The sequence below is a fragment of the Amblyraja radiata genome, chromosome 10, assembly GCF_010909765.2.
Source record: "Amblyraja radiata isolate CabotCenter1 chromosome 10, sAmbRad1.1.pri, whole genome shotgun sequence".
In the NCBI taxonomy this organism is placed as follows: Eukaryota; Metazoa; Chordata; class Chondrichthyes; order Rajiformes; family Rajidae; genus Amblyraja; species Amblyraja radiata.
The window spans coordinates 9,595,414-10,172,129 of record NC_045965.1 but is presented as its reverse complement, the minus strand read 5'-3'; the positions used below and the strand labels follow the sequence as shown (position 1 = coordinate 10,172,129).

The 576,716-nt window shown below is 45.2% G+C and overlaps 1 protein-coding gene and 1 long non-coding RNA gene across 2 annotated transcripts; one reads left to right on the top strand and one right to left on the bottom strand.

Moving 5' to 3' along the window:
- Nucleotides 1–217,055: 217,055 nt before the first annotated feature.
- kcnt2 (potassium sodium-activated channel subfamily T member 2) lies at nucleotides 217,056–519,575 on the bottom strand. Its single transcript, XM_033029131.1, is given in 31 exon segments — nucleotides 217,056–218,042; nucleotides 224,307–224,391; nucleotides 280,863–281,169; nucleotides 331,587–331,715; nucleotides 343,681–343,764; nucleotides 345,727–345,828; nucleotides 351,668–351,841; nucleotides 379,157–379,478; nucleotides 379,564–379,674; nucleotides 390,641–390,775; nucleotides 393,870–393,941; nucleotides 407,534–407,706; nucleotides 412,070–412,175; nucleotides 414,155–414,371; nucleotides 417,456–417,685; nucleotides 421,334–421,483; nucleotides 422,212–422,268; nucleotides 424,757–424,865; nucleotides 432,021–432,129; nucleotides 436,148–436,211; nucleotides 444,052–444,188; nucleotides 446,962–447,126; nucleotides 452,670–452,850; nucleotides 479,697–479,791; nucleotides 480,489–480,572; nucleotides 484,419–484,493; nucleotides 493,431–493,490; nucleotides 500,543–500,591; nucleotides 505,435–505,534; nucleotides 518,947–519,118; nucleotides 519,570–519,575. Coding segments are annotated over 31 exon segments (3,978 nt in total). The 3' UTR covers nucleotides 217,056–217,924.
- LOC116977500 lies at nucleotides 415,172–416,542 on the top strand. The gene is made up of 2 exons (XR_004413231.1): nucleotides 415,172–415,431; nucleotides 416,228–416,542. It is a non-coding gene; the product is annotated as an uncharacterized LOC116977500 (long non-coding RNA).
- Nucleotides 519,576–576,716: the final 57,141 nt, after the last annotated feature.

The following is a 576,716-nucleotide window of genomic DNA, read 5'->3' as shown; positions in this document are numbered from 1 at the left end:
TTTTGGATAGCCACATGGATATGCAAGGAATGGAGGGATATGGATTATGTGCAGGTAGATAAGAGATAATCGTGGCATCATGTTCAGTACAGACATTGTGGGCTGAAGGGCCTGTTCCTGTGCTGTACTGTTCTATGTTAAAGTACCACATCGCAGGGCTATATAAAACAGGAAGGTGTCATTTGAAGGGGAGAGGGAGGATGTTTAAATGTGATCTGAGGAGTCCATTTCTCACACAGAGTAAATGGTATTCGGAATGCTCCATTTATTTATTGAATTTTTGTTTACTATATATTATCCGTGTGCTGTGTTTACAGGCCTGTTCTGCTGCTGCAACTAAGGATTTCATCATTCCATTGTCAATACATATGACAATTAAACCCTCTTGACTCCTGACGAGCTGGTTTAGACAGTGTCCACATTAAAGAGTCAACTTCATTTGAACATGGAAGGATATGGAATTAATGCAGGCAAGTTTAGTTTAGTTTATTGTCACGTGTACCGAGATACGGTGAAAAGCTTTTGCGTGCTAATCATTCAGCGGATAGACTATACGTGATTTCAACCAAGTTGTCCACAGTGTACAGATAAAGCTTAGTGCAAGATAAAGTCCAGTATAGTCCAATTTAAGATAGTCGGAGGCTCTCCAATGAAACCAATGAGGATCTCCAATGAGGATCTCCAATGAGACCCCTCTCTAGTTGGTGAAAGGACGGTTCAGTTGCCTGATAACAGCTGGGAAGAAACTGTCCCTAACTCTGGAAGTGTGGGTTTTCACACTTCTCTACCTCTTGCCTGATGGGAAAGGGGGGAAGAGGGAGTGACCCGGGTGAGACCGGTCCTTGATTATGCTGCTGGCCTTGCCGAAGCAGCATGAAGTGTAGATGGAGTCAATGGAAGGGAGGTTGGTTTGTGTGATGGTTTGGGATGCGTCCACAATTTGCTGCAATTCCTTGTGATCTTGGATGGAGAACAAGTGGGATTATTATGGATGGTCAGCATGAAGTTCTGAGGTTGCCCAATCAATCATATCAGACATTGGAATTAAACCAATGATTCTGTTCCTAATTTGATTAACATACTAACCCCAATGGTCAGTTGTGGTTTGGAATATGTACTGAAATTCTCCCAATTTCCCACTGAGGAACTGCCAGGAATTATAATGGGCTGGATCGGGATATTCCTGATGAAAAATTTACTTGATCAAACTTATTTCTAGGTTTTTATTATATGATGTCTATTTAGAGTCATAGAGTCAAACAGCACGGAAACAGGCCCTTTGGCCTAACTTGCCGACCAAGATGCCTCATCTGTGTTAGTCCCAGCGCCTGCGTTTGGCCCATATGCCTCTAAAACATGATGGTCAGCATGGGCTGAAGGGTCTGATCCTAGACTGTATGATTCTGATTCAAGTTACAGCCTGGACTAATGCATTTGGTTATTTATTCCAATGTTAATAGAAATCATAGAGTAGACAGAAAGAACTGCAGATGCCGCTTTACAAAAAATGACATAAAGTGCTGGAGTAACACAGCGGGTCAGGCAGCATCTCTGTAGATCATGGATAGGTGACGTTTCTGGTCAGGACCCTTTTTCAGACTGACTGTAGTTGGCTGGGTGGGGTAGAGAAACCTGGAATGGGGGGGGGTGGGGGGAGGGGGGGGTAACAAAACTTGGAAAATGATTGGAGGATGCAGGTGAAGGGGGTATGGGTGGGGGTTGATTATCAGATGGTTGGGCAAAGGCCAGAGATGAAGTCTGAAGTCTGAAGAAGGGTCCCGACCCAAAACATCACCCAATCATGTTCTCCAGAGACACTGCCTGACCCTCTGAGTTCCTCCAGCACTTTGTGACCAGGCCCACGTGCAAGCAAATGAGACTTGCCCAATATGGTTGGCATGGACCACGTGGGCCAAAGGGTCTGCGTCTGTGCTGTGCCATTTGACATGAGTTTCCATGGAGGTTTTAAGAATCAATAAAACAACGTGAGGCCAAAATCTCAAGTTGATAAGACAAAGTGAAGGTAACAGGTCTCATAGAGTCCTACAGGGTGGAAACCTTCTGCCCAACTTGCCCACACCAACCAAAATGCCCCATCTACACTAGTTCCACCTGCCTGTATTTGGCCCATATTCCCTCTAAACCTATCCTCTTCACATACCTGTCCAAATGATTCTTAACCTGCATAAACATTGTGCAATACAATAGTCTCCTTCCACAAGGGGCTGTAATAAAACAAATATATTTTCACAATATTTCATGGAGCCCTTTCCTTATTTCAGAGCATAAATAGGCAGGGAGAAAAAATGAGATTAATATCACAGTGAGATTTGAATTCCCAATCTTTGGATACCAAAGTCACAAAGGTATTAAAGTTATATAAACCTGAATCCAATTATAGCTTAATTGCAGCGAAATATGTTGCTGTAGCCGATGAGATGAGAATTTAAAAGATGAGAGGAGTTGCAATCCATGAGAGGATTACAATGATTTTCGAAGTGCAAAGAATTTCAGAAGTTCCCAAACTGGTGCTGGGTTAACTAAGGCAAGGAACTGAGCAATGAAAGAGATTAAAGAAGTTTTGATCATTGAAATCAAAGTGTCTAAAGTTCTGTTTTGGATTGAGATCAATGAAAACCAATTGAAGTGAATCCCAATTTGAAGCTCTGTATCTAAAATATGAATGTCCATCTGCAGTTGTCTGGAGAGCCGGCAGATCGAAGAGTGCCGTGCAACGAAAGAAAATCAATAAAACACCAGCCGATCCTTTTGAATTAATTTTCTCACAAAAGTTTTGATTTGCAAGGGAATTGGGTTCAGAGGTTGCCCAATCAATCATATCAGACGTTAGAATTAAACTAATCATTCTGTTCCTAATTTGTTTAACACACTGACCCCAATGGTCAGTTGTGGTTTGGAATATGTACTGAAATTCTCCCAATTTCCCACCGAGGAACTGCCAGGAATTATAATGGCTGGATCGGGATCTTCCTGATGAAGAATTTACTTCACCAAACTTATTTCTAGGTTTGTCTTGGATTTTATTATTTTTGTCTATAGTCAAACAGCACGGAAACAGGCCCTTTGGCCCAACTTGCCCAACCTGCCCATGCCGAACAAGATGCCTCATCTATGCTAGTCCCAGAGCCTGCGTTTGGCCCGTATCCCGCTAAACCTTTCCTATCTATGTACCTAGTCAAGTGCTTTTTAAATGCAGTTATAGTACCTGCCTCAACTACCTCCTCTGGAAACTCGCTCCTTAAACCCACCTGTGTGAAAAAGTTGTCCCTCAAATTCCTATTAAGTCTTTTTTCTCCCCCTTACACAACACAATTGTAGACCACGACATTCAGTTATTCTTATATTGAAATGTAGCGTTACTGTGAGACTAGCTCTGTGGTAAGCTGCTGCCAACACACCAAGGGAAATTTACAGAGGGCCAATGAATCTACTAACCCGCACTCCTTTGGGATGTGGGAAGAAACCGGAGCACCCGGAGGAAACCCACGCGGCCACAGGGAGAACGTGCAAACTCCACACAGACAGTACCTGTAGTCAGGATCGAACGCTGGTCTCTGCCCATGCGAGACATCAGCTCTACCCGCTGCGCCACCGTGCCGCTCCATCTAACTAAACAATTTGTCGTTGCCAGGGGAAACAAATCCTTGCTGGTGGGCTTCAAGACGGGTGAAATGAGCACAGGAGCCATGTTGGGTAAGGAGGGCAACTTCACCCACAGGTTTCTCCATGATTAGAGTTTAGTGGTTGGAGATATACCGTGGAAACAGGCCCTTCAGCCCACCCAGTCCATCCTGGCCATCGATTACCCATTCACACTAGTTCCATGTTATCCCACTTTCACATCCTGCACACTAGGGGGCAATTTACAGAAGGCAATTAACTTACAAACCTGCACGTCTTTGGGATGTGGGAGGAAACCGGAGCACCCGGAGGAAACCCACGCGGTCACAGGGAAAACGTGCAAACTCTGCACAGCCAGCCCTCGACGTCAGGATGGAAACCAGGTCTCTTGCGTGGTAAACCAGCCGCTCTACCGCTGCGCCAGCGTGCAGCCCTAATCTTTCCAAATTCCAATTAAAATTTGATCTTGATTTTCCATTTATAAATCAGCATCAAAATCTCTTGCTTGAGTATTTAATCTGTGGTTTTTGTTGGATTATTGTCTTTATTTCGGATAAACTGTTGACGTACGAGAGCCTGGCCCCATTAGAATTGTAATGAATCAAAAGAGAAAGCACGGCAGGTTATTTTGCCCAGTTTATCACTGTCGGCTTTTTGAGAGAGTTCAGTAAATCCGTCCAATGATTATTCCCAGCAGTCCAGCAAAATGTGCCTTTTTAAAAATATTCACGCAGTTCCCTTTTAGGGATATTCTTGGCTCAGTTTTCATTAACTTTTCACTGTTTAGCGATCCACAGAGTTTGGCAAGGCCAGGACTTATTGCTCCGTCCTAATTATCCGTAAAAGCTTATTGCTGAGCTGTCAACTTGAACTCCTAACGTCTGTGTGGTAACTGTATCCTCCAGTGGTGTAACACAGGCAGGGTTTTGACCTGGTGATCATGACAAATCATTTGACATCCAAGTCAGTATGGTTCATGAGCTGCAGGGAGACTTAGTTGAACCTGGCAACTCTTGTGTACTGCCTCAGGCTAATCTACTATTCCTACACTCGTATACTTAAGGAAAGTTTCAACAAAGGAGGTGAGGAGGAACTTCTTTAGTCAGGAGGTACTTTTAATCTGTGGAACTCGTTGCCACAGAGGGTTGTGGAGGCCAAGTTGGTGGATATTTTTAAGGCAGAGATAGACAAGTTCATGATTAGAATGGGTGTCAAGGGTTATGGGGAGAAGGCAGGAAAGTGGGACTAGGTGGCAGAGATCAGCCATGATTGAATGGCGGAGTAGACTCGATGGGCCGAATGGCCTAATTCTACTCCTATAACTTGTGAAATTGTGAAGTGAACCATCCTACCAACAACTAGAGAGCAGTCCTGAACTGGTGTCTACCCCATTGGTGACCCTCGGACTATCTTTGATTGGACTTTACCGGCTTAATCTTACACTAAATGTTATTCCCTTATCATGTATCTATACACTGTGAATGGCTCGATTGTAATCATGTATTGTCTTTCCGCTGACTGGTTAGTACGCAGCAAAAGCTTTTCTCTGTACTTTGGTACACGAGTCAATAAACTGAACTTCAACTCAAACTCAAAGTGTTGGAGTAACTCAGCGGGGCAGGCAGCATCTCTGGAGAACTTGGATAGGCGACGTTTTGGGCCAGGACCCTTCTTCAGACTGGGAGCCCAACCCGAAACGTCACCTATCAATGTTCTCCAGGGATGCTGCCTGACCCGCTGAGTTACTCCAGCACTTTGTGTCGTTCCTTCGTAAACGAGCATTCGTAACACCATCTTCCTACTCTTGTGCTTAAGTGTGATTGTGTCAATGCATAGCAAGATTTTTACTGAACTGAATGCAAGATAAGGAATGTCACTAGGTTGGTGCATGTGACAGCCAAGCACCATTCAACCACTGAGAAAGGTTTCAGAGCAAAATGTTGTTTGATGATTATCTGGGTTTGACCCACAATCTTTGAGAGCATCAGAATACTACAGCCAGTGAAAGCAATTGTGAAATAGCAGCCAGATATTAGGATGATTAAGGGCCTTTGAGTATCTCATTGACCAAAATGAAATTACAGCCCAAATCTTTTTTATAAACCTTCTGGAGAGTTCTGTCCAAATTCACGATTTTGTCCTTGCAACAGCTGGGAACACTCTGAATGCATTTTGCATTTCCATTAAGCACTCCTAGTTTGAAATGGCCGACAGTCCCCCATTAGCCTCTTGGAAGCCAGCCAAATCTGCCGTGTTATTCTCAATAGTCCTGTCCGGCGATGATCCGCTTGGTTTAGTTTCGAGGTACAGCATAGAAACCGGCCCTCTGGCCCACCGAGTCCATCGATCACCCGTTCACACTAGTCCCATGTTATCCCACTTTCCCATTCACTTCCTACACACTAGGGGCAATTTACAGATGGCCAATTAACCTACAAACCCGCGCGTCTTTGGGGTGTGGGAGGAAACTGGAACACCCGGAGAAAACCCACATGGTCACAGGGAGAATGTGCAAACTCCACACAGACAGCACCTGAAGTCAGGATCGATCCTGGGTCTCTGGTGCTGTGAGGCAGCAGCCGTATCTCTGCGCCACTGTGCCGCCCCTTACGCACGGGAATAGAACAATGAAATTCTTACTTGCTACAGCTTTACAGGCCTATTAACATAAAAACACAACAAACAAAAATACAATAATCACTAATACAATAAATTGACCAGACCATAACAGTGCAAGCCAAAGTATGTAGTGCTACCTCTACAAAGTCCATTGCTGTTGGTGGCTGAGGTTGAGTTGTGGTCGGGTGCTTCAAGAGCTTGATGGTTGATGAAAGAGGCTGAACCTGAAGTCAAGAGTCAACAGTGTTTTATTGTCATACGTCCCGGATGGGACAATGACATTCTTACTTGCTGCAGCACAACAGAATATGTGAATATGTAAACATAGTACATAAGCCCAGTTCCGTGAGCTTGGTAACCAGCTTGGAAGGGATGATGGTATTAAACAGCGAGCTATGGTCTATAAACAACAGCCTGACGTAAGTGTTTTTATTGTCCAAATGGCCCAATGCGGAGTGGAGAGCCAGTGAAATTGCATCTACCGTTGACCTGTTGTGGCGGTATGCGTACTGTAGTGGGTCGAGGTTCTTGTCGAGGTAGGAGTTGATGTGCACCATAACCAACCTCTCAAAGCACTTCATCACCACAGACGTTAGTGCCACTGGTCGATAGTCACTGAGGCACGTCACCTTACTCTTCTTGGGCTGAACCCAAGTACCGGTATTGATGCCCTCTTAAAGCAGGTGGGAACCTCAGACCTCAGAAGTGAGAGGTTGAAAATGTCCGCAAAAACTCCTGCCAGTTGGTCTGCACAGGTCTTGAGAACTCGACCGGGTATACCATCAGGTTCAAGTGTTCTTGAACCTGGAGCTGAAGTGAAGTAGACAATATCTACAGTTGTGACAATGCCGGAATAGGTGGAGGATTCCAGTTTGAAGGCAAGCTACCTCTTTAAGTCAAGTGAAATGGAGGAGATGAATAAACCCAGCGGGATGGGAGATGAGGGGTGGTGTGTGGGAGTCATATAGAGACATGTAGCACAGAAATAGGGCCTTTGGCCCAATCCGTCCATGCCGACCAAGATGCCCCATCTAAGCTAGTCCTATTTGGCCCACATCCCTCTAAAAACCTTCCCTATCCACATATCTGTTCAAGTGCCTTTTAAAAATTGTACCTGCCTCAGCTACCTCCTCTTGCAGCTCATTCCGTTCACCCACCACCCTCTGTGTCGGTAAAGCTATTGTAAACTGGTGAAGGAAACATAAAAGATATGAGTAACTCACAGCAGTGGAAAAAATGACTTGTAGACACAAGGAACTGCAGATGATGGATTACAAAATAAAACACAAAGTACTGGAGTAACTCAGCGGTCAGGCAGCATCTCTGGAGAAAAGGGATGGGTGACTTTTCGGGTCGGGACCCTACTTTTAGTCTACTTGTTCTCCAGAGATGTTTCCTGAGCCACTGAGGTATTCCAGCAATTTGTGTCTATCCTTGTCTACCTATCCATCCATGCTTCATGGGTTTGGCTAAAGTTGTGAAAGCAGTTGTTATTCATCCTTAGAAAATCGACTTGTGACAAGAGACAGATAAATGTCCTGTTTGGGAAAGGTTCTGAAAGCTTTGACTCGTTTACATGACTGCCTTTAGTGTAACTTCCATTGGCACTTGCCCACTCGTTTATTGATCACCTTGTATACCATATGTTCCTCCTTTGAGCACTGTTGAAGCACTTGTCTATTAGTTTGTGCTTTACGGGCCAGAGATATCGGGTTCAATCCTGACCTGCACCTTCTCCCTGTGACTACGACAGCACCCGAGGTCAGGATCGAACCCGGGTCTCAGGCGCTGAGAGGCAGCGACTCTACAAGCTGTGCCACTTTGCCACCCTGAAATCACTAATGGTCTGAATACAAGGAGAAGAATTCCCTGTATCTTCTTCTTCTTCTTCTTCTTGCGTTGTAGGACAACTTGTTCTATTTGATCTTATTTGATTGTGCACGCAGGTTGATTGCATTCATTGAAACAGGGCGGACCATGTGAAGGTTGCAATCTTCCACCCCAGTCCCTGTATAATATGTCATGACAGTGACTGATATGTGGCAGTACACACTGTCAGTCTGATATATTGGCACGGACCCACCCATAGAGAGCTGCAGCTCAAAATAATCTTGCCGGTATATATCGACGTGGTACAATGCATTGTTACACCAGCGCCTGTTGTTTTGCTGCGGAAGATGATAAATTCTCATCCACCACCTCACATTGAGAGGGTAAGCAGCTCTCTCCCTGACATGCAGCCTAGAGGAACTGCACAACCCTTATAGATCTTATAGATCTTCTCGAGGTGTATAACATCATGAGGGGAATGGATAGGGTGAAGGCACAGTCTTTTACCCAGCGTGGAGGTATCAAGAATCAAGAAGATGTTACGTTACAGAAGATAGACACAAAGTGCTGGAGTAACTCAGCGGGTCAGGCAGCATCTCTGCAGAAAAGGAATAGGTAACGTTTCAGGTCAGAACCCTTCTTCAGATATGTTGCCTAACCCGCTGAGTTACTCCAGCATTTTGTGTCCGTCTTTGGTACAAACCAGCATCTGTAGCTCCTTCCTACAGATGTTATGTCACAGTTGTACAAGACATTGGTGAGGCCGCATTTGGAGTATTGTGTTCAGTTTTGGTCACCCAGCTCTAGGAAGGATGTTGTTAAGCTGGGAAGAGTCAGAGAGGATTTACGAGGATGTTGTCAGGACGTGAGTCCCTGATCTATACGGGGATGTTGGGCAGGCTAGGACTTTATTAATTGTAGCCAGGAAGATGAGGGGTGATTTTATAGAGGTGTATAAGATCATGAGTAGGATAGATAAGGTATTTTACCCAGAGTAGGGGCATCAAGAACCAGAGAACATTGTTTTTTAAGGTGAGCGGAGAAAGTTTTAATAGGGCCTTTATTTACACAGAGGATGGTGGGTGTATGGTACAAGCTGCCAGAGGAGGTAGTTGAGGCAGGTACTACAACAAACAACATTTAACAGACATTTAGACGGGTGTGAGGAGAGGAAAGTTGAGAGCGATATGGACCAAAAGTGGGCAGATGGAACTAATGTAGATGAGGCATCTTGGTCAGCATGGACAAGTTGGGCAGAGCGGCCTGTTTCCATGCTATATGATTCCACTTGGATCATTTACATCACAATGGTATGAACATTGAATTCTCCAATTTCAAGTCATACCCATTCTCTCTCCCACCCCCCCCACCCCCATATCCCTGGTGCTCCCCCATTTATCTTGCAGTCTCCCCCAACACCCCCCCCCCCCTCCCCTCCCTGACACCCTGCTGCTTCCTGCACCTTCATATACTCATCTCCTGAATTCCCCATTTACCTTTTACCCTCCTGTTTCTCCTGAAATCCTCTTCCACCACTCCGGATTTACATTTCACTCCTCCTCTTCTCTCCTTATCTGTTGCCCTTTTGTCTCTTTTTCATCTCCGGCCTTTGTCACTTACTCCACCCATCTGCAAATCAAACCAACACCCCACCAACTCCACCTCACCTGTATCCACCTATCACTCGCCAGCCTTTGTCCTCCCAACCCGATATGCCGCCTGTCCATTCCCTCCACATCTGCTGCCTGACCCACTGAGTTCCTCCAACACTTTGTGTTCTTTGACATCTTACGATGAGATGACTCAGTTGTCCTTTCCCAGTACAGGGAGGGTAGAATGGAGTTTGTTAGGTGATTACCTCCTTCAATGTGTACATGAAATTCAAGGGGGTTTGTCCACAACCTCTATCGATACAAGGTCCAGGCTCAACATTACCTGGCGAGGATTTTTTCAATTCACCAAAAGCAGATAATCAATCTAGGAAAACCAAAGTACTAATCAATAGTGCCTCAAAAGCTTAAAACAAGTAATTTCTAGTCTTTCTGGGGGAAAAAAAGCATTGTAGGTTACAAATGGTCTCTGTGCTCCATTACCTGATTTTAAGGTGGTTTAATTATTTATTTTATTCTGCTTGCTTTCCTGCACGCTTTGAACTGCAAAGTTATTGTGCTCATTAGATCCAAGTGTCTCTGCAGGCAGAAATGGCTTTGATTCCATCGACAGGTCTGATGTGACTGATAGAGAAACTCGTGAGCTGCAGATGTAATGAATCCTGAACATTGTCAAGCGGTCAGATGAGCAGTGCAAATCAGACACACAAATCCTCCCCATTAGCTTAATGCGATTCCTATTAACTTGGCAGAGGTTGTTCCTGATGCTAAAGGTTACCACCTCATTAGTGTGCTCACTTTGAAATGCCTTCTTTGGAAGCACTGCGACATAGGGAACTGCAGATGCTGGAATCTTGAGTATAACGCAAAGTGCTGAAGTAACTCAGAGGGTCACGGAGTATCTCGGGAAGTCAATGGACAGACGACATTTTGGGTCGGGACCCATCTTCAGGCTGATTGGCGGAGAGAAACTAATCTGCACAGTGATGCAGGAATGGCATGGTGGCGCAGCGGTAGAGTTGCTGCCTCACAGCCCCAGCGACACGGGTTCAATCCTGACAAAAGGCCGCTGTCTGAATAGAGTTTGCACGTTCTCCCTGTGACCATGTAGGTTTTCACCGGGTGCTCCGTTTACCTCCCACACTCCAAAGACACGCAGGTTTGTGGGTTCATTGCCTTCTGTAATGTGTCTCTAACGTGTAGGCTAGAACCAGTTTGGTGGGAGATCGCTGGTCAGTGCGGACTTGGTGGGCCGAAGGGCCTGTTTCCACGGTGTATCTCTGAAAGCTAAAAAATGAAGACTTCTATAGAAAAAACAGTGTCTATTTCTTATCTGTCTGCATCAGTCCAGTTCCATGAGGCTTGGGTGATAACATTTAACATAGAACATAGAACAGGACAGCATAAAAACTAGCCCTTCGGCCCAAAATGTTCAGACATTGTTGCCAAAACGAACTCATATCTGCCTGCATGTGATCCATATCACTCCATTCCCTGCATATCCATGCGCCTATCCAAAAGTCTCTTTAACGCCACTATCATATCCGCCTCCACCACCATCTCCAGGCACCCAGCACCCTCTGTAAAAAAACCTTGCCATGCACATCTCCTTTAAACATTGCTCCTCTCACCTTAAAGCGAAAGTCTAAAGTCACTAAAGTCTAAAGTAATGTCTGAAGTCTATGCCGTGTACTATTTGATTTTCCCACCCTGAGAAAAAGGCTGTGACTGTCCACCCTATCTATGCCCGTCATAATGTTGTTTACTTCTATCAGGGCTCCCTTCAGCCTCCGGCGTTCCAGTGAAAACAATACAAGTCATCCCAACCTCTCCCTGCAACTAATGCCCTCTAATCCGGGCAGGATTGTGGTAAACATCCTCTGTAGCCTTTCCAAAGCCTCCAGGTCCTTCTTGTAATGGGGCAACCAGGTCTAATTGATTGAAGTCGATAGAATAAGGAGAGAACCAAATTGCACCTATGCTGACAAATGATTTCAATTAAATAGTCTCGAGTCGTGCATATAAATTATGCAAGTTAATAAATAAATTAGATGTTAATATTCCCTAAAGCAGTCAATTTCACACTTTTGTTTTAATCAAACCCAAATGAAGCAAACAGCTCACCATACATGCCAGTCATAGGAACACTAATGTCAAAGTGTGGGTGACATTAGACCACGAGCACTGAATCCCAGAACGCAGCATCATAATGAATATGATGTTTCACTGTTCCATGCTGCTGCCCTGTGGGGCTGCACAGAGACCAGGGTACAGGAAGGTTCTCCATAGAAACAACCAACTGCAGATGCTGCTCAATACACAAAAAGACACAAAGTGCTGGAGTAACACAGCTGGTCTGGCAACATCCCTGGAGAAAATGGATAGACGATGTTTCTGGTTGGGACTACACTCTCTCCCCAGCCCCTATCTCTCCTGCACTCTCTCCCCCTGCCCCTCTCTCCCACACTACCTGCGATCCCCCAGAACTACAAGAGAGAAGAGGAAAGAAAGAGAGAAGAGAGAGAGAGAGAGAGAGAGGAAGCGAAGAGGAGAAGACGAGGAGGAGGAGAGGGAGAGAGAGAGAGAGGGAGAGAGAGGGAGAGAAGGAGAGAATGGGTAGAGATAAAAGGGGGGAGAGGAGGGGAAGAGAGAGGAGAGGAGGAAGAGAGGAGAGAGAGAGAATAGAGAGAGAGAAGAGAGAGAGAAAGGGAGAAGAGGAGAGAAGGAGAGAGGAGAGGAGGTAGAGAAGAGAGGAGAAGAGAAGAGAGAGAGAGAGGACGAGGAGAAAGAGAGAGAGAGGAAGAGGAGATAGAGAGAGAGAGAAGAGCAGCGAGAGAGAGAGAGAGAGAGAGAGAAGAGAGAGCGAGAGAGATAAGAGAGAGCTCGGGTAGAAGAGGGGGAGACGAGGGATACCGGGAAAGTAGGCGCCTCGAGATATCAGATATATAGCGAGAGCTTCTCTATATACGAGCTCATATCTCTGTATCTCGATATCTCGATCTCTATCGCTCTACGCTCTCTCCTCTCTCTTTCTTCTCTCTTTCTTCTCTCTCTCTCTCTTTCTTCTCTCTCTTTCTTCTCTCTTCCCCAGCCACTCTCTTCTCCAGCCCCCAGTTATTTCCGTAATAAATTCTGTTCAAGAAGTTCTAGAAGACATTGGCGAGGCTGTACTTGGAGTATTGTTGTTTTATAAGACTTTGATGAGGCCAAACTTTGAGTACTATCCAGTTTTGGTCACCCTGCTCTAGGAAAGATGCCATTAAGCTAGAAAGACTGCAGAGAAGATTTATGAGGATGTTGCCAGGACCTGAGGGCCTGAGCTACATGGAGAGGTTGGGCAAGCTAGGAGATATTTCTTCGAGCTTGATTGGCTGAGGACTGATCCTATAGAGGTGTGTACAATCATGAGGGGAATAGATAGGATGAATGCACAGACTCTTTTATCTAGGGTTGGGGAATCAAGAACCAGAGGGCACGTTTAAGGTGAGAGGGGAAAGGTTTAATAGGCACCTGAGGGGCAGATTTTCCACATAGAGAGTGGTGGGCAGAGGAGGTAGTTGGGGCAGGTGATATAATCTCTATACTTATAAAACTCTCGTCTTGTATGTTGATTTGTGTGTGTATAATCACATCTTCTTGAAAAAACGATGCGGTCACAGTAAAATCTTTACATATTCCGGTAGACATTTTTCCTGTGGAGTCCGAAATAGTCTTATTTGAAAATTTCATGCTTTATTTCTCGAGTTATTACTGAAAATGTTCAAAAATCAGACAAAATAAAAACAACTGTCTTTTGCTGATGACATCACAATGGGTCTGCTTGCTGCCGTCTTCCTCGCGCTGTGAGTGATGTCACCGCCCGCAGATGCTGATTTACAAAAACAGACACAAAGTGCTGAAGTAACTTAGCGAGTTAGGGTCCTGACCTGAAACGTCGCCTATCCATGCTCTCCAGAGATGCTGCCTGACCCACTGAGTGGGTCATAGAGTGGAGTCATAGAGTCATGTAGCACAGAAACAAGCACATCCACCAAAACGCATCCATGCCAACCAAGATGCCCCATCTAAGCTGGACCCTTCTACCCTCATTTGGCCCATATCCCTTTCAACCTTTCATGTCCATGCATGAAGTCTCTTTCTTATTCTTCTTGCGTATGGCGTGCACAGCCTAAAGTTGTAGGACAACGTTCTATTTGACGTTTAAGAAGGAACTGCAGATACAGGAAAATCGAAGGTACACAAAAATGCTGTAGAAACTCAGCGGGTGCAGCTGCATTTATGGAGCGAGGGAAATAGGCAACGTTTCGGGCCGAAACCCTTCTTCAGACTGAAACGTTGCCTATTTCCTTCACTCCATAGATGCTGCTGCACCCGCTGAGTTTCTCTTTGTTCTATTTGATCTTATTTGATTGTGCACGCCGGGTTTAATTGCATTTGTCGAAACAAGGCGGACCGCGTGAAGGTAGCACGTGAAGTGTCTTTGAAAAATGTTGTGATTGTACCTGCCTTAATTACCTCCTCTGGCAGCTAAAATTATATATCCACTACCCAATGTGTGAAAAAAATCACCCCTTAGGTTCTAGGGGAATCCCTTAGGTTTTTGGGGGAAAAGGCCAAAGACGAAAAGAAAGGTAAGAGACAACAGGATTGAAGTGTTGCAAAATGCAAAGCCAGAGGAAGGAATGCGGGTGTAGAATGCATGGGAGGAGACAAATAAGTGTGAGTCCAGGTGGGAAAGGAGGTGAGAAAGGGAGGTGTGGGGGAGAGAGGGGATGGTGGGGGGTGAGGGTGTGGGGGTGGGGGTTATGAGAGGTTACCTAAAATTGGAAAACTTAATGTTCGTTCATTTGGGTTGTAAGTTACCCAAGGATAATATGAGGTGCTGTTCCTCCAGTTTAAAAGACGGTTGGAAGGGATAGGAAAGGGTTAGAGAGACACGGGCCAAGTGCATCTGGAGAAAACCTTTGGGGTCACAGGGAGAACGTACAAACTCCGTACAGACAGCACCCGTAGTCAGGATCGAACCCGGGTCTCTACCGCGTCACGTCCGTGCCACCCCTGTGACCGCGTGAATTTCCTCTCATATCCCAAAGACGTGCAGATTTGTAGATTAATCAGCCGCCAGTAAATTGTCCCGTGTGTGGGGAGTGGATGAGGAAGTGGGGCTAGCATGGATGACAAATCTTGGTCGGCTGGGGCAAGTTAGGCCAAAGGGTCTGTTTCCATGTTGTGTGCCTATATATTTTTGATTAGAATAAACAGCATGGAAGTGACCATTAATCACCCGTTCACACTAGTTCTATGTTAACCCACTTTCGCATCCACTCCCTACACACTAGGGGCAAATTATAAAGGGCAATTAACCTACAAACCCACACATCTTTCAGACATGGGAGGAAACTGGAGCATCTGGAGGAAACCAAGGGAAATGGTGCAAACTCCACACAGACAGCACCCGAGGTCAGGATCAAAGCCGGGTCTCTGGTACTGTGAGACAGCGGCTCTCCCCATTGCTCCACTCTTCCACCCATATTAAACAGAACAGAGAAAGTTGTTTATGCAAACTAATTTTCTGTTGTTTACTTAAGCATCCGTATCATAATGCAAAAAGCAGATCTGAAATGAAAAGGAAATGTATTTTTATAAATATATGATTTGATGTGCAGGCAGGGACGAGCTGATTGTGTTGAAATCTCTTATATTACTGGGTGGTAATAACTGAGTAAGTAATGAATGAAAAGATAGTGGTTGACGTGCTTCGTTCAATAGTCATGTTGTTTGTCTACACCAAATCTCTGGGTTCCACTGAAAGATAAGGTCATGGTTTATAAGGAAATTAGTTCAGTTTTGAGCTTTGAGTAATCCTTACTGATTCATAAAGGTCACATTCAGCATCAATCTCATATCATATCGAAAGCAGTTGAATTTTTCATTACCCAGGCTCCGGTTCCAACACTTATGACTGAGACCAGAGTAATTTCAACAGTGAAACAGAGTAAGGTGCACCTCCTCTAACCTCACCTACTCCATCCGGTGATCCCCATGTGGACTCCTGTACGTCGGGCGAGACCAGGCATAGACTCGGCAACCATTTTGCTGGAAACATGTGCTCCAAGACCTGCTGGATCTCCCAGATGCGAAACACTTTCGCTCCCCCTCCCATTCCCACACTGACCATGCTGTCCTGGGCTTCCTCCATTGCCAGAGTGGGACCACATGCAAACTGGAGGAACAGCACTTCATATTCCACATGGATAGCTTCCAACCAAAATGGTGTGAACATTGAATTCTCTAATGTTTAGGCATCCTTTAACAAACCCCCCCTTTCCCTCCCCTTTCACCCCCACATCCTTCTTTCCCCCCTCCTTCCCAGTGCCCCACCTATTTCTCCCCTCCGCATGCAAACTCCACCAACACGTGGACAGGTCCCAAGGTCAGGATCGAACCCGGGTCTCTGGAGCTGTGAAGCAGTGGCTCCACCAGCTGTGTATTGTGCTGCTCTGTGTTGGAACAATGCTCCCGGTACACTGTAGGAAGGAACTGCAGATGCTGTTTTAAACCGAAGATAGATACAAAATTGCTGGAGTAACTCAGCAGGACAGGCAGCATCTCGGGATAGAAGAAAAAAGGAAGAGGAGGAGCCGGAGGGCTCCCTCAGAGAGCTGGGAAGGGGAGGAGACAGTTGGGACTACCTGAAATTAGAGAAGTCAATGTTCATACCGCTGGGGTACAAGCAAAATATGAGGTGCTGCTCCTCCAATTAGCGGTGGGACTCACTCGGGCCGTGGAGGAGGCCCAGGACAGAAAGGTCAGATTTGGAATGGGAGGGGGAGTTGAAGTTCTGAGCCACCGGGAGATCAGGTTGGTTATTGCAAACTGAGCAGACGTGTTGGGCGAAGGGATCGCCAAGCCTACGCTTAGCCTCACCGATGTAGAGCAGCTGACACCTAGAGCAGCAGATGCAATAATGAGGTTGGAGGAGATGCAGGTGAACCTCTGTCGCACCTGGAACAACTGCTTGGGTCCTTGGATGGAGTCAAGGGGGGAGGGAGGGAAAGTGACAAGTGTAGCATTTCCTGTGGTTGCAAGGGAAAGTATCAGGGGAGGGGGTGGTTTGGGTGGGAAGGGACGAATTGACCAGGGAGTTACGGAGGAAGCGGTCTCTGCGGAAAGCAGAAAGGGGAGGAGATGTTGAAGATATGGCCAGTTGTGGGATCCCGTTGGAGGTGGCGAAAATGTCGGAGGATTTTCTGTTGTATGTGATGGCTGATCGGGTGCAAGGTGAGGACAAGGTAGCATTCTCCCTCTTTCCCCTCCCCTTCCCAGCTCTCCCACAGCCCACTGTCTCCAGCTCTTCCTTTCTTCTTCCCGCCCCCACCACCCCCACATCACTCTGAAGAAGGGTCTCGACCCAAAACGTCACTTTTTCCTTCGCCCAATAAACGCTACCTCACCCGCTGAGTTTCTCCAGCATTTTTATCTACCTTGGATTTTTCCAGCGTCTGCAGTTCCTTCTTAAACATCCTGCACTTTTTAGTTTAGTTTAGAGATACAGCGCGGAAATGGGCCCATCGGCCCGCTGCACGATTCCTGCACACTAACACTATCCTACACACACTAGGGACATTTTACAATTATACCAAGCCAATTACCCTACAAACCTGTATGTCTTTGGAGTGTGGGAGGAAACCGAAGATCTTGGAGAAAACTCACGCAGGTCACAGGGAGAACGTACAAACTCTGTACAGACAAGCACCCGTAGTCAGGATCGAACCCCTGTCTCTGATACTGTAAACCAGTAGCTTGACCGCTACTCTACCGTGCTGCCCTATGTTATGAACTTGTTTTTTTTATAATTATATTTTTGCACTATTTTGTTTTATGTCTTTTTTTTTGCAGTCTTCTTTCATTTAGAACTCTATGTGTCATTTATATTTAATTTGTTATTGATTGTTAGTCTAAGTCTGTGTGCCAGCAATGCTGTTGCAAGCAAGATCTATCATTGTATCTGTAGCTGACCGGACTAGTGAAGATGACAATACACTTGAACTTGGGGAAGAGAAGGTATATTTTTCATTAGTGGGGCACTGGTTGTAATACTTAAGAACAAGACCAGGATGACTTCCATCAAAGGACTGGCAAACGGTCCTGACCATCTATCGACTTCATTGGAAACCCTTGGACTATCTTTGATTGGATGTCACTGGACTTTACCTTGCACTAAACATTTTACACATTATTCCCTTCATCACGTATCTGCCGTACACTGTTAATGGCCCGATTGTAATCATGGATAGTCTTTCCGCTGACTGGTTAGCACGCGACTAAAGTTTTTCACCGCACATAGGTACATGTAACAATAAACTAAACTAAACTAAAAAAAAAAAAATCCTTTTTATTCTGGATTCACAACATTATTATGTCAAAGACTAGAGGGCATAGCTTTAAGGTGAGAGTGGCAAATCTAAAGGAGATGTTTTAGGGCAGGGTTTTATCAGAGAGTGGTGAGTGCCTGGAACATGCTGCCAGGGGTGGTGGTGGAGGCAGAAATAATAGTGGCACTTAAAACACTTTTAGATAGGAACATTAATTTACAGGGAATAGAGGGATATGGTTCATGTGCTGGCAGAGGAGATAATTTAACCTGCTTAGTTTAATCATTAGTCAGAGGGTGGTGAATCTGTGGAATTCATTGCCACAGACGGCTGAGGAGGCCGTCAATGGATATTTTTAAGGCAGAGGTCGACAGATTCTTGATTAGTACGGGTGTCAGGGTTTATGTGGAGAAGACAGGAGAATGGGGTTGAGTGGGAAAGATAGATCAGCCATGATTGAATGGCGGAGTAGACCTGATGGGCCAAATGGTCTAATTCTTCCCCTATAACTTATGACCTTATAAACCTTGCATCATATTTGGAACAGATATTGTGGGCCGAAGTTCCTGATCTTGTGCTGTTCTATTGAATGTCATAAAAATTCATTATCCACAGTTAAATAAATGCCTCCAATAGATTGGAGAAGAATGGATATAATACTGTTTGTAATTTATCAGAATTTAATTAGTGCTGGTTTGTTAATTTGATCTCCCAACAAGCCCACAACAAATAATGGGCATTTAATATTTTCAGTATAATTTGGGAACGTATTTACTAATGATAGATAATCTACATGGAACTTTGTAAGATTTATTTCAGAAAGGTTGAAGATTGGGATTCAAATGGCAAAGGATCTGGGACCCATTTTAATTAACGGGCAAAATAAACAGAGCAATATGATTGGGATTTTATTGATGCAAGTGGATTAATGTGCTCAGATTAAGTCATAACTTTGAAAAGAGAATTACTGAAGTACTTGAAAGGAATGATTATGGATGTGTGTGTGGGGGGGGGGGGGGGGGGGGGGGGGTTTGCGGAGGAGGGGGGGAGCAAAGGATTAGGACTAAATAAATACAGCTGGCACAGATACAAGTAGTGAATGGCAAATTTTAATCAGTTATCCTTCAATGTTTCTGCAAAACTATGGAGATAAATAAGATTAATTATGCTGGCATCAAAAGTCTGTTGTGGGGTGCCTGTTTAAGCAGTGGCCTCAATGGTGCAGTAGGCTTCTGTTATTCCATGTTTAATCTGACGTGCCTTTACCTTGTTTGTTTATTTGTTGAGAGGAGGTTCATAAACTGAAGGAGAATGATTGCTGAAACTGCTTAGAAATTCAGTTTAAATTATCAATTAGAGGTCACATCTGTTTCTGAGCAAAAAAAATCAGAAAATACATTCCACGAAGGGAGTGCTGGCACTGGTTTATTTATTAGTTTAGTTTAGAGATAGATTGATAGACTTTATTAATCCCCTTATTCAGGGGAAATTCTGATGTCCTTGCAGCACACTAATAAAAATACAACACAGTATTCATGAAGAAATTCAACACCAAAACATAAAAACATCCCCCCACAGTGATTCCCACTGTGGGGGAAGGCACAAAGTCCAGTCCCCATCCTCTTGTCCACCCATAGTCGGGCCTATTGAGGCCTCCACAGTCGCCGCCACGGCGCCCGATGTTCTCGCCGGGTGATGGTACTCCGGCGTCGGGAGAACCCCCAGCGGCTTGGGGTGCCAGGAACGGCCGCCTTCCCACCGGAGACCGCGGCTTCCAAGCCAACAGACCACGCCAGACGGAGCTCCGCACACTGGTGATCTCGGCGAGATGTAAGTTCAACGTCGCAGCTGGCCGCTCCGCAGAACCGCGGCTCCACGATGTTTTCCTCGGCGGTACCAAGCATACTGGAGTCCCAGCGCGGCGACCCAGGAAAGGCATCGCCCGCTCCACGACAGCGCTCCAGCGCTGCGCCGCCGCCAAAGCCGATGTTTTGCGCCGCCGCCAACGCCGACGTTCTGCGCCGCCACCAAAGCCGATGTTCTGGCCAGGTCCCCTCAGGGAAACGTCGCTCCAGGACCCACTGGTAGGCCGCGAGGACAGGTCGAAGACGCTGCTCGGAGGAAGGCAACCCCTCCGACCAGGTAGGGACTTAGAAAAGCAGTTTCCCCCTTCCCCCCCACCACCCCCCACACATAAAAGATTTAGACCCCCTGACTGTACACTTAACAAACTAAAAATAATTAAAAAGAAGGAAAAAAAACCGGACAGCTGCAGGACAGGCAGCCGTTCAGGACAGCGCCTCCTCCGAATACAGCACGGAAACAGGCCCTTTGGCCCGCTGAGTCCACGCCGACCAGCGACCCCCCCTTGCGCGAGCACTGTCATGCACACTGGGGACAATTTACAACCTTTACCAAAGCCAGTCAACCTACAAACATGTGCGTCTTTTAGGAGTGTGGGAAGAAACCGGAGCTACGGAAAACGCACGCGGTCACGGGGAGACCGTACAAACTCCGCACAGACAGCACCCGCAGTCAGAATCGAACCCGGGTCTCTGGCGCTGTAAGGCAACAACTCTACCGCTGCGCCACCATGCCACCCATTATGGTTATTGCCAACAACCGCCCAATAACACTCTGGTTATTAGAATGAAACCATCTTTATTTGCATTAGCATTGTAATTCAAAATGGAGATTCATATACCACCACTTCTGACCCGATTGAGGCAACTGCCTCTTGGCCTCATCATACAGTCGAGAAGACAGTAATCTGTTGTTAGTTAGGCGATGTTTATTTTCAATGTTTCAAGCTTACTGGGCACAAAATGCGGGCGCATTTTCAATGTGATACCAAATCATTGATTCAATGATTCTGCTAAACTAGCGAGATAAATAAGATTAATTATGTTTGTGTCAAAGTCTTTAGTGTGGTACAAGCTCACTTCCTACTCTCATGCAGAACTGCATTTAAATAAAATATTTTCTTTCATCTGTAAATTAGCACTAAAAAGGTATTTAAATTGCCAAATGCTGGAGGAACAGTGTGTCATGCAGCATCTTTGGAGAGAATGGACAGGCGACGTTTCAGGTGGGGACCCTACATTGGAAGTGCAAAGACTTGGAACTGCTTTTAATTTAGTTTAGTTTAGAGGTACAACTTGGTTTGGGAGCAACTCTCTGCCCAAGACCACAATAAAATGACCGAGAGCTGGGGATGTAGCCCAGTCAGACCAGATACCCCATTATTGACTCAATCTACACTTCACACTGCCTCGGGAAAGCAGCCAACATAATCAAAGACTTAAGATAGACACAGAGTGCTGGAGAAACTCAGCGGGTCAGGCAGCATCTCTGGTGGAAATGGATGGGTGACGTTTCGGGTCGGGACCCTTCTTCAAACTGGAGAAGTGTCCCGACCCGAAACGTCCCATCTTTTCTCTACAGAGATGCTGCCTGACCCACTAAGTTACTCCAGCACTTTAATAATAATAATAATAATGGATGGGATTTATATAGCGCCTTTCTAATACTCAAGGCGCTTTACATCGCATTATTCATTCACTCCTCAGTCACACTCGGTGGTGGTAAGCTACTTCTGTAGCCACAGCTGCCCTGGGGCAGACTGACGGAAGCGTGGCTGCCATTCTGCGCCTACGGCCCCTCCGACCACCACCAATCACTCACACACATTCACACACAGGCAAAGGTGGGTGAAGTGTCTTGCCCAAGGACACAACGACAGTATGCACTCCAAGCGGGATTCGAACCGGCTACCTTCCGGTCGCCAGCCGAACACTTAGCCCATTGTGCCATCTGTCGTCCCAACTTTGTGCCTATCTTTGGTATAAACCAGCATCTGCAGTTCCTTGTTTCTCTACAATCAAAGACATATCCCACCCCTGTCATTCCTCCTTCTCCCTGCTCCGGTAAGGCAAATGGTACTGAAGCCTGCAAGTGCGCACCACCAGACTCAGGAACTACTTCTTTCCCTCTGTTATCAGGGTTCTGAATGGTCCTTCCATAAGTCAGGGTACTGTCCCATTCACCTCTACCCCATTGCGGACATTGGAACTTGTCTTTAGAACTGGTGTGCTACAATGCTGAGAATTATATTCTGCACTCTGTATCTTCCCCTTTGCTTTACCTATTATACTTGACAAACTCAATTGTATTTTTCTATAGTATATCGGATCTGTTAGGATAGCATGCAAAACAAATCTTTTCACTGTTCCTCGGTACATGTGACAATAATAAACCTAAACCTAAACTGTCCTCTTTCAATGGAATAGAGAGTACAAAGTTAATTTAAAAAGATTGCACGCTATCCACCACAGACTGCTGGCAGACACAGTTTTCTATTCAATCATTGCAGAAAGATATCATTTTTAATAAAAAGCTTTGATCAAAAAACACAGACAAGATAGATTCGTACAAGATAGATTCAAAATACCCTTGTGATTCTATAGTTTTAAATTGTAATTTTAAGTTGGCAAGTCATTTTAAGTTGGGGAGAGGGGAGGTGGAGGGGGGTGGGGGGGTTCTGAAGGGAATGAGGGGTGGGCAGTGTGGCTGTGTTTAGGCTTTGCTCTGCCCCCTTCAGGTCATCCATTGCCAGCTGCCAGTTTTCACAGTTTCTGGGGAAGCTCCTTCATCTGCAAGAACAATGGCGACCATGTCACAGAAGGCCACCGGACCACACCAACGGGCGGGACACGAACCAAATCCTGCCAGGTCCCACCACCTACTCCCCTTCCCCACCATCCCAGTGTCCCGCAATCCCGAGCCAGACCCAACGCGCTGGAGGAACTGAGGGAGTTATTGGAATCCATTGCCACAGATGGCTATGGAGGCCAAGCCTTTGGTTATTTTTAAGGCTCAGATTGACAGATTCTTGATTGGTAAAGGTGTCAGCGGTTATGGGGAGAAGGCTGGAGAATGGGGTTGAGAGGGAAAAGTAGATAAGCCATGATTGAATGGAATAGACTTGATAAGGGCAACACACCATCTGAGGTACCACCTTACAGATACAACGTTAACTGTGATCCCACCTTCCCTCTCCAGTGGAGTTAAAGCATAAGCATACTCCATCTATGCATCACAATGTCTTGGAGAAGAAGTCAACATAGTCACGGACCTTTCTGTCCTGGGCCTCCTCCATTGCCAGGGTGAGACCACACGCAATTTGGAGGAACAGCACCTCATATCATGTTCATCAGTTTATAAGTTCTAGGAGCAGAATTAGGCCATTCGACCCATCAAGTCTACCCTGCCATTCAATCATGGCTGATCTATCTTTCACTCCCAACCCCATTCTCCTGCCTTCTCCCCATAGGTTCTGACACATGTCCTATTCAAGAATCTATCAATCTCCACCTTAAAAATATCCATTGGCTGGGCCTCCACAGCCATCTATGTCAATGAATTCCACAGATTCACCACCCACTGACAAACTAAATTCCTCTTCCTCCCCTTTCTAAAGGTATTCTACTTGGGTAGCTTATAACCCAATGGTATGAGTGTTGGATTCTCTGATTTTAGGTAACTTCTACATACTCTTCCCCCCCCCACTCCACTCCCTCCTCCACTAAAAGTTGGTTAACCAGTTCCACAGTTCACAACGATGTATCCTTCTGGGAATCACACTGTCCCAAGCCAACAATTGCCCCATCACGGAACCTCCCTGCCTGGGGTCATCTATTGCCAGCCCTAATTTGTCCTGACCTTTTCTTGCTTCCAATCTCCCCCCCCCCCCCACTCCCTCTCCCACCCTGCTCCCTCCACTCAATCAGTCTGAAGAAGGGACCCAAACAGAAAAGTTATCGGCCCACATTCTCCAGTGATGCTGCCTGACCCGCTGAGTTACTCCAGTACTTTGTGTCAATCTTTAACATAATCAAGGACCTTTCGCACCCTGCTCATCCTTCTTCTAAAAACTCCAGTTGGGCCGGAGATACAGAAGCTTGAAAGCACACGCCGCTAGATTCAGGAAGAGCTTCTTCCCCGCTGTTATCAGGCTTCTGAATGGTCCAACCATAAGCTAGATACAGTCCCGATCTTCCAACCTACCTCATTGCGGACATTGGATCTTTTCTATTGAACTGTTATGCGACAATGCTGGGGTTTTGCACTCTGGCCTTTTTCTCTTTGCTGTAGCTAAATACGGCTTGATTTTACTCACGTATAGTATTGGCTGACGTAACTGGATAGTACACAAGCAATGGCTCTTTACTGTAGATCGGTACACGTGACAGTAATTATCCAAGTTCATATTAGTTCTTCCTATTCCCCCCCCATGCCCCTGCCGCTGCAATCAGCCCAATGAAGGGTCCTGATCAGAAACGTCACTTATCCGTGTCCTCCAGAGATGCTGCCTGACCCGCTGAGTTAATCCAGCACTCTGTGTCTATTGAATTCTCCAATTTTAGTTAACCAATCTATTAAAATTCCCTTTCTTCTCCTTGTCCCACCTGGTTGTGCACCCATTTCTCACTTTCCCCGTTGCCTCATCCCCTTCCACTCGTATTCCTTACTCTGGCTTCACATTTCACGCCTCTTCTATCCTTATCTCCTTATCCTACACTTTTTGTCTTTTAATCTCTGGCCTTTGTGACTTTTCTTTTTGTAAACCAACATTTGCAGTTCCTTCCAATACCAGTGTCCCAGTCAACAAAGGAATAACTGCAGCTTGCTTGATCTTTTTGGGCCCGGGTAGTGTTTGCAAGAAGTGAAGTTGAAGTTTATTTCAGTCGGGTCACAGATGAATGAAGCCAGATGGAGGATCTTGTACTCGATAGATTTTGCTCTGTTGTGAGCACGGAGAGAAATTTCTAATGCATAAGTAAAAAAGAAATCTGTGTAAACTAGACAGATGGAAAAGTCATGCATGTATCTCCCAGCAACAGGGTGGTTGTCAACAATGGAATATCTCCCAGACAAACCTGTAGCTCTACGCCCCCTCACCGCCGTGAACATTATGGAACATTTGGGCGCACGGTGGGGCAGCGGTAGCGCTACTGCCTTACAGCGCCAGAGTCCCGGGTTCGATCCTGACTACAGGTGCTGTCTGTGCGGAGTTTGCAGATTCTCCCCGTGACCTGCATGGGTTTTCTCCGAGATTCTCGGTTCCCTCCCACACTCCAAAGACATATTGGGACGACAGATGGCACAATGGGCTAAGTGTTCGGCTGGCAACCGGAAGGTAGCCGGTTCGAATCCCGCTTGGAATGCATACTGTCGTTGTGTCCTTGGGCAAGACACTTCACCCACCTTTGCCTGTGTGTGAATGTGTGTGAGTGATTGGTGGTGGTCGGAGGGGCCGTAGGCGCAGATTGGCAGCCACGCTTCCGTCAGTCTGCCCCAGGGCAGCTGTGGCTACAGAAGTAGCTTACAACCACCGAGTGTGACTGAGGAGTGAATGAATAATGCGATGTAAAGTGCCTTGAGTATTAGAAAGGCGCTATATAAATCCCATCCATTATTATTATTATTATATTGGTATATATACCTGGTGGCGGCGCGACTCGTTGCAGCGGCTCCTACAGCCTGTCTGTCTTTTTTTATTTTTTGTCTAGTTAAATGTAGTGTTTGGTGTTTTTTAAATACTGGTTTTTAAATGTGTATATGTGGGGGGCGGGGGGGGGGAGGGGGAAACCGTTTAAAATCTCTTCCCTGTCCGGGAGACCCGACCTTTTCCCTGTCGGGTCTCCGTTGTCGTTGGGGCCTAGCACCGTGGAGCGGCCTCCAACCTGAGCGACCCGGGGGCTCGGGAGACTGCGCTGCGGACTACTCACCATCGTGGGGCTGGCCGGCCTCGGTGCGTGGGGAGCGGTGGTGACTCGCTGCTGCGACTCGACTCCTGGGGCTCGGAGGCTCCAGCACCGCAGCCGCAGGTCCGGTGGACTGGGACATCGGGAGCTCGCGGGTCCGGGGGGAGAGAGAGACCGCTTCCCGGAGCTCCCGCAACGCGACTTCTCCAGCCCGTGTCGCGGGGTTTGGAACGACCCGGAGCGGGGTCATACATCACCCGGCACGGCTTCATGGCCGTGGGACATTACAGCGCCCGCCGGGGGCTCCAACTTTGTGACTTTTAGACCGGGAGCGGGGCCGTAAATCGGCCGGCACGGCCTAAAATGGCCGTGGGACTTATCATCGCCCGCCTGGGGCTTGGACATCGGGAGAGCAGGGGAGAGAAAAGACTTTTGCCTTCCATCACAGTGGGTTCACTGTGATGGATGTTTGTGTGAACTTAATTGTGTGTATGTCTGTAGGACATTGTTTTTGTTTGTATGGCTGTGGAAACAAAATTTCGTTTGAGTCTCACTGGGGCTCAAATGACAATAAATGTGTATTGTATTGTAGTTTAATTAGCTTGGTGAAAATGTAAAATTGTTCCTCGTGTGTGTAGGGTAGTGTTAATGTGCGGGATCATTGGTCGGTGCGGACTCGGTGGGCCGAAGGGCCTGTTTCCGCGCTGTATCTCTTATCTATAACTAAACTAGACATAGCACAGGAACAGGGCCTACAGCCCACAATGTCTGTGACGAACATAACGACAAGACCAACCTTCATCTACCTGCACATAATCCATATCTTTAGAGATACAGCATGAAAACAGGCCCTTCGGCCCACTAAGTCCACACCGACCAGCGATCACCCTGTACACTAGCACTATCCTACACACCAGCGGCAATTTATAATTTTTACCAAAGCCAGTTAACCTACAAACCAATGTGGGTGGAAACCGGAGCACCTGGAGAAAACCCATGTGGTCACAGAGAGAATGTACAAATTCAGTACAATATCTCTCCAATACCACTATCATATATGCCTCCACCACCACCCCTGCCACTGTGTAAAATAACTTCCCCGCACATCTCCTTTAAGCTTTGCCCCTCACCCTAAATCTGATCTCAAGTCTTTGACATTTCCACTCAGGGGAAAAAGGTTCTGACTGCCTACCTTATCCATACCTCTTATAAATGTATTAACATAAATGTATTTATAAATTCAGGTCTCCCATCAATTTCCAGAGAATATAGTACAAATCTGTCCAACCTCTTCCTGTGGCTAATACCCCCTGAGCCAGGCAGCATTCTGGTAAACCTCCTCTGCACCCTCTCCAAAGCCTCCACCTCCTTCCAGTAATGGGGTGATCAGAAGTGCATGCAAAGACTCCACATACAGGCTCACCAAAGTCCCATTGTGCCTTGTGACTTCTTGACTGAGGCTCAATGCCCCTGTGATAGTGCTGTGCCACACCATTCAAATGATTTATGTATTTGCTACATTTTCACAGAGAATAAATACATAGAAACATAGAAACATAGAAAATAGGTGCAGGAGGAGGCCATTCGGCCCTTTGAGCCAGCACCGCCATTCATTGTGATCATGGCTGATCGTCCAAAATCAATAACCCGTGCCTGCCTTCTCCCCATATCCCTTGATTCCACTAGCCCCTAAGCTTAATCTAACTATCTCTTAAATCCATCCAGTGATTTGGCCTCCACTGCCCTCTGTGACAGGGAGTTCCACAAGTTCACAACTCTCTGGGTGAATAAGTTTTTTCTCACCTCAGTCTTAAATGGCTTCCCCTTTATTCTAGGACTGTGGCCCCTGGTTCTGGACTCGCCCAACATTGGGAGCATTCTTCCTGCATCTAGCTTGACCAGTCCTTTTATAATTTTATATGTTTCTATAAGAGTACCCCTCATCCTTCCATAAATGGGCCATGAATGTTTCTACTTCGCCCGGGACTAGTATCCTTTCCAGTTGGCGTCTTCTGTAATGTCCCTTGAGCTGGACACTCCATGTGATTCAAATCCACCACCCCTCTGCTCCCTGTCATTGTGCATTGATCTCTGTGGTATCGAACAGGCCTTGCATATTTCACAAGCTAACCTTGTGCTAAATGCCGTCAGGGCGAACAGGAATTCACCATGAGGGGAATAGATGGAGTGAATGTACACAGTCATTTACCCAGGGTAGGGGGGTCAAAAGCCAGAGGATACTGGTTTAAGGTGAGAGGGTGGAAAGATTTAATAGGAACCTAAGGGGCAAATGGAAATTCTTATTTGAAGCAGCACAACCGAATATGTAAACATAGTACTCTGTAAACAATATAATGAACAAGAAAAAAAAGTTCTATATACATATAGACGCACACGCGTATAAACGGCACCTCACCGCAGATATTCAGCAATGGAATGTTTGAGAGATGGTTCAAGTTTTCAGTACAAAGGGCTGTGGACATTGGGGACGGGATGAAAGAGTAGACGTAGATGACAAAATCCCTGTGGGAGATACTTGAGGCATGAAAGGCTTCAGTGGTTCTACAGTAAGTGTGTTCCAGACATGGAGATTGTGGAAGAGGCAACACAGGTTTCTGCTGAATTATGTCAGGGAGTCTCATTCACCAAGCCAAGAAGTGATCACAATCCCAATGGCCCATATTTGTTTGAGAAGATCAAAGTGACTTAGAAACCTTACAATTCTGTAAAATCTGTAGTCACTCTTTTCAAAAACAGAACAAAACAAAACAGGATACTGCATGCAAATACGTGACATATTAATGACAGGAACATGAGGGGCAACTTGTTCACACAGAGGGTGGTGGGTGTATGGAACGAGCTGTCAGAGGAGGTTGTCGAAGCAGGTACTATACGAACATTTAAAAGACACATGGACAGATTCATGCATAGGAAAGGTTCAGAGGGATATGGGTAAAACACGATCAAATGGGATTAGGTTATGCGGGGCATTTGGGTGGGCATGAATAAGTCGGGCCGAAGGGCCTGTTTCGGTGCTCCATGACTTTGTGACTCTATGAAGTGTGTCTATATACAATGCAGAATCAGAGAGAGGGGAATATAAGGATGCATTATTTCCACGCTGTATCTCTAAACTAAACAAAGTAGTTCAGTGCTATGCTAGGTTTGTGGTTCGGGTCACACATCGTGTTCGGCACAGAGGTTGTGGGCCGTAGGGCCTGTTCCTGTGCCATACTGTTCTATGTTCAACGTTTTATGTTTCATGATCCACGTTCTATGTGCCGGGCCGTTCAAGTGCCCGACAGCTTGTGGGAAGAGGGTGCACCATACACGTGAGCGTGGGATGGACAGCGGACGGATTGTCCAGCCTCTCTGGGGCTGCAGGGATCTTGTGCAGGATGGGGACTGGGATAATTGGGGGGTGCCGTCCAGTTGGGTATGGCAGCCCTGCCTGCAGCTGTCTGTCCTTTCACTTCTTTTTTTTATTTTTAGTTTGTTAAAAAGTGTTGTTTGGAGGTCTATTATTTTTATGTGTGGGGGGGGGGGGGGAGAAGGGGGAAACTGTATTTCTCAGTCCCTACCTGGTCGGAGAGGCGGCTTTCCTCTGAGCAGCATCTCAACCCGTCCTCTCGGCCTACCATCGGGCCTGGAGTGGCGTTTCCTGACGGGACCGGCCAGAACCACAGCTTCGGCGTCGGCACAGCGCTGGAGCACTATCGCGGAGCGGAGCGGGTGATGCCTTGCCCGGGTCGCCCCGCTGGAGCTCCGGAAAGCTGAGACCGCAGGTGAACATCACGGAGCTGCGGGATGGTAGAGTGGTCAGCCGCGGGTGGCGCCGCTGACTTTAACACCGCGGAGCATGGGATCTTTCCCTGAGATTGCCAATGGTGGAGCTCCGACCAGCGCAGCCTGTAGGCTTCGGAAGCCACGGTCTCCGGTAAGGAAGCGGCCGTTCCAGGCATCTCAAGACGCTGAGAGGGTTCTCCCAACGCCGGAGCACCATCATCTGGCGAGAAGGGCCTGAAACATCGGGCTGCCGTAGCGGCGACTGCGGAGGCCTCAATAGGCCCGACTATGGGTGGACAAGGGGATGGGGACTGGACTTTGTGCCTTCCCTCACAGTGGGAACCATTGTGAGGGGATGCTTTTATGTTTTATGTTAAATTCTTCTCTAATATTGTGTTGTATTCTCATTAGTGTGCTGCAATGGCAACTTGAATGTTACTACACCAATTGGTGTATGTGACAATAAATGAACCTTTGAACCGTTGCACCTTTGAACATTTCCTCGTGGCCACTCACTACCCCTGCCGAGCGGTGCCCAGCGAGGGGTGGATGGAGTCACCTCACTCACTCAGTCATGGGGACGGTTTGCATTGCCAGGGAGAGCGCACTGCTACTTTAATTCCTAGTATTGTGATTGTAGATGATAAGCAGGAACAGTCAGCATATTGTCCACCTGTAAGCCCCTGCTTCCTGAGAACAGTCTTGAGCACAACACAAAGTGCTGGAGCAACTCAATGGGCCAGGCAGCATCTGTGGAGTGAATGGACAGACTATGGTTCCGGATGTGGAATCTTGAGCAAAGCACAAGACTGAAGAACAGTCCTGACCCAAAACACCATCTGTCCGTTCCCTCCAAATTTGGATCCTCCAGCACGCTTTGTGTTTTGCTCAAGACTCCAGCATCTGCAGTCTGTTGCGTCTCCAGCTGCAGTTCTCTGATTGTGCTGTTGTATAAGCTAATACCCCCTGAGCCAGGCAGCATTGTGGTAAACCTCCTCTGCACCCTCTCCAAAGCCTCTACCTCCTTCCAGTAACTTCTGCTGCAGTAGTATAGGGCTCTGGTAAAACCACATCTGGAGTATTGTGTCCAGTTTTGGTCTCCTAATTTGAGGAAGGACATCCTTGTGATTGAGGCAGTGCAGCGTAGGTTCACGAGATTGATCCCTGGGATGGCGGGACTGTCACATGAGGAAAGATTGAAAAGACTAGGCTTGTATTCACTGGAGTTTAGAAGGATGAGGGGTTTCTTATAGAAACATAAAAAATTATAAAAGGACTGGACAAGCTAGATGCAAGAAAAATGTTCCCAATGTTGGGCGAGTCCAGAACCACGGGCCACAGTCTTAGAATAAAGGGGAAGCCATTTAAGTCTGAGGTGAGAAAAAACTTTTTCACCCAGAGAGTTGTGAATTTGTGGAATTCCCTGCCACAGAGGGCAGTGGAGGCCAAGTCACTGGATGGATTTACGAGAGAGTTAGATAGAGCTCTAGGGGCTAGTGGAATCAAGGGATATGGGGAGAAGGCAGGCACGGGTTATGGATTGGGGACGATCAGCATGATCACAATGAATGGCGGTGCTGGCTCGAAGGGCCGAATGGCCTCCTCCTGCACCTATTTTCTATGTTTCTATTCTATGTAAGCTACCTCTTCATCAACTCATATATGCACAGAAGCACAAACTGGAAATTTACACTCTCGTTCTGCATGGGTTAATCTCATGAAGCTCCAATTTATTTATTGACATTCACACTCCCAGTGTGATGTTAAATTGTATCAACGAGCTCAGCAATCAGGCTGAGTAGATATGTATTAAGCCTTATTGCACAGCCCAGCAAAAAAAACATTCTTCCGATTACTTGCCCACAAAAATGAACTACATTGTCATTTCCAATTGTCTCATTGCACCCCTACCATCTGGAAGAAGATACAGGAGTGGAAATCTGAGACCACCAGGTTCAAGAACAACCAGCTTCTTACCAACCACCATCAGGCTCTTGAACACTGCACAACACTGGCATCAGGAACTATGATCTATGGACTGTGTCTTTGGTCGCACTACGGACTTTGGGTTTTGCACTATTATAATTATCCGGTATTATGGTTATTATTTTATTACATTTCTGATTATTATGTTTTATCTGTGTGTTATTGCGTTTACGGGCCTGTTAAGACGTAGCAAGTAAACAAGTATGGTGGCACAGTGGTGCAGCTGGTAGAGTCCCCGCCTCACTGCGCCAGAGACCCGGGTTCGATCCTGACATCAGGTGCTGTCTGTGTGGAGTTTGCACGCTTTCCCTGTGACCGCGTGGGTTTCCTCCGGGTGCTCCAATTTCTTCCCACATCCCAAAGACGTGCGGGTTTGTAGGTTAACTGGCTTCTGTCAATTGCCCCCTAGTGTGCAGGGAGTGGATGAGGAAGCAGGATAACATAGAACTAGTGTAAACGGGTGATTTATGGTCAGTGTGGACTTGATGGGCTGAAGGGCCTGTTTCCATGCTGTATCTTTCAATCAAAACAAATTAATCAAGCATAGTTTCAAGATGATGATGATGGAACAGAATAGGGAACATAGGGCAGTGCAGCACAGAAACAGGCCATTCGGCCCAAAATGTCTGTGCTGATCATGATGCCAAGATCAACTCTAATCTGTAGTGGATATGCTTTGCAACTACATGGGTTGAAACATGGTCAGAAATCATGAAGTTAAAGGTTAGGGAGAGTTGACAGCTTCAGTAATGAGCACAAGTAAACAAATTAGCCTTTCAAAAACACTGTGAGCGACCATGTCCGTAACCAACCCACAGTCACCTGTGCACTGGCACTATCCTCCTGCATGCTAGGATTTCAATTTTACCCAAGCTAATTAACCTACAAACCTGCACATCTTTGGAAAGTGGGAGGAAACCGGAGCACCCGGAGAAAACCCACGCGGTCACAGGGAGAACGTACAAACTCCGTACAGACAGCATCCGTAGTCAGGATCGAACCTGGGTCTCTGAAACTATGAGGCAGCAACTCTACCACTGCGCCACTGTGCAGCCCCAAATTTGGACACACTTGCGGACGTTTTCAATTGGTCAAGAGTCATATAGCATGGAAACAGGCCTTTCAGCCCAAGTTTCACGTGCCGACCAAGATGCCCCATCTTCACTAATCCCACTTGGCCACGTTTGGCCAATTTCTGTCTCAGAGTCTAGCCCTTCCTGCACCGTTTTTGAAACCATCTCCAACGCGATATTCACTCAATAAGCCGAGACTGGCTTGTTCAATGTTCCACAGAAGAGAAAAATAATGGCCCTGAACTAAAAGGTAAATAGTAACAGTGTATTTATTTTGTTTCCCATTATTAGTGCATAAATAACTTAATTGGCGTATAACGAGGAAGGGAGACGATTTAAGTTGTCGTTCGCTACAAATTACTGGTCAATTTATGTTATACCGACAGGGATCGTGCATTCCGAGCCAAGAAATGACAACTTTTACTCTGTTAAAATGAATTAAATTTGCCGCAACAAGTCAGAGTTAGCACTTAACGATGTAAAAATACATACAAAGATGAAATTTATGTTGCTATAATGCCATTTGATTTCTTTAGCTCCGAAAGAGAATAATTGGAATCATAAAATCTCTTTTCTGCAGGCAATAAATAGTTTTTCAAAGGTTTATCTTTCTTTAGAACAAAAAAAAACTGCCGTTTGGTTTATTTTTTTTCTCTTGGCTATGAACTATGGGCTGCCTTTATGGGAACAAGAAACTGTAGATGCTGTTTCACAAATGAAAGAGAGACAAAGTGCTGGAGTAACTCAGCAGGTCAGGCAGCATCGCTGGAGAACACGGATTGGGGGCGTTTTGAGTCGGGATCCTTCGTTAGTCGGGATCCTTCGTTGGACGAAGACACAAAGCGCTGGTATAATTCAGTGGGTCAGCCAGCATCTCTGGAGAAACATGGACCTGAAATGTCACCTATCCATGTTCTCCAGAGATGCTGCTTGACCTACTGAGTTATGCCAGCATTTTGTGTCTCTTTTTTTAATGGACTGTTTATGGTTGGACTAAGGATTGCAGGATTTTTTTGCACTGGTATTGTGGTTAATAATTAATTGATATTTTTGTTACTTATATATTACCAATGTGTACTGTGTTTGCAGCCCTGTTTTGCTGCTGTAAGTGAGAATGCCATTGATCATTGACACTGCATCTGACAATAAGACACTATTATGTTTATTGATGCAGCATGGAAACAGGCCCTTCAGCCCACTGAGTCCGCACCAAACAGTGATCAACCGTAGACTAATTCTATCCTACACACAGGGACAACTTACAGAAGCCAATTAACCTACAAACCAGCACGTCTTTGGAATATGGGGAGAAACCAGAGCACCTGGAGGAAACCCAAGCAGTCACAGGGAGAACAAGCAAACTCTGTACAGACAGCAACCATAGTCAGGATCAACCCTGGGTCTCTGGTGCTCCAAGGCAGCAACTCTACACTGCGCCACCGTGCCACCCCTGTCGGTACATCCATCACTTTTGACTCTCTCTTTCCCACTGAGACTTATAAAGTCTTTTGTTCCATTGAACTAAATGAATGGCACAATAGCACGTTTGTGCTGTTCTGCTGGAATTAAGGGTTTACTTTAGAGATACAGTGCAGAAATAGGCCCTTTCATCCACCGAGTCTGGGCCGACCAGCAATCACCCCGTACACTAATACCATCCCACATGTTTGGGACAATTGACTTTTTACCGAAGCCAATTAGCCTACAAACCCCCACAATTTTTGGCATGTGGGAGGAAACTGGAGCAACCCAGAGAGAACCCACATTCACGGGGAGAACGTACAAACTCCGTGCAGACAGCACCTGTAGTCAGAATCGAACCTGGGTCTCTGGCACTGTGAGACACCACTCTACCGCTGCACCACTGTGCCAGACCCTCAAGGTGTAGAGTGTCCAGATACTGTTACATCGCATTTAGCCCGGCCAATCTGAGGGCAACTTTCTCCCATACTCTCCCTTCCCCTGATGACCTTGACCCTAAGCCATTCAATTAGCTTCTTTCCTATTCTTTGCCATACCTTGTTCGTTCTCTATTGTTAAATCCCATCAGTGAAGGAGGTAGACTGACTGTCCTATCATTTACAAATGACCCCATGACCTCTTGCCACATCTTGTTCCTAGCAACCCTCATCCGCAGTAAAGCACGATGGCGCAGCGGTAGAGCTACTGACTTACAGCACCAGAGACTCGGGTGCGACCCTGACCACGAGTGCTGTCTGTATGGAGTTTGCACGTTCTCTCTGTGACCATCTGGGTTTCCTCTGGGTGCTCCAATTTCCTCTCATATTCCAAAGATGTGCAGGTTTGTAGGTTAATTGGCCCTCTGCAAATTGCCCTTAGTGTGTGGGGAGTGGATGTGAAAGTGGGATAACATAGAACCTGAGCAAAGTGTTGATCAATGGTCAGCATGGACTTGATGGGCCAAAGGGCCTGTTTCAATACTGTATCTTTAAACCAAATCTCTACAGGTCATCCTCATGGTGCGTAGGGAGTGGATGTGAAAGTGGGATAACATAAATCTCCTGTGGACGGGTGATCGATGGTCAGTGCGGACCCAAAGTGTGTAAGGGCCTGTTTCCATGATGCATCACTAAACCAAACCCAAACTCTGAACTTTGCAAAGGGAAAATATTGAACAACGGCAGGGTTTGCTGAGATGGTTGACTCTGCCAAAGATTGGGCTGATGTTTGCATTGCAGACAAATGCTTCAAGATGTGCCCTGTGCTTTACTTGCCTCTGGTTGCAAATGTTGAGACTCTGTCCAATAATAAGATCCACACGCTGTTAAAGGCCATCCCATGGTTGCATGCTCAGTTGATATTTCCAATTCAGATACGCATTCAACACATTAAGATCCATCTGTTGTCCCTGAGCTCATCTGCCCAGTTGGTGCTTTGACTGCTATCATTTTTTATAAGCTGGCCACCTGGCCTACCTGCCTTACAACCATCACTAAATCCCTTAATATTGCATCTATTATGCTTGCCTATTTTCTTTATCGTTCCAACGAGTGACAGCAATGTGCTGACGGCTTTCACGAGAGCCTCTGTTTTATTTCAACCAACATCCAAGACAACGTTTACAGCATCAAGAAATATTACTTCCTTCTCGGCGATAACCGAAGACCATTAGACTGAGCTTAAATTAACGTCGTACAATGGAAACGAGTGACAGACAGCAAATTGGTTGGCTGGAGCTGTACATAATAAAAATAGTGCATCCCCTGCCAAACTAGGGAAAACTAAATGCATCACATCTGCCAGACATTTACTCCAAATGTCGTCATCATTGCCCACATGGGATAATCTAAAGAGCAGAAGAGAAACAAGCATGTATGTGACAGGAAGTGGCTGCGCTGGTGAACGGCTGCGGCTCGCCTGCAGTCCGTTTGTTTTTACTTTTTTGTGTTGTTTTTTTCGTTTTGGCTAGTTAAGTTTTTTGGTTTTTAGTGTTTATGTGGGGGGTGGGGGGTTGAAACAGGGCTTGCTGTCTCTCCCTTCGGGGGAAAGCGACCTTTTTGTCGTATCCCCCTTCTCTGCCTCCGTCTGCGCTGAGGCCTAATGGCGGAGCTGGCGACCTCGAGGCTCCGGAGGCAGCCTGTCAGGACTCGCCCTGGGCTCGCTCCCGTGAGGGCGGCCCAGCTCGGGGCTAGAACGGCGCTCCCGTGAGGGGCTGTGACGCTCCCGTGAGGGGCTGTGACGCTCCCATCGGAGCGGCCCAGCCCGAGGGTAACGGCGCTCCCGTCGGGGCGGCCCAGCCCGAGGGTGGAACGGCACTCACGTGAGGGCGATCCGGCTCGGGGCTGGAACGGTGCTCCGGTGGCTGAGACGGCGTTCTGGCGGCGGTGACCTGAGTCCGGGGTTCAGCCGCGGGCCAGTGGACGACGTCGTCAGCGGCTGCATCCGCTGGACTGGAGGGCGGCAGCTTCGCCCACTCCCGGGCCGCGGTGTTTGAGCCGGCCCGTTCGCGGAGCTCGGTGAGCCACGGGACTGATTTACCATCGCCCGGTGGGGTATCGCCTCAGCGCAGAGGGAGAAGAGGAGGGAAGAGACTGCAGCCCTAAGATTTTTGCCTCCATCACAGTGAGGAGGTGCTTGGTGGACTCACTGTGGTGGATGTTAATTTGTGTTTACTGTTGTTTATTATTGTATTATTGTATGTATGACTGCAGGCACGAAATTTCGTTCAGACCGAAAGGTCTGAATGACAATAAAGAAAATTCAATTCAATTCAATTCAATGATCTGTCCCTGCACTATGTGCAATCTGCATTTCTATGCCCTCCCGAGCAGCACAGTGGTGCAGCAGTAGAGACTCGGGTTCGATCTTGACCATGGTTTCCTTATGTAAGGAGGTTGTATGTCCTCCTTGTAACTGTGTGGGTTTTCTCCGGGTGCTCCGGTTTCCTCTCACATTCCAAAGACGTGCAGGTTTGTAGGTTGATTGGCTTCGGTAGAGTTGTAAATGTTCCTAATGTGTAGGATAGTGCTAGTGAATGGCGTGGTCGCTGGTCGGTGCAGACTTGGTGGGCCGAAGGGCCTGTTTCCACGCTGTATCTCTAAAGTTACCATCAGTCTGAAGAAGGGTCCTGACGTGAATGTTCTCCAGAGATGCAGAGATGTTCTCTATGTTCTCCAGAGATGCTGCTGGACCCGCTGAGTTACTCCAGCACTTTGTGTCATTATTTGTAAACAAGTACCTGCAGTTCCTTGTAGTTAGGGAAAAGATTTAAGGGATTTAAAATAATCTGTTCGATTGTTCTAACTGGCTTTGAGCGTTACTAATTCAGCTCATATTTGAGACCAGTCTTCCAACAGAATTGATCTAATTTGTACTAATAGAGCAGGGAATCTGAATTCGTGTTTTCAGGACCTTGTAGAATCGATAAGCACACGCTTGTTTCCTCGTCTCTGACTCCTCCTCCCACAACTGAGGACATTCACACAGCTTCTAATGGGGAAAATGAAACGCCAGCAAGAAAGATGAACCAGCAGCCTTTGTTTTAAGCTCAAAACAGTACCACACCTCCCCACCATCGACTAGATTTATGAGGATGTTGCCAGGACTAGAGTGGCTGAGCTTCAGGCAGAGGTTAAGTAGGCTGGGACTCTATTCTTGGAGCGCAGGAGGAATGAGGGGTGATTAGGAGCAGACGAGGGCATTCGATCCAATTTGTGATCCCAGCTACAAAGACAGGTGTATACAGCAATTCGTTCTTCCCCCGCACAATTAAAGCATGGAATAATCTCCACCCAACTATAGTTACCCAACCAGATGCAACTAAATTTAAAGTAGCTCTTTCTTCCCAATAACCCTTTCTGGCTTAAGCCCTCCGTTCACCACCTCCAGTTTAAATTCCATTTGGAATATTTTGGAGGACCAAGAAACCAAGAAATCTTATAGAGGTGTATAAAATCATGAGAGGAATAGATCGGGTAGATGCACAGAGTCTCTTGCCCAGAGTAGGTGAATCGAGGACCAAAGGACATAGCTTTAAGGTGAAGGGGAAAAGATTTAACAGGAATCTGAGGGGTAACTTTTTCACACAAAGGCGTTGGGTGTATGGAACAAGCTGGCAGAGGAGATAGTTGAGGCTGGGACTAACCCAACATTTAAGAATCAGCTAGATATGTACATGGATAGGACAGGTTTGGAGGGATATGGACCAAACGCGGGCAGGTAGCACTCGTATAGCTGGGACATGTTGACCGGTGTGAGCAAGATTGGTCGAAGGGCCTGTTTCCACACTGTATCACTCTATATGACTATGACTCCATCTACACTTCACGCTGCCTCAAGAAAGCAGCGAACATAATCAAAGACTTGTCTCATCCCGGTTATTCCTTCTTCTCCCAGCTCCCTTTGGGCAGAAGCTACAGAAGCTTGAATGCTCACAGCTCTAGCTTGTTTCCAGGATCGCAGCCACACACAAACTTCCCCACCACAATAAGGTGGTGGCCCCAGGAGATTCTGATGCATAATACACAGAAAGAAGATAAAGAAGATTGTAAGATCAAAGCTGTCTTTTTTTGAAAGACAGAAGATGTTTTTGAAAACGGCTTTAAAAAGACATTTGGAAAGATATGTGGAAGGGTTTAGCAGGACATGAGCCAAATGCATGCAAAATGTGTGGGAAGGAACTGTGATGCTGGTTTACACCAAAGATAGACACAAAATGCTGGAGTAACTCAGTGGAACAGGCAGCATCTCCGTAAACATGGACAGGTGACGTTTTGGGTTGAGATCCTTATTCAAACTGAGAGTCAGGGGAGAGGGAGACACAGAGATATGGAAGGGTAATGGGCCTGTCCCACTTACTCGACTTTTTCGGCGACTGCCGGCACCCGTCATAGGTCGTTGTAGGTCACCGAAAATGTTCAACATGTTCATTGACTGTCGGCTCTGCGTCTAAATCATCCACGGTCGGCAGGCACTTGATGGATTCAAGGGCTGAGGGGGACACAGCGTTCTCTCTTGAGTAGAGGTCGGAGTAGTGTTCCACCCATCTCTCCACCTGCTGGCATTCGGCTGTGATGACTTCCCCAGTGGAGGATTTGAGGGGGGCTGTCTTGCTCTACACTGGTCCTAATGCCTTCTTAATACCATCGTACATTCCCCTGATGTTCCCTGTTATGGCGGCCGTCTGGATGTCCTCACTAAGCTGTGTCCAGTAGTCATTGACGTAATGCCTGGCAGTCTGCTGAACTTTGCTCCTGGCAACCCTGAGGATCTGCAGGTTCTTCTCACCAGCTGACTGCTTGTACCCGGCTAGGGCTTGGATGACGGGAGTCTATATGAGTATATGTAGTTTATATGAATATAGCTTATATGAATACATATGCCATTATTAATAAGACACTGTGCCACATTAATTATGCTGTGTATAGTGGCAATATGATTGGAAAAACTGAGTTGACCTCCCCTGTATCAAGAAGGAACTGCAGATGTTGATTTATACCAAAGATAGACACAAAGTCAAGTGCTGGAGTAACTCAGCAGGTCAGGCATCATAGCTGGAGTAAATAGATAGGTGACATTTTGGGGTTGGACCCTACTTCAGGCCAAATAAGGGTCTGAACATTTCTTCAGTCTGAGGAAGTGTCCCGTCTCAAAATGTCCCCTGCCCATAGTTCTCCTGAGATGCTGCCTGACCCGCTGAGTTACTCCAGCACTTTGAGTCTATCTGCCACGTATTACTTTGTTAGTGGATCAGAACAATATAACGCATTTTATTACATTTTTAAAAATTATTTTGCTTTTGGCGCATTGGCCTTCATCAGTCGGCATATTGAATATTGAAGTTGGGAGATCATGTTGCAGTTATATAAGACATTGGTGAGGCCACGTATAGAGTATTGTGTTGTGTTTTGGGCACCATCTCTTAGCAAAGATGTTGTCAAGCTGGAAAGGGTGCAGGAAAGAGGATGTTGCCAGGACTTGAGGGCCTGAGCTGTAGGGAGAGGTTGAGCAGGCTTGGACTTGGTGCGCAGGAGGATGAGTGGTGATCTTATAGAGGTGTACAAAATCATGAGAGGAGTAGATCGGGTAAATGCACAGATTTACTTGCCCAGAGTAGGGAAATTGAAAACCAGAGGTTATTGCTTTAAGGTGAGTGAGGAAGGATTTAATAGGAACATGAGGGGTAACTTTTTTTACACAATGGGTGGTGGGTGTACGGAATGAGTTGCCAGAGGAGGTAGTTGAGGCAGGTACTATTGCAATGTTTAAGAAACATTTAGATAGGTACATGGATAGGGCAGGTTTAGAGGGTAATGGGCCAAACGCAAGCAGGTGGGACGAGTGGAGATGGGACATGTTGGTCTGTGAGGGCAAGTTGGGGCTCTATGACTCTATATTGTATGTATATATTGTGTTTACAGACCTGTTGAGCTACTGCAAGTAAGAATTTAATTGTTCCATTGTCGGTACATATGACAATTAAACACTCTTGACCCTGTGTCCAAGTTAGGAGAGGAGCTGAAAACTAGGGAGCTGCCATTCTTGGCCAAAGCTGAGAGAACTTCCACTTTAAACAAGCATCAATGTTTACTGGATTCAATTTAGCAACCTCAGAATTCCCTTGATTCTACTTACAGTAGATGCACCATAGAAAGCATACTGTCAGTTGCATCACAGCTTGGTTTGGGAATGCCTCTGCCCTACACTGCAAGAAATTGCAGAATTATGGATGTAACCCTGTCCATCACGCAGACCAGAATCCCACCATCGATATCTACACTTCACGCTGCCTCAGGAAAGCAGCCAACATAATCAAAGACTTGTCCCACCCCAGTCATTCCTTCTTCTCCCTCCTCCCATCCGGCTGAAGGTAGAATAGAATGGAATGCCTTTTATTGTCATTCAAACAACTTGGTTTGAACAAAATTGCATTTCTACAGTCTTAACATTACAAAAAACACCCAAGACCCACACTTAACACAATTTACAAAAACATCCATCACAGTGAATCTCCAACACCTTCACATTACAATGTTACAACATTTTGAGATTTTAAAAATCAAGTCTGCAATTTATCCTATCAGATAAAGCACAAAAATAAGTTTAATTTGACACCTAATTCATTTTCATATCTTCAGTATTAAAAAAGTTATGGCCATTTTCATACTCGGAAATTAGCATCTTGTTCCCTATTGATTTTCCATTGACTTAACACAAAAGCTGTGATCGAGGACAGTGAAATGGCTATAACTTTATTAAAAATTAAGAGAACTGAAAGAAATGTTCAGTTATTTTGGATTGAAGCATTCTGAAACAAATATGAAACAATCTTGTTCAAGAAGGAACTGCAGATGCTGGAAGATCGAAGGTACACAAAATTGTTGGAGAAACTCAGCGGGTGCAGCAGCATCTATGGAGCGAAGGAAATAGGCGAAATTTCGGGTCGAAACAATCTTACTTGGATGACCTGAAATTAAAGCATATAATTAGTTAGTTACCCAATTGTAGCTAATTCCAAACTTCAATTACTAGATCTAAACATCTATCCATTTCTTAAGAAAAGATTAACATTTTTAAATAGCCTAAGTGTCCAAATAATATTCACAAAGAATTCACAATGAAACATGATTTTTAAATCTAATTTACATTAATTTATAGGCCAAATGGAAGGAATTTAGTGTTCAATTGCTGTGAATTAATGGCCATTTAAATCAGCTTTCGAGTGGGATCCTGTGGAACTCTGTGGAACGCGCTGGTTTGGAACGTTCCCATTACGGTGGATTTGTACCCCATATGCCCAGAAAAATACTGCGGGATTTAATGGGACCCCAAATTAGCTACTCGCAACATAAAACTTTGTATAAAGGGATCTTAAGAAGCCCTTTTTAATGTAAAAATAAACAACCTACCTTCCATTGTCCACTGTATGAGATCCATCCCGTTGTCGGCGGTCGCGGGTTTAGAGGATAATTTTTAACCTACTATAACAATTAAATTAACCAATGAAGTTAAAAAATAGCTGCAGCGAATGAACCTCGCAGCGATTTTTCGTCAGCAACTAAGTAGGCTGAACAACCTCGATTTGAATAGCCTAGGGAAAATTGCGTTTTAAACCCGCCCCCCTCTCAATGGCGCCAAAATTGCGCACACGGACAGGGACAGATCTGCAGCCCCGCTGAAGGTAGGTTTTGCAACATACCTACTCCTCACTGTGATGGAAGGCAAAAGTCTTATCTCTTCCCTTTGTTCTTCTCCCGCAGTCCAGCAGTCCAACTGCAACGTCGAGGCGACTGGGACTCCCGATGTTAAAGCCCCCGGCGGGCGATGGTAAGTCCCGTGGCCATTAAGCCGCGCCGGGCGATGTTAAGCCCCGCTCCGAGTCCTTTAAACCCCGCGATTCCGGCGGGAGAAGTTGCCGCTGCGGGAGCTCCGAAAAGCGGTCTCCCACCAGGGACCTGCGAGCTCCTGATGTTCCTGTCCACCGGGCCTGTGGCCGGAGCCTCCGAAGCTCCGAAGTCGGGTCGCAGCCGCATCCGTGAGCCACCACAGCATTTCCCGCTCCGAAGATGGCCAGCTCCGCGATGTCAGGTCCGCAGGAGCCGCGACTGGAGCCCTCAGATTGGTTCCGGCCGGTTAGGTTCAGGTTAGGCCCAACGACATCGGAGACCCGACAGGTCCCCTTACATCGGGTCCCCTTACAGGGAAGAGATTAAGCGGTTGTCGCCCACCCCCCACATATACACAGCTAAAAAATAATAAAAATTAAAAACAAAAACATATCTAACGGGACAAAAATTTTAAAAAGACAGACGGACTGCAGTCGAGCCGCTGCCGTTAGGTGCAGAAGCTTGAAAGCGTTACCCACCAGACTCGGGAACAGCTTCTTCCCCTCTGTTATCAGGTTTCAGAACAGTCCTTCCATAAGCTAGAGTACTGTCCGATTCATCTGACCCGTAACATCATCTCTTCCTTTTCCTCCAGAGATGCTGCCTGTCCAGCTGAGTAACTCTGGCTTTTTGTGTCTATCTTCGGAATATACCAGCATCTGCAGTTCCTTCCTACACAATAAAATTATTTCTTGCTGTAGCTTTACAGGAACATTGATGCAATAACAACTAAGATAGACGATAAATTGCCAAGTATGTAATAAACTAGAGCATGATATTGCAAATACCAATGTATGTAGAGGAACCATGGTAGCACAAAGTCTGCAGTGGTTTCCTTCTGAGGCAGGGCTGTGGTTAGTGTTGTACAAGCTGGTTCAAAAGCCTGACCGTTGCTGGGCAGAAACTGTTCTTGAACCTGGAGGTCACGGTTCTCAGGCTCCTGTACCTTCTTCCCGATGTTAGCAGCGAGAAGAGAGCATGGTCAGGGTTGTGTGGGTCTCTAATGATGTTACCAGCCTTCTTAAGGCAGTGCCCCCCGCAGATCCCTTCGATGATGGAGAGGTCAGAGCCCTTGATGGACAATACAGTGTTCACCACTCTCTGCAGCCTCCCTGCCCACGTGAGCTTCCAAATTACCAAAACAGGTCAATGTTTCTTTTCTCATCACAGAAACATTTTTGCATGTTTTATTCACCTTATCCATGGTACATTTGCCTGAAGGCAGAGAGACACTTGAAAGAGAAGGAAATATAATGCGGTGCTGTGTGCTATATTGGATGGCAGGAATGCTCCTCACACTGTACAGCGCTGAAATGAACAAAGATACTTCCACACACTTGTTTTCCCTGCTCCTGTCACAATCTACAGCCCCCAATGTGCACAAGCTGTTTATTGAGTAGCTGGCCGAGTTAACTATTCTATTCCCTTTCAGAACTTGCTGCCTGGATTAGAGGGTTTCCACTGCAGGGAGAGGTTGGATAAGCTTGGATTGTTTTCTCTGGAGCTTCGGATGTTGTGACAAGAAGGCGTACAGTATACTTGCCTTTGTCGCCAGCGGCATTGAGCATTAGAGTCAGGAAGTCATGATGCAGCTATATAGGACTTTGGTCAGGCTGCATTTGGGGTATTGCGTGCAGCTCTGGTCGCCCCGATGGCGGAATAATTTGGAGAGGGTGCGGAGGAGGTTTACCAGAGTGGTGCCTGGATTAGAACGTTTCAGCTACAGGGATCAGCTTGGATTGCTTTCTCTGGAATGTCAGAGGTTGAGGTGATATTACGAGAGGCATAGATTGCGTAGACAATCAGAACCTTTCTCCACAGCTAGAGGGCATTGCTACAAGGTGTGTGTGGGGGGGGGGGGGGGGCCAAGGTTAAATGGAGATGTGCGGGTCAAGTCTATTACACAGAGTGTGGTGGGGGCCTGGAACACATTGTCAAGGGTAGTGGTGGAGGCAGATACAATAGTAGTGTTTAAGATGCTTTTAGATAGGCACATAGAAATGCAGGGAATAGAGGGATATGGATCATGTGCAGGCAGAGCTGATCAGTTTAAGTTGGCATCATGTTTGGCACAGACATTGTGGGCCGAAGGGCCAGTTTCTGTGCTGTACTGTTCTATATTCTATGTGATTTGCTGGTAGCATCTGTGGGAATAGAAACAGTGCTGCGATTTTAGATTAAAGACCCTTCCTCAGAACTCTTCATTAAAACTCAACAATTCCTTCACCCCCACACTACCAGCCAGTAATATATCTAATTATTAAATGATGCCTGGGCTTTGAGGCTTTAATTGTATGAGGAAACCTATTTGTTGATCAGCAGCTCCCATTGAGATGAGTGGAAACTGGTGTTTGCTTCTGGTATCCAGCCGTTTCAATATTAATCTAAGTCGAACTCAATGTGGGGAAAATGTCCAGGGTGTTTAACTTGACATTCCAACACCAGAATGCTGAAATTCTTGCATGCTGCAGCTTGTTCATATAATTCCCTTTATCCTGTGTCTGTACACTGAATGGCTTGAGTGTAATCTTGTACGCTCTTTCTGCTGACTGGTTAGCTGTGGCGGACTGGGTCTAAAAATATTGGTTGCCAGGAGACAAAGGGGGCCCACTTCATCAGGGGCCCACTTGATATAGAGGGCCCACTTCATCAGGGGCCCACTTGCCATGGGGCAAGCTGACACCCTGGCCAGTCCGCCACTGCTGGTTAGCACCAAACAAAAGCTTTTCACTGTACCTAGGTACACGTGACAATAAACTAAACTCAATTAAACTTAACAGGCCTGTAAATGTAGTGACACGTAGATAAATATAGAACAGTACAGGACAGGAACAGGCCCTTCAGCCCACCATGTCTATGTTGAGCACAATGCCAAGACCTACTCTTATCTGCCTGCATATAATCCATATCCTCCCATTCCCTGCACATCCATGTGCCTATCCAAAAGTCTCCGTACAAACTCCGTACAGACAGCATCCATAGTCAGAATCAAAAATGGGTCTCTGGCGCAGTAAAGGGCCTGTCCCACTGTACGAGGTAATTCAAGTTCTCCCGAGTTCTCCCCTGATTCGAGCTCGTGTAATGTACGTAGCGGGTACGTAGGAGTTCGTGGATGTCACGTAGCGGCTCGTACGAGTAACGGTAGGTACTCGGGAAATCCGGTAAACTCGTGACGTTTTTACAACCCTGTGAAAAATGTCCACGAGTAAAAAAATGCTTGTGATGAAAAGAATTGTTACTTTTTACTCGTACGAGCCGCTATGTACCCGCTACGTACATTATACGAGCTCGAATCAGGGGAGAATGCGGGAGAACTCTTGGATTACCTCGTACAGTGGGAGAGGCCCTTAGGACACCAACTCGACCACTGCATCACTGTGCAGCCCACTATATATTTATATACAGTGAACTTTTGTTGGTGTTATTTATTGTGGGTTTTACAGAGTAATATGCTTACATACCTTTTATGCTGCAGCAAGCAAGAATTTCATTGTTCCGTTTCGGGACCTATGACAATAAAACACTCTTGACTTAAATGCACTTTTTAAGGCATTGTACTTATTATTAATTGATTGTATTTTTAATATATACCAGTAAAAATTACAATAAATTAATAACCACAATGGTGCAACATCCAAAGTACATTGTGTAACCGAAGACATGGTCCATAGAAGGCCCTTGTGGCTGAGGTTGGTGTTGTGTTGTGTTCAAGAGCCTGATGGTTGCTGGGCTGAAGCTGTTCTTGAACCTGGAGGTCACGGTTTTCAGACTCATCTACTGTCTCCCTGATGGTAGGTGTGAAATGCGAGCTTGGCCAAGGGGATGTGGGTCTTTGATGATATTGAAGAACGGAGGTCAGGTAAATCAACACTTCTAAGCTATAACTCCGCATCCATCTCCCTGCGTTTCCATGACGATCATTACATTTGCATATCTTTCATTCATTTGTTCTATTTCTCTCGTTTCCCTTTCCGCTGACTCTAAATCTGAAGAAAGGTCTCGACCCAAAACGTCACCTATTCCTTTTCTCCAGAGATGCTGCCTGATCCACTGAGTTACTCCAGCTTTTTTGCATCTATCTTCCTGCATCAATATATCCATCGGTTGTTGCCGCTCTCTTTTAATGTGTGACTCAGTAAATATGGGTGCCAGTCGCTTAAGTTTCGAGATACAGTGTGAAAACAAGCCCTTACGCACACCAAGTCCGCGCCGACCAACGATCACCAGTACACGCATTCCATCGTACACACTAGGTACAATTCACAATTTTACCAAAGGCCCCGAAGTAAACCAGAGCCCCCGGAGAAAACCCACGTGGTCCATGCAGACAGCACCCGTAGTCAGGATCGATCCCGGGTCTCTGGCGCTGCAACTCTGCCGACGCGTCACAGTGCCACCCTGTTCTATCTAACTGTGGTGGCTCTATCTGTTCAGTGATATCTTGCAATGTTATTCCAGTCATTAAATCTGAAACATCAGAGCTAGGAAAGATCTAAATACAAAGTCCCGGAGGAACCTAGCAGATCAGGCAGCCTCTGTGGATGAAATGCAATGGTGACGTTCCAGGTTGCGACCCTTCTTCAGGCTCTCCATTCCCTCCACTGATGCTGCCCGACCCACTGAGTTCCCCCAGCACTTTGCATTTTACTCCTTGTTGCAGCATATGCAGTTCCTCGTGTCTCCAGAATGACATAGGGGTTCTGGCATATTGCTGGAGCTCTAAAAGAGAATAAAATAGTTAACTCAGCCAGCTACAAACTAAACATCTTGGGCACCTTGGGGGCCGTAGATTCTGACAGGAGCGGGGAAAACAAGTGTGTGGAAGTATCTTTGTTTATTTCAGTGCTGTACAGTGTGAGGAGCTTTCCTGCTATCCGACATAGCACCCATCGCCGCATTATATTTCCTTCCCTTTCAAGTGTCTCTCTGCCTTCGGGCAAACGTACCATGGATAAGGTGAATAAAACATGCAAAGTATTCTGCGATAAAAAGAAAAATTGCTTTCACCAGCTGCCTAAATCTGAATATAAATTACAAGAATTTATTTCCTGAATACCTCTGCATTTCACTCTTTGAAGAGGAAATGTGAATCTCTGGTATAATTGACGCAGAGCATTACACGACAGAGGTAAGGCTTTAGTTTCTTAAATCCGTTCTACCATTCATCATGATCTGAGTACTATCTCCACACACAGGCCTTTGCTTCATATCCCTTGTTCGAGTGGGGTTAGCACTGAAATAAGAGCAAAAATAGGTGCACCTAATACACAAAGGAAACTCTGCAAGCTCTTCAACAAAAGGCGATTGTAGGTTTAGGTTAGTTTAGTTCAGTTTAGAGATACAGCGCGGAAACAGGCCCTTCGGCCCACCTAGTCCGCTACGACCAGCGATCCTCCTATAACATCATTAAACTGCAAACTAGGGGCAATTTACAATTCTTACCGAAGCCAATTAAGCTACAAACCTGTACATCTTTGGAGTGTGGGAGAAAACCGGAGCACCCAGAGAAAATCCAAGCGGTCTCAGGGAGAACGTACAAACTCCGTACAGACAGCACCCATAGTCAGGATCGAACCCTGGTCTCTGGCGCTGTAAGGCAGCAACTCTGCTGCTGCTCCATTTCTACCTCTCCCTGTTCATTATTGTCATGTGTACAGAAGTGGTGTGAAAACTTTTGATGCATGCTATCTAATCAAATCAGATAATATCACAGTTTAGTTTAGTTTCGAGATGCAGCATGGAAACAGGTCCTTCGGCCCATTGAGTCCACACCAGCCAACACTCACCAGTTCACACCAGTTCTATGTTATTCCAGTTTCTCATCCACTCCCTACACAATAGGGGCAATTTACAGATGGCCAATTAACTCACGAACCCATGCGTCTTTGGCATGAGGGAGGAAACCGGAACACCGGGAGAAAACCCACACGGTCACTGGGAGAAGGTACAAACTCCACACAAGAAGTGCCCGAGGTCAGGATTGAACCTAGGTCTCCGGTGCCATGAGGCAGCGACCCTACCCGCTGCATTATACACTGTGCCTTCCCTGTGGGACCTCACTGCCTGTATATGCCTTTGTAAATAGCCCTTGCTGTCAATAGGATTGTCAAATGATTTGTGCAGAAGCCAAGCATTTAATGTCCATAATTGAGATTGCAAGACTATTCTTGGCTGCTGGTGTTTACAAGATGTCAGCTGCAGCTTGATTAGTTACATTCCCTGGAGTGCAACTCCAACGGTTTAAGACACACTCCGGAGAATGAGCGCGCAGTGTTAGCCCGATGCCACGGTGCAGCAGCAGAGAAGTGATGCAGCCTCTGGCATGCCGGGCTGTATCGTGAACCTCTGCCCTCGCTCCCTCACTCCCTCCCCTGTGCATTTCCTGCTGTTGCAATTTCCACAGCCCCGCAGGATGGATCGATCTGGAATCCTTATTGTCACATCCATGCAGCAGAGTAACCCCAGGGCAGTGCCTGAACTCAAGGTGTAGATCCTGAGGACAATCCCACCTTTGGTGAACTCCTGATACACTGCTGTTTAGTTTAGTTTAGTTTAGTTTATATGAACTCCAGTCTCTTCCTCCAAATATTTGGCATGTAAGCCTTCTCTCGTGTGTTTTGAGAGTTCACGGGAGGCATTTCATTGAGTAACCTAAGGGTTGTAAAGACTTAGTTTAGTTTAGAGATACAGCGTGGAAACAAGCCCTTCGGCCCAACGAGTCCACTCTGACTATCGATCACCCATACACTAGCACTATCCTACACTCTAGGGACAATTGACCTACAAACCCGCACGTCTTTGGGACGTAGGAACTTCTTCTTGCATATGGCGTGCACAGCCTAAAGTTGTAGGACAACTTGTTCGATTTGATCTTATTTGATTGTGCACGCCAGGTTGATTGCATTCGTTGGAACTGGACGGACCACTCTTGACAGTTCACCTCTCAACTCCCAACGGCCAAGTAATAAGCAACAGATAAAGCACATTTTAGAAAGCAGATGAGGAGGAATATCTTTAGTCAGTTTGTGGCAAATCTGTGGAATTCATCGCCCCAGACAATGGTGGAGGCCAAGTCAGTGGCTATTTTTAAAGCGGAGATTGCCAGGTTCTTGATTAGTAAAGGTGTCAAAGGTTATGGGGAGAAGGCAAGAGAATGGGATTGAAAGGGAAAGATAGATCAGCCATGATTGAATGCTGGAGTATGCTGGACTCGATGGGCCGAATGGCATAATTCTGTTCCTATGATTTATGAACATATTAATACAAATGCAGGCAAATGGGACTAGCCCAATATGGCATCTTGGTCGGCATGGACGAGTTGGGCCAAAGGGCCTGTTTCCTTTTGTATGACTATCTAATCATTATGATACATTGTGCAGTAAAATGGAGATGACATGATTTCAAAATGCAGGTTATGTCTACTTAAACGTTTTTAAAAATGATGACTGGTTCCTTTTACAGATTCAACTGTGGACATGTTGTCCTAGACAGACACTGGCAACAAATTCCACCAGCCTGGCTGTGTGGTCATTAAAATACAAATACAAAAATAAATACAAAATACTCAAAAGGCAGGACTAACTCAGCAGATCAGGCAGCATTTCTAATGCCAACCGTTTGTGTCTGTCTTCGGTTTAAACCAGTATCTGCCGTTGCTCCCTACGCAAACATGTCACTGTAATTGGCATAAGCAACTCTTAATAATGTTTCACCAGGTCCCAAGATCAGAATCTGGGGCAGCCCTGAAAGAATGTCAAGAGGACGCATCTCTGCCTTACAATCATAATGTCACTTCTCTGAGCCATCCGCAATTACCGCAGGCTTCGCCTCTGCAATTTCATGTCAAAAAGAATAACAGGACATTAGACAATAAGGGTAACCTATAATCTGTCAAGCTCACTGGGCAGCGAGATAGCTCAGTACTGCTGGATAGGAGGAGAATAGAATATCAGTTGTAAGTGGCCACATAACAACACTTCCATGCCGTTCCCAACTGGAACTAGGGAAGAGGATTATACCCAGAGACTGAAATGCAAGAGCATTGCAATGACTTTCTCACTTGCTGCTGCGTAACAAGCCCAAGACTCCCCATCTACCTCACCCGAGACCTTTGAACTATCTTTAGTTGGACTTTCCCATGGACTGAATGTTGTCAACTTTATCCTTTCTCTGTATACAGTAGTTGGCTCAATTGATCATGTACAGTCTTTTCTTTGACCAGATACACGCAAGAAAAGCTTTTCACTGTACCTGGGTACACTTGGCAATAATAATCGAAAGTAAACTAATGCAATAACACACAAATATGATAATCAATAAGGCAATAAATTAATAATCAGTGATACTAGAAAACCAGACACTAAAGGGCCTGTCCCACTTACGCGACCTTTACTGGCGACTGCCGCGACCCGTGATAGGTCGTGAGAGGTCTCCTTTGGTCGTGAGAGGTCACCCGTGACATGTCGCCAGGGGTCGCCTGTATGGTCGTGAGAGGTCTCCAAAGAGTCGTAGCGTCTTTCTGGTCGCCGCTGAATTTTCAACATGTTACTATCACGGGTCACGGCAGTCGCCTGTAAAGGTTGCCTAAGTGGGACAGGCCCTTTATAATGCAAACTTGAAGTCTGTGAAGCAACCAAAACAAAGTCCATATTAGATCACAGTTGTCGAGGTAGTGGTTATTGTTATTGTTGTGTTCTTGAAACCTGCTGGTCATGTTTTTCAGGCTCCTGTTCCTTCTTCCCCATGGTAGTAGCGAGATGAGAGCTTGGCCAGGGAGATGTGGGTCTTTAATAATAGTACCTGCTTTCAATGGTGGGGAAGACAAAATGTGTAGGAAGGAACTGCAGATGTTGGTTTTGCTCCGAAGATAGACACAAAATGCTGGAGTAGCTCAGCGGGTCAGGTCCATTGTGGGCTCCACCTTTCCGTGGTCATTGGTGCCGGCTCTGATTTGTTTCGTACATCTTCATACCTCTCATTTCCCTATCTCCTCACTCTCAGCCTGAAGAACGGTCTTGACCTAAAACATCACCAATTCCTTTTCTCCAAAGATGCTGCCTGACCCGCTGAGTTACTCCAGCATTTTGTATCTGTCTTCGATGGTGGGGAGGTCAGTAGGACCAGGAAATGTCTACCACTTTTTGCAACCACCTTTATTCCTGGGTGTTCGAGTTACTGAACCAGCACATGATAGATCCAATCAGTATCTTCTCTACCATGGACTTGAAGAAGTTCAAGAGAGTGTCTGTTGACTGACTGTCATATGTGGATAGAATGCAGCGGCTGGGCTTGTACACAGTGGGATTTAGAAGGATGAGAGGGAATCTTATTGAAACACATAAGATTAGTAAGAGATTGGACACGCTAGAGGCAGGAAACATGTTCCCGATGTTGGGGGAGTCCAGAACCAGGGACCACAGTTTAAGAATAAGGGCTAGGCCATTTAGAACAGAGATGAGGACAAACTTTTTCACCCAGAGAGTTGTGAGTCTGTGGAATTCTCTGCCTCAGAAGGCAGTGGAGGCCAATTCTCTGGATGCTTTCAAGAGAAAGTTAGATAGTGCTCTTAAAGATAGCGGAGTCAAGGGATATGGGGAGAAGGCAGGAACGGGGTACTGATTGTGGATGATTAGCCATGATCACAGTGAATGACGGTGCTGGCTCGAAGGGCAGAATGGCCTATTCCTGCACCTATTGCCTATTGTCTATTGACATCCCAAATCTCCTCGATGTTCCAAGAAGGTAGAGGCATTAATGAGCTTTCTTTTTAATTGCATCAATGTGCTGGACCCAGGTCAGATCTTCAGAGATCTCCAAGGCCATCTCATTGATGAAGACACATTTGTGGATCCCTGACTTTCCCCTCTTGAAGTCAGGAATCAGCTCCTTGATCTTGCTAATGTTTAGGTTTAGGTTTATTATTGTCACGTGTACAGTCAAAAGCTCTGTTTTCCATGCTATCCAAACAGATCAGGTAATACTATAGATAAATACACTCAAGTACAATGAATAGAGCAAAGGGGAAGACACAGAGTGCAGAATATAGTACTGAGCATTGTAGTGCATTAGTTCTAGAGACAAAGTCCAATGTCTTCAATAGGCTAGAGATGAATTGGACAGTATCCTAGCTTATGGAAGGACCGTTCAGAAGTCTGATAGCTTGCTGAGAGCAAGATTGTTGTTCAGGCACCATTCAATCCGATTACTAGTTGAAACAGTTGTTGCAAGCAGTTCCTGCCTCAACGATAGTAAGCTAAGACTGCTTGGTGTCATAGGGTAAGAGAATAGAGAGCACTTAAACATCAGTCTAATGGTCTTTTTTGTTAGAAACCAAGACCTGCAGATGCTGGGTTATACCAAAGGTAAACACAAAGTGCTGGACTAACTCAGCGGGTCAGGCAGAATCTCTGGAGAAAAAGGATGAGTGATGGTTCAGGTTGGGTCCTGACCCAAAATGTCACCTATCTGTGTTCTCCAGAGATGCTGCCTGACCCGCTGCATTAGTCCAGCAATTTGCGTTTACCTTTGGTCTTTTTTGTTACTTCAGCACGGAAGGTGCTGGCTTAATGCCGTTAATACCCCCAAATGCCATTGAGAATATAGCGATGAACTCCGTTCTTGGCCATACTTTATTTATTTATTTGTGCCTGCATTGATTTGCAAGCAAAATCCAACCCTCTCTTTGCTTTGGAATTTGTGTAGGAGCTGTAGATGCTGATTTACAATAAAGATAGACACAACATACTGGAGTAATTCAATGGATCAAGCAACATCTCTGGAGAAAAGGAATAGGTGACGTTTCGGGTCGAGACCATTCTTCAGATGGAGAAATCTGAAGAAGGGTATCGAACCAAAACATATATTCCTTTTCTCCAGAGATGCAGCAATTTGTGCCAATGTTCTATTTCCCACATTGCATGTTAAATAATATACTCTTGGACATTGCTGTGGCCTGCATGAAACTATTCTATTGTAACCAGAGTCCTATCAGAATGCTTGGCGGACCTGCTGAATTGCTTTAATTTATCATGTTGGAAGCCAGCTCTCGCTCAGTAATAACAATGGGTGTTGGCCATAACTTACACATGCTTCAAACTCTGGCACTATCGATACGAAACGATATAATTTTATTTATCCCAGGAGGGAAATTGATCTGCATGACACATGAAATTAACGTGATGAATGGAAAGTCCAGGATTGGGGGTGTGTAATGATTGGGGAGGGGGTTGGGGAAGGGGTCATTCTACCCAACGACAGAAGGGGGAGGACTTGTACAGTTTGATAGCCCCAGGAAGAAAGGATCTCCTGTGACGTTCCATCTCTGCAGTGTTCGGGAATAATGGCACTAATAAGGCAAATGATATTCTGGCAATGCTACAAGACCCTATTGAGATGAATTGCTGTGTCTTTTTCACATGCTGCAAATTGTAATGTGTAATTATTAAGAAACAAAATTCCAAACAAATGTCGAGGCACTACGCTAATCAGTTCCAGGTATTTATTAGTGGTCCTTTGTAAGTACGTAGTGTGTTACTATCATCAAATTAATGGGCTAGATTGTTAAATCTGCTGCATCTTGATAAATATCTAAATATATTGGAAAGTATTGTTAACATGAGTCAATGGATCTAAATCTTTTTCTTTTTCATGTAATATTTTTTAATAAGTCCATGTTTACACATTTCAAGATAGACAAAATCCGATTTATTTCAAGATGCATGGGACCATCAGCTGCTTTGATTAAAAAAATATTTTCATTCATAAGTTTAGTTTCATTTGGAATAATAAATTTAATTCAAGACTGTTATATTCCGGAAGGCAGAATGATGAACTAGACTTACACACTGGTTGCCTGATCACGAGAGAGAGATTTATTACCCAGCATTCTCTGCTTATATTGAACACCAACTCATTAACATACTCATGAATATGTATAAATACATTACACTGCTCTCCTTTTTTTAAGTATTAAATCTAAGTACTCAGTTATAATTTTGTTATTGTGATACTTGATTTAAACCAGTATTTATTTTACATATCTACACATTTTTGTTTTACTTGTGCAGTGAGTTATTTAACTTACAATCCTTACCTGGCTACTGGTTTACGGATCCTGCCTGATCGTCCAGGTGTAACAGGTTTAGGTGTTGACTCAACTGCAGGCTTGTTTGGCTCTGGTTTAGTACCCTGACTTTGACCAGAGGAATCTGTTTCTTTGTCTGTACTAACTGAACTTTGTGTTTCAATCACAGTGGTCTCTTCCAACTCACTTTCAGATAAAAACTCAGGGATTAGGACTTCATGCTCAGTTTTTGGTTCATCTTTGCTGGAATCATTTCATTAACATGAACACTTTTGATCCTATGTCCAACTTCAACTAAGTATCTTTTTGTTCCACACACTTCAATTATTTTCCCAACATCCCATTTGGCTCGGCTGGACTTGTTGGGAGGACTGAGAACACGAACCCTGCTCATCTAGCTTGAAGTACCTCTCCTTTTTGTGGGAGTCAAAATTGCATTTTTGACTTAACTGTTTTTGCTCAACACTCAAGGCCAAATTGGGTTGAAATAGACTTAGGCGTATTCTTAGCATTCTCTTCATCAACAGTTCGGCAGGTGAGTAACCCGTTGTTGTGTGTTGTGTGGTTCTGTACTTCAGCAAGAAACTAGACAAACGATGTTTCATGCTGAGCTTTGAACTACCCTGCAAAACCTGTTTCTTGAGAGCGTCTTTGACAATTCTAACAGACCTTTCTGCTGCCCCATTGGAGGCTGGATGGTATGGGGGAACAAGTGTGTGTTTTACACCATTCCGCTGCATGAACTCTTTGAACCGTTCTGAACGAAACTGAGGCCCATAATCAGAAACAAGTTCTTCTGGTAAACCATGGCATGCAAAAATTGATCCCAACTCATCTATTCTACACTCAGTAGTAGTGCTTGACCCCATATGCTTAACCTCAATCCATTTGGAATGACTATCTACTAGTACCAGAAAGTGATCATTACCTTTTTCACAAAAGTCTACATGAACTCTCTGAAAAGGTCTACTTGGCCATGACCAGGGTTGCAGTGGTATTTTTGGTGGTTTACTCCGGCAATTTTGGCAGACGCTACATTTGCTCACCAGTCTTCTTCTTGCGTATGGCGTGCACAGCCTAAAGTTGTAGGACAACTTGTTCTATTTGATCTTATTTGATTGTGCATGCCAGGTTGATTGCATTCGTTGAAACAGGGCGGACCACGTGAAGGTTGCAATCTTCCACCCCTGCTCACCAGTGACTCGATGTCACTGTCAATACCAGGCCAACACACAAAACTTCTGGCAATTGACCAGAATACTGTGCCAGCATGTTCGGCATAAAGTTCATTCATGATTTTGTTTCTCAAAGACTCTGGTACAACTACTCTGTAACCCCACTTAATGCATCCCTGCTCACATGATAATTCATGGCGTTGATTATGGAAAGGCTTCAGCTCTGAGTTCAGAACTGAATTCAATCCACTATTGATTTCAGTCCAACCGTTCAATGTCTGTTCATAGACCCTATTCAGCTCTTTGTTACTGCTGCAATTTCTGTTGTAGTCACTGGAAAGTCTTCATCTACAACTTGCAGTGTGTAGATTGAATTCTCACTTCCCATGTCAGAGTTCTCATGGGGCAACCAGGACAATGCATCTGCAACTGCGTTGCACTTGGAGCTTCTGTACTCAACCTTGTAGTCATACTGGGACAGCAGAATTGCCCAGCGCCGCATCCTTGATGCTGCCGTGGAAGGTTTAGCTGACTTGGGACCAAGTATCACTAGTAGTGGCTTGTGATCAGTCACTAGGGTGAATGGTCTGCCGAGAAGAAACTGATGGAATTTCTTGATTCTGAACCCGATGCTGAGTGCTTCCTTTTCTATCTGTGCATAATTGCGTTCACTCGGTGACAGGGTGCGGGATGCAAAAGCAATAGGCTTTTCCTGTCCGTCATTCATTACGTGGGAAATCACTGCACCTACACCATAACTTGAAGCATCACAAGCAAGTTTCATCTCGCGTGTCGTGTCGTAGTTAACAAGGAGTTTTCACTTGTCAAGTTTTCCTTGCAGATGTCATAAGCACGTTGCTGTTGCTTTCCCCACGTCCGTTTCACATCAGATGATGTCGTGGCTTTAGCACAGTTGCTAAATCTGGAAGGAATCGTGCATAGAACTGCACCATTCCAAGGAATGATCTTAGCTCTGACACATTAGGCTAGGTTTTGGAGCATTCAATATTGCTTCCACTTTCACCTTCACAGGGCAAAGTCCATTGGCGTCTACTTGGAGTCCAAGGTAGACCACCTCTGACTGCGCAAATGCACATTTACTTTGTCGCAGTTTGACATTGTGGCAGTTCAGTCGTATGAGAACTTGCTCGAGGATTTCCAGATGTTCTACCATGCCCTCTGTGAATATCAGTAGGTCATCCTGGTGGCACACACAGTGCAGAATGCCTTGTAATATTTGGTCCATGACAGACTGGAACATTTTCGGGGAGGATTTCACACCATAGGGCAGCTTTATATATGAATACAAGCCCTTATGTGTGTTGATAGTCAAGTACTGCTGACTTTCCTTGTCCACATTGAGTTGGGCGTAAGCGTGAGACAAATCCAGTTTAGTGAAGACTCTTGCTCCGCTAAGTTCTGCGTACAGATCATGCGAGGTTGGTAACGGATATTCTTCGTCGTCAACGGCTTGGTTGATTGTGACTTTGTAGTCACCACATAGTCGAACAGTTTTGTCGGTCTTGGGTACGGCCACAATTGGCGTTGCCCAGTTACTCTGGTCTGCCTTCACGAGTACTCCATTCCGTTCTAACCTGTTGAGTTCTTCCTCCACTTGTTGCTTTAGTGCATATGGTACAAGTCTTGGTCGACAATACACAGGTCTCACATCTTGCTTAAGTCGAATATGTGCAGAGTACCCTGTTATTCCTGTGTAACTGTCGGCAAATATTTCTGCGTATTTGCTTCTGACTTTTTCAAGATGTGATTTGGACAAATCGACGCTGAAAATTTTCTTCCAGTCTAACTCTATTTTACTCAGCCAATCCTTTCCAAGTAGGGTTGGTTTATTTCTGCAGCTGGCCACTATGATGGGCAGTGTTACTGACTGACCATTATGCTGAACTTTACAGTTCATTTGTCCACATGTCTCCAAAACTTCGCCCAAGTAGGTTCTCAGCTTGACCTTACTCTTAAACAATGGTATCTGTGGGAACATTGTTACGTACAGGTCTCTGCTCATGACCGAGCAATCAGCTGCCGTGTCAATACACATATCGATTAACTGTTCATTAATCAACAGTTTAGTTTGAAAATTACTGGTCTACTGGTCTACTGGTTGTAGACTTATCGATGTTGGTTGCACAAACGGTGTACAACCCAAGTTCATATCCATCTGGGTTCATCTCCAAGTTGTGAACTCCTTTCTGGTGTTGTCGCTTATTTCCCGCAGGTTGTTGGTTTCCTGTTTTAATCTTGGCCCGACATGCTGAGGTGAGATGTCCTTTCTTCGGCCATTTATAACACTTGGCCATTGTGAACTGACAAATTGGAATGAGTGATTAGCTTTGCAACGATAACAACTGGCTGAACTCGGCTCCCTGCCGTACTTTGGTTTTGGTTTAGCGCCTCTTGGTTTGGCCATAGGCACTGCCTCGTGACTGTAAACGGCCACTGCAGTCTGTGGTGGACGAAACTCACGAGCATTCTTTGATGCCATCTCCATTGTGGTAGCAATCTTGCATGCTTTCTCGAATGTAAAATCTGGAGTGTTCATGAGTTTGGACTGAATTCGTTCATGCACTAGACCACAAACAAATCTGTTGCGTAGTGCGCGTCCGAGAAAGGTTCCAAAGTTACAGCGTAAAGTTACGTTTTTCGAGGCAACAATGTACTCATTGGTTGTCTCATTCTGCTTCTGGTTTCTAGTGCCGAATTTATAGCTTTCTGCAATTTCCAGAGGTTTTGGTTTGAATTGCTCCTCCAACTTCTTCATAATGTTATTGAATGGCACGTCTTTTGCCTTTATGGGCGCCAGGAGATTCTCGAGTGTGCCGCACACTTCAGGACCGATCTCCATGAGCAGAATCGCTTTCATGCGTTCGCAAACGGCCTTATTTGTTTCAGTCACTATCTCTCCTTCATCACTAATCTCCATTATGTTGTTTGCCATGAAAAACATGTTTGCTCTCTCCATATAGGAGCTGAATGACTCTCTGCTCTTGTCGAAAGTGCCAAGGTTCCCGATGTAGCCCGTGGACATCGTGTCATTCTCTTTTTATTTAAAGTCCGTTCAAAAACCCCGATTTCCATGAAACGCATGAAAACTCGGTGACCTGGGCATCGATCCCTCCCTCTGCAACTGGATACTGGACTTTCTAACCAACAGACCCCAGTCTGTTAGGTTAGACAAGCACACCTCTTCAACCCTCACCCTGAACACCAGCATTCCACAGGGCTGTGTGCTGAGCCCCCTCCTCTACTCCCTCTTCACCTATGACTGCACACCTGTACATGGTACTAACACCATCATCAAGTATGCAGATGATACAACGGTGATTGGCCTCATCAGCAACAACGATGAGTCGGCCTACAGGGAGGAGGTCCAGCACTTAGCAGCATGGTGCGCTGACAACAACCTGGCCCTTAACTCCAAGAAGACCAAGGAGCTCATTGTAGACTTCAGGAAGTCCAGGGGCGGCACGCACACCCCCATCCACATTAACGGGACGGAGGTGGAACGTGTTTCTAGCTTCAGGTTCCTGGGAGTCAACATCTCCGATGACCTCTCTTGGACCCACAATACCTCAACTCTGATCAAGAAGGCTCACCAGCGTCTCTTCTTCCTGAGGAGACTGAAGAAGGTCCATCTGTCTCCTCAGATCCTGGTGAACTTCTACCGCTGCACCATCGAGAGTATGGCAACTGCTCTGTCTCCGACCGGAAGGCATTGCAGAGGGTGGTGAAAATTGCCCAACGCATCACCGGTTCCTCGCTCCCCTCCATTGAGTCTGTCCAAAGCAAGCGTTGTCTGCGGAGGGCACTCAGCATCGCCAAGGACTGCTCTCACCCCAACCATGGACTGTTTACCCTCCTACCATCCGGGAGGCGCTACAGGTCTCTCCGTTGCCGAACCAGCAGGTCCAGGAACAGCTTCTTCCCGGCGGCTGTCACTCTACTCAACAACGTACCTCGGTGACTGCCAATCACCCCCCCACCCCCCGGACACTTATTATCACTTATTATTATTTATTCAAATCATTTGCTATGTCGCTCTTCCAGGGAGATGCTAAATGCATTTCGTTGTCTCTGTACTGTACACTGACAATGACAATTAAAATTGAATCTGAATCTGAATCTGAATTCCTGTCTGTTCTGGTGCAGCAATTCTCCTAAAACTTATCTGTACAAGGGCTATACAGCTTGAGGAACTCGACAAAAAAAAACTCAGTCTAAAATCCTATACAATCCCAAGGACGCCATCTTGCCACGTAGACGCAACATAGAGATAGCCTGACAAACTCTCGACGATTTGTACAGCTGCTGTTTTAAACTACAGTCCCATGCATAGAAGGATCTGCGGCCTATCGTGTCCAGCTCGCAAACAACTGCGACTCAGCTCCGTATTTTCTGTTTAAAATGTCAAACAATACTGCATGTTGCAAAACAGTCCTGCACTGTATTTAAAGGATGAGTTCACAAACTCTATCCCATCACTCGTCGCCAATTTTGTTATATTCCAGATGGCAGAATGAAGAACTAGGCTTACACACTGGTTGCCTGGATCACAAGAGAGCGATTTATTACCCAGCATTCCCTGCTTCTATTGAACACCAACTCATTAACATACACATGAATATGTATGAATATATTACAAAGACTAATGAACAGGTTTAGAAAGTTTAATGGTCTCTCCTTTGAGTTAAACACAGAGTGCTGGAGGAACTCAGCGGGTCACACAGCATCTGGAAACGGAATGGATAGATGATGTTTTGGGTTGGAGCCCTTCTTCAGACATGGAGTGGGGAGGGGAGGAGGGAGACATTTGGAAATAAGAGGTGGGGGTGGGGCAAAGCCTGGAAAGTGATAGGTGGACACAGGTGAGGGGAAAGGGAGAATGCATTTGAGTGGAGTACGTGACAAAATCTAGAGGTGAAAATAAGACAAAAATGTATCAGAGGATCGGTTAATAAAACCGCACTAGTCTGGCAAAATTATAGACTCAAGTAATCGTGGATTCAGCAAGATACCATGCTAAAATGCTACTATACAATGCAACATAAATCATTCTACACATAGTTAAATAAAATGAAAGAAAATTAATTGCCTTTCCCTCAATTCATAAAAAGCTCAATATTTTCTCGTAAGGCAGGAGTATTTGCTCAAGTTTGTGTATAGCACCTAATTGTGGCAGATAGCCCGAGTTTGAGTTGTAATGAAAATCCATAAACGTCTGGTTATCTCTGTTCGCACTGCTCTGACTTAGTTAATAAATTATGCATTGATTCTCCACCTGCTGCTCAAAGAGTTTGCCAAGTGCCAGGTGAAGACAAACAAAAGCATTTCTACTAATGCACTAAATGATGTAATGAAATACAGTGTAGAAACAGGCCATTTAGCCCAACTAGCCCACGCAGACCAATGTGTCACACACCGGGGGTGGCGCACGATTGGCAGCCCCGCCAACAGTCTGTCTTTTCATCTTTTTTCAAACTTTTAGTGTGTGTTAAAAGTTTGCGTAAATGTTCTCCGGTTTGTTTTATGTGGGGGGAGGGGGTCGGGGGAAACTTTTTTTTCAGTTTCTAACCTAGCCGGAGATGCGATTGTTTTCCGGGTCGTATCTCCGGTCGCTCTGCGGCCTACCATCGATGGAGCTGGAGGCCTCCTCAGACTGACCTTGGGCCCCACCGCGGGACGTGGACTTAACATCGGCTGATCCCTTGCCTGGGATCGCTCCAACCGCAGCCTGCGGACTTACCATCAAGAGCTCGCAGTCTCGGGAGAGGCCGGGTCGGGAGCTCCGATGACGCAGAGGCTCGACCAGCCCGACCCGGGGTCCGATCGCCGGCGCGGAGGAGCTGACATCCCCCCGATGCAGGAGCTAATCACCCCGATGCGGAGGGCCCAAACGCCACCGGCTACGGGAGTCAAGATCGTCCCGTCAACGGAGGGCTCAAGGCCCCCGACTGCGGGATAGCATAGAAGGGAAGAGATTAAACTTTTTTTAGCCTTCCATTACAGTGAGGAATGTGGAGGAGTCACTGTTCTGTTGCTTTTTATTTGTATGACTGACTTGGCAAATGAAATTCCTCATATGTTGCAAAACATACTTGGCTAATAAAGTATTATTGTGATTGTGATTGATTGTGATGTGCCATCGACATTAATCCCACCAGCCCGCATTTGGCCCAGATCCCTCTAAACCTATCCTATCCGTCCGTAGGCCCCCCTCGGTCATGACTGACCATGGGTGATGCATCCTAGTTGGTGGCTGCTTGCTCCAAACCTCGGCTGGAGCAGCGTCACTTGTGGCTGAAGAGACCAATGCGGGAGTGACAGTCTCTGTGGCAAAGGTCACGTTTGTGTGTGGTCTCTGGTTTGTTGATGTTGCCGCGCTCCATTCTGCGTGCCCGCTTGCCTGCCGCTGCGTTCATCAGTTTCTCTTCCCCCGTTTTGGGATGTTGGTTCAGGGTACCTCTCCACCTCGTGCGTCAGCTGCAAGGCTCTCCCAGGTCTCCACATCGATGTTGAGCGTCTTCATATCTCTCTTGCAGACGTCCTTGTAACGTAGCTGGGGGCGGCCGATGATTCTCCTCCCAGATGTCAGCTCTCCATAGAGGATGTCTTTTGGAATACGGCCATCCTCCAGTCTGCACAGCCTGAGTAGAGTGTACATACTGGGAAGACCAGCGCGAGACAGGATCTCGGCGTTGGACACTCTGTCTTGCCAGGATATGCCCAGGATACGGCGGATGCTTCTCAGGTGGAAGGTGTTGAGGAAGGTGTTCCAATAGTACCTGCATCTCCTGCCTGGCATATGTAGTCCATGTCTCACTGCCGTACAGCAGCGTGCTGTTGACACAGGCGTTGTAGACTGCTATCTTTGTCTTCACTGTCAGCTTTGGGTTGGTCCACACTCGAGTTGTGAGGCGAGCGAGAGTCGTAACTGCCTTCCCGATCCTCCTATCAATCTCTGTGTCCAAGGAGAGGTTGTCGGTGATGGTGGAGCCGAGCTACGTGACCTGATGGACGGCATCATGTTCGTAGTCGTCGATGGTGATGACAGGCGGCGCCTCTGTATCCTGCCCCAAGACGTTCGTCTTCTTCAGGCTGATGGTCAGCCCAAAGTCCTTGCCTGCCCGATAGAAGCGGTTCATCAGTGACTGTAGTTCCTGCTGGGTGTGGGACACAACTGCAGCGTCGTCAGCGAACAACACGTCTCTGATGAGAGCTTCACGTACTTTTGTCTTTGCTCTGAGACAAGTACATCCTATCCCTGTACTTGTCTAAATGTTTCTAAAATGTTCCAATAGTATCTGCATCAACTACCTCCTCCAGCAGCTCATTCCATATACATCTCACGCTTTGTGTAAAAAGAATTGCCCCTCAGGTTCTTATTTCCCCTCCCCTCACTTCGCAATTAATTGAGAAGGGAATTGCAAAGCCCTTTTACAATGCGGAGAATGACTGGATAGCAGCGCAACAAAAAGCTTTTCCTTGTACACATGACACCAGTGTACACATGGTGCACTTGACAATAATAAACTAAACTGTACGAGGGAGTGGAGGGAACAAAGGGGATGTCTCTGAGTAGGTGACTGTGATGTGAGTTGAGAGAATGGTGAAGGGTTTTTCATTGTAAATGTCTGGTCTAGAGGAGGTGTAACCAGGCGATAAATCGGCAAGACCAAACGTAGACGCGGCAACCGATTCACTGAACACTCACACTACTGGATCCCCTCGGTTGCCAACCATTTCAGCTCCCCTTCCCATTCCCACACTGACCTTTCTGTACTGGGCCTCCTCCATTGCCAGAGTGAGGACACAAGCAAATTGGAAGAACAGCTCCTCATATTTCACTAGAGTAGCTTCCAACTCAGTGATATGAACATTGAATTAAATAATTTTAAGTAACTTTATCACGTACACACTCTTTGCTCCGATACTTAAATCCTCTCGTTATGAAGTCCTCTTTTTCTTCTCTCTATTTTTTCTGTTTTTTTTACTTCCTTTTCAAAAACATAAAACTAGAGGTTGTACATAGAATGTATTACGTTATGACATAGTTGGCACCTACAATTAGGTACCACTGTATTGTTTTGTATTGTATTAACTTCTAATAAAATAAACAAAAAAATAAATAAATAAAATAAAATAAAATAAAATAAAAAATGAAGGCCAACATGCCCATTAGCTTTCTTCACTGCCTGCTGTACCTCCCTAGTTGTTTTACCAGATGCACAGTTCTCCACATTGTTGCTCTTGACACATCATACCTAGCCAACGATGGTCCTACTACGCAACTAGGCCTGAGGTTGCTGGCTCTGATTGATCCTGGTCTTACCTCACCTTCCGTTCTTTAACCCTCTCAACCCCTATATTCAGACTCGACCCGAAACATCACCCATCCTTTTTCTCCAGAGATGCTGCCTGACCCGCTGAGTTACTCCAGCATTTTGTGTCTATCTTTAGAATAAATCAATATATTTGTTCAAGTCACAAGTAAATCCAGATTTTATATTTTAAGGTAACATTATTAGTTTTCTCCAGCTTTAGTATTCCTGGTTTGGGGATTGCCAAAGACATCAGAGTATAAAGAAATTCACCCCCCTGAGTACATCTGCAATTAAATAAGATAGATACAAGGAACTGCAGTTGCTGGTTTTACAACAACAAAAAAGACCCAGAGAGCTGGAGTAACTCAGCGGGCCAGGCAGCATCTCAGGAGGACACGGATAGATGTTATGACGGACTAGATTAATATTAGAATATTATAGCTATTATGATGGATGGAATATTGATCCAAAACGTCACCTATCCATGTACTGCAGAGATGCTGCCTGACCCGCTGAGTTAATCCATTACTCTGTGATGCGTCACCTATCCATGTTCTCCAGAGATGCTGCCTGACCCGCTGAGTCATTTCAGCACTTTGTAATTAAATTATGCACAGGTAGTTCCAGTACATTATAGAAATTAGTCTAGAGAATTGGAAGTTTCAACAAATGTATCACTTCTATTTGGCAATCCATTTCATTTTTTTGCATAATAATAGATTTATTTCCTAATGACGATTCTTGAATTTGTTTCAAATTAGAGTTGAATTACAGGCAGTTATGCGGCTTGAATCCATCGAGAATTAGATTAGCGTGGACTAACTCATTAAAAAAGGGAATCATAATTGTCGTAAGGAGCTTTAAACCCCAAGTGTTTGATTTAAAGAGAAGGATTGACCAATTTGGATGTATCATTGCAGGCTATGTATGGAATTCTTAGAATCTTAAATGAAAAATGTAATATTGAGATGTAACGACATGAAATGAATCTTACATTCTTAGCTGTTCTTCAACAAAACAAAGCAAGTAAAACTTGCTGTAAGGCAAGTGGTGTAAATGCTGACATTATTTATCTAACTGGAATTTATTTACCTGCACAGCGGCGCAGTAGTAGAGCTGCTGCCTCACAACGGCAGAGACCCGGGTTCGATCCAGACCTCAGGTGCTGTCTGTGTGTGTGGGCTTCGCTTGTTCTCCCTGGGACCGTGTGAGTTTCCTCCCACATCACAAAAACGTATGGGTTTGTGGGCTACACAAGGGAGTGGAGCGCGGCCTGTGGACTTCGGGAGCCGCAGTCACCAGTAGCAAGCGGCCGTTTTAGAATTCTAAGCCGCTGAGAGCATTCTTCCGACACCGGAGTTCCATCATTCCGGCTAGAGGGCTTTAAACATCGGGCCGCCGTGGCGGCGACTGGGGAGGCCTCAATAGGCCCCGACCGCGGTTGAACATGGAGGAAGCGGACTGAACTTTGCTGCCTTCCCTCACAATGGGAAACGTTGATCCCGCAGTGGGCCTATGTTTTATGTTTAATGTTAAATTCTATAATGTTGTGTTTATTTTATTTGTGTGCTGCAATGGCAACTTAAATTTCACTGCACCAATTGGTGTATGTGACAATAAATGTCCTTTGTCCTTTGTTTGTAATTTGACGAGTCGAGACAGTGAGTGAATTCAAAGGGTTTTATTTTGTAACGGTAAAACAACGTGTAAACTCTGATTGGTTATGCCCCTGTCCCACTTAGGAAACCTGAACGGAAACCTCTGGAGACTTTGCGCCCCACCCAAGGTTTCCGTGCGGTTCCCGAAGGTTGCAGGTGGTTGCCGGAGGTTGCAGGTAGTGGAAGCAGGTAGGGAGACTGACAAAAACCTCCGGGAACCGCACGGAAACCTTGGGTGGGGCACAAAGTCTCCAGAGGTTTCCGTTCAGGTTTCCTAAGTGGGACAGGGGCATTAGACAGCCAAAAACGCGATGTTACTTCCACAAGTGCGGCCCTAGAATGATACAACTCGGTAAAAGCGTGCGAATATAGCCCCCCGCGCCCACGTGACCGGTGCAGCCAATCCGAGGGTTTGACTACCCAAAGCCACCACCAGGTGTCATTACAGTGAGTTAATTGTCTCTCTGAGTGTGTGGGGATTGAATGCAAAAGTGGGTTAACATAGAATTAATGTGAACAGGCGATCGATGGTCAGTGTGGACTCGGTGGGCTAAACGACCGATTTCCATGCTGAATCAATCCAAAGCAATCTGCATTTGTGTATCACGACGCGAGGAAATGTTTAAACTTGGAGCAAAAAAAGAAATGAATTTGGAAAACAATGCATGTTTGGTTACATTAATTTATAATCTCTATAAATGATTTAGGTGAGGAGTTTGAGGTATGAAATATATAAAAGCTTATGGATGAAACAAAGCGCAGTAAAAATGCTAATACAGAATAAAATAATGAATGGGGATTCAGATCTTACATGGGGATAATGTTAGATAACAAGTAGATTCGTAAAGTAAAGCTGGACTTTCCATGGAGGTTTGGACTTTATCCTTGGATTCATGTAGACTCCAGCAACAGGATGGCGAGACTTCTGTCACTTGGCTCATCCCAAACCTACGGTGGCTCTGCATTAATCCATGTCCGGTCGTTCCCTCATATCTGACCTTCACATTGCCGAACCCCTTTCTCTTCCCAACCTCCTCTGACATCCGAATATAGACACAAAATGCTGGAGTAACTCAGTGGGTCAGGCAGATGCCTCACGTTTTTGAGTCTATCTTCGGTTTAAACCAGCATCTGCAGTTCCTTCCTACACACCTCCTCTGACATCCAATCCATGCTGAAGATAGACACAAAATGCTGGAGTACCTCAGCGGGTCAGGCAGCATCTCTGGAGAGAAAAGAAAGGTCAGAACCCTTCTTCAGACTGAAAGTAGAGGTGGGGAGAGGAGGGGCGAGAAAAGGTCAGACCGAATCAGGACTGGCCTCAAGAAGGGTGGAGCCCATAATGATCTATTGTTGGCTGGGAAAGGTGTAGTCACGAGAGGGGTGCAAGGATAACACCTTCCCCAGCCAACAATGGGTCTTTTACCCAGAGTAATGGAATCAAGAAACAGAGGGCATAGGTTTAAGGTGAGGGGGGGGGGGGTGTTTAATAGGAACCTGAGGGTAACCTTTTTATACAAAGGGCGGTGGGAGTATGAAAAGAGCTGCCGGAGGGTGTCGTTGAGGCAGGTACTATCGCAAAGTATAAGAGGCATTTGGACAGATACATGGATAGGATACGTGCAGAGGGATATGGGCCAAATGCAGGCAGGTGGGACTAGTGGGGTATGGGGCATGTTGGTCGGTATGGGCAAGTTGGGCCGAAGGGCCTGTTTCCACGTTGTATGACTCTATGACAGTCCTTGACTCTATTCACACATTTACGTTTGCCACTGGATCACCAATTGGGCATCACGTGTGTCCTGACGTTTCCTCCTCTGCATGTTGCGTGCTTCAGGCACACGCATGTCGCGTGTTCAGAACTCTGCAACAGAGAATCACGTCGTGCACGACACACAAATCTACAATCCAAACACGGGTTCAAAACTAGATACCTGGTAACTGAATAGAGTCAAAAAGACCATATGTAATACTCAGCCAGTGTTCAAATGCATGTTTGAATGGATATAGATTTTTTTAATAGGCTGCAGAATTATTGAACTGATTCTGCCCTCCCTGTGATCTTTGGCAATATTATAATCATACCCTTTCTAGTATGATTGTCATTTCATTTGTATAATGAATGACAGTGCTGTAAAATATAAGATTCATTTGTCCAAAGCATTAAGTTCGAAGGGATCGAACTGCCTGAAGATATCAACATTCAGTAAGAAATACCCACTAGACATTTTATCATTATGGAATTAGTCTAGTAACCGCCAGGGGATTTTCAGTCAAGTGCATTTTGTATTTAGTTGTGTGTTTTTTTTTCTTTGGCCTGTGTAAAATTATTGAGCTGAAACACATTCCAGTTATTCCCTCATTTTCCAATGTGATCTTGAGCAATATTGCATACACTGCACAGAAAATTAAAATGGCACCACGTACAGTATTTGCTGCAAAAAGCGCACTCTCATCTCCTGTTTAATTCATTGAACCGTGTGCCCGAATGTTTAATATTACATAGAATAATGTTCAGGAAATTGGAATCTAAACAGTACTGTAGAACAGCAAAACTAGTAATGGTGTTATCACAGTGAATTTTTGACCTCACAAATGTGTGATAAGCCCACGAGCAATGAACTGGTACCACCTTCATGTGTTTAAATGTTACATTATGTTGGCAATCTTTCTTTAACGTTGTAATATTGCACATTTTGTATTAAGTATTGGTTTATTATGGCCACGTGTACTGAGACTCAGTGAAAACCTTTGTTTTATGCGCTATCTGAGCAAGCGATACCCATACACGGGTACAGCAGGTCATGCAGAAGAGAAGATAAACTGAGTGCAGAATTTGGTGTTGTGGCTGCAGAGAAAGTGCAGGTTAAAAAAAGTGCAAAGGTTGCAAAGAGGTAGGTTGGAAGAATATATCCTTATCTTGAGAGAGGTTGGTTCAAGAGTCTGATATCAAAGGAGAAGAAGCTGTTCCTGGTCCAGATTCAGATTTTCCAGCATCCTTGGTTCCAGAGCCTTTCTGGATTATCTGTTTTGCCAGACGAACAGAGGTCACGGCCTCTGAGTGGAGTCCAATGGTACCAGATCATTTTGCCTAGGCTGCCGGTGGGGGGGGGGGGGTTGAGATACTGGACTGGATAGTCGGCATCAGAAGTCAGCTTTGGGAACGGATCTGCCGGCTATGGCCAGACTGGAGTTCCTGAGCCCCAGCCGCAGGGGCAAAATTTGTTCCATCGATCGGCTGCAGAAGTCCTGATGTGGTTGAGATTGGCAGGGGGTGGGATTTCAAGTGCGCTCTCGTTTTTGTCAGGACTAAAGGAAGTGCCGGGCCATCAGTTGCCGAAAAATCTGTTTGTCTTCGAGTCCTGTGCAATAAAACCAGTAGCACACTTTGCAAGAGTCAAGAATATTTTATTTTCATATGTCCCAAAAGAATACAATGACATTCTTACTTGCAGCAGCACACCAGGTTTGTAAACATAGTACACATTAGATAATATAAGCAAACAAAAAGAAAGAAGCTCAATAAATTTAAAAAAACAATATAGTGCAAAAACTAAACCAATCCCAGAGTCTAATGTAACCCAAGAGTTCATAGTTCAGAATTTAGTTGGAGATTGTAGTGTTCAATAGCATGATGATGGTTGTTGGGAAGAAGCTGCTCCTGAACCTGGACGTTACAGTTTTCAGACTCCTGTTCCTTCTTCCCGATGGCAGGAGTTTCATGAGAGCGTGGCCAGGGTCTGTGGGTCTTTGATGATGCAGCTGCTTTTTTGAGGCAGCGACTCTTATAGATCCCTTCGATGGTGGGGAGGTCAGTACCCGTGATGGATCTGGCCCGCTATGTCATTTACTTTTATCTCCAAAGGAACAGAAATAAGAACCTAAAGTTCTGCAAACACAGATGCCCTCTATAATCCATGGGTCATGTAATTAAGACACTTAAACAATTTAACAGTTTGAAAATGAAGAAAATTGGAGAATCACCTCTCTTGCTTGGTTCATCCCACAGCAATTGAGCCATTTTGTTTGCAGGTGAATACGCTGAAATGTAATTGGACAATATGCATTTGAGCAACAACAGAATTTTCTCAAGAGAAGTTCTAAGCACCTTTGAGATCCATGCACGTCATTAGGGCGACACGGTAGCTCAGGGGTTGGACAGCATAGCAAGTGATAGGTGGATACAGGTGAGAGAGGGTTGATTGGCTGATGGATGGAGTAAGTGATCCACCATTAAGAGTAAGCGATAAAGGCTGTCGGTAAAAAAGAGGCAAAAGGGTGTCCGACAAGAAGAGAAGGAGTGAAATGTACAGCTGGAGGGTGGGATATAGTTGAAAGGAGACGCGGGCAGAGGGAATGGATAAGAGTGAATTCTCTTCATCTGATCACAACATTTTTAGCCGTCATTAATACCCAAGCCTTCAGCTAATTAAGTCACAAATTCTGCCTTTCCAATTCTTTCCAACATAGAGATACTCATTAAAACCGTCTCTTTGAACTAGGATTTGTGAGGCCACTACTGTCTGCTAAATTGTTATCAGATTATGCTTCTTAAACTTGGAGTATTATTTTAAGTTAAAAGATCTTAAATATTTTTTTCCTCTGCCACCATAAACTCCGATTCCTTGACAGAATTTGATAGAATCGGATAGGAGAAACAACCCAAATTCTAGCAAGCTTGCTAATTGTCAATTAAAAGCATTGCACTTGCACAGCATGGAAAGTGTCCCTATACCCAACTCATCCATGCAGACCAAGGTGCCCCATTTAAATTGGTCCTAATTGCCCATATTTGGCCAATATCTTTCTGGTCTGTACTATATTTTGGTCTGAAACTTTCCTATCAATGTACCCATCCAAATGTCTTTTAAATGTTGTCATTGTATCTGTCTCAACTCCATGGGCAATTCGTTCCATATATATCTACTACCCTCCGTGTGAAAAGTTGCCCCTCGGGTTCCTATTAAATCTTTCCCCAATGTCCTCTAGTTGTTGATTCCTCAATCCTGGGTAAAATACTTTGTGCATTCACACTACCCCCCCCCCCCCCCCCCTCCCCCTCATGACTTTATACACCTTTATAAGATCACCCCTCAGCCTACTGCACTCTTAGGAATAAAGTCCTTGCCTTCCCAATCTCTCCCTGTAGTTTAGGCCCTCAAGACCTGGCAGTGCCCTTGTAATTTTCCCTGCACTCTTTTCAGTTCAATGACATCTTTATACAGCAGGGTGACCATAACTGAATACAGTACTCCAAGTTAATATTCATTAATATTGATTTATCTAACTTCAAGTAACCCTCGCTTTCCCTCTCTCTTTGTCCCCCCCCCCCCACCCTGAGTCTCTGACTAGTTCTACTGTCCTCCTGATTAAATATTACTGATTGGATGCCTCGTTGTCAGCTTCTCCATAGCTAACAATGAACCATTCTACATTTTCTTATATTAGCATCTGCTTTGATCTATTGTTTTCACACCTTACCCTTCCATATCTCTAGACTCCCACTCCCCTGACTCTCAGTCTGATGTAGGATCTTGACCCGAAACATCACCCATTCCTTCTCTCCTGAGATGCTGCCTGTCCCCACTGAGTTACTTCAGCATTCTGTGTCCATCTTCGATGTAAACCAGCATCTGCTGTTCCTTCCTACACAGCACTCCAAGTGCGGCCTCACTGACTTATTGTACAACTGTAACTTTGTTCAATCAACCCACACAAGTCTTTCAGAATTGAGAACAATTCTTTTTTTTGTTCGGTATATTAGGACATCTTTCCAGCAACTGAAATGTGAACTGAATGTCATGCAGGAAGGATCCACAATCTCATGTTTAAAAAAATAGATGGAAATATAAATAGAGGTCATGCAAATTCCACCCACTCTCGTTACAGACAAGAATTGAGCTGCTAACTGTGGTTCTGTTTAGTTTTGATGATTTTTTACCTTTCTTCGAGCATGCAAACTCTAAGCCATTTAGCGGTAACTATTTTCTTTAACCCATAACCATTCATTGAGCTGTTTACAATGCAATAAGAAAATTTATCGCAAATACTCTTGTCAATTGAAACATGCCGGGCAAAAGGAATACTTAACGGCGTATGGTCATCGAGTCGTGGAGCTTGTAAACAGGCCCTTTGGCCAACATTGCCTACGCCGACCAACATGCCTCATCTACACGAGTCCCACCTGCCTGCATTTGGCCATATCCCTCTCATTTTCATTTACCTTTCAAAATGCCATAGTCATAGTCATACAGCATGGAAACAGGCCCTTCAGCCCAACGTTCCCATGCTGCCCTACATGCCCCATCTACGCTAGTTCCACCTGCCTCCGTTTGGCTCACATCCCTCTAAGCCTGTCCTATCCGTGTACTTTGCTCACTCTGCATAAGTATTATTCACTCTCGCGTTGTTTTCTCAGGAGCCTTGCCAATGTTTCCCTTCTAAGTTAACGTGCAATTACAGAGCAATTGTCCCACAAACGCCTCCCCCTGCCCCACCATTCTACAAGGTCATGGCAGATCTACATTCAGCTCCATCTCCTCGATCCCTGATCTTTCCAAGATGGATCTGCTTTAAGTGCCTCCAATGTCCAAGCCTGCACCGCCATTGGAGTAAAGGATCCAGAGTTTCCCCACCTTCTGTAAGAAGACTTTCCCACATGGGGTCAGTTTGAAGTGACTGGCCCCACAACCCTGCAACCCTGTCCCCTCATGTAAGGTTCACGCAAGAATGGAAACATCCACCCTGTCATGCCCTCAGGGTCTTATCTACCCCATTGCGGGCATCCAGAGGTACCAACAGACATGATTTTCACAGCACGCTAACTCCAGGAAAAATGCCGTGAACAAAGGCAGCCTTTGTACATGGCCTTCATAAACCTGACAAAGCTTTTGACTCGGTAGACCGCCAGGCTCGTTGGAGCATACTATCAGGGTACGGTTGTCACAACAAGTACATCAGAATATTGAGGCTTCTACATGATGGCATGTCGGTCACAGTGCTCAGCAACTGCGGCCCTGAGTCCGGGCCCTTCACTGTGGAAACGGGTCAAACAGGGATGCATCATCGCACCCACCCTGTTTGTCGTCTTCATTGCTGCCATACTTCACCTCATTAGTGAAGAGCAGCCACAGGGGATCCCAATCCACTACAGAACTGACGGTGGGCTCTTCAACCTTAATAGGTTGAAGGCCAAGAGCAAAATCAGTAACTCCGCCATCATGGAGCTTCAGTACGCAGACAACTGCGCCATTGCAGCACACTCTGTAGAAGACCTCCAGGGCATCCTGAATGCCTTTGCCAAGGCATACAGAGCCATGGGCCTAGCCTTAAATATCAAGAAGACCCAGGTCCTACATCAACCTCCACTCAACCAGCCCTCTACCCAGCCCAGTATAGAAGTGGACGACACCACTCTTGAAAACGTTGACCACTTCCCCTACCATGGCAGCATTCTTTCCTCAAAATCTGACCGACTCTGAGGTCAACCATCACCTGAGTTGTGTTAGTGGAGCCAATGCCAGACTCAGGAAAAGAGTCTTTGAAGACTGAGACCTAAGGGCTCAAACAAAACTGCTGGTCTACAGAGCCGTTGTCCTCCCCACCCTGTTGTATGGAGCCAAGTCATGGACCACCTACAGCAGGCACCTGAGAGCCCTGGAACAATACCATCAAAAATCCTTACTAAAGATTCTGAGGATCAGCTGAGAGGACAAACGTACCAACATCAGTGTTTTGGAGGAAGCCAACATGACCAGCATCACCACCACAATAATGCAGCACCAACTTCGATGGGCTGGCCATGTCAACCGCATGTCCAACACACGTCTCCCTAAACAAATTCTGTACTCGCAACTGAAGGAAGGTCGGCAAGCCCCCGAAGGGCCAAAGAAAAGCTTCGAGGACAACATCAAGAACAGTCTGAAGAAATTCCACATCACATCGAGCAACTGGGAGCACATTGCAGTGGACAGGCGCTCCTGGAGGAAATCCGTACAGGAAGGAGCTGCACGTCATGAAACGGAACTATGTCGTGTCACAGAGACAAAACAACAGCACCATAAGGAGAGAGAGAAGGGGGCTCGACAACTAACAACCACCGCCAGTCTCCTCTCCACGTTGCACCAAGGTGTGTGGATCGACAGACATCTGCAGACCCACAAGCAGAAGGCCCAATGGAGAGGAGAGGACCGTCATACTCCTTTCCAGTGACCTCCGATGATTGCGGACATTGGACTTTGTTTATGAAATTGATACACTGCTATGCTGAGGACTATGTTCTGCACTCTGTATTTTCCCCTCTGCTCTAGCTTTTGTACTCGAGTTTGACTTGATTGTATCTATGTATGGTATATCTGATCTGTTTGGATAGCATGCAAAATAAAGCTTTTCACTGTACCCCAGCACACGTGACAATATTAAGCAACCTAAACCTCATTCATCCTGCTTGAAACCATCCAATCTATCTTGTGTCATTAATTTATTAATAACACAATGAATGAAAGTGGCTAATCCCCCTGGCTAATTTGTCATCTATACTATTACTAAAAGTCTCATCTTGACCACTTCCTGTCTACATTGTAAATACATTTTAGAGAAAATGCAACCCTATATCGCTATGATTTTTTTGCCATCTTACTCACCGTCCTCCTCTCCTCCAACCGCCCCAAGGATTTTTCTGATCAGTGAAATAATAAAAAAGTTATGAATGTTTAAAAAATCGTGAGATCAGCAGATTGGTCTTCTCGCCTGTCAGTCACCATGAAGGGAACGCCCCTTCCGGCACCCGCAGAGAATAAAGTCTCAGAGGCAGGGCAGAGTCTGTGAGCTGCGTGCGGGCAGAGAGCAAGTTGAACCGGAAGCCTCTGAGTGAAGTCGGAGTGGGACCGGGAGCTGTGCATGAGGCCAAAAGCTGAAGGTGCGGGGTGAACTGCGTCTGCTATGACCACCACCCCACCCCCCCCCCCCCCTGTGTTCCCAAGTTGCTGTTTTCCCCGGGGGGAGCTGCTGTGTTCGCGGGCGGGGGATGTTGTGTTCGCGGGCGGGGGCTGTTGTGTTCGCGGGCGGGGGCTGTTGTGTTCGCGGGCGGGGGCTGTTGTGTTCGCGGGCGGGGGCTGTTGTGTTCGCGGGCGGGGGCTGTTGTGTTCGCGGGCGGGGGCTGTTGTGTTTGCGGGCGGGGGCTGTTGTGTTCGCGGGCGGGGGCTGTTGTGTTCGCGGGCGGGGGTTGTTGTGTTCGCGGGCGGGGGTTGTTGTGTTTGCGGGCGGGGGCTGTTGTGTTCGCGGGCGGGGGTTGTTGTGTTTGCGAGCGGGGGCTGTTGTGTTTGTGGGCGGGGGATGCTGTGTTTGTGGGCGGGGGCTGTTGTGTTTGTGGGCGGGGGATGCTGTGTTTGTGGGTGAGGGCTGTTGTGTTTGTGGGCGGGGGATGCTGTGTTTGTGGGTGAGGGATGCTGTGTTTGTGGACGGGGGCTGTTGTATTTGTGGGCGGGGGCTGTTGTGTTTGTGGGCGGGGGCTGTTGTGTTTGTGGGCGGGGGATGCTGCGTTTGCGGGCGGGGGCTGTTGTGTTTGTGGGCGGGGGCTGTTGTGTTTGTGGGCGGGGGATGCTGTGTTTGTGGGCGGGGGCTGTTGTGTTTGTGGGCGGGGGATGCTGTGTTTGTGGGCGGGGGATGTTGTGTTTGTGGGCGGGGGCTGTTGTGTTTGTGGGCGGGGGATGTTTTGTTCACGGGCGGGGGCTGCTGCAGGCGGGGGGCGGGAACCACCACAAGGAGCCAGGTGCCGATGAGTGCAGCTGGGGCAGGGAGCCATCGAGTGCGACAGGCGCCGGGTCTTGGAGCCGATGATTGAGTCCAGAGCCGGGACCTACAGCCGGTGAGTGTGGTCGGAGACAGAGCCGCTGAGCCCACACACCACCCCCCTTACCCCCACAACCCCACACCACCCCATCCCCATTACCCCCCCCCCCCTTCACTCACTCCCCCCCCCCCACACCAACCCCTCCCCCACACCCCTCCCCAGAGTGATGGAACATTGCTTTGGGGGACGGGTTGCGTTGGGGGAACAAGTGAGTGGTGGAATATTGCGTTGGGGAATGGGTTGCATTTGGGGGGACCAGGCCTTCCGTGTGACTGGGACCCGATGGGTCCCACTTAGTCCAGTTTATTTTTAATCCACATTCCATGAAACGCCGGAGGTTGTGGGGACACCTGATTGAAGTATATAAAATAATGAGAGGCATAGATAAGATAGACAGTCAGAACCTTTTTTTCAGGATAGAGTTACAACAGATAGTGGCGTAGCGGTAGAGTTGTTGCCTCACAACGCCAGGGACCCGGGTTCGATCCTGACTTTGGGTGCTGTCTGTACGGATTTCGTACATTCTCCCCGTGACTGCGTGGGTTTTCTGCGGGTGCTCCGGTTTCGTCCCACACTCCAAAGATGTGCAGGTTTGTTGGCTAATTGTTTTGGTACAAATTGTAAATTGTAAATTGTCCATCGTGTGTAGGATAGTGGTAGTGTACGAGGTAATCGCTTGTCAGCATGGTCTTGGAGGTCCGCAGTCCCTTTTTCCGCACTATATCTCTAAACTAAACGAAACTGAACTGACAAAACATTGGATCACACAGCTTTAAGGTGAGAGGGGCAAAGTTTAAAAGAGATGTGCGGGACTGGTTTTTTACACGGAGGGTGGTGAATGCCTAGAACGTGCTACTGGGAGTGGTGTAGGAGGCAGAGGGTTTTAGGAAGACACCTACTGTAGATATGCAGGGAATGGATGGAAATCCGTCTGCCAAAGGGTCCCAGCTCAAAATGTCACCTGCCCATTCCTTCCATGGATGCTGCCTGACCCGCTGAGTTCCTCCAGCACTTTGTGTTTTGAACAGCAATGCGCTAGCAGCTGGAGAAACAACTGCACTGCTCCTGGCCAAGGGATACATATTGGATACAACATCTGGAAGAACTGTTTCTTAAAAATGATGAACCAGCAACGAGAAGATAAAACTAACATATGCTCCTTCAAGAAGGAACAATGACCTTTACCGATGTGACAGCCAAAAGAAACACAGGACCCGAACATTAGATTTAAAACCTAATTATTTTTCAAAAATAATACTTTGCTGGCCTTGTTTACGCGGATGCCCAGGACTTGGAAATGGTACTGTTGCTCTTGGTGTGGTTTTGTGTTTATCAAAGTGATGGATAACTTTGTTGGGGAAATGAACAACATTTTTTTTCTCCACTGCAAGAACTAACAACAGTACCAAGAGTTCCGAGGCTGCATATTGCAAAAGTCGGATGCAATTTAAAATTCCCTCAACACTGCCCTGAAAATTCATTCACCTTTCATGAAGCCTGCAGTGAAATTCTGCCTTGGCACAAGTCTCTTGTTTTTCACTCATCAAAATCTCTGCATATGTTGGATCTCATCCCGGTGAAACTACTGGCTTCGGTTTATTTCTGCTCTGTGAATAAGATGATCATCCCTGACTCCGGCACGAGTGAGAGTCCTTCGTTCATTTTGTTCTCCCCTTGTTTTGATTTCCTTCAGTCAGCAGAAAAAAGTCTTGTCTTTTGCATTAAAAATGGTCCCTCAATCATAAAGATGGAGACACAAGGAATTGCAGACGCAGGAATCTTGAGTCAAAAACATAGTGCTGGAGGAACACAGCGGGTCAGGCAGCCTCTGTGGAGGGAAATGGGTCGGGACCCTTCTTATGAATGATTGGAGTAGTCTATCAATGATATGTAATCTTCAGGATGATGCTTCAGGTGCCAGAGAGGCAGAGTCATGTATGACGGAAACAGGCCCTTCTGCCCGACTTGTCCATGCTGACCAAGATGCCCCATCCATCAAGAGTCCCACCTGCCCTCATTTGCCCCCTGATCCCTCTGCACCTATCCCATCCATGTCACATTTTCCACTGTTATTTGAGTTATTGTTGGCGGCGTGACTCACCCGTTGCAGCGGCCCCTACAGCCTGTCTGTCTTTTTTTATTTTTTGTCTAGTTAAATGTAGTGTTGGTGTTTTTTTTTAATACTAGTTTTAAATGTGTATATGTGAGGGGCGGGGGGGGGGGGGAGGGGGAAACCGTTTAAAATCCCTTCCCTGTCCGGGAGACCCGACCTTTTACCTGTCGGGTCTCCGTTGTCGTTGGGGCCTAGCACCGTGGAGCGGCCTCCAACCTGAACGACCCGGGGGCTCGGGAGACTGCGGAGCTGCGGACTACTCACCATCGTGGGGCTGGCCGGCCTCGGAGCGTGGGGAGCGGTGGTGACTCGCTGCTGCGACTCGACTCCTGGGGCTCGGAGGCTCCAGCACCGCAGCCGCAGGTCCGTTGGACTGGGACATCGGGAGCTCGCGGGACCGGGGGGGAGAGAGAGACCGCTTCCCGGAGCTCCCGCAACGTGACTTCTCCAGCCCTTGTCGCGGGGTTGGAACGACCCGGACCGGGACTGTACATCACCTGGCGCGGCTTCATGGCCGTGGGACATTACAGCGCCCGCCGGGGGCTCCAACTTTGTGACATTTAGACCGGGAGTGGGGCCGTAAATCGCCCGGCACGGCCTAAAATGGCCGTGGAACTTAGCATCGCCCGCCTGGGGCTTGGACATCGGGAGAGAAATGGAGAACAGGGGAGAGAAAAGACTTTGCCTTCCATCACAGTGGGTTCACTGTGATGGATGTTTGTGTGAATTAAATTGTGTGTATGTCTAGGAAATTGTCTTTGTTTGTATGGCTGTGGAAACAGAATTTCGTTTGAGCCTCACTGAGGCTCAGATGACAATAAATTGTATTGTATTGTATTGTATTCACTCAACCACTGACCCCCTCCACCCCTGGGATGCATAAACAATTGAATAGTGGCATTAAGGAGCATTTTTACCTTTAAAGGGGAAGTAGAAAGTTGCCTTTGGTTGTCTGAAGGACAATATTAATCACACACTGTTCTCCAATCCCAATACTGGGTTGCACTGACTTGCAAACACACTGCTGAATAAAATAGTTGCAAGTGAAGTCAGAATAGAAATCCTCGATAAAGACTTTCGGTGATAACACTATACCCTAGGGCACAGAAATCTTCTCAGACACTGGGAAATAAATCTTTTCTATTTTCTATTATAAATCTTCAGAGTACATTTTCCATGTACTAAGATTTTGATATGGAGAATTAAATGTTTTCCTCTCTGCGCTAATCTTAAGCAGTCGGTACTCAAAATAATTGAGTTTGATCTAATTGCCTTTCCAACAGATAATCGGAACTATTAAGGAAGGATTGATTGACGTTTGACTGTATCAGATCGAACAGGCAAGCTGTAAATTCAATGTGTGTGAGGAAACGACTGATTTTCCTGAATGTGGACCTTCTGGCGTGTTGCTATTACGATGCACCAGTCAACATAGAAACATAGAAACATAGAAACATAGGTGCAGGAGTAGCCTGCACCGCCATTCAATATGATCATGGCTGATCATCCAAATCAATATCCCATACCTGCCTTCTCTCCATACCCCCTGATCCCTTTAGCCACAAGGGCCACATCTAACTCCCTCTTAAATCCAGCCAATGAACTGGCCTCAACTACCTTCTGTGGCAGAGAATTCCACAGATTCACCACTCTCTGTGTAAAAAACGATTTTCTCATCTCGGTCCTAAGGTTCTATTGGGCAGAATTTGTTGACAATGGTGAACACCTCATACTCTCTGAACTTGACTTTCCCTCAACTACTAGGTTTAGTTTATGTCTAGACTAATCTAAACTAAATTAAACCAGTGTGTGGAAAGGCAATGCAGATGATGGTTTATACCGAAGATAGACACAAAGAGCTGACGTAACTTGGGGTCAGGCAGCATCTCTGGAGAAAAAGAATAGGTTGTTTCGAGCCGGAACCTGAATGTCTGAAGAAGGGTTCCGACCCAAAATGTCACCCATCATTTTACTCCAGAGGTGCTGCCTGACCCACTGTTACTCCAGCACTTTGTGTCTAAACTAAATCAGTGTTTCTACATCAGCTTCCGTCATGATTCCAATGAAGGGTTGCAACCCTTCCTTAGTCCAGTAGCATAGAACATAGGATGGTACAATACAGGAACAGGCCTTTCAGCCCACAATGTCCATACTGGACATGATGCCATGATCCTGCCTGATTACATCAGAGGCTTTTGGATAAGTCGTGGTTATTCCCGAGATACAAAACTTTGTTTGGACCACGTTTGGAGTATTGCGTGCAGTATTGGTTGCCCCATTACAGGAAGGACGTGGGTGCTTTAGAGAGGGTCCAGATTAGAGGATTTTAGCTATAAGGGACAGAGGAGATTAACTTGGCATCATGTCCAGTATGGACATTGTGGGCTGAAGGGCCTGTTCCTGTGCTGTACTGTGTTATGTTCTATGCTACTGGACAGAGGAAGGGTTGCAACCCTTTGTTGGAGTAATGTAGGAGGCTGATGTGGGAATATACTGGAAATTATAAGAAGATTGGGCAGGTTTGCACTATGTTTCACCCAAGAGTTTACATACTGGGGAAGCATGATAGGAAAGGAGGCCAACATAGTGAAGAGAACCTAATGGTCATTTTAAGAGAGGCAATACATAGATGTAGGAAGCATTGTAATTACAAGGCATAGCTAGCTGGAATAAAGATAAACATAGGAAGTTCCAAAGCAAATTGAGGACAATAAAATTGACCATGAGATAAAAAACATTTAATTTAACTTAATTAGTTTAGTTGGTTTTGTATATCGTCACGTGTACTGAGGGATAGTGAAATTCTTTATTTTATTGAACTTCTTATCGTTTTGTTTATTTACTGTGTTATCTATTGTATACCATGTTTAAGCCTGTTGTGCTGCTGCAAGTAATGGCCTTGTCTCACGGTGCGGGTCCACCCACGAGTGATCCCGAGTTTAAAACAAATCAAACTCATGGTAATCACGTAGAATTAACGTAGCGGGAACGTCGGAACTCGTAACGCTAACGGCAGGCACTCGGGAACCTTGTTAACTCGTGAAATTCTTTCAACATGATAAAGATTTCCACGAGTCAAATTTACTCTTAAAGTAAACATTTTTAACTTTTAAACTCGTTGTAAGAACGTAGTAGCCCGTGAGTTTACCGTAGTGACTCGTGAGTCTACCGCGGGCACTCTTTAACTCAGCGGCACAGAGAGTATCTCTGGAGAGAAGGAATGGGTGACGGGATGACGTTTCCAAAATTGTGCTGCGTCTTTGTGTTACTCCAGCACCGTGTGTTCACTTTGTGTCAACCAGCATCTGCCCTTTCTTGTGTATGACATTATTTGTAACCATGGCAGTTGATTGACGCTCCCTTCAGTTTCCCAGATGCTGGTTTAAATCGAAGATAGACACAAAATGCTGGAGTAACTCAGCGGAACAGGCAGCATCTCTGGAGAGAAGGAATGGGTGACATTTCGGGTCTTCAGACTGATCATCTGCAGTTTATTGCATCCACCAATATTGCTTCACATTCCAGTCATTGGAAAATGCTGGTGCACACTTACTTTTGTTTTCCATGAAATGTTTGAACAATGCAAAATGCAGATGAATTTAGCGGTGTGTGTGTTTGTTAACGTGACATTTACCAAAGGTCAATAAGCAACTTTGCTTGATTCCGTTATTTTCCTGGTTTGTGAAGGTATATTCAGATTTGCCATTGGAACCTGTTAATTAATGCATGACATTTTGTTTTGCTGTCTCTGATGGTAATATCGTTTATTTTTTCCATTTTGATGATTAGTATTGATTGTGAGATCCATGATATTGACCGATAAATGTCAGAACACATCCATGTCCCTATATCATTTGAAAGATCTTCATTTTGGTTTCTTTCTGTTATTTTTGTCACACTTCTCCAACATGTGAACAAAACAAATTAAATTGTACGTTCATTTAGGTATATCACCAACTTTCTGGTACATGTTTTTTGAGTACGATGTGCTTTTATTATTTATTATTTTTATTATTTCATTAAATCGTTGAAAACATTAGCGACGTAATGGTGCTGGTTTCCGATGGGCACGCATCACACATCTCTGTCCTCCATGCAGCTGGCAAGCTCCTCTTTTGTCTTCCATCCTTTGAAGTGCATATATGTTTTGAAGGGCATATATGCTTAGCTTAGTTTAGTTACAGCCTGAAGACTTGCTTTGAAGGGCAAAGTGACTATGAATTAGTGTGCAGAAAATAAATGCACATAACCAAAGATCAGATATTTATGTCAGTAAATCAATAAACCCTACAAAATATCAAATGTGAAAATTGCGTAATTTCACAGAGGCCTGAACACCAAGCTTTTCAATAAAGATTGATCCAAATATAACTGGTTATCGAAACCCTAAATATGTAAAAAATCCTCACTTATTATTTCTTTGATTGTTCATGAAGGAATCTGTTGAGATTTGGATTATTTTTTGGTTTATTATAGTTGACACGTGTATCATGATACAGTGAAAATACTTTGTTTGCTTGCTATCTGGCCAAATTATACCATGTGGTAAATGAGTGCAATCAAGCCGCACCAATGTACAGCAGGTAGGCTGAAGAGAAAAATACCAGGGTGCTGAATAAAGCCTTACAGCGCTGTAGTATTGCAGTTACAGAGGAAAAGTTCAATGTCTGCAAGGAGGTTGGTTGGAAGATTGGGACTACGTTCTATCTTATGAGGAGCACAGTTGTTCAGTAGTCTGATAACCGTGGGGAAGAAGCTGATCTGGAGTCTGGTGGTGCATACTTTCCAGCTTTTGTAACTTTTGCCTTACAGGAGAGGGGAGAAGAGGAAACGAGTGGGGTGAAAATGGACCTTGATTATGTTGGCTGCATTCCTGAGGCAGTGAGAAGTGTAGATGGAGCCGATGGGAGGGTGGAGGCTGGTTTGTGTGATGTCTAATCAGCTTTTAGTTCTCAGCTCATTTTTCACTAGATATAACATTGCAGATCCCATACATCGGCAGGCAGGGTTGTATAAAAGGATGGAAGCCATGGTTCGATGGTGGCAGTCAACTGAAGAAAGGTCCCAACTCAAAACATGGCCCAACCATTCCCTACACAGATGCCGACTGACCTGCTGAAATCCTCCAGCACTTCATAAGTGATAGGAGCAGCAGTAGGCCATTTGGCCCATCAAGTCTACTCCGCCATTCAATCATGGCTGATCTACCTTCACCTTAACCCCATTCTCCTGCCTTCACCCCATAACCCCTGACACCCATACCAACCAAGAATCTATCTATCTCTGCCTTAAAAATATCCATTGACTTGACCTCCACAGCTCTTCACAGTACTTGGTGTTTAGTTCACGATTCCAGCATCAGCAGTTTCTTGTGACTCAGTCACAAACTGAGACCTATTTGAGAAGCTTGTTTTCAAGAGAGAGTTAGATTTAGCTCTTAGGGCTAAGGGAATCAAGGGATATGGGGCAAGAGCTGGAACGAGGTACTGATTTTGGGTTATGGGCCATGATCATATTGAATGGCGGTGCTGGCTCAAAGGGCCGAATGGCCTACTCCTGCACCTAGTTTCTATGTTCTATCTCGGCCAATATTCCAGAGCAGCTCTGAGGGATTGCTGGTCTCAGTGTGAAAACATCCTTCCATGCCAGTGTTAGCATTGTAACAGAATGTCCAGTGGTAACCTCTATCAGTGACCAATGTGTAGGTTACGTTTAGGTTAAACTCATATGGATATGCAGGGAATGGATGGATTATGTGCAAGCAGATAAGAGTTACTTTAGACCATTGGTTCTTAACCTTTTTGGCATCAGTACGTGCATACGTGAACAAAATACTGTATGTGGTATGTACCTTTGTTAGATTCCTAAACATGGGCTCAACACATTGATATGTTATTTGTGTCCCCCTTCACGACCCCCTGCAAAGCCCCAAACGACCCCCATAGGGGGTCACGAGCCCCAGGTTAAGAACCACTGCTTTAGACTTTTACTTTTAGACTTTAGAGATACAGCGCGGAAACAGGCCCTTCAGCCCACTGAGTCCGTCGACCAGCGATCACCCCGTACACTAGCACAATCCAACAAATTAGGGTCAACTTACAACTTTACCAAAGCCAATTACCCTACAAACCTGCACAGCTTTGGCGTGTGGAGGAAACCGGAGCACCCGTAGGAAATCCACATGGTCACAGGAAGAACAAACTCCGCACAGACAGCACCCGTAGTCAAGATGGAACCCGGGCCTTTGGCTCTGTGAGGCAGCAACTCTACTGCTGCGCCAATGTGCCGCCCTTGGTCGGCATCCTGTCCAGCACAGACATTGTTCACTTTAAGGGCCTGTCCCATGATGCGCGTTTACCCAAGAGCTCTCGCGAGTTTTAAAAAAAATCAAACTCGTGGTACTTCATCACGAGTTTTTTCTACTTTTGGAAATTTTTCACACTGTTGAAAAAATTCCACGAGTTTCACGAACTTACTGCGTTTCCCGAGTACCTGTCGTTAGCGTTACGAGCCGCTACGAGATGTCCAAGAGCTCCGATGTACCTGCTACGTACATTCTACGTACTTACCACGAGTTCGATTTTTTTTAAACCTGGGAGAGCTCTTGGGTAAACTCGCATTGTGGGACAAGGCCCTTTAGTTTATTATTCTCACATGAATTGACATACAGTGCAAAACTTTTTGTTTTGTGCTATCCAGTCAGCAAAAAGACTATACATAATTACAATCAAGCCGTCCAAATTACAGATATAGAATAAAGAGTGGTGGGCCGAACAGCCTGTTCCTGTGGTGCACTATTCAAGATTCAAGATTCAAGAGAGTTTATTGTCATGTGTCCCAGATAGGACAATAAAATTCTTGCTTTGCTTCAGCACAACAGAATATAGAAGGCATGAATACAGAACAGATCAGTGAGCCCTTATACAATATTCTATATTCTATGTGGGGTTATGTCTATTATTGTCATGTGTACCGAGGTACATTGAAAAGCTTTGTTTTGCATGCTATCCATACAGATCAGATACTGTACATAAATACAATCAAATCCAACCTGAGTACAAAAGCTAGAGCAAAGGGGAAGATACAGAGTGCAGAATATTGTTCTCAACATTGTAGCGCATCAGTTCCAGAGACAAAGTCCAATGTCTGCAATGGGGTAGAGGTGAATCGGACAGCACCCTCGCTTATGGAAGGACCGTTCAGAAACCTGATAACAGAGGGGAAGAAGCTGTTCCTGAGTCTGGTGGTGCACTCTTTCAAGCTTCTGTAACCTTTCTCCTGACGGGAGAGGGAAAAAGAAGGAATGACCAGGATGGAAAGCTGTTTGATTAAGATGGCTGATTTTCCGGGGCAACTTGAAGTGTAGATGGAGCCAATGGTGGGAAGTCTGGTCTGTGAGATGGTCTGGGCTACATCCACGACTCTTTGAAATTACTAGCGATTTTGGGCAATGCTGTTCCTAAACCAAGCTGTGATGCAACCTGGCAGTAGTTTTCTATCGTGTTCTGTTCAATAACTGTTATTTCATTGTGATTGGGGGGCTTGCTGCTTGCTGATTATCTGATACTCTCATTACAACAGTGAGTACCATTTAAAAATACTTCATTAATATTGACGTCCAGCAATGGATGTCCTGGGGTCAAGATATTAAAGTTCATTTTATTTTTAAATAGGGCTGCAACAAAATCCAAAATAATTGCAACCTTTCCTTCTTTTTTTAAATAGGGCCCAGCACTATAAACGACCAAAGCTCATTATAAAGACAACTGCTGGATCATGTGTCAGAATGTGAACTTGCTGTGGCTTATTAAGTAGACGGCTGAATGACAATACTTCTGCTATGGAAATGCATCGAGAGAACAGTTATACAAGAGGTAAGCCAAGAAGAAATGTATTCATTAAAATAAACTGTTTTATCTAATAACTATTAACGCTAACATCTAATGGCATGACTCCTCAGAGCATCAGTGTATAGAGGGATCATGGGCTCCAAGTCCCCAGTTCCCTGAACACAAGTAGATTGCACACAGTGTGGCATGGTGGTGGAGTTGCTGCCTGACTGTTCCAGAGACCCAGGGTCGATCCTGACTACGGGTGCTGTCTGTACGGAGTTTGTACGTTCTCCCAGTGACTGCGTGGGTTTTTTCTGTGATCTCTGGTTTCAGAATCAGAATCAGAATCACACTTTATTTGCCAAGTATATTTTGCAACATATGAGGAATTTCATTGGCCAGGTCAGTCATACAATTAAAAGCAACAGATCACTCAAAAACACATTTTCACATGAACATCCACCACAGTGACTCCTACACATTCCTCACTGTGATGGAAGGCAAAATAAAGTTCAAGTCCTTCCCTTAGTTCTTCCTCGGTCGTGGGCCTCGAGCCCCCGTTGACAGGACGATCTTGAACCCCGTAGCCGGTGGCGTTCAGACCCTCCGCGTCGAGGCGATCTGCTGCTGCATCGGGGGGGAAGTCAGCTCCCCCGCGCTAGGCGATCAAACCTCGCGTCGGGGCTGGACGAACCTTCCGTGACGTTGGAGCTTCCCGACTAGCCTCTCCCGAGACTGCGAGCCCTTGATGGTAAAGTCCGCGGTGGGAGCGATCCAGGCAAGGGATCCGCTCCGATGTTAAGTCCACTCCCCGCGGTGGGGTTCACGACAGTCCGAGGAGGCTTCCAGCTCCATCGATGGTAGGCCGCAGAGCCCAGAGAATGCGATCCGAAAATTGATCACATCTCCAGGAAGGTACGATCCTGAAAAAAAGTTTCCCCCGACCCCTCCCCCCTCCCCCTACATAAAACAAACCGAAGAGCATTAAAACAAAAACTTTTAACAAACTAAAAAATAACAAAATGAGGGAAAAGATGAACAGACTGCCAGCAGGGTAGATATCGCCCTGGCGCCCCTGGTGGTCTTTCCTCCCACATTCCAAAGATGTGCAGGTTTGTAGGTTAATTAGCATCTGAAAATTGTCTGCAGTGTGTAGGATAGAACTAGTATATGCATGATTGCTTGTCGGCGTGGACTTGGTGGACTGGCGGGCCTGTTTCCATGCTTTATACATAAACTAAACTAGAAAGAGGGGTAAAGAGGTTGTATGGTATGCATGCCTTCATTAGCTGGGGCATTGAATGTAAGGGTCAGCAAGTCATGTTGCAGGACTTTGGTTAGGTCGCAATGAGAAGATTTTGTGCGGTTCTGGTCGCCACATTACAGCAAGGATGTGGAGGCTTTGGAAAGGGTGCAGAAGAGGTTTACCAAAAATGATGCCGGGATTAGGGGGTGTTAACTATAGGGAGATGTTGGGCAAACTGATTTTGTTTTCTTGGGAGTATCCGAGGTTGATGGGAGGCCTGATCGAAGTTCATAAAATTTGCATAAAAAGAGGCGTAGATAGGGTAGACATTCAAAACCTTTCTCCCAAGGAGGAAATGTCAAAGTCCAGAGGGCATAGCTTTAAGGTGAGAGGGGCAACGTTTAAAGGAGATGTGTGGGGGCATATTTTTTTACACAGAAAATAGTAGATGCCCAGGACACGCTGCCAGAGGATGGTGGTAGAAGCAGATAAGATCGTGGTATATTAGAGGTTTCCAGAAAGCACATGGATATGCGGGGAATGGAGGGATGTGGATGACGTGAGGAGAGGAGAGGCAGAGGAGACTAGTTTAACCTGGCATCTTGTTCGGCACGGACTTTGGGGCTGAAGGGCCTGTTCCAGTGCTGTGCTCTTCTATCTTCTATGCTCTGATGACATTTTCTTCAGACTGTTGTGGAATGCCTATCCTGAATTCTACTGGGTTCATTTAGACCTGTGATATTATTTCTGATTGCACAATTAAACTGGTCTTGACGATGTTGTGATTTGAAAGCAACGGGCAATATTTATACAAAAACAAATGTGCATAATGTTGATCTTTGTCAAATTAACCTTCAATGTGACATTGCTTATTAAGCTTATGTTATCCCCATAGTGCTCCATCTTGAAACAAAGATGGATTTTCATTCATTTATGTGCATCATTTTGTTTTACTTTGAATGTTATCTAACAATCTTGAAAGATTTACTGAAATAAATAAGAAGCCTCTGGCCTTGCCTCTGGCATGGTTACTGTGATAGATTAAGAGATGACAGGAGAGAGAGAGAGAGAGAGAGAGAGAGAGAGGGGGGGAGGGGGAGAGGGAGAGAGGGGGAGGGAGGGAGAGAGAGGGGAGGAGGGAGGGGGAGGGGGGGAGAGAGGGGGGAGCGGGAGGGGGAGAGAGGGGGAGAGAGACGGAGAGAGAGAGAGAGATTACCTGTGTAGGAAGGAACTGCAGATGCTGGTTTAAACCAAAGGTAGACACAAAATGCTGGGGTCAATCAGTGGAACAGGCAGCATCTCTGGAGGGAAGGAATGGGTGATATTTTGGGTCGGACCCCTTCTTCAGATTGGATAGGTTACCCAGTAGTTAGCACACATCTGGTAATGTTCCTTGGTATTCTCTGCAGTGGCAGTAATGGCTTGTGTGTTGGTTAATGTTCATCTGAGAAACTATTTAGTTCAGTTCTAGTTCTGGTTCTGGTTTTAGTTCTGGATCTAATTCTAGATCTAGATCTAGATCTAGTTCTAGTTCTTTCACGTGTACTGAGGTACCGCCAAACACCCAACTTGCACTAAATGAAGAAGGGTTCCATTCCAAAATATCACCTATTCCTTTTCTCCAAAGATGCTGCCTGACCCTCTGCGTATAAACCAGTATTTGCAGATCCATCCTCTCACTGTCTTGTATGATTTATATATAGTTTGTGTGCAACCTATGTTTTGTGTGTGGTCTATGTACCTGTGAAGCTGCTTCAAGCATGATTTTCATTATACCTGAACCTCACCATACATGTGCACATGACACCAGGTGAATTGACCATTCATGTTTAAATCTGTTTTGAAGAAAGTCTTGAATTGTTGAGTGAACGCCTTTCATGAGCAAACAGGGGCAGAAGAAGAGCTCCTGAAAGAGGGCTCTGACCCGAAACGTCACCTACTCCTCATCCCCAGTGATGCTGCCTAACCCGCTGAGTTACTCCAGTACTTTGTGTCTACCTTCTGCGTAAACCAGCATCTGCAGTTCCTTCCTACACCCATTGTTATCGTTGGATCATTTGAAGCGACAATTTCCTGCTCAGTGCATTAAATTCGAAAATGTCAATGAATCTTTAGTATCTCACAGAACCTCCATCCAATTTCCCTTTTATCACCATATCTGGAGGGATTATTAGCTCTCCTGGATGTTCTGATGGGTGACATTTATAGCATATTGATTAATGGACTTGCGCTGAATTCTTAAACACTTATTCTGACACTTACCAATTGAAAGTAAATATTAAGAAGCACATTATACATTGCTGCAAGCAAAATCAGCCCTTTGATATTTCTCAAAAGGACACAAAGTTCTGGAGTAACTTAGTGGATCAGGCAGCATCCCTGGAGAACATAGACAACTGAGGCTTCGGGTCGGGACCCTTCATCAGAATGACTTTGTTATTTGTCCTCCTCTTTCTTTCTCGCTTTTGTTGAAAGACAGGTTCGATGCAATGTTCATATGCAAGCCTAACTCAAACTTTTTCCAAGTTTCTGAACACTTTGGGGCACCTGATGTATTGGATCCCCAGGGATACAGAAATAATTAAGCAGAAGGAACCAAGCAGGTTTGTTTATTAAAGATCAGGCTAGCAATATTCCTGAGTATCAGACTTCTAACCAATTTTCCTTTATGTCTAATGTCTTCTTTTTAGTTTAGGTTTATTATTGTCACATAAAGCAGTGTACACCAAAATATTTTGTTTCGCATGCTATGCAAACAGATAAGACAATAACTACTGAAGAAGGGTCTTGACCCGAAACATCACCCATTCTGAATTACTCCAACATTTTGTGTCTATCTTTGGTGTAAACCAGCATCTGCTGTTCCTTCCTATATATATCTATATTACTAAAAGTCTGATCTTGAGCACTTCCTGTTCTGTTTATTGATTTTAGAAAAAAACGCTGCCACTTACGGCTATGATTTTTGGCCATCTTACTCAGAGCCCCCCTCCGCTGTGCAGGACAAGAGGATTTTTCCCATCGATTAAAAATAAATGAGTTATTAGTGTTTAAAAAATGTTGAGATTCTCTCTCCTGAAGGCCACGCCCCTTCCGGAGGAACTATAAAACCCAGAAGTGTTGAGTGCCTCAGTCAGTCTCTGCAAGATGGGGGAGCGAGAGGGTCACGTCTCTCAGTCTGAGCTGTGAATAATCACTGAACACATGTCTACTAAACTGTGAGTGGGGTTTTACTGACCTTGAGTGCCCTTAATGTGGTTTGAAAATGTGGTTGGTTTGAAATAAAGCACAGCAAATGGTGGTTGGTGGTCGTTGGTTTGAAATAAAGCACTGCAAATGGTGGTTGGTTTGAAATAAAGCACTGCAAATGGTGGTTGGTGGTGGTTGGTTTGAAATAACGCACTGCAAATGGTTGTTGGTGGTGGATGGTTCGAAATAAAGCACTGCAAATGGTTGTTGGTGGTGGTTAGTTCGAAATGGCAAATGATTAAAAGTCTAAACTTGACAACTTCCTGTTTGCACTGTATATTGATTTTAGATAAATGCTACCACTTACGGCTGTGATTTTAGGCCATCTTACGCAGTCCCCCTCCGCTCATCAAGTGCGGAGGATTCTTCCCATCAATGAAAAATAAAAGTGTTATTAGTGTTTAAAAATTTTGGGAATCTCTCTCCCGTCAATCTCGCCATGAAGGCCACGCCCCTTCCGGTGGGAGGTGGGAGGGATTATAAAACCTGGAAATGTGGGTGTGGCTCAGTCTCTGCAAGATGGGGAGGGAGAGGTCACGACTCTGTCTGAGCTGTGAATCAACTGAATGTCTACTGAACTGTGAGTGTGGTGTTTATATGGTGTTTATGTGGTGTTTTGTGTGGTTTTATGGTGGTTTCACCCTGCTTGAAGTGGTATGAAACTGCACTTGAATTTGGTGGCCTTGCACCCTGATTGAAATGGAATTTCAAGGAATAGCCACGAGCCAACTGCCAGCCCACCAGCCGTGAGTGAGCTGCCAGCACATCAGGCTTGAGTGACTGAGCTGCTACCCCAAGAATTCATTTGGCCCACATTGTCCGTACCAGCCCTCTGGAAACCAGTCCCTTCAGCCCACAATACCCATACTAGCGCTCTAGAAAGCCCCCCCCCCCCCCCCCCCCCGCGCCCCGCCTCACCCACTGGCCACCAATATTGGAATTGGTGGAGAGGTGGATTATTGCTTTGAGGGACCAGCCCTCCAGTGTGAACATGGGACCCAACGGGCCCCACTTAGTCTAGTATTAGTTAAAGAGTACCATGTTTATTCTGCTGTACTGCTGCAAGTAAGAATGTCACCGTTCACTTTGGGCCATATGACATTAAAACCCTCTTGCTTCCAGGCATTCCTATTGCTGCTGTAAATAAGAATTTAATTATTTGTTGTTAGTTGCTACATATGACAATTAAACATGCTTGACTCCTGAAATCCTATCTTCTCAGGAAACCACAGCTCTTAAACCACGGAACCTAGGCTTCCTAATTATTGCTACTTGACTTACTTCACTTCCATTCCTGTTTTCTCTTCCCATTTAACTGTGTTCATGACATTCAGCGTTCTGCAGCTTCACTAGTTCAAAGAAGTAGTCATGTAACTTTAATTACACAACACATACTGAAAAGACTTATCATGGTTATTCATTCACTCCTTCTTTATCTGTAAATACAATGAGATAAATTGAGCTTCAGATTTAAGCTGCAGATTTAACACCAGAAATGTTTTTGAAAGTAAAGCACCCTCTGTAAGGGGAAGCTGGCGTTTAAATGAACTATTTTTTCAATGGCCCTGTTCACATAGGCGATAGAGATGATTATTACCGAGTGACTTGTTCCCAAAGGGTAATTTGGTTGGTGATCTGTCAGCAGTACTAATGAGCCTAGGAGAGCAGTAAATGACCAAAGCCCAGGTTTCACATCTAATTGGGAAAGGCACAGTGGTGCAACAAGTAGTTTAGTTTAGTTTAGAGATACAGCGTGGAAACAGACCCTTCGGCCCTCCAAGTCCGCACTGACCAACGACACCAAGGACAGTTCGACAAATGCCAATGAACCTAGAAACCTGCACGTCTTTGGGATGTGGGAGGAGAACAGAGCACCCGGAGAAAACACACGCGGTCACAGGGATAACATGCAAACTCCACACACAGACAGCACCTGTAGTCAGGATCGAACCCGTGTCTCTGGCCCTGCAAAGCAGCAGCCCCACGCCTGCACCACTGTGCCGCTGTAAAAGCTCACCTCCAAACTCGTGGAACGTGGAGTCAGTACTCACCTCTTCAAGTGGATCCTGGACTTCCTGACCAACAGAGAGGAGGTGACCAGAGAGGAGGTGACAAATCGTCCTTTGCCATAATCCTGTGCACTGGTGCCCTGCAAGGATACGTTCTCAGTTCCCTTCAGTTGTACACCCACGACTGTGCAGCCAAGTATAAATCAAACTCAATTTATTATTTCACAGACAACACCGTGGTGGTGGGCTGGATACACAATAATGACGAGACAGAATACAGGAAGATGACAAAGTAGACAAAGGAGATAACGATAGACCAGAAAGCAAAGTGTTACACACACATACCCGGGTGCATACGTGACAATACTAAACTAAAGTATCGTAAACTAAACTAGGGGCGGCAGTGTGGCGCAGCGGTAGAGTTGCTGCCTTATGGCCTGTCCCACTTAGGCGACTTTTTAGGTGAGTGCAGCAGACTCTATGGTCGCCACATGTTCGCTGGTGGTCTCTGGTGAGTCTCCTTCATGGTCGCGAGGAGTTCCCGCATTCTGGGAACTAGTCGCAGCCTCAGTATGGTCGCCGCAAATCTTTCAACATGTTGAAAAATGTTCTGCGACCAAAAATTGGTCGCCATGGAGATAATCGATAATCCTGTAGTCGTTGGTGCAGTTGTAGTGGGGTCGCCATGTAGTTATGGGTAGTCGAGGTAGTCGTAGGTAGTTTTAGTTAATGACCTTTGCTGACCGGTCATTTTCAATGGCTCATTGGGGAAAAAACCGTATGTAGTAGTTTTCAGAACCAAGGATAACCGACCGGTAATGTTAAATGTTCGCCAAACTTCACAGCCGTGTATCTCTGGCTTATTAAAAGTTGTCTGGCCTCTTAAAAGTTGTCTCCACTCTTTCTCCCCCCCCGCCCTCTTTTAAAGGACTTACTGTACACTGTGCTAGCTATCTTAATTACAGCACCAACATTCCTGTTTGTTGCAGTTTGTGTCTGTATCACCTTGGCTTTGCACCGTGTGAATTTCAGACAGCGCTCTCCCTGCTTGTCCTGGCCCCCGCCTTTGCGATGTGTTTGTGTGTGTTCCACTCTGTCAGTCGCCGTTCCAGTTCCCGGTTTTTCAGGCGACTGGCGGCAACATGACAGTCACCGGCAGTCCGCTGAAAAATCGCCTAAGTGGGACAGGCCCATTACAGTGCTTGCAGTGACCGAGACCTGGGTTTGATCCAGACCATGGGTGCTGTCTGTATGGAGTTTGTACGTTCTCCCCGTGACCGCATGGGTTTATATCCGAGATCTTCGGTTTCCTCTCACACTCCAAAGACGTACAAGTTTGTAAGTGTGTCGGGTAGTGTTAATGTGCGGGGCTCACTGGTCAGTGCGGACTCGGTGGGCTGAAGGGCCTGTTTCCGCGCTGTATCTCTAAACTAGACTAAACTAGAGCTGCTGTGTCACAGCTGCTGCCAGAGACGCAGGTTCGATCCTGACCTCGGGTGCGAACAGCGTGTGTGGTTAAACATTCTGTGCTGTCCAGTTCTATGCTGTTCCATGACTGACCTTGATGGAGAGCCTATGATGAATTAAGATGCACTCCATCTGCCCCTGAGCTATCTGGTTGAGAATGCCACAGAATAATTTAATGATAAGCTCATCTTCATTTTGGCTGGCACTTTGCAACGGAGAATTGATTGAGTTGTCACCAAATTCCGCATCCACTGACATACAGCTAGAGATTTGAATGTCTCTGCTGACATATCATAGCACCGTGCTAATATAACCTTAATTGTATTGCCTTTCTGTGCGATTACATATTCACATTTGCCTTTTGCCTCTCGAATCAATGAGCTATTTAAGTGAAAGAATGAAAATAGGATTTACTCAGATTGGAACGAGTAAATTATTTTCTGCTAAACACATTGTCAGAGCACAGCTATAATGGAATCAGTGGTCCTCCCTCTGAGCTTTGTTATTGTCAAATTAAATTGGCAGCAAGAGAGGTGGGTACGGATAACATTTCAAAACTAGAATCGAACACGCTGGTATTGATCACATTATTGTGGTCAATACCAGCGTTTCGCCGAACACCTCCGCTCAGTCCACAATAACCTACCTGAACTCCCGGTGGCTCAGCACTTCAACTCCCCCTCCCATTCCCAATCCGACCTCTCTGTCCTGGGTCTCCTCCATTGCCAGAGTGAGCAACACTGGAAATTGGAGGAACAGCACCTCATATTCTGCCTGGGTTGCTTGCGTCCGGATGGCATGAACGTTGAATTCTCCCAGTTTTGCTAGCCCTTGCTGTCTCCTCCCCTTCCTTAACCCTCGAGCTGTCTCCTCCCATTCCCCCGCCCTCGGGCTCCTCCTCCTCCCTTTTTCCTTCCTTCTCCCCCCCACCCCCCATCAGTCTGATGAAGGGTTTCGGCCCGAAACATCGCCTATTTCCTTCGCTCCATAGATGCTGCTGCACCCGCTGAGTTTCTCCAGCATTTTTGTGTACCTTCAATCTTCCAGCATCTGCAGTTCCTTCTTGTAGATGAGATATGCATGTGCCTTTAATATAGTTACCTCATCACTACTAACCACTCCCCACATCACAAGTATAATTACAACCTCCTCACCCACATATCACTCTCTAGTTTCCGTGACAGACCACGTACAGCTAGTGCTCTCTGTAAAAGTACAGTATGAATAAAATGAAGCAAAGTTATAGTGTGTCGCTAACACATCTTTACATGGTGTCATAACTCTTACCCTTGCGCCTCCTGTTTATCGGTTGTTTATTTAATTTTGCCCCAGTTTTCTGTCCCCCCCCTCTTATTTCCTCGTTATGGCCACTTCTTGCCGCAAACCCGATGTGCTCGTTTTCGATTCAGACATTGCCCATCGATGGGATGTCTTTAGACGTGACTTCGACCACTATGTCACAATCGCTCATCCTGCCGCCACCCCTGAAGTCAAAGCTTCTCTACTTCTCAACCTGGCTGGTCCCGATGCCCTGGCCCGGTCAGACTTCTTCGTCTACGCTGCGGGTGAATCTGCTCGGGACCCGGTATGTTTATTGGCTAAGTTTACCAACAACTCGACCTTCACCGCTAAGATTGCTACCGGAGCTGTTGCAAATGTTATGTCAACAAACCTCTTCAGAAAGATAAGAACTAATGAGCAAGTTACTTCTGATCGCTCCACTTTACATGCCTACGGGGGAGGGGTGCTTGTTCCTGTGGGAAAGGCAACCGAGCGCGCCGTCCGCAGTGCAAAGAACTTGCTGGAACAGTGTCGCTTGTCTAACTCCGACTTCTTCCTGGCCCTACTTAACCTTCGCACCATATCCCATGACCCTGCAATGGGCTCCCCTGCTCAGCGGCTCATGTCTCGCACTACCAGACCCCCAGTTCCCGGTGACCCAGCGCTCACTCATCCCCTCTGTCCTCAAGCCCGCTGCTGTTCAGGAGTGCATTGCCCTTAAGCGCGATGTTCAGAAGCGCTCCCATGACAAGTCCTGCCGCTCCCTGCTGCGCCTTTTCCCCGGTCAGGTCGTCCGCATGCAGACCCCCTCCGGTCACTCCAAGCTCGCTACCGTCGTCGCCTCTGCTGGGTCACCCAGGTCCTATCTCGTCGACCATGCAGGAACCGTCTACCGCCGGTCCCGCCAACACCTGCGGCTCGTCAACGAGCCACGACCGCCGCCCGCGGATCCTTTTGCTGTCCCACTGCAATTTCGGCCTCCGTGCGATGCTCTGCCCGCCGCCCCTTGCATGCCACGGTCTTTACCCTCTCGGCTCTATCAGTCCAATCCTACTCCGGCTAGTCCTCCCTCGCCTGCCCGCGCGCTGCCCGCTGCTGACCCCGCACCCCCTCCTGCCTTTCTGCCCTTGTCTTCTCCGTCCCCTCCCGGCTCCCCCATTCCAGTTCGGCCGTCTGCACCTGTTCCACTTCTTCCTGCAGGGAGGGAAGATGGCGAGATGCGAACCCGGTCGGGACGTGTTGTCAAGCCGCCTGTCCGCTATGGCGACTTTGCTTAACCGTTTCTAGCGCATGAGACGTGGTCGCCCTGTCACTACTTTGTTTACCTTTCGTTTCCAAGGGGAAGGATGTTGATGAGATATGCATGTGCCTTTAATATAGTTACCTCATCACTACTAACCACTCCCCACATCACAACACATTATTGTGGGTCTGCCTCTAAGCTGTTGAGAAGTTTTCCTATTTATGAACTAGATACTCTGCATTCCATGGAACTTTAACTGGTCAAGAGTCGAGTCAAGAGTGTTTTATTGTCCAATGTCCCGAAACGGAACAATGAAATTCTGACTTGCAGCAGCACAACAGGCATGTAAACATGTGCAGGAAGGAACAGCAGATGCTGGTCTCCACCGAAGATGGACACAAAATGCTGGAGTAACTCAGCGGGTCAGACAGCATATCTGGAGAGAAGGAATAGGTGACATTTCGGGTCGAGACCCTTCTTCAGACTGAGAGTCAGGGGGAAGTCTGAAAGCTGCTTTGTTTTGTACCTTTCCATACCTCTAGTTCTCCCTCCCTGAGTCTCAGTCTGATGAAGTGTCTCGACCTGAATCGTCACCTATTCCTTTTCTCCAGGTTTGTAAATATGGTACTATTTAAACACAATAATAAACAACAATAAAAAGTTCAGTACGTAAAAAAAACAGACAATTTGATAGTAATGCAAAGGTACTAATGGCATCCCAGAATATTAACAGGTACTCTTTGCATTTAGGTCTATAATTCTGTCCAGTGAGCATCAGACAATCTATACAGGATTGATGCAGTCATGAAATTGTCTAAGATGGCGTGCAAGGTCATTAATCTAAAAGACTTTTAGTAAAGGTGCACTTAAAACTAACATTCTCGCCTTTGCCTGATTACTTTGTATTTGAAGAAGACACAAACTGCTGGAGTAACTCAGCGGGTCAGGCAGCATCTCAGGGAAATGTGGATAGATGACGTTTCGGGTCGGGACTGAGTTTGCACCTCTCCTGACTATTTCACAAGAGAAACAAGAACTATCTCTGTTATGAATATTATTTTATACTTATTTTGGCCATTTGTCTCACCACAATGTCGCCATGTTTGGTATCTCCATAGCATATCTTTGATGTTAGCATTGAATATCTTCAACCTCTTGTAATCATGGCTAAAATCATTTATGTAAAATGGCACTTTCTGTGAATGTTCTGGTGATTTCTTCTCAATGCTGTGTTTTTTTTTATTATCCCACTCATGATATTTGTAATATCTTTGTTTATCTTTTCTATTTCTTTTTTATAGCCTTGAAATTGATTTATCTGCCCAGATGTTTTATATCTGAGCATTTCCCTTCTCTCCAGGGTGAATTATATTAAACACCAGGCTCGATTAAATTGGATTTGGACAATTGGTTATATGATCCTCTCTCTATGGATGAAAAACATTGGAACAGTCTTGCAGTTTCTTTTTGGTATTTTGCTGTCATATTAACATTTTATGTCTTTGTCAAACTTTTCCTTCTTACATTATACTGAAATGTTTCTTCTACCCCACAGCTAGCCACTGTCTCTGCAGATTTCAGTCAACACTCCAGTTAGTTTTAGTGCATTTATATTATTTCTGTTGAAATTGAAAACATAGCAAGCAAACGTATATGTTAAATGTAGTCATATCTGACTGATAATTGCAACCTCTGGGCATGTTTTAAGCACCTGTGCTCATGTATAGATTTATATGAATAAAATGAAGCTTCGCATTCCAATAAAACACCAAATTTAGTCACAGCAGCATTTCTGCTGTAGAAAAGAAATTATTAAATTGTTTTCCAGACCACTGCCTGACGCTGCTAAAACTGAAAACTCGTCCAATTACAGGAAGCATGCTTAAAGCCCTGTCCCACTGTACTGTACAAGTTCATTCAAGAGTTCTCCCCGTGTTTGCCCTGATTCGAACTCGGAGATTTACGGTAATGGCCGCTCGTAAGTACTCGGGGTTCTCGTGGACATTTTTCAACATGTTGAAAAATCTTCACGAGTCTTCCTGAGCTTACCTGCCGTTAGCGAGTCTTCCCGAGTACCTGCCGTTAGCGTTACGAGTCGCTAAGAGACGTCCCCGAGCTCCGACGTACCCGCTACGTTCATTCTCCGTGCTTGATTTTTTTTAAACTCGGGAAAGCACTTGAATGAACTCGTACCGTGGGACAGGGCCATAAGTTTAATTTCAGGTATTGTCACACGTACACGTACAGAAGACATAGGTTTAAGGTAAAGGGGAAAATATTTAATAGAAATCTGAGGGGTGTATGGAGGAGGAACTGTCAGAGGAGGTATTGAGGCCGGGACAATCACAATGTTTAAGAAGTAATTAGACAGGTACATGGATAGGACAGTTTTAGAGGGATATGGGACTAATGCAGGCATGTGGAACTAGTGTCGCTGGGCCTGTTTCCACACTGCATCACTCTATGACTCTACATGTCCAAATGTCTTTTAAAAACCATAATTCTATTTGCTCTAACTTCCTCTGGCAGCTCAATCCAGATACGGACTACCCTCTGAGTGAAAAAGTTATCCCTGAGTTTTGCTGTGTGCTATCCAATCAGCGGAAAGACAATACATGATTACAATCGAGCCGTCCACAGTGTACAGATACAGGATAAAGGGAATAATGTTTAGTGCAAGATGAAGTCCAGTAAAGTCCGATTAAAGATTGTGTGTCTTTTTTTGGTAAAGCAGCACCTGCAGTTGCTTGTATCCACCAATACATCTGCTTTGTGTTCAAAGTGAGATGGTAATATTTAATCTTCATTATTCATTTAAAGAATGCAAAACTAAAATCTTCTTCGACCTTAAAAATCCATTCAGGGTGTGCAGATAAAGGGGAAGGGAAAAGTAAGAAATGTTGCTGTTGGAGTAGAGGTTTAAAAGAGTGGAGGGATTGTAATGAGTGATGCAGGTGCACTTCTGAGACCAGCATTCAGTGTGTGGGTGCCATCTTGTTTGTAGGCCCTACTGTAAACCTATTGCATTATCTATTAAATAAACCTCTAGAGTTTAGAGGTTTATTAGTTAAAAATAGGAGGCAATTACAACCCAAAAACAAATGTTGAGGCCTTAGAAAGTCTCTGATTAGATTCCCTCATTCCCCGCACTCCTGTTTCTCTTTTGATCTTATTCAATATTTACTGCTGCTTAATGATATCAGGGTCGCTTTAACATGTTTTTTTCTGTTAAAGAATATCACAGCCCTGGCAGAAGAATGTAGCTGGCTGCCGTAACTCAGACTTTTCAGTCATATGTAAGAAAGAACTGCAGATGCTGGTTTAAATCGAAGGTAGATGTAAAATGTTGGGGTAATTTAGCGGGACAGGAAGCATCTCTGGAGAGACCATCGCTCCAGAGATGCTGCTTGTCCCGCTGTGTTACTACAGCATTTTGCATCTACCTTCGACTTTTCAGTCATGTTCTCCGATTGCAATTGTGGTGACGTGCTGGATGCTGCAGTCAGTAAGAGGCTGCTATTCCCAGTGAGGACTGTGCTTGTGTCTGGAATTAATTGTTACCAGTGCTGTCTTTCACAGAGGCACCAAAGGATTTTATGGTTGTTGTAAGCAACAATCACAAGTAAAATATTTCTTTAATGTATCTGTTATCATTAAGGTCATAAGGAATAGGAGTAGAATAAGCTGATATATCTCTCCCTCCTAACCCCATTCTCCTGCCTTCTCCCCATAACCTCTGACCCTGTTCCTATTTGACATGATCAAATTATCAGAGAATGTGGTTTTAAATAGAATCCACTTTGTGTGTTGGTCCAAACACAAAGCGCTGGAGTAAGTTAAGTTCATAAGTCACAGGAGCACATTGAATCTGAGGGGTAACTCAGGGCTGATCTAAGTTCCCCTCTCAACCCCATTCTCCTGTCTTCTCCCCATGGCCTTTGACACCCTTACTAATCAAGAACCTGTCGCTGCTTTAAACATACTCCATGACTTGGCCTCCACAGCCATCTGTGGCAATTAATTCCACAGATTCACCACCCTCTGATGAAATAAATTCCTCATCATCTTTTTTCTAAAATTACATCCTTTTATTCTGAGACTGTGCCCTCTAGACCTAGACTCTCCCATTAATGGAAACAACCTCTCCACATCCACTCTATCCCTGTTCAGTAAGTATCAATGGGGTAACTCAGTGGGTCAGGCAGCATCTCTGGAGGAAATGGATAGGTGACATTTCAACCTATGGTCCGAAGGTCTATTTCCATGCTCTATCGCTAAAGTCTAAAGTTTAGAGATACAGCATGGAAACAGGCCCTTCAGCACACTGAGCCCTCATTAACCATCAATCAATCACCTGTTCACACTAGTCCTATGTTATCCTTGCGGTCGAGGCCTTTCCGAGGTGTGGTGCCTGCTCACACTCGGCAGTCGATGGAGTTGGGAACCTGCACGAAGGCTCGTTAGACGGCGCAACCTGGGGCCCGCCGAAGGCTCATCGGTCGGCAGGACCGATAACCCTCCCAAAGGCTCATCAGGGCCCAGCCGAAGGGTTGTCAGATGGCGTAAGGGGGTGGGAGCTGGATATGATGTTGCATATGTGACGAAAAACTACTGAACTATCCCACCTTCTCATCCACTATCTACACACTAACGGCAACTTACAGAGGGCCAATTAACCTATAACCCCGCACATCTTTGGGCTGTGGGAGGAAACAGGAGCACCCGGAGAAAACTCATGCGGTCACAGGGAGAACGAGCAAACTCCGTACAGACAGCACCCGAAGTCAGGATCGAACCCAGGTCCCTGGCACTGTGAGATATAGGCTGTGGGCCGAGGAGCTTTATTCCAGTGTTTCGTGACCCAAGTCACAGAACTACATTAAATTTTCACATATTGTGTAAAAAAATTATATAAATCACCCCTGAAACTCGGCATGAACAAGACTTGCACATTTTTATTAAATTAGAGAAAAACCGGAGAAATTTCGGGTATTTTTAGTCCAATCAAAGCTCGTTTAACATTGAGTTGTATGCCAGTTGGCCAATCACGTGCTTTGTTTCCGGCTAGCACACAACATGGCTGAGAGAACTTCACTGATGCCTGTTTTACTGGAGATTCCGATGAAGGTTCTTTGTCGTGGAAACTTGCAGCAGGGTAATTGAATTTAGTGAGAAAAGCATTAAGAAGTCTGAATAATGTGCAGCTAAGTGGATAGAAGTGGAAGAAAGTCATGAAAGCAAAGTCCCTGCTGAGGTGCTGCAACACAAAGTTTCACAACTCAAACTGAAAGGTAAGATCTAAAGTCTGAATTTATGAAAATTAATCTGTATGGACTTGGAGTGAGAAATGGTCAGAAATGGCTGATGTTTATGTAGAAATGAATTGGATTGGTGTATGTGAACTTGAACTTGAACTAATTTATCTATCGTAGTAACAGTGTTATTCTCATTAACATTAAGAAGAGGTTGAAATGTTATGAATTAATTTAATTGCACCCTTTATAATGTGAAAAAATGAGATTTGGAGGATGTACATTCACTTATTCATTCACTCACTTATTCATTCACTCACTTATTCATTCCTTCATTCACTCATTCATTCATTCATTCATTCACTCATTCACTCATTCTCACTCACTCATTCACTCATTCTCACTCACTCACTCACTCACTCACTCACTCACTCACTCACTCACTCACTCACTCACTCACTCATTCATTCACTGATACATTCACTCATTCATTCATTCATTCATTCATTCATTCAGTCATTCATTCATTCATTCATTCATTCAATCATTCATTCATTCATTCATTCATTCATTCATTCATTCATTCATTCATTCATTCAATCATTCAATCATTCATTCATTCATGAAGTTGAGGGTCTAAACTATATGTATCAATAACAAGGTAAATTATACATTTTCATTAATACCAGCTTGTTGTAGAGTAATAAGTCTTAACCATCTAATCTCGGAGCTGCCTGAGATAGCTTACCGGGAAAAAGTGCTCCGATCGCGGGGCCTGTGTATTTAACAAAGTGAAGCCGCGGTCTCAATTGAAAAGCGGACGATTCGCGAACGCGAAGCCGCGGATCATCTCCACGGGCGGGGGGGGGGGGGGGGGCTGTACATAGTGCTGTCCATAGCGGCCATTGTTCATTGCACTTTATAGGCTGCCATTGGAGTGAGAAATGGTCAGAAATGGCTGATGTTTATGTAGAAATGAATTGGATTGGTGTATGTGAACTTGAACTTGAACTAATTTATCTATCGTAGTAACAGTGTTATTCTCATTAACATTAAGAAGAGGTTGAAATGTTATGAATTGAAGTCCATGCAGACTTAATGACTATGAGATGTGTTTTCTTTGTAGCCTCTGCCTGACCCTTATACTTAATTATATATGATTACAGGTTACAGGAGACATTTACAAGTCATATATATATAGGTATAATAATATATAGTTTAAATGGACTGCGACACGGAAATAGGCGGCCCATCGTGTAATATGGGCATTGGCCACTAGATGGCGCTTACTTTGCCAATCTCATTTTCTAATTACTTTAATTAATTAATGTGCAACTTTCGGCATTGACGAGTTATGACTTCCTTCTCAATTATATTTCACCTAAATCTGTGGAAAATTTCATGTAGTTTGGTGACTTGGGTCCCGAAAACTGATTTCTAGACACATTTTTGATGCTCGGCCCACAGCCTAATAGGGGCTCTACCCGCTGCGCCACTGTTCCACCCAGGATTAGTTTCCTCTGCTCCTGACGAGAAGGAGCCTGAAAGATGCAAAGCTCAGGAAGGTCTTATGTTCTGCTTGGCCCGCAGCTGCTGGATTATCGTCTGGATGGAAACAAGTCTAGGTCTTCCTCATAACATACAGAAACAGAAACTTGCAGGGAATTCAAGCAGGTGGCCGTGCATGGCTGCCACCCTGGGAGGCCGTGGGCCTTGCCTGGCCGAATGGAAGAGCCGGTGGAACGTGGCCTGCAGGAGGATGCTATGAGCCAGATCCCACTCATTGGACCCTGCGGGATGCCGACCTGGTCGTGGGAGTCCACCGAGCTGATCCCTGCTCATCCAGTGTCAGAGGTTATGGGGAGAAGGCAGGGGTTTCTTAACCTCCAGAATGGGGTTAGGAGGGAGAGATAGATCACCCATGGGCTAAATGTCCTAATTCTGCTCCCATCACTTATGGTCTTTTGATCTAAGGCAGCGGCTGGAGGCCGCAACAGCCTGGGACTTGCCTGGAACTAAGAATTGCCGCTCATAAGAACTAGAGCATAGACTTCGAACATGACGACAAAGCATGGTGCCTCTTGAAAGCGGGCTCAGTAGACTATTTCTGTACACTAGCTAATCGGGGATCGGGGCTATGGCTATATTCTACTGGACTGTTTGTAAGATAAACAATTTCACCGTGTTAGCAAGAGTGACAGTAAAAGCACCATTGAACCATTGGACACTGAGAGATGAGAGAGGTGAGATGAGATCCATGTGAGTAGTCACAGTGAGATGCTTTGTTTTGCATACCCCGCCATACAAAGATTTGCCACGTGAAGGGTACCAACCAAGTACCCCTTTTTTTGTCCCAATGGTACCCCCTTCCCCCCACCCCCCTTAGTTCTTGACGCCCCCTCCCACATTGCCCCGGCCCCTCTTAGATGTCAGCGCCCCCCCCCCCCACGTCGGGTCCCCACTCATTTTGTCCTCGTCGGGCCCCCAAGTGACCTTGGGACTCCGGACTCCGACCCTGGGGCTCTGCCATCGGGACTCTGACCGCTGGGCATCAGACCGATAGCACCCGCTCCGATGCTGCTCCGTTCCTGAATAGTTGGGCATATCCCTGGAGTCGGATGATTGTCAAGATGATGGTTGTCAAGAAGACAGCGGGATCTTGATCAGTTGGGCAAGTGAGTCAGGGAATGGCAAAATGGAGTTTGATTCAGATAAGTGTGAGATGTTGTATGTTGGGAAGTTGAACCAGGGCAGGATCTTCACAGTGAACTGTAGAGCCCTGGGAAGTGTTGTGGAGCAGAGGGATCTAGGAATGCAGTTACAGAGATCCTGGGAAGAGATGGGGCATGTAGATAGAGTGGTCTTCTTCTTTCGTGTCCTTATGCTATATAGTGGCTAGCCACTGCTGTACACTTCGTTGTGCCATCAAGTTCGGTGGGCGGCGCGACTTTCGTCAGCAGCGGCCTCTGCAGTCCATCTGCGTTTTTATTATTTTATGTCTTATGTTTTTATGTAGTTTTTGTTATTTTTGTTGGGGTATGTGTGTGGGGGTGTGTGGGGGGGGGTGGGGGTAACTTTTAAATCTCTCCCTGCACGGGAGACCCGACCTTTTCTTTGTCGGGTCTCCGTTGTTGTTGGGGCTGCAACGAGGAGCGGCCTCCAACAGGAAGACCGGGGGCTGTGGTGCCGACTACTCACCTCACCGTCGCGGAGCTGGCCGAGTCCAGAGCGGGTGGAGCTGTGGTGGACGCTGCTGCGACCCGACCCCCGGAGATTCGGTGGCTGCAACTGCGGGTTTGGCGGGCGGCACCGGGAGCCCGCGGGTTCCTGCTGGGAGACCGTTTTTCAGGGCTTCCGCAACGGCGACTTCTCCCGCCCGAGTTGCGGGGTTGAAGAGCACCTGAGCGGGGCCTTACAGCACCGCCCCGCGCGGCTTGGAATGGCCGCGGGACTGCGAGCGCACGCCGGGGGCTCTAACACCAAGACCCGGTGTGCGGCCTTGCATCACCCGGCGTGACTTTAATGGTTGCGGGACAATTCGCCATCGCCCGCCGGGGGCTTTGACTTTGACTTTGACTCTGACATCGGGGGGGAGAGTGCAGTGGAGAGATAAGTTTTTTTGGCCTTCCATCACAGCAATGTGATGGATGTTTATGTAAATTATGTTGTGTCTTGGGTCTATTTGTTTGTAATGTATGGCTGCAGAAACGACATTTCGTTTGGACCTCAAGGGGTCCAAATGACAATAAATTGAATTGTATTGTATTGTATTGTGTTGTATTGTAAAGTGCAAGGTCTGCAGTAGTACATGGATTATCCAGCAATGGGCATTACAGTAGGTGTTGCATTGTCTGGGTCTGTGTGCCACAGTCACAGGTTGTTGTACCCTCGATGGAGCCCCATTTTTGCATTGTCACCCTTGACCACCCGATCCTGGTTCGCAGTCGGTTGAGACGTCTCGAGTTCAGCCAGTGTTCATCAGCACCTGGTGGTAACCGCTCTGCTGCTGGTATGTGCCCATCTTGGTGGAAATAGGGACAGTGGCCAGTCTGTTCTTCCACACCTGGACGCGAGCTTCAGTTGGTGTTTCCAATGGGGTGACGTTGGTTAGGAAACTCTTGCGGGATTTTAACCACCTAGGAGGCGGCACATGGTTATGTAATGGGTGTCTATCACCTGTCAATTGTTTCAGACGCACTGTCCTACTTGCGACAGCTCTCCTGGTGTCTGGGGGAGGATGCCAGCCAATAGGTAGACGTTGTTTATGTCCGTAGATCGGAGGCAACCAGTGATGCTACGGCAGCTGGCATTCAACGATGAGTCGATCTTCTTAGCATGTGTAAATCTCTCCCAAGCAGGGCAGGCGTATGTGTTCTGCAGCAGAGAAGCAGAGTGCTAAGGCTGTAGTACGTACTGTCGTTGGGTTGGCATTTGGTGGTGGTGAGTTTGTTCAATATGTTGTTGCGGGTGCCCACCTTTGCTTTAGTTTTTTTCCACATGTGCCTTTAATGTTAGGCAGCGGTCGAGTGTGACTACAAGGTGGACTGGGTGTGGGCAATGTGTTAGTGGAAGTCCAGACCATGTGACGTGTTATGTGACCATGTGACAAGATGGTTAGCCTCTTGGTTCCTCAGGTGGAATGCACAGACCTGTGTTTTCGATGGGTTGGCACGCAGCTGGTTTCTCTCATGGTATGAAGTTAATCCGGTGAGTGCCTCTGTCATCATTGTCTCAACATCTTGGAACTGTGTACCCTGTGCTGTTATACAGAGATCATCAGCATAGATGAATCGCTTAATTACCAAGTCAGTTGAGTGGTAAAAAAGGCTTTTGGCCCGCTGACCTTCATCGCTCAGGGACTCGGATATAGAAGTTTTATAAGACACTATAAAAGACATTGGTGAGGTTGGGTACCTGGAATTTTGGTCACTCTGCTACAGAAAATACACCATAAAGCTGGAAGGGATGCGGAGCAGATTCACAAGGATGTTGTCAGGATTTGAGGGCATGACCTGAAGGGAAAGGTTGGGCAGGCTAGGACTTGGAGCGCAGGAGGATGAGGGGTGATCTTATGAGGGTGTCTAAAGTCATTGAATAGTTGAATATTTCTAATTATTTATTTTTAGGTACTTTTATCTATTTATTTTTTTCATTTATAAAAAACAATACAGGTACTATCGCAATGTTTTAAGAAACATTTGGACAGGTACATGGATAGGATAGGTTTAGAGGGATATGGGCCAAAAGCCGGCAGGTGGAACTAGTGTAAATGGGGCATGTTGGTCGGCGTGGGCAAGATGGGCCGAAGGGCCTGTTTCCACACTGTTTCACTATGATAATTTTCACTTCATTTAAAGTCTAAATTTTAAATTATTTTTATATGTCCTTTAATTTGGGGACGATTCTTCCCTGTTTTATTCCGTTGTTCAACTAAAGCAGATCGGAACTCAAAAACAAGCTTGTAGTTAGAACACGGTGAATCTGCGATTAGTCATTTTAAAGAGAATTGTCTTTCTTGATACAAGAACTGCGATAGATCATCATCACAGGTTCAGTTGAAAATGGATTGCCTGGCATTGCTGTACTTGGTGAAAGAGGTTTAAGTGACTGTCAGCAGGTGAACAATACATTAGTTATAGATTCTCTCGCTTGGGACGTACCTCTGGCATGTTATAATCTTGCAACGTGATTGCCAGACATGCGATTAATTTCCCTGGGACTTGTGCAATTTAGTTCTTCCTTTTCCTGATGTGATCTGACTGTATTACATAATCGCTTTGTACTTCATCTGCAATGTATTTGCCCTGTCGCAGTTCTCTTAATAGAATTTACCTCTGCAGCAAAGTGCAAATTCAGCCATTGTGGGACGTCAAGATAATTAGTATTTCTTCACTGTCGTAAAGGATGAATTCAACATTAGAGTTATTTTATTTCTGTTTCAAGTTGAAACCAAGCCTCACGGAGCAAATCTTGTTGGCGGGGACGTGGAGCACACTTGCAGGAATAGAGTTGTAGAAGAATTTCATCCCATCGGTTTGGGTTTAGGTTAGAAACAAGGAACGGCAGATGCTGGTTAATACACAAAAGGACACAGAGTGCTGGAGTAACTCAATGGGTCAGGCAGCATCCCTGGAGAACATGGAGAGGTGACGTTACGGGTCGAGACACTTCTTCAGAAAGGTCACTTATCCAGGTTGCTGTCTGAAGAAGAGTCTCAACCCAAAACGTCACCTATCCATGTTCTCTAGAGATACTGCCTGAGCCACTGATTCACTTCAGAACTTTGTGTCCTTTTAAGTTTAGATTTATGATTGTCATGTGTACCGAGGTACAGAGAAAGGCTTTATTTTGCTTGCAGTCCAAGCACTGTATCGCCCATGGACACATTTTGCAGTGGCATCAAAATCATAGCAAACCGATGCTTTCAAAGGCACCTCCCTTCTGACAGAATAGCAGACATGCATTTTTCAGTTTCAAATGATTCCTTCAAGGCAGAACAACTACTCAACTCTTCCATGTACATGACATCTGCTGATGGATGAAGACTGATGTTTTGAAGCTGTTCCGACCCTAGTAATTTCAGGGTTATCTTTATATCACCAGATGCCTTTCATTTTTCATTCGATTATTAAGGCAAGCTTGTACCTTGAGGGTTTTGCAGCAGTTCTGATATTAACAAGTTGTTTTAATGCTAGTTTGTAGTACATCATCTGTGGACACTTGGACCAATGCTCATAGGGCAATTGGGGATGATTTAATGGTTAAGCATAAGATTTTGGAAGATTAGATTAAGATGTGTGTGGTTCAAATCTAAATCAAAAAGACAGATTGTTTAATGGAGAGGAAAATCAGCAGTGAATAACTTTCCTTTCAGACTAGTTCAGACTTTTATCTGCTCCACCTCTCAAGAGTTCATAAGGTCATAAGTGATAGGAGCAGAATTATGCCATTTGGCCCATCAAGTCTACACTGCCATTCAATCATGGCTGATCTATCTTTCCCTCCTAACCCCGTTCTCCTGCTTTCTCCCCACTTTTTCAGAAAGGAGGGAGAGAGAAAGCAGGGAATTATAGACCAGTTAGACTGACATCGGGAGTGGGGAAGATGCTTGATTATTAAAGGTGTAATAGCATTGCATATGGGAAGCAGTGACTGGATCGGTCAAAGCCAGCATGGATTTATGAAGGGGAAATCATGCTTGACTAATCTTCTGGAATTTTTTGAGGATGCATGCAACAAGTAGAGTGGATAATGGGGCTGTCCCACTGTACGAGGTAATTCAAGAGCTCTCCCGAGTTTAAAAAAAATCAAACTCGTGGTAAGCACGTAGAAATTACGTAGCGGGTAAGTCAGAGCTCGGGACGTCTCTTAGCGGACCGTAACGCTAACGGCAGGTACTCGGGAAACGCGGTAAGCTCGGGAAGACTTGTGAAGATTTTTCAACAAGTTGAAAAATGTTCACAAGAGCCCCGAGTTACCTACGAGTGGCTATTACCGTAATTCTCCGAGTTCGAATCAGGGGAAACTCGGGAGAACTCTTGAATTAGCTCGTACAGTGGGACAGCCCCATAAGGGAGAGCCAGTTGATGTGGTGTATCTGGACTTTCAAAAAGCCTTTGACAAGGTCCCAAGAGATTAGTGTGCAAAATTAGAACACATGATATTGGGGGGAGGATATTGACATAAATAGAGAATTGGCTGGCAGACAGGAAACATAGAATATGAATTAACAGGTCCTTTTCAGAATGGCAGGAAGTAACTAGTGGGGTGCCGCAAGGCTCAGTGCTGGGACCCCAGTTATTTACAATAAATATTAACGATTAAATGTAACGATTAACGATTAAATGTAACATCACCAAGTTTGCGGATAGCACAAAGCTGGATGGCTGGGTGCTATGAGGCTGCAGGGTGACTTGGATAGGTTGGGTGAGTGGGCAGATGCATGGCAGATGGTATAATGTGGATAAATTTGAGGTTATCCACTTTGGTGGCAAGAACAAGAAGGCAGATTAGGAAAAGGGGAGGTGCAACAAGATCTAGGTGTCCTTGTACATCAGTCACTGAAAGTAAGCATGCAGGTACAGCAGGCAATGAAGAAAGCTAATGGCATATTGCCCTTCATAGCAAGAGGGTTTGAGTATAGGAGCAAGGAGGTCCTACTGCAGTTGTACAGAGCCCTGGTGAGACTGCACCTGGAGTATTGTGTGCAGTTTTGGTCTCCTAATTTGAGGAAGGACATTCTTGCCATTGAGGGAGTCCAGCATAGGTTCACCAGGTTAATTCCCGGGATGGTGGGACTGACATATGATGAAAGAATGGATCGACTGGGCTTATATTCACTGGAATTTAGAAGGATGCAAGGGGATCTTATAGAAACATATATAATTCTTAAGGGATAGGACAGGTTAGATACAGGAAAAATGTTCCCGATGTTGGGGGAGTCTAGAACCAGGGGTCACAGTTTTGCGAATAAGGGGTAGGCCATTTAGGACTGAGATGAGGAAAAACATTTTCAGCCAGAGAGTTGTGAATCTGTGCCACAGACGGCAGTGGAGGCCAATTCACTGGATGTTTTCAAGAGAGAGTTAGATATACCTCTTCGGTTAACGGAATCAAGGGATATGGGGAGAAAGCAGGAACGGGGAACTGATTCTGGATGATCAGCCATGATCATATTGAATGGTGGTGCTGGATCAAAGGGCCGAATGGCCTACTCCTGCACCTATTGTCTATGCTTCTATGTTTCTCTAACCCCTGGCACCTTCTAAATCCAAGCGGGTAAGTTGGCAATATTGGAGATTCCACCATCTCTTTCAAGTCACAAGATTTCCTCAGTCGGTATTCCATCCCAATACCAAATCGGACGCATGGAATTTCCTAGCAAGTTAATCACTGGAAGTAAAGTTACTCTACAGGGCAAAGCAGTGAAAGCTTAGTGCATCACCACAAGCATAATGAGCATGAACTGTAGAGGAGAAACAAGGAGCTGCAGATGCTGGTTTACTCAAAAGGGCACAAAGTGCCGGAGTGACTCTGGGTCAGGCAGCATCTCTGGAGAACACGGATAGATGATGTTTCAGGCCGGGACCCATTTTCAGACCGGGAGTAAAACTTTAATCTTATCCACACCATCCGCGTGCATCCTGCACAAATAACTCACTTCAATAATTGAATGCCTTTGTTGCGGTCACTAACAAATTGAAACCTAAAAGGCTCATCCGGGAGTCTAGGTGGGAGGGGCAAGGTTTATAGGACGTGTGTGAAACAAGTTTTTTTACACAGAGGGTGGTGGGAGCCAGGATCACGTTGATGTGGGTATTGGCAGAGGCAGATACACCGATGGCATGCAAGACACTTTCAGATGAGCACATGGACATGTAGGGAATGGAGGGATATGGATCACGTGCAGGCAGAGGAGATTAGTTTAACTTGGCATTATGTTGGCATTCCCTTATCATGTACCTATACACTGTAAATGGCTTGATTGTAATCACGTATTGTCTTTCCTCTGACAGGATGGCGCACAATAAAAGCTTGTTACTCTACCCCAGTATACGTAACAATAAACTGAGCTGTACTGTAACTGTACTGCATCACGTTCAACCAACTCGAGAGCGGTCCTGACCTACCATCTATTCCATTGGAGACCTTCGGACTATTTTTATCTGACTTTACTGGATTTTATCTTGCACTAAACATTTTCCCTTTATCCTGTATCTGTACTCTGGACGGCTTGATTTCAATCACGTATAGTCTTTTTGCTGACTGGATAGCACGCAACAAAGCTTTTCACTGTACCTCAGTACATGTGACAATAAACTTCTTCTTCCTCGTGTCCGGCCATCTTCTATATCACGTCATTCCGGTCGGTCAGTGACGGTTGACGGTCGGTGGTTGCAGAATTGGCTACTTTAGTCCGTCACTGTGGTACAGTTTCTGTCGTCAGCATTGCCCGGGATGCGCCACGTGGAGGCTTCTGCTCGCATCCCGACAATAAACTAAGCTAAACCAAAATGTTCAGCATGGACATTGTGGGATGAAGGGCCGGTTTCTCTCTGCACTCGTTAGTTTAGTTTAGTTTAGAGATACAGCGCGGAAACAGGCCCTTCGGCCCACCGGGTCTGCGCCAACCAGCGATCCCCGCACATTAACACTCTCCTACACCCACTAGGGACATTTGTTTTACATTTATCAAGCCAATTAACCTACATACCTGCAAGTCTTTGGAGTGTGGGAGGAAACCCACGCAGGTCACGGGGAGGACGTACAAACTCCGCACAGACAGCACCCGTAGTCGGGATCGAAGCCAGGTCTCCGGCACTGTATTCGCTGTAATTCTGCGCCACCGTACACCACCATGTTCTATGTCCTGTGTTCTATGTTTTCTATGTTCTATGTTCTTGAGTCTTCTTACCACCCATATAGTGTTATTTGTACATGGATTGGGTGAAAGAATGAAATCAAATCATTAATAAAATGTACCTATCAAGAAGATTGTAATCAAATCGTATTGAAAATCCTTGTGCAATCAAAGTTGAGGCTGATGTTCTGATATGGTCTGGTATGGATTCGCTCATTTATTGCAGAGCAGGATCTCTTAGGTGTCAAGAGTGTTTAATTGTCATAGGTACTTGCAGCAGCTTAACCATCCGACAAACTCAATACTCATAGATAACATACTATAAACAAAAGAACCCAATGACCCAATAATCCCAATACTAGTGCAACCAAGACAACCCATAGTTTTCTCAAGTTAGAGACAAAATTGTGGAGTAACGCAGCGGGACAGGCAGCATCTCTGGATAAAAGGACTGGGTGATGTTTTGGGTCGAGACCCTTCTTCAGATTGAATCAGGGGAGAGGGAGATAGAGAGATAAGGAAAAGTAAGGCGTGAAAGCGAGACAAAGGGGATGGAGATCAAGGAAAATGTAGAATAGATCATTGTTAGCTAGGAGAAGGTACCAACAAAGCAAACAGAGATAAATTGTAAACGAGGACAGTCAGACAAGTCGGAGAACTGGGAAGGAGGAGGAATGGAAAGAGAGGGAAGTTAGAGAAGTCAATATTTATATCGCTGGGGTGTAAGCTGCTCCAATTTCCTCCATAGTTCTCCTCTCTTCCAGCTTCCATAATCAATCTGAAGAAGGGTCCCATTATTTATTCAGAAGGGTTTGGCCCGAAACGTTGCCTATCTCCTTCGCTCCATAGATGCTGCTGCACCCGCTAAGTTTCTCCAGCATTTTTGTGTACCTACAGAGATATTGCCTGATCTGCTGTTACCCCAGCTTATGTCGATTTCTTGTAAAGCAGCATCTGCAGTGTCTCCATAGTTTATAGTTCTTGAACCTGGAGATCACGGTTTTCAAATGCTTGTACCCTTTTCCTGATGGTAGGATTGAAATGAGTGCATGGCCGGGGTGGTGTGGGTCCCAGATGATATCCACTGCCTCCTGTAGATCCCTTTGATGGTTGGGAGGTCAGTATCCGTGATGGACTGCGTGAGTCAACATGTAGGGAACAGTCACGGGTAAGAGGCGGAAGATGTTCTTTGCCCATCCTGCCTCATTTACCAAGTGAGATGAATGGAGGGAGGTCTTAAAGCTTTCCTTATTATCACAGAGAACTGAAGGGAGGTAACAGTCAAGGCATGAGAGGTCAGACAAACCTTTGTTTGGACTCTCTGGGCTTTTACAGTTGATGGCCTTCAGGCTGTTGGTTATAGTTTAGTTTAGTTATTATTGTCATGTGTAACGAGGTACAGTGAACAGCTTTTTTGTTCCATGCTATCCAGTCAGTGGAAAGACTATACATTAGGTATGTTGCAAAGCCTACCTGAAGCGTCGTTGAAGATCTGCTGCTGAGGGTGTGAGCGATTTTGGCGCCGTTTAGAGGGGGCGGGTTTAAAACGCGATTTTCTCTAAGCTGTTCCAATCGAAAATGTTCAGCCTAGTTAATTATTAACGAAAAATCGCTGGAAGACCCCGTCGCAAAAGCTATTATTAGGTTTAAAGGCCTTGAATAATAGTTATAGTAGTTTAAAAATCAATCTCTAAACCCGCGACCGCCAGCAACCGCAGGGTCTCATAAAGCAAATAGCCGAAGTTAGGTTGGATATTTTTAACATTAAAAGGGCTTCTAAGATCCCTTTAACAAAGTTTAATATTGCGAGTAGCTCATTTTGGGCCCATTATATCGCGCAGTATTTTTCTGGGCATTTGGGGCACAAATCTACCGCAATGTGAACGTTCTAAACAGCGCGTTCCACAGGGTACCCACTGGAAAGCTGATTTAAATGGGCATTTATTTACAGCAATTAAACACTAAATTCCTCCATTTGGCCTATAAATTAATGTAAATGAGATTTAAAAATCATGTTTTATTGTGACTTATTTGTGAAATTATTTTGGACATTTAGGCTATTAAAATGTTAATCATTTATTAAGAAATGGATAGATGTTTAGATCTAGTAATTGAAGTCTGAAATTAGCTACAATTAGGTAACTAACTAATTATATGCTTTAATTTCAGGTCCATCCAAGTAAGATTATTTATATTTGTTTCAGAATGCTTCAATCTATGATAACTGAAAATTTCATTCAGTTCTCTTAATTTTTAAGAAAGTTATGGGCTTTTGACTGTTCACGATCACAGCTTTTTTGTTATGTCCATAGAAAATCAATAGGGAACAAGATGCTCATTTCCCAGTATGAAAATGGCCATAACTTTTTAAATACTTGAGATATGAAAGTGAATTAGGTGTCAAATTAAACTTATTTTTATGCTTTATCTGATGGGATAAATTACAGACTTGATTTTTAAAATCTCAAAATTATGTAACATTGCTATATACATGATTACAATTGAGCCGTCCACGGTGTACAGATACAGGATAAAGGGCATAACATTTAGTGCACGATAGAGTCCAATAAAGTCTGATTAAAGGTAGTTCCAGGGCTTCCCATGAGGTTAGATGGGAGGACACAACATCACCCTAGTTGGTGAGAGGATGATTCAGTCGCCTGATAACAGCTGGGAAGAAACTGTCCCTGAACTGGGAGGTAGACAAAAATGCTGGAGAAACTCAGTGGGTGAGGCAGCATCTATGGAGCGAAGGAAATAGGCCACGTTTCAGGTCGAGACCCTTCTTCAGACTGGTGTGCGTTTTCACACTTCTGTTCTAACTTGAGTGGGCATATACAACAAATTCCACCCCATCCAAATGCTTATCATGATGGCAGTCGTAGTTCCAGTCTTTATTGGTCTGCCTAAACTGACCACTGAAGTTGTCCAACCTGGTACAGCTCAGGCTCAAAGCTATACATTTGGTTTACAGCTCAGTAACAGGCACTTCGGCATGCCGACCGGCGATCCCCGCACACTAACAATGTCCTACACACAATGGGAACAATTCACAATTTTATCAAAGCCAATTATCCTACAAACCTGTATGTCTTTGGATCGTGGGAGGAAACTGAAGCTCCCAGAGAAAAACCCACGCAGGTCACGTGGAGAACGTACAAACTCGGTAAAGACAGCACCCGTAATCAGGATGGAACGCGGGCCTCGGGTTCTGTAAGGCAGCAACTTCACCACCGTGTCGCCTCGGCACTGAGCATCTTTGATTGACTACCAGACTACCTCTAGATTTATCTGTATTTACAGCACTGTATGAAGTTGTCATTCTGAAACACTTTATGGATGAAATTATACAATAATTTTCACGTTTCTGCCAGATACGGATACACAGGCTTCACTGGGTTTAATTAAGCAATAGAAATTCAGAGAGAGCTCCTCTAGGATGTTCACCGCAAACATTCATTTAAATGTTAGGCATAAATTCTCGTTTTTGCTGTCTGGCCAGCTGAATAATTCACCAACCATATGGCCAGAGAATTATGAATTAGAGTGATGATTATGCGAGCGAACCAGCTGTCTAAAAAACATTGATACAGCAACAATCTTTCACAAAATATTTGCATTTTAAGTTCTGTTAACATCCTTTATGAGGATGTTGCCAGGACTCGAGGGCCTGAGCTACAGGGAGAGGTTACGTGGGCTAGGATTTTATTCCTTGGAACGCAGGGGGCTGAGGGGTGATCTAATGGAAGTGTACAGAAAAGGGAATAGATAGGGTGAGTGCAAAGAGTATTTTACCCAGAGTAGGGGAATCAAGAACCAGAGGTGAGAGGGAAAAGATTTAACAGGAACCTGAGGGGCAACCTTTTCACAGAGAGGGTGGTGGGAGTATGGAACGAGCTGCCAGAGGAGGTAGTTGAGGGAGAAACTATAATGACATTTAAAAGGCATTTGGACAGATACATGGATGGGAAAGGTATAGACATGATATGGACCAAATATAGGCAGGTGGGACTAATGTACAGTGGCTTGCAAAAGTTTTCATACCCCTTGAACTTTTCCACATTTTGTCACGTTACAACCACAAATGTAAATGTATTTTATTGGGATTTTTTGTGATAGACCAACACAAAGTGGTGCATAATTGTGGAGTGGACGGAAAATGATACATGGTTTTCAAATTTTTTTACAAATAAAAAACTGAAAAGTGTGGCGTGCAAAAGTATTCAGCCCCCCTGAGTCAATACTTTGTAGAACCACCTTTCGCTGCAATTACAGCTGCAAGTCTTTTGGGGTATGTCTCTACCAGCTTTGCACATCTAGGGACTGAAATTTTTGCCCATTTTTCTTTACAAAATAGCTCAAGCTCAGTCAGATTGGACGGAGAGCGTCTGTGAACAGCAATTTTCAAGTCTTGCCAGAGATTCTCAATTGGATTTAGGTCTGGACTTTGACTGGGCCATTCTAACACATGAATATGCTTTGATCTAAACCATTCCATTGTAGCTCTGGCTGTATGTTTAGGGTCGTTGTCCTGCTGGAAGGTGAACCTCTGCCCCAGTCTCAAGTCTTTTGCAGACTCTAACAGGTTTTCTTCCAAGATTGCCCTGTATTTGGCAATCTTGGAAGATTGCCAAATACATTTGCCTCCATCCATCTTCCCATCAACTCTGACCATCTTCCCTGTCCCTGCTGAAGAAAAGCATCCCCACAGCATGATGCTGCCACCACCATGTTTCACAGTGGGGATGGTGTGTTCAGGGTGATGTGCAGTGTTAGTTTTCCGTCACACATAGCGTTTTGCATTTAGGCCAAAAACCTCAATTTTGGTCTCATCTGACCAGAGCACCTTCCTCCACATGTTTGCTGTGTCCCCCACATGGCTTGTGGCAAACTGCAAACGGGACTTCTTATGGCTTTTTTTCAACAATGGCTTTCTTCTTGCCACTCTTCCATAAAGGCCCGATTTGTGGAGTGCATGACTAATAGTTGTCCTGTGGACAGATTCTCCCACCTGGGCTGTGGATCTCTGCAGCTCCTCCAGAGTTACCATGGCTGCTTCTCTGATCAATGCTCTCCTTGCCCGTCCTGTCAGTTTAGGTGGACGGCCATGTCTTGGTAGGTTTGCAGTTGTGCCATACTCTTTCCATTTTCGGATGATGGATTGAACAGTGCTCCGTGAGATGTTCAAAGCTTGGGATATTTTTTTATAACCTAACCCTGCTTTAAACTTCACCACAACTTTATCCCTGACCTGTCTGGTGTGTTCCTTGGGCTTCATGATGCTGTTTGTTCACTAATGTTCTCTAACAAACCTCTGAGGCCTTCACAGAACAGCTGTATTTATACTGAGATTAGATTACACACAAGTGGACTCTATTTACTAATTAGGTGACCTCTGAAGGCAATTGGTTGCACTGGATTTTATTTAGGGGTATCAGAGTAAAAGGGGCTGAATACATTTGCACGCCACACTTTTCAGTTTTTTATTTGTAAAAAAATTTGAAAACCATGTATCATTTTCCTTCCACTTCACAATTATGCGCCACTTTGTGTTGGTCTATCACATAAAATCCCAATAAAATACATTTACGTTTGTGGTTGTAACGTGACAAAATGTGGAAAAGTTCAAGGTTGTATGAATAATTTTGCAAGCTACTGTAGATGCGACACTTTGGCCAGCATGGGCAAGCTGGGCCGAAGGGCCTCTTTCATTGCTGTATAACAGGCAGCATGGTGGCGCAGCGGTAGAGTTGCTGCCTGACAGTGCCAGAGACCCAGGTTCGATCCTGACAATGCGTGTTTGTCTGTACTTACAGTAGTTTACATGTTCTCACCATGACCTGGGTCGGTTTTCTCTGAGATCTTAGGTTTCCTCCCACACTCCAAAGCCGTACAGGTTTGCAGGTTAATTGGCTTGGTATAAATGTAAATTGTCCCTAATGTGTGTAGGATAGTGTTAATGTGTGGGGATTGTTGGTCGGCGCGGACTCGGGTGGTCCGAAGGGCCTGCTTGCGTTGTTGTATCTCTAAACTAAACAGGTTTGCCACTGCTACACAGGTGGTTTTAAACTGAATAAGGGGGGTGGGGTGCCAAATGGGATAATTGAGGATGGAGTTAAAGGGAAAGAGTGTAAAGGGATGGTTAATGACCCCAGAATTAACGGGAAAGGAAGCTCACAAAGGGATAGGAGAGTATGGCCAAGTGTAATAGGGATCGATGTGAAAGGTGAGATGCGTAAGGAATTAAAAGTATTGTATATGAATGCGCAAAGTATAAGAAGTAGAGAGTGGTGAATCTGTGGAATTCTCTGCCACAGAAGGTAGTTGAGGCCAGTTCATTGGCTATATTTAAGAGGGAGTTAGATGTGGCCCTTGTGGCTAAAGGGATCAGGGGGTATGGAGAGAAGGCAGGTACGGGATACTGAGTTGGATGATCAGCCATGATCATATTGAATGGCGGTGCCGGCTCAAAGGGCCGAATGGCCTACTCCTGCACCTATTTTCTATGTTTCAAAGTTACTAAGTAAAGTAGATGAGCTTGAGGCTCAGTTAGAGATTGGTAGATATGACATTGTGGGGATTACTGAGATGTGGATGCAGGAGGATCGGGCCTGGGAACTTAATATTCAGGGTTATACATCCTATAGAAAGGACTGGTAGAGGAGGGGGGGTAGCTCTGCTGGTGAGGGATGGAATTCAATCCCTTGTGAGGGAAGACATAGGGACTGACGAGGTAGAGTCACTGTGGATTGAGTTGAGGAATTGTAAAGGCAAGAAGACACTAATTGGTGTTATTTGTAGACCAATAAATAGTAGCCGGGATGTAGGGTGTAAGTTGCAGCAGGAGTTAAAACTGGCATGTAACAAAGGTAATGCCACTGTTGTGATGGGGGATTTCAATATGCAGGTAGACTGGGAAAATCAGGTTGGTTCAGGACCCCAAGAAAGAGTTTGTGGAATGCCTCCGAGATAGATTCTTAAAGCAGCTTGTAAAGGAGCCGACCAGAGAAAAGGCAATTCTGGATTTAGTGTTGTCCAAAGAACAAGATATGATAAGAGAACTCGAGGTAAAGGAACCGCTTGGAGGTAGTGATCATAATATGATTAGTTTTAATCTCCAATTTGAGAAGGAGAACGTTAAATCGGAAGTGGCAGTGATGCAGTTGACCAGAAGGGACTATGAAGGCATGAGAGGGGAGCTGGCCAAAGTAGACTGGAGAGGGATCCTAGCAGGAATGACGGTGGAACAGCAATGGCAGGAATTTCTGGGCATAATCCGGAAGACGCAGGATCATTTCATTCCTAAAAGGAAGAAAGATTCTAGGAGGCAACCGTGGCTGACAAGAGAAGTTAGGGATAGAATACTAAAAGAAAAGATGTATAACACAGCAAAGAGTAGCCGGAAGCCAGGGGATTGGGAAACTTTCATAGGACAACAGAAAGAAACAAAACGGGCAATACGGGCTGAAAAGATGAAGTATGAAGGGAAGCTGGCCAGGAATATAAAGAAGGACAGTAAAAGCTTCTTTAGATATGTTAAGGGAAAAAGAGTAGCAAAGCCAAATGTGGGTCCCTTGAAGGCAGACATAGGTGAAATTATTATGGGCAACAAGGAAATGGTAGAGAAGGCTCCATACCCCCAGATCTGTCTTCACTAAGGAAGACACAAAACAATCTCCCAGATGTACTGGAGGACAGAGATCTAAGGGGGTAGAGGAACTGAAAGAAATTTTCATTAGGCGAGAAATAGTATTGGGTAGGCTAATGAGACTGAAGGATGATAAATCCCATGGGCCTGATAGTCTGCATCCCAGGGCCCTCAGGGAGGTGGCACTAGAAATAGTGGACGCATTGGTGATCATTTTCCAATGTTCTATAGATTCAGGATCAGTTCCTGTGGATTGGAGGATAGCTAATGTTATCCCACTGTTCAAGAAAGGAGCGAGAGAGAAAACGGGGAATTACAGACCAGTTAGCCTGACTTCGGTGGTGGGAAAGATGCTGGAGTCAATTATTAAAGAGGTAATAATGTGGCATTTGGATAGCAGTAAAAGGATTAGTCCAAGTCAACATGGATTTATGAAAGGGAAATCATGCTTGACTAATCTTCTGGAATTTTTTGAGGATGTGACAGGTAAAATGGATGAAGGGGAGCCAGTGGATGTAGTGTATCTAGACTTTCAGAAAGCCTTTGATAAGGTCCCGCACGGGAGACTGGTGACTAAAATTAGAGCACATGGTATTACGGGTAGGGTGTTGACATGGATAGAAAATTGGTTGGCAGACCGGAAGCAAAGAGTAGGAGTGAACGGGTCCTTTTCAGAATGGCAGGCAGTTGCGAGTGGAGTGCCCCAAGGCTCGGTGTTGGGGCCGCAACTGTTTACCATATATATTAATTATTTGGAAGAGGGAATTAGGAGCAACATTAGCAAGTTTGCGGATGACACAAAGCTGGGTGGCAGTGTGAACTGTGAAGAGGATGTTAGGAGGTTGCAGTGTAACCTGGACAGGTTGAGTGAATGGGCAGATGCGTGGCAGATGCAGTATAATATAGATAAATGTGAGGTTATCCACTTTGGCGGCAAAAACAAGGGAGCAGATTATTATCTCAATGGGGTTAGGTTAGGTAAGGGGGAGGTGCAGCGAGACCTGGGCATCCTTGTACACCGGTCACTGAAAGTTGGCTTACAGGTACAGTAGGCAGTGAAGAAAGCTAATGGAATGTTGGCCTTCATAACAAGAGGATTTCAGTATAGGAATAAAGAGGTCCTTCCGCAGTTGTATAGGGCTCTGGTGAGACCACATCTGGAATATTGTGTACAGTTTTGGTCTCCTAATTTGAGAAAGGACATCCTTGTGATTGAGGCAGTGCAGCGTAGGTTCATGAGATTGATCCCTGGGATGGCGGGACTGTCATATGAGGAAAGATTGAAAAGACTAGGCTTGTATTCACTGGAGTTTAGAAGGACGAGGGGAGATCTTACAGAAACATATAACATTATAAAAGGACTGGACAAGCTAGATGCAGGAAAAGTGTTCCCAATGTTGGGCGAGTCCAGAACCAAGGGCCACAATCTTAGAATAAAGGGGAGGTCATTTAAGATTGAGGTGAGAAAAAACTTTTTCACCCAGAGAGTTGTGAATTTATGGAATTCCCTGCCACAGAGGGCAGTGGAGGCCAAATCACTGGATGGATTTAAGAGAGAGTTAGCTAGAGCTCTAGGGGCTAGTGGAGTCAAGGGATTATGGGGAGAAGGCAGGCACGGGTTATTGATAGGGGACGATCAGCCATGATCACAATGAATGGCGGTGCTGGCTCGAAGGGCCGAATGGCCTCCTCCTGCACCTATTTTCTATGTAAACTAAACTAAACTCATACAGTAGGTCCAGAGCTATAAATTCCGAGGCGGAGGTGCTTTTAATGTTATTTCCTCGACGGTGCTGGCCTGTGTTTTGTTTTGGTGACCCCATGGATGACCCTGTTCCCAAGATAACGAACCATGTATTCACGAACCGTACATTCAAATCCAAGCCTCTACAGCAGTTTGAGTACAGAATTATACCTTAGCCCGACACTAAAATGGAAATTAAAATATTTAAAATCTGTCTTGGCATGAGGGACACAAATGTGCCTGAAGTAAAAAACACTGATCTTTCCTGGCATTTGCACTCAAAATTGATTTTCTGCACTGTTGCCTTAGTAACACCAAACGGTTAGAGCCTTCGCCAACATCTTTACTTCAGGTTAAACTTTCCAGATTTGTTTTCCATCCTCCCTTTGCTCCCTGCGATTCCAGAGAAATATTCCTTCTGTGCAACTAGTTTGAAGATCTCCACTCTCCCCTTTCACTGCAGCTAAAGGCATTGGTTCTATAAACATGTCAATGATTCTTTCCCTCCTGCCTCTCATCATTGCCCTGCTGCCTCGTTAAGGCATTGTGAAGACATTTCCTTGGCTGTGTGTGTGTGTGTGTGTGTGTGTGTTTGATCCAGACCACGGGTGCTGTCTGTATGGAGTTTGTACGTTCTCCCTGTGACCGCTTGGGTTTATATCCGAGATCTTCAGTTTCCTCTCACACTCCCAAGACGTACAAGTTTGTAAGTGTGTCGGGTAGTGTTAATGTGCGGGGCTCACGGGTCAGTGCGGACTCGGTGGGCCGAAGGGCCTGTTTCCGCGCTGTATCTGTGTGTGTGCGTGAGAATGAGAGAATGAATGTGTGTATGCGCGCGTATGCATGTGTGCGCATGTGTGTGAGCATGTGTACAGGTATGTGCACGGGCATGTGCATTCTTGTATGTCTGTGTGTGTACGTATGTGTGAGTGTTTGTGTATCTGCATGTGTTTGTGTCTGTGTCTCTGTCTGTGTGTGTGTGTGAGATAATGTGTGTGTGTCTGTGTGTGTCTGTTAGTGTTTGTGTCAGTATGTGTGTGTGTGTGTGAGTGAGCATGAGTGTGGAATCACGTCACAGCTGTTATGTTGACTCATTGTCAGTAGGTACATTTATGCAGACAGTCACTGTTCCTGAGTGAGCTGTTCTATTATCATGCAGAACTGCGTCTCGCTGCCTGACCTTAACAGCCAGAAACCTGCCTAATGAGGACAAATGAGATGGAACGCCATGTAAGGTTAGAATGTGATCTTGCAGCCTCTTCAAAGCTCAAATCTCTACTGCTGCTCTGTGACATTGTCATTAACTTACTGCCAATTCCAAACAAGTTGAAACAGTTGAAATGTGGAACCAAAGAACTGCAGATGCTGGTTTATACCAAGGATAGATACAAAGTGCTGGAGTAACTCAACTGGTCAGACAGCATCTCTGGAGAGAATGAATGGGTGATGTTTCAGGTTGAGACCCATCTTCAGACTGATGTCAAGGGAGGCATGGATAAGGAGGTGTGGGGTGTGAAAACAGGTCAAAGGGGATGAGGTTCAAGGTAAATGTAGAATAGAATGACTTCTCTGACCCGCTGAGTTAAAATGTTTAGGGACCAGGAGATCCAATAGGTCTTGGTGGACCAAGTGCAAATGTTCAGTGTAACAGTCGCCGAGTCTACGCTTGGTCTCACCGATGTAAAGGAGTCCAGGAATCTAATATAGTTGCAGTCTTGTCCCAACATCCGGCATATTTAGGCACAAAGTGCCGGAGCAACTCAGCGGGTCAGGCAGCATTTCTGGAGAACATAGATAGGTGCGGTTTTTGGAAACTTCTAATACAGTCCCCTCCACCCTCTTCCTCGTAAGGTCAAGTGATAGGAGTAGATTAAGTTTATTACGCCATTCAATTATTCAATCTCTCCCTCCTAACTCCATTCTCCTGCCTTCTCCCCATAACCTCTGACACCCGTACTAATCAAGAATGTATCTAAAATCCTTAAAAATATCCATTGACTTGGCCTCCACAGCCTTCTGTGGCAAAAAACTCCACAGATTCACCACCCTCTGACTAAAGAAGTCTTATTGTTCGCTGTCTCGCTGTTCCCTCCCTCCCTTTGTGCCCCACCCCCTCCATTAAAAGTAAGTTAACCAGTTGCACAATTCCCCACGATGTATCCCGCTTGGGATCACACCGTCCCTGGCCAACAATCAGCCGATCAGGGAACGTCCTTGCCTGAGGCCATCTGTCGCCAGCTGTTGTCCAGGTCCTTTCTCCCTTCCAGTTCCCTCCACCCCCCACCCTCCCTACAATCAGTCTGTAGAAGGATCCCAACCCAAAACGTCACCTATCCATGTGCTCCAGAGATGCTGCCTGAGCCGCTTCTGGTATAAACCAGCATCTGCAGTTCCTTTTAAATATATCTTGCCAAGTTGCTTCAAATCGTCCCCAAACTTTATATCTGTTGCAAATAAGGGCCCACGTTTCCTAATTACTTGTGTTCAAAAGGGAACTGCAGATGCTGGAATATCGAAGGTACACACAATTGCTGGGGAAACTCAGCGGGTGCAGCAGCATCTATGGAGCGAAGGAAATAGGCGACGTTTCGGGCCGAAACCCTTCTTCAGACTGATGGGGGGTGGGGAAAGAAAGAAGGAAATGGGGAGGAGGAGGAGGAGCCCGAGGGCGGGCGGATGGGAGGGTGGGAGGAGACAGCTAGAGGGTTAAGGAAGGGGAGGAGACAGCACGGGCTAGCCAAATTGGGAGAATTGTTAGAGAGGAGGTTGTGAAACTGTCTCCGGAGAGAGGAGGAGAACTTCTTCAAAGTAGGCATACCTTGAGGAGATATCGCAGTGGAGTAGACAAAGTGTTCAAAATTACTGTGATTGCTTGCCAAATCTTTGTCTTACATATCTCAAGATCCCCACTTCACCCTCCTGGATGCCTCCCACCCACAACATTCTGTTCTCAGCCCTCCACCTTGCCAGCACGCCTCTCTGACACATATAAGATCAAACACATTTATTTTTACTTGTGCCGTCAACTCATCCATCTCACAATATATTCTGTGCGCAGTCAGATAAAGTGCTTTGCACGGTTTAACCCTCTGCCCATTCCCACTCTCAACTTCCTGTCCTGGGCCTCCACCACTGCCAGAGTGAGGCCACACACGCAAGCTGGAGGAACAGCACCTCATATTCTGCTTGTGTAGCGTACAACCCAAAGGTGCGAACATTGAATTCCACAACTTTAAGTAGTACCCCATCACTCTTTCCTGAGCTACCCCGCTGGTACTTTAGACTTCAGAGCTGCATTGTGGAAGCAGGCCTTTGGGCCCACTGAGTCCGCAATGACCAGCGAACACCCAGCACTATCCTACACACAAGGGACAATTTACAATTTTTTTTTACCAAAGCCAATTTACTTACAAACCTGCACGTCTTTGGAGTTTGGGAGAAAATCCACTCAAGTCCCGGTGAGAATGTACAAGCTCCGTACAGGCAGCACCCGTAGTCAGGATCGAACCCGGGTCTCTGGCGCTGTGAGGCACCAGCTCTACCGCTGTGCCACTGTGCAGCCCCTGTGCCCACCCTTTTCATTTCCCCCACTGTCCCATCCCTTTCCCCTCCACCATCTCCTTCTACCTCCATCCCTGCGATGCCGTCACATTTACTCATCTTCTCTCCTTACCCGACACCCTTTTGTCTCCTTTGCCTCTCTTGCCTTAGTCACTCACCACTCATCTACCAATCAACCCCTCCTCCTGTCCCTTCACCTGTATCCACCTATCACTTGCCAGGTCTGAAGAAGGGTCTCGACCTGAAACGTCACCCATTCCTTCTCTCCAGTGATGCTGCCTGTCCCGCTGAGTTACTCCAGCATTTTGTGTCTATCTTTGGTGTAAACCAGCATCTGCAGTTCCTTCCGACCCCTCACAGATGCTGCCTGACCCGTTGAGTTCCCCCAGCACATTGCCTTTCGCTCAAGAGCTTTACCTTATCAATTTTCGTGCCCCTGGCTCTAACCACTGGTGAAGCCGCACGCTTGTACACTCGGCCCATTGCAGATCCACTCTGGTCCTTGTTTCCACAGTTGCACTAACCCCTGCACTTCTCCCCAGGCTCCTGCCAACCTAGTTTACACCCTCCCCATCAATCTTCCGACCGTTGCATTGTCGATTCCATTCCCATGGTGGTGGAACCCGCCTGGCTTGTGCAAGTTTCGGCTTCCCCAGAAATGGTTCCAGTTCCTCTCTCCCACGTGTTCTCTCCAGCCACATGTTCATCTTCTTTGTTCCCCCAGTCCCTGTACTCGCCCAAGCCAGGCAATGAGTGTGCAGTCAATGCAACTCTTAGAGTCAGTGTGGAAACAGACCCTTCGGCCCAATTTACCCATGCCAACCAACAGGTACCATATTTGGCCCATATCCCTCTAAACCTATCCTATCCATGTACCTGTCCAAATTTATTTTAATAGATGTTGTGATGGAACCTGCCTCGACGACATCCTCCAGCACTTTGTCTCCTTTTGTGTTATTAATCAGCATCTGCAGTTCCTTGTTTCTACATTATGACTAAACACTGATCAGGTGAAAGTTTGGAAACAACTTCATACCGGTAAGCTCCAAACAATATAATTTGCTCTGTTGATTATATATTTTTCATCCACTCGCTTATTTTGTAAACTATTACTTTATCCAAACAGAGCCACTTCTCGGTCTAATATCATTAAGTTTAATTGACATTGAAAGCAATGAAAGCAATTGTAATGGTGCTGCCCTCCAGGTACCTGACAAAGAACCCATTTAAGCCACAAGAATTTAAATAATATGAGGCAGATTGTAAACGTATTAGTCCAACCACATCATTGCAGTTCTCTCGCCCGCTGAGTTAGGTTAAGATTACAAAAATGTGTTGGGCAGGTGCGAAAGGAGACAAATGGAAGGTGCCAGCAGTCTGTGCAAAATTGTGGCTGATTCGGGAATGAAAAGCCAAAAATATGTGGCTGCTTGGCGGCTTCCAGCTGTGAAGGTAACAACAGTTGTAGAACATGCAAGAGGTTCCGTGCCTGAATATGAACATAGGAATAAGATGGAGTCCGATCACTCATTGAGGTGCAGAGATGAACACTATTATCAGAATGTGGCCCAGCCTACAATGGGCCATTATGGGCTCCACCCTTCCTAAGGTCATCTGTCGCCGGCCCTGATTTGTTTAGTTTAGTTTAGTCTAGAAATGGCCCCATTTGGCCCACTGAATCTGCACCAACCAGCAATCCCCGCACACTAACACTATCCTACACACACTACGGCCATTTTATATTAAAATCAAGCCAATTAACCTGCAAGCCTGTACGTCTTTGGAGTCTGGGAGGAAACCGAAGATCTCGGAGAAAACCCACTCAGGTCATGGGGAGAACGTACAAACTCCGTATGGACAGCACCCGTAGACAAGATTGAACCCGGATCTCTGGCGCACTAAGACAACAGCTCTACCGCTGCACCACCGTGCTGCCTGTCCTTTTCTCGCCTCCAGTTCCCATCCCCCACCCACCTGCCCACCTTCTTTCAGTTTGAAAAAGGGTCCTGACCCGAAACGTCACCTATTCCTCTTCCCCAAAGGTGCTGCCTGAACCGCTGAGTTACTCCAGAATTTTGTACCTATCTTCAAAATAAAATACATTTCATCTTCTCCATTTCAGGATGCTCCAATCTCTCTTCTCCAATCCAACTTCCTGATCACTAAATTTTCAAAATGCTACTTGAAATGTAGAACAAAGAACTGCAGGTGCTGGCTTATAACAAAGATAGACACAAAGTGCTGGAGTAACTCAGTGGATCAGGCAGCATTAAGAAGGGTCCTGACCCGAAACATCACCTATCATTTTTCTCTGGAGATGCCTCCTGACCTGCTGAGCTACTCCAGCACTTTGGAGTCATAGAGTCTGTTGACCTTATTATCTATATAGGATATCAAGTGACGTGTCGAACAAAATACTCGAAACCAAGGTTTAGTTATTTAGTCTTTATTAACACTTGAGTAATGTAAGCATGCATGCAAATCATTGACCTAATAACCTCATTTATTTTACTATTTCATCTTATCATTGCTTAAACTAAATCACAAACCTCATGACTTGGACTCAGATATTATCCGTATGAATTAATTGGCCAGATTCACTCCGTTGCGAGAGGGTAGCCTTCTCCGAGTTTCAAACATCAGGTCCCTTCTTCTTGCCATGGTTGTTCCCGGGATGTTGCTGCCGAAGACTCGGACCGTCCTTTTATTACTAATTTTCCCTACAAACTCCTAAAGGAAGCCTTTGTTTTAACCGAAGGCTCTCCCAATCCAGAAGTCAATCATTTCAAGTTGTCGCTCATCCAAGTGCCGAATATACAAAACGTATCTTTGTTCCTTATCATGCTAGAGACTTCTTAATTATGTTGCTTGTTCATATTTTCATTCGCATTGTATAGTTTCTTTGCAAAATGCCGTTTCTAAACACCTTATCTTCTCAAGGTCACACTACATTGCCATGAAGTAACCTTCATCCTTGCTCTCACCAGATGGTCACAGAGATTCTCTCTAGCCAGTAGCATACTCCCAAAGCTTGTCGGGATACTTGACATCAAGTCTCCAGCTACAAGTCATACAGTGGAAACAGGCCCTTCGGCCCAACTTTCCCACACCGACCAACATCCTCATCTACACTAGGCCCATCAGCCTGCATTTGGCCCATATCCCTCTAGAGGCGCTCCACTCCGCCCTCTCCCACCTCGACAACAGAGACACTTACGTAAGAATGCTGTTCATCGATTACAGCTCAGCATTCAACACCATTATACCCTCTAAACTGAGCACCAAACTCGGTGACCTGGGCATCGACCCCTCCCTCTGCAACTGGATACTGGACTTTCTAACCAACAGACCCCAGTCTGTTAGGTTAGACAAGCACACCTCTTCAACCCTCACCCTGAACACCGGCGTTCCACAGGGCTGTGTGCTGAGCCCCCTCCGCTACTCCCTCTTCACCTACGACTGCACACCTGTACATGGTACTAACACCATCATCAAGTATGCAGATGATACAACGGTGATTGGCCTCATCAGCAACAACGATGAGTCGGCCTATAGGGAGGAGGTCCAGCTCCTAGCAGCATGGTGCGCTGACATCAACCTGGCCCTTAACTCCAAGAAGACCAAGGAATTCATTGTAGACTTCAGGAAGTCCAGGGGAGGCACTCACACCCCCATCCACATTAACGGGACGGAGGTGGAACGTGTCTCCAGCTTCAGGTTCCTGGTGGTCAACATCTCCGATGACCTCTCTTGGACCCACAATACCTCAACTCTGGTCAAGAAGGCTCACCAGCGTCTCTTCTTCCTGAGTAGACTGAAGAAGGTCCATCTGTCTCCTCAGATTCTGGTGAACTTCTACCGCTGCACCATCGAGAGCATCCTTACCAACTGCATCACAGTATGGTATGGCAACTGCTCTGTCTCCGACCGGAAAGCACTGCAGAGGGTGGTGAAAATTGCCCAACGCATCACCGGTTCCTCGCTCCCCTCCATTGAGTCTGTCCAAAGCAAGCGATGTCTGCGAAGGGCGCTCAGCATCGCCAAGGACTGCTCTCACCCCAACCATGGACTGTTTACCCTCCTACCATCCGGGAGGCGCTACAGGTCTCTCCGTTGCCGGACCAGCAGGTCCAGGAACAGCTTCTTCCCTGCGGCTGTTACACTACTCAACTCTGTACCTCGGTGACTGCCAATCACCCCCCCCCCCCCCCCCCCCCCCCCCGGTCACTGCTCCCACAGGAAAAACACTATGACTGTATGCATGTAAATAGATTTATTTATTGAAATCATATTCTATGTCGCTCTTCCAGGGAGATGCTAACTGCATTTCGTTGTCTCTGTACTGAACACTGACAATGACAATTAAAGTTGAATCTGAATCTGAATCTCTAAACTTGTCCTATGTACCCGTCTAAATGCTTCTAAATGTTTCTTCAACGTGATGATAGTACCTGCCTCAACTATCTTCTCCAGCAGCTCATTCCATACACCTGCTACCCTTTGTGTAAAAAAGCTATCCCTCAGGTTCCTATTAAATCTTCCCCCCTTCCCCCCCACCCTAACTTTAAACTTATGTCCACCGTTTCTCTATTCCGCTACTCTGGGCAAAAGGCTCTATGCGTTTACCTGATCTATTCCCTTCTTCAGACAGAGAGTAGAGGGGAGGGGGTGAAGAGCCGGAGGCGAGAAAAGAACAAGACCTATCAAGGCTGGCCATGAATGACCTTAGCAGGCCTGAGGTCATTTGTCACCCCACCACCCTACTTCCGGTCTGAAGAAGGGCCCCAACCCAAAAAGCCACCCATTATTTTTCTCCAGAGATGCTGCCTGACCTGCTGAATTACTCCAACACTTTGTGTCTATCTTTGCTGTTTAATCGAGTTGGCTTTCACAAAATGTCAAAGACCGATCCTGGATAGGAATGTTTGAGAGGGATATGGGCCAAATGGAGGAAAATGGGACCAGCCCAATGGGCAAGGTGGGCTGAAGGGCCTGTTTCCGCGCTGTACAGCTCTATGTCTCTATGTCACCATTATGGTGCACCTATGCATATTTTTGAAAAGGGTGGCATAGAGGCACAGAGGTAGTTGCTGCCTTATAGTGCCAGAGATGCAGGTTCGATCCTGACTACTGGTGCAGTCTGTACAGAATTTGATGTTCTCCCAGTGAGCGCGTGGGTTTGCTCCAGTTTCCTCCCACACTCCAAAGACGTGCATGTTTGTAGGTTGATTTGCTTTGGTAACATTTTTAAATTGTCCCTAGCGTGTAGGATAGTGCGGGAGTACATGGTGATCGCTGGTCTGCGTGGACTCAGTATGCCGAAAGGCCTGTTTCTACGCTGTATTTCTAAACGAAACAATGAACATTTTCACTATCAGCTTATTAACAAAAAATCCAGATTTATTTAATGAACTGGATTTAAATTCTACACCCGATGTTAAATTAGATTATAAGAGGGAATTAAGATCGAGTTGGAAGTTCTACAAATTCTTTCATGTCTCCTGCTTTGATCATGTGTAATGATCAGTTAGTGGGCAGATATTTGACAGTCCATCCAACCCCTGGGAAATATACAACTGCTTGGCTTATTTGTCCTCGGAAGTTAAACAGCATTAAGGGTGGAAACAATTAATTAACTTATGACCCCCTCCCACTTCATGAGATCCAATTTAACATAAACAAAAAAGGTTAGATTGCTAGACAAGATAAACAGTTCTAATTATTTACTTCCACCTATGAAATACAGTGACAAGCCTGAAAAATAAATCCTTTTTTATTGGATAGCATCCTGCTTTTTTATGTTTTTCGTTTGAATATACGGCATGGAAACAGGCCCTTTGGCCCACCAAGCCCATTCCGACCACTGCTCATGCTTCACGCTTGTTTTCCATATGGATTTGGGGAGGATGTTTCCACTCATGGGAGAGTCTAAGACCAGATGGCACATCCTCAGAATAAAAGGATGTACCTTTAGATAGGGGATGCAGAGGAATTTCTTTAAGTTCAAGAAGGAACTGCAGATGCTGGAAAATCGAAGGTAGACAAAAGTGCTGGAGAAACTCAGCGGGTGCGGCAGCATCTATGGTGCGAAGGAAATAGGCAACGTTTCCAGCCGACAAAGGGCTTCGGCCCGAAACGTTGCCTATTTATTCGCTCCATAGCTGCTGCCGCACCCGCTGAGTTTCTCCAGCACTTTTGTCTACAGACGAATTTTTTAGCCAGAAGGTGGTGAATCCGTGGAATTTATTGCCACGCACCAACTGTGGAGACCAAGTCATTGGGTGTTTATATAGTGGAGGTTGATAAGTTCTTGATTAGTAAGGGGTTATGCGAAGAAGGCAGGAGAATGGGGTTGAGGGGAAAAAATAGATCAGCCATGATTAAATGGCAGACCAGACTCGATGGGCCGAATGGCCTAATTCTGCTCCTGTGTCTTATGCGAGGAACCTCAGAATTGAAAGTCAGTCCATGTCCGATGCAATCTGTGAGACTGTGAACATGTTTCATGATTGATTTTACTCTCGGAAACAATTGTGTAGCAATTAAAAATCATGCACTTATTTGATTGAAGTTCTAGGCCATTGCTTTTAATAAATGGTTGAATATTGGGTGAGGATGAAAAATGACATCAACGGTGGACATTTGCTCATTTCTCCAACCTAATGTGCGTCTGTCCTATCACATGATAAAATTAGCATTGCTTCCGCAGGCATGAGTTTAAATTATTTAATAAAATCTCAGTCTATGATTTCTTTGCATTATGTTCAGGATTTCCCGCTGCCTCTTTCACAGAGGGGTTAATCAATTTGCTTTAAACAGGTTAAATAATCCACTAAAATAAATGAAGAAAATAATAGTGTGCAGTGACTTTTAGAAGATCATGTCAAATGCTCATTTGCAAGAATTTTTCTCTTTCAAGGCCTATGCTGATTGAACGAAACACCAGTGTTCAGAAGGGAAATGGAGTGAAAACTAAATGAGATTAATGACAATCTCCAAGTACACCTGAATAGTTTAGTTTAGTTTGGAGATACTGCATGAAAACAGGCCCTTCGGCCCACTGGGACCCTTCTTGAGACTGATCAAATCTGGAGCATTTACAGTTTTTAAACCGGCCACACTGACAAAACGTCATATAAATCTACCTCCTTTCATGGAACTGTTTCAATTTAGGTTATTGTCACGTGTACCGAGGTACAGTGAAAAGCTTTTGTTGCGTGCTATCCAGTCAGCGGAAAGACAATACTTGATTACAATCGATCCATTTACAGTTTGTAGATACATGGTAAAGGAATAACATTTAGTGCAAGGTAAAGCCAGTAAAGTCCGGTCAAGGATAGTCCCAAAGAGGTGGACCCCCACCAGACTGGCCGAGAAGCTACTGGAATTAGGGCTCAACACCCCCCTGTGTGCCTGGGTCCTGTACTTTCTCACCGCCAGGCCCCAGGTAGTCAAGATGGGAGGCAATACATCGAAGTCACTCACCCTGAGCACAGGATCCCCCCAGGATTGCGTCCTCAGACCCCTACATGACTGTGTGGCTAGGTTCAGCTCCAACTCAATAATAAAGTTTGCTGATGACACTGTGGTGGTGAGCCTGATCTCAGACAACGATGAGAAGGCCTACCGGGAGGAAGTGGCTGATCTGGCACTCTGGTGTCAGGACAACAGCCTCCTCTTGAACATCAAAAAAACGAAGGATCTGATCGTGGACTTTAGGAGGGCACATCATCCGAGGACGTACACACCATTGAGGATAAATGGGGATACTGTGGATAGGGTGAGCTGTTTTAAATACCTGGGTGTCCACATCTCTGAGGATACGACATGGACATCACATGCCGCAGCACTTGTGAATAAGGCAAGGCAGCGCCTTTACCACCTCAGGCAATTGAGGATCCTCCAGTGCTTCTACTCAGCGGCTGTGGAAAGCATCTTGCCCGGAAATATTACAATCTGGTTTGGGAATTGCTCTTCCCAGGACAAGAAGGCTCTGCAGAGAGTAGTGCGTTCGGCTGAACGCACTATGGGAACTTCACTCACCCCCCCGCAGGAACTATACATCAGGAGGTGCAACTCCAGAGCCAATAAGATCATGGGAGACCCCTTCCACCCCAGCAACGGACTGTTCCAGCTGCTACGTTCAGGCAAACGCCTCCGTTGCCATGCTGTGAGAACGGAGAGGTTGAGAAGGAGTTTCTTCCCAGAGGCCATTAGGACTGTAAACTCCTATCTCACCAGGGACTAACTTTACTGAACCACTCTACTGCTTTAAAAAAAAATGTAATTGATGGTTTTTTTCCCCTTTTTCCTTCCGCCCACAATATTTAATATGTAAAAGAATATGTGATTCTGTTCCATTCTGTTTGTAGTTTGTGTTTGTTTGTTTGTCTTTTTGCACAAAGTCCACGAGCATTGCCACTTTTCATTTCACTGCACATCTCGTATGTGTATGTGACGAATAAACTTGACAAAATATTTTTTATTTTTTTTATTTTGATTTTTTTAATATTTATTTTATTAGAAGCAATTGTACAGGGAGAAAGTAATCGACATAACAATTATACAATTTTCGTACAGCTTCAGTTTTAACATTTTATAAACTGATAAGTGAATCGGTAAAAAGTAAAAAGGAAAGAATGAAAAGATACGAAAAAGAAAGAAGAAAAAAACCCTGAACTAACAAAGAAGTGAAAAAAAAGCAGAGATATATCCCACTACCCTTCCCTGCGCCCTATCACCCGACCCTATCGTCAGTTTTGAATTTGTGTTCAACCATTCTGTTGTTGAAGAAATTCAATGAAAAGAGACCTTATTTTGGAAGATTGGTCTGATTTGTCAGACAAAACAAGCCTTATTTTTTCTAAATGTAGGGTCTCGGTCATTTCTGTGATCCACATCTTCACTGTGGGAACTGTTATCTTTTTCCAGAATTTAAGTATAAGTTTTTTCGCAGTTATTAAATCATAGTCAAGGAAACGTCTTTGGAATATCGTTAACTTAGAGCAGCCCTCTGACATTCCTAATATTATTAATTTTGAATCTGACTCCAATTGAGTTTTGGGTGTTTTAGAAATGGTATTGAATATTCCCATCCAGAAATTTTGGATTTTTATACAGGATACAAAATAATGGGTTAGGGTGGCTTCTTAGAAGTGACATTTATCACAGAGAGGGGAGACAGTTGGGAAAAACGTATTCAATTTGGTCTTTGAGTAGTATAACCTACAGTGGCTTGCAAAAGTATTCATACCCCTTGAACTTTTCCACATTTTGTCACGTTACAACCACAAACGTAAATGTATTTTATTGGGATTTTATGTGATAGACCAACACAAAGTGGCGCATAATTGTGAAGTGGAAGGAAAATGATACATGGTTTTCAAATTTTTTTACAAATAAAAAACTGAAAAGTGTGGCGTGCAAAAGTATTCAGCCCCCTTACTCTGATACCCCTAAATAAAATCTAGTGCAACCAATTGTCTTCAGAAGTCACCTAATTAGTAAATAGAGTCCACTTGTGTGTAATCTAATCTCAGTATAAATACAGCTGTTCTGTGAAGGCCTCAGAGGTTTGTTAGAGAACATTAGTGAACAAACAGCATCATGAAGCCCAAGGAACACACCAGACAGGTCAGGGATAAAGTTGTGGAGAAGTTTAAAGCAGGGTTAGGTTATAAAAAAATATCCCAAGCTTTGAACATCTCACGGAGCACTGTTCAATCCATCATCCGAAAATGGAAAGGGTATGGCACAACTGCAAACCTACCAAGACATGGCCGTCCACCTAAACTGACAGGCCGGGCAAGAAGAGCATTGATCAGAGAAGCAGCCAAGAGGCCCATGGTAACTCTGGAGGAGCTGCAGAGATCCACAGCTCAGGTGGGAGAATCTGTCCGCAGGACAACTATTAGTCGTGCACTGCACAAATCGGGCCTTTATGGAAGAGTGGCAAGAAGAAAGCCATTGTTGAAAAAAAGCCATAAGAAGTCCCGTTTGCAGTTTGCCACAAGCCATGTGGAGGACACAGCAAACATGTGGAGGAAGGTGCTCTGGTCAGATGAGACCAAAATTGAAGTTTTTGGCCTAAATGCAAAACGCTATGTGTGGCGGAAAACTAACACTGCACATCACCCTGAACACACCATCCCCACTGTGAAACATGGTGGTGGCAGCATCATGCTGTGGGGATGCTTTTCTTCAGCAGGGACAGGGAAGCTGGTCAGAATTTGTGGGAAGATGGATGGAGCCAAATACAGGGCGATCTTGGAAGAAAACCTGTTAGAGTCTGCAAAAGACTTGAGACTGGGGTGGAGGTTCACCTTCCAGCAGGACAACGACCCTAAACATACAGCCAGAGCTACAATGGAATGGTTTAGATCAAAGCATATTCATGTGTTAGAATGGCCCAGTCAAATTCCAGACCTAAATCCAATTGAGAATCTCTGGCAAGACTTGAAAATTGCTGTTCACAGACGCTCTCCATCCAATCTGACTGAGCTTGAGCTATTTTGCAAAGAAGAATGGGCAAAAATTTCAGTCTCTACATGTGCAAAGCTGGTAGAGACATACCCCAAAAGACTTGCAGCTGTAATTGCAGCGAAAGGTGGTTCTACAAAGTATTGACTCAGGGTTTGTGGTTGTTACGTGACAAAATGGGGAAAAGTTCAAGGGGTATGAATACTTTTGCAAGCCACTGTATGCAATACTTTGAATTGTATCAGGCAATGCCTGCCATTTAAAGAAAAGTAATGTATGTATAGTAGACTTTCCTCCTATATATCTTTTGAAATGGTTAAATCCAGCTCGTCCTCCGACAAAATGTTTAAGAAGGAACTGCAGATGCTGGAAAATCGAAGGTAGACAAAAGTGCTGGAGAAACTCAGCGGGTGCGGCAGCATCTATGGAGCGAAGGAAATAGGCAACGTTTCAGGCTGAAGCCCTTCTTCAGACTGATGTAGGGTGAGGGTGGGGCAGAAAGGAAGAGGAGGAGCCAGAGGGTTGAGGGAGAGCAGAGAAGTTGGTGCGAAAGAGGTTCACCTGCTCCTCCAACCTCATCTATTGCATCCGCTGCTCTAGATGTCAGCTGATCTACATCGGTGAGACCAAGCGTAGGCTTGGCGATCGTTTCGCCAAACACCTCTGATCGGTCCGCAATAACCAATCTGATCTCCCGGTGGCTCAGCACTTCAATTCCCCCTCCCATTCCGAATCCGACCTTTCTGTCCTGGGCCTCCTCCATGGCCAGAGTGAGCACCACCGGAAATTGGAGGAGTAGCACCTCATATTTCGCTTGGGCAGTTTGCACCCCAGCGGCATGAACATTAACATCTCCAATTTCCGATAACCCTTGGTGTCTCCTCCCCTTCTCAGCTCTCCCTCAGCCCTCTGGCTCCTCCTCTTCCTTTCTTCTTCCTGCCCCCCCCCCCCCTTACCTCTATCGTATATTGATTTCTATTTCATAACCTTTCCATGTTTTTTTCCCTGTGATATCCTGGCACATTACCACAAGGATTATGTTACCCCAGAAGGATATCATTAGCCAGAGGCAGGTACTTTAACAACATTTAAAAGACATTTGGACAGGTACATGGATACGAAAGGTTTAGAGGGATATGGGCTAAACGTGGGCAGGTGGGACTAGTGTAGATGGGCATATCGGTCAGCATGGGCAAGTTGGGCCGAAGGGCCTGTTTCAATGCTCTATGACTGTATGACTCTAAGATTGTTAAATACACATGTACTATTGACACAAAAGTAAACAAAAAATGCTTAGTTTGGGAACAGCTCTGCCCAAGACCTGAAGAAATTGAAGACAGTTGTGGATGTAGCCCAGCCCATCAAACAGAAGAGACTCCCCACCACTGACTCCGTCTACACTTCACGCTGCCTCAGTAAAGCAGTCTACATAATCAATAATCAATGCCCTTTCTCAGCCTGATCACTCCATCATCTCCCTGCTCCCATGGGACAGAAGATACAGAAGCTTGCAAGCGCACACCACCAGACTGAGGATCAGCTACTTCTCTTCTTGTTATCGGCCTACAGAGGAAAACAGAGCACCCGGAGAACACCCAAACGCGGTCACGGGGAGATCGTACAAACTCCGTGCAGACCCCACCCGTAGTCAGGATTGAGCCCGGGTCTCAGGCGCTGCGCCACCGTGCCACCCCACTCCAGGGCTGAGATTTTGACAGGGAAAGTGGACGGCCACAAACCACGCAGGTCTACAACCTGTGTGAAATATGGGATGGTTTGTAATGAATGACAAAGCCAATAGTAGTTTACAGAGTGTTCTAAATTGCAGTTAATAGTCCAAGTGTTCTTTCTGTGATGTTGCTGAAGTGTGCTAGTGTGTGAAGCTTGCTCCTGAAACAGCTGGATCCCATTGCCGACTCATTAGCTGAAATGACAGCAGCACTGTAAAAGATGTTCATCACATCGATCCCACTGAATTCAAATGAGAAAACCAGCCTGTACACTGGGTGCTTGGTTAACGCATCGCACCTGTGTGGTGGAATATTTCAATGAAATTACTTTGTTCCAATTTAATCTGAGACAACAGAAAGAATACAAATAAAGTTCCTGACATATCCTTTGCCTCCAAAGGTGGAGAGTATAATTTGGCCAGTTTGCCGTCAGCAGCAAACAGAAGCTTCTCACAGAATCTCAGTACAAGTGACAAGTGCCCGGTGGCGCAGCGGTAGAGTTGCTGCCTCACAGCGCCGGAGACCCGGGTTGAATCTTGGCCTCGGGTCCCATCTATATGGAGTTTGTATGTTCACCCTGTGACCACGTGGGTTTTCTCCAGGTGCTCCAGCTTCCTCCCACATCACAAAGGCCTGCAGGTTAGTAGGTTAATTGGCCTCTGTAAATCAATCAATCAATCAAAACTTTATTGTCATTCAGAAATACACCAATAAATGCAATTCTAAACGAAATTCCGTTGCATCTGGCTCCCCGTGCAACACAAAAATAACAGAAGGATAAAATGGATAAAAAGATAAAATGGATAAAAAGATAAAATAGATAATGGTGGCGGCCCATTACATGGCATCGACCCTCGTGTGTAGGATCAACTCGTGTAAGGGCGATGGATGGATGGCGCAGACTCAGTGGGCCAAAGGGCCTGCTTTTAATCCTGTATCTCTTAAACTAAAACTTAAATATGAAACTGTACAGCACAAGAACAAGCCCTTTGGGCCAAAATGCTTGTGCCGAACATAATGCCATGACCAACTCTTATCTGCCTGCATGTGATCCATATCCTTCCATTCCCTGCATGTTCAAAGGTCAAAGGTAATTTTATTGATCACATACACCTAGGTGTAGTGAAATGCTTCTTGCCAATGCAGCACATAAAGAAAGAATACAGACATAACAATAATAAAGAAATTTAAACATAAAAACATCCCCCCACAATGGTTTCCATTATGAGGGAAGGCACAGTGTCCAGTCCCCATCCCATGTCCACCCATAGTCGAGCCTATTGAGGCCTCCACAGTTGCCTTTAAGGAGGCCCGATGTTCCAGGCCGTTCTCGCCGGATGATGGTGCTCCGGCGTCGGGAGAATACTCTCGGCGGCATGGGAACCCTGGAACGGCCGCTTCCCTCACCGGAGACCGCGGCTTCCGAAGCCAACAAGGCCGCGCCGGTTGGAGCTCCACCACTGGCGATCTCATCGAGAGATCCCAGGCTCCCGGTGTAAAGTACAGCGCCGCCGCCCGCAGCTGGCCGCTCCACAGACCCGCAGCTCCGCGATGTTTATCTCGGCGGTCTTCAGCTCACCGGAGCTCCAGCGTGGCGACCCGGACAAGGCATCACCCGCTCCGCTCCGCTCCACGATAGCGCTCCAGCGCTGTCCCGCCACCGAAGCTGAGGTTCTGGGCGGTCCCCGACAGGAAACACTGCTCCAGGCCCGCGAGGACGGGTCGAAACTGCAGCCCAGAGAAAAGCTGCCTCTCCGACCAGGTAGGGACCCTGAAAGATAGTTTCCCCCTTCCCCCCCCCCCCCTCCCCCCACATAAAAAAGTCTAGACCTCCAGAACAAAAACACTTTGACTAACTAAAAATTTTAAAAAAAGATGAAAAAGGACGGACAGCTGCTGGCTGGGCAGCCATGCACAGGACAGCGCCCCCTCCCTTGTTCATGTGCCCATCTAAAAGATTCTCCATGTTCATGTGCCCATCTAAAGTCTCTTAAACGCCACTATTGAATCTGCCTCCACCACCACCCCTGGCAGCTCGTTCCAGGCACCCACCACTACATTTGTAAAAATCTTGCCCTGCACATTTCCTTTAAACTTTGCCTCTCCCACCCTGCAGCTATGCCCTCTAGTCAGAGCGTTCCAGGCACCCACCACCCTCCGTAACAAAAATGGCCCCACACGTCTCTTTTGGAGATGGGGCAAGAACCAGATGTGCTTTGGGAGCATGTCTGCATAACAGGCCTCTATTATCAGAGCTCCCCTCGAGTTTCAGGCATGTTCCTTGGGTAAATATTTAGCAGGTATCTTGAAGCGTTAGTGGTTGACTTTACCACTCTTAGAATAGTGAAATACATTGAATATTGACTCACTAGAATAGTGAAAGGCTTGGATAGTGGATGTGGAGAGGATGTTTCTAGTGGGAGGGCCTAGGACTAGAGGTCATAGCCTCAGAATGAAAGGATGTTCCTTTAGGAAGGAGCTGAACCTGTGAACCTGTGGAATTCTTTGCCTGCGGAGGCCAAGTCAATGGATATTTTTTAAGGCAGAGATAGATAGTCTTGATTAGTACGGGTGTCAGAGGTTATGAGGAGAAGGCAGGAGAATGGGGTTTGAAGGGAGAGATAGATCAGCCATGACTGAATGACGGAGTAGACTTGATGGGATGAATGGTCTAATTCTGCTTCTATCACTTACAGTATGACCTTATGACCTGCTGATGTGCAGCACGGGAGAGTGATTGCCACTAGCCTTTGACCTGTGTGTGTGGTGGGGCTGATCTTGGCATCTCAGCCGCCGTGACCCCTTCTCTTTGTCTTCCTCGTACTGAATATGGAGGGTGTGACGCGGGTTTCAGTCTGACGGTTTCAATGATTCAATGATATGTTACTGTCATGTGTACCTCAATACAGTGAAATGCTTTATTTGTTTCCTACAACCCGGTAACATCATACAGCAGACCTCACCCAGGCAGTACACAAAAATATTGCCGACAAAGTTTCGAAACTTCTCCTTGTCTCTTTCCTCTCAGCCAACAGAACCATTCTAGAAATTCCTTGTCATCGTCTGCTTTGATCTCTCATTTTCACACCTTACCCTTTGTTATGCACTCCCTCTGCTGGTGTTAATTTTGTACTAACCTGTTTCTCTGATTTCCACTAGTACCTCTTGCTGCCTGGTTGCTCCTGTACCAGATTGGAGGCTCCTGGCCCAAGCTGCATCATGTGAGCCTGATGACGAGCCTCAGCTTTAAGAGAGCTGTGCACTGGCAGTCTCGCTCTCTCTCGTCCCCCTCAGACTGGTGGCAGCAGTCTGGTGTTGTTTTGGGATGTTTGATTCATTGCATAGTTTTCTTCATGTAATTCTTCATTCTGTATTAACTTAGTTTGCTTGGGAAGGATGGGACGGGCATTATTGTTTTCGTGGTTTTGTTTCAGGTTTATTTTCACACTGAGGCAGGTTTAGAGTCTCTGGTCCGACGGCCCATTGAGTGGTCGGCCAGAGCACCCTTTATCTTTTGTTTGCCTTATGATTAGTCTGTTTGTGTAATCATTTTTTCTGCTTTGTGGTTCTAGTAACCTGTTGTTTTGGCTATTTTGGTAGCATTTGTGAGCAGGAAAAATGGAATTTAAGGTGGAAGAGTTTGTTGAGGCTCCTAGCCTAGAGATGTTTGATCGCTGTAATAAGGAAAATTTAGTGTTGCTTGCAGATAACTATGGCATTTCTATTAATAATCAAGCAAAAAAACAGTCAATTAAGACGTTGTTAAGGACTGCTTTGGTTGACAAAGAGGTGTTGCCTAGTAGTCCTGACAGTCATAAATCTCCTATACAGCCAGTTCAGAACATGGAGGTCATCATTAAACTGAAGGAGATGGAGCTTGAGTCACAGAAAATTGCCTTAAAAAAGGATGAGCTCATGCATGTTCTTGAAATGAAGGCTTGAGCTTGAGAAGGAAACCAAAAGGGCTGAAATTCAGCTGCGGGAGAAACAGTTAGATATTCCCCAGTTCTCTTCTAAAGAGCATGAGTTTGATGTGAGCAGAAATATTCGTTTGGTTCCACCGTTCAGTGAAAAAGATGTTGATAAATATTTCACTTTGTTTGAGCGTGTGGCTATATCACTGAAATGGCCAAAGGGCGTGTGGACATTGCTGTTGCAATGCATCCTTGTTGGTAAAGCGCGTGAGGTATATTCGTCATTGTCTGTAGACAATAGCCTTGACTATGAAATTGTAAAATCTGCCGTCCTCAGAGCGTATGAGTTGGTTCCCGAAGCGTACCGCCAAAAATTCCGGCGTTTCAGAAAATATGATAACCAAACATATGTTGAATTTGCTGGCGAAAGGAGGCTCTGTTTGAACGCTGGTGTGCTTCTCAGGGGATAAAAGATTTTGCCCAGTTAAGGTCCTTGATGATAATGGAGGATTTAAAAAACTGTCTTCCTGAAAGAGTAACAACATATCTTAATGAGCTGGAGTTTACAGTTGCAGGGTTACAATCTGGAAGTCAGGCATATCCGTGGCATATCTCTAGTCTCCCTCTCCCCTGGCTCTCAGACTGAAGAAGGGTCTCGACCCGAATCGTCACCCATTCCTTCTCTCCAGAGATGCTGCGTGATGCTGAGTTGCTCCAGTGTTTTGCGTCTATCTTCTTATTTCTTAGTGCAGATTTATCTTCTCACAGCAGCGAACCAGGCCTGTCATGGCACGTGGCCTGCCGGGCCCCTCTTTGTCCTCAGTGGCCTGCCGCTGGGTTGCTCTCAGCGGCCCGTCGCCGGGCGGTTCGTCTCCATGGTGCACCCGAGGAGTCTGCTACCACCGCGCGACACATCCAGGGAGTTTGTGGATCCTCCTGTGACAACTGTCCACTCACCCCTTGCTGCACTCTCCCCTGTAATAATTGTGCTCGGAATTGAAGGACTGCCTGCCGGAGACACACTGTAGCTTACTATCCACATTCATCCATCAGGCAAAACCTCCATTTAAACATTACACAAAGCGCTGGAGTAATAATGCCCCTGTCCCACTTAGGAAACCTGAACGGAAACCGCTGGAGACTTTGCGCCCCACCCAAGGTTTCCGTGCAGTTCCCGGAGGTTGCAGGTGGTTGCCAGAGGTTGCAGGTAGTGGAAGCAGGTAGGGAGACTGACAAAAACCTCCGGGAACCGCACGGAAACCTTGGGTGGGGCACAAAGTCTCCAGAGGTTTCCGTTCAGGTTTCCTAAGTGGGACAGGGTCATTACTCAACAGGGTCAGGCAGCATCTCCTGAAGACATGGATAGGGGACATTTCGGGTCGGGACCCTTCTGAAAATCCCCTTCTGAAGAAGGGTGTCGAGCTGAAATGTTGCCCGTCTGTGTTCTCCAGAGATGGTGCCTGACTCGAGCACATTGTGTCTACGCCAACCCTGTGCCTGTTATGATAGGATTGAACATGCAGCTCTCCTGAATGACCACAAAATGATAAGCCGTGCCGGCCTTAATTTACCCAGGTCTTTTCTTGCTTCCAGTTCCTCCCCCCCAGAGATAGACACAAAATGCTGGAGTAACTTAGTCGGTCAAGCTGTATCTCTGGAGAAAAGGAATAGGTGACATTTTGGGTCGAGAGTTGACCCTTTTTCGGAGATGCTGCCTGACCTGCAGAGTTGCTCCAGTATTGTTCATCTATCTTTGATAAACATTAGCTTCTAGTGGAGGCATTTCTAAAGGAGTCAAGGGAAAGGAGAACGAGAGACGTACTTCCATACTGTTGGTGGAGACTAGGACTTAATTACAAGAATCAATTAGGGAACACAAATTATAATCACGTTGAAAAGAATATTTATGTTATTGCACCAGTCTGAGGCAGCAACATCTTCCATCCTCTCCGCAATGGGAGTTATGATATCTCCAGCCCGACAACAAAGGTGGAGGCTTTACCGTCTTGTCATACACAAATCATCAGATCAAAGCCACATGCGTTTTCTGTTAACCCAGACAGAATAGCCAAGTGTGACTTGCTTTTTGTTCTTTAAGAAAGAACAATTAGCTTATTGAGATCAGAGGGGTTCTTCATTATTTTTTTATTTTTCTGAAGCTTGAAGAAAGGATTTGCATTTTATAATTTGGTCTTCTGGGTTTTCGTTGTTTTGTGCGAGATGTCGGTTTCAAACACTTGCAGTGAGCACCAAGGCAATTACAGCTCTACTGTTTGTTATACCACAGCTCAGATTCAATGCCAATGGTGCAGGGGGACCCTGTTTATCTGCCTGCCATAATGTGTTTGTTATAACAAAGTTTGTCAACTGAGTTCAAACATACTCACAATATAAAACGTGGATCAGCACAGCAAAGGAAAAGGCCCTTCGTCCCGCATCACACAATGCCAAGATACGGGTTGCACTGTCGCACAGCTGGTAGAACCGCACCAGAGACCCGGGTTCCATCCTGACCTCGGGAGCTGTGTCTGTGTGGAGTTTGCACGTTCTCCCTGTGACCGTGTGGGTTTCCTCCGGGTGCTCCGGTTTCCTCCCACATCCCAAAGGCGTGCGGGTTAGCAGATGGATTACCACTGGTGTGTAGGGAGTGGATGGGAAAGTGGGATAGCATAGAACCAGTATGAATGGGTGATTGGGTGAATGGGCATGGCCTCGGTGGGCCAAAGGGCCTGTTTCCATGCTGTATCTTTCAATCATTCCATCGATCAATTATCTTTCAATCATTCAATCAATCAAAAACTAATCTCCTCTTCCACCTCGTGATCCATATCCCTGCATATCGGTGTGCCTATCTAAAAGCCTCTTAAACGCCACTGTTGTATCTGCCTCCACCACCAACCCTGGCTGTGCATTCCAGTCATCTATCACTCTCTGCGTAAAAAAGCACCGCACACCTCCTTCAGAGTCCCAACCTGAACAATCACCAATCCATGTCCTCTAAAGATGTTGCCTGACCTGCAGAGTTACTCCAGCACGTTTTGTCTTTATTATAAACCAGCATCTGCAGTTCTTTGTGCCTTCTTTAAACCCCTCCCCTCAACTTAAAGCTACGCCCTCGAGTCTTTGACATTTCCACCCAGAGGAAAAAGGTTCTGACTGTCCACACTATCTATGCCTCTCAAAATGTTATATACTTCCATCAGGCATAACTTCAAAGGAATTTCAGAAAGAGGTTAATATGAACCTGGCGAAGATCTTGAAGTTCGGTTTGCGGTGGAGTCTTATATTTGATGCAATTTATTGACTTCTGTTTTCATCAATTGTTTTTTGATTGAGTTGATGCCCACTGCAATCACAGTACAATAGAAATGCATTAAAGCTCAATGGAGAGTGCACTCCACATCCATTCCCCTTCCACCCACATATCGCCCATCAATTGCATGCTGACTATCTGCTAATCCTATGATCAAGGCACAATGCGTGACCTCTCAAAAGAAACTGCCGGTGTTGCCTCTGAGCTTGGAAGAAAAGTCGTGCAAAGCAACTGTTGCCGGGGAGAGAAATTTACTAGGATGTAACCAGGACTTGAGGGCCTGAGCTACAGGGAGAGGTTGAGCAGGCTTGGGCTCTATTCCTTGCAGCGCAGGTGGATGAGGTGTGATCTTATGTGGGGTGCAAAATCATGAGAGGAATAGATTGGGTAAACGCACAGAGTCTCTTCCCCAGAGTAGAGGAATCGAGGACCAGAAGACATAGGTTTAAAGTTAGCGGAGAAAGATTTAATAGGATCCTGAGGAGTAACTTTTTTACACAAAGGGTGGTGGGTATATGGAACAAGCGGGCAGAGGAAGTAATTGAGGCAGAGACTATCGCAATGTTTAAATAACATGTACCCAGTTACATGGATAGGACAGGTTTAGACAGATATGGACCAAGCATGACAGGTGGAACTAGTGTAGATGGGACAGGTTGGCCAGTGTGGGCAAGCTGGGTTGAAGGGCCTGTTTCCACACTGTATGACTGTGACTCGAATCCTGTGATCAAGACACAACACGAAATCTCTCAAAAGGAACTGCTGTTGCCGCCTTTGGGCTTGGAAAAAAAAGTTATACAAAGCAAGTGTTGGAAAAAACTGCAGATGCTCGTTTAAAACGAAGGTAGACTCAAAATGTTGAAGTAACTCAGCGGGACAGGCAGCATCTCTGGAGAGAAGAAATGGATGACGTTTCGGGTTGAGACCCTACTTCAGACTGATATCAGGGGAGTGGGCGGGATAGAAATAGAATGTAGTCGGAGACAGTAAGACTGGTGGGAGAACTGGAATGGGGGAGGGGATGGAGAGAGAGGGAAAGTAAGGGCTATTACAAAGCAATTGTTGGGGAATAGAAAGGAAAGGAACATTTTTGAAAGGGTATTTGGGAAATAAGAACAATCTCTGTGGCACTTAAATCCATCAGTGATTAAATATGTGCTGACAGAGGCTGAGAAAGAAGATCGCCATAATTTCCCATGGAGCTGAATTTGAACGGATAAATGCCATTAGGCCATAAGTGATAGGAATGGAATTAAGCCATTCGGCCCATCAAGTCTACTCTGCCATTCCATCATGGCTGATCTATCTCTCCCTCCTAACCCCATTCTCCTGTCTTCTCCCCATAACCCTTGACACCCGCATGACATGGCCAGGCCTCCATGACCATGAGGTTGGACAAACTTAGATTGGTCATTGGGATCAGGGAACAAATAAGGAGATTGGTTAACAAACAAATAAGGAGATTGATAACTTGCAAAAAGGTTGTTTTCCAGTCATTGTTTTCTCTGGAGCGTCGGTGATTGAGGGGAGACCTCATAGATGTATATTAAATTATGGGAGGTACAGATAGGGCAGACAGTCAGAACCTTTTTTCCCAGGGTGGAAAATGTCAAAGACTAGAGGGCATAGCTCCAGGGTGAGAGGAGCAAAGCTTAAAGGATATGTGCGGGGCAAGTTTTTACACAGTGGGTGCCTGGAACGCGCTGCCTAGGGTGGTTGTGGAGGCAGATACAATAGTGGTGTTTAAGAGACTTTTAGATAGGCACATGGACATGCAGGGAATGGAGGGATATGGATCACATGTAGGCCGATGAGATTCGTTTAACCTGGTATCATGTTTAGCACGGACATTGTGGACTGTACTGATCCGTGTTTAGTTTAGGGATGCAGCGTGGAAACAGGCCCTTCGTCCCACCGAGTCTGCGCTGACCAGCGATCGCCGGATACTAGCACTATCCTACACACTAGGGACAACTTGCAATCTTTCCAAAGCCAATTAACCTTCAAACCTGTACAGTACATTTTTGGAGTGTGGGAGGGAACCAAAGCACCGGGAGAAAACCCACGCGGTCATGGGTACATTGTGCGTACTGACAGCGCCTGTAGTCGGGATCGAACCCGAACTACCGCTGCGCCACCGTGCCGCCCCAGTGTTCTTTGTTGACCAATTTCATGGACTTGTCCAATTTATATTGTCCAGTGGTTTATACAATACTTACCTGAGAACAGAAGGAATTGTGAGATGATGCTGGTTGATGCCAGAATATTAAGGCCCCAACATGGCAAAGCATGGCCATCTGTATTCAAGTCCACTACAGGTCATGGTGGACAATGAGATCAGGACCTCACCGATCAGCCACAACTGTGCCTCACCAACATGAACATTGGCACGTCAACGTGATTAGTTTCTCCCAAGGTTTCTCTCCTTCAAACCTAACACACATTAACTAATAAGTACGTAGTTAGAACATTAATTATACTGCTCATTCTGAGCATGTGACTGATGATGATTTATGGAAGGCAGCTTGAATGGTTTCAGTTGCTCAGCCTGCCTGTAATCTGTTTCTCTGGACACCTCCATGGTGGCGTAGAGGTAGAGCTACTGCCTTACAGCGCCAGAGACGCGGGTTTGATCCTGACTAGGGGTGCTTGTCTGTACGGAGTTTGTACGTTCTCCCTGTGACCTGCGTGGGTTTTCTCCGAGACCTTTGGTTTCCCCCAACAATCCAAAGATGTATAGGTTTGTAGGTGAATTGGTTTGGCATAACTGTAAATTGCCCCTCGTGTGTAGGGTAGTGTTATGGGCCTGTCCCACTTAGGTGACTTTTTAGGCGACTGCAGGAGACTATGCAGTGTTCGCGGGTGGTTGCCGGGGAGTCGCCTTCATGGTCGTGAGGAGTTCCCGCATTCTAGGAACTAGTCGAGGCCTCATCATGGTCGCCGTGAATTTGAAAAATTGACGGCGACTAGATTGAAGCCGCCATGGAGAGTAGCGAGAATTCTCGAGCCGTAGGTGGGCCGGCAGGAGGTCCTAGTGGGTTGCCAGGAGGTCGAAGGTTCTTGGAGGTTCTCGTAGGTTGGAGCCGGTGCTGACCGGTGAATTTCATTGGCTCATTGGGAAAAAGAAATGTAAGCAGTAGTTTTCGGAACCAAGAATAACCGACCGGTAATGTTAAATATCCACCGAGCTTCACAGCCGTATATCTCTGGCTTCTTAAAAGTTGTCTCCACTCCTTCTCCCCCTCTCCCCCTCTCCCCCCTCCTATCCGCCCCTCTCACCCGCCCCCTCCCCCCCCCCCCCCCCTTGGCTTTGCACCGTGTGAATCTTTTAGACCGGGCAAGTGGGGGGAGCGATGTCTAAAAAATTCACACGGGCTGGTGAAAGAAGAGATGTGTGTGTGTGTGTGTGTGTGTGTGTGTGTGTGTGTGTGTGTGTGTGTGTGTGTGTGTGTGTGTGTTCCACTCTGACAGTCGCCGGTCCAGTTCCCAGTTTTTCAGGCGACTGCCGGCAACTTGACAGTCGCCGGCAGTCCGCTGAAAAATCGCCTGTGGGTCAGGCCCTTAAGTGTGCGGGGGTCGCTGGTCGGCACGGACCTGGTGGGCTGGGGGGGGGCCTGTTTCCGTGCTGTATCTCTAAACTGAACCTAACTTAACCTCCGGTAAGCCAATCAGTTGTTATCTAGTTCGATTCAATGATTCAATGATATCTTATTGTCACGTACCTAGGTACAGTGAAATGCTTTGTTTTAGACAATAGACAATAGACAATAGGTGCAGGAGTAGGCCATTTGGCCCTTCGAGCCAACACCGCCATTCAATGTGATCATGGCTGATCATCCCCAATCCTGCCTTCTCCCCATATCCCCTGACTCAGCTATTTTTAAGAGCCCTATCTAGCTCTCTCTTGTAAGCATCCAGGGAACCTGCCTCCACCGCCCTCTGAGGCAGAGAATTCCACAGACACAAAATGCTGGAGTTTTGCATACAATCTGGTAAAATCATACAGCAGACCTGGCAACAACAAAGTTACAAAATGTTCATCCAACAATTTTATCTTCTGTCTGATGCCTGCACATGGCAGCAGGCACCCCCTAACCCCCCCCCCCCCCTCCAACCCCACCCCTGGGGCCCCCCTTTGTTCTCAATGGGTTAATGGAAGCCCAGGTCAGAAAGGTCAGTGTGGGAATGAGAAGGGGAGTTAAAATGATTAGCAACCTGGACCTGAAATGTTGCCTAGCCTCCAGAGATGCAGCCTGACCGACCCATTGAATTACTCATAAATGTATTGCCATGCAGCCTGGAGTCCTTCAGCCCAAATCAACCAAGATGCTAATAGTTGCCTCATATTGTATCCCTCTAAACCTTGTGTGCAGGAAGGAATTGCAGATGCTGGTTTACAACAAAGATAGACTCAAAATGTTGGAGTAAGTCAGCGGGTCAGACAGCATCTTTGGAGAAAATGGATAGTTGACATTTCAGGTGGGAACCAAGTCAAGTCAAGTCAAGTTTATTCGTCACTTACACATACGAGATGTGCAGTGAAATGAAAAGTGGCAATGCTCGCGGACTTTGTGCAAAAAACAAACAAACAAACACAAACTACAAACGGAATGGAACAGAATCACATATTCTTTTACATATTAAATATTGTGGGCGGAAGGAAAAAGGGGAAAAAAAACAGCAATTTAAAAAAAACACCAAAAAAAACCAGTAAATTGGTACAGTGAAGTTAGTCCCTGGTGAGATAGGAGTTTACAGTTCTAATGGCCTCTGGGAAGAAACTCCTTCTCAACCTCTCCGTTCTCACAGCATGGCAACGGAAGCGTTTGCTCTGGAGTTGGCTCTGGAGTTGCACCTCCTGATGTATAGTTCCTGCAGAGGGGCGAGTGACGTTCCCACAGTGCGTTCGGCCGAATGCACTACTCTCTGCAGAGCCTTCTTGACACTCTGAATTTCCTAAATTGCCCGAGGTGGTAAAGGAGCTGCCTTGCCTTACTCACGAGTGCTGCAGCGTGTGATGTCCATGTCATATCCTCAGAGATGAAGACTCCCAGGTATTTAAAACAGCTCACCCTATCCACAGTATCCCCATTTATCCTCAACCATTCTGCAATACGAAGAAGGGTCCCGACCCGAAACGTCACCTATTCCTTTTCTCCAAAGATGCTACCTAACACGTTGAGTTACTCCAGCATTTTGTGTCCATCTTCCCTGTAAATCATTCCTATCCATGCTCCAGCACTTTGTGTTTTTTTACTCACATTTCCAGCATCTGCAGTTCCTTCTGTCTACTGGCTGAAGACATACCTGTCATCGCCTTCCTATTAAATGAGCATGAGAACAAAGAGAATGACAGAACAGGAGGTTATTGGCGGCAGAGCAACCTATTATTCAACGGGGGGACCCCTTAATCCCCAGGTAACAAATGTAATTAACTGGCAGCGGCTATCTAAGATACAAAGTGGGAAACAATCCAGCTGAGCAAAGCTTGATACATCTAAGCCATGCAGACACACGCACATCGTTCAAGATGATTGAACACTTCAAAACGCAAGTGACAAAATAATCTCAGGGCAGTAAAAAGATCGGACCATGGTCAACATTCATGCTCCACAGTCCATAAGTTAAGTTTTATCGAGGCAAAGCTGCAAAGGAACGTGAGGGGCAACTTTTTCACACAGAGGGTGGAGGACATATAGAACGAGCTGCTAGAGGAGGTGGATGAGGCGGGTACCATAACAACATTTGAAAGTCACTTGGGTAGGAAAGATTTCGGGGGATATGGGCCACAGGTGGGAATAACATAGGGCGGACATTATGCTTGGCATGGTCATTGGGAGAAAGGGTCTGTTTCCATGCTGTATGACTCTGTGAATCTTAAGTCATCTAAAGACCCACAGAAATGAACCACCAGGAGGACAATCACACTCGATCTCGTGATGGATGGCATTTGCAGAGACACTGCACAATGCAGCATGAAAATGATAGAATACAGATGAAGGCAAAAGCTGTAAGGTCAGGTGAAACACCATAGAGAGAGCAGAACCAGTGACGATACTGCTAGTATGTTATGGAAGGAACTGCAGATGGAAGGGTCTCGACCCGATCTGTCGTTTCCACACCTTACACTTCCATATCTCAAGACCCCGCTCCTCTGACTCTGACTCTGACTCTGACGAAGGGTCTCGACCCAAAACGTCACCTGTTCATTCTCTCCAGAGATGCTGCCTGTCCCACTTTGATACAAATACATCGATAGATGCTCCTGAACACATAATCAGTGATGTAACTCACTGAGTTACTCCAACATTTTGTGCTAGGATGTTATCAGCATATGAAGACAAAATCAAGATTTTCAAATTTTATGAAATTTTAATATTCCAAAGAAAGTTTAAAAGAAAACATTTTTTTTTTTGCTGATCGATGATCTGCTGATTAATTATCTGCCTGGACACCAACAGCGAGGTGTGATATATGCGTACCAGCACCGCTTTGTCTGCAAAACGTATTGTTTTAGGGGTGGCACAGCTTGTAGATCCACCGCCTCACAGTGCCCGAGACCCGGGTTCAATCCTGACCACGGCTGCTGCCTGTACGGAGTTTGTATGTTCGCCCTGTGACCCCGTGGGTTTCCTCCGGTTTCCACCCACATCCCCTAGACGTGCGGGTTTGTAGGTTAATTGGCCTCTGTAAATTGTGTAGGGAGTGGATGGGAAAGTGGGATAACATAGAACTAGTGAACAGGTCGGCGTGGACTGGCTAGGCCGAAGGGCCTGTTTCCATGCTGTATCTCTAAACGAAACGAAACTAAAGACCCAATTCAGCTGCCTGTTATAAATATGTTTCTAGAAGCATGGTACTGAATTATAGAAGGGGGAGAAGTCGCAATCAGAGATGAAGAACAGAGCAGAGGAAGCATTGAAATATATTGATCAACACACTATATAAAGCATATGAGGTAAATACTACAATGGGCATGAGTCAAGGTGCGGTGTAGTCCGTGAGAAGCTACAATAAAGTTGTAATAGACATCTAGCAAGTGGGGCCATATAGGGGGGTCGCACGTAAGGTCATCAGGTCAAAGGGCGTGACGCACGGAGTAGCTCAATCCTTCTGGAGTACAAGGCAGCTTCCGGCATACACTAGTAACACATATGTTCTTACCTGTTGAAAACTGACAAAATTGTCATTTTTTGCGCTGTAAAAAATTGTGGAAATTGGGGTAACCGTGAGAGAAAACTGCCAAGTCATGGCCCGTGACCCCTACTGTTGCCATGCAATGCCTTCTGGAGTACAAGCTGAGAAAGAGCAGCGTGCCGGCGGATTGAGGACAAGTCCCGGCCCACGACCGTCCGGGGTTGGAGGGTGATTGGGCTCTCTGAACCCGAGCACTTAGGTGTAAGCAGCAGAAGAAGCGGATCCCTCGGGACAGCCCCCACTCTCCCCCCGGGATCAATGCTGTCCGGTCACGGCCCCCCTCTGCCCTGTCTCCCACTGTGCAGGGCTGTGGGTCAGCAGCGCTCACACACGGGGCCGGGTGGAGCGGGGTCATGGCTCCGGGCAACATCCCCATCAGCTGCAGCAGAGTTGGGGACAGTCTGGTCCCTCCGCCCATCCAGAGTCACTGACCGCACCGGACCCCGATCCCCACACCGGGGTGATTCACCCCCCGACCCCCGACCCACAAACGGGGTGATTCACCCCCCGACCCCTGACCCACAAACGGGGTGATTCACCCCCCGACCCATACACGGGATGATTCCCCCCCCCCCAACCCCCGACCCACACACGGGGTGATTCCCCACACCCCCCCCCAACCCCCGACCCACACACGGGGTGGTTCCCCACACCCCCCCCAACCCCCGACCCACACACGGGTGATTCCCCACACCCCCCCCAACCCCCGACCCACACACGGGGTGATTCTCCACACCCCCCCCAACCCCCGACCCACACACGGGGTGATTCCCCACACACCCCCCCCAACCCCCGACCCACACACGGGGTGATTCCCCACACATCCCCCCCAACCCCCGACCCACACACGGGGTGATTCACCCCCCGAACCACACACAGGGTGATTCCCCCCCCCAACCCCCGACACACACACGGGGTGATTCACCCCCCCGACCCCACCACCTCACGGGGTGATTAACCCCCCCTCGGACACGGGGACAGACGGCCCGGGGTCCGTGAGTGTGGAACCAGTCAGCATGGAGTCCGGATGCTGGGACAGAAGACGGGCCCGCCGTACTGGCAGCCATAGTAAGTGCTTACCTGACGTTCACTGCTTGTACTCCAGAAGGCATTGCATGGCAACAGTAGGGGTCACGGGCCATGACCTCGACTGCCGTGCAACCTCCCTATACAGATCAGTAAAATGTGGCCTTTTTCTCTGGATCTGTTACGATACAGAGCTGAGAAACGATGTTCTACACTCTGGTCTCTTTCCCTTCGCTCTGCCTCCTGTATTTGTGTTTGGGCAGCTTGGGTTGGGAACAGCTCTGCCCAACACCGCAAGAAAATGCAGAGAGTTGTGGATGTACCTCAGTCCATCACACAGATTTGACTCCCCACCATTGACTCCATCTACACTTCACGCCTTTTAGTTTAGTTTGGTTTAGAGATACAGTGTGGAAACAGGCCCTTCGGCCCACCGACAAGCGATCACCCCGTACACTAGCACTATCCTACACATTAGAGACAATTTATAATTTTTACCAAAGACAATTAAGCTACAAATCTGTACATCTTTTGAATGTGCGAGAAAACTAGAGCACCTGGAGAGAACGTACAAACTCCATCCAGACAGAACTCATAGGTGGGATTGAACCCGGGTCTCTGGTGCTGCAACTCTACCGCTGCGCCACTACGCTGTGTCAATGCTGCCTCAGAAAAGCAGCCAACATAATAGTAAGATTAAACGAGAACTTACCAGTTTGATCTATATTTTATGAGGAGTTACGTCGAGGGATTACGTGAAGACCCCGCCAGCACACATGCGCGACATTCTTCAAAGCAGCGGTGTGAAATCACGATAATAGTAAGTGAAATAAACATAGTAAGATAAGAAGAACTAGGATACCAGTTGACCTTTATGATAGAGGGTGGGCATGGAGGGCACGTAATCCCTCGACGTAACTCTTCATAAAATAAAGATCAAACTTCAAACTGGTAAGTTCTCGTTTAATCTTACTATTTTACTTCGGAGTCACGCGAGTGACTTTGTGAAGATTTTAAAGATCTGTGATTTCATGCCGTGGAACAAATCCATGCTTCACTCACTGCCGAAGTCATCCAAGGGAGGAAGTATGTTATCGTATTCAGACATGAATCAAATTCAAACAATAACAATTTATTTAAACAAAAATAATGCTCCCTTGGGCTAAATATATTACAGAATTCAAAATTGATTCTGCAACACCGCAGGTTTGGTTATTGGCATATTATAAAATAATTGGAAGGTCTTATATTTAGACCATCCTGCTGTTGCCAGGATATGGTCCATAGGCACTTCCATGTCTCTAGCTGCCGATGTTGCTGCTGCCCTTATGGAACAAGATTTAAAAATGTCAGTATCCACCCCAGCAGCTCCCAAAACCGGTCTGAGCCATCTAGAGATGGTCTGTGCTGATACCCGGCCATTAGGCTGTTTATAGCTAACCCGTAGCGCCAATTCACTACCTCTTAAAGTTTTAGTAGTCTTAAGGTATAGTAGAAGGTGTGTCATTACACACAGTCGGGTGCCAGATGGGTAGGCCTGGAATTCCAAAATTTATCCTGATGTTCCTGGTCTATCTTGTTTAACCAGCTCCAAGATGCGATACCATCATATTGTCCAGTCTCAGTTTATGTAGAGACTGGACCATTTGAGCTGAGACCAGTGCCATCAGCATACAGTTTTTAATGTGGGCTTTTCCAGGACAGGGACAGGGACATTGCTGGTGACCAACCCCTTAGCAATGTTAGTACAACACTGATGTCCCAGATCTGGGAGTACCTCACTCTAGGAGGGTTAGTGTTGTAAATAACCCTGATAAGTTTGGCAACTAGAGGGTGAGATCCCATGGAGAGTTGTCGTGGTGCCTGCCACCAGTAAGCTGACAGGCACTCCTAGCGCAATTATAGCACTGCAGCACAGTCCTTCATCTACATGAAGGCTGGACAGGAATTCCAGGACGTTGGTGATTGTAGCTGTGTTATACGCTACACCAGTCCTTGAGCAATACGACTCCCATATTCTTATGCTGGAGAGGTACTGCTTTTTGTTGACTCTCGATAGGCCGCCGTGATCATGTTCATGGTCCTATCCGTCAGCCCAGATCTAGCATGATGGGCATATGGTTCAGAGATTATGTCAAGGACCACAGGAACCCATGGCTGTGTAGGCCAATCAGGTACTTCCAAGACACCTGATGCTGAGTCCATTTGTATTTTGCGTAGGACCCGACTGATGAGGCAGGAGGAGGAAAAAGCATAGTAAACAATTTCCCCCAATTCAGCGAGAAGCGTCCATTGCTGCTGCCCCAGGTCTGGTTCCCAAGCGACATATGTTGGTAACTGGTGATTGAGTCTAAATGCAAATAGATCGATATCTGGTGTCCATATCATATAGTAATATCAGCAGATATTTTTGTGGTCCAACATCCATTCGGTGCTGTCATTAAATGTTCATGACCTGGTGTCTGCCTCTGTATTGAGCTTACCTGGTAGGTAAGTTTGCTGATAGCCAAAGCTGTATGTTAACACACCATTGCCAGATTGTATTGGCCAGATTGACACATGATATCGATTTTATTCCACCCATATGATTAATATATGCCACCACTGTGGTATTATCAATTTGTAGGCGGACATGCAGATCGTGCATTGTGAACAGTAGGCTTTTAGCCCATGAAACGCACCCAACATCTCTAAATAATTTATACCCAGTGTTTTTAGTAATGATGATTCCTAATGTTCCATCTACCACCAGTTCTGGATATAGTGTTAGTAGCTCCCCAGCCATGAGCGCTGACCTCCGTTTGTAATGTGAATGATGGGTTACTAATACTGATGGGGCTGGAACTATGCCAAATATTTCCCTTCCACCATTGTAACTCCGAAATTGCTTTGGCTGGTAACTGCATAGGTCGATCAAAGTGACCTGCAAGGTGTTTTAACGCTTGCACCTTTGCCCTTTTTGAGCTTTGATAATGCAAAGGTCCAAACTGAGTAGCTGGAAATGTTGCTACTAGTTTCCCAATTACTCTTGCCACCTGTCGAATAGATGGTTTATTTTGTAACAATTAATTTTGTTGCCGGCTTCCACCAAGTCTACTGCTTTACTCTTTGGCAATGTTACAGACATGTGGATAATGTTAATTGTGAATCCCAGATGGTCCATATTTGTGGATGGCGTCAAGTTAGATTTATCTGGATGGATGATGGACCCCAGAGTTTCAAATCAATGTTTGGTAGCTAAAACTACTGATTTAGCTAGTTCCAGGGTTTTCTCCACAATTGATATATCATCAAGATATGCCATGACAATATGTTTTGTTTCCTAAGTATTGCCAAGGCCGGTTTTAATATCTTGGTGAACAGTCTTGGGGCTGAAGTATAACCCATTAGGCAACGCTATATACTGCAATAGTTGCCCCATCCAGTTAAATTTTAGGTATTGACAATGATCCCTATGTATGGGTACTGAATAGTATGCATCTTTTAGATCAATGCATGCCATGAAGTATCCCTCTGAAACTAATTGTTTGGCAGTAACAATGTTTCCACAGTGGTAATAAACCTCCATGCTTCCCAAAACAAGTGTAACGTTCCCCCTGTTAGTACAGGTCCTACACCTTTTGTGTTCTGGAAGGAACCAGATCCACCTACCTCCCTGGTTGCCGGTGGTACGTCCCCTTCTTCAGCTTCTGCCTCTTCTGCGGACGAGGCGCCGGAGTGCGGGGTTGGCACGTTTTCCATGAGGGTCGCTCTGGGCCTTGGCCTAAAATGGACCTTTGTGGTTGCTGCGCGGCCCTCATGCTTTCACCAGCGTCCTGGTGTTGATGCCTGCTGGTGGATGCATAGTGGTGCTGTCGTCTGAGGTGTGTGATCTGCCCATTGCTGATGACACCCTCATGAGCCCGACGGCTTTAAACTCTTCGTCGAGCTCTATTACTTGTTTATCATCATCACCTCCTCAATCACAGTCTGGTACGGAAACACTGACAGTCACTCACTACACAGAATACAGCGCATTGTCTCCAAGGCCTCCAGGACCTCCCCTCAATCCATTCCATTTACCTCCAACGTACCTCAAAACGGGCAATAAAGATCATCTCGGACCCCTCCCATCCAGCAAACCACCTTTTCCAGTCTCTCCCTCCAGGGAGGCGTCTCAGGTCACTTGCCACAAAATCCACCCGTTTTAAAAACAGCTTCTTCCCCTCAGCAATAAGAACACTCAATTCCCTCCAATAACAGACAACACTAAGGACTCTTGATGTATATAGTGTCTTGTCTGTGGTCTTTGTCTGTTCTTTTGCACTATGTTCTGTTGGTGAGATTTGTGATTTGTGATGTGGTATGGATGCACTTTATTACTACGATCTGTGTTGTTATATTCAATTCAATTCAATTCAATTCAATTCAATTCAACTTTAATGTCATTGCACAAATACTGAGTATGGGTACAACGAAATGCAGTTTTGCGTCAGTCCGTAGTAGTGCAATATAGAAATTAAAAAAAAAAAAGAGGATACAGAACAATAGAAAATGCAGAATAATTAAACAATGGGGACGGAGGGACGGAGGAATCTATCGGCGGGACTCCGAGTTCAGTAATGCGACGGTATGATTGTAGAAGCTGTTCCTCATCCTACTGGTACGAGACCTGAGGCTCCTGTACCGCCTCCCTGATGGGAGGAGGGCAAACAGTCCATGATTGGGGTGGGAGGGGTCTTTAATGATCTTCCCAGCTCGTTTCAGACACCGTTTTCGGTGGAGGGCATCCATGGCAGGGAGCGGGGCGCCGATGATGTGATGAGCGGTTTTCACCACCCGTTGTAGTGCCTTCCTGTCCGCAACAGTGCAGCTGCTGTACCATACCATGAAGCAGGCGGTCAGGATGCTCTCGATGGTACACCTGTAGAAGTTGGTCAGGATCTGGGGGGACAGTTGGGCTTTCTTGAGCCTCCTCAGGAAGTAAAGGCGCTGCTGTGCCTTTTTGATCAGCTTGGAGGTGTTGAGGGACCAGGACAAATCCTCCGAGATGTGTACCCCGAGGAATTTGTAGCTGGAGACGTGCTCCACCTCAGTCCCGTTTATGTGGATGGGGGTATGTCTGCCCCCTCTGACCTTCCTGAAGTCGACAATAAGTTCCTTCGTCTTCTTGGAGTTGAGGACGAGGCTATTATTGGCACACCAGGTTGTCAGGTGCTGGACCTCCTCTCGGTAGGCTGACTCATTGTTGTCACTGATCAGTCCTACCACCGTGGTGTCGTCAGCAAACTTAATGATGGCGTTGGATCCGTACTTAGGGATGCAGTCGTGGGTGAAGAGGGAGTAGAGGAGAGGGCTGAGCACACAGCCCTGTGGCACGCCGGTGTTCAATGTTATAGTGGTGGAGTTGAGGTTGTTGACCCTAACAGACTGTGGTCTGTTGGTGAGGAAATCCAGTGTCCAGTTGCAGAGGGAGGTGGAGATGTCAAGCCCGCTGAGTTTGGTGATCAAGCTGGCGGGGATGACAGTGTTGAAAGCGGAGCTGAAATCAATGAACAGCAACCTGATGTAGGAGTTGTTGTTGTCCAGGTGGGTCAGGGCAGAGTGTAGGGCCGCCGATATGGCGTCCTCTGTAGACCTGTTGGCCCGGTAGGCAAACTGATGGGGGTCCAGTGTGGGGGGAGGCTGGCTTTGAGGTGAGCCAAGATCAGCCGCTCAAAGCACTTAGCAATGAGAGGGGTGAGTGCCACTGGGCGGAAATCGTTGAGGCTCCCTGTGGCTGACTGTTTGGGCACTGGCACGATGGTTGATGTCTTGAGGCAAGTGGGGACAACACCCTGGGCCAGTGAGTGATTGAAAATGTCGGTAAAGACTTGGGATAGTTGTCCAGCACATGCCCTAAGCACCCGGCCAGGGATGCCATCGGGGCCGGCAGCTTTGCGCTCATTCACCTTGCTCAGTGCATCTTGTACAGCAGAGGTGGAGAGACTGAGGGGTTGTTCATTTGGTGGTGGAGCAACTTTGATGGCTGGGGTTTTGTTATCACGGTCAAAGCGAGCATAGAAATGGTTTAGCTCGTCAGGAAGGGTGGCGTTGTCTGGGGGAGGGGTGTTAACTTTCTGGTAATCGGCAAGGGATTTGATTCCTTGCCACATGCGCCTGGGGTCAGAGTTGTTATGGAAGTGCTCCTCAATCCGCCGTTTGTGATTGAGTTTGGCATTCCTAATTCCCATTTTCAGATTGGCCCGAGATGAGCTGTGTGTTAATATGTGTTAATGTGACTAAAGCAATGTACCATCATGTACCAAACCCAAATACCACCAACCCTGGTTGCGTGGCAAATAAAGATTCTATCTATCTATCTAGACAAGTTTCCCCTCCAAACAGCAGTATCTGCGGTTGTGTTGCAGCTGTTTCGCACAACCCTGCAATTTGGGGTTTAGTGCAGGTTTTATTGCGCTCTCAGAAGCAATTGATTTCATACTGGGTATTGCTGAGCAATGCCAGTGTGTCCTGCTGAGTGTCCGTCATCTCTGTACCGACTGAACGAGCAAACAATGATATGCCCCCTGTCAGAAGTTTTAGAATCTTCTGTAGTTTGACCTCCTGGGTTCTTATGCCAGTCCCACTGTACCCCCAGATCGCATTGTTTACTGCAGGCACTTTTAATGAAGTACAGTTCACAGGAGGCATATACTTCTCCGTAGTTTCGTTAACTACCTGTTCCTGCAGAGGATGGAAGTACAGGTAGTCGATGCTGGCCGTCAGCTTGGTCTGCAACACCCAACAAAAATCTTTTTTTAATTTTTAATGTGTGTTAAAAGTTTGTGTAAATGTTCTCCGGTTTGTTTTATGTTCAGGGAGGGGGAAGGGGAGAGGTTTTTTCAGTTTCTTACCTTGCCGGAGATGCGATTCATTTTCGGATCGCATTCTCCGGTCGCTCTGCGGCCCACCATCGACGGAGCTGGAGACCTCCTCGGACTGACCTTGGGCCCCACCACGGGGCGTGGACTTACATCGGAGTTGATCGATCCCTTGCCTGGGATCACTCCAACCGCGGCCTGCGGTCTTTACATCGGGAGCTCGCAATCTCAGCAGAGGCCGTGGATGTCGGGAGCTCCATTGTCGCAGGAGGTTCGACCAGCCCCGACGCGTGGTTCGATCGTTCAGCGCGGGGGAGCTGACATCCCCCTGATGCAGGAGCAGATCGCCTCGACGCGGTCAAGATCATCCCGTCAACGGAGGGCTTGAGGGGCCCCGACCGCGGGAGAGCAAAGGGAAGAGATTGAACTTTTTTCGCCTTCCATCACAGAGATGTATGTGGAAGAGTCTCTGTGATGGATGTTTATGTGTTTTGTGTGTTCCGTTGCTTTTTATTTGCATGGCTGACTTGGCAAATGAAATTCCTCGTATGTTGCAAAACGTACTTGACTAATAAAGTATTATTGTAATTGTGACCGTGTGGGTTTTCTCCGGGTGCTCCGTTTCCTCCCGCACTCCAGAAAAATACAGGTTTGTAGGTTAATTAGCTTGAGTAACAATTATAATTTGTCTCTAGTGTCTAGGATAGTTTTAGTGTACGGGGTAATCGCTGGTTGGCGCGGGCACGGTGGACTGAAGAGCCCGTTTCCGCTCTGTATCTCTACCGGCTAAAGTCAAGGGTGTTTAATTGTTATGGGTACACTTGAGATTCTTATTCACTGCAAGTTGCTGCAAAACAAGGGAATGGCTGCAAAATGATCATAAAGTGTTACAGTACGGATCAGTGACATGCAGCCCAAGTGGCAGGGCAGAGCTCAGTAAACTGCAACACCCAACAAAGGAAATGCTGCAATGCAGGGCAATGAAAATACTGCAGTACAGATCAGTGAAATATTGCAGTACTGACCAAGAGAAAACCTGCAGTGCAGTCAGTGAATTATCGCAGTAGTCAGTGGAATGCAGTGAAATGGTGGGTCACTTCCACCATCCAAGGGACCTATAGCAGGGGGCTTCACAATATTATATGGTTACAGGACACGCATGGAGTTACTGTTACAGTTACAGGTTAGTTTATTGTCACGTGTACCGAGGTACAGTGAAAAGCTTTTGCTGCGTGCTATCCAGTCAGCAGAAAGACAATACATTGATTACAATCGAGCCATTTACAGCCATATACATGATAAGGGATAACGCTTAGTGCAAAGTAAAGTCAGCAAAGTCCGATCAAGGATAGTCCGAGGGTCACAAAAGAGGTGGATAGTAGTTCAGGACCGCTCTCTGGTTGTGGTAGGATGGTTCAGTTGCCTGACAACAGCTGGGAAGAAACAGTCCCTGAATCTGGAGGTGTGCTTTTTCTCACTTCTATACCTTTTGCCTGATGGGAGTGGGGAGAACAGATAGTGACCGGGGTGTGACATGTCCTTGATTATGCTGGTGGCATTACCGAGGCAGCGTGAGGTGTAACTAGAAGGGAGGCTGGTTCGTGTGATGGTCTGGGCTGCGTCGACAATTCGCTGCAATTCCTTGCGGTCTTGGTTGGAACTAACTGCTGGTGCTGGAATCTTGTGTGGAACACAATGTTCTGGAATAACTCAACGGGTCAGGCAGCATCTCTGGAGAACATGGATAGGTGATGTTTCAGGTTGAGGGACCTAACCCGAAATGTCACCTATTCATGTTCTCCAGAGATGCTGCCTGACCTACTTAATATTAATCTTTAATCAAAAACCTAAAAAGTTCATGTGCAAAATAAAATCATGAAAACTAACTAACCTGGCCACACTCTCATTTCACTCCTACCATCCAGAAGAAGATACAGGAGTCTGAATACCATGACTTCTCGGTTCTAGAACAGCTTCTTCCTAACAACCACCCATCTCTGAACACTACAAACAACTAAACTACAAACTATCGTGGATGCACTTGTGATTGGGGGCTTTTCTTTGCACGAGTATTGAGGTTTTTAATTTACTGATCTTTCGTTTGTTTATTGTGTTGCCTATGAGTACTGTGTCTATAGACCTGCTGTGCTGCTGCAAGTAAGAATTTCATTGTTCTATATCTGGTACATTTGACTCTGGTACATTTGACAATTAAACACTCCTGACTCGTGAGCAATAGGGAGCAAGGGGAAGTCCTACACATGGCCAGTGAAACATCGCAGTACAGAGCAGTGGATTGTGGCAAAGAGTCCAAGGGAAATACGGCACTAAAGTCAGGCAATGCTTCAGTCGAGGAGAAGGGAAATACTGCAGTGTGGATCATGGGGGGGGGTGCTGCAGTATAATTAGTGAAATGTGGCAATGCCAAGGCTGGGAAATACTGTATAGGGACCAAGGGAAAATGCCCCAGTAGAGAGTGGGGCGAATGCCACACTACAGCTGAGGAGATGCTCCACTACAGTTTAGTTTAGTTTACACTTTAGAGATACAGCATGGGAACAGGCCCTTCGGCCCACCAAATCCGTGCCGGCCATCGATCACTCCGCACACTACCATTATCCTACACACTTAAGACAATTTGCAATTTTACCCAAGCCAATTGGCCTACAAACCCGGACGTCTTTGGTGTGTGGGAGGTAACCGGAGCACCCGGAGAAAACCCACGCAGGTCACGGAGAGAACATACAAACTCCATACAGACAGCACCCGTAGTCAGAATCTAACCCGGATCTCTGGCGCTGTGAGGCAGCAACTCTACCGCTGTGTCAACGTGCAGATCAGTGAAATGTAGCTATGTAGAGGGGAGAGGAATGCTGTAATATATGTTCCCTTTTCACACAATGGGTGGTGGGTGTATGGAATGAGCTGCCGGAGGAGGTAGTTGAGGCAGGTACTATTGCAATGCTTAAGAAACATTTAGACAGGTACACGGATAGTACAGATTTAGATGGCCAAAAAAATATTTAGGCCAAACGCAGGCAGGTGGGACTAGTGTAAATGGGACACGTTGGCCGGTGTGGGCAAGTTGGGCCGAAGGTCCTGTTTCCACGCTGTAAGACTATGACTCTAATACATAGAACATGGAACAGTACAAAAGATAGACAAAATGGTGGAGTAATTCAGTGGGTCAGGCTGAATCTCTGGAGAACATAGATTGGCAACATTTCCAGTCGGGACGTTTCAGATTCAAGTTTGAAGAGGGGTCCCAAATGTCGTTGATCTATATTCTCCAGAGATGCCACCCAAGTACATAGCACTGTGCCACTCAGGAACAGGCTCTCACTACAGCCTACAATGCCCATGCAGAAGCCAATTAACCTACAAACCTGCACGTCTTTGGAGTGTGAGAGGAAACTGGAGCACCCGGAGGAAACGCTCATGCTCACAGGGAGAACGTGCAAACTCCGTACAGACAGCACCTGTTGTCAGGATTGAACCCGGGTCTCTGGCGCTGTAAGAGCTGCGCCAACGTGCCCGCCCCAATCTGATAGAATATAGTTTGCATAAACATAGTGCATTAACGCATATAGTTTGATAAGGAATGCAAACGATTTTGGGTACCCAAAATAGCCAACTTGTTTCCCTCCAGTTGGTTATTTTAACCAATTGAACCAAAGAATCAACAAAATCTATGGCTCTCTCCCACATTTGGTGATCCTTGTACAGTAACTCGTAGCCCTGTCCCACTGTACGAGTTCATTCAAAGAGTTCTCCCGAATTTGCCCTGATTCGAATTCGGATATTTACGGTAATGGCCACTCATCGGTACTCGGGGCTCTCGTGGACATTTCTCAACATGTTGAAAAATCTTCACGAGTCTTCCCGAGCCAAGTGCCTCCACCACTTCCACTGGAAGCTCATTCCACACCGCTACCACTCGCGTTTCCCGAGTACCCGCCGTTAGTGTTCCGAGCCGCTAAGAGACGTCCCCGAGCTCCGACGTACCCGCTACGTTCATTCTACATGCTTACCACGAGCTTGATTTTTTTTTTTAACTCGGGAGAGCTCTTGAATGAACTCGTACAGTGGGACAGGGCTTTAAGGATAATGTTTGGTGACTTATGGCAATCTTGATAGATCATACAGTTTGATGGTCATAATGTTGGTTAAAATCAGTTTTAATACCAATCACATTACTATAACTTTCCATTAGCTATATTTAAAAAAAGGCAACACTTAAAATGTCACTTCTGTGGATATTTAGACTGTTTAAGGGAGTGGTTAGTTTGTTGACAATATTTTCTTGGGTATAGTTATTGCAATTTCACATTTGGCATTTAGTTGAACTCTAAAATACATGCTATAGTCAAAATTATTAGTGTTGCAAGAAACGGCAATACATCAAATTAATGGAGCCGATAGGTTGTATGTCATATCTAATGATGGATTGTTCAAAAGATTACAAATGTCAAAGGTCTTAATCTACTCTCCTATAAATAGGTTTACCAAAGTAACCATATAACAATTACAGCACGGAAACAGGCCATCTCGGCCCTACAAGTCCGTGCCGAACAATTATTTTCCCTTAGTCCCACCTGCCTGCACTCAAACCATAACCCTCCATTCCCTTCTCATCCATATGCCTATCCAATTTATTTTTAAATGACACCAAGTGCCTCCACCACTTCCACTGGAAGCTCATTCCACACCGCTACCACTCTCTGAGTAAAGAAGTTCCCCCTCATGTTACCCCTAAACTTCTGTCCCTTAATTCTGAAGTCATGTCCTCTTGTTTGAATCTTCCCTATTCTCAAAGGGAAAAGCTTGTCCACATCAACTCTGTCTATCCCTCTCATCATTTTAAAGACCTCTATCAAGTCCCCCCTTAACCTTCTGCGCTCCAGAGAATAAAGACCTAACTTATTCAACCTTTCTCTGTAACTTAGTTGTTGAAACCCAGGCAACATTCTAGCAAATCTCCTCTGTACTCTCTCTATTTTGTTGACATGATGATACCTCGGTTAATTTAATTAAGAGATAGTTTAGAGAAACAGCGCGGAAACAGGCACTTCGCCCCACTGTGTCGGTGCCGACCAGCGATCCCCGTATACTAGCGCTATCCTGCACACTAGGAACAATTTACAGTTTTAACAAATCCAAAACCTACCAACCTATACTACTTTGGAGTGTGGGTGGAAACTGGAGCACCCGGAGAAAACCCACGTGGTCAAACTCCGTCCAGACAGCACCCATAGTCAGGATCGAACCCAGGTCTGCGGTGGCAGCAAGGTAGCAGCTCTACTACTTAGCCACTGTGGCAAACCTGATAGAAGTATATAAAATGATGAGAGGCATAGACAGGGTGGACAGTCAGAACCATGTTTCCCAATTTTTCAAGCGCGTAGCTTTAAGGTGAGAGGGGAAAGCTTATAGGAAATGTGCTGGGAGGATTTTTTGCACAGAGGGTGGTGAGTGCCTGGAACCCGCTGCCAGGGGTGGAGGTTGAAGCAGATACAATTGTGGCATTTAAAAGACTTTTGGATGAGAATATGGACCGGCAGGGATTGGAGGCATATGGGTTATGTGCAGATAGATAAGTGAAGGTCTTGGCATCATGTTTGGCACAGGCATTGTTCTTGTTTTGTGTTCTAAATCACGAGCCAACCTGGGTCTATTTTGAAATCTGCACCCTATTTTGACAGAATGCAATTACTACAGAACTGTAATCAAGAAGGCGTATCGTACACTTGCCTTCGTTGGTCGGACATTGAGCTTAAGAGTCAGGAAATCAAAATGAAGGACTCTGGTGAGGTCGCGTTTGGAGTATTACAATGAGTTCTGGTTGCCCAATAACAGGAAAGATGAGGAGGCTTTGGAGAGGATGCAGAAGAGATTTACCCAAAGGCCGCCTGGAATAGAGGATATCACCTGTAAGGAGAGGTTGGACAAACTTAGATAGACACAAAACATCACCCATTCCTTCTCTCCAGAGATGCTGCCTGTCCCGCTGAGTTACTCCAGCATTTTGTGTCTATCTTTGATTTAAACCAGCATCTGCAGTTCCTTCCAACACATTTGGACAAACTTAGATCGTTTTCTCTGGAACATTAGAAGTTGTAGAGAGACATGATTGAAGTATATAAAATCATGAGATGGAATAGATAGAATCTTTGATCCAAGACTAGAGGGCAGAGCTTTAAGGAAGATGTGTGGGGCAAGATTTTTTACACAGAGAGTGACGGGTGCTCGGAACTTGCGACTAGGGGTGTTGGTGGAGACAGATACAATAGTGGCGTTTAAGAGACTTTTAGATGGATGTGCAGGGAATGGTTGTGGGTTATGTGCAGGCAGATCAGAGATGGTCTTAGCATTATGTTTGGCACAGGCATTGTGTACTGGAAGGCCTGTTCATGTGATGGTGAAGGGCAACTTAGAAAACCAAAGATTTCCCTGTACTTTCGACTTCTAGAGAGTTAATAGTGTGTAATTGTACCGGCAATGGAGCAAATAAATGTTTGTAGAAGCAAGGAAATGCAGATGCTGGTTTACATAGAAAGACACAAAGAACTGGAGTAAATCAGCGGGTAACTCATCTATTCTGTGTTCTGTGTTCTATGTCCACTTCTACAGCATCCTCTGGCAACTCGTTCCAATGTGCACATGATTTATATGAATCGTTGCTGACGTTGGCAACTTCATTGCGAGTCTATTGAAACCAGCTTTCTTTGGATTGTCACATATATTTGCGTAAATTTAGTTTAGAAGTACAGGTGGCCCTTCGGCCCACTGGGTCACCTGTACAATCACCCCGTACACAAACACTATCCTTCACACTAGGGACAATTTACACTGTACAGAAGCCAATTAACCAGCAAACCCGCACGTCTTTGGAGTGTGGGAGGAAACCGGAGCACCTGGAGGAAACCCATGCGGTCACAGGGAGAACGTACAAACTCCATACAGATAGCACCCACAGTCAGGATTAAACCCGGGTACCTGGCGCTGTAAGGCAGCAACTCTGCCACTGCACCACCATGTATTTTCTGTGTGAATGAATATTGCCATTGGCTCTTTGCAACTTAACTGCAAGCCTATTCAAACTAGCTTCCTCTCCGGATTGTCACACATACTTGCTTAAATGTCAGCCTCCTGCCATTGCAATGACCATCCGGTCTGAGAAGGAAGCTATTTCTATTTATGGCAGCTCTGTATGCCGCCACGGGTGAAGTGTGTACGTGCACTCTGATCTAACGCAGGCTGACACTGCCCGGGTGGATTTGTGATCTAACATTGACTGACGCTCAAATAGCACTGCGAGATCCAGAATAAATTTGGTCAGTTTTCAGACAAGCTGCCATCGGTAAGATGCTTCACTTTACAAGGCTGCGACGTTCTATCACAGCAGATCAAGTGCTCCTGTCTCCTTTGCCATTCAGTGGTCACATACTTTGCATGTTGAGCTGTCGAGGAGCATCAGTTCACAGTGTGGGGCATCTGAGCGATAGGATGTGATGGGGCAGGGCAACATGCAAAACCAAAAATGCTGCAATGCATCCTATTTCAACTCAGCGGAAGAGCCACTGCCTGACAGCGCCAGAGACCCGGGTTGGATCCTGACTACAGGTGCTGTCAATATGGAGTTTGTACGCCATCCCTGTAACCATGTAGGTTTTCTTTGGTGACCCTTGGACTATCCTTGATCGGACTTTGCTGTCTTTACCTTGCACCAAACATTCTTCCCTTAACATGCATCTATACACTGTAAATGGCTCGATTGTAATCACCTATTTACTGTCTTTCTGCTGACTGGATAGCAAGCTTTTCACTGTACCTCGATACACATGACAATAAACTAAACGAAACTAAACTAAACTAGACTGAATCAAGAGCAAATAAATTCCCGTAGGAACAACGAAATGCAGATGCTGGTTTATCAAAAAAGACACAAAGTACTGGAGTAACTCAGTGGGTCAGGCATCTCTGGAGAACGTGGATAGGTGACCATTCTTACTCGTTGGCCTATAGTGGATCGTAGTTGGTGTGGTAGTGGTTAGTGTTAAAAAATGACACAAAGTGCTGGAGTACCTCAGCGGGTCTGCCAGCATCTATGAAGAACATGGATTGGTGATGTTTCTGGTCAGGACCCTTCTTCACTCTTTGTTCTCCAGAGACGTTGCCTGACTTGCTGAGTTACTCTTGCATTGTGTGTCTTGTTTTGTAAACCAGCATCTGCAGTTCCTTGGTCCTGCCTATTGGTTAGTGTTGTGTAGTGTTCAAGGGCCTGATGGTTGTCGGAAAGAAGCTGTTCTTGAACCTAATGGTTACCGTTTTCTGACTTCTGTACCTTCTTCCCAATGTTAGTGGCGAGATGAGAGGGTGACCAGGGTGGGTCTTTATCGGTCAAAGCATACACGTTAGCTTTCCCCTATGCCCACTATTGTCAGCCATGCTGATAGCTGCCTTCTTGACACAGCAACCATTGCAGATCCCTTCGATAGTGAGGAGGTCAGTGTCTGTGATGGACTGGACAGTGACTGGCCACCACTTTCTACAGCAGTTCCATGTAAGGAAACAGTTGAGATACCCTGCCTATTTTTTCATAGACTTGCATAAAGAGGATATGATTCTGGTGGTAGACAACAAAAAGCTGGAGTATCTCAGCGGGACAGGCAGCATCTCTGGAGAGAAGGAATGGGTGACGTTTTGGGTCGAGACCCTTCTTCAGACTGTGATTCTGGTGCATAGAACAAAGCTTTGATCAGGGGCGGCATGGTGGCGCAGCTGAAGAGTTGCTGCCTCACAGCGCCAGAGACCCCGGTTCGATCCTGACTACGAGTGCTGTCTGTACGGTGTTTGTACGCTTTCCCTGTGACCGCATGAGTTTTCCTTGGGTGCTCCGGTTTCCTCCCACATCCCAAAGACATACAGGTTTTTTAGGTTAATTGGCTTTGGTAAAATTGTCCATAATGTGTAGGATAGTGCTAGTGTATGGGGTGATCGCTGGTTGGCATGTTCTTGGTGGGCCTAAGGACCTGTTTCCACGCTGTATTTCTAAAGTCTAATGTCTTAAAGACAGATTTTTGAACTGCCTGCACAAATAGAAATAGGTGCCTAGAATTTCTAAAACCTCTAGAATTTAGATCTCAGGTCTTTTCTTACCCTAATACCTCTGCTGACAATGTGCGAGTAATCTCTTACAAATGCTGACCTAGACTTAACAAATCCACAGTCCGTGATATGGACAGAAAATAGAGATGTTGGGGAATTCAGCAGGCTTCTCAATTAAAAAAACAACTCCTGACATAGCGAACACACAGTTGTTTCCACCTGTGATATGGTTGGGATGACAATTTAAGATTTCTGCTCATTATAGAGAACAAACAATATAGAACAGTACAGCACAGAGTCAGGCCCTTCGGCCCACAATGTCCGTGCTAAAAATTATATTGTTAAACTAATCTCCTCTGCTTGCAGGCGACCCATATTCCCATTCTCTGTATGTCCGTGAACCTGTCAAAAAGCCTTGTGAATGCTTGTTGTCATCCATTTGTGGCACTAGCCCTTCACAAAATGGTGGGACCTGCCTCCATTTGCTTTCTGCCTGCTTTCACCTCGAATCCACTGGGATGTTTTCAGGGCTACTGCAGGGGCATTAGCTTAGGTCCTGCCCAATCATCTCCATCCCATCATAAGCTAGGATACAGCCCGATTCACCTCTATCCCACCATTTTAGCTAAGTTACTGCTCGATTCACCTCTACCCCATTGCGGACATTGGACTTTGTCTCTGGAAATGATGCGCTATAATGCTGAGAACTATATTCTGCACTCTGTATCTTCCCCTTTGGTGTACCCATTGTACTTGAGTTAGACTTGATTGCATTCATGTACAGTATCATCGTTTGTGTTTGGATGGCATGCAAAACCTTTCCACTGTACCTCGATACACGTGCCAATACTAAACCTAAACCCAGCGAAAATGAAAAAGTCTTGGCCATTGAATCTTGAACTGATGTTAGAAGTTAGTTCAGTAAACGTGAGGGCATCATTTAAAGCTTTGAAGCTGAGGATGCTGAGGGTTCAGCTACAGATCAGACAGCCTCACCTCAGCCTGCTGGAGCTGTCAGAGAGTTACAGATTAGTGCCGTGAGTTTTTTTGTCAAGGTCCAAATGCAACTGTTTTAATCTCCCTGCTATTGAGAGGAAGGAGATTTGAGCTCGATCAGGACCAAATATCAGGCGGGCAGCCTGCCAGCACACGCTGTCATCTCCAGCAGCCGTGATGGATGGCGAGCGTGGAGTGTGGCTAGTTTACATACGGAAGCTGACACCATTTCGGAGACAGGTGATTGAGGAGGCAGAGTCAGCCAGCAGGGCAAGGTTTGTACCTCAGGAGGCTGTGAATTCTCCAATCATTTTGCAGAGCATTGAACAGTACAGCACAGGAACAGGCCCTTCGGCCCACAATGCCCATGCCGAACATAATGCCAAGTTAAAATAATCTCCTTTACCCGTATGTGATCCAAGTCCCTCCATTCCCTGCAGATCCATATGCTTATTGAAAGCTTCTTAAATGCCACTATTATATCCACCATCACCCCCGGCAGTGGGTGCCAGGCGCTCACCACCCTCTGGGTAAAAAAAAAACTTGCCCCGCACATCTACTTTAAACTTTGCTCCTCTCACCTTAATATTTTGCCATCTGGTATTTGATTTTTCCATCCTGGGAAACAGATTCTGACTGTCTACCCTATCTACGCCTCTCATAATGTTATATGCTTCTATTCAGGTCTCCTGTTAACTTCTAGCCTTTACAGAGAAAACAATCCAAGTGTCCAACCTCTCTCTGTAGCAAATATCCTCCAATCCAGGCATCATTCTGGTAAAGTCTTCTGCACCCTTTCCAAACCTCCACATCCTTCCATCAATGGGGCGACCAGAACTGAACACAATACTCCAAATGCGGCCTAACTAAAGTCCGATAGAGCTGAATCATGACTCCCTGACTCTTGTATTCAATACCCAACCTTCGCTTGGGCACCTTATAACCCAGATAGCCCTTGCTACTTCCAGTCAGAAGAAGGGTCCTGATCTAGAACGTCACCCACCTTTTTTCTCCAGAGATGTTGCCTGACCCGCTGAGTTACTACAGCACTTTGTGTCTATCTATAAAAGCAAGCAATCCACATGCCCTCTTTACCACTCCAATGGAACAGATGATTTAAGTGCTTGGGACTCAAGTTTCTGATTCCCTGAGCAATATTTGAGTTTCGGCTGGAGAAATTAGGACTGATGTGAAATCTTGTTAGAAATTGATCTGCCCATGAAGTGGCTGGAACCTTTAATTGGTTTCTTCGAGGAAAGTGCAGCTCTTTGCACCACGACATTTGCCAAACTTTTGAACCATTCTGCCCTCTGATCGCCTGCCGGGCTCTGTGATGTCCCACACCTGGCAGGCAACTATTTCAATTACGCAGGAAGGAACTGCGGATGCTGGTTTACACCGAAGAGAGACAGAAAATTCTGGAGTAACTCAGTGGGACAGGCAGCATCTCTGGATAGAAGGAATGGGTGATGTTATGGGTCGAGACCCTTCTTCAGACTGAGAATCAGGGGAGAGGGAGACACAGAGATAAGGAAGTGTAAGGTGTGAAAACAAGACATCAAAGAAGATGCAGGTCAAGGATCATTGCGAGCTAGAAGAAGGTGACAACGAAGCATACAGAAATAAAATTTAATCAGGGGACAGTCAGACTGGTCGGAGAACTGGAAACGGGGAGGGTGGAGAGCGAGGGAAGGTAAGGGTTACTAGAAGTTAGAGCAGTCAATATTTAAGGGCCTGTTCCACTTGGGCGCCATTTACGCATCACGCAGATGGCGCGCAAAGATTTTGTACATCCCAAAATCCTCGGGCGCCGCGCGCGACCGTGCATCACTGCCCAGGTCACCACGCACCAAGCGTGCGTAATACGCACCATGCGCGCATCACGTGCACATCATGCGTCATGACGCGTAAATGATGTCGCTTAAATGACGCGCAAATGTTGCCCAAGTGGGACAGGCCCTTTACTTGAGGTTAGAGAAGTCAAACTTCATCTTTGATGTCTCATTTTCAAACCTTATCCTTCCTTATCCCTGAGTCTCCCTCTCCCCTGACTCAGGCTGAAGAGAGGTGTCGACTCGAAACGTCACCCATTCCTTCTCTCCAGAGATGCTCACGACAGCATTTAGATACAAGTCTTTGTGCAGGCAGTTAAATATTGTCCTAGAAACCAACAACGATGTCTGGCTTGGGCGGTAGTCAACTTAAATGATGTGCTGTTCATGCTCTATCTATAAAAAGGCACTTTGCACATTTTAGTTCTCTTCAGAGAAACCAGTGATTCGCATGAACAGTTGACACAAGGGCTACGGGCTGGCAAACTGCTGGCCCTGTCCAATGAGCCATTTTCCACTATCACAGTAACGCTAAATATAAAGCCACAGCTAAAAAGAAATCAGACAGGGAAGGGAGGATGCGACAGACTCGTATGTGGCAGCCGATACTATTGTTAAACATTTGTCTTGCTCTCCCTTCCAAAGGACCGATTATTGCAATGTTTGTATTCTAAGATGTGAAAGCATTCTGAACACAATAGCAATGTGCCTTACAATAAACCTCTAATTTATCTCTCACTGAAGCGTAATTCACTGTCCAACTTTGTTCATTCTATCAATTTATACAGTATGTGCATCAGAATACTGTTCTTAATAGGTTCACACGCAATATTGAACTTACATTTTCATTTCCATTATTCTTATACATCGTGCAAAGAATTTATTTCAACAATAACGGTTAAAGTCAATTAAGTCCCACATTATGCTTTTTCTGGTTATCTTACTTTTTTCTTGTACCAAAACATGCGGCTTGTAGTAAAAGTTAATTTGAAGCCAAACCTGGTTGTTGTTGTTGGTGACAGTGGAGCACTCTCCCTTTATTGGCCATTTGTTAACACGACATAGGATTAGGTTTTCTCATTTAAGAAAATAATTGTCAACTTGACCTTTCTTCCTTTGTAGAGTCATAGAGTTATACAGCACGGAAACAGGCTCCTCAGCCCAACTAGTCCATGCCCACCAAGATGCCCCATTCAAAGCTAGTCCCATTGGCTTGCACTTGGCCCATAAGCGGCAGGGTGGCACAGCGGTAGAGTTAAGACGTGAAGAGCAGTGAAATGTGAAGCCAGAGGAGGGATAGAGGTAGAAGGAGATGGTGGAGGGGAAAGGGATGGGATAGTGGGTAAACGGATGTAGGGTGGGCATAGGGGCAGCACAGTGGCGCAGCGGGTAGCGTTGCTGCCTCACAGCGTCAGTGACCCGGGTTCAATCCTGGCTACGGGTGCTGTCTGCACGGAGTTTGTACATTCTCCCCGTGACCAGCGTAGGTTTTCCCCGGATGCTCCGGTTTCCTTCCACACTCTAAAGACATGCAGGTTTCAAGGTTAATCGGCTTGGTAAATTGCTAATTCTCCCTAAGAATTAAGAAATTGTGTGTAAGAAAGATTCGGTGTACGGGGATCACTGGTCAGTGCAGTGTTTTCTAAACTAAACTAAAAATCTAAAAAACCTTCTAAACCTTTCCTGCCCGTGTACCTATCCAAGTGACATTTAAGTGTTGTTTTTGTACTTGTGAACAAGAGAATCATAGTGTCACACAGCATGGAAACAGGTCCTTCAGCCCAACTTGCCCACGCCGACCAAGATGCCCCATCTACACTAGTGTAGACGTCAGTCGATAGTCTGTCCCCTGTAATGGAGACGGAGAGAGTTCGAGAAAGGGAGCAGAGACGTCAGTGATAGTCCAAGCCTGGCAGGTTATGTGAACCAGCATCTGCAGTTCCTTGTTCTTGTTAGTTAGTGAGGTTCTTCACCGGAGGTCAAGTGGTTACAGGGTGAAATTCAGCTGTAGACTCGCTGGTCAGTTGGAAAGGACTGGGAAATGAGAGACATGTCCCTGACGTCATTTCCTATACCTGCAGGAAACACTTCCAAAGACATAGAAACATAGAAAATAGGTGCAGGAGTAGGCCATTCAGCCCTTCGAGCCTGCACCGCCATTCAATATGATCATGGCTGATCATCCAACTCAGTATCCCGTACCTGCCTTCTCTCCATACCCTCTGATCCCCTTAGCCACAAGGGCCACATCTAACTCCCTCTTAAATATAGCCAATGAACTGGCCTCAACTACCCTCTGTGGCAGAGAGTTCCAGAGATTCACCACTCTCTGTGTGAAAAAAGTTTTTCTCATCTCGGTTTTAAAGGATTTCCCCCTTATCCTTAAGCTGTGACCCCTTGTCCTGGACTTCCCCAACATCGGGAACAATCTTCCTGCATCTAGCCTGTCCAACCCCTTAAGAATTTTGTAAGTTTCTATAAGATCCCCTCTCAATCTCCTAAATTCTAGAGAGTATAAACCAAGTCTATCCAGTCTTTCTTCATAAGACAGTCCTGACATCCCAGGAATCAGTCTGGTGAACCTTCTCTGCACTCCCTCTATGGCAATAATGTCCTTCCTCAGATTTGGAGACCAAAACTGTACGCAATACTCCAGGTGTGGTCTCACCAAGACCCTGTACAACTGCAGTAGAACCTCCCTGCTCCTATACTCAAATCCTTTTGCTATGAAAGCTAACATCCCATTCGCTTTCTTCACTGCCTGCTGCACCTGCATGCCTACTTTCAATGACTGGTGTACCATGACACCCAGGTCTCGCTGCATCTCCCCTTTTCCTAATCGGTCACCATTTAGATAATAGTCTGCTTTCCTGTTTTTGCCACCAAAATGGATAACCTCACATTTATCCACATTATACTGCATCTGCCAAACATTTGCCCACTCACCCAGCCTATCCAAGTCACCTTGCAGTCTCCTAGCATCCTCCTCACAGCTAACACTGCCCCCCAGCTTAGTGTCATCCGCAAACTTGGAGATATTGCCTTCAATTCCCTCATCCAGATCATTGTCTTTGGAGACAAGACGTGTGTAGGAAAGAATCGCAGATGCTGGTTTAAACTGAAGATAGACACAAAATGCTGGGGTAACTCAGCGGGTCAGACAGCATCTCTGGAGAGAAGGAATCTGTGACGTTTTGGATCGAGACCCTTCTTCAGTCTGAATAATCCAAAGAGATTGTCTCCTCTTGGTCCCAAAGGTAAGGGCCTGTCCCACCAGCATGCGATTGCATGCGTCTAGCGCGGTCAAACGTGGTCGCTTGAGGCGTACGGCCTCGCGGGGCCGGTCCCACTTTGATCGGTGGAGGCGTATGGAGTTGTGCGGGGCTGCTCCCGACATCGCGCGAGGCTCCAAAAATCTTGCACTGTCCAAAAATCCCACGTGCCAATGGCCTGTCGGCCCGCAGGCGCATTGAGGGCGTGCGCAGCGTCTCGACAGGCGTACACAGCGTCTTGATGGCGTACGCAGCATCTTGACATCGTACGCAGCGTCTTGACGGCGTACGCCTAGCGCGTGGCGTTGCGCGATGACGTCACCACTCGGCGTGCCGTTGCATGATGACGTAACCGCCCGACGCCGTGCGACGTCCAAATTCAGTCGGCCCGCCTCCTGCCCAGCTGATTGATGAGTATGATGTCGGGACCAGCCTCCCACAACTCCATACACCTCCACGGTTCGAATTGGGACTGGCCCCGCGAGGCCATACGCCTCAAGCCACCGCATTTGGTCGCGCTAGACGCATGCAATCGCATGCTGGTGGGACAGGCCTGTACACACAAAATGCTGGAGTAACTCAGCGGGTCAGGCAGCATCTCTGGAGAGAAGGAATCTGTGACATTTCGGATCGAGACCCTTCTTCAGTCTGAATAATCCAAAGAGATTGTCTCTTTGACAAGATTGGTGCCACAAGACGCGAAGAAGGGTCCCGACTCGCAACATCACTCATTCCTTCTCTCGCGAGATGCTGCCTGACCCGCTGAGTTTCTCCATCATTTTGTGTGTACCTTTGGCACCAAGAGGAGGGCTGGGACGCATCGGTAGATTCCAAGGATTCAAACCCCCAGCCTTCACTGTGTAGCTAGTACGGCCGTCTCTCTCTCAGGATCCAAGCTTGCCTTTGATATTAGTAGGAAACCTGCCGCATTGATTTAAGAGACCAAAAGAAATGTAAACTCCTTCAACAACAATCCGCTTTAGTTTCATACAGAATGTTTCATTGTCATTTGCATTTGCACCGGATATAAACTGGAACAATGAAATTCTCACCTGCTGCAAGCTTTACATGCAACTGTTTTTTTTAATAAATTGTATAAAACAAAAATATAATTTAGTTATTAAGATAAACATAAATAATCAAATAACTTTTAAGATAAACATGAATGATAAAATAAAATATGTGTACACTGAACTTTTTTCTCGTTTGTTATATAGTTTGTAGGGGGACAATGTTTGCATATTTTGTTGTGTTGCTGCAAGTAAGAATTGCATTGTTCTGTCTGGGACACATGACAAAAAAACACTCATGACGTGAAAGCTAAGTAACTTTTAATTATTATCGTAAGTATAAATAACTTTTAATGTTTCAAAGTATTCCTTGCCAAGCACAGAACATTCGGACAGATATAAAACATGCGCATTTTAAAAGTTTGGAAAGTTTGGCCTGTTCTAAAAGTTCACAATTGGTGGGTGAGTTTCACAAGCAGAAAGCCCCCCCCCCCCCCCCCCCCCCCCCCCCAACCTGTGATTGGTCAGCATGGTAGTGCCGGGGGAGGGGTTTGTGCCCAGGGACATTTCACTGGACAGTTGCCATTGTAGCATCTCAGGAGGAAGGCAGGTGAGTTAGTATGTGCTCACCTATGCTGCCAGGGCTGCCTGCCCATTATCACTTGGCTTGGCCTTTTTCTGTGCAGAGTCTCAGTAGTCAAGAGTGTTTTATTGGTACATGTCCTGAAACGTAACAATGAACTTCTTACTTTCTGCAGCACAGCAGATATGCAAACATAGCACTCTGTAAAACCCATAGTATGCAACAGAAAAATAGTTTGTAATATAGTTATTAAAAAAACAAGTCATAAATGAACAAACAATAATACATTCATAGAGTCATTCACTGTGGAAACAGGCCCCATGGCCCAACTTGTCCACGCCGACCAACATGCTCCATCTACACTAGTCCCACCTGCCTGCGTTTGGCCCATATCCCTCTAAACCAATGCTATCCGTGTACCTGTCTAAATGTTTTTAAATGCTGTGACAGTACCTGCCTCAACTACCTCCTCCGGCAGCTCGTTCCATACACCCACCACCACCCTTTCAGTGAAAAAGTCACCCCTCAGGTTCACATTAAATCTTTCCCCCCTCACCTTAAACCTATGTCCTCTGGATCTCGAAGTGCAAATTAGCGCACAGTCAAAAATAATGCTCCAATACTGGCTATATAGTTTGTGGCCTATTTGAAGGTTGTAGTCTTTAACAGCCTGATGGTTGTTGCGAAGAAGCTGCTCCTGAACCTGGATGTTACAGTTTTTAGTCTCCTGTACCTTCTTCCCGATTGCATGAGTGAAATGAGTGTGTGGCCAGGGTCTCTGATGAGGCCGGCTGCCTTTTTGAGGCAGCGACTCCTGTAGATCTCTTCGATGGTGGGGAGGTCAGTTCCTGTGATCGACCGGGCAGTGTTTCTCTTCAAAATATCTTGATGTTTTAAAACAAAAGATGAACATTAGAAGCTGGTTCGGCCTCAAAGAGTTAATTTAAACAATTCCACCTAGTGGTTTGACTGTGAGTGAGATATACTACACAATAACATTGCATTGCAGGAGTGAGAGAGAGCATTGCAAATTACTTGTGTAGCAGTGCGTAAAAGTTAATGTTGGCAGAATATCTTGACATTTTCAAGCTGGTCTACCTTAATTTCTTTTCATTACAGTTTATGCCTCTCAGGCTGTGTGGCGGAATGGAGCACATTATTTCCCCCACTTTCCATGGTTAATGGATCCCAAGACATTGCAAGTTAGATGGATGTGGGAATATTTAAATTGGGAATATTCTTTGTATGTTTTCAATTCCTGCATCAGGATAATTCTTGTGCTGCAGATGCTAAAATGGTCATGATTCCATTTTGGGCCTTCAGAGAGGCTTCTTGTTATTCATCGAACACCGAGCAGCCCAGAAGATGCTGGAGTCCACAATGTCTATACTGAACATGATGCTGAGTTAAACTGATTAATCCACCAGCATGCGATCCATATCCCTCCATTCCTTGCATACCCATGCCCCGGGACTGAAATCCTCCTAAATGTTAGCATCAGAACAGTGCTTGTTGTTCATCATCGTTGAAGCCATTAGCGACACAGTGGTGCTGGTTTCCGACGGGAACGGTGACGGACGCACCACACATCTCTGTCCTCCAGTTCCTGCGTACTTCCGCCACTGGAAGTATAGGACCTTGGTGTGTTGTGAGAAGCAGGAAATGGAGGGATGTGGATCATGTGCAGACAGATGGGTTAACTGGGGTGGGAGATTGCAACCTTCACGTGGTCCGCCCTGTTTCGCCGAATGCAATCAACCCGGCATGCACAATCAAATAAGATCAAATAGAACAAGTTGTCCTACAACTTTATGCTGTGCACGCCATACACAAGAAGAAGAAGAGGGGTTAGGTTCAACATGGCATCATGTTCGGCATGGACATTGTGGGCCGAAGGGCCTGTTCCTATGCTGTACTGTTCCATGCCCTTGTCCCATCTGCTAGTATTTTTTTTTAAATGCTGTTATCAGTATTGCTGGTACACTTTGTAGGTCTTAGAAACATAGAAAAATAGTTGCAGGAGTAGGCCATTCGGCCCTTCGACCCAGCACTGCCATTCATGGCTGATCATCTAAAATCAGTACCCTTTTCCTGCTTTTTCCCCATATCCCTTGATTCCCTTAGCCCTAAGATCTAAATCTAACTCTTTCTTGAAAACATCCAATGAATTGGCCTCCACTGCCTTCTATGGTAGATTCACAACTCTCTGGCTGAAAATGTTTTTTCTCATCTCAGTCCTAAATAGCCTATCCCTTATTCGTAAACTGTGACCCTTGGTTCTGGATTCCCCCAACATCGGGAACATTTTCCTGCATCTAGCCTGTCCAATCCTTTAAGAATTTTATGTTTTGATAAGATTCCCTCCCATCCTTCTAAATTCCAGTGAATACAAGCCCAATCGACCCTTTCTTTCATCATATGTCAGTCCCACCATCCCAGGAATTAACCTGATGTACCTACGCTGCCCTCCCTCAATAGCAATAATGTTACCGTCTGGTACGGGAACTGTTCTGCCCACAGCCGCAAATCACTACAGAGAGTGGTGAAGGCAGCACAGCACATCACTGGCAACTGTCTCCCAGCCATTCAGGACATTTTCCACCGGCGGTGCCTGCAGAAGGCACACAGCATCATCAAGGACCACAGCCACCCAGCACACAGACTGTTCTCCTTGTTACCGTCATGCAGACGATACAGGAGCATGGCTGCACAAACCACCAGACTTAAGAACAGTTTTTATCATCAGGCCATCAGGCTTCTGAACTCATAAACACATCATATATATTGATTATTTTATTTATTATTGTCTTTTACCTACCATTGTCACTTTTATCTTATCTTTTATCCGACTACATTCTATCTCTGTCCCGCCCACTCCCCTGACATCAGTCTGAAGAAGGGTCTCGACACGAAACGTCACCCATTCATTCCTTCTCTCCACAGATGCTGCCTGTCCCGCTGAGTTACTCCAGCAGTTTGTGTCTATCTGCAGTTCCTTCCTTTGCAAGTAAGAATATCATTGTTCCACTGTCGGTACAGATGACATTTGAACATAAGAAAGACACAAAATGCTGGAGTAACTCAGCGGGGCAGGCAGCATCTCTGGAGAAAAAGAATACGTGACATTTCTGACCGAGACCCTTCTTCAGACTGAGAGTCAGGGGAAAGGGAGACAAGAGATACAGACGGTGATGTAGAGAGATGTTGAACAAATGAATGAAAGATGCAAAAAATAACGATGAAAAGGGAAACAGACCATTTTTAGCTGCGGCCAAAACTATGTTCACGTTTCCCTTTAGGGCTTGTCCAACTTGGCGATTTTTTCAGCGGCTGCCGGCATCATTGCCTGACGTATCAGGTCACCGAACAATTTGTGGCGTGATGACGTATGACGCGCGATGTTTTTTCAAGTGTCGCTACATTTTTTTTGTCGCCGCTGGATTTTGAAATGTTCAAAATCCTTTGGCGACACTGATATGACGCCGGCAGTCGCCGAAAAAATCACCAAGTGGGATAGGCCCTTTTCCCTGATTCTCAGTCTGAAGAAGGGTCTCGACCCAAAACGTCACCCATTCCTTTACTCCAGAGATGCTGCCTGCCCTGCAGAGTTACTCCAGCTATCTTTGGTTTAAACCAGCATCTGCAGTTCCTCCAGACATTTAAACACTTTTGACTCATGAATATGGTCATTAACATCCTTTCACAATTTCACAATTTGGAATAAAAGAAAAAGTGTTCCCCAAGTTTTCCTTACGACGAACAAAATTAAGAAGCTTTAAACAACTTGCTGGAATTCACGTTTGTTAATGACAACTGCATTATTTTAAAACAAGTTTTTAATTTGCAATTGATAGAAATGTTATTATTTTTTTTACGAATGAAAGCACCGTTCCTGGGGATTCATCGTGGTGTCAGAGTAGTCATTTTGCATTCCAGCACTAATGATTTATTCATCCTGAGCCTATCTATCTGCCCGCTTCACTCCCATTTGATCCCATGCTGATTACTCGGTGACTGGAGACCGTTGCTTCAGACGTGCCTGAGGACTCCTGACAGGAATCTGTGCGCAGCAACAGGGCAAAAGCATCATTGGGCAGACACTTGGTGTGCTCAGGCAAGGCTGACACTAATCAGCTGGACGTCTGCATAGTGAACAGTTTTGCTTAGTTTGGAGATAGAGCGCCGAAACAGACCCCTCCGCCCACCAAGTCCACGCCGACCAGCGATCACACTAAAACTATCCTACACTCGAGGGACAATTTACAGAAGCCAATTTACCTACACACCCGCACGTCTTTGGGATGTGATGGGAAACCGGAGCATCCGGGGTCCCTGTCGGTTTGCTCCTGGGCCTGGCCAAAATGGCCATTCGCGGGTCCAGGCAGCGGGCAGTCGATGGTCACACCAGAGTCGGCTGCCTGCCCCTCTACCAGGCCGACATCCATGCCCCCGCATGTCCCTGGAGAGGGAACACGCGGTGTCCACGAGGACTGGAGGCCTTACGTGAACGCTGGTCGCCACGGGAGGTCGAGTATATTGTTGATAAAGTTGGCGATATTTTAATTGAATAACTGTTTGTTTGTAAACTGCCAATATAGGCAACCTTTGATCATGTCGCTACTCTGTATTTTTGTTTGTTTTGAATCAAAGCATTTTGTATTATTTTAAAAAAAAGGGGAAACCCACGAGGTCACAGGGAGAATGTCCAAACTCCATACAGGCAGCACCCGTAGTCAGGATCGAACCCGGGTCTCTGGCGCTGTAAGGCAGCAAGGCAGCAACTCTACCGCTGCTCCACCGTGCTGCCAAATGCTCAATGACTCATGAATATTCACGGGTCATGCAAGCCAGAAACAGCTGCCACGTCCAAGGTTGTGCAGAAACAGATGCTACGTAGACCCATTTGCCTGTTTCTGCACAGAGCCCTCCAACCTTTCCTCTCCATGAACCTGACCAATAATGGTGTAGGTAGGAACTACAGATGCTGGTTAAATACACCCCAGATGGACACCAAAAGCTGGAGTAACTCAGCGGGACAGATCTCCCTCCCCTGACTCTCAGTCCGAAGATGTTGTCTTGACCCGAAACGTCACCTGTTCCTTTTCTCCAGAGATGCTGCCTGTTTCAGCTGAGTTACTCCAGCATTTTGTGTCTATCTTTGGTGTCCGATAATGGTGTGAATGTGGGAGATGAGGCCTCATCTCTGCCAGAGCTTCAGGTTTAGATTCATTATTGCACGTTTATCGAAGTATAGTGGGAAGCCTTGTTTTGCACGCTATCAAATCAAATATGATAATACCACACATAAACACAATCGAGCTAAGCTCAGCTACAATAGGTAGAGCAAAGGGGAAAATACAGAGTGCAGGATATAGTTCTCAGCATTGTAGCGCATCAGTCTCTATTGTCATAGAGAATGCTGCCTGCAGATGAATCTGCAATGTGTGGAAGAAACTGGGAGTCTGTAGAAGGGTCTCGACCTGAATCGTCATCCATTCCTTCTCTCCAGAGATGCTGCCTGTCCTGCTGAGTTACTCCAGCACGTTGTGTCTATCGTAGGTGTGGAAGGATTGTTGAGACGGGGATTCATTGAGAACGGTGAATGCCGGCTGGTGGGGAGTGTTCACTGCGGGGCAGGGGAGGGAGCGGCAGTGGCAGTGGGATATCATGCGTCTATCGGGGAGGCAAGTGGGATGCTGCTGATCGGGAAATGAACTGTGAGCTCTACTGAAATCATCCAGTTCGGCATGTTGCTGTTGCAGTAACAGCTGGAGACTGTGCAGCAGCCAAGCAGAGACAAATATCTCCTCAATTTCCCAACTGTGAGGCAGCAGCACTACCCGCTGCACCACTGGGCCGCCCTTTTGTCCTGAACCAAAGTACCAAAAGTTTCAAGTACAAAAGTACTCCAGACAGTTTTAATTCTGCAAATGACACGTCCTTTCTGCTTGTGTGCTAACGTAGCCGAGAGACATCCCTGTCAGTTTAACATCAGTGAAGACTTTAAGGTGAATCTTTGTGGTGTTACTTTTCAATCCTGCTCGACTACTGAATGGCAAACCCTGCCTTAAGTTACATACCTCGAGATAAACACGCAAAAGGAAAAGTTATGCGGAAAATTCTTTGGTCAAAGAACGATATTAAAAATCTGTAACAGCAACAGAAATATTTTTCCTTCCAGACCCTACCCTTGGGCATTCTTGTCTATGCCTTGTCTGTTTGCACGCGGAGATTAGTGCTGCTTAAAAAGATTCTGTCATCTTTGCAAATCCATCTCAACCTACTGGCCTGAGGAATCGTTTTTTTTTAAAAAGGAAAAAATTCCATCAACGTAATATGAATTGATTGGAATTCTGACCTTGTTCAAGGCAGAATGATCACAGGAATTGCTGAAGAAGTTGGAGCTCTGAAGCTCATCAATGCTCAGATTTCCTCAGTTAGCAAGTTCCATCCTAACTCAACTTGCGGCATGACTCGACGGCTCTCAGCTGCCTATTAGGGTCGTTGTGATTATAAACCACAATGTTTCACTTCAGTGCTGAGCCTGTTTACAGTCATAGAGTCGTACAGCTACGGAAGCGGCCCAACTTGTCCATGCCGGCACAGTGGCACAGCGATAGAGTTGCTGCCTCACAGCGCCAGAGACCCGGGCTCAATCCTGACTACACGCGCTGTCTGTACGGAGTCTGTACATTCCCCCTGTGACCACATGGGTTTCCTCCAGGTGCTCCAGTTTCCTCCCACACGCCAAAGACGTACAGATTTTTTAGGTTAATTGGATTTGGTAAAATTGTCCCTGGTGTGTTAATGTGGTCAGCACGGACTCGATGGGCCGAACGGCCTGTTTCTGCGCTGTACCTCTAAAGTTTAAAGTCCAACATGCCTCACCTTACGCGACTCCCACCTGCCCGCATTTGGCCCATATCCCTCTAAACCTTTCCTATCCATGTACCTGTCCAAGTATCCTTTGAATGCTACAAAAAATGAACTGCAAATGCTGGTTTATACCATCTTGTACGCCATGTTGGTGGGTTTCTAAGGTAGGTTTGACTTCCCTAGAGTTTGGGAAGCAGTGGGCTAACATGATACATTCAGGGTATTGAAAGATAGGCAGATATAATAAAAATGGTTGGAAATTAGGGGGTTGTTTTTGCCCAAGCATTGGGAATTTAGGATAAATGCAGACAACCATGAAATCCCTCCCAGGGGTAAAGGAAGTTAAGTATCGGGCCATCGCACCAAGTTGATCTGTGCACAAAAAAAACCCACTTGCAACCAACTCAACCGATAATTTAAAATCTCATCTTCACAGATGGAAATGTCAAATATTCCCAGGATGAAAATATCAAATACTCAAGGGGATAGCTTTAAGGTGAGAGAGGCAAAGTTTAAAGTGCATTGGGGCGGGGGGGCGGGGGGGGGGGGGGGGGGACGGGATCATGGAACATGCTGCCGGGGGTGTTGAAGAGAGAGATACAATAGTGGTGTTTAAGAGACTTTTGGATCGATCCCTGCAGGGAATGGGAGGATATGGATTACATGCAGGCTGATTAGAGTTGGTCGGCATCATGTTTGGCGTGGACATTGTCGGCAGAAGGGCCTGTTCCTGTGCTGTACTGATCTATGTCTACTTGCCTTGTATATTGCCTTGCCTTGTCAGCCACTGCCAGTGCATGTGTTTGTTGTAGATTTGCTTGATTGCTAGGAAGGTCCAAAGGACCGAATGGCCGGCTTTACCAATGTTCCTCGCCTCCTCATCAGAGGAAACCTGTCCTCTGGTTTGGTTGAGGTGCTGGTGAACTGGTGAGTAACTTGCTTCAAAGCAAGCCTTCAGTACGTCAGCTACTGACTGTGTGGGAACAAAGAAATGCAGATGCTGGTTAATACACAAAAAGACACAAAGCACTGGAGTAACTCATCAGCTCAGGCAGCATCTCTGGAGAACATGGATGGGTGACGTTTTGAGTTGGGACTATGACTGTGCAATTGTTATCCTGGAAAATGGATTGACTGAAAGATTGGTTGAAAGATACAGATGGGAAAAAGCCCCTTCGGCCCACCAAATCCATGCCGACCATCGATCACCCATTCACACAAGTTTTATGTCCCATTTTCTCGTGCACTCCTTACACACCGGGGGCAATTTACAGAAGGCCTGTTAACTTGCAAGCCCGCATGTCTTTGGGATGTGAGAGGAATCCGTAGCACCGGGAGGAAATCCACGCGGACACAGGGAGAATGTGCAAACTCCACACACGGACAGCACCCGAGATCAGGATGGAACCCGGGTCTCTGACACGGTGAGGCAGCAGCCCAACCCATGGGCAGCATAGTGGCAAAGCAGTAGAATTGCTGCCTCACAGCGCCAGACACCCAGGTTCGATCCTGACGACGGGTGCTGTCTGTACGGAGTTTGTACGTTCTCCCTGTGACATGCATGGGTTTTCTCCAAGATTTTCAGCTTCCTCCCACACTCCAAATACGTACGGGTTTGCAGGTTAATTGGCTTGGTATAAATGTAAATTATCCATAGTGTGTGTAGGATAGTGTAAGTGTACGGAGTGAAGGCAGGAACAGGGTACTGATTGGGGATGATCAGCCATGATCACATTGAATGGCGGTGCTGGCTCGAAGGGCCGAAAGGCCTACTCCTGCACCTATTGTCTATATCAGTGGTCGCGTGGACTTGGTGGGCCGAAGGGCCTGTTTCCACTCTGTATCTCTAAACTAATTCACAGTAGTTCTATCCCACTTACTCATCCACTCCTTGCACACTAGGGGGAAAATTTACAGTGGCAAATTATGTCTTCATTGTCTAATTCCAACTAAGAGCCCCTGCAGTTCCTGAGGGATCCAAGATCAAAGCTCATCCCCGGCATTCACAGCTCCGAATGTGCCTCGCTGTGATCTGTGAGGAGCAGCGTGCTAGGTGAATGGGGAATTCTACAGCTTCACCCTCAGTCTAAAGTTAACTCGCTGGAGTTTAGGAGGTTGAGGGGGGACCTCATTGAAACTTACAGAATAACGTAAGGCATTGATAGAGTGGATGTGGAAAGGATGTTTCCACTGGTGGGAGAGTCTAGGACCAGAGGTCATAGCCTCAAGAGAGTTTATTGTCATGTGTCCCTGATAGGACAATGAAATTCTTGCTTTGCTTTAGCAGGCACGAATACAGAACAGATCAGTGTGTCCATATACCATTGTATAAATATATACACACATTAATAAATAAACTGATAAAGTGCAAATAAACAAATAATGGGCTATTAATGTTCAGAGTTTTGTCCGAACCGAGTTTAATAGCCTGATGGCTGTGGGGAAGGTGCTATTACTGAACCTGGTCATTGCAGTCTTCAGGCCCCTGTACCTTCTACCTGAAGGTAGCGGGGAGATGAGTGTGTGGCCAGGATGGTGTGGGTCCTTGATGATGCTGCCAGCCTTTTTGAGGCAGCGACTGTGATAGATCCCCTCGATGGAAGGAAGGTCAGAGCCGATGATGGACTGGGTAGTGTTTACTACTTTTTGTAGTCTTTTCCGCTCCAGGGTGCTCAGGTTGCCGAACCAAGCCACGATGCACCTACTGTGAAGTAAAGGGCGCTCTTTTAGAAAGGAGGCGAGGAGGAACTTCTTTAGTCTGAGGGTAGTTAATCTGAGGAACTCATTGCCACAGATGGCTGTGGAGGCCAAGTCAGGGGGTATATTTAAAGCAGAGATAGACAAATTCTTGATTAGAAAGGGTGTTAAGGGTTATGGGCGAAGGCAGGAAAATGGGATTAGGAGGCAGAGATCAGCCATGATTGAATGGCGGAGTGGACTAGATGGGCCGAATGGCCTAATTCTACAGCTCAAACCTGTGAACGTGTTTGGATAAGTCACGTACTGTAACACAAGGCTCTGTTGATCCTGTGCTGCATCAACAGTGACTGAACTGGATAAAGTTTGATCTTGGCTCCCCCAGGAAATTAGCGAGCATTTGGGTGGAATTAAGAATCGAAGACAAAATCCCCCCCGTATATCTCGGCAACATCTACTGAATAGTTGAACAAATCAATCAGAAACCGTTTAGGTTTTAGCTTTAATATTGTCCCGTGTGCCGAGGTACAGTGAAATGTTGTGTTTTGAATGATATCCGACAGATCAGATAATATTGTGCATAAATACAATAGTCAAATTCAAGTGCAATAGATAGAGGATCTAGATATAGATAGGGGGGAGATACAGAGTGCAGAATATGGTTCTCAGCATTGTAGCGCACCAGTTCCGTAGACAAAGTCCAATGTCCACAATGGGGTAGAGGTGAATCGGACAGTACCCTAGCTTATGGAATATTCAAGACAGTTTCTTCCCACATGTGTACCGGGTTACAATGAAAAGCTTTTTTGTCACATGCTATCCAGTCAGCAAAAAGACTACACATGATTACAATCAAGCCGTCCACAGTTTACAGATACAGGATAAAGGGAATAACGTTTAGTGCAAGGTAAAATCCAATTAAAGATAGTCCTTGATGAGGAAGATGAGAGGTCAGGACCATCCTCTAGTTGTTGATAGGATGGTTTAGTTGCCTGATAACAACTGGGTGGAACCTGTCCCTGGGGTGGCACTGTGGCACAGCGATAGAGTTGCTGCCTTACAGTGCTTACAGCGACGGAGTCCCTGGTTCGATCCCGACTACGGGTGCTGTCTGTATGGAGTTTGTACGCTCTCCCCGTGACTGCGTGGGTTTTATCCGAGATCTTCAGTTTCCTCCCACACTCTAAACAGGGCCGGGTTTGTAGGTTAATTGACTTGGTGTAAATTGTCTCTAGTGTGTGTAGGATAGTGGATAGTGTAGTGTGCGAGGATCGCTGGTCGGTGCGGACACGACGGGCTGAAGGGCCTGTTTCAGCTCTGTATCTCCAAACTAAACTAAACAACAATATGCCCTTGTGTACACTAGCTGTCTGCTATCTCCCCATGATTCAAGCAAGATGAATTCCCTCTGTATTTATCCACATTTGCGCTAATATGAGTGAGTATATATTAAGTACATTTGTTGATCTGGGATTGTTACCGCAGGGTGCATGACTGTGTAATTGTGAGGTAGGAGCTCCTGTTGGTGCCCTTATTTTCTTCTCCTCAACTCCTACTCCATGTCAGATTAGCAGCAAATTACTTGTTGTGCCTCATTTAGTTTCCAATCCAAAACTATCATTAGCCACAGTGTGCGGAAAAAATAATCATGTATTCGATGTTGGTGGATTACAGTGCATCACCACAGTCTTACTTCATCATCTTGTTTAGAATATGGGTTAAATAAAAAAATAATTATGTTTGACTATTTATGCATGGAGTGCATACTGTCGTTGTGTCCTTGGGCAAGACACTTCACCCACCTTTGCCTGTGTGTGAATGTGTGTGAGTGATTGGTGGTGGTCGGAGGGGCCGTAGGCGCAGATTGGCAGCCACGCTTCCGTCAGTCTGCCCCAGGGCAGCTGTGGCTACAGAAGTAGCTTACCACCACCGAGTGTGACTGAGGAGTGAATGAATAATGCGATGTAAAGCGCCTTGAGTATTAGAAAGGTGCTATATAAATCCCATCCATTATTATTATTATTACTATTTATGCATTATCACCTGCAATGCTTAAGTAGCCAATGTAATCAGGATGCCACAGCGGCGCAGCGGGTAGAGCTGCTACCTCACAGGGCCAAAATTCCACGTTCGATTGTAACCTCGGCTGCTGTCCGTGCGGAGTTTGCAAGTTCTGGTTCTGGTTGATTACTGCGCAAAAACCTCGTAAGTGGTTATCTCGCGCAAGTTCTCCCTGTGACCGCGTGGGTTTCCTCCGGATGCTCCGATCTCCTCCCACATCCCACAAGATGTACGGTTTGCAGATTAATTGGCCTCTGTAAATTGCCCCAACTGTGTAGGGAATGGATGTGTAAGTGGGATAAGATACTTGTTGTGAGACTGGTTTGATGGATTTGTCTTGTGACACTTTCATCCAACAATTTGTAGTGTAAACTGTCAGCAAAGACAATGCAGGAAGGCTGTGTAAGTTGCTTATTCTATGAAAACAAAAGGAACTGCAGATGCTGGAATCTTGAGTAAAAAAACAAGTGCCGGAGGAACTTTTGGAGGGATTTGGAGGGAATTGGACAGGTGTCATTTCGGGTCGGGACTCATTGAGTATGTAGAAACAAGGAACTGAAAATGCTGGTTACTGCACAAAAGGACACAAAGTGCTGGAGTAATTCAGCCGGTCAGGCAGCATTCCTGGGTCTGAAGAAGGGTCTGGGCCTATCCATGTTCTCCAGAGATGTTGCCTCGCCCGCTGAGTTACTCCAGCACTTTGTGTCCTTTTGGCCTTGTTGAGAGTGGAGTGGTGTCCTGACCTGAAATGTCCTCTGTCCATTCCCGACACAGATGCAACCTGACCCACTGAGTTCCTCAAGCACTGTGTTCTGCTCATTCCATGTTGCAGATTAGTTTGTGGTTTGCCTCCGCTGGGTGCCAATTAAGTTCTGAGCCTTTGTAATAGCATTTCTATTTTCTGCATGTTGTGGTGAATTCTGATTCCTCTGCTGACTCTGGCGGCTTGTGTCTACTTCATACAGTCAGGGTTGAAGAGCCACCTGGGATGTGGCTGACCTGCAGTGACGACAGCAAGTGACCCGGCAAAGGTGCAGCAAGAGGGAGCAGGAAAAGGGAGGTCCACAGGACATCTTCAAGAGGACACCCTCTACAGACGCAGTCTCAATAAGGAGTGGGTGAGTTGACCGCTCTTCACTACTTGTGGTGTTCCTCAGCTCAGATGCACAGTGGGCTTGGAGTATGAGCTCGATATACGATCGGCATCTGAGTAATGGCATTGGGTATGAATGGCATAGTATGATTATTGGCATTAAGTATGATTATTGGCATTATTAGTTACTGGTATTGAGTGTACACCTGTGATTCTGTTCGGACGGTATGCGAACTGCAACGGGTCCATGTTCCGAGGGAGGAAGGCGCAGATGTGTTTCTTCACCAGCCTCTCAAAGCATTTCATGACTACCGAGGTGTATACTCCAGGTGTATACCCAATGCCATACCCAATGCCAATGTGCATACATTCTCGCTGTCCGAACACGACGTGAGGAGGGCTCTGACACGGGTGAACACGAGAAAAGCTGCAGGCCCCGATGGCATCTCGGGGCGAGTACTCAAGTCCTGTGCTACGCAGCTAGCTCCAGTGCTCACTACAATATTCAACCTCCCCCTGGACAAGTCCGTGGTCCCTGCCTGCTTCAAAAAATCCATCATTGTACCGGTACCAAAAAATGCCTCCCCTGCCTGTCTGAATGACTACCGTCCGGTGGCCCTTACCTCGGTAGTCATGAAATGCTTTGAGAGGCTGGTGAAGAAACACATCTGCGCCTTCCTCCCTCGGAACATGGACCCGTTGCAGTTCGCATACCGTCCGAACAGATCCACGGACGATGCGGTCTCCCAGGTCTTGCACACCGCTCTCTCCCATCTGGACAGCCAGAAGGGGGGCTACGTGAGGATGCTGTTCATAGACTACAGTTCAGCCTTCAACACGATAGTCCCCACCAGACTGGCCGGGAAGCTAATGGAATTGGGACTCAACACCTCCCTGTGTGCCTGGGTCCTGGACTTTCTCACCGCCAGGCCCCAGGTAGTCAAGATGGGAGGGAATACATCGAAGTCCCTCACCCTGAGCACAGGATCGCCCCAGGGTTGCGTCCTCAGCCCCCTATTGTACTCCCTGTATACACATGACTGTGTGGCTAGGTTCAGCTCCAACTCAATAATTAAGTTTGCTGATGACACTGTGGTGGTGGGCCTGATCTCAGACAACGACGAGAAGGCCTACCGGGAGAAGGTGGCTGGTCTAGCACTCTGGTGCCAGGATAACAGCCTCCTCTTGAACATCAAAAAAACGAAGGAGCTGATCATGGACTTTAGGAGGGCACATCATCTGAGGACATACACTCCATTGAGGATAAATGGGGATCCTGTGGATAGGGTGAACTGTTTTAAATATCTGGGAGTCCACATCTCCAAGGATATGACATGGGCATCACACGCCTCAGCACTCGTGAGTAAGGCAAGGCCTTTACCACCTCAGGCAATTGAGGAAATTCAGAGTGTCTCCGAGGATCCTCCACTGCTTCTACACAGCGGCGGTGGAAAGCATCTTGTCTGGGAACATTACCATCTGGTTTGGGAATTGCTCTGCCAAGGACAAGAAGGCTCTGCAGAGAGTAGTGCGTTCGGCCGAACGCACTATGGGAACTTCACTTGCCCCCCTGCAGGAACTATACATCAGGAGGTGCAACTCCAAAGCCAATAAAATCATGGGAGACCCCTTCCACCCCTGCAACGGACTGTTCCAGCTGCTACGGTCAAGCAAACGCCTCCGTTGCCATGCGGTGAGAACAGAGAGGTTGAGAAGGAGTTTCTTCCCAGAGGCCATTCGGACTGTAAACGCCTATCTCACCAGGGACTAACTCTACTGAACGTTTTTCCTTCCATTATTTATTATGTGAAGGTATATGTGTGTTATGATTGTGTTTATAGTTTGTTTGGTTGTTTGGTTGTTTGTCTTTTTGCACAAAAGTCCGCGAGCATTGCCACTTTCATTTCACTGCACATCTCGTATGTGTATGTGACAAATAAACTTGACTTGACTTGACTTGACTATTGGCATGGTTTATGGACATTCAGTGTGATTATTGAGTCTGATTATTAGATTATTGAGTATGAACTCTATCTGATTAGCATTTCTTAAGGCTGGAATGTGAACCCTGGATTGTTCTGAGTTGGTTTATTAATGTCACGTTTACCAAGATATGGTGAACAGCTATGTTTGCGTCCTGTGTTGCATTCAGATGAGTGCAAGCAAGCGATACATGTGTAATGCGTATTCCAAAGAGAAAACTATCAGAACATTTATCTGGCTGAATATATTAAACTCTGTACATTAAAGCATCGCATATAAAGAGTGCAGCCAGAAATTCCTTTCCATCTTCCTTGCTAAAGAAAACTTAATTTTTTAAATGAATACAATATTTGCAGATTCCTTGCGGGTATCACCTTAAGTAAAAAATCTTTAAGCATTCAGCTTCAAACTCGCCTTTTGACAGTTGAGATGATTACAGTTTGACCTTGGTTAACCTCCAGTCAGCCCTGCCAATCTAAGTCAGATTGGAAGACATCGTCCCAACCTGGCTCTGGAGAGGGTCCAGAGGAGGTTTACAAGAACGATCCCAGGAATGAGTGGGTTAACATATGATGAGTGTTTGATGGTACTGGACCTCATTGTGTACTCGCTGGAGTTTAAAAGGATGAGGGGGTACCTCATTGAAACTTACCGAATAGTGAAAGGCCTGGATAGAGTGAATGTGGAGAGGATGTTTCCGCTAGTGGTAAAGTCGAGGACCAGAGGTCATAGCCTCAGAATTAAAGGACGTACCTTCAAAAAAGAGACGAGGTAGCATTTCGTTAGTCAGAGGGTGGTGAATCTGTGGAACTCATTGCCACAGACAGCTGTGGAGGGCAAGTCAATGAATATTTTTAAAGTGGAGATTAACAGATTCATGATTGGTAAGGGTGTCAGGGGTTAAGGGGAGGGCAGGAGAATGGGGTTGTGAGGGAAAGATAGATCAGTCATGAGTGGACTTGATGGGCCGAATGGCCTATTCTGTTCCGAGCACCTATGAACCTATGACCGGCTCCATGTTCCCACAGCATGTTTATGAGGGTTTGCAGACCAGAAGCACCACAGATGGTTTCCCGCCTGGTATATGTGGTCACAAATGGCCGTCTGTTTGTGTATGAGTGCGCGTGAATTATTAACTCTACCTGTCAGCCACTTCCTCTTCCAGGAACTCAAACGCTGCCACCTAATTCAAATCAACGCTCATGTTGGATACATGGAAATGTGGCGGGGATTGGTGGTTAGAGCAGCAGAATTATTTATGGTCATTGTAGCTCCTGACTTCAAGGGGCTAGGACACACAGCTTGTCACACACTTAGTAGGCCCGAATAAATAGTTGAACCTTAGTCAGGGCTGCCAACTCTTACGCTTTGAGCGTGAGACTCACGCCCTCAAGCAAACTCTCACGGCCTCACGCTCATCAGAAATTTCTCACGCTCAGTGGTGAGAAATTTTGTGATCAACGAAAATTTCAAAACTCGGATAAACTGCACGGTCCGCGGGTGTTGGAGAACAGGGGCTGCGGGAGTGATGGGAGCAGAACCAGCAGCGGGAACAGATGCGGGGAGCCGGGACTTGCGTGTGTTTGCGGGCTGTCGAGTGTTTGCGCAGCTAGCGAGTCGCTCGCTGCAGCTCTGGCCAGGGAACACTCCGGACAGTGCGAGTGTCCCGGGCCGCGGAGCCGTCAGAAGCGCCGCTGCCACGAGAGTCTCTGTGCTGAAGGGACAGACTCTCAAAGGGAGGTGGAGAGAGAGAGAGGGGAAGGAGACAGGGAGACAGTGGGGGGAGAGAGAGGGGAGAGACAGAGGGGGCGTGAATGGAGAGAGAGAAGAGGGAGAGGGGGGGGGAGAGAGGTAGGGGAGAGAGAGGGGGGAGAGGGGGGAAGAGAGAGGGGTGAGAGGGAAGAAAGAGGGAAGAGAGAGGGAAGAGAGAGGGAGGAGAGAGGGAGGAGAGGGTAGGAGAGAATGGGGGGGAAGAGAGAGAGGTGAGAGGAGAGACGGAGAGAGAGGGGAGAGTGTGTAGAGAGGGAGAGAGAGAGGGAGAAAGAGAGAGGGGGGGGAGGGGGAAGAGAGGGAGAGAGAGAGAAGAGGGGGAGAGAGTGAAGAAAGAGAGGGGGAGAGAGAGAGAGGGGGGAGAGAGTTGGGGGAAAGAGAGGGGAGAGAGAGTTGGGGGAAAGAGAAGGGAGAGAGGGAGAGGGGGGAGAGAGAGGAGAGAGATGGTGAGAGTGAGGTGGGAGAGAGAGAGGGGGAAGAGCTTGTTCCATACACCCATCACCCTTTGTGTGGATAAAGTTACCTCCTAAAAATACTTCATACAAAAAAAATTGAAATCATACTTCTACAGTGCACTAAAACATGATTTTAATACAACAAATTTCAAAAAGTTCCTACCCTGGGAGGGGGGACACCCTTCTTCCACACCCTCTCCTCACTCGGTTGCTCCACTCCCTCACCGGGTACCCCCAAGGCCAGTGATCAGTGATCGCACAGCCTCCCCCCCCTTTCAAAAACGCTCCAATCCAATTTAAAGCATATATATTGCATTCAAGTGTCAGTTAAAAGACTCGCTACAGTATGCACCATATTGCACAATTTCAAGCTGAAAAATGCAAATGTTCCGTACCAATGGGAGGGGGACACTCTCCTCCTCCCACCCCGGTCGCTATACTCCCTCGGGCTTGGTCTCTCACAATTTCTCACTCCCAACTCTCACCCAATGTTGGCAGCCCTGCCTTAGTGTACATTATTGCAATGTATTCCCTCGTTCTTTCTTTCTTTTACAACCAGCAGAGAGAGTGCCGCTGCCATTGACCAGAGTTAAGTCACAATGTGCATGGTTGGAAAGTAAATACTACTGATGAAAAATGTTATTCACCAAAGGACATGAAGTTTGAGTGACGTTGGCTTCACACTCTACCAAGCACCTTGAGAAGGATAAGACAGCATGTCACCTCACCACAGGAAGTACGTTTGTCTGTAGAATGAGCTTAGTTTTAAAATATCCATCTCCAGCTCATTTAGGCGTAGAACACCACAAGACATATTAGCAGAATTAAGCCATTTTGCCCATCTAATCTGCTCTGCCATTTGATCATGGCTGATCTATCTTTCCCTCTAAACTCCAGTCTCCTGCTTTCTCCCTGTAACCTTTGTCGCCCTTGCTAATCAAGAACCCGTCAATCTCCTTTTTAAAATATCCATTGGCTTGGCCTCTACAGCCGTCTGTGGCAATGAATTCTACTGATTCACCACCCTCTGACTAAAAAAATCCGCCTCACCTCCATTCTAAAGGTATGGCATTTTATTCTGTGCCCTCTGGTCCTAGACTCTACCACCAGTGAAAACATCCTCTCCCCATCCACTCTATCCAGGCCTTTCACTATTTGGTAAGTTTCAATGAGATCCCCCCTCATTCTTCTAAACTCCAGCAAGTACAGGCCCAGTGTCGTCAAACGCTCATCATACATTAACCAATAGTCATTGGATCATTCTCGTAAAACTCCTCTGGACCCTCTCCAATGCCAGAATATTCTTCCTCAGATATAGAGCCCAAAACTGCTCACAATTTTCCGAATCTGGCCTGACCACTGCCTTATAAAGCCTCTGCATTACATCCTTCCTAAAAGACATGTTTGTTCAGCAGAGCTGACATCTGGAAAGATTTGATGAAAGCAACTGCAGATGCTGGTCACAATAAAGGACACAAGGTGTAGGAATAACTCAGTGGGTCATGGATAGGAGTTACTCCAGCACTTTGTCCTCTTCAGGAAAGTTAATTGGAAGTGCGCACAATGAACTGGGATTTTTGAAGAGGTTTTAAAAGCCAAAATGAGTCAGTGGTTTCCAAGGGAAGCATTGCAGCGAGCACGATATAGCTGATAGTGATGGCAGGGCATGTAGGGATAATGTGTATTCAGACTGAAAACAAGGTCTAATGAAACTAGTAAATACACATGGAACTGCAGATGCTGGAATCTGCAAAATACAAAGTGCTGAAGGAACTCAGTGGGTCAGGCAGCATCTGTGGAGGGAATGGACAGATGACGTTTCGGGTCCTGATCCTTCTTCAGACTAATTGCAGTGGGGAGGGAATGCTGGAAAAGAGGTGGGGGGGGGGGACAAATTCTGGCAAGTGATAGGTGGATACAGCGATGGGGGTTGAAATAATTTGCAAAGGCTAGACACAGGCTCATCCCCTGACCCCTTCTACCCATATCTCTCTCTCTGGCTCTACCTTTCCCGCCCCCACCTCTTTTTGTCCCGCCCCCACCTTTTTGTCCCGCCCCCACCTTTTTGTCCCGCCCCCACCTTTTTGTCCCGCCCCCACCTCTTTTCCAGCGTTCCCTCTTTATCCTTATTTGACAATTGTTTGTCTCATTTTCACCTCCAGCCTTTGTCACTATCTCAACCCATCTGCAACCAATCCCTCCTCACCTGTATCCACCTATCACTTACCAGGCTTTGTCCTGCCCCCACCTCTCTTTTCCCACTTTCTCCTCCCTACTCCAATCAGTCCTGACAGGAAATGTCACATCCATTCCCTCCACAGATGCTGCCTGACCCGCTGAGTTGCTCCAGCACTTTATTTCTTTGTTTAGCCAGGGGTTCCCAACCTTTTTCGTCCCGTTTACCCCTGGCAACTTTAATAGCACATGACAATGTTATTTCACTTATTTATGATCAACTAATGATGAATAGATAGCGGTATACCAGAACCAAACGCAGTCAGTCAATGAGAAAAAACATGTAAAAAATCCAGAATCAACAAATGTAAATTTACCCCAGGTTGGGAACCCTCGGTTTAGCCTAATGAATCTAGTGCTGATAAAGCCCACTGGTTGATACAGAAAATATATATATAGGAAATGCGGTACAGCTGCCCATGTAAAAAGATTAAAAAGCTAAACTCTGAGTCTGGGATAGGTGAAAGTATAATGTTGAATAAGGAAATGGAAGAGAAATTCAACTTATTTGTGTCTGGCTTTGCCGAAACTTCCCAGAAATTGCCAGAGGAAGTAGTTAAGGCAGGTACCATAAGAACATTTAAAAGACATTTGTAGGGATGGATGGGAAATGTGTTAAGGGGTTTGGACCAAACGTGGGCAAATGGGACCATTATAGATGGGGATCTGGCCGGCATGGATTAATTGGGGTGAAGGTTCTGTTTCCACGCTACATGACTCTAAATAGTGAGCTTTAGACCCAGAATGAACAAGGAATTGTTAAAAAAAAATTAAAAATTCGAGATGGACACAAAGGTCTGGAGTAATTCAGTAGGCCAGGCAGCATCACTGGAGAACATGGATAGGTGACGTTTCAGGTTGGGACCCATCTTCAGACTGACCAGACTGAGCAGTCTGAAGAAGGGTCCCGACCTGAAACGTCTCCTAGCTATTTTTCTCTAAACCTTTCCTATTCATTGCAGATATTAATGGAATCCGTAGGTTGTATCATATATTTTGCAAGAGGTAGCTGAGGGGGTGTTGGATACACTGGTTCTCGTCTGTCTATACTATTACTAAAACTCTCATCTTGTCCTCTTCCGGTTTGCGTTTTATTTAAATTTGCGCAAAAAAGGTGTCCTATATCGCAAGGATTTTTTTTGCCACCTTACTCACCGTTCTCCTCTGCTCCAAGCGCACCAAGTTTTGTTCCAATCAGTGGTATATTACCAAAGTTATGAAGGTTAAAAAATCATGAGATCAACAGATTGGTCTTCTCACCATGCGGTAACCCCCCTTCCGGCAGCTGCTGTCAATCACCGGGGCGAGGAGAATAAAGCCCCGGAGGCCAGGCATGAGTCCAGAAGTAGGCGTGAGTCAGCCCGGAAGCCGTGGGTGAGAGTTGAGTCCAGGAGCCGTGATTGAGTGAACTGTGAGTCCAGGAGCCGTGACTGAGTGAACTGTGAGTCCAGGAGCCATGAGTAAGTGAACTGTGAGTCCAGGAGCCGTGAAAGTGAACTGTGAATCCAGGAGCCATTTGTGAGTGAACTGTGAGTACAGGAGCCGTGAGTGAGTGAACTGTGAGTCCAGGAGCTGTGAGTGACTGAACTGTGAGTCCAGTAACCGTGAGTGTGTGAACTGTGAGTCCAGAAGCCGTGAGTCAGTGAACTGTGAATCCAGAAGCCGTGAGTGAGTGAACAGTGAGTCCAGAAGCCGTGAGTGAGTGAACTGTGAGTCCAGAAGCCGTGAGTGAATGAACTGTGAGTCCAGGAGGCGGCCTGGAGCACGGAGTCTGCCCGATTGGTGCAAACTCGAGATCCTGGGGAAGTGAGGAGTGAGGGTGGGGGGATTGAGGGAGCCAGGCACTGGCGGGGCTCACCACCCCCGCCCACACACCCACAAGCCCCTCCCATCGCACACGCCACCCTCCCCAGTGGCAGGCCATGGCAGCTGTTGGCCACGGCACCCCCACCCTACCGGCCTCTGCCTGAAGATGTCATCCTCCCCTGGCTACAGAACGCTCCCTCCGGTCCCCACCTGATGCCTCCCAGTCCCTAGCTACAGGACTAGCCCAAGAATCCATTCGGCCCACAATGTCCATACTAGCCCTCTGGAAACCAGTGCCTTCGGCCCACACACACATACTTGCCCTCCAGAAAGCCTCCCCCCACTGGCCATCGCCTGAAGCCGTCCCCTCCCCCGGCTGCAGGACGCAACAAGAGAAGCAACACGAAAGAATGGACTGAATAAATCTCCTCTTTAACATTTAAATTGTTATATTTTAAGAGTTATTCACATTTTAAGCTTTAATACGTGCCTTTTCCACACCGTGCCCATCAGCTGCACCTGCGCAGTAATACCTGCGTGTTGTTAGTCACAATGGGAACCCAATGGGTGGGAATGGCTGCGCTGCCGGAGAGCCACCAAGAGTGGAAAGGGGGAGCTTTAACGGACACAACGGGAACCCGTCAGCCGCGTCTGCGCAGTTGGGGGCTATGCATGAGTGGTGGAATATTGTAATTGGTGGAGAGGTGGAATATTGCGTTGGGGGACCAGGCCTCCCGTGTGAGAATGGGACCCAACGGGTCCCACTTAGTCTAGTCTTGAACAAATATAGACATCTTAGAACAGGTGAATCCAAATGGGACTATCTTAGGGCATCTTGGTCGGCATGCATGAGTCGAGCCGAAGGGCCTGCTTCTATGCTGCATGACTCCACACAGCAAGCTTTAGCTCCAGAAATGATAAAGTTCCAAACATATATACACGAAAAATTAGATAGACACTAACTGCAGGAGTAACTCAGCGGGACAGGCAGCATCTCTGGAGAGAAGGAATGGGTGACGTTTCGGGTCGAGACCCTCATTCAGACTGATGTTAGGGGAGAGGGAGACACATAGATAAGGAAAATGAGTTTGGAAGGTGGCAAATGTAGCCCCACCAATTAAGATAGGAGGGAGCAGGGAAATGAAAACCCGTGAAGCAGTAAAAAAAGCAGAGAACATCATGAGAACTGTTGCTAATCGTGGACAGAGTCAGCAAGAAAGGGAAGTCATGTTTAATAAATATATTTGAGTTGTTTTGAGATTGTTGCTAGCAGAATAGATGAAAGCTTAATTTAGTTTAGTTTAGAGAAACAGCGTGAAAACAGGCCCTTAGGTCCACTGGGTCCACTCCAACTAGCGATCCCCATACACTAGTTCTATCGTACATGCTAGGGTCAGTTTACAGAAGCCAATTAACCTACAAACCTGCAAGTCGTTGGAGTTTTGGAGAAACGGGAGAACCCAGAGGAAACGTACGTGGTCACAGGGGGAACTTGCAAGTTCTGTACCAACTAGTCAGGGTCAAACCTGGGTCTCTGGTGGTGTAAGACAGCACCTCTACCGCTGCCCAATAAAATTGGTTGATGTGGAGAAATCAGAGTAAGAATAGCAGATGATTTCCATGTTGGGAGGCTGTGATTACCAGCAGTACACAAACTAAGCTGCTTACAATGCAGATTATCTGAGCAAAGGATCAAGTGTAACGTATCCAGGTTTGCTGTTGGTGCAAAGCTAGTGGCAGAGTCGGCTGTGAGAAGGATGCCCTGTGAGAGGTCAGTACCAGTGATGGACCGGGCAGTGTCCACCACTCTCTGTAGCCTCCTTCCTTCCTGAGGCATATCTCCTCAGTCTTCTCGGAAAGGAGAGATGTTGATGAGCTTTCTGGGTGATTGTATTAGTGCGTTGGACATGGCTATTTTCTTCAGATAGGGTGGATCAATAGACAATAGGTGCAGGAGTAGGCCATTCGGCCCTACGAGCCAGCACCGCCATTCAATGTGATCATGGCTGATCATTCCCAATCAGTACCCCGTTCCTGCCTTCTCCACATATCCCCTGACTCCGCTATCTTTAAGAGCCCTAGCTAGCTCTCTCTTGAAAGTATCCAGAGAACTGGCCTTCACTGCCCTCTGAGGCAGAGAATTCCACAGACTCACAACTCTCGGTGAGAAAAAGTGTTTCTTCATCTCCGTTCTAAATAGCTTACCCCTTATTCTTAAACTGTGGCCCCTGGTTCTGGACTCCCCCAACATCGGGAACATGTTTCCTGCTTCTAGTGTGTCCAAACCCTTAACAACCTTATATGTTTCAATGAGATATCCTCTCATCCTTCTAAACTCCAGAGTGTACAAGCCCAGCCGCTCCATTCTCTCAGCATATGACAGTCTCACCACGAACGATCACCGGTTCACTCAAGTTCCATGTTATCCCACTTTCTCATCCACTCCCTACCCGCTAGGGCCAATTTACAGAGGGCTGATTAACCAACATACCCGCATGTCTGTGAGGTGGGAGGAAAACCGCAGCACCCGGAGGAAACCCACGCGGTCACAGTGTGCAAACTCCACACAGACAGACAGCACCTGAGGTCAGGATCGAACTGGGGCCTCTGGCTCCGTGAGCCAGCAACTCTGCCAGTAGTTGCAACAGAGGAGTGTGCCACTGTTTGCGGGCATCATGTAGATGCGGTAATGGTAGTACACATAGAAATCCTTGACTTTCTCTTCATTTTCATCCTCCTTTGATCACTTTCCACATTTTATTTTTCCCTCTTGTTCTTTCATCTCTATTTCCAGACCCCTCTCTGGCAAGTTATAAAAGCAAAGTCATTCAGGAATGTGAAATACTCCGACAACACCTTCAAAGGTAGCGTTAAATCTCGTGGAGCTGCTTTGAAGAGGATTAAAGGATTAACAAACACTTACGTAAACATCAGGTTAAAATGCCTGCAGCGTGCATATAAGTAGCTGGTAGAATATATTCCATATGAAATGGCCATTCATTTTGTTGCATTTATATGTTTTAATTTATCGTGTTTTCTGAAAGATGAATAGCCAAATATCTTTAAAGCGTTTGCACTAAACGTGTCAAAAGTGCAAGTGCAAAAGGGCAAAGTTGAAGATGATGTGCAGGGCAGGTTAATTTACAAGGGTGAAGGTGGGTGCCTGGAACATGCTGCCAGGGATGGTGGTGGAGGCAGATATGATAGTGGCAGCAAAGAGCGTTTTAGATTGGTGGGAACTAAGATTCGCAGATGTTGGTTTATACCAAAGAGAGACAATAAAAGTGCTGGAGTAACTCAGCGGGTCAGGCAGCATCTCTGGAGACAAAAGGATGAGTGAAGAACGGTCCCAGCCCGAAAAACGTCACCCATCCTTTTTCTCCAGAGATGCTGCCTGACCCCGTTGAGTTACTCCAGCACTTTGTGTCTTTCTTAGGTTGAAGTGGTTATTGTGTCCCATGTTATTTGTCACAAGTCCTGACATGATTGAGGATAGGGTGTTGAAAGGAATCAGGTTGCATTTCAGTTGAGATTACATTTTAAGGCAGCACAGCGGCGCAACTCGTAGAGCAGCTACCTCACAGCACCAGAGACGTGGGTTTGATCCTGGCCTCGGGTGCTGGCTGTGTGGAGTTTGCATTTCCCCCCCTTGACCATGTGGGTTTCCTCCAGGTGCTCCAGTTTCCTCCCACATCCCAAAGACATGCCAATTTTGCAGGTTAATTGGCCATTGATATTTCTCCAGAGATGCTGCTTGACCGGTTGAGTTACTCCAGAACTATGTGTCTATCTTGTTGATGGGAAAATTAATGTATGGGGAAATATGGTTCATGTGCAGAGTTGATCGGAGGAGAGGAGTTTCCCTGTTGTATGACTCACTGACACTAATTCAGACCCTTGTGAATCCTTCATTTCCACGGCTTCACTGGAAATACCTTGCTTTGAACTCTCAGGAGATAGTCTCCCCAAAACCTTCCCACTTCTCACCTTCTCATGCCACTGCATAAAACCAACTCCCATTCAAGAGTTCGATTACCTGCCCTGTTGACTTTTTTACTTGGCACGACTCACGGAAGAATGGTATTTGTGAAATATCGTGGATTGATTTTAACTTGTTAAGGATGACCTCTCAGCCTATATTTCTGTACACAATTGACAGCACAGTGGCTCAGCGGTGGAGGTACTGCCTCACAGCGCCAGAGACCCGGGTTCGATCCTGACTACGGGTGCAGTCTGTGCAGAGTTAGTACGTTCTCCCTATGACCACGTGGGTTTCCTCCAGGCACTTCGGTTTCCCCCTGCAACCCAAAAACACGCAGATTTGTAGGTTAATTGCCCCCAGTGTGTAGAATGGTGCTGGTATACCACTGATTGTGGTCGGCACAGACCTGGTGGGCTGGAGGGCCAGTTTCCATTCTGTATCTCTAAACTAAACTAAACTAAAGCCATTGTTGACATAGTGTAGACAAATTGTTGCAATCATACCTTATTTGTCACATGTACTGAGGTACAGTGAAATTCACTGTTGTATCCAGTTCATTACAAGTATCATTATACGTAAGCACTTAAGGGCCTGTCCCACTTAGGCGATTTTTTCAGCGACAGCCAAAAAATAGGCTGTCGCCACATGGTCGCGGGGTGACGCCTGTATTGTCATGAGTTGTCTCCTCAAGTGTCGTTACTTATATCTTGTCACCGCTGGATTTTGAAATGTTCAAAACCTCGCGGCGACAGTGGGCTTGACGTTGCCTGACTTTGCCTCTCTTCTCCTGTCGTGGGTGTTGTAGGTTGTCGCCAGGACGACGCCAGGTGACGTTGGTTGCCGCCGGGTCCTGACCTCGGTGAATTCCATTGGCGACAACCAACGTCATCCTACGTCAACCGGCGACAGTACCGGCGTCAAGAGAAGTCTTCAGTTGTCTTCAATTGTCGCCGTCAGGGTCGTAGCTTGTCACTGGTGGAGGTATGTTGACCGGGTGTCGTAGGTTGTCGCCTACGTGGTCGAAGGTTGTGGTAGACATGGTCGTAGGAGGACATCCCGAGTCGCGAGGAATTGTGTCGCCAGTTGACGTAGCTTGTCGTAGCGTGACATCGACTAGGCGGTAACTTGTCGTGGACTTTGTCGTGGGGCGGGTGCATTTCCGGTGACTGTCGCCATAGTTGCCTAAAAAATCACCTAAGTGGGACAGGCCCTTTAGATACCTCTTGAAGATAAGCATCTCAGATACAGTACAAGTGTCCAGCAGAAGCACACCAAGACAGTTTACAGAGTGGGCAATGTAGCAGGGTGGACATGAATTTCACATGAAATTACCTTTGTTTCACCTCAAGTTGATTCCCGATTTCTCAGTGGCATTGATCTTAGCCTTGAGATGGCTTTCATCAATTTAGAAAGCTTACAATTTTAATTTTACTGAGATCACCTTGATTTGCTTGGAATTTACAGTAATATAAATATCCCCTGTCAGCACAAAGCTGGAAGTGCGTTTAAATGAAACACCTCGTGCATCCATTGCCGTTAATTTGGTGGGCCTCATCTGTTTGACTACGCACTGCAAAAGCACTGTAAAACTAAAGTGGAGGTTTTTCAGCAAGCCAAGCGTGAAAACCGCAGACATTCAGCAGTTACTAAATCAAGTTTATGAAATACACATTAACTAAGGAATCATATCTCGTCAGATCCTTTGCGCTGAAATCCTTGCTTGAATGTGAAATACTGGCAATTTTTCTTGGGTGGTAACGAGATTTGAATGAATGAATGAACAATAATTTACGTTGATACAGTGAAATGCAACTTAGGCGGTACACAAGTGTCGCCACGTGTTGGCGCCAACAACGTTACAGAAGTACCCCATAGTCCTAACTACTGCCTGTCGCCACACGTTGCAGCAATACTGTTATTCTAAATTTGTTGACAATTTTGGATTTTAACATGTTCCATGAATCGTAGAGTCATACAGACGTAGTCACAGAACACCGAAACAGGCCCTTTGGTCCAACTTAAGGGTTTAAAGTCTTAACGAATGTGGAGGGTTGTGGCAGTCTGGTCAATCACTTGATTCCTTGGCATAGGCATAATGAAGTAGATACAGTGGCTTGCAAAAGTATTCATACCCCTTGAACTTTTCCACATTTTGTCATGTTACAACCACAAACGTAAATGTATTTTATTGGGATTTTATGTGATAGACCAACACAAAGTGGCGCATAATTGTGAAGTGGAAGGAAAATGATACATGGTTTTCAAATTTTTTTACAAATAAAAAACTGAAAAGTGTGGCGTGCAAAAGTATTCAGCCCCCTTTACTCTGATACCCCTAAATAAAATCCAGTGCAACCAATTGCCTTCAGAAGTCACCTAATTAGTAAATAGAGTCCACTTGTGTGTAATCTAATCTCAGTATAAATACAGCTGTTCTGTGAAGGCCTCAGAGGTTTGTTAGAGAACATTAGTGAACAAACAGCATCATGAAGCCCAAGGAACACACCAGACAGGTCAGGGATAAAGTTGTGGTGAAGTTTAAAGCAGGGTTAGGTTATAAAAAAATATCCCAAGCTTTGAACATCTCACGGAGCACTGTTCAATCCATCATCCAAAAATGGAAAGAGTATGGCACAACTGCAAACCTACCAAGACATGGCCGTCCACCTAAACTGGCAGGCCGGGCTAGGAGAGCATTGATCAGAGAAGCAGCCAAGAGGCCCATGGTAACTCTGGAGGAGCTGCAGAGATCCACAGCTCAGGTGGGAGAATCTGTCCACAGGACAACTATTAGTTGTGCACTCCACAAATCGGGCCTTTATGGAAGAGTGGCAAGAAGAAAGACATTGTTGAAAAAAAGCCATAAGAAGTCCCGTTTGCAGTTTGCCACAAGCCATGTGGGGGACACAGCAAACATGTGGAGGAAGGTGCTCTGGTCAGATGAGACCAAAATTGAAGTTTTTGGCCTAAATGCAAAACGCTATGTGTGGCGGAAAACTAACACTGCACATCACCCTGAACACACTGTGAAACATGGTGGTGGCAGCATCATGCTGTGGGGATGCTTTTCTTCAGCAGGGACAGGGAAGCTGGTCAGAGTTGATGGGAGGATGGATGGAGCCAAATACAGGGCAATCTTGGAAGAAAACCTGTTAGCGTCTGCAAAAGACTTGAGACTGGGGCGGAGGTTCACCTACCAGCAGGACAACGACCCTAAACATACAGCCAGAGCTACAATGGAATGGTTTAGATCAAAGCATATTCATGTGTTAGAATGGCCCAGTCAAAGTCCAGACCTAAATCCAATTGAGAATCTCTGGCAAGACTTGAAAATTGCTGTTCACAGACGCTCTCCATCCAATCTGATTGAGCTTGAGCTATTTTGCAAAGAAGAATGGGCAACATTTTCAGTCTCTAGATGTGCAAAGCTGGTAGAGACATACCCCAAAAGACTTGCAGCTGTAATTGCAGCGAAAGGTGGTTCTACAAAGTATTGACTCAGGGGGGCTGAATACTTTTGCACGCCACACTTTTCAGTTTTTTATTTGTAAAAAAATTTGAAAACCATTTATAATTTTCCTTCCACTTCACAATTATGCACCACTTTGTGTTGGTCTATCACATAAAATCCCAATAAAATACATTTACGTTTGTGGTTGTAACGTGACAAAATGTGGAAAAGTTCAAGGGGTATGAAAACTTTTGCAAGCCACTGTATTACAATTTAGAGTCATAGTCATGCAGAGTGGAAACAGGCCCTTCGGCACAACTTGCGCGCAACGACCAACATATCCCATCTACACTCATCCCACCTGTCCACATTTGGCTCATATCCCTCTAAACCTTTCCTATGCATCTACCTGTCCAAATGTGTTTTAAATGCTGTTATAGAACCGGCCTCAACTACAAGTACAGTGGTGCAGGAATATATGGAGAGGTGGAATGGGAAGTCAGCATGTTCAGGGAGCATCACTGACAATGAGGTCTATTTAGACAAAATAATTAAATGTAACATCTCCAAGTTTGTGGATGACACAAAGCTGGGTGGCAGTGTGAGCCGCGAGGAGGATGCTATGAGGCTGCAGAGAGACTTGGATAGATTTGGTGAGTGGGCAGATGCATGGCAGATGTAGTATAATGTGGATAAATGTGAGGTTATCCACTTTGGGGGCAAGAACAAGAAGGCAGATTATTATCTGAATGGTGTCAGATGAGGAAAAGGGGAGGTGCAACGAGACCTGGATGTCCTTGTACATCAGTCACTGAAGGGCCTGTCCCACTTGGCGATTTTTTCGGCGACTGCTGGTGTAATTGACTGACGTATCAGGGCCGCCGAAAGATTTTGAACATTTCAAAATCCAGCGGCGTAAACAAAATGTTGCGACACTTGAGGAGACACCGCGCATCAATACGTCATCAAGCCGCAACTTTTTCGGAGACCTGATACGTCAGTCAATGATGCTGGCAGTCGCCGAAAATATCGCCAAGTTGGACAGGCCCTTAAAAGTAAGCATGCATGTACAGCAGGCAGTGAAGAAAGCTAATGGCATGTTGGCCTTCATAGCGAGAGGATTTGAGTATAGGAGCAAGGAGGTCCTTCTGCAGTTGTACAGGGCTCTGGAGTATTGTGTGCAGTTTTGGTCTTCTAATTTGAGGAAGTACATTCTTGCTATTGGGGCTAATTGCTATTGAGGATGGCGGGACTGACATATGAAAGAATGGTTCGACTGGGCTTATGTTCACTGGAATTTAGAAGGATGAGAGAGGATCTTATGGAAACATATCAAATTCTTAAGGGATCGAAAATGTTCCCCATGTTAGGGGAGTCCAGAACCAGGGGACACAGTTTAAGAATAAGGGGTAGGCCATTAAGGACTGAGATGAGGAAAAACGTTTTCAGCCAGAGAGTTGTGAATCTGAGGAATTCTCTTCCTCAGAAGGCAGTGGAGGCCAATTCACTGGATGTATTCAAGAGAGAGTTAGATATAGCTCTCAAGGCTGACGGAATCAAGGGATATGGGGAGAAAACACGGGGTACTGAATCTGGATGATCATATTGAATCGCCTGCTGGCTCGAAGGGCCGAATGGCCTACTCCTATACCTATTTTCTATGCTTCTATGTTTCTATGTTTAGTGCAGGGAATGGAGGGATGTGGGTAATGTGCAGGTAGATATTTAGTTTAGTTTAGAGATTCAGCGCGGAATCAGGCCCTTCGTCCACGCCTACCTGCGATCCCCGCACATTAACACTATCCTACACACACTAGTGACAATTTCTTTACATTTACCAAGCCAATTAACCTACAAACCTGCACGTCCTTGGAGTGTGGGAGAAAATCGGTCACGGGGAGAACGTACAACCTCCGTACCAACTGCACCCGTAGTCAGGATTGAACCCGGGTCTCTGGTGCTGTGCGGCAGCAGCTCTACCACTGCACCACTGTGCCGACCATACCCCAGATTCTGGTGTCTCTGATGGGTAATAAATCACAACATGTATGGCAAGGTGAGAACTCTTTTGTTGGCATTACTGATGAAGGTTCATGAATCTGTTTCATCAAGAATAACGTCTGCTGGGAATTCAAAATGAATTTCACACCAATGTCAAAACCACAAGGGAGGAATAAATGAAATTAATCTAGAAGCTGATGAAGTGGGGTTAAAGGCGAAGTGAAGGAAGAAATATATTTATGCTGCCTGGTTACATTTTAGATCATACCACTGCAGCAATTTGAAGGTGAAAAGTCAGTGATAATGTGGAGATTTGAAAATTCAAATGGTTTCTCCAATCAAGTGCAAAAATGATTTGTGTAGCTGGTGTAAGAAGCAGCTGAAACATCATGAAATTAAAAGCCCATTTCACGCAGCGAGGGCCAGAAAATTTGAAATGCTATTTTATCTTCACTTCCGTTGGAAATGAAAATCACAGATTATTATTCATTATTTGGTTAGATTTTGAATAAGGTCTACTAAACAATTAGATATCAAGTCAGCTGCAGCCTTGGATAAAATGATAAAGGAATATAAATCAGTTTTGAGCAGGATTTCAAAAAGGTCTTTGCAATACGACAAAACACCAGTTGCTGGAGGAACTCAGGGGGCCAGGCAGCATCTGCGAAGGTGATGTTTTGGGTGAGAAATCTGCTCCAGTAACCATCTGGATTAAGTTAGTTTTAGTTTCGGCTAGAGATACAGAGCGGAAACAGGCCATTCGGCCCACCGAGTCCACACTGACCAGCGATCCCCGCACATTAACACTAACCTACTAGGGACAATTTACATTTACACCAAGCCAATTAACCTACAAACCTGTACGTCTTTGGAGCATGGGAGGAGTTCTCAGAGAAAACTCACGCTGTCAGGGGGAGAACGTGCAAACTCCTTACAGACAGCAACCGTAGTCAGGGTCGAACCCGGGTCTCTGGCCGTGTAAGCGCTGTAAGGCAGCAATTCTACCACTGCGCCACCGTGCTGCCCAGTTGGCTAGATTGTTGGCTGAACGTGAACAAGAAATAGTAGATGGGCTGGATTTGAATTCTAATTGCCAATCTTCAGTGCAGGGACAGGTCGGATCGGCTGGGACTCTTTCCTTTGGAGCGTAGGAAGCTGAAGTGGTGACCATATTGACGTGTACAAGATAGGTTTAGGTTTATTATTATCACGTATACTGAGGTAGAGTGAAAAGCTTTGGTTTGCATGCTATCCAAACAGATAACCTAAGACTGTACATCAATGGAATCAAGTCAAACTCAAGTACAATGGGTGGCACAGTGATGCAGCGGTAGAGTTGCTGCCTTACAGCGACAGAGACCCGGGTTCGATCATAACTACGGATGCTGTCTGTATGGCCTGCCCTTGACACCCTGTGACTGTGTGGGTTTTCTCTGGGCGCTCTGGTTTTCTCCCACATTCCAGAGACATGCAGGTTTGTAGGTTAGTTGGCTTCTGTGAATTGAATAGGATAGAACTAGTGTATGAGTGATCGTGGTTGGCGCAGACTCGGTGGGCCGAAGAACCTGTTTCCACTCCATCTCTGAATTAACCTACAAAAAGCTCGAGCAAAGAGGAAGATACAGGGTGCAGAATATAGTTCTCAGCATTGTAGTGCATCAGTTCCAGAGACAAAGTCCAATGTCCACAGTGGGGGAGAGGTGAATCGGACTGTACCTAGTTTATGGATTATGGACACTACATCTCGATTGTGAAGGGCATGAATAAAGTGAACGCTCACAGTTTTTTCCCAAGTTAGAGGATTCTAAAGGTGAGAGGGGAGAGATTTAAGTGGGAATGCAGGGCAACTTTTTCACTTAGATGGTAGTCCATATCTGGGATGAGCTGCCAGAGAAGTGGGCACAATTGGATAGGATCTACAAGGAACTGCAGATGCTTGTTTACAAACAAAAATACACAAAGTGCTGGAGCAACTCAGCAGGTCAGGCAGCATCTCTGGAGAACAGAGATAGGTGACGTTTTGGGTCGGGCCTCCTCTTTAGACTTTAACATGTATAGGTGATGTTTTGGGTTGGGTCCCTTCTTCAGACTGATTGTAGGTGAGGGGGTGGAAGAAAGCTGGAAAAGAGGAGGGGCAGAACACAGCGTGGCTGGCAATAGATTGATTCAGGTGAGGGGGTTTGGATAGGAAGTGTTTGGTACAGTTTTGTCAAGAGGTCTTCTATCTGCCTGAGAGTGCAGTCGGGATACATGTAGCTGGGTCAACGTGCTCTCTTTTACTTGATCTTTCTAAATGCATTTGAAGCAGCAAATAGGATTGAAATGTTGATGAATCCTGTAGCGATGACAATCTGCATTGTAATATTTGTGGAGGCCCAGATAAACATGAATAAATAATACCCGGGTGACATTCAATGCAAGTAGATTTAATAAAAATAATATTATTTCTATTGAATTGCACTAGCTGATTGCAAAGGGATGAGATAAAACCTTCTGCTTTATTGTTGGCAGGATGGTGTAAACACAAATTGAAGCTGCTCTCTGGGTATGAATCACATCTTGCAAAGCAATATTCTATAATCATTTTTTATCCTATATTCCAAGGTGGTCGAGGCTGAATCATAAAACATGCAAAATCTTCTGATAGCTCACACTCTCTACAATAAATACTAGGTCAGTCACATCTACAGTTGAATTAGTGTCGGGACATGCATAATCCCAAGCCTGAAAGTTAATGATATGTTTAAGAGCAGATCTTTTCCTGTGTGCAGTTCTAGTCACCCCCATTGCAGAAAAGATGTGGAGGCTTTGGCAGAAGAGGTTTACCAGGATAATGCCTGGATTAGGGGGCATTAGTTACAGGGAGAGGTTGGGCAGACTTGGATTGTTTTCTCTGGAACGCCAGAGGTTGTGGGGAGATCTGCAAGAGGTATATAAAATTATGAGAGGCATAGATAGGATAGACAGTCAGAACCTTTTTCCCTAGGATGGAAATACCAAATACCAGAGGGCATGGCTTTAGGGTGAGAGAGGCACAGTTTAAAGGAGATGTTTGTGGCTTTTTTTTTGGCAAAGAGGGTGGAGAATGCCTGGAACACACTGCCGAATGTGGTAACTGAGGCAGATGCAATAGTGGTTTTATGTTGGCTTGTGGATAGGCACGGATATGCAGTGAATATGGGTTATGTGCAGGTAGATAAGAGATGGTCTTGGCATGATAGACACAAAAAGCTGGAGTAGCTCAGCGGGGCAGATAGCATCTCTGGAGGAAAGGAATAGGCGATGTCTCAGGACGAGACCCTTCTTCAGACATCATGTTCGGCACAAATGGCCTGTTCTTGTGCTGTACTGTTCTATGTTCCATTGATTTGCCTTAGATGTAGTTTTACCTTGAATCTTCTACCAGAGGAGAAAGTATTATGAATCATCTACTTTAATTATCTGGGGAAGCAGGTTCTCTGCTTTAGTCTTCGAATCGTTTAGTTGGTCGCTCCCACTTTGTTCATTCTATTAGATGCACGGTAAAGGAGAAACACGGCAATGTGCCTGCAGAGAAGATACACGGTTCTAGAATGTGTCCTTGGAGTTCTGTCACAAAGACAGGTTGCTGGTGTAACTCAGCGGGTCGGGCAGCATCTCTGGAGAACATGGATAGGTGACGTTTCAGGTTGAGACCCTTCTTCAGACTCGAACATGGATAGGTGATGTTTTTAGGTCAAGATTGAGACCCTTCTTCAGATTGGGACTCTGCTGGACATTTTTAAAAACAGTGACGGCCCCATCTCCTGTCTCCAACATCCCCCCCATCCTCTTGGACCCCATACAGGCTTTCTACCCTCTCCGAACCTTGTTAAAGAATGATTTGTTTCTACAAGCTTAATTGCCATGTGTATCAACAATGGGACAATTACATCTTACTTGCAGCAGCAAAAAAGACATGCAAATGCAATACACAGATAATATATAATTTAATGAATTTGCATTTTATTAACAAACCCAATACTAGTGCAAACAAAACCCCCAAACCTTAGTGCAAATAAAGACTAAATATTGAATTAAATTTAAAACATTAACATATGACTAATTTCACTCTAGCTGGTCTACATTGCTCTCGAGTTCCCATTTGTGGCTTGTAATATATGACTTCAAGGCTCTGGCTCCATCGAAGCATGATGCCAGTGTTTATACTTTGACCTTGTGCATTTGTGGTGGAAAATCTCTCTTATGAGCAAATTTCTACCTCGGATGTGTGAGTTTCCCACTGCCGATTATCTGTGGAGAAGAATGATGACTTCCCTTCATCCTTCAAAGTGCAACCTAGAATAAACTTTGATTCTTACCTTCCGGCAATGTTTAACTTCAGCTGAATAAAATATCCTCAACCTCACCTGTGAGGAATGATTACATTAATCCCTTGGGTGTTTACGGTGAAAACCAAATAATAACTTTATTCACATTGCGCTGTGGAAAACTCTTTACATTTGCATTTTAGCTTCATGAAACTTTAATGCGCCTTTATTTCCTTCCCAGTTCAATGAACATTCACAGTGGAAACAAATCATAAAAAATGTGTGAAATGGCGGTTAATGTTGGCAGCACTCTTGTCTAGAGTCAGAAAGTCATGGGTTCAAGATGTGGTCTAGAGACAGCAGCGCTAACTCCAAGCGGTTAATGTTCTGGTCCACTGGGGACACGATGTTTGTGGGATAAGGTGTTAGACCAGGGTGCGGACAGGCAAGGGCAAAAGATTCCTTGATGCTATTTGTCACGAGATCAGGAGAGTTAATTCCAGGTCTTGTGGCCAGATTGTATTCCCTACAAACAAGTCGACACAAGAAAAACTGCAGATGCTGATTTTCATAAAAATACCCAAGTGCTGGAGTAAGTCAGTGGGTCAGGCAGCATCTCTGGATAGGAGACATTTTGGATCAAGCCCATCTTCAGAAACAACACCTATCCACGTTCTCCAGACGTGCTGTCTGACCCACTGAGTTACTATAGCACTTTGTGTCGACAAAACGATTATCTGGTGTGAATACATTGCCATTTTCTTTTATAGATATTGTGTTTATTTTTATGTTTAGGTTTATTATTGTCATGTGTACCAAGGCAGAGAAGCTTTCATTTGCACGCCAACCCAATCAAGTCAGATCATGTTGCACATTAATACAATTGAGCTAAACTTAAGTGCCATAGGTGGAGCAAAGGAAAAGATACAAAGTGTAGAATATAGTTCTTGGCATTGTAGTGCACCAGTTCCAGAGAAATAGATCAATGTCTGCAATGAAGTAAGTTGGAGAATTGGGACAGTATCCTAGCTTATGGAACGGCCATTGATCAGCCTGATAACTGAGGGGACGGAGCTGTTCCTGAGTCTGGTGGTGCGCGCTCTCATGCTTCTGTATCTTCTCAGGTTGATGCTCCTTGTCATGAATGGCCACTGACCCAAACCATTTACTCCACGTCTCTGTCCACAGACACTCCCTCATCTCCCAGGTATCTCCTGCATACTTTGTGTTTAAGACTTCAAGCACTTTGGATTACAAAATATACTACAATGATTGATAATGGGAAGAGGGTCAGAGGATGTTAGAATGGAGTTTAACACCTTGCCAAGATCCACGCCATCCTGGCCACGCTCTCATTACATTCCTACCATCGGGAGGAAGGTACAGGAGTCTGAAAACCATGACCCTTATGGTCAAGTGCAGAGACACAAGGAACTGCAGATGCTGCTGTACCAAAAAAGACACAAAGTGCTCGAATAACTCAGCAGATCAGGCAGCATCTCTAGAGATACTTCCAGACCTGTACAGTTACAACAGCACTTGTATTATCTTCAATGTTGAAGAACAGCTTCTTCCCAACTAACACCAGGCTCTTGACCACTACACAACACTGAACAATGGACTATCTTGGATGGACAAAGGACGTTTGGGGTTTTATGCACTAGTATTGAGCTCAATAATATATTACATGTAGAAACAAAGAACTGCAGATGCTGGCTAGTACACAAAAGGACACAAAGTACTGGAGCAACTTTGTGGTTTCAAGACTTCTGAAGACTCAAGCAGTCTTGATTTGAAGGGTCTTGATTTGAGACGTCACCATGTCTTCCAGAGATGCTGCCTGACCCACTGAGTTCCGACTGCACTTTGTGTCCTTTGTTTGCAGTCCTGTAACGCTGCGGCAAGGAAGAATTTATTGACTCTCTTGACTCTTGCCGATTCCTGACACAATTGTTTTCTGTTCAATCTCTTACGATACAAGATACAAGAGTGTTTTATTACCAAATGTCCCGAAACAGGACAATTAAATGTTTGCTTGCAGTAGCACAACAGATATGTAAACCTGGTACTCTTATAGTACTCTGTACTATGCTACCAAAAGATAGGGGAATTGAGAACCAGAGGATCTTGAGTGGAACAATTTTCCACAGAGGGTGGCGGGTGTATGGATCAAGCTGCTAGAGGAGGTAGTTGAACAGGTACTATCACAATATTTAAGAGACATTTGGACAGGTACATGGATAGGACAGGTTTAGAGGGATATAGGCCAAACGCAGGCAAGTGGGACTAGTATAGATGGGACATGTTGGTCGTTGCGGGCAAGTTGCGCTGAAGGGCCTGTTTCCACGCCCTGTAATATCTACTTCATTATGCCTATGCCACGGAATCAAGGCAAGTGATTGACCAGACTGTTACAACCCTCCACATTCATTAAGACTTTTAGGGAAATTACTCTCGGCTTAAGATCCCGAGAGAGAAATTAAGTCGCCTGTTCTTTCTGCTTTTTCTGCATTTTCCTGTAGTTATCTCCCTTGACAGACGACTCAGTTGGCAGAATTTATGTTGATGGTTTCATTTTTGCCTTTGAAAATGTAAGAGCCGACTCCAGCTGACACGTCAGCACAGTTGCTGCATTTTAGCAGAGGGAAGCATGCATACTGAAGTAGGATCATTTTGTACGCATATCTTTGCAAACAGAGCTTGTATGTTCAACTATTAGCTCTGGGGATTCTTCTTCCCCCCCTTCACAGAGAGGCGGTCTGACAACTGTAATAATTTTGGCTCGCATATTCTTTCTTGGTGAAAGGCCCTCTCTGTTGTTGGCATAATTTAGAGTACAACACAGGCTCAAATCAGCAGCATTCCGCTAAAATGCCAACATGGTACTGAGGAGTAGATTGTAACATCTCGGGCCAGGGATTGTCTGGGAATAGATGGAGTGTTTAATACACATTTTTGTTTTTAATGCATAATATATAAACTTTCTGTATTGCAAAATACTACAAGTTGCTGACTTCTGAAAAGGTAGGATGGAAGGAACTGAATCAATTGAGTTTCAAGGTGTTACTATACTGTACAGCACAGGGATAGGTTCCGCGGCAAACAATACCTATGCCGAACATGACAAACTAATCTTCTCTGCCTGCATGTGATCCATATCCTTCCGATCCCTGCTTATCCATGTGCCCATATAAAAGTCTCATACACTACTATCATGTTCTTGTTATAGGAGGAGAATTAGGCCGTTCGACCCATCAAGTCTATTCCGCCATTCATTCGTGGCTGATCTATCCTTCCCACTCAATCCCATTCTCCTGCTTTCTTCCCATAACCACTGACACCCGTACTAATCACTGTGGTATCTGCCTCGACCACCACCTCCGGCAGAGAGTCACAGGCACCCACCGCCCTCTGTTTAAGAAAACCTGCATTCCCATTTCAATTGTTGGGCTGGACAATTTTCTGTATTTCTATAGTTGTGAAGGAAAGAACCGCAGATGCTGGTTTACACTGAAGATAGATTTAAAAGCTGGGTCGGGCACCATCTCCAGAGAATAGGAATAGGTGATGTTTTAGGTCGAGAGCCTTCCTCAGACTGAGAGTCAGGGGAGAGGGAACCGAGAGATATGGAAAGGTACATAGAACAAAGGAATGAAAGATAGGCAGATCAAAGCCAGGAATGATGATCAACCAAAGATGGAGCCCACAATGGTCCATTGTTGACTGTGGGGCAGGTGATAACGAGTGATACAGAGTGAAACTCAGCTGGACGACAGTGAAACTAGTACGATGACTAGGATTGGGGAGGGACAGAGAGAGAGGGGCTGCAAGGGTTACTTGAAGTTAGAGAAATCAATATTCATAGATATATTTATTTGGAAGTGGAAGGAGAGGGAAGGTGGAAGTGATGTTGTGTAGAGATCAACTCTAAACCTTTACATAAGTTTGACTAAAGCTCTGAATATCAAGGTAGAGCATGTTGGTGTGTGTGGCAACATGCTCAAACATTAGAGCATAGTTAGTTATACAGCACAGAAACAGGCCCTTCGGCCCAACTCATCCTTGCCGATCAAGGCTAATCCATTTGCCTGCATTTGATCCATATCCTTCTAAACCTTTCCTATTCATGAACCTGTTGAAATGTCTTTAAACGCTGTTTCTATTACCTGCCTCAAATACCTCCACCGGATGCTCGTTCCGTTAAAAAAAAAAACACCCCTTAGGTTCCATCAGGTCATAAGTGATAGGAGCAGAATTAGACCATTCGGACCATTAGTCCACTCTGCCGTTCAATCCTGGCTGATCTATCTCTCCCTCCTAACCACATTCTCTTGCCTTCTCCTCATAACCCTTGGCACCCTGTGACCATGTGGGTTTCCTCTGGGTACTTCAGTTTCCTCCCACACTCTTAAAGTCGTACAGGTTTGTAGGTTAATTGGCTTTTGTGAATTACCCCTAGTCTGTCATTGGAGGGGTGTTCCTACATTAATTCAGGGCTAGACACTGAGGTATATATTTTTTAAGTCTTAGCATTAAATAACCATTGAGCTGATCATAAATTTGTTGATGTTTTGACTTTAATGGCAAAAAACCTGCTAAAGCAGTACAATAAAACGGAACAAATTTTGTAGAAGGTGCAATGTGTGACGGACACGCCTGCGGTAAAAAAATTCAACGTGGTTGCAAAAAAAATGTAAAACTTCGACATTTGGCAACTGGAGTTCAGCTTCTCAACAAAGTCATGTTGCACAACAGAAGACCAGGAGAAAAATACAGATCACCAACACTTGAATCAAAATGGAACGCAGTAAATGAGACAGGACAATCTTTATGACATCAAGGTTGCAATACCTTTTTAGATTCTTCCTTAAAGACTATAAAAGAGCATTCCAAACAACAACTTAAACTATTGGTCCTTCAACTATTGATGCTTCCACAGAATCTGATGTTGTTTAAACAGTTTCATGAATGGACAGTGTCTGATATATTTGAGTACATTGTCAACAACAGTGGTGAAACAGTGCATCCAGTTGTATGGACGCGGGTGCCTTGAGATGCATTAAAAAGCTACAGTAATGGCTTTAGGGTCCAGAATTAATACTGATCTGCCAACTCAAAGCAGATGCAACTTACATTGGAGCAACAATAGTCGTAAGACGACTGTTGCAATAGGCCACTGAGTTCTGTATATCATCTGTTAATCACACCATGTTCCCGCATGCTGCTAGCTTAATGTGCAGGCTTTCTGGTCTCGGCCCCTAATAGATTATTGTGGGAGAGCTCATTGTCTCCATTTTCTTTTTTGTGAAAGTCATAGTTTAATACAGCAGGGAAACAGGCCCTTTGATCCAACTTGCCCATGCCGACCAACACGCCCTGTCTATACTAGTCCCACCTGGCTGCGTTTTGCCCATATCCCTCTAAACCTATCCCATCCATGTACCTGTCCAAATGTCTTTTAAGTTCATGTAGATGTGATCAGTTTAGTTGTATTCAATGCACATCATAGCTGTTATTATTGATTGTTATGAAACTAGTAGCTACTGTACTCTTAGAGTGCCCACTCTTATAAAAAGTAGTGTTAGCCAAATTCTACAATTATCAATCAAAGTTGCAACAGTAGCACAGCAGTAGAGTTGCTGCCTTACAGCGCCAGAGACCCGGGTTTGCTCCTGACTACGGCTGCTGTTTGTATGTAGTTTGTATGTTCTCCCTGTGACCACGTGGGTTTTCTCTGGGCGCTCTGGTTCCCTCCCACACTCCAAAGACATACGGATTTGTAAGTTAATTGGCTTCGGTAAAATTGCAAATTGTCTCTACTGTGTTAGTATACGGGGCGATCACTGGTCGGCGCAGACTTGGTGGGCCGAATGGCCTGTTTCCGCGCTGTATCTCTAAAGTCGAAAGGCAAGTCTATCGGTCCAAATTCCTGCACTGGTGCTGATACCATTTGGTTGAGCAGTGGTGTAAGTTGCAAGAGGACCATGTTGGACTGGAACCCGACAAGGTGTTCTGAATCCATGCCTCATGGAACATCCATCTGTGTGTCAGGAAAGATCGTGGTCACAAGGAGGAGAGAAATTTAGACAACAATAGTTGAGGATCGCTAGTCGGCGTGGACTCGGTGGGCCAAAGGGCTTGTTTCCGCACTGTATCTCTAAACTAAAGTAAACTAATTGATAAATGTTGGTCATTTTTGCAGTGACAGGAGATGCTTTAGGGCAAGGGTTCCCAACCTGAGGTACATTTATCTGCAGGGGGTAAATTTGTTGATTCTGGATTTGTACATATTTTTTCTCATTGACTGACTGTGTTTGGTTCTGGTATACTGTTGATGGATATACTATTCATCATTAGTCGATGGATATACTGTTCATCATTAGTTGCTCATAAATAAGTGAAATAACTTTGTTATGGTCTAATAAAGTTGCCTGGGGTAAATGGGACGAAAAAGGTTGGGAACCCCATGCTTTTGAGAAACTGGTATTCAACTTCAAGGAGATTTGAAGGTTCACTGAGGTCAGTGAAGGTCAACATTGTGACTGATCTCGGCATTGATAATTCCTGACCCTGTACCACAGTCTCTCCACCTGTGTTGCGTTGGGTGCTTGACACTGGGAAATGGTTACATTAGGTTGGAAAACTCCCTAATGTTCTTTTGACTCAAGGTGCTCTTTGATTTAAGTTTATAAAATTATTTTTTTATCAAGAAAATAATAACTACTTTACATTCAGTAAGCCGGAAAGGGCAAACAAAGGAGAAATGCACCTTTCCAATACTTTTTAGCTTCGTCTTATGCAGATTACTTACAAATTAATACCAGAATATGTTAATTTCTAATTGACTTCCAGTAAACCTCATTTATTTCCCCCCACCAACAGATACATTCATTGTGCATATTAAATGTGGACTAATTTGCTGCTAGACTTCCATAGCCTGCAACAGATAGATGGCGAGAAATTGAATTAATCTCACTGCATTTCTTCCCGCTATGTGCGTTTTCCGAGTTAATTATTGTGTTTCAAGGAGCAGAGCCACGATTATAGCATGTGGCTCAGTAATGATACAAAGCTTCAGGCTTGCTTGAATCACCTTGTGACTTTGTCCACGGGACGAAGCTACATATTGGGTTTAATTAATTTAGTCCCAGGCACAATGTGTCCAACAAGTCACTAACGTGAAGCTGCTTGATTCTCATCCAGTTTCTTAAGTTAGCGGAGAAAGCCAGAACACTTCTTGTTGGATTTGGGGCCGTGGTCTTTCCCTACGGTGCAGGGCGGTCGATTAAAGCTGGGTGTTCTCCCTGGTATCCCGGCCACCCTCGCTGTTTCCAGACACGCTGATCTTGAGACTGGGTTTACTGTTTGGGACGTAAGCCAAAGGATCCGGCCGGATCAGGTAGCTGAAGGCACAGAAGACGAATGAGAAATTACATTGGACAAAGGAATGTCAAATGCAAGCATAGTATTTATTTTGAGAGGACTAGAATATAGAAATAAGGAATGTAATGCTGAGGCTCTGGAAGGCACTGGTCAGACCGCATTTGGAGTATTGTGAGCAATTTTGGGCCCCATATCTGAGGAAGGATGTGCTGGCATTGGAGAGGGTCCAGAGGAGGTTTACGAGAATGATCCCAGGAATGATTGGGTCAACATATGATGATTTTTTTTACGGCACTGGGCTTGTACTCGCTGGAGTTTAGGAGGATAAGGGGGAACCTCATTGAAACTTGCCAAATAGTGAAAGGCCTGGATAGAGTGAATGTGGAGAGGATGTTTCTACTAGTGGGAGAGTCTAGGACTAGAGGTCATAGCCTCAGAATAAACCTTTAGAAAGGAGATGAGGATGGATTTTTTGAGTCAGAGGGAGGGGGGTTTGTGGGATTCTTTGCCACAGACGGCAGTGGAGGCCAAGTCAATGGATATTTTTAAAGTGGTGATAGATAGATTCTTGATTAGTAAGGGTGTCAAAGGTTGTGGGGAGAAAGCAGGAGAATGGGGTTGAGTGGGAAAAATAGATCAGCCATGATTGAATGGCAGAGTGGACTCGATGGGCCGAATGGCTTAATTCTGCCCCAATGACATATGATCTTATTTAAACTAGAGGAAGATCACAGCTCCAGTGCCTTATAATGCGTGGAAATTGCTTTGACATTTACTATTCCCGTGCATTATTAATAAAGGCTAAAATTAGAATATGCATTTTCTTATTCCAGACACTTAATTATATCAAACAATATAATTGAAACCTTTATTTGCTCTGCATTAAACTCCATCAGATTGTCGAGGTTTTAGTTTTGTGCAGGTTATGGCTGACATTCAAATCATTTTCTAATAGAAGTATTAACTTGCTGAAGACGCATTGTCTTTAGTTCAGGATAAGCTCATTATTCAATTCTGAAAATATTCTTAGAACCATTAATACATTTGCTCATTTCTCATGGTTCTGAAAATTCAATTCCGGGATATTATCACTTCAAAAGGCTATTTTCAAGAAGTTTATTCATGCCCTAGACTCACATAACACAGCACAATGGTGCAGCGGTAGGTTGCTGCCTTACAGCGCCAGAGACACGAGTTTAATAATAATAATAATAATATATTTTATTGTCATTGCACGTCAGTGCAACGAGATTTAGTATGCAGCTTCCAACCGATGTAAAAGAAAAGAAAAATAAATAAATAAGCTGTGTGACGTGACCATCCGAGGGAGACAGTCCAGGGGGGATGGGGGGCATTCAGCAGGGCCGGTTCAGAGCCGCTATAGCTCTGGGAATAAAGCTGTTTCTGAGTCTGGAGGTTCGGGCGTAGAAGGTCTTGTAACGTCTGCCGGAGGGAAGTAGTTCAAACAGTCCGTTACAAAGGTGTGAGGAGTCTTTATGGATGCTGACGGCCCTCCTGAGGCACCGTGTGTGGTAGATGCCCTCCAAGGCTGGTAACTGTGTCCCAATAATCTTCTGCGCACTGTGGACGAGGCGCTGAAGAGCTCTCCTCTCCGCCTCCGTGCAACTGAGATACCACACAGAGATGCCATACGTTAATATGCTCTCTGTGGTGCAGCGGTAGAACGTTGTCAGCAGCTGTTGGGGCAGACCAGTCTTTTTTAATGTCCTCAGGAAGAACAGTCGTTGCTGTGCCTTCCTGACCAGCGCAGCGGTGTTGGTGGACCATGTGAGGTCCTCAGAAATGTGAGTGCCCAGAAACTTAAAGCTGGACACTCTCTCCACACTTTCCCCGTAAATGGAGATTGGGGCGTATTCTCCATTATGGGACCTCCTGAAGTCAATAATCAGCTCCTTGGTCTTGGAGGTGTTTACCGTCCACCGCCATTCGATTCTGACTATGGATGCTGTCTGTATGGAGTTTGTACGATCTCCCTGTGTATCTTTAGACTTTAGAGATACAGTGCGGAAACAGACCAGTCTGAGCAACAGTGCCAACCAGTGATCACCCCATACACTAGCACTACCCTACATTATTTTACCGAAGCCAATTAGCCTACAAGGCTTTAGAATGTAAGGCAGCAACTGTACTACTGCGCCACTGGGCTGCCCTGTAAACATGCGGGATTCCCCTGGGTGCTTCGGATCCCTCCCACATCCCAAAGACGTATGGGGTTGTAAGTTAATTGGCTTCTGTAAATTGTCTGGAGTGCATAGGATAGAACTAGTGTACAGGTGGTCAATAGTTGGCGTAGACTCATTGGCCCCAAGGGCCTGGTTCTATGTTGTATCTCTAAAGTAAACTCAACTAAACAAAACATGGAAAAAGGAAATTTATTGTGATTTAATAATGTGTATGGTGGAACAAGCTGGCATAGGAAGTCATTCAGGTAGGTGTAATAGCAATTTGGACAGGTACACGGATTGGGAAAAGTTAAAATGGATATGGACAAATAGGTTTTATGCAGATGGGGCCACTTGGGCTGAAGGGCCTGGTTCTACGCTGTGTGCCTCGGTAATGCATTGAATTGTTGGTGAGGTTAAACTGAGTTTATTCCTCCAATAGACAGTAGGTGCAGGAGTAGGCCGTTTGGCCCTTCAAGCCAGCACCGCCATTCAATGTGATCATGGCTGATCATTCCCAATTAGTACCCCGTTCCTGCCTTCTCCCCATATCCCCTGACTCCGCTATCTTTAAGAGCCCAATGTAGCTCTGAGACAGAGATTTCCACAGATTCACAACTATCTGTGTGAAAAAAGTTTTTCTTCATCTCCGTTCTAAATGGCTTACCCCTTATTCTTAAACTGTGGCCCCAGGTTCTGGAGTCACCCAACATCCGGAACATGTTTCCTGCCTCTAGCGTGTCCAAACCCTTAATAATCTTATATGTTTCAATAAGATGCCCTCTCATCTTTCTAAATTCCAGAGTATACAAGCCCAGCCACTCACTCCGTTCTCTCAGCATATGACAGTCCCGCCATCTCGGGAATTAACCTTGTGAACCTACGCTGCACTCTCTCAATAGTAAGAATGTCCTTCCTCAAATTTGGAGACCAAAACTGCACACAATACTCCAGGTATGGTCTCACTAGTGCCCTATACAACTGCAGAAGGACCTCTTTGCTCCTATACTCAACTCCTCTTGTTATAAAGGCCAACGTGCCATTAGCCTTCTTCACTGCCTGCTGTTACCTGCATGCTTACTTTCATAGACTGATGAACAAGGACCCCCAGATCCCATTGTACTTCCCCTTTTCCCAACTTGACACCATTTATATAATAATCTTCCTTCCTGTTTTTGCTACCAAAGTGGATAACCTCACATTTATCCACATTAAACTGCATCTGCCCACTCACCCAACCTGCCCAAGTCACCCTGCATTCTCATAGCATCCTCCTCACAGTTCACACTGCCACCCAGCTTTGTGTCATCTGCAAATTTGCTAATGTTACTTGTAATCCCTTCATCTAAATCATTGATGTATATTGTAAATAGCTGCAGTCCTAGCATCGAGCCTTGCGGTACCCCACTAGTCACTGCCTACCATTCTGAAACTGACCCGTTAATCCCTACTCTGTTTCCTGTCTGCCAACCAATCTCCTATCCATGTCAGCACTCTACCTCCAATACCATGTGCCCTAATTTTGCCAACTAATCTCCTATGTGGGACCTTATCAAATGCTTTCTGTAAGTCCAGGTACACTAAATCCACCGGCTCTTCCTTGTCCATTTTCCTAGTTACATACTCAAAAAATTCCAGAAGATTAGTCAAGCATGATTTCCCCTTCGTAAATCCATGCTGACTTGAACCGATCCTGTTACTGCTATCCAAATGTGCCGCTATTTCATCTTTTATGATTGACTCCAGCATCTTCCCCACCACCGATGTCAGGCTAACTGGTCTATAATTCCTTGTTTTCTCTCTCCCACCTTTCTTAAAAAAGGGGATTACATTAGTTACCCTCCAATCCACAGGAACTGATCCTGAATCTATAGAACATTAGGAAAATGATCACCAATGTGTCCACGATTTCTAGAGCTACTTGCTTAAGTACCCTGGGATGCAGACCATCAGGCCCTGTGATTTATCAGCCTTCAGTCCCATCAGTCTATCAAACACCATTTCCTGCCTAATGTGGATCTCCTTCAGTTCCTCAATCACCCAGATCCTCTGGCCACTAGTACATCAGGAAGATTGTTCGTGTCCTCCTTAGTGAAGACGGATCCAGAACACCTGATCCAGTTACTTTACAAGGTTTATGTAGGAGTTCTACAGTTGTGGGAATGGGTTTTGTAATGCAGCCTTTTGATGCCCTGTAGCATGTGTCCTCTCAACACCCAAACTTGCATCTGTCTGAGCAGGTAAAATTGGAACTTGATCTGACAGAGGTACAAAATGTTATTAAAGTTTATCAAGAGAAAATCTTGCATGTTGACAGAATCGAGGATAAGGAGAATTGGTTTCAAAGTCAGAGTCATAGAGTCTACAGCACAGAAACAGCCCTTTGGCCAAACATGCCCATGCCAACTGTGATGCCCAATGCCCATCTATGCGAGTCCTACCTGTCTGTGTTTGGCCCATATCCCTCCAAACCTCTCCTATCCATGTACCTATCCAATTGTCTTCTAAATGTTGTTATAGTACCTGCCTCAACTACCTCCTCCGCCTGCTCGTTCCATATACCCACCACCCTCCGCATGAAAAGGTTGCCCCTCTAAACCTTAAACCTATGACATTTGGCTCTTGATTCCCCAACTGGGTAAAAGACTATGCATTACCCTATCTAGTCATCTCACGATCGTATACACCTCTATAAGATCATCCCTCATCCTCCTGCGCTCCAAGGAATAAAATCCTAGGCTGCCCAACCTTTCCCAATAGCTCAGGCCCTCAAGTCCTGTCAAAATCTTGGTTAATCTTCACTGCACTCAGACCTGGAACATAATGTGGAAAAAATAATGAGGTACATTTTCCGGGCAGTGGGTAGGTGCTATAGACCTGCACAGGAAGGTAGACGCTCCCGCCCCCACTAGTCTCGGGCAGATGGGGCTCGTCAGCCTGGGAAGGCAGTCCATCTAGGTGAGGGAAAACTCTGATACAAATCCTCCACTGCCTTGTGGCCATATCCAGTCATGGAAAAGGCTCCAGGAGTAAACTTCAAGAAAATCCGGAGTCGGAGCCCCTAAGGCAGTTCGTCGTTGTCTACAACCTCGCTCTGGCAGCTCCTGCGACGGCGCTGGTGCCAAACTGTAACGGCCCTGCTGTTCCTTTGGATCGATCAGCGACGTGGAGAGGGGGGACGTGCTGCATGGGCAACAGCCTGTCCTCCATATGACATCGCCCAGGCTTGCATCCGACCAGGATGCATCACCCATGGTCAGTCATGACCGAGAGGGGCCTACTAACTACTACATTTTCAATACAATTGGATGTAGAAATCTGGGAATCTCATCTACAGAAGGTATAGGATGTTGTATCATTGGAAATGCAAAGACTTACGCCTGATAGTTTTTAATTGGATGAATGTATCCAGGGATAGCAAGAAAGGCAGGTTAATGGAATTAAAGTGTAAATTAGCAATGATTTAATTCAATTGTCGTGCAGGTTCTGTGGGGTGTAGAGTCCACCTGTGCTCCTAACCTTAGTAATGGAGCTGTCAATAAGAATCAGCCCTTGCTTGAAAGCAGCAATAAGGTCTCAATTATAGAGCAGCACTGGGTGGCTGACTAACAAGCTGAAGGCAGCAAACTCTGTCACGGATCTTTCTACTGAAATGTTGCTGATGGCTGTGATTTTGCAATCACTGCCTACCTTGATCGTAGAATAACGGGCAGCAGTAGAGACTTGGGTTCGATCCTGACTACAGGTGCTGTCTTTATGGAATTTGCACGTTCTCCCTGTGGCTGCGTAGGTTTTCTCCAGGTGCACTGGTTTCCTCCCACACTCTTAAGACGGCTGGTTTGTAGTTTGGTTATTTTTTCCACATTATGTTCCAGGTCTGAGTGCAGTGAAGATTAACCAAGAAATTGGCTTCTGCAAATTGTCCCTAGTGTGTAGGATAGTGCTAGTGTACGGGGTGAACGTTGGTCGGAGCGGACTTGATGGGCTGAAGGGCCTGTTTCCACGCTGTATCTCTAAACTAAACTAAAAGTTGCTATCCTGGCTAGAAGCTATTTGTCATCTGCATTGCCAAAAAAAAAAGGTAGTCAGTGGAATACTCACACAACATCATTCAGTTCCAGCCTTGTGTCTGGGGAAGGGTTGATGAGAATATATGACAGTGTGTTCTGGTGATCATTCATTTCATCTGAAAAATGGAAGAACGTTATCAGTTGTACAAGCTGCAAGCTTACCTCATATTCCCCATCCCATTCCCACAGCAACCTTTCTGGCCAGGACCTCCTCCATTGCCAGAGTGAGGCCACATGTAAACTGGAGGAACAGCACCTTATATTCTGCTTGGGTAGCTTACAACCCAATGGTATGTGCACATTGAATTCTCCAATTATAGGCACTAACCATAATGCTCCCCCCCCCCCCCCCCCCCCCCGCACCCCTTGCTCTTTCTTTTTCTCCTTCATCTTTCCCCTGTGCACCACCTGGATGAGCACACATTCCTCCCCTTATCTTGTACCTTTTGTATTTCCATCTCTGACCTACGTCCACTCAGCTGAAGGAGAGTCTCGACCCAAAACATCACCTATTCCTTTTTTCCCCAGAGATGCTGCCTGACACACTGAGTTACTCCAGCATTTTGTGTCTATCCTTTGTCCATCCATCCGCCTCTCAAAACCCCATCCCCTTGGGCGGCACTGTGGCAGGGTTGCTGCCTTACAGCGCCAGACCCATGTTCCATCCTGACTACTGGTACTGTCTGTACAGAGTTTGTACGGTTTCCCTGTGCCCACATGGGTTTTCTCCAGGTGCTCCAGTTTCCGCCCACACTCCAAAGATGTTCAGTTTGTAGATTAAATGGCTTCTGTAAATTGTCCCTCGTGTGTAAAATAGAACAAGTGTATGGGGTCATCGTTGGTCGGTGGGGACTTGGTGGGCTGAAGGCGATGTTTCCACCCTAAAACTAAATTAAAGCCTATTATCCATCTATTACTTGCCAGGCTTTGTTCTGCCCCTCCTCTCTTCCCGCTTTCTCCCCCCCCCCCCCCCCCACCACTACAATCAGTCTGAAGAAGGGTCCCGATTTGATAGGTCACCTATCCATGTTCTCCAGAGATGCTGCCTGAGTTATTCTTGTCTTTACCATAACATACTCTCCACTCTCACCACACACTGGTGGGCCGGAGGGCTTGTTTCCACATTGTGTGACTATGACTTTCCAAACCAGTATCAGTGATAACATCAAAGTTCAAGGGATTCTCAAGGAACTGCAGAAACTAACATCTTGAGCAACACACCATGTGTTGGAGGAACTTAATAGTCAGGCAGTATCTGTGGAGGGAACGGACAGATGGCATTTCGGGTCTGAAGAAGGGTCCAGCCAGAAACGTCGCCTGTCCAGTCTCTCTCCATAGATACTGCCTGACCCATTGAGTTCCTCCAGCACTTTGCGTTTGTTCTATTCAAAGTTCAAGCGATTGCTATGGTCCACTGGTCAGGTTTTAACATTGATAAGATTTGCACCATTTACCATATTTAACAATGAAATTTAAAAAAGTTATTAGATTATTCCCGCATGTTAACATTTAGGAATAACCCAGAGAGTAATGTACAGGTCAGACAGCCTCTGTGGAGAGAGAAATAAAGTTAAAGATAGACACAAACTCAGCGCGTCAGGCAGCATCTCTGGAGAACATGGATAGGTGATGTTTCGGGGCCGGACTCTTCTTCAGATAAATGTTTTAAATCTTAACCCTTGTTTCCCCTGGGTATTTTCTGAATGTAAACATGAGTACAATGTGGACCAAGAAGACAGTAATCCCAAATCTATAAAACAACCTATTCAAAGCCTCAAAGACAAATAACATTGAGACAGCCAATGCAAAATAAGATGGGAAGTAAAGCGTAGCTGAGAAAGTGGTTCATTGGAATTACTGGAGCTTGGAGCAAATACATTTCACATGAGGGCACTTTATAACAAAGACTTCAGTGAGCAGAGATCAAGAGATTGAGTGAATTCAGGATTAGTGTAAGGTCACCACCATTAGAAACAGCTCCCCATGGTATCACCCCTGATACATTATGAATCTCAGACACTGCAGGTCAGTTGTATGTAACCACCTTCAAGGGGGGATGTTTACGTTTAGGTTTATTAATGTCACCTATATCAAGGAACAATGCAAAGCTTGGTTTTGCATGCTTTCCAATCATCAAATATACCATACACAGATACAATCAAGTCAAACTCAAGTACAATAGGTAGGGCAAAGGGGAAGATACAGAGTGCAGAATAGCACACTAGTTCCAGAGACAAAGTCCAATGTCCACAATGGGGTAGAGGTGTTGAGTTTATAGCTGTGTCTGGTTGTCTAGAAGCAGCAAGCACAAAGACCCTCACTGACCTAGAAAAATAAACCAGGTTGGTAGAGAATAAAGGTGTAGCAGTGGTAATGTGTTCAAATGATATTTAGGTTTATTATTGTCACTTACTATTGAGTTGTTGCCTTACAACGCCAGTGATCCGGGTTTGATCCTGACTACGGGTGCTGTCTGTACGGAGTTCGTACGTTCCCCCCGTGAGAGCGTGGGTTTTTCCCGGGTGCTCCACTTTCCTCCCATACTCCAATGACATGCAAGGTTTGTGGGTTCATTGCCTTCTGTAAATTGTCCCTAACGTGTAGGATGGAACCAATTTGGTGGATGATCGCTGGTCAGCGCGGACATGATGGGCCGAAGGGCCTGTTTCCATATGGTATCTCTAAAAGCTAAAAGGCTAAAGATTTAAATAGTACAAAAACAGGTTGTCTATTTGTGATCTGTCTGCATCAGTCCAGTTCCATGAGGTTTGGGTGTTAACATTTAACATAGAACAATTGGCTTGGTAATAATGTAAAAATTGTCCGTAGTGTGTGTAGGATAATGCTCGTGTATGGGGATCGCTGGTTGGCATGGATTTGGTGGGCCGATGGGCCTGTTTCTGCGCTGTATGTCTAAACTAAACAAAACTAAACTTGGACCGAGGCTGGACCGAAGGGGCTGTCTCTGTGCTGCGTGTCTCTCTCTTGCCGTATTTCCATGATAATTTGCATCTTGCAGGGATGCCGGGAGAGCTGGTGTGAGTGTATTTCCTGGCAGAGTCGCCTGTTCACTGGGGAGTGACGCAGCATGGAACTTCTGGTGCAGATTAGGACGCACTAATTGTCAGACAATTCCCATTCTCAGCTCTAGTGTGCTCCAGTCAGGAAAAGTACAATAATTTCACGGCTACAGGAATCAGAGGTTAATTAATCAAGTTAAACTGTAGAAACACATCTCCTAACTTCCAGTCTGCTGTAATGCAAATTGTATTTCACAGTAAACACTTAAAACCCTGTGTATTTTCTGCTGTCTTATGTATAGCCCTAATGAATAGGTTTAGGGTGAGGGGAGAAAGATTTAATAGGAAGCTGAGGGGCACCTTTTTCCACACAAAGGGAGGTGGGTATATGGAAGGGGTAGTTGAAGCGGGTACTATCACAACGTTTAAGAAACATTTGAACAGGTACAAGGATAGGACAGATTGAGAGGGATATGGGCAAGTTGGGCTGAAGGCCCTGTTCTATGACACTATTTTCTTAATTTAGCTGCATTTGGAATATTACAATCAGTTACGGTTAACCCCATTACAGGAAGGATGTGGCTTTGGAGAAGGTTTACCAAAATGCTGCCTGGATTAGAGGATATTAGCTATAAGGAGTAGTTGGAAAAACTTGGCTTGTTTTCTCTGGAGTGCCGGAGTTTGAGGGGAGACCCGATAGAAGTATATAAAATTATGAGAGGCACAGATAGGGTAGACAGTCAGAACCATTTTTTTCCCAGGGTGGAAATGTCAAAGGCTAAAAGACATAACTTTCAAGGGAGAAGAGCAAAGTTTAAAGGCGCAAGTTTTTTTTTTAAACACGGAGTGTTTAAAGAACGGTTGGGGGGAGGGACTCAAATAGGGAAAGCTAGCAGTCAGTGTGTGAGGCAGGAGGCAGAGAAGGTAGCACTCGGACCCAAAATGTAGGGGAGAAAGAAGAAAAAGATAATAGAGAATAAGAGGTGGTGGGTTTCTTAAATGTGTATATTTTAATGCTAGGAGCATCGTAAGAAAGGTGGATGAGCTTAGGGTCTGGATTGACACCTGGGAGTATGATGTTGTGGCGATCAGTGAAACATGGTTGCAGGAGGGCTGTGATTGGAAACTAAATATTCCAGGATTTCGTTGCTTCAGGTGTGATAGAATTGGAGGGGCAAAAGGTGGAGGTGTTGCATTGCTTGTCAGGGAAGATATTACAGCAGTGCTTTGGCAGGATAGATTAGAGGGCTCGTCTAGGGAGGCTATTTGGGTGGAACTAAGAAATGGGAAAGGGGTAGCAACACTTATAGGGGTGTATTATAGACCACCAAATGGGGAGCGAAATTTGGAAGAGCAAATATGTAAGAAGATCGCAGATATTAGTAGTAAGCACAAGGTAGTGATTGTGGGAGATTTCAATTTTCCACACATAGACTGGGAAACACATTCTGTAAATGGGCTGGATGGATTGGAGTTTGTAAAATGTGTACAGGATAGTTTTTTGCAGCAATACATAGAGGTACCTACTAGAGAAGGGGCGGTGCTGGACCTCCTGTTAGGAAATGAGACAGGTCAGGTGGCAGAGGTATGTGTTGGGGAACAGTTCGGGTCCAGTGATCACAATACCATTAGTTTCAATATAATTATGGAGAGGGTCAGAACTGGACCTAGGGTTGAGATTTTTGATTGGAGAAAGGCTAACTTTGATGAGATGCGAAAGGATTTAAAAGGAGTGAATTGGGACATTTTGTTTTATGGGAAAGATGTGGAAGAGAAATGGAGGACATTTAAAGGTGAAATTTTAAGAGTACAGAATCTTTATGTCCCTGTTCAGTTGAACAGGTACTGCATAAATACGTGGTACTCCACCTGCAACTGCTCGGACAGGAAGGCTCTGCAGAGGGTAGTGAGGGGAGCAGAGAGGATCATTGGCGTCTCCCTACCCTCGGTACAAGAACTGTTCCAGAGCCGCTGTCTGAAAAAAGCTCAGAGAATTGCTAAGGACAAACTGCACCCCCTCCACATACACCTGGATCTCCTGCCATCAGGCAAGAGATATCGAAGCATCAAAGCCCGGACCACAAGACTGCTAAACAGCTTCCTACCACAGGCTGTGAGGCTGCTAAACAGTCACTCTGTACTCACAGTCACTTGATTCTGCGGCTGGCACGGACACTTTAATAACTGGCACTGGCCACTTTAATAACTGGCACTGGCCACTCAAATCAGCTGCCCCGGACATTTTATGATTGGTTTATTGTATTTTAACGTTGTGTTTTACCTGCTTTTAACTATTTATACTGTTCCATCAGGGACTGGATTGTTTTTAGTATTATGTGTGAAATGTTTTAAATTTCATGTGCGATGCTCCGCTATTCCCTGGGAAACGTCTTTTCATTTTGCACTGTACAACTGTTGCTTGCAAGATGACAATAAAGGTTGATTGATTGATTGATTGATTGAAAGGAAATAGTAAAAATTGGAAAGAGCCATGGTTTTCAAGGGAAATTAGACGCTTGGTTCGGAAAAAGAGAGAGATCTACAATAATTATAGGCAGCATGGAGTAAATGAGGTGCTTGAGGAGTATAAAGAATGTAAAAAGAATCTTAAGAAAAAAATTAGAAAAGCTAAAAGAAGATATGAGGTTGCTAAGGTGAAAGTAAATCCAAAGGGTTTCTACAGCTATATTAATAGCAAAAGGATAACTAGGGATAAAATTGGTCCATTAGAGAGTCAGAGTGGACAGCTATCTACAGAGCCAAAAGAGATGGGGGAGATATTGAACAATGTATTTTCTTCGGTATTCACCAAGGAGAAGGATATTGAATTATGTGAGGTAAGGGAAACAAGTAGAGTAGCTATGGAAACTATGAGATTCAAAGAAGAGGAAGTACTGACACTTTTGAAAAATATAAAAGTGGATAAGTCTCCAGGTCCGGACAGGATATTCCCTAGGACTTTGAGGGAAGTTAGTGTAGAAATTACAGGGGCTATGACAGAAATATTTCAAATGTCATTAGAAACGGGAATAGTGCCGGAGGATTGGCGTACTGCGCATGTTGTTCCATTGTTTAAAATTTAATGCTGATAAGTGTGAGGTGCTACATCTTGGCAGGACAAATCAAAATAGGACGTATATGGTAAATGGTAGTGAATTGAGGAATGCAGTTGAACAAAGGGATCTAGGAATCCTAGATCTAGGTTCCCTGAAGGTGGAATCGCATGTAGATAGGGTGGTAAAGAAATCTTTTGGTGTGCTGGCCTTTATAAATCAGAGCATTGAGTATAGAAGTTGGGATGTAATTTTAAAATTGTACAAGGCATTGGTGAGGCCAATTCTGGAGTATGGTGTACAATTTTGGTCGCCTAATTATAGGAAGGATGTCAACAAAATAGAGAGAGTACAGAGGAGATTTACTAGAATGTTGCCTGGGTTTCAGCAACTAAGTTACAGAGAAAGGTTGAAAAAGTTAGGTCTTTATTCTTTGGAGCGCAGAAGGTTAAGGGGGCACTTGATAGAGGTCTTTAAATGATGAGAGGGATAGGCAGAGTTGACATGGATAAGCCTTTCCCACTGAGAGTAGGGAAGATTCAAACAAGAGGACATGACTTGAGAATTAAGGGACAGAAGTTTAGGGGTAACATGAGGGGGAACTTCTTTACTCAGAGAGTGGTAGCTGTGTGGAAGGAGCTTCCAGTGGAGATGGTGGAGGCAGGTTCGATTTTATCATTTAAAAATAAATTGGATAGTTATATGGACGGGAAAGGAATGGAGGGTTATGGTCTGAGTGCAGGTAGATGGGTCCAGGGGAGAATAAGTGTTCGGCACGGACTAGAAGGGCCGAGATGGCCTGTTTCCGTGCTGTAATTGTAATATGGTTGTTATCGAGTGCTTGGAACGTGCTGCCAGGTGGGGTGGCTGATATGATAATGGCATCAATGAGGCTTTAAGATGGATATGGAGTGAATGAAGGGATATGGATCATGTACAGGCCGAGGAGATTAGTTTAACTTGGCATCATGTTCGGCACGGACATTGTGGGCCGAAGGGTCTGTTCCTGTGTTGTACTGTTCTATGTGATAGCAAGAGTGAATCTGGAGAATAATGAATTATGTGTTGTACATCTAGACATTAGGTCTTTATTTAGTTCCCAGAGCAACATCAATTATAAAAGAGGCTTGGGAATGAAAGTTTATACAGTAGGTAAAGTGAAAGGGCTATGAAAAGTGGAAGAAGTTGCCATTACTGCCTTAAGTTATACACTAAAGTAGTCTGTAGCATTGCAAATTATTAACACCAGAATGTGCCACAATCTTTCCATGAGATCCAAAGTCTCAGCTCAGTAAGGTCATGCATTCCTGGTAAGCTCATTGATCATTTCCTGGAATATTTATCCTTCATTGGGTGCATGATGTAATTTATATGCTCATCCATCTTAAATTCAATGGTGCTTTTGTTGTCTCATGGGGTGGGAGATTGCAACCCTCACGTGGTCTGCCCTGTTTCGACGAATGCAAGCAACCTGGCATGCACAATCAAATAAGATCAAGTTGTCCTACAACTTTAGGCTGTGTACGCCATACGCAAGAAGAAGAAGAAGTTGTCTCAAGTGCAAAGTGCAAACACATAGTGAATTGTTTTTCTTCCAACCAGTCCAGTAGAGTATTGCCATACCTAAGCACAACCCCGATTAGAAAATTGTACAGAAATAGTCCACTGTAAGAGGCCATTTTGAAAGTCCAGTCCGCACTCCAGGTATGAGCGTTGCCCGGTCCAAGCGAGCCCCAGGAAGGCCTCAAGCCATCGCCTCCCTCGAACGGTGGATCGATCTGCGAATCCACCCTGCTCTCCTTGCCCCCCAGGGATGCCTCCCACAGCCAACCTTGAGGGACAGGTAGGCCAGACCCCCGTTCCTTCTCTTCTCTTACCGGCCTCCCTCCTTGCCCATTGCGTCCGTCCGTCTACTTATTGTAATTGAAATGGGGTTGATTGTATCGTATTATCTGATCTGATTGGATAGACCAGTGGGCACATCCTCGGAATAAAAAGGTGTACTTTTAGACTGGAGATGAGGAGGAATTTCTTTAGCCAGATGGCCATGGAGCCAAGACATTGGGTATTTTTAAAGCAGTGATTGATAAGTTGTGGGAGGTGGCAGGAGAATGGGGTTGAGACGGAAAAATAGATCAGCCATGATTGATGGCGGAGTAGACTCGATGGCCTAACACTGCTCGCAAATCTTTTGGTCTTATGCAAAACAAAGCTTGTTATTGTACCTAGTTAGTGACAATAATAAACCTAAACATAAAGGCTCGCTCTGCCACTTGGTATGATCATGGATTAATATTGTGAATTACCGAGATTCCATCATTGTACCTTTCAATTATGCCGTTATCTCTCTAAACGTTCAGGCCAAAGAAAATGTCCTTACATTTACCAAATGCTCACAGTAACCTCTTCCGTGCAGCAGATAAACAATGTGACCTTTACAGGTAGGAAATATATTGCCTTTTACTACATAACTGCAGTAGAAAATTGAACTAAAAATTGTTTTATTGCATATGTAAATCAAATACATCTGGGAAATGTGATACCATTATTACAGGCCATAAATTTACTGTAAAGGACTTAAAGTAAAACTCAAGCAGATGTAATTGGTTCCCCTGTGCATTAAACGGTATGCATGGGACAAGTGGATATCTTCCTAATTTTGTTTTAGTTTAAGAGAAGATACAGAGCAGAATCTGGCCCTTCAGCCCACCGAGTCCGCACTGACCAGCGATCTCCGCACATTAACACTATCCGACACTAGGGACAATTTTTACATTTACACCAAGCCAATGAACCTACAAACCTGTACGTCTTTGGAGTGTGGGAGGAAACTGAAATTCTAGGAGAAACCCCCCGCGGATCACGGGGAGAACGTACAAACTCCGTACAGACAAGCACCATTAGCCAGGATCGAACCCGGGTCTCTGGCGCTGTAAGGCAGCAGCTCTACTGCTGTCCGTCCAAATATTCTATCAGATAACCATTGAATGCTGTATGTTGCCTTAAAAATAGGCAGGGCTTGTTTTTAATAAAAGATCAATAAATTATTCCAGAAGACAAATATTGTGAATTATAGAGCAAAAAATATTACAAGAATGTCAATAGTCCCAGAGTCATGAAGTTGTACAACATGGAACACTTTGGCCATGCTGATTAAAATTGAAATACAGGGTTGGTTCCATTTGCCTGCATTTAGCCCATAGCCCTCTAACACATTCCTATCCATATATCTTACCAAGTGTCTTTTAAAACTTATCCTATTTAAGAGGTTCCTCTGTCACTTTGTCCCATACAGGAACCATCCTCTGAGTGGGGAAGTTGCCCCAAGGATTCCTCTTAAATCTCTCTCCTTAAGCCTCTGCCCTTTGGTTTTCAAATCCTCTACCTTGGGGAAAAAGACTGAGAGTTCACTTTATCTATGCCACACACGATCCTGTACACCTCCATAAGGTCACCCCTCAGCCCCTATGCTCCAAAGAAAAAAAGTTGTAGCCTATTAGGGATGGCAAAGTTGCTGCCTTACAGTACCAGAGATGAGGGTTCAATCCTGTTTACGGGTGCTGTCTGTGCGGAGTTGTGCATTCTCCTTGCAACCTTGTGGCTTTTCTCCAGGTGCTCCGGTTTCCTCCCACACTCCAAAGACGTGCAGGTTTGTAGGTTAATTTGCTTTGGTAAAATTGTAAATTGCCTCTAGTGTGTAGGTTAGTGCTAGTGTTGGGGGTTAGCGCTGGTCGCTGTGTCTCTAAAGTAAAGTCTATGCAACCTCTCCCGATGCCCAAGGTCGGGTAATAATCTGGTGAATCTTTCCAATTTAATGACATCCTTCCTGTAGCTGGGTGACCAGTACTCCAAGTGTGGTCTCACCGACGACTTGTACAGCTGCATCATGATGCCCCAACTCACCTGTTGGTAAGGAAGGCAAGCAGACTGATTGATAGCAAATGTATATGTTTGTTGGTTAATTGGCTTGGTGTAAATGTCCAAAGGAAGTCTGATGAGTGAGAAAAATCTGACAATGTTATTAGGAGGAAAGGACACAAAGTGCTGGAGTAACTCAGCGGGTTTGACAGCATCTCTGGAGAACAAGGAAAGGTGACGTTTTGAGACTGCTGGGATGCTGCCTGACCCGCTGAGTTACTCCAGCACTCTGTGTCCTTTTGTGTATTAACCAGCATCTGGAGTTCTTTTGTTTTTAAGTTTTAAAATGAGACAATTTTCAATTGCTTTGCAATCACTTACTATTCTGATGCATACCACCACAATGCAAATTTGTTCTACACAGGTTCCAAACAGTAAATACAAAATGTGCTCTTTGTCAAAGTGATCAATGCTGGAAATGATGTGTGCAGCTGAAATCCTTAATTGGACAAAGCAACATTCATCTCCGGGTGTTAAATGATCCAAAATGTGTCCTGCTGATGATGACTAGGGGATTGTGAGCAGATTGTTTGCCTTATGATTCAGCTGGCTGAATTTTAGACAGCATCACAAAAGAATCAAACTAAATCTCCTCAAAGTTGTTTCTGATAATTAGTTTTGTTTAGAGATACGGAGTGGAAACAGGCTTCTCGGCCCACCTAGTCGAGTCCACACCGACACCTGTATACCAGCACTATCCTACACATGAGGGACAAATTACCAAAGCCAATAAACCTGCATGTCTTTGGAGGTACACAAAAGTGCTGGAGAAACTCAGCGGGTGCAGCAGCATCTATGGAGCGAAGGAGATAGGCAATGTTTCGGGCCAAAACCCTTCTTCTTCTTCGGAGCGTGGGAGGAAACCGAAACACCCAGGGAAAAACCACACGGTCACAGGGAGACGTGCAAATTCCGTACAGACAGCACCTGTAGTCAGGATCGAACCTGGGTCTCTGGTGCTGTAAGAAAGCAGCTCTACCACTGCGTCACCGTCCTACCACTGTTTATTGATTATTTATCCCCACAATGTTAACCAGCATTGCATGGAACTTACACCTTAGGAAAATGTCTGCAACTAAATAATAATTTTACTGGCCACATTTACTGAGTCTATAACAGAGAATCAGTAGGTGGTCTGGTCTGGATATGTATTTTACAGAAGAGCATTTTAGGTTTATTACTGTTGCAGCAATTCCTTCTGGTGCTCCAGTTTCTTCCCACATCCCCAAAACATTGGCCCTCTTGAAATTGTCCCTAGGGTGTAGGGAATGGATGAGAAAGCAAAAAAACATAGAACTAGTGTGAACGGGTGATCGATGGTCGGCATGGACTAGGTGGGCCAGAGGGCACGTTTCCATGCTGTATCTCTAAACTATTTTACTTGAATTTAAATTCCCAATACATAGGGAAGGTACAACTGACTGGGTCTACATTCATAATTCCTAATCACATAGTATAATATAGTTCACACGCTGCCAGTTCATTAACCCCTTAACGAGGAGCTTTTATTCAATTAATCACAGTTACAAAGTACTGGAAAGATCAAAACTGTCCAGCATTTGCAAACGTCAATCATCAGATTACTACATTATTATTCTTATCCACAACGCACTGGACCACCCCCCCCCCCCCCCCCCCCCCCCATGGCCATCAGTGTTCATGGAAGGCCTCGAGAGTCCCCGTGGACACAGCAAGCTCCTTCCCCAGGGACACACAGGCATGGTATCCTCTTCCTCTTACGAGTTAAAAGTCATCATTTCATTTTCCAGAAATGTGATACGCATGTTTATTAACTGTGCTTACCGACACCTTTTTGTCTAGTTAAAGGTACTGCATAGTCGTAGTAAATATCTAACAACACACTTGCCCATTGCTGGCAGAATGACAGCACGTTATCAGTTTAAAAAGCAATTTGAAGTAATTGTGATTCAACACACGGATTATCAAGGTTTAGATGAACTAGACAAATGAAAGTGAAATCATGTTCACACCATTCCCCCATTGATTAATTGGCAGTCTTTAGAAAATAACACAGCTCCGGGTAAAAAAAATAAATGTTATGACAAAGTCATGGTGTCTTACACATTTTTATAGAGATCTGGGTTACAGTATCGAGGTTGCAATATGAAATATTTCCTAAAAATCTCACTTGGTCTTAGCACAAAAGAACTATTTAGTTGAGAGACACAGCATGGAAACAGGCCCTTCGGCCCACTGTGTCCGTGCCGACCAGCGATCCCTGCACACCTCCACTCATTATCCTACACTCACTACGGACAATTTACGATTTTACTGAAGCCAATCAACCTATAAACCCGCACGTCTTTTAGTGTGGGAGGAAACCGGTGCATTTGGAAAAAACCCACGCAGGTCATTGAGCGAACGCACAGACAGCACCCATGGCCAGGATTAAACACGGGTCTCCGGCACTGTAAGGCAGCAACTCTACCATGCGGTCACGGCAGTGATAATTGGTTGGCAAAAAGGGGCACTAAGTGGTGGAGTAACTCAGCGGGTCCGGCAGCATCTCTGGAGAACATGGATAGGTGACGTTTTGGGTTGGAACCCTTCTTCGGACAGCTCGAATCTGAAGAACTAAAGATTTCGTCAAATGTAAAGAACTGACCTGAAACATCAACTATCCATGTTCTCCAGCGATGCTGCCTAATCTGCCGAGTTAAGCCCCTGTCCCAGTTAGGAAACCTGAACGGAAACCTCTGGTGACCTTGTGCCCCACCCAAGGTTTCCATGAGTCGCCAGAGGTTTTTGGTCACTCGCCTGGAAAGCCTCGACCGAAGCGTGAACTGCATCTACTGACCAAAGATCCTACAGGAAGTTTGCTACCGACCGCGCGCACACACACAAACACATCGTGAATGCGGGGGCCAGGAACAGCGGAGGAGCACTGTCTGCGCGGTGAAGAGGAAGGTAAACGGCTGCCACAGAGCACGGTAAGTCCTTTAGAGAGCGCGGGGCGGAGGGAGAGAAGGGGAGAGAAGCAGTGGCGGACTGGCCAGGGTTTCAGCTTGCCCGATGGCAAGTGGGCCCCCTATATCAAGTGGGCCCCCTATATCAAGTGGGCCCCTGATGAAGTGGGCCCCCTTTGTCTCCTGGCAACCAATATTTTTAGACCCAGTCCGCCACCGGAGAGAAGGACAGAGAAGGGGAAGAGAGAAGGGGGAGGAGAAGGAGTAGAGACAGTTTTAAGAAGTTTAATAAAGTTAGCGGGCATTTTACCTTCTGGCGGATCTTCTAGGTCCTGAAAACCAAAGATCCTACAGGATTTTGCCTAAAACTCCAATGAGTCAATCAAAATGGCCGGTCAGCGAAGGAGATTGCCTTCGACTGCCTGTAAGTAAACAGCGACCCCACTCCACTGGCTTCGACCAAACGGCAACACAGAGAGTGGTGAATCTGTGGAATTCTCTGCCACAGAAGGTAGTTGAGGCCAGTTCATTGGCTATATTTAAGAGGGAGTTAGATGTGGCCCTTGTGGCTAAAGGGATCAGGGGGTATGGAGAGAAGGCAGGGATGAGATACTGAGTTGGATGATCAGCCATGATCATATCGAATGTCGGTGCTGGCTCGAAGGGCCGAATGGCCTACTCCTGCACCTATTTTCTATGTTTTAACCTATTTTTAGTCGAGGCAGATTTTGAATTTGTTAAAATAATCGCTGGAACATAGAAGAAGCCTCGACTACGCGGAAACCACTTTCGACCATTAGGGAGAGTGACCAAAACATCCGGGAACCTCATGGAAACCTTGGGTGGGGCGCAAGGTCACCAGAGGTTTCCGTTCAGGTTTCCTAAGTGGGACAGGGGCTTTACTCCAGCATTTTGTGTCTTATGCTTTAAACTTATTTTGCTGATTTTTAGGTGGTGCATGAGGATGTGAAAATTACGTTTAAATTAAAGGCCAAACCTGATCAATACCACTTCACAGAATAATACAATGAATTAAAAAGTTATCCCTGCAATGTACTGCTCTGGCAGTTTATTGTAAAATGAACATTCAGTTGCAGAAATATTAATTTAGATCACAAAAATGGGGCCAAATGCAACGTGAATAAATGATGGGTAAAAATCGTTCCTATTTGCTTTTAATTCAGATAGGAGAAGTTTTAGGCTTTGAAGCTATTAACGAGATCAGAGGTCTTTAGAATCAGACCTTAGCGGGAGAAAGATGCTATTAACAAGATCAAAGATTCCTTCACCTGCTGTAAAGTAATTAAAATGCATGATAGAACTCATAATTAATTTAAGATAAACCAAATGGAAGAGAATTAATAAGGACCAGGAAGTGAAGCCTGAGATAGAAGATGCTACTGAGAGGCCACAATTAACTAGCTGCTGAGGGCTGGGAGGCATATGATGAATTTGGTTTGACATTATCAAGAAATTGTGATTAGAAAGATAAAAAGACTGGGACTTGAATATTGCAATATCTGAAATGTGATACGAGTTTGCACAGAAACAAAATTTAATCAGGACACAAAAGAATAAGTCAGAGTGAGGCCACACACAAATAGGAGGAACAGCACCTCATATTTTGCTTGGGCAGCTTACAACCAGCAATGTGAATACTGATTTCTCTTATTTCATGTAATCCCTGCATACCTTCTCTCTCCTCCCTTCACCCACCCTGGTCGTCCTTGCCATTTCCACTGTTTGCATCCATATATCACCTCTTCCGCAGCCAACAATTGACCATTGTGAGCTCCACCTTTCCTTGGTCATCGGTGCCAGCTCTGATTTGCTCCAAACCTTTTCATACCTCTAGTTTCCCACTCCCCGACTCTCAGTCTGAAGAAGGATCTCAACCCAAAACGTCGCCTATCCATGTTCTACAGAGATGCTTTTCTGACTCGCTGACTTACTCAAGCATTTTGTGTCTGGTCTTCGGTGTAAACCAACATCTGCAGTTCTTTCCTACACATTTATTCAGGATGCATTTAATTTACAATATCTGTGGACTACAGAGGCAGCAACAGTTCCAAGACTACCATAACAGTAACTTTGGCACCATGATCAAAGATTCCTATCAAATACCATGGAGAAAGCTGGGAGCCCGAACATCTTGTGTGCAGCAAAGCACAAAATGTACTTGCACTGATTATACCTATGTATGGTACATCTAATCGGTTTGGACAGCATCTAAATCAAAGCTTTTCACTGTACCTCAATACATGTGATAATAATAAAACTTAAATTAACTCCGTTTTAATTTAATTTTAATTTAATTTAAGATGAACTTGGGCAAGAGGTACAGAAGTGTGAAAACACACACCTCCAGATTCAGGGATAGTTTCTTCCCAGCTGTTATCAAGCAATTGAACCATCCTATCACCAACTAGAGAGCGATCTTGAGCTATAATCTACCTCACTGGAGACCTTCGGACTATCTTTACTAGGACTTCATTGAATTTTATCTTGCACTACATATTATTCCCTTAATCCTGTATCTGTACGCTGTAGACGTATCAATTGTAATGTATAGTTTTTCCGCTGACTGGATAACACGCAACAAAAAAGCTTTTCACTGTACCTTGGTATGCGTGACAAAAAACTAAACCAAGCTGTGGGGGGAATGGGATAGATGACGTTCTGGGTCAGGACCTTTCTTCAGACAAATGGATGGCATGCAGGCAGAGGAGATTAATTTAACAGCATTATATTTGGCACGGACATTGTGTGCCGAAGGGCCTGTTCCTATGCAATATATCCTTCTATGTCCTAAATTCTCATACATTTTGAAAGAGCAAGTTTTCTTCCATATCTTCCCTTTCTTCCCTTCTATTTAAAGGCGGTGCAGGTTTGTAGGTTAATTTGGCTTCTGTACATTGTAAATTGTCCCTGGTGTATAGGATAGTGTTTGTGTAAGGGGTGATCGCTGGTCGGCACGGACTCTGTGGACCGAAGGGCCTGTATCCGCGCTGATTCTCTAAACTAAACTATCTCCATTTTTTGGCAGTTGTTTGTGAAGTCAGTAAAGGGCGAAATTTCCATTACCTGAACAGCAGTAACATGGGGGTCATGAGCGCACAGATATACAGCAATGTTCCGGCTACAGTCTGTGGAATGTGCAGTGGAGAAATAACAATGTCTCAAACAAATTAAATTTTGACTCATCCTACCGCTGATTATGGGACCCTGGAGTATACAGATGACACTTTATTGCCTGCAAGCAATAGTGACTGCACATTGAAGGCAATTCTTTTAAGCTCTCAAGTGCTTTGGGACTACCTTGAACTCATGAAAGCTACGTGCAAAGCCAAATTCCTCCTTCAAATTATATTTCCAAGCATCAAAAACGATACTTCACTTTCCTGCACAGCACTTGGTCTAAAAACTTCCCTCAGTAATTTTGCTCATCGACTAATATTTTTGCCACAATATAGAACGAGAGCAATTTTTAGAAATTAGATTCAAGACCAGGACGCATGAACATTTTTAAAGTTGCCTGCTCTGTCCCCAGCTTGATAGAAAGGCAATCTGTATTAGTATTCTCTCACCTCTGATTCAGGTGATGTTGGATTAACAACCTAGTCTGTGATTCCAGAAGCGGACTAAGTATTAAGGCCAATGTACTTAATTTCCCCTCTCCCACAGATGCAGAGGATGCTGCAACATTACACAAAGAAAGCTGGAGTGTTCTTCATGGGGTCTGAGCAACTATTTTCCCCTCGGTACATCTCACTGAAAATAGTAGAAACTAGGAACTGCAGATGCTGAAGAAGGGTCTCGACCCGAAACATCCCCTATTCCTTCTCTCCAAAGATGCTGCCTGTCACGCTGTGTTACTCTAGCATTTTGTATCTATCTACCGCTGAAGTGCGTATGGCAGCACCTCTGGAGAAAATGGATGGGTGACGTTTCAGGTGGGAAACATTTTTCTGACTAAAACTTGTCTCTAATCATGATAAAACATTGAACGTAGGAAAGCACAGTAAAGGTTCTTTGGTCCACAATCATCCAACCAACATCATTGTGGACCTTAAACCTTTTGTCTGTACCTCTTACTGATAATATGGTAAAACAATATATAGCACTCTTTGTTGTACGGTATAAGATGAAAGGAGCAGAATTAGTCCATTCGGCCCATTCAATCATGGCTGATCTATTCTTCCCTCTCAACCCCATTCTCCTGCCTTCTCCCCATAACCTTTAATGCCTAGAAGGTTTGATTGTACTCATTTTCAATATGATCTGACATAATTGGACAAACAAAAGCTTTTCACTGCATCTTGGTAAAAGGATCAATAATAAATCAAAACCAATTAGTTTAGTTTAGAGATACAGTGTGGAGACAGGCCCTTCAACCCACCCAGTCCGCGATGACCATCAATCACTCTATATACTAGTTCCATCCTACACTCTATGGACAATTTACAGAAGCCGATTAACCAAAACCAGAGCACCCGGAGAAAACCCACGTGGTCACGGGGATAATGTACAAACTCTGTACAGACAGCACCCACGGTCAGGATCGAACCCGGCTCTCTGGTGCTGTAAGGCAGCAGCTCTACTGGGGGGAATAAATAGATTGACAGGGTTCAAGATTCAAGTTGATGAGAATGTGGGGACAATTTAATTTTTTTTTTAAATAGGATGAATGTAAATGTGTTTGATGTTCGGCCATGGTTTGTTGGGCTGAAGAATCTGTTTCTGTGCTGTATGACTCTTGGCCTATGTCATCTGTGTTGTCATTCCTTACAGATCTCTGCAATCTGAACTCACCACCTACCTATAAACCACAGAGGATCAGAGGATAGTGGCTGCATGGTACAGCACAGCTCAAGAACACAGCCTTCGCCCCTCAATGTCTGTGCCAAACACGGTGCCAAGACAACTCTTATCTGCCTGCACATGATGCACATCCCTGTATATCTATGAGCCTATCCAAAGGTCTATTAAATGGCACTATTATTTCTGCCTCCACCACCCCCCTAGCAGCGTATTCCAGGCACCCACCACCTTCTGGGGAAAAACAGTTCCCCCGGAATCCTTTTAAGTCATTGGAGAAGAATTAAGTAATTCAGTCCATCGAGTCTACTCCACCATTCAATCATGGCTGATCTATCTTTCCCTCTCAACCCCATTCTCCTGCCTTCTCCCCATAACCTTTCACACCTTACTGATCACAAATCTATCAACCACTGCTTTATCCACTCATTTATCTCCTCCCGCCTTGATTACTGCAACTGCCTTTACACTGGCATCAGCCAATCATCCCTGTCCCACCTGCAATTGGTCCAAAACGCCGCAGTGAGACTCCTGACGAGCACCCGAAAAAGGGACCACATCACCCCGATCCTGGCCTCTCTCCACTGGCTCCTTGTGCGGTTCCGAATCAATTTCAAGCTCCTTCTTTATGTATACAAAGCCCTTAACGGGCTTACCCCCACCTACCGCTAGAACCCTGCACGCTGCCCGGAGAGGACGCTGGCGTTGATTGTTCGCCGCTTCTCCGCCCGCCGTTCCCCCCCCCCCCCCTCTTTTGTTACCTGTCTGTTACCTACCTGTTACCTACCTGCCTGTCTGTTACCTGCCTGTGCCTGTGCACCATCGACGCTGGACACCTCCCTGCACCAGTGATGCTGAATCCTCTCTACACCTGCACTGCTGGACAACCTCTCTGCACCTGCACTGCTGGATACTCTCTGCATCCTCATCGCTGGACTACCTCTACACCTGCTCTGCTGGACAACCTCTTTGCTCCCTCAATGCTGGACACCTCGCTGCATCTGCACTGCTGGACAACCTCTTTGCTCCCTCACTGCTCGACACCTCGCTGCACCCGCTCTGCTGGACAACCTCTCTGCTCTCTCACCGCTGGATACTCTCTCCACCTGCACCTGCACTGCTGGACACCTCTCTGCACCCTCACTGCTGGACACCCCTCTTCACCTTCTCTGCTGGACACCTCTCTGCACCCTCACCCTCAGAGACAACCTCCCTGCTGCTTCCTGCAGCTGCTCGGGCTCTTCATCATGCTCAAATACTCAACTCTGCAACTGATTGGTCTCTTCAACAACTACATCCCATCCTGCATCCAAGTCATTAAACAGCTTAGACTTCCACGTCGACCCCGTTTCATCCACAGAGGCTCTCGGCGCAAGCTTGTTTACTTCAACCACGGACATTCCATTCCATCCATCTGCTCACTACCACGCTCTACCCCCCCTCAACCGCGTCAACCCCACCCCAGCTGACCGCACGCACTGTCAACTGGGACAACTTCAGATCTCTCCAGCCTTCCCCCATCCCTCCACCCTCTCACAATGCCAACTTTGCCCTCCTCAACACCAGGTCGCTCAACAACAAGGCCCTTGCCCTCCATGAACTAATCCTTGACAACACTCTGGACTTCCTTCTGCTCACTGAGACCTGGCAACAACCCAATGTCTTCTTCTCCCGCAATCAAGCATCCCCACCTGGATTTAATTACATTTCCAAGCCCCGCCCCTCCCGCCATGGAGGTGGCCTAGCTGTTATTTTCAACCAGAACTTTCGTATCACTGAACTCACCTTCCCCCCAGTAGCATCATTTGAATTCCTCGCCTTCAAAGCCCTTTCCTCCATGACAGTCATCCTCATTTACTGGCCACCTAAACCAAACCCCTCCTTCCTATCTGACTTCACTGAACTCCTCACACTTGCCTCATCCATCTCCCCATGTCTGCTGTTACTTGGTGACTTAAATATTCATATGGACTCCCCCACCTGCAAGCTCGCATCTGAATTCGCCTATTTACTTGACAACTTCTCTCTCACTCAGCACGTCACCTTTCCCACCCATGACAAAGGTCACATCCTTGACCTGGTCTGCTCCACAAATCAACCGGTACTCGACCTCCATCCATGCCTCTTCCCCCTCTCTGATCATAAGCTTATACGGTTCACCATCCCTTCTCCGACACCTCGCCCCCGCTTCCTCCGAGAAATCACCTTCCGTAATCTAAAATCCATCGATCCCCACCATCTCTCTGACCTGCTCTCCACCACTCTCCCCCTGGACTCAACCCATGTCTCACCTGATGATCTCACAAACCATCTCAACTCCACCTTGTCTACCTCCCTTAACATTCTGGCCCCCCTCAAAACAAGAACCGTAACTTTTAACACATCTTCACCCTGGTACACACCTGCACTTCGTAAACTGAAACAGACTGGTCGCCGACTTGAACGACTCACAAAGAAATCATCTCTCACAGTCCACCATGAAGCTTACAAACTCCACCTCACTGACTACAAAGATGCCCTCATTGCTGCAAAATCTGCCTACCTCTCCTCCATATTCACCGACCTCTGCCTAAACCACAGAACCCTCTTCTCCACAGTGGGCAACCTCCTCAAGCCTCGAGCCAACACTCTCCCTACCTCTACTCCGGTTCTCTGCAACTCATTCCTCCACTTTTTCGCTGATAAAATCAGCACTATCTATCAATCTTTATCCCCTGTACCCGACTCCCCAGCATCTACTCCACCACCTACCAAGGCCCCTCCTTTCAACATCTCCACTGACCTCCTTACCTCTCCTCCACACTGCTTCCTCTCCCAGTTTGATCTGGTCACCCCTATTGAAATCTCCAAACTCATCAGCTCTTCCAAACCCACCACCTGCTCCCTCGACCCTCTCCCCACTCCCCTGTTGAAGTCCTGCCTCCCCGTTCTCTGCCCCTACCTCACTAATCCCTTCAACTCCTCATTGTCCCAAGGAATTGTCCCCTCCGCTTTCAAAACTGCTGCTGTTACACCAATCTTAAAGAAACCTGGCCTTGATCCCTCCTCTCTCATTAACTACCGCCCAATCTCAAACCTCCCCTTTCTTTCAAAAACCCTGGAGCGTATCGTTGCGTCACAACTTCATTCCCACCTCCTTGCGTATAACCTATTTGAACCCCTCCAATCTGGCTTTCGCCCCCTCCATAGCACAGAAACTGCTCTCCTCAAAGTCAACAACCTCCTCACCTTTGCTGACACTGGTTCCCTCAACATCCTCATCCTCCTCGACCTGAGTGCAGCCTTCGATACAGTGAACCATAACATCCTGCTTACCAGACTTGGGGACCTTGGCATTGAAGGTTCTGCACTCAGCTGGCTCTGTTCCTACCTTTCCAACAGATCCCACTTCATCTCTCTCCATAACCACACCTCTGCTACAGCCACAGTCACTCAAGGCGTTCCCCAAGGCTCCGTACTCGGCTCCCTCCTCTTCATCATCTACATCCTCCCCCTTGGTCAGATACTCCGCCACTTCAACCTGGACTTCCACTGTTACGCCGATGACACCCAGATCTACCTCGGCACCAAATCCCCCCCTCTCCCATATCAACTCCTGTTTGTCAGCTATAAAAACCTGGATGCAACATAACTTCCTCAAACTCAACAGCGATAAAACAGAATTCTTCCTCATAGGCTCCAAATCCACACTCAGCAAAATCAATAACCCCACTCTCACCATCGACGGCACCACTGTCTCCCCATCTCCCCAGGCCCGCAACCTTGGCGTGATCTTTGATTCCACCCTCTCCCTTGAGCCTCACATCCGCCATGTCATTAAAACCTCCTTCTTTCACCTCCGCAACATCGCCAAAATCAGACCCTCTCTCACGCCTCCCAGCTGCTGAAAGACTCATCCATGCCTTCATCTCCTCCCGACTGGACTACTGCAACTCACTTCTCCTTGGCATCAGCTCCATCTACATCAACCGACTCCAACTGGTCCAGAGCGCAGCCACCCGACTCATCACCCACACCAAATCCTGGCATCACATCACTCCAGTCCTCAAACAACTTAACTGGCTTCCTATCTCCCACCGGATCACCTACAAAATCCTGGTCCTCACCTACAAAGCCCTCCACCATCTGGCCCCCCCCATATCTCACTGACCTCCTCTCCCCCTACCAACCCTCACGGTCCCTCAGATCCACATCAGCCGGTCTCCTCTCCATCCACAAGTCCAACCTCCGCAGTTTTGGGGACAGAGCCTTCTCCAGGGCAGCTCCCAGGCTCTGGAACTCCCTCCCCCAACTGATCCGCAATTCCGTGTCCCTCACCATCTTCCAGTCCCGCCTCAAGACCCATCTCTTCACCTCTGCCTATCCTTAGCCCCACGTCCCCCTCCCTTTTCATCTGTGCTTGAATTGCCTCATATTGTGTTTTGAATTGAATTCTGTCTTTACTTTGTGTACTAGTCATGTCTCTACTATTTATTTAATTCCCCTTACATGTTTTTCCTCTACTTGCTAAATTTTTGTAAGGTGTCCTTGAGATTCTTGAAAGGCGCCCATAAATAAAATTTATTATTATTATTATTACATCAAAAATCTGCTTACCCACCGTACATACCACCTTCAGGTCCCTCAGATCGGTCGACTTGGGGTTCCTGACCGGTCTAGGCATAAGCTCAGGGGCGACTGCGCTTTTGCAGTTGCAGCTCCTAGACTGTGGAACAGCATCCCTCTTCCCATCAGAACTGCCCCCTCCAGCAACTCTTTTAAGTCTAGACTTAAAACTTATTTCTACTCACAAGCCTTTCTTGAGGCCCTCTGAGGGAGCGCTGTATGTATGTATCTATGTATGTATTGTTAGATCTATGTACCACTGTATGTAGCACGTTAGTACCTGCACCAATGTAAAGCACTTTGGTCAACGAGAGCTGTTTTTAAATGTGCTATAGAAATAAAATTGATTTGACTTGACTTGACGCTTTAAAAATCCCCAATGACTTGGCCTCCACCGCCAATTCCACAGATTCATCGCCCTCTAGCTAAAGAAATTCCTCCTTATCTCAATTCTAAAGGTACGTCCTTTAATTCTGAGGCCGTGCCCTTTAAACATTCACCTTTCATCACAAGTCCATTCCTTCTAGTATTTGAATTTTCCACCCTAGGAAAAGGTTTATGACTGTCTACCCTACCTGTGCCTCTCATAATTTTATCTATGTCTATTAGGTTTCCCTGCAACCTACAGTGTTCCAGAGAAAACAATCCAAGTCTGTCCAACCTCTCCATGTGGCTGTGCCCCCCTCATCCAGGCACCTAGACGCCACCTTGTGTTGACTAATGCTGGTCATTCCTTAACAACATCCAAAAGCCAAAGAGCTCCCTTGTACAGGCATTGCCTGCAGCAGGAGAGAGGACATGTTACATGGAAGCATCAGTAACTTGCCTTTGGCTAAAGTCTGGATTTCTCCCTCTCCAAGCCTTCAATAGACTTTTAAAATAAAGACACAAAGTGCTGGAATATATCAACTGGTCAGGTAGCATCTCTGGAGAACATTGATAGGTGACTTTTCAGATCGGGACCTTTCTTCAGACTCCTCGCCACGAATGTCACCTATCCATGTTCTCCTAAGATGCTGCCTGACCCACTGAGTTACTCCAGCTCTTTGTGTTTTTTTTTGTTAAAAAATCTGCAGTTTCCTTGTTTAATAGACTTTGCTAGGACAAATCTCTTCCACCCTTCCATGCATACATTTGTACAGCGGTAGAGTTGCTGCCTGACAGCACCAGAGACCTGGGTTCAATCCTGACGACGGGGACTATCTGCACAGAGTTTGTACGCTCTCCCTGTGACCGACCGGGTGGATTTTCTCCAGTGTCCTTTCATATTCTAAAGAAGTACAGGTTTGTAGGTTAATTGGCTTCTGTAAATTGCCCTTGTATGTAGTATGGTGCTGGTGTACGGGGTGATCATTGGTCGGCATGACCTTGGTGGGCCAAACGGCCCATTTGCTTTAGACGTTAGAGATACAGCATGCAAAGTCTAAAGGTCCGAGCTGATAAAATGTACTGTTCAAAACATCTGCATTGTCAAGGCATGACCTAAAACCTCGACTCTGGGCCTGATGACATTCCACTACAGCCTAAGTCTTTTGTTTTGTAGGAACTCAGCTGGTCAGACAACATCTGTGGAGGGAAATGGATAGATGCTGTTTCGGGTCGGGACCATTCTTCAGCCTGATTATTTTGCCAGCATTTGTCCCGCCTTCTCATCGCTCCGGCCCAAAACATCACTTCACAGAATCTTAGTTGTACAGCATGGAGACAGGCCCTTTGGTCCAACTAATCAGTCTGAAGAAATATCGATGTCCATTCCCCCGACAGATGCTGCCTGACCCAGCTGAGTTCCTCCAGCATGTTGCTCAAGATACCAGCAGCTGCAGTTCCTTGCATCTCTCGTTCACAGTAAAGCCTGTCTACCATCAGCACTACATCTGAATCAGGTTGACTGATCATTCCTGACAGTTTGATGAAATGAGAAACAGAAAATATAGGTGCAGTTATAATAAATACTCGGCTCCCATTGAAATGACTACATTTTCAACACTGATTCTAAAGAAGATTAAAATGTTCACCTCAGCTCAGGGCACTGCCATATATTTTGATCACCAACATTATATAGGCATCCATTGATTTAACATGTAGCGATATTTTTCAACCTACCCACATTTTGTAATTGACTACCTTGTTTTTCGGCACTGAATTAAATGTTAAATGGGCTAAGAGGCTACAACAAGGATTGGAATTATACCCCTAAAACCAATCAATAAATCCTTTGTGATTTGACTTTGATCCAAACCAAGAACCAAATTTCTCACCTTATCTGATTGTTGAGGTGACGATTTGTATATTAAATTTGTATATTGTACATCGAAAAGTACTGGAATGGGCCCTTTGGCTCACCATGTCTGTGCCGAACATGATGCCAAGATCAATAAATCTCTCCCAACAAGTAATCCATTCCCTGCATATCCACATGCCTATCTAAAAGCCTCTTCAAAGTCACTGCTGTATCTGCCTCCATCCCTGGCAGTGCGTTCCAGGCACCCACCACTCTAAAAAAGAACTTGCCCAGCAAATCTCCTTTAAACTTTGTCCCTTTCACTTTAAAGCTCTGCCCTCTGGTCGTTGACACTTCCACCCTGAGAAAAAGATTCTGACTGTCTATCCTAGTGAAGAGCCGTAAAAACGGACATACAATTTGGTAATTGTAGTCATGCTCAAGGCTTGGTTGTGAGATGGTTCTTGCAGTGAATAATTACAGAGAGAATTTCAGAGCCTAGATTGAAGATAGACACAAAATACAGGCAGCATCTCTGGAATGGATGACGTTTCAGGTCGAGACGCTTCTTCAGGCTCCTCCAACACTCGAGAGCCTAGATTGTTATGTAGAGCTTCCAACATTAAGCACAAGGAGGTGGAAACTCTAAATAGTAACCGGCAGCTTGGTACATTCTGAGTCACGGGAGAGAGTGTTAGGGGGAGGGGAGTGTTGGCAGGGGAGAAAAGCAGGATATTAATGCAAAGGGGCAGATTTTGAGGCAGAGAGGGAAAATGGCCAGGAGTGAAATATTTAGATTCAAGATTAGGGAAGGCAGAATGGTTGGGGACCCATGGTTTTGTGAGCTTTGGTAAAGGAAAGGGCAGCACGGTGGTGCAGCGGTAAAGTTGCTGCATCACAGCGCCTGTTGAACCCTGACTATGGGTGGTGTCTGTACAGAGTTTGCACGCACTCCCTGGTTTCCTCCAGATGCTCCTGTTTCGCACGGGAACAGGCCCCTCGGCCCACAATGTCCGTGCCAAACACAATGCCAAGTTAAACACGTCTGCCTGCACATGATCCATATTCCTCCATTCCCTCCATGTGCCTATCTAAACACATCCTAAACGCCACTATCGTGTCTGCCTTCACCACCACCCCTGGCAGCACACGCCAGGAACCCACGACTCTCTGTGTAAGAAGCCTTGCTCCGCACATGTCCTTTAAACTTTGCTTTCTCACCTTAAAGCTATACCCTTTCGTATTTGACATTTCCACACTGGGAAATAGGTTCGGACTGTCTATTCTATCTATGGCTCTCATGCTTTTATATACAATTATGAAGTTGTGAAGGAGACACTGCATGTGTTCTGGCCTGTCCAGCAATTATATGCTTTGAGAGAGAAGGGCAATGTAGTGTTGAGAATATTGTAGCAGTGTTGGACTTATTGCCAGCCCATTCGACCGTAGCCAGTGTACACCTGACAGATTGAAAACAATCATGTCATAGTTGAACGCCTTGGCGACAGTCCAAAAAAAAAAGAACTTCCAAATGTAGGAGTAAAGTCTGGTGAATCAAAGTCGCATTAATGAATCAAGGCTCTCTGAAAGCAGAGGCACCAAGATAGAGAGCTTTAACAAGCAACTAAAATAGACATTGTTTTTAGGTTGGTGTGACGTACCAAATGCAACTCCACAGCGGTCCAGACCTCCCATCTACCCACGGACTATCTTCAATCGGATTTACTGGACTTTATCTTGCACTAAACGTTATTCCCTTTATCCTGTACCTGTACACTGTGGACAACTTGATTATAATCATGTACAGCCTTTTCGCTGACTGGATAGCACGCAACAAAAAACTTTTTGCTGCAGCATGGTACACGTGACAATAATAAACTAAACTCATTGTGACCTGTGCAATTGATGACATTTATTTAATATTTTGTTAGGGCAGCACATTGGCTTCTGTAAATTGCCCCTCGTGTGTGGGGAGTGGATGAGGAAGTGGGATAACATAGAACTAGTCTGATCGGGTGGTTGTTATCGACCTAGACTCGGTGGGTCAAAGGCGTATTTCCATGCAGGGTTGCACATGCACAGTTCTCTTGACAGCAGTGTTACAGGTAGATAAGGTGGTGAAGAAGGTCTATGGTCAATTATCCTTCATCAGTCAGAGTAGTAGGTATAGAAATGTACAGGAAGGAACTGCAGATGCTGGTTTAAACCGAAGATAGACACAAAATGCTGGAGTAACTCAATGGGATAGGCAACATCTCTGGAGAAAAGGAAGGGGTGACGTTTTGTGTCTATATTGAGTATAAAAGTTGGGATGTTATGTTATAGTGGTACAAGACGTTGGTGATGCCACATTTGGAGTAGTGAGTTCAGTTTTGGTCACTCTGCTATAGGAAGGTTGCCATTAAACCTGATACATTAAAATATCAGGAGGTGCAACTCCAGAGCCAACAATATCATGAGAGACCCCTTCCACCCCTGCAACGGACTGTTCCAGCTGCTATGGTCAGGCAAACGCCTCCGTTGCCATGCGGTGAGAACAGAGAGGTTGAGAAAGAGTATCTTCCCAGAGGCCATTCGGACTGTAAACGCCTATCTCACCAGGGACTAACTCTACTGAACGTTTTTCCTTCCATTATTTATTATGTAAAGGTATATGTGTGTTATGATTGTGTTTATAGTTTGTTTGGTTGTTTGTCTTTTGCACAAAAGTCCGCGAGCATTGTCACTTTCATTTCACTGCACATCTCGTATGTGTATGTGACAAATAAACTTGACTTGACTTGACTTGATCTCAGATACTGCAGGTCAGTTGTATGTAACCACCTTCACGAGAGGATGTTTACGTTTAGGTTTATTAATGTCACCCATATCAAGGCACAGTGCAAAGCTTTGTTTTGCATGCTTTCCAATCAAATCAAATATACCATACACAGAGTCAAACTCAAGTACAATAGGTAGAGCAGAGTGCAGAATATACTCTCAGCATTGCAGTGCACCAGTTCCATAGACAAGGCCCAATGTCCACAATGGGGTAGTATTCTGTTTATAGCTCTGCCTGTCTGTTTATTAATAAAGCTGCACAAGGATACCCACTAACCTCGAAAGAGAAGCCAGGTTGGGAGAGAGTAAAGGTGGCAGAGGTAATGTGTTTCAAGGTGGAAGTAGGTGCTTGTGGAGCAGAATGATAATTGCAGAGCACAACAACGTCTCAAGAGACTGCACATGCTGCGACCTCGAGGAAAACGCAGAGTACTGGAGGAATTCACTGGGTCAAGTGGCATTTGTGGGGGGGAAGGAAAGGTGGGACCCATCTTCACACTGATTGGAGTGGAGTTTGATCAAGTGCAGTTTGATACCACTTCAAGCAGGGTGCAATTCCACCAAACTCAAGTGCAGTTTCATACCACTTCAAGCAGGGTCCGTCCACCAAACTCAAGTGCATTTTCATACCACTTCATGCAGGGTGCGAGGCCACCACATTCAAATGCAGTTTCATACCATTTCAAGCAGGGTGAAACCACCATAAAACCCACACATAACACCACATAAACACCACACTCACAGTTCAGTAGACATTCAGTGTGTTCAGTTGATTCACATCTCAGACAGAGTCGTGACCTCTCCCTCCCCCAGACTGAGCCACACCCACACTTCTGGTTTTTATAATCCCTCTCCCCTCCCACCGAGTCCATGCCGAGCATCAATCATCCATTCACACTGATTCTCTATTGTCCCAAAAAAGGACTCAACATGCTGGTGTAACTCAGCGGGTCAGTCAGCATCCCTGGAGAACATGGATAGGTGACATTTCGGGTCGGCACCCATCTTCAGATCTGCCAGATGCTGCCTGATCTGCGCCAGCAATTTGTGTCTTTTTACGTAAACCAGCATCTGCCGGTCCCTGCTTATACATTCTACGTCATCCCACTTTTGCATCCACTCCTTACACACTCGGGGCGATTTACAGAAGGCTAATTAACCTGCAAACCAGCACGTCTTTGGGATGTGGGAAGAAAGCGGACCACCCGGATGAAAGCCACGCGGTCAAACGGAGAACGCACAAACTCCACACACAGACAGCAGCCAGTCAGGATCAAACCCGGGTCTCTGGCATAGTGAGGCAGCGTTCTACCAGTTGCGCCACTGGTTTTAACCTAACCTACCCTGGGAAAGACCATGGCTATTCACTTTCTATACCTCCAGGGTCACCCCGCAGCATTTTACGCTGCAGGAGAGAAAAGTATTTAACCACCTTTCTTGAGCAGACCTAGTCATTATAATTAAAATAACTGTAGTCACATTTTTTTTATATGCTTAACTATTTTCCCTAAATGTTTCTATATGCCTAATTATGTTGAATTGAATCTGTCAACATGTTTCTAGGGCTGGGAAATTGAAAATGACAGCAACTGGGATCCAATTAACTGATTGCCAAAGCAATAACAGATATGTGGGCTGAACCACAATTACAGTGCCTTGTTACATACATAGGCCTTAGCAAAACCCTGTGATAGTTTGCCTAAAGAGAAGAATCTCGCTGGTGGTTATAGAATAATTTATTCTGCCTAACATTGCCAAAATATTTTAGTTTACTTAACGCTGCTAGTGAAATATATTTGATACCGTATCCCTGACAAACCCTGACAAGGGTTTAGATTTAGATTTAGTTTAGTTTATTATTGTCACGTGTACCAAGGTACAGTGAAAAGCTTTCTGTTATGTGCTATCCAGTCAGCAGAAAGACTATACATGATTACAAGTTCATAGTCTTGTATAGGATAAAAGGAATAATGTTTAGTGCAAGATAAAGTCCAGTAAAGTCCGATTAAGGTATATATTTTAAACACACATTTAATGAACAATGGTTCCAATTCTCCCAGCCATACTTTAGTAGCAGGCTCTATAGGTACTGTAGGGCTAATTAGTTACATGGATATTATAATGATAACTATTTTTTTACTGTTAGGTCACAATGACAAAAACAACATTAAGATACAAGTTATCTGTGGATGTAAACTTATGATGCTAAACTCAACTTGTTTGATTGAAAGATACAGAACAGAAGCAGGGCCTCTGCCCGCCGAGTCCACGCCGACCATCGATCACCGTTCAAACTAGATCTATGTTGTCCCATTTTCGCATCCACCAGACTCACACTGGGGTCAGTTTACAGATGGCCACTTCACCTACAAACCCGCAAAACTCAACTTGATTGATTGAAAGATACAGCACAGAAGCAGGGCCTCTGTCTGCCGAGTCCACGCCGACCATCGATCACCATTCAAACTAGATCTATGTCCTATTGTAGTTTATTTGTTGGTTTATTACAGTGATAGATTGGAATAATTCACGTGATGAATTGGAATAATTATATTTATAATGCTTATAAATATAATTAGTCAGAAAGCCTTCAACCTTATAAAGTGGAAGATCAGATTACAATGTCAATATACAACCCATGCGGATCACAAATGATTAAAAGTGCACAAAATCTGGGATATTTTTGTGACAAATCATTGCAGATGTAGCCTACAGGCACCTCTAAAAATATTCTCATATAGACTTCATACAGCATGGAAACGAGCCCCTCGACCCAACCTGCCCACCACAACCAACATGCCCCATCTACACTAGTCCCACCTGCCAGCGTTTGGCCCATATCCCTCTAAATCTGTCCTATCCATGTACCTGTCCAAGTGTTTCTTAAATATGGCGATAGTACCTGCCTCAACTACGTCCTCCGGCAGCTCGTTCCATACACCCACCATCTTCTGTGTATAGTTACCCCTCAGGTTCCTATTAAATCTTTCCCCCCTCACCTAAAGCTGATGTCCCCTGGTGCTGGATTCCCCTACTCCAGGCAAGACACTGTGCGTTTACCCAATTCATTCCTATCATGAGTTTGTATTGGTACACATATACGGTATTAAATGTACAATAGTTTGTTATTTGAATAATATGCTTAGTTTTTAATTTGTTAATTTTATACTTTTATATAGGGGCTGTATTTTGATGGAAAAAGTTGTTGATTAATATGGCCTAATTTTTAATCGATATGCATTCTTGTCTGCCGACAGTGCTGGTGGAGGCAGGTACAATTGTGGTATTTAAGACGGTTTTGGATATGCAGAGAGTGGAGGGATACGGATCACGTGCAGGCAGAAGAGATTAGTTTAACTTGGGATCATATTCAGTATGGATATTGTGGGCTGAAGGGCCTGTTCCTTTGCTGTACTGTTCTACGTTCTAAAAAAATGCCCTGATAAAATATATACGTCAGCGTTCTCAGTTTGATTACCGTACATAAAAACAATAAAAAGCAAAATTAATCATCAGTTCTTTTCATACATAAGCTCGTTGTTATAATTAGCATAAATAGTTTAATAAGACATAATGGAAGCCAGATCTGTGGCAATATGCTGCAGATTAGAAACCATTACGGTTTTCCAGGATAATGAATCAGATTTCAAAAGGGAAGTTCAGCCATTAGACAGAACTCAAATAAATTGCTGTCTCATATGTATCACACTAAATCTCGTGAGTAAAGTACTCAACAAACATGCCATATCACCAATTAAGGATGGAGGATGAAAGGGAAAAGAGGGATCATGTTTAATAAAAAATAAAACCTTACTATAATAGGTGACGTTTTGGATCGAATCCCTTCTACAGACTGATGTTGTCTGACCTTCTGAGTTACTCCAGCACTTTGTGTCCTTTTGCGCATTAACCAGCCTCTGCAGTTCCTCGTTTCTACATTTTAACTAATCCATTATTTAGTTTAGTTTGAAGTTTTAGTTTGAGAGATACAGCACGGAAACAGGCCCTTCGGCCCACCGGATCCACACCGACCATTGATCCGCTGTTCACACTAGTTCTGAGTTATCCCACTTTCTCATCCACTTCCTACACACTAGGGGCAATTTTACAGAGGACCAATTAACCTACAAACCCGCACGTCTTTGAAATGTGGGCATGCAGAGGAATCTTCAAGCCTCACCTGCTTTCAAAAAGCTCTCCAAGTGTTTCTGACATTAAAAAGCATTTCAATTTGGAAGTAAATAATTAAAGCATTTAAAAAGTATATTAACTTTAGAAGATAAAAAAACAAAATCCCTTAAAATTGTAAAGATATTTATAAGTTTGAACTAAACCAAAGTAATCAACAAACCGGCAAGTGTACAATCTCAGTTTGAATCAATGAGATTGTGGAGCTAGTGTTAGACTTAGTACGTATTAGAATCCAGCATTTATGTCACCGAAACATCACCTATTTCTGAAGAAGGGTTTCGGCCCGAAACGTTGCCTAGTTCCTTCGCTCCATAGATGCTGCCGCATCCGCTGAGTTTCTCCAGCACTTTTGTCTACCTTCAATTTTCCAGCATCTGCAGTTCCTTCTTGAACACCTATTTATGTCCTCAAGGGATGCTGCCTGATCCGCTGAGTTACTCAAGTACTTTGTGTCTATATCGGGATCTAAGATCTGCCTAATCATTGCAACTATTGGGGATCTCCAAAGTATGGAGCTTGGATACTAGATTCCACTGTTTCAGTCCTGTTTATTCCTAACTTTAGGCTATTGAACACTACAAACTCCAATTAAACTCACAACTTCAAACTGCTTGGTTTGCACAAGCGACTTCAGGCTTTGTCTTTGTTTTCTGCACTATATTATATTTCTTTTAAATCTATCTTCTTTTTGTTGTTTAATATGGTATCTAGAGTGTACTATATTTACTCATCCCTTCCCACCCAAACCATCCCCATCCCAGGTACCTTCTCCTACAACTGCAGAAGTTGCAACACCTGTCACTATACCTCCTCCCTCGACTCTGTCCAGGGACCCCGACAGTCCTTTCAGGTGAGGCAGAGGTTCACTTGCACCACCTCCAATCTCACCTACTGAATTTGTTGTTCAAGACGTGGACTCTTATACATCGGCGAGACCAAACGCAGACTGGGTGATCGTTTCGTGGAATACCTTTACTCAGTATGCCTGAACCTACCTTCTCATTTTCATCCTACAAACAGCTTACAATGGCCTGTTTCCTTTATCATAGTTACTTTTTTGCATATCTTTCATTCATTGTTGGATATCTCTCCACATCACCGTCTATATCTCTCGTTTCCCTTATCCCTAACCAGTCTCAACCCGAAACATCACCCATTCCTTCTCTCCAGAGATGCTGCCTGTCCCGCTGAGTTATTGCAGCTTTTTGTGTCTAGCTTCGTACTATGTTTACAGACCTGTTGCACTGCTATAGGTAAGAATTTCATTGTTCCGTTTTGGTATTAAATAGTCTTAAAACATTTGGTGTTGCAAATCCATCCAATGTTTGGAACTTGTGCAAGTTTTGTGGAAGTGACTACTTCTTTAGGTAAGTGTTGCTTAAGATCTTTTTATTTTTAATTCTGGGGCAGCACAGTGGTGCAGCGGTGGAGTTGCTGCCTCACAGTGCCAGAGCCCTGGGTTCAATCCTGACTACAGGTGCTGTCTGTATTGAGGTTGTACTTTCTCCCTGTGACTGTGTGAGTTTTCTCCGGGTGCTCCGGTTTCCACTCACACTCCAAAGACATGCAGGTTAGTAGGTTAATTGGCTTTGGTAAAATTGTAAATTGTCCCGAGTGTGTAGGATACTATTAGTGTGCGGGGGTGATTGCTGGTCGGCGCGGACGCGGTGGGCCGAAGGGCCTGTTTCCGAGCTGCATCTCTGGAGTCTAAAGTCAAAATACACCTTGGGATTAAGTACTGAAACATTGATAGTCATGGTAACGGAGGGGAAATGGTGGCAATCACTTGCTCGTGTCCAATCCCCGTAACTGAGGCCAAAACATACATCAGGAAACGTGTGTTGTCAACAATAACTTGCTCTTTTAACAAGACATATATCCCATGGGACTTTACAGATGGTGGGTCAGGAATAGAGAAATGGGCTTGGGAAGGTGGCCACGCAGCCATTTAATACCAATTTAGTTTAATTGAGTGTCTTATTACATGCACTGAAGTATAGTGAAGAGCTTTTTTGTTGTGTGCTTTCCAGTCAGCAGAAATACTACACATGGTTACAATCAAGCCATCTACAGTGTACAGATACAGGATGAAGGGAATAATGTTTAGTGCAAGAAAAAGTCCAGTAAAGTCTGATTAAAGATAGCCCAAGAGTCTCCAATGATGTAGATAGGAGGTTAGGGTCGCTCTCTAGTTGGTGATAGGATCGTTCAGTTGCCTGATAATAGCTCAGAAGATACTGTCCCTGAATCTGGGGGTGTGTGTTTTCACACTTCTGTACCTCTTGCCTGATTGAAGAGGGGAGAAGAGGGAGTGACCGGGGTGAGACTCATCCTTGATTATGCTGTTGGCCTTGCCGAGGCAATGTGAAGTGTAGATGGAGTCAATGGAAGGGAGGTTGGTTTGCGTGATGGTCTGGGCTGCGTCCACAATACTCTTGGATGGAGCTGTTCCCAAACCAGGCTGCGATGCAACCTGATAAACTGCTTTCTACGGCGCATCTGTAGAAGTTGGTGAGAGTTGTTGGGGACATGCCGAACCTCCTAAACCTTCTAAGGAAGTAGAGGCGTTGTTGTGCTTTCTTGGGCAATGCTTCGATGTGGCTAGTGCAGAACAAGTTGCTGGTGATATTTACTCCCAGGAACTTGATTTATTCTCCGCTTGTCACTCAGCGGAAATGAGGTTCAGCCAAGCCTACTTACACTTCATCACCTCCTGAGTGTGAGCTTTGTGTAGCCGGTTATTGTCAGTATCAATATAAATCTGTGTAAGTAGAACAGCGACAGATTTCAAATTCACAATGTCACAGTTCTGAGGTTTTAAAAGTCATGCTGCACTGAATCCCATTTTTAAAAATATTTTTTTCATAAAAAAAAAAGTAAGGCCAAATACTAACACTTACATTTTGATTGATTAGCAGCGATCTCAACTCTGAACAAGCAGATACTGAGTTGAAGTGCTACTCCATATAAGTTCTGTAGAAGATTGAGGAGATTTGTTATGTCGATGAATACTCCTACAGGTGTACGGTGTAGAGCAGATATGGATTGATTGCATGACTGCCTGGCTTGGCAACCCAAATGCCCAGGAATGAAGGAGGTGGTGGACACTGCCCACTCCATTACGGGTACTGACCTCCCCACCATCGAAGGGATTTACAGGTGGCACTGGTTCAAAAAAGGCCGCCAGCATCATCAGAGATGGACACCACCCTGGCCACACTCTCGTCTCACTCCGACCATGGCAAAGAAGGTACAGGAGTATGCAAACTGTGACCTCTGGGTTCAAGAACAGCTTCTTCCCCCAAACCATCAGGCTCTTTAACACTACACTGCACTAACCTTAACTATGAACTATCGACCAACTTTAGTTGCACTAAGGTCTTTGGGTCTTTTTGCACTGGTGTTGGGGCTATTAATTTATTGAAGTTTTGTTTATTTTATATTATGGTCATAGTCCTACAGCATGGAAACATCCTTCGGCACAACTCGTCCATGCAAACTAAAATGGCCCATCCAAGCTGGTCCTATTTGCCCACATTGGGCCCATATATCTCTAAATCTTTCATATCCATGTAACTGTCCAAATGTCTTCTAAATGGTGTTATAGTACCTGCCCTAACTATCACCTCTGGCAGCTCGTCCCACCACCTACCTATGTATATTGTGTGTAAGAAAGAACTGGTTTAAATGGAAGGTAGATACACAATGCTGGAATAACTCAGCGGGTGAGGCAGCATCTTTGGAGACAAGGAATGATCCACGTTTCATTGTTGGTATGTATGGCATAAAAAACTCTTGATTTGACTATATGCTGGCGGACAGGGTCTTGGGAAGCCGTACAACAGCCAGGTGAACGTGTGGATCGAGACAATAATCGTTAGGTTTATTATTGTCAAGTGTACCGAGGTACAGTGAAATGTTTAGTTTTGCATGCTATCCAATTAGATCAAATAATATTATACATTAACACAATCAACTCAAAGTCAAGCACAATCGGTAGAAAAAAGGGGGAGATACAGAGTGCAGAATATAGTTCTCAGCATTATAGCGCAACAGTTCCACAGACAAAGTACAATGTCCACAATGGGGTAGAGGTGAATTGGACAGTGCCCTAGTTTATGGAAGCATGGTTCAGAAGCCTGATAACAGAGGGGAAGAAGCTGCTCCCGAGTCTGGTGCTGCACAATAAACCAAACCAAGTCAGAGAAAAGGGATGGTCACAATGTTACCTGGCAGCTAGGTTCAACCTCCTATCTGGACAACGAGGACTAATTTAGAAGGCGGCTCGATAGCCTGGTGGTCACAAATAACTGATCACATGATTTATACTTCATTGTAGAAACAAAGAACTACAGATGCTGGTTTACACCGAAGATAGATACTGTGTGCTGGAGTAACTCAGTGGGTCAGGCAGCATCTCTGGAGAAAAATGATAGGTGACATTTCGGGTCGGGACCCTTCTTCAGACCCATTATTTTGCTTGGGTGTGTATGATCACACTTCCTCTGCAACAAGGTGTCTTTACATAGATCATAGAACAGTACAGCACAGGAACAGGTTAGGCAGAGGTTCACTTGCACCTCCACCTGTGAATTATGTCCAAATTAGAGATGCCAGGACACTAAAATTCAGTAAAGGCTTCAGGGCTGCTCGGCCATTTGGTCAATTTAAATGTGCCTTCTGCAGAAATGGGACAAGCTGCAGAATGGTGCCAGTTTGTCTAGAGCCTAGATAAGAGTTGCAGGGAAAGAATGGAACATCTGCAGATTCTGACAATTAGGTGTAAATTGCATGAAACGGATTGGGTGAATGTAAACCAGGCATACACATTGTAAATATTGTTGCAAAGCTTTACTTTGCTAGATGTTGATTGGGTTAAGTGTTGAGCCTTGTCTGGGTTTCTTGAATATCCAGGCACATGTTGCATAATTCATCTCTGTTAACTTGCATCTAGAAACTTCGTCAGATAGATTGTATTAGTCACGTTATTATTGGGTTAGGGAAATGTCTATCATATACTGTGTTAATCGATATCTGTTATTGGACTGTATATTTACACTCCAACCTCATCTACTGTATCGGTTGTTCAAGATGTGGGCCCATACATCGACGAGACCAAACGTGAGTGCCAAAGATGATGCCAAGACCAACTGTCATCTGCCTACACGTGATCTGTATCTGTCCCTTCCTTGCATGTCCCTGTGCCTATCTAAATGACTTTTAAATTACACTAGCTGTCTCCTCCACCCCCCCCCCCACCCCCCCCCCCCCCAGCCCCACTCCTGGCATAGAGTTCCAGGCACCCACCACCGTCTGGTTAAAAACATGCCCTGCACACCTCCTTTCAACGTTGCCTTGCTCACCTTAAAGCTATGCCCTTTTCATAATCATATTATTCACGTTATTCTCTTTACCATGTACAGTAGCTGTACACTGTGGACGGCTCGATTATAATCATGTATTGTTTTTCCTCTGACTGGACAGCATGCAAAAAAAGTGTTTCACTATACCTCAGTATATGTGACAATAAATAAACTAAACTAAAATAATAATTTTGGTGCAAGTTGGGACTTTATTAAATTTGTGCTCATCTTCGAACTGAGTGTGGATGCAATAAAATTCATCAGAGCATATCACCAGCTTCCTGCAGGATTGCTGAGAAATTATCTGCTTGAATTGCCCACTGTTAAGTAGAATTTAAACCATGGAGAGTTGAATTACTGTGCCACCATGTAATATAAATTAAACTATTGCCACTAAATCCACATTTGGGGCAAGTTATCAGACCCTGGCATCTTAATGGAACTTCATGCCAAGCTGGTTTCAATTATTTTGTCAGCCAGGTTATTCTTTAGTGGTATGAATTAAAGTTCCAACCACAGCTAAATGTCACAATTGTCTCTGCCAGTCGAGGATAAAAATAATTATATTTACTCAGATAACAATAATTTCTACCTTAAATTAAAAAAAACAGAGGATGTTGTCGAGGACCAGAGGACATAGGTTTAAGGTATGAGGGGCAAGATTTAATAGGAATCTGAGAGGTAACATTTTCACGCAAAGGGTGGTGGGTGTATGGAACGAGCTTCTGGTGGAGGTAGTTGAGACAGGTGCTATCGCAACGTTTAAGATACATGTAGACACGTACATGGATAGGATAGGTTTAGAGGGATTTGGGCAAAATGCAGGCAGGTGGGACATGTTGGTCAGTGTGGGCAAGTTGAGTCGAAGAGCCTGCAAGACTCTGTGACCCAATAACATGTTTGGAATTACTTGCTTTGAGCAATGTTTAAATGAACGTGCAGAGCAGGTTTACATTTTACAGAAGTTAAACACAAAGTGCTGGAGTAACTCAGTGGACCAGGCTCCGACGTACACGCTACGTACATTCTACGTGCTTACCACGAGTTTGATATTTCTTTAAACTTGGGAGAGCTCTTGAATTACCTCGTACAATGGGACAGGCCCTTTAGTAAACATTTTCTTGCTCCTGGTTGCTCGTACGCAATATGCAACTGGTTTGTGCAAGAGATCCCACTTGTGAAATCTCGTGACCCATATCCCTCTATTCCCTGAGCTTTCATGTGTCCATCCAAAAGCCTCTTACACGCCACAATTGTATCTGCCTCCACCACCACCCTTGGCAGTGTGTTACAGGCCATTGAACCTTTAAATGACGTTAAGGTTGCCTGGGGTGAGTGACATTTTGTTCATTGCACAGTCCAAGTTGCACACAGTCAAGGATACGCTGCAGATTTCACACGACTCAGAGTCATAAAGCGAGGAAACAGGCCCTTCGGCCCACCTAACACACCGTCCAACATGCCCCATTTATACTAGTCCCATCTACCTGCATTTGGCCCATATCCCTCTAAACCCATCCTGTCCATGTACCTGTCTAAATGTGTCTTAATGTTGCAATAATCCTCAACTTCCTCCTCCAGCAGCCCATTTCATACACCCACCACCCTTTGTGTAAAATAGTTACCCCTCGTCCATATTAAATCTTTCCACCTTTACCTTGAACCTATGTCCTCTGGTTCTCGATTCCCCCACTCTGGGCAAGAGACTCTGTGCATTTACCAGATTATGTACACCTCTTTAAGATCACCCCTCATCCTCCTGCACTCCAAGGAATAGAGCCCTAGCCTGCTCAACCTCTCCCTATAGCTCAGGCCCTCGTGTCCTGGCAACATCTTCGTAACATCTCTCAAACTAACGAATCTCAAAGGATCAAATTTAGACATCAAAGCCTGCTATTTTTAGAGGGGCACCTGAACAGACTTGATGGGAAAGTCGTTAGATATTCCGTAGAATTCACACAGTGTTGCAAGGTTAACTTTCATCTCTGCAGATCAATGTCTGGAGAAGGGTTCCCACCCGAAACATCCTCCAGAGATGCAGCCTGACCCGCTGGGTTATTCCAGCACTCCGTGTCTCTTTTGAAGTTTTTACTGATGGGCTTTATTTTTAAGCGGGGGTGCATGGGGGAGGAGGTTTTACCAGGTTAACGTGACAAACATGAGAGGTGCAAAACTAGTCAGGCAGCAGACAACCAAGAGATAAATTGAATAAAGAAGCTAGCAGTTGGAAAATTAGCTTGAAGTCAAGCAAGGCAACCCACTCAAGTGTATTTATACTATTACGTAAAGTTATATTATACTGAGGGACATAGGTGTGCACCAAAGTAATGGTTATTCTTTTAGATGGGATATAAAGCAGCTTAAATGTCACAAGTTATCCACCAAGAGTTTGTTCAATGTTCCGTTGAAAGGAATGAAGAAATGTATCTGCAGCTGAATGCAATCTATTGGGTGGGCACAGTGATTCAGTGGTAGAGTTGCGGCCTTATGCCCCTGTCCTACTTAGGAAACCTGAACGGAAACCTCTGGAGACTTTGTGCCCCACCCAAGGTTTCCGTGCGGTTCCTGGAGGTTGCAGGTGGTTGCCGGAGGTTGCAGGTAGTGGAAGCAGGTAGGGAGACTGACAAAAACCTTCGGGAACCGCACGGATCCTTGGGTGGGGCGCAAAGTCTCCAGAGGTTTCCGTTCAGGTTTCCTAAGTGGGACAGGGGCATTACAGCACCAGAGACCCAGGTGCGATCCATGTCATAGGAGTAGAATTAGGCCAGTCGGCCCAATGAGTCTGCTCTGCCATTCGATCTTGACTGATCAATCTTTCCCTCTCAACCCCATTCTCCTGCCTTCTCCCCATAACACCTGTACAAATCAAGATTCTGTCAATCTCCGCTTTAAAAATACCCATTGATGTGGCCTCCATAGCCATCTGTGGCAATGAATTCCACAGATTCGCCACCTGCTGTCTGAAGAAATTCCTCCTCATCTCCCTTCTAAAGATACGTCCTTTTATTCCGACTACAGGTGCTGTCAGTACGGAGTTTATACATTCTCCCTGTGACTGCGTGGGTTTCCCCCAGGTGCATAGGTTTCCTCCCAATGGTCTGTGGGTCAATTTGGCTTCTGTACATTGTCCCAAGTACATAGGATAGAACTGGTGTGAACGGGTGATCGACGGTCGCCACGGACATGGTGGGCCGAAGAGCCTTTTTGCAACGCTGTATCTCAAAAGAAGGCATGAGGATCTGTGGCAAGCAAGAATATTTTATAAAGGGTACATGGATAAGGAGGATTTAGAGGGATATGGGGCAAACACAGGAAGGTGGGACTAGAGTAGATGGGACATGTTGGTCAGCATGGACGTTTAGTCGAAGGACCTGTCTCTGTGCTGGATGACTCTATGATTCTAACGAGAAAGGAACCATTTGGTCTGTCAAGTTCATGCTAGCTCTCATAGCAACGCCATGCACCCCATCCCTCCGTTTATTTCCTTATAATCTATTTTCCTTACACCTGCCAATCAACACCAGCCCCCCATTTCTGCTATCACTTGTCCTACATTAGAGCAATTCACAGAAGTTAACTATCCTAACAATCAGTGTCTCTTTGGAACGTGGAAACAATCCCATGTGTCCCTAGAGAGAGTGTGCAGAATTCACATCCCCAACTCCAGAGGTCAGGATCCACACACTTTCCAAGTATTAATTCTTGGCATGAGGAAGTGGTGGGAAGTTTGTTCATGCACTTGGACAAAGAAGCAGTAGGACTTATTGAGATGTAGAAACAAAGAACTGCAGGTGCTGGTTTACACCCAAGATAGACACAAATTGGTGGAGTAACTCAATGGGTCAGGCAGCTACATGGATAGGTGACATTTCGGGTCGGGACAATTCTTCACGCTGAAACTTAAGGGGGTGGGGGTGGAGAGGAACTGTAGGTGAGTAAAGACCAGGATAAATCAAGGCTTGCAACAGATGATATCAGGGTGCATTCCTGGTGGGCCCATTGTTAGCTAGGGAAGGTGTGATCCCACAAAGGATACAATGCAGCCAACTGCAGAACTGGTTAAACGATTAAGATGTAGGAAGGGGGCAAGGAGGATGAGCGTGTTAGTAGACGTCACTGAGAAAATGAGAGAATTGGGTTTAGAAACTGGATTCTTTCATATCTAAGATTCCACTTCCTGCTTTTAAAAATTATTAAATGTCACTTAATTCTTCATTAACAAAAGGAAAAAAAATTAATGAGGCAATGAACACGCAAATCATCTTACAATGATACGCATGTCATGGATTAAGTTCATGATGAATTGGTTAGTAATTTACTCTGGTCATTCTTGCTAAATATCCTAAATAATGAAGTCACTGCCTCTGAAATTCATTCCATCGACCATTTGTCAAAGACTAGAGGACATAGCTTAAGGTGAGAGGGACAACAATGAAAGGAAATGGGCGAGGCAAGTTTCTTTACACAGAGGATGGTGGGTGCCTGGAACACATTGCCAGGGGTGGTGGTGGAGGCAGATATGATCATTAAGTCACTGCATCTGAAATTATTTTCCAACGTCTGATTACTTTGGAATCTATTTGCTTACCTTTATGGAGTGATAATGAAAGTGTTGCTTTGCTTGCTATTTGTTACAGGCCCCCAAACGCTGCAAACATGACAGAGGAGAGCAACTGAGGAGGCAAATGCATTTTGCCAACCATCTCAAATTGATGCATAGTCTATTGTCCAGAGTAGGGGAAATCGAATACCAGAGGCCATCGGTTTAAGGTAGGCGGGGAGGGAGGAGAAGGATTTAATAGGAATCTGAGGGGCAACTTTTTTACACCATTTTTTTTTCCAGATCTCTGACTGAGCAGCTATTTTCTTTTTAATGAAGAGCTCACACCACGTATTTCTCCCAGAAACAGGAAACTTGCCAGCATTCCCACCCTTGAACAGGTGCAGGTTTGCTTACCGACACAAAATATTCCTGCAAACCAATCATCGCCCTACCTGTGGTACTGCCATAACAAAAATAAAACAATTTTTGATTTTTCGCTGGCCCTGAATTATTAAGGCCTTGTCAAATATGTTGGTGATAAACTGTTCTTTTTCAACAGCTGATTGTGTGTCATTTTATTCATGTTCTTGCTGTTTATGTTATGCCTTCTCACGATGTACGAGACAAATGTGCAGCTTCAGGCTGTTGCTATGCGACTTGCACCATTCCCTATCTAAGTAGGTCAAATGCAAATAAATCAATAAATAAATACATTTGATACTGAAATTATCATTTAGAAAAAAAAATCAAATAGTTAATGAAACACAACATAATAAAATGATGGTTTAGAATTAGTTACGTTTAGCTTATTGTCACGTGTACAGTGAAAAGCTTTTGTTGCGTGCTATCCAATTAGAGGAAAGACTATACATGATTACAATTGACTATACATGATTACAATTTAGTATGAGATAAAGTCTAGTAAAGTCCGATTAAAGATAGTCCGAGGATCTCCAATGAGGTAGATGGAAGTTCGGGACCGCTCTCTAGTTGGTGATAGGATGGTTCAGTGGCCTGACAACAGCTGGGATGAAACTGTCGCTGAATCTGGAGGTGTGCCACTTGCATGATGTGACAGTAATAGTAAGCATATTGTAATTAAATGTAACTATCATGATCTTATTCTACACTTCACTAGGATAAATTATAGCACCATCTCTGTTTACTTTGGTGATGCAAGTTGCAAAGAAAAGCAATCAAGAAAAGCAAAAAAAGGACACAAAGTGCTGGAGTATCTCAGCGGGTCAGGCAGCATCGCTGGAGGATATGGACAGGCAATATTTGGGGTCGGGTTCCTTCTGCAGACTGATGGAGTAATGTTGGGAGAAAGCTGGATAACAGAGGCGGGAGGTTCGATATAGCCTGGCAAGTGATAGGTGGAGACTGGTGAGGGAGGTGGGGCATTTGATGGGCAGATGGGTTGACAAGGGCCAAAGGTGAAAATTGCACAAAGGAGCAACAACATGTGAAGCCAGAGGACTGGGGGAAGAGGAAAGAGGTAGGATGGGATAGTGGAGGGAATGGATGCAGATCTAGATTGGGCAAGGAAAAAAAAGGGAGCAAAAAGCAGGGGGAAGAGAGGGGGAGAGGGGGAGGGGGGGGGGGAACTACCTAAAATTGGAGAATGTAATATAAATTCCACTGGTTAAGGGCCTGTCCCACTGTACGAGCTAATTCATTGGATGACTGGAAAAAATAATTCCAAGACTTCCATTTGTAACTCTTTGGCCCTGTCCCACTGTACGAGCTAATTCAAGAGCTCTCCCGAGTTTTCCCTGATTCGAACTCGGAGAATTACGGTAATGGCCGCTCGTAGGTACTCGGGGCTCTCGTGGACATTTTTCAACATGTTGAAAAAACTTCACGAGTCTTCACAAGCTTACCGCGTTTCCCGAGTACCTGCCGTTAGCGTTACGAGCCGCTAAGAGACGTCCCGAGCTCCGACGTACATTCTACGTGCTTACCACGAGTTTGGGGTTTTTTTTAAACTCGGGAGAGCTCTTGAATTACCTCGTACAGTGGGACAGGCCCTTTAGTAATCCACCCAAGCAGAATACGAAATGTCTCTATAAGACTGTGCTGAACATGACAACAATATACCAGCAGCTTTAACCGCATTAGGATAGTGTCACTTGTTTCAGTAACCCGGTGTCTTAAATTGAATAGTTGTTGGTGGGACTGAGGTTGCTATTTGTTATTGGATTTTACAACAACACTTTAGATAGGATGATCAGTAATTATATTGGTTAAAGATGAAATGGAATAAAAAATGATTGCCAATAAAAGCAAGAGCTATTAATTTGGTGCTTGTGGCATTTTGTTGAACACAGTGGTAGTTATGCAGCAGGACGTTTTACTGTAAAGACCTGATGGAATTTGAAAGCCTCACTCTAAATGCTGCTTAATACTTAATAGTTTGAAACAGCAGGGGAACGTTTATTATCATTTTATTAGCATTTTGTTACATTTGGCATAACTCTAGTTTAAAAAAAAACCTGATTGCTTTACCAACATCTCTTTCTCGACAGGAATTTTAATTGTGCTGTTTGAGAAATAAATTGAGCCATTGATTGAAAGGCACAGCATGGAAGCAGGCCATTCGGCCCAGTCCACACAGACCATCGATCACTAGTTCAGTGCCATCCCACTATCTCATCCACTCCCTACACACCAGGGGAAATGTACAGAGGCTAATTGACCTACAAACATGCCTGTTTTGGGAGACAAGAATTACACGGGACTTGATAAGACAAAGCAAAAGGAATATTGAGTGGATTATTGTGCTTTCATGCACATTTTTAGATTAACCTACAAACCCACGTGCCAATAGATAATAGCTGCAGGAGTAGGCCATTCAGCCCTACGAGTCAGCACCGCCATTCAATGTGATCATAGCTGATCATCCACAATCAGTACCCCGTTCCTGCCTTCTCCCCATATCCCTTGACTCCGCTATCTTTGAGCTCTATCTAACTCTCTCTTGAAAGCATCCAGAGAATCGGCCTCCACTGCCTTCTGAGGCAGAGAATTCCACAGATTCACAACTTTCTGAGCGAAAATGTTTTTCCTCATCTCTATTCTAAATGGCCTAGCCCTTATTCTTAAAGTGTGGCCCCTGGTTCTGGACTCCCCCAACATCGGGAACACGTTTCCTGCCTTTAGCGTGTCCAATCCCTTAATAATCTTATGTTTCAATAAGGATCCTCTCATCCTTCTAAACTCCAGTATATACAAGCCCAGTCGCTCCATTCTTTCAACATATGACAGTCCCGCAATCCTGGGAATTAACCCCGTGAACCTACGCTGCACTCCCTCAATAGCAAGAATGTCCTTCCTCAAATTTGGAGACCAAAACTGCACACAATACTCCAGATGTGGTCTCACTAGGGCCCTGTATAACTACAGAGGGACCTCTTTGCTCCTATACTCAATTTCTCTTGTTATGAAGGCAAACATGCCATTAACTTTCTTCACTGCCTGCTGTACTTGCATGCTTACTTTCAGTGACTGATGAACTAGGACACCCAGATCTCGCTGTACTTCCCCTTTTCCTAACTTGACACCATTCAGATAATAATCAATCTTCCTATTCTTGCTACAAAAGTGGATAACCTCACATTTATCCACATTAAATTGCATCTGGCCAGTCTACCAACTTGTCCAAGTCACCCTGCATCCTCTTGGCATCCTCCTCACAGTTCACACTGCCACCCAACTTTGTGTCATCTGCAAATTTGCTAATGTTACTTTGAATCCATTCATCTAAATCATTAATGTATATTATAAATAGCTGCAGTCCATCACCGAGCCTTGCGGTATCCCACTAGTCATTGCCTGCCATTCTGAAAGGGACTCGTTAATCTCTACGCTTTGTTTCCTGCCTGCCAATCACTTTTCTATCCATGTCAGTACCCTACCCCTAATACAATGTACTCTCATTTTGCCCACTAATCTCCTATGTAGGACCTTATCAAAGGCTTTCTGAAAATCCAGGTACACTACATCCACTGGCTCTCCCTTGTCCATTTTCCTAGTTATATCCTCAAAAAATTCTACAAGATTAGTCAAGCATGATTTCCCCTTCGTATATCCATGCTGACTCGGACTGATCTTGTTACAGCTATCAAAATGTGCCGCTATTTCATCTTCAATAATTGACTCCAGCATCTTCCCCACCACCGATGTCAGGCTAACTGGTCTATAAGTTCCTGTTTTCTCTCTCCATCCTTTCTTAAAAAGTGGAACAACATTTTCTACCCTCCAATCCACAGGAACTGATCCTGAATCTATAGAACATTGGAAAATGATCACCAATGCATCCACGATTTCTAGAGCCACCTCCTTAAGTACCCTGGGATGTAGACCATCAGGCTCTGGGGATTTATCAGCCTTCGGTTCCATCAGTCTATCCAACACCATTTCCTAATGTGAAGTTCAGTTCCTCCGTCACCCTTGGTCCTCTGGCCACTAGTACATCTGGGAGATTCCTTAGTGCAGACAGATCCAAAGTACCTGGTCAACTCGTCTGCCATTTCCTTGTTCCCCATAATAAATTCACCTGTTTCTGTCTTCAAGAGACCCACATTTGTCTTAACTAATTTCTTACTCCTCACATACCGAAAGAACATTTTACTATCCTCCTTTATATTCTTGACTAGCTTACCTTCGTACCTCATCTTTTCTCCCCGTATTGCCTTTTTAGTTATCTTCTGTTGCTCTTTAAAAGTTTCCCAATCCTCTGGCTTCCCGCTCATTTTTGCTATGTTATACTTCTTCTCTTTCATTTTTATACTGTCCTTGACTTCCCTTGTCAGCCACGGTCACCTCTTACTCCCCTTAGAATCTTTCTTCCTCTTTGGAATGAACTGATCCTGCATCTTCTGTATTATTCCCAGAAATACCTGCCATTGTTGTTCACTGTCATTCCTGCTGGGGTCTCTTTGTGGTCTTGTCCAGGAAACTCTCGTTTTCCCAGATGCTCATCCAAGTGCTGCTCCAGTTCCCCAACATGTTTATTCAGGAGCTGCACCTGGACACAATTTCTGCAGGTGTAGTTTCCAGAATCACCAACAGAGTCTCTGACTTCCCGCATCCTGCAGGAAACGCACTGTACCAATGCCTGCCATTTCTTCAGTGGACACAAAACACAAATTTCAATCGTGTGGCCTTCTTGCCTCAGCCACCTCGCCGAAGACTCTCGAGCCAAAGACACTTCACCTCAACAAGGCCCCTCCCAACAAGGCCCTCCACTACAGCTCTATGTGTCTTTGGGATATGAGAGGAAACCGGAACACCCGGAGGAAACCCACGCAATCACAGTGAGACCATGCAAACTCCACATGGACAGCACTCAAGGTCAGGATTGAACCTAGGTTTCTGACACAGTGAGGCAGGAGTGCTACCGCTGCACCACTGATCCTAACTTTAAGCCTTCAGTTAACTCGTCATAGGCAGACGACTGGAACCCTGTTTTTCTGCGCCACTGCGCTGCCCTGTTATTATATGCTATGAAAGTCTAAAAAAAATGGTTAACATACTGGCTGCACAGTGGCGCAGCAGTAGAGTCGCTATCATACACGCCAGAGACCCGAGTTTGATTCTGAATATGGTGCTGTCTGTATGAAGTTTCTGCGTTCTCCCTGTGACTGCGTGGGTTTTCTCTGGTTGCTCCGGTTTCCTCCCACATTCCAAACATGTGCAGGTTTGTAGGTTAATTGTCCTTGGCGTATAGGATAGAACTGGTGTACGGGGTGTGGGCTGGTCGGCGTGGACTCAGTGGGCCGAAGGGCCTGTTTCTCCAAAGTCTAAAGTGTAAATATGTTAATTCAACCAAATTTGACAAGGTTTAAAGATGATTATGTATATTTAACTAGAAAGCTATTGAACTAGAAAGAGCAGGCTTAGTTCATGTCTGTATTGAACCTGCAGAAGGGTCCAAACACAAAACGTCGTCTGAAGAAGGGTCTCGCCCCGAAACGTCACCCATTCCTTCTCTCCAGAGATGCTGCCTGTCCCGCTGAGTTACTCCAGCATTTTGTCTTTTTTTTGCTGTTCTGTTCCCTCGCTTTCTGCCTGTCAGTCGATGGTTCATATATTTGAGACTTGTTTTACTCCCTGCAGTTAGATGGCTCAAATTATACCCTTGAAAATCATCTTCATCAAAGCTGAACATAAATCAAGTGTTGTTCACACAAATAAATCACCATCCAGTGGATATATACAGAGCACTGGTCAAACAACAGTGGCAAATTGGATACATAAAGCACTGGAAAGTTAGCAGAAATAAAACAATGACACCATACTCAAGAAGGGCCGAGAAATTATATTTAGATTATTAAGATATTTAACATGAAGAAATAAGGGTCTCCTGATGCTGGTTTACACAAAAGGGCACAAATTGCTGAAGTAACTCAATGGATCAGGCAGCATCTCTGGCAAAAATGGATAAGTAACGTTTCAGGTCTGGACCCTTCTTCAGAGTGCTTTTATACAGCAGTTATGTATATTGCCTTACAAAGATCTTTAAGATTGTTAAAAAGTTTAACAGGGTTGATGTAGAATTTAGAAATAGAACAGTACAGCACAGGAACAGGCCCTTCAGCCTGCAATGTCTGTGCCAAACATGATGCCGACCACCTTTGATCTTCCTGCACATAACCCATATCGCTCTATTCCCTCCAGATTCATGAGCCTATCGAAAAGTCTCTTAAATGCCACTATCGTATCTGCCTCCACCACCACCAGTGTGTTCCAGTGTACCTGCCACCCACAATGTATAAAAACTTGCCCCGTATATCTCCTTTAAAATGTGTTCCTCTCACCTTAAAGCTTTATCCTCTAGTATGTGATACTTCTATCCTGGATAAAATGCTCTGATCGTCTACCCTATCCTAGCCTTTCATAGTTTTATAGACTTCTATCAATCATTACATTTTTTAGTTTATTTTAGAGATGCAGTGCGGAAATAGGCCCACCGAGTCCGCGCCGACCAGCGATCCCCCATACACTAGCCCTAGCCTTCGCGGTCTGGGGATGTTACAATTTTACCAAGCCAATTAGCCTACAAGCCTGTTCGGCTTTGGAGTGTGGGAGGAAACTGGAGCGCCTGGAGAAAATCCACACAGATCACGGGGAGAATGTACAAACTTTGTATAGACAGCACCCGTAGTCAGGATCGAACCCGGTCTCTTGGGCTGTGGGGCAGCAACTCTACTGCTGCGCCACCGTGCCGCCCTTGTGCCGCCTGTCTTGTTAAACTGCAGAGCAGAGGTGAAGTCCAGAATGTAGAAACAAAGAACTGCAGATGCTGGTTTACAAAAATAGACACAATTGCTGGAGTAGCTCAGCAGGTCAGGCAGCATCTCTGGAGGACATGGATAGATGATGTTTCAGGTCGGGACCTTTATTCAGACTAATTGTGATGGGGGTGGGGAAAGAAAGCAGGATGTGAGAAGAAGGCAGAACAAATCCTGGGGAGTGATAGGTGGATGCAGGTGAGGAGGGGTTTGATAGGCACGTGGTTGGTCAGAGGTCAGAGATGAAAATATAAAAGGTGTGAGACAAAAGGATTGAAGAGTTGAGAATCGTGAAGCCAGAGGAAGGAATGTAGGGGCAGGGGAGGGGGAGGAGATAAATGGGTGCGAGTCCAGGTAAGGCACTGGGAAGAGGGTGGGGGTGGGGGTTGTGGTTAGAAAACCTAAAATTGGAGAATTCAATGTTCATACCATAGACACAAAATGCTGGAGTAACTCAGCGGGTTAGACAGCATCTCTGGAGAAAATAAATAGGTGACATTTCGGGTTGAGACCCTTCTTCAGACTGAGAGTCAGGGGAAAGAGAAACAAGAGATATAGTCGGTAATGTAGAGAGATGCAGAACAAATGAATGAAACATATGCTCATATCTTTGTGCTCAATGTTCATGCTGGTGGGTTTTATGCTACCCAAGTGGAATACGAGATGCTGTTCCTCCAGTTTGCATGTGGCCTCACTCTGAAGGGCTTGTCCTACTTGGGCGTCATTTACGCGACATCATTTACGCGTCACCACGCACGACCCGCAGGATTTTGGAATTCACAAAATCTTCGAGCATCACCTGCGTGACGCGCAAATAACGCCCAAGTGACAGGTCCACATTGCTTCACCTGCTCCTCTATCTCACGTTTTATTCACAATATCAGTGGAGTCTCTGATAGAAAATGCAAGGTCCGGAATAAACTAAATCTTGCAAGTTGATAACTGTGACTTAATTACAGAGCATCTATCACAAAGCTTTACTCAGTTTTCAGTTTCCATGGGAACAACATACTAAGCGGTATTAAGTGTTGAGGGAATATTCATCCATATTTTTCGTTCTGTTTCAGGAAATATCGAGGCTCAGAATCCCAATGTGTTTTATCTGAATTCCCAGTTCAAGAAATCCCTGCATGTCCCTATTGGGTCTGGTTATACCCTGACCCTGGCTGGATTTTTTTAATCTTCTTGCTAATTCCAGGTTGTTGCCAAGAGCTAACTTGCCTCTTCTGACAGTGCATGGGTCAAACTATCAGAGCTTCAGTGGATGATCGCTGAAACGTCCCGACTAACACTCCTTGTGGCATGGTCGATTTATCACACCCCCCTAGAATCTCAATCTGCTCATTTCCTCGGCTGCGTTGTTTTAACACGTCCAAAACTAAGCTTCAACTTAGCTACGGAGGTTTTAAGTTACTACACTAACAAGACCCCACGAGGCTTAATCAGAACTTATAAAGAAGTGGAGAGGGTGCAGAGGAGGTTTACCAGAATGCTGCCAGCATTAAAGAGTACTAGTTACAGGGAGAGGTTAGACAAACTTGGATCGTTTCCTCTGCAGCATTGAAGGCTGTGTGGAGACCTGATAGAAGTATATATTGTAAAAAGTATACAATTATCAAAGGGACCTTGGTTTGCCTTGGGTAGCAATGGCAAAGAGTAGAGGGCATAGCTTTAAAAGATGAGAGGGGTAAAGTTTAAAGGAGATGTGCGGGGAAGATTTTTTTAACTATACTACACACAGGGAGTGGCAGGGGCCTAGAACGTGTTGCCAAGGGTGGTGATGGAGGCAGATACGATAGCGGAGTTTACAGTGTTTTCAGATAGGCTCATGGATATGCAGGGAATGGAAGGATATGGATCTCATGCAGGCAGAGGTGATTAGTTTAACGGTATCATGTTTGGCACGGACATTATGGTTGCTTGCTTCCCTTTAATTCCTGTCAAAAATAAGTTGCAACTTTTGACTTTCAGTTTTAATCTGCGATGAAATAAGTGGGGTCACACACGGATTGATCGACTTGATTGAAAGATACAGCATGGATGCAGACCCTTCAGCCCACCGAGTCCATGTTGACCATCGATCACCCGTTCACACTAGTTCTTTGACATTCCACTTTCACATCCACACACACATCTCCTTTAAACTATGCCCTCTAGTCTTTGATGATTCCATCCTGAGAAAAAGGGGCAGCAAGGAGGCCCAGCGGTAGAGTTGCTGCCTTACAGCGCCAGAGACCTGGTTCGATCCCGATTGCTGGTGCTGTCTGTTTTCAGAGTTTGTACATTCTCCCCGTGACCAGTGTGGGTTTCCTCCAGTATCTCCAGTTCCCTTCCCATGCTCCAAAGATGTTCAGGTTTGTAGGCTAATTGGCTTCAGTAAAAATGGTAAACTGTCCCTAGTGTGTGTAGGACAGTGTTAGTGTGCGGGGATCGCTGGTTGGCATGGACTCGGTGGGCCGAAGGGTCTGTTTCCGTGCTGTATTTCTAAACTAAAGTAAACTAAACAGGTCCAGACTGTCTACCTTCTTTTGTTTTCTCCCAATCTTTCTTTTCCTCAATACACCACCACTTGTCGGTGGTATCACTGAGGTCTTTGTGCCTTGCCGTATTGTAGCACTGACTCACTACCCGCCATTTAATGTGTGACTATGACACACCAGCTGCCTGTTCAATCACACGGGCCAGGTCACAGTGCTCCTTGCAAACAAGACGACAACTTGTTAAAGCAGACACGCAACATTTTTTGTTGTTGTTTTCTTTGGAGATGACACGTAATCTTTGCACAATTTGATGTATTATTGCAGCAAGAATGTGTGAAATTAAAATTCTAATCTTCGGTCCTTATGTGTACTCGAAGAATAAAAACTTAGAGTCATACCACACAAATACTGACCGATCAGCCCACCAATAGATAAGACACAAAGTGCTGGAGTAACTCAGCAGGTCAGGCAGCATCACAAAAGAACATGGATACGTGACGATTCAGGTTGGGACCCTTCTTCAGACTGATGGGGGGGGGTGGAGAAAGCTGGAAGATAGGAGTCGCAGGACAAAGCCTGGCAAGTCATAAGTGGATACAGGTGAAGGGGGGGTACAGCCATCGATGGGCCGAATGGCCTAATTCTGCTCCTATATGGACTTATGTCTGACTAACCATCAGACAGCACTGTAAACTGATCCTATTTAGTATAATTTAGAGATACAGCGTGGAAACAGACCGGTCGGCCCATCGAGTTCATGCCGACCAGCGATCACACGTACACTAGATTTATATCTTACACACTAGGGTCAATTTAAAGAGGGCCAATTAACCTACAAACCTGCACGACTTTGGCATTTGGGAAGAAACCAGAGCACCGGGAGGAAACTCACATGGTCACAGGGAGAACGTACCAACTCCATACAGACAGCACCCGTAGTCAGGATCGAACCCGGGTCTCTGGTGCAGTGAGGCAGCAGCTCTACCAGCTGCACCACTGTGCCACCCCTGTGTCGATACCAGCACCGGGTCCATGGCCTTCTGTATCTTGATGATTCAAGAGGTCATTGAGATAATTCTTCAATGTGGTAAGTGTCTCCGCCTCCACAACCTCCTCCATCATGCATTCCAGATTGGAAAAACATCTGTGTACAAAATAAATCTTCTGTATATCTTCTGTAAACATCTTATTCCTCACTTTAAACCTATGCTCTCTTATCTTGGACTCCTCTGCCAGTAGGGAATCATTTTTTTTACTACCCATGCCAATAATCATGGGTTTTCTCCGGGTGCTCCGGTTTCCTCCCACAACTCAAAAGACGTGCAGGTTTGTAGGTTAATGGCAATTAAAAATTGTCCCGGGTGATTGCTGGTCAGCATGAACTCAGTGGGCCGAAGGGCCTGTTTACATGTTGTATCTCTAAAGTCTAAAGGTTTTCCATCAGTCTCCTGTGCTCTAATGAAAACAAGCCCAGACTGCCCAGTCTCTCCTCATTACTAAAACTCTCCATCCCAGGCAACTGAATCCCCTCTGTACCCTCTCCAATGCAAGCCTGGTCTTCCCATACTGTGGTGACCAGACTGCACTCAGCATTCCAGTTTGGCGTAAATAGTCTAACCTTGTGTTCATTTCTCATCTTTAAGCTCTGAAATCCAATTTCAAATGTACAGACTAATATGCCCTCAGATATTTATCTCAAAATTATATACATTTTTAGAATATTATTATTTGTTTTGTACCTCGTTAATTCTAAAGAGCAATTCACCGGTTCAATGGTACTTTATCACATGTACAAAGGTACAGTGCAGTTCGCTTTTTGCATGCAGTTCAGTGCAAATGTCTCTATACACAGGCACAATCATACTCAAGTACACGAGTGTAAAGACAGTGCATTACACTGCGCATGGAAACATACCCTATGATCATAATTTGCCAACCCCTACTGTGCAGTGTCTACCATTCAGTGGTGGCCAGTGCTCTGTTTTTTGCTGTGGCCTGTTGGGGAGATGGCGCCCGTATAGCGGATAAAAACAGATTGGACAAACTAATCAGGAAGGCCGGCTCAGTGGTCGGGGCTGAGCAACGAACGGTCCAGCAGGTGGCAGATGCCAGAACACTAAATAAACTAGGTTCCATAATGACAAACCCCACTCACCCACTCCATGCCCTGAAGGTGATCAAGAGCAGCATCTTCAGCCAGAGGCTGATTGCACCAATGTGCAAAACGGAGAGATACAGGAAGTCCTGTTTACCAGCTGCTATAAGACTTTATAATGGGCATAAATAACTGCACTTTTTTAAAATTAATTGTATTTTAACTTGTATTTTAACGTATTTTAACTTGTTATGTATGAAAGCGTGGTGTTATGTTTGTCTTGAAGCTGTCGTGGCACTGTAATTTCCTGAAAAAGGATTATTAAAGGAATAATCTAATCTAATCTAATCTAACCATAACCAACCCAATATACAAGCATCCATCTGCATTCATTCCAATTTTCTTCCTCTTGCATCAGTTATTTTATAACTAAATCACATAAGCACACCCCAATCTTACCAGGAGTCAAGAGTGTTTTATGTCCTGAAACAGGACAATGAAATTGTTACTTGCAGCAGTTCTGCAAGATATTTTGAAGAAATAATTTTAAATTAATGTTTTCTACTCAATGATTTGCTGCTGTGTAAATTCTTCCAGGTGATGCACGATAGGCTGGTTAGATCAGGGCAATGTGCGAGAGATCACCTTTGGCCATTACTAAGATTAATTTAACACTGGAACTGGTACCATTAGTGTTCTCTAGGACTTTGCTGACAACTTTGATTGAGGTAGATAAGGTATACAGTATCTGCATTGAATGTTAAGTCCAATCTATTCACTGTCAACATGGAGCAAGAGATGATTGTTTATGGTTCAGTTACCAGTTAAATATCCTGCTCAATTTGTCATTCCGTTGGAAAGATAGTTTTCCATTAATATTAGTATTTTCACTTACCTGTCTTACAACATCGATAATTCATTATTTGATGTAATATTTGCAGCAAGTAATAGTTCACCATTTCTTCAAATTGTAAATAAATTGGACAGATTGAATGAAAGATACAGCATGGAAACATGTCCCATGGCCCACCGAGTCCATGCCGACCATCGATCACCCGTTTACACCATCCCACTTTCTCATCCGATTCCTACACAGTAGCGGCAGTTTGCAGAAGGCCAAATAACATATCAATCCGCATGTCTTTGGGATCTGGGAGGAAAGTGGAGCACTCGGAGGTAACCCATGTGGTCACAAGGAGAATGTGCAAACTCCACACAGACAGCACCTGAGGTCAGGCTCAAACCCAGGTTGCTGGTCCTGTAAGGCAGCTGCTCTACCAGCCTATAATCTCGATACTTCCAGAACCTTGCTTTCTAGAGTAACTGATCGATATCAAACAGAACACTGACAAGACTCTTCGCTCAGAATTCCAGATTCCTATGGCCCTGTCCCACGGTGCGAGTTCATTCCAAGAGCTCTCCCGAGTTTAAAAAAAATCAAACTCATGGTAAGCACGGTGAAAGAACGTAGCGGGTACGTCGGAGCTCGGGGACGTCTCTTAGCGGCTATTGACGCTAACGACAGGTACTCGGGAAGACTCACTAATGGCAGGTAAGCTCGGGAAGACTCGTGAAGATTTTTCAACATGTTGAAAAATGTCCACGAGAGCCCCGAGTACCGACGAGCGGCCATTACCGTAAATCTCTGAGTTCGAATCAGGGCAAACTCGGGAGAGCTCTTGGAATGAACTCGTACCGTGGGGCAGGGCCAAAGAGTTACAAATGGAAGTCTTGGAATTATTTTTTACAGTCGTCCAATGAGCCTCACTGCTCGTGGCCACAACAGTCTCCAACCAAACTGCAAGAAATTGCATGGAATTGTGGACACAGCCCAGGCCATCAGGCAAACCGACCGACCTTCCTTCTATTGACTGCATCTACACTCCAATTGCCTCAGCAAGACTACCAGCATAATCAAGGACCAGTCTCAACCCATTTACTCCTCCTATCAGGTGTGTGAAAACGCACGCTTCCAGATTCAGGGATACTTTCTTCCCAGCTGTTATCAGGCAACTGAACCATCCTCTCACCAACTAGAGAGTAATCCTGATCTCCCATCTACCTCATTGGAGACCGTTACACTATCTTTAATCGGACTTTACCTTGCACTAAACCTTGTTCCCTTTATCCTGTATCTGTACACTGTGGATAGCTTGATTGTAATCACATATAGTCTTTCCGCTGACTGGATGGCACGCAAAAAAAAAGCTTTTCACTGTACCTCGGTACACGTGACAATAAAGTAATCGCAACTGGACTCACTGTCCAAGATCAACAATATCCACTTGGCTAATGGCCTTGAAGAGCTGCCTTCATGACTGGCAATACAGAGATACTGTAGGTGGAACAGCAGGTGGCCAGTTTGATTCGGGATCAAATCTACTCAAACTGATGGGATAATGTAGCCATGCGGAACATGGCCAGTAATTCAACAGGGAAAAATAAAACCTTCATCTCCAGATTATGTTGCACACACCACTTGATACCAAGTCTGTATCAGTCCCTTCAACATTATGTATTTCATAACTCATCCTTTTGTGGTAGATTGAAATATTATTCTTCAACATTCCTTGGTATGTATACTATGCTGAAGGTTATATTATATACACAAGGATATTACAAGCTGGTCTAACGTAATTGCAGAAATAGATTATTAAAACACTAGTAAAGGGTATAATGTTTAGCCCTGCAGGGAATTAGCTGGTTACATGCAAAGTTATCACAAATGGGAAGAGGTACATAAAGAAACCTTGAAACACATACTTATAAACCAATGTTTGACCATGATACCACAAAGCATGAAAGCAAAGCACTGTGCAGGGCATAAAGTGCCACAATGGATCATTTAGTGCAAAGATATAACATTGAAGTCCGCTTCTGTAACATCTGCCCGATGGGAGCGGTGAGAGAACATTTTCACCTTGGTCTATATAAAATAAGCAGGTGGAAAAGGCAGGAACATGGGGATGAGAGGGAAATGCAGATCACTCATGATTGAATGGCAGAGTAGGCTCGATCGGCCGAATGGTCTAATTCTGCTCCAATGCAGGTACTATCACAACGTTTAAGAGACATTTATTCAGGTACATGGATAGAATCGGTTGAGAGGGATATCATGTGCAGGTGGGATTAATGTAGATGGGGCATGTTGGTTGGCGTAGGCAGGTGGGGTAGAAGGGCTTGTTTCCACACCCTATGACTTCACATCCTATGAATGTATGTAGCCAGCAAGCCTTACCGTAATCGGCCGTTGAAAGGCCCAGGTGCTTCATGCGAGTCTTCACCAGTTCAGCCAGCTCTTGCCTCTCTGACCTTTTGCACAAGGTCATGCGCTGACAATTAATCCTGTCCATTATCTTGTTGGAGTGTTTCGGTGCCTTCCTGCTCAGTCGCCTCGCCCACTGCATGCTCTTACGCCTCAGCATGGGATGATCCGATTGGTCACTGGACGTTGAGTTGCGGTGGTAGTGGCTGCTGCGGTAACCCGTGTGCTCTTTGCCATCTTTAGCATCTTCCCAGTCCTCGATATTAATGGACACTTGCGACTGGAAGAGAACCAATGTTACATAGAAACATAGAAGATAGGTGCAGGAGGAGGCTATTTAGCCCTTCGAGCCAACACTGCCCGTAATTATGATCATGGCTGATCATCCACAATCAGTAACCCGTGCCTGCCTTCTCCCCATATCCATTGATTCCACTAGCCCCAGAGCTCTATCTAATTCTCTTTTAAATTCATCCAATGAATTGCCCTCTGCTGCCCTCTGTGGCAGAGAATTCCACAAATTCACAACTCTCTGGGTGAATAAGTTTTTTCGCACCTCAGTTTTAAATGGCCTCCCCTTTATTCTTAGACTGTGGCCCTCTGGTTCTGGACTCCCCCAACATTGGGAACATTTTTCCTGCCTCTAGCTTGCCCAGTCCTTCTATATTCGAAGAGTGAATCGCAGAAACAAGGATCTGCTAATGCTGGTTTACAAAAGAAAGACTCACAAAGTGCTGGAGTAATTCAGCGGGTTAGGCAGCATCACTGGAGAACATGGATAGCATAGGTTTAGAGAAATAAGTGTAGGAGGCTGAGGGGTGATCTTGGTTCCACTAAGATGCAGTACCGAACGCCACAGGAGATCCTTCTTCCCTGTGGCTAGCAAACTGTACAGCTCCCCCTTCTGTTGTGGGGTGGACTGACTCCCCTCAGCGGGAGAGCACCTATCAGTTGCCAGACTTAATCCTGCCCCCACCTCACCTCCAGCTTTCTCTCCCCCCACACCACAATCAGTCTGAAGAAGGGTCCCGACTCGAAACGTCACCTATTTTTGTTATGGAATCCTTCAAAATATATTCTTGAATGAATATCGCATAATCAGCTTTCAGATACATCAGCTTTCAGATAACATCAGTCTGAAGAAGGGTTTCGGCCCGAAACGTCGCCTATTTCCTTCGCTCCATAGATGCTGCTGCACTCGCTGAGTTTCTCCAGCTATTTTGTGTACCTTCAGATAACATTGACAGCTTGTGACGTTAGATCTTAATTTCAAATGCAGACTAAATAAATGGTTATTGTTACAAATATGACAATAAACATCTATTCAACACTTTCTGTTCAATTATTCATCAAAGCTAATATACATGCCACAGTTGATAGAAGGCAGCATTGAATAAGTGAATCTCAATAAGGGAATAAGACTTCTCTGTCTTACAAAAGTTAAAATGGTGTTGCATGAGTGGAAATATGAAAGTGGCATTTGTGTAAATAAAGTTGTCGAAATATGATAAAGAATGAAAGATAGATATGATTAGAGCCTATACTTACTATAAAATGTGTAACAAAATATAGTAAGTATAGGCTCTAATCATATCTATCTTTCATTCTTTATCATATTTCGACAACTTTATTTACACAAATGCCACTTTCATATTCCCACTCATGCAACACTATTTTAACTTTTGTAAGACAGAGAAGTCTTATTCCCTTATTGAGATTCACTTATTCACATCAAACTTTAGTTCCGTTTAGTTTCAAGATACATCGTGGAAACAGGCCCTTTGCTCCACCGAGCCTGCACCCACCTGCGACCGCACATTGACTGGTTCTATCCTACACACTAGGGAAAATTTACAGAAGCCAATTAACCTACAAATCTGCACGTCTTTGGGATGTGGGAAGAAACCGGAGCACCCGGAGAAAACCACAGGTCACAGGGGGAAGTGTGCAAACTCCACACAGACAGCATCTGTAGTCGGGATCGAACCTGGGTCTCTGGCGCTGGAGGCAGCAACTCTGGAGTTATTCAACATAATTGGCTTCTTGGCTTATTTGATTAGGCATTTAATTACTTAAAAATAAACTATAGGGAAGTTTACAAATCAAATGTTTTGTTGACAGCACAGGAACAGGCCCTTCAGCCCACAATATCCGTCATACGCAATGGCCAAGATAAACAAATCTCTGGTTGCACATGATCCATATCCCACCACCACCCACAGCAGCACGTTCCAGGCATCCACTACTCTGTGCAAAAGAACTTCCTCCACACACACATCTCCTTTTAACTTTGTCCCTCTCACCTTCTACCTCGCCCTCTCATCCCTGTCATTTCCACCCTGGGGAAAAAAGTTCTGACTATCCATCCTATCCATTCCTCTTATAGTTTTATATACTTGCATTGGTTCTATGCCTAGGCTCCCGCACTTCAGAGAAAACAATCCATATTTGTCTAATGTTTCCTTTTGGCTAATGCCCTCCACTATGGGCAGCATTCGCAACGCAAATGCAACATCCCTCTGGCTCCAGAATCACAGGGATATAGACTTTAGACCACTCCAGAGATACAGCATGGAAAAACAGGGTGCACTATCTTACACACTAGGGACAATTTGACCAAAGGCAATGACTCACTGAACTTTTTTTCTTCTTTATTATATTGTTTACAATGTACTATATTTACATATTCTGTTGTGCTGCTGCAAGTAAGAATTGCATTGTCTGGGATATATGACAATAAAACACTCGACACCCCTTGTTTGCCCTTGTCGTTTTCCCTGCAATGTTAATCTTCTGGAATGACACTCAAGTCTCCAGTTCTTCTTGTCAACAAGTGAGTCATCTGATGAGTCAGAGCTTTGCTGGATGCTGCTCCCACAGTGTTTCCACAGATCTGTTGCAAGGTGGAAATGTCCAAGACTTGAGGGCTTAGCTTTTAAGGTGAGAGGGGCAAAGTTTAAAGGATACTAGACCAAGTGGGACCCTGTCACACCAGAGGCCTGGTCCCCCAACGCAACCCGTTCCCCAACGCAATATTCCACCACTCACCCATAGCCGACAACTGAGCAGGGAGGGGCTGCTCATTTTGCCTTATGCACCCTCCCTCATTTTTAAACTTAAAAAAAAATGCATTTGCACTTGCTAGGGCTAGCAGGACTCGGTGTACTTGGATAGCAACAATTCCATTGTGACGTCACAGGTGTAAGCACAGGGAATAAGCAGTTATCTTTTTCCAAGTTTCTTCAGATTTTTGAACATTTTGATTAATAACGAGAAATAATGCATTAATTTTTCAGATAAGGCGATATTTGACCACAGGCTAAATCTCTACATGAATATGTAAAAGTTTTACCGTTAGCGCATCGTTTTTTCGAGAAGATGTGATTGCACAGGAAATATAAATACACAAATCCACATACAAGATCAGAGTTTTATAGTTATAAGGATAAGGATGTGTAAGGCAAGGTTATTATTGCACAGAGATGGCGGGTGCTGGAATATTTAAGGATAGACCCAAAATGTTGGAGTAACTCAGCAGGACAGGCAGCATTCTGGAGAAAAGGAATAGGTGGCGTTTCAGGTCGAGACTGTTCTTCAGACAGGAATATTTAGTTTAGTTTATTGTCACGTATACCAGGGTACAGTGAAAAGCGTTTTTGTTGCGTGTTATACAGTCAGTGGAAAGACGGGGTGGGAGATTGCAACCTTCACGTGGTCCGCCCTGTTTCGACGAATGCAATCAACCTGGTGTGCACAATCAATAAGATCAAACAGAACAAGTTATCCTACAACCTTAGGCTGTGCACACCATATGCAAGAAGAAGAAGAAGAAGTGGAAAGACTACACACAATTACAATCAGGCTGTCCACAGTGTATTGATACAGGATAAAGGGAATAACGTTTAGTGCAAAGTCAAGTCTTGTAAAGTACGATTATAGATAGTCCAACGGTCTCCAATGAGTTTGATGGGAGATAAGGTTCACTCACCAGTTGGTGATAAATGGTTGAGTTGCCTGATGACAGCTGGGAAGAGACTGTCACTGAATCTGGAGGGTTTGTATCTCTTGCCTGATGGGATGTGAGAGTGCTGCCAGGGATGGTGGTGGAGGTCGATATGATTGTGGTGTTTACACAGCGTTTAGATAGGCACATGGATATGCAGGGAATGGACAGATATTGATCATGCGCAGGCAGAGGATGTTGGTTTATAATCGTGTTCGGCACAGACATTGTGGACCGAAGGGCCTGTTGCTGTGCTATACTGTTCTGTGTTCTGCTGAAAGTGTTCAGTAGCGGAAAACCTCCCCGCTTCCTTCCTTCATGCATTCGAGGTAGTTTAGACATACAATGTGGAAACAGGCTTTCAACCCACCAAGTCCGTGCCAACCACTGATCATCCATTCACACTAGTTCTTTGTTATTCCACTTTCTCATCTTAGACAGGGTACACAATGGGGCAGCGGTAGAGTTGCTTCATTACAGCGGCAAAGATACATGTTTAATCCTGACTACGGGTGCTGTCTGTAAGGATTTTATACGTTCTCCCTGTAACCGCATGAGTTTCCTCTGGGTGCTCTGGCTTCTTCCCACACTCGAGACCCGTGCAGGTTAGTAGGTTAATTGGCTTCTGTATTTGTCCCCAGTGAGTAGGGTAAGACTAATGTATGGGGTGATCGCTGGTCGACACGGACTCGGTGGGCTGAAGGGCTGTAACAACTAACAACACACTAGTTCTGTGTGATCCCATTATGTCCCATACAACACCGTGCCTTGGACCTGCTCCCTGTAACCATGGTATTTGACTGGTCTGCTCGAGTCTCTAGCCACTGGCAACCTCAAAGTGGTACCCTGAATGAAGTGGTCATATTGAGGTTTTTGTTGGCATTTTGTGCAGTACTATTTGTAACTTGCCCTTCAGCAGTTCTCGTTACATTTTATTTGTGCCTTGCTGCATACAGGGATGAACACCTTCATTTGCTGAAGAATTGTGAATGGAATTTCGAATCATGAACAGATATCCCCTATTTACAACTAGATGAATGGAAGGCTATTCATTTTTAAATCTAGCTCTGTGCGGCACCATTTCATCATGCATTTCCATGCCTATTAGAATCTCCAGCACAAGTAATCTTGTTAACAGTGTTGCCAAACAATAAGAATCATTCTCATTGTTGATACACAAGAGACTACAGATGCTGGAATTTTGAGTAAAATACAAAGGAACTCAATGGGTCAGGCAGCATCTGTGGAGCAAAATGTGCAGACAATGTTTGGGATCGAAACCCTTCTTCAGATTGAGAGTTTTGAGTTCCTTTTATACGTCCCGGATTTTTTGGCATGAGCACTAACTATTATTTAATTTTGTTAACAGAAATATTCAATGGATAGATTGATCAAAAGATACAGCATGGAAACAGGCCCTTCAGCCCACACCGACCTCCCAGTCAAACTAGTTCTATGTTATTCCACTTTCTCATCCACTCCCTACACACTAGGGGCAACTTACAGAGGGCCAATTAACCTACAAACCTGCACGCCTTTGGGATATGGGAGGAAACCGGAGCACCCGTAGGAAACCCACGCGTTCACAGGGAGAATGTACAAACTCCACACAGACAGCACCCGAGGTCAGGATTGAACCCGGGTCTCTGGCGCAATGAGGCAGCGCCTCTACCAGTTGTGCTACTGCGCCTTTACAAATTTAATCAATCTGTCCTGATGAATTATAATCAGCCTGGTACAAGGATTTGAGAATTACTGAACCCTTTTAAATCTGGAGTGGAAATACACAAGCTATATGCAGAGACCCTCACACAAAACAAACACATTCTCCTGTAAATGCAAAGGTCTTTCAACGATTGAATCTTTTTTGCTAGCTTGAACTAACCTTCAAGGCTCATCTATTCCTGTTACACTTAATTATACTTTCAGCGCACTGTCCAATGTGTGGATGATATTGGTCAGACCAGATGCGTGCATTCATGTGAAGCCAGGCGTCACGACATGTAGACACCACAAAGCACAGAATCGCCTGTGCAGAGCTTGTATACCCATCCGAATGGCATGCTCCATATTGGTCCAGTCATCTCAGTAACTGTGCAGGGGAGTCCTCATTAAAATTACAGTTCACACATTGTTTCCCCACCCAGTGGCTCCCATATTCCCAGTAATTGGCCATGTACATTTTAATGTAAGTGTGAGAGCCTGAGGAATTGTCTCCTTTTGTTTATTGTCACATGCACCGACGTGTACCTGACAAATATTTTATTGTTAGAGTCATAGAGTTTTAATGCATGGAAACAGGCCCTCAGCCCAACGCCCACACCAATCAACATGCCCCTATCTACATTAGTCCCACATGCCCATGCTTGGTCCACATCCCTTTAAACCGGTCATATCCTAACCTGTACCTGTCCAAATGTCTTTAAAACCAGCCTCTACTACCTCCTCTGGCAGCTCGTTCCATACACCCACCACCCTTTGTGTAAAAACGTTACCCCACAGGTTCCTATTAAATCTTTCCCCCCTCACCTTAAACCCACCTCCTCCAGTTCTCGATCTGCCCCCCCCCCCCCAAAAGGCCCATTCACACATTCTATTCCTCTCATGATTTTATAAACCTCTATAAGATCACCCCTCGGCCTCCTGCGTTCCAAGGAATAAAGTCCTATCCTGCCCAATCTCTTCCTATAGCTCAGGCCCTCGAGTTCTGGCAACATCCTCATAAACATCCTTGTTGCATGCTGTCCAGTCAGCAGAAAGACTATGCATGATTATATGAGAGATGAGCTTGGATTTTTATTATTAGCTCATGGGCTGTGTAGACCAGAGGTAATCCTACGATACCTTGCTCAGCCATTGCTTTCCATGCAAAGACAATGTGTTACTTTCTACAATGTGTTCCACAGTGTTGTTGAATAGCAAGCAAAGTGCCAATCGAGCAAATCACTTTTATTCTAGATGCTGGCTGACAGGCTGAGTTACTCCAACATGTTGTATCTATCTTTGGTGCAAACAGCATCTGCAGTTCCTTCCTACACTCTTTACCCTACACACCAATTACAAAACATGACATTTTCTTGACAATACCATACAAAAGATAAGAGTCATGTTTGAAACACCCCATAAGCTAGGGTACTGTCCGATTAACCTACACCATTGCAGACATTGGACTGTGGAACTGATCGCGACAATGCTGAGAACTATATTCTGCACTCTGCATCTTCCCCTTTGGTCTATCTATTGTAGTTGAGTTTGACGATTGAATTTATGCATAGTATTTTCTGTGCTGATTGGATATCGTGTGAAACAAAGTTTGTTCCTTGTATTTATGTACAGGTGACAATAATACACCTCAACCTATTTGCAGAATTGAGTGATTGAATGGATGGAAAACCTTAGCTGGAAAACATGCCTTTTTACAAATAGTGCAAGTTTAGTCTTACTTTAGAGATCCAGTATGGAAACAGGCCCTTCGGCCCACCCAGGCCATGACAACCATTGATCACCCGTTCACACTAGTTCCATGTTATCCCACTTTCTCACTACACAGTGAGAGGCCAATTACCCTACAAACCTGCATCTTAAGGATGTGACAAGGAACCGGAACACCCAGAGGAAACCCACGTGATCACAGGGCGAACATGCAAACTCCGCACAGGTAGCATCTGAAACAGGATCGAGCCCGGGTCTCTGGTGCTGGGAGCCAGCGGCTCTACCCGTTGCATCACCGTGCTGTTCAGCAGATTTAGCGATGCATTTAGAAACGGGGAATGCAGATACTGGTTTACACAAAAAAGACACAAAGTGCTGGAGTAACTGAGCGGGTCAGACAGCATCTCTGAAGAACATGGATAGGTGATGTTTTGGATCAGAACCCTCCTTTTGAACCTTAGCTTTTGGAAGGACCATTCAGAAGCCTGATAACAGAGTGGGAAGAAGCTGACCTGAAATGACACCTATCCATTTTATCCAGGGATACCGCCTGACCCACTGAGTTACTCCAGCACTGTGTCTTTTCTTGCAAACCAGCATTTGCAGATACTTGTGTCTACAATCTACCTTCTCACAAAGGGTCTATGTGTTGTCCCAAACTCATGGCGCAATATTCTTGGGTTTTCATAACCCAGGTAGGTACATGGTCCACTGGCAATAGTGATGGGCATTAAATGCTACAGCACCCGTATTAGTGAATGATGAATAAATATGAAGAGACATAGTGCTGGAATAACAGCAGCTCAAGCAGCATCTCTGGGGAACATGGATAGGTGAGGTTTTGGATTGGGACCCTTCTTCAGCATCACATGTATAGGTGATGTTTCAGGTCAGCACTCTTATCATTTCAACCCTATCCATATCATTTCAACCCCAAAACGTCCTCTAACCTTTTTCTCCAGAGATGCTGCTTGACCTGCTGAGTTACTCCTGCACTTTGTCTTTTTTTTTAACAGATCGGCATCTGCAGTTCCTTGCTTGTATGTTTTGTGAAGATCATGTTATGCCTTTTTTTTTGATAGAAGACGTAGTCTGACTGAATTAATCCTTTGAGTCAATTATTTTGAAGAACTGCCTCTGTAGTACAAGAAACTGTCACAGCATCCTTTCAACTGCTTGTCAAATCTTGCACTATTCTCCTTTCTTTGGCTAATGGTTGCAGAAAAGGGCTTTTCACAATCAATGAACACTTCAAACGTGGCACAAATATAGCACTTTACTGATGACAAAAAAAAAAAATTATAAACGAAAATCTGTGAAAGTGAAAAGACTGAAGAAAAAAAGAGCTACAATTTAGGAAGAAAGCTTTTTTTTTTCCACACCCCAGATATTTGTCTTGAACGCTGGCCCCGTCTCCAATGCTTCTTACAAGCTTCTACAGGTGCAACGTAGAAAGCATACGGGTTGCATTACAGTTGGTTTCGGAACAGCTCTGCCCAAGACTACAAGAAACTGCAGAGTTGTGAATGAATCTCAGACCATCACACAGGCTAGACTTCTCACTATTGACTCCATCTGCACTTCACGCTGCCTCGGAAAAGCAGCCAACTTGGTCAAAGGCTTGTGCCACCCCAATCATTCCTTCTTCCCCCTCCCGCCCAGTAAAAGATATCGAAGCTTGAAAGTGCGCACCACCAGACTCCCTCGGTTATCAGGCTTCTGAATGGTTCTACCATAGGTGAGGGGGCTGGCCAATTCACTTCAACTCCATCGAGGATGTTGGACTTTGTCTATGGAACTGATCGCGACCATGCTGAGAACTATATTCTGCACTCTGTGTCTTTCCTGTGTCTACCTATTGTACTCGAGTTTGACTTGACGATACAATAATAAACCTAAAACCAAGAACAAATGGCAAAACTACCTCTTCTCAAAACTCCGATGTTGAAACATTCTCCAACTCGCTCACGAACAGAGTTCCTCATTCAGCTTTGAATTCAGCAAGCATGGGTCAGCTTGATTTGAACTGTTCTCACAGTGCCGATTGAAACAGACTTGTTCAGGCTTTTGGCCGAACGGTTGAGATATGGCGTCTCAAGCAATGCTGCTGTACTAAGAGTTTCCCATTCCAAACCATGACAGGGCAGCACAGTGGCGCAGCTGGGACCTGGGTTCAGCCCTGACCTGGGGTGCTGTCTGGGTGTGAAGTTTGCACATTCTCCCTGTGACCGCGTGGGTTTCCTCCGGGTGCTCCGGTTTCCTCCCACATACCAAAGACGTGGGGGTTTGTTGGTTAATGGGCCTCTGTAAATTGCCCCTAGTGTGTAGGGAGTGGATGAGAAAGTGAGATAACATAGAACTAGTGTGAACGGGTGATCGATGGTCGGCCTCAAGGGCCTGTTACCATACATAGACACAAAATATTGAAGTAATTCAACCAGACAGACAGCATCCCTGGAGAAACGTAATCAGTTATGTTTTGGGTCGAGACCCTTCATCAGACTGAGAAATCTGAAGAAGGGTCTTGACCCGAAACATCACCTTTTCCTTTTCCCCAGAGATGTTGCCTGAACCTCTGAGTTACTCCAGCATTTTGTCTCTATCTTCGATGTGAACTAGCATCTGCAGTTCTTTCCTACACAAGCTTGCTATCATGCAGTATGTAAAAAAAAAAAACTAATGCTAAAAAGTAAATTAAAAGCAAAGACCTTTCATAAAAAAGAATCACTTACCACCACAATCCTGAGGAAATCAGTGCCTCACAGGGAAGGCTAAATAAATGTACTATCAAGGACAAAATCCGATTTGTGTTAACTTCTGACATGTGCAACAGATTTACATAATAATAAGAAGACACCAATTGCGCTATATGGAGTAGTGATCTGGCCCATGAAAAACTCTCCTTGTTATGGTTAGTCCAATTGATTGGTAATGAAAAGCAGCTGTCAGTAATCATTCTCCTCGTCATTTGAAGTTTAGAATTAAATGCACTGGCTGCATCAAATCTGACAGGGATTCTACACTTAGCAAAACTTAAGAGGCCTATAATTAGGAATCACTTAAAAGTTAAGGAAGAAGCAAGCAAAGAAAAAAAGTTGAATTTTGAAGATGAATGATGCTGGCGTCTTATAACAGGCAGAACGGATTTGCAATGACTGGTGACAACTGCAGGTGGTGGAACCTTGAGCACAACACACAAAGTGCTGGAGGAACTCAACGGGTCAGGTAGCACGTGTGGAGGGGAATGGACAAACAACGGGTCGGGAACCTTCTTCAGACTAGTTGTAGTAGGTGGGGAAGCTGGAAAAGAGAGAGGGGGCGGGACACAGCCTGGTGAGTGATAGGTGGATATAGGTGGCGGGGTCGATGGGTGGAGTAAGTGATAAGGAGGTGACAAAGAGACAAGAGGGCTTTACATTTCACTCCTCCTCTTCTCTCCTTATCTGACACCCTTTAGTCATATTTTCTAACCTTTGTCACTTACTCCAGCCGTCTACCAATCAAACCCCTCTCACCTGCATCTGTATCCAAGAATAACCAGGCTTTGTAGAATCAAGGATCTGCAGATACAGGTTTACGCAAAGTGCTGGAGTAACTCAGTGGGTCAGGCATCTGAAAATTGTGGACGCAGCCCAGACCATCACACGAACCAACCTCACTTATATTGACTCCATTTATACCTCACGCTGCCTGGGCAAGGCCAGCAGCATAATCAAGGATGAGTCGCACCCTGGCCACTCCCTCTTCTCTCCTCTCACATCAGGCAAAAGGTATAGAAGTGTGAAAATGCACACCTCCAGATTCAGGGACAATTTCTACCCACCTGTTATCAGGCAACTGAATCATCCTACTGCAACCAGAGAACAGTCCTGAACCTATCTACCTCATTGGTGACCCTCGGACTATCTTTGATCGGACTTTGTTAGCTTTACCTTGCACTAAACATTATTCCCTTACTATGTATCTATACACTTTACATGGCTTGAGTGTAATCATGGATTGACTGGATAGCACGTTACCCTTCTGTCTGATGAAGAGTCCCAACCTGAAACTTCACCTATCCCTGTTCTCCAGAGATGCTGCCTGATCCACTGAGTAACTCCAGGGCTTGTCCCGCCCCACCTCTCTCTTCCAACTTTCTCCCCACCTGCTGCAATCAGACTGAAGAAATGTTGTCTCTCCACAGATGCTGCCCGACTCGCTGAGTTACGCCAGCACTTTGTGTTAAGAAATGACTGGTGTTCACAAAGTCTGTCAAGTAGAATCAGCGACCAATAACTGTAACAGAGGAGCTTTAAATTAAGGCTTGAAGATTGTCAAATATCGTCACCATAAAAATGTCATTTATGTCGGTATTAGAGCACCACAGTGGCACAGCTATAGAGTTGCTGCCACACAGCGCCAGAGACCCGGGTTCCATCCTGACTACTGTTACTATCTGTATAGAGTTTATACATTCTCCCTGTGACCATGTGGGTTTCCTCCGGGTTGTCTGGTTTCCTCCCACACTCCAAAGACGTGCAGCTTTGTAGGGTAATTGGCTTCAGTAAATTGTCCCTGGTGTGTGTAGGATAGAACTAGCCTACTGGGTGATCATTGGTTGGTGGGCCGAAGGGCCAGTTTCCGTGGTGCATCTCCAAAACTAAAATTTGCATATTAAGGTGTTTACCATCTTTGCGTAATGCCAGTGGATGTACCAAGAATAACATCTATCCTATTGATGCCTGCAGCTAATTGGACAACCATTGACATTTGCTCACTCAGTGGATGGGGTGGGAGATTATGTTCGACTATTGCAATCAACCCGACGTGCACAAACAAAAGATCAATTAGAACAAGTTGACCTACTACTTTAGGCTGTGCTCGCCATATGCAAGACGGCTCAGTGGATGCCTGAGAAAACTGGCATTATATGAACAGCGATCCGACTGTAGCAAAATCAATAGCTTCATGGCACAGAATGAGATGCAATGAACTTTGTCTGCTGACAAAAATCACACCGAGTTCAGCTTCACGAAGTGTACATTTGATCAGCGCCAGGCAAGCGCTGACAGGCTGAAAAATCACTGGCTTAAAATAAAACTACTCAGCTATGTGACACAACGATGTCACTGCTTCCATAGACATCCTGCCACACTTGGACATCTTGTCAGCTCCTTTAATTAACAATGGGAAAACTTCTAAGGCACATCCAAAACTCGCTTGCGTGCTACTTAATCTCACGGTGTAAGCACTAACAGCAACAGGGTCTTCAGAGAGGCACAGCTGCTGCAATCTTGAACAAAACACAAAGTGCTGGAGGAACGCAGTGGGCCATAAGTTATAGGAGCAGAATTCGGCCATTTGGCCCATCAAGTCTACTTTGCCATTCAATCATGGCTGATTTATCTTTCCCTCTCAACTACATTTTCTTGCCTTCTCCACATAACCCCTGACAACCTTAAGGGCCTGTCCCACTGTACGAGCTAATTCAAGAGTTTCCGAGTTTCCCCTGATTCAAACTCGGAGAATTACGGTAATAGCCGCTCGTAGGTACTCGGGGCTCTCGTGGAGCTTACCGCGTTTCCCGAATACCTGCCATTAGCGTTACAAGCTGCTAAGAGACGTCCCGCTACGTACATTCTACGAGCTTACCACAAGTTTGATTTGTTTTTTTAACTTGGGAGAGCTCTTGAATTACCTCGTCCAGTGGGACAGGCCCTTTACTAATGTTTGGTGTGGCTGCGCCTTGTGGCAGCGGCTCGACTGCAATCCATCTGTCTTTTTCTTTTTGTCCTGTTAGGTTTTAGTTTTACTTTATTTTTTATTTTTAGCTGTGTATATGGGGGGGGGAGCTTTTTAATCTCTTCCCTGAACGGGGACGTGACCTTTTCCCTGTCGAGTCTCCGTTGTCGTTGGGGCCTAACATCGTGGAGCCTGCGGCCTTCAACTGGAATCGACCTGGGGCTCCAGTCGCAGAGCCTGCGGACTCACCATCGCAGAGCTGGCTGACTTCGGAGTGCGGGGCGCTGTGGTAGCGCGCGGCTGCGATCTGACCTTGGAGCTTCGGAGGCTTTGGCTGCAGGCCCTGTGGACAGTAACATCGGGAAAACGATTTTCGGAGCTCCCGCAACAGCAACTTCGCCCGCCCGAATCGAGGGGTTTAAATCGATTTTAAACCGACCTGGAGCAGGGCCTTACATTGCCCAGCATGGCTTAAACGGCCGTGGGATTTACCATCGCCCGCCGGGGGCTCTAACATCAAGAGCCTCGATCAGCTCGACGCAACAGTTTGACTGCTTGACAAAGAACAATGAACAGTGAAGAGATAAGACTTTTGCCTTCCATCACAGTGAGGAGGTGTTTGGAGATTCACTGTGATGGATGTTTGTGTGGAATTGTGTGTTTTGGTTTTTGCTGTTATGACTGCAGGAACAACATTTTGTTTGAACCTTGTTTGTTTGAATGACAATAAATGGTATTCTATCCTATTCTATTCTAATCAAAGGTCGGGCAGCATCTGTGGTGCGAATGGACAGATGATCAGTTTTGGGTTGAGATCCTTCTTCAGAATGATTCGTCTAAAGACCCCCAGCAGACTGAAGAAGAATCCTCCCCGAAACGTCGTCTGTCCATTCCCTCCACAGATGCTGCCTGACCTGCGGAGTTCCTCCACCACTTTGTGAGAAAAGGGCAGAACAATTTAGGGCCGGCTCAGATGACCGACTGAACACAACAATGCTCAACTGAGGTCAACAATGAGTCATAATGGGCTCCATCCTTCCAGAGCTCATTTGTTACCGGCCGTGATTTGTCTGGCCTTTTCTTGCCTCCAGTTTATTTCCTCTCCACCCTTCCCCCTCCCCCTCTACTTTCAGTCTGAAGAGGAGTTCTGAACCAAAACATCACCTATTCTTTTTCTCCATATACGCCGCCTGACCCGCTGAGTTACTCCAGCACTTTGTATCTTTCTCTTGAGTGCAGGAGGATGACAGGTGATCTTATAGAGGTGTATAAAATCATGAGAGGAATAGATTGGGTAGACGCATTTCGTTGTCTCTGTACTGTACTGTACTGTACTGTACTGTACACTGACAATGACAATTAAAATTGAATCTGAATCTGAATCTGAGTCTCTTGCCCAGAGTGATGGAATCGAGAACCAGAGGACATAGGTTTAAGGTGAAGGGGGAAATATTTAAAAGGATTCTGAGAAGTAACTTTCACACAAAGGGCAGTGAGTGACTGGAACGAGCTGCCAGAGGAGGTAGTTGATGCAGGGACTATCGCAACGTTTAATAAACAATTAGACAGTTACATGGATAGGACAGGTTTAGAGAGATATGAACCAAACGTAGGCAGATGGGACTAGTGTACATGGGACATAATGGTTGGTGTGGGCAAATTGGGCCGAAGGGCCTGTTTCCACGCCGTATGACTCTACATTGTAATCTGCTTCCTTGTCTGCTAAAGATTACTTGTCTTGTCTGCAGTTCATTGCAATTATATAACCATCTTGTGTCGTTTCTTGCCAAACTCATTCTGTGTTAGCTGCCACTGATGTGAGAAAACCTGCCACCTCCCGAGGTCAAAAAAATTATTTCTATGGTAAAAGCATTTGATTTGCATAGGACCTATTTGCATGGAATTGGATGGCTTATATTTAGACTAACATTTTGCTGAGAATCAGCAGAGCAGAAAATAGGGTTTGATCAGTTCAATGCTAATGGAACAGAATCGACAACACAAAGTATGTAAACTGTCTTCCCATCTAGAAACAAATAATAACGTTGTAATTATCTCTGTTGAGTCTCCCAAATTAATATCTACAAATTACATTAGAAAATCTATTCTCAGGAACTCAAACCCCGCGAAAGATTGCAGAAAATCTAAACCCCTTTCTGGCTGCAAACATAATTTGGCTTTTATATTACAGATGTGAGGACCAACATCCAGATTCAGATTCAGATTAATTCATTGTCTTTATACCCCAGGGTTCAGTGGAGTATTCGCATTCGCATTATGTCAACCGGGTGGCGCCTGCAATGGCTGCCTCGCCAACAGTCTGTCTTGTCCTTTCCTTCTTTGTTGTTTTATAGTATGTGTTAAATGTATGTTCTAGTGTTCTTTAGCTTGTTTTATGTGGGGTGGGGGATTGGGGGAAACTTTTAAAAATCTATTACCTCGACGAGATGCGATTTTTTTCCCAATATCGTATCTCCGTCCGCACTGCGGCCTAACATCGAGGAGTCGGCGCCCTCCGCTGGAGATCGACTTCGGGAGCTCCACCTGCGGGAGCCTGCAGGACATAACATCGTGGATCTTGCGGTCCAAGTCGGGGATCGACCTCGGAAGCTCCAACCGCGGGAACCTGCAGGACTTCAACATCGTGGAGTTCACGGTCCCTGGTTAGGGACCGACTTCGGGAGCTCCAAGCCGCAGGAGCTTAGACCGCCCCAACGCAGGGGCTTCGATCGCCGGCTGCGGGGGCTTCGATTGCCCCGACTGCGGATGGTTGGACTGCCCCGACCGCGGGAGAACAAAGAGGAAGAAGATTAGACTTTATTGCCTTCCATCACAGTGAAGAATGTGGGGAATCTGCTGTGGTGGATGTTTATGTTAACTTTCCTGTAGTTGTGTGTCTTGTTGCTTTAGTATGGCTGTATGGTAATTGGAGTTTCACTGTACCTTAATTAGTACACATGACAATAAACAGACCTTTGAACCTTTGAGTCCGCAGAATACAGGATGATGATAAACTAATAATAATACGTACGATTACAAAAAAGTAGAATGGTGCAAAGATCGCAGTGCAATCTCAAGTATGTAGAAAAAATGGAACAACCAAACGAGGTAGAGGTAAGAGTACGTGGCGACGTTTAGTGTGGTTTATTGTCACGTGTACTGAGGTACAGTGAAAAGCTTTTTTGTTGCGTGCTAACCAGTCAGGGGAAAGACAATCCATGATTACAATCGAGCCGTCCACTGTGTACAGATACATGATAAAGGGAATAATATTTAGTGCAAGATAAAGTCCAGAAAAGTCAGATTAGAGGGAGTACTAGGGTCTCCAATGATCTGGCCAACAGCAGTGGTATCATCGGTAAATTTATGGAACTGGGCAGCATTGTACTCAGCCACACAGTCATGGGAGATCAGGGACAAGAGCAGGTGACCAAACTCACACCCTGAGGAGCATGAGTGTTGAGGATCAGCATGGAGGACATATTATGATCAATCCTAACCAACTGAGATCTGCCGGTCAGGAAGTCTAGAAGCCAGGTGTAGATGGCCAAGGCCACCCTAAGGCCAAGATCTTGAAGTTTAGAGATGAGTTTATTCAAAGTTATGGTGTTGAGGGCTGAGTTCAAGGTGAAGGGGGTGTTCTAATCGGTATTCCGGCTTTACCACAGTAGCCTGGCATCAGTTTGATTGAGTTGAGCCTCTACGTGGATACTTGACTTCCATGATAGCCTTGCGGAGATCATACGTTTCCTTGTACAATGTGGGGTTGTCCTTCTTGAAAGTCTTGGATCTAGAGAGTAAAACTCTCTAAATGTCCAAGGTTTCTGGTTAGGAGTCAAGAGTGTTTTATTGTCATATGTCCTGAAAGTCTATGCAGTTTGGAGCTTATTTGGAGGTTGAAGTGTTTAATAGCCTGATGGCTACAGGGAAGAAGCTGCTCCTGAACCTGGACATTGCAATTTTCATGCTCCCGTATCTTCTTCCCAATGGCAGGAGTTAAATGAGAGCGTGGCCAGGGTGGTGTGGGGCTCTGATGTTGCTGGCTGCCTTCATGAGGCAGTGACTCCTATAAATCCCTTAGATGGTGGGGCGGTCAGAACCCGCGATGGACTGGGCAGTGTTCATCATTTTTTGCAGCCTTCATTCAGGTTCCCTCAGGCTGGATGAAGTGGGCTAGAACATGTTCCAGTCCAGCGACCCAAGGCAGGCCTGAGGTCCACCCTCAGCTCTGTCAGTCTCTGGTGCAATACTCCTCCTGTCAGTGCCCCGCGCTTCAGTCTCTGACTGCAACACCGACACATGATCAGACTGGCCAATATCAGGGCGAGGGATGGAGTCATGGGTCACCGTAAGAGTTTCTCAGCTCACAGTTTACAGCAAAACCGTGAATGCATTGACTACAAATAAGATGTTATACTTGAGTGACTTGGTGTTTAGGGGTCTGGGTCATAATTTACTTGCGAAAATTATCGAGAGACATTTCATTTAGTTTAAACCAAAGTATAAATCAGCATCTGCAGTTCAATTTTCATTCAGTTTAGTTTAGAGACTCAGTGTGGAAACAGGCCCTTCGGCCCACTGAGTCCATGTCGACCAACGGTCACTCATACACTAGTTCTATCTTATGCAATAGGGGTGATTTACAGATGCCAATTAACTTACACACCCACATGAGATGTGGTAGGGAACCGGAGCACCTGGAGAAAACCCACGCAGTCACAGGGAGAACGTACAAACTCCGTACAGACAGGATCGAGCCCAGGTCTCTGGTGCTGTGAGACAGCAACACTACCACTGCACCACCCTGCCGCCATTTTGTAAAAATAAATCTCCGCACCGCCACATGTTCCTAGACTTAGTGACTTCTGCCAATATTCCAGGAGAGAACAATCCAAGTTTGGCCAACCTCTCCTTATATCTAATACCCTCTGTTCCAGGCAGCATTCTGGTAAACCTGCACCAATAAATCTATGCCAATAATCAATTAGGTGACCTGACAAGTTCAAATATTGGCAGATGACACTAAGTCCAAGAACATGAAATTTCCCTTGCTTGTTGTAGTGAATGCATTAATAAATTAATATAAATAGGCAAACAACCCAGGTAAAATATCAGATAGAATAAAACAAATGATGCATTGTTCTTTACCATTCACCTAACTCTACTATCTGCTCTGCACTAAAGCATTTGCTTATTTCAATCTGATAATTGCATAATGGCAGAGACATAATGGCATAAGCCATCTGTGCAATCTAATTTGATATATTTTTGGAGGTTTCATGATGCGATCTATGATCATGTGGCATTCAGTTGATTCAAGTTATCATATCAAAGCAGCTGTGATTTATATTGAGATTAGGAACAAATTATACATCAAAGCAAGAACACAAAGGAATAGGTTAAGTAATCATGATATAAAACTAAGCATCTGTGATGTTTCTACACCATTGCTTGGAAGAAGAAACAACTAATAAATCCAATGATTTCCCACTGATTTGTGTAAGGTTTACAATGTGTCATGGCATTCTGTAACTTCTTCCAAAGCATAACGTGTTCGAAAAAAAAGATGAATGTAAAGTCAATCTGAAACAATGGACATTCCAGAAGAGAAACTGGGGATGAGTGAGAACTTGCTTCGTGAAGGAGTGTTTCAGAACTGTGACCAGAACCAACACCCAACAAGTACACTCAACAAGGGCGTCAAAGGTTACGGGGAGAAGGCAAGAGAATGGAAATGATCGTAAGGCAATGCAGACTCAATGGGCCAAATAGCCTAATTCTGCTCCTGTGTCTTATTATGTTTAGTTTAGTTTAGAGATACAGCATGCAAACAGTCCCTTCGGCCCACAAAGTACACACTGACCAGTGATCACTGTTTCACACCAGTACTATCCTGCAAACTGGGGACAATTTACAGAAGCCGATTAAGCTACAAACCTGCACGTCCTTGGAATTTGGAAGGAAACCGGAGCACCTGGAGAAAACGCAGGCGGTCACAGGAAGAACATGCAAACTCTGTACAGACAGCACCGGTAGTCAGGATTGGACCAGGGTCCCTTGCGCTGTAAGGCAGCAACTCTACCACTGCACCTCTGGTCATCAGACATGACTGAATGGCGGAACAGACTCGATCGGCCAAATGGCCTAATTCTGCTCCTATGTCGCATGACAGCTTATTATCAAGGACTCACACGAACATGGCTTTCCCTTTCACTGGCTAATACCAAGTAAGAGCAAGTGTGAGGTGCTGCACTTTGGGATATCAAATGCAAGGAGAAAATGTACAATTAATGGCATGACCCTTAACAGCATTGAAATTCTTGGGGACCAAGTCCATAACTCCCTGAAAGTGGTTGCACAAGTAGATAGAGTGGTAAAGAAGGCATGTGATAGGCTTGCCTTCACTGTTCAGGGCATTGACTATAGGAGTCAGGAAGTCATATGACAGTAGATTTATAGGACTTTAGTATTTATTACAGTTATTTCCCCATTCCAGAAAGAATGTGGAGGCTTTGATGAGGGTGCAGAAGAGGTTTACCAGAATAATGCCTGGATTACTGGGAATTAGCTATAAAGAGAGGTTGGACACTGGATTTCTATGTAAAGCTGGTTGGTGAGGGAAGACCTGATGGAGGTTTATAGAATTATGAGAGGCGTTGTCAGGGTAGAGCATCAGAATCTTTGTTCCCAGGGTGGAAATGTAGAGGGCATAGCTTTAAGGTTGTCCTTCAAAGTTAAGGGAGACACAAAATGCTGGAGCAACTCAGCGGGACAGGCAGCATCCCTGGAGAGAAGGAATGGGGGATGTTTACATAGAGAGCGGTGGATGCCTAGAACGCTCAGCCTGGGTGTTGGTGGAAACAGATACGATAGTGGTATGTATCTTGGAGGCTTTACGATGGGCACATGGATATGGAGGGATATGGATAATAGACAATAGGTGCAGGAGTAGGCCATTCAGACCTTCAACCAGGCAGAGATTAATTGTTTCCTAGGTTAGCAGGCAGGATACGTGCAGGCTGAGATTAGTTGTCATCATGGCATCATGTACGGCACGGAAATTGCGAGATTATCTTTAATCGGACTTCACTGGACTTTATTTTGCACTAAACGTTATTCCCTTTATTCTGTATCTGTATACTCTGAACAGCTGGATTATAATCATGTATAGTCTTTCCGCAATCTGGATAAGATGCAACAAAAAGTTTTTCAGTGTACCTCGGTACACGTGATAATGAACTAAACTAAAGAAAGGGATGGTTCCTGTGCTGTTCTATGCTCTTTCAGCGAACTTACTTGGCAAAATAATGAGAGGGCAGCACAGTGGCACAGTGGCACAGTGGTAGAGTTGCTGCCTTACAGAGCCAGAGGCCCGGGTTCGATTCTGACTACCGGTTGCTTTCTGGATGGAGTTTGCATGTTCTCCCTGTGATCACGTGGGTTTTCTCTGGGTGCTCCGGTTTTCTCCCACACTCCAAAGACGTACAGGTTTGTAGGTCAATTGGCTTTGGTGGAGGTTGTAAATTGTCCCGATGTGTGTGTGCAGGATAGAATTAGTAAATGGGCATCGCTGGCCACGCAAACTCAGTGGGCCGAAGGGCCTGTTTCCACGCTATATCTCTAAACTAAAGTTAAACTAATCTGAATAAATGTTTACCATTCCATTGAACTTGACGAGGAGTTTATCTGCAAAGCGTAGTATGGCCAGGTCTGGCACTCAACTGCATCTAAACTGGTCTGTTGGTTTCATGTGGCTTTTATCTACCTGGCCTTATGTTTAATTCCTTGAACTTGGCTTTAAATTTATTCTCTCTTTGCAACATGTTATTACATTCCTCCACTGATTTGCCCATCTAAGGTTTAGTAATAAGCCGGATATGGTCACAGAACTATAAGTGAGCAGGGATTTATCCAACAATGATCATAACATGATTGAGTTCAGTGTGGTGTGTGAAAGGCAGAGACAGGAAACAGCAACAAGGCTCTGGATTGACGCAAGGCTTGACGTCAGTGAGGTGAGGCAGTAACTGTTGATCCTAACCTGTGCACACATTTATAATGTGTACGTAGACAGAACATTACTGGGAGTGATCGAATGGAACATAGCGCAGATTCAGGCAATGCGTCAGGGGCAAAAACCTCACTTGCCAAAACATAAAGCAATGTGTAGCAGCAAGGAACTGCAGTTGCTGGTTAATACACAAAAAGACACAGAGTGCTGGAGTAATTCATGGGTCAGGCAGCATTTCTGGAGGACATGAGTAGCTGACGTTTCAGGTCGGGGTTCTTCCTCCAGGATTAGAACTGGAAGGACGAGCATTTACGTTTCCCTTTATTAATACAGAAGTAGGCAGAACAGGTAAAGAAACTATAAGCCGAGACAAAATCAGTCTGAAGAAGGGTCCCGACCCGAAACGTCACCTATCCATGTTCTCCAGAGACGCTGCCTGACCCGCTGAGTTACTCCGGCACTTTGTGTCCTTTTGTGTAAACGGCGATGTGCGAATGAAGAGTTTGGAAACAATACACGGTCAGGGTACACTAGGGTTGCCAACTTTCTCACTCCCAAATAAGGAACAAAAGGTCAAAATATGGGACAAATTCACGAAGGCAATTCGTTGACCGACTCAGCCGTGGCTGGGTGAATGATGAGTTGGCCCGGATGCTGGACTGCACACAAAGCCTGGCCAGCGGGCTAGCTGAGGAGTTTTGCCCCGCACGATGTCACTCACAAAGTGCGGCACCCCGTCCAACTCATGAACCGATGATCGGCCAGGAGAAGGAGGGGTAGTGGTGTTGGTGGTAAGCGAAGGACCGAAGGCCGGACAGGTGGCCGGGCTGCCAAACGACGGGGCCACAGGCGAGGCGCTGCTGCTACTGCAATCCATGGGCTGCACTATGTCAGGATGGGTGAGGCGTGGCTGGACGCGGTGCTCCGACCCGACAATCCCCTCGACCCGAGTAGTAGCAGTCAAATATGGGACAATGGCGGTCCCATATGGGACAAACCAATTTAGCCCAATATACGGGATGTCCCGGCTAATATGGGACAGTTGGCAACCCTAGGGTACACAGTGGCACTCATGACATGGGCTTAGACTTGGAAGAAGCTTTGTCTGATGGAATGGGAGCAACATAGGGCAGGACTACAAAACCCCGGATGCCTGGACGTGTCAGTCACTCTGAAAGATCGCGAGGGAGAGGCCACAATCCTGATTCTACTGTGAGTCCACTGAACTGTGAGTCTACTGAACTGTGAGTCTACCGAACTGTAAGTCTACTGAGCCGCGGGGTCTACTGAACTGTGAGTCTACCGTTTATGTGGTTATGTGCTTTATGTGGTTAACCCTTCATGTGCTTGCAATAAATGATTTGTTAGCCAGTAATGTGCTTGCAATGAATGATGATTTGTTAATCCTTAATGTGCTTGCAATAAATGATTTGTTTGCCCTTAATGAAATGAAATTAGTTGTTTGGCCTGCCCTGTGCTTGAAATGGAAATAGAAATGAAATGAAATGAAATAAATTATTTGGCCTGCCCAGTGCTTTTGCTTTTGCCTTGGCTTTGCTTTGTTTGAGCTCACCTGAAATAAAAGCAAATGGATTGTATTGTTGGCTGGTCCCGCCTGCCCTGTGCTTTTGCTTTTGCTTTGCTTGACCTCACCTGAAATGAAAGCAAATGGATTGTATTGTTGGCTGGCCCTGCCTGCCCTGTGCTTGACTTGACTTGAAATGGATTGACTTGACATGAAATGGATTGAAATGGATTGTTGGCCCTGCACTCACTGTGCTTGACTTGACTTGACTTGATCCACAACACCCATGCTTGCGCTCCAGAACTTACTCCAGCATTTTGTGTCTATCTTTGGTATAAAGCAGCATCTGCAGTTCTTGGTTTCTACATACTGTAGATCAGAGAGCCTTGCTCTCAATACAAAATGGAGAACCAGTGCCGATGTATAAATTGGGCATTCCGTACGTGGAGAAAGATCAAGACATATTAAATAGCGTGCGGTTGGTGTCTGCAAGCTGATGGAGCCACAATATATTTAAAGCTCATCATCATATAAAAGATCAGTCTCACAGCAACAGATCAAAATAGATTAAATGAAAGATAATGGCCCAGATCAATGCTAAACCTTGGGAGCATAAATTAATGCAAACAGTCAGACAGCAAAAACTTAGTTTATTACTCACTCAAGATTTTGTTTTATGCACAGAAACAAACGTGCTGGGAGGCAAATAAGTAAAAAAAACGTTTGTATTTTAACAGCTAAAATAGCTGTTGGTGAAAATCGTTGTCATAGAAACACAGCAACATAGAAAATAGGTGCAGGAGTAGGCCATTCGGCCCTTCAAGCCAGCACCGCCATTCAATATGGTCATGTCTGATCATCCAAAATCAGTACCCTGTTCCGGCTCTTTCCCCATATCTCTCGATTCCCTTAGCCCTAAGAGCTAAATCTAACTCTCTCTTGTCTTCAGTGGCAGAGAATTCCACAGATTTACAACTCTCTGGGTGAAAACTTTTTTCCTCATCTCAGTCCTAAATGGCCTACCCCTTATACTTAAACTGTGACCCTTGGTTCTAGACTCCCCCAACATCAGGAACATTTTTCCTCCATCTACCCTGTCCAACTCTCTAATAATTGTATATGTTTCTATAAGATTTCCTCTCATCCTAAATTCCAGCAAATACAAGCCCAGTCGACGCATTCTTTCATCGTATGTCAGTCCCGCCATCCCGGGAATTAACCTGTCATGCAAAATGGATGATCCATGGAAGTCTGCATTCCCCCAGATACAATAAACACAAAGAAACATCAATATCTGCAGGCGGAACAGTGGCACTGCTGGTTGGGCCACTGCTTCACAGCGTCAGAGACCCGGGTTGGATCTAGACCTCGGGTGCTGGCTGTGTGCAGTTTGCACGTTCTCCCTGTGATCAAGTGGGTTTCTTCCAGGTGCTCCGGTTTCCTCCTACATGCCAAACACATGTGGGTTTGTAGGTTATGGAAATAGAAATGGAAATGTAGCAAAATAGACACAGTCAACAGAGGAAACGATCCAGATCTGAAACCAATTCCACGTGCAGTCTATCCAGAGGCTCTGAAAGGGATGACCTTGGGCTTTCAAGAAAAATGGATCCAAACGGTCACGTGCGGACCATGTACGGCTGCGTGCTTCTTGCTCCTCACAAGCGCCAGAGACCTGGGTTCAATCCTGACCTCGGGTGCTGTCCGTGTGGAGTTTGCACATTTTCCCTGTAATTGAGTGGGTTTCCTCCAGCTGCTCCGGTTTACTCTCATATCCTAAAGACATGCGGGATTGTAGGTTAATTGGCCCTCTGTAAATTGCCTCCCAGTGAGAAGGGAGTGGATGAGAAAGTGATGAAATATAAAACTTGTGTGAAAAAGTGCTCGATGGTCGGCGTGGACTCAGTGGGCCAAACATGGCAGAAGCGTCCACGTCGCGGGGCTGGAAACTGGAAGTATCCTGAGCTAATTCTGCTATCAACATTTGAAACAAGATGGACGTGAAAAGAAGAAGAAGTGAGCCGAAGGGCCTGTACCTCTCAAACTAAACTCTCAAATGAAGAAAAGTAGATCTGCTAGAACTAATTTTCTTCAAGAAAAATCTACCTATTTTTGACACAACAACAAGCCATTATCAGGGAATCTAAAGGAAAGTTACAATTAACCACAAATTTGAAAGGGTTATGGATTACGTGCTGGAAGAGAAGATTCATTTATGTTGGCATCATGCTTAGCATGCGCATTGTGGGCTGAAGGGCCTGTTCCTCTGCTGTACTGTTATATATTCTGTGTTCTCGTCATTAGTGATTAGCAATGATAAAATGATCCCGACCACAATTCCTTCCTTTCACTCATTTTAAATATCCAGAGATATTAAAAGATGAATACAATATTGAAGCAATAGTCAAAGGCTGATGTAGACAATTATCTCTGGCATTTCTCATTAGTGCTTTGCAAGCAATTCCATTGTTTCTGCACCGTGTGAGAATATTATTATACCACGCATGGAAAACCTAAGTACAGTGTTATTGCAAATGTCTCCAAGGTGCCAAAGCTGTCCTGTATTCTTCCAGGTCCCTGGCACGGTGCACAAGTAGATGAATTGTTACAACGTGGAGATGACTATCATTCACTGCTAAAATATGTGTTTGTCTGCTGGCGTTATACAGCCATACTGCATGGAAATAGACCTTTCAGCCCAACTCCTACTGACATGGAACACAGGACAGCACAGGAACGGGCCCTTCGGCCCACAATGTCTGTGCTGAACATGATGCCAAGACCAACTCACCTGTGCATAAACCACATACCTGTCTTCCCCGACAATTATTCATTTTGTTTAGAGATGCAGCACGGAAGCAGGCCCTTCGGCCCACCGCGCCCATGCCGTTCAGTGATCCACACACACACTTAAACTATCCTACACACACTTGGAACAATGTATCCATTATACCAAACCAATTAACGTACAAACCTGTACGTCTTTGGAGTGTGGGTGGAAACCTGAGATCCCTGTGAAAACCCATGCAGGTCACGGGGAGAACGTACAAACTCTGTGCAGAGAGCATCCGTAGTCAGATTAAAACCCGGGTCTCTGGCGCTTTGAGGCAGCAACTCAACCACCGTGCCGGAGATATTTTTTTCCAAGGGCGAATGAAGATCTGGATTTTAAGGGGATTTAAAATGTGATGTGCAAAGCGTTTTGGTTGAATTCACATTTCATCAGCTCTTTGTGCATTGGGATGGATAATCTGGAGATTGCCAAGGTCCGACTGTGGGATTCAGAAAGAGGTGAACTGAACCATGTTGTGTTATGGACAGGGACATCTCTGTCCTTAATTGCCATTTGGATATGGTCCCCAGAGCTCATCTTGTGATACCATGGAGGCCAACAGTTTAGTTTCAGACAGCGTTGTGGAACAAGGGTGCTGTCAGTGGCAAGAGTTTGTGGCAGGGACAAAAGATCCTGCCTTCATTCTTCCCAACATTTAGCATCAATCACCCAGTTCCCTCTTCATCAGTCTTGGGTGTCAAATTGATTAAAATCTTGGGGTCTACCCAAAACCGCAATCAATTGTCGAGAGTTGTGGACGTAGCCCAGTCCATCACACAGACCAGACGCCCCACCATTGACTCCGTCTACACGTCACGCTGCCCCAGGACAGCACCCTTAATCAAGGACCCTTCTCACCATGGTCACTCCCTCTTCCTCCCTCTCTTATTCGACAAATACAAAAGTTTGAAAGCAGATACCGCCAGATCCAGGAAGAGCTTTTTCCCCACTGTTATGATACCACTGAATGGTCCTCCCATAAGCTAAGGGTATAGTCCTGATCTTCTAACTTACGTCACCATAGACTGGACTTTTTCCTTGTAACAATACCCTGCTGTAACACTATATTTTGCACTCTGGTGTTTTTCTCTTTGCCCGACATGTTGTACTTGCATGGGGCTTGATTGTACTTCATAAATTCAGAAGTTCTAGATTCAGAATTAGGCCATTTGGCCTCTCAGGTAAACTCCACCATTCAATCACAGCTGATCGATATTTCCCTCTCAATCCCATTCCTCTGCCTTCTCCCCATAACCCCCGACACCCTTACTAATCAAGAGTTTTTCAATCTCCGCCTTAAAAATATTAATTGACTTGGCCTCCACAGCTGTCTGTGGCAATGAATTCCACAGATTCACCACCCCCCTGACTAAAGAAATTCCTCCTCATCTCCTTTCTAAACATATACCGTTTTACTCTGAGGCTATACCCTCTAGTCCTAGACCCACTAGTGGAAACATCCTCTCCACATTCACTCTACACAGGCCTTTCACCATTCGGTAAGTTTTAATGAAGTCACCCCTCATCCTTCCAAACTCCAGCAAGTTTGGAACTCATAAATAGCATGATCTCATTTAAATGGATAGCACACAAACAAAATATTTTCACTGTATGTTGGTACATGTGACAATAATGAAATAAAACCAACTAGAAGCTCAAACACAACATGTTATCAACAAAAGCAGATCAGCAGTGTCAGACATTAGAAAGACCTTGTTATTATCCATTTTTAAATCCATTTACTACAATCTTGTTTGTTCTTCTAAACTATTTTGATATAGTCATGGAATCATATAGCAAAGAAACAGGCCTTTCAGCCCAAAGTGACCATGCTGATCAAAATGCCCCATCTACACTAGTCTCACCTGCCCACATTTGGCCCACATCCCTCTAAACCTTTCCTATCTATATTACACGTGACAATAAACTAAACTGAAGTGAACCTGTACCAATATAAATGTTGTGATAGTTCGGTTCCTCCACCGGTTTTTTGGCAACTGATGTTCCCCCAGCGCCTCCTTTTAATCCTGACCGTCTCATGAGAGCACACTTGAAACCCCCCCCCCCCCCCCGAAGTCACCCCACCATTCCGTGTGACCACACCTGATGTTCTGACCCAGACCACAGATGCACTTCCATGGATCCATCAGTTCATTGTCTTTCAAAAAATATTTTGCTTCCATTTGAAATACCTCCATTGCCTTAGCATCCACAACCCCTCACCCAGGGGAAGAATTCCAGAGATTTACCATTCTCCATGCGAAGAGATTCATAGTTTTAAACGATTTCCTGCTTATAACTATGTTCCTCTCATTCAAGAGTCACTTTAGAAATACAGACCTACCGAGTCCGCGCCGACCAGCGATCACCCGATAGACTAACACTATCCTACACACTGGGGACCTTTTACCAAAGCCAATTAACCTACAAACCTGCACGTGTTTGGAGTGTGGGAGGAAACCGGAGCACCCGGAGAAAACCCACGCAGTCACAGGGAGAACGTACAAACTCCGGACAGACAGCAGCCGTAGTCAGGATCGAACCTTGATCTCTGGTGCTGTAAGGCAGCAACTCTACCGCTGCACCACCATGTCGCCCCTGTCAATGTGCTCAATCATTTTCAAGCACATTCCCATCTGCTGCCGTTATCAGGGGCACCAGCTGTACAATGTCTACAGAGCATAAATAAAAGTGGAAGTTAAAATTCTGATCTGTGAGAGATCTGTCTTTCAGCTTTCCAGCTGACGGTTTTTGGAAATGGGATCTCTGATGGGCAATCTCCTCCTTCAGTGGCGATTGTAAGCAGATAACTGCACTGGGAATGCAAGGCAAGTTCACTCACTGTAGACCATACAGGCCTGGCCCTATTCCAGATGACAGGAGCCACGCACACACATACATACACACTCAGACCACCAAATCCGATACACACAAGGAACTGCAGATGCTGGTTAATACACTAAATGCACACCGCACTACACTAAATACACAAAGTGCTGGAGTATCTCAGCGGGTCAGGCAGAGTGAGTCTGAAGAAGGGTCACGAGCCAAAACGTTACCCATTCTTTTTCTTCAGAGATGCTGCCTGACCCGTTGAATTACTCTATCACTTTGTGTCTACCTTTGGTATTAACCAGCATCTGCAGTTCTCCGTTTCGACAAATCAGATTTAAGATGGATTTGTCTAACTTCTGGACTTCCTTAGGCAACTCGAGGATGCCAAAGATGTAGAAAAAAGGAACTGCAGATGCTTGTTAATACACTAAATGCACACTACACTACACTAAATACACAAAGTGCTGGAGTAATTTAGCAGCTCAAGCAGCATATCTGGAGAACACGGATAGGTGACATTTCAGGTCTTCTTCAGACAGACACATGGATATGCATGGAATGGAGGGATATGGATCTCGTGCAGGGAGAGGAGTTTCGTTTAGCTTGGTGTCGTGTTCAGCATGGACATTGGTTTAGGCATAATTTCAGACACGTTTATCAGCTCTCCCCTCAACCTTCGGCAATCCAGAGAAAACAATCCAAGTTTGTCTGGCCCCTTCTTGTAGCTAATATTTTCAATGAAGTACTTCTTCATGCTACAGCACTGCAAGACCAATGTGAACGATGTCTCTTGCATGTCTGCTGCTACTATTATGTTGCAACCAATGAGGACAGGTTGGCAAAGTCGACGGGGTAATGTTCAGACTGGAATAAAAACTCTGCAGTGAATTGTGGACACAGCCCAGACCATCACAAAAACCAACCTCCCCTCCCCAGACTCCATCTACACCTCACGCAGCCTCGGCAAGGCCAGCAGCATAATCAAGGACCAGTCTCCCTTTAATCGGTCTTTCTGGACTTTATCTTGCACTAAACGTTATTTCCTTTATTCTGTATCCGTACACTGTGGACAGCTTGATTGTAATCATGTATAGTCTTTCCACTGAGTGGTTAGCATGCAACAAAAAAAGCTTTTCACTGTACCTTGGTACAGGTGAATATATGTGAAATGTGAAATGTATGAAAACATGCCATGCTGTCCCATGGTTGACAGGAGCAGAGGTGGTGTGGGATGGGCTGGAGATGGGGGTGAGTGAGCGACTGTCATGTGGTATGGGTCGCCTGATTGTGGCTGTAAATTCCACAGCTGCAGTGGCCACTGGTGACAACAGTCAATCACAAACACATCGAGCAGATTATTGATGAGCTGCAGGGTGAGGCAAACAGCTTCATCATTTCCTCCCAGCATCTTGCAGCAGGATGAGTGATGGTTGCAATTATATCCCGTATCCCAGGGCACGCCACAGTCCGAGATGTTATTGGCAGCATTGACCCAGCGCTGTGCCGCAGTGACAGGTTCAGTCGGTGAGCTCTCCGAACACTGACGCGCAAAGTAAAAACTTTCAACTCAGCTGTGTGCTTCTGGGCCGGCACAGTGGCACAGCGGGTAGAGCTGCTGCCTTACAGCTGCTGGAGACCCGCGTTCCATCATGACTACGGATGCTCTCTGTACGTTCTCCCTGAGTGCATTGGTTTTCTCCGAGTGCTCCGGTTCCTCCCACATTCCAAAGATGTACAGGTTTGTAAGTTAATTGGCTTCAGTAAAATTGTAAATTGCCCCTGGTGTGTAGAATAGCGTTAGCGTGCGGGGTGATCACTGGTCGGCGCAGGTTAGGTGGGCCGAAGGGCCTGTTTCAGCACCGAATCTCTAGTCTAACCAGAGTTGATAAATAAGCACTAAATTAACCTACAAACCTGCACGTCTTTGGGATGTGGGAGGAAACCGGAGCACCCGGTGGAATCCCATGTGGTAACAGGGAGAACGTGCAAACTTCACGCCAATAGTTGTAAAGTTACTAGAGAGTATTCTGATTGAGAGGATATACAGGCATTTAGACTGACAAGGGCTGATTAGGCATAGTCAGCATTGGTTTGTACGTTGGAGGTCATGTCTCTCAAATTTGATTGAGTTTTTTGAAGACATGACCAAAAAGACTGATGAGGACAGAGCTATAGTTCAAATTCAAGTTTACACTTATTGTCACATGCACCAATTGCCGAGATTTGGATCATCATCCAGCCATACGAATAAAAAGAACACAAAACACGATAGAATTTAACATGTACATCCCCACACAGCGGAATCAACGTTTCCCACTGTGAGGGAAGGTAACAAAGTTCAGTCATCTTCTTCTTTGTTCCCCCGTGGTCGGGGCCTCGAGCCCTCTTCAGTCGCCGCTATGGCGGCCCGATGTTCAGGCCCTCTTGCCGCGATGATCGAACCTCCGACATCGGAACGGAAGAACATTCTCAGCGACTTGGAGTTTCCGAATCGTCCACTTCTTACCGGAGACTGCGGTTCCCACAGACCGAGCTGGGCGGAGATTCAACACTGGCGGCCCTCGGCAAAGGGATCCCAGGACTCCGCGATGTTAAAGTCAGCGCCGCCCATGGCTGGAAACTCCGCAGACCACAGCTCCACGGTGTTAAAATCGGCAGTCTCAGCACTCCGGAGCTCCACACGGCGACCCCAGTAAGGCATCGGCCGCTCCGCGATGGTACTTCAATGCTGCACCGCTGCTGAAGCTGAAGCTCTGGCCGGTCTCCGGCAGGAAAGGCCGCGCCAATCCAGGTGGTCGGCCACGAGGAGGGGGCGAAGATGCGGCTCGGAGGAAAGACGCATCCTCGACCAGGTAGTGACTAAGAAAAACAGTTTCCCCCCTATAGAAGTATATATGGACTTCAGTAAGGCTTTCAACAAGGTGCAACATGGTAGACTGGTCTGGAAGATTAGATCCATGGGATCCAAGGAGTGGTAGCTCAATGAAAAGAAAATTGGCTTCATGGAAGGAAGCAGAGGGTGATGGTGGAAGGTTGCTTCTGGTACAGAAGGCATGCGAATTGTGGTGTGCCGCAGGGTTCAGTGCTGGGCCTGTTACTGTTTGTCAACTATATCAATGATTTGGATGAGAACATTCAGGGCAAGATTAGTAAGTTTGCTGATGATATGCAAGTGGGTGGTTTTGCAGATAGTGAAGTGGGGTGTGAAAAATTGCAGCAGGATCTTGATCGATTGGTCAGGTGGGCTGAGGAATGGTTGATGCAAATTAATGCAGAAATATGTGAGGTGTTGCATTTTGAGAAGTCTAACATGGGCAGGACCTACACAGTAAATGGTAGGGCTCTGGGGATTGTAGCAGAGAGTTGTAGAGGAGAGGGATCTAGGAGTACAGGTACATGTTTCCTTGAAGGTGGAGTCGCAGGTAGATAGGGTGGTCTAAAGAGCATTTGGCACATTGGCCTTCATCAGTCAGAGTATTGAGTATAGATGTTGGAAGGTCATGTTGCAGTTGTAGAAGACGCTGGTGAGGCCGCATTTAGAGCATTGCGTTTAGTGTAGGAAAGATGTTGTCAAGCTGGAAAGCGTACAGATAAGATTTACAAGGATATTGCCAGGACTCGAGGGTCCGTGTTTTCGGGAGAGGTTGAGTAGGCTGGGACTCTAGTCCTTGGAGCGTAGGAGGATGAGGGGTGATCTTATTGAGGTGTATAAAATCATGGGAGAAATAGATCGGATAAATGCACAGAGTCTCTTGCCCAGAGTAGGTGAATCGAGGGCCAGAGGTCATAGGTTTAAGGTGGGGGAAAAGATTTAATAATAATCGGAGGGATAACTTGTTCACACAAAGGGTGGTGGGTGATAGTTGAGTCAGGGACCATCCCAACATTCAGGAAATAGTTATACAGGTACATGGATAGGACAGGATTGGAGGGATATGGACCAAACGCGTGCAGGTGGGACTAGTGTAGCTGGGACATGTTGGCCAGTGTGGGCAAGTTGGGCCGAAGGGCCTGTTCCCATACTGTATAACGCCATGACTCCATGAATAAACATATACACAAAAATGCTGGAGTAATTCAGGCAGCATACCTGGATATGTTTGATGTCTGGAGTTACTCGAGTATTTTGTGTCTACCTTTTGTATAAACTAGCATCTGCAGTTCCATTTTATTACAAACTAAATGATGATACGTCATCAAAGGAGACTAATAATTTCTGAACACATTTTTCCTCCATTTTGATTTTCCCATAAGATTGCGATAATTCAAAGTCCAAACTTCCTTTTGTTTCGGTAAATAGGATTGTTACTAGAAAGATTGACTCAAACATCATTGGGCAAAGCTTCAAATTGCAGCTGGTTGTCTTCTTTCGTGATTTATGAGTAACTGTCTACGTCCCGTGGGAAATTGAGTCAACTTCTCACAGCGCACAACAGTTAAACTTATATATGCTTCACTGTAACACGTTACATCACTGAGCCCAATAACGTTTCCTTGTTTTTACACTTTAGGCTCGAATGTTTTTAAATATCCATCAAAATGCCATTACCAAAGATAGACACAAAAAGCTGGAGTAACTCAGCGGGTCAGACAACATCTCTGGAGAACGGGAATAGGTGACGTTTCGGGTCGAGGCCCTTCTTCGCACTGAGAGTCAGGGGAAAGGGGAGTAGACAAAATGTGTCGGAAGGAACTGCAGATACTGGTTTAAACCGAAGATAGACACAAAAAGTTGGAGTAACTCAGTAGGTCAGACAGCATCTCCAGAGAAAAGGTATAGGTGACGTTTCTGGTCGAGACCATTACCAATTGCTACTGTAGCGTTCTATTGTGCAACAATTCAGGTGAGAATTGTTTCAAAGAAAATACTATATCTGAGAAATTATTTCTATGTTTCTATTTTTCTATGCATGTACAGGTCATTTTAGGTTCTAATTCTATGCATGTACAAGTCATTTTAGGTCTTTTCATTCAGATTGTTATATTAAAGATAAATCACGCATTTCTATTAAGCTGTGATATCAAACTTTAGTGTACATCATCAATTGGTCCTGGTCTTTTCTCGTCACCAGCTCTTCACCCCCTACTTTCAGTTTGAAGAAGGATCCCGACCCAAAACGTCACCCATCCTTTTTATTGAGTGATGCTGCCAGACCCGCTGAGTTACTCCAGCACTTTGTGTCCATAAGTGGATATAGGGGGGGGTTGATTGGCAAATGGGTGGAGTAAGTGACAAAGGCTAGAGGGGAAAAGGATGAGATTAATATTGTGTGCAGTTTTGGTCCCCTTATTTGAGGAAGGACATTCTTGCTATTGAGGGAGTGCAGCGCAGGTTTACAAGGTTAATTCCCGGGATGGCGGGACTGTCATATGTTGAGAGAATGGAGCAGCTGGGCTTGTACACTCTGGAGTTTAGAAGGATGAGAGGTGATCTCATTGAAACATATAAGATTGTTAAGGGCTTGGACACACTGGAGGCAGGAAACATGTTCCTGATGTTGGGGGAGTCCAGAACCAGGGGCCACAGTTTAAGAATAAGGAGTAAGCCATTTAGAACGGAGACAAGGAAACACTTTTTCTCACAGAGAGTGGCGAGTCTGTGGAATTCTCTGCCTCAGAGGGCGGTGGAGGCAGGTTCTCTGGATGCTTTAGAGAGAGAGCTAGATAGGGGTCTTAGAAATAGCGGAGTCAGGGGATATGGGGAGAACGCGGTACTGATTGGGGATGATCAGCCATGATCACATTGAATGGCGGTGCTGGCTCGAAGGATCAAATGGCCTACTCCTGCACCTATTGTTTATTGTCTATTGAATAGGGTGTCAGATAATTAAAGAGGAAGAGTGAAATGTGGAGCCAGAGTGAAGCATACTGTATGTGTAGATGGGATACAATAGATGGAGCAAAGTGTAAGATCCACAATGCATAATATATTTCTTAGCATTGCAGCGCATCAGTTCCATAGACAAAGTCCAATGTCTGCAATGCGATAGAGGTTTAGTTTAGAGATACAGCATGGAAACAGGCCCTTCAGCTCACCGAGTCCGCGCTGACTAGCGATCACCCCGTACACCAGCACTATCCTACACAGCAAGGGCAATGTTCAATTTTACCGAAACCAATTAACCTACAAACCTGTATGTCTGTAGATTATGGGAAGAAGCCGGAGCACCCAGAGAAAACTCACATGGTCACGGGGAGAATGTAGAAACTCCGTACAGACAGCAAACCGTAGTCTTGGATTGAACCCGGGTCCCTGGTGCTGTAAGGCAGCAACTCTACCACTGCGCTACCGAGTCGCCCCGCGAATCGGACGGTACTCTAGCTAATGGAAAGACCGTTCAGAAGCTTGATAACAGTGGGGATGAAGCTGTGCCTGAGTCTGGTGATGCGTGCTTTCAAGCTTCTGTACTTTCTAACTACACACATAGCTCGATGTCAACCTGCGTTAACATTCCTGTAATTGAGATCTTGCTAAAGGTTCGACAGAAAAATATTGTTGAGTGACAATATATAATTTTAAATATTCCTTCTAATTCACATGTTAGATGTGCAGAGTATTATACTAATTTCTGATTCAGAGAGTAATGCTGTTCATTTTGCAACTTTATCCAGATTTTTCGAGCAAGCTTTCAAATGCAAAGCACTCAACTTATTATGTAATTTACATTTAGTTCTATTGCCTAACAAATGTTGTGTGTCCAATTTGATTTTGCAGTCATGCATAATTCAATGTGTAATCGACTTCACAAAACACCTTACACAAGTGACCCGGAACAAATCACACGATGGAGAATGCGCTTTACTGGCCAAAAATGAACGTGAGAGAAGTTTTGACTTCTTAAATGGATAATTGATTGAAAGATCCAGCATGGAAACATGTCCTTGGCCCTTCAAGTCCACACCATCCATCCATCACTCGTTCACACTAGTTCTATGTTATTCCACTTTCTCATCCTCTCTTGGAAACAGGCTCTTCAGCCCACCAAGTTCAGGCCGACCATATTTTGAAATTAAGAAATGATTACTGAAGTTTAAAACTAAAGTTCATCAACAAAAGTTGGCGATCAGGTTCTTAAACAGGTTAGGAAAATACAAAGTGCTGGAGAAATTCAGCGGGTCAGGCAACACCTCTGGAGAATACGATTCCAATCCCGATTCTGTGTCTTTCTCACCCACTACCTATGTACTTGGGGCTAATGACAGAGACAATTAACCTACAAACCTGCGCGTCTTACTTTTGTTTAGTTTAGAGATACAGTGTGGCATATTCCGGAAGTGGCGGCGCTGGTGAACGGCTGCGGCTCGCCTGCAGTCCGTTTGTTTTTACTTTTTTGTGTTGTTTTTTTCGTCTTGTTTAGTTAAGTTTTTGGTTTTTAGGTTTGTGTTATGTGTGTGGGGGGGGGGGGGGGTTGAAACAGGGCTTTCTGTCTCTCACTTCGGGGGAATGCGACTTTCTTGTCGTATCCCCCTTCTCTGCCTCCGTCTGCGCTGAGGCCTAATGGCGGAGCTGGCGACGTCGAGGCTCCGGAGGCAGAGCCTGTCAGGACTCACCCTGGGCTCGCTCCCGTGAGGGCGTCCCGGCTCGGGGCTGGAACAGCGCTCCCGTGAGGGGCTGAGACGCTCCCGTGAGGGCGGCCTGGCTCGAGGGTAGCGGCGCTCCCGTGAGGGCGGCCCGGCTCGAGGGTAACGGCGCTCCCGTGAGGGCGGCCCAGCTCGAGGGTAACGGCGCTCCCATGAGGGCGGCCCGGCTCGAGGGTAACGGCGCTCCGGTGAGGGCGGCCCGGCTCGAGGGTAACGGCGCTCCCATGAGGGCGGCCCGGCTCGAGGGTAACGGCGCTCCGGTGAGGGCGGCCCGGCTCGAGGGTAAAGGCGCTCCCGTGGGGGCGGCCCAGCTCTTGGGTAACGGCGCTCCCGTGAGGGCGGCCGGGCTCGAGGGTAACGGCGCTGCCGTGAGGGTTGAGACGCTCCCGTGAGGGCGGCCCAGCTCGAGGGTAATGGCGCTCCCGTGAGGGCGGCCCAGCTCGAGGGTAATGGCGCTCCCGTGAGGGCGGCCCAGCTCGAGGGTAACAGCGCTCCCGTGAGGGCGGCCTGGCGCGGGGCTGAGACGCTCCCACGAGGGCGGCCTGGCTCGAGGGTGGAACGGTGCTCCGGTGGCTGAGACGGCGTTCTGGCGGCGGCGGCCTGAGTCCGGGGTTCGGCTGCGGGCCAGTGGACATCGTCAACAACTGCGTCCGCTGGACTGGAGGGCGGCAGCTTCGACCACCCCCGGGCGGGGCGTGTTTGAACCGGCCCGTTCGCGGAGCTCGGTGAGCCACGGGACTGACTTACCATCGCCCGGTGGGGTATCGCCTCAGCGCAGAGGGAGAAGAGGAGGGAAGAGACAGCAGCCCTAAGATTTTTTCCTCCATCACAGTGAGGAGGTGTTTGGTGGACTCACTGTGGTGGATATTAATTTGTGTTTACTGTCTGTTCTGTTGTTTATTATTGTATTATTGTATGTATGGCTGCAGGTAACGACATTTCGTTCAGACCGCAAGGTCTGAATGACAAATAAAGGATCTAATTCTAATTTTTTTTTAAATGGGGCATTCAGAAGTCTTGACTCCAAGCGTCTCCTATTTCTTCCCTCCAGAGATGCTTCCGAACCCGCTGAGATACTCCAGCATTTTGTGGTTACCTTCAGCCTACTAAGTCCATATCGACCATCCGTTTACACTAGTTCCGTGCTGCCCCACTTTCCCATGAACTCCCGAAGCACTCGAGGCAATTTTACAGTTAACCTGCAAACCCACACGAAAGCACGACAATCCACCACAGACACCAACCGCAAGGAGCAATGGAAGAGATTGTGTACAGGGAGTGCGAGAGGCAGCAGCCCCTGTCTCAGCATCTAAAGGGGCTGCTCCTCAAGTTTTTATTGTATTTCAGTCCCACGCTCCTGATCGGTGGTCCCCCGATACGGAGTGGGGGGGAGGGGGGAGACGTTTGGTGGGGGGGGGGTGAAAACTCCCTGTCGGTTTGCTTTGCATCTGGGCCTGGCCAAGATGGACATTCATGGGTCCAGGAAGCGGGCAGTCCAGGGTTATACCCAAGTCAACTGCCTGACTCTCTTCTGGGCCTATGTCCATACCTACATGTGTATGGACGAGGGAGAGGGGCACACGGTGTCCATGGGAACTCTGGAAGGCCTCCTCGAACGCTGGTCACCACAGGTGGTCGAGGGCGTCATGATATGGCTGATAACATTGTAATCTGATGGTTGATGTTTGCAAATTGCATGAATAGCAGCCTTGATTAATGCAGGGAGTTGTGAACTGTGAATTTGTAATAACAGCTCCTTGTTAAGGAAATTATATGCATGCTTCTGTCTATAAAAAATGCACCATGTGGATCTATATAATTTTTTCTCCCAGTAAGTTCAGAATTTCACATTTGTTAAAAGAACAGCATGAAAATATACACTGTTCGCCAAATTGTAAACTTGCTAAAAACATTATCCTTACATCAAAGCATATTTTTCAATTAAAAATGATAATTTGCTCATCCTTGTGTCAATTTTTAATTATTTATTCATTCAACAATTCAAAACAACTGATAGGACTTGGTGTGTATTTTGCATAAAGGGATTAGGTTTTTAAATTATGCCATTATTTGTAAGTGAAATTGGCAGTGGATTGCTGATATTATTTTGTATGCTGAACACTGACTGCAAGCTGGATGATTTGAAGGTTTTATATTTGGTTCAGTATTTTTATTTGAAATTCTTTGCATGAATCAAGATTTTCATGTGATTGGATATAATTCACTCCACTGAAAGCTTGCTCATGTTGTCAAAGATATTTTTGAAATTATCTGCAGTTATTTAGTTTAGTTTAGAGATACAACAAGGAAACAAGCCCTCTGGCCCACTGAGTGCATGCTGACCGTTGATCCGTTCACACTAGATCTCAGTTATCCCTAACAGTTTAGTCTAGTTTAGTTTAGAATTATACCATGGGCGAGTGGGGCCGAAGAGCCTGTTCTACGTTATTCCACTTTCCTGCTAGAAGGGTCCTGTCCCGAAACATCACCTATCCATGTTCCACCTGATCCACTGAATTACTCTAGCACTTTGTGTTTTTCTATAAATCAGCATCTGAAGTTCCACGTTTCTATATAATATTAGTTCAGTCTGAAGAAGGCAGCCGACCCAAAACTTCTCTTTTCTATTCCCTCCACAGATAGTTTAGTTTAGAGAGGCAGCGGTAAAACAAGCGCATTGGCCCACTGGGTCCGTGACGACCAGCGATCACCCCGTACACTAGCACTACGCTACACACAAGGAACAATTTACCGAGAATGGTGAGGTGTGGCATTTTGGGCAGGACTTACACTATGGATGGTAGTGCTCTGGGGATTGTATTACAGAGGGATCTAGGAGTGCAGGTGCATGGTTCCTTGAAGGTGGAGTCGCAGGTAGATAGGGTCGTCAAAAAGTCGTTTGGCTCATTGGCCTTCATCACTCAAGAGTATTGAGTATAGAAGTTGGGAAGTCATGTTGCAGTTGTGTTAGACTTTGGTCTTTATAATACCACATTTAGAGTATTGTGTTCAGTTCTGGGCATCATTATTATAGGAAAGGTGTTGTCAAGCTGGAAAGGGTATACAGGTTTACAAGGATGTTGCCAGTTGCTGGAGGGTCTGAACTATAGTGAGAGGTTGAGTAGACAAGGACTCTATTCATTGGAGTGCAAGGGGATGTGGAGTGATCTTATTAAGGTGTATAAAATCATGAGAGGAATAGATCAGGTAGATGCACAGAGTCTCTTGCCCAAAGTAGGTGAATCGAGGATCAGAGGACATAGGTTATAGGTGAAGGGGAAAAGATTTAATTGAAATCTGAGGGGTAAGGTTTTCACACAAAGGGTGGTAGGTGTACAGAACAAGCTGCCAGAGGAGGTAGTTGAGGCAGGTACTATTGCAACGTTTAAGAAACAGTTAGACAGGTACATGGAAAGGACAGGTTTGGAGGGATATGGACCAAAAGTGGGCATGTGGTGGTAGTGTAGCTGGGACATGTTGGTGTGGGCAAGTTGGGCCAAAGGCCCTGGTACCACATTGTATCACACTATGACTCCAAGCCAATTAAACTACAAACCTGTACGGCTTTGGAATATGGGAGGAAATGGGAGAACCCGGAGGAAACACACGTGGTCACAGGGAGAACGTGCAAACTCCGTGCAGACAGCACCCGAGGTCAGGATCGAACCCGGGTCTCTGCTACTGTATGACTGGCAGTAACTCTACTGTTGGGCCACTGTGCCACCCTATCTTGCAGCCTGACCCGCTGAGTTCCTCCAGCACTTTGTGTTTTGCTTAGCATGTGAATTGATTTGAAAGAGGGCTTGTTAGTGAAAAGGCTGAACATGGAGAGTAATGGATATAATTTAGCAGTTTATCTGTGGAATAAAGGAATATGTTTCATGCCCTGTGTTACATTAAGCTTAGGAACTGTTGATCATAACACCAGAAGCTAAAGATGGAGAGATGCTTCAGTTCCACACAAACATTTTCTCACCAAAACTGATTAAAATATTAGAAGTTTTAAGTATTTTCTACATTCAACAATCGCTTTTATTAATAAATGCTACGCCTCGATTTCTAGATTAAATGATAAGGGACTTTCAAATTCCCAATACATTATACTTCAGCAATATAAATAATTATTTGCAGTCACAGAGCCACACAGCAGGGAAACTAAACTGAGGCCCAAGATGTCCAATCTACACGTCCCACTTGCCCCCTTTTGGCCCCTATCCCTCTAAACCTTTCCGATTCAAGTACGTGTCCAAAATGTGTATGAATGTGCACCTCAGCTGCTTCACAGAAACTCTTGCTGAAAGTTTGTGTTTAAGCCAACTCCTGAAACTTGAGCTTAAAATTCTCATTCGATACTGCAAGGAGTGTTTAGACTCTAGAGATAAGCCCTTTGTCACCAAGTCTACACCGACCAGCAATCACCCCATACACTAGCACTATCCTACACACGCGGGATAATTTACAATTTACAGAAGCCAATTAACCTACAAACCTGCACGTCTTTTAGAATGTGGGAGGAAACCGGTGCACCTGGAGTAAACCCACTCGGTCACAGGAAGAATATACAAACTCTGTACAGACAGTACCCATAGTCAGGATCAAATACGGGTTGGTCTCTGGCACTGTAAGGCAGCAACTCTACCACTGCGTCATTGTGCCGCCCTGTTATCATGGCATTCTGCCTGATGAGGCACTCAGCTAGACATACTTAAGAAAGGATGTACTAGCCCTGGAGGCAGTGCAGCGAAGGTTTACAAGATTAATTCCTGCAATGAGGGGATTGACATATGAGGAAAGGTTAAGTAGGCTGGAACTCTACTCTTTGGAGTTTAGAAGAATGAGAGGCGATCTCATTGAAACATATAAGATCGTGAGGGGCCTTGATCGGGTGGATGCACCGAGGATGTTCCCAATGATCGGGGAAACTAGAACTAGGGGACATAGTTGCAGAATAAGGGGGGGCTCTTTTAAAACTGAGATGAGGAAGAACTTCTTCACCCAGAGGGTGGTTAATTTATGGAATTCACTGCCCCAGGGAGCAGTGGAAGCAGAAACATTAAATATATTTAAGACTAAAATAGATGGTTTTTTAGCTGCCAAGGGGATAAGGGGCTACGGGGAGAGGGCAGGGATATGGACCTAGGTATGGTTAGTATAGTAAGACCTGAGTGATCTCCTGGACAAGTGTCGATCGCCTGGATTGGGGTCGGAGAGGAATTTCCCGGATTTTTTTCCCGAATTGGACCTGGGTTTTTATCCGGTTTTTTGCCTCCCCCAGGAGATCACGAGGTTCTTGGGGTGGAGAGGGGTGATAGCGGTATAAAGGGGAGGGTAGTGTCTTGTGTTCTGTGTCTTGTGTCTACTGTTTGTGGGTAAGTGTGTCTGTTTAGTGTTCAGCCATGAGCGAATGGCGGTGCGGGCTCGACGGACCTGGTGGTCTACTCTCGCACCTACTTTCTATGTTTCTATGTTTCTATGGTCTGTTGTCCCTGTTGAAGATGAAAGGTTCATACCACTCTCTTCAAGAAGAACAAGTCTTATTTCCAGGAGTCCATGCCGATGTAAATGTTCCAGCCAAACCGCTGGAGGAACTCAGTGGGTCAGTCAGCATCTGTGGAGGAAATGGACAGGCGATGCTTCCAGACTCGAATCGTTGTAAATCCATTCCCTCCACCGATGCTGCCTGACCTGCTGAGTTTCTCCAGCACTTTATGTTTAGCTGTAAGATTCCAGCATTTTTGACAAAACAGGACAACTGTCCCAAAATGTAACTGGTCTTTGTAAATTGCCCCAAAAGTGTAGAAATTGGAGGAGAAATTGGGATAACATAGACATTGTGTGAACGGGTGATCGATGGTGGGCCAAATGGCCTGTTTCCATGCTGTATCTCTAAACTAAACGTCAAGTAACTACTTAAATGTCTACTTAAAGCTCTGTTTAGTTTAGTTTAGTTTAGTTTAGAGATACAGCGCGGAAACAGGCCCTTTGGCCCACCGAGTCCGCGCCGACCAGCGATCCCTGCACATTAGACCTGGCAGCAGCACGGGTTTTACAGGATCTCACAGAAATGAGATGGGTTCCTATATAAAGGGTGCAGCAATCAGTGTTCCACATCCTTTATCTTTTAGTAAGGGAAATGTTTAAAAAAAACACATTGCCTGAAAGACTTGTTGTCAGAAACCGTAACAGAATGGCTTTGGAGACAGGCAGTCCAACCAGACCATTCTCCTGGTGTTGAAAACATATTGAATTAAGCCAAATCTCTCAGTTTCTTTCCACTACAAGTCAATCTTCTATTTATCACTGATTTTTCTTCACCATGGTATACGAAAAAATGTAAAATATCAAAAAGTATGAAAATTATGGAAATTTAGCAAATATGATTTTGAATCGTCCAAGAACAAAATCCTATAATAGTTCCATGGCACTAAAACTGTTATTAGCTAAGAATTAACATAAGCCTTTCAGAAGGCTTTCGACAAGATCCCACATAAGAGATTAGTATACAAACTTAAAGCACACAGTATTGGGGGTTCAGTATTGATGTGGGTAGAGAACTGGCTGGCAAACAGGAAGCAAAGAGTAGGAGTTAACGGGTCCTTTTCAGAATGGCAGGCAGTGACTAGTGGGGTACCGCAAGGCTCAGTGCTGGGACCCCAGCTATTTACAATATATATTAATGATTTGGACGAGGGAATTGAATGCAACATCTCCACGATGCTGGGGGGCAGTGTTAGCTGTGAGGAGGATGCTAGGAGGCTGCAAGATGACTTGGATAGGCTCGGTGAGTGGGCAAATGCATGGCAGATGCAGTATAATGTGGATAAATGTGAGGTTATCCACTTTAGTGGCCAAAAGGAAAGTAGACTATTATCTAAATGGTGGCCGATTAGGAAAAGGGGAGATGCAACGAGACCTGGGTGTCATGGTACACCAGTCATTGAAAGTAGGCATGCAGGTGCAGCAGGTAGTGAAGAAAGCGAATGGTATGTTAGCATTCATAGCAAAAGGATTTGAGTATAGGAGCAGGGAGGTTCTACTGCAGTTGTACAGGGTCTTGGTGAGACCACACCTGGAGTATTGCGTACAGTTTTGGTCTCCTAATCTGAGGAAGGACATTCTTGCCATAGAGGGAGTACAGAGAAGGTTCACCAGACTGATTCCTGGGGTGTCAGGACTTTCATATGAAGAAAGATTGGATAGACTCGGCTTGTACTCGCTAGAATTTAGAAGATTGAGGGAGGATCTTATAGAAACGTACAACATTCTTAAGGGGTTGGACAGGCTAGATGCAGGAAGATTGTTCCTGATGTTGGGGAAGTCCAGAACAAGGGGTCACAGTTTAAGGATAAAGGGGAAATCTTTTAGGACTGAGATGAGAAAAACATTTTTTACACAGAGTGTAGTTGAGGCCAGTTCATTGGCTATATTTAAGAGGGAGTTAGATGTGGCCCTTGTGGCTAAAGGGATCAGGGGGTATGGAGAGAAAGCAGGTACAGGATACTAAGTTGGATGATCAGCCATGATCATATTGAATGGTGGTGCAGGCTCGAAGGGCCGAATGGCCTACTCCTGCACCTATTTTCTATGTTTCTATTATATTGTAACATTGCACCTTTGTTCTCCCTGAAGGTTTATATTAATTTTTTATTTTCTTATTTAAATATTGTGAATTCTTGAGTTTAGTTGAGTTTAGTTTATTGTCACGTGAACGGAGGTACAGTGACAAGCTTTTGTTGCATGCTAACCAGTCAGCGGAAAGACTATACATGATTACAATCCAGCTGTCCACAGATCCTGTATCCTACAAATACAGGATACAGGATAAAGGGAATAATGCAGAGTGCAAGATAAAGTCCAGTAAATTCTGATTAAAGACAGTTCAAAGGTTTCCAATGAGGTAGATAGTAGGTCAGGCCTGCTCTCTAGTTGTTGGTAGGATGGTTCAGTTTCCCGATAACAGGCATTATCCTGGATTATCCTGGTTTTCCAAAGCCACAAATGAAAGAAGCAGCAATATTCCTGTGGGATCTCCAGCGTTGCGTTGTGCCATGGTTATATAAACTGATGTTTCAAAACTATTTACAGTGCAAGTTACAGTGAGGGGTTGCATTGAATTGTTTTCTTCATTCGTTTTTACGGTCATTATGTTAATCAAAATTATTAGCAAGCAAGTCTAATGGGGAATGTGAAATGAACATTGCCGATGAACTAAGGACAATAATACTAAACGTTATAAAGCCAATATCCATCACAATCATTCTCAGTGAATTTATGATTTTAGAAAGCAAAATTAAGAATGGCACAGTGGTGCAGTGGTAGAGTTGCTGCCTTACAGCACCAGGGTTCAATCCTGACTATGGGTGCAGTCTGTACAGAGTTTGTATGTTCTCCCTGTGACCACGTGGGTTTTCTCTGGGTGCTCTGGTTTCCTCCCACATCCCAAAGATGTACAAGTTTGTAAGTTAATTGGCTTTGGTAAAAATTGAAAACTGCCCCTTGTGTGTAGGAAAGTGCTAGTACACGGAGTGGTCGGCATGGACTCGGTGGGCCAAACGGCCTGTTTCCGTGCTGTATCTCTAAACTAAACTAAAAATTCTATATCACAATGTTTTCTTTTTTATTTGTCCTTTTAGCAAAGAAGATGGAAAATAGGACAGTACAGCACAGGAACAGGCCCTTCAGCCCACAAAGTGGTGAATCTCTGGAATTCTCTGCCACAGAAGGTAGTTGAGGCCAGTTCATTGGCTATATTTAAGAGGGAGTTAGATGTGGCCCTTGTGGCTAAAGGGATCAGGGGGTATGGAGAGAAGGCAGGTACAGGATACTGAGTTGGATGATCAGCCATGATCATATTGAATGGCGGTGCAGGCTCGAAGGGCCGAATGACCTCCTCCTGCACCTAATTTCTATGTCCATGTCTAAGTCTGTGCTGAACATGATGCCAAACGAAACTAATCTCCTCTGCCTGCATGCAATCCATATCCCTCCATTCTCTGCATATCCATGTGACTGTCTAAAAGCTGATTAACTGCCACCATTGTATCTGCTTCCACCACCACCCCTGACAGCACGTTCCAGGCATCCATCACTCTCTGTCTAAACAAAACGTCACCGCACAATTTTGAGCTATGTCTTCAAGTTTTTGACATTTCATTACTGGGGAAAAAGTTATGACTGTCTGTCCTATATCCACGCCTCTCATAATTTTATATACTTCTGTTAATTCCCCATGCAACCTCCAGCATTCCAGAGAAAACAACCCAAACTGTCCAACCTCTCCTTACAGCTAATACTCCCTAATCCAGACAGACCTCTTCTGCACCCTCTCCAAAGCCTCCACATCCTTCCACAAACCAACGACGTGATACTTTATTGCATCTGCAGTCTCTTGTGTCTCTGTTTAACATTTAATTAGTTGTGTTGGGAGAATGATTGCTGATACAATGTACTTTCACTGGTACATGACCAGTGACTCCAAACGGCTTGCCAGAATGTCAGGCAGCACAGCGGTAGAGTTGCTGCCTCACAACGCCAGTGTTTGATCCTGACCTCAGGTGCTGTCTGTGTGTGAGTGTAGTTTGTACCTTCTCCCTGTAATGCATGGGTTTCCTCAGGGTGCTCCAGTTTCCCCCGACATCCCAAATAGTCGTGGGTTTGTAGGTTAATGGGACTCTGTAAATTGCCCCCCCCAGTGTGTAGGGAGTGGATGAGTATGTGGGATAACATGGAACTAGTGTGAAAGGGTGATCGATGGTCGGCATGGACTCGTTGAACCAAATGGCCTGTTTCCGAGCTGTGTCTTTCACTCAGTCAAAGATTTGTCTCAACTAGTGGGTCCACTGTTTCCATTTACCTGGCTCTGGTTGCTATTGATAGCACAAACAAAATGCTTTTCAATGTACCTCGGTAGACGTGATAATAAACAAAACTAAAATACTGCTCTCTCTGAATTCTCTCACTCCCACAGTGCCACAGTAACATCTTCTCCTCCTGACAATGCTTGGATGGCGCTAATGACTGACAATGTCATTGCAAATGTTTTATTTAATATAGCCAGGATATTGATTTATTTACTTCAGATGCACATCCAGGAACAATGCTAGAGTTGATTAAGCCTGGTTATAAATACTGGATGATCAAGTTTAACTGTACAACCATTCACAAATTCCAACATTTGACATTAGCTGGCTTGATAAATGTGCATCATCTCCATGTTCTGCTACATGTTACAGTTCTTCACTAATATCAACAAACTCTGTATATTGTAGTTTACTATTTTACATCCAGGACTTCGAATAGTTTATTATCCCGCTTACCAAGTTACGGTGAAAAGATCTTTGTTGCGTAGCAGCCAGTCAAAAAAAAGACTATACACGATTAGAATCAGGTCGTCCACCATGTAGAGATAAAGGATAAAGTAGGTATGTTGCAAAGCGTACCTGAAGCGTCGTGGAAAATCTGTCGCTGCGGGTGTGAGCGATTTTGGCGCCGTTTAGAGGGGGGCGGGTTTAAAACGCGATTTTCTCTAGGCTGTTCAAATCGAAGATGTTCAGCCTAGTTAATTATTAACGAAAAATCGCTCGAAGACCCCGTCGCAAAAGCTATTATTAGTTTTAAAGGCCTCGTAAAATAGTTATAGTAGTTTAAAAATCAATCTCTAAACCCGCGACCGCCAGCAACCGCAGGGTCTCATAAAGCAAATAGCAGAAGGTAGGTTGTATATTTTTACATTAAAAAGGGCTTCTAAAGATCCCTTTATACAAAGTTTAATATTGCGAGTAGCTCATTTTGGGCCTATTATATCCCGCAGTATTTTTCTGGGCATTTGGGGGCACAAATCTACCGCAATGTGAACGTTCTAAACCAGCGCGTTCCACAGGGACCCACTGGAAAGCTGATTTAAATGGGCATTTATTTACAGCAATTGAACACTAAATTCCTTCCATTTGGCCTATAAATTAATGTAAATGAGATTTAAAAATCATGTTTTATTGTGAATTATTTGTGAATATTATTTGGACATTTAGGCTATTTAAAAATGTTAATCATTTATTAAGAAATGGATAGATGTTTAGATCTAGTAATTGAAGTCTGAAATTAGCTACAATTAGGTAACTAACTAATTATATGCTTTAATTTCAGGTCATCCAAGTAAGATTATTTTATATTTGTTTCAGAATGCTTCAATCTATGATAACTGAAAATTTCATTCAGTTCTCTTAATTTTTAAGAAAGTTATGGGCTTTTGACTGTTCACGATCACAGCTTTTTTGTTATGTCCATAGAAAATCAATAGGGAACAAGATGCTCATTTCCCAGTATGAAAATGGCCATAACTTTTTAAATACTTGAGATATGAAAGTGAATTAGGTGTCAAATTAAACTTATTTTTATGCTTTATCTGATGGGATAAATTGCAGACTTGATTTTTAAAATCTCAAAATTTTGTAACATTGCTAGATAAAGGGGACAAGATTTAGTGCAAGATCCAGTCCAATAAAGATTGTTCAAAGATCTCCAATAAGGTTGATGGGAGGTCAGGACCACTCTCTAGTTGGTGAGAGAACCATTCAGTTACTTAATAACAGCTGGGAAGAAAACTGTCCCTGAATCTGGAGAAATGCATTTTCACACTTCTGTACCTCTTACCCTGGTAGAGGGGAGAGGGGGAGAAGAGGGAGTGTCCGGGGTGGGACTGGTCCTTGATTATGCTGGTGGCCTTGCCAAGGCAGCGTGAAGTGTAGATGGATTTCACGGAAGTGAGGTTGGTTTGCGTGATGGTCTGGGCTACGTCCACAACTCCCTGCAATTCCATGCGGTATTGGATGGAGCTGTTCCCAAACCATGCTGTGATGAATCTCGATAAAATGCACCCTAGACATAAATAACCCCACGCTGAATGTTGGCAGCCGGCAGGCAAACATTGGAATAAGTGCCGGAAGAACACAGCATGTCTGGCAGCATCTGTGAAGAGAATGAACGGGCGACATTTCGGGTCAGGACCCTTCTTCAGACTGATGGGTCGGGTCGGCAGAAGGGTTTTCCTCATATCTTTCAAAAACTCAGTCCCCATCACTTATGAACTGATGAGCAAAGGGAGTAGGTGTACAGGGTACAACTACACCACTAAGTTATACATTAATCCAAGCATAGAACAGAATGAACAAGGATCCCGACCCAAAGCTTCACCCATCCATGTTCTCCAGAGATGCTGCCTGACCCGGTGAATTACCCGGCACTTTGTGTCCTTATCCGTAAACCTGCATTTGCAGTTCCTTGTTTCAACAAGAAAAGACTCTTCGGCCCGATCTGTCTGTGCTGAACAAGATGCAATTCTTTCATAGCTGTTATAGAACTGCCTGGCCCCACTTCTTTCCGGCATTTAGTTTAGGTTAAAGATATAGCGTGGAAACAGGCCCTTCGGCCCACCCGAGTCTGCACCGACCACCCATCCATCCCCGCACATTAACTTATCCTACACACACTAGGGACAATTTACTTTTTTTTAACACACCAAGCCTGTACGTCTTTGAAGTGTGGGAGGAAACCGAAGATTTTGGAGACACCCACACAGGTCACAGGGAGAACGTACTAACTCCGTACAGACAAGCACCTGTAGTCGGGATCGAACCCGGGTCTCTGGCGCTGTAAGGCAGCAAATCTAAAGCTGTGCCACCACCAGTATTCTACCCTCTCCTCTCACTACAATCAGTCTGAAGAAGGGTCCAAGTCAAAACATTGCCAGTCCATATATCTCCCTCCACAGGTGCTGCCTGACCCGCGGACTTCCTCCAGCACTTTGTATTTTATTCACGATTCCAGCATCTGCAGTTCCACATGTCTCCAGCTAAATCATGAAGCTGTCGTGTTTTATAGTGCATGCTTTAGGAATTGTGTGTACAGTGGAGCAAAGGGACGTTGATAAATCTAAGTGGATCCATGCAAAGATAAAATTAAAACACAAAGTTGATTTACTTGATATAGATCCAAGTTTGACACAGATCTGCAGCCCATCCACTTCATCGCCACACTGACCTTTCTGCCCTGGGCTCCTCCATTGCTAGAGTCAGGCCACAGGCAAACTGGAGGAACAGCACCTCATATTCCTCTTGGGTAGCTTACAACCCAATGGTATGAACATTGAATTCTCCAATCTGAGGTAACAACCCTTTTCTGCTCTCTCTGTCCTGTTCCACACCCTGATGTGCACCCATTCCTCCTACCATCCCCCTCTTTTCTCTTTCCCCACGCCCTCCCCGTCCTCTTTCATCGATATCCTTCTCTCCAGCTCTACATTTCACTCCTACTCCTCTTCCTCTCTCCATATCTGACATCCTTTCATCTCCTTTTCACCTTTGGCCATTGTCACTTACTTTACCCATCAATCCCCTCTCCCTCTTCACCTGCATCCACCTATCACTTGCCAAGCTTTGTTCCACCCCAACCTCTCTCTTCAAAGCTTTCTCCTCTGCTACTCCAATCAGACTGAAGAATGGTCTCAACCCAAAACGTCACCTCTCCATGTTCTCGAGATGCTGCCTGACTCTTTGAATTACTCCAGCACTTTGTGTTTAGCTCAAGATTCCAACATCTGCAGTTCCTTTTGTCTCCACTATCATGCACTTTCATTACTGCTCTTTCTACTTGTCTCTGAAGAAGGGTCCCGACCTGAATCGTCACTTATCAATGTTCTCCAGACATGCTGCCAGACTCGCTGAGTTACTCCAGCACTCTGTCTTTCTTTCAATAAAGAATTGACAGACCCTCTAAGCTTTCTATGTTTATATAATTTCATCAACAAAATCCTGCACATTTAATATTATTTCATCAACAAAATCCTGCACATAGAAACATATAAAATTATAAAAGGGCTGGACAAACTAGATGCAGGAAAAATGTTCCCAATGTTGGGGGATTCCAGAACCAGGGGCCACAGTCTAAGAATAAAGGGGAGGCCATTTAAAACTGAGATGAGAAAAAACATTTTCACCCAGAGAGTTGTGAATTTGTGGAATTCTCTGCCACAGGTGATGGATGCCAATTCACTGGATGAATTTAAAAGAGAGTTAAATAGAGCTCTTGGGGCTAGAGGAATCAAGGGGATATGGGGAAAAGGCAGGCACGGGTTACTGATTGTGGATGATCAGCCATGATCACAATGAATGACGGTGCTGGCTCGAAGGGCTGAATGGCCTCCTCCTGCACCTATTTTCTATGTTTCTATGTTAATGGCAAAAACAAACAAATCTCATCTGGAAGAATCTCCGTGGCAAAGCAGAAGTAATGACAACAACCGACAAAGAAGTGACAGAACGTGGGAAGAAAAGGAAACGACTGTCGGTGCAGACATCTTGAAGTATAAAATTTAAATTAAATATTTTTATCGCTGATAGAGAAAAACAAAATAAATAAGTTGCCAGATATGCAGAGGGCAGTGCATAAGATTGGAGTAGAACTGATGATATATTTTGCATGCAGATTCTGTCTGGAATTTTCTAATATCTAATTTCAGCAGTAAATAAAACAGTTATTGCCATTTAAATGCAATGCCTCACTTTTCAAATACGGACTAAAGGGGAAGCTACCGGTTCGTATAGAAACAGATTCAAATTGTAAATCTATAAATAATGCTGGAAGTAAAATTCAGTGGTTTGCATATATAAAACAGCCTAGGAGATGCCTTGCACATTGTCAACTGAGCAACAGATTTTGTCAATTAAGAGTAGTCCGTGTACATTAGCAGAAGGCCGTACCTCTGATGTTGCGAGCTTTTGTGTCTCTGTGCGATAGATGCCAATGGGGATATCTCCTGAGGAAGAGCAAAGCTTTTGATACAGCCGGCCGTATGTCCGGATCCACAAGTCATCTTCTGTGATCTTCATCTGTGTGAAAAAGGACAAGACCACTCAGTAAACATGACTTTGACATTGGCCCGCAGACTTCTCTGCACTTGTCTGGACGCATTGCTTTTGCCGAGTTTAATTGGACACAATGATGGTTCAAGTGGAATCTGTTCAAGGGGAAAGGTATGTTCATGATTCATCGCCACAGAGTAGCCTTGAACTTGGGTTTGATTATATTTTTCCACATCAGTTCATAAGTCTATAAGTCATAGGAGCAGAATTAGGGCATTCGGCTCACCGAGTCTACTCTGCCATTCACTCATGGTTGATCTATCTTTCCCTCTCAACCCCATCTTCCTGCCTTCTCTCTGTAACCTTTGACAACCTTACTAATCATGAATCTGTCAATCTCCACTTTAAAAACATACTATGACGACCTCCACAACAGTCTGCGGCAATGAATGCCACAGATTCACCGCCTAGATTAAGTAATACCTACTCATCGCCATTCTAAAGGTACATCCTTTTATTCTGAGGCTCTGCACTCTGGTCCTAGACTCTCCCACTAGTGTCTTGTCCAGATACATTGCTTTTGTTGAGTCTAATTAGACACAATGATGTTTAAAGTAGAATCTGAACAAGGGAAAAGGTAGATTAATTATTCATCATCACAAAGTTGCTTTTATCTTGAATTTAATCATGTTTTTATATCTATCTATCTATCTATCTATCTATCTATCTATCTATCTATCTATCTATCTATCTATCTATCTATCTATCTATCTATCTATCTATCTATCTATCTATCTATCTATCTATCTATCTATCTATCTATCTATCTATCTATCTATCTATCTATCTATCTATCTATCTATCTATCTATCTATCTATCTATCTCTAAAACTCATCTTGTTTTGTACCTACATTGGCACCTATACAGGCATAGATAGGGTAGACAGCTGGAACCTTTATCCCCAGAGTGGCAATGTCAAATATCATAGAAAGTACAACATAGGGATAGGCCCTTTGACCCACATTCAGACAGTCAGAACCTTCTTCCCATGGTGGAAGCGTCATAGACTAGAAGGCATAGCTTTAAGGTGAGGGGGGTCAAGTTTATAGGAGATATGTGGGGCAACTTTTTGTTTCCCCACAGAGGGTGGTGTGTGCCTAGAACACTCTGCCAGGGGTGGTGGTGGAGGTATTTAAGAGACTTCTGGATAAATTCATGGATATGCAGGGAATGGAGTGATATGGATTATGTGCCAGCAGATAAGAGTTCAATCTGGACTTCAATCTGGACTTCCACTGTTACGCTGATGACACCCAGATTTACCTTGGCACCAAATCCCCCCACAACCCCCCCCCCCCCCCCCCCTCTCCCATATCAACTCCTGTTTGTCAGCTATAAAAACCTGGATGCAACATAATTTCCTCAAACTCAACAGCGATAAGACAGAATTCCTCCTCATAGGCTCCAAAGCCACACTCAGCAAAATCAATAACCCCATTCTCACCATCGACGGCACCACTGTCTCCCCATCTCCCCAGGCCCGCAACCTTGGCGTGATCTTTGATTCCACCCTCTCCCTTGAGCCTCACATCCGCCATGTCATTAAAACCTCCTTCTTTCATCTCCACAACATCGCCAAACTCAGACCCTCTCTCACACCGCCTGCTGCTGAAAGACTCATCCATGCCTTCATCTCCTCCCGACTGGACTATTGCAACTCACTTCTCCTTGGCATCAGCTCCACCTACATCAACCGACTCCAACTGGTCCAGAACGCAGCCGCCCGACTCATCACCCACACCAAATCCTGGCATCACATCACTCCAGTCCTCAAACAACTTCACTGGCTTCCCATCTCCCACCGGATCACCTACAAAATCCTGGTCCTCACCTACAAAGCCCTCCACCATCTGGCCCCCCCATATCTCACTGACCTCCTCTCCCCCTACCAACCCTCACGGTCCCTCAGATCCACATCAGCCGGTCTCCTCTCCATCCACAAGTCCAACCTCCGCAGTTTTGGGGACAGAGCCTTCTCCAGGGCAGCTCCCAGGCTCTGGAACTCCCTCCCCCAACTGATCCGCAATTCCGTGTCCCTCACCATCTTCCAGTCCCGCCTCAAGACCCATCTCTTCACCTCTGCCTATCCTTAGCCCCACGTCCCCGTCCCTTTTCATCTGTGCATTAATTGCCTCATACTGTGTTTTGTATTGAATTCTGTCTTTACTTTGTGTACTAGTCATGTCTCTACTATTTATTTCATTCCCCTTACATGTTTTTCCTCTACCTGCTCAATTTTTGTAAGGTGTCCTTGAGACTCTTGAAAGGCGCCCATAAATAAAATGTATTATTATCTTGGCATCAAGATCGGCATAGACATTGTGGGCTGAAGGGCCTGTTCCTGTGCTGTACTGTTCTACTTTTAAAGATTACAATTAAAAATAAAAACACTGAAGATGCAATATACCCCCATTGAACCTTCTCAACACTGCTATTGAACACAGTAAGCGTGAAGACAACTTTCCTGTTTGTGTGCTCTGCTGCTCCATGACTCTATAGGTTTAGTGGAATATGGACCAAATGTGGACAAATGGGATTAGCATCGATGGGGTTTGTTGGTTGTCATGATAACATAGAACCAGTGATAACAGGTGATTGATTGACGGTTGGCATGGACTCGGTGGACTGAAGAATCCGTTTCAGTGCTATTTCTTTCAATCTTATCATGGCTTGGCCCAAGGGTTTGTTTCTTTCTTGCTTGTTTATTATTGCCATGTACTGAGGTTCAGTGAAAAGTTTTGTTCTGCGTGCCATCTAAACAGATTAGATAATACCATGCATAAAAACAATCTTCATACCCAAGTATGATAGATAGAGCAAAGGGGAAGATACAGAGTGCAGAATATAGTACTCAGTATTGTAGCGCACCAGTTCCAGAGACAAAGTCCAATGTCCGCAATGGGGTAGAGGTGAATCGGATAGTACCCAAGCTTACGGAAGGACCATTCAGAAGCCTGATAACAGCGGGGAAGAAGCTGTTCCAGAGTCTGGAGGTGTGTGCTTTCAAGCTTCTGTACCTTCTGCAAGACGGGAGCAGGGAGAAGGAGGAATGAGTTCAATCCAGACTACAGGTTCTCTCCTAAAGGAGTTTGTATGTTTGTATGTTCTCCCCCGTGATCTGTGTGAGTTTCCTCCCACACTCCAAAGACGTGCAGGTTTGTAGGTTAATTGGCTTTGGTAAAATTGTAAATTGTCCTGAGTATGTAGGATCGAGCTACTGTACAGGATGATCACTGGTCGACGCGGACTCTAACTTGACTCTAGTGTCATGACTCTGACTTGAGTTTAGTGTCGTGACTTGAATTAATAATTTACCGAGGCACAGCATATTTTTCGCCCCGTCGTTACCTCCAATCAAACTGTGGACTGTTTTGCAATGCAGGCACATGAGCTAATGTGAAGCAGTGTCTCCTTACATTGATGGAACATCAGCCCTGGGTTTCTCTCCTGGTTTTCTGAAAAGTCAGAATGCAGCAATTCAAAAATACTGATGGACAAATGTGTCACCTTCTGCAATTTATGTGTCCCAGATGCAAGATGATGAACAGTCGGACTGACAGACAATCAGGCAGATAACTGTGATTAGCAGTGCAACTGTTCACCGAAAAGTGGAAAAGATACCTCAAGTCCTCTCCATCAGCCGCCCAAGTGCACATAAACTTGGCAACATGGACGTGTATTAAAGCCATTCACCAGTGCAAAGTAAATCTTTGCTTTGATGGTAGGGGCTATTTTCACAAAATTGCTTCACCCTGTGATTTTTTCCATTGTAGAAACAACAGTCTGGCACAGTATTGCAGCAGTAGAGTTGCTGCCTTCCAGCACCAGAGACCCGCGTTCAATCCAGACTACGGGTTCTGTCCGTACGGAGTTTGTACATTCTCCCCGTGACCCGTGTGGGTTTCCTCTCATACTCCAAAGACATACAGGTTTGTCGGTAAAATTGTAAAGTGTCCCTAGTGTGTAGGATAGTGCTGGTGTACGGGGTGGTCACTGGTTGGCGAGGACTTGGTGGGCCAAAATACCTGTTTCCGCTTTGCATCTTTAAAGTCTAACGGTCTGGATCGAGCTCCTGCTCGTGAATCGTTACTGTCTTCAGGGTTTACGCTTTAATGGCCAGCTCTTTGAGCAGCGCTAAGGAAGGCAGGAGAGGCCTTGATTGAATGCTTGATAGAATTGATTGAAAGAAATAGCATGGAAACAGGTTCTTCCGCCCACCGAGTCCATGTCGATCATCGATCACCCGTTCTCACTGGTTCCATGTTATCCCACTTTCTCATTCACTCCCTGCACACTACAGACCAGTTACAGAGGCCAATTAACCTACAAACCTGCACATCTTTCAGATGTGGAATGAAACTGGAGCACCCGGAGGAAACATATTAAATCTTCCCTGTCTCACCTTAAACCCATGTCCCTCTTGTTCTTGATTCCTCTATTATGCATAAAAGATTATGTGTATTCACTCTATCAATTCCCCTCGTGATTTCATGCACCTCTCAGGTGCGTTCACCCCTCAGCCTCCTGCACTCAAAGGAATAAAGTTCTCGCCTGCCCATTTTCTCCCTAGAGAGGGCTGAGGCCCTCTGGTCCTGGTAACATCCTCGTAAATCTACTCTACATTCTTGCAAAATACATGTCCGTCTGCAGATTTAGATTAGTACCAATCTTATTTTATGACACTGCTGTCATTTGTTGCTATAGCTAGAGAGGCCCAGTGGTGCAGTGATGGAGCTGCTGCCTTATCCCTCCAGGGACCTGGGTTCAATCCTGACTCTGGGTGTTGCCTGTACGGAGTTTGCACATTCTCCCTGTGACCGCCTGGGATTTCTCCGGGTGCTCCGGTTTCCCCCCCACACTTCAAAGACGTGTGGGTTTGTAGGTTAATTGGCTTCTGTAAATTGCTCCTAGTGTGTAGGATAGAACAAGTGTATGAGTGATCGCTGGTCAGCATGGACTCGGTGGGCCAAAGGGTCTGTTTCCATGCCGCATTCTCTAAACTAAACTAAACTATAGATAGATACAAAAAGCTGGAGTAACTCAGCGGGACAGGCAGCATCTCTGGAGAGAAGGAATGGGTGACGTTTCGGGTCGAGACCGTTCTTCGACCCTTCTTCTAAACCATAGTCATGGGTAAAGTTTAGTGTTGAGGTGGGTGAGTACTGGAAATATTGTAACAATTACAAATCGGATTTTTGCAATATTATTAATCTAATATTCTTGTTCAGGACAGCTATTATTGACTATGATTATACATTCATTTGGAAAGTAGCTTTCTTTTTGTCTCATAATATTTAATCAGCTCCATATTATTTAAGATGGTAGTGAGTCCTCCGGGCATAATATCGGCTTGGCATGTTTGGTAAAGATATTAACTGAACACCAGAAGATTGTATTCAAAATCAAAACTTACGAGCTGTTTGGACAAACACTTGAATGTCTAACCCCAGCAACCTTGGTGTCATCTGTACAATTACTAACCAACCCACCTAAGTTTACGTCCGATCCTAGTTCTAGTTGCAGAGTTTTAAACAGGCCATTCAGCCCACTGAGTCCACACTGAGCAGCGATCACCCATACACTAGTTCTTTCCTACACACTAGGGACAATTAACAGAAACCAATTAACCTACAAAACTGCACGTCTTTGGAGTGTGGGAGGAAACTGGAGCACCCAGAGAAAACCCAGGCAATCACTGGGAGAACGTACAAACTCTGCACAGACAGAATCGAACCTGGGTCTCTGGCGCTGTAAGGGAGCAAATCTACCACTGCGCCACTGTGCCATCCCTCTCTCTGGATCCTCTCTTTGCATAAAACTATTCTCCCTCAACCTTCAGCTAAGACATATTGGGACATAAAAATGTGGAAGAGACGTATTTAAACTAAATGCTGCACATAAATCTAGCGGCACTAACCTCCACTTCATGCTGCTGAATAAAATCGATTTTTATACCACGCTCTGTGGACTTGACTTAGTTTTATTAATGCTGCCAAGCACTGCGATGGAATCCTCCCACAGCCTTGAACACAGTTGTCGCAATATACTGCATTAAAATTTGGAGTATGGTTCCACATTATACTAGTAAAATACAACAGGGACGCACAGTATGATTGATATATTGTCTGCCCCATCTTTTTAGCTTTGAAGTAGAATTCTACTGATGCAAGCTCAAAGTGTATGATGCAGAAATAGCCACTGCTGAAAGTGCATTGTAAAAGCTTACAATCTGAATTCCCTCATTAACTTACATTCATCACTAAATAATTGTTATATCCAAGTTTTTTTTTCTTTCTCCCACCCGTCCCCTTCCTCATATATTCCCTCCTCTAGCTGCACCTTTCACTCCTCTTCTATCCTTATTACCTTATCTCACACATGGCGACTCTCTGCATACCTTGAGTATGGTGTTCAAAACAAAGAATTTCACTGTGACACCATTTTTGTCTACCTTCGATTTTCCAGCATCTGCAGTTCCTTCTTAATCATTTCACTGTGACATGTCACATGTGATAATAAAGTGTCAATCAGAACCCCCCCCCCTCACCTGTATCCACTTATCACTTGCCAGCGAGTGCTCCTCCCCCTCCCCACCCCCCAATGCCCCAACTAGACATGCACTCTATTTCTCCACTCTCCCTCCACCCACATTCTTTCCTCCGTCTTCACAGTTGGCAATCCTTTTGTCTCACACCTTTTTATTCATCCTTGGCCTTTGTCCAACCATCTGCCTGTCAACCCCCCTCCCCTAACCTGTATCCACCTATCACTTGCCAGGATTTGTCCTGCCTCTCCTCTCTTCCAGCTTTCGTTCCTCCCACCCTCCCCCCCCCCCTTACAATCAGTCTGAAGAAGAGTTCCAACTGGAAACGTCCCCTATCCATGTTCTCCACAGATGCTGCCTGACCCTCTGAGTTACTCCAGCACACTGTGTCTTTTCCAGGCAACCAGCATTTACAGTTCCTCATGTCTCCACGTTTTGCCATTGAGAAATTCCCCTGGCCTGCATCAAATCAGCTTCCAGCTTTGGCAAGGTAGAAAGAACAACATTATCCAGCTCTTTCCAGCAGATACAAAGCTTTTCATATCTGTAGCTATTCTCTGCCGCCTAAATTGACAAGTGCTTATCTACACCAAAGGTGTAATTCCTACACTCCCTATTTTGGTTCCTTTTATTTGTTGGTTAAACTTCAAGCTTTTGATGAGTGAAAAAGCTTACTTCACGTAAGGTCACTGAACAGTGAATAGACACAGGACTTATTCTTATCCAGCATTCTCAGATGGAAGCCGCTGCCAATAACGTACAATAAAGATTCAGAATGAAAATGCCCCTTTGCACATTTAAGCCTCTCCGGTTAATACTGGAACAGATTTTGGTTTTGAAAATTTAACATGCTTTAGACTGTAGAGATAAAACGCCTTCAGCCTACTGAGTACGTGCCGACCATAGATCACCCCGTACACGAGCACTATCCTACGCACCAGGGACAATTTACATTTTTTACCAAAGCTAATTAATTTACAAACCTGTACGTCTTTGGAATGTGGGAGGAAACCAGAGCACATGGAGAAAACCCATACGGTCACAGGGACAAGGTACAAACTCCGTACAGATAGCACCCATGGTCGGGATTGAACCCGTGTCTCTGGTGCTGTGAGGCAACAACTCTACCACTGCGTCACCGTGTCACCCCATGCTGTGATTATATATGGTTAGGGCAGAGATGGTGACTCCTGACTGTGTGGAATTGGGTGCCCTGGAGAAGCAAGAGAAAGTTGATCTACATTCGACCAATGTATAGATTCAAGCAACCGCAGAACACAAAGTGTAACTCGGTGTCTCAGGCAGCAGCCAACGTAATCAATAACCTGTCCCACCCCAGTCATTCCTTCTTCTCCCTGTCCCCGTTCAGGTACAGAAGCTTGAAAGCATACACCACCAGACCCAGGAACAGCTTCTTCCCCTCCGTTATCAGGCTTCTGAACGGTCCTTCCATAAGCGAGGGTACTGTCCGATTCACCTCTACCCCATTGCGGACATTGGACTTTGTCTCTGGAACTGGTGCGTTACAATGCATCAACATTTGCTTAATGGTGGTTTGATTTTAAGCGAACAACAAAGACAACAAAGAACTAATATGAATGGGTGATCAATGATTGGCATGGACTTGGTGGGCTATAGGTGTAACAAAGAACTGCAGATGCTGGTTGAAATCGAAGCTGAAACAATATGTTGGAGCAACTCAGCAAGACAGGCAGCATCTCCAGAGAGAAGGGATGGGTGACGTTTCGGGTCGAGACCCGCTAAACTACAATAAATGAATGTGCCATATAGCTAAGAACTGTATTCTACACTCTGTATCTTCCCCTTTGCTCTACCTTGAGTTGTACTTGAATTTGATTTGATTATATTTATGTACAGTATTATATGATCTGATGGGATAGCATGTAAAACAAAGCTGTTCACTGCACCTTGCCGTGAAATCAAATAATGGCAATTATTTCCTATGCTATGTAAAATTCTAAACCATAACTAGATAGAGATTGGAGTCAGAGAGTAATACAGTGTGGAAACAGGCCCTTCAGCCCAGCTTTCCCCCCGTTTGGTCCATGGCCCTCCAAACATGTCCTATCCATGCGCCTGTCTAACTGTTTCGTAAACAATGGGATAGTCCCAGCCTCCACTACCTCCTCTGGCAGCTTGTTCCATACACCCACTGCCCTTTGTGTGTAAAGGTTACCCCTCGGATTCCTTTTAAATCTTTTCCCCTTCACCTTAAACCTATGTCCTCTGGTCCTCGATTCACCTACTCTGGGCAAGAGACTCTGTGCATCTACCCGATCTATTCCTCTCATGATTTTATACACTCGATTGATGAAACATCTTGGATAGAGTGGGGAAATGAAGAGATTTAGGGAGGGAGAATAAAAACTAATAAAAGTGAACCCATGAAAGAAGTATATAACGTACGAGAGGTATAGATAGGGTCATCTGTCGGAACTTGTTGCCCCCCAGGGTGAAAATATCAAAGATTAGAGAGCATAGATTTACGGTGAGAGGAGCAAAGTTTAAAGGAGATGTGCGAGTGAATGTTTTTTTTACACAGAGGGTGGTGGGTGCCTGGAACACACTGGTGGAGGCAGATACGATAGTTACATTTAATAGGCTTTCAGATCGGCACATGGAAATGCAGGGACGGGAGGGATATGGGTTATGTGCAGGCAGACAAAATTAGTTTAATCTGCCATCACATACGACATGGACATTGTGGGCCGAAGGGCCTCTTCCAGTGCTATACTGATCTGGTTCTATGCTCTAAAATCCCTTCCAACAAGTTCTGTTGGAGTTATAACAGAATCCTGGAGTGGATAATCCTGGCAGTCACGGTGGCACAGTGGTAGAGTTGCTGCCTTACAGCAGATGCAACGTAGGAGACCCGGGTTCGATACTGACTACGGGTGCTGTCTGTACGGAGTTTGTACGTTCTCCCCGTGATCTGTGAGGGTTTTATCCGAGATCTTCGGTTTCCTCCCACACTCCAAAGACGTACAGGTTTGTAGGTTAATTGGCATTTGGTAAAATGTAAAAATAATTGTCGTTAGTGGGTGTAGGATAGTGTTAATGTGCAGGGATCGCTGGGTCGGTGTCCGCGCTGTATCTCTAAACTAAACTAAATATCTAGGGCAGCACAGTGGTGCAGCGGATGGAGCTGCTGCTTTACAGCGCCAGAGACCCGGGTTCCATCCTGGCTATGTCTGCGCGGAGTTTGCACGTTCTCCCTGTGACCGCATGGGTTACCTCCAGGTGCTTCGCTTTCCTCCCACATCCCAAAGACGTGCGGGTTTGTAGGTTAATTGTCCTCTGCAAATTGCCCCAAGTGTGTAGGGAGTGAATGAGAAAGTGGGATAACATAGAACTAGTGTGAACGGGTGATCGATGGTCGGAGTGGACTCAGTGGGCCAAAGGGTCAGTTTCCGTGCTGTATCTCTCTACACTCTAAACTCCAAAATTAGGCCGTAATAGTCGTCATTTTTAAACAGTAGAAACCGAATTTTAAAAAATAACACAATCAGGTGCAAATCTGATTTTTCAGAACAACTAGATAAATGTAACAATGCATAAAAAAGAGCTCAGCAACCTACAATGGTGAACTGGATATTATGACAAGCACATTCAACACACAAATGATAAACAATGAAAATATGAGCTATTGAGCCCATTCAGAAATTACTTAGCAACAGTGAAAGTGCCGACTGGACCACATTGTTGCTTAGTTACCATTCAGTGCTCTCTACCAGGCGCTTTTGGACATACTTTCTTACAAGATTAAACCTGCAAAAAGCTATAGTTTACAACTGCCCAGGCATTAATGTGAAAGATTTAATAGAAGGGACAATGTTTGCTTAATGGCGATTCTTTCTTCAGGAGAACAGGACGCCAAACTGAATAAGCAAGGGAATGAATTCACCAGGATGTTACCTGGGCTTGAGTTATAGAGAGAGGTTGTATCGGCTGGGAAGGGTGGTAGTGGAGGCAGATACGATAGTGGGTGTACTCTATTGATCGTGAGGGGCATAGATACACTGAACGCTTGTATCTCTTCCCAGGTGCGAGGATTCTAAAATTAGAGGACATAGGCTTAATGGGTCATTGATCAATGAGAGCTGGGCTGAACGGCCTGCTTCCATGCTGTGACTCTACAGTGCTGTAGGAACGTCGCACGTTATTGGATTTACTTCATTGAAAGAAGGATGTGGAGGTTTTGGATAAGGTGCCGAAGTGTGCTTCCTTGATTAGAGGGTATAAACTATGAGGAGAGGTTGGACAAACTTGGATTGTTTACTCTGGTGTGTCGGATGCTGAGGAGTATATAAAATGAAGAGGGGCATAGATAGGGTAGACAGTCAGAACCTTTTTCCAGGATATAAATATCAAATACCAAAGGGCATAATGTTAAGGTGAGAGGGGCAACTTTTTTTCTTTACACAAATGGTGATGGGTTTGTGGCACGCACTGCTGGGGTTGGTGTCGGAGACAGATTCTATAACGGCATATAAGAGGCTTTTTAGATAAGCCTCCGTCCCAGAAGCTCCTGTTCCCGTCTCAATGCTGTTGGTCAAGTCGATGTCATTAAGATGTTTGGAAACTCAAGGGAGTGCAGATGCTGCCCTATCTCCCACCCTGCAAGGAAACTGTCCCCTACACTCAGTTTCACCGTCTCCACCGCATCTGCTCCCAAGGTGAGGCCTTCCATTGTAGGATATCCGAGGTGTCCTCTTTCGTTTGTAAATTTTGTATCCCCCCTGCTGTTGTGGGTGGATCCCTCACCCGCGTCTACTCTGGGTCCCGTAGTTCTGCTCTATGTCCATGTTCGCTCCCCCTCCCCCTTGACAGAACCAGAATAGAGTTCCCCTGGTCCTTACCTTTCATCCCATCAGCCTCCACATCCAACACATCATCCTCGGATATGCCCATCACCTCCAACGTGATCCCACCACCAGCAAACATCTTCTCATCCCCATCCCTTTCCACAGAGACCACTCCCTCAGCAACTCCTCCGTTCCCCTCATCCATTTCCACCCAACAGGCCCCTCCCCAGGTATTTTCCCATGCGACAGCAACAGATGTAACATCGGCCCCTATATCTCCTCCCTCACCTCCGTCCAGGGACCAAGGCAGCCCCTTCCAGCTGAGACGGAGATTCACGTGGACCTCCTCTATATTTTTACTCAACGTCTGGTTGGCATTAAGGTCCAAATAATCAAATGTCGAAAGTGGCACTAATTGATGAAAATTTTGCCTTAGATTTAAGGAGTGGCAATACCAAGGAGAGACATTACTAAGCAGAGGCAAGCTGCAACAAGACAGACACGTGGCTATGTTTATGGAACAATTCGTGTTTTAGGAACAAATGGATAAATGGAACTTACTGCGCAGAGGAATCCAGAACCTGGTGTTGTATCCAACCCGAGAAGTAGCCGTGTGATAGATATCATATAATCCTTCACAAATGACTGCAATAAAAACAATTAGCAAATAAAAAAATTAAAACGGAACTATTCACCAGAGTGAAAGATCTTGCTGCAATAATATAAACATATTAGCTACAGCACTTGGAGGTGGCCTTACAGCCCTTCAAGATCATATTTGTCTAAAAAAAGCAGCCAATATCATCAAAGGCCCACATCACCCTGGCCTGTCTTTGACTGTCGAATAATGTAGAATATAGAACAGTGCAGAGAATGCTGGGTAACTCAGTGGGTCAGACGGCATCTCTGGAGAACATGGATAGGTGACGTTTCAGGGCGAGACCTTTCTTTGTGTACAGCACAGGAACAGGCCCTTTGGCCAACAATTTTTGTGCTAAACATGATGCCTATATAAACTAATCTCCTCTGCCAGCACATGATCCATATCCCTCTATTCCCTGCATATCCATGTGCCTATCTAAATTCCTCTTAAAATGCACCGACCATATCTGCCTCCACACAGTACGTTCCAGGGACCCACTGTGTAGAAAACATGCCCCGCACATCTCATAGAGTCATAGAGTGATACAGCATGGAAACAGGCCCTTCGACCCAACTTGCACACACTGGCCAACATATCCCAGCTACACTAGTCCCACCTGCCCATATCCCTCCAAACCTGTCCAATCCATGTAACTGTCTAATTGTTTCTTAAACATTGCGATAGTCCCTACTTCAACTACCTTGTCTGGCAACTCGTTCCATACATCCACCACCCTTTGTGTGAAAAGGTTATCACTCATATTCCTATTAAATCCCTTTACTTTAAACCTATGTCCTCTGGTCCTCGACTCCCCTACTCTGGGTAAGAGACTGTGCATCTGCCCGATCTATTCCTCTCATGATTTACACCTTCTTTAAACTTTGTCACTCTCACTTTAAATTTATGTCCTCTAGTCTTTGGCAATTCCACCCTAGGGAAAAAGGTTCTGACCGTCTCCCCTATCTATGCCTCTCATAATTGTATATACTTCCATTAGGTCACTCATCCACCCCGACACTCCAGAAAGAAAAATCCATGTTTGAATCGTATTTCTCAACAGACATATGCACCTTTTCTATTGAGGAGATCTCAGAAGCTGAGTGACCAATACCATTTACAATTGCTATGTGTAGCAAGGAACTTCAGATGCTGGTTTATACTGAAGATAGATACAAAGTGCTGGAGTAACTCAGCTGGTCAGGCAGCATCTCTGGAGAAAAAAGATGGGTAACGTTTCGGGTCGGAACCTGCCTGAAGAAATGTCCCACCCCAAAACATCACCTATCCATGTTCCCCAGAGATGCTGCCTGAACCACTGCGTTACTCCAGTACTTTGTGTCTATCTTTGGCTCAATTGATACCAGTGCAAGCTTTCATAAATACCAATCATAAATGTTTCTATGTGTAAATAGTCCATGGGGTGCATGGCTTTCCTTTTGAAGAAAAGGCCTGTTTCCACGCTGTATCTCTAAACTAAAGTGGCTGGGTTCCTTTCAGAGCTGAGTGCATCACATGGGTTGACAGTGATGCACTGTGTTACTGACATTTGGTTTCATTGCGAACTCTTGCCTTCAATAACGGAAGTTCACCTTTATTACCAAGCCCTTGGCACGCATCAAGACAGAGCCTGCAGACACCCGCGATATAATCTTTACCTGCAGAAGCTAACATGAATGTAAATTGTACCGAGACTCGTTTGGTGGTAATTTTGGCATTTTGATGAGGCTAAAAAATCCTAAGCCTTTCGCCTGATTATACAACATTTTACATAGTTGGATTCATAAGATGAATGTCAAATCAATATAAATGCCAATCAGCCTGCTGAATAAAAAAATATGTACTAATTTGCAGGTTTAGTGCACACATATTCCTCATTTGGCAATGCTCCAAGTCACCCTGTCCTTATGATTTATTGACAGTCTATTGGAGTTTGGGATTGGAAAGAAAGGGAAGTCAGGTTCTACCTGGTACAGCAGTGTATCTAACATGCTGATGCTGAAGACTCGACCAGCAGCAAATGGTTGACGAAACATGAATGCCAGGTTGGAGCCTTTTTCACGTTCTTTCTGTGGGAGACAAAGTTGTGCGTTTTAGTTGTGATTTCAGCAGAGCAACACTGCCTCTCACTGGCCACTGCACAGAGCACAGACGGTGGATCACAGCACAAAGGCAGCTCCAGTTTAGGTTTAGGTTCATGATCGTCACGTGTACCCAGCTACAGTGAGAAGGTTTCTTTGGCATGATATGCAAACAGATCAAATAAAACCATACATAAACACAATCAAGTCAAACTCAAGTACAGTAGGTAGAGCAAAGGGGAAGATACAGAGTGCAGAATATAGTTCTCAGTATTGTAGCCCATCAGTTCCCCAGACAAAGTCCAATGTCCGCAATGGGGTAGAGGTGAATCGGACAGTACCCTAGCTTATGGAAGGACCGTTCAGAAGCCTGATAACAGAGGAGAAGAAGCAGTACCTGAGAACATCATAGAATCTGCTCAGAATTGAAGAGATGTTGGAGAGGCACTTTTTCTTTGTGTTCCTGAGGATTGAGGTGACTATCTATACTTTTCATAATTTTAGATACTATCAGGTCTCCCATAATCCCCCAACACTCCAGAGAAAACAATCCATGTTTGAAGATGTCAGTGTGCAATTCATTTGAATATGGGTGGACATTAATTGATTGATCGTTAGACACAGCATTGAAACAGGCCATTCGGCCTTCGATCACCCGTTCACACTAGTTCTATGTTATCCCACTTTCATATCACACCAGCGGCAACGTACGGAGCCAATTAACCTACACACCCACACGATTTTGGGACGCTACATGAGTTGCAAGAGAGTTGATGGGACTTAAAGAGAAATTAATATTGAGTATATTATTCCTTGATGCACATTTTTATATTATTTGAAAGTACAGAAATCTATAAAAGCAATTCAATGTTTGAGCCAATGATACTAATTGCCAAGCTCAGCTGAGATATGAAGGGAAGAATTATTTTAATAGCATAGCACACTGCCTATTTTGTCATTGTCATACAAAATAAAAATACTTGAATGCGATGTTCTTTGCTACAAGTCTACAATTTGGTGTTCACCTTGATGTAGGATTAGCATCATGGCTTTAGTTTGCATTGCTGTTACCACATTTAATAGAAAACCTTGTTGAACATGCTCTGAATGAGCAACAAAGAAAAGGTCACTATCTATCCTGCGACAGTGTTCATATTTAAACATTATCAAGGACCTGTGCACGTACATTATAAATTACAATCCTGTTGAACAATTCCACTCCATTACCTGGACCACTGACTATTTAAACTAAAAAAAAAAATCACAGCATAGTTCCAACCAGACAATTCAAAACTGTAATCAAAAGGGAAAAGACAACAAATGGACAGGTAAGGTACATCGATAGTTTAGTTTAGAGATACACTGAGAACGCGTCGACCAGCGATCACCCCGTACACTATAGGGACGTGCGGTCAGGGGAGGCAGAGCCTCACCTGTCATACTCCCAATTAAAATAGCTGTTAAGAAAAGTAAAGAAAAATAATAATATAATAAAATAAATATAAAGATTTTTCCACTGATCTGTGTGATAAATGTCATTTCTATATGAATCTAATCATTTTTTATAGTCAAAATCGCCAAATTTACGCAGCTCCGCTGCAAATACAGGGAGAGGTGAGGCAGCGATGAGCTGAGCCTCCACTCTGATTGCGCAATCCCTCAGAAACTGGATGGAGTGCGGGCAATAAGCGTGTGCCTGTTACTGTCTCTATGTATGTCACCAATGTAATGTTTGTAAACCCCTTCATTACATGCCCTCGCCTTCCATAGTCCAGGTAGCTTATTTCACGTATAAATATATTAAATTTATGCTCGCTGGTCTCTTCATAAAACTGCAATGAAAAAGCACCAGGGGAGGCAGCGATCACATCTGCCTCACTGAGGGGGCGTGTCGAGCCCAGTGAAGGGAGAGCGAGCGTCAATTACGCCGGCTCAGCCCACGTAATTGACGCTACCTCACTCTCCCTCCACATTAGTTAGCTTCAGCAGCGGTGGCGCAGCACTGGATTCCACCGCTGGCGGCGCTGACTTTCCAGCCGCGGGCGGCGCTGACTGGTAGGTTGATTCGTTGATTTGTAGTGGCCGATTCAGAGGCTCTGGGCCGCTGAGAACTCTCAATTGGGCCCCGCGCCTAAGGGGGCCCTGTGCTGGAGTAATCTACTCTCGGCTCGGGTAGATCTACCCCGGGTAGAGGGGAGGGGAGAGAGGGGTGGAGAGAGAGTAGAGGGGTGGAGGGGGAAGCAAGGGGTAGACGGGGAGGGGAGAGTGAGGGGGAATGGAGAAGGGGGAGAGGGGGAGGTGGGTCGTTCCCTCACGGTCCCGGGGCAACACTCCCGCCCCTCCAGTCGCCGTGCTTCACGCCCACAGCCCCGGTTCCACCCCTCTCTCTCCCCGGGGAGACGCGGTGATCAATACAGGGAGGGCCGGGCCACTGTTACTAGCCAGTGCCTCCCCAGCCATTGACCTCACCGCACGTCACTGGTACACTAGCACCGTCTTACACACTAGGGACAATTTACAATTTTTCCGAAATCATTTAACCTACAAACCTGTATGTCTTTGGAATGTGGGAGGAAACTGGAGCACCTGGAGAAAACCCACGCAGGTCACGTACAAACGTACAAACTCTGTACAGACAACACCTTGGGTCAGGATCAACCCTGGGTCTCTGGTGCTATAAGGCAGCAATACCGCTGCACCACCATGCCACCCTTGATGGATAGGAGAGGTTAGAGGGATATGGGCCAATAGCAGGCAGGTGGGACTAGTGTAGATGGGGCAACTTGATCAGCTTGGGCAAGTTGGGCCAAATTGTGTGTTTTCATGCTATATGGCTCCGAGGCTCCATGACTCTACATGGGAGGAAACTGGAGCACCTGGTTTCTGTGACTCTATGACACCCAGAGGGAGTCAATACAGTCACAAGGAGAATGTGCAAAGACATTTAGACATGTACATGGAGAGGAAAGGTTTAGAGGGATATGGGCCGTACTCAAACAAATGGGACTAGCTTTGATGGGGCTTGTTGGTCAGCATAGACGAGTTGGGAAAAAGGGCCTACTTCTAAGCTGTATGACTCTATGCTGGATATCAGCTAGAGGGAGAGGTTGGATAAACCTGGCTTGTTTTTTGTGGAACGTCGGAGTTTGAAGGGAGACATGATAGAAGAATATCAAATTATAGCAGGCATGGGGACAGGGTAGACAGTCAGAACCTTTTTCCCCAGGGTGGAAATGTCCAACACTAGAGGGCACAGCTTCATGGTGAGAGGGGGAAAGTTTAATGAAGATGTGCAGGGCAGGAGAGTGATGGGGCCCTGGACCGAGTTGCAGGGGTGGTGGTGGGGACAGATACGATAGTGGCGTTTAAGAAGCTTTTACGAAGCCATATGGAGGTGCAGGGTAGAGAGGGATATGGATCATGTGCAGGCAAGTGAGATCAGTTCAACTTGGCATCATATATGGCACAGACATTGCAGGCTGAAGGGCCCATTCCTGTACTGTTCTACATTATATGACAAAGCAGCCGTGCTCTGCCTACGGTTACTGAGGGTCGTTTTGAAATTGCAGATTTATTAGAGCACTAAGATGAAACTGACCAGATGGTGTGGTGGAATTCTATGACTGTGTGGAGCAGCTGGACAACCAGAAATTCATGCCTCCATCACACATGTAGATGGGGAGGAATGAATGGCAAATAGAGAATCAATCTGAAGGAAAAAAACAACCAAACATAAATTGAAAATTAAAAAAGGAATTACAAGGAAAATTAATTTACTGCTTATTTTTTAAATAGTATTTAATAAATTATGGTCAAAACATAGCAGCTTATCACTGAAATATAATAATTAAGATGGGGAAAGGATAGAAATATAATTATGATTTAAATCACATTTCTCAAGGTTGTGACTTTCACCTCTGATAAAATGATTGAAGCAATTTATTTTCCCCTTGTGTTTTCTGCTTGTGTCAGTGCTGAAGCTACGATATGGAGCATCAAAGGCATGAGGATGAGTTTACCAATTGGAACTTATCACCTGCACCAAAGCAGTCCGTCCGTCTGCTTATCAGCACTGCCATAGATACACGCTGACACTGATAACTTCAGGAATAACAGATGGCAAATATTCACTGCATCTGTTACTCGGTCTCTCATGAAAGATTGCAGAAGCTCAAAGGGAGAAAGTTTCCATTTCCGAAAACCCAATTTACAATTTAACTTTTGTCTCCCGAAATAACTTAGCATTGTATTCAGATCTGTGATGTATTCTGAATTTGTCCTTTATAGATATAATGCCTCAGTTCCAAGAGAGTTGGACACTTCTGTTTTCACATCAATTGCTTGACGATAAATTCTAAGATCTTTTATCAGAGAAACTAGAAACTGAAATGAACCCACTGGATTTTACCGTCCATCAAACTTCTTCTATACACAAAGAAGAAACCACAACCTCAAAAATAAGTAGGCCCCCTTCGGTCATGACTGACCATGGGTGATGCATCCTAGCTTGCAGGTGATGCGTGGTCGGATGCAAGCCTGGGCGATGTCATATGGAGGACAGGCTGTTGCCCATGCAGCACGTCCCCCCTCTCCACGTCGCTGATCGATCCAAAGGAACAGCAGGGCCATTACAGTTTGGCACCAGCGCCGTCGCAGGAGCTGCCAGAGCGAGGTTGTAGACAACGACGAACTGCCTTAGGGGCTCCGACTCCGGATTTTCTTGAGGTTTACTTCTGGCCACTTTCCCATGACTGGATATGGCCACAAGGCAGTGGAGGTTTTAAATCAGAGTTTTCCCTCTCCTAGATGGACTGCCTTCCCAGGCTAATGAGCCACATCTACCCGAGACACATGGGGGCGGGAGCGTCTACCTTCCCGTGCAGGTCTATAGCACCTGCCCACTGCCCTCAAAAGTAAAGGTAGACACAAAATGCTGGAGTAACTCAGCGGGTGAGGCAGCATCTCTGGAGAGAAGGAATGGGCAACGTTTTGGGTCAAGACCCTTCTTCAGACTGAAGAAGGATCTCGAACCGAAACGTCGCCCGTTTCTTCTCTCCAGAGATGTTGCCTCACCTGCTGAGTTACTCCAGTATTTTGTGTCTTCCTTTGATTTAAACCAGCATCTGCAGTTCTTTCTTACACTCAAAAGTAAAATAATATTTTCCAAGATTCAGCAAAAAATCAAGAATTCACAGCAAGTGGTGGCAAACACTAGAGCTTGATTGGCAGATATACCCAAATGGGTAAAATGAAAGCAGATTGAGAACTTCAAAGAATGAAGCAATTCAGCAAAAAAGCAAAGCAGGGAATTGAACCGCAGTCCTTTGGTGGTTTCAACACAATCTCAGCAACCTTGGTCCTGTTCTTACTTTTACATTATTATATCAAGCAAAACACCTTGTCCCACATCAGTCAAACTACCAAGAACCTAACCTGTGAATCCTTAACTATTATCTGAAAAAATCTTGCATTCTTTTGTATAGGAAGGGACTACAGATGCTGGTTTATACCCAAGATAAAGGAATAGGTGAAGTTCAGTCTGAAGAAGGGTATGACACAAAATCTCACCCATTCCTTCTCTCCAGAGATGCTGCCTGAGCCGCTAAGTTACTTTTACAGGTGACTTTTATATCTGGAAAAAATCCTATTAAATCTGCTGTTAAACATTTATTTATTATTAAAGTGCAACGGCTCGGCATATGTGGGAGGAAGGACTGATGATCCCGGCTGCTGCTCGTCCCCTGAGGACCGGAGAAGAGGACGGAGGGAGCCGGTGACAGCGGACACGAGGAACAAGGGCCGTTAAGAGAGTGAACCGGGGACTTGCCTTCCACGCCCCCGAGGTCGGCAGTGGGAGGCTTCCCCAAGGCACAAAGGCTGAAGGTGGCCGGGCAGGGAGAGGGACGGCAGTCCAGGCGGAGGTGACGGCTGGAGGCCTTGCAACAGCCTGGGGCTCACCTGGATCGGGCACTGCTCCAGGAGACCGAGCGCGTGGACCGGACTGGACATCGGAAAAGGCGCCAAAACCTGGCGACTCTTGCAAGCGGCCTCAGTGGACTATTTCTATACACTTTGTGGGCCATTCTTAGTCACGTGTGTGACCAAAAATATGATAAAATGTGGAATACATCTCTTCTAATTCTGAAAGTATATATTGTGCTGTATATATAATTCATATTTTTTTCAAAGTTTATCAGGTGAAATCTTTACATTATGCTGGCAATGTTTGTTTACGGTCAGAGGTCAAATATGACTGGTCACGTGTGTGTGACCTCACACGGAAGCATTTCTTTCATAACTCATTTGTCTGTGAATTTAAAGAAAACATTTAAATTATAGCTCTGTAGGTAGGAAAAGAGCAATGAATAAGATTAATCTCTTACAAGAATGTTTTAATGTATTGACATTTATGTGGTGACACCTGGTCACGTGTGTGATATTTTGGTTCACTTTCCGAAACAAGGCCCTTGTATGAATCGGGGATTGTGCTTAGGAATGGAAATATTTGACTGAAATATATGCAAAAAAAAAATGTCACTGTATGTCTGCGCATGTGGATTAATAAAGCACCAATGACCAAATGCAAATTCAGTCATTAAATATATAATTGCTGAAATGGAAAGAAATTAACAAAATTAAAAATGGAACACATTAATTTCTGCTTTGACCACTCCCACGGGACATCCACTGACTACACCAAAGTCTAATTAATATCTGATGCTGTGCCAATCATGTAGTGATTTAAAACATTGCTTCCAGGTTGATTATTACCAAGACCACGCATGCTTGCATCCACAGCTATAAATCCTCATTTCTTACTTCCTAACACAGGTCTAACATTAGGTACAGTTTGCTTGAGGGAAAACTGGAGCCCTTGACAATCTTTCTACTTACAGTTGCATGTTTAATGCAAAATGCCAGAATTAAAATAATTTACAGTTCTCTGCCACACCATGGTAGCATTTACAAGTCATTAAATAACCGCCACTGTGACTGCTTTGAAGCCAAAGGAAATAAATTTTAGAAGCAGAGTGAATGTGCATGTGTTACTAGAATATAGAACAGTACAACACAGGAACAGGCCCTTCGGCCCACAATGTCTGTGCTAAACATGTGCCAATACCAAATCTTATCTTCCTGTACATGATCTATATCCCTCCATTCCCTGCATATCCACACGCCTATCCAAAAGTTTCTCAAAGGCCACTATCATATCTGCCTCCACCACCAACCCCAGCAGCACGTTCCAGGCACCCACGACCCTCTGTGTAACAAAAAAAAAAAATTTGCCCCGCACATCTCCTTTAAACTTTGCGCTCTCACCTTAAAGCTGTGCCCTCTAGTATTTGATATTTTTACCCTCAAGAGTCAAGAGTGTTTTATTTTCCTGTCCCGGACAGGACAATGAAATTCTTACTTGCTGCAGCACAACAGAATATGTGAATATGTAAACATTGTATATAACAGGGAAAAAAAGAAAAAGTTCAATAAATAACAGATATAGTGCAAATAACAAATAATAATAGTCTTTTGCAGTTCAGTGCTCATAGCTTATTCGTTGTATATAATAGTCTGATGGCTGTGGGTAAGAAGTTGTTCCTGAACCTGGACATTACAGTCTTCAGGCTCCTGTACCTTCTTCCTGATGGCAGTGGTGTGATAAGTGTGTGGCCAGGATGGTGTGGGTCCTTGATGATTTTGGCTGCCTTTTTGAGGCAGCGACTACGATCGATCCCTTTGACGGTGGTGAGGTCAAAGCCGGTGAAGGACTGAGCAGCGGTCACAACTTTTTGTAGTCTGTAAAGGTTCTGGCTGGCCACCCTATCTATGCCTCTTATAATTTTATATACTTCTAACGTCTCCCTCAACCTCCAGCTTTCCAGAGAAAACAATCCAAGCCTGTCCAACCTCTCCCTGTAACTAATACCCTCTAATCCAGGCAGCATTCTGGTAAACGAGATTACCAGATTATTGGGTAGACTGATGGTGCTGAAGGCTGATAAATCCCCAGGGCCTGATGGTCTGCATCCCAGGGTACGCGAGGTTGCTCTGGAAATCATGGACGCATTGGTGATAATTTTCCAATGTTCTATAGGTTCAGGATCAGTTCCTGTGGATTGGAGGGTAGCTAATGTTATCCCACTTTTCAAGAAAGGAGTGAGGGGGAAAACGGGGAATTATAGACCAGTTAGCCCGACATCGGTGGTGGGGAAGATGCTGGAGTCAATTATTAAAGAGGTAATATAAAGAGATGGTGGTTAACTTTGGCAGGTCCAAGCTCCCCCTTCAGCCGGTCAATGCTGCAGGGGCTGACATTGAGGTGGTGCAGACATATAAATACCTTGGAGTGCGCCTCGATAACAAACTGGACTGGTCTGTCAACTCTGACTCCCTCTACAAAAAAGGCCAGAGCAGACTCTTTTTCCTCAGAAGGCTCAAATCCTTCAATGTGTGTAATGATATGCTGTACATGTTTTACAACACTGTGGTTGCAAGTGTTATTTTCTACGCTGTTGTCTGCTGGGGCAACAGCATTAGTGCAAAAAACAACAAGAAGCTGGTCAAACTGGTTAAACGAGCTAGCTCAGTGCTGGAGGGGAGAGTAGACTCTGGGATGGATGTGCTTGAGAGGCGTATGAGGCACAAGGTGCAGGTCATCCAGAAAAACCCCGGGCATCCCCCCCATTTAATTCTGGAGATTCAAAAGAGCATTCGGAACAACAACCGGCTCCTCTCCCTGCCCTGTAGAACGGAGCGGTTCAGGAGATCCTTCACCCCTGCAGCCATTAGATTTTATAATTCGGACCGCTAGGCTGTAGGGGGATGCATTTTGCAATTTTAAATTTTAAATTGTTAATTATTAATTATTTTTAAGTATTTATTGCTCTCAGGTAGTGTCCACATTGTATTCTATGTATTTTCTGTCTGCGTTCGTTTTGAATCTGTGGGTTTGTTGGTTGGGGGCTTCTGGACATCTGAATTTCCCTGAGGGGATCAATAAAGTATTTATTATTATTATTATTATTATTATTATTATTATTTAATAACGGCGCATAGCAGTAAATAGATTGGTCCAAGTCAGCATGGATTTACAAAGGGGAAATTCTGCTTGACTTCTTCAGGAATTATTTGAGGATGTGGCAATTAAAATGGATGAAGGAGAGCCAGTGAATGTAGTGTTTCAGAAAGTCTTTGTTAAGGTCCCACACAGGAGATTAGTGGGCAACATTGGAGCATATGGTATTGGGGGTAGGGTATTGACATGAATAGAGAATTGGATGGCAGACAGGAAACAAAGAGTAGGAATAAACGGGTCATTGTCAGAATAGCAGGCAGTGGTGAGTGGAGTGCCGCAAGGCTCAGTGCAAGGGACCACAACCGTTTAATATATATTAATGATTTAGATGATGGGATTAAAAACAACACTAGAAAATTTGCAGATGACACAAAACTGGGTGGTACATAGTGTGGTACATAGTGTGAACTATGAAGAGGATGCTAGGAGGTTGCAGGGCAACTTGGACAGGTTGAGTGAGTGGGCAGATGCATGGCAGATGCAGTACAATGTAGATCAGGGCTGCCAACATTGGGTGAGAGTTGGGAGTGAGAAATTGCGAGAGACCAAGCCCGAGGGAGCATAGTGACCGGGGGGGGGGGGGGGGGGGGAGGAGGTTGTGCAATATTGGTGCATACTGCAGCGAGTTTTTAAACTACACTTGAATACAATATATATGCTTTAAATTGGATTGGAGCGTTTTTGAAAGGGGGGAGGCTGTGCGATCACTGACCACTGGCCTTGGGGGTACCCGGTGAGGGAGTGGAGCAACCGAGTGGGGAGAGGGTGTGGAAGAAGGATGTCCCCCCTCCAAGGGTAGGAACATTTTGAAATTTTATGTATTAAAATCATGTTTTAGTGCACTGTAGAAGTACGATTTCAATGTTTTTTGTATTTTTAAGAGGTAACTTTATCCACACAAAGGGTGATGGGTGTATGGAACAAGCTGCCAGAGGAGGTAGTTGAGGCAGGAACCATCCCAACATTTAAGAAAATGTTAGACTGATACAAGGATAGGACAGGTTTGGAGGTATGGACCAAAAGCAGGTCCCGTAGCTGGGACATGTTGGCGGGTGTGGGCAAGTTGCACCGAAGGGCCTGTTTTCACACTGTATCACTCTATAACTACATTATACCTCCACCATGCATGAATGATTCAAAATCAAGTGATCGAGTTTTATTACCATATACTCAAGCATAGAAACATAGAAAATAGGTGCAGGAATAGGCTATCGGCCCTTCGAGCCAGCACTGCCATTCAATATGATCATGGCTATTCATCTAAAATCAGTACCTCTTTCCTGTTTTTTCCCCATATACCTTGATGTCGTTAGCCCCAAGAATTAAATGTCTCTCTTGAAAACATCCAGTGAATTGGCCTGCACTGCCTTCTGTAGCAGAGAATTCCACAGATTCACAACTCTCTGCGTGAAGAAAGTTTGTTCTCATCTCAGTCCTAACTGGCCCCCCCTTTATTCTTAAACTGTGACCCCTGGTTCTGAGCGCCCCCAACATCGGGAACATTTTTCCTGCAGTTACAGTAAGTGAAAATCTAGCAGGCAAGCAGGATGCTTTCTCCAAGCACCCCCATTTGAAGTCCACTATTTTCCACCGTATCTACCCAGTGCTTGGTACTTACTTCCAGCAGCCACTGGTTGTCCTCCAGGATGCACTCTCTCTCCTTTCAACCCCCCCCCCCCCTCTATCTCTCCCCTCTCACTCTCTCCCCTTCCCTCCCTCTTCTCTCTCCCCCTCTCTCTCTCCCCCCCTCTCTCTCCCCCTTCTCTCTCTCCCCCCTCTCTCCGTCCCACCTCACTCTCCCCCTCTCTCTCGTCCCCCCTCTCTCTCGTCCCCTCTCCTCTCCCCCTCCCTCTCCCTCTCTCTCCCCTCTTTCCCCTAACTCTCTCTCCCCCCTCTCTTTCTCCCCCTCTCTCTCTCTCTCTCTCCCCCCCTTTCCCCTCTCTCTCTTTCTCCCTCCCTCCCCCTCTCCCTCTCCCTCTCCCCTCTCACTCTCTCCCTCCTCTCCCCCCTCTCTATCTCTCCTCTTCTCTCTCTCTTTCTCTCTCTTTCCTCCTCCTCTCCTCTCTCTCCCCCTCCTCTCTCTCTCCTCCTCTCCCCCTCTCTCTCCTCCTCTCTCTTCTCCTCTCTCTCCCCTCTTCCTCCCCCTCTCCTCTCCCCCTGTCTCTCTCTCCCCTCTCTCCTTTCTCCTCCTGTTCTCTACACCTCTTCTTTTTCTCCCCCCACCCTCTCTCTTCTTCTCCCCTTTTCTCTCCTTCCCCCCTCTCCCCTCTTTCTCCCTCTTCTCTCTTCCCCCCTCCTCTTTTACCACGCCTCTCTCTCCCATTCTCTCCTACCCTCTCCACCCCCTCTCTCTTCTCTCTTTCGTCCCTCTCACCCCTCTCTCTCTCCCCACTGTCTCCTTCCCCCCTCTCTCTCTCTCCACCTCCCTTTGAGAGTCTGTCCCTTCGGCACAGAGACTCTCGTGGCAGCGGCGCTTCAGACGCCTCCGACGGCCCGGAACACTCGCACTGTCCGCAGTTCTCAGGTTGGCTCGCCTGCCCCGACCCCGCAAAAACGAAATGAAAAAAAACCCTGCGGTTTTTCGGGTTACGGGCTGAAAACCCGTATATTGCATATTGGGAACAGTTTGCAAAAGATCTAAACACACTACTGAGGACTCCTCGTATTTATACTTAATTTATGGCCATTCCGAAACACCCCCCACCCCCCAGGTTTTACAACTGATTCACCTGGTTAGTTCCAACTCCGGCTGCTTGGTTGGATGTGCAGTCGGCGGCTTCACATCCAACCAAGAAAGAGAAGAGGCGCGACGTCACTCACAGCCGCCAACTGACGCGCTTCCCTGAACCGCACAGATCCCTGGCACGCGGTGCTAAGGGACAAATTGCGCAGGGACTGAACTCAGCGTGAGAACTCGGTCATGAGCGTGAGGGCGTGAGAAATTGCTCCAGGGCGTGAGTCTCACGCCAAAAGCGTGAGAGTTGGCAGCCCTGATGTAGATAAATGTGAGGATATCCACTTTGGCGGCAAAAACAAGGAGGCAGATTAGTATCTGATTGGTGTCAGATTAGGAAAAAGGGAAGTGCAACGAGACCTGGGTGTCCTTGTACACCAGTCACTGAAAGTAAACATGCAGGTACAGCAAGCAGTGAAGAAAGCTAAAGGCATGTTGGCCTTCATAACGAGAGGATTTGGGTATAGGAGTAAAGAGGTCCTTCTGCCGTTGTACAGGGCCCTGGTGAGACCACTTTGGAGTATTGTGTACAGTTTTGGTCTCCTAATTTGAGGAAGGACATCCTTGCTATTGAGGCAGTGTAGTGTAGGTTCACGAGGTTAATCCCCGAGATGGCGGGACTGTCATATGAGGAAAGATTGGAAAGATTGGGCTTGTATTCACTGGAATTTAGATGAGAGAGGATCTTATAGAAACATATAAAATTATAAAAGGACTGGACAAGCTAGATGCAGGAAAAATGTTCCCAATGTTGGGGGAATCCAGAACCAGGGGCCACAGTCTAAGAATAAAGGAGAGGCCATTTAAAACTGAGATGAGAAAAATGTTTTCACCCAGAGAGTTGTGAATTTGTGGAATTCTCTGCCACAGAGGGCAGTGGAGGCCAATTCATTGGATGAATTTAAAAGAGAGTTAGAGCTCTAGGGGCTGGTGGAATCAAGGGGTATGGGGAGAAGGCAGGCACAGGTTACTGATTGTGATGATCTGCCATGATCACAATGAATGAAGGGTTACTTCTAATACTTAATTCATGTTCACTGGCACTGATTTAAACATAGGTGCAGTTGATACAGGGCCAAATGATATTCAGAGGCATTGATCCCACGCAATCAATTTTTTTGCCAGCAATCAATCATTTGACAGCTCCGGGCTTGTACTCGCTGGAGTTTAGAAGGATGAGGGAGGGAACTCGTGGGAACTTACCGAATAGTGAAATCCCTGAATAGAGTGGATGTCTCCACTAGTGGGAGAGTCTAGGACCAGAGGGCACATCCTCAGAATAATAGGATGTACCTTTAAAAAGGAGATGAGGAGGAATTTCTCTTGCCTGACTGTGGAATTCAGTGCCACAAACGGCTGTGGATACCAAGTCAATGGGTATTTTCGAGGTAGAGATGAACAGATTCTTGATTAGGAAGAGGGTCTGGGGTTATAGGGAGAAGGCAGGAGAATGGGGTTGAGAGGGAGAGATAAGCCAAGATTGAATAAGCCAAGATTGAGAGGGTATGAGCAAAAGGAAGAGGTTGAGTAGGTTTGCTCTCTATTTCATGGTGTGCAGGAGGATTGGGGGAGATCTTATAGAGGTGTACAAAATCATGAGAGGAATAGACCAGGTAGATGCACAGAGTCTTTTGCCCAGAGTAGAGGAACCAAGGACCAGAGGACATAGGTTCAAGGTGAAGGGGAAAAGATTTAATAGGAATCCGAGGGGTAACTTTTTCACACAAAGGGTGGTGGGTGTATGGAACAAACTGCCAGAAGAGGTAGTTAAGGCTGGGACTATCCCAACATTTAAGAAACAGTTAGACAGGTTCATGGATAGGACAGGTTTGGAAGGATATGGACCAAGCACAGACAAGTGGGACTAGTGTAGCTGGGACATTGTTGGCCGGTGTGGGCAAGTTAGGCCGAAGGGCCTGTTTCCACACAGGGTCACTCTATGACTCTAGAGTATGAACGTATTATTTATTATTATTTATGTACCGTCAAATTTCGACAAAAAAAATTTCGTACAAGCGATTAATGCAGCAACTAACAACAATTGGAACATTTTTTCTTTCCATCCATATCTAGTTATAACGTTCATTATTAATCTGTGCATTCAGCACATTTGTCAAAATCAGAGACTGATGAAGGGTTCCGACCCCAAACGCCATCTATGTATGGTCTCCAGAGTCACAGCAGGTCGCTGAAAATTTTCAACATGTTGAAAATCCAGTGGTGACCAGAAAAAGGTACGACTCTTTGGGGACTACTCACGACCATGCAGGCGTCACCATGCAAAACAATTGCGTAAGTGGGACAGGCCCTTGACTGCAACATGTAACAAGATGTCACATCACGATGGGAGCAAGAGAGATTTTGGATTTTAGACATTAGAGATACAGCATATAAACAGGCCCTTCGGCCCACCGAGTCCACACCGACCAGCAATCACCTGTAAACTAGTTACCAAAGCCAATTAACCTACAAACCTGTACACCTTTGATGTGTGGAAGAAAAAAGGAGCACCCGGAGAAAATACACGTGGTCACAGGGAGAATGTACAAACTCCGTACCAACAGCACCTATAGTCAGGATCGAACCCGGGTCTCTGGTTCTGTAAGGCAGTAGCTCTACTGCTGCACCACTGAGATGCACTCCAAAACATCTACTGTGTGGCATGTATTTCTACTGAGAGATGGAAATATAGCGAAATGGGCAAGGTCAATAGATCCAGATATGAAACCAAGTTTACCTGCAGTCTATCCAGAGGCTCTTAAAGGGATAGCCATGGGCTTTTAATAACATGGAGCCAAAGGCTCGCATTCAGACCATGTACGGCTGCATGCTTCTTGCTTCTCTCGATCTCCCCCACCCAACCACCCCCTCCACTTGATAGATGCAGTGGCACAGCAGGTGGAACCGCTGCCTCACACCGTCAGAGACTCGGGTTCGATCCTGACCTCGGGTGCTGTCTGTGTGGAGTTTGCACGTTCTCCCTGAGACCATGTGGGTTTCTTCTGGGTTCTCCGGTTCCCTCTCACATCCTAAAGACGTGCGGGTTTGTAGGTTAATCGGCACTTTGTAAATTGCCCCCTAGTGTGTTGGGAGTGGATAAGAAAGTGGGATAACATAGAACTAGTGTGAACGGGTGATCGTTGGTCAGCAAGGTGTCAGTGGACCGAAGGGCCTGTTTCTATGCTGCATCAATCAATCAATAGCCACCCACATTAAAAGTAATTACCCCATGCATCTTCCACTCTGTGGAATGAAGTCATCTCAAACCTGAGGAAAAGATTAAGATTTTAAAGATTTTAAAGAAGCCTCTTTGTTTGCAATTTCATTAACTATTTGGAAGAACATTGAACCAGTGTGAACGGTCGGCATGGACTCAGAGGGCCGAAGGGCCTGTTTCCATGCTGCGTCTCCCAATCAAGCAATTTATTATTTTAAACGGATTGATCCTGTCAAAACATAGCCAAAGAAACATCACACAGCCAAATAAGCTTTCATCCACTATTGTGGCCAGGGGTCCTGTCGTTGCATATATTTATTTGTGAAGGCACCAAAACATTAATAGGACAGAACATAGAGCCATGAGGGGGGAAAAGAAACATGCTATCTCGATCACACTATTGTTGCTATTAGATCTAATTAATATATCCACGACCCATTAGTGCTGTCAGAATCTGTCAGGCTGTTATATGTTCATCTTTCACTACATTCTCAATACACAGCCGGGTATGTTCAAAAAAAGACTCACACAGCCGCATACAGGAGCCCTTCTCTGAAAGTACAAATGAAAGCTGAGAACGCAGGGGCGACACAGTGGAGCAGCGGTACAGCTGTTGCCTTACAGCACCAGACACCCGGGTTCGATCCTGACCATGGGTACTACCTACATGGAGTTTGTACGTTCTCCCAGTGACCACGTGGGATTTCTCCAGATGCTACGGTTTGCTCCCACCCTCCAAAGACGTACAGATTTGTAGGATAATTGGCTTTGATTAATTTTAAATCGTCCCTCCAGTGTGTAGGATAGTGCTAGTGTACGGGGTGATCACTGGTCAACACGGGCTCTGTGGGCCAATGGGCCTGTTCCCGTGCTGCATTTCTAAACTAAAACTACACTAAACTCATGCATCCCAGTCTCCAGATTGTTCCAAGCAAAAAATGTGAAGACCAACCATGTCAGATAACAATCCTACACCAGCGTGACATTATTTCAGTGTGTGGATATTACACCTCAAAGATTGGATTTCATGCAGTCACACTTTCAGTTTATCAGTAATCAACTTTGACCTGAAAGGGGGATTCATTTTCAGGATTAACTGAGTGAGGACTGCATTACAACTCTTCCAGAGCAGTTTGATTTATGGCCCTGTCTTTCTCTACATTTTACTCACTTTTAATCTCTCTTGGTAGCTAAGAGATTGCCTAATACAAGGACAAGAGGAAAGATACAGAATGCAAGCATAGTAACTGTGAATTGTTTTTGCAAAAACTGTTCACACTTCACCGGGGAGATGGTTTGAAAGCCCAAGGTGATACAGTAAGATAAATGCTGAAGGCTGAAGAATGGTGAATAACTCAGCCTTACTGAGAGCAGTCAGGCTTGGGAAGATGAGCATCTCCCAATAATGTGAAATATCACCCAGCGATGCCACTCAGACAACTTATCTGGCAACTGAACCGTCCTCTCACCAACTAGAGTGTGGTCCTGACCTCCCATCTACCTCGTTGGAGATCCTTGGATGATCGCCACTGGACTTTATCAGACTATCACTATCAGACTCCACTGGACTTTATCTTGTGCTAAACATTATTCTCTTTATCCTGTATCCTTACTGTTTGTAATCGTGTGTAGTCTTTCCGCTGACTGGTTAGCACGCAACACAAAAGCTTTCCGCTGTAGCTCGGTACACGTGACAGTAACAAACTAAACTGAACTCAAAACAAAGAAAGTTTTAAATTAGAATAAAACAATCTCGTACAAGATTAAAATGTCAACAAGAAGAGGAATGACGGCTCTGTGAGGGTGAGGATGATTAAACTGAGCTGCAAATTAAAGACACAGAGTAGAAACAAGCAATTACAGATGCAGGTTTACACAAAGTGCTGGAGTAACTGAGCGGGTCAAGCAGCATCTCTGGAGATCATGGATAAGCGACATTTTGGGTCGGGACATTTCTTTCGGGTTGGGATGTTTTCAAGAGAGAGTTAGATTTAGCTCTTCGGCATAATGGAGTCAAGGGATATGGGGGAGAAAGCAGAAACGGGGTACTGATTGTGGATGATCAGCCGTGAGCATATTGATTCGCGGTGCTGGCTCGAAGGGCCGAATGGCCTACTTCTGCGCCTATTTTTCCACGTTCTACGTTTCTTCAGACTGAAACGTTACCTATTCAAAGAGAAACACAAACAGCTGGAGTTTCTCAGCGGGACAGGCAGCATCTCTGGAGACATGGAATGGGTGACGTTTCGGTTCGAGATCCTTCTTCAGACGTTAGGAATAAGGGAAATGAGATATAGGCAGTGATGTGGAGAGATAAAGAACGATGAATGAAAGATATGCAAAAAAGTAACGAAGATAAAGGAATCGGGCCATTGTAAGCCGTTTGTAGGGTGAAAATGAGAAGCTGGTGCGACTTGGGTGGGGGAGAGATAGAGAGAGAGGGAATGCCGGGGCTACATGAAATCAATATTCATACCACTGGGCTGTAAAAATGTGTAAGAAAGAACTGCAGATACTGGTTTAAATCAAAGGTTGATACAAAATGTGTAGTAACTCAGTGGGGCAGGCGGCATCAAAGATTTTCAGACCCACTGGGCTGTAAGCTGCCCAAGCGAAATATGAGATGCTGTTCCTCCAATTGGTGTTTAGCCTCACTCTGACAATGGAGGAGACCGAGGACAGAAAGGTCTGTGTAGGAATGGGAAGGAGAATTAAAGTGCCCAGCAACCGGGAGATCAGGTAGGCTCAGGCAAACTGAGCAAAGGTGTTCCGCAAAATGATCGCCCAGTTTGCGTTTGGTCTCGCCGATGTATAAGAGTCCACATCTTGAACAGCTGATGAGGTTGGAGGAGGTGCAAGTGAACCTCTGCCTAAACTGAAAGGACTGTCGGGGTCCCTGGACAGAGTCGAGGGAGGAGGTATAGGGACAGGTGTTGCATCTTCTGCGGTTGCAGGGGAAGGTACCTGGGGAGGGGGTGGGAAGGGTGGGAAGGGATGAGTTAACCAGGGAGTTGTAGAGGGAACGGTCTCTGCGGAAGGCAGAAAGGGGTGGAGATGGGAAAATGTGGTGGGATCCCGTTGGAGGTGGTGGAGATTTCGGAGCATGAAAACAGGCTCTTCAGCCCACTGAGTCCATGCTGACCATCGATCACCCATTCACACTAGTTCCATGTTATCCCACTTTCTCATCCACTCCACACACACTAGGGACAATTTACAGAAGCCAATTAAAGGAAGGAAGTAGGCGGAGACAGTAGGTTTTGTGGGAGAACTGGGAGGGGAAGGAGGGAGAAAGCAAGGGCTATCTAAAATTAGGGAAGTCAATGTTCATACCGCTGGGGTGTAAACTACCCAAGTGAAATATGAGGTGCTGTTCCTTCAATTTGTGCTGGGCCTCAACTTGGCAATGAAGGAGGCACAGGACAGAAAGGTCACATTGGGAATGGGAGAGGGAGTTGAAGTGCTGAGCAACCGGGCGATCAGGTTGGTCGACAGAGGTGTTCAGCGAAGCGATTGCCAAGCCTGCGCTTGGTCTCACCGATGTAAAGAAGTTCACACCTGGAACAGCAGATGCAGTAGATGAGGTTGGAAGAGGTGCAGATGAACCTCTGCCTCACCTGGAAAGACTGCTTGGGTCCTTGGATGTGGTCGCGGGGGGAAAGTACCCGGGGAGGGGGTGGTTTGTGTGGGAAGGGACAAATTGACCAGGGAGTTACGGAGGGAGCGGTCTCTGCGGAAAGCAGAAAGGGGAGGAGATGGGAAGATGTAGCCTGTAGTGGGATCCCGTTGGAGGTGGCGAAAATGTCGGAGGATTATATGTTGTATGCGACGGCTGATGGGGTGGAAGGTGAGGACTAGGAGGACTCTGTCTCTGTTGCGACTAGGGGGAGGGGGAGCATGGGCAGAGCTGCGGGGTACCGAGGCGACATGAGTGAGGGGCACATCTATGATGGGAGAGGGGAACCCCTGTTCCCTAAAGAATGAGGACAGCTTGGATGTACTAGTGTGGAACACCTCATCTTGGGCGCAGATGCGGTGTAGATGGAGAAATTTGGATTAGGAGATCGAGTCTTTGCAGGAAGCAGGGTGAGAAGAAATGTAGTTGAGATAGTTGTGGGTTTGTAATAGACGTCAGTCAATAGTCTATCTCCTGTGATGGAGACTGTGAGATCAAGAAAGGGGAGGAAGGTGGTCCAAGTAAATTTGAGTGCAGGATGAAAATTGGTGGTGAAGTTGATGAAGTCCATGAGTTCTGCATGGGTGCAGGAGGTAGCTCCGATGCAGTCATCAATGTAACGGAGATAGAGTTCGGGGATAGGCCCAGTGGAACAGGGATTGGACACTATTCACCTATTCATGTTCTTCAGAGGTGCTGCCTAACCCGCTGTGTTACTCCAGCACTTTGTGTCTTTTCTTTCAAATTAATCATACATCAATTTGTAATATGGAGGCACAGGAAAGGGCAGATGCCAGCAACACAATGTGCTGATGAATTTGAAAACTGTAGAAGTGTCCTGACCCAAAATGTCGTCCGTCCATTCCCTCCACAGATGCTGCCTGACCCACTGAGTTCCTCCGGCACTTTATAACATTTTGTAATATTCCCTCTTCTCCTATCTAACTCAAGATGAATAATGTTCGGAGGACACATGTAAGAACAGAAAAAGCTATTTATCAGAAATGAGCACGTCATCGCAAATGAGAAGCTTTGCATTATAAATAGCTGAAACAAATAAATAATTGAACCACCGTTAGAAATGAACAAGATGAAACACACCATGGGATAATTTCCCCTGCAGGGCTTAAGACAGAATTAATGAGGAAATCTGATTACCTACATGGATTGCAAATGGGTTTCCCTCAAAACGTGCTTGGCTTAGTTTACTATTGTTACGCATACCGATGTACACGCAAAAGCTTTTTTGTTGCACGCTATCCAGTCAGCGAAAATATTATACACGATAACATTGGATGTGGGGAGGATGTTTCCATTAGTGGGAGAGTCTATGACTAGCCTTCTTTTAGGAAGGAGATGAGGAGAAATTAATTTAGTCAGAGGGCCGTGAATCTGTGGAATTCTTTGCCGCAGAAGTCAGTGGATATTGTTAAGGCAGAGATACATTTTTGATTAGTACAGGTGACAGAGGTTATGGGGAGAAGGCAGGAGAATGGCATTAGGCGGGAGAGATAGATCAGTCGTGATTGAATGGTGGAGTAGACTTGCTGGGCCGAATGGGCTAATTCTACTCCTATCCCTATGACCTTGTGACAATCAAGCCGTCCACAGATACACTATAAAAAGAACCTTTGAGGCTCTTCTTCAGACTGATTTTGTGGGGAGGAAGAGAAGGCTGGAAGCGAGGAGAAGGAGCACAAAGCCAGGCGGGTGATAGGTGGATACAAGTGAAGGGGAGGCAGTGTTAGGCAGATGATTGTACAAAGGCCAAAGTTGAAAGGACAAAAAGATATGAGACGAAAGGATTAAAGTGTTGAGAATTGTGAACCTAGAAGACACTTTGCCACCTTACTCAGTGTCATCTAACTTTGCGACCTTAGAATTTTTGGGCCATTATTTTTTTATGGCTGTGTCAAGAGTAAGTGTGGAAATAACTATACAGTACAAACAATACCTTGGACGAGATGGTGGGACACAATTCTCATCAATCCCAACCCTGTTGAAACGGTCTCCAATGCCAACAAGAGTCGTGAGTGTTTTATTGTCATATGTCCCGAAGTGGAACAATGAAATTCTTACTTGCAGCAGCACAACAGATGCGTAAATACAATACTCAGTAAACACCATAATAAGCAACAAATTGATATTAATAACAGTGCAAAAAGTGTAGAAGTTGCAGTCGTGCAAATATTACAGTGTAGATGCAGTAAAGTCGCAGCAGCAGCCGAATTACTAATACAGGTGCTAACTCCTGCTTTAGGATATGAACCAAAGTGAGTTTACACTCAATGTTGCAAATGCCATAAAATGCAGAACAATCCAACACAGTAAAAGGCCCTTCGACCGACAACATCTGTTGAACATGATGCCAAGAACTAATCTCCTCTATCTGCGTGTGATCCATACCCCTCCATGTCCATCAAAACTCTAGCCAATCAGCTTCCCCTCCCCTCACCTGTGTTCACCTATTAGCTGCCAGGTTTTGTCCTGCTCCTCCTCTCATTCATCTTTCTTAACCCCCACTCCCTCCCGGCAATCAGTCTGAAGAAGGGACCGTACACAAAACGTCACCAACCCACTCCCTCCACAGATGCTACCTGACCAGTCGAGTTCCTCTAGCACTTGGTGCTCTATAAACTCATGTCATTCGGCCCATTGAGGTTACTCCGCCATTCAATCATGGCTGATCTATCTTTCCCTCTCAGCCCCATTCTCCTGCTTTCTCCCCATAACCCCTGACACTCGTACTAATATAACCAACTTGTCAATCTCCACTTTGAAAATACACGTTGACTTGCAGAATTCTCTGTTCAATCCATAAACATAACTCCAGACTTCAATCTGCAACCATTTGGTGTCTCCATTTCATTCTCAATCCAAATCCTGTCCTGGGCTTTCGATATTCCTCTTACAAATTCAACTGTCCAACACATCAAATACCTCATAGGCACATCACAGGCTTCCCAACTAAACAATCTCATATCAACAGACTCATATCATCAGTGTGAAGAAGGGCCCTGTCCCGAAACATCACCTATCTATGCTCTTCAGAGATGCTGCCTGAACTGTTTTAGAGATAAAGCGTAGAAACTGGCTCTTCAGCCCATCAAGTCTGTGTCGACCAGCAGTAGCAGTACTAGCAATGCTAGCAGTATCTCTCACACTAGGGACAATTTACAATTTTACAGATACTAATTAATCTACAAACCTGCACGTCTTTGGAGTGTGGGAGGAAACCCGCGCAGGTCACGGGGAGAACGTACAAACTCCATACAGACAGAACCTGTAGTCTGGATCGAATCTGGGTCTCTGGCGTTGTAAGGCAGCAATTCTACCACTGTGCCACCGTGTTACCCCACGCACCTCTGTGCCACCCCTAAGTTACTCCAGCACTTTGCGTCCTTATTTATCCAAAAATCAGTTGACTTTTTCTTCCACAAGTTCTGATGATTACTTATTTAACTGCAATGTTGACTCGATGCTCTCTCACCACAGTCGCTGCTTAAATTGTTGTGTATTTCCATCATTTTGTATTCTATTTTAAGATATTTCAAATGCTATAGTTTAGATCTAAATGCGGCTTCACAAGAAAGAATCAGCAGCTTTGTCTAATGCACAAGTGTTAACATTAAGTAATTAACTGCAATTCTTGCAAATAACAAAGGGGTTTGCCATTTCAGTGTCAATGATAATTATGTGAATTACCATTACCTGATGTTAATCAGCAAATAATTAACTGCTTACCAATAACTGGCAGAAGGAAAAGACCGAGAAAAATACGAACTTAGGAAATGGCAACAGAATTAATGAATTAGTTTCAAGAACAATCAGCATTTCTATTAATTATTAAAAGTATGAAGGATAAGATGGGTATTTTCCCTTTTCGAACTTCCATTCAATTAAGAAGCTCTTAATTTATTGGTGTTCCATACCATTATATTCCAGTGCCTAAAGTAATCATAAAGGCTAATGAGCCTTGAATTTCAAGGTGATTGGAATGTAAATACGGGGGAGTCAGGTGTCACCTTGCTCTCAGTGCACACATAAGGGGTTTAATTTTAGTCACAAAACCTCAAGACAGATAACTAAGTAGAAACAAGGAACTGCAGATGCTGGTTTACAAAAAAAAGTGACAAAGTGCTGGAGTAACTCAGCGGGTCAGGCAGCATCCGTGGAGAACATGGATAGGGAACATTTTGGGACAGGACCCATCTTCATGGATAGACAACTAGCCCAAGAATGGGAAGACTAGAGGTCATAACTTTAAGATGAAGGAAGATAAGACAAAAAGGGATGTGTAGGTGAAGTTTTTATTCACAGAGAGAGTATGGGGCGAAGATCGTGCAGCCAGGGGTGGTCGCAGAGGCAGAAACAATAGCGCCGTTTAAGAGGCTATGGGTTTACAATGGAGGTGTGATGGATGGAGGGATTTAGAACACGTACAGGCAGAAGAGATTATTTTAATTTATTTTGTTTAAGAGTGCTTTTAGGTAGGCACATGAAATTGCAGTGAATGGCTTTTCATTGTGACAATAAACGTGACAATAAACTAAACTAAACAGGAGTGATATGGATCATGTGCAGGAAGAGGAGATTAGTTTAATTTGGCATCATGTTTCGGCACGGACATTGTGTGCCAAAGGGCCTGTTCCTGTGCTGTATGGTTCTGTTCTATCCGACCCCCACAGGTCTAGCGGAATGATACTGGGCTTCAGTGGATTAAATCATGGGGGAATGTTGCATAAACATGGCTTGTATTTCCTTTTTTGAGCGGAGCTAATCGAGATACATAACATTAAAAGGCATTCGATCTAACAGATGATGAAAAATGAAATAGTCCAGGGTCGGAATCCAGAACAGGAGGAAACGATCTTAAAATTAGAGCTGTGATATTTTGGAGCAATGTTATAAACATGCTTTCGAATGAAGGTTACAGAAATCAGGATCTCATTTCCCAGAAGGGCTGTGTGTGGAGTATCAATTGAACTGTTCAGGCGAAGATCAATGGATTTTAATTAGTTGGTGGTATCAAGGGATATGGAATCGATGGTAGATAGATGGAATTGGACTTTCCATCAGCCATGATCTAATTAGCAGCTGGCAGAAGCCTGAAGGGCAGAACAGCCATTCTCTATGCCTACGCATAGCTTAGCTAATGGACTGATATTCATCTACTTAGTTAACTTTGGGAAGATGTATCCAATAATCATGCTTTAAAGAAGTGATCTCAGAATAATAAGGATGCCGAACAGTGTGCAAAACGATGACGCTCGTTGCAAGCAACCTGAGCTGGAAGTGAATCGATTCTCATCCGTAATGATGCTTTGAAGATTCTTCCAGGTCATTACTATAAATTTGCTGGAGATTTAACAGGCAGCACCGTGGCGCAGCGGTAGAGCAGCTGCCTTACGGTGTCAGAGACCTGGGTTCGATCCTGACGACGGCTGCTGTCTGTGTGGAGTTTGCATGTTGTCCCTGTATCCATGGGTTTTTTTCTTGGTTCTTTGGTTTCTTCCCACACTCCAAAAACGCGCAGGTTTGTAGGTTAATTGTTTTTGGTAAATTGTCCCTAGTGTGTAGGATAGAACTGGTGTACGGCGTAATCGGTGGACGACGTGGACTTTGGGGGGGGGGGGGGGGGGGGGGGGGGGGGGGTGCGAAAAGCCTGTTTCCACACTAAATCTTAAAAACTAAGATAGGAGGTAACAAGAGAGCTGATAGTAACAGGGTTTATCAAATCACCATCTCAAGCCATAATGCAACATTGACTAGATTCTAAAAAGCCATATCCCTAAATGAATCTAGAATCATAGTATAATGTGGTTGAAAATAGGGACTTTGTGCCCTGTACAAGGAATTAATAAAATGATCTCTTAAATTGGAATATCTGCTATTCTGATATTCAAATGAATAAAAGCACGCAGTAAATGCTCACACTTCCATTAATTGGAGGGCTTTGGGGAAGCAGAATGCCAATCCCACAGGAAGCTAGTAATGTAAACCTACGATGGATGATGGTGACAGATTTCCCATGGGAACATTTGTGGCATTGTTAAATCTGTGGAACACCGCAAGGATTTAGTGGTAAGCCACATAGTAAATTATTTATTAGGTATTGTCAATAGCCTTATGTATGACTTAAACAAATTGCAATATAGAGAGAAAGTCAACAAACATCTAACAGTACATTTAATGACTCCTTCATACGCTCATATTAGTTTGGTTTAGTTCAGAGATAGAGTGTGAAAACGGGCCCTTCGGCCCACGGAGTCCATGCCGACCAGAGATCACCCGCTCACTAGCACCATCCTACACTCGGGACAATTTACAGAAGCCAAGTAACCTACGAAACTGTACGTCTTTGGAGTGTGGGAGGAAACCGGAACACCTGGAGAAAACCCACGTGGTCACAGGGAGAATAGGCAGCACTCATAGTCAGGATCAAACCTGGGTCTCTGGTGCCTAAGGCAGCAACTCTCCTGTTGTGCCGCCCATGCCCAAGGCTCATAAATATTTCTTGCTTATTGTGAAACTTACTGAAGGCTATGACAATATGAGCAAACTATCTTTGGAAGAAACACATCCCCTTGATAGAATGAAGGCAGTGCTTCAGCAGGTTGTAACAATTAAAAATGTTTAAACGCTTGCTATTTAATGACTAATACATTTGGTAAATATATTTTGAATAGAATGAGGAAATAAGAAGGATTTTTTAAAGGTTAATTTGGGTTGGAGTAATCTGATAATGATTATAAATTCATGAGGTTATAAATTCACGTGTTAATTATAAAATTAAGAGCGGTATAGAAGAGGTAGATAGTCACAACATTCTCCCAGGTTAACCTCGTGGGTTTCCTCTGGGTGCTCCGGTTTCCTCCCACATCCCAAATACATATGGGTTGTAGGTTACTTGGCCCTCTGTAAATTCTCCCCCAGTGTGTAGGAAGTGAATGTGAAAGTGGGATAACATAGAACCAATGTGAACAGGTGATCGATGGTCGGTATGGACTCCCCGAAACTTGCGTGGGTTTTCCCCGGGAGCTCCAGTTTCCTCCCACACTCCAAAGACGTACAGATTTGTAGGTTACTCGGCTTTGGTAAAATTGGAAATTGTCCCTAGTGTGTGTAGGATAGCGTTATTGTGCGGGGATCGCTGGTTGGCATGGACTCGGTGGGCCGAAGGGCCTGTTTCCCGCGCTGTATCTCTAAACCAAAAATCTAAACCACGTAAGCTAAGACTAGTCCCATATTCTCAGATGATAAAATTAAATGATACTCTCAGCTCAATGCATTTTAGTCAAGGCCTGTAAATGTACAAAAACAGGCAGTTTCCATGACAACTCTCACTCAGAAAACGTGTGAATGTGATGAACAATTTTATCAATGTGATTTCCTTAAAAACACAAAAAAATGACACCTTTTAGAAATAGTACATTTTCTGCATATGTGTTGTCTAAATGCAGATGTTAAATCTATCAACCTAGGGGTGGCACAGTGGCACAGCGATAGAGTTGCTGCCTTACAGCGCCAAAGTCCTGGGGTCATCCTGACAAGGGGTGCTGTAGGTAAGGAGTTTGAACGTTCTCCCTGGGACCGCGTGGGTTTCCTCTGGGTGCTCCGGTTTCCTCAAACATTCCAAAGACCTGTGGGTTTGTAGGACAATTGGTTTCTGTAAATTGTCCCTAGTGTGTTGAAGATAGAAATACGGATGATCGTTGGTTGGCGCAGACTCGATGGGCCGAAGGGTCTGTTTCTAAAACGCCATTATCATATCTTCCTCCACCATCAGCCCCTGCAGCACCGTTCCAGGCCCCTAACTCTCTGTGTAAAAAACTTGCCCACGCATATCATTAAACTTTGCACCTCACACCATATGCCCTTCAGTATTTGATGTTTCCACCCTGGGAAAAAGGTTCTGACTGTGAACACTACTTTCAGTTACAAAACATATTACACCTATTTTGAATTCAAAGGGAAAGTATACAGTTATTGGCACAACCCAACAGCATTGGTGTACAGAGAGATCTTGGAGTCCAAATCCCTGGAAGTGGCAACTCGCTTAATAATAATGAATAATGGATGGGATTTATATAGCGCCTTTCTAATACTCAAGGCGCTTTACATCGCATTATTCATTCACTCCTCAGTCACACTCGGTGGTGGTAAGCTACTTCTGTAGCCACAGCTGCCCTGGGGCAGACTGACGGAAGCGTGGCTGCCAATCTGCGCCTACGGCCCCTCCGACCACCACCAATCACTCACACACATTCACACACATTCACACACAGGCAAAGGTGGGTGAAGTGTCTTGCCCAAGGACACAACGACAGTATGCACTCCAAGCGGAATTCGAACCGGCTACCTTCCGGTTGCCAGCCGAACACTTAGCCCATTGTGCCATCTGTCGTCCCCGCAGCTTAGATAGAGTGCTGAATAAGGCATATGGTGTGCTTGCCTTCATCAGTTGGAGCATTGAGTTTTAGAGTCAGGAAGTCATTTTGCTGTTTTATAGAACTTTGGTGATGTTGCACTTGTGGAGGATTTGGAGATGGTGAAGTGGTGGTTTCCAAAGAAACTGCCTTGAATAGAGGGGATTAGCTCGAAGGAGAGGTTGGACAAATGTAGACGCAAGGAACTGTAAATGTTGGTTTACAAAAAATGACCCCAAACTGCTGTAGTAACTTAAGATGGTCAGGCGGCATCTCTGGAGAACCTGAAAACACAATGCTTTGGGTCATGGTCATACAGCACAGAGTTTAGTCTGAAGAAGGATCCCAACACGGAATACTGTCTTTCCATGTGCTCCAGAGGTTGGCCAAACTTGGATTATTTTCTCTTGGGGATCAGAGGGTCAGGGGAGAACTAATAGAAGTTGTACTGCAGACTGGAGTGCAGTTCAAATGCATTTGAAGATGAAGCAAAGAAAGAATTGAGACATTTGTGGCCAATTCCCAACCAACAACGTACACATTCGGTAAAGCTTCCCATTTTTGGGAGCTTTGTAATCAGGGTGGGCTGAAGGCTGAGCAACACCAGAAGCAAAGAAGATCCTCACCAACAGACCACAGTTTCCTCACCAACAGACCACAGTCTGTTAGGGTCAACAACCTCACCTCCTCCACTATAACACTGAACACCGGCGTGCCACAGGGCTGTGTGCTCAGCCCTCTCCTCTACTCCCTCTTCACCCATGACTTGCATCCCTAAGAATGGCTCCAACGCCATCATTAAATTTGCCGACGACACCACGGTGGTAGGACTGATCAGTGACAACGATGAGTCAGCCTACAGGGAGGAGGTCCAGCACCTGACAACCTGGTGTGCCAACAATAACCTCGTCCTCAACTCCAAGAAGACGAAGGAAATTATTGTTGACTTCAGGAAGATCAGAGGGGGCGGACATACCCCCATCCATATAAACGGGACTGAGGTGGAGCGCGTCTCCAGCTACAAATTCCTCGGGGTACACATCTCGGAGGAACTGTCCTGGTCCATCAACACCTCCAAGCTGATCAAAAAGGCGCAGCAGCGCCTTTACTTCCTGAGGAGGCTCAAGAAAGCCCACCTGTCCCCCCAGATCCTGACCAACTTTTACCGCTGTACCATCGAGAGCATCCTGACCACCTGCTTCACGGTATGGTACAGCAGTTGCACCGTAGCGGACAGGAAGGCACTACAACGGGTGGTGAAAACCGCTCAGTACATCATCGGTGCCCCGCTCCCTGCCATGGATGCCCTCCACCGAAAACAGTGCCTGAGACGGGCCGGGAAGATCATCAAAGACCCCTCCCACCCCAACCATGGACTGTTTGCCCTCCTCCCATCAGGGAGGCGGTACAGGAGCCTCAGGTCTCGTACTAGTAGGATGAGGAACAGCTTCTACAACAACACTATCACATTGCTGAACTTGGAGTCCCGCCGATAGATTTCTCCAGTCTCTCCGTCCACATTGTTTGCTTATTCTGTATTTTTATTTCTATATTGCACTAGTACTACGGACTGACGCTAAACTGCATTTCGTTGTACCCAAACTTGTATCTGTGCAATGACATTAAAGTTGAATTGAATTGAATTGAATTGAATTATTAAGGTAGAAACAAGAACTGCAGATGCTGGTTTATACCAACATGTTGGGAGTAACTCAATGGGTCAGGTAGCATCTTTGGAGAAACGGAATGAGTGATGTTTCAGGTCACACTCTTACTTTACCTACTCTAACCTGATCTACTCTAACCTCACCCCCTCTGAACGCACAACTCTCTGCTCACTTTCAAACAATCCTGACATTGTCATCAAATCTGCCTACTGGGGAATTTTAGAAATTGAGTATGAAGAAGGGTTCAGACCCGAAACTTCACTTATTCCTTTTCTCCAGAGATGCTGCCTGACCCGGGGAGTTACTCCAGCATTTTATGTCTATCTAAAGGATTTATTAACTTCTGTTTCTGTGCTGGGGATAGTTTGATTTATTGTACCACTTGGAACTCTTTCACCAGTTAGGTCAGGAGAAAGCAGATCCTACCACTTCCGTGTGGGTGTAAGAGCCTGGATGGCACATTGTATTAAGTACCTCAGGTACTGAAGAGAAAAATGGTTTGAGGATTCAATTCGTGCTCTGACTTTGAATCCTTGACACTTTTTCCGAATATTACTACAGTAATTAATCTTCAAAGTACCTCGTTAGCCGTGGGTGCTTTGAGACATCCTTAGAATTATTTTTTTTAGCCACAAATTTTCTTTCCCAATTTGAAATTATCTCCCAAAGCAATTAGAGAATAATGAATATTAATAGGTGTGCAGGGGAGGACATTTTGGGAGAGACATTCGGTAACACACTCCAATCTTCATTAGTCACCGTCCCAGATTGGTGTTGTCTGAAGTAAGTGGTCAGACCATCTTACTTACATGGGAATTCAGTCACACTGTTGTAAATCTTCCTGTAAGATAATAAGGCCCAGGGCAGTTCTTGGTTGTGACCTGCACTGCTATGCATGACACCCGTACATGTATTCCTTTAATCCCTCCACATGTAGACCTAATTAACGCAAGCTGAGGCACAGCTTGTTTGAACTGCTACGCTGAATGGAAGGGAAATGCACTGAGAAGCAATGATTAGATTCACCGGGTCCAATCACAAAACTCATCCCCATATAATGGCACAAGAAATCTACTTAGCTATCTCACTGCAGTGAGCCAGCTTGCTTCTTTGGAGTGAACTAACAATTCATATATTGCTTGGGGAGTTTACAACCCAGCAGGAGATGTAACATCTGTCCTTATACCTCCTCCCTCGACCCCATTCAAGGACCCCGACAGTCTTTTCAGGTGAGGCAGAGGATGCACCTCCTCTGACCTGATCTACTGTAAATAACAACGACGAGTCTGCCTACAGAGATGAAGTCCAAAAACTGACTGTCTGGTGCACTAAAAATAACCTGGTACTCAACCCAACCAAAACAAAATAACTGGTTGTTGACTTCAGGAGGAGGAGAGAGGAACCTGCTCCTCTCTACATCAAAGGAGACATGGTGGAGAGAGTCACTGACTTTAAGTTCCTGGGTATATACATCTCCCAGGACCTCAAATGGACAGTGAACACCGTCACTCTCGTGAAGAAGTCACAGCAGCGGTTGTATTTCCTGAGGTCTCTGCGGAGAGCAAACGTTTCACAGCTGCTGCTGCTGCTGTCCTTCTACCAGTGCGCCGTGGAAAGTATCCTCTCCTATGGCATCCTGGTGTGGTTTGCTAGCTGCACTGTGGCTGAGAGGAGGGCGCTGCAGAGAGTTATTAAAACTGCACAGAGCATCACAAACACTCAACTACCCTCCCTGGATGACATATACAGGGCCCGATGCTTGCGCCGGGCCACAAACATCAAGCAGGACACATCCCACCCTGCCAACCACCTTTTCACTCTGCTACCCTCTGGGAGGCGATACTGGTCTCTGAAGGCTCACACCGGTAGACTAAAAAATAGTTTCTCCCCATGTGCGATAAAAGAACTTAACTATAACAGAGAACACTGGGGGAAGCACAATATAATTCGGGGTGCAAGATAATGCGCAATATTCTTTAAAAATGTTTTAAATACCTATTTATTATTTTCTTTACTGATCTTGTGTATATGTGAGTCAATGGCTGTTGTGTTTTGTTCTTTTTTAATTTTTTATCCTGTGTCTTTTATGAACACACCGAAGGAGTTGCAATGGAATTTCATTGCACAGATGTTTGTGCAATGACAATAAACGTATTCTATTCTATTCTATACTATTCTGGTGCTCCCGGGTCCCTTGCCGCCTTTAGAGTCATACCGCATAGAAACAGGCCCTACAACCCAACTTGCCCATGCCAACCAAGATGTCCTGTATATACTAGTCCCACCTGCCCGCGTTAGGGCCACATCCCTCTAAATCTTTCCCATCCTATTAATTGCAGAAAAGTTGGGATATATCTGTCTCCCCATGTTATAATAATACACATAGTGTGGTGATCACAATTTATCTTCAAAAGTAATTTGTATCATTATTTCATAGCCATGTTTTGAGGATCACAGTGTAGTGCAGTGCAGAAACAGGTCCATTTGGCCCAACTCACCAATGATGCAAAGATGCCCCATCTACACTAGTCCCATCTGCCTGCGTTTGACCCATATCCCTCTAATCCTATCCTATCCACGTACCTGTTTAAATGTTTCTGAAATATTGCAATAGTACCTGCCTCAACTCCCTCCTCTGGCAGATCGTTCCCTATACCCATCTCCCTCTGTGTGAAAAGGTTACCCCTCAGGATCCTATTAAATTGTTCTCCTCTCACAATAATAGATTTCGAGTGCCTGACCGCCCACACAGCGTACTATTTCAAAAAAGTCAAATTGCTTGTTTTTGGTCAGGATTGGAGCTGGAATGAATTCAACAGAGATTGATTTTACGGGCATTGTAAATGTACTTGGAGCTTTCCAATGGCATTCTTGACTTGGTGACACTTTGAAGCTTAACCCACCACCCAAAATCCTCTCCTTGCTTCATGTAGCTGGACATTATCCAGCTGCCAGAAGAGTTCCCTCCGCCTCCTGCACTAAACATCTGCAGATGCACCAGAGAAAGCAACCTGTAAGGTTGCATCGCAGGTTGGTTTGCTAACAGCTCTGCCTATGACCACAAGCAATTGCAGAGGGTTGTGGATGCAGACCAGACCATCACACAGTCCAGAATTCCCACCACTGACTCCATCTACACTTCACGCTGCCTCAGGAAAGCAGCCAACATATGCAACGTTGCATTCCCGGTCATTCCTTTTTTTCCTTGCTCCCATCTGGCAGAAGGTACAGAAGCTCGAAAGCACTTGTTCCAGGTGGGTAAAGCAACAGAGGGCACATACAGCAGGGTAAGCTGCTGGGAGGGGTACAGGTTCAACATTGGGGGTTGATCGGGGAGAGGGTTATAGGGCTGTACTGCACGGCAGCAGGCCCTTCGGCCTTCTTTGTCAATGCTAAACATGTTGGCTTCTTAGAAACATAGAAAATAGGTGCAGGGGAGGCCATTCGGCCCTTCGAACCAGCACCGCCATTCATTGTGATCATGGCTGATCGTCCCCAATCAATAACCCGTGCCTGCCTTCTCCCCATATCCCTTGATTCCACTAGCCCCCAGAGCTCTATCTAACTCTCTCTTAAATCCATCCAGTGACTTGGCCTCCACTGCCCTTTGTGGCAGGGAATTCCATAAATTCACAACTCTCTGGGTGAAAAAGTTTTTTCTCACCTCAGTCTTAAATTACCTCCCCTTTATTCTAAGACTGTGGCCCCTGGTTCTGGACTCGCCCAACATTGGGACCATTTTCCCTTTTCTTGGACTAGTCCTATTTACCTGCATATGGCCCATAGCCCTCTAAACCCTTCCTATCCATATATCCATTCAAATATCTTTTTAAAGTCATAAATGTATCTTGGAAGAGGGGCGGGGGGGGGGGGATAGATGGAGCACAGGTAAAGATCATGTTTGTTCAAGAGAGATTCTTAACTTTTAGACTTTTGAGATACGGCGTAGAAATAGGCCCACCTAGTCCGTGGCAACCAGCGATCACCCCACAGACTAACACTATCCTACACACTAGGGACAATTTACAATTTTACCGAAGCCAATTAACCTACAAACCTGCCCGTTGTCGGGATGTGGGAGAAAACCAGAGCACCCAGATAAACTCCCACACGATCACAGGGAGAACGTACAAACTCCGAAATCACAGTGAGGAGCTGTGTGTGGCGCCTGCACGACATATATGCTGCCTACTACAGACAAGTGCAACTTCAGAACTGAGCAAGGACTACATTGCCAGAGTTTTCAAGGTGACTGCAACAACATGTGTTTGTTTCCTTTAAGCATGAATACAGACATACACACAAAACCTTGCAGTTATGACCCCCAGAATGTGCTGCAAGCATTATATTCCCACAGTGCCTATGTATGTATGTATGGGCATTGTTGTTTGGGAATGAAAAGCTATAATGGTACAGTAAAGAAAAACAAATATTAAGAATCACCATTACTTGGCAACCTATCTGCATTTCAAATCACATTCATATTAATCATTTATTTTGCAAAATAAAAAACATACAGGCCCACCACTGATTTTCCGGTACACTTGGTTCCAGACTGGATTACCCATTTTGCCGGACCAAAGGAGTCCAACGCAGCCGGAATGGTCTGCCTGGGCCGCCAAGGGGCCGAGATCCCGGTCCGCAAGGTCAGCCTCAGATGTCAGCAATGGGAACGGATCTGCCGGCTCCGACTGGGCTGGAGTTCCAAAGCCCCGGCCGCAGGGGGCAAATTTGACCCACCGATCGGGCCGCGGAAATCCCGATGCGGTCAAGATCGGCCACTTCACCTGGCCTGGACGCCACATTTCAGCAGGACTTCCTGGGGGGATTTCAAGTGCGCTCTCGTAATTTTGTCCAGATTAAAGGACAGATTAAACCAGTTGCCGGAAAATGGGTGGTAGACCGCAACTGACGAAATGCTCACCTTTTCGAGTTGGACAATGCCAGTGAGTAGCAGTCTTTGGCCCTGAACTGCATGAACCTCATGTTGGCTGGGTGTGTCAGTTCTGTGATAATACTGAGACTGGAGAACAACCTTCATTCAAAGAAAGGGAAGAACATTGTCAATTTCTGTGTTTCATTTCCATCGTCACTCATCATCACCAAAGAAACAAGGCACTGCAGATTAGATGTAATATTTAATCTATATATTTAATAATATTTGGTTTAAATGATTGGTTAAAAAATGTGAAAGTAAAGGGCCTGTCCCACTTGCATGCGACTGCATGCGTTTGGCGCGACCAAAACGGAAGCGAGGTTCGCGCTAAGATCGCAAGTAAGTACGTGGCAAAGTACGCGGTAAGTACACTCAATGTCGTGCGTGACGTAATTCGCGTCATACTTAGCAATCAGCTGGGCAGGAGGCGGGCCGACTGAATTTGGACGTCGCACGGCGTCGGGCGGTGACGTCATCACGCAACGCCACGCGCTAGGCGTACGTCGTCAAGACTCTGCGTACTTCGTCAAGACACTGCTACGCCCTCAATGTGCCTGCGGAATTTTTCGGACAGTGCGGGATTTTCGGAGCCCGCGCGATGTCGGGACCAGCCCCGCACAACTCCATACGCCTCCGCGCTTGGAAGTGGGACCGGCCCCGCACGGCCCGTACGCCTTAAGCGACCACGTTTGGTCGCGCCAGATGCATGCAATCGCATGCAAGTGGGACAGGCCCTTAGAGTATAATTTCTATATTCAGGATTTTACGTCATTGTTACTTGTTGCTCCATCCCAACTTAGCTGGACAACTGGGCAGCAAAATGAAACAATGTACAATTGCCTTCCCATTTTTGCACCTTATTGAGATGTACAAGTTCATGAGGGGCACGGAATAAGTGAGGGCTTACAGTCTTGTTCCCAAGATTTTACAACTCAGTGGACACTGGCTTAAGGTGAGACGGGATAGATCAAGAGGGGACTTCACATTTTCACTGAGGAAGTTCTATCTGCGATGAACTGCCAGAGGAAGCTACATAAGCAGGTATAATTATATCATTTGAACAGATATATGGATAGGAAAAGTACAGAGGGCTTGTGGCCAAATGCTGGCAAAAGGGACTTGCTTACATCAATGTAGTCAGAATGGACAGGGTGGGCCAAAGGACCTGTTTGCATGCTCGATGAATCTATAACACCTTTGAGCCTTAAGATAAACACTTCACATATTATTAAATCACATTTTGCAAATGACTCTCTTCAAGATTATTGTACAACTTGATTACATTATCCCGCTTTGCATGCTGAACAGGCTGCCATGAAATCTTCTCTAATTAATTTAGCAAAAACATTTATCAAGGTGTTTGACCTGGCAGGTGTTGAAAGATATAACGATTTCAAGTTCAATAAAACGCTTCACGCACTTGGCCAACTTGCACTCATTTCTTGTACATATCTCAAATTTCTTTACACCCTTGACTGAGGGTGTTGTGGAGAACTTTCAAAGAAAACTAATCTGTCCACCAGCCCGCAGCACTTTAGTGTCTTTCATTCTTCCATTGTAAACTTTTGCAATTAAAATTAAAAGGATGAAGGGCTTAGCCAATACTTTCAGAGAACATAACTTCTAAGTGCTTTGCTATCTTTATAAAATAAATGAGCAAATTGTAGTTGACATAAAAAGGATTTTCTCCACAGTGAATCATTCCTCTCCCATACGGAGAGCAGCAGTGCAGATCTTCACTTAGAGTCAGAATTCTTATCTATTTCACCACAGGGAATGAATCCATTTCTGCCTGTCTGGACAGAAAGCCAACATGACAGGTCCCCACGGGTGAAAGGATTCAAAGTAAGCCAACATTTGCTCTTGAGGAAACTTCCACCATTGTATTCTAACAAGGCAACAGTGGCATTGAATCATAGAGCACGGAAACAAGTCCTTCGGCCCAACTTGCCCACTCTGACCACATGCCCCATCTACACTCATCCCACCTGCCTGTGTTTGGCCCATATCCCCCTAAAGCTATCCTACCATGTACCTGTTGCTTAAATATTGCGATAGTAATTGGCTCAACTACCTCCTCCTGTAGCTCGTACACCCACCCATGTAGAAAAGTTACGCTCAGGTTGCTATGAAATCTTTCCCCCCTCACCTTAAACCTATGTCATCTGGTTCTTGGTTCCCCTCCTCTGGGCAAGTGGGAGAATGCAACAATTTGCATGGCAAGACAAGTAGAGAGTGTGGCAGAGTGGGTATTTTTACACAGACTGTGGTGTGTGCCTGGAATGCACTGCCAGGGGTGGTGGTGGAGGCAGATAAGTAGTTGTTTTTAAGAGAGAGTGGTACAGAAGGCGTATGGAATGCTTGCCTTCATCGGTCGGGGTGCAGGGTGCAAGAGTCAGGAAGTCATGATGCAGCTTTACAGGACTTTGGTTCGGTCACATTTGGAGGATGGTGATCCTATTACAGGAAGGATGTGGAGGCTTTGGAAAGGATGCAGAAGAGCTTTAATAATAATAATAATGGATGGGATTTATATAGCGCCTTTCTAATACTCAAGGCGCTTTACATCGCATTATTCATTCACTCCTCAGTCACACTCGGTGGTGGTAAGCTACTTCTGTAGCCACAGCTGCCCTGGGGCAGACTGATGGAAACGTGGCTGCCAATCTGCGCCTACGGCCCCTCCGACCACCAGCAATCACTCACACACATTCACACACAGGCAAAGGTGGGTGAAGTGTCTTGCCCAAGGACACAACGACAGTATGCACTCCAACTTTACCAGTATGCTGTCTGGATTAGAGGGTATTTGCTATAAGGAGAGATTGGGCAGACTTGGATAGTTTTCTCTGGAATGCCGGTGGTTGGGGGGGGGGGGGGGGGGGGGAAGAGACCTGATGGAGGTATATAACATTATGAGAGGCATAAATAGGGTAGACAGCCGGAACCTAATTTTATTTGCTCAAATATAATCTATATCTCTCAATTCCCGCCAAATCTATGTGCCCATTCAAAAGTCTCTTAAATGCAGCTATTATCGTATTAGCCTCCACCACTACCCCAGGCAGCATGTTCCAGACACTCACCAGCCTCCATGAAGAAAACTTGCCCAGCACATCGCTTTTAAACTTTGCCCCTCTCACCTCAAAGCTATCCGGTTCCTGATTTCCCCAATGTCTTTGACATTTCCACCCTGGGTTAAAGGTTCTGACTGTCTACACTATCTATGCCTCTCATCATTCCATATACTTCTATCAGGTCTTCTACATTCCAGATAAAACAATCCAAGTTTGTCCAACCTCTCCATGTGGCTAATACACCCTAACCCAGAGAGCATTCTGATAAACCTCTTCTGCACCCTCTTCAAAACTTCCACATCCTTCCTGTAATGGGGGTGACCAGAATGGCACGCAATATTCCAAATGCAGACTGACCTAAGTCCTATAGAGCTGCAATATAGACCTTACATTCTGTTGTCAAACTATTTTAAATTCACAGCGACTAGAAAGTACACTTTGACTTACTGACTGAGGGGAAATTGGAAGAGGGGAGGTCTAATACCATTAATTATGAAAAGGGAAACAATTTGCTCTCTGGATGATACTGGACTTCCATGAATAATCTCTTGTTAGTGCAAAGATAAATGAAATTGTGGACTCTGTAAGTGGATGTTTGACCAAAACAAGTTGTTTTAGGTTTAGGTTTATTATTGTTACGTTTACCAAGTGACAGTGAAATGCTTTGTTTTACATGCTACCCAATCAGATCAAATAATTCTAAACCTCAATACAGTCAAGTACAACAGGTAGAGCAATGGTAGAGAAAATACCGAGCACAGAATATAGTTGTTCTCTGCAATATAGCGCTTTCTTATCTTTTAGTTTGTGGATACAGCATGGAAACAGGGTCTTTGGCCCACCGGATCCTTGCTGACCATTGATCAACTGTACACATCAGTTTTATGTTATTCTACCTGGTCTCTTTGAAAAAAAAAACACCATTGAGCAATGGTGATGCATTATTGTGCATCAGTTCCAGAGAGAAATGGCAATGTGCACAATGGGGTAGAAGTGAATCGGACAGTACACTAGCTTATGTTCAGAACTCTGAGCAAAAAACAAAATACAGAGTGCAGAATACACTGTACTTCTCATCATGGTAGCACATTAGTTCCAAAGACAAATGTCCAATATCCACAATGTTGTAGAGGTGAATTGGACAGTATTATGGAAGGAACGTTCAGAAGCCCGATGATAACAGAGGGGAAGAAGCTGCTGAGCCTGGTGATGCGCGATATCAAGACTCTGTACCTTCTTTAGGATGGGAGCAGGGAAAAGGAGGAATGACCGGAGTGGGACAAGTCTGACCAGAGGGACATGTTATCATACCAGACTGATTCCTGGGATGTCAGGACTGTCTTATGAAGAAAGACTGGATAGACTTGGTTTATACTCTCTAGAATTTAGGAGATTGAGAGGGGATCTTATAGAAACTTACAAAATTCTTAAGGGGTTGGACAGGCTAGATGCAGGAAGATTGCTCCCGATGTTGGGGAAGTCCAGGACAAGGGGTCACAGCTTAAGGATAAGGGGGAAATCCTTTAAAACCGAGATGAGAAGAACTTTTTTCACACAGAGAGTGGTGAATCTCTGGAACTCCCTGCCACAGAGGGTAGTCGAGGCCAGTTCATTGGCTATATTTAAGAGGGAGTTAGATGTGGCCCTTGTGGCTAAGGGGATCAGAGGGTATGGAGAGAAGGCAGGTACGGGATACTGAGTTGGATGATCAGCCATGATCATATTGAATGGCGGTGCAGGCTCGAAGGGCCGAATGGCCTACTCCTGCACCTAATTTCTATGTTTCTATGTTTCTATCATGACATGTTAATTGGATTTCAGTGAAACCTCCCTCATAAGCTTCAGCAAGGTGCATACCATTTACTTTGCTGATTGCTTTGTTAGATATTATGCACAGCTCTGCATGATAGTAGATAGTGTTTGAGAGAAAGGCAAATGGTGAATGTAGGTTTTGGATTTTTATTTAAATTGATGAAGTAGTTCACGGGCACATGGGCTTAAGGATTTACTCTTTTAATTTCTGCTTTTAACCAAACAGAATCCTAATGATCAATTTTCACACAGCCCAGACAGATGGCCTGAGAGTGTACCGTCTCTTAAGGTCCACGAGTAAAACGAGTTTGATCAGATATAAAGCAATAATTCACCTTAAAACACTTCTAAAATTTGGCCAGGCCCACAACAAATTAACAGCTTCTTGCACATCGTAAAAAATAAGCTTTTGGGAAACATAAAATCGGCATTTAGTGCAATGCGAGTGCTTCTCTCTCTGTCTCTGGTCAATCTGTGTTCAGTTTAGTTTAGATACAGCATAGAAACCGGCCCTTCAGTCCACCGAGTCCACACCGCGACACTAGTCCTATTTTCTACTTTCAGTCTGAAGAAGGGTCCCGACCCGAAACGTCACCCATCACTTTTCTCCAGAGATGCTGCCTGACCCGCTGAGTTACTCCAGCACTTTGTGTCTATCTTTGGTATAAACCAGCATCTGCAGTTCTTTGTCTCTACATTTCCCTATTTTTATATGGTCTTATGCAAAGCCAAATGAAGCTTAAATGCATTCACATTTTCACAAACCAGCATCTGCAGTTATTTCCTGCTCACTAGTTCTATCTTATCCCACTTAATCCAAAAGGTGAAAAACAAAATTCAGTTGCATTTTTCATGAAAAATAATTATTAATGTAATTGTGCAAAAGTTTCCCCATTATAAAATGTTCAAGCACAAATCATATTGAATTTACAAGGATGTTTCCAGGACTCGAGGGACTGAACTCTATGGAGAGGTTGGGCAAGCATAGACTTTATTCCTTGGAGCACAGGAGCATCTGGGGTGATCTTCATGAGGTGTACAAAATCATGAGAGGAATAAATTGGGTGAATGTACTGTGCCTATCACCCAGAGTATGGGGAATCAATAACCAGAGGACATAGCTTTAAGGTAAGAGGGGCAAGATTGAATAGGAGCCTGAGGAGCAATGTTTTTACTCAGAGGCTAGTGGCAAAAAGCTGCCAGATAGTGGGAACAAGCTGCCAGAGGAGGTGGTTGAAGCAGGTAACATAACAGCATTTAAACAGACATTTGGACAGGTACATGGATAGGAAAAGTTTAGAGGGGTATGGGCCAACTGTGAGCAAAGGGAACTAGCTTAGATGGAGCATTTTGGACAGCATGGACGAGTTGGGCTGAAGGGTCTGTCTCTGTGCAATATGTCTCGATGACTCTAATTACAAGGAGGGAATAGATGAAAACTCATGGAGAACTCATGAGGAAAAGAAAACATGGAAATGGGGGACCTCACTGAAACTTACCAAATTGTGAAAGGCCTGGATAGAATGGATGTGGAGAGAATGTTTCCACTGGTGGGAGAGTCTAGGACCAGAGGGCACAGCCTCAGAATATAAGGATGTGCCTTTAGAAAGGAGACGGGGATGAAGTTCTTTAGCCAGAGGATGGCGAATCTTTGGAATTCATTGCCAGAACGCTGTGAAGGCCAAGTCATTGGATATTTATAAAGCAGAGATTGATAGATTATTAATTAGTATGGGTGTCAGGGGTTATGGGGAGAAGACAGGAGAATGTGGTTGAGAGGGAAAGATAGATCAGCCATGATTGAATGTTTGAGAAAGAACTGCAGATGCTGGAGAAATCGAAAATGAGTCTGAAGAAGGGTCTCGACCCGAAACGTCACCTATTCCTTCGCTCCATAGATGCTGCCTCACCTGCTGAGTTTCTCCAGCATTTTTGTCTCGCCATGATTGAATGGTGGAGTAGACCTGATGGGCCAAATGTCCTAATTCTGCTCCCTCAACTTATGAATGTGAAAAAGTGGATGAGAAGCCAATGTAAGGTAAGTGGAGTTTTATCGGGAGAGATTTATAACATATTAACGAGGGAGTCTTGCCCACCAATTGGGAGTGGGTTAAAACAGCTATGGGATGTATTTCAGTTTAATATACTAATTACAAAGTCTGGCTGATTTATTTAGAAAAAAACAAACAGATTGGAATCAGTAGTTATTTGTAATTATAACATAGAAAAATTCAGCACTGGCCTTATGACCCTCAATGTCAATACCGAACATGACGCCAAGTTAAACTAATCTCCTCTGTCTGCACGGGATCCATATCCCTCCATTCCCTGCATATCCATGCATAATCCATGCATAAATGATAAAGGCCTGCTAAATACAACCATCGTATCTGCCTCCACCACCACTTCTGGCAGCACTTTCCAGGACTGGATATATTTAACACAGTCAAAAATTCATGATAGAATAATATTTATTTTGAATGTTTTTTTGTCATGTGGTGAAGAATAGGTGGGATAATGTGGAGAGCTTCGCAGTGGCAGAAAGAACGAGAAGAGATAATGTCAAGTAAATCATACAATGTTAGCTGCAGCAACAGAGACACCTGTGGGTCTCTTTGGAGATAGCAGGACCATCGAGAAGCCTTTTTAAAAAGGCACTCCATGTCCGTGTCTATACAAATATAAAATCAGATTAAGAGAGTTAAGGGATTATGGTAAGAGTTCACAAAATATTGCTTGAATGGTCTTCTTCTGCTCCTATGACATGAATTTATACAGATACTTGATTGGTAAGAGTGTAAATGGTTATGGGGAGTAGGCAGGAGAATGGAGTTGAAAGGGAAAGATAGATCAGCCATGATTGAATGGCAGTGTAGACTTTATGGACCAAATGGCCATCTACTCCTATAAACTTATGAACATGAATCTGGGGTATTGTGATTACCCGTGGGTCCTTAAAGAGGGGGCAAGCAGGGACTAACCCGGATTTATTTAGTTCCGTGGAGTGAAAACCGGCAGCATTTTCCTGAAAGCAGACGAGGGAAACCTGAGAGAAGTCTGCAAAATAGTGGCACGGTGGTGCAGCAGGTAGAGACACTGCTGTCTGTGGAACTGATGCGGTACAATGTAGAACCAAAGGTCTGCAGGTGCTGGTTTATACCAAAGATAGACACAAAGTGCTGGAGCAACTCAATGTTGAATTCTCTAATTTTCACTAACTTCCAATAACATTCTCCTCCCCCCTTGTCCCTTTCCTCCACCCTGGTCGTTGAACCTGTTCCACTGTTCCCCACATTGTTTCCCTCTTGACACACACGTTCCCTGGCCAACGATTGGTCTACCAGGCAACGCCATGGAATGCACTGCCAGGTCATTTCTTGCAGGCGCTGATTTGTCCTCGTTTTTTCTCTCCTCCAGCTCAGCCCAACCTTCAGTCTGAAGGAGGGTCTTGATCTGAAACGTCGCCCATCTATTTTCTCCAGAGATGTTGCCTGACCTGCTAAGTTACTCCAGCACTTTGTGTCTATCGGGCGGTCACGGTGGAGCAGAGGTCGGGTTGCTGCCTTACAGCGAATGCAGCGCCGGAGACCCGGGTTCGATCCTGACTATGGGTGCTGTCTGTGTGGAGTTTGTACGTTCTCCCTGTGATCTAGGTGGGTTTTCTCTATGATCTTCGGTTTCCTCCCACACTCCAAAGACGTACAGGTTTGTAGGTTAATTGGCTTGGTAAATGTAAAAATTGTCACTAGTGGGTGTAGGATAATGTTAATGTGTGGGGTTCGCAGCGGCCTGTTTCCGCGCTGTATCTCTAAACTAAACTATCTTTGATGCGCTACAATGCTGAGAACTATATTCTGCACTCTGTACCTTCCCCATTCCTCTACCGATAGTATTGTAAACCAGTATTTGCAGTTCTTAGTTTCTCTATTATCTCACTTGTCAGTTATTAAGCTACATAATAATTATCTCCCATTGTAACCGACAAGAATAATATCATTATTAGCCGCAGGCTGATAAACGATGATGTTTTGGGTTGGGACCCTTCTTCAGAAAATAGAAAGAAATTTTGGTAGACACAAAGTGATGGAGTAACTCAGTGGGTCAGGCAGCATTGCTGTAGAACATGGATAGATGATGATGAGTAACTCAGTGGGTCGGGACCCTTCTTCAGACTGTCACTCCAGAATTTTTTGTCTATCTTTGGTATGAACCAGCATTTGCAGTTCATTTTTATTACAAGAAAACTTTGTAAGCAGGAGCAGGGTAAGAAATGTGTTACTGCCCTTTTGAAGACAACAACTTTGATTGCCTGACCAAAAGTCTGGCTCGTAACCGGAAGTACAGGAAGGGCTGCACAGTAGCGCAGCGGTTGAGTTGCTGCCTTAAAGGGCTTTCTCATGGTGCGACCTGACCCAAGACCTAACAAGAGTTTGACATCTGGGAAACTCCTGCGATAACAGTACGGCATTCGTGGACCACCGAGGACCTCCGTGGCGCTATCGTGTAACTTTGTAAGGTCGGGAGAAAATTCAAACATTTTTGAATTTCTCCAAGAGTGACTTGAGCACTTTTTGGTGAGCGTTGCAACATTGTATGAAGCAGATGCCAGTGCGATACCCGTGCGATATCCGTAATGACTCTTGCGGGTACCGTGGGAACTCCTACGAACGGTAAACCCGGAAGCTTGACAGAGGGGACATAAGGTGAGTAATAGGTATTAAAGGGGGCTTGGGGTGTGGAGGAAGGGAAGGGTGGGGGGGGGGTGGGGGGGGGGGGTGCTCGGGGTGATTACAATGCTCTCTGGGGTGCGGGAAGAAGGGTCTCGAAAAGCAACTCGCCGCTTTGCTCTTAAGACAATTTGCTTGGATTTGAATCTCCCCGCAGTACAAGGAAGTAGAGGCAAGGCTGCGCCGTGTGTTGGAAGGAACTGCAGATGCTGCTTTAACCCGAAGATAGACACAAAAAAACTGGAGCACTTCATCGTGTCAAGCAGCATCTCTGGAGAGAATGAATAGGTGACGTTTCGGGTTGGGAGACCCTTCTTCAGACCCGAAACTCTCGAGCCGAAACGTCACCTATACATTTTCTCCAGAGATGCTGCTTGACCCGATGAAGTGCTCCAGTTTTTTGTGTGTCTATCTTCGGGTTAAAGCAGCATCTGCAGTTCCTTCCAACACACGGCGCAACCTTGCCTCTACTTCCTTGTGCTGCGGGGAGATTCAAATCCAAGCAAATTGTCTTAAGAGCAAAGCGGCGAGTTGCTTTTCGAGACCCTTCTTCCCGCACCCCAGAGAGCATTGTAATCACCCTGAGCACCCCACCCCCACCCTTCCCTTCCTCCACACCCCAAGCCCCCTTTAATACCTATTACTCACCTTATGTCCCCTCTGTCAAGCTTCCGGGTTTGCCGTTCGCAGGAGTTCCCACGGTACCCGCAAGAGTCATTACGGATATCGCACGGGTATCGCACTGGCATCTGCTTCATACAATGTTGCAACGCTCACCAAAAAGTGCTCGTCACTCTTGGAGAAATTCAAAAATGTTTGAATTTTCTCCCGACCTTACAAAGTTACACGATAGCGCCACGGAGGTCCTCGGTGGTCCACGAATGCCGTACTGTTATCGCAGGAGTTTCCCAGATGTTAAACTCTTGTTAAGTCTTGGGTCAGGTCGCACCGTGAGAACGGGCGTGCCAGAGACCCGGGTTCGATTCTGACCTTGGGTGCTGTCTGTGCAGAGTTTGTATGTTCCCTTTGTGACGGCAAGGGTTTTTTTCCTGGGAGCTCTGGTTTCCTCCCATACTGCAAAGACGTGCGGGTTTGTAGGCTATTTTTTAAATTAATGTTTTTTAATTAGTAATAGTAGTTTGTAGGCTGGAGCTGATCCTGGAGTTTAATTTCCATCTCCACAACTCTCAGTCTGAAGAAGATTCTCGACCCGAAACGTCACCCATTCCTTTTCTCCAGAGATGCTGCCTGAGTTACTCCAGCATTTTGTGCCTATCTTTTTAATTGGCTTTGTTAAAAAATGGTAAATTCTCCCGAGTGTGCAGGTTAGTATTAGTGTACGGGGTCACCGGTCAGCGCGGACTCGGTGGGCTGAAGGGCCTGTTTCCACGCTGTATCTACTTGATCAAGTTAGACTGAAGATTAATTAAATCACATTGGATCACTTACCTAAATAGTGTTTGCACATTGACGATGGTTTTGGCATCCGCCATATAATCCTCCTCAGCACTCATTGTGCTCTCCTTGTCCACCACCACCATGTTAGCAGCAAAGGTCACTCCACACCGCAGTAGATCGTCCAGGCTTTAGGGCAGTAAAAAGTGAGAGTTAACATTCACATCACAAGGAACTGCAGGTGTCGGTTTACAAAAAAAGACACAAAGTGACGGAGTACCTCAGCGGGTCAGGCAGCATCTCTGGAGGACATGGGTAGGTGATGTTTTAGAAGCTCATAGGTTCATAAGTCAGTGGAGCAGAATTAGGCCATTTGGCCCATCGATCCTACTATAGGAGTAGATGGCCATTTGGTCCATAAAGTCTACACTGCCATTCAATCACGGCTGAACCATCTTTCCCTCTCATCCCCATTCTCCTGCCTTCTCCCCATAACCCCGACACCCTTACTAATCAAGAATCTGCACTTTAAATTGCCCAATGACTTGGCCTCTTAGCGAATGTAGCAACGAATCCCACAGATTCACCATCCTCTGCCTAAAGAAATTCCTCTTCAACTGCACACCAGAGGTACGTCCTTTTATTCTGAGACTGTCCTCTGGTCCTAGACTCTCCCACTAGTGGCAACATCCTCTCCACCTGGCCTTCCACTGTTCTGTAGGTTTTGTGTCAGGACCCTTCTTCAGACTGGTGAATGGAGGGAGGCTATGGATCACATGCAGGCAGAGGAGATGTGGCATTGTGTTCACCACGGACATTGTGGGCCGAAGGACCTGTTCCATGTTCCTTATGTTCTATGTTAACCAGTGGGGCACCTTGGTCGGCGTGGACAAGTTGTGCCATAGGGCCTGTTTCCCTGCTGTGTGACTCTAGTGTGAATGGGTGATCGAGCACAGACTCGGGGGCCAAAAGGTTTATTTTCATGATGTATCCCCAATTCAGAAACTAAATAACCTGAGAAAGAGTGGTGTGCAGAAACAGAACCATAGACTATAGTGATCTCTAAATATTTAGAAATAAAATATTGTAGTTGTTGGATACCGAAAGTTGGGAAAAACAAGTTTAGAATGGAAATAAATCAGTTTTGTATTTACTGAAGAAAGGTTTATGGGTTGAAATGCACTGCACTGTGTCGACATAAAAATCAACATCTACCAAACTGAATAACAAAGCAGGTAGTTTCCTGGACTGATTTCAGCAATTGGGAAAGTCACATTTACACCTTGTGGACACTTTATAATCTCACAGGAAATGCCAAGTGTGGCCAGTTTCCACATCTAATTTTGAAAAGGGGGTTGAGTGGAAATAAATGTCCTTTCCAAAATCGTGAACTGCAATTCGCAATTGGTAGAATAATCACATGTTACTTTGATAAATCTTGAAGGGACCTGAACAATTGCTGCAAGTTTTATTTCCCAGTAACTCTTTCCGCCCTCGCTCATGACTTGTGTTGAGAAAGGTAATTAATATCCTTTCCAATGGCACTCGATACTGCAAGCTTGTCTGTCAAAGCAAGAGTACAACTCGCAGTTATGTCTTAATATAAATTAACGGCCATTGAAGGGGGAAACCATTCTGGATTCTTGTTCTCCCTTGGACTCCAGGAATGGAGATTGCAACTGGTTCAAGGAAACTTGCTACCTAGATCGAAATCCATTTACATCTGTGGCCCAGCTAAATTTCTGAGGACAAATAGCACCTTCACATTTCTCAGTTTTGGTGATTTTGTTAACGTTTTTCATGGTGGGGATGCTAGGAACACTTGTCCCATCAGGGTGGTAAATCTGTGGAATTCATTGTCACAGACGGCGGTGGAAGTCAAGTCATTGGGTATTTTTAAAGTGGAGACTGATAGGTTATTGATTAGTAAGGATATCAAAGGCAAGAAAATATCTCTGAACTAAACTAAATCGGGTTGGGAGGGAAAAATAGATCAGCCATGATTGAATCAAAGAGCAGACTCGATGGACCGAATGGAAACAAGATGGGGAGGAATTTCTTTAGTCAGAGGGTGGTGAATATGTGGAATAATGTCCAGGTTCAGGAACAGCTACTTCCCCACAGCCATCAGGCTATTAAACACAACAAATAAGTTCTGAGCTCTGAACTGCAAAAGACTATATTATTATTTGTTATTTGCACTATATTTGTTATTTATTGAACTTTTTCTTTTCCCCCCATTATATATAATGTTTACATATTCACATATTCTGTTGTGCTGCAGCAAGTAAGAATTTCATTGTCCCATCCGGGACATCTGACAATAAAACACTCTTGACTTGACTCTTGAATTCATTGCCACAGAAAGCTGTGAAGGCGAAGTCAATGGATATTTTTAAGACGGAGATTGACAGATTCTTGATTTGTAAGGGTGTCAGAGGTTATAGAGAGAAGGCACGAGAATAGGATTGAGAGAGAAAGATATGAATGGAGGGTGAAGAGAGGGGTGAGTAGTTAAAATAGTTGGCAACCGGGAGATCCAGCAGGCCTTGGTGGGCTGAGCACAAGTGATCAGCGTGGCGGGTGAGCATTTGATGAATTGATGCTTGGTCTTGCTGATGTACAGGAGGCCACATCGGGAACACCGGATGCAGTAGATGGGGTGAACAAGATGTTCACCAAATCCTGAAATCATGTATTTAGTTTGGATTTCCTCTCAGAAGTCTCCAATGCTCAACTCTTGCCAAAGACGAGAGGCAGTGAGTAATGCCCCTGTCCCACTTAGGAAACCTGAACGGAAACCTCTGGAGACTTTGTGCCCCACCCAAGGTTTCCGTGCGGTGACCGGAGGTTTTTGTCAGTCTCCCTACCTGCTTCCACTACCTGCAACCCCCGGCAACCACCTGCAACCTCCGGGAACCGCACGGAAACCTTGGGTGGGGCGCAAAGTCTCAAGAGGTTTCCGTTCAGGTTTCCTAAGTGGGACAGGGGCATTAACGTTTGCCTCAGCATCTCCTGCCGGCGCTGCTTTGGATCAATCTGTTTTTTAGCGGAATGGACGTGAATAATATATACGAGTGACAATCCACAAAAACACAGGACAAAAACACGACAGGTCTTCATGCAATTCATGCAGCAATCCAATCAATTATTTTTAACCAAACAAAACTGTTGGTAAAAATACAAAGAACAATACTCATGCCAAAATAAAAACTACTGCTGTTCACAGGACACACAAGCTTTTATTTTTTGCCAGATATCCATGCCTATTGGTCTTACATACTTGTCAATACAGCCAACCATGTAGTATACCATTGGAAACCAGCAGATTGCTTCCAGAAATTGTACATTTGGCCTGGAGGGAAAGCCATAACGTAGAGAATGCGTTTTACATACATCTTAAACAAACATTTCTGCAGCTCAATGTTAACTGTAAACAGAACGGTTCCAACACATAAAGTTGTCTTCTGAAATATTGATCAGGAAAAAAAACTGTACTTTAGAATATTTTGAGGAATGTATTTTAAGGGCAGCATAGTGGTGCAGCTGGTAGCACTGCTGTTTCACACAACACGCCAGAGACTTGGAGTTTGACCCTGACCTTGGGTGCTGTCTGTGTGTGTGGAGTCTGTACCTTCTCCCGGTAACCACATGGCTTTCCTCCGGTTTCCTCCCACACTCTAAAGACGTGCGGGTCTGTAGGATAATTGCTTCTGTAAATTGTCCCTATTGTGCAGGATGTGAAAGTGGGATAACAGAGAACTAGCGTGAACAGGTGATCAATGATGGGTGTGGACTCAGTGGGCCGAAGGGCCTGTTTCCATGCTGTATCTTTCAATCAAAAAGGAATGTCGGGAATCTTGTGTAGGAAGGAACTGCAAGTGCTGGTTTAAACCAAAGATCGACACAAAAAGCTGGGATAACTCAGGTCAGACAGCATCTCTGGCATGATGCTGATCTCCAGAGATGCTGTCTGACTCGTTGACTTACCCCAGCTTTTTGTGCCTAATTAGGAATCTTGGTTCTTCTTGGCCTAATGCTTTATTGAACTCTTCATATACTCTTCAGCCTTTCAGGACTATCTGTGTTGCCGGACCAACAGAGGTCACGGCCTCCAAGAGGAGTCCAACGGTACCTGAACAGTCTGCCGAGGTCGCCCAGGGGCCGAGATACCGGCCTGGATGGTCAGACTGGGAAGTCGGCTATGGGAACGGATCTGCCGGATCCAACTGTGCCGGAGTTACAAAGCCCCGGCGGCAAGGGGCAAATTCGACCCGCCAATTGGCGCGGAAGTCCCGATGAGGTCATGATCGGCCCCATCACCCGGCCTAGGCGCCACATTTTCGGGGGGAAACACTGCCTTTTCAGGATTGGTTAGCCAAAGGTGGAAATAGTAGAAAATAGAATAGGGATCTCAATGGACAAATTGTCAGTACAGGTATTAAATTGGGTTTTTTGTTAAATAATTTTGTTTTAAACTGAGAAGCCATTACTTGGAGTTTCAATCAAATCTTCCAGTATTGACATACTGCAAAATTTTCAATGTCATACAAGTAACAGAACATGGAACTGTACAGCACAGGAACAGGCCCTTCAGCCCACAGTGTCTGTACTGAACACTGGGCCAAGTCACACTAGCCTGCTCGACCTGCATGCAAAGCCACTTAACATTCATGGATGAATTAAATAAAGTAGATTGGAGCACTGAACTTGTTTGAATGTCAACCTTAATGATTTGCGGATTATTCTCCTAATTTTAAAATGCCTACAATTTATGTTGAAAGGAGGTAAACTGGGAATTTCAAAGATACTTGTTTAACAGATGGTACCACAAAATTACTCAAGTCCATAATTAAACACTGCACACTGGGAAGTCAGCTGCACACTGATGGTCACCCCCAATGGAACTCATTGCCGTTTTTTGAAGTGTTGATTAAAATAGTGAATGAGGAACACATACCTACATTTATGTGGACTTCTAGAGGGCTTTTGATTAAATAAATTAAATCTCATCGAATTTAAAGCAAATTATTGACCCGTTTAGTAAATTAGCTGAGCTGGAAGGAGCAGAGGTCAGGGATAATGGACTGACAATCATGTTGTAGAGATTTACTTGTGTTGTGTTGCAAACAGCGTAGTTCATAAGTTATAGGAACAGAATTAGGCCATTCAGCCCATCGAGTCTACTCTGTCATTCAATCATAACTTATCCATCTTTCCCGCTCAACCCCATTCTCCTGCCTTCTCCCCATAACCTTTGACACCCTTACTAAACACGAATCTGTAAATATCGATGTTAAAAACACCCAATGACTTGGTCTCAAATGCTGTCGGTGGCAATGAATTCCAGATTCAGGTTTGCTCCAGCCACTCAGTCTTGGCCTCAGTAGAGGCATTGGCTCTCTAGGGCTTCATTCCAGCAGTCCAGTCTTCACCACACGGTGGCGCTGGTGGTCTTGGGTTAGTCCCAGTGGCTCAGTGTTCCCAGAACCTGCGATAGGGGAACTCAGCTAGGAGGGAGGGCCCCCATTTTGTCTTCAGTTCCTCTTCCTCTCTCATCCTCTCCCTTCTCCCCTCTGGCTAGGATCCCTGGATTTTGTATGGACTGGCCTGACAAGGTTCTGGTAGCTCAATCCAATGTCAGTTCATTGGACCCAGTTGTTATCAACGATGTTGGGTCTTGGCCTCTCCTGGTCAGTCAACCTGTGACAGGGATCAGAGCGGCATCTGAGGGTAGGGGCGCTGTCACAGTTAGTACAGGAATTAACTTCCTCTGGCAGCTCGTTCCATATACCCACCGCCCTCTGTGTGAAAAAGCTGCTCCTCAGATTCCTACTAAACTTTTCCTTCTCACCTTAAACCTATGCTGTCTGGTTCTTCATGTTCCTATCCTGGGAAAAAGACTGTGCATTCACCCTTTCAATTCCCCTCGTGATATTATACACCTCTCAGGTGATCACCCCTCAGCCTCCTGCGCTCTGAGGAATAAAGTCCCAACCTGCTCAACCTCTCCCTTGACTCCTGGCAAAATCCTTGTAAATCTTCGCTGCACTTATTTCAACTTAATGGCATCTTTCCAGTCGCAGGGTGGCCAAACTGAACACAATTTACAGCTTGGAGAGATGTTGCTTCACAGCGCAAGAGACTCTGGTTCAATCCTGACCTTGCGTGCTGTCTGTGTGGAGTTTGCACGTTCTCCCTGCGACTGTGGATGCTACGGTTTCCACCCTCATCCCAAAGACGAGCGGGTTTGTAGGTTAATTGGCCTCTGTAAATTGCCACTAGTTTGCAGGGAGTGGATGAGAAAGAGGGATAACATAGAACTAGTGTGAACGGGTGATCAATGGTCAGCATGGACTCAGTGGGCCGAAGGGCCTGTTTCCATATGGTCTCTCTAAACTAAACTAAACTCAGCATCTGTGTCAATCAGCATCTGTGGAGGGAATGGACAGCTGACTTTTTGGGTCGAGACCCTTCTTCAGACAGACCAGCCATCTTAAGCAGACCTGGGCAAACAGAAGTGCCAGTGATGTATTGGCTTTGGAAGCAATAGAGGTAATGATACACAATGGATGAAGTGAACAAGAAAAATACCTGTACAAACTAATCTTTTATTCACTGGAATTTAGAAGGTTAAAGAGTAAATCAAAGTTTTCAAGCTGGAAAGGGGAACTGATAGGACAGGTAGTATCTACTTTAATTGACTGAGGAGTTGAGAACAAGTGGGAACAGAATGAAGAATGGAGATCAGAGGCAGACCCTTCATGATTTAAGTTTACAAATATGCAGAGAGCAGCAGAAGTTTGAAGCAAAGTTCTACGAATTGCAGCAACAATCGATGTGAGATAGGTTGTTGATTTTAAAGCTGAATTACGGTTTGCAAAAATCCATCAAAGGTATTAGTGGAGGGAGCAAATCAGATTGTGGAGTTGGGGCATCGATCAACCGGGGTATCACAGTGGAAGTCTCAATCAACCGGAAATAGACACAAAAAGCTGGAGTAACTCAGTGGGTCAGACAGCAGAAACGGAATAGGTGATGTTTTGGGTCGAGACCGTTCTTCAAATGAATGAGTGAATTATTCATGGGCCATGAATTAACCAGGGTGGCAAAGGCATGGATTTGCTCTTGGCCCGTTCTTGTTCTTCAGCCCTCGTGCGCGCTAGGCTTTATGAAGTCATGTACAGGCAATTATGGGTTTACATTCCCTACATTAAAACGAGCAGCACAGTGGCACAAACTCTCCCTCACTGTCAGCAAGACAAAGGATGTTGTGATTGACTTCAGGAAGTGAAGCAGCACAATACCGCAGTATACATTGACGGCACTGGAGTAGAGGTGGCTTCAAATTCCACCCCCTTGGCTCCATAAACCCATCCCCATTGCCCCCTACCCTACCCTACCAAAAGTAATATTCAGAGGAGCGGTTTGCACGACCCACTAAGGCCAGCGGTAGTGACTCGTGCACAGTGCGCTAACACCACCGCGTAGACTACTGCCACACTAATCATGCACGAATCATTATTTAAGGGCGGCACAGTGTCCCAGTGGTAGAGCTGCTGCCTCCCAGCACCAGAGAACCGGCTTCGATCCTGTCTTCCGGTGCTGTCTGTACGGAGTTTGCAAGTTCTCCCCGTGACCGCCTGTTGTGCTCTCATTTCCTCCCACACTCCAGAGATGTGCAGGTTAATTGGCCTCTGTAAATTGTCCCTAGAGTGTAGGATCGTGCTGGCTGGTCGGTGCGGACTCGGTGTGCAGAAGGGGCTGTTTCTGCATGTAAAGTCTAATATGCAAGTAATAACTTTGAAAACTTCAAAGAAGAAATACTATCTAGCGAAACGGTGCACAGTTTTAGAGAGAAGGGCAGTGGAGCACATGGTAGAACACCTAATGTACACACTGACATCTGTCTTGCCCAATGCCCTGCACTGTATTGCCACCCCCTTGTTCTTAGTGCCGCCCAGGTATTCCCATCGGCCTCCAGGGGGCAGTACTGCCCACTTTGGGAACCACTGCACCAGTGTATCGCATAGGTCAAGGTGAAGTACTCATTTCCTCCATTGTTCTTCAGGGCTTCACCCAAGGGAGATTTCATTTATTTAAGTATGACTAAAGAGCGAGTTGTATTTCAATTTGCTACGGTGTGAATACAAATTACGCCGATCACAATCAAGGATTCTGAACATAATGAGTTGAGTTTAGTTTATTGTCACGTGTACCGAGGTACAGTGAAAAGCTTTTGTTGCGTGCTATCCAGTCAGCGGAAAGACAATACACTATTACAATCGAGCCATCCACAGTGTGTAGATGCAGGATAAAGGAAAAATACGGGAATAACATTTAGTGCAAGATAAAGACTAGTAAAGTCCGATCAAGATACTCCGAGGGTTTTCAATGTGGTAGAAATTAGCTCAGTACTGCTCTCTACTTGTTTGTGGGATGGTTCAGTTGCCTGATAACATAATAAAGCAGAAAGGGATAGCTTAAACAATTTTGCTGAATGTTATTTAGTTTATTTTAGAGAGACAGGCACGGGAGCAGGGTCCTTGGCCACACGGTGACCATTGACCACCTGTTGACACTAGTTCTATGTTATCCCACTTCAAATTATATTCGGCATGGACATTATGGGTTCCTGTGTTCAGGTTAGTTTTGAGATACAGCATGGAAACAGGCCCTTCGGCCCATCAAGTCCATGCTGACCATTAATCACCTTTTCACACTTGTTCTGTGTGATCCCACTTTCTCGTCCACTTCTTACACACTAGGGTCAATTTTACAGAGGGACGATTAATCTACAAACCCGCACGTCTTAGGGATGTGGGTGTAAACCGGAGCGGTGCTGGCTCGAAGGGCTGAATGGCCTACTCCTGCATCTATTATCTATTGTCTATTGTCACCCAGAGGAAAGCCATGCAGTAGGAGTAACTACGAGTCTCTTGAAAGAGATTCAACTACACATAGACGGCATCCGAGGTCAGTATCGAACCCGGGTCTCCGGCGTCGTGATGCAGCAGTTCTACCAGTTGTGCCATAGTGCCGCCAAAATTATTAAAAATCTCTGTGAGGTTTGAGAAGCAAATTGGTGAGAAGACTGTAGTTCAATACAACCTACTGTCAGTAGATGGCAGATGCTACCTAAACATTGAGAAGGCTTTGAGACACGGAGATCAGTCCTGCTCAAGTAATCACAACTCCAGTCTTGTCAGAAATCATCTTATCACCAGTTACAAGATCCATCCGCATATCTTAAGTATCTATAAGCTAACAGATGTGGTATTTTAATATTTCTGTTAAAGATGATAATTCAGAAAAAAGAGAATTCATTGAAATTTCAAGCACTTTTCCCCCAAATTTTGAATTATTTTCAAAGCACAGATTTATAGGTTAATTGGCTTCTGTAAATTGTGTGTAGGATAGAACTAGTGTACGGGGTGATCGCTGGTCGGCGCGGAATCGGTATACCAAAGGGCCTGTTTCCACGCTGTATCTCTAAGACAAAAAATCAAAAAAGGTCACAGCTCTGCAAACATCCATGACCTGTTCAGCCAGTAGTTCCAGTCCCAACCACTCTCCGAGTCCAATGATTTGTTTTCTCTCAACAACCCACCGATCCTACCATTAATTAAATCTCTGATCATTAGTTCTGCTGTCTGGAATGGAAATAGGTCTTCACGTTCACCTTGATCAAGCCCCTCATATTTTTATACAACTCAATTACATTTTCCCTCCATCTCCTCCCTAACAATGGATACTCTCCGAGTTTAGATACTTATCATTGTCTTCTTATCAATATATTCCCTAACCCCTGTAACATTCCCATAAATATCCTCTGCATCAGTAGAGCAATCACCTTTGTCCTGTTATGTTACTGTACTCTAGCTGTGGCTGAACTAATATTAAGCTTAATAATAATAACTAAGCATCGGCATCTGAGAACCCAATTGAATAAATGTTGGTTTCATTAATTTCATTTAACTCCTCCATATTGTTCCCTGCCCGCCCCCTCCCCCACCCTAGTCATCCTGCTAGTTCCACAGTTTGCATCTTTGTACCCCAGTCGTCATCATATCTTCCCCAGCCAACAATGGGCCATTATGGACTCCACCCTTCCTGAGGTCATCTGTTGTCGGCCCTGATTTGTTCTGGCCTTTTGAAATGAAGACGTGAAGGTTTGTAGGTTAATTGGCTTCAATAAATTGTCCCTAGAATGTAAGATAGAGCTTGTGTATGGGTGATCATTGCTCGGCTCAGACTCAAGGATGGAAGATTGCAACCTTCACGTGGTCCACCCTGTTTCGACTAATGCAATCAACTCGACGTGCACAAACGGAAGATCAAATAGAACAAGTTGTCCAACAACTTTAGGCTGTGCACGCCACACAAAAGAAGAAGAAGGCTCAGACACGATGGACCGATGGTCCTGTTTCCACTCTGTATGTCTAAACTAAACTACTGCTCCAACATCTTCGACACACCTGTTACCCTCTCAAAAGATTCAATGAAGTTAATCAGGCTTCACCTTCCCTTAATAAACCAACACCATGCCCGATTAATCTGTAGCTCGCCAAACATTGATTTACATTTCTCCTCAGGATTTCTTGCAAACTATTTGGCAGCAGCCAGTCTCAGACTGACTGACCCCAAATACTCATCTCACCTGATTCACCCTTCATGTCACAGTCATAGTGTCACAGAGGGGAAATAGGCTCTTTGGCCCCAAATTGCCCACACCAGCCACACTATACTCGTCCCACCTGCCTGCATTTGGTCCGTATCCCTCCAAACCTGTCCATGTATCTGTCTAACTGTTGGGATAGTCCCTGCCTTAACTATCTCCTCTGGTAACTTGTTCCATACACCCACCAACCCCCTTTGTGTAAAAAAGTTACCCCTCATATTCTTATTAAATCTTTTCCTCTTCGCCTTAAACCTATGTCCTCTGGTCTTTGATTCACCTACTCTGGGCAGGAGACTGTGCATCTACCCGATCTATTGCTCACATGATTTCATATACCTCTATAAAACAATAGGCAATAGGTGCAGGAGTAGGCCATCAGGCCCTTCAAGCCAGGACCGCCATTCAATGTGATCATGGCTGATCATCCACAATCAGTACCCCATTCCTGCCTTCGCCCCATATCCCCTGACTCTGCTATCTTTAAGAGCCCTATATAGCTCTCTCTTGAAAGTATCCAGAGAACCAGCCTCCACCGCCCTCTGAGGCAGAGAATTCCACAGACTCACAACTCTCTGTGTGAAAAAGTGTTTCCTCATCTCTGTTCTAAACGGCTTACCACTTATTCTTAAACTGTGGCTCCTGGTTCTAGACTCTCCCAACATCGGGAACATGTTTCCTGCCTCTAGCGTGTCCAATCCCTTAATAATCTTATATGTTTCAATAAGATCCCCTCTCATCCCTCTAAATTCCAGAGTAAACAAACCCAGCCGCTCCATTCTCTCAGCATATGACAGTCCCGCCTTACCGGGAATTAACCTTGTGAACCTACGCTGCACACCCTCAATAGCAAGAATGTCCTTCCTCAAATTTGGAGGCCAACATGCCATTCGCTTTCTTCACTGCATGCTGGAATTTTTTTATGGTCCTGTCCCACTTAGGCGACTTTTTAGGCAAGTGCAGGAGAATGCGCTCGCCACATGATTGCCACATGTTCGCTGGTGGTCTCTGGTGAGTCTCCTTCATGGTCGTAAGGAGTTCCCGCATTCTGGGACCTAGTCATGGCCTCAGTATGGTCGCCGCAAATTTTTCAACATGTTGAAACATTGGCTTATTAAAAGTTGTCTGTCTTCTTAAAAGTGTCTCCACTCCTTCTCCCCCCCCCCCCCCGATTCTTCCCTCCCCCCTCTTTTAAAGGACTTACAGTACACTGTGCTAGGTGTGTGTGTGTGTGTGTGTGTGTGTGTGTGTGTGTGTGTGTGTGTGTGTGTGTGTGTGTGTGTGTGTGTGTGTGTGTGTGTGTGTGTGTGTGTGTGTGTGTGTGTGTGTGTGTGTGTGTGTGTGTGTGTGTGTGTGTGTGTGTGTGTGTGTGTGTGTGTGTGTTCCACTCTGACAATTGGCACTTCAGGCGAGTGGTGGCAACTTGACAGTCGCCAGCAGTCCACTGATAAATCACCTTCAGAGAGTCTAGGACCTCAGAATAAAAGGACGTTCCTTTAGTAAGGAGATGAGGAGGAATCTCTTTAGTCAGATTAATTTAGTCAGGCGAATATGTGGAATTCATTGCCACAGAAGGCTGTGGAGGCCGTCAATGGATATTTTTAAGGTTGAGATAGATTCTTAATTAGTACGGGTGTCAGGGGATATGGGGGGAAGGCAGGGGAATGGGTTTGAGAGGGGAAGATAGATCAGCCATGATTGAATGACGGAGTAGACTCGATGGGCCAAATGGCCTAATTCTGCTCCTATCATTTATGAATTTATGAACCATTGAACCATAATCAGGATCGCCAACAACAACATGAAGTTGGATTTGATGAAAACATGACATGTGTTGAGCAGCAACAAGGAACAAATGCCCAGTGTCCAGTCACTCAACGATTCCTCCACTGAGCTACACATATATTGACAATGTTGACTGCAGCCCAGAACCTAGTTTCAACAATACTAGTTGAATAATTATCATTGCAAGCAGGAAGGCATTTATAATCAACTGAGATTTTAAAATTGGCAATTAGAAAAGATTTAGTAATTAAGGCTGTTACACTTTAACAAGGTCTGAGAAGGTTATTGAATCAGCCAGAGCGTGTGATATTTTGTATATGGTGTCAATGTAAGTGATGTTTTTAATAACAAATATGTAAACGGCACATGCCAAGGCAAGGGAAATATAAATGATGGATACTTCACACGTGCGCTTTCGTTTCCAAATCATTCACACAGCTGGGTAGAGCTGCTGCCTCATAATGGAGTTACAAGGCACACACACAAGGGTTTGAAAAAGGGTCCCGATCCGAAATATCACCACCCACACTCCAAAGACATACAGGTTTGTAGGTTAATTGACTTTGTATAAGTGTAAATTGTCCCTAGTGTGTGCAGGATAGTGTGAGTGTGCGGGGATCGCTGGTCGGCGCAGATTCGGTGGGTCGAAAGGCCTGCCGAGTGCTGTATCTCTAGAATCCTAGTCCTTCAAACCAGTTCGTCATTCAATGTAATCGTGGCTGATCTATCTCAGACTTCGCCTCTTGCTCTGTGCCAGAACAGCCACTCTTCAACACCACACTCTTTCAAAAATATGTCTACCTTCACTTTAAACACAGATGCTCCTTGACTTATGTAAGGGTTACAGGTACATCCCGAAGACCCTTGTATTAGTCAGATGTTATGTAAATCGGAAATGAAAGTGCATTACTCTGGATTATTTATTTTATCTCTTTATTCCCATGTCCCACAAAAAGAAAACTGGTCCGATTCAATTATACCTTTTGTCACATGCACCTAGGGATAGTGAGATGCATTGTTTTGCATACAATCTGGTAAAATCATGCAGCAGATCTCACCTAGGCAGTACACAAGTGTGGGAACGTTTTGGTGCCAACAAAGTGATAAAGGTCCACTGAACATTCCTATCTACTGCTTGCTGCCACACGTGGCAACAGCCCCTCCCCACTCCATCCCGCCACCTCGCCCCTACCCACCCACCACCCTGCCCCTCCTCGCCCCACCCCACCACCCTGCCCCTCCCCGTCGCACAACGTACCACCCCGCCCCTCCCCACCCCGTACCACCCTGCCCCTCCCCGTATCACCCCTTATCACCCCGCCCCGCCCCTCCCACCATACTGCCCCTCCCCACCCCGTACCACCCTGCCCCTCCCCGTATCACCCCGCCCCTCCCCACCCCGTATCACCCCGCCCCGCCCCTCCCCACCCCGTATCACCCCGCCCCTCCCCACCCCCTATCACCCCGCCCCGCCCCTCCCCACCCCGTATCACCCCGCCCCGCCCCTCCCACCACCCCGCCCCTCCCCACCCCGTATCACCCCGCCCCGCCCCTCCCACCACCCCGCCCCTCCCCACCCCGTATCACCCCGCCCCGCCCCTCCCACCACCCCGCCCCTCCCCACCCCGTATCACCCCGCCCCGCCCCTCCCCACCCCGTATCACCCCGCCCCGCCCCTCCCTCCACCCCGCCCCTCCCCACCCCGTATCACCCCGCCCCGCCCCTCCCCACCCCGTATCACCCCGCCCCGCCCCTCCCCACCCCGTATCACCCCGCCCCGCCCCCCCCCCCCTATCACCCCGCCCCGCCCCTCCCCCACCCCGCCCCTCCCACCCCCGCCCCTCCACCACCCCGCCCCTCCCCACCCATCCCCCCCCCGCCCCTCCACCCCCCGCCCCTCCCCCCCCCGTATCACCCCGCCCCCCCCCCCCCCCCCCCGTATCCCCCCCCCGCCCCCCCTCCCCCCCCCCTGCCCCTCCCCCCCCTCCCCTCCCCCACCCCTATCACCCCGCCCCGCCCCTCCCCACCCCACCCGCCCCGCCCCTCCCACACCCTCCCCTCCCCACCCCCTATCACCCCGCCCCGCCCCTCCCCACCCCGTATCACCCGCCCCGCCCCTCCACCACCCTGCCCCTCCCCCCCCGCCCCTCCCCACCCCCTATCACCCCGCCCCTCCCGCCCCTCCCACCATACTGCCCCTCCCCACCCGCCCTCCCACCCCGCCCTCCCCACCCCGTATCACCCCGCCCCTCCCACCCCACCCACCACCCCTCCCCATCCCACCACCCCTCCCCATCCCACCACCCGCCGCTCCCCACCACCCTTATCACCCCTGCCCCTCCCCACCCCGTATCACCCCTCCCCACCCCACCAACCTGCCCCTCCTCGCCCTACCCCACCCCACCCCGTACCACCCTGCCCCTCCGCCCCCCGTATAACCCCTCCCCACCGGGTGAAGGATGCTCACCGTAGTCTCGGTGGGCCGAATGGGCTGTATCTCTAAACTGAACTAAACTAAACTTAAAAAGGCTGGTTTGACAAATGAACGGGAAGGCAAACCTCAAATTAATTGCTTCATTAAAAATGTTTTGAAGGTATAACCCTTCCCTAATAATTATTTTCATTGCTATTTAAGGACAAACTTATCAGTATTCAAAACACAAAAGAGAACTAATGGATAAAGCACGGTTGTCAACATCAATAAGTGTACATAGTTTAAATATTTCCTTTGGACTTTGGTATTAACTGAGTAAGCAGTGAGTTGTTCAAAATTGTCCATCTGTGCGGCACAGTTGCAACATAGCAATTTAAGATGTTTTTATGTGGGGACCAGTGCATTTAGGGCATCCTTTTCTGCATTAAATGCTCCATTTTCACTGCAAAGCTAGGGAGAATCTGAAGCCCTGCTCTATTTATGCACATCATCGCTGTCAATGCCAGGGCATTTATGAAGGTAGGCGTGAAATGCATCTTAATTACATTTGCAGCTCATCAAATTAAAACGCGATGAACTTGCTCCGGATCTTGACGGCTAGTCTGAGGCAGGAGAATGGGGCTGCTTCACTAATAAGTGCAGAGTAATCTTTCTTAAACAACACAAAGTGTTGAAGTAACTTAGCGGGTCAAGCAGCATCTTGTGTGCCTTAAGGGCCTGCCCACTTGGGCGTCATTTGTGCGTCATTTACGCGACATCATTTACGCGTCGTGACGCGCACGTGATGCATGCATGGTGATGTAGGCAATCATGTGCGGTCGTGCGTGGCGCCCCAGGATTTTGGGATGTACAAAATCTTTGCGCGCCATCTGCATGACACGCAAATGACACCCAAGTGGGACAGGCCCTTTAATCTTCAATATCCCCAAGCAAAGCACAGCTACCTCTCATCATTCAACCATTCTATCTCAACACAAACACAGGTATACATAACAAAGATAGGAATCTAAAGTTAACAGGTTATTAAAAGCATTACACCAATTAGTGTCAGCAAAACATTATAATCTTTACAAAATTATATTATATCGTACGTGATCAAAAGGCATTGCAAAATACTTGAGACCAGGTGAGATTTCAACACTATTATAATGGAAACACAAGGAACTGCATGTACTGGATTGTAGACACAAGGAACTGAAGATTCTCGTTTGCAAAAAAAGGACACATTGGTGTTGGAGTAACTCACTGGTGAGGGAAGGTCTCGACCCAAAACGTCCGCTATCCATGTTCTCCAGGGATGCTGCCTGACCCGCTGAGTTACTGCAGCACTTTGTGTGCTGTTGCAGATGCTGGGACTGAGCAAAACACAAAGTGCTGGAGTAACTCAGCTGGTCAGGCAGCATCTGTGGAGAGTATGGATAGGTGACGTTTTGGGTTGGGAACCTTCGGACCCTTGTGTCTGCTGCATGTGTCTCCATTATTAGTTTCAAATTTGAGTTTATGAGCAAGAATGGTCCTCTGAGGGATCTGAACTTGCACTGACACCCATCGATGTTAGAGCCATCCCCACTCTCAGGGTGCATCCGTTTCTCCATTCACAAAACCTTCCACCAGTTCTACAAAGATGAATGTCCCTCTGCTCCTCCACCTTTGGCTTCCTGCAGATTTCCAATTCATTGTACGAGTGGCACAGTGGCGCTGCAGGTAGAGCCGCTGCCTCACAGCGCCAGAGACACGGGTTCGATCCTAACCTCGGGTGCTGTCTGTGCGGAGTTTGCATGTTATCTCTGTGACCGCGCATGATTTCCTCCGGGTGCTCCAGTTTCCTCCCACATCAGAAAAATGTGTGGGTTTGTAGGTTAATTGGCCCTCTGTAAATTGCCCCTAGTGTGGAGGGAGTGGATGAGAAAGTGGGCTGACATAGAACTAGTGATCAATGGTCGGCGTGAACTCGGTGGGCCGAAGGGCCTGTTTCCATGCTGTGTCTTTAAACTAAACCGTGACAATGGTAAATCATCGAACAATGACAAAAGTAGGAGTAAGTACTTACGGGTTATCCAGAAGCAGTATGATGGGATTCAACTCTTTTTTCGGTCTGTAGTAAGCTCTAAGAGGGACAATGAAGTTGTACAATCCATTACCAGCAATTTCTGCAGAGACAATGATAAGTTTGTTCCTGAAACCATATGCTTTTGCATCTTGACAGTAATTATGTTGGCACCCCTGGAGGGATAAAGAAAGATTACATTCAATTATTTAAATGGGAACATATTTTAGTTTTACTAACATTAAGTGAAGATAGATTCTGTCATTAATTTAAAAAAGCAATCTTTTTTTTTGCAAAACCAAATCCTTAACTCCTTTGAAAATATAAAGTAATGCAAAAAGTGAGAGAAAGGAAGAATACCTCATATTTTGCTTGGGCTGCTTAGAACCCAGCAGTATGAACGTTGATTTCCATAACACATCCTCCCCCATCCTAGTCATCCCACTTGTTCCACTGTTTGCATCCCTGTCTCCCTTTAGCTATCACCTCTTCCCCAGCCAACTATGGACCATTGTGGGCTCCACCCTTCCTTGGTCATCTGTTGCCGACCCTGATTTGTTCTGGCCTTTTCATATCTCCGGTTCCCTCCCTTCTACTTTCAGTCTGAAGAAGGGTCCTGACCTGAAATATCACCTGTTCTCTGCCTGACACGCTGAGTTACTCCAGCACTTTGTGTCTATACCTGTTTAAAGATTTGGTGGGATGATAATTTAGATCCAAGTGCATGCATCAGAACATAAAGGGAGGCAACTTCATGTCAGGATTACGGAATGGCAGTAGATAAATAGTGATGCGGTGTATGAGGCTTCCTGGCAAGGGACCAGCTGCAGATTGGAGACACAGGAAACTGCAGATGCTTGAACTTTTAACAAAACACAAAGTGCTGGAGGAACTCAGCAGGTCAGGCAGCATCTGTGGAGGGAAATGGATTGAGATAGGTCACGTGGTCTCGAAACGTGGTCTCAGTCTGAAGAAGAGTTCCGACCCAAAACGTCGCTCCACAGCTGCTGCCTGACCATAGAACAGTACAGCACAGGAACAATGTTCATGCCGAACATGATGCCAAGTTATTCACAAAGTGCTGGAGGAACTCAGCGAGTCAGGCAGCATCAGTGGAGGAATGGATGGGCAGTTTTTCAGGCCGGGACCTTCTTCAGACTGTCCCGAGTCTGAAAAAGTGTCCTGACCTTAAATGTTGTCTGTCCATTCCTTCCACAGATGCTGCCTGACCTACTTTACCTGCAGTATGCATCCATTATGGGAAACCTTTAAAAAATCTCACATTAGGAGTGTTAGGTATGTGATAATTAGCATATGTAATTAGCATATGTAATGAGTGTCTTGTCATATAACCATATAACAATTACAGCACGGAAACAGGCCATCTCGACCCTTCTAGTCCGTGCCGAACACATAATCTCCCCTAGTCCCATATACCTGCGCTCAGACCATAACCCTCCATTTCTTTCCCATCCATATAACTATCCAATTTATTTTTAAATGATAAAAACGAACCTGCCTCCACCACCTTCACTGGAAGCTCATTCCACACAGCTACCACTCTCTGAGTAAAGAAGTTCCCCCTCATGTTACCCCTAAACTTCAGTCCCTTAATTCTCAAGTCATGTCCCCTTGTTTGAATCTTCCCTACTCTCAGTGGGAAAAGCTTTTCCACGTCAACTCTGTCTATCCCTCTCATCATTTTAAAAACCTCTATCAAGTCCCCCCTTAACCTTCTGCGCTCCAAAGAATAAAGCCCTAACTTGTTCAACCTTTCTCTGTAACTTAGTTGCTGAAACCCAGGCAACATTCTAGTAAATATCCTCTGTACTCTCGCTATTTTGTTGACATCCTTCCTATAATTAGGCAACCAAAATTGTACACCATACTCCATATGTTGTGCAAGTACGCATGTGCGGGAGACTCAAGGTGGCGTCCTGTAGTAAAGAAGCTTGTAAGATTACTCCCGTGTCCGAGCCTTTATTCAAGTGTGCTAAGCATCCCAAATACATAACAAGGAGGAAATTACAAAGTACCTCAAGTTATTTAGAATATTTCTTCCAAAACGTATAACATCAGATTAATGTGAGACACTATCTTAAAGATTTTTGGAGACAGAAAGGGCTGCAGATGTTGGAATCTTGTGTAAGTCAAAATGTGCTGAAGTCTCAGAGGGTCAGGAAGTATCTGTGGAGGAAATGGACAGGCGATGTTTCAAGTCGGGACCATTCTTCAGACCCAGAACAGTCTAAAGGAGGGTCACCATCAGAAACAAATGCCTATCCATTCCTCCACAGATGCTGCCTGGTCCACTGAGTTACTCCAGTACTTTGTGATTTACTCTGAAATAGTTTTGCTGCTTTCCAATGCCACTCTTGTGAAAACTAGAATAGGGTATTTGACAAAGACAAATGTCTGTTTTGTTTTCCAACTTCCATGTAGGAATATCAGAAGAAGTATGGCAATCGTGTGAGAGGATACAGTGCATTTACAATAAGAAAAAAAATCCTCAACTTCCCTTCATATTAAATAGGCATGTAAAATACAAACTTTCAAACATGCCTAAGGGAATAAGAAATTGTTTTCCATTTGCTACAGAATTATTAGGTTGGTTAAGGGTGGGAATTACAATTATTTAAGCATTTATTTTAAGTTGTGTATTTTTTGTAGACAGAATGGTGCCAGCAAGCACATTGTTCCTTAATAGTGGTGTCTACAATAGATCGATGTCCTAGCCGATGCTCAAGCTGTTCGAGGGTCAGACAATTGTAGAGAGTTGTGGACGTAGCCCAGACCACCACACAAACCAGCCTGCCTTCCATTGAGTCCATCTATACTTCACGCTGCCTTGGCATAATCAAGGACCAGTCTCATCCCGGTCACTCCCTCTTCCCCCCTCTTCCATCAGGCTAGATGTACCGAAGTGTGAAAACGGACACCTACAGATTCAGGGACAGTTTCTTCCCGGCTGTTATCAGGCAACTGAACCATCCTCACACCAACTATAGAGCAGTCCTGACCTCCCATCTACCTCACTGGAGACACTCAGACTATCTTTAATTGGATTTTACTGGACATTATCTTGCACTAAACATTATTCCCTTTATCTGTACACCGTGGATGGCATGATTGTAATCATGTTTAGTCATTCCATTGACTGGATAGCACACAACAAAAGCTTTTCACTGTAATTCGGTGCTCATGACAATAATAAACTAAACTCGAAGCTCCATCTTGAGCCTTTGTCACTAAAGGGCCAGTCCCACGCGCATGCGACTCCATGCGGCAAGCGCGACCTAACATGGTCGCTTGAGCAGTACGGCCTCGCGGAGCCGGTCCCACTTCGATCGCCGGAGCCGTATGGAGTTGTGCGGAGCTGGTCTCGACATTGCGCTGGGTTCCGAAAAACTGACCGTGTTCAAAAATTCCGTGCGACAATGGCCTGCAGGCCAGCAGCCACCTCAATGCCGTACGCACCGCCTCGACGGGCATGCGCAGCGTCTCGACGCTGTACGGACGTCTTGACGCCATACGTCACGGGTGAACTTCCTGCAGACTTCGCTCGATCTTCACGTCACTCACTCGACCGCCGCGCGGCCCCCGCTTCTGGTTTGGTTGCGCTCGCCGCATGCAGGTCGCATGCTCGTGGGACAGGCCCTTAATTCTACCCTTCTGCTAATCAACCCCTTCCCCCCCACCTGTATCCAACTATCACTTGCCAGCCTTTGCCATGTCCCATCTCTCTTTTCCAGCTTTATTCACCCCTACTCCATCAGTCTGAAGAAGGGTCCCAACCAGAAACATCATCTGGTCATTCCCTCCACAGATGCTGTCTGACCCGCTGAGTTCCTCCAGCACTTTGCGTTTTGTTCTACATTCCAGCATCTGCAGTTCTTTGCATCTGCATCTTAATCAGTCCATTTTATTTTCTCAACTTCAGTAATCTTTCTGCAATATTAAAACATTGAAAGTCTAGTTTTTAACTTAGTGGAGGTGCCAGCACACAATACAGGCACGTCATGAAAAAGCACTGATCTCAAGAAAGCAGATTTTCCAGCAACAAGCGCTCTGCACTTCCTTTAATCCAGATAAAATTACGAAAGCCCACAAATTCCCCACCTCAAGTCCCCCGAAAATGTGGCGTCTATGCCGGGTGATCACAACCTCATTAGGATTTCCGCAGCCGATCGGCAGGTCAAATTTGCCTCCTGTTGCCGGGGTTCTACAACTCTGGCTCGGCCGGAGCCGGCAGATCCGTTCCCATAGCCGATTTCCGAGACTGACTTTGCGGACCGGTATCTCGGCCCCTCAGCGGCCTGGGTGGACCGTTCAGGTATCGTTGGACTTCTCTCTGAGGCCGTGACCTCTGTTGGTCCGGCAAAATGAATAATCCAGAATGGCTCGGGAACCAAGGGTGCCGGAAAATCGGTGGTGGACCTGCATGTGTGACTTTGCTAATGCCGGATTTGAAACCATTTCTTCAACAAAAGATCAAAAGATAGCATGTTCTATAAGAGAAGGCAATGTCTGAAATCCTACCTTGTCCAGTCTTAGACAGCAGAATGTAACCTTCACCCGAAGCAAGTGACACAAAGTTGGTGAACTTCCAATGTAGGGTGAATTTGGAGGGTAACCTTTGACATACCTAAAACAAATAGCATCAGTCACTTTAAGCTGAAAATCTTAAAATATTTCTAAAATCTTTATTTTTTCAGGAAATACATTTAACAGCTGTGCAGGTAAAGTTTTAATAAATGGTCAGCAGCCATCCTCCTGATGAGATACCATTGTATCAAGTAAATAAAAACATTGTATATACAGCATACTTTAAATATATAGCATCATAGAGTCATACAGCATGGAAACAAGCCCTTCGGCCCAACTCGTCCACGTTGACCAAGGACCTTCATCTAAGCCAGTCCCATTTGCCTGCACTATGCCAATATCCCTCTTTATAACGCAAGCATAAAGAATAGATTTGGATCACGGCTAGTTAAGTTAGTTAGTAATTATATACTGCTATCAGCTCTCCCATCCAGAGAAAACAATCCAAGCCAAGGTGCAGCACAGTGGCACAGCGGTAGAGTTGCTGCCTTACAGCGTCAGAGATCCAAGTTCAATCCTGACTACGGGTGCTGTCTGTGCTGAGCTTGTACGTTCTCCCTGTGATCGCGTGGGTTTTCGCCGGGTGCTCCGGTTTCCTCCCACATTCCCAGGTTTGTAGGTTAATTTGCTTCTGTAACTTGTCCCTACTGTGTAGGAAAGTGCTATAGTACAGGGTGATCACTAGTCGCCGAAGGGCCTGTTTCCCCGCTGTATCTCTAAAGTCTAAAAGATAAAAGACATTTGGACAGGTACATCGTTAGGAAAGATTTAGAGGGATATGGGTGAAAAGCAGGCAGGTGGGACTGGTATAGATGGGGCATCTTGTTCGGTGTGGGCAAGTTGGTCTAAAGGGCCTATTTTTGAGCTGTATCTCTACAGTCTAAAGTTTGTGCTGTACTGTTCTATGTTCTGTGTCTGTCCAATGTCTCCTTGTAGCTAATACCTCCTAATCTTCCTGCATCAAAGCGCACAGCACAGCAGGTTACTGAAGACACAGTGAGCCAGCGGTAAGGAGCGGAGGAGAGGTCTCCCTGACTAAAAGGTCCCCGGCAGGACAACAACTCAACCGCACCAACTTTGAATCAATTTGTGACAAATTTCTACAGCTTGAAACCAAAGACAAATGAACATAATGCCTGCTGGAGTTTACAATCAACAAACTGATAAAAACCCAACACTGAGCACACCATTAATTAGGATGCAACACTTGCATTTTGTACCTGTTTTTCTCATTAATTATAAACGTATTTGTTTTATATGGACGCAGCCGGTAGAGCCGCTGCCTCACAGCGCCAGTGACCCGGGTTCGATCCTGACCTCAGGTGCTGTCTGTGTGGAGTTTGCACGTTCTCCCTATGTGTCTTTCCTCCTGGTGCTCCGGTTTCCTCCCACATCCCAGAGGAGTGCCGGGTTGATAGGTTAATCGGCCTCTGTAAATTGCTCCTAGTGTGTAGGGAATGGATGGGAAAGTGGGATAACATCGAACTAGTGTGAACGGGTGATCGATGATCGGCATGGAATCGTTGGGCCGAAGGGCCGGTTTCCATATCTATCTCTCAATCAATCAATTATGCTCTGATCTTACAAAAGGCAGTGCGAAGAATATTATACAGTCCTATTTTCATGGACAGCCAGTTATTTGAAATATAATTTGTATAATTCATCAACAGGTGATGCACCAGAGTATTCAGATCTCACATATTCTCAGACACTTTCTACACAGGTTCAAATAAAAAAAGCTGATTAAATTGAAGCAATGAATCTGCTAGTTATAACTAACAGGGAGAGATTAATGCTGTCACCTTCAGGGAGACTGCTTCAAACCAACACATTAAAAATAATAAGATTGTATCTCTCATTAATATATCTTATCCTCTTTAAAATGCTAAATGAAAGCATGTAATTGGTTTGCATTTCTTGTAAACACATCTTTAATCACATTTTTAAACAGCTCTAATTAGAAAGTTCCAAAATATAATGTTTGCTGCACAGTGGAGTATAGAACTAGTGACACCTAACTCCATGGCTGAGGATGATTCTTCATCAGAAGGGTTGGTTTCATCTTCCGACTGATCGCTTAGAAGCTCACTAGCTTGGATGTTGGTGACATCCGCTACTTCCAAAACCGGGGCGATGCTGGACCTCCTGCATTCTTTATCGCCAGCAGGCGGGAGGGTCAAAGTAGGGCCAGTCGGAGGTCGACACCTTGTATCCTGGACGTCTATGGCTACTGTGCCTAAAAGTAATTCATATTATTAAAGCAACCGCAAATGAATCAAAGTAGACATACCTTGAGGAGATTTCGCAGTGGAGTGGACAAAATGTGTGAGAAAGAAATGCTGATGCTGGATAAAATCAAAGGTAGACACAAAATGCTGGAGTAACTCGGCAGGTGAGGCAGCATCTATGGAGAAGCGTAGGAAGGAATTGCAATTTGCTGGTTTACACCAAAGATACCCTTCTGAAGAAGGGCTTTGACCCGAAACATCGCCTAGTCCTTTTCTCCAGAGATACTGCCTGACCCACTGAGTTTCTCCAGCACTTTGTGTCTTCTTTGGATAATAATAAGTACAATGTGGTATATGAACATAGATTTTACAACAGCCTTCAAATAATGTAGAAACAAGGAATAGCAGATGCTGGTTTACAAAAGAAGCTAGAGTAACTCAGCGAGTCAGGCTGCATCTCTGAAGAACTTGGATGGGTGACATTTCAGGTCAGGACCTTTCTTCAGACTGATGTATCAGTGTGAAGAAGGGTCCTAAGCGGAAATGTCACCCATCCATGTTCTCCAGGGATTCTGCCTGACCCGCTGAGTTATCCCAGCAATGTTTGCCTTTTTTTGGTTAATGATGTGTACACTGTGGCATACAAAAATTGATTTTCCAACGACTTTAAAATTGATTCATGGCAACTTGCATTTGCTGCTTGATGAACTATTCATTCTGGGTCACATTTTATTGAACCAGAAGATCTCATGACATGCTCCGTTTGGCAACAGTTGTAAATCGTAGGTTTTAAAGTCCGTGTGTTTGCTGCCGTGTGTTTGCTGGGTGTTTTACACCAGTGATTTGATGCATGAAGAGCAAAGGCCACAGGCCATCTGGGACTTCCGCAGTACGAGGAACAGGGAGGCACAGTGGTGCAGCGGTAGAGTTCCTGCCGCAGAGTGCTAGAGACTCGGTTTCAATCCTGACCACGGGTGCTGTCTGTACGGAGTTTGTACATTCTCGCCTTGACCTGCGTGGGTTTTCCCCAGGTGCTCCGGCTTCCTCCCACATTCCAAAGACGTGCAGGTTTGTGGGCTAATTGGCTTCTGTAAATTGTAAATTGTCCCTCGTGTGTGTGTGTGTGTGTGTGTGTGTGTGTGTGTGTGTGTGTGTGTGTAGGATAGTGCTAGTGTACGGGGTGATCACTGGTTGTCGCAGACTTGGTGGGCTGAAGGGCCTGTTTCCCCATTGTATCTCTAAATTAAACGAAACTAAACAGACAAGATTATACCACTGATAAGAGAAAAAATATAGTATAATAAAAAGGAGAAGGGTGTAAGGGTGACATAGCATTGGATGTTCAGTGTCAAATTAAAGAGAAAAAGATGTGGAGGCAGAAAGAATGGACAATGGGTGAAGCAAGACAAAGGAAAAAAAAACAGGAACGAGTAAAGATAAAATATATTATAAGTTCATAATAACTCGTTCGAACCGAATTAGGCCATTCAGCCCATCAAATAGACTCTGCCATTTTACTCATGGCTGATCTATCTTTCCCTCTCAATCCCATTCTCCTGCCTTCTCCCAATTAGATTTGAAGTTTAAATCTGATCGTTTTTTAAAGTTTTGCAAAACAGTTTGCACTTGCACACTTCCACAATTCTCTTCTTGTCTCACACTTTCCGTCTTTTCATCTCTGGCCTTTGTCCAACCATCCACCAATCAAAACCCCTCCATCATCTGTATCCACCTATCACTTGCCAGACTTTTGCCGCCCCTACCTCTTCCAACTTTCTCCCCCTTCTCCTCACTTCCTCCACCACCACAATCACTCTGAAGAAGGGTCCTGACCCGAAAAGTCACCGATCCATGTTCTTCACAGATGCTGCCTGACCAACTGTCTTACTCCAGGGGAAAAAAAGGAGGCTTCGGATTGATTGTCCTATCAACAACCAGAGAGTGGTCCTGAGCTAACATCTACCTCACTGAAGACCCTTGGACTAACTTTAATCAGACTTTACCTTGCATTAAACGTTATTCCCTTGATCCTGTATCTGTACACTGTGGGTGGCTCGATTGTAATCATGTATAGTCTTTCCACTGACTGGATAGCACGCAACAAAAAAGCTTTTCATTGCATGAGTACACTTGGCATTAATAAGCTGAACTAAATTAAACTTAAAAATTTCATGTAAAAGTGATTTTCTTGTGATTGGAAGGCAAAATGTTACTGTTTCAGTTCAGAGGTACAGCACGGAATCAGGCCTTTTGCCCAATGAGTCCACGCTGACCATCGATCACCTGTACACACTAGTTCTATGTTATCGCACTTTCTCATCCACTTCCTACACACTAGGGGCAATTGACAGAGGGTCGATTAACCTATACTGTAAACTTTATTTTGCTTTAGAGATACAGCACAGAAACAGGCCCTTTGGTTCGGTAAATCCACTCCGACCAACAATCCCCATACACTAGCACTATTCTACACACTAGAGACAGTTTACAATTTTTACTGAAGCCAATTAACCTACGAACCTGTAGTGTGGAGGTAACCAGAGCACCTGGAGAAAGCCCAAGTAGTCACAGGGAAAACGTACAAACTCCATGCAGAAGCACCTGTAGTCAGGGTCGAACGCGGGTCTCTGGCACTGTGAGGTAGTGGTCTACCACTGCGCCGCTCTCAGACCCACAAGTGTATGGACTAAACTTTCTTGATTCTTGCCTAACTCTTGCTTTGCACCTTGTGAGGTCAGATTTAGATTAGTTTAGATTAGAGATACAGCACGGAAACAGATCCTTCGGCCCACAAAGTCTACACCGACCAGTGATCCCCACATTAATGCTACCCTGCACACACACTAGGGACAATTTTACATTTACACCAAGCCAATTAACCTACATACCTGCACGTCTTTGGAGTGTTGGAGGAAACCGAAGATCTCGGAGAAAACCCACGCAGTTCACGGGCAGAACGTACTAACTCCGTACAAACAGCACCCATAGTCAGGATCGAACCCGGGACTCTGGCGCTGTAAGGCAGCAACTCTACCGCTGCGCCACCGTGCTGCGTTAAATGAGCAGAGAATGGAGCAGGTTGATGTACGTACCCATACTGGCGATGATGCTGTGAACAGGCAGTCTGGAAGCTCCGTGATACTTCGTATTTGAAATACTATTTATGCTTTGTTCATTTTGCTTTATAAAAGCAGAGTTTTCTTCCTTGGTAATGTTAATATAAAAACAGATATCAGTGGAAGTCATGAGAAACTGAGGACCGGGATTAAGTAGAATATTTTTATTTTCTTCTCTCTTCACAGCTATGAGACACGCTCCGTACCTGTAGAAGATCAGAAAAAGGGAGGTTGAACATAGAAACATAGAAAATAGGTGCAGGAGTAGACCATTCAGCCCTTCGAGCCTGCACCGCCATTCAATATGATCATGGCTGATCATCCAACTCAGTATCCTGTACCTACCTTCTCTCCATACCCCCTGATCCCTTTAGCCACAAGGGCCACATCTAACTCCCCTCTTAAATATAGCCAATGAACTGGCTTCAACTACCTTCTGCGGCAGAGAATTCCAGAGATTCACCACTCTCTGTGTAAAAAATGTTTTCCTCATCTCGGTCCTAAAAGATTTCCCCCTTATCCTTAAACTGTGACCCCTTGTTCTGGACTTCCCCAACATCGGGAACAATCTTCCTGCATCTAGCCTGCCCAATCCCTTAAGAATTTTGTACGTTTCTATCAGATCCCCCCTCAATCTTCTGAACATTTCAGTAAAACACAGCGTGCTGGAGGAACCTGCAAGATGGCTCCAGAACAAGCGGCTCTCTGCATGCTGTTTCAGAAATGGATCTATAGTACTCATGGACAGTATGAGTGGACTGGATAGCATGCAGAACAAGCTTTTCACTGTGACCCTGGACGCAAAACAATAAATAAACCAGTGAACTCAGCGGGTCAGGCAGCATCTGTAGGCTAGAGGTATTAGTACTAGAGGTACTATAGGACTAGACTGTAGACAGGCGACACCAGGTCAGGACCTTTCTTCAGACTGAATACTTCATAGGATTGATAGACGTTGATTTTACTTTTTTAACATCTGATAAATACTAATGTAAAGTTTAACAAAAGCAGCTAATACTGGGAACACTCAGTCTTCGACCTGGCCTGTCCCACTTTCACAACCTAATTTACGACCTCTGTCGAGTTTGCCCTGGACTCATACTGGCAGCATGGTCGTCACGAGGTCATAGGAGGTCATAGGTAAATCGTAGCAGGCCGTGATGCTAGTCGTAGGTACTCGTGGCATCAAGTAGGTCGGGGCGTTTTTTCTAGCATGATGAAAAATGTGCACGAGTAAAAAAGATCGTGAATTAGATCGTGAAAGTGGGACAGGCCCTTTACTCATTTTTTCTTTTCAGGGATGCTGCCTGATCTAGAGCCATAGAGTCATACAGCATAGAAAGAGGCCCTTCGGCCCAACTCAGCCACACAACCAAGATGTCCCATCTACACTTGGCCCACCTGCCCACGTTTGGTCCATAACCCTCTAAACCTATCCTGTATCTTAAATGCTGTTTAGTTTATTTTGGTTTAATTTAGTTTTGAGGCCCTTCGGCCCACCGAGTCCGCACTGACCAGCGATCCCCGCACATTAGCACTATCCTGCACACACTAGGGACAATCTACATTTATACCATGCCAACTAACCTGCAAACCTGTACGTCTTTGGAGTGTGGAGGGAAAGCGAATATCTTGGCGAAAACCCATGCAGTCACGGGGAGAACGTACAAACTCTGCACAGACAGCACCCGTAGTTGGGATCGAACAAGGGTCTCTGGTGCTACAATTGCTGTAAGGCAGCAACTCTACCACTGCGCCACCCCAGTTATAGTACCTGCCTCCTCTGGCAGCTCGTTCCATACACCAACATGAAAAAGGTGTTCCTAAGGTTCTTATTAAATCTTTGCCTTCTCACCATTAATCTATGTCCTCTGGTACTTGATTCCCCTACTCTGGTAAAAGTCTCACCCTATCTATCCACCTTCATGACCTTCTTCACCTCTATAAGACCATGCAGCCTCCGGCGCTCCAGTGGTTTGCTGGGTTTTTGCAGCAGATAGAAGCCAGAGCAGACTGTTTAACTCCTCTGCTCCATTCATTAAGGCCATGGCAGAACTTTCACCTCACAGCCACTGGGCGGCACAGTGGTACAGTGGTAGAGTTGCTGCCTTACAGCGCCAGGGACCCGCGTTCGATCCTTTCTATGGGTGCTGTCTGTACAGTGCTTGTACATTCTCCCTGTGACTGCATGTGCTACAGTTTCCAATTAACCTGCAAACCAGACATGCAGGTTTGTAGGTTAATTGGCTTCTGCAAATTATCCCTAGTGTGTATGATTGAACTAGTGTATGGGTGATCACAGGTCAGGGTGGACTCAGTGGGCTAAAGGTCCTGTTTTCATGCTGTATCTCCAAATTAAACATACTAACCCCATACAGTTCCTCCTGACACAGGAGGCCATTTAAACCTTCCAGTAAATGCCTGTTCTCGGAACACACCTGCATTCCCGTAAATCATTATTCCACAGTGTGTAATGGTTCCAATATGCTTTTGCAATAGCATTGTTTAAGAAATAGCAAAAACATTCTGAATATATAAACATGCAAGTTGTAAATTCTTCGCTCAGATTTCGCTAATTTCGCTGACAGAAATTTCTCAACACTTTAGCAATCTGTGAAAGTAATTGAATAATCAGTATAACTTCATAATTCACATTTGAATGATTCAGAGCCACGCGCTGTTAAAACTGGTTTAGGCAAAGTGTGAAAACTCAATCCTGCAGATTCAAGGTAGACAAAAATGCTGGAGAAACTTAGCTGGGAGGCAGCATCTATGGAGCGAAGGAAATAGGCAACATTTCGGGTCAAAACCCTTCAAAATCGAAGGTGGAACATCTACTTTGTGTCTATTTTCCAGCATCTGCAGTTCCTTCTTAAACCTCCAGATTCAAGGACAGTTTCTTCCCAGTTGTTATCAGGCAAGTGAACCATCCTTTCACCAATGGGAGAGTCGCATTGGAGACATTTGAATTATCTTTAATTGGACTTTATCAGACTTTACCTTGCACTAAATATTGTACCTTTTATCTGGACATTGTGGATAGCTTGATTGTAATCATCTAGTCTTTTCCTTGACTGGATAGCATGCAAACAAAACCTTTTCACTGTAACTCGGTACATGTGATAATAACAAGCTAAACTAAACATTTAAATGTTATTGTTGTATTATTTTACTCATTGCCATTTACAATCTTTACAATTCAACATTTGAAGGGTCACCTGCAGAAAAGTTAAAAATATAGAGATGCACAGAGTCTCGTGCTTAGAGTAGATGAATCGAGGACAAGAGGATATTAAGGTGAATGGGAAGAGATTAAATAGGAACCTGAAGGGTAACTTTTTCACACAAAGGGTGGTGAGTGTATGTAACGAGCTGCCGGAGGAGGTAGTTGAGGCAGGGACTGTCTCAACATTCAAGAAACAGTTAGTCAGGTACATGGATAGACAGGTTTGGAAGGATATAGGCCAAACATGGGCAGGTGGGACTAGTGTAGCTGGGACATGTTGGCTGGTGTAGGCAGGTTGGGACAATGGACCTGTTTCCACGCTGTATCACTCCATGACTATGACTCTATGAGAAGACAAAACATCTGCCGTAATGATGCAGGACAAGGCATAGACACAAAAAGCTGGAGTAACTCAGCGGGACAGGCATCATCTTTGGAGAGAAGGAATGGATGATGTTTCGGGTCGAGACCCTTCTTCAGACCCGAAATGTCATCCATTCCTTCTCTCCAGAGATGCTGCCTGTCCCACTGAGTGACTCCAGCTTTTTGTGTCTATCTTCAGTTAAAACCAGCATCTGCAGTTCCTTCTTACACAGGACAAGGCAAAGTCAGGATCAAACATGCTTACTTTTTATGTGCATGAAATGAAGTGTAGGTGAAGCTCTTGCCCTCATATTCAGCAAAGAAGGTGCTGTCTTCCATTTTAATGTGATAGACTTCATTGCCTGAACATTTGCCGTACATCGTTTGCCACTGCTCGTGTGTTTGGTGACCATCCCTGAAAAAATAAACCCACAGCAAAAATTATCTGCAAGTAAATATCATAGTCAATATAGTTTAGTTTAGTGTAGAGATACAGCATGGAAACAGGCCATTCAGCCCCTGGGTCTGTCTCGATCATCGATCACGCATTTACACTAGTTCTATATCATCATACTATCTCAACCACTCCATACACACTAGGGACAATTTACAGAAGCCAATTAACCTACAACCCCGCACGTCTTTAGGAAGCGCGAGGGAATAGGAATACCCGGAGGTGACCCACGCGGTCACATGAAGAAGGTGCAAACTCCGCACAGATAGCACCCGAGGTCAGGATTGAACCCGGATCTCCAGCGCTGTGAGGCAGCACCTCTACCAGTTGTGCCACTGTGCCGCCTTGTAAAAAAATTGGTCACTGCTCACGGTTTAGGTTTATTATTGTCCCATGTACAGAGGTACAGTGAAAAGCTTTGTTTGCATGCTATCCAAACAGGTTAGATAATACGATACATCAACACAGTCAAGTCAAATTCATGTGCAGTAGATAGAGCAAAGCAGAAGATACAGAGTGCATAATAGCATTGTAGCGCATCATTTCCACAGACAAAGTCCAATGTCCGCAATGGGGTAGAGGTAGGTCAGACAGTACCCTAGTTTATGTGGAGAACTAATCCTGGTAGTTCCATAAACAACAGGTACACAGCTGATAGATACATCATTGCACACACGCACGTATTTCACCTGTTTACGGCTTGCTTCGTTCCAGCGAGTTGTCTAAATGCCTCCCATGGCGCTGATCTAAAAATGATGAAATGATGTGCAATCAGTCTGAGACTTCTCACTCGATAACTCACTATTGCATTCCACACTGTGAAGTGTATTAATAATGCAGAGCCTTTTGTTTTATATACAATCATAAAAGAGCCTGTTCCAACTAAAAGTCTCAATTAGACAGAAACACCTTCATCTTCACTGTTATGAGTTAAGGAAGGAAAATTAACAAGATCACCAAGAGTTAAGCCCCGTTGTTTGAATAATGCTGGGGGATTGAAAAATCCACCTGAACTTTCAAGCACAAATTATTTTCATTGTCTAATTACATTTGCAACATTTTCTGCAGCAGCGCACATCAATGTCAGCCTAAATTTTGCCCTCATATCTTTTGACTTTTGATTTTAGAGGTACAGCGTGGAAATTGGCTGTTCAGCCCATTGAGTCCGCAATGACCAGCGATCACCCTGTACACTAGCACCGTCCAACACACTGTGGACAATTGACAATTTTACTGAAGCCAATTAACCTACAAACCAAAGATAGACAAACCAAAAGCTGGAGTAACTCAGGCAGCATCTCTGGAGAGAAGGAATGGGTGACATTTCAGGTCGAGACCCTTCATTAGACTGAAAATCACGGGAAAGGGAAACGAGAGATATGGATGATGATGTGGAGAGATAAAGAATAATGAATGAAAGATATGCAAAAATGTAATGATGACAAAGGAAACAGGCCATTGTTAGCTGTTTGTTGAGTGGAAACGAGAAGCTGGTGGGACTTGGGTGTGGAAGGGATAGAGAGAGAGGGAATGCCGGGGTTACTTGAAGTTAGAGAAACCAATATTCATACCACTGGGCATAAACTTCCCAAGCAAAATATGAGATGCTGTTCCTCCAATTTGCGTTTAGCCTCACCCTGACAATGGAGGAGATCTAGGACCGAAAGGTCAGTATGGGAATGGGAAGGATAATTAAAGTTTCCAGCAACCGGGAGATCAGATTGGTTCAGGCGGGCTGTGCAAAGGTGTTCAGCAAAACGATTGCCCAGTCTGCGTTTGGTCTCGCTGATGTATAAGAGTCAACATCTTGAACAACGGATACAGTAGATGAGGTTGGAGGAGGTACAAGTGAACCTCTGCCTAAACTGAAAGGACCATTGGAGTCCCTGGACAGAGTTGAGGGAGGAGATATAGGGACATGTGTTGCATCTTCTGCGGTTGCAGGGGAAGGTACCTGGGGAGGGGGTGGTTTGGGTGAGAAGGGATGAGTTAACTAGGGAGTTGCGGAGGGAACGGTGTGGAAAGGGGTGGAGATGGGAAGGTGTGACTAGTGTTGGGATCCAGTTGGAGGTGGCAAAAATTTCAGAGGATTATGTGTTGCATGCGACGACTGAAGGGGTGAAAGCTAAGGACAAGGGGGACTCTGTCTCTGTTGCGACTAGGGGGAGGGGGAGCAAGGGCAGAGCTGTGGGGTACCGATGAGACACGAGTGAGAGCCTCATCTATGATGGGAGAAGGGAACCCCCGTTCCCTAAAGAATGAGGACATCTCGGATGTTCTAGTGTGGAACACCTCATCTTGGGCGCAGATGTGATGTAGAGGGAGGAATTAGGAGTAGGGGATAGAGTCTTTGCAGGGTGGGAAGAAGTGTAGTCGAGATAGTTGTGGGAGTCAGTGGGTTTTTGTAATAGACATCAGTCGATAGTTTATTTCCTGTGATGGAGACTGCGAGATCAAGAAAGGGGAGGGAGTTGCTGGAGGTGGTCCAGGTAATTTGAGTGCAGCATGAAAATTGGTGGTGAAGTTGATGAAGTCCATGAGTTCTGCATGGGTGCAGGATGCAGTCATCAATGTAACGGAGATAGAGTTCGGGGATAGGGCCAGTGTACGCCTGGAACAGGGATTGTTCAGCATACCCTACAAAGAAGCAGGCATAGCTGGGGCTCATGCAGGTGCTCATAGCTACACCTTGTACTTGGAGGATGTGGGAGGAGTCAAAGGAGAAGTTGTGATGGTGAGGACCAGCTCCGCTAGGTGGAGTCGAGTGTTAGTAGAGGGTTACTGGATGGTTCTGCGGTTGCGGAAGAAATGGAGGGCTTTAAGGCCTTCCTGGTGGGGGATAGAGGTGTAGAGTGACTGAACATCCATAGTAAAGATGAGGGAGTGGGGGCTCGGAAAGCGGAATTCATTAAAGCGACGAAGGGCATGTGAGGTATCTTGGACGTAGGTCGGGAGAGATTGGTGTTGTAAGGTAGCAACTCTACCGCTGCACTACTGTGTCACCCATATCCATATACTGATGTATCCACTCTTCCCTGACCCTCAGTATGTAGAAGGGTTTCGACCCAAAACAGCACCTATTGCTTTTTCTCTAGAGATGCTGCCCAACTCCAGCTTTTTGCATCTATCCTGATGTAGTTTAGATGGACTGATACAGTATACTCAGGGGTCTGGTCAAAATCACAGAATTTCAGGAAAGAAAGCTAATATATCATGCAAAGAAAAAGCACTTACTGGCTCCTGGAAGTGTGTACAAGCAGAGTGATCAGTGTTGATGTAGCTGGACAGATGCAGTTTAACGCCAGCATGGCATATTTGAATTCTTCTTCACATACAACATGATCTAAATAAAAATACAACAATTAAATGGTGTAACTAGAATTGCATGAATTTATCAATTGACTTGTTAGTCAACTGACTATAATTTATTAATGATGCACAGACACCTCACTTTTCACACCTCAGCAAAACACTATTTGTGTCACTGCACTATTACTGTTTATTCATTTGTCTTGTTTTTTTAATCTTTCTATACTGAACTTTTTGTTTGTTTATTTACAGGTTTTACAGAGTACCATATTTACATCTCTGATGTGCTGCTGCAAGTATGAATTTCATTCCTTCATTTGGCAATAAAACACTCATGATGAGTTCCTCATCCACCCCATTCTCCTGCCTTCTCCCTGTAACCTTTGACGCCCTTGCTAATCAAGAACTCATCACTCTGCACTTTAAAATACCTAATGACTTGGCCTCCAACATTGTCTGTGGCAATGAATTCTACGCTATGGCTAAAGAAATTCCTCCTCATCTCCTTTTCTAAAGGTAAGTCTTTTTTTATTCTGAAGCTGTGCCCACCGGCCCTAGACTCTCCCATGACTAGACACATCCTCTGCTCTATCCAAGCCTTTCCAACATCCACCAGCTAAATGTTTTTATATGAGGTCACATACCTCAAGATATACCGTGCATGTGGTGGGATTTTAACCCTCTGTTAGCGGAGACAGAGTGGATGAGTTGTTGTAATCATACTCCTTGTAATACTTTGACACATTCCAAAGACGTGTGGGTTTGTAGATTAATTGGCCTCCCAGTGTGTGGGACATAGAACTAGAGTACGGGTGATAGTTGGTCAGCGAGGACTCGATGGGCTAAAGGACCTGTTTCCATGCTGTATCTCTCAATCTACTCTAAACCTAAACTAAAAAGGGAACGGGCAGCTGAATGCAATTTCAAAGATAGCAGGGGAAATCAGCAAGTGATAAAACAAGGTTTTTATGCCTTGGTTGCAATTTTCGTCCTGGTCTACTCTGGGAAAGTCTTGTTTCAATTCCAGCTAGTTTGAAGGGTGGCACAGCAGGTAGACCTCCTGCCTCTCAGCTGTCGTGACCCAGGTCAATCCCCGTCCCCAGTGCTGTGTGGAGTTTGTACATCAATGAGGCAGAGGATGAGTTAATATCTCAGCTCCCTACCCAAGATAAAATTAGAGTTGTGAACATCTGCCGTACATGTTAAAAGTGGGGATTAGTCAGTGGAATGTATCACTGTCTTTTCCAGAGCATCAACTTTCCATCAAACCTGTTCACACTTCAAAGTAATAGCAGACAACAATCTAAACGGTTTGCTGCTTCTGTGGTGAGAGAAACAGCTAACATTTCAGGTCAAAAACACTTTATGAGAACAGAAAAACAGGCAAAACAACTTAGGTTTCAATTTGTAGAGTAAATGGGATTGGGGGAAGGGGGGGGCGGGGGGGGAAGAGGTGAGGTATGATTGCCATGGTGATAGACAAAAGTGCTGGAGAAACTCAGCGGGTGAGGCAGCATCTATGGAGCGAAGGAAATAGGCAACGTTTCGGGTCGAAACCCTTAACCTGAGGAAAATGCTATTGGAATGATGGATTATTGAGTCTTAGTTTAGTTTAGTTTAGAGATACAGCGCAGAAACAGGCCCTTCGGCCCCACCGTTCGCACCGACTAGCGATGCCCTGTTCATTAACGCTACCTTACACACACTAGGGCCAATTTATAATTATATCGCCAATTAACTTACAAACCTGCACGTCTTTAGAGTGTGGGAGGAAACCGAAGATCTCGGAGAAAACCTGCGCGATCACGGGGAGAAGGGACAAACTCTGTACTGACAGCACCCGTAGTCGGGATCGAACCCGGGTCTGCGGCACTACTAGCTCTTTAAGGCAGCAACTCTACCGCTGTACCATTGTGTCAAGTCACTCACTTGAATACCTTCCAATCTAGTGCACAGTGTTCATAATTTTACATATCTGTTGTGCTGCTGAAAGTAAAAGCCCTATCCCACTGTATGAGTTCATTCAAGAGTTCTCCCCGGGTTTGCCCTGATTCGAACTTGGAGATTTATGGTAATGGCCGCTTGTAAGTACTCGGGGCTCTCGTGGACATTTTTCAACATGCTGAAAAATCTTCACGAGTCTTCCCGAGCTTACCTGCCATTAGCGAGTCTTCCCGAGTACCTGCCGTTAGCGTTACGAGCCGCTAAGAGACGTCCCCGAGCTCCGACGTAGCCGCTACGTTCATTCTACATGCTTACCACGAGTTTGATTTTTTTTTTAAACTCGGGAGAGCTCTTGAATGAACTCGTACAGTGGGACAGGGCTTTCACTGTAGATAAACACAAAATTCTGGAGTAACCCAGCGGGACAGGCAGTATCTCTGGAGAGAAGGAATGGGTAATGTTTTGGGTCGAGACCCTTCTTTAGACCTTTCTGTATTTAAACTTTCTACCCTTTCTCCACCACACTCTACTGTGAAGAAGGGTGCCAACCTTTCTATGTTCTCCAGAGATGCTGCCTGACCACCCGAGTTACTCCAGTACTTTGTGCCTTTTTTCGGAAACCAGCATCTGCTGTTCACTGTTTCTACATATTTCACCCTGGTTTGTGAACTGTTCCAATGAGGCCCAATGTAAGCTTGATGAGCAGTACATCATCTTACATCTGGTCAAACTCAGCCTGTGTGACACAATATCAAATTCAACAACCTCCAGCAACTCGGATGATTGTTGTTTACTTGGCGCATGTTTACTGAACCCTTACTGGACCTTGGTTAGGTCATTTGGTGTACTTGGTGTGTAATTCGGGTTGTCCATAAGGATGTGAAGGCAGAATAGGTTCACTAGAAGACTACCTGTATAATGGGGCTGTTAGTGTAAGGAGAGACTTTAGACTTTACTTTTGACTTTAGAGATACAGTGCGGAAACAGGCCCTTCAGATCACCAAATTCATGCCGGCCATGATCACCCAGTACACTAAAACCATCCTACACACTAGAGACAATTTTTCCAAAGCCAATTAACCTACAAATCTGTACATGTGGGAGGACTCCAGAGCACCCAGAGAAAACCCACGCGGTCACAGGGAGAACATACAAACTGTACAGACAGCAGCCGTAGCTGGGATCAAATCCGGGTCTCTGGCGCTGTAAAGCAGAAACTCTACCTCATCCCAAAGACATGTGGGCTTGTGGGGTAATTGGCTTCTGTAAATTGTCCCTGGTGTTTGGGATCGTGCTAATGTACGGGCTGATTGCTGATCGATGCGGACTTGGTGGGCTGAATGCAGGGCCTGTTTCCACACTATATCTCTAAAGTATAAAGTAAAGTCTAAACTGCGTGGATAAAACCTTCAGGGGATTTAAGTACATGATGGATTATCACTCCACAAATGAATGTTAATATAATACATCATTTTAATAACTATAGTTTAATAGTGTTTCTGTGAAATCATTAGTGATGCCAAAGCAATAATGAGTGCTTTTATTCAAGATGACATCTCATGAGCAACATTTCTGGGGGAACCCGGGGAGAGGCACTGACCCGTGTCATTCTGTGACCAGTGATTCTGTCGTCTGTGCTGTATTAGATGACAAGGATTCATTGGAACACTGACTGTCCCACAACTCGAGGCATTACGGTAAAGGGAGCTCCTCTTCCCAACGCTAAAGAAGAATTTTGCATTTAAATAAGAGGAGAAAATGTCAGAAATACTCAGCAGGTCAGGCAGCATTCTTGAAGAGAGGAAGAGCTAATGGTTCAGCCTAAAGACTTGTTGCTAGAACTCGCATTCATGTTTAGAAACAAGGAACTGCAGGTGCTGGTTGATGCACAAAAGGACACAAAGTGCTGGAGTAACTCAGCAGGTCAGGCAGCATCTCTGGAGAACGTGGATAAGTGATGGTTTTGTTTGGGATCGTCAGGCTGATTGTAAGTGGGGGGGGGGGGGCGACAGAGGAGAGGGAGAAAACATAAACAAACCACAGATCTTAGTGCAGAGTGGGAGTGAGAATTATAGTGACTGGAAGCTGGAGGATCATGGCTGTCCCTGTGTTATGAATGGAGGTGCTGGACTCTAGGGTCATCCAATCTGCATTGTGTTTCTCCACTAAAGACTCAAGAGTGATTTATTGCCATATGTCTCATAACAGAACACCAATGGCTCGATTATAATCATGTGGTCTTTCCGCAGACACGCAACAAAAAGCTTTTCACTGTACCTCAGTGCATGTGACAATAAACTAAACTCAACTAAAAATTCTTACCTGCAGCAGTACAACAAATATGTAAAATTGCAAACACTGACTACTGTACACTAGATTTGAAAGGGTGCAAGTGATAGATGACGTTTTGGGTCAAGACCCTGCCGCAGACTTTTTGCATTTATACAGAAAGGACACAAAGTGCTGAAGTAACACAGTGAGTCAGGCAGCATCTCTGGAGAACATGGATACTGACATTTCAGGTAGGGACCATTATATATTACCCTTCACAACTCCAAGATGTCCCTGCATGTTTAGCAAGTGGACCACTTCTTCTTCTTGCGTATGGTGTGCACAGCCTAAAGTTGCAGGACAACTTGTTCTATTTGATCATACTTGATTGTGCACACCAGGTTGATTGCATTCATCGAAACAGGCGGACCACGTGAAGGTTGCAATCTCCCACCCCAAGTGGACCACTGAAGAGGGGACATCTCAATTGGTAACGTTTTTAGTGCAATAGAAAGCTCCGCTTAGGAGACAATGATCAAACAATGATCTGAAGAAGGGTCATGTCCTGAAATGTCACCTGTCCATGTTCTCCAGAGGTGCTATCTGACCTGCTGAATGCGCAGGATGCTGAGGGGTGATCTTATAGAGGTGTATAAAACCTTGACCGTAATAGATAGGGTGAATACACAGAGTCTTTTACTCAGGGTACAGGAATCAAGATCCAGAGGACATGGGTTTAAGGTGAGAAGGGAAAGATTTAATAAGAGCTGAGGGGCAACTGTTTCACACAGAGGATGATGGATGTATGGAACGAGCTTCCAGAGGAGGTAGTTCAGATAGGTTCTATAACAAATGTGAGCAAAATGGGACTAGCTAAGATGGGACATCTTGGTCTGCATGGGTGAGTTGGGCTGAAAGACTTGTTTCCGTGCTGTATGACTATGTCCAGTATTGGTCAAGAGAAACAGATTGGCCGGTGAAGTTGAAATGGTTTGAGGGGATTTTCTTTTATTAACTGAGACATCAGACAAGACCTTCTTTTATCTGAGAGTCGGCATATCTGACAAAGTGGCAGTTTCCCCCTAGAATGGTAGAATATCAGTAGTGGAGGAAGGAACTGCAGATGCTGGTTTATACTGAAGATAGACAAAAAGCACTGGAGTAACTCAGTGGGTCAGGTAGCATCTCTGGAGAAAAGGAATTGGTGATGTTTCGGGTTGGAATCCCTCTTCAGACCATCCATTAGCCAAAACGTCACCTCTTCCTTTTCTCCAGAGATGCTGCCTGACCTGCCGAGTTACTCCAGCACTTTGTGTCTATCGTGGGTGGAATATCAGCGTAGGTTTTGTACGGACGTTTTAGTGAGAAGTAAATATGTGGTCTCCGAGTCATAGCTGAAAAATGCTATGAGTTGGACTCTGGGATAAATATCCATCGTATAAAATTATGAAACTATTTACCATAGATAGGGTTGGCAATCAGAACCTTATTCCTGGTTAGGAAATTTCAAATCTTGGAGGGCCCAGCTTCAAGGTGAGAGCGGGAAAGGTTTAGAGAAGATGTGTGGGGCAAGTTATTGTAACACCAGGAATGATGGGTGCCTGGAACATGATGCCAAGGGTATCAGGTGGAGGCAGATACAATAATGCCATTCAAAGAGCTTTTAGATCAGCAGAAGAATATGCAGGGAATGGAGGAATGTGGACCATGTGCAGCAGTTAACACTATCGGTCAGGAGGTGTTTTTAGTAATGTTACAAAATACAAATTTTAATTATATCCAAATAGATCACCACTGTTGTAGGTGAACTTCGTCTATTTACCAGCTGTAATATTATCTTGTGTTCTCTCGTGGCATCTAAGCACAAGATAACAGGAGAATTAATTACAAATTTACACATGGTGTTCCGTTCAGGAAAGATATTGTCTAGCTTGAAAGGGTTCAGAGAAGATTTACGAGGATGTTGCCAGGACTAGAGGGTGTGAGCTATATGGAGAGATTGAGTAGGCTGAGTCTCTATTCCTTGGAGCGCAGGAGGATGAGGGATGATCTTATAAAGGTGTATCAGATCATGAGAGGAATAAATCGGGTAGATGCACAGAATCTCTTGCCCAGAGTAAGGGGATTGAGGACCAGAGGACAGAGGTTCAAGGTGAAGGGGGAAAGATTTAATAGCAATCTGAGGGGTAACATTTTCACACAAAGGGTGGTGGATGTATGGAACAACCTGCCAGAGGTAGTTGAGGCTGGGATTATCCCAATGTTTAAGAAACAGTTAGACAGGTACATGGATAGGACATGTTTGGAGGGATATGTAGTTGGGACATGTTGGCCAGTGTGGGCAGGTTGGGCCGAAGGGCCTGTTTCCACACTGGATCACTCTATGACATAGTACAAGAGTCTTGTTTTGTTGTTCCACTGTTATAGGACACGTGTTGCTGATAGAGATTGTTCATCAGCCTGTAACAGTGCTCTGATGTTCTAATACCTTCTTGATGTAATTATACCCTCCTGATTTTGACTTCATTATCGTTTCACGTAAATGTTTTTCATCTGAATGTGTACATAAACAATGATGATCAGCAAAAAGACACAGTGTGCTGAAATAACTCAGCAGGTCAGGCAGCATCTCTGGATAGGCGACGTTTCAGGTCAAGACATTTCTTCTTCAGTGTGTTATTTCAGGAGGTTTTTGATTGAAGATGTAGAAACAAGAAACTGCAGATGCTGGGTTTAAAAAAAGACACAAACTGCTGGAATAACTCAGCAGGTCAGGCAGCAGCTCTGGTTAAGTGACATTTTGGGAAGGGACCCTTCTTCAGAGATTGAGGTAGAGGGGAGGAAGCTGAAAGCGAGGTGGGGGCGGGACTAAGCCTGGCGAGTGATAGGTGGATACAGGTGAGGGGCGTTCCCCCACCCCCAACACAATGGACACAATTATTCAATTCACAGCCACTTTTGTTCAATAATTTACCTGCAAACTTGACGTGGAATTTATTCTCTGGCTTCAATATCTGAACATAAAGGGGACACTTTGGTGCAAAGTCTTTGACAGCCCATGCTCTCAAGATAGTTTGGTGATCCTGGTGAAAATATAGACAAACAAGTCTTATTCAGATTTGTGAAGCGGACAGAGAGAACCATAATGAAGATAATATGCAGGTGACAATATCAGGAAATAACACACAACTATAATCCCGTACAGAGTGAATTACGCCCGGCTTTATCCTCAAGTAATTCTCATTAGTGACCTTATATCCATTCTGTTCTATAGTTGTAGGTTGATTTACATAACAATATTATAATTGAGACACAAAATGCTGGAGTAATTCAGTTAGTCAGGTAGCGAACATGAATCGGCAATGTTTAGGGTCGGGACACTTCCTCAGTCTTTCAGTCAGAAAGATATATACGTATGTACATGGCATCTGTACAGTAAAGGGCATAAACTAAACATTAGTTAATTAATGCCATTTCCTCCATTTACAGTGCAATGGTTATGAATAATTGACACTTAGCTACTGATAAAATATCAGTTGATGAGACGGCAATATTCCTCAGTCTGAAGAAGGATCCCGTCCCGAAACGGCACCTATTCACGTTCCTGAGATCCTGCCTGACCCGCTGAGTTATTCCGATACTTTGTGTCGTTTTGTGTAAACTAGCATCTGTAATTTTTTTAATCTCCTTATTTTATTTTGGTTGGAGTCTTTTACTGATTAATTGTCGGACATTAGACTTTGTCTGTGGAACTGGTGCGCTACAATGCTGAGAACTATATTCTGCACTCTGTATCTTCCCTTTTGTTCTATCTATTGTACTTGAGTTTGACTTGATTGTATTTATTTACAGTATTACTTGATCGAATTGGAAACAAAGGAATCCAATACAAAGCTTTTCACTGTACCTCGGTACACGTGACAATAATAAAACTAAACTTAAAGCTGGACCTAATTAAAAACAAAATCTAATCTAAAGGGTTTATGTTGCGGCCATACTAAATGTTAAAACATAGAAAATAACTAGGTAGTAACACGTCTCAAGTTATCAAATTCAACTTGGAAGGGCTATTGTCAATCAAGGTTTGAGGTCATGATAAGCAAATTGTATTGGGCAGTGTCTTAGAATGGAGGTGACTTATTTTCACAATTTTGTGCATTCTGAAGTGGATAATGAGTCCAACAAATTCAGCATAGAGAGGAAGAACATGATTAATTAGTTAGAATTAGTCCACCTTGCCTATGCTAATTTATTATGCGTCACCGTGCGTCAATGTCCGTAACCATGCGCCGCCCGTACGCCGTCGGCGCGCCATTTGCGCACCGCACCACGTGACCACCCGGGTATAATTTTCACTGGGAATATCCTCGCCACGGAGATCGGACTAAGTACAAACGACATCGCAAATGGCGCCCAAAAGAAGCAGGGCCCTCAAGAGTGCTTGTCGCACGACTGTCGTACTGCTAGACGATTGTCTCGCGACAGTCGCGCGTCAGTCACTACCCGCCTGATGCGTAAATGATGCGCAAATGACGCCTAAGTGGGACAGGCCCTTTAAGCACCACTATCGTATCTGCCTCCACCACCATCCCTGGCAGCACGTTCCAGGCACCCACCACCCTCTGTGTAAAAAAAAAACATGCCCCGCACAATTCCTGTAAACTTTGGCCCTTTCACTTTCAGCTTTGACCATGGTCTTTGAAATTTCCATCGTGGGAAAAAGGATGTGACTGTCTACCATATCTAGGCCGCTCATAGTTTTACATACTTCTATCGGGTCACCCCTTCATACTCAGGTCTATCCAGAGTAAACAATCCAAGTCTATCCAACCTCTCCTTGTATCCAATACTCCATAATCCAGGAAGCATTCTGTTAAACCTACCTGTGTTGCCACTTTCAGGGAAAAAGCGTAGGAAATGATATCACCCATTAGCCAGTTGTCCTTCAGGGCTCCAAAGCCAGGGTGAGTAAGAAAGACAGATGAGGTGAAGTGGGCAAAATAAAAGATCTCAGTAAAATCAACTGGAACTAATCCTGGAACATAAAACTTGAAAATAATGTCACACTTCATGACTTCAGGTCCCTAACTCCCTGAAAGTAGCAACGCATGTAGATTGAGTGGTCAAGAAGGCATATGGCATGCTTGCCTTCATTGGGTCATTGAGTATAAGAGTCAAGAAGTCAGGATGCAGCTCTATCGGACTTTGGTCGGGTCACATTTGGAGTATTGCATGCTGCTCCGCTTGCACCATTACAGGAAGGATGCGGAGGAGGTTTACCAGAAACGATGCCTGGATTAGAGGATAGAGGTAGAGGTTGGACGGAGAGGCACTGATAATGTAGATAGTCAAAAACTTTTTTCCCCCAGGATAGAAATACCAAACACTAATGAGGTGGGGGGAGAAATTTTAAAGATGAGTGGGGCAAGTGTGTTTTTACACAGAGTGGGGTGACTGCCTGGAATGTGTTGCCAGGAGTGGTGGTGGAGACAAAGACGATAGTGGTGTTTAAGATACTTTTGGATCGGCACATGGATATGCAGGGAATGGAGGGATATGGATTATGTGTAGTCAGATAAGTGATGATGGTCTTGACATTATGTTCAGCACAGACATTGTGGACCGAAGGGCCTGTTCTTGTACTGTACTGTTCTATGTTTTAACAATTAGAGAAAAATTTATTAAATATGAACAGCATTTGTCAGGTAGCGTGATTCTGGAACATTTAAACCGAGGTACGCTCCTAAAGTTTAATTTGTGACAAGTTTAAAGTTGCTAAATGTTTTGGTTTAATAAATGAAAAATGTGAGGCAGGGTTTGCAAGAAAGGCAAGCAAAATCCACAAGAATCAGCATGGTGTTACATTGTTTTCTTTCTGTTGTTAAAGGATTTGGGTGCAATTAATTCGCAGCAGTTTTTTGCTGAAACACTGTTGTACATTAGTGTCTTTAATCACTGAAACATTCATCAAGATCCTCTGTTGCTGAATTACACATCATCCCATCTGTCATGTAAAAGTCAAACTTCAACTTCTTGCAGAACATTGAATTCAATCTGCAGAAGGGTTCTGACCTGAAACGTCACCTATTCCTTTTCTCCAGGCATGCTGCTTGACCTGCTGAGTTACTCCAGCACTATATGTCGATTGAATTCCCCAATTTTAGGTAACTAATCTTCTAAAATACCCCTTCCCTGTGCCCCACCGAGATGCACTCCCATTTCTCACTTTTCCCTTTGCCTCATCCCCTTCCACCTATATTCCTTCCTCTAGTATCACATATCATGCCTCTTCTATCATTTAGGTGTCCTTGAGACTCTTGAAAGGCGCCCATAAATAAAATGTATTATTATTATTATTATTATTATCTCCTAATCCTACACTTTTTGTCTTTTCATCTCTGGCCTTTGTCCAACCATCTGCCTATGAATATCCCCCCCTTATTTATATCCACCTATCACTTTCCAGACTCTGTCCCACCCCTCCTCTCTTCTAGTTTTCTTTCCCTCCCCTACAATCAGTCTGAAGAATGGCCCCAACCCGAAACGTCACCTATCCATGATCTCCAGAGAAGCTGCCTGACCCGCTGAGTTACTCCAGCACTTTGTCTCTTTTTTCAAGTTCTTGCACTTACACTGACAAATCTACACGCAGCGTTACCAGACGTCACTGCTTATAAACAAAGAAATGCTTCGAGAATTTGTTTTTTTGTTAGGGTATTTCTCTTACCAAGACTTCCAAAGTATACGCAGACCATTCAGATCTAAGACCATACCATATCTAAGTAGATTAGCACCTTAAAAACAATACACAAAGTGCTGGAGTAACTCAGCAGGTCAGGCAGCCACTATGGAGATAAAGGATAGGTGATGTTTGAGTTTGGGACCCTTCTTCAGACTTAAACGGGGGGGGGTGAGGGGGGGGGGGGGAGAATGGGACGTGAGAAAAGACCAGGACCATCTGAAAAGAAAAGGCCATCTGGTTTATTAAGATTTCACCAACTAAAATGTATTTTCCGTTTGATTTCTCACTGTTCTAACCCACAGCTCATTTTCTTTTGGATAATATATGACAGATATTAGCCCAATGTAAATAAAACTTACAGCAGCTGTCCTGTCGACTTCATATCGGCTGCTCAGGATAAAGCAGGCTTCGGCATCATCCATTCTGAATTACCAGGAGACACCGTTGTGAAGGGCGGCAGCATTTATGGATCAAAGGAAAGACAAATATTTGACACTCATTAACAAGTTTGTGATATATTTGCAACTGGTACAGTGACAACATACTGCATCTCAAATGCTTCTGGCTGTCCAATGTAACTTTGATACCAGCTTCACACAGCCTCTTGCAGCAGAGTCATGAACAGATAGGAATGATTCACACACACATTTCTCATTAAGACAATTTCACTTGGTGTTACGAGGCACAGCAACAAAGCTTGTGTGCCTCTTAGCTATCAGAAGAACCTCAAAATGCAAACTCGCTGCAAAAACTCCTTTCATTATCTTTTTTCCAAGATGACTTAATGGATTATTTTGAAGGAAGCACAACTTTTTCAAATATACGATGTCGCGATTAACGTCAATCTTTCTGTTTCAGTGCTGTAGAAGGATATTTCCTTCTTGTTAAACAACTAATGATTGTCAATGAGTGGCTGACAGAATAGTGCTGCCGGGAATACAAAAAGTAATGAAGTTAATAATATATTATATAAGGGCTGGCACGGTGGCGCAGCAGTGGAGTTGCTGCCTTACAGCGCCAGAGACCCAGGTTTGATCCACGGGTGCTGTCTGTACGGAGTTTGTACATTCCCCCTGTGACTGTGTGGGCTTTCTCTGGTTCTCCAGTTTTCTCCCACACTCCAAAGACGTACAGGCTTGTAGATTAATAGGCTTTGATAAAAATTGTAATTTGTCCCTAGTGTGCAGGATAATGCTAGTGTACCGGGATCACTGGTTGGCACCAACTAGAAACAAAGTAAAATAGGTGCAGGAGGAGGCCATTCGAGCCACAACCGCCATTCATTGTGATCATGGGTGATCGTCCCCAATCAATAACCCGTGCCTGCCTTCTCCTTATATCCCTTGATTCCGCTAGCCCCTAGAGCTCTATCTAACTCTTTCTTAAATCCATCCAGCGATTTGGCCTCCACTGCCCTCTGTGGCAGGGAATTCCACAAATTCACAACTCTCTGGGTGAAAAAATTTCTTCTCATCTCAGTCTTAAATGGTCTCCCCTTTATTCTAAGACTGTGGCCCCTGGTTCTGGACCCGCCCAACATTTTTCCTGCATCTTGCTTGTCCAGTCCTTTTATAATTTTATATGTTTCTATAAGATAGCCCCTCATCCTTCTAAACTCCAGTGAATACAAGCCTAGTCTTTTCATTCTTTCCTCATATGACAGTCCCGCCATCCCAGGGATCAATCTCATGAACCTACGCTGCACTGCCTCAATCACAAGGATGTCCTTCCTCAAATTAGGAGACCAAAACTGTACACATTACTCCTAATGTGGTTTTACCAGAGCCCTATACAACTGCAGAAGAACCTCTTTACTCCTATACTGTAATCCTCTTGTAATGAAGGCCAACATTCCATTAGCTTTCTTCACTGCCTGCTGTACCTGCACGCCAACTTTCAGTGACCGGTGTACAAGGACACCCAGGTCTCGCTGCACCTCCCTCTTACCTAACCTAACCCCATTGAGATAATAATCTACCCCCTTGTTTTTGCCGCCAAAGTGGATAACATCACATTTATCTATATTATACTGCATCTGCCACGCATCTGCCCACTCACTCAACCTGTTCAGGTCACCCTGCAACCCCCTAACATCCTCTTCACAGTTCACACTGCCACCCAGCTTTGTGTCATCCGCAAACTTGCTAGTGTTGCTCCTAATTCCCTCTTCCAAATCATTAATATATATGGCAAACAGTTGCGGCCCCAACACCGAGCACTTGCAGCACTCCACTCGCAACTGCCTGCCATTCTGAAAAGGACCTGTTCACTCCTACTCTTTGCTTCCGGTCTGCCAACCAATTTTCTATCCATGTCAACACCCTACTCCCAATACCATGTGCTCTAATTTTAGTCACCAGTCTCCCGTGCGGGACCTTATCAAAGGCTTTTTGAAAGTCTAGGTACACTACATCCACTGGCACCCCTTCATCCATTTTACTTGTCACATCCTCAAAAAATTCCAGAAGATTAGTCAAGCATGATTTTCTTTTCATAAATCCATGCTGACTTGGACTAATCCTTTTACTGCTATCCAAATGCCACATTATTACCTCTTTAATAATTGACTCCAGCATCTTTCCCACCACCGAAGTCAGGCTAACTGGTCTGTAATTCCCTGTTTTCTCTCTCGCTCCTTTCTTGAAAGGTGGGATAACATTAGCTATCCTCCAATCCGCAGGATCTGATCCTGAATCTATTGAACATTGGAAAATGATCACCAATGCGTCCACTATTTCTAGAGCCACCTCCCTGAGGGCCCTGGGATGCAGACCATCAGGCCCAGGGGATTTATCATCCTTCAGTCCCATTAGCCTACCCAATACTATTTCTCGCCTAATGAAAATTTATTTCAGTTCCTCTACCCCCTTAGATCCTCTGACCTCCAGTACATCTGGGAGATTGTTTTGTGTCTTCCTTAGTGAAGACAGATCCGAAGTGCCTGTTCAACTCTTCTGACATTTCCTTGTTCACCATAATAATTTCACCCGTGTCTGCCTTCAAGGGACCCACATTTGACTTTGCTATTCTTTTTCCCTTAACATATCTAAATAAGATTTTACTGTCCTTCTTTATATTCCTGGCCAACTTCCCCTCGTACTTCATCCTTTCAGCCCGTATTGCCCGTTTTGTTTCCTTCTGTTGTCCTATGAAAGTTTCCCAATCCTCTGGCTTCCGGCTACTCTTTGCTGTGTTATACATCGTTTCTTTTAGTTTTATTCTATCCCCAACTTCTCTCGTCAGCCACGGTTGCACCTACTCCCCTTAGAATCTTTCTTTCTTTTTGGAATGAAATGATCCTGCGTCTTCCAGATTATGCCCAGAAACTCCTGCCATTTATGTTCCACCATCATTCCACCGTTTCTGTGGGCTGAAGGGCCTGTTTCCGCGCTGTATCTCTAAACTAAACTAACCTAAACCAGTTTAAGAGAATTGTTAGGCTGCGTGACCGCTGCTGGGCTCTTCATACGGAGTGCAGTCAGTAACACATTTCTTACCCTGCTCCTGCTTACAAAGTTTTCTTGGTAAAAAAATGAACTGCAAATGCAGGTTCATACCAAAGATAGACAGAAAATGCTGGAGGGCCAGTCTGAAGAAGGGTCCCGACCCAAAACATCCTCTATCCATGTTCTCCAGCAATGCTGCCTGACCCGCTCAGTTACTCCAGCTCTTTGTGTCTACCAAGTTTTCTTTCCATCTCCTGACCCAAAACATCATAGTTTATCAGCCTGCTGCTAATATTGATATTATTCTTGTTGGTTACAATGGGAGAGAATTATTATGTAGCTTAATAACTGACAAGTGAGATAATAAAGAAACTAAGAACTGCAGATGCTGGTTTACAAGGAATAACACAAAGTGCTGGAGTAAGCGCTGGTCAGGCAGCATCTCGAGAACATGGATAGGTGTCGTTTTGAGTCGGGAACCTTCTTCAGACTGATTGTGGTGGTCTTGTTAGGGGGTGTGGGGTGAAAGAGGCGTAACCCTTCCCCCAGTCACCCTGCTCCTTTGTACACTCATCTTGCATCTCTGAGCCCCTCATTTCCCTTTTATCCCCCCTTCTCTCCAACAGTTTTGGTCACCATATTAAGGAAAGATGTTGTCAAGCTGGAAAGGGCACAGAGAAAATTCATGAGGATGTTGCCAGGACTCGAGGGCCTGAGCAATTGGGGGAGGTTGAGCAGGCTAGGACTTTACTCCTTGGAGCACAGGAGGATCAGGGGTGATCTTATAGAGGTGTACAAAATCATGAGAGGAATAGATTAGGTAACACACAGAGTTTTGTGCCCAGAGTAGGGGAATCGAGAACCAGAAATCATAGGTTTAAGGTGAGGGGGGGAATGATTTAATAGGAACCTGACGGGTAACCTTTTTTACACAAAGGGTGGTGAATATATGGACCAAGCTGCCAGAGGAGGTAGTTGAGGCAGGTTCTATTGCAACATTTAAGAAACATTTAGACAGGTACATGGATTGGATAGGTTTAGAGGGATATGGGCCAAACGCAGGCAGGTAGGATGAGTGCAGATAGGACATATTGGTCAGCATGGGAAAGTTGGGCTGAAGGGCCTAATTCCATGTTCCACAGTGCAGCTCAGGAACTGGCCCTTCAGCTCACAATACCCACTGAACCTAATGCCAAGATAAACCAATCCCCACTGCCTACACCTACTTATGTTGCCTTTTTCAGGGACCTAGATTCCCTCTGTACATCGATGCCTATAAGGGTCTTGCCATTAACTGTATACTTTACCCTTACATTCAACCTCCCAACAGGTAATGCCTCGCACTGATCAAGGTCCTGACCCAAATGTCACCTATCCATTTCCTCCAGAGATGCTGCCTGATCCGCTGAGTTCCTCCAGCACTTTGTGTCCTACACTTGAGTCCAGCATCTGCAGTTCCTTGTATCGAAACCTCGCACTTGCCTGGATTAAATTCCATCTCTCCACCCATTTCCTGCATTGGGATCTTGAATGTGCTGGCATTTACATGGGGAACAGCAGGTTAGAACCTGGTCATCTAACCTGGTTTCGATGAGGTAGACAGTCAGACCCTATTTCTCCGAATGGAAATGTCAAAGACTAGTCATAGCTTTAATGTGAAAGGGACAAAGTTTAAAGGAGATGCGCGGGCCAAGAGGATGCTTTATTTTGCGGTTGCACAAAGGGTGGTGAGTGTCTGTACCACACTGCCAGGGGTGGTGGTGGAAGTAGATAGAATAGTGGCATTTAAGAGATTATTGGATCGGCACGTGGTTATGCAAGGAATGGAGGGATATGGATTATGTGGAGGCCGAGAAGAGTTAGTCTTGGCATCTTGTTCGGCACAGACATTGTCGGCCGAAGGGTGTGTTCCGATGATGTTCTATGTACTATGGGGTCTAGAACAGCATTATTTCTCTCCAAATCCTGGCTGTTGAGGAGGTTTGTTTCTTGATGAGAAGCTGCTCACAATTCTAGCCACACACTGCACAAAAAAAGCTTTCTTTCTGGCCTCCTTTCACTATTACCTTTAATTGATGCCTTCTGCTTCTGGCACTCAAATCCGTTCCCATTCACTCTCAGTAAGTCTTTCATTATTTTAAATGCCTTCAGTTCTCTGTTTGATGAACAAGCCCAGGTTTCACGGCCTGCCCATGTACTTGTTGCCGCTATGAGAGGGCAACTTATCCACTTGACCTTAAGCATTCACTCCATAGCTAGAATTGGACTCAATACCCAGGAATGGGCCTTTAATAATAACAGGTTATTTGCAGAATGCCAGTGGTTTAAGTGGAACTGTTCCAGTGCTAGTATTTGCAAGAACTGCTTCTGTAACTTAGTGGATTATTTATTTTTGTACAGGGCGAAGGTGATATTGAAGAGGACTGCAGGAAATAACCAGTGGGATGGAAAGTAGAAAAAGGAAAAATGAATATATAGTCAACAGGAGTGATGCATTTAATGGAATCAACGAACAGCAAGAAGTGGTGCAGTGGTAGAATTGCTGCCTTGCAGCATCAGAGACCAGGGTTCGATCCTGACTATGGGTGCTGTCTGTACGGAGTTTATATGTTCTCCCTGTGACCATATGGGTAACCCTCGGGTGCTCTTGTTTCCTCCCACACTCCAAAGACGTACAGGTCTGTGGTTACTTGGCTTCGGTTAAAAAAAAATTATAAATTGTCCCTAGTGTGCAGGACAGTGGTAGTGTACAGGGTGATCACTGGTCGGTGTGGACTCGGTGGGCCAAAGGGCCAGTTTTCATGCTGTATCGCTAAAGTCTAAAGTAAAGTCTAAAAAATGATAGGATAAGATGTTTAAATAGATAAATCCTTGCCTCCTTATCTCACACGTTTTATCTATTGATTGCTGGCTTTTGTCAAACCATCTGCCAATAACCCCCCCAACCCACCATTCACTTGTATCCACCCATCACTTGCTAGGCTTTATCCTGCCCCTCCTCTCTTCCAGCTTTCTTCCCCCCCCCCCCCCCCACGACAATCAGTCTGAAGAAGGGCCCAACCCCAAACATCACCTATCTATGTCCGCCAGAGTTCATGAGCAGGCCCCTCTCCACTGTCAGTGTGACGCCCAATGCAAATTGGAAGAACAGCACCTCATATTTAGATTGGGCAGCTTACACCCCAGCGGTATGAATATTGACTTCTTTAACTTCAAGTAACCCTTGCTTTCTCCCTCTCTCCATCCATCCCCCGTCCTAGTTCTCCGACCAGTCAGACTGCCCTCCTGATTTTATCTGTGTATGCTTTTTGGTCAGCTTCCTCTAGCTAACAATGATCCCGACTCTCAGTCTAAAGCAGGGTTTCGACCCGAAAAGTCACCCATTCCTTCTCTCCAGAGATGCTGCCTGTCCCACTGAGTTACTGCAGCATTTTGTGTCTATCTTCAGTGATATGATTGTGAGTAAGATGTGGGAGCTGTGTGAGTAACATAGTGTGATACATGTTAACTTCAAGAGCATCGCATACTCTGAATTTCATCATCCCCATTCTGTCATGAGAATACCAAATGGAAAATTCCACGGGGTGCCTGCCACATATTTTTAAGCTTAGATTTTCTCTGTTCAGTCTGGAAAATTGCCTGGGCAATCTCAGAGTTCTCAGAGCTCTTTTAAAAGCAAGCTCAGTTCTGTCTAGACACACTAAAAACATCCCCGTTAAATAATTGCTTTTCAGAGCTTCTTCAGGCAAGCAAAGTATTTCCACTCTTGCCTCCTGCAAGATAAAAGTGCGGGCCATGGCTTTAATTGTAGTCATGCCCTGCGCATTGGAATATCTCCAGCTGCTTTAACTACTGCTCGCTAGCCCTCTGTACAAACATTAGTTTGAAATGAGAGTCAGGGCAGCACAATGGCGCAGCAGTAGAGTTGCTGCCTCACAGTGCCAGAGACCCAAGGTGCTGAATTTCAGGTCGGGATCCATCTTTAGTCTGTCCATTTCCTCCACAGATGCCGCCTGACCCAATGTGGTCCTCCAGCACTTTGTGTTTTGCTCAGGAATCCACCACCTGCAGTTCCTGATGTCTCTTATTTTCAGCCGGGTTCGATCCTGACTACGGGTGCTGTCTGCACGTTCTCCCTGTGACCACGTGGGCTTCTTCTGGGTGCTCCGGTTTCCTCCCACATCCCAAAAACTTGCAGGTTTGTAGGTTAATTGGCTTCTGTTAATTGCCCCTAGTGTGTAGGTTGCAAAATTGGGTTGATCATTGCTCAACAAATGTGTTGGAGTTTCTTGGCACAAATTGATTAATTATTTGAAAGATACAACATGGAAACATGCTGTTCTGCCCACCAAATCCACGCCAATAGTCAATCACTCGTTCTCACTAGTTCTAGTGTGTTATCCTACATTCTCATCCACTCCCTACATACCAAAGGGCAATTTACAAAGGCCAATTAACCTACAAACCTGCAAGTCTTTGGGATGTGGGAGGAAACCGGAGCACCCAGAGGGAACCCACGTGGTCACAGGGAGAAACTCCAGACAGACAGCGCCCAAGGTCAGAATCAAGTCCGGGTCTCTGGTTCTCTGTGGCAGCGGCTCTACCCACTGCGCTACTGTGTCGCCCAAACAGTATGACTTTCTCATCTTGTTCTCAAATCCTTCCCCAGATTTGGGTCTTCCTACAATGCTACAAGTCTACAAGCCTCCTCAATCTGTGTGCTGCACCAAGTTGAGTTAAAATTAGAGGCTGAGATACGTTTGCCCCAATTTAGCCTTAGAACCAATGAACAAGACTTCAAGGGTGTACTAACTTACTTGGCCCTCAGGAGGTCCTGATCTTTCAACGCTGATCCTTGTAGGTAGATCACTCTTTGTGCCCACATTGGAATTTGCAACACTCTTCGAACCTGTATGTCCATTTCAGTAGGACAAAGTATCACCACATAGTAATCCTGCAATTAAGCCATAAATATATTTAGAATACAAGATATATTTTCTTGCATTTTGAAGCACGAGCATCGATGAAATATTGTTTGTTTGTCAAATAACATCAGCTGAAAGAAATATGTTGAACAAAATGCACAATGCTGGAGGAACTCAGCGGGTCAGGCAGCATTTGTGGAGGGAATGGACAGGTGACATTCCAGGTCGGGACTTTTCTTCAGAAATATGGAGACACAGGAACTGCAGGTGCTGGAGTCTCGAGCAAAACACTAAGTGCGGGAGGATCTCAGTGAGTCAGGCAGCATCTGCGGACATAATGGAGAGACACTGTTTTGGGTCGAGAGCCTTCTTCAGACTCGGTAAGAATTATGGAGCCACAAGGACCAGGTGCTGGAATCTTGAGCAAGTATCTATGAATGGAATGGTCTCAATCTGAAACATGTCTGTCCATTCCCTGCCCCAAAGCTACCTCACTCACTGCCTTCCTCCAGCACTTTGTGTTTTGCTCAGAAAGAAATATGTTCCCTTGCTTTTTCACAGATCCTAATTGAGACAAGTTTGAAAATAAATGTTTTTTTTAATACAGGGAATGGTGAGTGTCTGGAACACTCTGCCAGTGGTGGTGATGGAGGCAGAACTTATAGTGGAGTTTGAGAGACTTTTGGACAGGCACATGGATAAGCAGGGAATGGAGGGATATGGATCACGTGCAGGCAGAGAATATGAGTTCACCTTGGCATAATGTTCGCCACAGACAATATGTGCCGAGAGGCCGGATCCTTGTGCTGTACCGCTCTGTATCTGAGAACACTTAGAAGCCAAATCAGACTGGTTCACACAAAAATAGGGCATCATTTGTAGAAAACGAAATCTGAGCCAGAAGTTTCGCTATGCTCTGCATAATGGAATTGTACACTGAAAGGAAAGGTGGTTGCCTCACCAATTTACTTTTGTTGATAAATAGAACATAGTACAGCATTGGAACAGGCACGTCAGCCCACAATGTCTGCGCCAAACATGGTGCCAAGATCATCTCTTATCTACCTGATATATTTATTATAAAACAGCAGATAAATCAGTCTTTGTAATCAGGATGCAACTTACCTGTACTAATTCCTGATAACTCTAAACTGGAAACATGGTATTATGTTCATAAAAAATGAATTTTCTGGCCTAGATTTTCTGGCTATCATGCAACATCATGCCTTTATCCATGAAGCACAAAATCACTTTTATTTATTGGATTATCTTTTCCCGTGTGGGCAACATGAAAGATTTACTGTCAACTGAGCAACATTTATAAATGCCAACTGTGTAAACACCATAAAAATCACATTGTTTGTCCTGTGTAACTATTGTTTACTTCACAATACATCAGTATAAATTATACCACTCAATGAAACTCATCCAAGTGACTTTGTCACCCCAAGAATGAGTGTAAATATGATTGAACTCCAAACATATAATATTTATTTAATAGTTTCTGATTTTGCACAAATCTGCATAATTAGATATTGTACTAACTATTGCAATAGAATTGTCGACACAGTGATACAGCTGGTAGAGCTGCTGCCTCACAGCGTCAGAGACGCAGGTTCAATCCTGGCCTCGAGTGCTATCTGTGTGGAGTTTGCATGATTCTAAATTTATTAGATTTCAAAGTAGTTTAAATTTAGAACAGATTACAGCAGTGAAACAGGCAGGCAAATTTGCTGCCATGCCTGTTTAGTCTTGTGCAGAGTTTCTAATCCAGAACTGGTTGATTATCTGTTGCTCTGGCTTGAACGGTAAAGTGGTTATGAATTCATTTCAGTCACACGAGCCTCACAGTGCCAGAGACCCGGGTTCGATCACGACCTCGAGCACTGTCTGTCTGTGTGCAGTTTGCACATTCTGCCTGTGACCGCGTGCATTTCCTTTGGGTGCTCCGGTTTCCGCCCACATCCCAAAGATGGCGAGTTTGTAGGTTAATTGGCCCCCTGTAAATTGCCCCCTAGTGTGTCGGGAGTGGATGGGAAAGTGGGATAACATAGAACTAGTGTGAACGGGTGATCGATGGTCGGCCAAAAGGCCTGTTTCTATGCTGTATCTCTTTCCAAACAAAATTAAAACCAAGATCATTTAGTACTCAGTGCTACGCGACCCGCTGAATTACTCTGGCACTTTGGGTTTTTTTTTTTGTAAACCAGCATCTGCAGTTGCTAGTGTCTCCTATCATTTATTACCTGTTCTGATCAGAAAATAAAAAGTCATGTACTGTAGATTTTTGAGATACAGGCCCTTTGGTCCGCCCTGTCTGCGCCAACCAGAGATCACCCTGTGAGAGAGGAAACCGGAACACCCGGAGGAAACCCACGCAATCACAGTGGGAATGCACAAACTCCATACAGACAGCACCTGTAGTCAGGATTGAACCCGGGTCTCTTGCGCAGTCAGGGTGGTGAGTAACTATAACGCACTGCCAGGATTGCTGGTCACAGTTATAGACTCATAGAGCTGTACCGCACGGAAACTGTATTCTTCGGCCCACCTTGTCCCTGCTGTTAAAGTCGGCGTACTGGGCTCGTCCTATTTGCCCACATTTGGCCCATAGCCCTTGAAATCCTTCCCACACATAGATATGTCTTTCAAAAGTCCTGGTTAACATTTAGTAAATAATATCACGGGTTGCAAAGTAACATCAGAAGAAAACTGACATTCGCTACGTAACTCATAAATTCAACTCAATTTATGTTATAACATTTAGATAAATAAACAGAGATTCATTATATATTCAGTAACCTGTAGGCGTGGGTGTGCGTAGAATTCGTTTAAGAAATCCATCAGAAGGTCAATCTTCAGAGAGGTGACACACAACACAACGTGTTTCTCGGTCTGAGCTCTGTGACGACTGTAGTTCCCACCTGACTTCTGTCTCTCCATCCAGAGATAAGCCAGTTGTTCAAACTAAAGGACAGGATACGATTTATCATCTTACACCAGCAAAAACAAGATGATGCCGTCTGAAATAAGGGTCCCGACCCAAAAGATCACCTATCAATGTTCTCTAGAGATGTTGCCTGTCCCACTGAGTTACTCCAGCATTATGTCATAAGGTCATGTCATAAGTGATAGGAGTACAATTAAGACATTCGGCCCATCAAGTCTCCTCTGCCATTCAATCATGGCGGATCTATCTTTCCCTCCTAACCCCATTCTCCTGCCTTCTCCCCGTAACCTCGGACCCCTGTACCAACCAAGAAACACCTGTACTAATCTATGTTTAAGAAGGAACTGCAGATGCTGGAAAATCGAAGGTAGACAAAAGTGCTGGTGCGGGCAGCATCTATGGAGCGAAGGAAATAGGCAATGTTACAGGCCGAAACCCTTCTTCAGACTGATGTAGGGTGGGGGGTGGGGGGAAGAAGAAAGGAAGAGGAGCAGAGCGCTGAGGGAGTCTATGTGTCTCTTTGTTTTGTACACCAGCATCTGCAGTTCCTTGTTTCTACAAGATACTGTCCATGATTAACAGGCATATGGACAAGCAAGGTGTGGTTTAGGTTAAGGTTTATTCTCATCACGTTTACTGAGGTACAATGAAAAGCTTTGTTTTGCATGCTATCCAAACATTTCAGATAATAATATACATGAATACAATCATGTCAAACTGAAGTAAAATAAAGAGGGCAAAGAGTGCAGAATATAGTTCTCAGCAATGTGTCGCATTAGTTCCAGAGACAAAGTCTAATGTCCTCAATGGGGTAGAGGTTCCCCAGCTTATGGAAGGACCGTCAGAAGCCTGATAACAGAGGGGTTGTTCCTGAGTCTGGTGGTGCGCGCTTTCAAGCTTCTGTAGCTTCTGCCAGGTGGGACCAGGGAGAAGGAATGACTGGGTTGGGACAAGTTTTTGATTATGTTGGCTGCTTGTCCGAGACAGCGAGAAGTGCAGTTGGAGTCAATGGTAGGGAGTCTGGACTGTGGGAGGGATATGAATCACGTGCAGGCAGAGGAGCACCTTGTTCGCCAATGACACTGTGGGCCAAAGGGCCTGTTCCTGTACTGTTCTCTGTTCTATTAACATGAACAACATATCTACAAAGCCCGATGAGTAATTTTCTTCTTTTGTAAAATAATTGTAATGTACTCAATTATTGTAAATCAAACATTTACAGTTTCCGTAAATATAAATAAAAAGATAATTAAGTATTTATATTAATTAATTTCTAGAGAAAACAAATGCTCCTTTTAACATTCAACTATTTGTGGGATTAGGATGTGTGCTAGGGAAAACATGGGCATTTAATTAGTTGTACTAACATTTACCTACAGACCTATACAATTTGTTAGTTTACAAAATATCCAGTTAACTGCTAATAACGTTAGCCTCTGGAGAAATTGCTTCGAAGCCAAATCAGTGCTCCAGTATTTATGTCAGGATTGAGTTCACCAAAATAACACCAAGGTTAAGCTAAAGTCAAGGCAAAAATGGATTAAAATCATTCAAGTATGACTATTTACTCAATGGTGGGAAAAAGTTGCCCTTTTGTAGGGAATGTAATTCACAAATGACAAATGTAAATGCTAATTGATTAATTAATTGCCTTCATTATTTCCTCTTATGTATTTGAATTTAGGTGTTTTTCCATTTAGTTTAGTTTAGTTTAGTTTAGTTTAGAGATACAGCATGGAAACAGGCCGGGCCGACCATCGATCGCCTGTTCACACTAGTTGTATGTTATCTCACTTCTTCATTCACTCCCTACACACAGGATAATTTACAGAGGGCCAATTAACCTGGGAGGAAACCACAGCACTTGGAGGAACCTCACACAGTCACAGGGAGAAAGTGCAAACTCCATACACAGACAGCACCCAAGGTCAGGATCGAACCCGGGTCTATGGCGCTCGGAGGCAGCAGCTATACCAGCTGTGCCACCCTACAACATTCGGACTGAAGAAGGGTCCGATCCCGAAACTTCACCTATCCATGTTCTCCAGGGATGCTGCCTGACCCACTGAGTTCGTCCAGCTGTTTGTGTCCTTTTATGGAAACCAGCATGTGCAGTTCCTCGTTTCAATATTCTGACTGGTTCTGAGATATGAGAGGCACAGTCATAGCTAGACTTCTTGAAGGAAAATAACAGTGAAGTGCTGGCCAGTTTAGTGTAGGAAGAGTGTTGAAGATGATTAATGATGAAGTTTAATCACATTGTACAGCTCCAGCTAACACAGGCCCTTGAGAGTGTTTCACTGCAGTACTTTTAACTTTCGGTCTAAATCCAGTTGTGAACTGAGCAAAAGTTTTCTCTCAATCTGTTCCACAAAAACATTTTCCACTTTATTTGACAATTTGCTCAAATTTGGTGTAAAACAGAATGATTACAAGGCAGCACGGTGAGGCAGCAGGTAGAGCCACTGCCTCACTGCGCCAGAGACCTGGGTTCGATCCTGACCTCGGGTACTGTCTGCGTGTGGAGCTTGCACGTTCTCCCAATGACCGCGTGGGTTTCCTCACACATCCCTAAGACGTGCGGATTTGTAGGTTAATCGGCCCTCTGTAAATTGCACCTAGCACGTGGGATGTGGTGTGAAAGTGGGATAACATAGAACTAGTGTGCACGGGTGAACAATGGTCGGCGTGGACTCTGTGGCTTCAAAAGGTCTGTTTCCATGCTGTATCTTTCAATTAATCAATTACGCGCAAATTCACACATTATTAATCAGCCAGCAGAATAATGAACGTCAAGCTAGATATACATTAGAGATAGAGTTAGGAAGGGATTATCTTTAGATCTAAAGTGATTTGTTGGAGTATATCCAATCCTTTATTTCAATGGATTGGATATACTCCAACAATTTGCCAGTGATCTCCAAATCACCTGTAACAATCTACACAGAATATTTTTACATAGTTGATATATAACTGGCAGTTTTACTTGATGTTCTTCACTTGGCACAATTATTATTTATTTGTGGAAGTGAAATGGAACAGACAACTATTAAATGGCAGACAATCAACCGTCCGTAATTTCAAGAGACGACAGTTTCATTGTTATACACGCGGAAAATTGAACAATCAAATTCTTACTTGTTGCAGCTTAGCACGCCCTTGTATGCGATGATACAGAGACATAACATTGAACGTAGAACAGATCAGCTCTTCGGTCCACACGGTCCACGCCGAACACGATGCCAAGTTAAACTGATCTCTGGCTGCACGTGGTCCATACCCCTCCATTTACTCCATATCCATGTGCCTATCTTAATGCTTCAAATGCAACTATCATATCGGCCTCCACTATCACCCCTGGCAGCCCATTCCAGGCACCCACCACACTGTGTGAAAAAAAATTGTCCCTCACATCTTTAAACGTTATTCCTCTCTCTTTAAAGCTAAGTCCTCTAGTCTTTGGCATTTCCACCCCGGGGAAACAGATTCTGGCCATCTATCCCACTTATACCCATCAAATTTATAAACTTCTATCAAGTATATCCTCAGCTTCATATATATATATATATATATTTAATCAATAATACCACAAATTAATAACCCTAATACCCAGTAATTATAATAGTGCAAAAACTGAAGCCCATAGATTATACGATTAAAATAAAGAAAATAAATATGTTAAAGTAGGCCTGAGATAAAATAACCATATAACAATTACAGCACGGAAACAGGCCATCTCGGCCCTTCTAGTCCGTGCCGAACACTTATTCTCCCCTAGTCCCATCTACCTGCACTCAGACCATAACCCTCCATTCCTTTCCCATCTATATAACTATCCAATTTATTTTTAAATGATAAAATCGAACCTGCCTCCACCACCTCCACTGGAAGCTCATTCTACACAGCTACCACTCTCTGAGTAAAGAAGTTCCCCCTCATGTTACCCCTGATGTGGTCATTAATTGAGAAATATGCAAATTTTACAAAATACACAGCAGATTATGTTGAGATCATTGTAGTTTAGTTTATGTTATTGTCACGTGTACCAAGGTACAGTGAAAAGCTTTGGTTGAGTGTTAACCAGTCAGTGGAAACACAATGCATACAATTGCACCATGTACAGATACATGATAAAGGGAAACTTTACAGTATAGGACCTCATTTCCATACGAAATGTGTTAGACAGCTTAGAGTCATACTGCACGGAAACAGGCCCTTCAGCCCAACTTGCCTATGCCGACAAAGATGCCCCATCTACACTAGTCCCATCTGCCCGCGTTTTGCCCATATACCTCTAAGTATTTCCTATCCATGTACGGTCCAAGTAACTTTTAAAAGTTGTCCTACTTTACATTGGTTTTTGCACTATCATGGTCTAGTTCATTCAGAATGTCAGAATTATTGTATATTCATTATTCTTGCTGTTGCGTCTAATGTGCCTTTAAAGCTGCAGCAAGTAAGAATTTCATTGTTTTATTTAGGTACATATGATAATTAAACCCCTTTGACCCAATGTGTATTTAAAGCTGGAGCAAGAAAGAATTTCATTGCTCCGGTTCATATCCAATGCATATAACAAATAACCACCCTTGAAATATCTAATTAATGTAAACATTTAATGAAGAAATTGCTCTGTACATTTGCAATATTTTTCAGATTGGTGTAAACTCAGTTCCAGGCTTCTATCTCTATCCATGATTTGTGACAATGTTGAAGAAGACTAGTGTTGCACATATACCTCTAAACCTTTCGTATCCATGTGCCTGCCCAAGTGTCTTTTAAATGCTGTTATAGTACCTGCCTCAACTACCTCCTCTGGCAACTAGTTCCACACACCCACCAATCGCTGTGTGAAAAAGTTCAGAAACCCTCAGATTTCTATTAAATCCCCTCTCACCTTAACCCAATGTCCTCTGGTTCTTGATTCCTCTACACTGGATAAAATACTCTGTGCATTCACCCTATCTATTCCCCTCATGATTTTGTACACCTCTGTAAGATCAACTCTCAGCCTCCAGCACTTCAAGGAATAAGATCCTAGCCCGCCCAACCTCCCCCTATCAGACTATGTGCACTCGGGTTTAGGGATGGTTTTGGCATTGGGTTCAGCAAAGAGATTGTGGGCCAAAGGGCATGTTCCTATGCTGTACTTTTCTATGTTCTATTTATTTACATTCATATAAATGTTGTTATAGCACCCACCTCAACCCCCTCCTCTGGCAGCTCGTTCCATACACCCACTACATAGAAAAAGTTGCACCTTAGGTTTCTATTAAATCTTTCTTTCCCTCATCTCTGTCCTCTGATGCCTGATTCCCCTATGTTCCTATGCTGTACTGTTCTATCAATTTATTTATATCATGTAAATGTTGTTATTGTACCTACCTCAATTACCTTCTCAGACAGCTCGTTCCATGTGCCCACCATTCCCTGCGAGAGAAAAGTTGCTCCTCGGGTTCCAGTTCAATCTTTCCCCTCTCACCTTAAACCTATGTCCTCTGATTCCTGAATCCCCTACTCTGGGTTAAAAACATTCACCCTGTATGTTTCCAATGCTTACCTGTATCGGCAACACAACGAGGGCCACACATATCATGATGACCACAAGGAGCTTGGAGGGCCAAACTTCGGGGGTGACATCTCCGAACCCCACGGTGGAGAAGGTCACAATGCAGAAATAAAGGGAGTTGAAGAGGGTCAGGTTATTCCCTGCTCTCTCCAAGTGCTGTATTCCACAGATGCTGAAAGGTAGAAGAGTTTTGAGGTGTTAGAAAACAGTTTTAAAGTCTAATAAAACTGTGTAGGAAGGAACTGCAGATGCTGGTTTACACCAATGATAGACACCAACATGCTGAGAGAAGGAATGGGTAAAACTGTACAGGGTAAATGAACAGGAGATAGTTATCTATTCCCAAGTCCTACATTGCTCAATAATCTCATGAGATTTATCATCTCCTTTCTTCACCTGAACAACTTCATTGCTACTGTGGCGACGGGGATGAGGCCATGTTCGGCAGTGACCACACCGACACTCACGTGATATGTTTTATTTACAGTGGTTGGAAGTTTTCAGGACCACATGGGGACGCTGTCCATTGCGGTCGGTGACGATCTCGGGCTTGTCCCGGCAGCTCAGTCCTGGTCTTCGAAGGAGGATGAGGCATGACAACCTCAGGCTTCTCCCTGCAGTTCACCCTTGCCTCAAGGGCAGGTGCTGACAGTACAGGCTTCTTCCTGGCAGCTCAGCTTTGGGCTTGAAGAGGTGATGCTGACAGTGTCTACCAGATGGCTCAGTCTTTGCCACCGTGTGTGTGGACGCAGTTCCTTGGAGTTTGTGGGCAGGAAGGGGCACTGGCATCTCAGACTTGCCACAGACATTCTTGGTGGAGGCACTGGTTATTTAGGGCTTCTTCCCGGCAGTCCAGTCTTGGCCACATGGTGGTCCCAGGTTTGTCCCAGTGGCTCAGTCTTCCTTGAACCTGTGACGGGGAACACAGATGGAAGGCAGGCTCCCTACTTTCTCTCCCTTCTTCACTCCCTTCCCCCCCTGTCCAGGATGCCTGGTTTTTTAGGGAGTAGGCTGTCAAAGTTCAGGTGGTGAACCAATGTCAACTAATTGGCCCCAGCTGTTACCAGTGATGCTGGGGATGGGCCTCTCCTGACCTGTCAGCCAGTGACATTCAAGGGAGGGGGCGCTCTCATGCTACTTTACAGAAATAAGGAACTGCAGGTGCTTATTTATAAGAAATGGCATTAACTCTCATAATTTCCCTCAGATGCTGCCTAATCTGCACAGTGTTTCCAGCATTGTTTTTTATTTACTTTCAGATTATGAGCAACACAATATTTTTTGATTTCACCAAAAATTCCAAAGTGACCTCCAGGTTCAAGAACAGCTTCTTCCCAACAACCATCAGGCTCTTTAATACCAGTAACCATTAACTAAATGATCTTGGTTGCACTAAGGACTGGGATTTTTGGACACAATTTTATTTTTTTTCATAATTTAGTTTTTTAAATTTAATTTAGAGATACAATCTCATCGTTGGATTGCAACCTTGTCGTGGTCGTGGAGCTGGTGTGTCTCAGTGACCCCTAGAGCTATGCCAGCGGGAGATTCATCTCCTGTTAGGGTCTCCCATGCTGGACAGATCGAAAGGTAGAGAGGCGAGACGAAGATCGATCCACTGGTCCTCCAGGTTGGGGGTTGAGCACAGGGCTAACAACCCTGTCTCGTAAAACACATATGTTATGGAAACAGCAACTGAAGGAATCAACACTACTGGGTGGAGGACCTTCGTTGCTGCCCTACATGCCAGGAGGCATCATAGGCAGTAAGCAAGTAAGTTAGAGATACAATGCGGAAACATGCCCATCGCCCCACTGAGTGATCAGACCGTGCATTAGTATTATCCTACACACTCGGGACAATTTACAATATTGCATAAGCCAATTAACCTACAGACCTGTAAATCTTTGGAGTGTGGGAGAAAACGGGAGCACCCGGAGAAAATCCAAGCGGGCACAGGGAGAATTTACAAGCTCCATAGAGTCAGCACCCATTGGATCAAACCCGTGTCTCTGACGCTGTAAGGCAGCAACTCTACCGCTGCACAACTGTTCTACAGTATGTTATGTATGAGTATTGAGTTTACAGTTCTGTTATGCTGCTGCAAGCAATATTCTTTGTTCTGTTGGTGACATTTATGACGATTGAATGCATAAAAAAGGCACAAAGTGCTGGAGCAGCTCAGCAAGTCAAGCAGCATCTCTGGGGAACGTGGATAGGTTTTTGTGATTTTTATTTATGTATTCACGTATAGAAATTTATTTGTTGCTACTTTCCGAGCAACTGTGCAACTGTTCTTTCTAACTATATTTTTCTTGCTATCATGCATTCTCCAGTATAAAACCTATTTTATTCCATGTTATATCTGCGGGCAAAAATCGCCTCCGCAAAACTGAGCACATATTTATACTGAGTTTATTCAAATGAAAACAAGTTAAACTAATATTTTCCCCCAGAATTATACCGTACATCCCATCAGGCAAACGGTATAGAAGTGTGAAAACGCACACCACCAGATTCGGTGACAGTTTCTTCCCAGCTGTTATTATGCAACTGAATCATCCAACCATAACCAGAGAGCAGTGCTGAACTACTTTCTACCTCCTTGGTGACCCTCGGACTATCCTTGATCGGACATTGCTGTCTTTACCTGGCACGAAACGTTATTCCATTATCATGTATCTACACACTGTAAATGGATCGATTGTAATCATGTATAGTCTTTCTGCTGATTAGATAGCACGTAACAAAAGCTTTTCACTGTACCTCAGTACACATGACAATAAACTAAACTGAATTGAGAAAAAACTGAACATATTTGTTAATATTGAAATGGGTTTTCATTTGCTCAAGGTTTTACCATTGAAAGACTTGAGGATTTGTAGACATGATTAGAATCGTGGATTGCAATGAGAGGGACGCAGCTGGTAGAGCTGCTGCCTCACAGCGCCAGTCTTTGATAATATTGGCTGCTTTGCCAAGGTAGCATGAAGTGTAGATAGTCATTGCTGGGGAATCTGGTCTGTTCGATGGCCTGGGCTACATCTACAACTGTGTGCAATTTATTTCGCTGCACTGGGGATAAGTTGATGACATAGCATGATTGCTAGGTTAATAAGTTGCAGAGAGAAATATATCATCGACTGAGAATTGAAGAACTGTAGGGACTGCTCAGCAGGTCCACAATCATTCCCACTGCTCCGTCCCCTCCTAACCTTTATTTCTTACTTCCCCAGTTTCCTTCTGGATACTTGATTGCAGGATTTTGACACAGGCAGTGATCAGAGATGCTGATCCTTCCAGTTAAACGTTGCTGCAAACTACAGACACACAGGATTGATCTCCTGCTGAAACATATTCACTATTGGTGGCACAGTGGCACAGCGGGTAAAGACCCGGGTTCGATCCTGACCTCGGGTGCTGTCTGTGGGTAGAGTCTGCATCTGTTCACCATGCATCAATGTGGATTTCCGCCCGATTCAAAAGACGTGCAGGTTTGTAGGTAATGGGCCCTCTGCAAATTGCCCCCTACTGTGTAAGTGGTGGAAGTGGTGTGGACTCGGTGGGGCAAAGGGCCCGTTTCCATGCCGTATCTCTAAAACAAACGATTCACAAGCATAGTGGGAATGTAGCGTATAAATGCCCCTGTAGACCATGCACCATGTAGGATTGGGCCCTGGCTACCTGGCCAGTGGGACGATTGTACATTTCCGCTCCGATTCCAGTTTTTAAGGATTTGACTGCTGCAAGCATGTTGCTAATGCGCGAATCCTATGCTGGGGTGAATCACTCCATCCAAGTTTTTGATGATGGGACTTCAACCAGAAGTCAACATTAAATCATGCATTAAACTAATATTCGGTAAACTGCAATAACCTGCTCTGTGATCATTGAGCAGTACTGATAGCTTCACAACTGGGGCGGCACGATGGCAGAGCGTTAGAGTTGCTGCCTTACAATGCCAGGGAGCCTGGTTCGATCCTGACTACGGGCTCTGCCTGTATGAAGTTTGTGCGTTCTCCCTATGACCGCGTGGGTTTTCCCCAGGTGCTCCGGTTTCCTCCCACACTCCAAAGATGTGCAGGTTTGTAGGTTAATTGGCTTTGGTAAAAATTGTAAATTGTGCTTGTGCTAGTGTAACGGCTATGGCTGGTCGGCTCGGACATGGTGGATCAAATGGTCTGTGTCCCTGCTGTATCTGTAATCTAAACTAAACCATCACACATAAAGCTAAGCACCATGACATAGACACATACAGTATGGAAACAGGCCCTTTGCCCCAACTCGTCCATGCTGAACAAACTGCCTCAAATTCACGAGTCCCAGCTGCCTGCATTTGGCCCATATCCCTCTAAAGCCTTCCTATCCATGTTCCTGTTCAAATGCCTTAAATCACATTATAGTACCTGCCTTAACTACCTCCACTGGCTGCTCGTTCTATATATATACCCACCACTCTGTGTGTGAAATTGCTGCCCTTCAGATTCCTATTAAATCTTTCCCCTGTCACTTTAAACCTATGTCCTCTGGTTCTTGATTTCCCTATTCTGAGTAAATATCTGGTGCATTTACCAGATCTATTCCTCTCACAGGGCTGCCAACTCTCACGCATTGAGCGTGAGAGTCACGCATTTCATGAAATTCTCACGCTCTCACGCTGATGACAGAGGTTCTCACGCTCAACAATTTTTAAATAAATAAATAAATAAATAAAGTCACACCCCCTCCACACTCACCAATGAGAATAGTTTTCTGTCGGCGGGTTTCCCATAAAGGAAGAACAATTTGATTGGCTTAAGCCCAGCGCACACTATTTATAATGGCAATGTAGGCAAAAATTGTCTCCGGAGTCGCTGGGATGAATCTCGGGCTAAGTCTTCGCTCCGATGCCCGACCTCCGGGTCACTGATCCTCGCCTCCCCCGGACCCCAGCTGGACACAGAGCACCTGGGCCGGCCCGCATTCCAGGGGCGGGAGAGATGGAAATGCTCCCTGGACATCGCCAAGTCTCTGCTCTGACACTGACACTGACACACACACTCTCACACAACCAAGGTTTAAAGGGATATGGGCCAAATGCGAATAAATGGGGCTAGTTTAGATGGGGCATCTTGATCTGCATGGACAAGTTGGGTTGAAGGGCCTGTTTCCATGCTGTAAGACTATGACACACTGTAGAAAGGGTGCAATTTCTCTGGAGAGGATCCAGGGGCGATTTATGAATATATTGGCAGGGCTGGAATTTTTTTTCACTTTGAAGAAAGATTTGATAACTGAGATTCTATTCTCTGCAGCAACGGAGGTGAAGAAAATACCTAGGTGAGGTGAATAATAATATGAGAATAGGACCTGTTTTGCTTAACAAAGAGTGTAGGAAGGAACAGCAGATGCTGGTTTAAACTGAAGATAGACACTAAAAGCTGGAATAACTCAGCAGGACAGGCAGCATCTCTGGAGAGAAAGAATAGGTGATGTTTCGGGTCGAGACCTTCAGACTGAAGAGGTTGAAAACCAGCCATAATACACAATGACTGGAGATGTGTGTTATCCAACTAAGGGCAGAAATCAGAATCATGTATCCAATCTTTATTGACGTGACACCATAATAAATATATTACAGGAAAAATAATTGAATGGGGTGGCACGGTGGCACAGCGGTAGAGTTGCTGCCTTGCAGCACCACAGACCCAGATTGGATCCTGACTACGGGTGCTGTCTGTACAGTATTTGTACATTCTCCTTATGACCACATGGGTTTTCTCTGGATATTCCGGTTTCTCCCACATCCGAAAGAAGTGCAGGTTTGTAGGTTAATTGGCTTCTGTAAATTGTCCCTGGCGTGTAGGGTAGAACTGGTGTATGGTAGATTGCTGGTCGGTGTGGACTTGGTGGGCCGAAGGGCCTGTTTCCATATATATGTTTTACATATATATCTTAATTTCAGGGCTGCCAACATTGGGTGAGAGTTGAGAGTGAGAAATTGCGAGGGAGCGTAGCGACCGAGGGGTGGAGGGTGTAGGAGAGGGTGTTCCCCCTCCCATAGTAGGCTCCAGAGGCGGCATTCACCCGGTCCGCTCCTGGCTCCGGGCCGGGGATAAAACTCCATGGGGTGTGGACAGAGCGGCCAACGGACATAGAACCGCCGGAGGTGAGGGTGGGAGTTGTGTGCCGTGCCTCAGGGAGGAAGGGGGAGGGGGGTTGGTGCTGGTAGTTTGATAGCCCTGCTTTAAACCAATCCCCTCTAGTGCTTGAATCACATATCCTGGGAAAAAGACTATGCATTCACCTGATATTCCCCTCATGGTTTTTACTCACATCTAAAACAATTTTTGCTTTATTTTGAACTTTCAGCACCCGCAGATATTTGAGTGTGAGAAATTTTGTGACCAGCGTGAGAGCATGAGAATTTTGTGAAATGCGTGAGTCTCACGCTCAATGCGTGAGAGTTGGCAGTCCTGCTAATAATACAACCGTTTTATGCAAGTTCCAATTGTTTGGACAAAAATCACTTATTACTGCTTTATAACAGTTAAGTTACTTTAAGACCATTTCAGAAATGATGGCACTCAACAAACAATCATCTAACAAATTAAAGCAAACTAAAAAGAAATAACAATAAACTCCTCTTGCCTTGTTTCTACGTTTTAGTTTCTCTATATATATATGCATAACAGCATGAATTATAATCTGATTTCCATGCATGAATATACTGAGGTCATTCATGTGCTGCACCTGTTGATCAGAGCCTGGCTCTACTGTGGAAGGTAATTATGAATGTAATTTAGCCTAACCTTATTCATACCTAATCCAATTTGAAGCATAAATGTTGCATTAAAGTGCAGGTTAAAAGACTCGCTACAGTATGCACCAGATTGCACAATTTCAAGCTGAAAAATGCAAAAGCCCCCTACCATAGTAGGGGGTACACACCCCACACCCTCCCCCCCTCGGTCGCTACGTTCCCTCGCAATTTCTCACTCTCGATTCTCACCCAATGTTGGCAGCCCTGTCTCATGAACTTCCATAAGATATACATACATGAATATACATGGATTAAAGATAGGCCGAGGGTCTCCAATGAGGTTGAAAGTAGACCATCAGGTAAAAGGTACAACCCAGGCCATCACGCAAACAAACCTCCCTTCCATTGAGCCCATGTTTTACCTCACGCGGCCTTGGCAAGGCCTGCAGCATAATCAAGGACGAGTCACACCTCGGCAACTCCCTCTTCTCACTTCGCCCATCGGGCAAAAGGTTTCGAGGAATGAAAAAGCACACCACAAGATTCAGGGACAGTTTCTTACCAGCTGTTGTCAGGTGACTGAACCAATCCGACCCACTAGAGAGCAGCCCTGAGCTACATGGACCTCATAGGAGACCCTCAGTCTATCTTTGATCGGACTTTACTGGACGTTATTTTGTAATAAACATTATTCACATTGTTCCCTGCATCCGTACACTATGGACGGCTCGATTGTAATCATGTATTGTCTTTCCACTAACTGGTTAGCACGCAACAAAAGCTTTTCACTGTTCCTCTGTACATGTGACAATAAACTAAACTAATTTAGTAGAAAATCGCCCCTCAGCCTCCTGTGCTCCAAGGAATAAAGTCCAAGACTGCCCTAAAGGCCAGGCCCTCCAGTCCTATCGACATTCTGTGCTCCTTCGAATGGACAGGGTTTCTTGCTCTCTCTTTTAACCTACCCAGGTTCCAGTTCCTATGCTCCCATTTATGTTGCTACATTCACTGAAAAAGTGATTGTATTACTTTTTGTGAGAGAGCTTTATATATTTTTTTAAAAAGTAAAGTGAATTCAAAGAATGTTGGAGTATTGATTGGAAATATCCAGCAAGTCCGACAGTCAGCACCACCAAAATCCTGAGCATGCCGGAAAAATGCAGCTTTTATTGTAGATGCAATTTACCCATCAAAAGCAGGCACAAATTGGTTCAATATGCAGCCAGGTACGGTGAAAAGCTCAGCTTAGAATGCTATCCAAACAGATCAGATATCATACATAAATCCAATCAAGTCAAAATCAATAAAAATAGGTAGAGCAAAGGGGGAGATAAGAGTGCAGAATATAGTTCACAGCATTGTAACACATCAGTTCCATAGACAAATTCCTATGCCCTCAGTGAGGTGGAGGCGAGTCGGACAATACTCTTGTTTATGGAGGGACCGTTCAGAAGGCTGATCACAGAGGAAGAAGCTGTTCCTAAATCTGGTGCAGCGCGCTTATAAGATTCTGTACCTTCTGTCGGACAGGAGCGGAGAGAATGAGGAACGACCGGTCTTTGAATACGTTGGCTGCTTTTCCGAGGCAGTGGAATGTGTGGATGGAGTCAATGGTGGGGTGTCTGGGCTGTGTAATGGATTGGACGACATCCACAACTCTCTGCAATTTCTTGTGGTCTTGGGCAGAGCAGTCCCCAAACCAAGCTGTGACGCAACTCAACAGTATGCTTTCTATGGTGCATCTGTAAATGTCACTGAAGACATGGCAACTTTCCTCCGTCTCCTCAGGAAGTCGAGGCGTTGGTGTGCCCTCATGGCTGTTGCTTCAATGTGGTTTGTCCACGATAAATCGCTGGTAACATTAACGTTTAAGGATAAGGGGGAAATCTTTTAGGACCGAGATGAGAAAAACATTTCTCACACAGAGAGTGGTGAATCTGTGGAATTCTCTGCCACAGAAGGTAGTTGAAGCCAGTTCATTGGCTATATTTAAGAGGGAGTTAGATGTGGCCCTTGTGGCTAAAGGGATCAGGGGGTATGGAGAGAAGGCAGGTACAGGATACCGAGTTGGATGATCAGCAATGATCATATTGAATGGCGGTGCAGGCTCGAAGGGCCGAATGGCCTACTCCTGCACCTATTTTCTATATTTCTATGGAACATGAAGCTCTCAACCATTCCCACCAGAGGCCTCTTAGTAGGTCTCAATGGACCCGAACAGGTCGTCATGGGATTTGGTGGGCCAGGGGGCCAGTTTCCATGTTTTATCATTCAATCAAACCATCTGCTCAACAAACATCTCTTCACCTGTATCCACCTATCACTTGATAAGCTCTGTCTTCCACCATAACCCCCCCCCCCCCCCCCCCCCCCCGACCCCAAAGAACGTCTCTTTACCAGCTTTCTCCCCCCTACTATAATCAGTCTGAGGAAGCGTCCTGACCCAAAATGTCATCTGTCCACTCCCTTCACAGATGCAGCCTGCCCGCTGTGTTCCTCCACTGCCATGTATTTAACGTTGTAGTTCCCCCTTTCATTTCCCCGTCAACCGAAACTTTGGAACTTAGAACTTGGAAGACCATTCACTGATACATCCTTCATCTCACTCATTCTTTAGCAACCCTGATGCAATTTAGCCGATTCCGATAATTTGGCTGACTTCATTTTCTTTATTTTCTTCTTCATAGGCAGAAACATAACCCCGGTACCGCCTCCATCCATCCCCCACCCACTCCTCCCCAATCACCACTTCACACCCACTAACAGCCCCACTCCAGCCTGTAAAGACTGGGCCCTCGTCCACAACCCATCCTATCCTTGCTGCCCAACATCAGTCTGCCCACTTCTCCATCACTAACAATAGCAATTGAGGAGGTGGAAAAGCTATTCAGGAGACAGAAAAGCCAGAAATCTCCAGGACCGGACAATGTTTCCCCCTCTACCCTCAAGCTCTGTGCCGAACAACTGGCACCAGTCTACACAGACATTTACAATCGGTTCCTGTAAACCTGCACTGTCCCTGCCTGCTTCAAAGTCTCCACTATTGTTCTCGTACCCAAAAAGCCAAGGATTACTGGTCTTAATGGCTACAGGCCAGTTGCACTGACCTCTATAATCATGAAGACCCTTGAAAGACTTATGCTGGCCAAGCTGAAAAATATCACAAACCCCCTGCAGTTTGCATACCGGACCAATAGATCAGTGGAGGATGCAGTCAACCTAGGCCTGCACTTGATCCTCCAGCACCTAGACCACCAGGGGATCTATGCAAGGATTTGTTTGTGAATTTTAGCTCTGCATTCCAAACTAGCTCCTACACTCCAAACTCTTCCAGTTGACTGTGACTGAACCCCTCTGTCAGTGGATCTCCAACTTCCTGATAGACAGGAAGCAGCATGTGTGGCTGGGAAAGCACTTCTCGGAACCGCCGACACTCAGCATAGGAGCACTGCAAGGCTGCGTATTCTCCCCTCTCCTCTACACCAACAACCGCACCTCCACAGACACCTCTGTCAAGCTTCTCAAGTTTGCAGATGACGCAACCCTGATTGGACTGATCCAGGATGGGGAGGAATCTGCCTACAGACAGGAAGTGACACAGCTGGTGTCCTGGTGCCATCTGTACACCTATAGCTCAATGTTCTTAAGACAGTGGAATTGATTGTAGACTTTATGAGATCTACCCCTCCCCTGACCCCACTCACCATCAACATTACCACAGTCACATCTGAGGAGTCATTTAAGTTCCAAGGAAAAATCATCTCCAAGGACCTCAAAAGGGGAGCTACCATCCACTCCACAGTCAAAAAAGCACAACAGAGGATGAACTGCATGCGGCAGTTGAGAAAACACAATCTGCAACAGGCAATGATGGTCCAGTTTTATACTGCCATCATAGAGTCTGGCCCAGGGGCGGAAATCGCTGTCAAAACATGGGGGTGTGGGGGGATACAATCTCTTGGTGGCCGCACGCGCATGTGTACACACACGCGAGACTTCGGCCGTGGGCCCTGTGGACGGTAACATCGGGAGCTGACCTGGTTGGTGACCGACTCTGAACTCCAGCAACAGCAGCTTCATCCGTCCCCAAATCGTGGGGCTTCAATCGGCTCGCCTGGCGTGGCTTAAAATCGGCCGGAGGGGGCTTCAACATCGGGAGCCTCGATCGTCTCGACGCAGCAATTTGGCAGCAGGGCGGTGGAAGATCCCGTGGCCGATTTTAGGCCGCATCGGGTGATGAAAGGCCCCGCGAATGGGCCGATTCAAGCTCCGCTCTATGATCTTTGCTCCACCAGGACGTCTCCCTCTTCCAATCACCGCTCTCTATCCTCAGTCCTGCCCCCCTACTTCCGCCTCTGACCGACACCTCCATCCACCAATCATCGCGCTGAATCATGGCCCGCCTCCCCCACTGCCTGCTGACCGACGTCCCTCTCATCCAATCGGCGCCCTCGATCATCAGTCCCACCGCCATTGTCTCACGGAAAGCGGAGATTTTTTAATAGATTTTTTTCCACAAAATTTCAAAATCTGGATTACAAAACATGGGGGGAATTGTCCACCATCTGTCAAAGCATTGTGGGGGAGGGGGGGGGTCATGCCCCGCAGTCCCCCCCCGGGATTTCCGCCCATGGGTCTGTCCTCACCTTCTCCATCATGGTCTGGTTTGGCTCAGCCACCAAGCACGACACCCGGAGGCTGCAGCGCATCGTTCGATCAGCCGAGAAGGTTATTGGCTGCAACCTTCCCCCCATCGACGAACTGTACACTGCAAAGGCCAGGAAGAGAGTGGGTAAGATCATCTCTGACCCTTCTCACCCTGGCCACAAACTCTTTGAATCACTTCACTCTGTAAGGCGGCTCCGGACAGTCAAAATCACCACAGACCGACATAAAAACTGTTTTTTTCCCCATGAGCAGTAGATCTACTCAACAGCAAAACGTCTGTAGCCTCCTTTAGCTCTGGTATTTTATTTCATTCTTCACATGTTTAAGTTATGTTTTATTTTTAATTGTCTACTGCATATGAGATTAACACGAGCAAAGTACCAAGGCAAATTCTTTGTATGTGTACATACTTGGATAATAACAGTAATTCAATTCAATTCATTGATGTCAATAAAAATCATTACCATTGGGCCCTTTTCACATCAATTCAGCTACATTTAATGTGCCTTTTTTTGTGAAAATACCTGCAAAATATTGGTTTCATCTTTCAGCCATTTCTTCGGGTGCCGTGTTAATCTCATTATCTGCATTGGACCCATATTTTTACAGTTCTCTTCCTCTCATTACAATTAAATTGTGTAAGCTTCTACAATGTTTTAATATATTACTTCCTAATTTACCATCATCGATCATCGTTGTTCATTGTTTATCATAAAGTTGTCCAAACCTTTAAGCTTAATACTTACGACACTAACCTCAACTACATCAGTCTTTCACCCTTATTCCTTCACACTTAGTCTTTTCTTCTCCGACCTTCATCCAATCATCTGCCTATCAAACCTATATACACCTATCACTCGCCAGACTTTGTCCTGCCCCCACCTCACTTCCAGCTTTCTCTCCCGAACTACAAAATCTGAAGGAGATTTCTGGCCAAAAACATCGCCTGTCCATTGTTGGTTTTGAGTCCTTGTAATAATAAAGACATCACACCTTGGCAGGTTATACGCTGTTTATTTAGAATAAAAAACTACAAGCTCTTACTTGAGAGTTAACTTCATACTGAAGAGTGCAGTAGATCACGACGCTAATAAGCCAGTGGGCGTAACTACAAAGGCATGACTCAGAACATGAGCCGCTGATCTACATCCATGTTCTCCAGAGATGCTGCCTGACCCTCTGAGTTACTTCAGCAATGGCATTTCCTTGTATCTCTAGATCACAGCCTTTGCAGTAAGGACTTTGTTTTTCTTTGCATTAGTATTGGGGGTTATTAATTTGTGGAATTTTTATTATATGTTATCCATGCATAGTGTGTTTACAGGCCTGTTCAGCTGCTGCAAATGAGAAATTCATTGTTCTGTTGTTGGTACATATACAACACACTCGTGACTCTCCCAGTAAAATGGTAAGTGTTTCTGAAAATAGCTTAAACTTCTTCCAGCTTAAGCTGCCTGCAAAGTTCACATTTTCAACAGAAAAACATTTAGGGTAAATGTTGTAAAATTTCTTTAAAAACTTTTGATTTTAGAGATACAGCACGGAAACAACCCCTTCAGCCCACCAAGTTTACATCGCCCACCAATCAGCCGTACACCAGCTCTATCCTACACACTAGGGGCAATTTACAGAAGCTAATTAACCTACAAACCTGTACATCTTTGGGATGTGGGAGAAAACCAGAGTACTCAGAGGAAGCCCATGTGGTCACAGTGAGAACATGCAAACTCCACACAGATAGCACCCGTGGTCTGGATGAAACCGGATCTCTGGCGCTGTAAGGCAGCAGCTCTACTACCATCGCACTGTGCCGTTCCCATGTTTTTGCCATTATGTATAAATTGACAGTTTTTTTAAATTTAGCTTTTACCAATGTACCGTTCAAAACTAAATAACTGGCTTTCAGTGTGTGCCGGAAATGTCTCCCTCATTAATAATAATAATGGATGGGATTTATATAGCGCCTTTCTAATACTCAAGGCGCTTTACATCGCATTATTCATTCACTCCTCAGTCGCACTCGGTGGTGGTAAGCTACTTCTGTAGCCACAGCTGCCCTGGGGCAGACTGACGGAAGCGTGGCTGCCAATCTGCGCCTACAGCCCCTCCGACCACCACCAATCACTCACACACATTCACACACATTCACACACAGGCAAAGGTGGGTGAAGTGTCTTGCCCAAGGACACAACGACAGTATGCACTCCAAGCGGGATTCGAACCGGCTACCTTCCGGTTGCCAGCCGAGCACTTAGCCCATTGTGCCATCTGTAGTCAAATTACATCAGTGTCCATTCTCCGAGAGCACAGCAAATGCTGCACAATGCCTCGACGGCAATGAATTATTTGCTTATCCAGTTGCATAAGATTAACATTGCCTAAATACACACAGTATTGTTAAAAGTGGACAATATTGGTTCAACCTTCAACCTCAAGCATCTGGTTTACGGTAACTGATTAGTTTCAGTAAATTACGGGAAGCCTCCAGTGTATGCCAGAGTAAATATCCTTTCACTTGACTCAGCAATCCCAACATTTTTTTATATTACTTAATAATTGGTGAGAAGGCTACTTTTTGGGTAGTGCAGTGAAGCAGCGGTAGAGAAAGTGCCAGTGACCCGGGTTTGATCCTGACTACGGGTGCTGTCTGTATGGAGTTTGTGTGTTCCCATTGTGAGTGCGTGAGTTTCTTCCGGGTGCTCCGGTTTCCTCCCCCACACGGTGATCTCTGGTTGGTGCAGACAGGGTCTCTTTCCGTGCTGCATCTCTAAATCTATAAGACTTTTTATTTTCTGATCATAACAGGTACCAAATGATAGGAGACACAAGCATCTGCAGATGCTGGTTTACAGAAAAAAAGTGCCAGAATAATTCAACAGGCCAGGCTGCATCAGGTAGCACTGGGTACTAAAAATTAACTTGGTTTTAGTTTTAAATTTATTTTTAAAGAAATACAGCATGAAAACAGGTCCTTTGGCCCACCAAGTCCACATTGACCACTGGTCACCCATTCACATTAGTTCTATGTTTTCCCACTTTCTCATCCAATCCCCACACATTAGGGGGCAATTTACAAAACCCAATTAACCTACAAACCCGCATGTCTTTGGGATGTGGGAGAAAACCAGAGCACCCAGTGGAAACCCACACGGTCACAGTGAGAACGTGCAAACTCCACACAGACTGCACCCGAGGTCAGAATCGAACCTGGGCCTCTGGTGCTGCAAGGCAGCGGCTCTACCAGCTGCGCTTCTGTGCCGCCTTGAAAGACACCTCATAAATAAGAATTTATTTGACTCTGCAATACTAAAGATAATTAAGTTTTAAAAAACACACATATAGCTTCATTTGTAGTCCTGTACAGCTTGACTGATGCACACTTTATACTTTTATAGTTCTTGATCACATCAAAACTTGAAAATGTAATGTGACCGCTTCCAAGAAAAGATTAAATCTCAGGAGAAGCTGAAAGACCATGGTGATTCATTCCAACAGATATCACTCTATTCATGATCATAAGCTGCACATAATGTATCTCAGTCGAAGACCCTTTGGGCCTGTTTACTCGCTGTGTCTCTAAAGTCTAAAGACAGAAGACAGTCGGCATCAGAGGTGTCATGTTGCTCTTCCAATTTTAGAAGCATGCCCAGGCACAAAGACGACATTTGCAATCACACTCCAAAAGTGTCCAGGTTTGTAGGTTGTGTAGGAAGGAACTGCAGATGCTGTTTTAAAACAAAGATAGACACAAAAAGCTGGAGTAACTCAGCGGGTCAGACAGCGCCTCTGGAGAAAAGGAATAGGTGACGTTTCGGGTCGAGACACTTCTTCGGAAGAAGGTCTCGACCCGAAACGTTACCTATTCCTTTTCTCCAGAGGTACTGTCTGACCCGCTGAGTTACTCCAGCTTTTTGTGCCTATCCAGGTTTGTAGGTTAATTGGCTTTGGTAAACTTGTAAATTGTCCCGAGTGCGTGTAGGATAGTGCTCATGTTAGCGTGTGGGGCTCGCTGGTCAGTATGGTCTTGGTGGGTCTTTTTCTGCGTTATATCTCTAAACTAAACTAGAAAGATCAGAATCAGAAGGGTGGGACTATTGATTTAGCCTAATGCCCCTGTCCCACTTAGGAAACCCAAACGGAAACCTCTGGAGACTTTGCGCCCCACCCAAGGTTTCCGTGCGGTTCCCGGAAGTTGCAGGTGGTTGCAGGTAGTGGAAGCAGGTAGGGAGACTGACAAAAACCTCCGGGAACTGCACGGAAACCTTGGGTGGGGCGCAAAGTCTCTAGAGGTTTCCGTTCAGGTTTCCTACGTGGGACAGGGGCATAAGTTTCCACAACATGTTGACGGGTTACCCTGGGAGCATGGAGAGTGGCAGGTGGAGAAACAGTAAAACCAAGGCCTATAGCTTACAAATTGACCATATAACAAAAAAAGTGTTGAAAAAAAAAAAACTTGATGGTCAATGGTACTTTACTGTCACAAGCGCAACCGCACAATGAACTTATTTTCCTGCACAAAGTTCAGTGAGGTATTACCAGGCCCAAGCACAATCCCCGATTAACAAAGTATACAGAAATAGTCCACCAAGAGTGCATGCAAGACTGCATCCAAAATCCAGTCAGGTCTGCACTTTCAAGTCAGGTCAGGCAAGATAGTTCCTGTTCCTCTGTGCTTATCAGTTGCATAGATCGTATAAAAAACATAAGCGCCCACAATGTCCATGCCAAACATGATGCCAAATTAATCTAATCTCCTCTGCCTGCATGTGATCCATATCCCTCCATATTCATGTGCCTATCTAAAAATCTCTTAACCGCCACTATCGTATCTGCCTCCAACACTACTCCTGGTGGCTTGTTCCAGGCCCCCACCACCCTTTGTGCAACAAAAATCTTACCCTGCACATCTCCTTTAAATTTTTCCCTTCTCACCTTTATGGTATGTCATCTAGACCTTGATCCTTCCACACTGGGAAAAAGATTCTGACTGTCTACCGTATATTTGCCAAGACCAATTCTTATCTGCCTGCACGTGATGCATGCCCCTCCATTCCCTGCATATCCATGTGCCTATCCAAAAGTCTCTCAAACGCCACAATCATATTGGCCTCCACCACCACCCCTGGCAGCGCATGCCAGGCACCCACCACCCTCTGTGTAAAAAAAAAAAAAAACTTGCTCCGCACATCTCCCTTAAACCTTGCCCCTCTCACCTTCTAGTATTTTATTTTTTTCTTCCTAGGCAAAAGGCATCAAGTTAGGATCAGTACGTCATGACAAAATGGTCAATGTTTCAAAATGCTATTGAATAAGGATTTGGTACAATGATTGAACAAACTCAGTTACTGCCAGCTTGTATGATCTCTTCTGGAATCAGACATTACAACTTTTTTATATTCAAGTCTGAAGAAGGGCTCGACCCAAAACGTCACCCATTCCTTTTCTCCAGAGCTGTTGCCAGAGCCGCTGACTGACTCCAGCATTGTGTTTCTATCTCTGGTGTAGACCAGCAGTTCCTTCCTACACACATTTTCATATTTCAATTGAGACTCACTATTAAATGTTGAATAATTGAAAATCCAATTATATTACACTTCAAAAGTGAGGATTTCGATTCCGCACGCAGTCAATTTTATTGATTAATTAATTCCCAAACTACCGGTACAAATGTATTGTGCATGACCTAGGTGTAAATGATAAAAAGATTATATATTCAAAGTTTTGCACGTGATAAAGGTGTGAGAAATGCTTGCTTTAACAAATCAGGACATTGAGTGTAAGAGTCAGGATTTTATAACGTTGCTTTAAAGCACCTTGGTTAGGCTGCATTTGGAATATTGTGTACAGTTCTGGTCGCCCAATTACAGGAAGGATGTGGAGGCTTTCAGGAGGATTCAGAACAGGTTTACCAGAATGCTGGCTGGATTGGAGGATATTAGCTAGCAGGATAGGGTGGACAAACTTGGATTAGAAGGAAGGATGTGGAAGCTTTGGAAAGGGTGCAAAGAATGTTTACCAGAATGGTGCTTGGATTAGTGGGTATTAGCTACATGGCGAGGTTGGATAGACTTGGATTGTTTTCTCTGGAACATTGGAGGGTGTGGGGAGACCTGATAGAAGTGTGCAGTTTGCACGTTCTCCCTGTAACCACGTGGGTTTCCTCCGGGTGCTCCGTTTTCCTCCTACATCCCAAAGATGCAGGCTAATCGGCCCTCTGTAAATTGCCCCCGAGTGTCGAGGGAATGGGTGGAAAAGTGGGATAACATAGAGCTAGTGTGAACGGGTGATTGATGGTCAGTGTGGACTCAGTGGGTCGAAGATCCTGTTTCCTGGCTGCAGCTTTTTCATCCAACAGTCAAAATGGAGAGGAAAGGCTCAGAAGGTGATGGAAAACTTTAAGGTAATTCACTTTTTTTTTTTAGCTCAGTTAACTTAAAATGTATTTAATTTCAAAGCAATTATTTCTCTGGTTTTGACAGCGAGTAAATCCTTAGCAGGAATTAAATGACTGTCAAAGCAGTTCACAGGCAGGCTCTCCAAATTACATCTCAAACACGATCTTCAAAGGCTACTTGGTAAACCTAATTCTTGTGCAATCAACCAGAAAATCTTTTAAAAACTGCAGCAGAAGGTAAAATGTAATAATTCAAGAAAAAAACGTAACCCTTCTCTGGCAACCAACTCTCCAGGATTCAAGTCTCTCTCTATTTCTTAGTTTAGTTTAGAGTTCAGAGGAAACAGGCCCTCCGGCCCATTGAGTCCGCCCAGACCAGCAATCACCTATACACTAGTTCTATCCTGCACAGTAGGGAAAATTTACAGAACATGCAAACTCTGTACAGCCAGCACCCGTTGTCAGGATTGAACCCGGGTCTCTAGTGCAGTAAGGCGACAACTCTACTGCTGCGCCACCATGCCACCCAACTTTAGCAATATGTTCCGATCTACGACTGTTCCATTGAAACAGGTTGAGTGTCTTATGTTTCACACAAAATAAAGTGGTTGGTTTTTGTTTCCACAAAGTTCTTCCTTGTTGACGGAAACTTGGCATTGGCATTGAAATCACCAAACTAGACTTTGCAGCAAGTAGGATTCTTAAGAGTTATAGTCAGACAGCCTGGAATAGGCTCTTCGGCCCAACTTGCCCATGCTGACCATCATGTCCCATCTACACTAGTCCCAAAAATTGCCACTTTTCATTTCACTGCACATCTCGTATGTGTATGTGACGAATAAACTTGACTTGACTATATTGGCCCATATCCCTGTCCTATCCATGTACCTGTCCAAATGTATTTTTAAATGTTGTCATAGTACCTGCCTTAACTACTTCCTCTGGCAGCTCATTCCATACACCCACCACCCTTTGAGTGAAAAAGTTACCCCTCAGGTTCCTATTAAATCTTTCCCCCTCATCCTTTGTCTTCTTGTGATACCCTGGAAAGTTAATTTCAAATGTTAGTGCTTACAATCAAATAAATGTTCCAATGCATTCACGATCATGTTTTACATAACCTAAACACTAATTACGTCTAAGTTCTTTTTTGCTAATGGCGATTGAATCCTGTACTGACATTGGTATTGTGCATTGAAATCACCAAACCAGACAAGTAGGATTCTTTCTGATAGATGTGAAAGTAACTTTTCAAGGAATGGTTGTGCAATCAAATACACATTCCCAATGGATTCAGGGTCATAATTTACATAAACTAACATGGTTTACCCAACAGCTCCATTCTTAGTCCCCCTCTCCCTTTCGTAACAAGGACAGAATCCCCCTGGTCCTCACCTTTCACCCCATCAGCCGTCGCATACAACATATAATCCTCCGACATTTTCGCCACCTCCAACGGGATCCCACTACAGGCTACATCTTCCCATCTCCTCCCCTTTCTGCTTTCCGCAGAGACCGCTCCCTCTGTAACTCCCTGGTCAATTTGTCCCTTCCCACCCAAACCACCCCCTCCCAGGGTACTTTCACCCCGCGACCACATCCAAGGACCCAAGCAGTCTTTCCAGGTGAGGCAGAGGCTCATCTGCACCTCTTCCAACCTCATCTACTGCATCTGCTGTTCCAGGTGTGAACTTCTTTACATCGGTGAGACCAAGCGCAGGCTTGGCAATCGCTTCGCTGAACACCTTGGCCGACCAACCTGATCGCCCGGTTGCTCAGCACTTCAACTCCCCCTCCCATTCCCAATGTGACCTTTCTGTCCTGGGCCTCCTTCATTGCCAAGTTGAGGCCCAGCACAAATTGAAGGAACAGCACCTCATATTTCACTAGGGTAGTTTACACCCCAGCGGTATGAACATTGACTTCCCTAATTTTAGATAGCCCTTGCTTTCTCCCTCCTTCCCCTCCCAGTTCTCACACAAAACCTACTGTCTCCGCCTACTTCCTTCCTTTAATTGGCTTCTGTAAATTGTCCCTAGTGTGTATGGAGTGGATGAGAAAGTGGGATAACATGGAACTAGTGTGAATGGGTGATTGATGGTCAGCATGGACTCAGTGGGCTGAAGAGCCTGTTTTCATGCTGAATCCCTAAACTAAAAACACCATCCTGGAAATGAATTTTAATTCCTGAAGAATCCAGTTCAACAGTTTATCACCAGCCCTGTTAACTGTATCTTTGTAATCTTCAATTGCTTTATTTTAGAGATGCAGTGTGGAAATAGGCCCTTTGGCCCACCGAGTCCACGCCAACCAACTCTCACCCCTACACTAGTTCTGGCCTACACATTAGAGTCAATTTACAGATCAACCTACCTAACCTGCACGTTCTTGGGATGTGGGAGGAAACCAGAGCACCGGAGTAACCCAAGCAGTCACAGGGAGAATGTGCAAACTCCGTACAGACAGCATCCGTAGTCGGGATCTGGTGCTGTAAGGCAGCAACTCTACCGCTGTGGCACTGTGCCGCTATTTTAATTCTTGAAAAATCCAGTCCTTCCAGTCCAGTCCAATCCAGGTCATGTTAACTGCATCATTGAAATCTTCATTTCCTTGTGTTGATATTGTTCCCTAGCTGCTGGTTCACAAACTGGAGCAAAAGCAAGGAATGTAAAAGACTAATTAAACTTTGTGATGAAATCAGGAAATTGCACTGCATAGCTGAATGCTTTTTCTGAAACTGTCCTGGCATTGCTGTTCCTATTCATCAGCTCAATTCTGAAATATCAGATGTTCCTCCAGCATCTTGTGCTTTGTTCACTTTTGTTCAGATTGCCCTACAAACGTACACCATCCTGTGCCTTGCATTCATCCTTGTGTTTATCGTCTGAAGAGTACTGGTCGAAAACGTTACCTATTTCCTCCACAGATGCTGCCTGACCTGCCGAGTGTCTCCAGCAATTGTGTTTTGCTCCAGATCCCATCCTCTGCAATCTCTCGAGTCTCGTTGCAATTATCATTACCATATGCATACTGTTTACTCTGTGATGATCAAGGAATTTCATTCCATCCTGGTGTATATGATAATATCACCCCTATCTATGCCTCCCAATTTTATAAGCACCCAGCAGGTCTCCCCTCAACCTCTGATGAGGGAAAATAATTCAAGTTTGTCCAACCTCTCCTAGTAGCCAATATCCTCTAATTCACACAGTCACAGGGAGAATGTGCAAACTCAGCACAAACAGGACCTAAGGCAGGATCAGACCTGGGTCTCTGGTGCTGTGAGGCAGCAACTCTGCCAGCTGCGCTACTCTGCCACTTATTACAGGAGGGGAACTTATTCAGTGTCATTTTTTCTCCCCTTGTTTGCTTCATCAGCTATTTCGTTATAAGATTGGGGTTAGTGAGAGAGAAAGAGACCTCTTGGCAAAACATACAGTTGGATTGGGAGATCACGTCAAATAACGTGTAGGAAGGAACTACAGATGCTGGTTTATACCAAAGATAGACACAAAGTGCTGGAGTAACTCAGCAAGTACCTCTGGAGAAAAAGAATGGGTAACGTTATGGGTTGGGACCCTACTTCAGATTTCAGGCGACAAGACGTATCCCGACCCGAAATGTCACCCATCCTATTTTTCCAGAGATACTGACCGACCTGCTGAGTTACTCCAGCACTTTGCGTATATCTTCACGTAAAATAATCTCCAGGAACGCATCGAACTAGAGTTGGAAATCTAACTGCGAGCCAACTTAAATGCAGTACCGCCTGCCTGCATTGGGCCCAAATGTCTAACTCTTTCAAATATTGCAAATAAAAAAATAAAATTCTCATTCAGTATAAAACACCAATAGCAGTTGATATTCCAGGCGTGTTCAGTGTGTGTCTTGGCCTTGTGAAGGTCAGCAGCTCTGATAGACAGCTCTGTGGCCTGGAACCTCAAATTATGTTCACCCAGTGAGCCACACGGGCTTCACGCAACTGCCCGCCATCAGGCAGCAGCAAGTCACTCAGAGAAAACAATGCTTGATTTTGAGGATGAACAGAATGCTGATTTTGTTTTTTTTGGAAAAAAATAATTATAAAATCACGGATAGCAATGACTAAAGCCATCACAAACACAGAAAGTGGAAACAGTCCCAATCTTGGCACCAGCAACAGCGTGTGCTGTAGTGAAACTTGCTGCAAACCCCATGCCAGATCCTATTCATGGTGATAGAGTCATATAACATGGAAATAAGCCCTTCGGCCCAACGTGTCCATGCCGACCAAGATGCCCCAGCTCAACTACTTCCACTTGACAGCGCTTGGCCCTTAACCCTCTAAACCTTTCCTATCTGTGTATTTTCCAAGTGTCTTATAGAGGTTGAAACAAGGAACTGCAGATGCTGGTTTAGATGTTATTACAGGGGCCACAGTTTAAGAATAAGGGGAAGGCCAAGTAGAACGGGGATGAGGAAAAATGTTTTCACCCAGAGAGCTGTGAATCTGTGTAATTCTCTCCCTCAGAAGGCAATGGAGACCAATCCTTTGGATGCTTTCAAAATAAAGTTGGATAGAGCTCTTAAAGATAGCAGTCAAGGCAGGAACGGGGTACTGATTGTGGATGATTAGCCATGATCATAGTGAATGGCAGTGCTGGCTCGAAGGGCCGAATGGCCTATTCCTGCACCTATTGTCTATTGTCTACAGTACTTGCCACAACCAGTTCCTCTGGCAGCTCGTTCCATATATTCCCCACCTTTTGTGTAAAAAAAAAAAAGTTGTCCCTCAGGTTTCTATTAAATCTTTCCCTTTTGCTTTAAACCCATATCCTCTGGTTCTTCATTCCCCTACCCTGGGTAAAAGACTCGGTGCATCTATAAGATCACCTTCAGCCTCCTGCACTCCAAGAAATAAATTCCTAGCCCACATAACCTCTGCCAATTGCTCCTCCCCTCAAACCCTGGCAATATCCTCTTAAAGAAGATGGACACAAAATGCTGGAGTAACTCAGTGGGATAGGAAGCATCCATCTCTAGATAGAAGGAATGGGTGATGTTTTGGGTCGAGACCCTTCTTCATTCCGGGGAGAGGGAGATACAGAGATAAGGAAAAGTAAAGAGTGAAAAGAGGACAAAGGATGGAGATCAAGGAAAATGTAAAATAGATCATTGTCAGCTATGAGAAAAACAAACAGAAAATGTAAACAAGGACAGCCAGACTAGTCGGAGAACTGGGAAGGGTGGGGGTGTGGAGAGATGGAGAGAGGGAAAGCAAAATTGCCTCTTAAATCTTCTCTGTATTCTTTCCAGCTTGACAACATCCTTCCTCTAGCGGGGTGAGCAAAACCAGACACAGTACAGGGTCTTCCCAGCTGTAATCAGGCAACTGAACCATCCCCTCATCAGCTGGAGTGCAGTCTTGATGTCCCATCTACCACACCAGAGACCCTCGGACTACCTTCAGTCAGACTTTATCGTGCACTAAATGTTCTACCCTTTATCTATACACTGTGGAAGGCTTGATTGTTGATAAGTTCATAAATTATAGTAGCAGAATTAGGCCATTTGGCCCATCAAGTCTACTCCGCCATTCAATCATGGCTGATGTACTGTATCTTTCCCTCATAACCCCATTCCCGCCTTCTCCCCATAACCTGACACGCCTGATGTCTGTAATCATGTATAGTATTCCGGAAGTGGCGGCGCTGTTGAATGGCTGCGGCTCGCCTGCAGTCCGTCTGTCTTTACTTTTTTGTTGTTGTTTTTTCTGTTTTGTTTTAGTCAAATTTTAGTTATTAGGCTGTGTTATGTGTGGGAGGGGGCTGAAACATGGTTTTCTGTCTCTCCCTTCGGGGAATGCGACTCTTCTTGTCGTATCCCCCCTTCTCTGCCTACGTCTGCGCTGAGGCCTAATGGCGGAGCTGGCGGCCTCCAACTGCGACAGACCTCGAGGCTCCTGAAACAGAGCCAGCCAGGACTCACCAGCGCGAGGCTGGCCGTCTTCGAGCTGCGGCGGCGGCGTTCCAGTGGCAGCGGCCCAACTCGGGGCTGAGACGGCGCTCCGATGAGGGCGGCCCGGCGCGGGGCTGGGACGGCGCTCCGGTGGCTGAGGCAGCGTTCTGGCGGCGGCGACCTGAATCCGGGGCTCGGCCGCGGGCCAGTGGACGACATCGTCGGGAGTTCGCAGGTCACAGGCTGCTGCCCGTTTTCCGGAGCTCCCGCAGCAACAGCTGCGTCCACTGGACCGGAGGGTGGCAGCTTCGACCACCCAGGGCGGCGGAGCTTGAACCGGCCCGTTCGCGGAGCTCGGTTGAGCCGCGGGACCGATTACCATCGCCCGGTGGGGTAACATATCGCCTCAGCGCAGAGGGAGAATGAGGAGGGAAGAGACAGTAACTTTAAGATTTTGCCTCCATCACAGTGAGGAGGTGCCTGGTGAACTCACTGTGGTGGATGTTAATTTGTGTTTATTGTGTGTTTTGTTGTTTATCTATATTACTAAATCTCTGATCTTGACCGCTTTTGGCCCACTGTGCTGCGATTTTCGACAGAACGCCGCCACCTACGGCCGTCATTTTTGGCCACCTCGCTCAGAGCCCCCCTCCGCCTTACGGGTGCGGTGGATTTTTCCCATCGATGACAAATCAGAGAGATTTTAATGTTTTGAAAAAAAATCACCATTCTCTCTGCTGCCCCTGCTGGAGGGAGGGGGAGGGACTATAAAACCAGGAAGTGGTGTGCCTCACTTAGTCTCTGCAAGATGGATGAAGCCAAGGGTCACGTCTCTCTGAGCTCTGAATAACACTGAACAAATGTCTACACAACTGATTACCCTTAATGTGGTTTGAAAATGAAAATATGGTTTGTTTGAAGTAAAGAGGCCCTGCCTGCAAATGGTTGTTTGGGTGCTTTGGCTTGAAGTTGAAAAGCACTACTTACTGCAAATGGTGGCTTGGGTGCTTTGACTTGAAGTTGAAAGTCACTACTTACTGCAAATGGTGGCGGGTGCTTTGGCATGAAGTTGAAAGGCACTATTTACAACAAATGATGGCTTGGGTGCTTTGGCTTGAAGTTGAAAGGCACTACTTACTGCAAATGGTGGCTTGGGTGCTTTGGCTTGAAGTTGAAAGGCACTACTTACTGCAAATGGTGGTTTGGGTGCTTTGGCTTGAAGTTGAAAGGCACTACTTACTGCAAATAGTGGCTTGGGTGCTTTGGCTTGGTTAAAAGGCACTACTGCAAATGCACTTACTTCCTGTTTGCACTGTATATTGATTTTAGATAAAACGCTACCACTTGCGGCTGTGATTTTTGGCCATCTTACTCAGTCCACCCCTCCGCTGAGCAGGTGCAGAGAATCCTTCCCATCAATGAAAAATAAAAGTGTTATTAGTGTTTAAAAAATGTTGAGAATCTCCCTCCTGTCAACCACGCCCTGAAAGCCACACCTTTTCCGGTGGGAGGGGGAGGGGTTATAAAACCCGGAAGTGTGGGTGTGGCTCAGTCTCTGCAAGATGGGGGAGGGAGAGGTCATGACTCTGTCTGAGCTGTGCATCAACTGAACACACTGAATGTCTACTTAACTGTGAGTTTGGAGTTTTGTGTGGTTTTATGGTGGTTTCACCCTGCATGAAATGGTATGAAACTGCATTTGAATTTGGTGGCCTTGGACCCTGCTTAAAGTGGAATGAAACTGCACTTGAATTTGGCAGCCTTGCATCCTGCTTGAAGTGGTATGAAACTGCACTGAATTTGGTGGCCTTGCACCCTGCTGAAAGTGGTATGAAACTGCACTTGAATTTGGTGGCCTTGCACCCTGCTTGAAATGGTAGGAACATGGATTTGAATTTGGTGGCCTTGCACCCTGCTTGAAATGGAATTTCAGGGAATAGTCATGAGTCAACTGCCAGCCCACCAGCCGTGAGTGAGCTACCAGCAGATCAGGCTTGAGGGACTGAGCTGCCACCCCAAGAACCCATACCAGCACTCCAGAAAGCTCCCCCACTGGCCACCAATATTGGAATTGGTGGAGAGGTGGAATATTGCGTCGGGGGACCAGCCCTCCCGTGTGAACATGGGACCCAACGGGTCCCACTTAGTCTAGTTATTATATGTATGGCTGCAGGCAACGACATTTCGTTCAGACCGAAAGGTCTGAATGACAAATAAAGGATCTAATCTAATCTAAAAATCTATTTTCTTTCTCTGGATAGCACGCAAAAGTTTTTCACTGTACCTCGGTACACGTGACAATAATAATAATGAACTAACTAAATTGAGTGCGGCCTTACCAACATTTTGAACAACCGTAACATAAATCTGTAACATAACTAGAAGCATCTGAACCTGATTGTGTACTTGGTCGTGCTCTTAAAACCTATGCAGACCAACTGGCTGGAGTTTTTGGGGACATCTTAAACCTCTTATTACAGAGGTCTGAGGTTCCCACTTGCTTTGAAAGGGCAAAAGTCTGTACCTCTTGCCTGATGGGAGAGTGGAGAAGAGGGAGTTACTGGGGTGAGACTCATTCTTGATTATGCTGGTGGCCTTGCCGAGGCAGCATGAAGTGTAGAGTCAATGGATTTTACTGGATAGTTTGCAAAAAACAAAGAATTTTGCCATATCTAGGTACACTGAAAAATAATCAGTCAACCAATAAATTCTGTACACTGGTACATTTCCGTTTGCACTACCTGTTGTGCTTGTGTGTAGCTTGATTGTACTCATGTATAACATGATCTGATGAGATAGCACACATGAGAGGAATCGATCAGATAGATGCACAGAGTCTCTTGCCCAGGGTAGGTGAATCGAGGACCGGAGGACATAGGTTTAAGTTGAAGGAGAAAAGATTTAATAGGAATCTGAGGGGTAACTTTTCACACAAAGGGTGGTGGTTGTATGAAACAAGCTGCCAGAGGAGGTAGTTGAGGCAACATTTTCCCCGTGTCCCAACATTTAAGAAACAGTTAAACAGGTACATGGATTGGAGAGTTTGGGGGATATGGACCAAACGCAGGCAGGTGAGACTAGTGTAGCTGGGACATGTTGGCCGGTGTGGGCAAGTTGAGGTGGAGGGCCTGTTTCCACACTGTTGTCACTATGACTCTATGCCAATAAACAAAAAATGTTCACTGCATCTCTGTATACATGACAATAACAAACCAATACCAATGTTCTTAATCATATAATACATCTTTACAAAATAAATTGAATCAAAGTTGCTTACCAAGTAAAAATGAGGCACAGTAAAGTTGATATAAGAATAAGAACCTGATTGAACATTGCAGACTGGGTCCGTTGGATTGCTCTGTGGAGATCATTCTAAATTAAACCAATTAACACAATTAGAATCAAAAATAAAGACAATCATCTATTTGAGTTTTTAACCAGCACTTTTCTTTTTGAGGGAAACGTTGATGGCATATTTAAGCTTTGTACCAAGGCAGCTGGTAAAGCTGCTGTCTCAAAATGTCAGAGACCTGGGTTCGATCCTAACATTGGGTGCTTGTCTGTGTGGAGTTTGCACGTTCTCCCTGTGACTGCGTGGGTTTCATCCGGATATTCCAGTTTCCTCCTACGTGCGGGTTTAATTAGCCCTCTGTAAATTGCCCCGAGTGTGTAGGTATTGCATGCAAAAGTAGGATAATATAGGACCAATGTGAATGGGTGATCGATGGCTGGCATGGACTCGGTGGGCTGAAGGGCCTGCTTCCATGCTGTATCTTTCAAACAATCAAAAAGGTTGGAATAAATTACCTCCAACTAGACTGGATACAAACAATACTGATTTTACTTGTATGGATTTACTGATGTCCCGAGTTACTTGCAATGAATCATTAAAATGGGTCATGTTTGTATAATTTAGAAAATTATGCAACTATGTGATAATTGCAGCATTGCCAAAAGGCTATGGATTTCTGAGTTCTCATGACATTACATTAAGGTGCTCTGTGCACTTATTAAAAGACTCAGAAGAATATAAAAGATGTTTCCATTCCATTTATCTTCTCATACTCACAATCATGTTCTCCAGGGCATGCTTGGCCAACCAACAGTTTAGGAACACCGGAATGAAGAGATTTCTTAAAGGAGACCAAAATATCTGAAAATTAACCATTTAATGGAATGCAATTTCAGAGAACTTTGAAACAATATGTATGGAAAAAATAAACACATAATGAAAGTCATAGCCCAAAGTTGGACACCCCTTCCATTGCGCAACATATTGGGACATTCTAAGAACTGTAATGATTTCATGCAAGTTGAAGTTGTTTCCTTCACTTTCATATATCCAGATAGCAAATACATTCACTGCTGGAAGTACAAGATAATGAAGGCTTTTGACTTTAATGCTAACTAACTAATAGAAGTATTTTATTACCTGCTGTGAAAGGTGCTCTATTTGACTACAATATCAGCTCAGATCTACAAACCACTAGATTTTTTTTGCAACAGTTGTCCATTGTTAACTTCAGGATAATTTCCTCCAACCTTCCAGTCTATACTGCAGTATAGATTGGCATCAGATATATGTGCGGATAAATGGCAGATGATGGTTAATCCAGGCAAGAGTCATGCAGCAAGGAAACAGGCCCTTCAGCCCCTATTAGGCTAGTATCACTTGTCCATGTTTGGCCCATACCCCTGTGACAAGTGTGAGGTGTTGCACTTTGGGTGGTCAAATGTAAAGGAAAAGTATACACTTAATGGCAGAACCCTAAACAACATTGATGCACAGAGGGATCTTGGGTTTATGCACATGGCCCCTTCAAAGTAACAATACCAGAGTGGTAAAGATGGTGTGCGGTATGTTTGCCTTTATCAGTCAGGCCATTGAGTGCAAGAGTCAGGAAGCCATATTGAAGCTTTCTAAAATGTTGGTTAGACCATATTTGGAGTATTGTGAGCAGTTGTGGTTACCCCATTACAGGAAGGATGCGGAGGCTTTGGAAAGAGTGCAGAGAAGGGTTACTAGGATATTGCATGGATTGGAGGGTATTTGCCAGAAGGGTGTAGTCAGATAAACTGTTTTCTCCAGAGTGTCAGAGACTAAGGTGACACCCAATAGAAGTTTATAAAATTATGAGAGGCATAGATATCATCGACGGGCCAAATATTTTTTTCCAGGATAGAAATATCAAATACTTTATGACGAGTGGGGGAAAGTTTTAAGGGGATGACCAGAGGATTCCAGGCCCCCACCACTCTAAAAAACAATTTGCTCCACATGTCCCCAATAAACTTTGTCCCTCTCACCTTAAAGCCATGCCCTCTAGTATTTGATGTTTCCATCCTGAGAAAAAGGTTCTGGCTGTCTACCCTATCTATGCCTCTCATAATTTTATATACTTCTATCAGGTCTCCCCACAACCTCCAATGTTCCAGAGAGTTACTCTGGTCTTTCACATTTGAACACTGGGGAAGTCTCAATCTTATCTACAATAAGAGTGTTAGGTCACTTGATGAGGCATATGCTGGGAAGAGACTTCTCATGGAAGAATTTACCATCGCAAGGCATTGTTGCAGTACAAGGAAGAATATTTCCCCCCTCGAAAGGTCCATAAATGTTAGGAACTACCCGCCCAGAAAGCGAGGAGGGGGGGGGGGAAGAGGGGGGAAGAGGGGGAGAGGGGAGAGGGGGAGAGGGAGAGGGGGGAGAGGGGGGGAAGAGGGGGGAGAGGGGGGGGGGAGAGGGGAGAGGGGGAGAGGGGGGAGAGGGGGGAGAGGGGGAGAGGGGGGAGAGGGGGAGAGAGATTTTTTTATTTAATGAGGGAATCATCGGTAATGGAGATAAGGCTGGAAAATGGACTTGAAGAAAGGTAGATCAGCCAAGACTTCGGTGAGGGGGCAAATAGTCTATTGCCATGCCCACATATTCCCTAGCCTTCAATGGGGCTACCAGGGCACCACACTGCCTCCCTGCCTGGTGTAATTTGTCACCTGCCCTGATTGGTCCTGGTCTTATCTCACCTCCAGCTCTTCTACCCCCCCCCCCCCCTTGCTTTCAGGGTCCCAAATCAAAGCATCACACATCCTTTATCTCCAGAGATGCTGCCTGACTCAGAGTTGCTCCAGCATTATGTGTCTATCTTTGGTATAAACCAGCATCTGCAGTTCTTTGTTTCTATATTACCCTATTTTATATATGGTTTTATGCAAAGCCAAATAAGTCACAGATTTGGAACTTTTGACTGCCCCAATGCATCGAGCCTGGCTTTGATTCACCTAAATGTCCTCTGGTCATTTCTAAACTGCATTTGCACAAATCATAGGAGATCTAGGCACTTGGGCAACACATAGAAATTGAGAACTTTTATAAGGACGTGGTGATCAGGACAAACTGACAAAGTGACATATAATAACCTAAAATAAAAAGACAGAGTGCTGGAGTAACTCAGTGGGTCAGGCAGCATCTCTGGAGAACATGGGCACAGAGTGCTGGAGTAACTCAGTGGGTCAGGCAGCATCTCTGGAGAACATGGGCACAGAGTGCTGGAGTAACTCAGTGGGTCAGGCAGCATCTCTGGAGAACAGAAGCAGTCTCCATGTTCTCCAGAGATATCAATCCATGTTCTGCAGAGATGCTGCCTGACCTGTTGCATTACTCCAGGAAGTTGTGCCTTTTGAAATCCAACCTGCAGTTCCTCATATCTACATAACAATCTAATATTTGCTTGATTAACAAGAAGGAGGAAATTACAGGGATAGTCAGTCTACCTTACATCTGATAGTGTTAGCTAGACAGTCTAACACTGTCTGAGTACAGTTTCCTGCATCAATACACTTTGTAGTTAGAGCGGATTTATGAAATCAGGAGGGACATAGACAGGGTGAATGAGCAGAATCTGTTACTCAGAATATTGGAATCAAGAATAAGAAGATGTAGGTTTAAGTTGACAGGGGGAAGATTTAATGGAAACCCGAGAACTTTTCCACCCAAAAGGTGGTGGGAATATGGAATGAATTGTCAGCGGAGGTATTTGAGGCAGGGATTATAATAATATTAAAAGGCACTTGGACGGGTACGTGAATAGGAAAGGTTTAGATGGATATGGACCAAACGTACGTAAATGGGACGAGTTTAGATGGGGCATCTTAGCTAGCATGGACGAGTTGGGCCGAAGGGCCTGTATGACACTGAGATAGTCATGTAAAAGAAGGGTGGGGGAAATAATTTTGACAGCTTCAATGACGCTTTAAATTAATATTTATAATTTCTCAAATTCTTCATGGCTATCATTTTTGTGAAGCTAAAATCAAAGTTAAGTATTCATTAAGCTTAATAAGGTGCAAGCGAGCCGCAGGATTATGTTGTTGTCACATTTAAAGAGACGGATAATGCCATGTTTTAATTAAATTCATTGACTGTATCTGCGGCCGAGAATGAATTTCTGCTTACCCTGCTTAGAAAACACAGAACACATTTATTTATTATGAACAACAAAATGAACTGTCACATTATATTGCTGTGACTCACAAGATTTGCATGTATAAATTTGACTCCTATTTGAAGCCTTCTCTTAAACTTATTGCTGACATTCTGAATTTCTGAATTACAGGCGGATTACTACGAGATTCACACAACGCAGCTTTAATTAAAGCTCTTTGCAAAACACAGATAGAATACATCTTCAAGAAATCAGATGTGACCTTCACACAAGTTTCCAGTAGTTAACCGCATGGGTTTGCCCATCCCACACATGTATATTAAAAATAACAAGCATTCTGTTGTAATACAGCCCGACCAAAAGTCAGGAGCAATCTGATTGAATACCCCGCTTGCGTCTGAATTATTTCAATTCAAGATTCCAGAGTGTTTAATTGTCATATGTACCAGCAACAGAAGTATGAAATTCTTGCTTGCTGCAGCTTTGCGGACTTATTAAGGCAATAATATTCCCCGTCAGCCAAGCCCCGACTTAATATTTGTTATCCGAGACAGACTTACTGTGATGATGAACGGCACAGTGTTAATCATTTCCAGGATGAAAGGTATCCGGAGAAATTGTTCCCAAATGTTCCCCTTTCAGAAGAAAATAACCACAGATAAAAAGGTCAGAGACTTCAAAACAAAACAAAAACTGTACAATATAAATATGAATTCATATCCAGAGCAGCTCAAAATGAAAGGACCTTTAACTTACAACATGACACAAGGTTAGGGACAACATTTTCTTCCATGTCTGATGCGTTTAGCAGTTTAGTTTAGAGATACGGTGTGGAAATGGGCCCTTTGCCCCACTGAGTCCATGCTGACCAGAGATCACCCGTTCACACAAGTTCTATGTTACCCCACTTTCTCATCCATTCCCTACATAGTAGAGGCCAAGTAATAATTGGAGAAAATGGCAGAGGCCCTGGCAAGGATAATTGCATCATCTTTAGCTATGGTGAAGTACCGCAAAACTGAAGGTTGGCTAATGGTAATTGATTGAACTGATTGATTGAAAGATACAGAATGCAAACAGACCCTTCGGCCCATTGAGTCCAAACTGTCCATTGATTGCCCATTCACACTAACTCTATATTATCCTACTTTCTCATTCACTCCCGACACACAAGCATCAATTTTTACAGAAGCCAATTAACCTACAATCCGGCACTTCTTTGGGACTTTCTTTGTGAATCTGTGGAATTCATTGCTACAGACATCAGTGGAGGCCAAAGCATTGAGTATTTTTTAAAGCATAGATCGATAAGCTCATGATTAGTAAGGGCGTCAAAGGTTACAGGGAGAAAGCAGAAGAATGGGGTTGAAAGAGAAAGATAGATCAGCCGTGATTGAATAGTGGTGCAGACTCGATGGGCCGAATGGCCTAATTCTGCTTCTAATTTGTTGCAATGACTGCAAGCTCTTTGGTGATCGCATTCATCCCAAATCCCTGTTTTGTTTCCCCCTCAGACGTTACAAGATTCATTGCTTTTAAGCAGTTATCTGCCCGTCTTCAGGGAGTTCCCTTTCAATCTGCTTCAAGCTGTGTATTTCAGTTCATCCCCACTCACTCGGCTTCCTTTTATCTGCTGCAGATCATCGTAAATGTGCAACTAGACTACAACGCTGTCTAGTTTTATTTTTCCCCCATCAAATAGATTTACGATTTTACACATATTTATTGTTAAAGTACTTCCAGGGAAAAACCCCAGGTACTTCGATAATTCACAACTGTCACATGTACCTAGGTACAGTGAAACACTTTGTTTTGCTCCCAACCCGACAAAATCGTAGAGCAGACCTCGCCCAGGCAGTACACAATATTCGCCACGTGTCTGGCACCGACAAAGTGACAAAAGTTCACCAAACTTTCTATGTAGCACCACCATTCAAAGCCCTTGTTTCTACTCGTGACCTTTTCTGCACCTTTTCCTTCGTACCTGTTGTCTATTCCACATTTCTTCGCCACAATATTTCCCAGCTTTTGGCACATGGGAGTCAGCAGTTTGTATGCTAAAAATTAACAGTACATTTCAGGGCAATCGAGGAAGGTTTTGATGACCTCAACGGTCACCAATTCTCTTTCCGCAGATGCTGCCGACCTGGATCTTCCAGCATTTTTGGACTTTATTCTAATTAAAGGCAATTCGGCATTGTAACTTTGTTCCTGGGGTATGAAGAGTCAAGAGAGTGTTCATATTCTCATATGTACTCGAGCAATGAAATTCTTACTTGCAGCAGTACAACGGGTTTCTGAACACAGGACTCAATAAATAATATAATAAACAAAGAGAAAGTTCAATAAATAAATAAAAACCCAATGGGGCACAAAAACAAAACAAAGCCCGGTGCAACCCAGGCAGGTTGGAGTTTAGTTGAACCATTCCTCAGTCCACCTTCCAAACCGATCAAGATCCTGCTGCAATTTTTGACAACCATCTACACTTTCTACAATATCGCCTGATTTTGTGTCACCTGCAAACTTGCTCACCATGCCATGTATGTTCTCGTCCATATCATTGATATAGATGGCAAACAGCAATGGGCCCAGCACCGAACACTGAGGCACACGACTAGTCACAGGCCTCCAATCTGCAGCCATACCAGCCGTGCCACCGTTATTGCACTGGAGTTTGGCTTGCCTGTAATTATGGTTACCAATATCTGATCTGTCTGGCTAATATGCTAAACAAAGCTTTACACAAGGCAATAATAATAGCCTAAACCTGCGGCTCCACAGTCTACATTCTATGCATGAATAATTACATTCTTATATATGGGGGGGGGGGGGAAGTTTAAAAGCTGATCGTCCCGGGTTTACAAAACATGGCTTCAGAAATTGTTTTTATTGTGCAAACACCTTTGGGAATACAGCTGCAGCTTTTTGTGTGTATCTTGACAATCTCTCAATCATTCAAACGAGGAAAGTGCCAAAGTCTAAACTATCATATCCTGGACCAGGCACTGTGAAACTTAACCCTGGGTAACAACTGCTCATTGTCAAATCACTTGCGTCGGAGAACTATTTTACTTTAATATCCCTGTCTGCAAATAATTTATAATTGAGTAACTGAATTCAGAGCTGGCCCATATTTATTGGATTTGCTCCTGTGCAGAGCAGCAAGATAATTGTGCGACATGCCAAAATTGAATTCAGCTCTAATTTTTTCATCATATCATCTCCCATTATGTCTGCGTGATTCCCCTCTTTTTCAATAAAACATTATTGCAATCTCTCGATATTAATGTATTTGACAAGGCATTACTGCACAATTACATTATGGCTTTATATAGTATTTCTGTAGAGGGGGTGATGGCAGACAAGAGAGTTCAGTGATAAAATGAATTTATGACTAATCATTTTTAAAACATCTTTCCAATCCAATAAGTTCTTCTTTTTGCGAGAAAGAAAAAAAACTATTGTGTAATTCCCACAGCTTCGATGAATACTAGACGACCAAATTACCAGTAGGTGCCTCTCTGGTTTTACCGCCTGAAAAATTCCTACTTTTTCTAAGTATTTAAATATTCAGCACCCTGTAAAATGGCCACAATTAATTGAGTATCATAAGGCAGCAGTGACCCGAAACATCACCCATTCCTTCTCTCCAGAAAGGGTCTCGACCCGAAACATCACCCATTCCTTCTCTCCAGAAAGGGTCTCGACCCGAAACATCACCCATTCCTTCTCTCCAGAAAGGGTCTCGACCCGAAACATCACACATTCCTTCTCTCCTGAAAGGGTCTCGACCCGAAACATCACACATTCCTTCTCTCCAGAAAGGGTCTCGACCCAAAACGTCACCTATTCCTTCTCTCCAGACTGTTTCTCAGGCCCCCACTCCCTCATCTTTACCATGGATGTCCAGTCACTCTACACCACCATCCCCCACCAGGAAGGTCTAAAAGCACTCCGTTTCCTCCTTGTCCACAGAACCAGTCAATTTCCATCTACCAATACTCTCCTATGCTGAGCAGAGCTGGTCCTTACCCTCAACAACTTCTCCTTCAACTCCTCCCACTTCCTCCAGGTCCAAGGTGTAGCTATGGGCCCTCGCATGGGCCCTAGCTACAGTATGCCTGCCTCTTTGTAGGGTACGTTAAACAATCCCTGTTCCAGGTATACACTGGCCCTATCCCCGAACTCTACCTGTGCTACATTGACGACTGCATTGGTGCTGCCTCCTGCACCCATGCAGAACTCACTGACTTCATCAACTTCATCACCAATTGCCATCCTTCACTCAAATTCACTTGGACCATCTCCGACATCTCCCTACCTGACTGCGGGTGCTGTCTGTATGGAGTTTGTACATTCTCCCCCTGACCGAGTGAGTTTTCTCTGGGAGCTATTGTTTCCTCCCACACTCCAAGGATGTACAGGTTTATAGGTCAATTGGTGAAATATGTTCCCTAGTGTATAGGATAGTGTTTGTGTGTGGGGGGCCGCAGGTGGGCGCGGACTCGGTGGGCCGAAGGTCCTATTTCCGTGCTTGATATCTAAACTAAACTAAGTTGCTGGTGATGTGTGGTTCCTATCCTGTGCTACAAATAATAAGATAATTATATACGCTGTTAACTATAATGGACATCGTAAATAATAAATAACATATCCATTTGTTGAGCCCATTTTTTGGAACCTAACAAAGGTACATACCACATAAGTATTTTGTTCGTGTATGCGTGTACGTATGCCAAAAAGGTTAGGAACCACTGTTCTAAATTAATCAGGTTCCAGAGTAACACCGTGTGGAAACACCCTTCAGCCCACCACTGCTATACTGACCATTAAGCCATCAATATCAATCATGCTTGCCAGCATTAATTCTATTTCCATCTAGGTACTGCTCACTCGAAGAGGAATAGATCGGGTAAACGCACCGAGTCTCTTGCCCAGAGTAGAGGAGTCGAGAACAAGAGGACATAAGGTTAAGGTGAGATGGGAAAGAACCTGAGGGTCAACTTTCACATAATGTGTGATGGATGTATGGAACGAGCTGCTAGAGGAGGTAGTTGAGGCAGGTTCTATCGCAACGTTGAAGAAACAGTTAGACAGGTACATGGATAGGGCAGCTTTAGAGGGATATGGGCCAAACGTAGGCAAGTGGGACTAATGTAGATTGCACATGTTGGTCAGTGTGGGCAAGTTGGGCCGAAGGGCCTGTTTCCACACTGTGAGAACCTATTGCTCTACGATTTCTCAGGTCTCTTCTTCAGACTGATCCTATATTAAATGGGACAGGGATGACTGCCTGGGCAATAGACCACGTGCTGCATGGCTTGCTCCGCGTATCCATTAACGTTCGGTCAATTGTGACACCTCCAAGCTGCCGGCTGCCATACGTTGCATTATGATCAAGAGAGAGTGAAGTAAATGACTCAGTAATTTCAAACTGCAACAGCTACGAGTCTGGCACCCGTCCAGAAACACACCACAGTCTCATCACTCAGAGGGAAAATTAAGTTCTCCGTTCTCTGGAACCTAAATGCCACCTCAATCGAGATAGACAACCGTGTTCTAAATATAAAACTGCGGGGGGAAAAAAAAAACTTAGTTCAAAGGGTTTGCAGATTAACTGTTGATTTAATGAAAGATTGCTTCGGTGCTATGGCAGTTCTGGATACAAGCAGGGGGAACACAGGAAGGGATTTCACACCACCTTCACACTATTAATCAAATTTGGATTTCATTGACAAGTGACTCCACACATTTTTACGATGTAAAATCAAGGCTACTATACGTCAAGGCATGGTGTGTATTTTAAGGAGATCGGAATAGTGTCACAGGTTAGTAGAGCACAGAAACAGGCCCTTCAGCCCTCCTCTGGCTATAGAAATTCATCCTCAACTCCATTCTAATTAATCTGAGGCTATAGGCTCTTGTCCTCGTCTCCCACGAGCGAAAACATCCTCTCCTCATCCACTTTATCCAGGCCTTTCACTATTTGGTGACTTTCAATGAGATCCCTCACCCATCTAAACTCCAGTAAGTACGGTCCCAGTGGCATCAAACGTTCATCATAAGTCACTTGTTATTTATTAACGTTAGAAAGCTTTACAGAATTATTTGGGCATTGGCTCAGCCCTGGGAATAATTAGTGACCCATTCTCATAACGTGCAAATAGGTAGCACAGACCAATGTACTCTCAGGAAAACTGTTGTCTTCAAATGTTTTGTGCAGACAACCACAAATGAACTGCATTCAGGGGATCCCAGAACATTGGAGACACAGATGTGATGGTCTTGCCCCAGCTTGTGATTTAAATACAATTTACATGAATTAAATTATCTTGCATGGACAAGTTCTCATTCAGTTGAAAATAATTCTTTTGTTTTTGCAATTGGCAAGCACACAAGGTGTCACCATAAATCATCATTGTTGTCATCATAAATCATCATTTGGAAAAAGGCAGGATTTAGTGTGTACAGAATGGGTTACAAAGGTAATATTGATGTTGTTTGATAATGTATTAACTGTGGATGTTCCTGAAATAAAAACACAAAGTGCTGGAGGAACTCAAGGTGCCAGGTAGCACCTGTGGAGGGAATGGACAGTCGACATTTCGGGCTGGGATCCTTCTTCAGATATCTACCTGGACATGACCCATATCCCTCCATATCCACATTCCTATCCAAAAGTCTTTTAAATGCCACCCTGACCACCTCCCCCAACAGCACTTTCAAGGCACTCACCACTTTAAAAACATATCCTGTGCATCTGCTTTAAACTTTGTCCATCTCACCTGAGAGCTATGCCTTCTCCTGTAGTTCATTAAGCAAGTTTGCTCAGAGCTGGCATGTGCTCTTTTGGCAAAACAGTGCGCAAACCACATGTTAACAAAGCATAACACTTACAATTGCCTTGGTCCTGTGTCATTATGGGTGGGAGTGGGGGCAAATAAAAGGAATCGATTAGTCCCAATGGAGACCAGCTGGCAATTAAAACAAAACCCCACCCCATCACCCAGAATTGGCTGTTATCTGATGCACAGCCAGCCTCCTAATTGAAAAATGGTAATTTAATAGTGGTGATTAAAAGTTACAACAATCCAACTTTTAAAATACACGATTCATTAAAGATATCTCAATTGATTGCATTTCGAGACAGGATTCTGCCGACAAGTGTAGCAGTTTAATGAAACCCATCTACATTTTGAGTTGCTCGTTAGAAGTTATATACAATTGACTAGTCTGTTAATTGTGTCCAAGGGTAATTATATAGTCAATGATATAACACAGAAGAAGACACGAAGTGTGGGTGTTACTCAGCTGGTCAGGCAGCATCACTGGAGAACATGGATAGGCAATGTTTTGGGTAGGGACCCTTCTACAGACTCCAGCATTCTGTGTCTTCTTTTGTGAACCAGCATCTGCAGTTTCGTGCGTCTATACAACACAGAAGCCCTGCAACCCATTCAGCCCACATCCACACAATTGAAAAATGTTTCCAGTTGCCCACATCCTTGTTAATCAAACAATACAAAACTAAAAGTAAAAAATATCCAAGTGAGCACTTCACGATCAAGGATCTCGTAAACTAAAATAGTCCATCTTCATTAGCAGAGAGCAGACACATTAGCTTGCATGGCCTCTTCCACGGTATAAGTCTCTATGATTCTAGTAAGTATGCATCCAACTCCTTTCTGAAAATGATTAATCACTTTTATGCTCTTCATTTAGATCTTTAACCACTCCAGTTCCTTCGCATCAAAAAGTAGTACCGCACAGGAACAGGCTCTTCAGCCCACAATGTCTGTGCCAAACATGATGCCAAGTTGAACTCATCTCATCTGGCTGTACATGATCCATATCCCTCTATTCTCTGCAGTTCCACGTGCCTATCTAAAAGCCTCTTAAATGCCACAGTCTGCCTCCCCCACCAACCCTGCATTCCAGGCACCCACCACCCTCTGTGTAATAAATAAACTTGCCCCATACATCTCCATTAAATTTTTTCCCTCACACCTTATTGCCATGCCCTCTGGTGTTAGACATTTCCACCCCGGGAAAATGGTTCCGACCATCTCCAGATCACCACAAGTTATTTTTCCAATTACCTTGAACCCATGTCCTCCAGTTTCCAAAAGATTTTCTTTGAACACTCAATATAATATATCTACAACACCCACAGTTTCTCCAGCCTGTTAGCCACAAACACTCAGTTTAGGAGAGTTTGAAAAAAATGTCATGTTGAAGACCTCCTTCGACCTCCATCAACTATGTTGAAGACTAGCTTCGAAAAAATTGGACACTGAATAGTGGAGAGTGAAGACGACCTCCTTCGAACTCCCTTCGACTATGATGAAGACTATCTAAGACTACCTTCGACTACCCACGAATAACATGCTGACCTACTACGACCTACTTCGACTAAACCTACGAGTAAAAAAAGTATTGATTTTTTCCATGGCGACCTTTTTTACTCGAGGGCATTTTTCAGCATGTTAAAAAATACGCCGCAACCTAGCTGAGGCCTCGAGTACGCGGGGACTACTCTCGAGCATGAAGGAGAGTTACAAAGATCTCCTAGGACTTCGTGTCGACCATGCTGCGAGCATGAGTCGAGGGCAAACTCTTCTGAATTCACGGATTAGGTCGCTGTAGTGGGACAGCCTCTTAACTAATCCAGCAAAATGTCTTCTCTGACTCCTCTAAGGCCAGCATCCCAATTAGCTTACTCCCTTCAGTCTGCAGTCTAAAGCCAATCGAACACCCTCAACAAAAAAATAACCTTCCAGCAGTTTGAATGATTCAAAAAGCAGGTCTGATCCAGCTCTCCACTGAGAATTCCTTCCTGAGTTGTGAAAAACACCTGCACCTTAACCTGCACCCGCTGAGTTTCCCCAGCAATTTTGTGTACCTGCACCTTAAGAAGGTTCATTAACACAGACTTAACATCCTTGTTAATTTAACAAATTAAATTAATTAAAAAAGAAGAGCAATCCATTTTAACTTTACATCTAAATTCCCACCCATTGCTTGTTAAAAAAATGCTTAGCAACTGATCTAATTACTAATCAGTTTTACATCAGACTGCAATATCTATTTTTTCCATCAATAGCCAAGTCCTCGTATAGGAAGGAACTGCAGATGCTGGTTGACACTGAAGATAAACACAAAATGCTGGAGTAACTCAGCAGGTCAGGCAGCATCTCTGGAGAAAAGGAATAGGTGGAGTTTCAGGTCGAGACCATTCTTCAGACCCTTCTCAGTCTGAAGAAGTGTCTCGACTCGAAATGTTACTTATTCCTTTTCTCCAGAGGTGATGCCTGACCTGCTGAGTTACTCCAGCATTTTGTGTCTATCCCCGTAAATCATAGCCATTCAAATAGTGAAATGGAAACACTATCTACGAGTTTGCAGCACAACGGGAATTGGCTATGACCTATGTCCTTTCATTTAATGCAAATTCTATTGACCTTTGTTTCACGACCAGCTGGTAAAAAACAATCTGAGGATCCCCTGAATCCAGAGAGTTTATGCAAGCAATGTTGCCTAGCAACCGTTTCAAATCAAAAGAAGCTTACCTTATAGCTGAGATAAGCCAACAACATTGTTTCAAAGAAACTTATCAAGGCCACAGTAACCTGAAAGGAAAGAATGGAGATTAACATAACAGGTTATCTGAGGAAACGCGCCTCAGGCTTTTAATTAAGCATTAAAGAATCTTTGTAAAAATACTACAGAATATAATGGCAATTCATCCTGAAACATTAAAATGGGGAACATTTTAGATTTCAATGTTACTGATTTACAAGTGTAGACACAAGGAATTGCAGATGCATGGTTTACAAATAAAAAATCAAAGTGCTGGAGTAACTCAAGGGGTCAGGCAGCATATCTGGAGAACATGGGTAGGTGACGTTTCAGGTTGGGACCCTTGATGTCTGAAGAAGGGTCCCAACCCGAAACATCACCTATCCATGTTCTCCAGAGATGCTGCCTGACCCGCTGAGTTACTCCAGCACTTTTGACGTTTTTTATTTGCTTATTTCCAAATTTGGCAGAATAGTTACAAAGCTATAAACTCCATTTTAATTTTATTTTTTAGTTTAATATTTATGGAAACTAGTCATCCTAGAGTGGATCTTTGTTATTTCAATCAATAGTGTTTAATTGTCATAAGGACCACTAACGGAACGATTACATTCTTATTTGCTGCGGCGTAACAGTCCCATAAACACAATAACACACAGATTAAAATAATAATTTAAAAAAATGAAATTAATTATTAACTGTAATGCTTGTGCAAATAAAAAAGCAAAGTCTGTAGTGCAACCCAAGATACAGTTCATAGAAGTTGATAGTTACTGAAGCTTTTAATGCATTTGCTATAATTAAAATATAATGTTTTATTAACTCTATGCATCTCCAGTGCATTGCACCCTTTACCTACCAAGAACTGATGGTGTTATTGATGCTTAAACGTGTCACAGTCCTTGGGTCCATAAACACAATATTACACTATGACCTTACTCAAAATTGTACGGTGTCATGTACAAATGCTTTGTTATATTCAAATCAAAATCTGTCCCTGATTTTAATAAGCCATTTAATAAGCCACCTCCGTCCCAATGTTCTAATCTGAGCGGACTTGTTCAATATCCTATAACTTCTGTAGATCTTTTAGTTTAGCGATACAGCGCGGAAACAGGCCATTCGGCCCACCCAGTCCGGACTGACCATTAACACTATCCTACACACGCGAGGGACAGTTTACATTTATACCAAGCCAATTAACCTACAAACTTGTACGTGTTTGGAGTGTGGGAGGAAACAGAAGATCTCGGAGAAAACCCACGGGGAGAATGTAGAATCTCGGTACAGACAGCACCCGTAGTCGGGATCGAACCCAGGTCTCTGACGCTGTAAGGCAGCAACTCCACTGTTGCGCCACCGTGCCATGCTTTTGTGGCATAAAAAAAAACTCTCAAAATTGTTTGTTTATTTGCTTATTACAAAACCTCGTCCCAATGTCAGAGGTCCAGAGAATTGTATTGTTACAACATTCTTCCTGGATTCACCCATGTATCTGAAAGTCATTAACTATTTACAAATTGGTCTACCAGAACAATTGCTATCCTCAACATTGTCACAAAGCATGGATAGAGATAGATGCCTTGAATTGTGATTAGACCAGTCTGAAAAATGGTGCTAATATATGACAATGCCTCAAATTACATTAAATTAACAACCTAAATTATCATAATGTACATTAATTAGATATTAGACCATGACATAGCAGCAGAAATAGGCCATTCACGCCAAGTCTACACCGCCATTCAATCATGGCTGATCTATTTTATCCCTCTCAACCCCCATTCTCCTGCCTTCTCCCCGTAATCTTTGACGCTCTTACTAATCTCTGCTTTATAAATACCCAATGACGGTCCCCACAGCCATCTGTAGCAATGAATTGCACAGATTCACTGCCCTCTGGCTAAATACATTCCACCACATCTCCTTTTTGAAGCTACATCCTTTAATTCTGTGGCTGCGCCCTCTGATTCTAGACTCTCCCATACTGGAACAGCCTTTCCATGTAAATACATATTTCCAGAGTCATGAGTGTTTTTTTTTGTCATATGCAATATGGCATACCAAAATGCTCTCTAGGTGAACCTCCGCCCCAGTCTGAGGTCCAGAATGCTCCGGAACAGGTTTTCATTAAGGATCTCTGTGTACTTTGCTCCGTTCATCTTTCTCTCTATCCTGACTAGTCTCCCAGTTCCTGCCGCTGAAAAAACATCCCTACAGCATGATGTTGCCACCACCATGCTTCACCGTAGGTATGGTATTGGCCAGGTGATGAGCGGTGCCTGGTGTCCAACAGACGTGACGCTTGATAGTCAGGCCAAAGAGTTCAATCTTGGTTTCATCAGACCAGAGAATTTTGTTTCTCATGATCTGAGAGTCCTTTAGGTGCCTTTTGGCAAACTCCAGGCGGGCTGTCATGTGCTTTTAACTGAGGAGTGGCTTCCATCTGGCCACTCTACCATAAAGGCCTAATTGGTGGAGTGCTATAGATATAGTTGTCCTTCTGGAAGGTTCTCCCATCTCCACAGAGGAACTCTGGAGCTCTGGAGTGACCATCAGGTTCTTGGTCACCTCCCTGACCAAGGCCCTTCTCCCCCGATTGCTCAGTTTTACCGGGCAGCCAACTCAATGAAGAGTCCTGGTGGTTCCAAAGTTCTTCCATTTAAGAATGACGGAGGCCACTGTGCTCTTCAGGACCTGCAATGCTGCAGAAATTGTTTTATACCCTTCCCCAGATCTGTGTCTCGACACAATCCTGTCTCGGAGGTCTACGGACAAGTCCTTCGTCTTCATGGCTTAGTTTTTTCTCTGACATGCACTGTCAACTGTGGGACCTTATATAGACAGGTGTGTGCCTTTCCAAATCATGTCCAATCAATTTAATTTACCACAGGTGGACTCCAATCAAGTTGTAGAAACATCTCAAGGATAATCAATGGAAACAGGATGAACCTAAGCACAATTTTGAGTGTCATAGCAAAGGGTCTGAATACTTATGTAAATGTGATATTTCAGTTATTTCTTTTTAATTACTTTGCAACATTTTCTAATCACCTGTTTTCACTTTTTTATCATGGGGTATTGTAGGTAGATTGATGATTAAAAAAATAATAATTTAATCCATTTTAGAATAAGGCTGTAACGTAACAAAATGTGACAAAAGTGAAGGGGTCTGAATACTTTCTGAATGCACTGCTTTCCAAAAATTGAATTATGAGATGTTTACAGTACATGTCGCGGCATACCAGGTCTGTAAACTCAGTACTCATAGACAACATAATAAACAAAAGGTCAATAAATTAAAAAAATATCAGCACAAAACAAAAACTTGCAGTCCTTACTGCAACCAAGATAGTTCATAGTCCATAGTTTGGTTGGTGGTTGTAGTGTTGACTAGCCTGATGGTTGTTGGGAAGAAGCTGTTCCTGAACCTGGAGGTCACAGTTTTTAAGCTCCTGTACCTTCTTCCCTTCGGATTGAAAGGGGAGTGTGGCCAGGGTGGTGTGGGTCATTGGTGATGCTGGCTGCCTTTTTGAGGAAGTGCCTCCTGTAGATCCCTTCAATGGCGGTGTCCACCACTTTTTGTCATCTCCTTCATTCCTGGGTGATTGAGTTGCTGAAGCAGGCCGTGATGCAACCAGTCAATATGCTCTATACGGCAGACCAGGAGAAGTTCGATTATAGTATTCATCGACATACCGAATCTCCTCAATCTTCTGAGGAAGTAGAGGCATTGGTGGGTCTTTTTCTCTGATTGCATCTGTGTACCGGGTCCAGGCCAGATCTTCAGAGATATGTACACCCAGGAACTGGGGGTTGGTGACTCTCCCCACCACCAAACCGTCGATAAAGACAGGTTTGTGGATCCTCTGCCTTCCTCTTCTAAAGTCAACATCAGTTCCGTGGTTTTACTGACATTTAGAGCAAGATTGTTGTTCTGCCATCATTCAATCAGACGATAATCTCCCATCTATACTATGAGACATCATTAAGCATAATTTGTCCAACCCCGCTGGTGTTGTCAGCAAATTTAAAGATGGAGATCCAACAACCATAATAAATATACAATAAATTAACAGCCAGTCCAAGTAAACTAGACAAGGATAGTGCAAATATCAAGGTAGGTTGAACAACCATGCTAGTGCAAAGCCCGGAGTGGTTGGATAGTGTTGTGATTGAGGTAGGGCTGTGGTTAGTATTGTGCAGGATAGTTCAATAACCTGATGGTTACTGGTAAGAAGCTGTTCTTGAACCTGTACCTTCTTCCCGATGATAGCAGCGAGATGAGAGTATGGTAAGGCTGGTGTGGGTCTCTGATGATATTATCTGCCTCCTTCAGGCAGCACCTCCTGTGAATCCCTTCAATGGTGGGAAGGTCAGTACTTGGTGGACTAGGCAATGTCAACCAATTTCTGCAGCCTCCTTTGTTCTTGGATTTTCGAGTCACCGAACAAAGTCTGTGTGGAGTTTGCTGGTTCTCCCTGTGACCGCGTGGGTTTCCTCTGGGTGCTCTGGTTTCCTCACACTTCCCAAAGACGTGCGGGTTTGTAGGTTAATTGGCCTCTGTAAAGTGTCCCTGGAGTGCAGGTAGTGCATGAATACAATTATGACTTTTAATTGACATTCGGACAGCTCTGTGGATAGGAAGGGTTTAGAGGAACTTGGACCAAATGCAGGCAAATGCGATTAGCCCAATATACCAACTTGGTTGGTGGGGACAAGGTGGACAGAGGGCCAGTTTCTATGCTGTGCAGCTCGATGGCTCTTGTTCCCAATGTGTGGTGTCTGTTTTGTATCTTCTTGGAAGTCTACTGCTATTGCTGATGGCAACGGTCATATAATTTGTCGTATTAGGAATATTATATGCCTATTGAACCGTGCCTGGAGCTCAGAAATGGCACTCAGCAGTCCCCTCCGAGGACAAGAATACATGGCGCACTAAAGAACAACATTTACTGGACTTTTTTAACAGCAGACAGCATAAATTATTTTAAAATCCCAGACAGTAATAAACAGTTTGTGTAGCCGGGGAAAGAAAGAATAGCGAAGCACATTAGATTTGTCTGTAAGCTTTCAAAACTCTGTGAAACCTGACCTTATCTTCAAATCAATGGAAACCAAGAGCAAGCTAATGGATAGAAGTTAATTTGCTGCATGTACCACTTGTATATGGTATAGAAAATACAGAAAGTCAGTGAGAACTGATGCTTCCCATCAATCTAATAAATCGGCCTGAATGGCAGCATAAAGTAACGTGCAGGCATGATATCTATCTTATATAATTCATACACTCTGATGATTGAGAGGATGTTTCCACTAGTGGGAGAGTCCAGGACCAGAGGCCATAGCCTCAGAATAAAATGACCAACCTATAGAAAGATGAGAAGGAATTTATTTTGTCAGAGGGCGGTGAATCTGATGAATTCATTGCCACAGACAGCTGTGCAGTCCAAGTCAATGGATACTTTTAAGGCGGAAATTTAGTTTAGTTTATTGTCACGTGTACTGAGAATCTAAAGATTTAGATGGGTGCTAAACAGCCAGCAGAAAGACAATGCATGATTACAATCGAGCCATTTACAGAGTACAGGTACAATAAGGGAATAATGTTTATTGCTAGATCAAGCCAGTAAAGTCGGATCAATGATAGTAGAAAGTAGGTCAGGATTGCTCTGTGGGTGGGGTAGGATGATTCAGTTCCCTGGTAATAGTGAGGAAGAAACTGTCCCTGAATCAAGAGGTGTGCGTTTTCACACCTCTATCTTTTGCCCATTGGGCGAGGGGGGAGAAGAGTGAGTGGCCAGGGTGCAATTGACAGATTCTTGATTAGTACGGGTGGTAAGGGGTCATGGGGAAAAGGCAGGAGAATTGTGGCTGAGAGAGAAAGGTAGATCAGCCATGATTTGAACGGCGGGGTAGTCTTGATGGGCTGAATGGCCTAATGGGCCTGTCCCACTTAGGTGACTTTTTAAGCGACTGCAGGAGACTATGCAGTTGCCACATGGTCGCCACATGTTCACAGGTGGTTGCCGGGGAGTCGCCTCCATGGTCGTGAGGAGTTCCCACATTCTGGGAACGAGTCGCGGCCTCATTATGGTCACCGTGAATTTTTCAACATGTTGAAAAATTAGCGGCGACTAGATTGAAGCCGCCATGGAGAGTTGCGAGAATTCTCGAGCCGTAGGTGGGTCGGCAGGAGGTCCTCGTGGGTTGCCAGGAGGTCGAAGGTTCTTGGAGGTTCTCCTAGGTTGGAGCCAGTGCTGACCGGTGAATTTCATTGGCTCATTGGGGGAAAAAAAGGTAAGCAGTAGTTTTCAGAACCAAGGATAACCGACCGGTAATGTTAAATGTCCGCCGAGCTTCACAGCCGTGTATCTCTGGCTCCTTAAAAGTTGTTTCCACTCCTTCTCCACCCTTTTTCCCCCTCTCCCCCCTTCTCAACCCCCCCCCCCCTCTTTTAAAGGACTTACCGTACACTGTGCTTTAGCCATCTTTTTACAGCACCAACCTTCCTGTTCATTGCGGTGTGTGTCTGTATCACCTTGGCTTTGCACATTGTGTGTAAATGGGCACAATGCACATGGGCTGTGTAAATAATCCACACGGGCTGGTGAAGGAAGCGATGTGATTGTGTGTGTGTGTGTGTGTGTGTGTGTGTGTGTGTGTGTGTGTGTGTGTGTGTGTGTGTGTGTGTGTGTGTGTGTGTGTGTGTGTGTGTGTGTGCGTGTGCGTGCGTGCGTGTGTGCGTGTGTGCGCGCGTGTGTGCGTGTGCGTGTGCGTGTGCGTGTGTGTGTGTTCCACTCTGACAGTCACCGTTCCAGTCTCCGGTTTTTCAGGCGACTGCCGACAACTTGACAGTCGCCAGCAGTCCGCTGAAAAATCACCTAAGTGGGACAGGCCCATAATTCTACTCCTATCACTTATGATCTTATAATTCCATACCCATTAACACATTTATTTTCTTCTTCTAATAAAGCATGATTGGCAACAAGTGCATTGAGAAAAATATATTTGCCTGTCATTTCATTTTGTAATCCAAATCTAGCTCCAGCAAAAATAAATGTTATTTCCAGTGATTTTGATATAGTTATTTACACCTTACCTGTAAACCCCACAAGGGAAGACTTCTTTCTACCCATATTATAGTGGATCTGAGGGTAAATCAAAATGGTAATTTTAGTTAGCTTGTATTTTGTATATGGAGACACAAAGAACTGCAAATGCTGGAATCTTGACCATAAAACTAAGTGCTGGAAGAACTCAGTGGATCAGGCAGCATCTATGGAGGGAAATTGGACAGACAATGTTATAGGTTGGGTCCCTTCTTCAGACTGATGGAGTGCGAGGGGGAAAGTCAGATATTTTGATCATATGAAGGTGTCAGTTTCCTCATGTATGCTAACACCATTCATAAGTCCCTCATTTTCTTAATCCCTGGTGTGCTCCACAACATTAAACCTCTTTACTGTAGGATTATTGTAAACTGGTGGTCGATGGGCCGAAGAGCCTGTTTCTATGCTGTACGTCTGGGTCAGCAGTGATTTTCCAAAGACCAAAACCATAACCTTTGGTAAAACACAATGTGCTGCAACTCAATGCGTCAGGCAGTAGATGTGGAGAAGGGTCAGACTGAAGAAGGGTCCCGGTTCAAAAATTCATCTCTCCATTCCCTCCACAGATTGCTGCCTGACCAGCTGAGTTCCTCCAGCATGTTGTATTTTTCTCAAGATTCCAGCATCTGCAGTTCCTTCTCACCAATTCATCAGCATATTTTCTTATAATGATGCGAATAAAATGTGAGTTTGATATGAGTCATTATTTTGTACTTTTTAAACAATTCCACAACTTACCCAGTCTTGGTGAAACTGCGGTTTTGACTGGAACAGCCCCAACTTTATAAAACAAAACACAAAGAAAGTAATAATTTCAGATCAAACTGGTGGATTTAATTTTTGTCTACATATCATTGTTATTCATAAAGTATTATGTTTTGCACCTTTAGTTTGGTTTAGTTTAGTGATACAAAATGGAAGCAGGCCCTTCAGCCCACCGAGTCCATGCCTTCCGTTCATACTAGTTCTATGTCATCCCACTTTCTCATCCACTCCCTACACACAAGGGGTAATTTACAGAGAGCCAATTAACACTGAAACTTGCACATCTTTGGGATGTGGGAGGAATTGGGAGCTCATGAAGGACACCCACACAGTTAAAGGGAGAACATTCTAACTCCACACATACAGTGCTCAAGGTCAGGATGGAACGCGGGTCTCTGGTGCTGTGAAATAACTGCGGCACTTCACCGCACATAGGATGTAATAATAAATCCCAATTGTAAAATGAAACATTTATTGTCGTCAGAGTCATACAGCACAGAAACAGGCCCTTCGGCCCAACTTGACCATGCCGACCAAGTTGCCCCACCTACACTAGTGCTACCAGCCCACGTTTCGCCCATATCCCTCTAAACCCATGTACCTGTCCAAATGCCTTTTAGTTGTTGTTATTGTACATACTAAATGTTATTATAGTCATCTGATAAAAACCACAGCATCTATTCTGCACAGATTTCTTTTAAACGGTCCAAAATAGTTGTTCCTCAGCTGCATTACGCTGAGACTGGCTTCAACAGAAGTGAGATTACATTTTCTCCAACGCAAAGGCTGCATTGATGGGATTTCCCCTCAGGATCAAAGGCAGTGCACTCTCCTACTTACAAATGCAATTGCTCATCTTCTCTACCTAACCAAGCGTGTCATCTCGTTTTCCCAGGCAGCTGTTCCCCTGACGTCAGCTCCCACAATAGTTACCGACGGGGAAATGTCTGAACCGCTCCATGGTTGTGGCGACCTTGGTACAAAACACTTCTTTACCTTGTATTACCAAGTTCCCAGTCCTTACATCAACGTCATAACTTTCACATGGAACAGCACAGCACTGAACAACAGGCCCTTCGGCCCACAATGCACGTGCCGCCCATGCTTACCTAAACAAATCCCTTTTGCCTGTAAGTGCTGCACACCTCTCCTTTCCTTGCCTTTCTAAAAGCCTCTCAAAATGGTACAGCAAAGGACCAGGCCCTTCGGCCCATGTCCGTGTGCAACTGTTGCCTAGTCAAACTGATATCCTCAGCCTGCACTTGATCCATATCCCTCCATTCCCTGCATATCCATGTGCCTATCTAAAACCCTCTTAAACACCACTATCGTATCTGCCTCCACCACTACCACCCCTGGCAGGCCCCCACCACTCTGTGTAAAACATTTCCCCTGCACATCTCCTTTAAACTTTGTCCCTCTCACGTTAAAGCGAGGCCTTCTAGTCTTTGACATTTACGCTCGGCAAAAAAATGGTTCCAACTGTCTACCTAATCCATGCCTCTCGTAATTTTAGATACTTCTATCAGGTCTCACCTCAACCTCTGATGCTCCTGAGAAAACAATCCAAGTTTGTCCAACCTTTCCTAGTTGCTGACACCCTCCAACCCAGGCAGCATAGCTGGTTGGACTGCACTTCACAACCATGGATAAAATCCCATCAATTTATATATTAAAGATGAAACTAATATTGGGCAGAACGGTGGAGTGTAAAAATGGAATTACCGGTTCTATTTACATCATGGGCCTTTATAGCTTATTGATGTATGTTGCAAACAGGCACTTCTTGGGGCATGCATGCAGGATACTGGCCTTCATTGGTCAGGACAGAATATAAGAGCGTGGAACTCATGGTACAACTTCAGAAAACCTTGCCACAGCTGGAGTATTGTGTGCATTTCTAGTCGCCCCAGGGAAGATGTGAATGCACTGGAGAGAGGGTGCAAAGGAGATTCATCAGGATGTGGCCAGGAATAAACTGAAGAGGAGAGACTGGATAAACTGCAGACACAATGACCCAGATGCTGGTTTGCAAGAAAAGACACAAAGTGCTGCAGTAACTCAGCGGGTCAGGCAACATCTCTGGAGAACATGGATAGGTGACATTTCAGGTTGGGACCCTTCTTCAGACCCAATCCGAATAGTCCCGACCCGAACTCGATCCATGATCCTCAGAGATGTTGCCTAACCCGTTGAGTTTCTCCAACACTTTGTGTATCTGGGTTAACTAGGTTTGCTTTCCTTGGGGAGAACAAGGCTGGGGGGGGGGAGTCTGATGGGTGCACAAACTTGGAGTGGATAGATAGTGATAAACCTTTCCCCATACTGGTGCATTATAAAACAGACCACATAAGTTTAAGGTGAGGATTATAGGGGACCTGAGGAAATTATGTTTCACCCAGAGGGTGGCTACACACTGCCTAATAATGGAGAGAGGAAACCTCACAACACAGAGTGGCCCAGTGGCGCAGTGGGTAGAGTGGCTACCTCACAGCGTCGGAGACCCGAGTTCCATCATGATCACGGGTGCCCTCTATGTGGAGTTTGCACGTTCTCCCTATGACCGCGTGGGTTTCCTCTGGGTGCTCCGGTTTCCACCCACATTGATTGGCCTGTGAATTGGCATCGGTAAACTGGCCTGTGTCATTTTACTGCGAATTGTAATAGTACTGTAATTGTAAATTGTGCAATTACTGTCAATTGTACAGTAACTGGCCTGTGTAATTGGCCTGTGAGTTGGCCTGTAAGTTGCCCTTAGCGTGTAGGTAGTGGATGAGCAAGTGGGATAACAGAACTAGCGTGAACGAGTGATCGATGGTCAGCATGGACTTGCTTCGTTTCCATGTTTCCATGCTGGATCTTTCAATCAATTAAAAATATAACAAGGCTAAATGTTGAGCAATTGAATCAGCTGGACATAGAAAGCCAGGCAGCAGGTGTTAATAAATAGAATTAGTGCAGACGGGTACTCAGTGGTTGGCATTAACATTGCAGGATGTGCTGTCTATTTCTCTGGATTTATGGCTATAACAACAATAAAAACTCCTCAACCCTTCTGCCATTTTTAAATCATAATTTTACAGTTGACCAATGGCTATTGCCAACATTGAGAAAAGCAAAGTAAGTAATGTTAGGCTAATAAATTAGATTGATTTGTATGACATTTAAATCATTAAAAACGCTCAATAAATCTTGTGGTAAATTGCTGAAGGAAGTTGAACAAGGTGATCTCAAATTTCAGCCAGGAACGTTATTATGAAAACTGTGTCTTGTGCATGTTATTCCTTACTTTGTGACATACTTTGACACTGTTACGATAAATCAGTCTGAATATACAACATTTTTGAAACATTCTAATTATTATTGTATTTTTAAATGCTTGCACAAACACAATCCAACATCCACTATTGTCATGTGCTCAGTAAACCATATTACTTGAGCTTGTTCTTTCAAAATTTAGGGCAAATCCATAATGATAACTTTAAATGAAATTAGCAAAGACACACCAAGTTTCACTTTACCTAGAGTAACAACATGTCAAGAGGTTCCCTAAAGGTATGCCAATGTGTGGATCTTGTATTCTCCCTGAGACCGTGTGGTTTTTCTCCCAATCCATTCAGTCTGAAGAAAGGTTTGCAGCTTGATTGGCCCTCTGTAAACTGCACCAAGTGTGTAGGGAGTGGATGAGAAAGTGGGATAATGTAGAACTAGTGTGAACGGGTGTTTGGTGGCCGGCATGAGCTTGATGGGCCGAAGGGCTTGTTTCCACACTGTATCTTCCAATTCAGTTCAATTAAAAAACAAAACTGGTCAAAGACATTGCAACAGGCCCATAACATAATCAACACCTGCGAAGCTCCACCTCAGAAGTCTGATCTTCTACCATTAGTCCTGCCATGATTTATTCAGAAATTAGAATATGGTTTGTATGTTTTAGCAACTAATTCAGAAACTTAGTCATCACATGATACAATGGGGCAACATGAAATGAGTAAACACAAGATGAATTATAATATTCTTGGGCAACATATATGGTGCTTTATTTTGATTAGTTTTTGAACTGTTCAGCAATGAGCTGCCCGTTTGAGTTGGAGTAAAGTTGTGACTTTGTACATACCATCCATTTCTTTCCTGAGGATCATCAAGCAACACACGAACAATGTACAAAAAACAGCTCAGTAGCTTGAGGGAAAAGTTGAACAGGCGTATTCTCAGACCTGAAATAAATCATAGTTTGATTTTTCATGACAGAAATACAGTAAAACCTTGCGATAAAGGACCCCTTTCCACAGGATTTCGGTTATAGCCGACCAAGGCTCCCATTACCTCACCCCCCACATCCGGCAGTTTCCCACCGAGCTGGTGCTACGTGGCGGGAGCTTCTGGTTGCGGGCGGAAGCTTCCGGTTGTGGGAGAGGAGAGAGGGGGCGGCGTGAGTACTGGGCCATCCCTGGTCCACCATGTGTGGGGTTGGAGGCTCCGTGGCTCCCCGGGCTGCGACCCCCCCCCCCCTTCTCCCCTTCCGACCTTGGGTTAAACTTTACCCCGGTTATAGAGGACAATCGGCCATAATGTACACAATCCCCCCTCCCCCCACACCCCCCCCCCCCCTGGACTGTAACTGGGAGGGTTTACTGCATGTTTCATTCCAATTAATAGTCAAAAATTAATCTCGTCATTCAATGTCCTGAATCACAATTACTTTAATTTAGTTTCATTTATTATTGCCACGTGAATCAAGGTAGAGTGAAAAGCTTTTTATTGCGTGCTGTCCAGTCAGTGGAAAAACTAAACAAGCCGTCCACAGTGTACAGATACAGGATAAAGGGAATAATGTTTAGTGCAAGATAAAGTCCAAATAATAAATAAAGAAGAAAATGTCATCATGTATAATCTAAATTCCATAAAGGCAATACAAGGAAATTCATATCACCATGCTTATACTTATATATATATATATATCAGCCTAAAATGAACTGTTTTGTTTTAATCATGTTTCCAGTGAGGGGTCAACAAAACATCACAAAAGATTCTCCAACTAAAAATACTATTTTAATTTACCTTTTCCATTAGTAAAACATTACTTGAATAAGTATTGTCACTGTGAAGCCATTTGAACTTAAAATGTGTATATTAGATTATAAATGAGAAATCTACGATTGAAAGCACAGACATGATTGGCGCTTGTTGGAAGAGTCAAGCCTGGAGATTAGGTTGAGAGAGTCAGTCACGGAAACAGGCCCTTCTGACCAAGGTAGTTCTATTTGCCTGTGTTTGGCCCATATCCTTCCAAACCTTTCTCATCTATGCACCTGTCCAAATGTCTTTTGAATGTTGTTATAGTACCTGCCGTGTCTGTTTGCTCGTTCCACATACTCGCCACCCACTGAATGAAAAAGATGTCCCTCAGGTTCCTATTAAATCCCCTCACACCGGAAACCTATGTCCTCTGGGTCTTGATGCCCCAAGCCTGGGTAAAATACTCTGTGCATTCACCTTATCTATTCCCCTCATAATCTTATTCACCTCCACAAGGTCACCCCTCAATCTTGGATAGTGCCAGAGACAGGAGGAAGACTGAAACCCTAATTCCCTCCACAGCGGCCTTCGTGTGCCGACACTGCTCCCGTGAGTGTGGCTCACACATCGGACTTGTGAGCTGCACTCAATCCCACAAGACATGAGATAGCACAACCTTCTGTGACGGGACACCACCAGAATGCTAGAGATCTTTACCCGCTAGTTTGATCTTTGAATGAAAATTAATGTGCAGATAATTAAAGCTAGGTAAACAGTGCATATAAGCCCAGGTTATAGATCTGTTTATCTGAATGAAATCTATATCTCTATACTATTAAAAGTTTAAACTTGTATGTATGTATACGTGTGTGTGTGTGTGTCGTCTGTGTCTTTCAACCTTCGTCAAAACGCCACTCGCTAACGCAGAAATGTTCACACATTATTAATCACTTTAACCCCATCAACAATAGAACCTGCTTCACTTCACTTTACATGCTCTGTTTCACAAGTTACAGCGTTTTAAAAATGTGAGGCCTCGTGGAGATGGGACAGTGGCAGCGGTGGGGGAAAGGAGAGGGAAAGAGAGGTGAAGGAAGGATTGGGGGAGGGGAGGAGGAGAAGGGAAAGATCCTGGGGAGGTCAGGAGGGAGAGTGCCACATCTACACCCTCCCTCACCCCCTCCCTCTCTACCCTCCCTCCACCTCTCTACTCTCACTCCTACCCTCTCTACCCCCTCCCTCGCCCTCTCCACCCTCCCTCCCCCTCACCCTACCACCCCCTCTCTCTCTCTACCCTCTTCCCTCTCTGCCCTTCTCCCTCTCTACACCCGTCTACCCTCTCTCTCCACCCCTCCCCTCCCTCTCTCCCCCTCTACCCTGTCCCTTTCTACCCCCCTCCCTCTCTCGCCCTCTTCCTCTCCCTCTTTACCTTCCCTCCCTCCCACTCTACCCCCTCCCTTTCCTTCTGCCCCTCTCTCTCTCTCGCTCTCTCTACACCCTCTCTCTCTCTCTCTACCCCACACCCTCTCTGCCCCTCTCTACCCCCCTACCGTCTCCCTCTCTACCCTCTCCCTCTCTAATAATAATAATAATAATATCTTTTATTAATAATAATAATGGATGGGATTTATATAGCGCCTTTCTAATACTTAAGGCGCTTTACATCGCATTATTCATTCACTCCTCAGTCACACTCGGTGGTGGTAAGCTACTTCTGTAGCCACAGCTGCCCTGGGGCAGACTGACGGAAGCGTGGCTGCCAATCTGCGCCTACGGCCCCTCCGACCACCACCAATCACTCACACACAGGCAAAGGTGGGTGAAGTGTCTTGCCCAAGGACACAACAACAGTATGCACTCCAAGCGGGATTCGAACCGGCTACCTTCCGGTTGCCAGCCGAACACTTAGCCCATTGTGCCATCTGTCGTCCCAATTATTGTCATTGCACATAAGCGCAACGAGATTTGGTATGCAGCTTCCAACCAATAAATAAGTTATTTATGTTATGACATCGGTTGGAAGCTGCATACCAAATCTACTAATAAAATGTAGATTTAGATATCCCGAGAACATGGATGTAAAAAGAACAATAAAACAGTCAAAACAGTTCAACAGACTAAAGTGCAGATGTGTCTGTGCGACGTGACCATCCGAGGGAGACAATCCAGGGGGGGTGGGGGGCACACAGCAGGGCCGGTTCAGAGCCGCTATAGCTCTGGGAATGAAGCTGTTCCTGAGTCTGGAGGTGCGGGCGTAGAAGGCCTTGTAACGTCTGCCGGAGGGAAGTAGTTCAAACAGTCCATTACAAGGGTGTGAGGAGTCTTTATGGATGCTGACGGCCTTCCTGAGGCACCGTGTGTGGTAGATGCCCTCCAAGAATACCTCTACCCCCACCCCCTCCACCCCCTCCTCCCACTCTACCCCCCTCCCTCTCTACTCCTGTCTACTCCCTCCTCTCTACCCCCTCACTCCCACCCTCTACCCCCTCCCTCTCTAACCCCTTCCCTCTCTACTCCCTCCCTCTCCCTCACTCGCTTTCTCTCCCCTCCACTCTACCCTCGTCCTACTTCTACACCCCTCTCCCTCTCTATTCCCCTCCCCTCCCCCTCCCTCTCTACCCCTCTCCATCTCACCCCCCCCCTCCACTTCCTTTTCTACCCCCCCCCCGCCCTATCTACCACCCTCCGTCTCTACCCCCCTCCATCTCTACCACCCCTCCCTCTCTAGGGATTGAAGAGGGAGAGTGAAGAGGAGGAGGAGGGAGTGCTGGGGGATGAGGGAAATAAGCCGCGCCTGCGTGGGGGCTCTGCGTGAGTGGTGGAATATTGCGTTGGAGGAAACGGTTGCGTTGGGGGTAACGGGTGAGTGGTGGAACATTGCATCGGGGGAGCAATGTGTCTGCACTTGGTCTCGTATATAACTAAAACTCTGATCTTGTTATCTTCCAGTTTGCGTAGTTTTTCTATTTGCACACAAATGCTACACGATAGCGCTACAATTTTTGCCACCTTACTCACCATTCTCCTGCAAGTCCATCAAGTTTTGTTCCGATCGATGGTATATTTTAAAAGTTATTAAGGTTTAAAAATCTTTAAAAACACACAAGCACAGATTGGTCTCCTCTCCCGTCAGTCACCGCTACGCTGATTGGTCTCCTTTCCTGTCAGTCAATGCTACGGCCGGGCAGTAACGCCCCTTCCTGCACCATCGCCACACTGATTAGCCGCGTCCACTGTCAGTCACCGGCGGGGAGGTGGGGGAGGTGAGGAGGGACAGTGGGGGGGATTCAGGGAGAGGAGGGAGAGGGGGGAAAGTGGAGGAGATGAGGAGGGAGAGTGGGGGTGGAGAGGGAATAGAGGGAGAGGAGGGGGGAGTGGGGGAGGTAGGGAGTGGGGATTAGAGGGCGAGGAGGGCAGTGGGGAGGTCAAGAGGGAAAGTGGAGGGGATAGGGTGAGGTGAGGGGTGGGGGATAGAGGGATAGGCAGGGGAGATGAATTATGGAGGGAGGGAGTGACTGAGGGTAGGGAAAGGAGAGGGAGGGAAAGGTGAGGGAGAGGTTGGGGGAGGGAGGAGGAGAAGGGAAAGAAGAGGGAGGATGAAGAGGAGGCAGAGGGCTTGCTGGGGGATGAGGGGAAATGAGTTGCGCCTGGGCAGTTAGGGGCTATGGGTGAGTGGTGGAATAATGCGTTGGGGAAACTGGTGAGTGGTGGAATATTGCTTTGGGAAACGGGTTGCGTTGGGTGACGAGGCCTCCCGTGTGACAGGGACCAAACGGGTCCCACTTAGTCCAGTCTCTTATTCAACCTGATAAAATCGATGAATTGATAAAATTAGTCGAAATAGTCGAAGTAACAACAGTTTGTAAATAGTCAAAGAACATTAGAGCGTACAGCGGTGCAGTGGTAGAGTTGCTGTCTCACAGCCCAAGAGACCCAGGTTCAATCCTGACTACGGGTGCTGTCTGTACGGAGTTTGCACGTTCTCTAGGTGGCTGCGCAGGTTTCGTCCTGGTGCTCCGTTTTTCTCCCGCATCACAAAGACGTGCTGGTTTGTAGATTAATCTGCTTTATAAATTGCCCCAAGTGTGTGGGATAGAACTAGGTATATGGGGTGATCAATGGTCGGTGCGGACTCAGTGATCGAACCTACTGTAGGTCTCTGGAGCTGTAAGGCAGCAGCTCAATTCTGTTTTAACCTGGAAGACACAATTAGCTGAATGATTGAACATTTCAATAACTTTTAACAGATTAATAAAGAAAAATAGCAAATGTAGGAAATCTGAAATTATACATTAGTATTTCAGCTTTTATCAGTGCAAAGAAAACCTCTCGGAAAACAAACAGAAAGGGACACAAGAAATGACAGCCATTAAGACTGAGCGGGCAAGGTCATCTGTAAGTCAAGTAGTTCCTGGTCCAGCAAGTGTGAGGTAACCACAGTTGATTTTTTTCCGTGGGACTATCACAAAGTTAAGGCTTTGCATTCAAAAGTCACAAAATTGTGGCCAGTGTTTTTATAATTCCTCTCCAAAGCTTGGTTTAATGTGGGACTGTCAACTTGATAATATTACTTATAAATCAAAATCAGCAGTAGATAGAGTCATACAGGATGGAAATAGGCCCTTCGGCCCTTCTTGCCCATGCCAACCAAGGTCCCCCATCTATGCCAGTCTTACCTGCCCGTGTTTGGCCCATATCCTTCTAAACCTTTCCTATTCACACACTTGTCCAAATGTCTTTTTAATGTTGTTATCAAACCTGTTCTTTAAAAAAAGGAGAACATTCTTTCCCCCCCTCACCTTGCACTCATGTCTTCTGGTCCTTGATCCCCTTATTCTGGGTCAAATACTCTGCATTCTCCCTATCTATTCCCGTCATGAATTTGTACCTGATTTGGCGCATTGGTGCCGAACAGCTGTAAAGGACCAAGTATTAGAAACATAGAACAGTACAGCACAGTACAGCCCCTTTGGCACGCTATGTCCGTGCCAAGCTAAACTACTCTCATCTGCCTGCATGTGGTCCATATCCACCCATTCCCTGCATATCCATGTGCCTATCTAAATGTCTCTTGAATGTCATTGTCATATCTGCTTTCACCACCAGCAGCGCATTCCAGGCACCCACCACCGTCTGTGTAAAAATACCTTGCCCCACACATCTTCTTTAAATGTTGTCCTTCTCACCTTAAAGGCGGTAACCAACTCCCTTCCATAGACTCCATCCACACTTCACGTTACCTCAGCAAGGCCACCAGCATAATCTAGCACCATTCTCACCCCGTTCACTCCCTCTGCCACCAGGAAAGTTTGGATAACCCACATCTCCAGATTCAGGGACAGTTTCTCCCCAACTGTTTATCAGGCAACTGAACCGTCTTCTCACCAGCCAAGGAGCGGCCCTGACTTCCCATCTACCTCATTGGAGACCTTTGAACGATCTTTCATTGAACGTTATCGGACTTTATCTTGCACTAAATGTTGTACCCTTTATCGTTTAAATGTACACTGCGGACAGCTTGATTGTGGTCGTATCTTTAACTGGATAGCACACAACAAAATCTTTTCACTTGATATGACAATAATAAACTAAACTAAACTGAAAGCTGAGTCCTCTAGTCTTTCACGTTACCACCCTGGAAAAAGGCTCAGAGTGTCATATTTTTATCCACTTTTATCAAGTAAACCCTCAGCTCAAAGTAAACAATCCAAGTCTGTCCGACCTCTCCTTGTATCTAATGCCCCCTTATTTAGTTAGCGAATGCAAAGTCCTTTAGCCAAGCAGTTGCCTCTTGATCTGCTGTATGAAGGGTGACAAGTCCTCCTTTGAGTCTTTGTTGAGGGCATGCTTCAATGATGTGTTGCATTGTTTGCTGCTCTCCACAAGCACACCGTGGGGTTGGGCTGCTGCCCCATTTGTGAAGGCTGGCCAAGCAGGGGCCATGTCCAGTCCTGAATCTATTCAGCGTCGTCCACTGCTTCCTTGGGAGATTGGTGCCAGGGACCGGTAGGGTGGGGTCTGACACCAGATGTTTATTTGGGACGTCCTTGGACTCCCATTCCCTTTTCCAAGCTGATTGGATGGTGAAATCAGCTGGTGGTGGGTTCTTCCAAATTGGTGGTCTAGATGGAAGTCGAGCAGTGGGTGGGTTGAAGATGTCCATGTGAATTGGCAGGTGAGGGGAGTTTTTGGTCTTTTGGAGCATCCTTTGAGTGAGGACTACTCGCCGGATGTGTGGAGGGGCTATGTTGGATAGGACAGGGAGCCAGGGGAGTGGTGTTGAGCGGATTGTTCCTGTGATGATCCTCATTGTTGAGTTCAATTGGGTGTCCACATGGTGTGTGTGGGATGACCTGGACCAAACAGGGGCACAATATTCCCCATAATCCAGGCATTATCCTGGTAAACCTCCGCACCTTCTCCAAAGCCTCCGCATCCTTCTTGTAATGGGGCGACCAGAACTGCACACAAGATGTAGTCCAAACAAAGTCCTATAAACCTCGGCTAATTCTGATATTTTAATTGAATTTATTTAAACAATTTTAACTATCTTTGCTTGGTTTTTTTTTTTTTTAAATTTAAATTGGTTGGACTTTTCCCACAGCCCAGCGCAGTTGATGAATGTGAATGATTATTAGCAACATTCAATGTTTTTGTCAGCGTGGCTTGGCTGGCTGTCAAACCTTTTTCCAGCTCTCAAGTTGTAGAGACAATTTGTTCTAGCTCCCTGCGTCATCCCATTACATTGTAAAATATCCCGTCGTTCCAAAGGCTTTGCCTGGCGAGAGGGAGCTACGTGAGATTAAGCCTGAGCTCTCTGCGGAGATCAGTGGCAAATAGATGTGTGGATCACTGCTGGCAACAATTTCTATGCTACCGAGTTCTTAGAAACCTCTACTTATGCACCATAGAGGGCATACTGTCAGGTTGAATTGCAGTATACAAAGTAATAAACAGGACCAATGTTGGACACAAAGTGCTGGAGTAACAGCGAGTCAGGCAGCATCTCTAGAGAACATGGATAGGTGATGTTTTGGGTCGGGATATTTCTTCAGAGTTTGGATATAAACAACTCTGCCAAAGACTGCAAGAAATTGCAGAGAGTTGTGGATGTAGCCCTGTCCATCACACAGACCAGACTCCATCTACACTTAATCCTGTTTCAGAAAAGCAGCAAACATAATCAGAGACTTGTCCCACCCCGGTCATTCCTTCTTCTCACCACTTTCGTCAGACAGAAGGTACGGAAGCTTGAAAGTGCACACCACCAGATTCAGGAACAGTTTCTTCCCCTCTGTTATCAGGCTTCTGAACGTCCTTCCATAAGCTAGGGTACTGTCCAATTCACCTCTACCCCATTGCGGACATTGGACTTTATCTATAGAACTGATGCGCTACAATGCTGAAAATGTTATTTTGTGCTTTATCTTTGCTTCACCTATTGTACTTGAGTTTGACTTGATTGTGTTTACAAGTAATATTATCTGATCTTTATGGATAGCATGTAGAACACAACTTTTCACTGCGTCTCGGTACACGTGGTAATAATAAATCTAAACAAATCTTTTTGGATCCTTTAGGTAGATTCTATCAACTGGATGTAATGCAAAGAACTAAGCAACAAGGTCTCAGAGATGAGCAAAGTGTAAAAATGCTTGAGATTTATTGTTCTCATTTTGGAGTCATACAGCATGGAAACAGGCCCTTTGGCCCAACCCGTCCATGCCGACTGAGATATCACAGCTAGTCCCACTAGCCCATGTTTGGCCCATATACCCCAAAGTCTTTTCTATCCATGTACCTTTCCTGAGTCTGATAAATGCTGTTATTATACCTGGCTCAACTACCTGCTTTGGCAGCTCGTTCCATACACCCACCACTCTTGGTGTAAAAAAGTTACCCCTCAGGTTCCTATTAAATCTTTCCCCTCTATCCTTTAAAATATGTCCTCTGGTTTTTGATTCCCCTACTCTGGATAAAAGACTCTGTTCATTCAAACTATCTATTCCCCTCATGATTTCATACACCTCTTCAGCCTCCTGCGCTTCAAGAAATAAAGTTCTCCTTACTTGCCCATCCTGTGGTATGCATAAAACCACAAATTTAACAAATGTAACTGTAGAAATGGTTACTTACTTGACCTTTGGTTTTTGATGAAGAACAGTTTCAGGCGCTCTTTGAATGTATTTTCGTTGACATAAAATTCAACTTGCACTCTGTGAATGAACAAAAAATAATGCACGCAAATCTCAGATTCTTTGAATTATTTTTGTGATTAAGAGTAAAATTGCTACTCAAACAGTTTTCACAAAACACGGTGGCACAAGTAACTATAATGCTGGAATCTGGAGCAAAACACAAAGTGCTAGAAGAATGCAGCGGGTCAGGCAGCATCTGTAGAGGAAATGGACAGACGATGTTTCAGGTCGGAACCCTTCTTCAGGCTCAGCTAATAAAATTCCCTATGTCATCTGAAGAATGGTCCTGACTCAAAAAGTAATCTATTCTTTTCCCCCCACAAACACTGCTTGACCTGTTGAGTTCCCCCAGCAATTTTTGCATCACACAAACATGTTGGTAGTAAAGCAAAGACCACAAGAAATTGCAGCAAATTGTTGATGCAGCCCAGACCATCACACAAACTAACCTCCCTTCCAGTGACTCCATTTATACCTCATGCTGCCTCGGCAAGGCCAGCAGCATAATCAAGGTTGGGTCGCACCCTGGCCACTCCCTCTTCTCACCTCTCCCACCTGGCAAAAGGTATAGAAGTGTGAAAACACACCCCCCCCCCCCCCAGATTCAGAGATAGCTTCTTCCCAGCTGTTATCAGGCAACTGAACCATCCTACCAAAATCTAGAGAGCAGAGCTACTATCTACCTCATTGGAGACCCTTGGACTATCTTTGATCAGACTTTACTGAACTTTATCTTGCACTAAACGTTATTCCGTTTATTGTGTATCTGTACACTGTGGACAGCTCAATTTTAATCATGTATTGTCTTTCGTCTGACTGGTTAGCAGGCAATAAAGTGTTTTACTGTACCTCGTTACACGTGACACACTAAACTTAACTCAACTTAACTAATTAAAGGATGCGTTTTAACTCATTGTGGCCTTTGCTATAATAATTCCAAATGTTTAGTCATCGACTAAACCTTGTGTTGCCATATAACAGAGCAACGTCATCACAGACAGTCAGCATTGCTTGCTTCTCCACTGAGGAGCTGGAGGAGTGAGGGTTTGTAATGCTTTTCAGCTAAGATAGAGTTGTCAGCAAGCAGACTGGCTTAGGAAAACAACACCGTGTTTGGGTAGAAAGGAACTGCAGGTGCTGGTTTACCCCAAAGATAGACACAAAATGCTGGACTAACTCAGCGGGACGTTTTGAGACTGTAGAATGGTCTCGACCCGAAACATCACTTATTCCATCTATCCAGAGATGCTGCCTGTCCCGCTGAGTAAAGGGGCTGTCCCACTGCGGCTACCTAATCTGCGAGTTTAGAAGAGTTTGCCCTCGGCTCAAACTCGCAGCATGGTCGACACGAGGTCCTAGGAGGTCCTATGAGGTCACTGGAACTCTCCTTCATGCTCGAGGGAAGTTCCCGCATACTCACGGCCTCAGCTAGGTCGCGGAAAAATTTTCAGCTGTTGAAAAATTTTCCGTGAGTAAAATTTGGTCGGCATGGTTCTTTTTTACTCATAGCGCAGTGGAGTGCGGTCGCTATTTAGTTACAGGCAGTCGAGGGCAGCCATAGGCAATCTCCTTCTCTGACTGGGCATTTTGATTGGCTCATTGGAGTTTTCAGGACCAAGGAAAACCGACCTGTAGGTACAATGCCCGCTAAACTTTATTATCTATATTACTAAAAGTCTGAACTTGACCGCTTTTGGCCCACTGTGGTGCGATTTCCGAGAGAACGCCGCCACCTACGGCAGTCATTTTTGGCCACCTCGCTTAAAGACCCCCTCCGCCTTCCTGGACCCGAAGATTTTTCCCATCGATGAAAAATCAGAGAGATATTAATGTAAAAAAAAAAATCCCCATTCTCTCTGCTGCCCCCGCTGGCGGCAGGGGGAGGGACTATAAAACCCAGAAGTGTAGTGCGTCACTCAGTCTCTGCCAGACCCAGGAAGCGAGAGGGTCACGGCTCTCTGAGCTGCAAATAACACTGAACGCACGTCTACTCCACGGTGAGTCCCCTCGATGCGGCTGTAAAGTGGCTGCAGCCCAATTGTTTGCCTCGCCTTTTTAAAAAGTTTGTGTTCACAAAATGAATTTTGATTGTCAGGTGGCTGCAGCCCAATTGTTTGCCTTGGCTTGGCTTTTAAAATCGTTGCAACAGTTGGATGCCAGCCCAAGAATCCATTCGGCCCACAATGTCTATACTAGCCCTCTGGAAACCAGTACCTTCGGCCCGCAACACCCATACTAGCACAACAGACAGCCCCCCCAACTGGCGAGCAATATTGCGTTGGTGACCAGCCCTCCCGTGTGATGCTGGGACCCAGCGGGTCCCACTAGTCTAGTACTTCTTAAAAGTGTCTCCACTCCTTCTACCCCCCCCCCCCCCTTCTCTCCCCACCCCCCTCCGCGCTCTCTGAAAGACTTACCGTACACTGTGCAGCCATCTTTTACTTTCCTCTTCATCACGGGTGTGAATTTCAGACAGCGCTCCCCCGCTTTCCCTGGCCCCCACCTTTGCGATGTGTGTGTGTGTGTGTGCGCGGTCGGTCGATCCAGCTCGTGGTTTCAACGCGGACAGTCGATCCAGCTCGAGGTTTTCCAGGTGAGTGCCCTCGAGCTTGAAGGTCGAAGACACTCTTCTTAACTCGCGGATTAGGTCGTCACAGTGGGTCAACACCTTTACAACTACTCCAGCATTTTGTGTTTATCTTAGGTGTTTATCTTAGGTGTAGGACACAATTAGAAGAACCTGTGAATCATGGGGTCACGTGCAGGGACATTAAAAAGAAATAAAGTGCTGGAGTAATACAGTGGATCAGGCAGCAATGCTGGAGAACATTGATAGGTGCGTTTCGGCCTGGGACCCTTCTTTAGGCTGATGAGGGTCCTGACCGGAAACATCACCTATCCACGTTCTACAGAGATGCTCCCTGCCACACTGAGTTACTCGAGCACTTTATGTCCTTTTCTGTCAAAGGTCCCCAATAACTGTGGTCTACATTGTAAGCAGATAAGATAAACTTTTCTTTCTCAGAGACATCCAAGACTAATTTGGTGTCTGGTGGAATAAATAACTCATGTGTTCACCATTAAGAAGAATGGCTATTTTTTTTAATTTCTGGTTTTGTTTGTAGATTAGGGTAGACCGGCTTACTGATTATATAAATGCCTGCTTCAAGGCAGCTCACAGGACTCAACCTTCTGCAGAAACGTCATTTCGTTTGGACCTCAAGGGGTCCAAATGACAAATAAATTGTATCGTAATCGTAATCTTTTAGGTTTTGGTTTATTATTTTCTCGTGTTCCGAGCTACACGCGAAACTTTGTTTTGCATGCTAGCCAAACAGATTAGATAATACTATACTTTAATAGAAATCGTCAAACTCAAGTACAATAGGTAAAGATAAGGTGAAGATATATTGTGCAGAATATAGTTCTCAGCACTGCAGGGCATGTTCCAGAGACAGTCCAATGTCCTCAGTGGGGTAGAGGTGAATCAGACAGTTCCGTAGCCTAGCTTATGGAAGGACCGTTCAGAAGCCTGATCACAGTGGGGAAGAAGCTGTTCCTGAGTCGAGAGGTGCACGCCTTTAAGCTTCTGTACCTCTGCAACTGCAATTGAAACTCATTTATTTCTGCAATGTACAACAAAAGATAGTCTGAAATATAATAATAGTCAATCTTTTTATCAGAATTAGAAATGGATTTGCTTTAACTTATTTTGACCCATTGCTTTGAATTTAAATTGAGGCATAAAAGATTTATATATCCAAAGAGAGAGCCCCAAACTACCTTGGATATTATTTATAACAAATTAATTTGATTTCCTGCCATTTCAGTGATAAACTTCCTGCATGCCAGACATGTCAGTGACTAAGAAATCACCCAATAACTTTTGTGTGCAGTTGCATCTGAAATGTCGGCTTGCCTTATTACTGAGTAGCCTGCAGGAAGGGTTGTTGAACAAACCAATGTGGTTGCTATGGCAGCCAAACAAGGGAAGGGAGTACATTTCTGATTCAAGATGGTAGATTTAATTTACAATCTGACAAAACAATCTTTTTCACAACATGCTCGGGGCAAGAACAGGGACCCAACACCTGCTTTCCCTCCTCGCTCCCCGCACACCAGTAGAATAATCTATTTTAGGTAGACACAAAGTCAGCGGGTCAGGCAGCATCTCTGGAGAATATGGATAGGTGATGTTTTGTGTCGAGACCCTTCGTCAGACTTAAAGATGGAGCTGAATTACTCCAGCACTTTGTGTCTTTTCACCTTAAAACTAGGCGTCGATGCTGTTGGTCTGCACTAGTGAGCACTTCCTCACCAGCTGCTGCTTCTTCCTGCCGCCTGTCTTTTTCCACACCACCGCTTCTTCCCCACTCTCTCCTCCTCCCCCGCACTCATCGACGCCTTCCAACCTGACTCCGGGGAGGAGGAGGAGGAGGAGGTGGAGGAGACGGTGGAGCGGGAGGTGGACAAAGCGACGGCCGGCAGGAATAAACGGCAGCTGGTGAGAGTGGATGCGGCCCCATGGTGACCAAGCGCCCTGTCAGTGGCGGCGGTCCCAGAGAAAGCGCTGTCAGCCGGGGGCTACAACGTGAGCCACAACAACAGCCATGTCAACCAGACAGTGCGGCGGGTGAAGAAGGGCTCGCTGGTGCAGATCTTCTGGAAGGTCTTGGCGACTCGGCCTTCTCTCCATGCCTTCCTCATTCTCCCTCGCCTTCCCAGTTTCACATCTGCAGTGGCTGAAACTGGAAGAGCAGCGAGCCCCAGTAACTCTCTTAAGGGCCTGTCCCACTTGGCCGTCATTCGCGCGCCATTTACACGACCTGCTAGCGTGTGGGCAGCACATGGGTAGCATGTGGGTAGCACGGGCGCATGGAGTGGTGTGGAGTGTGGATTTCGTCCTGAACTAAATCTTTGCGTGCCACTGACCAGTCGCGTAACTGACGGCCAAAGACCCTGGCGCGGCGCAACGTCTCACCTCCAACAGCAGCAGAAGCAGGCAAACAATCGCCGAGCTCGGCCTGGGGCTCACGGCCATTACGGATCCGCTTCCGCCCCCACTCATACTCCCAGAGCGGAGATTGGAGATAGACACAAAATGCTGGAGTAACTCAGCAGGACTGGCAGCATCTCTGGAGAGAAGAGATCTGAAGAAGAGTCTCGACCCGAAACATCATCCTTTCCTTCTCTCCAGAGATGCTGCCGGTCCCGCTGAGTTACTGCTGCATTTTGTGTCCATCTTCAAATGATATCACGCGCTCCAGACGGCTGTGCGGACGCATGATGACGTGCGCGACCGTAGCTCGTCAGTCATTACCGGCCTATCGTGCAAATGACGGCCAAGTGGGACAGGCCCATTTAATCACATTAAAATAATCTATTGTTTGGCTGGCTGGAATTGTCAGTCAGGTAACATGTCCTTCTGTCTGAAGAATAGGTACCCAAAAGTCCGGGTGCTGTTGACTTCCATATGTTGGCCCTTGTTAAACTGCACTTAATGTTCATTTATGAGACATGGGCTGATAGGAGATGTTTGACGCAATCATATATTATAGCTAGGAAGAAGTATATAATATTCTGAGAATCACACATAGGATAAGCAGACAGAACCTTCTACCCTAGGGTGAAAATATCAAAGACTAGAGGGAATAGCTTGAGGATGAGGGGGGCAAAGTGTAAAGGAGACTAGACCAACGTGTCCCCACGCAGGGGGGGGGGCCTCAGCAGTCACCCCGGAGGCAGTCACCTCCCGGAGCCAATCACCCCCATCACCCCCCACAAGGAAGATTATGGAATTTATTGGGGGGGGGGGGGGGGGGGGGCGGGGGATGGGGTGCAGATCGGGGGGGATGGGGTGGGGGGCGGTAGTGGGGGGAGGTAGTGGGGGGGGGGGCTGAGGAGGGCAGGAGGGGGTGTCAGGGGCGGGGGAACGGGCAGCGTGGACCTGACGTGGGGAGAGTTGTCGCTCTCCTCTCTCTCTCTCTCTCTCTCCCTCTCTCTCTCTCTCTCTCTCCTCTCATCTCTCTCCTCTCTCTCTCATCTCTCTACTCTCTCTCTCTCTCCTCTCTCTCTCTCTCTCTCTCTCCTCTCTCTCTCCCTCTCTCTATCCTTCTTCTCTCCTCTCCCTCTCCGTCTCACGTCGGCTCTGCCTCGGTCACTTCTCCATCTCTCTCTCGCATCGCCTCTCTCTCTCCTGTCTCTCTCTCGTCTCTCTCTCTCTCTCTCCTCTCTCGTGTCGTCCCTCTCTCCCTCGTCCTCTCTCCCTCTCCTCTCCTCCCTCTCCCTCCCCTCTCCTCTCCCTCGCCCTCTCCCTCTCCCTCTCCCTTCCCTCTCTCCCTCTCTCCTCCCTCCCTCCCCCCTCCCTCCCTCCTTCTTCTTCACCCCCCCCCTGCGGCGACCAGCGTTGACGGAAGGCCTCCAGCATCCCCGTGGACATGGCGTGCTCCCTCTACAGGGACACGCAAGCACGGACGTAGGCCCGGAAGAGGGGCAGGCAGCCAACTCTGGTGTGACCATCAACCGCCCGCTGCCTGGACCCGCGTCGAATGGACATCTTGGCCAGGCCCAGGAGCAAAATGACAAGGAGATTTCCCCCGTCCGCCCCCGATCAGCCCTCCCACTCCCTGCCTTGTATCCAAACATCAGGAGCGTGTGATTAAAATGCAACCAGAACTTGAGGAGCAACCCCTTCAGATATTGGTACAGGGGCAGCAGCCTCATGCTGCCGTTACCGTTGGCAACGTCCCATTGTGATGTCATTGTGGAACTCGGCAGCTTGAGAGCCCTTTGTGATTGGTGCACTGTGAGTGGCATTGTGACATCATCAGTGGAAGCTCCAGGAAAAAGGCTGTCTGTGAGAAGCTGTGGTTACCGTTGTGATGTCATTATGACACTGTGGCTGTGTGTGAGAACCATATTTTTGCTTTTTTTTAAATCCGAATCATCGATAACTTCGGAAATATAGGTGGAAATCCGACGGGAAGATGTTTATCATCACCACGGGAAAAATGTGAGTGGGATGTGTGAAAATGGGAAAGCTGTGGCCTAGCGTTTGGAAGAAGCAGATTGACACAGACAGAGACACATCGTGGGCACAAACAATACAAAGACTTTTAGTTATATAGAGATAGAGATGTACTGGCCAGCATTTTTTACACAGAGAGTGGTGGGTTGCTGGAACAGTGATAGTGTTGGAGGCAGATGTGATAAGTGGCGTTTTAGAGCTGCTGCCTATCAACACCAGAGACGCGGGTACGATCCTGATCTTGGGTGCTGTCTCTGCGGAGTTTGCACGTTCTCCCCTGCGATTACGTGGGTTTCCTCTGGGTGCTCTGGTTTCCTCCCACATCCCAAAGACGTTCAAGTTTGTAGGTTAATCAGCCTCTGTAAATTGTCTCCTAGTGTGTAGGGAGTGGATGAGAAAGTGGGATAATGTAGAACTAGTGTGAATGGGTGATCGATGGTCAGCGTGGACTTGGGGGGGGGGATGAAGTGCCTGTTTCCATGCTGTATCTCTAAACTAAACTAAAGCCTACAAGAAAGTATGAGTGAATGGGACTAACTGGATCATATCACTTGGAGAGTCAAGGAACTACAGATGCAGGTCTACTGAATAGGACTCAAAGTCAGGCAGCATCTCAGGGTAACATGGACAGGTGACGTTTCAGGTCGGGACCACTAGGAGTTGACAATTAACTGGGTTGCCTCCTTCTGAGCTGAATCATTGCTGGGATGATGAGTAATGATTATGGATTTTCACAGATATATTTTATGAATGAATGAATGAATAATTTACATGAGAATATCCCAGAAGACCTATCGAGTTGAATTGTTTAAACACATAATCAAGGATGATTCTAACCCCAGTCACTCCCTCTTCCCCCTCTCCCATTAGACAAGAGGTACAGAAGTGTTTAAATGCATACCTCCAGATTCAGGGACAGTTTTTTGTTATCAGGCAACTGAACCATCCCATCACCAACTAGAGCACATATGATGAGTGTTTAACGGCACTCGGCCTATATTCGCTGAAGCTTAGAAGAATGAGGGGGGACCTCATTGAAACGTACAGAATAGTAAAATGGATGGAGTGGATGTGGAGAGGATGTTTGCACTAGTGGGAGAGTCCAGGACTCACAGCCTCAGAATTAAAGGACGTTCTTTTCGGAAGGAGATGAGGATGAATTTATTTAGTCAGAGGGTGGTGAACCTGTGGAATTCTCTGCCACAGAAGGCTGTGGAGGCAAAGTCAGTAGATATATTTAAGTCAGAGAAAGATAGATTATTGATGGTTATGGGGAGAAGTCAGGAGAATGGGGTTAGGAGGGAAAGATAGATCAGCAATGATTGAATGGCGGAGTAGACTTGATGGGCAGAATTGCCTAATACTACTCCTACTAATGATCTTATGAGTACGATCCTCCCATCTATCTTATTGGAGACTTTTGAACCATCATTATTCGGACTTGATTAGACATTATCTTGCACAAAACATTATTCCCTTTATTCTGTATCTGCAAACTCTGGACAGCTGGATTGTAATCATGTACAGCCTTTGCGCTGACTGGATAGCACACAACAAACAGCTTTTCACGGTGCCTCGGTACATGTGACAATAATATTAATAAACTAAACTAAATCTAATCTTATCTTTACTTTTCAACCATCTGCACTATTATTTATTGTTGCAGCTCTGTGGACTAGTGCTAACTAACATTAGTCTTTGGTTTTCTAATACACTGTTAATAAGCAGAAACCCACACAATGTTCTCGGGCATTAGAGTGAAATATGTTCATGAGATAATTAGGTTCTGTAACTGCTATTTTTACAATATCTCTTTAAAAACACTTCACTCACTTTGATGTACTTCAATAAATTGAAGGCAGATGTTTTGATTTGCCTTTTTAGCAGCTGACGCATTATGTTACTAATGTTTGCATTGCATTATTGCACAACATCCATGTGAACAATTTTCAGGTGCATGCACTGATAAAACACAGTGGACAAATACATTGTCTGTAAGGTCTAACAGTGACATACAACATAAATTGGGTAGGTGCTGTTAGAAATCTCCACCGAGGCATTTTAAACGTTCATAAGTCATAGGAACAGAATTAGGCCATTCGGCCCATCGAGTCTCTCCGCCATTCAATCATGGCTGATCAATCTTTCTCTCTCAACCCATATTCTCCTGCCTTCTCCACATGACTATTAATGCCCTTCCTAAACAAGAATTTGTCAATCTCCACTTTAAAAATACCCAATGACTTATCCCTCACTTCCATCTGTGGCAATTAATTCCACAGAGTCACCACCCTCTGGCTAAAGAATCTCCTCATCTCGTTTCCTCCTTTTATTCTGAGGTTGAAGCTCTGGTCCTGGAGTCTCCCATGAGTGGAAACATCCTCACCACATCCACTCCATCCAGGCCTTTCACTAATCGGTAAGTTTCAATGAGGTCCCCCCTCCAGTGAGTCCAGGCCCAGTGCCTTCAAACACTCATCATATGTTAACCCAATCATTCCTGGGATCATTTTCATAAATCCTCTCTGGACCCTCTCCAACACCAGCACATCCTTCCTCAGATATGGGGCCCAAAACTGTTCACAATGCTCGGAATGAAGTCTGACCAGCGCCTTATCAAGCTTCAACATTTGTTGTTCAGTTTAATCTCACCTTTACAATTCGAGCAGAGAAAGTAACAGTTGTGAACTGGGATGAGGGAGGGAGGGGGGAGAGAGGGATGAGGGAGGGAGGGGGGAGAGAGGGTTGAGGGATGGAAGGGGAGGGAGGGAGGGGGTGGGGAGAGAAGGATGAGGGAGGGGGAGAAAGAGGCAGGGAGTGGGGTAGATGGGTGGTGGAGTGCAAGAGTGTATGGAGGGGGATAGAAGGGGTCCGGGGTGATGGGCAAGGGGAGATAGAGGGGGGAGTAGATGGAGAGGGGGTCAGGGAAGGTTGGATTTGATGGCAGGGGGATAGGCATGAGTGGTGGAATATTGCGTTGGTGGAAGGGGTTGCATTGGGGGAACAGGTGAGTGGTGGATTATTGCGTTGGGGAATGGGTTGCGTTGGGGGACCAGGCCTCCCATGTGACAGGGACCCAACGGGTCCCATTTAGTCTAGTTGAGAGTTAAAGCTAAGGAGACACAAAGAACTGCAGATGCTGGAATCTTGTGAGTTCCTCCAGCACTTTGTGTTTCACACAAGGTTCCAGCATCTGCAGTTCCTTGTGTCTCCTTAGCTTTAACTCTCAATGGAAGTTCACAATTGTATCACTGTTATCTGAAGAGTCTGAATAAGGGTCTTGACCCGAAACGTCACCCATTCCTTCTCTCCAGAGATGCTGCCTGTCCCGCTGAGTTACTCCAGCATTTAGTGTCTATCTCCACTTTTATCCTTTTGTCTTATGCTTTTACGTTTTTATTGGTTTAAGGCACACAAATACCTTTAGAAAAGCTATACTATTAAAATTGGATGCGCTGATCCTTTACAAAGAAAACCGCAGCCATAAAGAATAAAATCTCCTCAAGAATAAAAAAATATTCTTTCAATGGATTATATTTTGACTGAAGTGTGGTTGCATCATGAGAGCAGTTTTCTTACATTCATTGCCCCTGTTAGGCTTTCAGAACAATTTGTAGCTTTCTGTTGGAAGCTTCACTGACTGGGTTTGTGACCCAAATCAAATCTTTAGCATTTGAGTTTGAGTTTAATTTATTGTCACGTGTACCGAGGTACAGTGAAAAGGTTGTGCTAACCAGTCAGCGGAAATACAATCCATTATTACAATCGAGCCATCCACAGTGGGAATAACGTGAATAACGCTTAGTGCAAGATAAAGTCAGTACAGTCCGATCAATGAGGCTCCCCAATGAGGTAGATAGTAATTCAGGACTGCTCTCTAGTTGTTAGTAGGATGGTCATTGGATGTGCCACTAACAATTAACCTGAGCACCGCGCACAACAATAAACTAGATTAGATTCTGGTCTAGTTCAAGCGATGGGATGAAAATGTCTTTTGCCATCTGCAAGGTATTAAAAGTAATGAGTTTAGTGAGTTTTCAGTAGGGGCAGCACAACATTGGAATTGTCATCCATAAAAGGCTGTACAAGTGAAAGTTAAAGAGAATCTCATGTTGGTGCTCTGGTGAGTTTCCTCTGTGTGATAAGAATCAAATTCAATTTATGGAAAATCAAAGGATGTTTCACTCTGCATCAACCAGGTGAATTACAACTCTTTAATGTTAGTGCACCGAGACAAAAATTCTACAAGCTTGAACCAAAATAAAATGAGCTGATTATAAAAAGATGAAATGCAACTTTTTTCCAGCAACCATCAGCCTCTTGAACACCACAAGCATCAACTAAACTACAGAATGTAGACACAAGGAACTGCACATGCTGATGTATACCAAAGATAGACACAAAGCTCAACGGGTCAGACAGCATCTCTGGAGGAAAAGGATGGGTGACTTATTGAGACGGACCCTTCATCAAACTGAGAAGTGTGAAGGAGTGGAAATTTTAATCGAACTGGATGAATAGCCCTGATCTTAATCAGAGCTATTATCAGGTCCTTGCTTAATGCCAGGATATAACCATAATTGTGCTATAGGAAGAATGTCTGTAGACCGGAAAGCGTACAGAAAAGATTTATGAGGATCTTGCCAGGGCCTGAGCGATAGGGACGGGTTGAGCAGGCTAGGACTCCATTCTTTGCAGTGCAGGAGGATGAGGGTGATCATACAGAGGTGTATAAAATCATGGGGGGAATAGATAGGGCGAATGCACAGTCTTTTCTCCCAGAGTAGGGGTATCTAATTTGTTTCACATTCCACTTCTCTCATTTATTTCCTTCATTCCAGTAGGGGAATCGAGAACCATGGAAAAAGGTTTAAGGTGAGAGGGGAAAGATTTAATAGGAACCTGAGGGGCAACGTTTTCACTCAGACAGTGATGGATATAAGGAACGAGCTGCCAGAGGAGGTAGTTGAGGCAGGTGTTAGAACAACATTTAAAAGACACTTGGACAGGTACATGGAAAGGAAAGGTTTAGAGGGATAGGGGCCAAATGCAGGCAAATGGGAATAGCTTAGATGAGGCATCTGGGTTGGCATGGATGTGTTGGGCCTGCTTCTGTGCTGTATGACACTACTGCTACCCTTTCATCCCCCAAGTCATTTTGGAGTTCAAGGTACACCATGTTGTAATGTTGTTTTAAGTCTTTGTTACAAATTTCCCAAAAATGGCAAAGAGGTTACATTTTTCCCTTCTGAACCAATGAATTGATAAGTTGTCATTTTATACAATTGTCCACACCCTGCCTTTATAGAATCACTAGACTAAGTGGGACCCGTTAGGTCCCAGCATCACACGGGAGGGCTGGTCCCCCAATGCAATATTCCACCTCTCCACCAATTCCAATATTGGTAGTTTTCTGGAGCGCGAGTATGGGTGTTGTGGGCTGAAGGGACTGGTTTCCAGAGGGCTAGTATGGACATTGTGGGCCAAATGGATTCTTGGGCTGGCGACTCAGTCACTCAAGCCTGTTGTGCTGGCAGCTCACTCACTCACGGCTGGTGAGCTGGCAGTTGACTCATGGCTATTCCTTGAAATTCCATTTCAAGTAGGGTGCAAGGCCACCAAATTCAAGTGCAGTTTCATTCAGATTCAGATTCGACTTTAATTGTCATTGTCAGTGTACAGTACAGAGACAACGAAATGCAGTTCATATTCATACCGAAATTCATACCATTTCAAGCAGGGTACAAGGCCACTAAAGACAGCGAGTCGTGACCTCTCCCTCCTCCATCTTGCAGAGACTGAGCCGCGCCCACACTTCTGGGTTTTATAGCCCCTCCCACCAGAAGGAGCATGGCCTTCATGGCGTGATTGACAGGAGAGAGAATCTCAACATTTTTAAAACACTAATAACTCTTTTATTTTTCATCGATTGGAAAAATCCTCGGCACCTGATGAGCGAAGGGGGACTCTGAGTAAGATGGCCAAAAATCACAGCCGTACGTGGTAGCGTTTTTTCTAAAATCAATGTAAAGCGCAAACAGGAAGTGGTCAAGATTAGACTTTTAATTATATTGAAGGCAAGGCAACTTTAATTAGGCAAGGCAACTTTAATTTGGCAAGGCAACTTTAATTTGGCAAGGCAACTTTAATTTGGCAAGGCAACTTTAATTAGGCAAGGCAACTTTAATTAGGCAACACAGCTTTAGCATTTCCAAACCAAAGGCAACACAGCTTTAGCATTTCCAAACCAAAAGCAACACGGCTTTAGCATTTCCAAACCAAAGGCAACACAGCTTTAGCATTTACAAACCAATGGCAACACAGCTTTAGCATTTCCAAACTATATTTTCAAACCACATTAAGGCCACTGAAAGATCAGTAAAACCACTTACAGTTTAGTAGACATGTGTTCATTGTTATTCACAGCTCAGACTGAGAGACGTGACCCTCTCGCTCTCCCATCTTGCAGAGACTGACTGAGGCACTCAACACTTCCGGGTTTTATAGTCCCTCCAGAAGGGGGGTGGCCTTCAGGAGAGATTTTTTAAACACTAATAACTCTTTTATTTTTCAGCGATGGAAAAATCCTCTTGTCCTGCGCAGCGGAGAGGGATTCTGAGTAAGATGGCCAAAAATCACAGCTGTAAGTGGCAGCGTTTTTTCTAAAATATACAGAACAGGAAGTCATCAAGATCAGACTTTTAGTAATATAGATAGAGTTATACAGTGTGGAAACAGGCCCTTTGGCCCAACCTTGGCCCCACATTAATCCCACTTGCCTGCGTCTGACTCATAGAAACATAGACAATAGGTGCAGGAGTAGGCCATTCGCCCCTTTGAGCCAGCACCGCCATTCAAAACCCCGTTCTGGCTTTATCTCCTATAACTCTTGATTCCATTAGAGCTATCAACAGTCAATAGTCAGATTTATTCGTCACATACACAATAAAGTGTAGTGAAATGAACTTGCCAGCAGCGGTACAATAAAAAAGAACACACAACACACAATAACAATTTAACACAAACATCCACCGTAGCATTCATCACTGTGGTGGAAGGCACAAAATTCAGTCAGTCCTTCTCCATTTTCCCCCGTGGTTGGGACCACAAACCTCCGCAGTCGCGGCTGCGGGCGGCCAGATGTGCAGGCAAGGTAAGTCCCGAATCGGTGCTTCCCCACTGGAGACGGCGGCTTCAAGTTGGTGTAGGCCTCAGGTCGGCAGTCAAAGATCTAAGTCCCCGCCACGCACCGCAGACTGCAGCTTCAAAAGATGTTGTAGGCCGCGGGCCGGCGGTCGGAGCTCTTCTCCTCCGGCACCCCAACGAGGGATCCCAAGCTCCGGACGCCGCACCAGCTTGAAGCATCGCAGACTGGCTTCAGGCTGCCGCGGGCCAGCGATCGGAGCACTCCCTTCTGGCGACCCCCAGCAAGGGCTCTCCCGCTCCGCGATTAAAAAGCCCACACTGCGCCCGCTTTTGAAGCTCCGGGCCCGTCTCCGGGAAAGGCCTTGGTGTTAGGCCGCGAGGGAGGCGACATGGAAAAAGTCGGCTCCCCATGGAGGAGGCAACCGAATGCGGTTTCCCCCTTACCCCCGCCCTCACCACCCCCACACAAGACACACCGAGAGACATTAAAAACACACATTTGGACATTCTTAAAAAAAAAAAAAAAGTAGAAAATGACCTACGCGCTGCTGGCAAGGCAGCCATCTCGCAGTGCCCCCACCAACCCCCACCTAAGAGCTAAATCTAACTCTCTTGAAAACCTTAGCCCATATCCCTCTAAACCTGTCCTATCCATGTATCTCTCTAATTGCATCTTAAACGTTGCGATAGTCCCTTCCTCAACATCCTTCTCCAGCAGCTCATCCTATACACGCTTTGTGTGAAAATGTTACCCTTCCGATTCCTATAAAATCTTTCCCCCTCCACCATAAACCTATGCCCTCTGGTTCTTGATTCCCCTACACTGGGCAATCTATTCCTCTCATGATTTTAAATAAGATCGATATAACTTGACACAGAATGGATGGGAGACTTGTGAGTCTTTCTAAATATGTGACCCGTGTTAATCTGTTTCCAATGTACTCATAATATTTCCATTAACTTCTTCAATGTGTAGACAGCAACTTTGACAAATTTGTTTGCTTAATTGTCCTGTGTACTCTGATAAATATCATCTCTGTGGGAATATATTTGCTTTGATTAGTCGAGCCTTTTTGAAAGATGCATCTCATTTGTCAAGAAATTACTGGGACATTTGTTGCCAGTGAAACCGTGGGAAGACAATGAAGGAAGGAAGTGAGAGAAGTGGAATGTGAAGCAAATTAGATACAGAACGAGAGGGGAACAAATATTAATTAAGAGAGAGAAAGATAAAGGAACAATTACAAAGTAGGTAATGGTTCAGGATGTATGAACAATGGTTTTGCTATTCCTGTTGTTCACCTATGAAGATTGGATGACTTACCAATGCCATAATTTACATCAATGAAATATGTCTTACAATAAGAATTATTAACCCTAAGTGGCAGCACAAATATTAATAGTGCAAATCCGGCAATGGCACGACACACAATGAGTCAGTTAATGACATGATGATTATTTTTGCCCGTTTCTTTGGACTTTACTTCATAGATACAGCATGAAAAAAGGCCCTTCGGCCCACCAATCCGTGGCCGACCAGCGATCACCCTGTACACTAGCACTATCCTACGCATGAGGGACAATTTACAGAAGCAAATTAACCTACAACCCTGTATGTCTTTGTAGTGTGGGAGGAAACCGGAGCACCCGGAGAAAACCCACGCAGTCACAGAGAGAACGTTCAATGGATTGCAGATGCTGGTTTATAAAAAAGAATACAAAGTCCTGGAGTAACTCAGCATGTCAGGCTGCATCTCTGGAGTACATGCACAGGTAATGTATTGGGTCAGGACCCTACTGCAAACTGAAACGTTGTCTATTTATGTCCTTCACAGATGCTGAGTTGCTCCAGCACTTTACTGTCTTTTGAAAACTTAGAACAGGTAATATTGGGTTTGGTATTGATTTAGCTTTAGGTTTATTATCATTATTATTATTATTATTATTGTTATTATTGTCACACTTACCAAGGTACAGTGAGAAGCTTTGTTGCCGTCTAAACAGATTAGATAACATCATGCATAAAAACAATCTTCATAGCCAAGCACAATAGGCAAAGCAAAGGGGAAGATACAGAGTGCAGAAAATACTTCTCAGCATTGTAGCGCACCAGCTCTATGAACAAAATCCAATGCCCGCAATATGATATAGATGAATCAGACAGTACCCTAGCTTATGCAAGGACTGTTCAGAAACCTGATCACAAATCATGTATTGCCTTTCTGCTGACTGGACAGCATGCAACAAAAGCTTTCACTGTACTTCGGTACAAGTGACAATAAACTAAATTGAAACTGAACTAAACTGAGGGGAAGAAGCTGTTCCTGAGCCTCGTGGTGCGCGCTTTCAATCTTCAGTATCTTCCGCCGAATGGGAGTAGAGAGAAGAAAGAATGAGCAGGGAAGGACAAATCTTTGATGATATTGGCTGCATGACGTGTTGATGGAGTGGATGTTGGGGAGCCTGGTCTGAGTGATCCTCATTCTCCCTCATGAGATCTGTGAAGATCTGTTATTTTCCCCTTCTTCCCATTTTAATGTTCATTTATTTAAATGGCACAATTGATTGAATTTAGCATCTTTGAAAGTTATACATTTCGGCTGCAGCTCCTCCAGATCCTGTTAAACTTGCTCATTTTGAGTTATTGCCTCTGACAGAAACGATGACTTCAATATTGAAAGAGAAAATGAGCCAAGCATTGGATTGATGGCGAACAAAACGACTGGAAAGGTTCTCTTTAGCTATTTCAATGCATAAAAGGTTTTTATGAGACCTACTGAAAGATAAGATCATCATGAAGAATGTATCCATAACTCTTCTCCAAGCAGTCACAAAGTCAAATATCCAATCTTAAGCTCACATTACATGAGAGATATATTAGGCTTCATAAGATTCACCACATAAACAGACATATTTATTTTTACATTTATCAGGTCATAAAGGCCTAATTTTGCCATTACTTTACTAAGCTTTGTCAAATGGACAATGTAGGTGTAGTGAAATTCTGATAAACGATAAGAAATGATATCAATTTGCGGAAAACTTTGCAAAAAGCACCATTTATTTTCCTTCTGCATCGGGAAGGGGAACGTTGAAGATGATGCAGTCGTGACTCAAGGGGAAATTTGTTTGTTTAGAATTCAAGAAAACATCCAAACAATTCAACCAACAAACAGATTTTCTGCTCATTCTCTCTGGAGCCTGTGGGTGGTAGGGTTATGGAATATCTGGAACATCTACAAGGTGAGACGCAGTGCTCTTTATAGTTTGTATCATTGTACTTTGAGATTAATGATTTGATAACACACTCCATAAATGCAGACACCATTGGTATGAGCTGCATGGACGATTCAGAGGAGCTGAACTGTAACTCAGCCTGATCAGCAATACTGCAGCATTTGTGTCTATCTTCAACATCTGCAGTTCCTTTCTTCTACTCAAAATGGTCAAGTCTGTGTGCACTTTCTGTGGGGCCTGATAACAGATGGTAAAGGAAGATTTGGTAAGAGACTCCTTCCACAAGTATTATACAAGGCATGTATGGTCGGAGCTGCAAAGGGACTTGGGAGCGCTGGTGCAGAATTCCCAAAAATGTAATTTGCAAGTCAAATCGGTAGTATGGAAAGCAAATTCAATGCTAGCATTTATGCCAAGAGGACTGGAATACAAACACAATGATCTATGGCTGAGGCTTTATAAGTTGCTGGTCAGGCCACATTTGGAGTACTGTGAGCACATTTGGGCCCCATATCTGAGGAAGGATGTGCTGGCTCTGGAGAGGGTCTGGATGAGGTTTACAACAGTGATTCCAGGAATGAGTGGGTTAGCATATGATGAGCGTTTGACAGCACTGGGCCTCTACTCGCTGGAGCTTAGAAGGTTGAGGGGGGACCTTATTGAAACTTACAGAATAATGAAAGGCATAGATAGAGTGGATGTGGAAAGGATGTTTCCACTGGTGGGAGAGTCTAGGCCCAGAGGTCATAGCCTCAGAATTAAAGGGCACTCTTTTAGAAAGGAGGTGAGGAGGAACTTCTTTCACCAGAGGGTAGTTAATCTGTGGAACTCAGGGCTGTGGACACAGAGGGCTCTGTTGTCACAGAGGGCTGTGGACACAGTCAGTGAATATTTTTAAAGCAGAGATAGACAAATTCTTGATTAGAATGGGTGTCAAGGGTTATGGGGAGAAGGCGGGAAAATGGGATTAGGAGGCAGAGATCAGCCAAGATTAAATGGCGGAGTAGACTCGATGGGCCGAGTGGTATAATTTTACTCCAATAACTTGTGAACATGTGATCCACGTTGGTATTGGTATTGGGTTTGTTATTGTCATGAGTGCTGAGATACATTGAAAAATTTTGTGTGCTATCCAGTCAAATCACACCATACAATCAAGCCACACACACATAGAACAGGTAGTGCAAAGAGAAAAACACCAGACTGCAGAATATAGTGTCACAGTGTTTTAGTGATGCAGCTACAGAGAAAGTGCGGAATTAAAAAAAGTTCAAGGGACGCGATGAGGTTGGTTGGCAGATTGTTCCCGTTATTGGGCAAGAACAGGACAAGAGGTCACAGTCTAAAAGCGCTTTCCCACGGGGCGACTTGATGCAGGATGTAACCAGAGTGAAGTGGTCGTGGTCTAGCACGATATCACACGATATAACGGGGGGTAGATAAAGAGTTCCCACGGGTACTCGGCATTTCTGTTATTTGTGCGAGTGACTTGTCCGTCTCCCGAGCTTTCCCGTTAAATCTTGAATGAACATTGTGAATCCCCATTCATAAAAGAGAAGGCAATTGCGCGGGAGGGTTAATAATTGACAATCTGCTGCTGCCTGCCCGCTGAGTTAAAAAGTTCCCACGGTCACGATATACAGTGTATCGTGAGTCTTGCGTGGGAACTTTAACTCAGCGGGCAGGCAGCAGCAGATTGTCGCTCCCTTCAGTTTCACCCCACCTACACCCCTCTGCTTCCCGGCCATGTGTGTGACCCCTTCCCTCCCCTCTCCAGCTCCCCGCCCATTGCACCGGCGCGGGGGCTTTGCACTGTCTTCACGTCGGCGATGCCAGCAGGTCAGTGCCAGTCACCGGAGACGTCAGGACCAACGGGACACCGACCCCCAGGCCCACTGCAAGCACTGAGATCCCAGAGACCCACAGCCAGCAGCAGCGCAGCCCCGTTCCAACTCCAGAGGAACACGCTCCCCGTAGGGACAGAAGCTGATGGTGTGCAAGGTACGTCTTGTTCTTGGGGTTGCGGATGAGGGGGCGCAGCTCGGGCTGTGACGTCTCCGGCCACCCCCCTGTACAGGAGCTGAGACTGGGAACTGTGGGGTTGTTTGCAGTTGCAGAGGGAGCGGGCAAGGGCGGTACAGTTCACAGTCTCAGCTCCAGTCCAGGGGGGTGGCCGGAGACGTTAGGACCAACGGGACACCGACTGCAAGCACGGAGATCCCAGAGACTCACAGCCAGCAGCAACTCTAGCCCAGCCCCGCTCCAACTCCAGAGGAACCCGGGTTGCGGATGAGAGGGCGCGGATTCCTCTGGAGTTGGAGGGACAGGGAGACACAGCGGCTTTTGAGAATGGTGGGCAATCACTTCCAAAGTTCTGCCCACACAGTCAGTACACCTCTCCTACACTTGTCTCCCGCACTAAGATCATCTCGCAGAGAATGATCCCAGCCTAACAGCATGTTCATTCCAGATTACTCACCTTCTGTCCCCTCTGTCCAGCTTCCGGGTTCACCGTTCGCAGGAGTTCCCACGGTAAACGCAAGAGTTATTACGGATATCGCACTGGCCACTACGTGCATATAATGTTGCAATCTTCAACCGCAAGTGTACAAGTCACTCTTGGAGAAATTCAAACTTGCTTGAATTTTCTCCCGAGTCACCAAGTTACACGAGTACCTGCCGTTAGCGCCACGGTGGTCCACGGTGGTCCACGAATGCCGTACGGTTATCGCACGGGGTTCCCACGATGTTCAACTCTGGTTAACTCTTGCGTCAAGTCGCCCCGTGAGAAAGCGCTATAAGGATAAGAATTTGCCATTTAAAACTGAGATAAGGAGAAATTCCCAATATGGAAATGTCAAAAGACTAGAGGGCACAGCTTGAAGTTGAGGGGGGGGGGGGGGGGTGGGGGGGGGGCTGGAATGCACTGCCAGGGATGGTGGTGGAGGTAGATACAATAGGCTTTTGGACAAGCACATGGATGTGCACGGTGGAATGGAGGGCTATGGATGTGGAGGAAGGAACTACAAATACTGGTTTAGATCGAAGATAGACACAAAAGGCTGGTGTAACTTCAGCGCGTCAGACAGCATCTCTGGAGAAAGGGAATAGGTGACATTTCGGGTTGAGACCTTCTTCAGTTTGTTCTGAGGAAGGGTCTCGATCCAAAACGTCACCTATTCCTTTTCTCCAGAGATGCTGTCTGACCCGCTGAGTTACTCCAGCTTTTTGTGTCTATCTTCTGAGGGATATGGATCATATGCAGGCAGATGAGGTTAGTTCAACTTGGCATCATGTTCTCACAAACATTGTGGGCCGAAGGGCCTGCTCCTGTGCTGTACCAGTTTATGTTCAATATTCTAAAGTGGAACACTTATGGCGTTTTCTATCAGAAGAAGCTGAAACCAAATCATTGAATATATTCAAGGAATTAGACATGGTTCTCAGTATTAAAGAGATCCAGAGATAAGTGCACATTTACTGTATTATTTTTCACTTGGATAACCAAACACATTGAATGCAAGTCTGAAAAGACTCCTTGATTACCTGCTTCAATTGTATTAGATGAACTCTAAAATAGTCATCGCTTTATCTTAGCTGTTGGTGACACATCAGTCAAAGAAAAGATCCAAGTGTAAATTTCGCAGCACTTCACTGTACTAAACATTATACACTGATTTACCTGGGGTAATGTCGTCTATTCCTTCGCTCCATAGATGCTGCCTCACCCGCTGAGTTTCTCCACCATTTTTATCTACCGAACACTTGAGCTCGGTCCACCAGGGCCTACTGCATCTCCCGCTTGCTAATCATTTTAACTCCTAAACCCATTCCCACACTGACCTTTCTGTCCTGGGCCTCCTCCATTGCCAGAGTGAGGCCATGCGCAAATTGGGGGAACACCACCTCATATTTTGCTTGGGTAGTTTACAACCTAATGGTAAGAACATAGAATTCTCCAATTTTAAGCAGCTAGCCGACAAACCTCACCCTCTCCCCACCTCCTCCTTTCCCTGTGTCCCACTTGGATGTGCACCCTTTTCTCCCCTCCCCCTCCACTTCCACCTGTATTCCATCCCCAGGCTTCACAATTCACACATCGTATATCCTTATCTCACACTTTTTTTTAATCAGGGCAGCACAGTAGAGTTGCTGCCTTAAAGTGCCAGAAACACGGGTTCGATCTTGACTATGGGTGCTGTCTGTACAGAGCTTGTATGTTCTCCCCATGACCGCATGGGTTTTCTCCAGATGGTCCATATTCCTCCCACACTCCAAAGATGTTCAGGTTTGTAGGTTAATTGGCTTTGGTAAAATTGTAAATTGTCCCTAGTGTGTGTAGGATAGTGCTAGTGTACGGGGTGATCGCTGGTCGGCACAGATTCGGCTGGCCAAAGAGCCTGTTTCCGTGTTGTGTTTCTAAACTAATCTAACTAATCATTGGCTTTGTTTAATCATCCACCAATCACACCCTCACCAGTATCCACCTATCACTCGCCAGGCTTTGCCCTGCCTCTCCCAGCTTTCTCCCCCCACCACAATCAGTCTCAAGAAAGGTTAAACCCGATGTTGAACCAGATGTATCCATGTTATCCAGGGATGCTGCCTGACCTGTGAAGTTGCTAGACCATTTGGGGTCTTTTTGTAGAAAGAATAACATTGGCTTTGGAGGAGGTGCAATGTAGACTCACCAGAATAAACGGAAACAAAAAGATATATAGCTCTTAGGGCTAATGGAATCAAGGGATATGGGGAGAAAGCAGGAATGGGGTACTGATACTGGATGATCAGCCATGATCATATTGAATGGCGGTGCTGGCTCGAAGGGCCGAATGGCCTACTCCTGCACCTATTTTTCTGTTTCTATTTGGAAATAACACCAATGGCTTTCCCTGTAATTTAGAAAGTTGTGTTTTTTTTTTGTTTAAGGGAACTAGAAGGCAGAGCCTTAAGATGAGAAGGGGAATGTTTAATGTAGATGTGCGGGGTAGGTTTTTACACAGAGATTGGTGGGTGCCTGGAATGAGCTGCCAAGGGTGGTGGAGGTGGAGGCAGATATGGCAGTAAGAGGATTTTGGATATGTGCGCAGCTATACAGGGAATGGATCAGATGCAGGCAGAGGAGATAGGTTCAGCATGGCATCATGTTCAACACGGACATTGTGGGCCGAAGGGCCTGTTCCTGTGCTGTACTATTCTATGTTATAAGTTTCTAAGTGAAAGGAGCAGAATTAGGCCATTCGGCCCATCAGATCTACTCCACGATTCAATCATGGCTGATCTTTCTCTCCCTCATAACTGCCTTCTCCCCATACCCCCTGACACCATTGCTAATCAATAATCCATCTATCTCTGCCTTAAAAATTGCCATTGACTTTGCCTCCACAGCCTTCTGTGGCAAAGAATTCCACAGATTCCCCACCCTCTGACAAAAGAAATTCCTCCTCATCTCCTTCCTAAAGGAACATCCTTAAATTCTGAGGCTATGTCCTCTAGTCGTAGACTCTCCCACTCCTCTCCACACCTTTCAGGTTTAAAGCAAGGCAACATGTGACATTCGAATACCCAGCGAGGCCCTCCATTATCCAAATGGAAATCATTATTTGTTGCCTCCAAGTGTCATTACTTTGCCATCATTTATAACCACATTTATTTGAAGTGGAATAATGGTCACCGGAAAATCTAACCAGCTTATAAGAAGCTTGAAATGCATTTCCTATGTGTAGATAATGGGAAGCAATATTTCAGAAAATATTCTGCCTTGTCGCAAGCCATTCTCTATCTTCTTTGAACAGACGTTAATATAAATCACTCACAGCTACAGCGCAGATTCAGCTGAATATTTTATATACTTCCAAATGATAACTATTCGAAATTCAAGCAACTTCTGTAATTACGATGGAAATGATTCAAACTGCACCAAATGGTAGATCTTCAGGTAATTCACAAACGTACCAAGATATTAAAGGCAAATAATTTGTGTAAATATTATACCTTGCTATTTTTTAACTTAAACGGTGTTCTATTATCAGTAGTTTGGCAACAATAATTTAGATTTGTCCCGAAGTGCGTATTCCTGTGTTTCCAAAAGTATTAAATCATCTGCAGAACTGATTGTGTCAACCAGTTCTTGATATTCCTCTGGTAAAGTTTAATTGATTAAATTAATTGAAAGAAACAGCATGGAAACAGGCCCTTCGGCCCACCGAGTACACGGCGACCGTCAATTACCCGTTCTTGCTAGTTCTATGCTATCCCACTTTCTCATCCACTCCCTACACACCAGAGGCGATTTACAGCGGGGGCTAATTAACCTACAAACCCGCACATCTTTGCGATCTGGGAAGAAACCGGAGCACCCGGAGGAAACCCACCCGTTCACAGGGAGAAAGTGCAAACTCCACACACAGACAGCACCTGAGATCAGGATCAAACCTGGTCTTTGGCGCTGTGAGGCAGTGGCTCTACCTGCTGCACCACCATGCCGCCCTGTTAGGTGTCTGTTCTCCTTTAATCCCCTCAAACTCTCTCCCTCTTTCTTTAACCTGTGTAAATAGGCGTGGGAAACTTGCAGACTCGCATGTTGTGAAGACCAAGGCCATCCATTTAATTGCTTTTCCAATCTCCATGCCTTGCTCACTCGTTTAAGATGCTATCTCCTCACCCCTTTAATGTTCCCCGACCCTAATCTTAATCTTCAACTTTCCCAGGTTTTGTGACACAAGAGCTCTTCAAATGCATTGTGTCCACAAAACCCAACTGCAGTCCCATGGCATCTGGGTATGAAGAAGTATCCTGACTCAAAACGTCACCAATTCATGTTCTCCAGAAATGCTTCCTGACCGACTGAAATACTCCAGCACCCTGTGTCCTTTTGTGTAGACTGGCATCTGCCGTTATTCTTCAATAACCATAACCAACCTTGCACCTCTCCTGTGATGAGGGTATTAGTTTTGGTATAGGTTTATTATTATCAGTGACGAACTTCTGTTTACATGCTTTCTAATTCCTGAGTAAAATCAAGGCATACACAAGTGCAACAGGGATTGCAGAGAAACATACCAGAGTGCAGAACATTCAGATACTGATAGATTCTAAAATAGAATAGAGATTTAAAAGAATAGTGATAGTATCGGATGATAGGACTCTATTCCTTGGAGCGCATGAGGATGAGGAGTGATCTTATAGAGGTGTATAAAATCATAGGAGGAATAGATCAGGTAAACGCACACTTTTGCCCAGAATAGGGGAATCAAGAAGCAGAGGACATAGGTTTAATGTGAGGGGGGAAAGATTTAATAGGAACCTGTGGAGCAACTTTTTTGATACAAAGGGCGGTGGGTGTATGGAACTAGCTGCCGGAGGAGGTAGTTGGGGCAGGGACTATCGCAATGTTTAAGAAACATTTGAACAGGTACATGGATGGGATAGGTTTAGAGGGATATGGGCCAAGCACGGACAGTTGGGACTAGCATAGAGGGGGCTTAATAGTGAAAGGCTTGTATAGAGTGGATGTGGAGAGGATTTTTCCACTAGTGGGAGAGTCTAGGACTAGAGGTCGTAGCCTCAGAATTAAAGGATATTCTTTCAGGAAAGAGTTGAGGAGTTATTTATTTAGTCAGAGGGTGGTGAATCTGTAGATTTCTTTACCACAGAAGGCTGCGGAGGCCAAGTCAGTGGATATTTTTTAAGGCAGAGGTCATAAGGGTGATTAGAAATAGGAGTAGAACAAACCATTCGGCCCATCAAGTCTACTCCGCCATTCAATCATGGTGGCAGATTTATCTCTCCCTCCTAACCCCCATTCTCCCATAATGTCTGACACCTGTCAAGAATAGAGATTCTTGATTAGTACGGGTGTCAGAGGTTATGGGGAGAAGGCATGAAAATGGGGTTAGGAGGGAGAGATTGATCTGCTATGATTGAATTGCGGAGTAGACTTGATAGGAGTAGAATTAGGCCATTCGGCCTATCACATATGCTTATGACTTTATGATCCTGCATACCCATTTGCCCATCCAAAAGTCTCTTACACGGCACCACGGTGTGTCTGCCTCACCACCCACCCCTAGCAGCATGTTCCAGTCTCCCACCACCCTCTGTGTAAAGACTTACACTGGACTGAAATCAGATAAGGTTAATGAGTTTAATTTCTGGAATGAAGGGGATGTCTTGGATCTCTTTAGCAATTTCCACCGACATTGACTTGAGTTTGGAAGAATGAGGTAAAATTATCGGGACAAGAAGACTTCAGCAGGACTCGACAGGTAGTTGCTGTGAAGATTATCCTTCTTGAGAGCAAGTGTAGAACGAGAAGCATAGTTTCAGATTGGTGAGTTAGTATTTGAAGACAATGTTTCTGTCCTGCTGAATCACAAATTGTTGACATTCTCGACCGCGGAGAGCAGTCGACACGAAGTCATCCACATTATTCAAAGCTGAAATTGATTTTTGAATGGCAGGAGAATGAAAGATTATGTGAACAAGGCAGGAAAATAAACCTGGCATGATTCCAGTTCCTATCAGTGGTGTTACTCATGTTTCATTTATCTACCACTCTATTGACTGGTGTTGCCACCTTCAGGAATTTATGGACTTGAACCCAAGATTATTTTGTACATCAGAGCTGTTAATGGCCACGCAATTATTTGTGTATTTTCCCCTTATATTCGACCTCCCAAAGTGTAACACCTAACACTTGCACGCATTAAATTCCATCTGCCTTTTCTCCGCTCATTTCTGTAGCTGATCTATAATCTTGCTGTATTCTTTGACAGCCTTCCTCACAGTCTGCGACTCCGGCAATCTTGGTGTCATCGGTAAACCTATTAACCAACCTGCCACCTTTACGTTCAAGTCATTTATATCTATCACAAACACTGAGGTCCCACCATAGATCCCTGCAGAACTTCACTGGTCTCAGACCTTCAGCCTGAATATTGTCCTTCCACCACAATCCACCCTCTTCTATCGGTGAGTCAGCTATCATGCTCGGCCAAAGGGCTTGTATCTGCACTGCATGACTCACTGGTGGTCAGTGGCGCAGCGGTTGGGTTGCTGCCTTACAGCGCCAGAGAGCTGGGTTCAATCCTGACTACAGCTGCTGCCTGCACGGAGTTTGTACGTTTTCCCTGTGGCCGTGTGAGTTTTCTCCAGTTGCTCCCATTTCCTCCCACTCTCCAAAGATATACAGGTTTGTAGGTTAATTAGCTTCGATATAATTGTAAATTGGCCCTGGTGTGTAGGACAGTGTTAGTGCACGGGTGATCAACCAGAACTAGCTGGTCGGGGTGAAGGGCCCGTTTCCACGCTGCATGTCTAAAGACTAAAGAATCTATGACTATTCCTTCAAACACCCTGTTCAAGTTGGGTGGGAAAGACCTATCCTGTACCTATAATCAATGGCAGTGAAAGCTTTGCTTAGAAATGTGCAGAGGTTCACCTGCACTTCCTCCAACTTCATCTATTGCATCCGCTGCTCTAGATGTCAGCTGCTCTACATCGGTGAGACCAAGCGCCGGCTTGGCGATCGCTTCGCCCAACACCTCCGCTCGGTTCGCAATAACCAACCTGATCTACAGGTGGCTCAGCACTTCAACTCCTCCTCCCATTCCGAATCCGACCTTTCTGTCCTGGGCCTCCTCCATGGCCAGAGTGAGGACCACCGTAAATTGGAGGAGCAGCACCTCATATTTTGCTTGTTCAGTTTACACCCCAGCGGTATGAACATTGACTTCTCCAATTTCAGGTAGTCCCTGCTTTCTCCTCCCGTTCCCAGCTCTCCCTCAGCCCACTGTCTCCGCCTCTTCCTTTCTTCTTCCCACCCCCGATGTTTCCACTAGTGGGAAAGTCTAGGACTAAAGGTCATAACCTCAGAATTAAAGGACGTTCCTTTAGGAAGGAGATAAGGAGGAATTTCTTTCGTCAGAGGGTGGTGAATCTGTGGAATTCTTTGACACAGAAGGCTGTGGGGGCCAAGTCAGTGGATATTTTTAAGGCAGAGATAGATTCTTGATTAGTATGGGTGTCAGGGGTTATAGCGGGAAGGCAGGAGAATGGGGTTAGGAGGGGAGATAGATCAGCCATGATTGAATGGAGGCGTAGACGATGGGCCAAAGGGCCTAAATCTGCTCCTAACACTTATGACCTTAGTGTAGATGGGACATGTTGGTCGGCGTGGCTAAGTTGGACCGAAGGGCCAGTTTGCATGCTGTATGACTCTATGACAAGACCAATTTCCATGGGGATAACTTTAAATCTTTTTTTATTAAACAGCATGAAGGGGAGTAACATGACTAAAACATTCACTCTTTGCTTGAGCCTGACCGAGCAGTTAAAGGAGTTTTGTTGGAAGCTCCCTGCCAGAGTGAATATATTCCCCAGGGTAGAAAGTCTTTCACAACTTACTCAACTTAATGAGGAATAAAAGGTACATTCTGTGCTGATCCTGATGGAAACTGTAAACATTCTATGATTCTGTTCCTAGACTGGCAATTAAAACATACATTTCTGCTCAGTGAAATGTACGTTGCTTTACATTGCTCTAGACTCACGGTTATAAAGCGGTTGCAATAACATAGCACATTTTCCCCAGGATGGAAATGTCCAGCACTGGAGCGGACCACTATAAGGTGAGAGGGGGAAAGATTAAAGAAGATGTGCAGGACTTGTTTTTTTACACAGATAGTGGTGGGGGCCTGGAACGCATTGCCAAGGGTAGTGATGGAGGCAGATAATGGCATTAAGAGGCAAGATATGATGAAAAGATTTGTTTGCAAGCTATCCAGTCACATCATACTATCCATACATGAGTGAAATCAAGGCATACACGTACAACAGCAAGTGCAAAGAGCAAAATACCAGGGCGCAGAATAAAGTGTTGCAGTGTTCTAGTGTTGCCACTACAGAGAAAGTGCAGATAAAAAAAAGTTCAATGGCCGCAATGAGGTTGGTTGGGAGATCGATGTCCCCGTTATTGGGCAAGCCCAGGACAAGAGGTCACAGTCTAAGGATAAGAGTTCACCATTTAAGACTGTGATGAGGAGAAATTCCCAGGAAGGAAATGTCAAAGACGAGAGGGCACAGCTTGAAGTTGAGGGAGGCAAAGTATAAAGGAGATGTGCGGGGCAAGTTTCTGACACAGGGTGGTGGGGCCTAGAATGCACTGTGAAGGGTGGTGGTGGAGGGATATGAATCATGTGCAGGCAGATGAGATCAGTTTATCTTGGCATCATTTTTGGCGTAAACATTGTGGGCTGAAGCGCCCGTACCTGTGCTGTAATGGTGTCTGTCCCATGTATAATTATCCCGTCTCAGGTCAGTTTGAAAGGAAGATGCATCTTGACATCTTATTGGCCATGATTCTTCTTTTCACTTCTTTGACAAGGCTTTAGGCATCTCTGGGCAAGAGCTGCAATATCTAAGACCTGAAAGTTTGTGTGATGCAAATGACATGAAAAGAGAAAAATAGCAAGTTTTAGCCACAGTAAATGTTGACCACTTGGACTCTAAGCTCAGTACAGTGATGCAGAGGCAGAGTTGCTGCCTTACAGCGCCAAAGACCTGGGTTCAATCCTGACCACGGATGCTGTCTGTACAGAGTTTGTACGTTCACCCTGTGGGTCTTCCCTGGGAACTCCAGTTTCCTCCCACACTCCATAGACGTGCACGTTTGTAGGTTAATTGGTTTCTGTAAATTGCCTCTAGTATGTAGGATAGAATTCGTGTGAATGGGTGATCATTGGGCGAAGCGGGCTCGGTGGGCCGAAGGACCTGCTTCTACGCTGTATCTCTACGTTAAACAAAACCATACTCAGTGATAATTTCACAGCAAACATGAACTAAAGGAGTTGCAGCAAGCTCAGTTTGGTACAGTTGATAAACAAGAAAAGTCTTAAAAGATGATCCGCATTCCAGCTGCTATCATCTGTACGACCACCGTAGAGAGCCTTTGATCATTTGTGCTTCATGTGGCTGTTAATGATGTGATCAATACACCATCTTCAACCATAACACATAGAGCTGTTTTTTTTTAGCAGTATTAGCCATTCGGCGCAGCAAGTCTACTCTGCCATTCAATCATGGATGATCTGTCTTCTTCTTGCGTATGGCGTGCACAGCCTAAAGTTCTAGGACAACTTGTTCTATTTGATCTTATTTGATTGTGCACACCAGGTTGATTGCATTCGTCGAAACAGGGCGGACCACGTGAAGGTTGCAATCTCCCACCCAGATGATCTGTCTTTCCCTCACAACCCTATTCTCCTGCCTTCTCCCCATAACCTTTGTATCATGTATAGTGTTTGCGATGACAGGTTAGCATGCAACAAAACCTTTTGTCTCTACCTCAGTACACATGATAATAAACAAAACTATCAAGAATCCGTCAATCTCTGCCTTAAAAATACCTGTTGGGAAATTAGATGAAAGAGTCCTAACAACCAATGTTAAGGTAAGAAGGACAAAGTTGGCATAACCCCCAACTGCGCAGGCGTGGCTAGAGAGGGGGGGTGGAGAAGGAGGGGGCAAAGAGGGAGAGGGAGGGGGGGTAGAGATTGAGAGGTGGGGGGGCGCAGCGATTGAGAGGTGGGGAGAGAGGGAGGGGGAGAGACAGGGAGAGCGAAATGCAGCCGTGCGTCACGCATTCAGAATGTTCTGGAAATGAAGCGTGCACGCCTCATGCACGAAAGCTGTTGGCAGCTCTATGGAATTCAGGGGAGAAGCCTGCCACGTCACACACACACTAGCCACCCCCCCCCCCCCCCCCCCCCCCCCCAGGGCCAGCAGGAAGGCTGGGGCGGCGGGGGTAGGGCCGGGCGGGGCCAGGAGGCAGTTGGGCCAGGTGCAAAGGCATTGTGAGGTCAGCAGCTGGGCAACTTTAATATTTTTTTTAAATGTCAGTTTGGTGATAAATTTTTGTAAATATCTCGGGAAATAAGGGACCAAATTTATCACACTCCTGTATATGCCAGACCCATATAACCATCTGGAGAAGGTTCGTAGTGATTCCTTCTAACGAGGTTTTATGTAACTAACAATATTGCTGTCAGAGCCTATAAGGCTCTTAGGAACCTTGACATACTAGTGTAGATGCTTGATCACACACAACCCAAGGTCCATGGGATATGCAACATCTAGTTTGGTCTTGTGTCCCTGTCTAATCTGCTTGACTAATCATAAACAAAACATGTTACTATAGCCCGCAGATATGATCATTCTATCCATTGTAGTAATGACTGGACCCGTAGCGCTGTAGTCCACACACCCTATAATGCACAGAATGCACCTGGTGTCCATTAGCAATTGATACCATGACTGAACACTTGATAACTCATGCAAATCCCATCTGCCTCCGTAACTAGAGATGGTATTAGGAAATTACCCATCTTTGGGCAATAGCATCAGTTTGGAAATGACTGAAAATTTACGGATGAGAGGTTTTAGTGGAGCAAAGCTGTCCATCATTGTGACTTTGATTGTTTCAGCTAAAAATAGCAGGTCTAATTTTTTGTCTCAGAGCTGATCCCAGACAAATAAATGGATGATTGTATCCCAATAATCAATAGTTCCAGTTGGTATCAACTTAATTTAAATTTAACTGGACGGGTGTGAACCAATTTCTCAAATATAGCTATGTTGCTGATAAGGCTAATGTTCAATATCATCCAGATTGGCCATGTCACTTATTTGTTAGCTCTGTGCAGTCGAAGCATTGATATTAGTGATTTGGTAAATAATCTGGAAACTGGAGTTAGCCCATTTTGTAACGCTGCTGAGTGTATCATTGCCTCATCCAGTTAAATTTCAAATATCTTCAACCCTGTGAGTGGATAAACTAATCTTATGTTATCCCAAACCAGTGTAAATATTCAAACCAGTTTAATATTACCAACTTGTATCCGTGACAGGAGACATCATCGATGTGGTTCCATACCTTTATCCGTATGGGAGGACTTATGCAACCCGACCCAGGAGCTGCCTCAAACATATGTGCTCGAGTACAGGGTTGGCGCATCTTCCAGGAAGGCCGTTCTGGGCTGTGGCCTAAAAAAGACCTTTGTCCTGGTTGTACGGCCTTCAAGCTTTCACCAGCTTCAGTTCATTGTGGTTTGCTGGTGGGTGCGTAGGGGTGCTTCCTCCGAAGATGTGAGGTCTTGCGTGATGATGTGGCCTTCCTGAACCCGACGGCCACTCGTCAAGGTCCTGCTGCTGGTAGTGTTGTTCCTGCACCCCCTGCACACTTGTGGTATCTTCAGCCAAACCCCTGTCTTCAGAGTCAGCCCAGAAGTGACTCATAATGCTCCCCTCTGTCGAGGGAGATGCATTATGCAGCCCTCAATAAGGTGCTGCCATGGGCGTCCTAGGACCCCATGGTGACTAGACTCCATATACCGGAGCATGTCACATTGGAGCTTCTGCTCCATCAACCGCTCCATGCGGGATATGCGATCACAGTTGCTCCCGCCGGCGGTGATTCTTCACAGCCCGACTCGTCCGAGTCTTCGGTCTGTCTGACTTCTGCTTGGCCTTCCCACCAGTCTGTGGTGTCGATTCTGACTGTGCAGGTGCCAGGTCGGAGACTGCTGATCAATAGCGATCCAGGTGCAGTCTACCGCTGCTGACTGCCCGCAATTCCGCGGTCCTCCGCAGTCAGTCTGGATGTGGTCCATTCCTGTAACATATTCTCACAAAATAGCACAAAACGACCTTCGAGTAAGGAATTTACCTGCATGTCCTTTTTAAACCTTCTGCTGCGGGGCAACGCACCTCCCGAGCCAGGTCTCGTGGTCGTAGTATGTTGCAGCTGGGGTTCCCTCTGTGGTCCTTGTAGAAAGGCTTCCATTGCGGGTTATTTCTCCCCTGAGCTTTTTCTCCGCGGTCCCTTATAGCAGGGCTTCTCCGTGATGTTCTCCAGTCGGGGCTCCCCCCCCCCATCTGGGTATCCCTGCAGTAACTGCAGCCGGGATATCCCTGCGGTCCCTATAAAAGGGATAGCGCGATTTACAAAGTCGGGGGGGGGCGCGGTATATGAGGCCGCTGGTTTTACTGCCAGTAGGTGACTTACCGCCGTCCGATCCTCGCATCCCGCTGTCTATGGGGCGGGTTCTCCAGGTGCCTCCGGCACCAATATGAAGCCGCTGGCTCCACCGCCAGCGGCTCGAAGGCGAATCCACCGCCGCCCGTTCCCCGTATTCTGCGGTCTCCGGAGCGGTTCTGCAGGTGCCACTGGCACCAATATGAAGTCGTTGGCTGTACCGCCAGCAGCTCGAAAGCGAATCCACCGCCGCCTGCTCCCCGTGTTCCACGGTCTCCCGAGCGGGTTCTCCACCAATATGAAGCCGCTGGTTCTACCGCCAGCGGCTCAAAGGTGAATTCACCGTCGCTCGCTACCCGCATTCCGCGGTCTTCCGAGCGCCTAGGTCCGTGGGCGGAATTGCCCGTGACCGGGGTTCCCTGAAGTTCGTGACTGGGGTCTCCCCTCTGTCCCGACTTTGCCCCGGACTTTTAGCAGGACCTCTAAGTAGAGGTTCCTGCAAGAAGATTTAAACCTGAAAGTTTAAAGAAAACTTACCTCAGGTCTGCTGCTGGCAGGAGAATCACGTCCACCCTGCCAGTCGTAACACAATGCGATAGACGAAATGGGCACGCTTGCGTACTGGCGGTGTCTTCACGTAGTCACTCACGTGACTCCGAAGTAAAATAGATTTTTAGATTAGCAGGCACAAAGTGCTGGAGTGACTCAGTGGGTCTGGCAGCATCCATGGAGAACATGGACAGGTGGCGTTTCGGGTCGGGGACCTTCTCTCAGACTTGGGCACATGGATATGCGAGGAATGGTGGGATATGGATCACGTGCAGACAGAGGCGATTAGTTTATCTTAGCATCATGTTCTTCACATTGTGATATGAAGGGCCTGTTCCTGTGCTGTACTGTTTCTATATTCTAAGTTTTTGCACAGCAAAGGCATATCTTTACATCGAATTACTGAGTGCACAGTTTCCAATTTGATTTCCAATTCTCACTTGGAAGCCATGCCCTCTGGTCTTTGACATTCCCACCCTGGGAAAAGAGTTCTGATTGTCAACCCCATCTATGCCTCTCATAATTTTATATACTTCTATCAGGTCTCTTCACAACCTCTAGCATATTGTCAACATTAATTTTATAATGTCATGCACGATGTACAAATCTGCAGCTAATGGGTCTTATCGGGTAGGTTTTACACACAGGGTGCAAAGCACCTGAAAGGAAAAAGATCGCTACGGTGACCTTGAGACTCTCTGATAGATATTAGAGGTTCACTATTTTGCATCTCTTTGGTTTTTTTTAAGTTTTATTAACTGTGTATATGTGGGGGGCGGGGGAAGGGGGAAACTTTTTAATATCTCTTCCCTGTACGTGAGACCCGACCTTTTTCCTGTCGGGTCTCCGTTGTCGTTGGGGCCTAGCCTGAACGACCTGGAGGCTCCAGTCACGGAGCCTGCGGAGCTGCGGACTTACCATCGTGGGACTGGCCGGCATCGGAGCGTGGGGAGCGGTGGTGACTCGCTGCTGCGGCCCGACCACGTAGCTCGGAGGCTCCAGCTGCAGCCGCAGGTCCGGTGGACTGTCGGGACATCGGGAGCTCGCGGGTCCGGGTGGAGAGACCGCTTTCTGGAGCTCCCGCAACGCGACTTCTCTAGCCCGAGTCGCGGGGTTGGAACGACCCGGAGCGGGGCCGTACATCGCCCGGAGCGGCTTCATGGTCGTGGGACATTCCAGCGCCCGCCGGGGGCTCCAACTTTGTGACATTTAGACCGGGAGCGGGGCCGTACATCGCCCCGCGCGGCCTAAAATGGCCGTGGGACTTATCATCGCCCGCCTGGGACTTGGACATCGGGAGAGAAATGGAAAACAGGGGAGAGAAAATACTTTGCCTTCATAGATTAGATTAGATTAGATTTTACTTTATTAATCCCCTTATTCAGGGGAAATTCAGATGTCCTTGCAGCACACTAATAAAAATACAACATAGCATTCAAGAAGTTCAACACCGAAACACAAAAACATCCCCCCACAGTGGTTCCCACTGTGGGGGAAGGCACAAAGTCCAGTCCCCATCCTCTTGTCCACCCAGAGTCGAGCCTATTGAGGCCTCCACAGTCGCCGCCACGGCGCCCGATGTTCTCGCCGGGTGATGATGCTCCGGCGTCGGGGAGAACCCCCAGCGGCTTGGGGTGCCAGGAACGGCCGCCTTCCCACCGGAGCCTGCAGCTTCCAAGCCAACAGACCGCGCCGGACGGAGCTCCACACACTGGCGATCTCGGCGAGTAAATGTATGGATGTAAAGTTCGGATGTAAAGTTCAGCGCCGCAGATGGATGTTTTTGTAAATTGAATTGTGTGGATGTCTGTAGGATATTGTCTTTGTTTGTATGGCTGTGGAAACGGAGTTTTGTTTGAGCCTCACTGAGGTTCAAATGACATGTAATAAATATTGATTGATTGATTGATTGATAAAAGTTCAATCGATCAAAGGTAGGATATTTTTCATAATCTCCATTTGATGATTTATAACATTAACCTCTTGCTCTCCTTATTAGTATAATCAAATAAACACAGGTAGGGTCCTGACCCAAAACACCACATGTGCCCGTGTTCTCCATGGATGCTGTCTGACCCACTGAGTTACTCCAGCACTTTGTGCCTGCCAATCTAAAAATCTATAAAACACCACTATTAAACACATTACAAGTTATTTAGAAAATGTGCTTGATGTCATTAGATCGTGAAATCTGTAGCTCACTGGGGAAGCATCCACTGATGTCTGATTAGATAGTGGCAATCCCATGGATGCTGTGAATTATAACACTAGACTGCATCAATCAGAGATATAAAAATTACCTCAAAATGCTCCCGAGGCTTCTGTTCCTCACTTTTGAGTCATAGTGCCACACTGCACGGAAACAGGCCCTTCAGCCCAACTCAGCCATGCCAAGCATAATGCTCCATCTAGACTAGTCCCACCTGCCCATGTTTGGACCATTTCCCTCTAAACCTTTCCGATCCATGTACCTCTGCAAATGTATTTTAAATGTTGTTATGGTACCTGCCTCAACGACTTCTCTGGCAGCTCGTTCCATACACTTCTATCAGGGCAGTCACGGTGGCGCAGCAGTAGAGTTGCTTCCTCACAGCAAATGCAGCGCCGGAGACCCGGGTTCGATCCTGACTACGGGTGCTGTCTGTACAGAGTTTGTACGTTCTCCCCGTGACCTGCGTGGGTTTCCTCCCACACTCCAAAGACATATAGGTTTAACCATATAACCATATAACAATTACAGCACGGAAACAGGCCATCTCGGCCCTACAAGTCCGTGCCGAACAATTATTTTCCCTTAGTCCCACCTGCCTGCACTCATACCATAACCCTCCATTCCCTTCTCATCCATATGCCTATCCAATTTATTTTTAAATAATACCAACGAACCTGCCGCCACCACTTCCACTGGAAGCTCATTCCACACCGCTACCACTCTCTGAGTAAAGAAGTTCCCCCTCATGTTACCCCTAAACTTCTGTCCCTTAATTCTGAAGTCATGTCCTCTTGTCTATTCTCAAATGGAAAAGCTTGTCCACATCAACTCTGTCTATCCCTCTCATCATTTTAAAGACCTCTATCAAGTCCCCCCTTAACCTTTTGCGCTCCAGAGAATAAAGACCTAACTTATTCAACCTTTCTCTGTAACTTAGTTGTTGAAACCCAGGCAACATTCTAGTAAATTTCCTCTGTACTCTCTCTATTTTGTTGACATCCTTCCTATAATTGGGCGACCAAAATTGTACACCATACTCCAGATTTGGTCTCACCAATGCCTTGTACAATTTTAACATTACATCCCAGCTTCTATACTCAATGCTCTGATTTATAAAGGCTAGCATACCAAAAGCTTTCTTTACCACCTTATCTATATGAGATTCCACCTTCAAGGAACTATGCACGGTTATTCCCAGATCCCTCTGTTCAACTGTATTCTTCAATTCCCTACCATTTACCATGTACGTCCTATTTTGATTTGTCCTGCCAAGGTGTAGCACCTCACATTTATCAGCATTAAACTCCATCTGCCATCTTTCAGCCCATTCTTCCAAATGGCCTAAATCACTCTGTAGACTTTGGAAATCCTCTTCATTATCCACAACACCCCCTATCTTGGTATCATCTGCATACTTACTAATCCAATTTACCACACCTTCATCCAGATCATTGATGTACATGACAAACAACAAAGGACCCAACACAGATCCCTGAGGCACCCCACTAGTCACCTGCCTCCAACCCGACAAACAGCCATCCACCATTATTCTCTGGCATCTCCCATTCAGCCACAGTTGAATCCATCTTGCTACTCCTGCATTTATACCCAACAGTTGAACCTTCTTAACCAACCTTCCATGAGGAACCTTGTCAAAGGCCTTACTAAAGTCCATATAGACAACATCCACTGCTTTACCCTCGTCAATTTCCCTAGTAACCTCTTCAAAAAATTCAAGAAGATTAGTCAAACATGACCTTCCAGGCACAAATCCATGTTGACTGTTCCTAATCAGACCCTGTTTATCCAGATGCTTATATATATTATCTCTAAGTATTTTTTCCATTAATTTGCCCACCACTGAAGTCAAACTAACAGGTCTATAATTGCTAGGTTTACTCTTAGAACCCTTTTTAAACAATGGAACAACATGCGCAGTACGCCAATCCTCAGGGACTATTCCCGTTTCTAATGACATTTGAAATATTTCTGTCATAGCCCCTGCTATTTCTACACTAACTTCCCTCAATGTCCTAGGGAATATCCTGTCAGGACCCGGAGACTTATCCATTTTTGTAGGTTAATTGGCTTGGTGAATGTAAAAATTGTCCCTAGTGGGTGTATGATTGTGTTAATGTGCGGGGTAGGTGCAGACCTGGTGGGCTGAAGTACCTGTTTCCGTGCTGTATCTCTAAAAAAATGTTTAAAAATGTATATCCACCACCCTTTGTGTGAAAGATTTGCCCCTCAGGTTCCTGTTAAATCTTTCCCCTCTTAACTTAAATCTGGAGGCTCTGATTCTTGATTCCCCTACTCAGAAAAAGGGGGGGAAAGACTGTGCATTCATCCTATCTATTCCCCTTATGATTTTATACACCTCTATAAGATTACCCTCAGCTTCCTATGCTCCAAGGAGTTAGGTCCCAGCCTGTCCAACCTCTCCCTATAGCTCAGGCCCTTGAGTCTTGGCAACATCCTCGTAAATCGTCTCTGCATTCTTTCCAGTTTAATAATGCCAAAATACTGTTATTCCATTTGCTAAGTAATAATTTGAGTCAATGGCATCCAATTGATGATGAGGAAATACACTATCCAACTGGTTGAGATACTTACTGCCCTATTAAACCAGATACAAGGCATTGTGGATGCTTGAATCCTGAGCAAAACACAAAGTACTGGAAGGATCAGGTAGCATCTGTGGAGTGAATGGACAGATGACAATTTTGTCTATCCGTTCCCTCCACAAATGCTGCCTGACCTGCTGAGTTACTCCATCAAAATTCTTGGGCTTTCGTTGCCTACCAAGGTACGCAGTCCACTGCCAATGGTGATAAGCATTAAATGCTAAAAACCCTTACCAGTGAATGATAAATAAATATGAAGACACAGGGTGATGGATTAACTCAGTGGATCAGGCAGCATCTAAGGAGACCATGGATAGACGACGTTTCGGGTCAGGATCCTTCTTCAGCCTAACATGTATAGGTGACGTTTTGGCTCGGGACCCTTTTCACTTCAACACAAAGCATCACCTGTCCATGTTCTCCTGAGGTGCTGGCTGACCCGCTGAGTTACTCCAGCACTTTGTGTCTTCTTTTGTGAACAGCATCTGTAGTTTCTTGTTTCTACAATAAATAAAGATGACAAGTTTTATCTCCTGCTGCATGAATGATTACACTCGCTGTGAAGTGTGGCTAGTGCTCAATAGTGTTCATTTTCCAGAAGGTAGTAACTACAAATACTGCCACTGTGCATGATTCCATAATTCATTATCCTGGCAGAGTTTGAAGGGTCTCAGAGTAGGCATTAGCTTTCATTGCTTTCATCACAAATCTCAGCGGTGCGGCCGTTAATCTGTCTAATCGAAGCAGAGAACTCAAACTCTGATCTATCACCAGATTAGATCATTAATATTTCAATCCAACTAGTCTTATGGTGTACTGAATGCTTGCGGAGTTAATCCAAAACGATGTACTTCCTCTTCCCACTCTCTGACCAAGTGTCTCCATCTATTCAGGCTGCACTTCACAGTCTGGTTCACCCGCTGAGTTACCCCAGCATGTTGTGTCTATCATGGATGTACACATCTTGGTTGTGTGCTGACACAGAAAGTCCCTCTAATCTAAACTGGCAAACTCCTACTTTAGTCAAAGGCAGCAGTTTGTGTAAAGAAGGCAGAATCCAACAGATGAGATGCAAACTAAACATCACATCCAGCTGCAGCGAGCGCCCATTTCATGACAGGATGATCCAAAGACATCATAAAAGACGCTGGAGTCCTGATTGCACTCGGGATTTTGTGTTTTGTTTTCTTTTACAATAATACTGTTTTTTTTTATTTTGAACTTCTTTAGTTTTGTTTATTATGATATTATCTAGCGAGTCCTGGCTTTACAAACCTGTTATGCTGCTGCAAATTAGAATGTCATTGTTCTGTTATGGTACGTACAATTAAACACTCTTGGCTCATTAAGGTAAACTTCCTCTGCACCCTCTCCAAAGCTTCCAGGTGCTTTCTGTAAGGGTGTGGCCAGAACTGCACGCAATACTCCAAATGCGGCCAAACCAAAGTCCTTAACCTGTACTGTAGCTTTAGGTAGTGATGTAGATGCACAGAGTCTTTCCCCCCCCCTAGTGTAGGGGAATCAAGCACCAGAGGGCATGGCTTTAAGAGAGGAAAGATTTAATAGGAATCTGAAGGGCAACACATCAGAGGGTTGTGGGTATGTGGAACGAGCTGCCCAAGGAGGTAGTTGAGTCAGAAACCATAACTACATTTAAAAGACATTTGGACAGGTACATGGATAGGAAATGGTTAGCGGGATGTGGGCCAAACGCGGACAAGTGGATCTAGTGTAGATGGGGTACCTTGGTCGGCATGGACAAGTTGGGCCGAAGGGCCTGGTTCCCTGTTGTATGACTCTATGACTGTGATTATTCAAAGAATGAATTATGGACAGATTCAAGCAGGTATATCCCAACCCTTAAAAAAAAAATCCTTATGGCCCAGTCCCACAGTACGAGTTCATTCCAAGAGCTCTCCCGAGTTTGCCCTGATTCGAACTCAGAGATTTCCGGTAATAGCCACTCGTCGGTACTCGGGGCTCTCGTGGACATTTTTCAACCTGCCGTTAGCGAGTCTTCCCGAGTACCTGCCGTTAGCATTACGAGCTGCTAAGAGACGTCCCCGAGCTCCGACGTACCTGCTACGTTCATTCTCCGTGCTTACCACTAAGGGGTAAGAGTGTTGTAAAAACAAGCCTGAAGGCTTTGTGTCTCAATGCAAGAAGCATTCGTAATAAGGTGGATGAGTTGAATGTGCAGATAGCTATTAATGACTATGATATAGTTGGGATCACGGAGACATGGCTCCAGGGTGACCAAGGCTGGGAGCTGAACATCCAGGGATATTCAATATTCAGGAGGGATAGAGAGAAAGGAAAAGGAGGTGGGGTAGCGTTGCTGATTAGAGAGGAGATTAACGCAATGGAAAGGAAGGACATTAGTTTGGAGGATGTGGAATCGGTATGGGTAGAGCTGCGAAACACTAAGGGGAAAGAAAACGCTGGTGGGTGTTGTGTACAGGCCACCTAACAGTAGTAGTGAAGTTGGAGATGGTATCAAACAGGAAATTAGAAATGCGTGCGACAAAGGCAAAACCGTTATAATGGGTGACTTCAATCTACATATAGTTGGGTGAATCAAATTGGCAGGGGTGCTGAGGAAGAGGATTTCTTGGAATGTATGCGGGATAGTTATCTAAATCAACATGTAGAGGAACCAACGAGAGAGCAGGCTATTTTAGACTGGGTATTGAGTAATGAGGAAGGGTTAGTTAGCAGTCTTGTTGTACGTGCCCCCTTGGGCAAGAGTGACCATAATATGGTTGAGTTCTTCATTAGGATGGAGAGTGACATTGTTAATTCAGAAACAATGGTTCTGAACTTAAAGAAAGGTAACTTTGAGGGTATGAGACGTGAATTGGCCAAGATTGACTGGCAATTAATTCTAAAAGGGTTGACGGTGGATATGCAATGGAAGACATTTAAAGACTGCATGGATGAACTACAAAAATTGTTCATCCCAGTTTGGCAAAATAATAAATCAGGGAAGGTAGTACATCCGTGGATAACAAGGGAAATCAGGGATAGTATCAAAGCGAAGGATGATGCGTACAAATTAGCCAGAAAAAGCAGCATACCGGAGGACTGGGAGAAATTCAGAGACCAGCAGAGGAGGACAAAGGGCTTAATTAGGAAAGGAAAAATAGATTATGAAAGAAAACTGGCAGGGAACATAAAAACTGACTGCAAAAGTTTTTATAGATATGTGTAAAGAAAGAGATTAGTTAAAACAAATGTAGGTCCCTTGCAGTCAGAAACAGGTGAGTTGATCATGGGGAACAAGGATATGGCGGACTAATTGAATAACCACTTTGGTTCCGTCTTCACTAAGGAAGACATAAATAATCTGCCGGAAATAGCAGGGGACCGCGGGTCAAAGGAGTTGGAGGAATTGAGTGAAATCCAGGTTAGCCGGGAAGTGGTGTTGGGTAAATTGAATGGATTAAAGGCCGATAAATCCCCAGGGCCAGATAGGCTGCATCCCAGAGTACTTAAGGAAGTAGCTCCAGAAATAGTGGATGCATTAGTAATAATCTTTCAAAACTCTTTAGATTCTGGAGTAGTTCCTGAGGATTGGCGGGTAGCAAACGTAACCCCACTTTTTAAGAAGGGAGGGAGAGAGAAAACGGGGAATTACAGACCAGTTAGTCTAACATCGGTAGTGGGGAAACTGCTAGAGTCAGTTATTAAAGATGGGATAGCAGCACATTTGCAAAGTGGTGAAATCATTGGACAAAGTCAGCATGGATTTACAAAAGGTAAATCATGTCTGACGAATCTTATAGAATTTTTCGAGGATGTAACTAGTAGCGTGGATAGGGGAGAACCAGTGGATGTGGTGTATCTGGACTTCCAGAAGGCTTTCGACAAGGTCCCACATAAGAGATTAGTATACAAACTTAAAGCACACGGCATTGGGGGTTCAGTATTGATGTGGATAGAGGACTGGCTGGCAAACAGGAAGCAAAGAGTAGGAGTAAACGGGTCCTTTTCACAATGGCAGGCAGTGACTAGTGGGGTACCCCAAGGCTCAGTGCTGGGACCCCAGCTATTTACAATATATATTAATGATCTGGAGGAGGGAATTGAAGGCAATATCTCCAAGTTTGCGGATGACACTAAGATGGGGGGCAGTGTTAGCTGTGAGGAGGATGCTAGGAGACTGCAAGGTGACTTGGATAGGCTGGGTGAGTGGGCAAATGTTTGGCAGATGCAGTATAATGTGGATACATGTGAGGTTATCCATTTTGGTGGCAAAAACAGGAAAGCAGACTATTATCTAAATGGTGGCCGACTAGGAAAAGGGGAGATGCAGCGAGACCTGGGTGTCATGGTACACTAGTCATTGAAAGTAGGCATGCAGGTGCAGCAGGCAGTGAAGAAAGCGAATGGTATGTTAGCTTTCATAGCAAAAGGATTTGAGTATAGGAGCAGGGAGGTTCTGCTGCAGTTGTACAGGGTCTTGGTGAGACCACACCTGGAGTATTGCGTACAGTTTTGGTCTCCAAATCTGAGGAAGGACATTATTGCCCTAGAGGGAGTGCAGAGAAGGTTCACCAGACTGATTCCTGGGATGTCAGGACTGTCTTATGAAGAAAGACTGGATAGATTTGGTTTATACTCTCTAGAATTTAGGAGATTGAGAGGGGATCTTATAGAAACTTATAAAATTCTTAAGGGGTTGGACAGGCTAGATGCAGGAAGATTGCTCCCGATGTTGGGGAAGTCCAGGACAAGGGGTCACAGCTTAAGGATAAGGGGGAAATCCTTTAAAACCGAGATGAGAAGAACTTTTTTCACACAGAGAGTGGTGAATCTCTGGAACTCTCTGCCACAGAGGGTAGTCGAGGCCAGTTCATTGGCTATATTTAAGAGGGAGTTAGATGTGGCCCTTGTGGCTAAGGGGATCAGAGGGTATGGAGAGAAGGCAGGTACGGGATACTGAGTTGGATGATCAGCCATGATCATATTGAATGGCGGTGCAGGCTCGAAGGGCCGAATGGCCTACTCCTGCACCTATTTTCTATGTTTCTATGTTACCACGAGTTTTATTTTTTTTAAACTCGGGAGAACTCTTGGAATGAACTCGTACCGTGGAACAGGGCTATCAGATAATTTGTTTTAAAACCACTTGGTTACTTGAAGCAGATAACTAATAAAGCAGTCTTCCCACTCTTGCTCTATGCTACCCCTGCCACAATCATGCCACCAATATTTAATGGCATTTTTATAATGGATAGGTATGGAGGCTTATTAAAGAAAAACACTGATTTAATAGTTATTTATAGACCTAATGTAATTAACTAAGTTATAACAGATCATTCATAACAAGTTGAACCTTGCATCATGAAATGAATGTAAAAAAATCTATGAACATCATAATAAATTTTCTTAATATTTGGAAAAAGCTTTATGGTGCTATCCTTCTCAAATCCTTATCAAAAAGAAATTAGTCCAGAATATTGTCATCAATGTTACAAAGACACAAACTATTTTTAATATTAAAGAATGAGCCCTCCAGAAAAAAATTGTCAATTAATTTATTAAGGAGTCATCATCAGATGAAAGATTTTGAAATATATTAGAAGTAATACTTGCCCTTATTTGAAAGAAAATGCAATTATCATCATGCTTTCTGATTTGACATTCTATAAGCCAACCCCAACTGTCCTTATCCAAGGTTTTCAGCTTTTTAAAAGTACTGGAGTAACTCAATGGGTCAGTGAGCACATCTGGAGGATATGGATAGGTGGCCTTTCATGTTGGGATCTTTCTTTAGACTCAGTCTGATGAAGGGACCCAACTCAAAGCATTCCCTATCCTTGTTGAGTCTGAAAAAGGATCCTGATCTGAAATGTTACCTGTGCATGTCCTCCAGTGATCCTGTATGGCCTATGGAGTTACTCCAGCAATTTGTATTCTATGCAAGATTCCAGCATCTGCAGTTTCTTGTGTCTCCATGTTTTGAATCTAATCCTTTTAGCTTTCCTGCTACCAATAATAAAAAAGGCATAGTAATCTTCTGTATTTAAAACAAGGGTGAGAAACGGGAATTAAGCAATGGGCTGTTGAACCTGTGGAACTTTCTTGCAATGATGTTCTGAATTTATGAAGTATATAATTACTTTAGATTTTACTTTTGAATTTAAACTTTAGAGATACAGCGTAGAAACTGACCCTTTGGCGCACCGAGTCCACACCAACCAGCCATCACCCATACACTAGTTCTATCCTACACACTAGGGACAATTTACAGAGGCCAATTAACCTACAAATCCACACATCTTTGGAGTGTGGGAGGGAACTGGAGCACCCGGAGAAAACACACGTGATCACAGGGAGAATGTACAAATTCCGATCAGACAGCAACAGTAGGCAGGTTTGAATCCCTGTCTCCAGTGGTGTAAGGGAAGGGTCTCAACCTGAAACATCACCTATTCCTTCTCTCCGGAGATGCTGCCTGGCCCGCTGAGTTGCTCCAGCATTTTGTATCTTCGGTGTAAAGCAGCATCTGCAGTTCCTTCCTGCGCAACTGTACCACTGTGCCAATGTGTCGCCCTTAATTGAATTAATTGAAATATGGGACCAGATCACATTGGGGGTAAACCCTACCTCAGCACTGGACTTTGTACAAGGTTGCATTACACGCTTCAGCTCACACTGTTATGGTCTGCTTACTTAGTTAAATGATAACTTATTGCACTCTTGTATATCTATTTGTTGATGTTACGTTTAAGGCGACTGTACAGTAAGAATTTCATTTTTCCGGTCTCGATGTTTATGACAATTACACACTTTGGACTTGTGACCCATTTACGACAGTCACACTTAACGTGCGATTCCAGTCATAGAAACATAGAAAATAGATGCAGGAGGAGGCCAGCACGGCCATTCATTGTGATCATGGCTGATCGTCCCCAATCAATAACCCGTGCCTGCCTTCTCCCCATATCCCTTGATTCCACCAGCCCCTAGAGCTCTATCTAACTCTCTCTTAAATCCATCCAGTGATTTGGCCTCCACTGCCCTCTGTGGCAGGGAATTCCACAAATTCACAACTCTGGGTGAAAACGTTTTTTCTCACCTCAGTCTAAAATGGCCTCCCCTTTATTCTAAGACTGTGGCCTATAAGTCTTAGAATAAGTCTAAGACTCATAAACCAGTCATAATCAAATAGATGAAAATCACACTTTTTACCACAAGTATTGTGACACACATATATAACAATTACACTCTTAACTTGTGACACACTAAAAGCTCTGTCCCACGGTACAAGTTCATTCCAAGATCTCACCCGAGTTTGCCCTGATTCGAACTCGGAAATTTACGGTAATGGCCACTCGTCAGTACTCGGGGCTCTCGTGGACATTTTTCAACGTTGAAAAATCTTCACGAGTCTTCCCGAGCTTACCTGCCATTGGCGAGTCTTACCGAGTACCTGCCGTTAGCGTTATGAGCCGCTAAGAGACGTCCCCAAGCTCCGACGTACCCGCTACGTTCATTCTCCGTGCTTACCACGAGTTTGATTTTTTTAAACTCGGGAGAGCTCTTGGAATGAACTCGTACAGTGGGATAGGGCTATAACAATGATTGACACTGATGTCCATAATACTTATTGTAACCCACCGATGACAATTACTAACACTTGACACACACCTATGACAATGACACACACCTGACTTGGCCCTTAACCCTTGACCATTGACCATTGCATATCTACCTGGGCAGTGCTAGAAACTTAACAATTGTTTTTTCCCTGAGCAAGCTCAATAACGGACGTTTTTCTTTAAATTCAGCTCAACATGAAACAGGGTGTTAGAAGCCTAAACAGTAATTCCTTCTTTTCCCTGCCCCTGTATGGCACAAAATACAGTAGCTTCAAAGCACACACCACCAGACTAAGGACCAGCTTCTTCCCCTCTGCTCCCAGGCATCTGAATAGTCCTTCCATATGCTAGGGTCCTTCACCTCTACCCCATTGTGGACATTGGACTTTGTCTATGGAACTGAAGTGCTACAATGCTGAGAACAATATTCTGTACATACTATCTTTCCCATCTACAGTATCTGAGATTCCACTGAAGAATCGCAGACTGACTTGATTCAGACCAGATTCCCCACCATTGACTCCATCTACACCACGCTACCTCAGTACAGCAGCAAGATTACACTCCATAAACTATAATCCTATCTGTTGCATAGAGTCATAGAATCATTGTCATGCAACATGGAAACAGGCCCTTCGGCCCAAATTGCCCATGCCGACTAACATGCCCCATTTACACTAGTCCCACCTGCCTGCATTTGCCCCATATCCCTCTAGACCTGTCCTATCCATGTACCTGTCCAAATGTTTCTTAAACGTTATGATACTACCTGCCACAACTACCTCCTATTCCAGCACCTCGTTCCATATACCTACTACCTTGTGTATAAAAGTTGCCCCTCAGATTCCTATTGAATCTTTCCCCCCCTTATCTTAAATATGTCCTCTGGTTCTTGATTCCCCTACTCTGGGTAAAAAGTTCCATGCATTCACCCTATCTATTCCTCTCATGATCGTATACACCTCTATAAGATCACCCCTCATCCTCCTGAAGGAAAGGAAGGAAAAAGGTCCTTGAAGGAAAAAGGTCCTAGCCTGCTCAACCTCTCCATATAGCACAGGCCCTCGAGTCCTGACAACATCCTGATAAATCTTCTCTGCACCCTTTCGAGCTTATGTGCCTGTGAGGCTGTAGCAAGCGAGGATTCCACCATTTTGGACCTTGTACATATGACACGTTAACTCTTGACTCATAGCAGGGAAATATGCAGAGCAACTTGAAAGAACTGGAAGTCAACAGTGCTTTTCACAAATCAATTTCTGACTGTTGAAAAGCTTGGAGCACTCCATTGCCATTCCTCAGGGCATTACCCAGTGACACCATAGCAGTTCCCATTGTCAGAAGATAAAAGAAGTGAGCAATATATAGAAAGACCTTGCTGCGAGCTGCACATGATTATCAGAAGCATAAGTACTCGGTAAGAACTTAACCTTTTCCACATCTGACATTGGAAATCAGGTGGCAAGGTGGCAAAGCGGTAGAGCCGCTGCCTTGCAGCGTCCGAGACCCGGGTTCGATCCTGATTATGGGTGCTGTCTGTACGGAGTTTGCACGCTTTCCCTGTGACCACATGGGTTTTCTCTGGGTGCTCCAATTTTCTCCCACAATCCAAAGATGTATAGGTTTGTGGGTTAATTGTCCCTAGTGTATAGACAGTGTCAGTGTATGAGGTGATCGCTGGTCGGCATGGATTCTGTGGGCCGAAGGGCCTGATTCCACCCTATAACTCTAAAGTCTAAAATTTAATGAACCAGGTTACATCCAAAATAGCTAGACCACAGTGCAGCCTAATTCCTTAATGTAAGCAAACCAGGCTGTAGAAACAAGGAACTTGTAAGTGGTCCTTCACAGAATAAGAAGACACAGAGTGCTGGAGTAATTCAGCGGGTCCTGCAGCATCTCTGGAGAATGTTTTGGTCGGGACCCTTCTTCAGATCAGTCTGACTGATAGCCTTTTTCTATCATGTTCTCCAGAGATGCTGCCTGGCCCGCTGTGTTACTCCAGCACTTTGAGTTCTTTTGTGTACACCAGCATTTGCAGTTTCTTGAGTCTCTGAAAAACTGCTTGTTGCTTTTTCTTTATCCAACCTCCACAACTGTCCGAGACTCCATGACCTGCATTATTTCCAACAAGAAGAGGTTTGCTCATCAGATTCTGCAGTGCTGATCTACAATATCTCCCGCTACACCTCGTCTTTTGAAACCTTCCCTGAACAGAGGAATTTCCCTGATTCCCCAAGTGAAAAACACAAGAATCTTTATCTCATCCAGCCTCAGTATGGAAGGGATAGAACATAGAACAATGCACAGGACAGGCCCTTCGGCCCACAATGTCTGTGCCAAACATGATGCCGAGACAAATTCTTATTTGTCTGCACGTGATCCAAATCCCTCCATTCCCTGCATATCCAAAAGTCTCTTAAACACCACTATCGTATCTGCCACCACCACCACCCCTGGCAGCACGTTCCAGGCACCCGCCACTCTCTGTATAAAAAAAACACATTCACATCTTCTTTAAACTTTTCCCCTCTCACCTGGTATTTGGTATTTACATTCTGGGAAAAAGGTTCTGTCTGTCTACCCTATCTATGCCTCTCATCATTTTATATACTTTAATTAGGTCTCTCTGGAACCTCTGGCATTCCAGAGAAAACAATCCAATTCTGTCCAAACTCTCCCTGTAGCTAATACCCTCGAATCCAGGCATCATTCCGGTAAACCTGCTCTGCGCCTTTTCCAAAGTCACCACATCCTTCCTGCAATGTGGCACCTAGAACTGCATGCAATACTCCAAATGTGACTTAAGCAAAGTCCTATAAAGCTGCATCATGGCTTCCTGACTCTTATTCTACGGAATTAACTTCTCACCATCGTTTAATCGATAATGGAAACATTTTGTTGAGCTTATAAGACTTGATATTACAATCCCCACTATAAGTGGCACCTTCTTAATATCTTGAGTGGGGGTTGGGGTAAAGACTTCATTGGGGTCATCAGGTGGGCACCCTCCTTCCTTGGTGATTCGTTAATTGGCCCACGACACCTCCAGAGGGCTCAACAGCAACGCTCCCCTCCGTTTTACCCCGCTTGCTGGTCATTTTGCAGCACAGTTGGAGTCCTTCCTCATCAGCCACAGCCAGTTGCTGCTTCGCTCGGCAGCCTCTGACAGCAAATTCTTATTTGCAGCAGCTTAACAGGCCTGCATAAGCAATACATACAAAACTCTACAATGCACTCCGCCCCGAACGAGTGCTGTGACTAAATGGGAAATTCAAAAGCAATTGTGAAATTGCACCACCAGACTCAGCTTCTTCCCCTCTGTTATCAGGCTTCTGAACGGCCCATCCATAAGCTAGGGTACTCCCGATTCACCTCTTAGATAGAGCTCTTAAAGATAGCAGAGTCAGGGGATATGGTGAGAAGGCAGGAATGGGGAACTGATTGTGGATGATCAGCCATGATCACAGTGAATGGCGGTGCTGCCTCGAAGGGCCGAATGGCCTACTCCTGCACCTATTGTCTATTGTCTGCCCCATTGCGGACAGACTTTGCCTCTGGAACTGCTGTCCTACAATGCTGAGAATTAGATTTTGCACATTATCTTTGCTCTACCTATTGTACTTGAGTTTGACTAGATTGTATTTACGTATAATAACATCTGATCTTTTTGTAAACCATGCAGAACAAAACATTTCACTGTGTCTTAGTACACATAGCAATAATAAACCTACAACTAAATTTAAAAATGCAGATCATAGTTAAAGCAGAATGGATTCATTGTGGACAAACACGTATGAGTGATTAAATTAAAGCTTAAAGAAGCATGGTTTTCAATTCAAGTATAATGTCAATAATATGAAATAGTATTAAACATGTTACTGAAGCAGCATCTAATAAGAAGCAACAATCGTAATGTGAAAATTCTGAGTGGCAGAAAATAAATGTCACATTTGATCATCAGACTTTAAGTCTTCATCAAAAATAACAAGTTGAACATGGCACTTTGGAACCATTTCTGTCTTCAAATTGGATAGAGGTAGATACAATGAAAGAATCCAATTAACTGCAGCCTACATAAAGCACTTCAGTTTAATCCCTGTTTTGCTGTCATGTTTTTGTTCTTCAGATCTAACTGGGGACTCAATGTGATCTTTTAAAAATAATTTGACGTGTAGATGTAGCAAGATCTGATTTGTTTCCCTGAACTATCACTTCCCGTTAGTGCAGTGGTTCATGTCCAAGAAAATAGAAGCCAACACAACAGCATTTACCGGAGACATCCATAATCCTGAAACCGTACAGCACGTCATTGATTATGTTTAGTTTATTATTGTCACGTGTACTGGGATACAGTGAAAAACATTTGTTGCACGCTATCCACTCAGCAAAAATACTATACATGATTTAGTCTTTATGACCTTTAGAAAGGAGATGCGGGGGGATTTCTTTAGTCAGAGATTAATCAGAAGTTTACTGGACCAGAATTATTAATTAACTAACTCCTCTTTCCACAGATACTGCCTGGCTTGCTTAGAGTTCCCACAGATTTTAAACTGGAGATTGATAGATTACAATGATACAATGATACAATTTATTTGTTGTCATTGAGGTTCAAACAAAATTTGGTTTCTGCAGTCATACACAGTCATCCGGAAGTGGCGGCGCTGTGATACAGCTGCGGCTCGCCTGCAGTCTGTCTGTTTTTACTTTTTGTGTTGTTTTTTTTGTCTAGTTTAGTAATTTTTTTGGTTATTAGGTGGTGTTATGTGTGTGGGGGGAGGGTGAAACAGAGCTTTCTGTCTCTCCCTTTGGGGGAATGCGACTTTTTTGTCGTATCCCCCTTCTCTTCCCCCGTCTGCGCTGAGGCCTAATGGCGGAGCTGGCGGCCTCCAACCTGCGACCGACCTCGAGGGTCCGGAGGTAGAGCCAGCCAGGACTCACCAACGCGAGGCTGGCCGTCTTCGAGCTGTGGCGACGTCCGGGTAGCGGCACGACTCGCCGCTCCGGTGAGGGCGGACGGCGCGGGGCTGAGACACTCCTGTGTGAGCGGCACGGCTACCGGCTGGAAGGCGCTCCCGTGTGAGCGGCCTGGGTCCCGGCTGGAAGGTGCTCCCGTGGGGGCAGCCCGGTGCGGGGCTGAGACGCTGCCGTGTGGGTGGCTTGGCTATCGGCTGGAAGGCGCTCCGGTGAGGGCGGACCGGCTCCCGGCTGGAAGGTGCTCCCGTGGGGGCGGCCCGGTGCGGGGCTGAGACGCTGCCTTGTGGGCGGCCCGGTGCGGGGCGGAGACGGTGCTCTGGCGGCTGAGGCGGCGGCGACCTGGATCCGGGGCTCGGCCGCGGGCCAGTGGAGGACAATGTCGGGAGCTCGCAGGTCACAGGCTGGTGCCTGTTTTCCGGAGCACCCGTTACAACAGCTGCGGGCAGCTTCGACCACCCCCGGGCCGCGGAGCTTGAACCGCGGGACTGATACCATCGCCCGGTGGGGTATCGCCTCGGCGCAGAGGGAGAAGAGGAGGGAAGAGACAGTAACTCTAAGACTTTTGCCTCCATCACAGTGAGGAGGTGTTTGGTGAACTCACTGTGGTGGATGTTAATTTGTGTTTATTGTGTTTTGTTATTATTACATGTATGGCTGCAGGCAACAGCATTTCGTTCAGACCGAAAGGTCTGAATGACAAATAAAGGATTCAAATAAAGGATTCAATACACACAAGAAAAAGAACCATGACACAAAACAATTTACACAAACATCCATCACAGTGAATCTCCTCCTCACTGTGATGGAAGGCAAAGTCTCTCCCCTGCACTCCCCATTCTCCTCCCGAGGTCAGAGTCAAAGCCCCCGGCGGGCGCTAGCAAGTCCCGCGGCCATTTAAAGCCGCGCCGGGCGATGTAAGGCCCCGCTCCGGGTCATCCTCAACCCCGCAACTCGGGCGGGAGAAATCGCCGTTGCGGAATCTCCGAAAAGCGGTTTCACACGATGGACCCGCAAGCTCCCGGTGTCACCATCCACCAGACCTGCGGCCGGAGCCTCCGAATCTCCGGGGTCGGGCCGCAGCAGCGAGACACTACCGCTCTCCACGCTCCGAACTCGGCCAGCTCCGCGATGGTCGTTCCGGTTGGAGGCCGCTCCACGGTGCTAGGCCCCAACGACAACGGAGACCCGACAGAGAAAGGTCGGGTCCTCCGTACTGGGAAAAGATTTTAAAAGTTTCCCCAAACACACACATGCCCAGTTAAAAAACCACTATAAACTACACTGTTGATTAATATGTATGTCAAGGATTATGGCGAGAAGGCAGGAGAATGGGGTTGAGAGGGAAAGATAGATCAGCCATGATTGAATGGTGGAGAAAACTTCATGGATTGAATGGCCTTATTCTGCTCCTATACTTATGAACATTGCAATCAAGCCAATCACATGATACAGATACAGGTGAAAGGGTTAGTGTTTACTGGAAGATAAAGTCCAGTGAAGTCCGATTAAAGATAGTTTGAAGGCCACCAATGAGGTAGGTAGTAGCTCAGGACCGTTCTCTAGTTAGTAACAGGATGGTTCAGTTGCCTGATAACAGCTGGGAAGAAACTATCCCTGAATCTGGAAGAATTTGTTTTCACACTTCTGTTCCTCTTGCCTGATGGAAGAGAGGGAGAAGAGGAAGTAACAATCAACCATCACCTAAAATTTTCCTCCAACTACTTTCATAATAATTTTGAGATACAGCGTGGAACCAGGACCTTCCTCCCACCCAGGCCACGCCAACCAACGATCACCTGAACACTAGTTCCGTTATCCCAGTTTTACTTCCTGCACACGAGGGGGAATTTGCAGAGGTCGATTAACCTGTAAATCCGCACGTCTTTGGAATGTGGGAGGAAACCGGCGCACCCGGAAAAAACCCACAAGGTCACAGGGAGAATGTACAAACTGCATGGACAGCACACATAGTCAGATATGAAGCCAGGTCCCTGGCGCTGTGAGGCAGCAACTCTAGCCCTGCACCACCATGCTGTCTGTCAAGAGAATGGACAGGTGGCTATTCAGGTCGGGACCCTTCTTCAGACTGGAAGAAAAAAAAAGTTTGAAGAAGTATGAAGAAGGGTATGTCAACAGTAAGATCCCCTCCACAAATGCTGCCTGACTCCCTGAATTCCTCCAGCTCTTTGTATTTTGTTTATGTAATAAATTTGCTACTTCATGTAGACTTAATTTAAGCATGGATAGCATGTGATACTTTCAGTTATTTTTTAACTAACAAATGCAAGGATGAAACAGCGGAGAAAATGAATTAGTAACATAGATACCCAGTTATATAAACTCTACTACACATCCATTTTTGAATATCAGTGCAGTCTTAAATATGTTGTATCTATTTCAATACAACCAATTAATCCCCACCTACATTAACTTACTTCTCTCCAAGATGCCGTCTCTTTGCGACTCACTCTCTCCCCGTATATATATATATTTATATATATATATTAGACCAAGTGGGACCCGTTGGGCCCCGTTCCCCCAACGCAATATTCCACCACTTACCCATAGCCCCCAACTGCGCAGGCGCGGCTAACGTTTTTAAAGTTTGAAATGGCAATAACATGTGAACGCATCTCTCCCTTTTCAGTCCCCAATTCCCCTCCTCCATTATCCTCCCTCTCCCCACCCTCCACCAACCCTCCTCTGCTTCCTCCTCTCACCCCCTCCCTCCCCTCCTCCATTACATCGCCATCCCTCTTCCTCCCCCTCCTCTTCACCCTCCCTCTTCTTTCCCCTCTTCCCCTCTCTCACTCTCCTTTCCCCTACCCTCAGTCACTCCCTCCTTCCCTCCATAACCCATCTCCGCTCCCTACCCCCTCCTCTCCCTCTATCCCCCACACTCCCTCCTCACCCCCCCCACTTTCCCCTCCCTCTCCCCTCCATACCCTCCTCTGTTTCTAACTACCAAATCTACCAAATGGTCAAATGTATTTCTAACATATTCCCGACAATAAAGAAAGCAGCAATCCATTAAAAGATCAGCATTGATCATTGATTCATTGATTGAAAGATACAGTATGGAAACAGGCCCTTTGGCCCATGGAGTGCACGCAGTTCAAGAGCCTGATGGTTGTTGGGAAGCGGTTCTTGAACCAGGAGGTCACAGGCTCCTGTCCCTTCTTCCCAATGGTAATAGTGAGCTGAGAATGTGGCCAGGGTGGTGTGGGCTTTCAATTATATTGGCGGGCTATTTGAGGTAGCCAATCCTTCAATCCTGTATCTCCCTTCGATGGTGGGGAGGCCAGTGTCTACTATTCTTTGTAGTCTCCTTTGCTCCGGGGCATTTGAGTTACTGAGCCAGACTTTGATGCAACCAGTCAGCAGGCTCCCCTTTGTATGCCTGTAGTAGTTCAATAGAGTATTAGTCGATACCAAATCATCTCAATCTTCTAAGGAAGTCGAGGTGTAGATAGATATCTTTGTGATTGCATCATTGCACTGGGCCCAGGACAGTTCTTCAGAGATATGCACGGCCAGGAACGTGAAGCTGTTGACTCTCTCCACCACCGATGCACCAATGAAGACCGGTTCTTCTCTCTGTATTCAACAAAGTATTTCCTTTGTTAGAACTGTCCTGATCAATTCTGATGAAAGTGGCTGGACCTGAATTATTAACTACTTCTCTTTCCGCAGATGCCTAGAGTTATAAAATATCATATAAAATAACATATAAAATTCTTAAGGGATTGGACGGGCTAGATGCAGGAAAAATGTTCCCCATGTTAGGGGAGTCCTGAACCAGAAGTCACCGTTTAAGAATAAGGGGTAGGCCATTTAGGACTGAGATGAGGAAGAACTTTTTCACCCAGAGAGATGTGAATCTGTGGAATTCTCTGTCAATTGGCAGTGGGGGCCAATTCACTGGATGTATTCAAGAGAGAGTTAGATATAGCTCTTAGGGCTAATGGAATCAAGGGATGTGGGGAGAAAGCAGAAACATGGCACTGATTTTGGATGATCAGCCGTGATCATATTGAATGGCGGTGCTGGCTCGATAGGCCGAACGCACCTATTTTCTGAGTTCTATGAGTTCCCAGCATTTTCTGTTTTTATTTCAGATTTCCAGTGTCTACAATTTTATTTAAGGTTTTCAATCTGATTTGTCTTCTTGTTGTCATTTGAAAGCAATTCAGTCCTATGTACAAATCTTCATTCATTTTTTATGTGACATTGAATAAGCCAAGCTCTTTTACTTTTTAATTAATGTGCCTTGATTATTAAAACCTGATCATTCGAGTGATGGATAACTTTGTACACTGAAACTGAAGTTTTAGTAACACATTTATAGTTTTGTTCTTTACCAGAATTAAAGATTTGTGGAAACTATTTGATGTCAGGGTAGAATTATTTCTTGCAACTGAAAATGTTCTAAGCTAAGTACAAAACACCATCCTTCCTTATTACTCCTATCTGAAATCTTTTAATTAGACCCCCTTGCAAATCTTAACTTTACGATACTTATGACTCACTTCACACGGGAACATATCCGTAAATATCTTGAAATTTCAAAACAAAACAAAGTGCTGGAGGATCTCAGTGGGTCAGGCGGCATCTGAGGAGGGAATGGACGGAGGACTTTTTGGGTTGAGATTCTCTTTCTTCTCCACAGATGCAGTCTGACCCACTGAGCTCTTCCAGCACTTTCTGTTTTGCTCAAGATTCCAACATCTGCAGTTCGTTGTGGCTCCAGTTTCAGCTCAAGTTTGCTGTATCCGTTATTGGATACAATATGACACAGGTCCACCACCAAATTTCCTTGGTTCCACAGACATTCTGAATTATCCATTTTGCCGGACCAACGGAGGTCACGGCCGTGACTGCGGGAGGAGTCCAACGGTACCAGAACGGTCTGCTTAGGCTGCCGGGGGGGGAGGTGGTCAAGATACCGGCATGTAAAGTCAGCATTGGAAGACGGCAATGGGAATGGATCTGCTGCCCGGAGTTCCAGAGTCTCTGCTGCAGGGGGCAAATCTGACCCATCTATGGGCCGCGGAAGTCCCGATGAGGTCAACTGAAGTTGGCTGCCACACCCATCCTAGGCGCCACATTATTAGGGGAATTTCCATATTTCAAGTGTTCTCTCATAATTTTGTCCAGGTTAAAGGAGGTGAGGGACCACCAGTTGCTGGAAAATCAGTGGTGGACCTGTACACCATTTTAGATACAGCACTCCAATGTTGAATTCAGCTCCACAGTGTGAAGTATCAGCACAATATGATTTTTTCTAATCGTATTCAATAACAATTTAATTATTTGTCTTAATCTATTCCCTTTATATATGGCCCAGGTTTTGGTTTATTATTGTCAGGTGTATCGAGATATAGAGAGGATACAGAGGTACATTAAGCATAAGAAATTGTGGTATGTTGTACAAATGTGACATTACCCTAACTTATGAAAGGACCATGAGAGGAATAGATCGAATAAATGCACAGGAGGATGAGGGGTGATCTTATAGAAGTGTACAAAATTGTGAGAGGAATAGATTGGGTACGTACAGAGTCTCCTATCCAGAGTCGGGGAATTGAGAACCGGGGTGAAGGGGGCGTGTATGGAACGAGCTGCCTGAAGAGGTGGGTGAGGCAGGTACTATCACAACATTTAAGAAACATTTAGACAGGTACATGAATAGGATAGGTTTCGAAGGATCTGAGCCGAACACAGGCAGGTGGGACAAGCGTAGATGGGACATCTTGGTTGGTGTGGGCAAGTTGGGCCAACGCTGTAAAACTCTATGACCATTCAGAAGTCTGATAACAAAGGGGAAGAAGCTGTTCTTGAGCCCAGTGGTACACACTTTCAAACTTTTGTATCTTCTGTCTGACAGGAGCTTGGAGGAGGTGTGATTATGTTGCTTTTTGGTGGTATGACTGGTGTGATTCTTATTATGCCTGCTTTCTCGAGGAAGAGTGAAGTGTAGATGGAGTCAATGGTGGGGATTGTGTGATGGACTGGGCTACATCCACAAGTCTCTGCAATCTCTTGTGGTAGACATGCTATATTAAAGATGATTAAATTTGGTAAAGCTACGGGTTTTTCAAATGACATGTTTGAATGATGAACCTTGAAATCTAACAATGATAGGTTTTATGGAAAAATAATTGAATAATGTGGCAGAGATAATAAATTCCTGCAGAACAAGAGAAACTTAAAAACAATTTGTTAGAGAATTTTGACTGGCTATAAATTCCTGCTAATTAAGTAATCAAGTCCAGCAAGTGAGATGAGAATAAACTTTTAAAGATGCAGAATTGTTTTTAAGAACATATTTGGAACTTTTATATGTGCAGCATAATAGTTCCACTCTATTAGGCTGTCAACAGGAAATTTCATGGAAAATATATCTACAATTATTCCTAGGAGGGTAAGAGGCTGAGGGGTGGTCTTATAGAGGTGTATAAAATGATGAGAACAGATAAGGTGAAAGCACAGTGTTTTTTACCCAGATTAGGGGAATCAAGAACTAAAGGACATAGGTTTAAGGTAAAAGTGGAAATATTTAGCAGTTTAGTTTATTGAGGGACAGTGAAAAGCTTTTGTTGAATGCAAACCAGTCAGCGGAAAGACAATACATGATTACTACTGAGCCATTCACAGTGTGCAGATACATGATAAAGGGAATAACATGAATAATGTTTTGTGCAAGATAAAGTCCAGTAAAGTCCGACCAAAGAACCAGTAGGAACTCAGTATGAACTGGAGGGACAACCTTTTCACACAGAGGGTCGTGGTTATATGGAATGAGGTGCCAGAGGAGGTACTTGTAGCAGGTACCATACGGCATTTAAAAGACATTTGGACAGGTACATGGATAGGAAATATTTAGAGGTTATGGGCTAAACACAGACAAATGGAAGTAGCCTAGATGGGGCATCTTGGTCAGCATGGAGGAGTTGGGCCGAAGGGCCTGTTTCCGTGCTGTATGACTCTCTGTGACTCTATGACATGTGAAATATGACCAGATTATTAAATGATCTTTTTCAAACCATTCATTGGTAGCTGATAATGTCTACTGACGAGTCCACCACCTATGTTCAATGAAGGACAGAATTGAGGGGTAGAAACAAAAGAACTGGAGATGCTGGTTTATAAAAGAAGACCCAGAGTTCTGCAGTAACTCAACAAGTCAGGACTAAAGAAGGGTCCCTACCCGAAACATCACCCATCCATGTTCTCCAGAGATGCTGCCTGTCCCGCTGAGTTACTCCAGCATTATGTGTCTATTTTCGGTATAAACCAGCATCTGCAGTTCCTACCTACACATGGATGTTAAAGAACATTGTCTTGCGTAACAAACTTCAATTAATTCTTTGCGGAGACAACAAGAAAAATCGATGAGGGAAATGCAGTTCGTGTAATAATTAATTTCCAAGATGTTCATTTGGTACTACAGGTAATTAATGAACAAGGTCAAAGCTTGTGTACATCCGCACAAGAGAACACTAATGAAATTGTTGAATTAATTTAATTGGTAAATTAACTTCAAAATTAGATAACGAGGTTTTTATTTGCCAAAAAACAACTATATACTCCTTGGAAAGTAAGAGTGCAAATTGGATGGAATTGTAAAATCTGGAAGTGTAAATCACTTGAAGTTACAAAGATAGACGCAAAATGCTAGAGTAACTCAGCAGGACCGGCAGCATCTCTGGAGTGAAGGAATGGGTGACGTTTCGGGTCGAGACCCTTATTCATACCTGCCTTTTCCCCTGCTGAATTATTCCAGCATTTTGTGTCTATCTTTGATTTAAATCAGCATCTGCAGTTCCTTCCTACACACTAGAAGTTATAAGACAGGGTAATTTTATCAAGACAAGGAACTGCAGATGCTGGAATCTTCAGCAAAAGCCAAAGTGCCTGAGCAACTCAGCGGGTCAGGCAGCATCTGTGGAGAACGTGGCTAGGTGACGTTTCAGATCAGGACACTTCTTCAGACTGATACAAGGCAGAGTGATGTTGTTGACATAAGGAACCTCAGAAGCCGGAATCCTGAGCAAAACACAAAGTGCTGGAGGAACTCAGCGGGTCAGGCAGCAAGGTAATTCTGTTTGCTGTTGAAGCAAAAAAAATATTGTGAACTGCAGGCCAATCAGTCTAACTTCATTGGGCTAAACAAACAAATTGGAATCCCACCAAGCAGAAGAGAGGAAAAAGATAATTTAGAAAATATACTTGCTCTATTTCATTGATTTTAATTAAGATGTAGGAGAGGAAGTTACAAAGCTCGGCTAATAAATGCAATTAATCTAGATTTTCAAAAGCCCTTTGGTCAGGTGTCACATAACGAAAAGGACATCTAACCAAAGGGCTTTTGGAAATCTGGATTCATTACATTTATTAACCGACTGAATAGAATCAGCTGCAGAATGGAGCGACCTGACTGCAAGACAGAAATCCAAGCGTGGGCATTAAAGATGCAAGATAGAAGAGGGTGGTGCAGCGGTAGAGTCACTGCCTCATAGCGGCAGAGACCCAGGTTTGATGCTGACTACGGGTGCTGTTTGTACCGAGTTTATACTTTCTCCCTGTGGTCGTGTGGGTTTTCTCCAGGTGCTTCGGTTTCCTCCCACACTCCAAAGATGTGCAGGTTTGTAGGTTAATTGGCGTTGGTAAAAATTGTAAATTGGCCCTAGTGTGTAGGATAATGCTAGTGTGCAGGGTGATCGCTGGTTGGCGCGGACTTGATGGGCCGAAGGGCCTGTTTCCACGCTGTATCTCTAAAGTCTAAAGAGAAAGAGACCAACCAACGCAACATTGGAACATTGTCTTTTCCAGAATCAAAAGTAACTTTTAAATCTTCCGTAAAAGTTGTGCAACTTTAAGTAATTATCCAGGTACAACACCATGGGCATTAGCTTCATTACTTTACTAAAGCAATCAAAACTTACCAACATATTGGAAGAGGATGTCTAGACAAAGGAAAGTTGTGTACATCACAGGATAGCCTGACAAATGTAGAAAGGGTATTTAAGTGCAAAATAAACTTCCAAACAGACCTTGGGTGCTGTTTGTGTGGAGTTTGCATGTTCTCTCTATGACCACATGGGTTTTCTCCGGTTGCTCTGGTTTCCTCCCACATTCGAGGGATGTGTGGGTTTGTAGGTTAATTGGCCGCTCTAAATTGCCCCGAGTTTGTCGGCAACGGATGTGAAAGTGGGATAACGTGGTGATTGTTGGTCAGCTCGGATTCGTGAAATGGGGCAAAGGTAGAGCTACAGTGAAAATGCTTTTGTGTTTTATAGCTACATTTGTGACCAGCGCCAATGGGCATGCCGCCACGCTGTATCGTTCAGTCATCAATGAACATTTAAGTAAAATCATCGGTTTTAGGTAGTAGCAATGTGCAGAACAAAAGTATCTTGTTCATGATTTTTTAATTGATTATGTTATCTCATGTAATCTTCCCATGCCTTCACTGTTCCAACGTCTGATATAATTTTTTTTTTCGAAACATACACACATGGATATATATGTACACACGTGTGTATGTTTCAATACATTTAAAACATATATGTATATAAATATACACACACACATATATACATATATATATACACACACACACACACACATATATACACACACATATATATACACGCACATACACACACACATATATATATACATATATATATATACACACATATGTATATATACACACACACACACATATATATATACACACACATACATACATATATATATCCACACACATATATATATACACATGTATATATACACGTACACACACATATATATACGTAAATATATACACACACACACACATCTATATGCACGTATATACACATATTCGTTATATAGCAATATCATACACTGCATTATATTGAACAGATGATATTGTAATAATTATATTGTAATATCATTGTTACAAAATCATTCACACATTGAGAAAATCAATTTCCAACTTCTTCAATTGGAAGAATGGAATATAAATTGGAAGATTAAAAAATTGCATTTGTGGCTTACATTAATAACAATTCAAAGTCTTTTGGAACATAAAACTGCAGAAAGTCCAGATGATAATTCCCTGCTGCTTCAGCAATGCAGCAGAGATCTACAAGTACATGATGTTGTTTGTGTACTTTATAAACTCCATCAGATGCTATTAAACTGTGGCCTTGAAATGGCACAAAGGGAGGGCTACAGTGAATACGGCTTTGTGCTTTATGACTACTTTTGTGACATAGAACACTCCCAATCCGCGTCCCACTTGAACAGACATTTTGTATAATTTAGCCCGGGATTGCAAACAAAAACCTCGTATTGCAAACATCGGTGAAGAGATTAAGGAATCCTGTTGTTTGCTCATGTTTGGGTGGATTCACCACAGCTACTGAGAATTTCATTGGCCTTTTAGGCTGAACAGAAGGGGAGAAAAATTGTTTCCTAAATGGCAAAGAGCTGAAAGCAATGGAAATACAATATCTCAGGTGTTCCTGTCTGCAGCGCATTAATGTCACTCTTGCTATCTTCCAGCTGGAAAAAGTAGTCGCATTTGCAAAGATGTCACACACTAGAACAGAAAACAATTAAATTTGGATGAGGTGGTGAGCGATACATCTATCTATATGTCTGTAACTGCTGAAATAAGGAACTGCAGGTGTTGGACAGGCAACAGGATTCAGCGTAGGCTTGCGACAGCAATATTTAATGATGCGGTGTACGAAGGAAAGCATCAGATAGGTCCCGGCTCAAGACTGAAATCCTGAACCAGGACTGAATCTACACTTCACGCTGACTCAGAGTTAAAGTGGTTCGCATGCAGGAGATCAAGAAGGCTTCAGCAGAGAGATTGCAAGTGTAGGGTGAAACGGTGGCCGAATATACGCTTGGTCTCGTCTATATAAATAAGGCCACCTCAGGAGCAACGAATGCGGTGCATGTGAGCTCCCTTGCATTGACTTCATTTACACTTCACTGTCTCGGCAAGGCCACCAGTATAATCAAGGACCAGTCTCACCCCAGCCACTCCCTCTTCTCCCATCAGGCAAGAGGCATTGAAGTGTGAAAACGCACACTTCCAGATTTAGGGACAGTTTCATCCAGCTGTTGGCAGGCAACTGAACCATCTAATCGCCAATTAGAGAGCAGTCCTCAGCTACTAACTACCTCATTGAAGACCCTCAGACTATTTTTAATCGGACTTTACCTTGTACTAATTGTGATTCCCATCATTATGTATCTATAGACCGTGGACTGCTTGATTGTAATCATGTATAATTTCCAATTTCCACTGCCTGGTTAGCACGCATCAAAAACCTTTTCACTGTACTTCAGTACATGTGACAATAAACTCAACTAACTAAATCCAGAGGATCTTGGAGCAAGAGGATCAGGTCCTAGAGTGCATGTCGGGCGCAGGAGTTAAATCAATGAGCTGTAATACAGTAGTGGATGCCCTGAAGCCGATCAGGTAAATGCAGACACAAGGAATTGCAGATGCTGGCTTAATCACAAAGACACAGTACTAGAGTAACTCATCCAGTCAGACATCATCTCTGTTTTTAGTTTTAGTTTTAGAGATACAGCGTGGAAACAGGCCCTTCGGCCCACCGAGGCCCCGCCGACCAGCAATCACCCCTTACACTAGCACTATCCTACACACTACAAACAATTTACAGAAGCCAATTAACCTACAAACCTGCAAGTCTTTGGAATGAGGGAGGAAACCGGAACACCCGGAGA